This window comes from Vulpes lagopus, chromosome 20 (assembly GCF_018345385.1).
Source record: "Vulpes lagopus strain Blue_001 chromosome 20, ASM1834538v1, whole genome shotgun sequence".
NCBI classification, from domain to species: domain Eukaryota; kingdom Metazoa; phylum Chordata; class Mammalia; order Carnivora; family Canidae; genus Vulpes; species Vulpes lagopus.
Window position 1 is genome coordinate 7,949,467 of NC_054843.1, and position 576,716 is coordinate 8,526,182.

At 45.5% G+C, this 576,716-nt stretch overlaps 5 protein-coding genes and 1 long non-coding RNA gene across 18 annotated transcripts; 3 read left to right on the plus strand and 3 right to left on the minus strand.

Annotated features, from left to right (window-relative positions):
• Positions 1-22,698: 22,698 nt before the first annotated feature.
• RIPPLY3 (ripply transcriptional repressor 3) lies at positions 22,699-34,248 on the minus strand. 2 transcript variants are annotated; one of them, XM_041735096.1, is made up of 5 exons: positions 34,145-34,248; positions 32,437-32,601; positions 31,566-31,632; positions 25,856-25,923; positions 22,699-23,818 (listed from the first exon to the last, which is right to left on the minus strand). In XM_041735096.1, the coding sequence occupies exons 2-5, from the start codon at positions 32,520-32,522 to the stop codon at positions 23,512-23,514; spliced, it is 528 nt and encodes a 175-aa protein (XP_041591030.1). In that variant the 5' UTR covers positions 32,523-32,601; positions 34,145-34,248; the 3' UTR covers positions 22,699-23,511. The 2 variants fall into 2 exon arrangements, with proteins under 2 accessions (XP_041591030.1, XP_041591031.1); XM_041735097.1 differs by lacking the exon at positions 34,145-34,248 and having other exon boundaries at positions 32,437-32,625.
• Positions 34,249-61,597: 27,349 nt separating this feature from the next.
• Positions 61,598-283,492, plus strand: HLCS (holocarboxylase synthetase). 8 transcript variants are annotated; one of them, XM_041734796.1, is made up of 13 exons: positions 61,598-61,823; positions 62,418-62,577; positions 72,369-72,454; positions 80,554-80,691; positions 94,705-94,867; positions 96,716-97,656; positions 102,525-102,707; positions 133,674-133,945; positions 269,208-269,275; positions 271,218-271,378; positions 274,886-275,000; positions 277,648-277,861; positions 280,047-283,492. In XM_041734796.1, exons 5-13 carry the CDS (start codon positions 94,816-94,818, stop codon positions 280,216-280,218), a joined length of 2,178 nt encoding a protein of 725 aa, XP_041590730.1. In that variant the 5' UTR covers positions 61,598-61,823; positions 62,418-62,577; positions 72,369-72,454; positions 80,554-80,691; positions 94,705-94,815; the 3' UTR covers positions 280,219-283,492. The 8 variants fall into 8 exon arrangements, with proteins under 8 accessions (XP_041590730.1, XP_041590728.1, XP_041590729.1 ...); XM_041734794.1 differs by having other exon boundaries at positions 61,598-61,819; XM_041734795.1 differs by lacking the exon at positions 61,598-61,823 and adding an exon at positions 61,846-62,209.
• Positions 67,058-76,937, minus strand: LOC121479303. 2 transcript variants are annotated; one of them, XR_005984714.1, is made up of 3 exons: positions 76,802-76,937; positions 75,127-75,238; positions 67,058-67,902 (listed from the first exon to the last, which is right to left on the minus strand). It is a non-coding gene; the product is annotated as an uncharacterized LOC121479303 (long non-coding RNA). The 2 variants fall into 2 exon arrangements; XR_005984713.1 differs by lacking the exon at positions 76,802-76,937 and having other exon boundaries at positions 75,127-75,527.
• Positions 283,493-284,998: 1,506 nt separating the features above from the next.
• SIM2 (SIM bHLH transcription factor 2) lies at positions 284,999-339,509 on the minus strand. The gene is made up of 11 exons (XM_041734800.1): positions 338,919-339,509; positions 329,676-329,758; positions 326,478-326,567; positions 319,177-319,285; positions 315,344-315,429; positions 312,462-312,661; positions 308,006-308,112; positions 293,524-293,671; positions 291,932-292,100; positions 290,872-291,280; positions 284,999-287,073 (listed from the first exon to the last, which is right to left on the minus strand). The coding sequence occupies exons 1-11, from the start codon at positions 339,091-339,093 to the stop codon at positions 286,637-286,639; spliced, it is 2,013 nt and encodes a 670-aa protein (XP_041590734.1). The 5' UTR covers positions 339,094-339,509; the 3' UTR covers positions 284,999-286,636.
• Positions 339,168-362,453, plus strand: LOC121479302 (collagen alpha-1(I) chain-like). 3 transcript variants are annotated; one of them, XR_005984711.1, is made up of 4 exons: positions 339,697-339,945; positions 345,060-345,210; positions 352,994-353,180; positions 362,230-362,453. XR_005984711.1 is itself a non-coding variant. In XM_041734801.1 (3 exons), the coding sequence occupies exons 1-2, from the start codon at positions 339,168-339,170 to the stop codon at positions 345,083-345,085; spliced, it is 804 nt and encodes a 267-aa protein (XP_041590735.1). In that variant the 3' UTR covers positions 345,086-345,210; positions 362,230-362,453. The 3 variants fall into 3 exon arrangements, 1 of the variants encoding a protein (XP_041590735.1); XR_005984712.1 differs by lacking the exon at positions 339,697-339,945 and adding an exon at positions 340,061-340,534; XM_041734801.1 differs by lacking the exon at positions 352,994-353,180 and having other exon boundaries at positions 339,168-339,945.
• A 117,131-nt stretch (positions 362,454-479,584) lies between these two features.
• Positions 479,585-539,460, plus strand: CLDN14 (claudin 14). Of its 2 annotated transcripts, none has more exons than XR_005984703.1 (3): positions 479,585-479,777; positions 504,479-504,616; positions 506,268-507,116. XR_005984703.1 is itself a non-coding variant. In XM_041734729.1 (3 exons), exon 3 carries the CDS (start codon positions 538,431-538,433, stop codon positions 539,142-539,144), a length of 714 nt encoding a protein of 237 aa, XP_041590663.1. In that variant the 5' UTR covers positions 479,585-479,777; positions 504,479-504,616; positions 538,385-538,430; the 3' UTR covers positions 539,145-539,460. The 2 variants fall into 2 exon arrangements, 1 of the variants encoding a protein (XP_041590663.1); XM_041734729.1 differs by lacking the exon at positions 506,268-507,116 and adding an exon at positions 538,385-539,460.
• Positions 539,461-576,716: the final 37,256 nt, after the last annotated feature.

A 576,716-nucleotide genomic window follows, 5' to 3' on the forward strand; every position in this document is an offset into this window, starting at 1 on the left:
AGTTCAAAGAAATTTCAAGGCCATGATTTCTCAGGAATTTATTGAGACCCATTTAACTTGTGAGCCAGGACAAAAGAGCTTCCTCGCAGGTCTAAAATAAATTTTATTTATTTATATATATTTATAAATATATATAAATAAATAAAATTTAAACAATAAAAAAATAAACCCACCTAAATCATCCTTTTGCAAACGATTTGTGGTAACTTCCCGTCATATAGGAAGCCTTTCACTTACAGTGAAAAGAGCCCAGCAAACTCCTCTGTTGAAGTAGCAAAATGCAAAAAGAAGAAATACAGTGATCTGATTATAGATACAAGCAAGTCATTAAAGACTTATAGACCACCCTGTTAAACAGGTCCCAGAGCACATCATATTTTTTAAAATAAGAATACAGAAACCACAATTCTAAAATTATGCTTAAATTATATAAAATCCGGGATCCCTGGGTGGCGCAGCAGTTTAGCGCCTGCCTTTGGCCCAGGGCGCGATCCTGGAGACCCAGGATCGAATCCCACGTCGGGCTACCGGTGCATGGAGCCTGCTTCTCCCTCTGCCTATGTCTCTGCCTCTCTATCTCTCTCTCTATGACTATCATAAGTAAATAAATAAAAAAATTAAAAAAAATTATATAAAATCCCTTTTGGGGATGTACAAGATATTTGAGAAATTTTTAGAGCTTAGCATCCTTGTCAAGGGCATCTTAACAGTTGTTAAGCACACATATCAACTGATAGAAGGCTAGATCAACCAACTCTATTACCTACTGAGTCCCTACTCTTATTAGGAAAATTATGAATTTGGGGCACCTGGGTGGCTCAGTTGGCTAAGAGTCTGCCTTCAGCTCAGGTCACGATCCTGGGGTCCTGGGATTGAGCCCCATATCAGGCTCCCACTCAGCAGGGAGTCTACTTCTCTCTCTCCCTCTGACCCTTCCCCAACTCTTGCTCGCTCTCTCTCTCTCTCAAATGAATTTTTTTTATTTTTTTTAAGATTTTATTTATCATGAGAGATACAGAGAGAGAGAGAGAGAGAGGCAGAGACACAGGCAGAGGGAGAAGCAGGCTCCATGCAGGGAGCCCGACGTGGGACTCAATCCCGGGTCTCCAGAGTCACGCCCTGGGCTGAAGACAGTGCTAAACTGCTGAGCCACCTGGGCTTCCCTCAAATGAATTTTTAAAAAATCTTTTAAAAAAAGAAAAATTATGAATTTGAAATCTCTTTCCCATTCTTTAGCTTTTTTCCTAGTTGCAAAATAGTTCTTTGAGAAAATTGTTACTTAAAAAAAAAAAAAAAGATTTAGTTAGTTTAGTTAAAGTAAACTCTATGCCCAATGTGGAGCTGGAACTTACGACCCCAAGACCAAGAGTCAGATGCTCTACTGACTGAGCCAGCCAAGGGCCCCCAAAAAACTTCTTTAAATCAGATTCCTTAGACACCTGGGTGGCTCAGCGGTTGAGCGCCTGCCTTTGGCCCAGGGTGTGATCCTGGAGTCCTGGGATCGAGTCCCACATCAGGTTCCCTGCATGGAGCCTGCTTCTCCCTCTACCTGTGTCTCTGCCTTTTCTCTCTGTGTGTATGTTTCTCATAAATAAATAAATAAATAAATATCTTTAAAAATAAATGAATAGGGATCCCTGGGTGGCGCAGCGGTTTGGCGCCTGCCTTTGGCCCAGGGCGCGATCCTGGAGACCCGGGATCGAATCCCACATCAGGCTCCCGGGGCATGGAGCCTGCTTCTCCCTCCGCCTGTGTCTCTGCCTCTCTCTCTCTCTCTCTGTGACTATCATAAATAAAAAAAAAAAAAAAAAAAAAAAAAAAAAAAAATTAAAAAAAAATAAAATAAAAATAAAAATAAATGAATAAATAAATAAAAATCAGATTCCAACCCAGCAACATCTTGTCTCAATCAGTAAGTGCCTGAGGTACAAGTAGGTTTTTTTTGTTGTTGTTGTTTTTTACAAGTAGTTTCTTTAAAAAGGTTTGCAGACCTCTACAGGTAAGCTGTTCTGAAAACATCTGTCTCAGGATTAGACTGGATTGGTTAGAGATATGGCTATCACCATGTCCTTCTGGATCTGACACATAAGTGCTCCTGATGGAGTCACGGATGAAGCTGTCCCTTTTTTGCTTTGCATGTGTCACTGGAAAGGGGCCGGTAGGAAGTGCTGATGGCACATGTACCCACTTAAAGCTCTTCAGTAGCTTCTCCTTGTGATCAGGCCTCTGCCCTTCACCCACCCCCCTGCCCCACCACTCTCTCTCCCCTTGCTCCTCCTGCTTCCACCTCCGCTGGCTTCCTTTCTGTTTTAGCATTCAGGTTCTCACTCACCTCAGGGCCTTTGCATGGGCTGTTCCCTTGCTTGAAAAACTCCTTCCCCACTCTTTGCCTAGCTGGTTCCTCTCCATCCTTCAGGTCACATCAAATACCACCCTTCTTAGAACAAGTTTTTCCTGTTCTCCATCATGTTTTTTATGGTACGAATTGCAATGTGTAGTTTAGGGCAATGCTTCTCAAAATTTTTGGAGTGTAGGATGAATTTTGCTAAATTTCCGGACCATTGAAGATCTATATTTTTAGAAAATATAATAAAAAAATTTTTTTTACTAGACTCAACAAATTACTCTGTCAAATCGCTGTAGAAGCTTCTAAACACTTCTTCCAACTTCTGTGTTAACTCATCCCAACCTGGTAACACAGATCTGGGGCCCAGCTCTCATCCACAGACCCTACTGTGATGATCATTGGTTTGTCCCAGCTAGACTATGAGCTCCATGGGGGAAGGGACCTCATCTGTCTTATTCACCACATGTCCCTAAGGCCTAGAACAGTACCTGGCAGGTGGTAGGTTTTTAAGACATTTCTACTGAATGATGTGAGTGGTTGAACGAACAACCAGTCACTCTAAAAGAGGGTGTGTAGAGAAAAGGGCCCCACTGAGTGGTTTGGCTGGGTTGATCACTGTTGGTGAAGTGGCTGGGCACAGGTTCCAAAGTCTGCAAGCATCATGGGAATCCAGCAGGGGCCCAGGGGATGACTTGGTGGCAATCTCACTGTCCAGACCCATGGGAGGCCCTGGGCAGGGCCTTTTCCAATGCAACAGTCATGTTTTATCCAGAGCAGCTCAAGCTCAGCCTGTCCCCATGCTCTGACTGGCGACCCTCTCATCTCTGACCAGATTCCCTCTGAGGACCCTGAGTGGCAAGTCCATTCCAGGTGCATTGACATGAACTGGGTGGGGGCAACAACAAATGACCTGAGGGGAGATTTAGAGAGTCCAGGGAGTCAGGTGTAAGTGAAGTCAGCTGGCAGTCATTGTCCCTCTGCTAGGGAGTGGGTACCTTAGCACCATGCAGCCTCAATGCAGGATCCCAGAGGGAGACCAGCAGGGACTCAGGCCTGAAAAACAGAATCTGCAAGGGCTGGAGAGCAGGAGGGAGCCTGGAGACAGCTAGTGGGCTTCCAAAGGTTGGCCTCTGCTGTTTAGGAACACGTGACTTTAGGAGAGAGCTGGCTCACATAAAAACCCACAATTGGGGGATCCCTGGGTGGCTCAGTGGTTTAGTGCCGGCCTTTGGCCCAGAGCACGATCCTGGAGTCCTGGGATCGAGTCCTGCGTCAGGCTCCCGGCATGGAGCCTGCTTCTCCCTCCTCCTGGGTCTCTGCCTCTCTCTCTCTCTCTATGTCTATCATGAATAAATAAATAAGATCTTTAAAAACACACACATACACACACACACACACGCAATGGAGATAAGGAAGCTGCACTTTTTGGGACTTCACAGCCTGGCCAGGAGACATGTTGTGGGCAAAACACATAGTACAGAGAGAAACTGGCTCCGGATCCACAGCCTCGGGGATGGGAGCAGGAGCTCGAGACTGCGTCAGACAAGATGCCTGAGCCACCAGGACTCTTTCTCACGGGGGCTGGGGGCCAGGGCAGGACTGAGAGGTAGCTGCAGAATGAAAGGCAGCAGGAAGGAGAGGAGAGAGTGAGCAGAGATGTGAGGATGAGGATACAAAGGCACCACGGAATCTGTGAGGCTGGGTCTGGCCCCACCACCAACTGGCTGAAGCTGTCTGTCCGACCTTCAAATCAGGCCATGGGGTAACCTCAGGAGACATCCTCAAAGCTCAGTGTTAAGAAGGCCCCTGGGAGGGATGCCCGGGTGGCTCAATGGTTGAGCGTCTGCCTTTGGCTCAGGGCGTGATCCCAGGGTCCTGGGATCGAGTCCTGCATCGGGCTCCCCCCAGGGAGCCTGCTTCTCCCTCTGCCTACGTTTCTGCCTCTCTCTCTGTGCCTCTCATGAATACATAAATAAAATCTTAAAAAAAAAAAAAGAAAAGGGAAGAGGGAAAAGCAGACAGGCCAGGAAAATCTCTCCGTTGTCTGTGATGTGCCCAATATTTCCTACTTTGTTTCTTTGTTTATTTTCCTGCCACAACGAGCAGCAAGACGTTTCAAATCTCAAAGACCTACAGTCAGGTTGACCTATGAGAATGTAAAATTTCTGTAGGTTAAAGTGGTCAAAGCCACCTGCTTGACATAATTCCACCAAAGGTGTGTGAGTCCAGGACAGAAAGCAATGGGGAGCTAGGGAGACAACTGCGTCCTCACCGGTCTGCGTCCGGGTCCCGGGTGTGCGAGGAGCCTCACCCCAGGGCCATACAAGCAACGGAGCTAAGAAGAGGGGACGTGGCTGCTTTGCCCAGAGCAGAGGGAAGAGGGGACGGGCAAGGGGAGCAGACAGGGAGCAGCAACCAGGACAGGATCTTCTCTGGCAAGAGGAGGGGCTCCTGGGGGCCTGCACCCCAGGATCAGGTCCTTCTAGGCTAAGTGTCCGGGTGCTCCGGTGTCTCGCTGGCTCACGCACCTGGACTGTGAACACAGAGCTGTCACCTTAGCCACAGCGCTAGGACTGTCACGTCTGAAATGTAAGTCTGTATTGCTTTTTTTTTTTTTAAGATTTTATTTATTTATTCATGAGAGACACAGAGAGAGGCAGAGATACAGGCTCTGGGGGAGCGGGATGTGGGACTCGATCCCAGGACCCCGGGATCACAGCCTGAGCCCAAGGCAGAGATGCTCAACCGCTGAGCCCCCCAGGCCCCCCTGGATTGCTCTTAACTGTGTTGCTCTTAATGTCCCTGGGCAGCCCGATGCTACAAGTCCACCCCGGCGGGTTGAGGCTGCCCTGCTCCTGCCACTGTGCAAAGTAGAACCAACCACCAGAGGAAGGAATGCCCGGTGTCTCCACCCCAGAACCACCTGAGGCAACAGGACAGTCACCGGACCCTCAGCTGCTGCTTTGCCTGCTGCAATTTGCCACCAGAAGTGCCGGGTGAGAGGGGACCAGCTTTTCTAGGGACAGCACCCTCGGCCCCCACTCCTGTGCCAATAGCCCTCACCCTCGTCCCTGAGGTGGGAGAGGCTGTAACCTCATGTCCCTCACTAGCTCCAGATCTTCCCTTTCTTCCCCAGGGATGGCAGGATGGCAGGTGGCAGAGGTGGGTAACAGGGTTGCTAACTTCCTTGGAGAATTGCTCATTCACCTGGAGATGGAAGAACGCTCTCTTGTTCCACCCTTGGGGTCCTTCCCCAGGCCAATCGGAATGTGGGCTCCTCCTCCCTCAGCATCCTCTGGCAGGCCCCCCCACATGCCACCAGCAAAGCCCTAGGGACCTGGATCCTGCCCCCAAGTGTCCCCTATGAGGGTTGAACAGGCAATGACTCGCCTGCACTTCAGTTCCCTTAGCTGTCACGTGGGGTTAATAGTGGTCATGACATCATAAGGTCTCGTGAGGATATCGTGACAGAAGTACTTGGAGCAGCACCTGGCCCACAGCAAGGATTCTAGCAGTGTTACATGATCAGGTAAGTATTGCCTTTGTTGAGAAAGCATAAGAATTTTTCATGCAACTCAGGGCAGGAGGGCAGAACCGAGAACCACCTAACCGGTAGGCCCCGCAGCTGCTCACCTCTGCTCCTCCGAGCACACCTGTTCCACTTCTCATCTCTACAGACCAGCCTCGTCCACTCACCAGTCCGCAGGGCCAGACACGTCCACTCGCACCTCTGAAATGCTCATGGTACAGACTCAGCCTTGTTCCCAGACTGGCTTCGGAGTGGTCCCCAAAGAAGAGGGAAATGATGGAGAGCTGGACGTGTCCCCCAGAGGGTGTCTGCTAGAGGACAAACGAGAGCATTAATGGGGGTTCGTCACATGCTGACATCAAAATGACAGTTGAATTTCTGTCCTTTCTCAGAAGTTGAAAAAGAAAAAGTTTTTGTGACATTAGATGTCACTGTCAGGGGCACCCGGGTGGCTCAGTGGTTGAGCGTCTGCCTTCGGCTCAGGGTGTGATCCCGGGGTCCTGGGATCGAGTCCTGCATAGGGCTCCCTGCAGGGAGCCTGCTTCTCTCTCTGCCTCTCTGAGTGTGTGTGTGTGTGTGTCTCTCATGAATAAATAAATAAAATCTTTTTTTTTTTAATAAATAAAATCTTAAAAAAAAAAAAGATGTCACTATCAGCAGAATTAAATCAAGGTACCTCTTGGACTAATGCAAAACGTTGTTTGCTTTTGTTTGGACCTGAATTTTGAAGTCTTGGTGCTCTAAGTAACAACCTAGGCACATGTGAGAAAGAAAAGCTCTGATCCCTGGAGCCCAGATTATTTGGAAGATACTTTGAAATTTCTTATGTTATTTTTACTGCCTCTACTGTTATCTCCTTGTCACATTTTCAATATTTTGTTGAATGTAGGAGGCAAAGATAAAAAAGGCCATTGTGATTGCTTTTCCAACCTGACATGCTTGGAGACAGTCAAACCATATTGAAAATGTATTCCAAGTGATCAGAATAACTGGCCAATGAAATAGGTATTCAGGTGAGCTTGGAGGCTTCCCAAGTGCACAGAAGAATCATTGTGCTCATTTTCCTGGTTAACGGAGGAGATCCTCCATGCACCTCCTATTTTAGTTTGATTTGAAGGAGCAAGCAGGGAGCAAATGGAAGAGGGAGAAAGAGTAATGATTTGAGCAATTCATGTACATATGAGAGCGGGTGCCATTTGTTTCCATTTTAGGATTCGACAAGTTGCAGAGGAATACATGGAGCATCTCATGTTGTGCCAGAACACTGGTCTTTGGCGAACATCAGATAAGCACAGAATCATAGACCCTGTTCACAATGGTCCTGAATCTACGCCACTCTCAAGAGGGATAGCTCATGTTTGAAAATAACAGGATTACAAGGCCAGGATGAACTTGAAGAAGCTATCCAGAGGAACACCCCAAGTGGCCACAACAAACAAATGGATAAGCAAAACAGGATCCATCCAGAACGATGAAATCCTTTTCAGGCATAAAAATGAAGGAAGCACAGGCACCTGCTGCAACTTGGATGAGACCAAGACCACCCTAGAAGAACTGGTTGCAGACACAGCCCTTCCTGGGAGACAACCACAGAGCTCCAAACAGCACGAAGTGCTATCTAGGAACCGAGAGACTCAGCCTGGTATCCTGTGCTAATAACTACCTTGGACATTTTTTTAAACTAACCCCGAAATAAATTTATTTCCAGATTGTAGGGGGAAATTGAACACATTTATGATGCTTTTCTCTGGGATCAAAGCCAAGGCAGGGATACAACCCATGCTCATCCAGATTCCAGCCCGGGAGCAGGCAGGAATGCCAGAAAGCTAACACTGACCTCGTTTCCTGAGGGTCGAAACTCACAGAAGATGGTGTCTTCAGAAGTCATGTTTGTGAGGCATCACACTCCAGTAACTTCGTGACTGATATTCAATTGTCCTGCCTATGCCAGTGTTTGCTCAGGTCAACTCTGAAGAAGAATGAACGTGTGTTTATATTTAGAAAATTTCTGCATTTGGGTGTGTTTACTCTTAAATCACTTCAAGTGGCTTTCTGGATTTTAGCAAAATAAAATGATTTATACTACAGCTAACCATACACATACCCTGTGGCCCAGCAACCACTCCTAGATTCCTAGTCAATAGAAATGCACACATGTATGCACAAAAGGCATATTCAGAACAATTCTTGAGATGCCTGGGTGGCTCAGCGGTTGAGCATCTGCCTTTGGCTCAAGGTGTGATCAAGGGTCCCAGGATCAAGTCCCGCATCAGGCTCCCCGCAGGGAGCCTGCTTCTCCCTCTGCCTATGTCTCTACCTCTCTCTCTGTCTCTCATGAATAAATAAAATCTTCAACAACAAAAAAAATGTTCTTAGCAGAATTATTCATAATATCCAAAATCCTGGAAACAATCCAAATGTCCATTGGCAAGGGAATGGATAAACAGTGATATATTCCTACAATAGAATACCATAGAACAATGAGTGACCCTTATGTACACAATGTTGAGTAAAAGAAACCAGATACAAATAAACACATACTGTATGATTCCATTTGTATAAATCTCAAAATTGGGCAACAAAAATTAGTGGTATCAGAAGTCATGGAGAAAAAAAAAGAAGTCATGGGGCACCTGGGTGGCTCAGTCGGTTAAAAGTCCGACTCTTGATTTTGGCTCAGATCATGATCTCAGAGTCATGAGATCAAGCCCTGCATTGGGCTCTGTGCTAGGCATGGAGCCTGCTTAGGATTCTCTCTCTCCCTTAGACCCCACCCCCTGATTCTGCTCTCTCTCTTTCTCTTAAAAAAAAAAAAGTCAGAATAGTGGCTACCCTCGGGAAGAGAGTGTGTTAGCTGGGAGTGTGTATATAAGAGAAGCTTCTGGAGTGATGGTAATCTATTTCTTAATCTGGCTTGTATTTTAAAGGCTGTGTTCTATCAAGTACTGGGTGGCTGGGTGGCTTGGATGGTAGAGTGTGTGACTCTTGATCTAGGGGTTGTAAGTTGAGGCCCACATTGGGTGGAAAGATTACTTAAAAATAAAATCTTTAATAAAATTCATCAAGCACTTATAATTTGCTTACTTCTCTATTTATCTGTTGTACGTTTATAAGAAATGGGTTTGTTTTCTGTTGGTTTTTCTTTTTCTTAGTAGGTTCCATACCCAGCATGGAGCCCAATGTGGAGCTGGAACTCATGACCCTGAGATCAAGACCTGAGCTGAGATTAAGAGTAGGACACACAACTGACTGAGTCACCCAGGCACTACAAGAAATATATTTTTAAATAAATTTTCAAAAATATCTTTCAGGAATGCCTGGGTGGCTCAGTGGTTGAACGTCTGCCTTCAGCTCAGAGCATGATCCTGGGGTCCTGGGATCGAGTCCCACATCGGGCTCCCCACAGGGAGTCTGCTTCTCCTTCTGCCTATGTTTCTGCCTCTCCCTGTGTCTCAAAAACATAAATAAATAAACAAATAAATATTTTAAAAAATCTCTTAATGAGCCATATTGTAACCATAACTATTGCTAGGATCAGCATATCATAGAAAACCCTGTAAAACTTCTGCATTTGCAGGTGTAGTTGATGTACTTGGAGAGGCCCCAAATTATGACAGCTGGTGACCATTATTGTTTGATATTGTTGGTAATGAGTCCCAGGTCTTACACCTGACTTAAAATCTGGGTCATAGCCCTACCATATTGCTCAACAATGTAATCTTGGAGTTTAAAGTAATTTAAGATGCTCACAAAAAGATCTAGCTTAATGATGACCTGGGTCTCCGCAAACACTCTTCCCATCGTATCTTACTTTGGAACTGAACCCATCATCCCAAACATACACCTGAGACCTCTTCACCTTTTTGTGATGGATGGCTCAGAGGTCACTACAAGTGTGCAGAAGATAGGGCCTTGAGAAACCAGAGAGTCAAAAACTAAGATATCAAATGATTACTTTAGAGCTTTCCCTTTGGGTTACTTTTTAGAGTATAAATTTTTTTCATTCCAAAAAATTGCATTATTCATTATTGGGTCAGTGGCTAAGAAAAAGATACAAGTATTACCTTAGGAGAAGGGTCTAAACTTTTTTAACAGCCTTATTGGAAGTGTTGCTTATGTACTATGTTTACCCCATCGTAGCACCGCGCAATTCAGGAATTTTAGTAAATTTCTAGAATTGGGCAACAATCACCATAATCCAGTTTTAGAAGTTTCTGTCACCCCAAAAAATTTCTTTGCACCCATCGACAGTCAATCCCTATCATGGAAGGACGCCCAGTCTCAGCACAAAGCAACCATTATGCATATATATTATATATAATGCATTATATTGCAATACATATATATATTATAATTAGATATAACATATAACTATATATAATATATATGCAATGCATATAATGCATATATATTATATATAGTAATTTATTATATATAATAAATAATAGTTATATAATGCATTACATATTCATAATATAATCATATTATATATTATACATTATATAATTATAATATATTATAAATATGTATCATATATTATATAATCATATTATATATTATATATAATTATGATAATATATTATCAATATAATAATATAATTATACTATACTATATTATTATATAATTATAATATAATTATATTATATAATATATATTTTTATTGGAGTTCAATTTGCCAACATATAGCATAACACCCAGTGCTCATCCCATCAAGTGCCCCCTTCAGTGCCCGTTACCCAGTCACCCCCACCCCCCACCCACCTCCCTTTCTACCACCCCTTGTTTGTTTCCCAGAGTTAGGAGTCTCTCATGTTCTGTCTCCCTTTCAGATATTTCCCACTCATTTTTTCTCTTTTCCCCTTTATTCCCTTTCACTATTTTTTATATTCCCCAAATGAATGAGACCATATAATGTTTGTCCTTCTCCGATTGACTTACTTCACTCAGCATAATACCCTCCAGTTCCATCCACGTTGAAGCAAATGGTGGGTATTTGTCATTTCTAATGGCTGAGGAATATTCCATTGTGTACATAGACCACATCTTCTCTATCCAGTCATCTTTTGATGGACACCGAGGCTCCTTCCACAGTTTGGCTATTGTGGACATTGCTGCTAGAAACATCGGGGTGCATGTGTCCCAGCGTTTCACTGCATCTGTATCTTTGGGGTAAATCCCCAGCAGTGCAATTGCTGGGTCATAGGGCAGGTCTATTTTTAACTCTTTGAGGAACCTCCACACAGTTTTCCTGAGTGGCTGCACCAGTTCACATTCCCACCAACAGTGTAAGAGGGTTCCCCTTTCTCCACATCCTCTCCAACATTTGTGGTTTCCTGCCTTGTTAATTTTCCCCATTCTCACTGTGTGAGGTGGGATCTCATTGTGGTTTTGATTTGTATTTCCCTGATGGCAAATGATGAGGAGCATTTTCTCATGTGCGTGTTGGCCATGTCTATGTCTTCCTCTGTGAGATTTCTGTTCATGTCTTTTGCCCATTTCATGATTGGATTGTTTGTTTCTTTGGTGTTGAGTTTAAGAAGTTCTTTATAGATCTTGGAAACTAGCCCTTTATCTGATACGTCATTTGCAAATCTCTTCTCCCATTCTGTAGGTTGTCTTTTAGTTTTGTTGACTGTTTCTTTTGCTGTGCAGAAGCTTCTTATCTTGATGAAGTCCCAATAGTTCATTTTTGCTTTTGTTTCTCTTGCCTTCATGGATGTATCTTGCAAGAAGTTACTGTGGCCAAGTTCAAAAAGGGTGTTGCCTGTGTTCTCTAGAATTATAATATCTAATTATAATATATCATATATTATATATTATATCATAATATATTATATTATAATAATATAATAATATAATATATTAATTATCATAATAAATATATAATGCATTACATAATCATAATATAATTAGATATATTATAATTAGATATAATATATAACTATATATAATTATATATGCAATGCATTATGTAATGCATTATATATAATTATATATAATTATAATTATTTTATTATATATTATTATAGTATATTAAAATATTGTGATTATATAATCATTATGTATAATTATATAATGCATCATATATTATAATTAGATATATAATTATATGTAATGCATTTTTATATATAATGCATTATTGTTACAGACTTGCCTTTTCTTTTTTTCCTTTGTTTTTTTTCTTGCATACTTAGATTTATGGCCTAGGACTATTAGTGAGGAAGAAGCACACCTCTCAATCTGCTGAGGAGCGCGAGCATGATGGGAGAGAAGAAGGGAAATCACATGCTTAAAATGAAGCTTCTGACTTTATCCGCAACCAGAGACTATGATCCCCTTCATGAAGCTGAGGTTGATTCAGAATCGCACTACAGGAAAACAGCAACAGCGAGAGTGGCTAGCGAGTCCTAAAGAACGTCACCTGCGTACAGGGGCCCGCATGAAGCCGGAGAGCAGCGGGCAGCTGCTATCTAGTGAGCAGGTGCATCTTTTGCGATTCTGCAACCCCGACAAGTGCTCAGACACGTACACACAAAAATGTGCATCCTTAAGCGGGTGTCCTCCTCTCTCGCCTTCCTCCCGAGGTTCAAGCCCGCATCTCTCACCACTCTGAGAGCCTCTCCCCTGATTTTTCCTTACCCGCTCCTGCCTCTGTATGGAAAGACTGCTGGGAACAGAAATCTGGCACTTTCCTGTTCAAAACTCTGTCATTCTCTTCTCCACTGCCCTGTGTACACAGGAAGGTGCCACACAAGACCTCATGACCTGGTTCCTGGGCAATGACACTCTTTCCAAGCATGCTGCAAGCCTTTCCTTGACATTTCATATAACTGCATATTTCCATGCAGTGGGATCTGTGGCATCTGGATTCTTTCACTTAGCATCATGTTTTCACGGTCCATTCATGTTTTAGCATGCACTAATGTTACATTTCACCCCCTTTTATTACTGAATTATATCCCATCGCATGGATAGACCACATTTTACTTATCCATTTACCAGCTGATGTACATTTGGATTGTTTTCAGCTTGGGATTACTATGAACAAAGGTGCTATGAACATTGGAGTACACGTCCTTCTGTGAACAAATGGTTTCCTTTCTCCTGAGTAGACTCCTAGGAGTGGAGTTGCTGGCTTGTGTAGTAAGTTTGTGTTTGACTTTTTAATGAAATTGTCAAGCTGTTTTCCAAACTGTTAACCATTTTATATTCCCACTAGTGATGTATGAGGCTTCTAGTGATTCCACATCTCTGCCAATACTTGTGATTGTCTGGCTTTTAAAAATTGTAATCATTCTAGTAGGTGTGTAACAGTATCTGTGGGCTTAACTTTTCTTTTCTTTTTAATTTTTATTTATGATAGTCACAGAGAGAGAGAGAGAGAGAGGCAGAGACATAGGCAGAGGGAGAAGCAGGCTCCATGCACCGGAAGCCCGACGTGGGATTCGATCCCGGGTCTCCAGGATCATGCCCTGGGTCAAAGGCAGGCGCCAAACCGCTGCGCCACCCAGGGATCCCTCTTTTTTCTTTTTTAGAAAGATTTATTTATTTGAGGGAGGAGGAGGGGGGAGAGAGAAAGAGAGCAAGCACAAGTGAGGGATGGGGCAGAGGGAGATGCAGGGCTCTATCACGGGACCCTGAGATCATGACCTGAGCTGAAAGCAGATGTTTAACCACCTGAGCCACTCAGGTGCCCCTGGTTCTAATTTTTCATTTCTGTAATGGCTAATGATGCTGAGCATCTTTTGAAATATTTCAAACTATAAAAAGAAAATAAAATCTGGTTGTAAAGGTTACCATGTAATGATATAATGGAATATTACAGTAATATCGTATTCTAGATTTGCCCAGCAAACTCCAAGGGAGTTGGAGTTGTTTCTATAAATATCCATCATTTTCATAAGCGTCATAAAAAATTACCTACTTACGCATTGGCCTTTCACCAGCAATTCTACAAATATGACTCATGCAGATGCAGAAAAACAAGTGGTTTTTTATTTTAAATGAGCTATCACAGGAGAAAAAGGTGATTAAAAATAAGTTGCCCTGGGCTCCTGGGTGGCTCAGTTGGTTGAGAATCTGCCTTCGGCTCAGGTCATGGTGCCAGGGTCCTGGGATGGAGCCCCAGGTTGAGCTCCCTGCTCAGCAGAGAGTCTGCTTCTCCCTCCTTTTCCCCTTGCTCATGCTCTCTCTCTCTCACTCGCTCTCAAATAAATAAATAGGGACGCCTGGATGGCTTAGTGGCTGAGCGTCTTCCTTAGGTTCATGACATGACCCTGGGATCCTGGGATCCAATCCCAAATCAGGCTCCTTACAGGGACCCTGCTTCTCCCTCTGCCTATGTCTCTGCCCCCCTCTCTCTCTCTGTCTCTCATAAATAAAGTTTTAAACAAATAAATAAAATCTTTAAAAAAATAATTTGCCCAAACAAAATCCCTGATTTCAGTTGATTATGCAGGTCCAAAATAAAATAATGGAAAAATCTTAGTAGAGTCTATATAATTAGCATGGAAGGGCTGAGCTACAGAAACAGCTAAGAATTGTGTGTCATGTGGCCCATGGTCAGTGTACAAAAATCCCATTGAGGGAGGCTGCTCAATCACCAAGACAGGAGGTAGGGAAGAGGCCTGAGCTCATTGCTGAGAAGGGGACACTTTAAGGCTTGTGGATTCTGTTCTCAGATTTAACTCTTCCTGTAATTGGATTTTTTCCTGTATGTCAAAGCATCAGATGAGTTCAAGAGCTTGGTTGAAGCTTTACCAAGTTCCCAGAAACTTCTTGGAACCCACAGAGAAGAGTTCTCAGACTTTCTTCTCCAGGATCTTAAGAGATCAAATGTCCCAGGTCCCCTTCCACAACCTTAATGAAATAAGCTCCTACACCGTGTTACAAAATCCTAACTCAGGAAGAATGAAGAGCCTACTGCCCATGATCACTCACTGGGTAACATGGCACTTCTGAGCTTTAGCTCATTTATAAAGATCTCAGTGAGGGGGCACCTGGGTGGCTCAGTGGTTGAGCATCTGCCTTTGGCTCAGGTTGTGATCCCAAGGTCCTGGAATCAAGTCTCACATCAGGCTCCCCACAGGAAGCCTGATTCTCCTTCTGCCTGTGTCTCTGCTTTTCTCTCTCTCATGAATAAATAAATAAAATCTTAAAAAAAAAAAAAAAAAGATCTCAAAGAAAGAATGGCCTTGCTGGTAACCTCATTCTTTTCTTCCAGAACTTCCTGGCCCATAACCCCTCTCCCCATCCTTAGTTTCTGGCCGGAGGAGACCAGACAAACACAGGACAGGCTTATAAAAACTGTGTTCTTACTCCCACTCCTAGAAGTACATGCAGTGGAATTGGACCCCAAATCCACTGATAGACAAGTACAGGAAATAACACAAAACAGTGCTATTCCTCGTTGCCGCAAGCTGGAAACTAACCAAGTACTCACCAGGAGGAGAAGGGATGAATAAATGGTGGTATAGCCGCACAGTGAGGGTCAATTCAGCAGAGAATGAGCCACCTACAACTGTGCACACAATATGAAAGAATCTCACAAACGAATGTTAAGGAAAGAAGCCACACACGAGAGAGCATGTGTCCTGTGATCCTACTGACCACAACTTCAAAACTGGTCAAATGGAATCTATGGTGTAGGAAGGAGTAGTGACTGGAAGGGAGCACGTGGGGTTTTCCTAGGGGGCTAGTTGTGCTTTGTTTTTGATCCGGAGTGCTGTTGTGTGAGGCTATTAACCTTGCAAATATGTATCACACTTAGGCTATATGTTTTCATAGGTGTGTTATTCTTCAGTAAAAAGTTTACAATGAAAAATTAGCCTAGAAAGAAGAAAGGATGGTTTTATTTTCTTAATGTTAGTTTTTATACTAAAATTGCTATGAGACTGCCTCTAAAAATATGTTCTTTGATATATGATTCAAATAGACCTCTGGAATATAAAGAGAAATAATAATCCTTTATATAAATTTCAGAGAGCAGGTTGGTTGTTTTTTTTTTGTTTGCCTTACTTTATTTTTAAGATTTATTGAGCAGCCCAGGTGGCTCGGTGGTTTAGCACTGCCTTCTGCCTTGGGCCTGATCCTGGAAACCCAGGATCGAGTCCCACGTCAGACTCCCTGTGTGGATCCTGCTTCTCCCTTGCCTGTGTCTCTGCCTCTGTGTGTGTGTGTGTGTCTCATGAATTAAAAAAAAAAAAGTTTATTTATTTCTTTGAAAAAGAGAGCACATGAGCGAGCGGGGGTGGGTAGGGACAGAGAGAGAGAGAATCTCAAGGAGACTGGCTGAGTGTGGGCTCAGTCTCACAACCTTGAGACCATGACCTGGGCTGAAATTAAGAGTCAGATGCGGGATCCCTGGGTGGCGCAGCGGTTTGGCGCCTGCCTTTGGCCCAGGGCGCGATCCTGGAGACCCGGGATCGAATCCCACATCAGGCTCCCGGTGCATGGAGCCTGCTTCTCCCTCTGACTATGTCTCTGCCTCTCTCTCTCTCTCTCTCTCTGTGTGTGACTATCATAAATAAATAAAAATTTAAAAAAATTAAAAAAAAAAGAGTCAGATGCTTGGGACGCCTGGGGTGGCTCAGCGGTTGGGTGTCTGCCTCACGGCATGATCCTGGAGTCTCGGGATCGAGTCCCACATCGGGGTCCCTACAAGGAGCCCGCTTCTCCCTCTGCCTGTGTCTCTGCCTCTCTCTGTGTGTGTCTCTCATGAATAAATAAAATCTTAAAAAAAAAAAGAGTCAGATGCTTAACTGACTGAGCCACCCAGTGGCCCCTCCCTAAGCCTTACCTAAAATAAAGGTGACTATTGGTTTGGTGGTGGTACATATTTTACTTTTTTGCAGTCTTCTTTGACCACGAATGTTCTATTTCCTCTGAAGGAAGATAATGCTACTGAAAATGCACTGTCAACCATGCAGTGGAACATTCTACTGGGGAGCAATAGGCCAGGTGCTGCAAGGCCCAATAGACTTCTCTGTGGGGGCACTGTCTCTCTCCTGGCCAATAACAGGAATTTGCAAAACAAGGACTTGCTTAATTCCTTATTCAGACTGAAATTTTCTCTGAGCCAATATAACTGGATCATATAGAAATCAAGACTAAATTGGTGAAGGCATTAGCACTGTCTTAGCCCAGGCTGGAGTCTATACAGTGGATGCACACAGCCCAGGGGAGGGATCTGTAGGGAATATTGGGACTCCTGGAGTTTTTTTTAAGCCTAAGAATTTTAAAAGATAATTTAATTTAACCTCTATTAATTTAATGCACAGATTGAAACCAGTGCCTTTGTTTGGTACCTGGTCATGGATCATACAAGGTACACAAGGTCTCCTGGTGGAAGAGGAGGGTTCGTACGTATAACACTAGGGGATGGAGCCACCTGTACTCATTTGGCTTAGTATATCGCTGTGTATATGTGTGTGGTAAAGTGAATTTATGGGTTGTATTAACCAGTTGTAACTAAATTAACATTCAACAAAAAGATAAAGGGCTTAAAAAAAAAATTCCACCCAAGGTTCCTGGGTGGCTCAATGGGTAGAGCATCTGACTCTTGATTTTGGCTCAGGTCATGGCCTTGTGGTTGTGAGATACAGCCCCAAGTTGGGCTCTGCACTCACCACAGAGTCTGCTTGAGATTCTCTCTCCCTCTCCCTCAGCCCCTCTCCCCATCTCTCTCTGTCTCTCTTTATTATTTTTTCTTTTTTTTAAAGATTTTATTTATTTACTCATGAGAGACACAGAGAGAGAAAGAGGCTGAGGGAGAAGTAGGCAGGGAGCCTGACGTGGGACTCTATCCCGGGTCTCCAGGATCACGCCTTGGACTGAAGCCGGTGCTAAACCGCTGAGCCACCCAGGCTGCCCTCTGTCTCTCTTTAAAATAAATAAATAAATACTTTAGAAAAATTCTGCCCAACTATCACAATTCAACAAGAAAAAGACAACCCAGTTATAAAATGAACAAAGACTGGAATAGACATTTCACCAAAGTAGGTAAGCATATGAAAAATGCCCAACATCATTAGTCATTAGGGAAATGAAAATCAAAATCACAATGAGATACAACTTCAGGCCCACTAGGATGGCTGTAATCAGAAAAACAGATGGTAAGAAGCATGATCAAGGATGTAGACAAGTTGGAACCTTCATGTGCTGCGTTGGGAGGTGTAAAATGCTCTGGAAAACTCTGGCAGTCTCAGTTAAAAAAATAGTTATAATTTGATCCAGGGATTCCACTCCTAGGTCTATTTCAAAGAGAAATTAAAATATTATGTCCACACAGAAACTTATATTCAAATGTTCATAGGAATATTATTCATAACAGGGAAAAACGAAATGTTCATCCACTGATGAATGGATACATAAAATGTGGTGTATCCGTACAATAAAACATGGCCATAAAATGGAATGAAGCTCTGATATATCCTACACCATGGATGCACCTTGGAAACCATGCTGAGTGAAAGAAGACAGACACAAAAGGCCACATGTTGTATGATTCCATTTACATGAAATGTCCATGATAGAAAATCCAGATGGGCAGAAAGTAGATCAGTTGTTGACAGAGACTGGGGGAAGGGAGCCATGAGAGTGATCATTAGAGAATAATGGGTTTGGTGGGGTTTTGGAGTGATGAAAATATTCTGGGGGCACCTGGATGACTCAGTCAGTTGAGCATCTGACTCTTTTATTATTATTATTTATTTTTATTTTACTGGAGTTCAATTTGCCAACATATAGCATAACACCCAGCGCTCATCCCACCAAATGAGCATCTGACTCTTGATCTCGGCTCAGATCTTGATCTCAGGGTCATGAGCTCAAAACCCATGTTGGCCTCCACGCTGGGCTCTACACTGGGTGTGGAGCCTACATTAAAAAAACAAAAATCTGGAACTAGGTAGTGGGGATGGTTATGCAACTCCCATGAATATGCACAAAGAACTCCCGAATTGTACACTCTGGAAGTGTAAATTTTATAGTACATGAATTATAGCTTAAAAAAACAATTTCCGCCCAAGAAATTGGGTCAAAAATAATACAGGTAATCCAGGTACAAGCGAACCCCAAGAAAACGGCAAGGCTGAAACCTCTGCTTTTCCTACAAGCTCATCTTCTGCCACATGACAAGTAAAAAGATCTGATAGGAAGTGAGCAAAAAATAATTGAAATTCCCAAGAAAAGTAATTGAGTTATTAACACATTAGCATCGAACTTCAAGCAAAACATAGATGATACCTCAGATATTACTGATGTTTAAAATCATGTGACCCTCAACCTAGCACTCTACAAAATATCACCAAACTTAATGATAAATGTTCAGCAGACTAATTTGCAATTGCTTGTTTAATACAAAGTACACAAAGAAACAGCCCTGGAAAAACACTTTTTTTTTTCCTACCACAGTGAAAGTCCTTAAAATAACAAACAAGAAACAATTTGGTCAACACATTGAAATGAATTCTTTCCTTAGCAAATCAGAAGCCTAGAGATGAAAATGCTCTGGAGATAAGCAGAAACAAATATTGCAACAAATTACCCCATTTTGGGAGTTTTGCCATATAGCTGGGGGAAAGCACAAATGTTTCTAACATGCTTCAGCTTGTGGTATTTGCAAGATTCTGTTTGAATAATCACACTCATTAGGAGCTATTTTTTTTGTGAACCACTAAGAGATGCCTCACAGAAATCAGCCTGAATCACAGGTTACTTATTTGAAATAATATATTTAATGGAAATCTGGCTAATTGTATCCTTTGTGGGAGTGGCTGCTTTGATTCAAAATTTTAAAAGATTTCAGAGGAAAGGTAGCTAGATGGCACCACATGTGAAATCCACTTTCTGCATCACTATTTGAAAAGTTACTGCAGAAAAAGGAGAAATGCAGGTTTTAGAAAATACCATCAAGATGATTTTTTAAAATCTTTTTGTAAATGAATGGAAATGGAGGTCAAAACAGCCAAACATCAACAACTTCAAATGATTTCATATAATGTACAGTTTATAAATGAATATATGGTAGACTAAGTATGCTTTTTTTTTTTTTAAGACTTTATTTATTTATTCATGAGAGACACAGAGAGGCAGAGACACAGGAAGAGGGAGAAGCAGGCTCCCCATGGGGAACTCGATGCAGGACTCGATCCCAGGACCCCGGGATCACAACCTGAGCCAAAGGCAGATGCTCAACCACTGAGCCACCCAGGCGCCCCTAAGTTTGCTTTCTTGACAGAACTTGGGAGATTGGGTCAGACCCTTTTTTTTTTTTCTCAGTAAAAGTGATTTATCAAGAAAAACTAAAAGCCAAATGAGAAATAACTGAAGCTTCACCTCAAGCAACACAGTGAGGATAAGACTCTCTAATATTTTTCTGTTAAAACCCAGCAAAATAGGCCATCTTTAATCTTTTCTGAAATAAACCCAGGTAGAATTGTTTTAAAAATCTGAAAAAAAAAAAATCTGAAAAAACATGAACTCCAATTAAAAAAAAATTAAAGAAAAAGAAAAAAATCTGGAAAAATGTATTTTAAACAAGTAAAAGAAACAATGAAATTAACTGATAAAAAAATTTAAGAAAAAAATCAGAAAAGGGAAAAAAAAGACCAAGAAAAGAAAAAAAACAATCCGATTAAAAAAAGAGCAGAGGATCTGAATGGATGTTTTTCTAAGGAAGATAGACAGATGGTCAGCAGGCACATGGAAAGATGCTCAATATCAGTTATCATCAGGGAAATGCAAATCAAACCCCAATGAGCTATCGCCCCACACTTGTCAGAATGGCTGATATCAAGAAGACAAGAAAGAGGGGCACCTGGCTAGCTGAGACGGCAGAACATGACACTTGATCTCGAGGTTGTAAGTCTGAGCCCCAAGTTTGGAGTAGAGATTACTTTTAAAAAATCTTAAAATGGAGCACCTGGGTGGCTCAGTTGGTTAAGCGTCTGACTCTTGATTTAGGCTCAGGCTGTGATCTCAGGATTGTGAGATCAAACCTGGTGTTGGGCTCCACACAGGGAGTGGAGCCTGCCTAAGATTCTCTCTTCAGGGGCTCCTGGGTGGATCAGTTGGTTAAACGCCTGCCTTTGGCTCAGGTCATGATCCCCGGGTCCTGGGCTGGAGCCCTGTTGGGCTCCCTGCTCAGTGGGGAGTCTGCTTCTCCCCCTCCCTCTGTCCTTCCCCCTACCTTGTGCTCTCTTTTTCTCTCTCTCAACTAAATCTTAAAAAAAAAAAAAAACAATTAAGATTCTCTCTCCCTCACCCCTCCCGCTCCCCCACACTTTTTAGCTCTCTCAAAAATAAAATCTTTAAAAAAAAGACAAGAAATAACAAGTGTGTGCAGGGGGGCGTGGAGAAAAAGGAACCCTTGTGCACTGTTGGTGGGAATGTAAATTGGTGCAGCCACTGTGGAAAACAGTATGGAGGATCCTCCAAAAATTGCGAACAGAATTACCATATGATCCAGTAATTCCATAAGTTGGCATTTACCCAGAGAGAGTAAAACCACGAATTTGAAAAGATATATGCATCTCTATGTTTATTGTAGCATCATTTACAACAGTCAAGATAGGAAAGCAATACAAGTGTCCATGGATAGATAAATTAATAAAGACACACACAAAATATGAGATCTTGTCATTAACATAGATGGGCCTCGAGGGTATTATGTTAAGTGAAATAAGTCAGAGAAAGACAAATACCATATGATCTCACTCATATGTGGAATCTCAAAAATGAAACAAATGAACAAACCAAACAGGTTCTTAAATACAGAGAATAAATTGGTGGTTTCCAGATGGGGGATGGTGAGCTAGATGAAGGAGATTAAGAGGTACAGATTTCCAGTTATTAAAAAAAAAGAAAGAAAGAAAGAAAAAAGAAAAAACAAATAGTAATTTGAAAGGGGTAGAGCAATCTAAAACAATTGACATTAGGTACCTCTGCACAGAGAAAAGGGAAAACAGGAGAGGATGACTTTTACTTGGCAAATGTATACTTTTCTATATTGTTTGGATTCTTAATATATTTTCACATATTACTCCAATTTTTTAATATGAATGGACTCTTTGGACATCGAGATTATAATCCCTTTTGTTTTATACTTTTTTTATTCTTAAAAACAATTTATTTTGTTTATTTGTTTGAAAGAGTGAGCCATTGAGAAAGAGTGCAAGTGGGGACAAGAGCAGAAGGAGAAGCAGGCTCCCCACTGAGCAGGGAGCCTGATGCCAGGTTCGATCCCAGGACCCCCAAATCATGACCTCAGCCGAAGGCACTTAACCAACTGAGCCACTCAGGTTCCCCCTTAAAAACAATATCATTTGAAGAGCTACATATGAAAACATCCTGACAAACTTTTAAAAACCTTAAAACAGGCACTAAATAAATCTAAGCTTATCTTAAACATGGGATGCCTGGCTGGCTCATTCAGTAGAGCACATGTAACTCTTGATCTCAGGGTAGTGAGTTTGAGCCCCACATTGGGAATAGAGATTACTTTTTTAAAAAATTAAGATTTTATTTATTTGAAAAAAAAGATTTTATTTATTTGAGACAGAGAAAAAGAAAGCGTGAGAGAGCATGAGCAGTGGGGAGAGGCAGAGGGAGAGAAAGAAGCAGACTCTCCACTAAGCAAGGAGCCCAATGTTGGGGGCTCAATCCTAGGACCCCAAGACCATAACCCAAGCTGAAGGCAGATGCTTAACCAACTAAGCCACCCAGCCGCCCCCAAAAGTAAAATCAAATAAATAAATAAATAAATAAATTTTAAAAATTGTCTTAAAAAAGGTGATTATCAAACATTTTGTTTTTCAAAATATTTATTTCAAGTATAAACTTATATAATGTACTATAGAGAAGAAGACAATCACATGTAAGATAGTTAAGTAATAAACTTGTGGAACACAATCATTTGATCATCAAAATATAAAAAAAAAGTGAAAATAATTTTATATTAGATCATTTGATTAAAAACAGTGTTATTTTATTCAAGTAATAAGCCCAACCCAGTCCCCAACTAAGAGTTAAAGCTCTTTTCTATCTTCCTACATCCAGTCCTTAGACGAAAATCATAAACTTTTAACCAGAATTGTGCCCTAAAACTTCATTATTTAAAGTTTCTGTTACTCATGGGAATTATTGAATTCTGTTTATTCTTCATAAGTATTTTCAAAATGCCACTAAACAAACACATCATTTGTGTTGGTACAATGATGTAAAAAAAATGACGTTAATCATTTTTTACAAAAATAGAAATACCTAAATAATGAGTCTGAGGGTAAGTGAGAGGCAGGGGTGGGTTATTTAATTCACATTGGAATAATCTGTCATGTGATGGCAGAGCGACCATAGTGAACGTGCTCTGAAAGTTGGTCCCGTCGGATAACAACCCATGTCAACACAAACCTCCTGGTCCTAGAATCCCTCCTCGACCGTATGCATGAGCGCCCTGAAGAGAATCACCAGGAGAAGCAGGCTTAACAAGCTAAGTTCTTGCTGCGAGTGCAGTGCTGGCCAGAGACCCCTGTACAGGAGGGGAGTGCAAGGTGTCTTGGCTGAGCTGTCCCCAAGGGTGGATGTGAGCCAAGTCTGGTGTCGGAGAGACACCCCATTTATTTGGGCAAAGAATGCTCAGTGCCCCCCAAGAGAGTCACCATGAGGGAGTGGACCCTTACCATCGAGGCCACTGCATCCTTCAGATCTCCAGCCGGGGTTTGTCAGCTGGCCTCTGCCCTTCCCTCCTGAGCCATTCTCCACCCGACCTTCTGCCTCCTGGCACTGAAGTTTCAAAGACTGGGTCTCTTCCTCTTGTTCTTCGTCGTCTGGATCCGATTCATCGTTGTAGAAGTGAATTGTGGCTTGCACTGGGAAACTGGCCAGCACTTTTTCCCCAGAACTCTGCAGATATTCTTGGCGCTTTGAAATGGGTAAATAAAGTCTAATATTTAAGAAACAAATACACCATTAATCACCATGAAACGAGCTAAACTCCACCTAGCAGGTCCTTTTCCCCAGAAGCATCTAGCTCCCAATCTCCCTCCCCGATCTTGCCTTCGCGGCACACACTGTTTTCTAAATCATCAGAACCCAAAACCATGGGGAGGTGGAGAGACCTGGCAAGGAATCCTATACAGGTTCGGAAATGAGCTCTCATCTGAGTGAGCAAATCAATCCAGACCAACACGGGGAAAAGGGTGTGCTTTCAAGAAGGGAAAAGGAAATTGAAACAGTGAGTTTCAGGATGAAGAGTTTCATTTTGATTGAATGGAGAACTTGGCGTATCCTGGAGAATACAGGTCCTACGTAGGTTAGGCCCTCACTCCCTCCAACACCCCCAAGCATGAGGAATGTTGTGACACTTTGGGCTCAGGAAGAAATTTGACTCTGAAACCCCAGTCTAGAAAAGCAGCTAATTTTTCTGTACGTTGCTATGGAGAAGCTATATGGGTGGGTTCCTGGCTTTGCCAAAACAGCAAACAGTAACCCTATGTGTCTAAAGAAAAGGAAGGAAGGAAGGAAGGACCGGTGGGGAGGGAGGGAAAGAACATAAATATATAAATTTGGAACTCTAAAGATCTTATTTATTTGTTCATGACAGACACAGAAAGAGAGGCAGAGACACAGGCAGAGGGAGAAGCAGGCCCCATGCAGGGAGCCCGATGTGGGACTCAGTCCCAGGACCCTGGGATCATGACCTGAGCCACCCAGGCATCCCATAAATTTGGAACTCTAAATCCAGGTTTTGTAGAATTTAGGATTACAGTTATACATAGAAAGTACTTGAACTATCCCTCACTCTCTCCATAATTCCTTATTCTAGTACCTTTCACTCACTAATTTATTTGCATTTTCCCCCTGAGGTCTTCTGAGTAACTGAGAGGGATTACCATTTGATCACTATTTATTTGCAAAGCTGATTTCTTTTTCATTTTTTAATTTTTAAGTAATCTTGATGCCCAGTGTAGGGCTTGAAACTACAACCCCAAGATTAAGAGTCAGACACTTTATCAACTGAGCCAGCCATGTATCCTTAAAAAAAACGATTTTTTTTTTTTTTAAGATTTTATTTATTTGACAGAGAGAGAGCATAAGCAGGGGGAGTGGCAGGCAGAGGGAGAAGGAGAGGGAGAGGGAGAAGCAGGCACCCTGCAGAGCAAGGAGCTCAGTGTAGGACTGATCCCAGGACCCTAGGATCATGACCTGAGCCGAAGGCAGATGCCTAACCAACTGAGCCACCCAGGCGCCCTGCAAAGCTGATTCCAATTTTCCTCTTTTTGGATAGAGAAGCAAAGAAAGAGAGAAAATACCCTGCTATAAATAACACACAACAATTTTGAACTGCCAAAGATTTTTGAACCTCCAGGGCACATTTGGCAACATCTGGAGACATCTTTGGTTGCCACAACTGAGAAGCTACTAGCATGTAAAGGGCAGAGGCCAGAGATGCTGGCCTAAAATGGATGAAATGTGAGAGGGATACAGAGTAAGGCCCTGACCACCACCGAGACCACGGGAGAACCAACCACCCAATCCCTCATTCGATCACACATATATTTTGAAGGTTTACTTTGCTCTAGACAATATACTAACTGATATCCTGGGAGAGAAATGGAAATGTCCTTAAATATTTAAGAAGCAGATACGCATGTATAATTCATATTCAATTAAAATTAACACAAGACATAATATGTAATGAAAAGCGCAAACAGAAGACATCAAGGAAAGAGGTCAATCCAATTTGCAACTGGAATGCTGAATGGATGAATAAATGAATGAATGAATGAATGAATGAATGAATGGATTTCAGAAATCCAACAAAACAGCCTTGAAGTTCCTTGGGATAATAACTAAATATTAGAGAATATACTGAATTATTTCCCACTTTGTTGAGAATGTATACAGTTGAAGACACTCAAGTGTCCTTATGCTTCTATCAAAAGGAAATCACTGATTTCCTACTGGGAAGTCACATTACCTTACAGGATGCTGAAACCCAAAGGCCCCCTTCGATCCAGGACTTTCTCGGTCACCTCCAGGGTCGAGCTGTAAAGACAGACACATAGGAACACAGACATAGTCAAGCACCTCTGAGATAGCATACTGAAATTCTAAAAAATAAAATCTAAGTAGTCTGCACTTCTTAGTATCAATACCAGTTTTATTTTATTTTTTTAAATATTTAGTTATTTATTTATTCATGAGAGACACAGAGAGAGAGGCAGAGACACAGGCAGAGGGAGAAGCAGGCTCCATGTAGGGAGCCCGATGTGGGACTTGATCCCAGGACCCCGGGATCTCGCCCTGAGCCGAAGGCAGATGCTCGACCACTGAGTAACCCAGGTGTCCCTCAATACCAGTTTTAGAAACAGTTTAAACACCTTCACAGGAGTTGATAAGCCCCCTCCCTCTTCCTGTTGTCAGTGATGTCCTGGCCACTGGGATTCAAAGACAGAAAGATGAATCCTTCAGTTGAGGCTTTTAAAATCTAATGGGATGGGGCACCTGGGTGGCTCAGTTGCTGAAGCATCTGCCTTTGGCTCAGGTCACAATCCTGGGGTCCTGGAATCGAGTCTCCACTGGGCTCCTTACTCGGCAAAGAGCCTGCTTCTCCCTCTCCCTCTGCCTGCTGCTTCCCCACTTGTGCTCTCTCTCTGTCAAATGAATAAATAGGATCTTTTAAAAAAATACATCTAATAAGAAAAGACACACACGTAGACACATGACTACACGACAAAGCCTTGTAGGCAAATGACTACACTACAAAGCCTCGTATAGCAAGATGCCAAGAAAAGGTTCATGGAGAGGCCTGGCAGAGATGTCATCAGTATTTGGGTGTGCAAATCGGAGACCATTCCAGAGGGGAGCCTCAAATCCTGAGGGGCTAGACAACAGAGAGCAGAGGTAGGGACGGCTGAGGGGCCCAGCATGGCATGAACAAGAAGCTGTGTTATTTAATGGGCTCCAACAGGAAGCTGGCTCTTGATTACAGGATATTTTTTTTAAGATTTTATTTATTTATTCATGACAGACGAGAGAGAGAGAGAGAGAGAGAGGGAGAGAGGCAGAGACACAGGCAGAGGGGGAAGCAGGCTCCTTGCATGGATTGAGACGTGGGACTCATCCCAGGATCACACCCCAGGCCAAAGGTGGTGCCAAACCGCTGGGCCACCGGGGCTGCCCTGATTACAGGATATTTTGAACACCTACTTTGGAGTCTAGGTTTCACTCTGGAGACAGTACTAGAGACCGTTGCTGACTTTTTTAGGACTTTATTTAATTATTTATTTATGAGAGATACAGAGAGAGGCAGAGACATAGGCAGAGGGAGAAGCAGGCTCTCTGTGGGGAGCCTGATGCAGGACTCGATCCCAGGACCCCGGGATCATGACCTGAGCCAAAGGCAAGACGTTCAACCACTGAGCCACCCAGGGGCCCCCTTTGCTGCTCTTTGAGCCTGGAGTTCAACAATCAGATTTGTATTTTAAGGAGAATGGTGGCCTGTGGGAGCAGTGCACAGCCTAGATTGCAGAGATAAGGGCTCCGGGACACCCAGCAAGAAGGGACAGATATTTGACCAGTGGCAGGAAAGGAAAGGAAAGATGAGGGATCCCTGGGTGGCGCAGCGGTTTGGTGCCTGCCTTTGGCCCAGGGCGCGATCCTGGAGACCCGGGATCGAATCCCACGTCGGGCTCCCGGTGCATGGAGCCTGCTTCTCCCTCTGCCTGTGTCTCTGCCTCTCTCTCTCTCTCTCTCTGTGTGACTATCATAAATAAATAAGAATTAAAAAAAAAAAAAAAAAGGAAAGGAAAGATGAATGCCAAGGTCACTTCAGTAGTATTAAAAAAAACAAAACAAAACAAAACAAACACTTAGCCATTTTACATCAAGAGTGGAGGAAAGGGAAGCCAGTCTGAGCAACTAAGGGCAACACTGATGGAGAAAAGACACAAACAAGGGAGAGAGCGAGCCAGGTTGTACATGCTGTGACCAGCATAGGCCTCAGGGAGGTGAAGGGACAGTCACACTACCTGTCCCGGGCTGATCCCCCTTCTGCCCAAATTCGTGAGGCCCTGAATCTCAACAAACTTGGCCTGAACTGTAGCCAGAGTATCTGAGCAGCTGAGAAGCTGGAAATTGCCATTTGATCTCAGAGCTCTCTGAAAGTTTTAGTGACTATAGAAAGCGCCGAGTGGGGCATCTCGGGACAGTGCATCCGGGGACAGCTTGAAAATGAGCTGAAACGGGCTGGGGCAACGGATCAGAATCCCCAGCCCTTGGGTTGCATGGAGTTTAGCGTGAACCAGACAAGCAGTAAGACAAAAGCTGTAGAGCACGACAAGGAAGGACTGTGAGGCTTCTTTGTCACCAACGATCATCGCATCCATTCCATCTCGCAATGACAGGTGTGTGGCCTTTGTGAACAAATGTCATTATATTTTATCAACCATAGTTTTTACAATATGCTGTGGCAAGAGAAGTTAGGGAAAGAAAATGAGGTTCTTTGAATAGTATTGTCTCAAAAATGAAGTTCACTTTTTATTTTTTTATTTTTAAAAGATTTTATTTATTTATTCATGAGATATACAGAGAGACAGAGGCAGAGACACAGGCAGAGGGAGAAGCTGTATGGAGCCTGACATGGGACTCGATCCCGGGTCTCCAGAATCAGGCCCTAGGCTGAAGGCGGCGCTAAACCACTGAGCCACCTGGGCTGCCCTGAAGTTCACTTTTTAAAAAAATATTTACTCATTTATTTGAGAGAGAGAGAACAAACAGAGAGGAAGAGAGAGAGGGAGAAGCAGACTCCTGGTGGAGCAGGGAGCCCAATGGGTCCTCGATCCCAGGACTCTGGGACAACGACCTGAGCCAAAGGTAGATGCTCAACCACTGAACCACCCAGGTGCCCCGAAGTTCGCTTTTTGAGGACTCCAGAGAATCACGTTTGTGTTAGGCTCTGTAATTATAAAATACCTCTAAAGCTCATTACCACAGTAAGCAATCCTGGGCTGTCAGAGGCCACTTTACACCCTGTGATGGGAGAGCATCTAACGCAACGATGCAGTCTTTGGTGGAGGCCAAAAGGTAGTATTAGTAGAGAGAAACAGCTTCCTTTAAGTGAGTAATTCTGTGAAATACAACAGACCAGTAAAAACTGTAAAACTTGATTCCCCAACACACACAGCCTTAAAAACTTTATGCCACAAATATCTTCTAATTAAAGATCACTTTCTGATGACAGAAACGTCTAAACATTCACACTTCGATAATTCAAGGGGATCAGAAATGTATATAAGGAAAGGTGTGTGTGTGTGTGTGTGTGTGTGTGTCCTTAGGAGTTAAGAGAAGAGATACAAGGGCAACTCGGGTGGCTCAGTGGTTTGGCGCCGCCTGCGGCCCAGGGCATGGTCCTGGAGACCCAGGATCGAGTCCCTCATCGGGCTCCATGCATGGGGCCTGCTTTTCCCTCTGCCTGTGTCTCTGCCTCGCTCTCTCTCTCTCTCAAGAGTAAATAAATAAAATCTTAAAAAAAAGAGAGAGAGACAGAGGAGATAGAAGCCGACTTTCATTAGTCTCCGGTTCTCCTCCCCACGCAGCCTGACTCCCATACAGCGATGGCGGGGGAGGCCTGTACAATGGGAGGCTGAACCCATCAGAACAGTCCCTGACCTCTCCTTCCAGGAAATCACCTCCCTTGCAAGGTGGCCAAGTGGCCAGGGAGGAAATGTCACAGAGGTCACCGAAGTCTTAGGCTACCGCTCGTTTTCTCCAGGCAGGAGAGGGAGACTGCTCCCCAAGGGGGGGTAGGGGCTACCGAACGGGTGAGGGTGACTCCGGTGATCAGGGCACAGGGTCTTGAACCCCACACTCAAAATTTCTCAATTTCTCCAGAAATACACAAGAGGGCTCTGCAACCAAGGGCTTCTCCCGCGTTGTCGGGAGAGGGCGCTGTGGAGCAAGAAGCGCGCCCGTCGGTGCCAGGCTGCGCTCCCCGCGCCCGGGGTCGGGAACCGTGTGCGGGACGTGGAACCTGCGGCCGCCGCGGCTGTCCTCTCCGCCTGGCCGGGGGGCTCTGCAAACAGCTGGCCAGGCAAGCCCCCTCAGCGCACCCCCCCAATCCACGGACACAACTGCTTCATGCAGTGTGCCATACCCACCACCAACTAGCAACTTCCTACAGCTTGACACTTTTCTCCAAGTAATCATTTTTCTCACAAATAGCCTTTTTTTTTTTTTTTACAAATAGCCTTCTCATCATAATTGGAAAAAAAACCCCACCTGCATTACAGGCTCTACTATAGTATTTTTATTCTTGCAACAACTGATAGGCTCCATGTACATTTCACTTAACAAAAAATTGGATACTTGTAAACTTCTATAATTTCTCCCTCTCCCAAGAACCTTTTAAATCTTATGTTTAAAGGGGCGACCGGGTGGCTCCGTGGTTGAGGGTCTGCCTTGGGTTCAGGGCATGATCCCGGGGTCCTGGGATCGAGTCCTGCTTTGGGCTCCCCGCAGGAAGCCTGTTTCTCCCTCTGCCTATGTCTCTGCCTCTCTGTGTCTCTCATGAATAAATTTTTTAAATAAATCTTTTTTTAATAAATTTATTTTTTATTGGTGTTAATTTAAAAAATAAATCTTATGTTAAGAACTTAAGCTTGAATGCAAAAGATGTAGTAACTATTTCCCATTATTTAGATATTGTCTGTAGTTAATAATCTGGGCTACAGAATCATACCCCTCAATTTGATACAGATTGTATTTGTTTCATTTTTAAAAATCACAGTAACAGTTAAAATTTCCATTATCCAGGCTAATTGAACAAAGTATCAAAATATCAAAATACAGTCAAAGGTCAGCTTTCGTGCACCTGAGTTTCTTATCATATTACAAATAACTGCACACATAACACGTACCACATGTTAGGGAAACGAAACGCATGGTCCTTCCCAGCCTGATTAGCTCTTCGGCATTATGAAAGCCATCAACTTACATTTTAAGATTTTTTAAAAGGAAAGGTAAAGTCTCCGAAAGCAAGCCATTCCTTCAATAAGTATAAAGCAACTCAATTACCAATGGAGGAAACAAAAGAAGAGTGGTGGAGATTAGTCTTTAGGCACAAAGCCCTCAGCTGGAGTGTATTTGCTCAGACAACATGAATTACCCCAGGAGTGCTTGCAGACTGGGCAAAAGTACTTCACAAAGGGCCAGCTGGTGGGGGCATTTAACCGTACCTTCTGGGTACCCCACACTGGTCTCTGACCCTATTTGCATTGTGGTACCAGCCACCAGTAATGCCACGCTCAGAGAGGGGACCAGGGCCGCCTTCTCCCCTCCTCTCTCTACCTGCTGGTTTGCAGAAGGGCAAACTCAACATAAAAGAAATCTCTTAAAAAAAAAAAAAGAAAAGAAAAGAAATCTCTCTTACTCTTTTCTAGAACTCTCTTACAATGCCCTTGAAAGAGCTATGCCATAGTGGCTCTGCCTTTCAAGAAAGCAGCAAGCAGGAGCCCAGTCTATACATGTGACTCAGGTGGGGTCCACAGCCGGCTCACCCAGGCTCCCTCTCCCCTCTCCCCTGCAGTAGGGGACCAAGGGAGGCCCAGGGGACCCTCCATGGTCATTTTTGAGTTGTGCCACTTTCGGGCTGAATCGTTTGATAACGACAATGCCCACCTTTACCTTACCGGGCTTCCAGATCTGGTCAGCTCAGCTTCTTGGGGTGTCAGGATCCAAGGTCTCCACGGTGTGGGGCTGGAAAGGCAGGGACCAGAGGTGAACCCCAGCATTTTCTGGTGTCTTTCAGAATCATATCATGAGAGTTAATATTCTTATCAATTCCAATGTTTGCCTGAGAAAGGGTCACTGGAGACCTCAGGAAGTTCTATCTGTGGATAAGCTGGTGCCACTTGTGTTTTTTTTTTCCTCCTGCCACATTCTCAGTCTTCCGCCTTCCCTGGGCTTTGAGAAGTCCCAAATCTGATGCAATTATCAGGGGACGCAGGGGTTGAGGGATTTCCCTCCCAGCCTGCCTAGATTCTTCAATCTGCCTAGATTCTTCCCCGCTGCAGCTGCTACTTTGTTGCTCGTGAATTTCAACTGCAGCCCCTCTGGGGCTGAAGGACCCGGACCCTGCGGAGAGGACCCCACGGGGTTCTACGATGCAAAAGGCCGGGAATGGGTTTCTGCTCTCGGGCTGCCTACCCACCCGCCCCTTCCACGCTTGCCCCGGTGAATCTGATTTTAACTGCACCGTCTTGAAAGGCTGAGCCCCAAGCGCAGGACAAACAAAAACCGCGCTCAAGAGTGTGACAGTCAGCGCGAGGGGGTCCCCAGCACCGCCGGCTGGAGGCCCCGAGGCTCAGCGCTCCCAGCCCAGGGCGCTTCGGGGCTGTGAACCGGAGCGTGGGCCGGTTTGCTCGCGGGGCGCCTCCCGGGGCCACCGGACACCGGCAGGACCAGGGGGCTCCGGGCCCGCCCGGGTTCTGGGGGCTCAGGGCGCTGCAGCGTCCGCTCTGCGCCCCCCGGTGCGTCCCGGGGCCGCGGGGACACCCTCACCTCTCGGGGCTCCGGGGACCGTCCGCGGGGCAGTGACAGGCGCGCCCCCGCGCCTCCCGGGCTCCGGCCGCCGCCTCGGGTCTCATGGTGCCCGCGCAGCCCGCGCCTCTCCAGCGGCGCCGGGGCCACGGCCGCGCCTCCAACCGCTCGGGCGAGGGCGCTCACCTACCAGGGCGCGCGGCGCCAGGTTTAAACACGGGGGCGGGGCGGCAGGGGACGAGGGACGCCGGGGAGGGCGCAGGGGAGGCCCCGGGAGGGGACGGGGAAGCCGGAGAGGGGGCGGGAACCACACGGGCTCCCGACCGGGCGCCGGGCGGGGGGAGGGGTGGGGAAGGGAGGGCGGAGGGGGGGACTGGGGGGGAAGGGAGGGGGGTGGGGGGAAGGGACGTGGGAAGGGAGGGGGTGGGGGGAGAGGGGAGGTGGGAAGGGACGGGGTGGGGGGAAGGGAGGTGGGAAGGGACGGGGTGGGAGTAAGGGAGGTGGGAAGGGAGGGGGTGGGGGGGAAGGGAGGTGGGAAGGGAGGGGGTGGGGGGAAGGGAGGTGGGAAGGGAGGGGGTGGGGGGAAGGGAGGTGGGAAGGGACGGGGTGGGGGGAAGGGAGGTGGGAAGGGACGGGGTGGGGAGTAAGGGAGGTGGGAAGGGAGGGGGTGGGGGGGAAGGGAGGTGGGAAGGGAGGGGGTGGGGGGAAGGGAGGTGGGAAGGGAGGGGGTGGGGGGAAGGGAGGTGGGAAGGGAGGGGGGTGGGGGGAAGGGAGGTGGGAAGGGAGGGGGTGGGGGGAAGGGAGGTGGGAAGGGACGGGGTGGGGGGGAAGGGAGGTGGGAAGGGAGGGGGTGGGGGGAAGGGAGGTGGGAAGGGACGGGGAGGTGGGAAGGGTGGGGGATAAGGGAGGGGGAAGGGACAGGGTGGGAGGGGGAAGGGAGGGGGGAGAATGGCGGTGGGAGGGAGGGGGAGCCTGGGGGGAGGGAGGGGGGTAGGGGGGAAGGGAGGTGGGAAGGGACGAGGGTGGGGGGAGAAGGGAGGTTGGAAGGGTGGGGGAGAAGGGAGGGGGTAAGGGAGGGGGTGGACGGGGGGAAGGGAGGGGGAAAGGAGGGGGTGGGGGAGAAGGGAGGTGGGACGGGAGGGGGATGGGGGAGAATGGCGGTGGGAGGGAGGGGGACACTGGAGAGAAGGGAAGGGGGTGGGGGGAGAAGAGACGTGGGAGGGGGTGGGAGGGGGTGGGGAGAAGGGGGGTGGGGGAGAAGGGGGGTGGGAGGGAGGGGAAGGGAGAGGGTTAGGGGAGAAGAGAGGTGGGAAGGGACATGGGAAGGGAGGGGGATAGGGAAGGGGGAGAAGGGGAGGGTAGGGGGGAGGACGGGGTGGGAGGGGGGACATGGGAAGGGAGGTGTGGGGGAGAAGAGAGGTGGGGGGAGGGGGTGGGGGGGGGACGGGATCTCCGTGGAGAGGACTCAGGAAGCTCGGGGCGAGGGTGAGGAGGGACCAAGGAAACCGAGGGAGGGTCGCCAGGGGCGGCGGCAGAGGCTCGGATCGCGCGGGGAGGAACTTGCGGGGGGTGGCGTCTGTAGGGCCCTCCCCCCCGGGTCACCTCTGGGGTCGGGCTGGCGGGGCGCTCGCCCAGGGCCCCCCCCCCCGGCTGCGGCAGCGACGGGGTCCCCGGCTTCTCCCCGCCGGTCCGGGCTCCCCGTGGCCCCAGGGAGCGTCCAGGTGCCCACATTTCCGGAGGAGCTCACGTCCGCCCCTTTGCAGCGGCGCGATTTGGGGGCGCGGCCTCGACGCCCCGCGACCCTCGCGGAGCTGGAGCTGGAGCTGGAGGTCGGGCGCCCCGACGGCGCTGCGCGAACCGGGAGGGCGGGGCCGCGGCTGCGCTTCCAGGCGGTGGAAGGGCGCGGGGAGGGGAGCGAGCGCAGAGCGCAACTCCCAGGGCCGCGGTGTGCGGGAGAGCTCGGGGCTCCGCGGGGGGGGGGGGGGGGGCTTTCCCCCGGGAAAGCGCCTGGCTGAGCCTGCAGCCAAGGGTGCGGGGCCCTGAGCGCACTGCCCCAGGCCGCGGGGCTCATGGGGGGCCCCCCACCCCGGGCCCCCGCAGGGCCAGGTGGCAGGAATGCTGGTTTACCAGTTGCCCCGGCGACGTCCGGGGGGGGGGGGGGGGCTTGGTTAAACAGCATCTGCGTCCTCCGCGCCCCCCTGACCCTGGGTTTGAGAACTGGAGCTTGCTGTATGGGATTTAAATTAAAAGGAAGATAAAGGGATCCCTGGGTGGTGCAGCAGTTTGGCGCCTGCCTTTGGCCCGGGGCGCGATCCTGGAGACCCGGGATCGAATCCCACATCGGGCTCCCGGTGCATGGAGCCTGCTTCTCCCTCTGCCTGTGTCTCTGCCTCTCTCTCTCTCTCTCTCTCTCTCTCTGTGACTATCATAAATAATAAAAAATTAAAAATAAATAAATAAAAGGAAGATAAATCCATGAACTTCAGAAACAAAAATATCTCCCCGTGTTCTTTTCTTCAAAGCAACAGGTTTCTGACCATGATTAAACCTAATTAGAGGCAGAGAGGGAAAAGTAATAACCTTATTATATACAAGTTCATACACATGATGAAAGAAGACACTGATTGTAACAGCGGTAGGGAAAGCCACAGAGTAACATCAGTGGACGTTACACCCGTAAAATACTATATTGAACGTTGGCAGCCCTTGTGGGTGCCTTCAAATGAATGTCTTTCAGGGAACCTGTGGCAATATGGTCAGGTCACCTTTCTGAGGAAGTATGACAACATACATCACACGCCTTAAAAACGATCACCTAGGGACGCCTGGGTGATTCAGCAGTTGAGCATCTGCCTTCAGCTCAGGGCGTGACCCCGGGGTCCTGGGATCGAGTCCTGCACCGGGCTCCCTGCAGAAAGTCTGCTTCTCCCTCTGCCTGTGTCTCTCCCTCTGTGTGTGTGTGTGTCTCATGAATAAATAAATAAAAACTTAAAAAATTTATAAATCAATCAATCAATCGGTCACCTCTTGGAGCACCTGAGTGGTTCAGTTGGTTAAGTGGCTGACTTTGACCGAGGTCATGATCCCAGGGTCCTGGGATGTAGAATTGCATGGGGCTCCCTGCTCAAGGGGGAGTCTGTTTCTCCCTCCCCTCTACTCCTCCCCCCCACCATGCTGTGTCTCTCTCAAATAAATAAATAAATAAATTTTTTTTTTTTTTAAAAAGGTCACCTCTTGGCTCAGTGATTCTTCTTTAGGGTCTATATTAAAGATGTATTAATTTATAGGGGGATGTTCATCATAGTGCTATTTACAATGTTGAAAAATATGCCTAAACCTATGGCAATGACGAAGCAGTGATGAAATATCACGCAGCTTAATAAAAATGTTTATTGAGTTTTGAACAGCACGGTTATACATATAACGTCAAAAGAACAAAATTGGATGAGTGGGATCCAAACAACACAGAACCTATAAATGACAAAACAGAAGTGGCTACTGAGTACTGTGACAACTAAGGAATTTATTTATTTGTTTGTTTATTTATTTTACTGTTAACCCGAGGTCAAGAGTCCCACACTCTACTGACTGAGCCAGCGAGGCACCCCACTAAGGATTTTAAAACACTTTAAAAATATTTTCTAAATTTTCAACAATGAGCATATATTTTTGTGTGGTAAAATATACATGACAACATTTACCATTTTAACCATTTTCAAATACAACTCAGCAACATTAACTACATTCACATTGTTGTGCATGCATCCCCATTATCCATCCTCAGAATGTCTTCATCATCCCAAAGTGAAACTCTGTCCCATTAAACACACAGCCCCCCTTTCCCTCTCCTCCAGCTCCCAGTACCACCATTCTACTTTTTGGGCTGCGGCTCTGACTATTCCAGGCACCTCATATAATTGGAATCTTTTGCTCCTTTTTTGGAGTACATAATTAATTTTATAAACTATTGATTTAATCCTCATCCCAACTCCACAAATAGGCATTATCCTTTTCTTTTTCTTTTTTTATAAATTTTTAAATTTATTTATGATAGTCACAGAGAGAGAGAGAGAGAGGCAGAGACACAGGCAGAGGGAGAAGCAGGCTCCATGCACCAGGAGCCCGACGTGGGACTCGATCCCGGGTCTCCAGGATCGCGCCCTGCGCCAAAGGCAGGCGCTAAACCGCTGCACCACCCAGGGATCCCCGCATTATCCTTTTCTTACAGATTAAGAAACTGGGGTTCAGAGAGGCTAGGTAACTGGGGTAAAGTCACCATCTGGTTAGACTCACCTCTACGGGGCTTCGGGGACCGTCCGCGGGGCAGTGACAGGCGCGGCCCCCGCGCCTCCCGGCCCGGGCCGCCGCCTCGGGTCTCATGGTGCCCGCGCAGCCCGCGCCTCTCCAGCGGCGCCAGGGGGCCACGGCCGCGCCTCCAACCGCTCGGGCGAGGGCGCTCACCTACCAGGGCGCGCGGCGCCAGGTTTTAAAAACACGGGGGCGGGGCGGCAGGGGACGAGGGGACGCCGGGTGAGGCGCAGGGGAGGGGTGGGCCCCGGGTGGGGGACGGGGAAGCGGAGAGGGGGCGGGGACGACACGGGCTCCCGACCGGGCGCCGGCGGGGGGAGGGGGTGGGGGGGAAGGGAGGGGGTGGGGGGGGAAGGGAGGTGGGAAGGGAGGGGGTGGGGGGGAAGGGAGGTGGAAGGGAGGGGGTGGGGGGGGAAGGGAGGTGGGAAGGAGGGGGTGGGGGGAAGGGAGGTGGGAAGGGACGGGGTGGGGGGAAGGGAGGGGGAAGGGAGTGGGAAGGCAGGGGAGACGTAAGGGAGGTGGGAAGGACGGGGTGGGGGGGAAGGGAGGTGGGAAGGGACGGGGGGTGGGGAGTAAGGGAGGTGGGAAGGGAGGGGGTGGGGGGGGAGGAGGGTGGGAAGGGAGGGGGTGGGGGGAAGGAGAGGTGGGAAGGGAGGGGGTGGGGGGAAGGGAGGTGGGAAGGGACGGGGTGGGGGGGAAGGGAGGTGGGGAAGGGACGGGGGTGGGGCGAAAGGGCGTGGGACGGGAGGGGGTGGGGGGGAAGGGAGGTGGGAAGGGAGGGGGTGGGGGGAAGGGAGGTGGGAAGGGAGGGGGTGGGGGGAAGGGCGGGGGAAGGGAGGGGTGGGGGGAAGGGAGGTGGGAAGGAGGGGGTGGGGGGGGAAGGGAGGGGGTGGGGGGGGAAGGGAGGGGGTGGGGGGAAGGGAGGTGGGAAGGAGGGGGTGGGGGGGGAAGGGAGGTGGGAAGGGAGGGGGTGGGGAAGGGAGGTGGGAAGGAGGGGGTGGGGGGAAGGGAGGTGGGAAGGAGGGGGTGGGGGGGGAAGGGAGGTGGGAAGGGAGGGGGTGGGGGAGAAGGGAGGTGGGAAGGAGGGGGTGGGGGGAAGGGAGGTGGAAGGGACGGGGTGGGGGGGGAAGGGAGGTGGGAAGGAGGGGGTGGGGGGGGAAGGGAGGTGGGAAGGAGGGGGTGGGGGGGAAGGGAGGTGGGAAGGAGGGGGTGGGGGAGAAGGGAGGTGGGAAGGGACGGGGTGGGGGGGGAAGGGAGGGGGTGGGGGGAGAAGGGAGGTGGGAAGGGAGGGGGTGGGGGGAAGGGACGTGGGAAGGGAGGGGGTGGGGGGAAGGGAGGTGGGAAGGGAGGGGGTAGAGACTCAGAGCTCGGGGCGAGGGTGAGAGGGACCAAGGTAAACCGAGGGAGGAGTCGCCAGGGGCGCGGCCAGTCACGAGGCTCGGATCGCCGCGGGGAGGAACTTGCGGGGAGGTGGCGTCTGTAGGGCCCTCCCCCCGGGTCACCCTCTGGGGGTCGGGCTGGCCGGGGCGCCTCCGCCCAGGGCCCCCCCCCCCCCCCCCCGGCCTGCGGCCCAGCGACGGGGTCCCCCGGCTATTCTCCCCGCCGGTCCGGGCTCCCCGTGGCCCCAGGGAGCGTCCAGGTGCCCCCACATTTCCGGTGGAGCTCACGTCCGCCCCTTTGCAGCGGCGCGATTTGGGGCGCGGCCTCGACGCCCCGCGACCCTCGCGGAGCTGGAGCTGGAAGCTGGAGGTCGGGCGCCCCGACGGGCGCTGCGCGAACCGGGAGGGCGGGGCCGCGGCTGCGCTTCCCAGGCGGTGGAAGGGCGCGGGGGAGGGGAGCGAGCGCAGAGCGCAACTCCAGGGCCGCGGTGTGCGGAGAGATCGGGCGGGCTCCGCGAGGGGGGGGGGGGGGGCTTTCCCCCGGAAGCGCCTGGCTGAGCCTGCCAGCAAGGGTGCGGGCCCTGAGCGCACTGCCCCAGGCCGCGGGGCTCATGGGGGGCCCCCCACCCGGGCCCCCGCAGGGCCAGGTGGCAGGAATGCTGGTTTACCAGTTGCCCCGGCGACGTCCGGGGGGGGGGGGGGGCTTGGTTAAACAGCATCTGCGTCCGCCGCGCCCCCCTGACCCTGGGTTTGAGAACTGGAGCTCGCTGTATGGGATTTAATTAAAAGGAAGATAAAGGGATCCCTGGGTGGTGCAGCAGTTTGGCGCCTGCCTTTGGCCCGGGGCGCGATCCTGGAGGACCCGGGATCGAATCCCACATCGGGCTCCCGGTGCATGGAGCTGCTTCTCCTCTGCCTGTGTCTCTGCCTCTCTCTCTCTCTCTCTCTCTCTCTCTCTCTGTGACTATCATTAAATAATAAAAAAATTAAAAATAAATAAATAAATAAAAGGAAATAAATCCATGAACTTCAGAAACAAAAATATCTCCCAGTGTTCTTTTCTTCAAAGCAACAGGTTTTGACCATGATTAAACCTAATTAGAGGCAGAGAGGGAAAAGTAATAACCTTATTATATACAAGTTCATACACATGATGAAAGAAGACACTGATTGTAACTGCGGTAGGGAAAGCCACAGAGTAACATCAGTGGACGTTACAACCCGTAAAATACTATATTGAACGTTGGCAGCCCTTGTGGGTGCCTTCAGATGAATGTCTTTCAGGGAACCTGTGGCAATATGGTCAGGTCACCTTTCTGAGGAAGTAATGACAACATTACATCACACGCCTTAAAAACGATCACCTAGGGACGCCTGGGTGATTCAGCAGTTGAGCATCTGCCTTCAGCTCAGGGCGTGACCCCGGGGTCCTGGATCGAGTCCTGCACCGGGCTCCCTGCAGAAAGTCTGCTTCTCCCTCTGCCTGTGTCTCTGCCTCTCTCTCTGTGTCTCTGTCTCTCATAATAAATAAAAAAAAAAAAAAAAGATATATCCAAGTCCTAATCAGGAACCTATGAATGATCTTATTTAAACAAAAAATTTTTTTCAGATGTAATTGAGGGTCTCTAGAGGACAGGGACGCCTGGGTGATTCAGCAGTTGAGCATCTGCCTTCAGCTCAGGGCGTGACCCCGGGGTCCTGGATCGAGTCCCACGTCGGGTTCCCTGCATGGAGCCTCCTTCTCCCTCTGCCTGTGTCTCTGCCTCTCTCTCTGTGTCTCATGAATAAATAAATAAAAAAATTAAAAATAAATAAATAAAAAAATTAAAAATAAATAAATAAATAAATAAATAAAAAAAAAAAAAAGATATATCCAAGTCCTAATCAGGAACCTATGAATGATCTTATTTAAACAAAAAATTTTTTTCAGATGTAATTGAGGGTCTCTAGAGGACAGGGACGCCTGGGTGATTCAGCAGTTGAGCATCTGCCTTCACCTCAAGGAGGTGGAGTGTTATAACTCCACAAACTGTAATGAAACTTAATAGCTGTGCATGTTTTTGCTGAAAATGTATGTAATGAAAAATAAATTCATTGGTAATACAGAATAAAGATTGTTGGGTTTTTTTTTAAAGATTTATTTATTTATTTATGAGAGACCCAGAGAGAGAGAGAGGCAGAGACACAGGCAGAGGGAGAAGCAGGCTCCATGCGGGGAGCCTGATGTGGGCCTCGATACCAGGACTCCAGGATCACGCCCTGGGCCGAAGGCAGGCACTAAACCACTGAGCCACCCAAGGATCAACAGTTTTTTTTTTTTTTTTTTTAATTTAAGTTCTTTCTGCAGGTAGAAGAATAAAATACAGTTACAAAAATAAACTGCTGTTGAGGTAGTCAGGAATTCAAAAGATTTTTGTGTTATCAAGTATAATTATTTCTTAAACTATTTTGGGGGCGTCCGAGGAAGACATTTCTGATAGAGGAAATCATTTGCCAAAGGGTATAGAAGTCATTAAAAAAAAAACTTAATTAAGTCTTTGGCTTATAAACTGGGAAAAATTGCATAGCTTCAGGTGCATGGATTCCTGCCTGGGAGGTGATGCGGGAAACAGATAAAATTGAGATTCTATTTCTTGCTCTGTTCTCTTTAATTAAAAATTCTTTTTCCTATGCTGACTTCCAGGCGTTGCTTGGAAACAAAGAGTAAAGATGTCAACCCTCAGGGTTTCCGGCTGGCCTAGGAGGAGGATACCAAAAGTCAAAACATCTCTGAGGGCAGAATATTTTTACATAAACAGTGCTGAGGACAGGCAGGGAAATGTTTCCTCTCCTTGTGTTTGGACAGACCTTGTTTCCTGTTCTCTGCTCCACAAAGTGCTCCACGACTCCCAAAGCTGATTTAGAAGCTACGAGACGTTGTTATTGCTGTTGACATTATTTTCCAAGGGATTTTTTTGGGGAGACAACACAAAAAACATATTTTTCCATGGGAATTAAGGTGCGTTGGGATATTTTTGTTTTTAAAAATTAATTTTTATTTTAAAAAATCATGGTAAGATACAAATAACAAAATCTACCATTTGATTTTTTTAAGACTTTATTTATTTATTTATTTATTTATTTATTTATTTATTTATTTATTTATTTGACAGAGAGAGAGAGAGAGAGAGAGAGAGAGAGCACAAGCAGGAAGGGTGGGAGAGGGAGAAGCAGGCTTCCCGTTGAGCAGAGAGCCCAACATGGGGCTCGATCCCAGGACCCCCATCATGACCTGAGCCGAAGACAGATGCTCAACCGACTGAGCCACCCAGGAGCCCCCAAATCTCCCATTTTAAACACTTTAATTTTCATTGAAGTGTAGTTGATGCCATGTTACATTAGTTTCAGGGGTGCAACTCAGTGATTCAACAACTCTGTGAGTTATGCTGTGCTCAGCACAAGTGTAGCTGCCCTCTCTCCCCACCCATCACTTGTACAACACCATTGACTCTATTCCCTGTGCTGTGCCTTTTATTCCCATGACTTCTATATTCCATAATTGGATTTTTTTTTCAATTTTTAAAAAAGATTTTATTTATTTATTCATGACAGACACACAGAGAGAGAGGCAGAGACACAGGCAGAGGGAGAAGCGGGTTCCATGCAGGGAGCCCAATGTGGGACTCGATCCCAGGAGCCTGGGATCATGACCTGAGGTAAAGGCAAACACTTAACCACTGACCCACCCAGGTGCCCCTTAAAATATATTTGTTTCATATATTGTCCACCCCTCTCACTGGTTTGTCAGCTCCACAGGGATGAGGCTCTTGTCTTTTTTTGTTTACTACGGTATCCTGGTACCTAGAACTGCCTCTGACATAATAGATGCCCAGCATGTGTTCACAAGTGTGTAGCAGTGACTATGGTTCGCTTTGGACAAAAAGATAGAAATATTTTGGAGTTGTCTAATTATGTATTTTGACTTAGCACCACAAATGAGAGAATATGGAAAGCAGCCTGTTTCATTCACCTATGGCACATGATAAGCAGCAGGATCTCACTTCATACTGGGCCCAAAGTAAGTGGGATGGTATTCACCTACAGTAGGTTGATTAGTGTCCCCAAAAAAGATATATCCAAGTCATGGGCAGCCTGGGTGGCTCAGTGGTTCAGCGCTGCCTTCAGCCCAGGGTGTGATCCTGGAGTCCCTGGATCGAGTCCCACGTCGGGTTCCCTGCATGGAGCCTCCTTCTCCCTCTGCCTGTGTCTCTGCCTCTCTCTCTCTGTCTCTGTCTCTCATAATAAATAAATAAAAAAAAAAAAGATATATCCAAGTCCTAATCAGGAACCTATGAATGATCTTATTTAAACAAAAAATTTTTTTCAGATGTAATTGAGGGTCTCTAGAGGACAGGGACGCCTGGGTGGCTCAGTGGTTGAGCATCTGTCTTAAAATCAGGGTGTGATCCTGGGTCTGGGATCGAGTCCCCCATCGGGCCCCCCACAGGGAGCCTGCATCTCCCTCTTTTTGTGTCTCTGCCTCTCTCTCTGTGTCTCTCATGAATAAGTAAATAAAATCTCAAAAAAAATAAAAAATAAAAAAAGGATCTCTAGAGGACATCATTATGGATTTAGCCCTAAATCCAATGACAGGTATCTTTATTAGAGAAATCATGAGTGAAAGGCAAAGGAAGATTTGAAACACAGAGATGCATGGAGAAGAAGGAGGCATGAAGACAGACAAGAGATGCTAAGGATGGCTGGAAGCCTCCCGAAGCTAAGAGAGAGGAATGCAGTGGATTCTCCCAGAGAGACTCCAGGAAGAAGGCCCCTGCAGGCACCTTGATCTCAGACTTCTGATCTCTGGAACTGTGAGAGAATAACTTTCTGTTATTTTAAGCCACCCAGTTTGTGGTCATTTGTTACAGCAGGTCCAGGACATTAATATCTCCCCCATAGTCACCTCTACACTGGCTCCCAAGTTGATGACTGTAATGAGATTCACTCTTCCAGTTGTGTCTAGAGGCAAACAAAGAAACTTCTATTACTTACAGCTTGCCTGATCATTCAGAGTGGTGCCTGACCAAAGCCAAAACCAAAACCCAAAACCAAAACCAAACAATAACAACAACAAAACCCCAAAGGATCAAGATAGGAGAGCCAGAACTCAAGATGCCAGAGCAGGAAGGGAGGTGGGTGTCATTCCTGGCTCCTCTCCGTTTCACAGCCGAGGTAACAGAAGCTCAGGAAATGACTCACCTACCTCATTAATAATAATTAATGTAGTAACATTAACTCCGGCTAACATTAATTGAGCATCTATTATATGTTGGGCACTGTGGTTTATGGATATCAATTTATTCAGTACTCACCAACACGTAAGGGAAAGAGGGTTTTTTTTTTTTTTTAAGATTCTATTTTTAAGTAATCTCTACATCCAACATGGGGTTTCGAACTCACAACCCTGAGATCAAGAGTCACATGTTAAAACTGACGGAGCCAGCCAGGTGCCCCAGGGAGAGAGCATTATCTAAATTTTTCTGGTAAGGAAACAAGAGCATGGAGAAGTTAAATCATTACTTCAAGATCACCCAGAAAATTAGAGCTGGACATCAACCCAGGCAGACTCACTTGAGTCTAAGGCTTGACAAGCATGCTCTGGGGAAGACAGCACTTGCTCTGTCATTTGTCAGAATTGGTGTCACTCTGCAGCAACGCTGGCTTCCCAAGGGGCTATCGATATGACAGATAAATTGTGTTGGGGAGGTGAACGGATGATGACAGCCAGACCTATAGCTCATTCTTAAATGAAACTATTCAGGGTCACCCTGAAACTCTGTGACTGTTGTGAAAAGTTGAAATTCAGACCCTCCCTGTAAACTCCGCCTCTCTGGGTTTTCATGGTGTTGAAAATGAAGACACTTTTTCTGCGGATCCGTATTTTAACGGAGCTAGAAGAGGTATGGGAAACACAAGGAGGAAAAAGCAGGACAATCCTAGACATCTACGGCACCTGGAAATATACAGTAATTGTTTTCCTAACCTTTGAAAAAAGACAAGTAAACTTACTCAGCTCACTGCCCATTCCCTCTGATGAGGAGTGGGGGAGGCCTCCCAGAACGAGCTAACCTTTTGAACAAAGTGTTTGCCCCCTTCTGAGCAGTCTCCTTGGTCTGCTCGGTTAGGTGGCTTGGAGCTCACACTTAGACCAGCCGCCAGTCCATTATTTTCCCAAGCTGGCAAAAGCTCAAGCACAGAGTTAGGGAGATCATCTGAGGGACAAGTGTAGCATGTCTATAGGGACACGTGAAGACAGGGGCTCTGTCTTGCAGGACATGACCCTGAGACCATTGTACAACTCCATGAGATGAGCTGATTATGCCTGAAAGCTTATCTTTCTGTTGATGTGGATACAACCTGGATAAATAATCCCATTCCGGGCCCCAGTCCTTTCTGATGTCCCCATTGCCTGCTCTGCCTCTGTCCTTGCCCTAAACTTCAGCCCTGCCCCTCTCATCTGACTGACTTGGCACCTCCGCTTTGTTCTTTTGCTCTTTCCCATGGACACTGTCATACCTTCACCCCAGGGTTCAATCTCCATCCAGGGGCTCCAGGGACCTGCCCATCCACCTGTCTCCAGCCACTGGGATTCTGCATTGAAACCCACTGCGTGCAAGCTGGACCTGGCCTGGCTCTCCAGGAGTGAATATAATGCCTGAGAGCTTCACACTTTGATGGTCTCTTCTTGTCTTATCTGCATGGGGTGATAGGCATTGCTCTGTGCTTTGCAACCAGGACCCCATAAAAAGGAATCTGTTATGGGCTGAATCATGTCCCCTCCAAATTCGTATGTTGAAGTCCTAACCCCCCAGTACCTCAGACCATCACTGTATTTGGAGATAGGATTTTAATTTTTTTTTTAAGTTTTTACTTAAATTCTAGTTAGTGGGTGCTTGGGTGGCTCAGTCAGTTAAGCATGTGACTCTTGATTTCAGCTTGGGTCATGATCTTGTGGTCCTGGGATCAAGCCCCATGTTGGACTCTGTGCTCAGCAGGGAGTCTGCTTGGAGATTCTCTCTCTGTGTCTCTCTCTGCCCTTCCCCTAGTGTGCGTGTGTGCATTCTCTCTCTCTCTCAAATAAATAAATCTTAAACAAAATTCTAGTTAGTGAACATATAGTGTAATATTGGTTTCAGGAGTAGAATTTAGTGATTCATCACTTACATACAACACCCAGTGTTCATCACAAGTGCTCCTTAATCCCCATCCCCCATCTAGCCCATCCCCCACCCACCTCCCTCCTTCAACCCTCAGTTCGTTCTCTATAAGTAAGAGTCTCTTATGGTTTGCCTCTCTCTCTCTCTTTTTTTCTCCCTTCCTCAATGTTCATCTGTTTTGTTTCTTAAATTCCACATGTGAGTGAAATCATATGGTATTTAGCTTTCTTTGACTTATTTCACTTAGCATAATATACTCTAGCTCCACCCATGTCATTGGAAATGGCAAGATTTCAATCTTTTTGATGGTTGAGTAATACTCTATCATATATATATATGTATATACACACACACACACACACACTAAATTTTCTTCTTTTATTATTTGAAAGACAGAGAGCACAAGTGGAAGGAGAGGAAGGGAGAGAGAGAGAAAGAGAGAGAGAGAGACAAGCAGATTCCCTGATAAGTGCAGAACCTCATGTGGGACTCAATTCCAGGACCTCAAGATCATGACCTGAGCTGAAGTCAGATGCTTAACCGACTGAGCCACCCAGGCGCCCCATACCACATCTTCTTTATCCCTTCATCAGTCAATGGAAATTTGGGTTCTCTCCATCATTCGGCTATTGTTGATGCTGCTGCTATAAACATTGGGGTGCATGTGCCCCTTTGAATTGATATTTTTGTATCCTTTAGGTAAATACCTAGTAGAGCAATTGCTGAGTTGTACGGTAGTTCTATTTTTAACTTTTTGAGGAATCTCCATACTGTTTTCCAGAGTGGCTGCACCAGTTTGCATTTCTACCAACAATGTAAGCAGGTTCCCTTTTCTTGGAGATAGGGTTTTTAAAGAAGTAATTAAGGTCAAATGAGATCATATGGGTGGGCCCTACTCTAATATAACTGGTGTTCTCCTTTTTTTAAAAAAGATTTCATTTATTTAAGAGAGAGCACGAGTAGGGGGCAGGGGAGGGGCAGAAGGAGAGGGAGAACCAGACTCCCCACTGAGCAGGGAGCTCGACATGGGGCTCGATCCCTGGACCCCAAGATCATGACCTGAGCTGAGGGCAGATGCTTGACCAACTGAGCTACCCAGACCTCACTTCTTTAAAAAAAAAAAAAAAAAAAGTTTTTATTTTTTATTTCTCAAAGTAATCTCTACATCCAGTGTGGGGCTCAAAATCACAACCCCGAAGTCAAGAGTCACACACTCTTCCAACTGGTGCCAGCCAGGCACTATCACTAGTGTTCTTATAAGAAGAGGAGATAAGGGGGCACCTGGGTGGCTCAGTCGTTTAAGCAGTAGACTCCTGGATTTCGGCACTCTGTACAACTCTTAGAAAAAGGTGAGGGGGCACCTGGGTGGCTCAGTCGGTTAAGCGTCTGTCTTCAGCTCAGGTCATGATCTCAGGGTCCTAGAATCTAGCCCTGTATCGGGCTCCCTGCTCAATGGAGAGTCTGCTTCTCCTTCTCCCCTGGCACCTCTTCCTGCTCAATCTCCCTTTCTCAAATAAATAAACAAAATCTTAAAAAATAGTCATAAGAGAAAATACAGTTCAGCATTGTACTGTATTTATGGAGAAAAAATCCACAAGGATCTGTGTAAAAAATGGATCCCTATGCTTATGTTTATCAAAGATCAACTGTATATCCAATTAACTCCTCTAGAAAGCTCTAGAAAACCAGGTGTGTTGACGTTCTCCTTATTCATTTTTCATCTTATATCATTAGCAGATCTTGTGTTTAACTGGCTCAAAAGCAACCCATCATAAAAAGTGAAAGAGTAAGCAAGTCTCTTTCCCACCCCTGCACCTTTCTGCTCCATTCCTCCATCCCCTACTTTTATTTTTTTTTTTAAGATTTTATTTATTTATTCATGAGAGACACAGAGAGAGAGAGAAGCAGAGACACAGGCAGAGGGCGAAGCAGGCCCCATGCAAGGAGCCCTACGTGGGATGGAGTCCCAGGTCTCCAGGATCACGCCCTGGGCTGAAGGCAGCACTAAACTGCTGAGCCACCCGAGCTGCCTCATCCCCTACTTTTCAAAGCTTCTAGTGCAGGCTTGAGGGTTCCTTATGCAAATATAAGCAAATATTCTTATAGTTTATCATCAGCCCCTCTGCCTTTACACAGAAGGTAGATTACCATATTCCAGAATTTCTCTTTCCATATCAATGCACAGAGAGCTTCTTCATTTTTTTGTTTTTTAAGATTTTATTTGACAGAGAGAAAGGGGGGGGGGCAGGAGAGCGCAAGCAGGGGGAGAAGTAGGCAGAGGGAGAGGGAGAAGCAGACTCCCTACTGAGCTGGGAGCCTGATGCGGGGCTAGATCCTAGGACCCTGAGATCATGACCTGAGCTGAAGACAGACACTTAACCAACTGAGCCACCCAGGCACCTTCTCATCTTTTTTGAAGAGTTGTACAGTATGCCAGTGTGTGGAGCGCCAACATTTATTTAACTATCCCTACCTGATGGACATTTAGGTGGTTTCTAACCTTGTGTTACTACCAGCAATGCCTTGGCAACTAACCTTATACAGGTGTACACCATCATGCTCATCTGTGACTCTATCTCAGGCTAAGTTCTTGGAAGAGGGGCCAGAGTTCATCACCACTATACCAGGTCCTCTTTCCTTTGGAACCCCGGATGGGCCTAGGCTTCTATGCCAGGAGCCTGTCACACTCCTTCGGTGTCTGGGAGAGATTTATTCCACAGGATAGTTTGGAGGAACTGGCATATTGTATGCATGACTCATGGAACATGATGAACTCAACCTTACCTTTCACCATCTCTTTAAATGCATCCAGTGGAAATTATCTCGCCTGCCCCAGAAACAGAAGTTTCCTAGGCTTCTGTAACAAAGTACCATAAACTGGATGGCCTAAAACAACACATTTATTTATTTATTTATTTATCCTCACAGTTCTGGAGGTACAAGTCCAAAATGCTGGTCTTGGCAGGGCCATGCTCCCTGTGAAACCTGTAAGGGAGTCCTTTTTGCCACTGCCCTGCTTTGGTGGCTTGCTGCGTCCCTCCAGTCTCTACCTTGGTCATCATGCGCATCCTTCTGGTCAGTATGACCCTGTCCTCACTAATGACATCTGCAATGACTGCATTTTCAAATAAGGTCACATTCTAAGGTCCTGGAGGTCAGGACGTCAACATATCTTGTTTGGAGGGGGACATAATTCAGCCCCTAACGTAGGCCCAAAACTCTTTGGCTCATTTCAGGTAGGAGACAATGTTAGGGGTTCTTTTAAGTCACAATGTCATTCTAATTCAGAAACTAGTATTTCCAGTCCTAGCTACCCACCAGTCTTTCAAGCTCCATTCCAAGGCCAACTGTAGGTCAGGGGTTGGCAGCTGCCTGCCTGCAAAAGGGAGTGTGGCTGGGGGTTCCTGCTCTCTGCTGGCCTGGTGCCCTGCTCACTGGCTCCCCACCATCTATGGGCTTAATCTCCAGCCAGGGTGGGAGAAGTGGGAGGATGGGACAGGTCTGACCGGCTGGTGGTGGGGAGGGGGCTCCATGTTCTCAAGGGTCTATTATTCAGCTCCTTGTCCTCTCATGGGTATTTATGGAATTTCTTTTTTTTTTTTCTTTTTTTTATTTCTGGAATTTCTTTGGAGGTTTCCAACTTGGAGAATTCTTAAAAAAAAAAATTTTTTTTTAAAGATTTTATTTACTTATTCATGAGAGACACACACAGAGAGAAGCAGAGACATAAGCAGAGGGAGAAGCAAGCTCCATATAGGGAGACCTATGTGGGACTCATTCTGGGACTCCGGATCATGCCCTAAGCTGAAGGCAGACACTCAACCACTGAGCCACCCAGGCGTCCCCCCAACTTGGAGAATTCTTGATTGCAGATCTCCTGATTCTGGCAAATGCAACTTGATTTGGGGAATTAACTTGCAACTTCTTTTTCAGCCCTAGAAATCTAACATTCCTCCCTCTGTTCCTAGGCAGCCCTTTTGGGCAGGACCCTCAGTGAATCAATGGCAGCCCCCTATTCTCCCCCATGGCCCACATGGGATTCAGGGACCCCTATAAGAACTGCAGACAGCTGCATGCTCCTAGCCTTGCCACCAAAGCATTCAGTCAATCCATCTGGATTTCCCAGGGGATGTCAGAGGCATGTCCACAGGGTCCTCCAAATGCAGGGACACAGACTAACACGCTCTCTGGGCTACTCCTGGTAGAAGGAGGGGTTAGAAGACCCCTCACAGCAGGCCCAAGGGTCTCTCCAAATAAATATCACCCCATTCTTCTCCTCACTCTGACCCCTTGTATTTCCTTGTTTAGGTTGAGTTGCTGAGGGACCAGGTAAACATCACTTCTTTTGCAGCTCTGGCAAGTGGGGGGTCTTCCTCACTCTCCTTTTGTGTGGGATATATAGGCATCATGGCATCTCACAGAAGATTCCATTCTAGTATTCTCTTCCTACCTGCCAGCACACTGACCATAAATACAAGAAAGTGATTTACAAATTCTCACCTGGTCTTTTATTTTTATTTTTTTAATAGATGATTTTATTTATTTATTCATGAGAGACACACAGAGAGAGAGAGAGAGAGAGAGAGAGAGGCAGAGACACAGGCAGAGGGAGAAGCAGGCTCCACGCAGGGAGCCCGATGTGGGACTCGATCCTGGGATTCAGGGATCACGCCCTGGGCCGAAGGCAGACAGCCACTGAGCCACTGAGCCACTGGTGCCCTAATTAGTTTTATTTTTAGAATCATTTTAGATTTACAGAAAATTTGCAAGATAGTGGAGTTCCCATAAACCAGTTTTGTGTTGTTAATACATTACATTATCACAGTATATTTGTTACAGTTAATAAACCTATATAGGTATTATTATCTCTAGTCATACTTTATTCAGATTTTCTATTTTTCCCTAATGTTCCTTTTCTTTTCTTTAAAGATTTTATTTATTTATTCATGAGAGAGAGAGAGAGAGGCAGAGACACAGGCAGAGGGAGAAGCAGGCTCCATGCAGGGAGCCTGACTTGGGACTCGATCCTGGGTCTCCAGGATCACGCCCTGGGCTGAAGGCAGGCGCTAAACCGCTGAGCCACCGGGGCTGCCCCTAATGTTCCTTTTCTGTCCCAGGATCCCATCCAGATACCACATCGCATTCAACCCTCACTTTAGGTTCTTTTTGACTATGAAAACCTCTCAGATTGTCCTTGTCTTCGATGACTTAGACGGTTTTAAGGTCAGGTCAAGTATTTTTGTAGAATGATCCTGTGTTGGAATTTGCCTGATGTTTTTCTCATTACATCCAGTTATGGGGCTGGGGGAGCATGGTATAATAAAAAATATATCTGGTGTTTGTCCCCAGTTCCTGGCACACAGCTCCCAAACCCTTGGAAGTTCCTGGTAAGGGCAACCACAGTGGAGTTCATGGGAATGAGGTGATAACCCTGGGCTCCCAGTTGTCTCAGGACGGGGCCTGGGAGCTGGGGAAACCACCGAGTCATCAGAGGGTTCTAACTTTCACTGACCTCAGCCTCCACCTACCCAAGTGAAATGGTAAAAACCAACAAACAGAAAGGGTTCAGGGCTGGGTGCTGCCAGGGTGGGGCTGGGTGCAGAAAAGGTAGAGAAGCTCTGGGCCTCCCTTGGGAGCTCCTCTTCCATCCTGATGCTCCTCCTGAGCCTGGTACTCCTCCTTCACAGTATCTGGGGGGAACGGTGAGTAAAGTCCTTTCCAGGGTTCTGAGTGGTGGTCTAGGGAATTCTCAAACTGGAGGAGGTGAGGGTGGGAACCCACGACTTTGTTGCCCGCCTGGCAGAAATGTGGGTGGTTTGGGCATCCATTTGTGGCTGGTGTCTGAAGTGGGGGCAGAGCATCAGAGACCTCCCTGGCTGTTGGTCTTGGAAAAGAACCTGAGCCACCCAGGCGTCCCTCAAAAACGCTTTAAGCAGCAGCAAAGAAAGAAGCCATCAGGCACAAGAACTGGACTACGGTGTAAGAATCACTATGCAAGTTAGGATCTGGAGTGGAGAGAAATACTTCCCAGACAGAAGCAGGACGAGGCCGAGGCGGCCTCTCAAGTTGAGGTTGGAGATAGGGCAGGTTATTTGCTCACGCTTAGGGGGGGTTGTAGCTCTTTCTGGTTGTTCCTCTCGGGGACTCTTGCACGCTCAAATTGTAACAAGCAGTTAAATGTATGACATTCGCAAAGCTCTTAGGCCGGCCTCCCCCTTGCTGTAAGTACTGGATAATCACCATTTGTGAAATAAAGAACTATTGGGGGCGCCTGGGTGGCTCCATGGTGGAGCCTCTGCCTTGGTCTCAGGTCCTGATGCTGGGATCGTAAGATCGAGGCTTGCACTGGGCCCTGGGGGAGGGGGGGGGATGTGGAGGGTGGAGGGGTGGAGGGGTCTGCTTCTCCCTCTGCCTGCCTCTCCCTCTGTGTCTCTCATGAAGGGTGGAGGGGTGGAGGGGTGGTTTGTTGGAAGGGGTGGAGGGGTGGAGGGGTCTGCTTCTCCCTCTGCCTGCCTCTCCCTCTGTGTCTCTCATGAAGGGTGGAGGGGTGGAGGGGTGGTCTGCTGGAGAGGGTGGAGGGGTGGTTTGTTGGAAGGGGTGGAGGGTGGAGGGTGGAGGGGGTGGAGGGGTCTGCTTCTCCCCCTGCCTGCCTCTCTGCCTCTCCCTCTGTGTCTCTCATGAAGGGTGGAGGGGTGGAGGGGGTGGAGGGGTGGTTTGTTGGAAGGGGTGGAGGGTGGAGGGTGGAGGGGGTGGAGGGGTCTGCTTCTCCCCCTGCCTGCCTCTCTGCCTCTCCCTCTGTGTCTCTCATGAAGGGTGGAGGGGTGGAGGGGGTGGAGGGGGTGAAGGGGTGGTTTGTTGGAGGGGGTGGAGGGTGGAGGGGGTGGAGGGGTCTGCTTCTCCCTCTGCCTGCCTCTCTGCCTCTCCCTCTATGTCTCTCATGAATGAATAAATAAAATGTAAATAAATAAGCAAAAAGCCAAAACCAACTTGTTTTTGTGTTTGGGACTGGGCCGCCCTTGGGGAGGGCGCGGAGAGCCCCTATCTGTGCTGAACATCTAGAGATCGGGTTATAAGGAGGTGCCCGGCTGGAGGGCTGCAGGGCGGACCGGGGGGGCTCAGCGGCTTAGAGCCGCCTTGGGCCCAGGGCGTGACCCGGGGTCCCGGGATCGAGTCCCGCGTGGGGCTCCCTGCAAGGAGCCTGCTTCTCCCTCTGCCTGTGGCTCTGCCTCTCTCATGAATAAATAAATAAAATCTAAATAAAATAAAATAAAATAAAGTAAAAGGAGTCCGTAGAGGACCAGGCGGAGGAGAACAGGTCGGACGAACAGAAGCCGGACGGGGGACAAGCGCGGCTCGCACGCCCTCCCGCGGCCCCGAGCCGCGCGCCTGCGCACTCCACGCGGTGGGGGGGCCGCCGCGGGGCAGGGCGGGACGGCCGCAGGCCTCCGGGGGAGGGCGGGGCCGCGGGGGACGGCGGGAGACCCTCCCCGGCCCGCGAGACGCGGCGGCGCTTCCGGGGGGGGCGGGGGGGGGCGTGCGAGGAAACGTCGGGGACGCGGCAGCGCCGCCGCACTCGCGCTCCTCCCCGCGGGTCCCCCGCCCGCTCGGCCGGCCTGTCAGTGCGCACGCGCGGCCCCGCCCCCGCCGGGTGCCTCCCGGGCGCACGTGCGCGCCTGGTGCAAGAGAAGCTCGCGTGGGTCTTCTGCAGTGGGTGCCGCGGAGGCTTTGCGGTGACCCCAGTCCAGGTGCGAGGGGGAAGGGAAAAAAGTGGTACGTTTGCCCGCAGTGAAAACCAAACATCGGTTCAGAGGCAAACAGAAGCCTCCCAGAAAGAAAGTAAAAGATGGGGAGGGTAGGCTTGCAACGTCTTAATCACACGTACAAGGTTAGTATCCCACGTAAATAAGATCAAAGCTTCAGCTTTATTTTTTTTAGATTTTAAAAATATTTCATTTAAATTCAGTTTGCAAGCATATAGTATAATACCCAGTGCTCATCTCATCATTGTTGTTTTAAGATCCGTGGTTTTTTGTTTTTGTTTTTGTTTTTTGTTTTTTTTTAAGATCCTATTTACCTGGGCACTTGGGATGGCTCAGTGCTTGGCCGTCTGCTGCCTTTGGCTCAGGTCGTGATCCCAGGGATCCTGGGATCCGGCCTCGGGCTCCTGCACAGGAGCCTGCTTTTCCCTCTGCCTCTCTGTGTGTCTCTCATGAGTAAATAAATACAATCTTAAATTTACCCATTAGAAAGAGAACACAAGCAGGGGAAGAGGCAAAGGGACAGGGAGAAGCACATTGCCCCCTGAGCAGGGAGCCCTGCACAGACAGGCTGGATCCCAGGACCCAGGGTTCAGGACCCTAGCCAAAGGCAGCCTCTTAACCCACTGGGCCACCCAGGCTCTCCCAAAATTCCAATCTCAAAGAAGGCAAGAGACATGAATGGACAATCTGCAAAAAAAAATAGTGTAAAACTGGCCCTTAAATGAAAAGATGTTAGGTTCTCCTAATAAGAGAAATGCACGTTATTCTGAGATCTCATTTCTAAGCTAATCCAATTTGCAAAAGTCAAAAGCACGAGTACAGGCGGCTGTGGGGGCACAGGCGCTACTCATACATTGCTGGTGGAAATGCAAGATGGTACAACTCCTCTAGGGGAGAGTTTGGCAACATTTAACAAAACTTATTATTTACCTTTTGACCCAGCAGTTTCACATCTAGAAACTCACCCTGGAGAAACATCTACACCAACATCACCCACAGAAAGTACATATATATATGTACAAAGTTACCTATTGCAGCATTACTTGCAAAGACAACATTCTGGAGACAATTTTAGTGCCAATGCATAGACAAGGGCTTGAACAAACTGGCACATGCACACAATGAAGTACTATGCAGTTGTTAGAATGAGAAAGATCTCCATGAACTGATACGGAGTGATTTCTAGGATATACTGGTGAAAAAAGTCAAATACAAGAAAGTACATGTACTACTTTTTGTGTAAAATAAGGGGAAATAAAATATTCGTGTATCTGCTTATTTTTGCTAAAAAAGAACACTTATGAAGAATCAACCAGAAACTAATTAATTGGTTACTTACAATGGATGAGTGGGAATGGGGAGAAACTCTTAAGGAATGACATGTATCTAAGCTTTTTTTTTTTTTTTTGGTAGTTTTGACTTTTATTTATTTTTTTAAAAGATTTTATTTATTCACTAGGGAGAGAGCACAAGCAGGGTGAGCAGCAGAGGGAGAGGGAGAAGCAGATTCCCTGCTGAGCAGGGATCCCTGTGTGGAGCTGGATCCCAGGGCCCTGGGACTATGACCCGAGCCAAAGGCAGCTGCTCAACCAACTGAGCCACCCGGGTGCCCCCGCTTTGACTTCTAGAAATGTGAATGTTTTTAATATTCAAAAAGTAAAATGAACAAAGATGGGAGAAGAGAAAACTAAAATTGAACGCAAACAAGTGAACAAATGAACTAAGTGGGTTAGTAAATTAACTGCAGGAGAGGAAGTAAACCCGAATTGCTTTTGACCACAAATCTTTGTATACCTTCTGTGTGTAAACAAGCACACAAAACTACACAGGAATTTGAACTTCACTTAGTTGGCAGTGGTCTGGTGTAGCAATTATGAAAATATGTCCTGTGTATTGTAGGATTTGGTAGATCGATAAGTGTAATACTTTGGGGAGCCAGGATTCTCACTGGAAGTAGGGTGTCACGAACATGGAGGAAGGAATGGCAAGGAAGAGCTCTGTGGATTGGAATCTATTTCCTAGATCTCCCTGCTGAAAAAGCTGGGGGAACAGGGCCACTCCAAGAGCCATGAGCACTCCTTGCATCCCTATCTTGGTTTCTAAACACCATTGTCCACTAATCTTAGAGTAATGGCTCATTCTGGGAGGGGCAGGGAAAGATGCCACGGAGCCAGGATAGTCAGAGACAACAATACGAAGAAAGACTCAGAGTCTCACTGAATTTCAATCTGGAGGACGGGGGGACCAAGAACACTCGGATCCCAAGGCTTTGTCTCATCCAATTGTTACTTTATTTTATTTTAGATTTTATTTATTCATGAGAGACACACAGAGAGGCAGAGACATAGGCAGAGGGAGAAGCAGGCTTCCTCTGGGGAGCCCAGTGCGGGACTCGATCCCAGGACCCCAGGATCACGACCTGAGCCAAAGGCAATAGCTCAACCGCTGAGCCACCTGGGAGGCCTGCATCCAGCTTTTATGAAGAGAGCTAGCAGATAACAATCATGAATCTACTTTTTTAGCTATAGGAATGATAAACTTTGGGAAACAAAGCAAAACATGTTTTCTTCAAAGGGTAAAAGAATTGTCCTGCGGGATCCCTGGGTGGCGCAGCGGTTTGGCGCCTGCCTTTGGCCCAGGGCGCGATCCTGGAGCCCCGGGATCGAATCCCACATCGGGCTCCCGGTGCATGGAGCCTGCTTCTCCCTCTGCCTGTGTCTCTGCCTCTCTCTCTCTCTCACTGTGTGCCTATCATAAATAAATAAAAATTAAAAAAAATATATTAAAAAAAAAAAAAAGAATTGTCCTGCACAATACTTTGCAGTCGTGCCATATGACGTGCAAGGAGGTTATTAATTCAAGGAGGTGGAGCGGAAAAGCTCTATCTGGAGAACAAAGTGGTCAAGAGTCAGTGTACCAGCTCAGGACCTCATGTATCCCCAGTGTGCTGAGGACAACGAGATTCAGTTCTCAGATAAATTCCACAGCTGTTACCCACAGAAAGATCCACAGGAGCAGCTTGTGGTGCCAATTGAAAGCAAGGAGGTGCTCAAAGAATGATGGAGACAGGTCAGGGGCAGCCTGACAGGGCTTTCAATGGCCAATTTGTTTTTTTTTTTAATTTTTTTTTTTATTATTTATGTATTATAGTCACAGAGAGAGAGAGAGAGAGGCAGAGACACAGGCAGAGGGAGAAGCAGGCTCCATGCACCGGGAGCCCGATGTGGGATTCGATCCCGGGTCTCCAGGATCGCGCCCTGGGCCAAAGGCAGGCGCCAAACCGCTGCGCCACCCAGGGATCCCTCAATGGCCAATTTGGAACAATTTCTTAAAAAATATTTTATTTATGTATTCATGAGAGACACACAGAGAGAGACAGAGACATAGGCAGAGGGAGAAGCAGGCTCCATGCAAGGAGCCTGATGTGGGACTCGATTTCAGGACCCTGGGATCATGCCCTGAGCCAAAGCCAAGATGTTCAACCACTGAGCCACCCGGGCATCCCTAAATTTGAAGCACTTAGAAAACCGAATGAATAATGACAGCAGTGAATTACAACATTGGAACAAAAAAGGATCCATGAGTCCACAATGATATGAAAAAATAATCTTACAAACACATAAATAGAGGTAAAAGGAATAGCTCTTCTTTACAGTAGAGCACCAACTAATAAATGCTGAAGGAACAGCTGAGTTGGAAAAGTAACTGTATTGCAACTATTATAGCAATAAGTGACTCAAGCAGGAATCATTAATGGATGCTAACCCCTGGGTAAAAGCTAGTTGGGGAATATTACACAGTCCCACTCCACAGGAACCTTTATAGTGGAAAACTTGGGAGGCGGGTATCACCTTAACCATGATCAAAGTCAGTGTTATCAGTAAAGGTGACCTGACATCATGTGCCAAAAATGCATCACTTGATTGGGTCCTGAGGAAACGGATAAACTCAGATTGAAGGATAATAATACAGGCCTGACTCTCAATGTCAAAGCCACAAAAGACAAAAAGACTAAGGAACTGTCCAGATTAAAGGGGAATAAAGAGGCATGACAACTGCAGGAAATGTGTGACTTTGGAAAAGATGATATTGGGCAGCCCTGGTGGCACAGCGGTTTAGCGCCGCCTGCAGTCCAGGGCGTGATCCTGGAGACCCTGGATCGAGTCCCACGTCGGGCTCCCTGCATGGAGCCTGCTTCTCCCTCTGCCTGTGTCTCTGCCTCTCTCTCTCTGTGTCTCTATGAATAAATAAATAAAATCTTTAAAAAAAAAAAAGGAAAAGATGTTATTGCCGTAAAGGATGTTATGGGGACAACTGGCAAAGTGTGACCATGTACTGAACCTGAGTTATTGGCACATCGGATCAGTGTTAGAATTTCTGAATTTGAACATTGCAAGGTGGTTACATAAGAGGACCTTCTTGTTCTTAGAAAATTCACCCTGAAATAATTGAGGGTGAACAGTCATGATTTCTGCAACTTAATCTCCACAGTGGTTCAGGGAAGAAGAAAAGTCTGTGTGGCACCTTGTACCACTTAGTGGATACATCCCAGGGTGCATAATATGTTTCCTACTGTGGAAGGTTTACAGTTTTGCAATTAAGGGGCACCTGACTGGTGCAGTCGATAGAGCATCCCACTCTTGATCTGGGGTCGTGAGTTGAGCCCCATGTTGTGTGTAGGGATTGCTTTAAAGTAATCATTTTAAGGGACACCTGGGTGGTTGAGCATATACCTTCAGCTCAGATTGTGATTCTGGGGTCCTGGGATTGAGTCCCACATCAGGCTCTCCGTAGGGAGCCTGCTTCTTCCTCTGCCTGTGTCTCTGCCTCTCTCTCTGTGTCTCTCATGAAGAAATAAATAAAATCTTTTAAAAATTAATAATAATAATTTTTAAAAATAAAATTTTGCCAATTAAACACTCATAAGCAATGTTGCTAACGATATCTTTATGACTATAATTTCTTCTTTCATTACTGTTTTTAGAATAAATGCCCACACAACTGTGAATCCCAAATCAAAGAGTGTACATGTTTTTATGGCCTTGAAGAAGCATAGTAGTTCGAGATGCCAAGAGTGGCTGATTTAAATAGAAGGCTGTAGGTAACAGGGGAGGTGACGGCATAGAGCTACAAATAGCAGGAGATTCTTTCAGAAAGCAGCTGCTCGAGCTCTTGGGCACAGGACTCTTGTATCACTAGGAAAACCTCCCAGACCAAGCTCACAGCAGATTTTGTAGGCTAGTAACACCCCTGCTGTTGTCCCACATGCCATGCATCGACTCCAAGCCACCATGGCCTAAATTTAGATTTTGGGCAATAAGGGATTTGTGATTAGCCAGCTCGTAGCCTCTAGAGGATTCTCTGAAGAACCACAATGTGAAGTTTTGTGTTCAAGAACTTCACAAATGGGGGCATATGGGTGGCTCAGTGGTTGAGCGTCTGCCTTTGACTGAGGTGGTGATCCCAGGGTCTGGGATCGAGTCCCACATCAGGCTCTCTGCAGGAAGCCTGCTTCTCCCTCTGCCGATGTCTCTGCCTCTCTCTGTGTGTCTCTCATGAATAAATAAAATCTCAAACAAAACAAAACAAAACAAAAATCTCAAAACAAGACAAAACAAACCCAAACCCAAAAAACTCTGGTAATGGGAAGTACATTGGTCTAACTACTGGGGAGAACAGTTTGGCATTATCTTTGAGAACTGAATATTATTAGTTCAGCCCAGTAATCCCTCTGCTAGGTCCATACCTGGAGAAGTGTTTGCCCACGGGCTCCAGGAATAAGTAAGGGTGTGTGCAGAGTAGGGCTGCTGTTACAGCAAACAAACTGGAAATAACTCAGCGTCCATCAGCTGGACCAGGGCTAAACAAATGATGTTGTAGCCATGTGATGGAATATTATATAGCCATGAAAGTGCATATAAAGTGCAGCTCTGCAAAATTATATGTGTAAATCTTAGAAGCATTGCATGGAAAAGTGCAAGGCTCAGAAGTATGGTTATTTTTTTTTAAAGATTTTATTTATTTATTCATGAGAGGTACAGGGAGAGAGAGAGAGAGGCAGAGACATAGGCAGAGAGAGAAGCAGGCCCTATGCAGGGAGCCTGATGTGGGACTTGATCCTGGGACTCCAAGATCATGACCAGGGCCGAAGGCAGGCCCTAAACCGCTGAGCCACCCAGGGATCCCAGAAGTGTAGTTATTGAATAATATTTTTAAAAGCTAAAAGAAAACAATGTCCTGTGTAGGGATATATTCATTTTCATTCATGTATTTTTTAGGGGAACCTGAGTGGTTCATTTGGTTAAGCGTCTGCCTTAGGCTCAGGTCATGATTGCAGGGTCCTGGGATCGAGCCCCACACCCAGCTCTCTGCTTGGTGGGGAGCCTGCCTCTCCCTCTGCCTGCTGCTCTGCTTGTGCTCTCTCTCTCTCTGTCAAATAAATAAATAAAATCTTCGTTTTTTAAAGATTTTTTTTTAAGCAAGGGAGTGGTAAATGGAATATTGAGGATGAGAGTCATGAGTATGGGATGGGAAAGATAACAAGTATAGAGGTACTGGCAATAGTCTAGGGTTTTTTTTTGTGTGTGTGCATTGTAAATCTCCTTCCTAGGTGAATAAATGCAAATGGCCAGTTAAACATTGAAAGAAAAAATGTTTTTCCAGTATTTCAAAAGGAAAGAAAAACTACTCTTAATTAAAAAAAATTTTTTTTAGATTTTATTTATTTATTTGGGAGAGAGAATGAGCATAAGCAGGGGGAGAGGGAGAAGAAGGCTCCCCTCCAAGCAGGGAGCCAGATGTGGGGCTAGATCTCAGGACTCTGGGATCATGATCTGAGGCGAAGGCAGATGCTTAACCCATTGAGCCACCCAGGTGCCCCGAAAAACCAGTCTTTTAGAGAAAGATACCATTTTTCATCAATCAAAGTAGTAAAGAATTATTTTTTGAGAGGGGGAGGGGCAAAGGGAGAGGGGAAGAAAGAGAATCTTAAGCAGGCTCCCCGCCCAGCACGGAGCCAGACTCAGGGCTCAATCTCGCCCTGAGATCATGACCTGAGTCGAAATTAAGAGTGAGATGATTCATCTACTGAGCCACCCAGACACCCCTAAAAGTAGTAAAGATTTTTTTTTAAAGGCTATGTTAAAATAGCCCTTAGTCCTCTACTAGGAGATAAAATGAAGTTTGGCCTTAGGTTCCCATTGTCTTAGGCTTATATCCTTTGAACCCTGTAATTTCACTTAAAAGGACGCAGTAGGAATATATAAAGGACGCAGTAGGAATATATCCCCGAGAATTACCAAAAAGGTGGGAAAAAGTTTTGTATAGGACCATTTTCCTCAGCATTGTGTGAGCAGTCACTTGGGGGAGAAAATAATCCAACAATAGAAGAGTGGTTAACAGATCTCGGGAACACTCAAACATGGAATAGTTTGCAGCTGTCAGCAACTGTGTTCTTGAAGACAGAACCTGGTCACCTCTGAATTCTCCTGTTTTTACTAGAAACCTCAGCAGTGACGGGAATTCTCAACTTGAGGTTTTCTGTGACCTGGAGGCCATCCGTAGCCACTTAACTGGGAGTCAGACTCTATTTCTTTTCCCAGATGTTTAGTCTTTGCATTTATCTCATTTTGGTGGTGTTGGGGCGGGGGCGGGGGGGAGCAGTATTCCTAATAGTCACCATGGGTCATTCTAGGTCTTACCACAGAATAATGAATTTCCTATTCCCTAAAACACAGATGGGGATGGCTCAGGTTCTTGCTTGACACTGCTGTGCTGAGAGAGAGAAGGCTTCAGGGTTCAGATGGCAAAATTAGGACCACATATAATCAAGGTAGTAATGGAAATCTAGTAAGTGCCCCTAGTAAAGGAACAGTAAATCCAGATGTCAGATACTCTTGCGGTGAAAGAAGCAGTTGGCACCTAGCATTGGGACAAGAAATCCAGTGAATAAGCAATTTTTAAAAATTTACTTTTTAAAGTATTTATTTATTTAAAAAAGATTTTTATATACCTATTCATGAGAGATACAGAGAGAGAGGCAGAGACACAGGCAGAGGGAGGAGCAGGCTTCACGCAGGGAGCCCGATGTGGGACTCAATCCCGGGTCTCCAGGATTACACCCTGGGCTGAAGGCAGGTGGTAAACCTCTGAGCCACCCAGGGATCCCCTATTTATTTATTTTTAAAGGTTTTATTTATTTATTCATGAGAGACACAGAGAGAGAGAGAGAGAGGCAGAGACACAGGCAGAGGGAGAAGCAGCAGGCTCCATGCAGGGAGCCCCATGTGGGACCTGATGCCAGGTGTCCAGGAGCACACCCTGGGCCTAAGGCAGCGCTAAACAGCTGAGCCACCCGGGCAGCCCTATTTTTTATTTATTTAAGAGAGACAGAGAGAGAGACACACACACACACACACACACAGAGATAGCGAGAGAGTAGCCCCAAGGAGAGGGAGAAGCTGGCTCCCCGCTGGGCAGGGAGCCGAATGCAGGGGGATCCCAGGACCCTGAGCTCATGACCTGAGCCCAAGGCAGATGCCTAACTGACCCAGGCACCCAAGCGCCCCTGAATAAGCACCTCCTTCACCAAACACCCTATCAAGAGCGGTCCCCTGTGGCTACTCCTCATTTTGCAAAACCTTCAGCCACCTTCAGTTCACTAAGTGCCTGGAATAAAGGCAGAACCTGCCCTTGCCCCAGGCGAGTTCCCAGCCTCAGAGAGAAGGCAGGCAGGCAGGCACGGGGTTCAAGCAAGGACAAGGTGGGTGAGTGTTGTTGCTGGACGGGGCGGGGGTCCGGGATCCGGGGGCTCACCTGGCCTAGGGGTCCAGCGAGACCTCCCTGAAGAGGTGACATCTGGAGGTTTAAACCCAAGGGCAAAACCCAAGGGCAGGTAGGAGAGGCGGTGTTCTGGGCGCCGGGGAAGGGTGCTTGGCTCGAGCCAGGAACCCCGCCAGCGTGGCCGGAGTGGTCAGGACTGGGGTCGTGCTGCGGCCGTGGGTTCCCTACCTGGCCTTTGCCACAGTCTGTTTCCGATGCCCCCGCTGCCACCTGCCGTGTCCTTGGCTGGGACGCCCCTGCCGGGCGGCAGGTGCGGGCAGGTAGCGGGGCCCCGGGCTTGGGCGACAGGTGTGCGCGGCGCCCCGGCCAGGTAAGGCGCCCAGGTAAGGCGCCCAGGTAAGGCGCCCGGCAGCGGCGTCCACGTCCCCTGGGGTGGGGTGGGGGCTCCCCGAGTACCGACCGGTTCTTCCGCTTTAGATCGCGCTGTTATTCCCCTGGGGGGGGGGGGGCTATTTATAGAAAAGACTTGTTAGATCACCTCCTGCTCTTCTGCTTTTTTTTTTTTTTCCTTATTCAAGATGCCTGACTGGGGGCTGGAGGCGACCGTCCTTCCAGGGCTGAAGTCGTGTTGGAAGCGGGCTGCTTAGAGCAGTTCCAGTTCAGCTGCGTCATCCGCTCTTGGCTCCTCCTGGAAACGGCCCTTTCTCGACTTAGGATTCACCAGCATTTGTAAACAGGGTACGTGCTCGCCCCGTGGTCACCGAGTTGCTGCTTCCTTTTCCAAAGTCTGAGTTTCTCCTTTTATCCCACCAGGTTTACTGTTATTTTATTGTAAGCTGCATGCAGTGCTTTTGAGGTTAAGAAGTGGGGTTTGCATAAACTTTTTTTTTTAAGATTTTATTTATTCATGAGAGAGAGAAAGAGAGAGAGGCAGAGACAGAAGCAGAGGGAGAAGCAGGCTCCATGCAGGGAGCCCAATGTGGGACTGGATCCCGGGACTCCAGGATCATGCCCTGGGCCAAAGGCAGGCACTAAACCACTGAGCCACCCAGGGATCCCCATAAACTCATTTTTAAAAAGGATTTTTATTTATTCATGAGAGACACAGAGAGGCAGAGACAAAGGCAGAGGGAGAAGCTAGACCTCCTGCGGGGATTCCGTTGTGGGACTCGATCCCAGGACCCCAGATCACTACCTGATCCAGGGTGAAAGGCAGACACTCAACTGCTGAGCCACCCAGGCGTCCCTGCATAAACTGATTTATTTTTTTGTTTAGCTACATTATAGGGTTTATTTATTTATTTATTTATTTATTTATTTATTTATTTATTCAAGTAGGCTCATGCCCATCAAGGAACCCATCCATCAGAACCGGAGATCAAGACCCTGAGATCAATACCTGAACTGAGATCAAGTCACACGCTTTACCAGCTGAGCCACCCAGGCGCCCCTATACGATACTTTTTTAATTGAAGTGTAGTTGACGATGTTTTAGGTGTGACACCTAGTGATTCTACTACTGTATGCATTATGCTACGTTCTCCACAAGTATAGCGTTTAAAAAACATGTTTGCATTTGAAAAAAAAATCACAGGTTGACATGCAAAAAGTAAGGGACACTGACAAGGGGCATGGCAGCTTTTCTGGACCCCTTCCTGGCATCTTGATGCTGGTGCCTCTATAAAGACACTGGTTCAGGGTGTGCCTGGGGGGCTCAGTTGATGAAGCATCTGCCTTCCGTTCAGGTCATGATCCCAGGGTCCTCCGATAGAGCATTGCATCCGGCTCCCTGCTCAATGAGGAGTCTGCTTCACCCTCTACCTCTGCTGCTCCCCCTGCTTGTGCTCTCTCTCTCTCTTTCTCTGTCAAATAAATAAATTAATACATAATAACAATAATAATAATAATAATAATAAAACAAAACCCAGACAACACAAGTTCAGTGAAAACAAGAAACAAAGCCATGCTGGCTTGGGAATGTAAGGGCTGCATGTAATGCTCCCATTTCTCCCCGATTCTTTTCACCAAAGTTTGCTTGCCAGACCCATGAAGTTTCCAGAGCAAAAGATGCTTTATAAGATGCTTTTCCATGCCTGAGAAAGGCAACTTGATCTACTTGAAAGGAGCTCTGCTTTGGGTAGACTGCAGCCCAATTCCTGTGCTGTTAGAAGGAGGTAATCCTACTCACCCTTAAGAGTTAGGAGGATGAAATGAAAGCGTCTTGCCCTTCTAGTCCCTTCCTGTTGACTCGTCCAGGTGGGCTATTCCTGGATCGGATCATCGCTACTCGGCCCTGTGTGCCCACCTCATTCTTAATCCTCAGCCAGCATCATGAGGCCTCTGTTCTCCGGTAGAACCGTGGGACAAAGGCATCTGCCTACGGTCACATGGTCACTGTACCTGTCTGCATTTTTGCCCCTGGGGGGAGTCGGGGGTCTGGGGCAACATCTGAACCCAGAGAGCGGCCTCTGTTGCTTTGCCATGCAAACTGCAGCTCACAGGCTCAGCTCTGGGCTGCTAAGGGGATGCCCTGTGAATGCTGTCTTCATCTTGATTGTAGAAGTTTTAGTCAATTTCCACAGTCATTCATGTAACCTTTTTTTTTTTTTAAAAAAAAAGTTTATTTATTTATTTGTTTATTCATTCATTCATTCATTCATTCATTCATTCATTCATGAGAGACAGAGGGGCAGGACATAGGCAGAGGGAGAAGCAGGCCCTCTGTGGACTTAAGACTGGGTCCTGGGACTCTGGGATCATGTCCTGAGCCAAGGGCAGATGCTCAACCACTGAGCCACCCGGGTGCCCCATTCATTTAACCTTTTTAACCAGTCTTTTAAAAGGGAGACCCTTTTTGTTCAGGAAATAAGGAGAACAGGTACTGGAGATGAGTGGCACTCACCTGTTTGCAGTTCAGTATCTGATCTATTGTGGTGGCTTAGACTTTTGAGCCTGCTGAGTGGTGTGTGTTTGTTTAATCTTCTGGAAGCTTATGGTACTAATCGCCCCCAACTGGAGGTCCTGTTTGATGGGCAGGAAACTATTCACAGATGGTGACTCCCTTCCCCCAACCAGGAATGATTTTTATATGCCTGGGACGGAAAGGATCACTCCCCTCTGTCAGATGAAGATAAATTTGCTTTCAGTGGAGGAAATTTTGTGAGCACTTCGCTCTCTAGTGGTTGACTAGGCAAAAGATTTAATAGTTCTAACCTCATCTTGCAAATTGAGGTATGAGCCAGTTTGGTTTCAAAAACTTTTATCGAGCACCCACTACGTGCTGGCACAGTGCTAAATACCAGGGTTATGAAAGTGAGTAAGACATCACTGCAATCAAGTCCTTGTAAAGTGAATCATGTTGTAAATGTATTGGGATCCCAGAATTTTAGAGGTCGAAGATGATCTGGTTTGTGTCACTCCTTCTTTTTTAAACAGTTGAAAACTGGGACCCAGAGAGATGAAGACCATATGGCTACTTAGGGGACAGACAAAGAAATTCAGGAGAGGGTCATCCCCTAATTTTTATGACTTTTTATTTTGAAATAATTTTAGACTTTCAAGAGTTGCAAAAATAGTACAGAATTCTTTGCCCAGTTTTCTCCAGTGTTAACATTTTACACAACCATGGATTTGTCAAAACTAGTACATCAACTAAGCCTCAGACTTCAGATTTCACTAGTTTTTCCACCAGGTCCACTTAGTTTCAGGATCCAATCCAGGATACCACATAGCATTTATTATTATTATTTGAGTTATTTATTTATTTATTCATGAGAGACACAGAGAGACAGAGATATAGGCAGAGGGAGAAGCAGGCTCCCTGCAGAGAGCCTGATGTGGGACTTGATCCCCAGACCTGGGATCATGACCTGAGCCGAAGGCAGACACTCAACCACTGAGCCACCCAGGAGTCCCTAGCATTTATTATTATCATTATTATTACTTTTTATCATTATTACTTTTTAGATTTTTTAAAAATATAACACTTAGACTGTAGTTTTTAACTTTGGATTTTCCTATAGTTGAGGTTCTTTAAGATGTTATCGAGGGGCACCTGCTTCTCCCTCTGCCTGTCTCTGCCTCTCTCTCTATCATGAATAAATACATAAATAACATCTTTTTAAAAAAAAGATGTTATCAAATCAGTGACATTCAGCAGTTGTGTAGAAACCATATCCTAAGCCTTTTTCGGGTTTTGGAGTAGGCTGTTTCCAGGGCCAGCTGTTTGCTGGGAGGATCTTGATGAAATCTCACCTACAGCTTTTTGGATGTGTCCAAGGTCTGGACCATCCCAGCCTGTCTGATCTGGATACAAAAGGCTGCTCTCAGGGCTGGCGGTGCCACAGCCTAAACCTTCTGCCAATGTTTCCTCTTGGATCTAGAGACTCATTTCTATTTATTATTGTTGTGGATAGAACTTTCTCTGCTCTCAGGTGCCTGGTTCATATGGTGAAGGACTTTGGAGTCAGAAAGACAAATTTAGCCTCCAGTTTCCCCACCATTGTGATACCTGGGCAAGTCTCTCAGCTGTTCCTCTGCAAGATGGGGACCACAGCCACCCTGCAGAGTTGAGAGGTCTAAATATAAGAATATACATAGTGATCAGCATAGTGCATGGTGTGCTGATGTGCAATGAATAAAGAAGTGGATGGATGGCGGGGCACCTGGGTGGCTCAGCGGTTGAGCATCTGCTTTTGGCTCAAGGCTTGATTCTGGGGTCTTCTGCCTATGTCTCTGTGTCTCTCATGAATAAATAAATAAAATCTTAAAAAAAAAAAAGGATGGATGGCACTAGGGCAAGACTAGGCTGGCTGGGTACAATGGAAAGTCTTGAATGCCAGGTAAGACACTGAACTCACTGGAGGCAGGGGTGGACACTGAAGGGTTTGAGTAGGGGAGTGACGAGGTCAGAGTTGACTTTGGAAAGTTACAAGGTGGAGATGTACTGGGTTACAGAGCTGCGGGAAGCAGGAAGCACTCTGGGAATCATCAGGGGCTATCATGTTAGTGTCAGTGAGAGCAGAATGGGTATTTGGACTGGGCGAGGGGTGGGGTAGGAAGACGAACCTCTCAAGAGACAGTGTGGAGATGCCATTCACTGATATAGAGGCTGTGGGGTGAAGGTGGGACTCCAAGATGACTCCATTGTAGGTCCATACGAAAAGAAGGCTGAGGTCATTAACTGTAGCTAGAGAAATCAGGACAAAGAGGACATTTGTGGAGAAAAAAATACAGTGTGTTTTATTCGTGTTGCTCTTGAGACACCAACAGAATGTTCAAGTAGCTATGCAGAAGCAATGGCTGTGGTCCTGGCTAGTTACACATCATGCCCAAAGGGGTGGCCACTGAAACCCAGAGAGCAAACAGGACCACCCCAGAAGAAAATGTTCGTGAGGCCAGAAGCTGGGGGCAAAGTCTCCCTCTAGACCATTTTTTCCCAGAAATGGTCAGAGACAAGAGGAGGGCCTACTGAGAACTAGGATATATCAGTTTGTCCTTGCTGCCGTATCGCTTCTCGGCCTTTTGGCTAAGATCATGTGTCCTCGCTGCCGTAACATGGTACCACAGACTGGGCAGTTTGAACAGCCCAAATCTGTCCCCACAGTCTGGAGGCTAGAAGTCCCAGATCGGAGTACTGGCAAGTTGGTTTCTTCTGAAGATTTCCTCCTTTTGTCTTCACGTGGTCTTCCCTTTATGTGGATCTGTGTCCTGATCTCTTAGAAGGACACCAGTTCTCCTGGATCAGGGCCCACCCATAGGACTCATTTTTACCTTAATCACCATTTGAAAGGCTCATCTCCAAATACAATCATATTTTGTGGTACTGGGGATTAGAATTTCAACATTAGAATTTGGGTGGGGGGACACAGTTCAGCCTGTAACATAGAAACAGAAACGGCTAATGACCTTGTGGTCCTGAGGTTCAAGAGCCTACCTGAAAGGGGTCATCATGTCTGTCTGGAAAAACATTCAGGACCCATCATTTTGTGGAGCATTTTCCTTTCTCCAACTGCTGACATGTAGTTCTGGCTTATCGAGAGAAACGGATTTCTTCCTCCTGTTCTGCAGATGGGCCACACACACACAATTACATCTATTTATTTATAGATATGCTTCTGGAGAGAAGAGAGACAGACATGGAGAGAGGTGGGGAAGGGTCCTGCTGTGGGTATTCAGCATCCCCGTCCAGGCTACAAGGCCTCCCCCCGCCCCTTTTTTTAATATTTTATATGTTTATTCATGAGAGATCCAGAAGAGAGGGGCAGAGACACGGGCAGAGGGAGAAGCAGGCTCCCCAGGAGAGCCCGATGCGGGACTCGATCCCAGGACCCTGGGATCACTGCCTGAGCCGAAAGCAGACACTCCTCCACTGAGCCACCCAGGTGAGCCACCTGTAAGTCCTTCCTAAATTAAATTTCCTTTTTATGTACTTCAGTTGTCTAACAATTTGTATAAATCTAGCAAATTAATAAGCTTATCAGTATGCAAACCTGATGTCTTAGATGTTTCAATACTGTTTAAAAACTTAGTAAGATTACAAGGTAAGAGTAACCCATTTCAAATCAGATTTAGAAGGGTGTGCCTAAAATCGCCATATTCTTTAATACGTTTAAGGCATATCAATACCACATACACATGGATTCCTTATTAATCCAGAAATATTAATAATCTGTGGTTTTGTTTCTTCTAAGCCTGTCTATATTTGACTCAAAATTTTATTGGATTAGCAGATGGATATATTTTTAAGAAAACAGTTACTGTCCCAATTAATGGAGTCATTGATCATCAAAGAGTTTTGCTGGTTATTTCCGGAGTCTTTAGGAGACATCAAATCCTATCTGCTGTGGTCATACCAATGATTCTTTTTAATTTTTTAAAGATTTTTATTTATTCATGAGAGACACACAGGCAGAGAGACATAGACAGAGGGAGAAGTGGGTTCCCCACAGGGAGCCCAATGTGGGACTCATCCCCAGACCTGGGATCATGCCCTGAGCCCAAGGCAGCCGCTCAACCACCTAAAACATCTTGTACTGTTGTATTTTTAGGACTATCCCACTCTTCAGGAGTCTTAGAACGAGATGTGACTGAAATCTGGCTCTCTCTGCTTTGTCATCACAGCTTCCAGGGTCTTTGTATATGATTCTCACTTGGCTCAGAAATAACCTTCTAAGGGAAGAATTTATTTATTTTATTTATTAATGAGAGACACACAGAGAGGGGCAGAGACACAGGCAGAAGGAGAAGCAAGCCCCATACAGGGACCCCGGGATCATGCCCTGAGCCAAAGTCAGATGCTCAACTGCTGAGCCACCCAGGCGTTCCAGGACGAATTTACAATTTACTAATATTCATCAATAGGATAAATAAATCCTCTCTCTCTGTGTGTCTCTCATGAATAAATAAAATCTTAAAAAAAGTAGGATGAGTCCGTAATACAAACATAATCAAATAACAAGGCTCAATAGTGTGTTATAGTTGACATTCTTTTAGAATACTTAAACTTTTATTGTGGCTCATGATGAGCTCATGGCTCTTCATAAATTTAATGCATTTCAATTTGATACTCAAATTGCCCTAATTTGGCTAGCAGGGGGGCGGCCCTTTGGGTTAGCTCCTGTATCCTTCTGACACCACCCTGTTTTTCTTTGAAGCTTACCTTCTCTCTGGCATGAAGTGTCTTGGCCTATCAGGTATTCCCTAACACCTGCACCAGCCATTTCTCCAAGGATCTCTGTTTTTTTTTTTTTTTTTTTTAATGTCAAAAATAGCAGGCATACAGGATCTGAGCACTCCGGTGCCTTTAAGGGTAAAATTGCTCTGAGGCCATATTTGTGAACAAAACTGGAAGAGATTTCTTTTTCTCTTAAAGCCATGAGTTTGCTATTTTCAATAGTTTGAGGTGTTCTGACTTAAAGTTCTTTTGATCTTTTGATTTTATCTCCTTTTCTCTTTTATAAAGTTGCTTTTTGCTTCATTTAAGTCTGATTGCTCTAAGACAATGTATTAATACGAGTATTAAAGCTCATACTGAATCATATACTGAATAGATATCAAGACTTTCTGTACAGTTCCTTTGGTTCTTAGTATTCTAGGAAGGATGTTTAGTAATTCATAATCCCCCCCCCCACCTCTCTCTTTTAAGCTTTTAAGTAGGCTCTATGCCCAACATGGGGCTTGAACTCCTGGCCTGGAGATCAAGAGTCCCATGCTCCACCAACTGAGCCAGCCAGGTACCCCAGTAATTCATAATCTCTTGCTTAGTGTGGCTCTTTACATATTCATGTGATGGAGAGTTTTGTTCCACTGTTTTCATCCTGCTTTCAGCTGAAGGGTGCTGGTATTCTAATAGCTAACAGTTTCAAGAATTTAAGAATTTAGCAAGCGATCCCCAGCCCCTCCAGATAGTGAAGGAGTGGGGAGGACAGCCCATCTTGCCATTCTACTTTGAAATCAGCTCAATCTACAACATTCTTTTTAAGTTTCATTTCCTTATCACTGCATCCATGTACTGTCACTTAAAACATAGTTCTAAGATACATGTGTGTGTGTGATCTCCAGCAAATTAACTGGTTCAGCCTATTATTTAATTACAGATAATATTAGAATCAATACACTTTACACAGTTGGTAAATAAATCCAATCTTATAACTTAGATCTTCTTTTAAAATATATGTAGCATTCTTTTATCAACTTAGTATGTTACATATTGTTATATGAAGATTTATAATGAATAAATTCAAATGGTTTTCCCAGTTAGCATTATCTTGACCTACTTACTACCAGTCAATATGTTTGTTTTTACTGTAGGGAGACAGCTTTATTTTGGCATACCATGTAAGTAAGAAATAATGACACATTAAATATAGGCTCTTAAGGTTTTAGTATTTATTTTTAATTTTTTAAAAAGATTTTATTTTTATTTATTCATGAGAGATACAGAGAGAGAGGCAGAGACACAGGCAGAGGGAGAAGCAGGCTCTATGCAGGAAGCCCGATGTGGGACTCGATCCCAGGACTCCAGGATCACGACCTGAGCCCAAATCAGATGCTCAACCACTGAGCCTGCATTCTTTTAGAATACTTAAACTTTTATTGTGGCTCATGATGAGCTAGGTGTCCTAATATTTATTTGGACAGGTGTCCAGGTGTCCCTAATATTTATTTTTTAAAAAATATTTTATTTATTTTATCAAGTAGGGGGAGGGGCAGAGGGAGAGGAAGAAGCAGACTCCCTGTTGAGCAGGGAGCCAGATGCAAGACTCCATCCCCGAAGCCTCTCAGACACCCCTTAATTACAAACTGTGCAGAACTTAGAGTCCTTTTGATAAATGTAAAACTTCCAAAGGCAGTATTACTAGAAAACTAAAGTTTATATAAATAAGATGCAATTGAAATAATAAATTCTCAGCTTCCTTATATAATTAGTTATAAGGAATAATTTATGGAAATGCACAAGGCATTTAATACAAAATTTTCCTATTTGGAATGAATGTTCTTAAAAATTGGGATTCCAGGGTAGCTCGGGTGGCTCAGCTGTTTAGCACTGCCTTTGGCCCAGGATGTGATCCTGGGGACCTGGGATCAAGTCCCGAGTCGGGTTCCCTACAGGGAGTCCGCTTCTCCCTCTGCTTGTGTCTCTGCCTTTCTCTGTGGGTCTCTCATGAATAAATACAATCTTAAAAAAAAAATTGGGATTCCAGAATTGATTTTCGACCAAGGTGAGGTGGTGGTGGGTTTGATCCCTACCTTCATGGGGCCTGGCATTTGCTAATCAGTAAGATTTAAAATGACAACTTTTTTCACCCCCTCAGGCCCTGATCACAGCCCAAGCCTCAAATTTATTGTTTTGGTGGCAGCTTGTTTCTATCGGTCCACACTGAATATTTTTTGCATTTAAACCAATAATGAAAAGGATTAATGGCTTAAAAGTTTAATTTACTTAACGGTGAACTGCATATGGATAGTCTCCCTGAACTTTCTGGCTAATAAACACACATACTAATAAACACACACACACCATAGAGATTCAGACAAAGAAAAGCTCTTCATGCTACAGCCTTTATCAACAAAAACCTCATGATTTCAATTAAATTTGTATTTAAATCATTTTTATGGAGGATATTTTTTCAAACAGATGGTCATTTTTGAGACCCTGAGATCTCTCAATATCATTTGTTTTCAGCACTCCAACACTGATGTGGAGGGAATAAGTTCTTTTATATAAAGCAGAGACTATGTGATTCATTTGCTAGACGTGAACTGTTTACAGTTAGAGATTTTTAAAATTCAGCATCTACTAAATGCTTCCAACTAGCCTGGGATCGCTTCACAAACTGTCCTACTCAGCTCGGGCCATTTGACTGCATTCAGAATGCTTTCCAGATGCAGACAGAACTACTACTGTCAGCAGGATAGGCTTCCCCTGGGGAGGAAGTTATCTATTTAATTGGGGTGGGGGTGCAGGACAGCTCCTCTGGGTGATACTCTTGGTTAACACTGCCTTTTCCCCAAATTATCATTTCCAGGGTATTCTAGAGACTTTGAGTCAGCTTTTCTGGTAGAAAGGCAGGCATGGTGACGAGTTACTGAGTTGGTGTTCAGCCTCTGGCAGGTGAGTGCTACAATTCCTTTCTGTAGTGATATTCTTATAAACGACAGCCTTGCTTTTAAATTCCTAGTCTGTGGTCTATTCCTAGTCTGTTCTCCACAATAATTTGGAATAATCTGCTCAAGAGTCCAGAGCAATTCAAATCTAGGGAGTGACAGAGGTGGATTTCAATAGTGTTGCTCAAATTTTAATGTTTGTGGATCTTGTGGGGATTTTGTGAAAGCACAGATGGTGCTTCCATGGGTCTGGGGTGGAGTCTGGGGCTCTGCATTTCTAGTGAGCTCCCAGGTGATGCCAGTGCTGCTGGTCCAGGCACTACACTAGGTGTCAATCAGATATGCACACAGTGAGACCCCCTGATGTCTTATTTTTGCACCCTTCCCCTTTTCCTTTGCTGTCTGGGGATGATGAAGCCAAGCTCCAGCCTTGAGCTGTTATCCTTATTTTACGAGGGATCATAAACAGAGCCTGCCATTTGCCTGTTTAACTTCTCTGACTCCTCTGCCTTCCTTTGCTCCTTCCTGGGCCTGAATGGTAATGGTGCTCTTTGGTCTAAGGGCCAAGAAGGAACCTCACCGACTTCCCAGTTCACGTTTGCCCACTGTGGTCCCTATGCTTTATAATCCACAGCTGTACGTAGAATTGATCCTCACATTTCCCCATGATGTCTTCTGAGACCATGATGTCTTGAAGCATCTAAAGGCAAGCCTGGAAAGTTCTCTTCTGGCTTGTTGGACTTATGGTGTTTGGGAAGGTGGGGTTACAAAGCTCTTAAGGAACTTGGAAAATCGAGAGATGCTTGTGACCTTCAGGTGGAAGAGATGACCTCTTCATACCGAGCAGAGTGGAGAGGCTGTGTTCTTAGGGCCATAATTCAGCAAACTCCAAAAAGGCCATTTGAAGGGTTTGTCCAGTAACATATCAGGGTTTATCACTTTGCAAAGCCTTTTCACTTTCTCATTCCTAACTTGTAAGCCCTGTGTTATCCTGGAGGGGCTAAGGGCTCCCTCAGGGGGACTCATTCATATTTCTTCCTCCAGGGACACAATGACAAAACTTCAGGCCTTGTGACCATGCCAGAAACTTGCTTCCCAACTGTCACTGTCCTGCAGGGAAGGGGAAGATACAGCTTCAGCCTTGCTTATTGGTTACTGTCTTTCTTCTATTTCTGGTCCACTGTGATGCTTATCTTGTTTTTGAATCTGCTTCTTTCTTTTCAGAATTTCTCTCTCCCTCTTATTTATTTATTTTTAAAATTTTATTTATTTATTCATGAGAGACACAGAGAGAGAGGCAGAGATAGGCAGAGGTAGAAGCAGGCTCCCTACAGGAAGCCCGCTGTGGGACTTGATCCCGGAACTTGGGGGATCACGTCCTGAGCCGAAGGCAGATGCTCAACTGCTGAGCCACCCAGGCGTCCCTGGAATCTCTTTTTTAAAATCTGTTGTTGCTGTATGCACTGGGAAAAAGTTCCTATGCCTTCCAACCAAAAATCTGAAGTTGTGAAAGTGGGTTTTCTATATATATATATTTTTAAAGATTTTATTTATTTATTCATGAGCAACACAGAGAGAGAGAAAAAAAAGGGGGGGCGGGGAGAGAGAGGCAGAGACACAGGCAGGAGGAGAAGCAGGCTCCGTGCAGGAAGCCTGATATGGGATTTGATCCTGGGACTCTAGGATCACACCCTGAGCCAAAGGCAGATGCTCAATCACTGAGCCACCAAGGCATCCCCATACTGCTGTTTTAAAGCAGATGAATAGGGGCACCTGGGTGGCATAGTTGGTTAAGCGGCTGCCTTTGGCTCCGGTAGTGATCTCAAGATCTTGAGATCTTGGGATCCAGGGCCTCCTTAGGCTCCCTGCTCAGCAGGGAGTCTGCTTCTCTCTATGCCTCTGCCCCTCCCCCAGCTCATTCTTTCTCTCTCTCAAATAAATCCAATCTTAAAAAAAAAAAATAAAAGGCTGATGAATAAATGGTCAGGGCACTTTAAAAATCTACCCTTGGATTAAGTAAGATGTGGGAGTGGTGTACCGGATTGCTGCTGCAGTATTCATTCCACTTATAGCAAAGGCCAGAGTAGGAAGCAACACAGGGAAAATCTTTGCTATGTTTCAGAGTGGCTGGGGGCACTTTTTTTTTTTCCCAAACTGCCTTTTATTATTTTTTTAAAGATTTATTTTAGAGAGAGAGCATGTGTAATGAGCTTGTGGGAGATGGGCAGAGGTGGAGGGAGAGAAGAGAATCTCAAGCCGACTCCCTACTGAGTGCAGACCCAGACAGAGGGTTCAGTCCCAAGACCCTGAGATCATGACCTGAGCCAAAATCAGGAGTCGGACACTTAATTCACTGAGCTACCCAGGCACCCCGCAAAGTGGCTTTTTACATGACGTTCCATGGGAGAGATCTCTGTCACTCTCAGGAATAATTATGCTTCTCTTAGGGAGCAAGGACACTGACTCATAATTGTTAAGTTTCCCTTTTTCTTCTGGTCTTCGGATGCTCACAAATTGGTGACCCACATGTACAAGAACAGCAGGCAGCCTTTTTCGTGCGGGTCTGCCTTCAACTTTTCAGTCTTTATTTGGAGTCCAGATGTATATATAATCGTTTTTATGAATTAATGTAATCATTTTTGCAAGAAGGCCTAGAAAAATCTAATAAACCAGCCTCACCTTATTTTCCCAACTGGACTGGGTAGATGCTGTATGGTAGCTGAATCCCAGTATGGTACTGGTTAATGTACACATATCCACAGCCCCTACTTCAATCTGCCTCCCAGCTCTCCTGAGAAAGGGAGGCAAGATTTTGGCCAAATGGGCCTAACTCCATGGTCTCCAACCTATCAACCTCCTCTTTTTAATGTGTCCTTTCTCCCTTCATCATAACTCCTCCACCCCCAGTGTGGGGTTGGGGGGTAAGAGTGGACGCTAGCTCAGGACTCTCTCCTCACCCCCAACTCAGCCTCCCTCCACTATCACCCGGCCCCTCGGGGAGGCCTCTCTCCTCCCTCCATCCTCACCCCACAACCCCAAGCACAGCCTCCCTCCATCCTCAACCCCATTTTGAAAGGCCTCTCTTCTTCCTCCATCCTCACCCCCTCCAAGAGAGACATCCCTCCATCCTCACCCCCCCAGCTCAGCCTCCCTCCTCCTCCTCCCCCATCACCCCACCACGCCCCCCCCCCATCCTCCCCCCTCCCCCCCCTCCCAGCCTCTGCCAGTCGCTCCCTCCCCCATCCTCCCCCTCCCCCAGCTCACCTCCTCCCTCCCTCCTCCATCCTCCCCCTCCCCTCCCCAGCTCAGCCTCCCTCCTCCCTCCATCCTCCCCCCTCCGCCCAGCTCAGCCTCCCTCCTCCCTCCATCCTCCCCCCTCCCCCCAGCTCAGCCTCCTCCTCCCTCCCTCCCCTCCCCGCTCAGCCTCCCTCCCCCCCTCCTCCCTCCCCAGCTCAGCCTCCCTCCTCCCTCATCCTCCCCCCTCCCCAGCTCAGCCTCCCTCCCCCCCATCCTCCCCCCTCCCCCAGCTCAGCCTCCCTCCTCCCTCCATCCTCCCCCCTCCCCCAGCTCAGCCTCCCTCCTCCCTCCATCCTCCCCCCTCCCCCCAGCTCAGCCTCCCTCCTCCCTCCATCCTCCCCCCTCCGCCCAGCTCAGCTCCTCCTCCCTCTCCCCTCGCCACCACCTCCTCCCTCCACCTCCCCCTCCGCCCAGCTCAGCCTCCCTCCTCCCTCCATCCTCCCCCCTCCCCCCAGCTCAGCCTCCCTCCTCCCTCCATCCTCCCCCCTCCCCCCAGCTCAGCCTCCCTCCTCCCTCCATCCTCCCCCCTCCGCCCAGCTCAGCCTCCCTCCCTCCCTCCATCCTCCCCTCCGCCCAGCTCAGCCTCCCTCCTCCCTCCATCCTCACCCCTCCGCCCAGCTCAGCCTCCCTCCTCCCTCCATCCTCACCCCCTCCGCCCAGCTCAGCCTCCCTCCTCCCTCCATCCTCCCCCCTCCCCAGCTCAGCTCCCCTCCCTCATCCTCACCCCCCAGCTCAGCCTCCTCCTCCCCTCCCCCTCGCCAGCTCAGCCTCCCTCCTCCCTCCATCCTCACCCACAACTCCAAGCACGGCCTCCCTCCATCCTCCTCCCGCCCCCCCCCCCCCCGCGAGGCCTCCCCCTCCCTTCCTCCCTCCCCCCTCCCCTCCGCGGCCCGCGCGGCCTCACCCCTATGGCGCGGCCTCTTCCGGCCGGCGGGAGGGCGGGCGGCGCGGCGGGGCGGGGCGGGGCCGGGCGGGAGGGGCGAGCCGGTGGAGCGAGCGTCCCGGGCTGGCGCCCCGCCGCCGGCCGGCCATGCTCATCACGCTGTGCTACCTGTACCTGTGGGCGCGCTGGGGGCGCCGGCCGGCCGCGCTCGTGCGCGCCACGGTGCAGCGGCTGCGCGCCTCCCGCTGCTCCTTCACCTTCTGCGGCGCCGCGGCGCGGCCCCGGGACGCCCGCGTGTGTCTGAGCCGCGGCGGCCGCGTCTTCTGCGTCGGGGAGAGCCAGGTGGGCGGGCGCGGGGCCGGAGTGGGGGGCGGCGAGGGGGCGGGGCCTCGGCGCGCGGGGGCGGGGCCTCGGCGCGCGGGGGCGGGGCCTCGGCGGGCAGCGGCCCGGAAGCGGCCGCGGGCTCAGCGCTGCTCTCCGGGCGGTGCGGGCGGTGCGGGCTCGGGGGCCGCGGACTCGGTGTTCGGGGCTCCTCTGCGCGGACCTGCGGGGAGCAGGCGTGCGGGCGGAGCGCCCGGGGAGGCCCGCCTGGCCCCCGCCTTTCCAGGTCAGGCGGTCCGCGCTGCCCACCTGCAGCGTCCTGCGACCTCCTCTGCCCTGCGGGCTGCAGTTGGGCTGAACCTGCCTTCGCAGGAGGACGGCAGATGCTCAGCCGCTGTCGCTGATCTCCGAGGCCACAGAAACGGCCCGGTCGCTGGCGGGTTTTACTAACCAGCCCCACACATTGTCTTGGCACCTCTTTTATTTCGGTTTGCACGTAGGCTTTAATTGTTTTGACCCAATACTTGGCCGGATAGCTGCGCGCTGAGCAGGCTCTTCCCCCTGCCGGCCCTGGGGTCTGCGCAAATCCCCCTTCTGTAAAGGGGGCAACACTTCTGTGCGCTCAGCAGTTGGACGTGGACCTGACTTCAGTGCAGTTCTGCGCACATTTCCCATCACTAGCACTTCTCATTAATATTTAAGAGTGTTTGCTTTTTTAAAAAGATATTTTTTATTTATTCACGAGAGACAGAGACACAGGCAGAGGGAGAAGCAGGCTCCATGCAGGGAGCCCGACGTGGGACTCGACCCCGGGTCTCCAGGATCATGACCTGGGCCGAAGGCAGGGGCTAAACTGCTGAGCCACCCAGGGATCCCCCAAAAGTGTTTGCTTTTAATCGGTTTGTTTCCCTTTCCTCTTCCTTCTGAAAAGTTGGCTCACTTTCAGCATCGAAGTAAGATTTTCTTTGTGTGGGAAGCCGTAACACCCACGTGGGAATTAAAATCTTATCTTAGGTTTGAATACTTTGTTTATGCCTAAGTATGAAATTATACCCGGCTTCTAGCAAATCAAAAATACCCTTCCTTGTTAGTATACTATGGCACACAGAAAATGAGATGAGTAACTCTTCTAGTCCTGAGAGAGTGCTTAGTTAGTACCACCTAGATGCAGGATGGGGAGACATTCATTCCACCTGAGAGCCTAATTAATTAATTAGGGCTTAATTCTCTCAAGGAACCTGGATGGAAAGAACAAAATAAGGAAAAATTGAGAGGGTGCATTTTTCTATTGCAGTGGTTTCCAATCAGGATTCATTTACTTAAATAACCATTAAGATTTCAATTAGAGTAAACATTTTGGACATTCACCCTATGTCAGATGCTCAGATATCATCATCTCAAGGAGATGTTCCTCGTTCTTCAGACTAGAGGGGATGGAGCCGGTGCTGTGCCCACATAAACTTTATTTTTTTTTTCCACCTAAACTTTAAATCACCCTTCATATTTCCAGTTTTTATCTTTTTCTCCCTAGGAATTGGGTCTGTTTAGCTTAGCAGCTTGCCTTGGGAATAGTCACTTAGCATTTCAGTGAATGAAGGAGTGGTTAGTGGTTGTTGGGTTTTAGCGCCGATGTTTAAGGCCTGTAATTGGAAAACTTGACTTTTTGTGGTTAGCTACTGTTCATTTCAGTTGTAAAATATGGTAGGGCTACTGATTTGGTTAGCTAGGTACCTTGGCAGTCCACCTGGGCTGAAGTTAACTTTACAGAAATGAATCTTAGGTCTCCTGTTGTCTTCTTAACATCACATATTTAGACTTGGGTGCATAGAATTTGTATGTTTATATAATTGAAGCTCCCGCAGAAATTGATAACTAGAATCAAAGAGTTTATACAAACTGGAAATTTAAAGATGTTTTGTTTAATATACACACATTCCATGTTTGAGTAACGTGGACAGTCTGTTTTTTGTTAACTTAAAAAAATTTTCTTTTTAAGAATTTATTCATTTATTCATGAGAGACACACACACAGAGAGGCAGAGTCATAGGCAGAGGGAGAAGCAGGCTCCCTGCGAGGATCCTGATGTGGCACTTGATCTGGGACCCTGGGATCACGCCCTGAGCCAAAGGCAGAGGCTCAACCACTGAGCCACCCAGGCGCCCTTTGTTGTTAACTTCTGTATTGATAATTATGTTTACCCACAGAGTTTTTTCTCCCCCCATTGTTTTTTTTAAGATTTTATTTACTCCTTCATGAGAAACACAGGAGAGAGAGAGAGGCAGAGACACAGGCAGAAGGAGAAGCGACTCCACGCAGGGAGCCCCACGTGGGATTCGATCCTGGGTCTCCAGGATCACGCCCTGGACTGCAGGCGGCGCTAAACCGCTGAGCCACCTGGGCTGCCTCTCCCCCCAATTTTTATTCACTAATTTGTTCAGTAGATTTTTATCAATATTCTACTATGAGCCAGGTTACTAGGCCAGGTGGAAACGCTTTTTGATCCAGCAAGGGCAGATTTGAACTGGTAAGCAGTGGGTGGAGCCTGACCTTTTTTTTGGGGGGGGGGGGGTAGTGGTAGGGCTCATCCCTTGCAGCCTTAGATTTCAGCTTTTCTGCTCTTGATATCCCTTTATTAGTGGGTTAAAGCCTTTTCAAATTTATTTGCTACCTTTTTAGAGAGATTTCAGGAGGGAGAGCACAGATAAACGACATATCCAATCTGATAACCGATGTTGATGCTATCTATAATCCCTAGAGGAAATGGAAGACTTCTTCAGGCTCCTGTTAATAATGCACTTCTTTTACCAGCTTGCACTTCTGAGCCTCCACACCTTTAAATGTGCTTCGGAGTTGTGATTTGGAAAGCTCCTCATGCCTTAAGCAGTCAGGCATGGTGGGGGTGAGCCCAGCTTCACAATTAATGGTGGATCACAAATATCTATAGATGTTAAAGTCACAAGTCGTAGAAGGGATGCTGCAGGTGTTTAAATAGTCACAATTCGGGGATCCCTGGGTGGCTCAGTGGTTTAGCGCCTGCCTTTGGTCCAGGGCGTGATCCTGGAGTCCTGGGATCGAGTCCAGCATCGGGCTCCCTGCGTGGAGCCTGCTTCTCCCTCTGCCTGTGTCTCTGCCTCTCTTTCTCTGTGTCTCTCATGAATAAATAAATAAAATCTTAAAAAAATAAATAGTTACAATTCAGTAAGAGATGCAGGGTTAATGTGGTGTATAGGAGACCACCCGAGAACCTTATTTAGATCCCGTCTGGAATTACAGAGAGAAAGTCCTGGTTGTTGATATAAGTGGCAATTGTAGTTTGAAGTGATATTAAATAATCTTTTTTTTAAATAAAAATTTATAAAAAAAAAAAAAAGGGATCCCTGGGTGGCGCAGCGGTTTGGCGCCTGCCTTTGGCCCAGGGCGTGATCTTGGAGACCCAGGATCGAATCCCACGTCGGGCTCCCGGTGCATGGAGCCTGCTTCTCCCTCTGCCTATGTCTCTGCCTCTCTCTCTCTCTCTCTCCTCTGTGTGTGTGTGACTATCATAAATAAAAAAAAATTTATAAAAAAAAAATCTTTTTTTGTCTGTTTCTTTCCCTCTGTCCAGTCCATCGATGACTTGAACAAGTGGGCCCTATTTATTGTCTCTCCATTTATACTGGAAGCGGAACACATAGCATTTGTGACAGAGAGCATTTGGGTGCAAGGTGAGAGTTTACAGAGACCATCTTCCTCTTCAGAAACCGTGAGTAACATGTTTTTTGTTGTTTTTTTATCACATGTTTTTTTAATCAAAGAAACTCTTTTTATTTTAGATTTTATTTGTTTATTCATGAGAGACACAGTGAGAGAGAGAGAGAGAGGCAGAGACATTAGGCAGAGGGAGAAGCAGGTTTCCTGTGGGGAGCCTGATGTGGGACTTGATCCCAGGACCCCAGGATCACACCCTGAGCCCAAGGCAGACTCTCAACCACTGAGTGACCCTAGCAAACTATGTCTTAACCAAAAGTAAATTTGATTTCTCCCTTGTTCTTTCCTAGCCTTTGTGACTCCCTTTCTTTTATGGATGTTTTGGGTTAAAGAAAAACATATTACTAAAATTATTTTCATCTGTTTCTTTTTATTTTGTAGTGTGGCTGCTAGAAAAACTGCCTGGGTGGCTTATGTTACGTTTTCATCGGGCAGCGCTGCTTGCTGCTCAAGGGACATCCAATCCGTCCTCCACTTCCTTCAAATTGGCCAATGTGGTTAATTTATATCACCCTGTCCTTCCTAGATATCTCTCCTGGATATCCTCCTAGATATCCTCTCCTTTTTATCTCTAAAAACACCTCAAACCTGATAACCTGTCCCAAAGTAGTTGTTTCTATTTCTCTGTTGGAAAAAAAGGATAGTCTCAGAGGAACATCCCAACCTGTTCTTCCTCTCACCTCCTGCCTCCTTCCTGCGATGAAGGTCCAAATTCTACAGAGCCCCCCCTCCCCAGGTGTCTGAGCTTCATTTCCGTTCCTCATTTCGTGATCAGCTTTAGATCATGAAAGTGTCATCCTGTCTTGTGTCTGTGGGTTTTCCTCTTGATGGCCAGAGTTCTCTTTCTAGATACAAATCCAGGGAAGCAGGCTCTTGCTCAAGCTTCACTGGATGCTTTTCACCAGACACAGTCATGCCCTTAGGCTCATGGAAGTCTGGCCCTAAGCCACCGTTGTGGGTTTCTTACCCTTGGCTTCTGTGATGAGTCCTTGCCTTGCTGCCTTCGCTTGGCCACAGGGCCACCATGTGATTCCTCCTCCTGCTGCATAATCCAGTAGGGGTTTCACTGATGCTCACCACAGTCACTGGACTTGTATTTTACAAACACCATCTTTAAGACATTTTATTGGGATGAAAGAAGAGGAAGAGAGGAGGAAGACTAGAAGTAATGGACTAGAATTCAAAGTGGACTGAAATAAGGACCACAAGATAGGGGCCTAGGGTTTGGTGGGTGTCCTGAGAGCTCTCAGTGCACGGGGACACCCCATTTCCTCCTGCAGGCCCCTGATGTTTTATCCAGCTTTCTATAGACTTAGCATAATAATAATGCCATTTATCCAGCCCCTGCTAGGCATTTTACATACATTGCTCCAAAGCTTACAATTTTGTATGATATTATTCTTGTTATTTTAAAGAGAAGAAAACCGAAGCCCTAAGGTTAAAGGGCATTTCTAAAGCCACCAGCAGCCAAGTGACAGATAAAGCTTTAAGCAGTGTTTGTACTCTTTTTAGTAGCCAGAGGAATGGGTTAGTAGTTTTAAAGAGATCTAGATATTGCCGTTTCTTAGTTGTAATAGCAAAGCATATATTAACCTGAGGCCAATCCAGCAATGCTTCTAGCTCTTTCTCTGTTTGGTAGAAAGATGCTTACTGATGATATGAGGGTTTTTTTTTGGCGAACTCAAGTGTAATTTTTATATGCAGAAATGATTATTCAGGAACTTTCTTTTTGTTTAAAACAATGATTTTCTTTTTTTTTTTTTTAAAGATTTTATTTATTTATTTATTTATTTATTTATTTATTCATTCATTCATTCATGAGAGACACAGAGAGAGGCAGAGACACAGGCAGAGGGAGAAGCAGGCTCCACGCAGAGAGCCCAACATGGGACTCGATCCCTGGTCCCCAGGATCACACCCTGAGCTGAGGGCGGCGCTAAACCGCTGAGCCACCCAAGGTGCCCTAAAACGATGATTTTCAGTGTCTTAAAATTACAAATTAAATAGTCAATTAGGTTGAATCGTGAAATTGCCAACTCTTGGCTTTTAAAAATTTTAACCCATGAAGAGTCCGTTCATGGTAACCTAATTGTTCTAATTTGGGCTTTTAAGTCCTAATTTACCATTCTTAGAGCAAAAATTTGTGATCACTTCTAATGCAATTTCTGAATAATATTTATCTTGTTTACAAGCTCAAATATCTTAAAACATTGTGTTTTATTTTTGGACCCTAGCTGCACAGACTTGGATTAATCCTAATCCTTGAGCAAAATGTATTCTCATCATTGGCTCATGCATGGCCCTCGTTCACTGATGAATTTGAAATTATATAATAAATACCCACGAATTCACCACTGAGTATGGAAATGGAACATGTACCTATGTGATCCCCCAGAGTCTTTCCATTCATTCTGCCTCCCCTTCCTCCATTATCTCCCTCCCCAAACCAGTTTCTTTTTAGGTATGTAAGTCATCTGCGTGAGCAAATAAGCATCTTTCTGAACACTTACGTAATTCTTATAAATCACTGAACTTAGAGTAAGCTTGATGTTTTCTTATATATGCTAATATTGCATGTATATTTAATATGTTTCAACCTAAAATCAAGGCCAAAATTTCTAAAACATTGCCATTAACATAAAATATGCACAGATTCCTTTTTATTTTTTTATTTTTATTTTTTCAGATTCCTTTTTTAAAAATTTATTTATTTATTTATTCATGAGAGACACACAGAGAGGGAGAGAGGCAGAGACACGGGCAGAGGGAGAAGCAGGCTCCATGCAGGGAGCCCGATGTGGGACTTGATCCCAGGCCTCCAGGATCACACCCTGGGCTTAAGGCAGGCCCTCAAATACTGAGCCACCCAGGGATTCCCTGCACAGATTCCTTCTTAACCCAAATATATAACTGCTGTGCTCTTGATGTCCTAGATCACTGTTCCTTAATTGTATGTCTTTATGGGGCTAGAAGAGGTAGGGCATCTGAAGGAACATAGTTACTGTGTTATGCAGGCTACAGGCTAAGCTACTGTAACCGATCCAGCACTGCAGGACAGCAAACAAGCTAGAAGTTTCTGTGTCTCTCAGGAGGTGCTCTGTAAGGCCATCCAGGGACCCAGTTCCCTTCTATCATATTCCTCTGTCATCTCCCCTCTGCCAGCCTCCTTCACTAGCTTGGTAAAGGTTGAGTGGGACTACCCCCTGCCACTGTTGTCCATCTCATGCACATTCTAGCCCTCAGGCTGGGGGAAGGGAGAGAGTGGGGGCCAGCAAGCTTCCTCTTTAAAAACTCTGAGCCAGAAATTTCATGGGCCACTTCTGCTCCTGTCCTGTTTGCTACAGGGCAGGCTGAGAACCACAGACCTAACTAGACAGCCATGGGTTGAAGGGAAGAAAGAAAGACTAGATATTGGAAGATAATTAGCATTTCTCAGTTATTTCATTTAACATATGTCCTAGTGAAGGTTTCATTAAGATCTGGCATAGTAGCAACAACTTCTTTATTAATTTTCTGAGGTAGAAAGATGCTTACCTACTGAAGAAGACAGCTATTGTCCAGTTAATTTATTTTATTTATGATCAGAGGGTTTGGTAGGTCTTGGCAACCAGGAGCCAGGGACATCCAGAGCTATTTTTTTGACCACTCTGGGTATTACACCACACTCCACTTAAAAGTTGGGCCTTAAATCTTGAAAAGGAGTTGATCTTGGGCACCTGGCTGGCTTAGTTAGTAGAGTGTGCAAGTCTTGATCTCAGTGTTGTGAGTTCAAGCCCCGCGTTGGGCACAGAACCTACTTTAAAAAAAGGAATTGATCTCCTAGCCTGCTGTCTCCTCACAAACTCTGCAGTTCTCATTTGGGTTGATTGCTTAATGGAATTTTGCATATTGGAGGGCTTTTATGAATATGTATTTTGCAATTAATTCTAAAGTCATTGGAGTTTAACAGGACCCTAAGATATTAAATTGGAAATGCATATGTAAGAAAGATTTTTTTTTTAAGATTTTATTTATTAGAGAGAGCACAAGAAGATGCATGGGGGGTGGGGCAGAGGGAGAGGGAGAAGCAGACTCCCTGCTGAGCAGAGAGCCTGATGCAGGGCTCAGTCCTAGGACCCTGGCATCTTGACCTCATTCTACAGACCCCAACAACAAATAAATGAATCTTAATTCAGTTTTGTTTTATTTTATTCATTTATTTTTTAAAAGATTTTATTTATTTATTCTCACACAAAGAGGGAGAGAGAGGCAGAGACACAGGCAGAGGGAGAAGCAGGCTCCATGCAGGGAGCCCAACGTAGGACTCGATCCCAGGTCTCCAGGATCAGGCCCTGGGCTGAAGGCGGCGCTAAACCGCTGAGCCACCCGGGCTGCCCTTAATTCAGTTTTACACGAAAAATAGCATTTATACATTCATCTTTTCACTAATTCATTAACATATTAATTGAACATCTACTGTGTTCCAATTTATTTTGCCTGGTGCCATAACAAATACTGATGGAACATGGTCAGTTCAGCTTAATTTTCAGTATCTTCTGTAATGATATTATTAGTCCTGTTTAGTAAGAATTGAGGACCCAAAAGTCATACATAATTCTTTTGTTGCCACAAATTCACTTATGTTCCTTGTACTCAATATCAAGGCATTCATTTATTCATCCGGGGTTCATTAAGTGTCAGATTGTATGCCAGAGAGTTATGTGTCCTATGGAGATGAAAGATGTATTCAGAAATAACGGTCCTCATCAACTTAAGGAGCTCACAGTGTGGGAGGGAAAACTGCTAAGTATATGAACAATTGAAATTCACTGTGATTGGGGTGCCTGGGTGACTCAGTCGGTTAAGTGTCTGCCTTCAGCACAGGTCATGATCCTGGGGTCTTGGGATGGAGCCCCACATCAGGTTTCCTGCTCAGTGGGGAGTTTGGTTCTTCCTCTCCCTCTGCCCCTCCCCCCTGCTTATGCTTTCTCATTCTGTCAAAGAAATAAAATTGTTGGGATCCCTGGGTGGTGCAGCGGTTGGGCGCCTGCCTTTGGCCCAGGGCGCGATCCTGGAGACCCGGGATCGAGTCCCACGTCGGGCTCCCGGTGCATGGAGCCTGCTTCTCTTCCTCTGCCTGTGTCTCTGCCTCTCTCTCTCTCTGTGACTATCATAAATAAATAAAAATTAAAAAAAGAAATAAAATTGTTAAAAAAAATATATAGTTCACCATGATAAGTGCAATGGGAGGGCATGTGTTGGGGGGTGAGGGCAACCTATCTAATAGGTCAGGAAGGACTTTCCAGGGGAGATAATATCTGAGTTTTTATATATATATGTATGTGTATATATATATGTATGTATATATATATATGTGTATATATATATATTTTTTTTTTAAAGATTTTATTTGTTCATGAGAGACATAGAGAGAGAGAGGCAGAGACACAGGCAGAGGGAGAAGCAGGCTCCATGCAGGAAGCCCGACGTGGGACCCGATCCCGGGTCTCCAGTATCACGCCCTGGGCCGAAGGCAGGCACCAAACCTCTGAGCCACCCGGGGATCCCTGAGTTTTAATATTTTATTTCTTATTCACGAGAGACACAGAGAGGCAGAGACACAGGCAGAGGGAGAAGCAGGCTCCATGCAGAGAGCCTGATGTGGGACTTGATCCCAGGACCCCGGGATCATGCCCTGAGTCTAAAGCAGGTGCTCAACCACTGAGCCACCCAGATGCCCTAGCAGGCAGCTCTTTATGCTGGGGTTGTGAGTTTGAGCCCCACATTGGGTGTAGAGATTACTTAAAAATAAAATCTTAAAAAAAAAAAAATTACCAAGCAGGTTCTCTCATCAGTCATAGAGTAGAGAAGCTTGCAGACCAAGTTAGGATATATGAATCACACAGTTTATGAAATAATTTCAAAGCATGCAGCAAGAAAGATCTAGGGTTAGCTCACACTTAGAATTAGGTGCCTGCAGAGTGGAAGGACTACACACCTGAATCCTGGGCTCTGCAGTGTTTACACATCCTGCTTTCCTGCTTCCTCGCTGTATCAGCCTATCAGCCTTCCTTGCCAAGGGTGTGGTTACAAGGGCCATAGATGAGGTTAAGCGGTGGGGGGAGCGTGGGGGGGGGCGCTTCAGGAGTTGGAGGGTGCGACTAGCACACACTTGTTCTGTTGGGGAGACTGAGAACATGCAGCTGGAAGAGCTGTGTGCCAGCTGCACTTTTCATCAGTTTCCAGGCAGACCATTGTGGGGCCCTCATGAGTGGCTGATTTAGGGATGATAGAATTGTCAACCTGGAGGTGGCATGATTTGTGTCTTATTAATATTTAGAATTGGGACACCTGGGTGGCTCAGCGGTTTGGTGCCTACCTTTGGCCTGGGGCGTGGTCCTGGAGTCCCAGGATCAAGTCCCATGTCCAGCTCCCTGCATGGAGCCTGCTTCTCCCTCTGCCTGTGTCTCTGCCTCTCTCTCTCTCTCTCTCTCTCTCTCTGTGTCTCTCATGAATAAGTAAATAAAATCTTAAAAAAATAAAAAAAAAAAGGAAAGGACAAAAGAGATTATTATCCCTGGTCAGAAGGTCATGGACAGACCAAGTAAATCCTAAATGGTTTTTTAAAGGTTTTTTATTTATGTATTTATTCATGAGAGATACAGAGAAAGAGGCAGAGACACAGGCAGAGGGAGAAGCAGGCTCCATGCAGGGAGCTGGACATGGGACTCGATCCTGGGTCTTCAGGATCACGCCTTGGGCTGAAGGCAGGTGCTAAACCGCTGAACCACCCAGGGATCCTCTCCTTTCCTTTTTATCTGTGTTTATGACACATATGTTCCATTGATTTCATCTGCCTTTAGCATGTGTTATAAGTTACTGGCTTGGTGTGTGTTTCATTCATGCTGTGTGTTTTTCTTGTTCTCTATGTAGCAGAGCTGAACATTCATCAGGAGTGCAAATGCACGTAATACACAGATCACAAAAGGTTTATATGCACTCACTGGGCCCAGTTGAGGCACCGTAGCCTCACGGAACAGAATTGAACTGTCCATGCCAAGCCCTGCTCACACTGAGACTGAGCAAAATAAATGATTAGTGTATGTCACTAAATTTTGGGGTGGTTTGTGCAGTGGGTCACAAGAATACTTGGGATGTCTTTTATTTTTAATTAAAAAATTTTTTAAAAAAGATTTTATGTATTCATGAGAGACATAGAGATAGGCAGAGACATAGGAGGAGGGAGAAATAGGCTTCCTGTGGTGAACCTGATGTGAAACTCGATCCCAAGATTCTGGGATCAGGACCTGAGCCAAAGGCAGACTCAACCGCTAAGCCACCCAGGTGCCCCTTGGGAGGTGTTTTAGAATTTCTGCTCTTGGGGGATCCCTGGGTGGCTCAGGGGTTTGGCTCCTGCCTTCGGCCCAGGGCCTGATCCTGGAGTCCTGGGATCAAGTCCTGCATCGGGCTCCCTCCGTGGAGCCTGCTTCTGCCTGTGTCTCTGCCCCTCTCTCTCTGTGTCTCTCATGAATAAATAAAGCCTTTTTAAAAAATAAAATAAAATAAAATTTCTGCTCTTTGGGACGCCTGGGTGGCTCAGCGGTTGAGAGTCTGCCTTCGGCCCAGGACATGATCCTGGAGTCCCAGGATCGAGTCCTGCATCGGGCTCCCTGTGTGGAGCCTGCTTCTTCCTCTGCCTGTGTCTCTGCCCCTCTCTCTCTTTCTCTCTCTGTGTCTTTCATGAATAAATAAATAAAATCTTTAAACAACAACAACAACAACAACAACAACAAAAACTTCTGCTCTTTCTCAGCTTACCAGCATCAGTGGGATGGGCATGTGACGTGAGCAATAGTGGCTGCAATGCTAAGGCAGTATACCTTGGACAGGGTGGACACCTCCAGGACATAAGTAATATCAAAAGGGTGTGACAACAGGGTACTTCTATTATTTTCTGCCTGACTAACTCTCAGGTACTCAGAAAATTAAGGTCTCTAGACCCCCCATTTCCTTGAGTGTCTGGTCAGCCCTGTTTTTGCAGTACAACTTGGTTTCACCCGTCAGCTTATCATGTCCGCTCTTGCTTGCCATGCAGTTGTGACATCCTTTATGCTGTCCCTTGATTTTCCAACACCCTTCTCCTAACAGTACCATAGGGCATATTTCCAAGAAATAGAGCGCCAGAATGAAGTTTGTAGTCATCCTTTGTCCTTTGGGTTTCCAAACCTGAAGGCCACCAGGATAACCACACATCAGAAGCAACCTCCTACCTTTGTTCTCTGAGCTTCCCATCTTCCCATCTCTGCATGTCTCCTTCCTCTCAGTTTATTACTAGAAACTTTAAAACCTAACATGTAATTAAGTTGGTTTGGAAGAAAGGAACAAGAGCCAGATATGTTAGTGCCATCAGGTATCTGACTCTGCAGAACTGATGGTCTTCGTTTAGACCGAAGTTGTGTTATTCTGGGTTTTTGGTGGAGCCAGCCCAGCAGGGCATGGATGTGGGTGTGTGCACATACAGGTACCTGTGTACAGTTACATATATGCGTGAGGGAGCAGGGAGGGATGGTATGGGGGGCGAGAAAAATTTTTTTTAAGGAATTGACTCAGCTGATTGTGGAGTCTGCAAGTCCAGAATTTGCAGGCACACCGAGGGGTGGGGACACTCAGGGAAGAGTAAGTGTGGCTGCTTGTGGCAGGGGGTCATTGGGGGGCGGAGTTCCGTCTTTCTTGGGGAATGCTCTCTTGAGCATTCTGAGTCTTTTTCTCTGAAGGTCTTCAACTGATTGGATGAAGCCCACCCGCATTATGGAGGATAATCTGTTTTACTCAAAGTCCACTGATTTATTTATAAAATATTTATTTCTTTTAGAGAGAGAGAGAGAGAACATGCACGTGAGCAGGGTGAGGGGCAGAGGGAGAGGGAGAGAGTCCTCAAGCAGATTCCTGGCTGAGCACGGAGCCTGACACATGGGGCTCAATCCCAGGACCCCAAGGTCATGACCTGAGCCAAAATCAGGAGTTGGAAATTCAACCAACTGAGCCACCCAGGTGACACCAAAGTCCACGGATTTATTTATTTATTTATCTTTAGAGATTTTTATTTATTTATTCATGAGAGACACACAGAGAGAGGCAGAGACACAGGCAGAGGGAGAAGGAGGCTCCCTGTAGGGAGCCGGGTGCGGGACTCGATCCCTGATTTGTGGGCTGGGATCGTGCCCTGAGCCGAAAGCAGACGCTCAACTGCTGAGCCACCCAGGTAACACCAAAGTCCACTGATTTAAATGATAATCACATGACGGGGTACCGGGGTGGCTCATTTGTTTGCGTCTCCAGCTCTTGCTTTCGCTCCAGGTCATGATCTCAGGCTCTCTGAATGTGGAGCCTGCTTGAAATTCTCCCACTCTCCCTCTGCCCTTTGGCTCCCTCCGTCTCTTAAAAAAAGAAATGTTAATCACATCTAAAAAATACCTTTCCGGCCACATCTGGACTGAAATTTGGCCACACGCCTGGGTGCCATGGCCTAGCTGAGTTGACACATGAAATTAACCATCACCTGGTTGACGCTCAGCTGACTGTTGAGATCTCTGTTTCCGCATTTGCCGCAGGCCACCTTGGGAAGGAGAGTTTGTTGAAGAGCCACCCCCGAGAATTTAACGTGCCCCTTGGTCCTGGGCCTTCCTGTGGCCGCGTGTTGAGTTGAGCAGGTGCATCACTGCCTCCTGTCATTGACGAAACTACAAAGTCACGAGCTTTGGTTATGGAAGGGATTTCTGGCAGGAAATCCATTTGTGTTTAGGGCTGACCAGGGCTTCCTTCCCTTTGATCTTTGGGAGCAAGCCTTTGGTCTGACTTCCCCTTTCTTTCTCAATCCCTTTGTTCCCAACTCGAAGTGCAAACTGGAAGCGCCCTGTTTGCTTTTAGACAAACAGCCCTGGATGTGTCGGTGACAGTGTGGCTTTGCTTTGATGGAGCACACGGCACTGCTTGAGGAGTTTGCATGGTCTGTGGCTCGTGGACCATGTTTCTACAAAAAGGAAATGCACTTAGGTGAGGAAACAGCTGGCTGTGTTGAGAAACCTGATCAGAGGGATGTGTGTATTGTTCTCTGGCGGCTTCCTGTCCATCCCAGCGCTTGGCTTATCTCCCCCTTCTCTCCTCCTTCAAGGGTATCTGAGAATTTCATTATTGGCTCCTTTGACACTAAATGCTTACTGTGAGGCATAGCTCCACACCACTGGCTGTTCCAGCAGGGTGCTCAGTCAACTTTTGAGCAACTGGGCAGGGTTTCCACTGGCTGGTGATGCCTCCTCCTCCTCTGATTGCCTGCAATGTGCTGTTAGCTTCAGGCAGGAGGTTGGTTGTGCTGTTCCCTTTCTACATTTCCCATCCCCCCTTATCTGCACGGTCAAGCTCTTGCCCAGGCCATAGTTTATCTTCTCATCCTCCTGAGTGGACATCCTTCCTCCATTCTTGAAGCTGGAAATCAGCTACATATTTGTGTGAATTGTCAGCATCTGCTGTCCTCCCAGATCAGAGGTGTCGGATTTGAGATGCGGAGTCCCCCTGAAACGCTGGTCAGGTGAACCCTGACCCTGAACTCTGGCTGCATGTCTGGCGGGAGGTGGAGAAGTCGGTGATCAAATGGAGGGCAGGCCACATATAGAGCTAGAAGAAAATTCTGAGGCTTCTCTTTCTCCAGATATCCTAGACCTGTTAGTGGGTTTCAATCTTTAGACCATGAAGACTTGACTCGCATTTATTAAGTTCCCCCCCACAAAAAAGAAAGTTTTTCCCAGCTTTATTTCAGTGGCTTCTCAAATGAGGAACATTAGATTCAATTTGAATTCTAAGGAGAGACATGCAATAATAAGGAGTAAGATTTTGTGGGTTCGGGTTCACCTTTGGAGGGCCACAATCCTTTGTGCTATCTATAACTTTTTTCACCCTCCCTCACCCCCCTCCATCATCCTCAAACTAGTTTTTGCCCACTCAGGGGGGGTATGGTCCCTGCTGAGAATACCTGCTTTGAGGACTCCAGGTTTGTTTGTTTGTTTGTTTGTTTGTTTATTTAAAGATTCTTTTTATTTATTCATGAGAATCAGAGAGAGGCAGAGACATAGGCAGGGGGAGAAGCAGTCTCCCTGCAGGGAGCCTGATGTGGGACTCCATCCTGGGACTCTGGGATCGTGACCTAAGCCAAAGGCAGACGCTCAACCACTGAGTCGTTGAGCCGGCCACATGTCCCTTTGTTCATTTTTTAAAGATTTTGTTCTTTTGAAAGAGTGAGAGAGCGCCAGCAGGGGGGGAGGGGGGGGCAGAGGGAGAGGGAGAAGTAGGGAGCTAAGTAGGGAGCCCTATGCAGGATTCCATCTCAGGACCCTGGGGTCATGACCCAAGCCTAATGAAGGGCAGATGCTTAACCAACTGAGCCACCCAGGGACCCCCACTTTGTCTATTTTTAAATTGGGTATTTTGTCTTTATTGTAGGAGCTTTTTCTATATTTTTATACATTATGGATACAAGTCTTTTATCAGATAAGTGATTTGCAAATATTTTCTCCCATTTTGTGGATTGTCTTTCTTTCCACTGTCTCGCAGCTTTTCTTTGAAGCCCAAAGATTTTGATGAAGCCCAATTTATGTTTTTTCTTTTCTTGCATGTACTTTTGGTGTCCTGAGAAACCATTGCCTGATCTGAGGTCATGATGATGTAGGCCCTGTTTTCTTCTAAGAATTTTGTAGTTTTAGCTCTTATATTGAGGATCTGACCCAGTTTGAGTTGATTTTTGTACCTAGTAAATGGCATGAGGTAGGGGTCTATTTTTATTCTTTTGCACATAGTTACCTGGTTGTACCAGCACTGTCTGTTGAAAAGATTGTTCTTTCCCCATTGAATGGTCTTGGCAACCTTGTCCCAAATCAGTTGTCTGTAGGCGTATGTATTTATTTCTGTGCTCTCAGTCCCATTGCATTGATCTATATGTCTGTCCTTATGCCAGTTGGACCTTGACTTTTGAATGCCACGTCTCCTGAGTGAGCAAGTTCCCTAAAGGCAGAGGAGGCTGGGCTTGTGGGAACTCCCCTTACCGCTCTAAGGTTCAGAATTCATCCCAGCATCGGGCGGGGCAGTGCTTCATTATCTAGTTGTTTCTATAGCGCTTTCAAGATGTTTTATTGATGTTATCCAGCACTTTCTCATTGTTCTCAGTAAGCGTTAGTTCTAAAAACCTAGCCTATCAATTTAAAAAATGGAATTCAAAATTATTTATCTCAGATTATGAAATTTGGGGCAGTTTGTTATGGGAAACAGGGAAATCATTCTTGGCATCTTAAAAAAAAAGACCATTCTAGTCACTTGCTTTTATTTTTATTTTTTTGCTTTTATTTTTATGTTTTTGTTTTACTTTATAAAAGATTTTATTTATTCATGAGAGACATGGAGGCAGAGACACAGAGGGAGAAGCAGGCTCCCTATGGGTTACCCCATGCAGGACTCCATCCCAAGACCCTGGGATCATACCCTGAGCCAAAGGCAGATACTCAACCACTGGTGCCCTAGTCACTTGCTTTTAAAGCCAGATTCATAATAGCTAATAATCGTGGCTTTCATCACTTGGGCACTTTGCTGCCCCCAGGCCTTCCGCTGGGGACATTATATACTCTTGGATCTCATTAACATAACAAACCTATAAGATGACTGAGTATTAATATCACTATTCCTGTTTTATGAGTAAGGAAGCTGGGACTCCCGAGACTTGCCTGAAGACACACAGCAAAGATGAGCTGAGTTTGACCCAGACCCAGGTCCCTGACACCAGAGCCAGGCTCTTAACCCCCAGGGGCTCCAGTCCTTGTCCCAGGTCACCTTCTTCACTGACAAAAACTGGAACGCGTTCGGGACTGCATTTTTCCTGAGCTCCTTTTCCCTGTCTCCCTAGTGGTGGAAATGTGATCTGGGACATGCAGGAGCTCTCTAGAGGGTCCTGGACAGTGGTTTCCCAGTTTTAGGAAATCAAGGGGGAGCCCCGTGTAGAACCTCAGAGTTCTGGGCTGCGGTTGCAGAGAGAGCGCGGTGTCGGGATGGGCCGTGCTCCCATGCTCCTGGGGAGTTGGGGTGCAGTGGGCCTCCGACCACACTGGAGCCAAAGCTGGTCTTCAGATTATGTTATAAATCACTGCATGGGGTGCCTGGGGGGCTCAGTCGGCTAGGCAGGCTAGGCATTCTGCCTTCGGCACAAGTCTCCATCCCAGGGGTCCTGGGATCAAGCCCTCATTGGGCTCCCTGCTCAGTGGGGAGCCTGCTTGCTTTCCCTCTACCTCTGCCGCTCCCCTTGCTTGTGCTATCTCGGTCTCTGTCAAATAAATAAAATCTTTAAAAAAGAAATTACTGGATATTGCAGACCTGTTGCTTTCTCCTAATTCCTGTTACTAAAGGGCACATTGGTGTGTTTCCATGTCTGGCAAATGGCCCTTTCCCCTTTCAGCTCCTTGAAAAGCAGTTGAGACTTCAGTTGCTTTTATTATTTTATTTTATTTTATTTTATTTTATTTTATTTTATTTTATTTATTTTATTTTATTTTATTTTATTTTATTTATTTTATTATTTTGTAGATTTTATTTATTTATTCATGAGAGACACAGAGAGAGGCAGAGACATAGGCAGAGGAGAGGTAGGCTCCTTACAGGGGAGCTTGATGCGGGACTGGATCCCAGGACCTTGGGATCATGACCTGAGCTGAAGGTAGATGCTCAACCACTGAGCCTCCCAGGTGCCCTTAAGACTTCAATTGCTTTTAAAAGAGAGGGTTGTATTTAGTGCTTTGGAAGCCCTGTTGTCAGTTAGAAACAAGAATGTTCCAGCCGGAACAAATTGGATGTTAATAAAACACAAAATCCAGTAGCTCATTATGTTTAACTGTAATTTATCGGTGGGAGCTGAAGGGAAGAGTAAAGTATCTGCTTATTTCAGAGAAGAACAATCTCACTGTCCTTTTCTCTCTCCTCCCTCACCCCTGTTTCTCAGATTGTGAAGTGGTCCGACTGCTGTTTGCCATTAGCTTGCAGACCTGGGGATCCTTATCAATTAATCGCTGAAGCAAGCGTGGATGACTTCAGTAAGCTGGGGGTGGCATTCATGGAAGATAGACTCCAGATGGCTGATGGCCTGATACCTCAAAAGATTGTTTGTAAGTGACTTTAGAAGTGTTTCCATCAGGGATGCCTGGCTAGCTCAGTCACAAGAGTAGGCAACTCTTGAGCTCTGGGTTGTGAGTTTGAGGCTCATGCTGGGTGTGGAGATTACTTAAATAAATAGAAACATTTTTAAAATATATTTTTATCATACCAGGAGATCCATTGATTATTAGCTTAAGGACCGTTGAACCCTCTTGTTTGGTGTGGTTTAAGGCAAGTATGCATCTTCAGTTTAATGCACTCAACGGGTTGGATATATTTATAATACAAGATTCATACATGTGTTAGGGTTTTTTGAGATGCTTATCTCTAAGTATATCAATAGTGCTTTCTTAAAAAATTTAAAAAAAAATTTAAGATTTTGTTTTTTCACAAAAGAGACAGAGAGAAAGGCGGAGACATAGGCAGAGAAAATCAGGCTTCTTGCAGGGAGCCCGACGCAGGACTCCATCCCCAGACTGGGATCATGCCCTGAGCCGAAGGCAGAGGCTCAACCACTGAGCCACCTGGGCGTCCCTCAGTAGTGCTTTTAAAATTCTCTTTTTTATTTAAGTGGACTCCACGCTGGGCCCAACTTAGGGCTTGAACTCACAACCCAGAGACCTGGATCTGAGCTGAGATCAAGAATAGCACGCTTACTCGACTGAGGCACCCAGGTGCCCCAGTGATTTTTAAATTCTTAAACAAGGATTTCCCATGATTGCATCGTCCATGGGATGGCGTGCAAATGTAGAACCCATATAATGTTTGTTTCACACAATCTAAAAAGCATAACTAGTTCCTAGACTATAGTTCGACTGAATGTAAAGCGTAGCCAATGTTAGTACAAAGTTCTTAATCTAACAGTTTTTAACTTGAAAAATATGTATCACAATATTTTGAGATACATCTTTTTCTCAGGAAATGTGAAAAATGTCTTCATTCATTAGGTTTATTTTTAAATTTTTATTTTTTAAAAAAGATTTTATTTTTTGAGAGACAGAGAGAGAGTGAATGAGCGAGCAAGCATGAACAGGGGGAGGGCAGAGGGAGAAGCAGACTCCCTCCTGCTGAATGGGGAGCTCAACGTGGGACTGGATCCTGGGACTCAGGGATCATGATCTGAGCTGAAGAGAGATACTTAAGTGACCGAGCCACCCAAGCAACCCCCTTAATTAGGTTTAAAATTGAGTTTCTATGTCCATGAAAGTCTTCATTTGTATCTTGAGCAAATGAGTGTTACCAGCTCAGGAAATTCTTGTAAATCATTTAATTTCCCAATTTGGCACGTGCATGCGCCTGATACCGTGTCAGATTCGTAACAAGTGCTCAATAAATGTTTTGAATCAATGATTGGAAGGAAGCTTCTATTCCAGTCCTGAGATAAGATACTGGAAAGACCCTTTTCCCATAGTGATTCTACAAAGTGTCCTGAGAGCCCCTGCTGCCTGGAGGTATGCATGGATACACTAGATAGCTGCCTGTTTTTGTTTCTTGGTTTCATTATCTTATTAGGACACCCAAGAAATTGATTCCATAAGTAAGGCACACTTACCTCTCTGAAGCCCACCTTCTTAACCTGCCAACAAGGGGGTCTGGGGCTTCCCGGCTCACATGGGAAAGGTGTTGTGGACACCTGGATTTCACCGTTGGGATTGTCGGGTGCACCCTCCTAACATATGGGAACAATGCCATGGTGCCAGTGGATGCTGCAGACCTGCGGTGGGGGCGCAGGTGGTCTCCAGTGGGTGGGCTGCCCTGGAGCAGAAGTCATGGAGTGCAGAGAGCACTGGGAGGTTTTGAACTGAACCGTGTGACAAATCAGAACGGCTGACGGCTTGTCTCTTCTGTTTGTGTTTTAGCAGTGCATTTGCAGGACTGTACTCTGAAGGCGCTTGAGACCTCAAACAAGCAAGCCCATATCCCACAGCAGAATCCTGAACCTTCCACCGAGAGTAAGCCAGAGCCGGACATTATGGAGTACATCGGTAAAGATGACCCCAAGGTTCTTCGTGCCCATCCCACACAGGGGGAAGCTGGTACCTCTGGCAGTGAGCCAGCTGAGGAGGATGACAAAGGAGTAGGCTCCGCTGAGCACTGTCCCCTCCATCTGTCTAGTTGCCATGAGTGTTTGGAGCTTGAGAATAGCACCATTGAATCTGTCAAGTTTGCATCTGCAGAGAACATTCCAGATCTTCCCTACGATCACAGTGGTGGTTTGGAGGATGTTGCTGATGACAGCTGCCCGGAGAGAGAAGGGAGGAGAGTCAACATCACAGGAAAGGCACCCAACATCCTCTTCTACGTGGGCTCTACCCCCCAGGAATCCCTGGGCAGGTTCCAGGAGGTCCGGTCCGTTCTGGCTGACTGTGTGGACACCGACAGCTATACACTCTACCACCTGTCAAAGGAAAGTGCCCTCAGAGACCCGTGGTCAGACAACTGTCTGTTGTTGGTCATTGCTACCAGGGAGGCTATTCCTGCAGACCTCTCCCAGAAGTTCATGGCCTACCTTTCTGAAGGAGGGAAAGTGTTGGGCCTGTGTTCGTCCTTCACACTTGCTGGCTTCCAGGTGATGAGCAAGAGCACGCTCAAGGAAACAGTCCAGAACTTGGTTTTCTCCAAGGCTGACCAGACCCAGGTGAAGCTCAGCATCCTGAGCAGCGGCTTTGTTTATGAGGATTGCTCTGGAGGGCAGCTCAGCCCGGGCCAGCTCCAGGGTCACCTGGAGAATGAGGACAAAGACAGGCTGATAGTGCAAGTGCCTTTTGGGACACGTGGAGGAGAAGCCGTTCTTTGCCAGGTATGAAGGCTGGCATCCATGTAGTGATCTTTGGGGATCTCTGAGAGTATGCTCTTTAAGGCATAAAGACCCTTTAAGAAGGGTCAAAACAGTCTGTGCTTTGTCGGGTAGTTTTGATCCTTGGCTGGGAGTTTTTGCTGATGCTGAGTAGGTTTAGATGAGGGCTTTCCTGTCGGTAGAAATATCCCATTTCACCAAAATGCTTGGGATGGAGGAATGAAGCAGAGGCTGTCATGGCTAATTAAAGACTGCTAGTAAACCAAGAATCAGTCAGAAAATTCTTTCCTGTTTTGATCTATACTGGTAATAATCTTTACAAAATACATTAGTCTATTTGGTCTCAAAGCACACTGTGGTCAATATAATGGAACCTTTTAATTAATGTAGGGAGTTGAGCACCTCTGGCTGGTGATTTTCAGTGTCAATAACCATCACATTACAATGTTGTAGCTGATGTAGCGGAAATGCTCACCAACTGCCGGGGTGGTGAGTGTTGAAAACACTTCAAATCCTCGGTTCTTTTATGATTTTGTCACTCTTAAAGTCTAAATGCTGAGCAAAATTTCAGAGAGGAGAATATTGAAGCAGTTTAGATTTATGGCATATTAATACAACTGACCCCTGAATCACATGGCTTTGAACTGCATGGATCCTCTTGTGTGGAATTTTTTGGCTAAATACAGTTCAGTACTGTAAATGTATTCTCTGTTCCTTATGATTTTCTGTTTTTCTTCTTTTTTTCAAGCTGCTTTTTTTAAAAAAAAAATTTTATTTATTCATGAGAGACAGAGAGAGGCAGAGACACAGGCAGAGAGGGACAAGCAGGCTCCCTGCAAGGACCCTGATGCAGGACTCGATCCCAGGACCCTGGGGTCATGCCCTGAGCCAAATGCAGAGGCTCAATCACTGAGCCACCCAGGTGCTCCTGTTGTTGTTTATTTTCATTTCATATGCATCCTAGGAGCGAAATCTCTTGGGTTTTCTGACCAAACATTCTTCAGGGGGTTATAAATTTGTTTTCTTTACTATTCTAAAGCCCATTCATTTGTTCTTAAGATAATACTCAGGCAAAGATGCATATAATTAAGAAATCTGGACATCAGGATAGACAAATATGTACAAGCTAAGCAGGTTTCATATAGGCTGAAAAGCACATGAATTAGTTTGGAGGCCTAATAAATGTTCCTCTTATCTTTTTCTCTGCAAAGATGGTAACTATAGCAACTGTGCATTCCCAGAAAATCCACTTAAAAACCCGACTTCCTAGAGCTGTATTTCAGTTTTGAATAGTGACTTTTACCACCCCTGTGCACAGACTTGTACTAGAAAATTGATTCGGCACTGCTATGATCCATTTCTCTGCGTTACATGGCAGCTCTGCTTGCTGCACCATTTAAATTGACCCCGTTACTGTCATAAAATTTGATACTGCATGCATTGCTCTAGAAAAAAAGGCAATACGATGCAGCTTCAAAAATCAGATTCAGAGGATTAGAATGTCATTTTTGATTTTCAGTGACTTCCAGTCTCTGTGTGACAGGGTCACTGCTTTTTCCTCAGACCTGTGTCACTATAATACCTTGCCGCCGAGATCAGCCAATAAATGTGATCACGGGCTGGTTAGTTTCCTCTTTCCCTGGTCAGTTTCATCGTCTTTATCTCTAATAAATCGAGGAATGATGTAACCCAGTAAGAGGGGGCACAGCACTTCAAGGGCAAACCACAGCCGCACAGTGGGTGGTGGTCTCACGGCCAAGGAGCTGCATGTGGATGCCTTTACCATTCGTCATAAGGAAAAAGGAAATTTTCGGGTGCTTGCTGTAATAATTAGGTTTGCAGGTGAAATTTAAGGCTGCGGATTAATGCTGACATTTGGTTATCAAAGCGACCGAGACTTTGGCATGAAGTTGGCCAAATAGATTTAAAAATAATTTATTTCTGGGATGCCTGGGTGGCTCTGTGGTTGTGCATCTGCCTTTGGCTCAGGGCTTGATCCTGAGGTCCTGGGATCAAGTCCTGCATCTGGCTCCCTGCAGGGAGCCTGCTTCTCCCTCTGCCTGTGTCTCTGCCTCTCTCTCTGTGTCTTTCATGAATAAATATATAAAAATCTAAAAAAAAAAATTATTTCCTTATTTAGCTTTAGCACATGGCAGTAGCAATCTGACTTTTACAGCAGGGTTTCTCCACCACTGCACTGCTGACATTTTGGGCTGATCTCTTGTCACGAAGTCATCCTGTCCCATGCACTGTAGGGTGTCAGCAGAGCTACACATTACATGCCAGTAGCAACCCCCCTCCCCCCTAGCCAATTTGTGACTGGAGACGTTTTAGTTCTGGCTTTTGGTCTAGGCAAAAAGCCTTAATTTTAGAAGAAGCCAAGTTATGGGAATGGACCCATCAGTATGGTAATAGTATGACAGCTGGAGGATGAGACGTTTCTTGGGTACCACAGAGGACCAGGAGTGCAAATCCAGAAGCACACACTCTCCTGCCCTGTGAATTGAGGTAGAGAGCCAAAGGAGGTCTGTCTTTTCACTTCTGTTTTATTTATTTATTTTTAAAGTATTTATTCATGAGAGACACACAGAGACACAGAGGCAGAGACACAGGCAGAGGAAGAAGCAGGCTCCTGATGTGAGGCTTGATCCTGGATCTCAGGATCACGCCCTGGATCGAAGGCAGATGCTCAACCGCTGAGCCACCCAGGCGTCCCTCACTTCCATTTTAGAAGCACCTCCTCTTGAAGCCCACGATAGCACTCCTCACACAGTGTCAGTGGTTGTCCGTTGTCTTACCTCCTGCAGCTCTTGAGGCCTGCTCGTGGGATGAGTGTTCCTTTTCCTCCTTGGCATCTCTCATGCATGACTGTGAGTTCACACCTCACTGCATGTGCTTCTTGAATCTTCTGGGTATTGACTCAGCCTGGGCTGTGTGTGTGCCATTAATCACGCTCACCACCTCTGCTCTGGGCCCAGGTCCGGGGAGAACTTCGCTTATTTTATTTCTGCCACCTGTTAGGGGTCATCTCCAGGAGAGCCACTTGCTCACGTGCTTGCATTGAACACGACCCACTGCTGTGCTCATTGGAGCAGCACTGGCTTTGCCCACTGGAGAGGAGAGGCCACATTTAGGGAGAGAACGCAGGGAAGGAGACTTGGATTCCTTGAAGGATTTCAGTTCTCTGCCTCAGCCTCTCTCCAGGGCTGTTTGGAGGACAGACTTGGGGGACAGACTCACTCCTGCTCCTGGACGACAGGAGCAGCCGTCTGCTGGCCCGCTGTGGTGTGGGGCCATGCTGGACTTCTCTACAAACCTCAGACTGGCATCAATTTTGAATAGCTGGATCACTTTGGACAGTATATTTGGATGGTTAAATCTTGGGTGGGAATTGAGGGATATTACATTGCTCGAAGCCTGGCACCTTGCTTTTTATTTTATCATGCTCCTATGATATCAGGTCAGGAGCTCCACATACATCAGATATCTACAGCTGATCCTTGGCAAAGGTAAGATAAAATCAAGCAAACAGGCTTAGGTTGTTCAATATTCTGGGACCCTCCAGGGCTCTTTTTTTTTTTCTTTTAAGATTTTATTTATTTATTCATGAGAGACACACAGAGAGAAAGGCACAGATACAGACAGAGGGAGAAGCAGGCTCCATTCCATGCAGGGAGCCTGACGTGGGACTCAATCCCGGGTCTCCAGGACCACACCCTGGGCTGAAAGCAGTGCCAAACCTCTTAGCCACCCGGGCTGCCCCCACCCTCCAGGGCTCTAATCGGATCTTAAGAGGACCAGAGGTTCTTGTTCCTTCAGAACAAGATACAGAGGGGTCTGGTGGGGCTGTTTGATTGATTGAAAAAATATTTTTATTTATTTTTAAAAGATTTTATTTATTCATTCATGAGAGACGCATAGGCAGAGACACAGGCAGAGGGAGAAGCAGGCTCCATGCAGGGAGCCCGATGTGGAACTCTATCCCAGGACCCTGGGATCACGACCTGAGCTGAAGTCAGATGTTCAACCACTGAACCACTCAGGTGCCCCTAAAAAAGGTTTTATGTATTAGAGAGAGAGAGAGAAAGAGAAAGGAAACACAAGCTGGGAGGAGGGGCAGAGAGAGCAGCAGACTCCACTGAGCAGAGAGCTGGATGCGGGGCTCAATTCCAGGACCCTGAGGTGATGACCTGAGCCAAAGGCAGATGCTCAACCCACTGAGCCACCCAGGTGCCTCCCAGTGGGGCTAGTTTAATTTGAAGTGGACGGCAAAGCCTGAACTAAATAGATGAAGTCTTGAATCTTAAATTCAATCCAGGTGAAGGAGGATGGGGCGGGAGGGCCTTTCTGGGGTCCCCCAAACCCCGCTTCTTCTGTCTGAATGCATGCAAACACTCTTCCAGTGGTGAGCGAGGCTACTGTCCATCCTGGGGTTGATTCCTGGTGGTTATGACTCAGGTAGAGTGAGGGTTTCAACATGACCCCTGGCCTCCCGGAGGTCGGCAGCGACCTTAATTGGGTTCTCAGCACAATCATATTTCTCCATGTTTTGGTGGAATCATCAAGGTAAGCAACTTGCCCAAGGTCCCCCGACTGGTCAGTGATAAAAGTTGGGACCCAGATGGAATCCGATTACTATCCAGGCTCATTTCCAGCAACCGCCTTTCTGCCCGGCCGCTGTGATTTCAATCGGCTCCTTTGAGTCTCTTTAACTGCTGTTGTTACTCTCCAAATGTTCAAGTTCAGTGTTTCCATACTGTTGATAATTCGAAGGATTCCTGTTCAGGTTTTCAGAAAAGCCAGGGAAGCACCGTTTCCCGTAAGGTGGGTAAGTGCCCCCCGGTTTACCAGGTGGTGTCTTTTCTCCTCAGGCGCACCTAGAACTACCTCCCAGCTCTTCAGTGGTGCAAGGCCAGGAGGATTTTAATCTGCTCAAATCAAGCAATCTCAGAAGATATGAAGTCCTCAGGGAGATCCTGACCACGCTCGGCCTAAACTGTGACATGAAACAAATTCCTGCCTTGACGCCTCTTTACTTACTGCCTGTGGCAGAGGTGAGTGCGGAGCTCTGGTGGGACGGAGACCCTGCTCCTCTGTGGTTTCGATTGTGATTTCTGCTTTTATTATTTTTACCTTTAAAAAAATTTTAAAGGATTTTATTTATTTATTCATGAGAGACACCGAGAGAGAGAGAGGCAGAGACACAGGCAGAGGGAGAAGCAAGCTCCTTGTGGGAAGCCTGATGCGGGACTCGATCCCAGGACCCCCGGGATCAAGACCTGAGCCAAAGGCAGGTGCTCAACCACTGAGCCACCCATGCCCCTCTGCTTTTTTTTTTTTTTTCCTGCTTTTATTCTAACGTCAGGTTTGGGAGCCGTCGTAAAGCCAGCCAAGTATAACTGGTATTTTTGGTGTTTGTGTGTGAGGGAGGGAGAGAAGCGGTTCTGGCTTAAAGGTCGTGGCTCAGTCACTTTAGGGGGCACAGGGGACACTCTTTTATGTGTCAAGAGCATCTTTGGAAACCACAGTTTATTCATTTGGGATGAAAACCTTTGCTTTGATCCGGGCCTTTCTCAGTGAGTATTTGGATGGCCAAATCCCAAGTTTCGTTTCATTTACGCCGATGTCTGCCATCTTGTGGCAGAAGGGGCTCTGGGTTTCAGTTTCTGTCTCCTGGTTGTGTCTACAAGGAAAATGCAGGAATTGTCCCAGGCTTTTGTCTGCTTTTGATGAAGTCTGCGGTTGTTACCTGGTTTGCACAGGTCACCACATTCTCTGGGGGTGTCTCCTCCTGCTGACCCCTTTGCTTTGCCAGGCTGTCAGTTTCTTATTAATTGTGGCAAATTATTTTGTGGGTCTTTTCCTGGTCTCCGTTAAATAGGGAAATTTGAGTGTTTAATAGATATCACCATGCAGTTTCAGCAAATACCTGATAGTCCAGGTGACGCCAAACACCAAACTTACCTGCTTTCCCTTGAGAAGAACAAAGTATACTTCCTACCTCAACCTTTTAATTTTTTAAAGATTTTATTTATTTATTCATGACAGACAAGAGACACACACAGAGAGAGGCAGAGACACAGGCAGAGGGAGAAACAGGCTCCATGCAGGGAGCCCGATGCAGGACTCGATCCCTGGTCTCCAGGATCAGGCCCAGGGCTGAAGGTGGCGCTGGGCCACCGGGGCTCAACCTTTTTAAAAGGGAAGAAACTCCCTTTGGATTCTACTCTGCCCCTTGGCATACTTAGTTTTCGGAGGAAAGCAGAGCAGTGGGGTCTCTGGGTGGGATGTGCTCACTTGGAGAAGACAGGTGTAAACTCCAAGGCAGGTAGGATTAGGGTACCTTATACGATTGATTATGTGAAGTTTCCAAGAAATAATGTATGTTAAAGTTTTATGTGAATTGTATTATTTAAAAGACAGTCAAATTATTAATATTATTATAATTAGACTGTTTGGAGTTTTAATAAGTTGCATGTATATAATGTACTTAAAAGTGCCTGGTGTCTAGTTTTAAAAAGATTTTGGGTAATGTTTTAAATTTTAAAAGTGAATGATACTGCAATGGATGATTTTTTCCCATTTAAGAAACATTCTTTTTTCTTTTCTTTCTTTTTTTTCTTTTAAACAGTACTCAGCTTTTATTATTTTTTTCATTCTTTTTTTTTTTTTTAAGATTTTTATTTATTTGTTTGACAGAGAGAGTACACAAGGAGGGGGTCAGGCATAGGGAGAGGGAGAAGCAGGCTCCCCACTGAACAGGGAGCCTCCCAGGGGACACGGTTCCAGGACCCTGGGAGAGTTACTTGAGCAGAAGGCAGATGCTTAACCAATTGTGCCACCCAGGTACCCAAAGAAACATTCTTTTATAGCATTTTCATGATGGTGTTTAGCTAGTTTGTACTCTTTATTTTAATGTTTTATTAAAATTTTTTAAAGTTTATTTATTTTAGTAATCTCTACACCCGTCGTGGAGCTTGTATTCACCACCCCACCCCAAGGTCAAGAGTTACGATTGAGCCAGCCAGGTGCCCCCTACTCTTTTTTAATGGGTGCTCTTGGGAATCCATAGTATGACTTTGGTTTGTGGCTTGATCTCAGGAATTCAAAGCCCCACATCATTTGTCTCTGTTTTAAATGTTTAGTTAATAGAGGGAAAGCAGCGAATCCATCTTGTGACTTTTATCAAAATAAAGTGGGTCCCCAGAGCTTCACTTCCTATAGACGGCCCACTTATTGTCCTCCCACTTTGGAGAGATGGGACAGAGCCTGTGGTAAGGGTCACTGGTCCCAGGTGAGTTGTCCTGGGACTGTCACTGTCCTAAATCATCTCTCTCTGCCCTTTCCTGGTCGTGGAGGGCTGAGTCTGGAAATGTGAGGGAGTGCCTGCTTCTTCTGGGGTCATGGAGCAAGATAGACCAGGCTTGCCGTTGGCAGTACTCCTTGACCTTTCCTGGGAATTCCGACTGGGAATCCTGAGCACACTGGTCTTGGGACTTGCCCTTCTGGACTCTTGGATGTATCAATGAAGAGGAAATAGTGTTCTCAATGTTTGAACTCTAGGCATTTCTTGTGTTTCTTTAGGATGGGTATAACCTGAAAGGCCTGAGCAGGGGCTTTGTATTGCGTGTCTGCTTATATTAATGTACCCAGTAGATGCTTCATGGTTTTTTTCCATTGGGTTCTCTAAACTGCCTGTGGGTGGGTAGGTGGGGGGATACGTTTCCCTGACTGATGGTGACTCTCATTCACAGACCTTGGGGATGAAGTGCTTGAACACCATTAAAGCAAGTATTTGTTCTTTGTGTGGATACACAGACACCCCACATAGACTCCAGGACTACTAAGTTCCTCCTTACAGAATAACTTTGGGAGCAAACACTTTTCAGAAATGTTCTTTCCTCATTTCGGGCCTTCCAGTGGGTCTGGTTGCTCTTGGATCTCTATGCCGTGGATTACTTTTTCTCCCTACTGCTTTTCTCTGAATTCCTTTTTACTCTGGGAGCCCAAGGAACTGAGTGTGTGGGTATACGATTGTTGCGTGTACCCTCATTCCTTAGAGGATATACTCTATCCTCCTTCTAGAAGACTTTGAATCTACTGTCAAAGGAAATATAAGAATTCAGGGTGTGAGGGTCTGTTTTCCTGGAGTACATATTCCTTAAAGGATTATCAGGCAAATGAATGTGAAGGTAGACCAGGACAGACTTCGATGATCATTCTGGAGGCAGCCGCCGAATTCCTTGGGGTCTTCTCCAAATGCCGAGGTGACGACATCTAGGGATGTGGTCTAGTCATTGTGCCGATGGCTTAGCACTTAGAGATGGTTTGGGATGATAGTTTGGGAAGAGAGTTGGGTGGTACTTTGTATTTGGTTTTCTTTCCTGCAGCCTCCTTACAAGATCTCGTAGATCCCTGTGGAATTAAAGCATGTGGAGAGGCTGCTGGCATCCCAGCATCCGTACTACATGGCCCATCCTTGGCTCCATCACCTGCCCTGAGGATTCTGTGCCTGCGCTGGCTCCTGCTCCCTCGAAAGTACTCTGTGCTCTTGGGAATCGCCCACCTGTCACCGCACGGTGTCGCTGCTGAGCTAGGCTGCCTGGTGAACAGACTCCCTAGACTGGGAAGGAGTTCAGAGACTAAAAAAAGTCTCTGCACCAGCTGCACATACTTTAGTAGTTTCCCATTATATTGGTGGCACTTTCTTTTGGATCTGTAGGAATTATTTCAGTGTCGCAGTCCACATTCGTCTTTCATTAAGCATTTTGCTTTGTCCTACGTGCTATTATAGGATGGAATATGAAAGAACAAACATCCTAGTTATCTGGATAGTTTTACTGCATCCCAGCTGTGTTTGCATAGTTTGGTGCCTAGGCCCTTGCTCTTTTAGATGGTACGGAAGATTGATGAGGCACCTATGAGCTTCCACATTACTACGCTACAAATAGAAAAGAATAGCACGGAGATGGAAAAAAACACTCCCCTGAAGTACAGTCGACTCTTGGTGTTTGCTGGGGCTGTGTTCTGAGACCTTTACTGGCATCCACACACCCCAGCAACATGTGATTTCCCCTATAAAATCCAGTCATCTATGGCCTCATAAGCGTCACCATGCATGACACCTGAAGGAAGCAGGGCTCTGCGAGGTACAGCCCCTGGGTGACTGGGTACTTCCTGTTTAATTTTTTTTTTAAGATTAATTTATTTATTCATGAAAGACACAGGCTGAGAGAGAGAGAGGCAGAGACACAGGCAGAGGGAGAAGCAGGCTCCTTGCAGGGAGCCTGATGAGGGACTCGATCCCAGATCCTGGGATCACAACCTGAGCCGAAGGCAGGCGCCCAACTGCTGAGTCACCCAGGCATCCCGAGTTCCCGTTTAATTGAAACTCCCAGGGGCAGGATTGAAATTCAGGCCTCAGCAAAATGATTCTCTGTCAAAGCAAACAAAACACATGAGCACTGTACACCACAGACATGTCTACAGAAAGAAAGACTGGAAGGAAGTACAGAACACATAGGGTATATTTCCGGGTGGTGGGCTTCTGGGTGATTATACTAAACTTTTGTATTTCCTAAATTTTCTGTAAGGTACATGTATTATTTTTATAACAAGCAAAACCAGTTATTAAAAATACACACAAGTTACTGTTATTGGATTTTGAAGGCATCCCGTAAGTGATCACAGCTCGAGTGTTAAAAAGCAAGGACACTTGGATAGATATGGATAGTTTATTTAATATTCAACATCTATTTTAATTACTTTAAAAGCATTAACTTTGTGGTGCCTGCGTGGCTTAGTTGGTTAAGCATCTGTCTTCAGCTCAGGTCATGATCTCGGGGTCTTGGGATCGAGCCCCACGTTGGGGACTCAGCGGGAAGCCTGCTTCTCCCTCTCCCTCCACCTGCCACTCTCCCTGCTTGTGCTCTCAGTCTCTCTCTCTATCAAATAAATAAATAAAATCTTCAATAAAATAATAAAAGTGTTAGCTTTGTTAGTCGTGACTTGACTCTGGTGATTGGCTAGTTATGGCTACACTGCTAGGTTTAATTGTGGCTCTCACCTTCCTATGCGGGCACCTCTGGGCTTCAGCTATGCATTCACATCTGTGGGTGGAGGGGATTTCTGGTGGTCCCGGAGGTCCTGGTGGAAGTTCATAATTCGAATGTCCCCCACCCCTATTTGGATGTTTCTCGATGGAACCCCTCGAACTATTTCTCAAAGAAGACCCAGATGTGCTGATGCCTACACAGTGAGTCCTTTCAAACCATTAACTTCCTTCCTGGAGGTGTGAGTAGAGGGAGAGGCTCAGAGCATACGTGATTGACCCCAGATTACTGGGTGGCCACCACGCTGACCTCCTGCCATGGGTGCTGCTGCGGGTGCTGCCGGGAAGTTAGCAGGAATACACTTTCCCTGTGGGGGACTGCTGTGTGTTTGTGAGTGACCTGGATTTGATAGAAAAACATAGCTTGTTCCTTTGCAGAACAAAGTCCCATGGAAAAACTCGCCCTCTTGTTTCCAGGTTTCTGGGCTCTGTTTCATTTTTATCTCTGCCCGGGGAGGGTGTGCAGTGAGCCCGAGGGGTTTGTGCTTGGGGGTGTGGGCAGCTGGTTGATCAGGACAAGCCAGGATGGGATCTCAACTCAGTGCAGAGCCCACTGCCAGTGGGTCGCTTTCGATGCCCCAGGGGAAGGGGGAGAGGATGGGACTGCGCACAGCCGGCCTGGCATGCTCTCCTACCCTGGGACATCACCGCTCGGGGATCTGGAGCTTTCTGAAATTACAAAGCTGGCTTTCTTTTGGGTGTTCCTTGTGGCTGGTAGCTGATGGTATGGAGGCCTCCTAAGAGTGTTGGCAGGAGTCCTGCCAGAGAGAGGGCATGCGGTTCCTTCACCTTGGGGTGGTGACGTAAAACCGTAACAAGAAGTGACAATTGGGGTTGTTGTTAGAGCATCTGGGCAGACATTGTCATGTTGTGTGTACGTGTGTAATTTCGGTGTTGTGGATGGGTCCTGTAGGCTTTAAAACAAAAAGTAATATCACATTTCATTTTGATTCAACCCCAAATCATTTGCCGTGGAATACCTCCTCCCACACCCCAGACAAAGCAGGTAGGAGCAGTTTTGGTGTCTGCAAATGTATTAAAAATCTCCTAGTATAGTCCCTTCCAGCAGGGAGTTACTTTTCCGATGTTGATTGCTTTCAGAGGGAACAGACTGAATCGTACCCCATGGTTCTCATTCCTTCTCCTCTAACTGATCTCTTCATTGAGCAAACATCCGAGTGCCTACTACGTGTGAGACCTCCCTGTGGACGTTTCTGGAAGAGAGATACAGTCCCATCTCGATCTTGCATGCGGTGTAGGTAACCAGGTGCCTCCCCAGGTGGCCTCATCTGGATCTCACAATGGCCCTGACAGGTGGGAAGGCAGGGCAGGGGTCCTTACCCCTGGAAGAGCAGGTTGGCTTGTGGGGTAGCAAAGCATCTCACATATTTTTCTGAGTTAATCAGAATTCTCCAACGACAACAAAAAAAATCAAACACCCTTTGCTTTCGGTGTTTTCGGCATATTTGGCATGGCATCCTCCCTGCTTCCCCCTTTAAATCTTAGTTTTGAGTCTCAGATCAGTACGGCGAGATGGAAACTTCTAGTGCTACTTTAAATACAGCTTAGAAAATAATTTTTAGAGATCCAAATTAGAGAGAAACTCAGAATTCCAGGTGCGCCCTGAATAGCTTTTGACATGTGGCTGACGTGGTGGTGTGGCAGTGATTTTACAATACGGCACCAGCTAAAGAGCAGCTGGCAGATTAAAGCAAACATTTAAAAGCTTTTATAGCTATGAATGTTTAGGGGTCCTTCATAGACCTTTCTCTCCTTTCTTTCTTCCTTCACCTAAACTGGAAATTTTTTGTTCATTTTAACTGCCTTCCTGTTATCGAACATAATACCTGTGGCAAAGGCGTTATGATGGGATTTGATGCTGAAATGCAAAAGAGATAATACGGGGGGTGTTTCCCTTAGCTGCCTTTTATTTTAGTCTTTTTTTTGGAGGGTGGTGGTGGGGAGAGGCTTCTCAGCTACTGCGTAAACCCGATATTTTTTATTTGCATCAAATTGTTATTTGCATCTTATTTTCACAAGAATGTTTCCAAAGCAGACTCCTGCAGAGTAAATACTTCTGGGCCCCAGTCCAGGCGGGGACTGATAACGTGCTCGTGGGAGACCCAGGCAGACGCAGCTTTGGTGGTTTTGCACTTGGAATGGGCGCCCTTCTAGCTCGGATCTTGCCGCCTGGCCTGGGGAAGCGGGGTGGGCCAGAGGGAGCTTCTTTCTCTGCCCTTTCCTCCTGCGGGTAGCACCCTAGCTCGGAAGGGCGCTTTTATTTCCTCAAGACTATTTATATCCACCGCTTATGCAGTCACAGATCTGTGGATGGGAAACAGGCCCTTTTGGAATAAAAAGTCCTCCAAGACCAAATGGTTTCTGTCTCCTACACCAGCTCCCTAATAGCTGCCATGTGTGAGCGGGTCCGGATTATGGTGCTGCCTCCTGGGGAAGCCGATTGAAGCTGTCTCCAGAAGTCTTGCAACGTTCTTAGGAGCAGATTTTTGTCTCTGGGGCCTACAAAGTACGTCCCCGGGAATGAGCCCCACGGGCCCGGGGCTGGCGGGCCCGGCCCAAGGGGCCTCTTGAGCTCAGGTGCGGAGCCGCTGGGCCCGCCCCGCCCGGTGCCGAGCTGCCCGGGGCCCGCGGGGCTGGGCACCGAGACCCGAGCCCGGCCCCAAGCCGCCGGTCCCCGGGGGTGTCTGCTGCAGCCGCGGGGAGCACATTCTGCTTCTGTTCGTGTCGATAATTCGGGAATGTCTCTCCGGGAATGAAAAAAACGATCACGTTTCGGGGTCGCCAAGCTGTCGCGCAGTTGGTGGCCCCGTATGGCGTGTGATCCTGTTTCCCCTGCCCCGGGTGGGAGGGTAGAGGCCCCCTGGGTGCCAGGGCGGGGGTGCTCCTGGGTCGGACCCCCGCGGGGAGGCTGCCGGGGCAGGACGGGGCCGAAGATCTCTGTGGCTCCCTCGCCAGCGCGGGCCAGCTGGGCAGCAGGAAAACGCGGCTCAGGTTAGTCTGTCTGTCTGTCTGTCTGTCTGTCTCGGAGATCAGGGGAGGGTGTAACCGCTTTCTCAGTGTGTTCTTGTTCTGGCTCCTCGCAGCTGCCTGTGAGCCGGTGCGTCTTTCCAGATGCTGCTGTGCCACGTCTGGCCACACACAGCCTTCCAGATACTGGATGTTTCTAGAAAAGCTCTGTATTATCCTTCTGCTTGTCTTGTATTTTTCTTTCTTAAAACGTTTCCACGCATTGGTTTAATAATACAGTCAGCAGGAGAAATACTGGAGTATAGATTATAATTTTGGTTCCTTTTTTTTTTTTTAAGATTTTATTTATTTTTTCATGAGAGACACAGAGAGCGAGGCAGAGACACAGGCAGAGGGAGAAGCAGGCTCCACGCAGGGAGCCCGATGCAGGACTCGATCCCAGGACCCCAGGCTCACGACCCGAGCCACAGGCAGATGCTCAACCACTGAGCCATCCACGTGCCCCTGTAATTTTGGTTCTTATTGATTGTTGGAGATATTGCCCCACACAAAAAATTCTAGAGGTCAAACCCCACAGGGTGACCTGAGGAATGGAATGAATGAAACGTCTTTAGAATATTTGTTGTAATTGGTAATTTTTAGTGGTATTTGAGTCTTGACAATTTTAACATATGAATTAACAGATAAAAAAATGAATTGGTAAGTGGAATACATGCAACTATTCCTATGTTTGCTTTAAGAAAACTTCTAGAAAATACTATAAGATTGCTGAAATAGAACCTTTCTTTGTGCAGACGTCTTTTTCCCCTGAGGATGAGAAATTTAGATGAAAATATCTACAGAAGCACCTGGGTGGGTCAGTCAGTTAAGTATCGGCCCTGCGCTCAGGTCATGATCTCGGGGTCCTGGCATCGAGCCCCATATCGGGCTCCCTGCTTAGCGAGGAGTCTGCATTTCTTTTTCATTCTCCCTCTGTGCTCTCTCACTCTCTCTCATAAATAAAATCTTTAAAAAATAAATATGTTAAAAAATATCTACAGATTCCTGCTAAAAAGAAAAGCTATTTTCTCATTGGCATATGGAGATGTATAGCATGATCTTGTGTTATGTGTGTAAGTCCTCCGATGTGTCTCCTGTATATGTGTCTGGGTGTGGGGAAATAGGGCTCCTGGGTAAAGAGAATGATTGTGTTGGCACTTGGCTCTTGCACCTCCAAGGTTTAAATTCAGATTCTTTTTTTTTTTTTTTTTAAGATTTTATTTGTTCATGGGAGGCAGAGACAGAGGGAGAGGCAGGTTCCCCGTGGAGCAGGGAGTCTGATGTGGGACTGAATCCCAGGACCCCTGAGCCAAAGGTATACGCTCAACCAACTGAGCCACCCAGGCGCCCCATAAATTCAGAATGTCTTGCAAAAGCAGACTGGTACTGGCCGTCACAGGTCAGCAGGATCACCAGATTCTGGACTGGTGCCTTGCTGGGCTGTGTTTGTTGGTGTCAGACTCCACGGGTCTTTCTTTCCTGAGCCCTGAACTATGAAAGTGTGTAGTTTAAACCTACTTGCCTCCTGTAGGCAAAGTAAAATTTGAAAATTAACATTAAAATTGAAATTGAGTATTCTTTTAAGAAAACTTGTAAAGTTTTCCTTTTTTAACGCCATAGGAAAGTATTTGACAAGTTGTTTTCGTCTTTGAGCGCAAATGAATCCTCCACACGGCAGTTTATTAGTGAGTAATTGAATGGTGCCACTACTAATCCCCCTTCCTGTTTTTATTCTCAGTAAATAAGGAAACACAGCTTTTAAAAGAAAACACCAATTGTGGTTTCATAAATTAAAAAATGATGCTCTGGTGTTTTTTTTTTTTTTTTTTTTTTTTAGGGATGGGGGAATGCCCAGACTCTTTCTGCCTTAGAATTGTCTAGATTATTACTCGAGTTTATTGTTTTCCACAGCCAACCTTCTACGTGAAGATTGAAGTTTTTCCTCAGGCTTTTTTTAGTTCTGTAAAGTGCCTTAAAGGTCAAAGTGTGTAATTTTTAAAAAAGATTTATTCATGAGAGACACACACACAGGAGGGAGGCAGAGACACAGGCAGAGGGAGAAGTGGGCTCCATGCAGGGAGCCCGACACAGGACTCGATCCCGGGGTCTCCAGGATCACGCCCTGGGCCGAAGGCAGGTGCTAAACTGCTGAGTCACCCAGGGATCCCCAAAGTGTGTAATTTTGAAGATTCTCTTCTTCTGCATGTATTTTGTTTTGGTGATGTTGGGATTACATGTGATGTCTCAGTTTGGCCAAATGAGTGTGTCACAAAAGGTGGCTTGCTATTTATTTATTTATTTATTTATTTAATTTATTTTTTAAAAGGTGGCTTTTTAAAGGACTGTCCACTGTCACCAGCTTCTCATTACTTTAACAATCTCTGTTCTGTTGTGGGAGGGAGATGAGATGACCATTCATGTTCTTTCCAGGACTCCAGTTTTCACGCTAGTCCCAGCAAAGCAATCAGATCCATATATATATATATATATGTGTGTGTGTGTGTGTGTGTGTGTGTGTAGTTTTTTAACTTTTAGATCGTTCCTCTGGATGCATTTTTTGGGTAAGGATTCGTGGTTATTACCATTTTCATCTTTATACTAGAACAATTTGAAACCATCAGTAGGTGCCTTTGCACAGTTAATTGAAAGACAACAAAAGAATGTTCTGCTCTGCTCTCTGCTCTATTTTAATTCAGTTTTTTTCTCAGATTGATTCTCTTATTAAGAATTATCTGTGCCGTATATAGGAGCCTCAAATTTACAAGCAAGTTATGGTTTCAAAATCTGTGTGCTAAGTTGGCTGTTTTAAAACATGGTTATTTATGTTAGTTGGGTTTCCTTACCAGCTCCCATACGTTCTCACGTTCCATAAGACAATTAAATACCATCTTGCCGGGCTGCTTCTGTCAGACTCTGGCCTGGTGGATCTTGAATGCACTGGGGATGCAGAACACCTCTTTCTATCTCTCCGAGGTTTGACTTGGAATACAGTAGCTCTGACTCAGACGTTGCCCAAAACTGTCCTGTTGGACACCTACTAATATCGTGAAACCTATGGTACGTCTGTGTCCTTACAGGGAATCTGTGAATTTGTGTTGGTACGTTAATATTTTTCTCATATTTAAGAAACATTTTTTTTCTATTTTCGTAGTAACTGCTGTACTGTACCCACATGTAAAAGGAAACGCTTTGTAGACAATTTTAAATGTACAAAAGTTAACAGAAAATTTAATGAACTCATGAGCTCAATCCCTCTTCTTCACAGATTTCTATTTCTGGTCAATCTTATTTTGTTTTATCCTGCCTGTCCCTTCTCCGCATCATTTTGAAACAAATCCCAGCTATTGCTATTAGATCTTTCATCGGCAAATATTTCAGTCTGTGTTTCTGAAAGATAAGAGCTCTGTGTAAAATCATGACCAGAAGACCACGGACACACCTAAAATAAATCAGTTCCTTTGCATAATCTCATATCCAGTTGGTGTTCTGTTTTCCAACTGGACTTACGTAAGGATGGGCTGTATCATCCATGCATCGTGTGTAAGTGTGTCAGTTTCTCTATACAACAAATGCAAGAAGGAAGCAACTAGATAGAAGCCAGTGTAGCTTTTGAGGGGAAGTGATTTAGAAAGTAGATTTCCCGTGTCTCTTGAAATGCCATATTTTAGCCCTTGTTCTGGAAACAGCAGCAAATAATCATTTGCAATCGCATGCAAAACAACCGTGCACAGAAATACAGGAGTTTTGTCTGATGTGTGCTGGTGCAGAGCTAGGCATGAGTTTCCCTCCCTCTCTTTTCTGCACCAGAAGTCCTGGTTTCTTCAACGGGGACGGTATTGATTTCTGCTCTGTATGCTTTCGGTTCGGGTTGATATTTAGCCTTTGACCCAGCCACTTTCTTACAATAAACAGTTTGTTGATGAGAGCAGCTGCCCACCAGATTGTTTCCAGATTGTTCTCTCCTGGCTGTGGTGAGAGCACACCTTATGAAGACGTCGGCTCGAAGTTTAGGGCTTCCACTTCTTGTAGCCCTCCGCCTGTGAAGCCAACTGTCAGCCTCTCAGCATTCTTCTAGTCCTATCCAGTAAGATGGTGAATCCACCACCCTAGAAATCAGGCCTTGCTTACAAGCTTGACTACTTAAAACAACAAAAAGCCAAGCTTGACTACTTTATTTTATTCTCTGATGGAAGGATAGCATTTTTTTTCTAGAAGTTTCTGCCGTATGGAGCAATTCTTTTTATTCCAAGAAGAATTCCCAGTATTTGGTCTGTGGAAATTAGTGGTATCTGGTGATGCTGTGTAGGGAAGTTGACAGAGCATGCTTTATTTTGCATAGGAGGCTGTGCTCTTGAATATTTACGGGTTTTCTACACAATTAAGGCATGAGGTAACGTTCCAGCTAAGGTAAGTATTACCTGCCTGGTTTTATTATCTTGCCCTTTCGAAATGAATTCTCATTTTTTCTACTCTTGGAAGACAGTACTACTTTTTTTTTTTAAATGCAAGCGACAGGTAACCTAATGACTTGGCAATTTATGTGACCCAAAAGTGCACCTCAGTTTGAATTTTTGCTGCTTCCCTAATCGCCCCCCAGCTGTTACCTAGAAGTGGACTGTCTGCTTACAGCAACCTTCATTAAGGAAAGGTCGGAGCTTTCAAGCCTCAGAGCCAACACTTTTCACTAAACTGGCCACCAGGGGCTGCTGTCAGAATGGTGAGTCTGAGCTCACCTCCCTAGAGGCAAGTTTACTTTTTCTACAACCAGTAAATTTTGTTAAGCTACCAATCCTGGTTTCAAACCTCAGGTCTCACTACACAGCCTCCAGTCACCAAGCATGCTTACAGCTGTATCCCTTCCAGCCAGGTATTACGTAGGACCTGGACCCAATTCAAGACCTAAGATTAAGACTTGTGTGTTTTTCATTCAGTGCCAATAAGCTGTTATTAATACACCGATTCCACATATACTGAAAAGCTTCACGAACGTACTGGGGTTTTGTGTTCAGGGAGAGTAGGTCCTACGTTTGGATCATTCAAGAGCCAGGCCTCTGGAGGAATGGCCCATGACGATGGAAATCTGGATTTTCAGGGAAGTGTTTCTTTCTTACCCGGAGTGGCCTTAGCATCCCTGTCCCAATGCAGGGGTCATGCTGATTCAACTAAAATGTGAAACGCTAGAAGATGTTCTTGGTGGTGGTTTTGTTTTTTTGATTTTTTTTTTTAATTTTTAGTTTTTTGTTATAAGAGCCTTGGGAGCAAATCCCTTCTTTTGTCTTCAGCTTTTTATTTAGAGGAAAAGAAATTCTAAGAAAGGGTGAAAGAATAGTACATAAACCACATGTAGCTTTCACCTTGGTTTACCCTTGTTAACATTTTGCTACATTTTCTTGAGAAAGAAGGTTTTGTTTTGTTTTTTTGGAAGATACATACTTTACTGCACACAACTTGTAAGTTATTTATGAAAGCATGAGACTTTGACATTGTTGCTTCTAGGAGTTGGCAACGAGTGGTGCTAGTTTGCACTTGGCCCTGGGCTTGTTTTCTTTATTTGAAGTAAACCAGTACCCTACTGGTTTGTAGTGGTTCTGGATGGCTGGTCGTCGCCCTACTGGGCTGTGCTATGGGCACATCCCATCTTCACCTTGGCCAGCATGTACAGAATTCTTATGATATAATATATTTAAAAAATCCTGAATTACAGAACATGGAACATCTTGAAGCCACGTGTTGGGAGGACAACTAGTTGATCTTTTATGCCCAACAAAGGATTTCTACCCCCGATCTAAGAAAATTCCACTGATGACCACGTCATGAGTATAGGATTTACAGTTTTTCTTTCAACTTTCTAACCCAAGTATTGTGCCTTGGGAACCTTAGATCTGATTGCTTGCTTCCATAAGAACTTTTTTTTCCCCCTTTATTTGGGGTAAACCGTAAGTAGTGTACAAACGCTGTTGTATTATTTATGTGAATATCTGTCTGCCCCATTAAACTGTAATACAAGATCATTTGAAAGCAAGGACCATATGTTGTTAATCTCTATGCCCCTTCCCAGTATTTGGCCTATAGTAGGCATTTAGTAAGAGCGTTTTGTTTGAACACTTAAGCGCTTTGGCTTTTCCCACTAACGTATTGTGAAACGCTTCCCCTGCTCCTGAGTCTGGGACACCCCAGGGGCCTCAGGGGGACAGGCTAGCAGCAAACAGCCCACCCAGTGCAGACTGGCTGCCCGTCCCATCTAGTTCTGCCACCGTTTATCCAGGTATGATGGGAATTTCATAAACAACCCTGTTAAACAGATTCAGAGAATCCACTGTTGACTGAGCCTGAGGAACACTGACAAGGTGGAGTTTAGGAGAAGGACCAAAGAGTTTTATCTGTTATAAATGTGCTTTCCCATTTAGAAACTACTGGGTCCATGCTGGTTGGTCCACTAGCTGCCCCTTGCCATGAAGTAGGGAGTATGCTCTTGTGAATGCAGCGAGGACAATGTCCTGTGCCCCTCTTGGCCCCAGGGTGGATTCTCTGAGCTTTTTACAGGGTCCTGATGACAGTCAGTCAAACAGATGAACCTTTGCTAAAATGGGTGGTTGGTTGGCATAGGAGGCTCTTGGCCTTCTATGAGTGCACCTCCAGCCGGCTCCATCTCTTCTTTACAGGTAACATATTGTTATTGGAAAATAGTACTCAGTACTGTTATTAAGTATTTCTTAATATTGGAATCCTGGAGATGATGGTACAGTTTTTTTTTTTTAAGTCTTTTAATTTTTTAAAAGATTTTATTTGTCAGAGAGAGAGTGTATAAGCAGGGGGAGTGGGTGAGGGAGAAGAGCTTCCCTGCCAAGCAGGATGCCCAATGCAGGGTCTGATCCCAGGACCACCATCTGAGCCGAAGGCAGTTGCTTAACTGACTGAGCCCCCCAGGCGCCATGATGATGGTACAATTTTTTTTAAAGATTTTATTTATTTATTCATGAGAGACACACACACACACACACACACACACACACACACACACAGAGGCAGAGACACAGGCAGAGGGAGAAGCAGGCTCCATGCAGGAAGCCTGATGTGGGACTTGATCCCAGGTCTCCAGGATCATGCCCTGGCTGAAGGCAGCACTAAACCGGTGAGCCACCCGGACTGCCCCATGATGGTACAATTTTAACTGAGCATTAAACATTTGGGGCTAAACATAGAAGAGTTTTTTCATTTATTCATGAGAGACACAGGCAGAGACACAGGCAGAGGGAGAAGCAGGCTCCCTGGGGGGAGACCGATGTGGGACTCGATCCCAGGACGCCAGAATCACAACCTGAGCCCAAGGCAGATGCTCAAGCACTGAGCCACCCAGGCGCCCCCTTAAACATAGAATCGTGAAGCTGAGCCTTGGATGTTAAAACTGCAAGGGATGTTTGGAGTTTCTTGTTTTCCAAATGAAGAAACTGAGGCCCAGCATGGGCAGTGCCTGCCAGCTGGCCAGTAGTGGAGCTGCTGACCCGATGCTGTGCTGGGCTCCGCTGCTTCTATGCACAGCACGCTGGGCAGATGCTGGGTGGAATGTTCAAGACGGGCCCTCGACGCAGCCCTGCGCCTGGCATGGCATCATCCACATCTGGGTGCAGGTCAGCAGGCCACGCCGCCCGGGCCGTCCCCACTCGCGCGGGCCCCAGCTTCCCCGCCGCGGCCCTGCTCCGCCAGGAGCCTGTTTGTGTTGGACCGGGACAAAGGGCGGGCGTTTCACACAGGCAGGCTTAATGAAGGCTCTGGAGACTTCTGCGGATGTACAGCCCAAACCCACGAGCCCCGTCAGTGGAAGTTAGCGCCTCTCGTGTGGAAGCGGTGGGCGAGCCCCGACCCCAGAACGCCCCCCTTTCCTTTAGGGCCGCCCACGGCTTTCTCCTGCTCTGCGCCCTCGCAGAATAGATTGCACCTCTCAAACGAGCCCGTTTGGCCCAGCGGAGGTGTGATGCCTGTAAAAGCAGCCTTGTTAGAAATGCCTTATTCATTACCTCTGTTTTACTACTCCACCCGAGCCTTTTGTGGTCTTCACTAGTTGGCAGGTAACAAAAAATGCAGTAAATCCGTGGCCTTTCAGAGCCTGAGCGATACCTTTACGTAATAAAAGGAATACAGTTTAATAGACATTTATTGAGCGTCTACTGTGTCCCAGGCCTGGCAACCTAGAATGACTGCGACGTGGCCCGCTCATGAGGGACTCCTGTCCTTGGGATTTGGAGACCTAATGCCGTCTGTCCTGAGTCCTTTGCAGTTGCTGGGTTACTGTCCCCGGTGTGGTCTCGATGCTAACAAAGGGTCAGCTCGTGCAGAAATTCATCTTGCTGCCGGGTCCAGGTTGGGCCTCAGAGCCAGTTTTCAGAGAGCGCTCCCCCAGCCAGCTCCGAGCAGCTGTGGGTTCCCCCTTGGCGGATGTGTTGGCCACTGCCCAGTTTCCCCTGTCTCCTTGTTCTCTACCCCTTCCCGGTCTCTGGTTGCTCTCAGCTGCAAGGTTGCCCGGGCTGGAGGTGAGCGAAGTGGACACCTTTCCTCCGCCCTCCTGGCTTACGGCCCTTGTGGGCAGCTCTGTCCTCTTGATCCTTCAGGCCCATCCCTGGCCCAGGCGCTTCCCCATCCCTTAGCTCTTTGCTTCTCTTCCTTGCCCACAGTTCCGTAAGTGGCTTCTTAGTGGAACCCTTCTGGATGAACTATCTCTGTCCCTCGGAAACCAGAGTAGTGAGTGATAACTCATTTAAATGATAAAAACTTTCTTTGTGTAAATGTCCTAGTCTGGGCTTGCCTGAGTAGACAGAGTTGATTAATGGTAGGCCCAAGCTTCAAATTTAAGTCTCTATTGCCAAACATTTTACTCTCTCCCACGCACTCTGGCTCTAAGCCACATATATTTGTTTTATCACTATTTCATAGTTACATGTTATATCGAATTTGTATCTTTCTTTGTGAGGCCCTGAGCATTTGCTTGCAGTAAGTAGGCAGTTCCTATGTTGGGTTGGGTCCTCTTGCTGACCGTGAGATAGGAATTAGTGCAGGGATTTGGGAACCAGGCAGATTGAGCTTCTTGAGTTTGATTCCAACTCTGACTTACTGCCTGTGGGGCTTGGGCATCATTAATGTGGAGGACCTTGGATGGCACACCGGCTGTCCCTTCATGTCCTCTCTGTGTGCAGCGCAGATCGATGGGGGCAGAGCAAAGGATTGAGACCTTGGTCCCTCTTTTTCTTATTGAGCTAAAATAATTGAAACATCAAATATGCTATTAACCATTTTTAAGTGTAGAACTCAGTAGCATTAATTTCTTTCACAAGGTTGTGTAGACATTCCCACTGTCTATTTCCAGAAATCTGTCATCACAGAAACTCTGTACCAATTAATCAGTAACTCCCCATTCCTTTATTGCCTCAGCTCCTGGTAACCTCTCTATTCTACTTGTTGTTTCTGTGAATTTGCCTGTGCTAGATATTTCATATAATAGGAATCATGGTATTTGTCCTTTTGGATCTGGCTTGTTTCACTTAGCATAATATATTTTTTTAAAGATTTTATTTATTTATTCATGAGAGACACACACAGAGAGAGGCAGAAACATAGGCAGAGGGAGAAGCAGGTCCATGCAGGGAGCCCGATGTGGGACTGGATCCCAGGACTCCAGGATCATGCCCTGGGCTGAAGGGCAGGGCTCAACTGCTGAGCCACCCAGGGATTCCCACTTAGCATAATATTTTTAAGGTCCATTCATGACATGGCATCTATCAGAACTTATTCCTTGGTGTGGTTTAACGAATACTTCGTTGTATGTATCAACCACATTTCATTTGTCCGTTTGTCTGTTAATTCATCTGTCAACACTTAGCTTATTTTTACCTTTTGGCTATGATGGACGGTGTTGCTGTGAACATTGGTGTTCAGGTATCTGTTTGTGCTTTTACTTCTTTTGGGTATACCTCTGGGAATGGAATTGCTGGACCGTATGTTAATACTCCGTTTAACTTCTGAGGAACTGCCAAATTTGACCCCTTCTATCTTCAGAGTCAGTATCACTGGACTCACTCGGAGGAATTAAGATGGACTTAACGGGGAAGAAGCCTCATTGAGGGCCCCATGGGAGATCTTGCTCCGTTGATGCAACACTTGATATAGGACCAAGATGAGTGATCTCAAACTCAAATGCCTCTGGGGCAGAAGAGTGTGTGTCCCAAAGTCATAAGGGTGGTGCTGCTTGGTCCCAGCCAGTTACTGCCATGTGGGAAAGAGTTTCCATTTAATCCAAAGCAAGAGGATATTTGTTGTGAAATATCCTGATTTTTATGTGTTAGCAACCAGTTCAAAATTAGTGGGCCAAATAAAACACATCCCTTGTGGGATCATTTTGGCTTGTGGGTGTCTTTTGGCAGTGGGTGACCTGGATGTTTGTGGGGATAGGTTGGTTTCAACAGTGTGTCACTTAAGCTAGAAGCCCCTCCAGGTTCAGTCCATTCATTCTGGGGTAACCATGCTTGCTTGGGACTGATGGCTGAGCATATTTGGGGGAACAGGAAAGCAGGGGTCTTGGGAACCGAAACTGGGATGCATTCCTATCCAAAGAGGAATCTGGACAAGTTAGGTGGGGAATGATCAGACTGTGGGGTCAGTGGGGCTGGGACAGAAGTGTCTGCCTAGGGGACCAGTCAGGTAGGGAGGAGAACACTCATCTCAGACCCTGCTCTGCTTGGTACTGGTGCTCAGAATAAAAGTTGACCCAGAGGTTGCCAAATGAGCAGTTCCTGCCTTAAATGAGGTCGGGACCAAGAACCATCCTGCCCTTCCAGGAGTGACATCTTTTGATTATAAAGATCCACTACCTTGTGTGCCTTTAGACTTGCATGAAGACAGAGTCAATGTGAAATTTTGTGAATATTTTGTTTGGAAAATACTAAGACTTGAGTTGCTTCATATAAATTCCATGAGAATATCTGCTCCTTGATAGTATTTAACTGAAAATGAGACACCCGTGAAAAGAGCTTGTATTCCATGTCTTTGTGGATTCATTTCCTGATTTGCCCACTTCTGGTTGCCTAGCAGCTGACAGTGTTATGACTGAAGCACAACTAATTCGATTATTTACAATGAGGCAAATGTCCCTGAGATAGAAAACCTTTATCAGTTAAGATCAGTTATTTGGAGTTTCTTGGGAAGAGGAACACCTACACCCAGATGGCACAATAAATATTTTGAATCCATTGCTGAGTTAGAGGGGTGGCTGTATTTCACCCAGTGGATCTTGTTAGATGGGTGAATGTAGCAAATAGGATGAGAGATGGGGTGAAGTGCTCTAATGTGGTGTGACGCAGAATACTGTACATCTCTGATCTTAGTTGCACTTCCTGTAGCAGACTTACTAACTAACCTTAGTCACTCCTGTGTGTTTGCACTGAGTGTAAAAGTAATAAGCATTCATTTCTTCAGAAATTGGGATGCTGGTGTTTTTTGGACATGAGTTACTAAAGAGTTTTGTGGACCTCAGTTATCGTTTAGTGTTGCATGAACTTGTTATTTACATTTTTCAAAAAAATCAACTCTAAGTATGATTTATATTCAAGAAAGTGCACTCATTTCAGTGTAGGGTTTGATAATGTACATGCCTGTGTAACCACCATTACAATCAAGATATAGAACATTCCAGTGTCCTACAAGATTCACTCCTTCTTTTCCTCAGTCAGCCCTCCTCCACTCTGTATCCCCATGTGACCAGCTTCAGCAAGCTTGGATCTGCTTATCACTATATAGATTAGATTGGTCTTTTTTAAAGTTTCTGAATTAAATCATATGGTAGCTACTTTTCTGTGTCTTTTCTTTTTTCTTTTTTCTTTTTTTTGTCTTTTCTTTTTTAAAAACCAGCATATGTTTTTGAGATTCATCCGTGTTGTTGCATATGTGAGTAGTTCATTCCCTTTTATTGCCTAGTAGTATTGTATTGTATGAATAAGCCATTAACTTATCTACTCATTCACCTGTTTGTGGACATTGGGATTGTTTGTAAATTTTGGCTATTGTGACTAAAGTTGCTATGACCATTCATGTACAAGTCCTTTGTGTGGATGTGTTTTTATTTCTTTTGGGTAAATACTTAGGAATAGAATTTCTGGGCCATATGGTAAGTGTACGTTTAATTTGGTAAGAAACTGCCGAATTGTTTTCCAGAATTATTGTAACATTAAAAAAAAAGATTTATTTATTTATTTATTAGAGAAAGAGAGAGAGAAAACATGAGCAGGGGGAGGGGCAAAGAGAGAAAGAGAGAGAAGCAGACTCCCTGCTGAGTGCGGAGCCCAATACAGGACTCCATCTCTTGATCCTGAGATTGTGACCTAAGCCGAAATAAAGAGTTGGACTCCTTATCCAGGTGCAGGTGCCCCATGCAGGTGCCCTCACTGTACCATTTTATATTCACATCAGTAATCTCTATAAGTTCCAGTTATTTCATGTCTTTGCCAAAACTAGATATTATCAGAACTTAAAATTTTATCCATTCTAATGGATGTGTAGTGGTAGCATGTTATGGTTTTAATTTGCATTTCCTTGGTGACAAATGATGCTAAGCAAGTTTTCATGTGCTTATTGGCCAGCTGATGTTTTCTTTTGGGTAGTGTCTGCTCATGTCTTTTCATTGATGTTCTAAGTTGAAAATAAATTTTCTATAATTCTGTCAGCCTCTCTACATGGAGCCTGCTTCTTCCTCTACCTGTGTCTCTGCCTCTCTGTCTCTGTCTCTGTGTGTCTCTCATGAATAAATAAAATCTTAAAAAAAATTTCCTATAATTCTGATTTAAGGGTTCTTATCTTATGGATGCAAATCTTTTGTCAGATATATGTATTGAGAATAGTTTCTCTCAGTCTGTTGTTTGTCTTTTCATATTTCTTAATATTATCTCTTGAGCAGCAATTCTTAATTTTAATAAAATTTAATTTATTATCTTCTTTTATGGTTCATATTTTTTATTTATCTGAGAAGGGCTTTATCTGTCCCAAAGTCAGAAAGTTTCTCTCATTTATTTTATTTTGGAAGTATCATATTTGGGTCTGTAATTCGTTTCAAGTTTTGTATACCTGGAAGGTGTAAAGGCCAAGGCTTTGTTTTGTCTTGTTTTGTTTTTTTTTTTTGCATATGGATGTTCAATTGTTTCAGCACCATGTATTGAAAGATGATACTTTTTCAAGTGAATTACCTTGGCACTTTTATAAAAAATCAATTGCATATGTATGTGTGGCTCTATTTCTGTCCTCTGTTCTGTTTCAGTAATCTGTATCTGTATGCTAATATTATACAGTCTTGATTGCTGCAGTTTTAGAATAAATCTTGAAGTCAGATAATGTAAGACTTTCTTCCCAAAGTTGTTTGACCATTCTAGGTCTTTTCCCATTTCTGTGCAAGTTTTATTTTTTATTTATTTATTTTTTAAAGATTTTATTTATTTATTGATGAGAGACACAGAGAGAGAAAGAGAGAGAGAGAGAGAGGCAGAGACATAGGCAGAGGGAGAAGCAGGCTCCATGCAGGGAGCTGGACATGGGACTTGATCCTGGGTCTCCAGGATCACACCCTGGGCTGAAAGTGGCACTAAACTGCTGGGCCACCGAGGCTGCCCTTGTGCAAGTTTTAGAATCAACTTATCAACTTCTGCAAAAAAAGCCTGGGGTTTTGATTGAGATTGCATTGAATCCATAAATCAATTTGGAGAACAAATGACATCTTAATATTATTGTGTTTTTTGATTCATGAACATGGTATATCTCTTAATTATTCAGGGCTTTTAACATTTTTAATTCAGGACTGTTTTGTAGTTTTCAGTGTATAGGTCTGACACATTTTGTTTAATTTATCCCTAAATGTTTCAGATCTATTGACTCCATTTAAAATGGTGTGTAAAAAAAAATTTCAGACTTCAAGTACTCATTGTAAGTATATAGAAATATACCTAATTTTGTATATTGATCTTGTATTTTGCAACCTTGCTAAACTTGTTTGCTAGTCTAGTACTTTTTTTTAAAGATTTTTATTTATTTTTTTCATGAGAGACACATAGAGAGAGGCAGAGACAGGCAGAGGGAGAAGCAGGCTTCCTGCAGGGAGCCTGATGTGGGACTCGATCCCAGGACCCTGGGATCATGACCTGAGCCAAAGGCAGATGCTCACCCACTGAGCAACCCAGGTACCCTAGTCTAGTACTTTTTTTGTGTGGGTACCTGTCATCTTGTCCCACACATTTCTTATTGGGATGTGTTTTCATGCCATGTGCAACACGTCCCAATAAGAAATATAAAGCCATATTCACCTTTCTTGAGAATGGCTAATGTTTCCCTACTGCTGTGACTAATTCAAAGGGCTAGCATTTATGTGACTATAAAACATTCAGTTTTTGATTTTTTTTAAGACTTTATTTATTCATAGAGACACAGAGAGAGAGAGAGAGAGAGGGAGGCAGAGACACAAGCAGAGGGAGAAACAGGCACCATGCAGAGAGCCTGATATGGGACTCGATCCAGGGTCTCCAGGATCACACACTGGGCTGCAGGCGGCGCTAAACCACTGTGCCACTGGGGCTGCCCCAGTTTTTGGTTTCACCTGAATTGTATTCAATTAGCTTGAAATCTTAAGGAAAGGTAAATACTATATTGTTGTGCTTTAAATATTAACAAAATAACACTAATTGGAAGGCTTTTATGAATTTCATTGTGAAATTTGATAGCAGTTGTTTTGTTTTCAGTAGGACCAATGGGTCCAAAGATTTCAGATTTCTTTTTGAGGCTTATGTATCCATATCAAGACCTCTTATCAGTGCCTTTTTTGGATTTTTACCTCTTGGAATACATATCTATATCTGTACCTATATCTATATCTGTATCTATCTATAACTTGTGGAGTTTTTCTTTTTAAAGATTTTATTTCTCTATTCAGGACAGACACAGAAAGAGAGAGGTAGAGACCTAGGCAAAGGGAGAAGCAGGCTCCCTGTGGGGAGCCTGATGCAGGACTCCATCCCAGGACCCCGGGATCACAACTGGAGCCAAAGGCAGACACTCAACTACTGAGCCACCCAGGTGCCACTGGAATTTTTCTTTTTTCTTTTTTTAAGATTTTATTTATTTACTAATGAGAGACACACAGAGAGAGAGGCAGAGACACAAGCAGAGGGAGAAGCAGGCTTCATGTAGGAAGCCCGATGTGGGACTCAATTCTGGGACTCTGGGATCATGCCCTGAGCCAAAGGCAGACACTCAACCACTGAGCCACTCAGGTGTTTCACGAATTTTTCTTACTAAGGATTTTCATATGGATTTAAATAGTAGACGCTTATTAAGCATGGACTATTTGTTAGATCTGGGTGCCACGGATACAGTTGGGAGTAAGACAGAAATGTGTATATGTTGTCTTTATGGAGCTTACATTCTAGCAAGACAGTGGACATTGAATAAATGGTTCTATAAATTATAGAATTGTAATTTGATAAGTGCTATAAAGTCACTGTTTATGAATAAGAGTTCTAATCTAGATTGGGAGGGTCATGGGTCAGAGAAGTCTTCCCTAAAGAAGTGACATTTTTGCTACACTCTGGTGATTGAATTCAAAAAGTTAGGTAGATTTGGGGGTGGCATTTCCATACTGTCTTGGTGGTCATTAGTAGAGTTAAGCTAAGAATCATGAATTAATTCTTTTCTCCTATATATGTTAGCAACTACTTCTGCAGTAAGTCATTGTAACTTGAGTGCATCTGAGAGGATGTATCAGGCAGGTTGGCATCAAACAGGTAGTAATTTTGATAGGTCTTGCAACCAGAATTTTATTACCCTGTTCAGGGATGATGGAAGGAGGAGCCTAAGTGCTTTCTGTGTACTCAGTTTTATTTGATAACTTTAAGTTGTATTTCACTATAGTGAATATAAATATTTGGGAAATTTATAGGTGGTCTACAGTTATTTTTCTTAAGAGGTTCCAGATCTCTTTTTATATCTTTTAGATTATATTTGTTCTGAGTGATTTACTTGGCTGTGGGTAAGTCCTGAGAGATTATGTGAAAGAGGCAAAAGAACAAAAACCCATGTGCCTTGCTTTCATCGATTTTATTTTGCATGTTTGTGTATCTTTTAAGTATTGCTTTCAAAAACAAATAATTTCGGGCAGCCCGGGTGGCTCAGCAGTTTAGAGCCGGCCTTTGGCCCAGGGTGTGATCCTGGAGCCCTGGGATCGAGTCCCATGTCAGGCTCCCTGCATGGAGCCTGCTTCTCCCTCTGCCTGTGTCTCTGCCTCTCTCTCTCCCTGTGTCTCTCATGAATAAATAAATAAAATGTTTTTAAAAAAAACAAATAATTTGGAATATTACTTTGGTAATTAGTAGGCATAATAGTGATAATGCAATTCCTTGAGAATCTGGCTCCTAACTTGTATGCAAATAAGAATAAGTGGTTAAATTTGACAGGTCAGGTTGATCCACTTTGCCAAAAGGATGTGTATATTTGAATAGTTTGAATGAATTTTTTAGGCACTTGTCATACTAGGTTTTAGTTGTGTGTATACAGACCAGTCTTTCCTTCTCTCTTTATTCTGTGGTACTATTCTTGAGACCTAGTTGGCTGCTCCATATGTATTTCTTTGATGAACGAGTATAGGTGACCAGTAGGATAATTCCCTCCAGAGAAGATTGCCTGCGTTATTCCCTTTCTGAAAGTGCTACCCAGTTCTAGCTGTTTCTTTTTGGTTTCATTGACTTCGAATGGAGATTTACATTGCCTATAGCTGCTGAGAAACCATTTAACTCTTTGCTGGAGTTAATGAAACCTGCAGTTAGTTAAGAAGTACTTGTTATCCAGATTATTTCCCCTTTTTGTGATTTAACCTATTCACCCATAGGTGTCCGTAGCTTTTGTGCTGCTCTTGTGACCTCTGACTCTCCTGGGGAATGTGATGAAGGCATTTCAGAGCTGTTCACTTTATGTTTTAGGAGCATTAACCAAAGTTTAAGGCATTGGTTATAACTAACGGCCAGATTTGAGGTTTGGAGGCATCTTAGTTCAGGCTGCTGAAACAGAATAGCATAGACCAGATGGGGGCTTATAAACAACAGACATTTATTTCTCACTTCTGGAGTCTCCACATCTGAGATTAAGCTGGCCTGTTTGGTTCTGGGGAGAACACTCTATTGGGGTGCAGAGAGCTGTCTTTTTACTGTGTCCATGCTTGATGGAAAGGGCGAGGGGAGTTGCTTCTATAAGAGCCGTTGGGGATTTCAATTTCAATGTGAATTCTAGGGGGACACAGATGTTCAGTCCATAACAGAGGGTTCCTTTTGTATGTTTATTTATTCATTCTGTCTCTTCCTCCAATAGAATTTATATCAAAGAAATCATAGTGAAAAAAAAAAACAAATCATAGTGAACAGGGAATATTGTATTTAAAATTTATCCTGAGGGACACCTGAGTGGCTCATTTGGTTAAGGGTCTGCCTTCGGCTCAGGTCATGATCCTTGGGTCCTGGGATCGAGCCCTGCGTCGGGCTCCTTGCTCGCTGCAGAGATTGCTTGAGATTCTTACTCCTTCTCCCTCTGCTTATGCTCTGTTATTGGCGCTTACTCTCAAATTAATAAAATCTTAAAAAAAAAAAAACTTATCTTGGTTCTTCCTGCAAAGATGGAAAGTTAGTACTGTAGCTTCTGGTAGCTCACTTCAGCTTTTCGCCTTCTGACAGCTTTTCTGGTACTTGTTCAAACAGAATCATTTTGTATTTTGTGCTCCTCCTGGGCACTTTGCTTTTCCCTCTGGAACCATCCTCTCCGGTTTTGTTCTGGAGTGCTCCTCTAGCTGTCCTCCCCATTGGATTGTGACTTCCTAGGCCAGGATTATCCTGTTATTTATCTTCATATCTCCATCCCGGCCTCATTTACAGTAGGTCAGGTTACTTTGCTGCTTTATATACCCCCCTCAGCTTCCTCTGCATCTATTCTGTGAAGCTCTGTAGTGGAGTGTGGCTGGATAAAAGCAGAGAATTGTGCGCCCTGCTTACTCTGAAGTCAGAAACACTAACCTGGAGTGGACCCTGAATACTTCTACTTGTTCATTCAGTTTCCCCCACTTCCTTCCTTTTCTCACTCTGCCCTCTCAAACCTCTTTCTTTCTTTTCACTCTTAGCTGTTGATCTTGCGCTTTATTTACTGAGGAAAAACAGAAGGAATCTGAAGATGATGTCAACAGCCTTCGGCACGGGACTCCTCCCTCCCTCCTTGCGGCCTGAGAGCAGAGTAGTGGTAGATGAGTTCGCAGGGCTGTCCTGGATGGCTGTCCGGCCAGCCGGAGTGAGGGAGGGCTGCGAATCAGTGGGGAAACAGGCTGGCTGTCTCCAGTGGGGATGTGAACCCCGTCTGTCCAGTGGATGAAGGCTCTGCTCCTGAAGCTGACCTCTGTGCTTGAGCATTAGGATGCAGCCCTCACCTGTTCACCTGTTACGTTTCTGAATTGGACAGTTCACATCATCATTAAGACACATGCTGTTATTACTCTTATTTAACCAAACCATACCTGTTTGGACTCCCTTCCTCCTGTAGCCATTGCCCCAGTCTTTTTTTTTTCCCCTAGAGGAAATTCCTTCCCAAATTTTGTTCCTAGAGTCTGTGGTTTCTTTCCTTCCCCTGTTAATATCAGACTTGCCTGCACCAGATAGGCCCTGCCTTGCAGCCTGGTGGTTACTGCTCAGGCCTCTTCTTACTGCCCTACCATCATCTTCTTGTCTTGCTGCCTGTGAAACTGGGCCCAGAACTGCCAGGGCACTCCTGCACTCTACACATACACAGACACACACACACACACACACACACACACACACACACACACCTGATTTTCCTTTGCCTTCTCAGTGTCCTGTGCAGACTCCTCCTCATCTCTCTGACATCTAAGCATTGATACCCGGTGTGGGTTGAATTTTGTTCCCCTAAAAGGTACATTGAAGTCCTGATCTCCAGAACCTATGAATGTGACCTTATTTGGAAATAAGGTCTCTGCAGACCTAATCCAGTTAAGATGAGGTCACGAGGGCTGGCCCTAATCCAGTATGGCTAGTGTCCTTTTAAGAAGAGGACAAGAGACACAGACAGAGGGAAGGGAGCCGGGGATTTCCAGCAACACCAGAAGCTGGGAGAGAAGCCTAGAACAGATTTTCTCCTAGAGCTGTCAGAGGGAGTGTGGCCCCACCGACACCTTGATTTTGGATTTCCAGCCTCCAGAACTGTGAGAGAATGCATTTCTGCTATGCCCTCTAGTTTGTGGTGCTTTGTAATGGCAGCCCCAGGAAACCAGTGGAACCCCTCTTTTTATGGATACTCTCTCATTGCTCTCAGCCTGTCTCCTGGCTTCAAATTATCAGGTGTAGTCTGGAAATATCCCAAATTTATGTCCTTGGTGTGCACCTCTCCCCTAAGTCCCTGACTGACACGTCCTGCTTATTCTCTGCTTCCATGCATTTCTTTACTTCCTTTATTTTTAAATTTTATTTATTTATTTGATTTAAATTCATTTTGCCAACATATAGTATAACATCCAGTCCTCATCACATCAGGTGCCCTTCTTAGTGCTCATCACCCAGTTATGCCATCCCCCACCCATCTCCCCTCCAGCAACCCTCGATTAGTTTCCTAGAGTTAAGAGTCTCTCATGGCTTGTCTTCTCTGATTTTTTCCCCATTCAGTTCTCCTCCTTCCCATATGATCTTCTGCACTATTTTTTATATTTAGCATGTAAGTGAAACTGTATGATAATTGTCTTTCTTTGCATGACTTATTTCACTTAGCATTTCCCCCATGCATTTTTTAAAGATTTTATTTATTTATTCATTGAAAGACAGAGAGAGAGAGGCAGGAACACAGGCAGAGGGAGAAGCAGGCTCCTCACAGGGAGTCTGATGCGGGACTCAATCCCAGAACCTGGAACCCCGGGATCATGACCTGAACCAAAGATAGATGCTCAACTGCTGAGCCACCCAGGTGTCCCTTCCCCATGCGTTTCTAACCAATATTTCAAATGTGATGTGCCCAGAACTGACTCTTCCCATCCAAACCTGTTCCTTCCCTCAGTATTTCTGGTGGCAGTTCCATCCTTCTAGGTGCTTAGGCCAGAAATCTTGGGCTCTTTTTTTTTTTTTTTAAAGAGAACTGAGCTTTTATTTCCTTGTTTTACAAATAAAGTTGGCCGAATCAGTTGCGTGGACTCATTTTTGACTCCTCATTTCCTCTGACGTCCCAGATGTGATTTGTCAGCGAATCTTGCAGCCTCTACCGCAGACTCGTATGGCCACTGGTGCACCTGTGCGGGCATTATCATCTCCCTCCTGGGAACATCAGAGGGTTCCTGACTGGTGGTGTCTGTTCCCACTTGTTTGCTTCCCCCTTAATCTGTTCTTGGTACAGTTGGCTAAGTGAGTGATCCTGCTGTGACTGTGACCAGGAAGTCACCGCACACCCTTTCTGGAAGCCTCTAGGGCTCCTCATTGCCCCCAGAGTGAAAGCCCAAGTCCCCACGGTAGACCTGATGGCTCTGTCCAGTGTGGGTGCCTCTACCCCCAACTCCATCCACTGGACTCCTTGTCCTCCTGGCACTTCCCTGCCGCATCGTGCTCCCTTGGAGCCTCTGCTCTTCCTTGGAATTGTCTGTATAAATAAAGAAGAATGATGTGATTCCCATATGTTATGTGATCCTACCTTCTTTCTCTCCATCTCTACGTCCTGGGTTCGTCTGCACAATGGCTTACCTCCAACATTTTTTTTTAAATTTATTTATTCATGAGAGAGATAGAGAGAGAGAGAGGCAGAGACACAGGAGGAGGGAGAAGCAGGCTCCATGCCGGAGCCCGATGCGGGACTCGATCCCGGGACTCCAGGACCTGCACCTGGGCCAAAGGCAGGCGCCAAACCGCCGAGCCACCCAGGGATCCCCTTACCTCCAACATTTCTTATCTCTCCTCTCTGCTTATCATCTCTCCTTGGCACTTAGGACTTACTAACGTTTGATGTCTTGTGCTGCTGAATTTTTCAAAATTATCTGACTCCATGCTAGAGTGTAAGCCTTTTGAGGATGAGAACTTTGGCCCCTTTGTTCAATATTGACTCTCAGAACTAGGAATGTTTATCATATGGTAGGGACCCTATAATATCATAATGCTTGTTGAATGAATGCACAGAACATTTTACTTGAATCTGATGTTTTTTTATCATAGTTAATGTTTATTTTACCATTTTCTTGTGTGTGTTTTATTTTACCTTTTTAACACCTTTTTTTTAATTTTAAAAATATCTATTTAAAGAGAGAGAAACAGTGTGTGTGAGTGGGGGAGGGGCAAAGGGGGAAGGAGAGGGAGAAGCCTACTCCGTGCTGAGTGTGTAGAGCTTGACACAGGGCTCGATCTCATGACTCTGAGGTCATTACCTGAGCTGAAACCAAGAGTCGGTACCTTAACCAATTGAGCCTCCCAGGCATCCCAACTGTCTGATTTTAATACATTTGGTATTGGCCTCTCGGGGTAGTAACTCCTCTCTGATCCCATGTTTCCCTGGTGCCCCACCTTGTACCTCACCCTGAAGGGAAGTCCTCCAGGGCTGGAGAGGATGTTGCAGCCTTCCAGGAGCCTCCAAGACCCCTTCTTGTTTTAGGAATTAGAACTCTGTTCTGGGTTAGGCAAGGTTTCTGGAAGATTCTATCTCCCTCCCAACCCCCTCCCCCCCGGACCCATATTCAGACAAAGAGAAAGCAGCTGTTGGGTTCCCCATTATTTTCTGATGTAAAAGTCATGTCCCCCCGCCCCCCCACCACTACTGGTGACCTGTCAGTGGCTGGTGGTGGTCAGCTTGTCTAGGAGAACAGGGTGGAGGTCCTCCAGTGGTGGAGAGTGATAGCTATTGTCTTAGTACTTTGTCTTCCCTGGCTGGCTTTCTTTCTTAAAGATTTTGTTCATTTATTCATGAGAGACACACAGAGAGAGGCAGAGACACAGGCAGAGGGAGATGAAGGCTCCTCGCAGGGAGCCCGATGTGGGGCTTGACCCCAGGACCCTGGGATCACGCCCTGAGCTAAAGGCAGATGCTCAACCACTGACCCACCCAGACGGCCCTTCTGTGACTGCTTTCACTGGCATTTTACAGTATTTCCCCAGCCTAGGAGGAGGAATTTCCTTGAGAGGCGAAAGTATAAAGCTGTACATTTCCTGCAAAATGCACAGACTAGAGAATTACTAAGGAGCTCTAGAGCTGGAGAAGACTTTAAGGATATAGGACATAATGCTGGATAGAAAATTTAATAAGGAGCTATATTTTTTTCTTTGGATCCTGGCTTCTGAATGGTTTGTAGTTGACCCTTGAACAATGTGATGATTAGGAGAATCCCCCCCCCCATCCCTACCAGTGTAGGTTGAAAATCCACAGCATATAATTTTGCCTTTCCCAAAACCTAACTGGTAATAGCTTACTATTAACTGGAAACCTTACCAATGGCATAAACGGTCGATTAACCCATATTTTGCATGCTGTGTGTATTATATACAGTATCCTTACAATAAGGTAAGCTAGAGAAAAGAAAAAGTTATTGAGAAAAGCATGAGGAAGAGAACGTAATTTACAGCACTGAACAGTGTTTACCGAAAAAAGCCCATGTATAAGTGGACCTGCATAGTGTAGACATACTCCAAATACTTCCTGTCTATCGTATGATAGCGTAGATGTTTGGAATATGTTACTTAGCTCTCACTGGTCATGAATTAGGAAGTACTTACATTACCAAGTGGCATTTTAGGGAAAGGCTACCGTCACCTAATGTAATGCCAAATTATGACCTCTTCATTTCTTTATAATGCAGGAAATCTTGGACCCTCTTATGCAGTGGCTGGGGGAACATGTGGATCCTGAAGGAGTAATAAAATCCGGCAAGCTCTCCCTTAAGTTTCTTTCATCCTACACGTCTGAAATAGAAATCACCCCATCTGCTCTACCTGTGGTCACAGACGTGGGCGCCTTCTCTTCGGAAAATTTTAACCTAGAGATCTACCGACAAAATCTGCAGACAAAGCGACTTGGGAAAGTTATTCTGTTTGCCGAGGTGACGCCCACCACGATGAACCTTCTGGACGGGTAAGTTTTGTGGCCGGATATTGTGTACCTACTAAGAGGAGTCCAGTTATGTTGATTGTCCTGTCTGACTGGTGCTGGGGGAGAAGGGGTAGAGGGAACGAAGGATTACTCCCAATAATCCCATTAGCAAAAAGATGGGAGTTCCCTTATCCTGGAAGAGGTAAAATGTAGGAAGAAAAATTGAGAAATGTTTCTTGATCACAGGTTTGTACCTCAAAACAAGGGGATTTTGTGAATCATGACTCTCTTCCTTTGCTAGTGGGCTTTTCAGATGATCCTTGGAAAAAACTTCATGAAAAAATATCTTCAGCCAGTGGCGATATTACTCAGTTTATCCTTTTATTTGTGTGTGGTCATAGCCGGCGTCTAACACTTAGTCGGAGGTGTTTTGAGGGGGTTGGCACATTTGAACGACAGGTGAACTGTGTTAAATTGAAACAAATTGGAAATTTCGAAATTCGCAAACCCATTTTGATATGTTCCTACCCAATCCATTTTGTAAGTGCTCTGTAATCCCATTTACATGTTTGAGGGTTTTTTTTTTTTTTTAAAGATTTTATTTTATTTACTCATGAGAGATACAGAGCGAGCAAGAGAGAGGCAGAGGGAAGCAGGCTCCACGCAGGGAGCCCAACTCGGGACTCGATCCTGGGTCTCCAGGATCAGGCCCTGGGCTGCAGGCGGTGCTAAACCGCTGTGCCACAGGGGCTCCCTCCCCCCCCCCTTTTCCCCCCCCCCCTTTTTTAAAAAAAGATTTATTTATTTATTCATGAAAGACAGAAAGAGACAGTCAGAGACACCGGCAGAGGGAGAAGCAGACTCCCTGCAGGAAGCCCGATGTGGGACTCAGTCCCGGATCCCGGGATCATGCCCTGATCCGAAGGCAGATACCCAACTGCTGAGCCACCCGGGCGTCCCAAGATGTTCGAGATTTATTCTCACTGAGCTTTCCTTCTTATTTCTTATGTTTCTTGGACTTCAGTTAAGGTTAAAAAAAACATCAACCAGATGAAAGTACTTAAATTAATATTAATCAGTACTCTTATATTGAGATCATTTAAAAAGTAGGCTTATAGAGGGAGTGAGTAAGAAAGGCATCTTCCTTCAACATGGGTTTAAAGTTTCAGGAATGTAAGATTCCAAAATAAACCACAAAGCACTGGATTCCCAGTTTCTGGGCTTTTTCACTCATGGGACTACACAATTAGATGCATAATTCACAGTAGGGAAATATTTTGGTCTTTCTTATTATTTTCTGGAATTTGATAATATGTTCATATAAAATGATGAGATAACCTTAGCATTTTCTTGATGGTCATACTCAAAGTCGTGGAACTGGCAGTTTTGTGTGAAGAGTATATAGGGGAAGCTTTCGTGTCGTGGGATTGGTAGAGCCAGGCGGGTGTAATGGGAATGGGAATATGAGCCATGGTAATGAACAGTTCTTGTTTTGCCGGGTTATTGTGTGTTGTCATGGGTACTTTCTTTATTAGTGTTCCCAACCTCTTCTGCTTCCTGTACTACCTGGGCCCTTGCTCTTCGACGAGAAGGAAAAAGCCCGTGTTTGTATATGGAACAATCGTTACTTGCGCGTGTGAACTCTCTGGGAATCCTTTATTACTCAAGAGAACACTATGTTGAAAAGGTGACCTGTTATAATTATATTTTCCAAATAAAAGAATCAGACATGGTATTTGCTATAAGATTTGGGGAGATTAAGTTTATTATTATTTTTTTTAATTTATTTTTTTTAAGGATTTTATTTATTCATGAAAGACACAGAAGCAGAGACACAGGCAGAGGGAGAAGCGGGCTCCCTGTGAGGAGCCGGATGAGGGAGTCGATCTCAGGATTTCAGGATTATGCCCTGAGCCAAAGGCAGATGCTCAACTACTGAGCCACCCCAGTGCCCCGGGGGGTTAAATTTAGATTGGAAAACACTGGCACTTCTTGTCCATTTTTGTTGGGCAATAGTGAAGAATATTTTATGTTGGGACGATCTTGAGCCACTGGAATTATGGCCTCTGAGCTCCTGTAGTGGGCAGCGCATTACTGAGGGGACTGCAAGCCCTCTAGAGTGGATGGCAATCAGATGGTTGGGTTTTCTTACACCCTTGTGAACACATGTTTTAGAATGGAAAAAGAAATGCCAGGTAAATACTGCTTTAGTACCCTTGAATACTGGTAAGTTCCTTTTTGATAATGAACTCTTTTTTTCCCCTTAAATTCTGTGTTAAGCAGCATGAGTCTGTAAAAGCGTGTGGCTGAGCGTCACAACCGCGGAGTCGGAATCTTCTGTAGGATGAAGTTTTTATTTTTATAAAAGAGAAAAATATTTTGGCTTTTCCAAGGGCATTTAGGAAGCTTTTGTTTCTCTTCTTGCCTGGTCTCTGTAGAACACAGAGAATGAAATAGCTTTGATGATTAATGATTAATCCCTCTCCTTGGCACAGAGCAGATATTGCATAAATAAATAGTGGCCGCTCACCGTAACTTACAGATGTCCTCTCCCACTGCTCGCATGGCTTCCTTCCTAACACTAAGAGATAAAGTTACTCACTGCAGCCTCGTGAGTCAGCAGGCCTGGTGAGAAGTTCCTGGGGGTGGGGTGGGGTGGATGGGTTGTAGTCTTTTTTAGGAGAAGGAATTTGAAGAGGTCACCTTGATGCCAAAAACTCAGTTGTCCACCAAGGGACCATGAGATAGATAGATGAAACATATGGCTTATTACTTTTTAAGAGTAAGACTGAAACCATTTCTTTTCTTTCTTTCTTTCTTTCTTTTTTTTTTTAAAGATTTATTTATTTGTTTTTGAGAAGAGAGAACATGAGAGCAGGGGGAGGGGCAGAGGGTGAGAGAGAATCTCCAGCAGATTCTGCACCGAGTGGGGAGCCCGATGCGGGGCTTGATCCCTCGACCCTGAGATTGTGACCTGAGCTGAAGTCAAGAGTTACATGCTTAACTGATTAACCCACCCAGGTGCTCCAGGCCAAAACCATTTCTATAGCTAATATTATATTTGATCCCATATGAGCTATCCTCTTGGAAGTACAATCTATTGTGATTATAATAATACCAGCTAACATGTATTAAAACCTTTTATTTTCCAGACACTGCTTCAATGTACTTTATATGTATCAACCAATTTCATACATTATCTCTTAGTGCCTAGGGTCATCAGAGTCAAACTCTGGTTTCATGCCAGCACGTAGAAAGCTGCATATCAGAATTTACTGTATATGGAACTGTTCCTGTTGATTGACCACATCAATAGATCCATTATGCAGAACAAGGAGAATTTTCAAAAGAATGGCCTGGGTCTGAACTCCATGTGTGTTTCTTTCTTTATGTCTCTCACTTCTGTGGCTCTTTCCTAATGGTCTGGAATAGAGGTAAAATTTAAATTAGATAATAGACCTTTATTATAAGGTTTCTTTTTTTTTTATGTTTTATTTATTTATTCATGAAAGACACAGAGAGAGGCAGAGACACAGGCAGAGGGAGAAGCAGGCTCCCTGTAGGGAGCCCAACGCAGGACTTGATCCCCAGACCTGGGATCATGACCTGAGCCGAAGGCAAACGCTCAACTACCGAGCCACCCAGGCGTCCCTATTATGAGGTTTCTAAAATCTTTTTTCTCTGCCTCCAGCACCCCAATGCACTGTGCTGCTGTGAGTGAAATGGGGACCATGAGATACCCTGGGCAGGGAGTGGAAAGTCTCCCTGGGGTGGTGGTAGGTAAGTTCCTGGTCATGCTCTCTAGCCTGTTGTCCTTGGGTTGTGGCTTTGCCTTTTAAGAGGGTCCTGACTGTATCATATTTGAGATATACATCAGAGGGAATGGGCTTCTGACACCCACTCTCTGTGAGGGCTCAGGGTTGGTGTTCTTAGGGTGAAATCATGGCCTTCTAGGTCAGCCTTACAGTTTCCATAGAGATAGAAGTTTCTGAAGACTGTAATAGGCCTCTGATGGTTCTGTGTGAATAACCATCAAAGAAAAATCATGGGCGAAAATAATTATTTGAGTACTAACATTAATTCTGTGTCACTGCCTACTCAGTGCCATTAGAGGTATTTTTCTTACGTTACTAGTGCAAATTGAGGACGATTTGGAAATTTCTCTTCTGACAAATACTTCAGAGGGCATCCTACTTTCTCCTTTGGCTACAAACCCAGTTAACCTACCGTGGCCCTGAGACAGGCATTGAAAGCTTCCATTTGATCTCAAGGTATGAAAGCTGGCTGGTGTGAAAGCCATGCACCACCTTCACGCTGGCCCCTAAACTGTGAACTTTAAAGGTGTGTTAGTAATTCAGCAGAGGGGAAGGAGCTCTGGGGAAAGGGAGTAACTGGGGGGGCGAGGGGGGGGGATAAGGCAGCTGCTTGCTGGCAACTAAATCAAGGCAATTGAAGGGCCTTGTGGGCTCCCCTCTCCAAATATAAGAAGTGAAAGCCATGTCAGTGGGTAATGTTCCCCTAATAGTGACCGAGCTACCCACCAGTCTGATTAGGACAGATAATTTCACCCTGTACTTCCTGTTCTAGTCCTTTTCCCTGGCATGTGTTTCTGACCCTGAAATGGGTTCTCTACTCCATTGTCAGGGTAACCTTTTGGATGTAATGCTGGATTTGATTGCCTTTAGACACCTTTCTTTTTCTTTCTGCCCTATTTCCTGGTAGATTTTCCTGTGACCAGTTAGCTCAGCTGATTGGATAGGGCCCAAGGGCATGGGTTCAGTACTGTGTCTGGACCAGTGAACTTTACAATGTCCCACAGTCACGTCCTACAGCTGCGCACCCCGGAAGCCATTTATAAATGTGAGCTATTGGTGGTGGTGGGGTCTACACCACCCAGTGGTGGCAATAGATGGTGCTAATCCATCATCACTGCTGGGAGAAATAACTCCAAGTTGCGTGGTTGGGATACTACATTGTGTCTCATCTCATGATAAGTTTCAGCTGTGGAGAAGACATTAGGCTAGACCACAGAGCACAGAGCTTGGGAGTAACTGAGTTATGATATATATTTTTTAAAGATTTTACTTATTTATTCATGAGAGACACACACACAGAGGCAGAAACATAAGTAGAGCGAAAAGCAGGCTCCCACTGGGGAGCCCTGATGTGGGACTCGATCTCATGACCCTGGGGATCACGACCTGAGCCAAAGGCAGATGCTCAACCCCTGAGCCACCCAGGTGCCCCAAGTTATGATAATTTTGGAATTATCACTTATTAGATTTTGACTCATATCATCTTTTTCGATGACTTGTGCCAAGTCACTGTCAGATGTTGAAATAACTCCTGTGTGAAGCCACAGTTGATGGCGAGTCAGATGGACACAAACTTGTTGATACTGGTTTCCTTTGCATATACTGCTATATCCCCCAATAAACACACCCAGGGTGGCCACTTTTTTATTTGTAAAGAATAATACATATTTCCTTATTAAACAAGTTGTTTATTTTCTTACTATTGTTTAAGTCCCTGGGTTTTTCAGGCTGACGCTTGCCTTCCTCATTCATGGAATAAGCATTTACGATGTGCCTGCTATATGCCAGGAACTGTGTTAGGTGCATGAAGGAGAATGATGGAGAAGGTACTACCCCAGCCTTACAGTGCATTGGAAGACTCAAATTGCAGCGCACGTTCAGTCCATACACGTTGTGGGCACCCTTCTTGTTCTGAGCATGAGGGCTTCGGGTAGAGAGAAGCAGGCGTAGTAGGTAACGTGTTGGAGGGAAGGAAGTAGACTGGTCAGTGAATTTTTTTTTTGAGTAGTTACTATGTGTCAGGCATCATTCCTTTTTTTTTTTTTTTTTGCTTTTTTTTAAAATAATAAATTTATTTTTTATTGGTTTCAGTTTGCCAACATACAGAATAACACCCAGTGCTCATCCTGTCAAGTGCCCCCCTCAGTGCCCGCCACCCAGTCATCCCCACCCCCTGCCCTCCTCCCCTTCCACCACCCCTAGTTCGTTTCCCAGAGTTAGGAGTCTTCCATGTTCTATCTCTCTTTCTGGTATTTCCTACCCATTTCTTCTCCATAAATCTCCCGGTCTGGTGAGCAGAATGCTAGAACCGAATATTTTATCATGCCCTGGCTCTGTAACCGTGACAATATCCCTCCCCTGGGCCTTGCTCTCAGCTGTGAGATCTGGGGCACTGGACCCTCCCTCCATCGGGTGATCTTCCTGAGTCGGTCTCTTTCACCAGCCAGCACCTCTGGAAGGCTGAATTGGTTTTGTGAATTAGGCTCACTTTGCATGGGAGACAGTGGACTTCCTGCAGGCAAATGGAGTGAAATGGAAAAACAATCCCATAACACAGTTTTGGAAAACATTTTGGGGGAATCACTTCGGGGAGCACTGCCACCATCATTTCAGAAAGAGGATTTTTGTTTCAGCATTTAGGGCCCATCCTAGCTTCTCGCCACTCTGCATGTGTGTCCACTCAGTCCCAAATATCTCTTTTCCCTTTTCTGCTCTTCTGGTTCTGTTCCCCTAACTCGCTCTCCTGCACACCCTCCTCCCCTGAAGTCGAGGCCTGAGAGACAGAAATTGGGCTGGAACTAATTTAATGGCTGAGTGACCTCACAGTAGAGAAACAGCCGGATCCTAATAGGGGTCTTTGTCTACATTTCCACCCTGGCTGGTAGCATGCCAGTCAAGAGTCAAGCTAGAGACACAGGTGGAAGCGATTAGACCTGTCATAAGGTTTGAAAAATTGATTCTGGAGGCGAAGTGAATAGATTGAACTTGACAGTGTTGTCCTAAAGATTCTAAGGGAAAATTCTGTAGTTTAATTTGAAATCCCTTGATTATTCATTAGCTTTCCAGATGGCTTTTGTTGACGTTTTACATATTAATGCCTGTATTGTGTTATTGGTGTACTCTTAATGTGCACATAGGTAATGAGCAAAGAATAAATACATGGGTAAGTGTCCCAAATTAATGGGATGTTGGTATAATTGTGAAATAAAGGGTTTTTAAGAAGTTGATTGCTTTGGAATAATTAGTGTGAGCTTTTTTATGGGCCAATTTGGTACTTCTAAAGTGAAAATTATTGAAGTATTTTAAAGAAACCTTCATTTTAATGTTTACTTCTAAATTAAGGTTTAGAATATAACTCTAGCCTTTGACTCTAGAGGTCACGACTGAAGGGCTGGTGATTTTGGCAAGTTCTCCATCAAATGCTTCCCTCCCCCCCAAATTCAACACCTGAATAAGTTAACCTTTCACATGCCAAGCTCCTGGAAGTGAATTTTGAAGTGGCCCATTATTTTCCAGAGATGCCTCCACATTAATTTTTAGTGTTTTAGGATGTTTGCTTTCACATTCTGTAGCTGATTTTTTTTTTTAAAGCGGGGTAAACTCATTGTGAGGCTTGCCATTTTGTGATGGTTGCAACATGTGTTGTCTGGGTAGCATTTTCATTAGAATTGGACCTTATTTGTCTCTCTTATCATTAAACAACATTTAACTATTGGATAACCTGAAGCGTCCCAGGTTTTGCTGTACAGAAGAGTGAGGGTGAATATAACCATCCAGCGATGGCCATGTGAGCAGTGAACATCATTGGCTTCAGGGGCATGCAGGACCGGCTGCCCAGCCATGGCGGTGCTTCTTCTGGACCCCACCCACAATGGAAGCTCTTCCTCTGGAGCCTTCTTCCAAACACACTGCACAGTCTCATGTTCTCAGTGGTGGTGATTTTTAATCTTTTGAGGGTATGCCAGACTAAAAAACCAAAACCAAAATCAAACCAAACCATACCAAACACAAAACCCTAAAATACTATCGTGAGGTATCCACTGTGGGAAGTATTTGCAGAAACAACTAGTTCCCCATGGTTTACTCATTTTTAATTCCTGAGGATAGGCTTACTGGTTTGACCTAGGGGCTTAGATCAGAGGATGTACTAGGTTGGAATTCCAGTTTTGCCTTTTACTACATGAGTGATCTTGAGTAAATCAGAAACCATGCAGGCCACCATTTACTTATCCTTAATCTTCATCACATGCTCTTCAATGGCAGTGCTGTGAGTGTCTGTGAAACAGATCAGCATTGTCTTTGCCCCAGATTGTAATATGTGTTTTCTTGGGGTGGAGTTTTTGTTGAAGATTTTGGCAGTTTTTTCTCATCATGCATGAAGCATGATGGCTCATCACTAGTTACTATCTTGCCAAAAATGTGTTGTTTTAGTCCAGCTTTTCTTGAAAGATGAGAAAACATAGTCCATTGTCTGTGTTTGTATTACCCTTGAAATATGTGGAGGCAGTTTTCCCCCCTTCTTTTAATCACATTTGTTCTTTTTTTAAATCTTCACAATTTATTATTTTCATAGGTAACAACAGTCATTTGGAAAGAGCCAGAACATCAACTCTTTGAACATTTTCATCCATCTCACGATATGCCTTGTGTATCACCCATATCTTCCTTGAACCCCTAAATTTCTCGTGCTGCTCAGAAATACATGTGTTTGATGTCACACGATTGTTTTGAGTTAAACGTCTCAGATAAACTTAAAACTCTGTAGAATTGCTCAGCTGTATACTGCATTTGATACTCATTTTGTCAGATGCCTCTGTTATATTCAAACGAATAATAAAATGCCATAAAGGGTAATAAAGTGAGGTGTGGGGCTGGAAAAGGCTTTCAGTAAAGAAGGTGACAGCAAATTCCCTAAACATGTTTTTCCCTGGTTCAGATGCATCTTAGAAAGCCAAGTGTTAACTGCAATTTAGAAGCGAACCGAGTCCTCTGATGGCTGGGAATGTTTTCACTCTTAGTTATTGAGTGCAGAGGAGTGGTTTCTTAATGACAGGGAGGGCCCAGAGTGGACAGATAAGAAATCTGGGGTCAGGGTAGCACATGGTGCTGACAGCATCTCACGCCTCTGAGCATCGCTGGCAAATTCCATGACTTCTCATCTTGAAACGAGCAAACTGTAGTGATGCCCACTCATAGGAATGCCACTCATGTTGAGAGGGCCAAAGGGAGGGGTGAAATGAGGAGCCCTTTGCTCAGTGGTCGGTAAGTGCTGGTTGTATCTCCTCTTTGCCCACTGAGATGGGTACAGATGGAGACTGATGATAACCATCTACTCTAAAACACAAAAATGAAGATTGAGAATGTGTCCCAAGGTTCTACTGCAGTAAAAAAATGTATGACAAGAAAGCAGCATTTAAAAAACTTGGTTATGTGACAACATGGACAGGACGTCATGCTAAGTGAGAGAAGTTGGATGGAGAAGGAGAAGTACTGTGTGATGTCACTTGTATGTGGGATCTTGAAAAGCCAGGCTTGTAAGAACAGAGAGTAGAATGGTGGTTACCAGGGAATGGGGGTGGGGTGGGGTGGGGGGGGTGGGAGCTTGGAGCAGATGTTGTTTAAGAGCACAAACTTGTAATGAATGAGTTGTTCTTAAGTAAGTCCTCATGATCTAATGCACAGCACAGTGAATGTAAACAGGACCATATTATAATTGTCAAACATACTTTGAGACTAGAACATATTCCAACCACTAAAAAAAAAAAAAAAAAAAAAAAAAGAATAAGTAATGTGAGGGGCGTCTTGATGGCTCAGTCAGTGAAACATCTGACTCTTGATCTCAGGGTTGTGAGTTTGAGTTCTGTGTAGGGCATGGAGCCTACTTAAAACCAAAAAAACAGAGATGATAAGTAATAGAGGTGCCAATTATCGCTACAATAGCAATCACATTACAACAGATAAGTGTATCTAGTTAACATCTACATCATAAATGTACACAGTATTATATGTCAAATGTGCTTCATTTAAAAAAAGTAAAACTCAGGCAGCCCCGGTGGCTTAACGGTTTAGCGCCACCTTCAGCCCAGGGTGTGATCCTGGAGACCCGGGATCGAGTCCCGCGTTGGGCTCCCTGCATGGAGCCTGCTTCTCCCTCTGCCTGTGTCTCTGCCTCTCTCTTTCTCATTCGCTGTGTCTCTAATAAATAAATAAAATCTTTAAAAAAATAAATAAATAAAAATAAAAAAAGTAAAACTCAATGCAGGAAAAAAGTAAAACAGTTTATGAATTCACATTTTTTAAAAAGATTTTATTTATTTATTCATGAGAGACACAGAGAGAGGCAGAGACACAGGCAGAGGGAGAAGCAGGCTCCATGCAGGGAGCCCGATGCGGGACTCAATCCCTGGACCCCAGGATCATGCCCTGAGCCAAAGGCAGACTCTCAATCACTGAGCCATCCAGGTGCCCCTAGTTTCTAAGTGGAAAAATTTTAAATATTCTTAGATTTTGATATTCATGATCATTCAAGTATGGCCACTTACCTGTATACATGTGAGGAAGTAGAGGCTGAACTGTGGGTTGAAACATTTGTTTTCGTAAAAAATGTGTTAGGTGATCAAGCAGATCTTTTTCCCTTGGCCTCTTCTGCATACCTCTCCCCCGTTCCCTTTCCTCCCCCGACATGGCTTTGTGACTCAGAAAAATTTCTGTTTTTCTTTCACATAAAACACTTACCTGCTTTGGAGGTGAGGGTTGATTTGCTTTCATCTGCCCCTTTAAAATCTTTTACACACCTACCATTTGTCCACACACACTCGGAGCTCTGAAATGCCCTTGTTTCTGCTTTTTGTTTTGGAGAGAAGCATGTTCTGTTTCTGCATGAGGGGGATTCCATCACTCTGAGACCCAGACGCCACATTTTTTCTGCATTGCACAAGGGGTCATTCATCATTTTCATTTTTTGTTTGGCTCTCCCACAAGAGTATTCAAATTAGCGAGAAGGAAAATGATGAAGTCATTGCCTGGCAGAGAAGTGTTTTCTCGGGATGTGGGAAGGGTAGAGGAGACAAGAGAAGAGGAAGGGATTATGCTGAGGTCTGTCCCTACTTCTTTTTCTGGCCTTTGGCTCTAGAGGTCACCTGGATACTAATGTAGTTTTCCCAGCTTAAAATTGGGTAAAAGAGTGTGAACAGAATTTACCCCAAAATGAAACTACATGGTGGGATCGTGGTGTCAGTGACCTTGGAAACTTAGACCGTAATTTTATCTCTGTCATTCTCACACACCAGCTGTGTGATGTTGGGGGAACCACCCAAATTCTCTGGATCCGTTTCCTTATCTGTAAAATGAGAGGGTTGTACTGGATCTGTGGCTTGATTTTATATATATATTTTAAGCAGTAAAGCCCCTTTTTACATGAACTACCCCCCCCCCCGCCCCACCCCACCCCACCCCATCCCATGCCATACAAATGGGGCTGGAGAGCCTTCTAGAGCCTGGTTCCTCAGGTCATGGGTGTCAGTCGAGACCACTGGCCAACAAAGTGCCCAAGGTCTTGTCACCTGCACACTCAGGCCCAGCTGACAGGGACAATTAAATCGTAATGGCAGGCTGACATGGTTGACTGGACTGTTTTTCTTTCTTTTTGAAAACAATTTTTAATTAATTCATTTAAAAAGATTTTAATTATTTATTTAGAGTGTGAACTGGGGGAGAGGCAGATGGAGAGGGAGAGAGAGAATCTCAAGCAGAGTCTGTGCTACGGGTGGAGCCTGACACAAGGCCCAATCCCATGATCCTGAGATCATGACCTGAGCTGAAATCAAGAGTTGAATGCTTAGCTGACTGAGCCCCCCAGGAGCCCCTGGACTGTTTCTTTTTATACCCTGCCTTGTTCCAAGAAGATTTAAGGCAATGGGGATTGAAGTATATCTGTTATGAGATAAGCTCTTTCTCCTGTTGTAGGTGCAACTATACAACCCAAAGGGATTATACTGTGTTTCTTTTGTTGTTACTGTGAGTCATGTCAAAGTTATGCACGTATTAGTCATAAAACTCAGCGCCATTCAGTTTTCTGACCTTCCCCAGACTGAAAATGAGAACTGAATGACTGGGGTCCCCTCTGGAACCCAGGGAAGCCTGGCTAGATCCCCTGCCCCTGTTAAGCTAAGTAGCTGTTATCTTGGGGTGATTATCCAGTGATTAGTCAGATGTCTCCAGTTAACAGATGAGTAATGTCTGAGAGGAGAAGTCTCTGCTGGAGTAGCTTGGGTTTCAAACACCCAGACTCCAAGAGGGGAATCTCAGCTTTGGTGGAGAAACTTGCATATTGCCTGTTAGGATTATAAATCTCTGATGAGCACCTCCCCTTACAAAGTATTGTTTCTGTTTTTGTTTAGAAGCTCAGTTAAAAGGCTTCCTGTAGCTTTCTGTATAGATGTTGTTCCTTTCTTTCCCTTCCCTTCTTTTTGTTGCAATGTGTATGGTGCCTCCCAACTGTTGATGATCATCGGAGGCTGTCTTGGGGTTCTGCAGGCAGGTCAGTGGAGGTGGAACCCCCTGGTAAGATTGGAAGCACTTTTCCTGTTTTGCTGTGGCACCTGGAAACTGTCATGAAACAAATCAAATCTGTTCAGCACAACGTTGTCATAGCTGGCATCTCGTAAACCCGAAATCAGACCAACGATGAATACCAAAACTCTCATGGTCTCTTAGATCTGGGGGTGGCACCTGAAAGGCCAACTACCTGAATGCCCTCTGCACTGTTTCAGATGTTTCTGAATCCTTCATGGTGAGCAACTTTATGGCATTGTTCAATTTACAGATAATTTATTGAGCTGTTACACCTTCAGGCAGCTCATCCCAGCATCTTAGGACTAGTGCTGTCCTAAAGGGATGGGTCCTTTAAAACTCATCCCATTCCTTTTTTTTTTTTTTTAATTTTTATTTATTTATGATAGTCAGAGAGAGAGAGAGGCAGAGATACAGGCGGAGGGAGAAGCAGGCTCCATGCACCGGGAGCCTGATATGGGATTCGATCCCGGGTCTCCAGGATCGCGCCCTGGGCCAAAGGCAGGCGCCAAACTGCTGCGCCACCCAGGGATCCCACTTGTCCCATTCCAAAGAGGAAGTCTGGCCATGGATCTAAGTCAAGAAAATTTATTTAACTTTCTCCCAAATGATAGTTAAAAGATCTGTTAATTAGTTAAGATGGTTTAAGATATTTGAGGATCATTATTGACTGTTTTAATCCCCATATCACCTTTTCTCTCAGCATCTCCAGAAATGAACATTTAGTTATATCGCCATTTTGGGGATGAAAACTTTAGGTCTGAAGGACCAAAAGTCTTGACATAAAGCCAGCCAGTGTACATAAACTAATTATTTTTTCTGAAAGTATTTTTTTTTTTTAGTTATAAAAAGAATTCTTGACCATTATGGAAAACTAGACAATATAGTAATTTATACTAAGGAAATGAAATTCATCTGTTACCCCACCACCTACAAATGACCATATTAATCTTTTCGTATATTTTCTTCTAGTCTGTTTTCATCCTACACAATACATGTAAGACTGTGATTATGTTGTTTATGAAATAATCACTTCCCATGCAATCAGATAGTCTGCTAAAAACACGTCTTTTGTTCTGTGCATATAGTTTGGCCATGATTTATTTAAGCAATCTCCAGTGAATGCTCTCCTGTCATTTCCAGCATTTTTCTCTTCTAAATAATAAGCATATTTCTTTTTGAGGCAACGGTTCTGTATAATTCTTTAGTTGACCCCATTACAATATTTCTTTTCCAGAAGATAATTGGAAAATTATAAAACAAAAGCAGACATTGCTAGAAGTTGAATGGGATGAGGCTAATAATACTTGTTGTTTATAACATTTCATGTTATTTCATCACCATTATATAATTCACATTGTTTCATCTTTTGTCCACGGAGATGCCATGCCTTAATAATAGCTGAAATTAATCTGGCATGTACTGTGTGGTAGGTACTGTGCATTACGTGCATTTTCCCCATTCAGTCTTTACCAGAACCCTAGGAGATAGGTACCATTATGTGGTTCCCATTTTAAGAAATGAGAGAGCTATTGCTTGGAGGGTTGAAATGGCCAGAGCCACACGAAGAGTTAAGTGGTAGAACCAGCATTTAAAAGATTTGTGTGAGAGCTTTAATTCCTAGCCCCTAATACTATATTATTACAGGTGCTTTTTTGAAATCCTAATACACTATATCCCCCATCCTTCCAACGTCTGTGCATATTACTAATCTTGTTATAATAGAAAATCAGATTACCTTGCATATCTAATTCTTGGTGATTTTCTTAAGTTTGTTAGGAGATTTTTTGTGGAGGGGTATAATGGGAGTCATAGTTAAAGTCCCAGTTCTTGAGCTTACTGGTGAGACATCTTACTTAACTTGTTTGCTCTTCTGTACCATTATCTGTAAAACATGGACAGTAATACCTATATTCCTGGGTTAAATAGAAGGGTACATGTGAAAGTCTCAGTTCAGTTCCTGGTACTCATGTTGTACTAGGTACTACATAGAAGTAATTTCCTTATTTCCTTGAATTTCAACAGGGATAGGCCATCTCTAATTAGTAATTTCCTTTAAAAATTAGAATGGCATTTTTTTTCTTTTAGCTTGTCTAGTTCACAATAACCCTTCAAAGATCAACTGTATGGATATAATGATATTTTCCTCATGTTCTCAAGTTCTGTGAACTTGAAAATAGAATAATAATAATTATCCAATTTGAAGAAGAGAGAAAAAGACTAGGGAAAAAATCAAGGAACCTGTGGGATAATCTAAAAATATCCAATATATAGTAATTGGCATCCCACAAGAAGAGAGACAGATGAGGCAGAAAGAAATATTTGAGGAAACAATGGCCACGTGATCCCCCAAGTTGGTAAAAGACATGAATTGGCAAGTTCAATATGTTCAGCAAACCATGAACAGGATGAAGCTGATGAAAGTACACCAGAGCACATCATAGTTGAACTGCTGAAGACAAAGATAAAGGGAAAGTATTGAAAGCAGCCAGAGGAAAACATTGCTTTACATGCAGAGGAATGATGAGTTGAACATGCACAATTTATCATCAGAAATCATGGAAGCCCAAAAAGAATGGGACAGTATTTGTAAAGGGCTCCAAGAAAAAAAAACACAACCCTGTCAACCCAGAATTCTACACCCAGCAAAAATAGGCTTCAACAGTGAAGGCAAAATACACTCCCAGATAAAAGGACACTAAGATAAATTGTTATAGTGCAGATCCACTGGATAGAATGCCAATGGGAGTGCCAGGGAGTAGAGGGAACTACGCCAGAGGGGAACTTGGATTCTTCAAGAAGAAACGAAACAGCAAATATCTGAGTAAATTTACAGTACCTTTCCCTACTTAATTTCTTTTTTTTTTTTAAGACTTTATTTATTTATTCATGAGAGACACAGAGAGAGAAAGAAAGAGAAAGAGGGAGAGGCAGAAACACAGGCAGAGGAAGAAGCAGGCTCCATGCAGAGAGCCTGATGTGGGACTTGATCCCGGGACTCCAGGATTGCGCCCCAGACCAAAAGCAGGCACTAAACTGCTGAGCCACCCGGGGATCCCCCTTACTTAATTTCTTTAAAGCAGTATGACTTAAAAAAATTTTTTTTGTTTATTTATCTAAGAGCACAAAAGGGTTTGGGGAGGGGCACAGGAAGAGGGAGAAGCAGGCTCCATGCTGAGCAGGGAGCCCAATGTGGTGCTTGATCCCAAGACCCTGGAATTGTGACCTGAGCCGAAGGCTAATGCCTAACCAACTGAGCCTCCCAGGCGCCCCAGTATATGACTGTTTACAGCAAAAATTATAACATCTGGCATCACCTGTGTATGCTGGTGGTGTACATATAACAACTCTAGCATAAAGGAAAGTAGAAGAGGAGTAAATGGAACTATATGGTGGCAGTATTTCTACATCTGATGTGAAATGGTATAAACTTGATAGATGTGTCCATTAAGCATTTATATTGTAATCACTAGAAATGTAAGGCAAAGGGGTGTCTAGGTGGCTCAGTTAGTTAAGAGTCCGACTCTTGATTTAGGCTGAGGTCATAATCTTAACGTCAGGAGATCGAGCCCTGTATTGCATTCCATGCTTAGCGGGGAATCTACTTGAGATTCTTTCTCTCTCTCTCCCTCTGCCCCTCCCCTCACACAAAATCTCTCTTTATTTTATTTATTTATTTTTTAATTTTTATTTATTTATGATAGTCACACAGAGAGAGAGAGAGGCAGAGACATAGGCAGAGGGAGAAGCAGGCTCCATGCACCGGGAGCCCGACGTGGGATTCAATCCCGGGTCTCCAGGATTGCTCCCTGGGCCACAGGCAGGTGCCAAACCGCTGCGCCACCCAGGGATCCCCCAAAATCTCTCTTTAAATAAATTAATTAATTAAAAGAAATCTTTTTGCCTTATGAAACATAAGGCAAGGAAGTATAGCTAAAAAGCAAGTAGATAAACTAAAAATCCAAATAATTCAAAAGAAGGCAGGAAAAAAGGAATATTGGAATGAAAAATAGAAGGAAAAACAAAAATGAACAAAATGTCAGGCGTAATTCAGCTAAATGATAAGCGACTAAACACTGCAGTTAAAAGTCAGAGTGTCAGAATGGATACAAAAAAAAAAAGAAAAAAGCAAGACCTGAGTATATGTTCTCTTTAAGACTTAAGCATCCTTAATTATAAAGATGTAGATAGATTAAAAGCAGAGGGATGGAAAAAGATATTCCACGCAAACAGCAAGCTTCAGAAGGCGGATGTAACTTTATTAACATCCAATAAAACAGACTTTAGGACAAAGAATAAGGAGAGATAAGGAATAGTTCATCAGGATAAAAGGGTCATTTCACTGAGAAAACATAACAATCATAGTTGTGTATTTGCCTGATAACAGAGCTTCAAAAAAATGAGGAGAAAATTAATAGAATTAAGAGAAAAACAGATAAATCCACCATCACAGTTGGAGATTTGAATACCAGTTTCTTAACAGGTGCTAGAACAACTAACCAAAAATAAGTGAAAAACAAAAGATCTGAATAACATTATCAACTCCCATCACCTAATTGGCGTTTATAGAACACGACATCCAGCTGAATGCACACACTCTTCAAGTGCACCTGGTATATTCATTCGCCAAGGTAGATTATATGCTGGGCCGTAAAATATGTCTCCATAAAAATAAAGTGATTGAAATCACATAGAGCAAGTGATTGAAATCACATAGAGCAAGACACACCTTCTCTGTCCACAATGGAATCAACATAGAAGTCAGTAACAAAAATGTATCTAGGAAAAATCACAAACATTTTAAAATTAAACAACACAACATCTAAATAATCCATGGATCAAGGAAGAATCACGATAGAAATTAGAAACCTTTCTGCGTTTTTTTTTAATTTTTAATTTTTTAATTTTTAAAATTTAAAAAGATTTTAATTATTCACCAGAGACACACACAGAGAGGGGCAGAGACACAGGCAGAGGGAGAAGCAGGCTCTGTGCAGGGAGCTTGATGTGGGACTCGATCCTGAGACCTCGAGATCACGCCCTGAGCTGAAGGCAGTTGCTCAACCACTGAACCACCCAGGCGTCCTGAAACCTTTCAAAGTTAAGGAATATCTAAATAGAGATACTATGATTGTAGAAGAGAAGATTCAGTATTAAGATGCCAGTTTGCTTTAAATTGATTTATGAATTCAATACAAGTTTAATCAAAATTATAAGAGGAGTTTTAGTAGAAAGGTGGAAGCTGATTCTAAATTTTACATATAATTTACATAAAAGTGCAAGGACACTGCAATAGAGAGTAATTTTAAACAAGAACAAAGTTGGAGAAGTCATATTCTCTGGCTTTAAGAATAACTGTAAAATTGTAATTAATTAAGGCATGTCATATTGACATTAACAAGAGATAGATCAAGAGAACAGTATATTTCAGAAATAGACCATTTGATTGGTTTATAAAGGTTTTTTTTTTAATAGACCATTAATTGGCCATTTGATTTTTGTAATAGGTGTCAAAACAATCCAAAGGAGAAAGGAAGGTCTTTTCAAGAAATGGTGCTGGCATAACCTTATGCATAGTTCTCATAGGAAAGTAAGTGAATCTTAGCCCTTATATCACGTCATACACTGGGATTGATTTGATAGATCATAGACCTTAATCCAAGAGCTAAAATTAAAATGCTTCTAAAGGAAAATAAAGTATTTTCATGACTTTTAGTGGTATGCAGAGATTTTTTGAACTGGTTACCAAAAGCAGTAACCATTAAAAAAATTAACAAGTGAGACTTCATAAAAATGGAAACGGTATGCTCTTCAAAAAGATAGTGATAAAATGAATAGAGCGACATGCTGGCAGATAATATTTGCACAAACCTGTATTTGACAAAAACTGGTATCTGTGATACATAAAGAATATTTACAACTGAATAATCAAATGACAAACAGCTCAGTTATAACATGTGAATGATGCTTGACAAAATAGGAATGCCAGCAGCCACGTAAGCACATGAAAAGACCCTTAACATTTTCTGTCTTCAGGAAAATGCAAATTAAAACCAGAATGAGATCCCACTGCACACCCCCACATCCACCAGATTAGCTAAAAATAGAAGAGACTGATCGCATCAAATATTGGTGAGGATGTGGAACAACCACAATTCCTAAACATCTCATTGTTGGCAGGAATATAAAATGGTATAGCCACTTTGGAAAAGTGATGGGTTTTTTATAAAATTTTTTTTTTTTAAATTAAAGTAAACATGTACTTCCCTTCTGACCCAACAGTCCTCTGCCTTCCTGGTTATTCACCCAGGCTAAATGAAAATATGTGTGTACATGTGTTGTATGTCATTGTTCATAGCAGCTTAATTTTTAATAGCCAAAACCTGGGAACAGCCCCCACATCTGTCAAACATATAAATGGATACATTGCAGCATATTCATACACTTGAATATCACTCAGCAATAAGAAAGGTTGGACTGCTGATAGATCTATCAACTTGCAGGAATCTCAAAAACTATATGCACAGGGCGCCTGGGCGGCTGAGCAGCTGAGCTTCTGCCTTTGGCTCAGGTCATGATCCCGGTGATGATATCACTGCAGGTAAATTTTACATACAAACTAATATATTGAAATCTAGTGAAATGCAGGCTTAAGGGGCACCTGGGTGGCTCAATGGTTGAGCATCTGCCTTTGGCTCAGGGCATGATCCTGGGGTCCTGGGATTGAGTCCTGTGTCGGGCTCCCCACAGGGAGCCTGCTTCTCCCTCTGCCTATGTCTCTGCTTCTTTCTCTGTGTCTCTCTTGAATAAATAAATAAAATCTTTTTTAAAAATGCAGGCTTAAGGGATCCCTGGGTGGCGCAGCGGTTTGGCGCCTGCCTTTGGCCCAGGGCGCGATCCTGCAGACCCGGGATCGAATCCCACATCGGGCTCCCGGTGCATGGAGCCTGCTTCTCCCTCTGCCTGTGTCTCTGCCTCTCTCTCTCTCTGTGACTATCATAAATTAAAAAAAAAAAAATGCAGGCTTAAGTATTAAGAGGGGAAAATCTGAAATTTATGTTGAAATGCATGAAGCATAAGTGGATGCATAGACTGATTGATAGGTATGTACTAAGGCAAGTATAAGAGAGTATAAATGGTAGACTATTACTGGGCAGGGGATACATGAGCGGATGCTCCAAAATTCACCCTTGCTGTAATGTGTTCTTGTTTTTTGTAATAAGTGAATTACTGGGGAAGAGTTGTAAAAATAGTCATGATAGTATACTTAAAATAAATTTACAAACAAATAAATTAATAAATTCAAGAAAGTTGGAGTTCTGTAAACACTTGGCATCCCCAGTTACATAGGAGAGGCACATCATAAAAGGAAATGTGTGTTGTTTCCTACATTCACACAGTTTTCACCATTCTTTCTCTTGCTTCAATGTACACAATCCCCCCACCCGCCTCCCCGCCTTCCGGGAACAAAACAGCTTAAAGGATATGAAAAGTATGAAGTTAACACTGAAGTGTTCCTTTTGGTGACTTGCTGGATTATTTACTCCTTAGGTATTGGGTATTCTGAGTACTAAAATTTAAAACAAAAATCACAGTCTGTATTCTCGTTTTCTGAAATCCCAGGGGTCTAATTTCTCTTTATTTATGCCCCTAGTGAAAATATTTTAAAAATCTAAATTTGTCTGCACATAAAGTTTTCATTTCTCACACCTCATATGGTCCAGGCTGCTGTCATGGCCTTTACAAGTGTGTGCCGAATAGGAGGCTCCCTGCTGGGCACACGCGAGTCTCAGGGTTGTTGTAAAGTGTTCAACCCCGTGTTAAAAAGAAAAGATATAATTAGCAGCGTTCTCGTTATTTAAAATATTCTCATTAATGTGTATTCTGATGTAATTTTACTCCACAGTTGCTCAAAAGAGCCTCTCCAAGGCTCCAGCCGGAGGCGGGTGAGGGGGGTAGGTGCTTCTGCCCTCCAGTGTCCTTTCAGTCGTGGTAGACTGAGGAGCTGGCCTTCTTCTCTTAGTGCTTGGAATTTAGTCTTTTTTTTTTTTTTTTAAATCATACCAATTTTATTAGAATTCGTATGCTTTATTTTTTCTTTTTAAGATTTTATTTATTTATTCATGAGAGACACAGAGAGAGAGGTGAGACACAGGCAGAGGGAGAAGCAGGCTCCCTGTGGGGAGCCCGACACAGGACTGGATCCCAGGACTCCAGGATCACGATCTGAGCCAAAGGCAGGTGCTCAACCACTGAGTCACCCAGGCATCCTTGGATTTTAGTCTTTGAGATCTCTAGCTCATCACTTTATTGGGAATTCTTCTCATAAGTAGTCTTTAAGATATTTTTTGTAATGAGCTGCCTGGGAAGCTCAGTCAGTGAAGTGTCTGACTCTTGATTTTGGCTCAGGTCATGATCTCAGGGTCGTGGGATTGAGTCCTGCCCGTGTCAGGCTCCTCGCTCATGCCTGGAGCCTGCTGGAAGATTCTCTCTCCCTCTGTCCCTCCGCCTGCTTGTATGCACTCTCTCTCTCTCAAATAACTAAATCTTTTTTTTAAAGATATTTTTCCTAACGTGGTGTTTTGTCGTGAAGCAATTTCTACCCCTCCCCCCCCACCCCTTCCCTGTCCTTAAGACTTTGAGGGACCCTTTCCACTCTTCATTCCTTAGCAGTGATCTCTGGGAGGAGACTGAGATGAAAACCCATATTATCTCCAAATTGAGCCGATTTGCCAACAATTGATGGAATGATGGCACAGGTAGTAATGCATCTTCTTTCTCTTTCTTTTTATCCCCTTTTTTCTTTTCTTTTTTTTTTCTTAAGATCTTTATTTATTTATTCATGGGAGACACAGACAGAGAGGCAGAGACACAGGCAGAGGGAGAAGCAGGCTCCTTGTGGGGAGCCCGATGCAGGACTCAATCCCAGGACCCCGGGATCACACCCTGAGCCAAAGGCAGGCGCTCAACCACTGAGCCACCCAGGCGTCCCTTCTTTCTCTTCCTTGATAGTCTAGTTTTTGCATGAATTGTGACCTATATTCTGGGAAATGGGAAGGAGCAAGGTGCTCCTCTGGGTAGAAATCCTTGTGAGTAATAACTAATCAAGGTAATGAGCGAATGGCTAATAACCACGAGGGAGACTGTTGTTTCCTGAGGCTGTGTATAAGGCCCACTGGTTAGAACTTTCCAAAATTTCTCTTTTCCCCCTCCCCATGCATCTCCATGGTATTAAAAGGCCTGATGTGCGTCTGAGGAGACACAGTGGTCAGACTGGTGGTGGCCAGAGGCTGTGTTCCCGACAAAACGAAAGCAGCCAGATCTTGCCAAGGACCTTCGGTGTCAATTTCCCAAGTCCTGAAATGAGCAGCACGTGTGAGCTTTGGTGTGGAATTATTTTAAAACCACAGCAGGCAGCTTTTACTCTTTAGATCCTTTGCCGTTTGGGGTTGCCATAGATACTGGGGGTTCAGAGCTTTTGTTTTAAAGGGGGGAGGGTCTCTGCTGTTCCTACCTCTGTCCTAGTCCTCCAGAAATTAGGCTCCCTTATTGTTCATAAAATAATTCTAGGTGGGATGACCTCCATTTCCTTTTTTTTAGTTTTTTTTTTTTTGTTTTTTATTTTTAGAAATTAAGGGGATGGGATTTGATGTACTACCGTGAGGCAGTGCTATATTCTCAGAGCCTGTGGCTCAGCTCCACCGATATAAACACGAGATTAAGGATGTCAGCAAATTTTGAGTGAAGGATTAACAAAATAAGGCTATGGCATCAGAAAAAGACTTTCTTATGGGGTTGGATAATTTAATAGGGACAAAGTGAATCTGGTAAAGATGAGAAATTATTGGAGGTGATTTTTCTCTGAGTTCCATGGAACTTCTTAAGCATACCTTCTTTTTCTGTCAGTGTTTTGTTTTGATTTCTAAGGCAAAGGACATTTTGAAAACACGAAATGCAGTTTACTTGGGTAATCTCTAGAAAAGAAATGAGATTTGAAAATTGAAAGCTCTTTTCTGGCACATAGAAGATAGCTGGAAGATACTTGTCTAAAATTAAACCTCTTTCCCCTAAAAAATGGACTCAGATCATTAAAAAAAAAAAAAAAAAGTTGTGATTTTGCTTTTAAACATTCCAGCCGAGGTATGAATCCGAGGAATCAGAGCCCAGACACAGTCTCTCCAGTTTTCATGGGAAGAAAAGTGCAGCTTGTAGGGAGGAGGGGCTGCTGTTAACCCCCGAACCTCCGCCCCAGCTCCTGGCCAAGGCCAGTGCGCTCCTGGCCTGGGGAATGGGCTGCTCCCAGAGTCTGGAGACCCCCAGACGGGCAGGACCACACTCCATTGAGACAGTTCTCTGCTTATTCGGGGCAGTTGTCCGCCCCCTTTCCAGGGTGTGGGTGGCAGGCAAACAATATTTTCTTGATGCTTTTCTCCATTATGATTTTTATTTTGGTGATCATTTTTTTTCTTTTTTAAAGATTTTATTTATTTATTCATGAGAGAGAGAGAGAGAGAGAGAGAGAGAGAGAGGCAGAGACAGGCAGAAGGAGGAGCAGGCTCCATGCAGGGAGCCCGATGTGGGACTCGATCCCAGGACACCAGGATCACCCCCTGGGCTGAAGGCAGGCGCTCAACTGCTGAGCCACCTAGGGATTCCCCTGGTGGTCATTTTCTTTCTGCTCTGTGGAAGGATGTATTTGCTAGAGTTACATTGGGATCAAAATACAGGCTCAGTGGAGAATTGAGAGGCAAGATGTCATTGGTACTGAAAATCATCCAGTTGTATAGATTGTTTTCGTTTTTCAAATGATGGATGTAATACATGAATGTATTTTGCTTTCATAAAATTAAAAATTGCAACTAATGTTAAAATTCACCCTGGTCCTGTTTTCTTTACCCTGGCACATCCCATCCCCTATTTCCACCTCTGTGATCACTGTTGGGAGGTTGATCTGTCTTTTTCAAGGACTTTTCTATATAGTGTTATATAACAGGTGTCTGGCTATATGCTTCTATATTGAGATTAAAGACTAAGTTGCTATGTAGCAGGTGGCCTAGCAACAAGTTGGCTTTAAAAGAAAGGCATTGGGACACCTGGGTGGCTCAGCAGTTGAGCGTCTGCCTTCTCCAGGGTGTGATCCTGGGTCCCACATCGGGCTCCCTGCAGGGAGCCTGCTTCTCCCTCTGCCTATGTCTCTGCCTCTCTGTGTGTGTCTCCGATGAATAAATAAATAAAATCTTTTCTTTTTTAAAGATTTATTTATTTATTCATGAGACACCCCCCCACCACACACATACACACACACACAGAGGCAGAGACACAGGCAGAGGGAGAAGTAGGCTCCCTGCAGGGAGCCCGATGTGGGACTTGATCCCTGGACTCGAGGATCACGCCCTGAGCCGAAGGAGGACACTTAACCGACTGAGCCACCCAGATGTCCCTAAATAAATAAAATCTTAAAAAAAAAAAAAAGCATTCAGTTTGGCCTCATACAAGAGTCCAGGATAAGTAGACTAGGTCGTTGGGCTGCTGTGTTCCCTGCGGTCATTCAGGGCCCCAGGCTGACAGTGGCGCTGTGTCTTTAATGTGTGGCTTTCCAGGTCAGTCTGGTCATTGCTGTTCTATCTGGTGGGAATGGCAAAAGGGTGGAAATAGCGGGCCAGGGATGTTCTCTTATGGAGAGCTGGAGTGGCACACGCCGACTGTCCTTTGGCAAGAGCCTGGTCCCAGCCAGCCCGGCTGGAAGGAGATGTATGGGGCGCCAGGAAGAAGGGAGGATAGGTGCGGGGCACTGCTCTCTATCTTTGCTGCTGCAATATTGTGTCATTCACCAGGCGTCTTGGAGGCACCTGGTACAGTGTATCAATCCAGCCTGTTCCTTTTCACTGCCTGGTGATACTTCACTGCCGGGTGATACTCCACAGTAAGAACAGGCCACTCTTGTTTAATATTTCCTACTAATGCATAGTTAGCTGAGTATACCAGTTGCTCTTAGATTTGGTGTTGCAATGCCCTTACATCCCCCGGGTCGTTGTGGACACGTGTGATATTTCTCTCCTGTGGGAACTGGGTCATCGGGGGTGTGTCTTTAGTCTTGATAGCTTTTCTTAAACTGCCAACCAAACCGAGTGGATATGCCAGTTTACACTTTGGCCCCCGGAATTTGAGAGAACATGTTTCTGTACAGTGGCCTTGTCAGCTGATTCCTGCATTTCAATTCTGATGACTAGGGAGTTAATAGCACCCTCCCTAACCCACCCTCAAAAAAAAAAAAAAAAAAAAAAGAAAAAGAAAGAAAAACACTAGGCTGATAGTTCTTCGGAGAAATATTTATTACTGAGTAGATTCGTTAGGGCAGAACACCTTTTCTTTTTTTAAACTGCTCCACTTTTTGACTTTGTTTTATAGCTGGCATCTAATACTCATTTATTTCTACTTAGTTACCCAATTTAGAAATCTGCGGTTGAAGATGATAGTTAAAGATGAAACCAAATTATTTAAAGGAAATGAAAGTTACCTTTTGATTTAGAACCAGCTGCCTTGGGAGCAAGATTGCTTTTGAGGAATTTATGATCGAAGGAATGTGATCCCTGCGTTTCCGCTGTGGATTTGCTTAAATCATGAGAACAGTCCTCGAAATTCGAGGAACTGCGCCTTTCATGGGCCAGAGCGGGAGATGCAGTGCACGCGGAGCTGCTTGGGTCGGATCAGCTGCACGGCTGGGAGTTGGAGCTTTGCACAAATCTGTGCCCTTTTGGTAGAGACGCACTTATACACCACCCTCATGTACGGCGCCGTAACATAATCGAAACGGTGGTTGGATCAGAAGAGCGTGGTTACGGTCACCTGTGTGTGTGTCGAGGTCTTTATTTGCCAGCGTGTGAATTTCGTGAATTTCATGAATCTCATTTTAGAGGAAGATGAATTTCTTCCAAGCCTCAGGTGGACCCGTTTGATTTCATCTTCACCATTTTCTGCCTTTCCCTTCCCCCCTGCCGCTATCCAGAAACTTCAGTGCCTTATTACTCCGCTGCTACTAACCAAACTAATTTTGTCCAGATTGGAAGGTTATAAAATTTATACAATTCAGGCTCACAAAAGTAAGATAGCACATGTGAACCCAAGAAGCTGTTAGTTATGAAGCTCTTTTCCTTTCTGAAAGGAAAGTAGTTTTAAGCTTCGCTGAACGGATCTATGAAAAAGGTTGAGTATTATTTTACAATAATTTTGGACTTTCATGACTGGAAATTAAATACAGCAGTTTTAGAGGTATATTTTACTTGAACTTTTACAAGCTCAGGCCATGTTTTTATTAAAAAATCGGACTCAGCACCTTATATGGAGTACAATACCAGATGTGAGATATAAGGGAAGTTCCAGGGGCCATCTGCTTACTGTGTATTAAAAACTTGTGTGGTAGCTGATGTCATATGAAGTGCATATGATAAGGGAATAATTTTGAGTTACGAGACCGTATCAGAATAATGGTGATGGAATGGTCAGAATGTTCTATCACATCTACTGTTTGTTTGGAAGCCCTGGGGTTGAAATGGTGGCCTTTTGTTTTCAGAACAACAACACAACACTGTGCAAAGAGATTCTGCAGAGAGATTCTGGGGTGCATTGAGGGAGAAGCAGGGACTGGCAAGGGGACAGCCAAGGAAGGTGAATACTTTCGGTTCATGGACTTTTTTTTTTTTTTAAGATTTTATTATTTATTCATGAAAGACAGAGAGAGAGAGAGGCAGAGACACAGGCAGAAGGAGAAGCAGGCTCCCGGCGGGGAGCATGATGCAGGACTCGATCCTAGGACCCCAGGATCGCGCCCTGAGCCCAAGGCGGACGCTCAACCACTGAGCCACCCAGGTGCCCCGTTTCATGGGCTTTCAGGGGACAGGTGGCAGAGTTCTGATTTGTGGAGCTCAGCTCAGTGTTGTTTTTTTTTTTTTTAAGCCCTTCTTGATCTTTTCTATCTTTTTCACCCTTTTCTGGCCTTGCTGTATTCCTGCTTCCCTGTCCATTCTTGGTGTCAATAGGGGCAAAGCCTCCTTTATAGGTTTAACCTGAGTGGTAGACAGTGGTCTGCCCATGCGTGCCTTGGAGCAGTGGTCTTTCAGCAGTGCTTTCTGGGGTCTGCCAGTGGGGAGGGTTCAGATTCCAAACCCTGAGCCTCCGTGTGGACTCGTCCCTAAAATCCACACCTGCGGTGGGGCCTCAGGTGGGTTTTTAATCCACACTCACCCACGCACCCACCCACCCTTTTTGTTATGGATGGAGGCTTGCCTGAGCTGGAGCATAGCCTCTGGGGTGGCAAACAGAAGAGCAGTATGAAATATTGATGTCAGAAAGTGAATGCCACCAGGTGGCTGTTCCTTTCTGCCCCTTGGGTGATTTCCAGGTCTTTAGACAAAATTGAAGGAAGACCTACCGCATCTGTCAGCTGACAGGTCATTAAAAAAAGATTCTTCGATGATACATAAGGGTGTGATTTTTGGCAAATGTGTTGGAAGGAGTTTAAAGAGTTGAGTGACCTTGCTGTAATAAAACTCCTTCTATTTCCCCATACTTACGTATGTGAATAAGGTTTCTCAGTGTTTAATGTGTGAAAGTGGAAAGAAGGGATGGGCTTGCTGTTGTCTCCTCTCTCATAAGCAATAAGGAATATCCAGCCATGGATGCAGTAAAGAAGAAAGGGTCCATTCATTTCCTAACAGATGTATTTCCAGTGGATTCCAAGTTTTAAGGTGTATGATTTTTATCAAAATTTGAAATGTCAATATTTTGATCAGTTCTCTACTATTGATAATTATAAGTCAACTTGCAATAAAAAATTTTTTAGATTACTTATTTATTTATTCATGAGAAACACACAGAAAGAGGCAGAGACACAGGCAGAGGGAGAAGAAGGCTCCCTGTGAGGAGCCCGATGTGGGACTCGATCCCAGGACCCCGGGATCACGCCCTGAGCCGAAGGCAGACACTTCGACTGAGCCACCCAGGTGCCCCTGTTCATGTACTTTTTAAATAGATGATTGTGGGCAACACATTTTTGTGGCACTTTGATTCCTTTGAATACATTTAAGAGTGGTATACTAGTTTTATTTAAAATATCAATGTCTACCCTAAGCCAGAGATTCCAGCCTTTGAAGCTATCCAAGCTTATACTGAAAACCATTATATGTCAACTTAAAAATATGCAAGACATAGTTTTTTGTGAATTTTTAGGGTGATATGCAAGCTAGAGATCTGAAGACCACTGCTTTGGGGCACATAACTCAGCCATAGCAGAGTTCCCCAAGTCATAGTAGCATTTCTTCACTCCAGGGTAGGAGGTTGAAAGGCACTAGTTGGTCTTGGGCAGCACAACTTCTCAAAGAGGAAATAATATAAAGAGAATGTTAAACAAGTTTATGTGTTGTTTTATAGTAATTTTCAGTTTTCATAACTTTGCTGAAAAAAAAATCTATGTGCACGATGTTCAGGGATGCAGTCTCTCCAGTGATCTCTTGAAGTGCACATCTGATCACTTCCCTTCCTTTCTCAAAAACTCACAAGGTCTGCATTTCCTCCACAAAAGCCCAACCTGTAGCATGCCACTTGGCTCCAGCCTTTCTTTTCAGCCCTGGGTCTGCCTACGACCCTGCCTGTGACCTTGCTGCTACTTTCAGTTTCACGAAAACACCTGCTGTGTCCTGAAACTGGATCTTTGAATGTGCTAGTCCCACTGCCTAACTGCCTTCCCCACTGTTTCCTATCTGCTTCATGCTCACGGGGCAAGCTCGGTCAGCTATGTACTCTGGATGCCTCATCCTTGTCTCCAGGTAGAGTCAGGAGCTCTCTCCTTAGACCCTTATGCATCTTGACATCACACCCGTGCCCGTGTGCCATGTGTCCCCCCCGACTACACACACCCAGATGCAGGATTAGCGTTCTGTGTGTGCCACACCAGGCCTGGGAGAGTAACGAGCACTCGTATTATGGTTGCATGTACATTTTTGGCTTGTGGGATTTGGGGAATTTGTGGCAGCTAAGAAATGGCAAGTGTTGACTTAGGGGTGTGGCTTGGCTTGGTGGAAAGAATCGTCCAGAGACCTTGGGGCTTCACTTCATCCATCACTGAGTTGCTTTTGCTTTGCCAAGCCACCCGGCCCTGCCCCTGCCTGCTTCCTTCTCTTGTCTGTCAAACATATAAGTGCTTGATTAGAGGTTCTTTCATCCCCTTCCAGGTCTGAAAGCTGAGATTACAGGTTCTGTAGGGCTCACAGGCTGTGGCTGTGAGGTGGGAAAATGCAGAGAGCAGGAGGGTGAGAGACACGGATGCCGAGCATTTCTGAGCTTGTAGGGCAGAATGTGAGATTAAAGAATACAGAAAATCTTAGAAAATTTTGAGGGAAAACAGACCTGGTCATGAGCACATGAAAAGATGCTCAACATCATTAGCGGTCAAGAAAGTGCAAATCAAGACCATAAGGAGAGGCCACCTCTCCCCCACGAAGATGGCTATAATAAAAGAGACACACAGTAAGAAGTATGAGTGAGTATGTGGAGGAATTAGAACCCTCATACACTGCTGGTGCCAATGGAAAATGTTACAGTGACTTTGGAAGAAACAGTCTGGCAGTTCCTCCAAAGATGAAACATAGAGCTCCTGTGTGACCCAGCTGCTGGACTGATAGGTATCTACCCAAGAGAAATGAAACATGGGTGGGTCTGCATAAAATTTGTAGGTGGATATTTGTAGCAATATTATTCATGGTAGCCAATTGGTGGAATAACCCAATGCCCATCAGTAGATGAATGCAGTAATGAAACATGGTCCATCCACACAATGGAATATTATTCAGCCATAAAAAGAAATGAAGCACTCGTCCATACTGCACATGGATGGACTTGGAAACATTATGCTGAGTAAAGGAATGCCGGTCACAGAAGACTGCACGTTGTATGATCCTTCATATGAAATGTCCAGAATAGGGCGCCTGGGTGGCTCAGTGGTTGAGTGTCTGCCTTTGGCTCAGGTGATAGTCCCGGGGTCCTGGGATCGAGTCCCACATCGGGCTCCCCACAGGGAGCCTGCTTCTCTCTCTGCCTGTGTCTCTACTCCTCTCTCTGTGTCTCTCGTGAATAAATGAATAAAATATTTTTAAAAAGTGCAGAATAGGATAGGCTCATCCATAGAGACGCAAAGTAAGATTATTGTAGTTGCCAGGGGTTGGCAGATGCAGGGATTGAATGTTAATGCGTAGGGGGTTATTTTGGGGGGAGTTGATAAGAATATTCTGGAATTACATAGTGATGGTGGTTCTGTGACTTTGAGGATACACTAAAAGCCACTGAATAGTGTATACACCCCCCCCCCCCAACACTTAATGAAACTTACCAAAGTTATTTCCCAAATCCTTAACTGCATTGGTTGGTTTCAGTTTTCCTTTCCTGAAGCCTTCCTCTAGGGCTGCTGCACTGTTGCGATTTGGAGACATCCCCTCTGCTACCTCCCTGGGATGGTTATTTGTGTCTCTTCTATTGGGTCCCCTCTCTCATGGCCTCCTTGTTTTTTGCCTTTCCAGTTGTGCAGGAGTCAGCAAGAGGTCTTTATTGAGCACTTTGATGTACTAACGGGCTTTCCAGTGCCTTCCTCCCCTCCCTCTTATTGTGTAGGTGAAGGAGCCAAGGCCAGAGAAGGTCAGTAGATTCATCCCTCACAGGTAATCATGCCTCCCTCTGCCTCCCCTCCTGTCTGAGGGTGCAGAGTCCACTTGGTGATGCGATCTCAGTCTCCGGAGTCTCCGGAGGGGGCCCTCACTGCTGGTCCTGTGGAGCTCTGGCTGGGCCCCTCGCTCATCTTCTGCCGGGGTCCAGGCCTTCTCCCGGATGGCCACTGTGGCTTTTGGTAGCAGCTGCCTGTCTTCTAATCCCTTTTGTCTTTGACAGTTTTTTTTTAATGTTTTTATTTAGATTCCAGTTAGTTAACATACAATTGTATTTGATGTTTTTATTTTTTTTAATTTTTAATTTTTTTGGGATGCCTGAGTGGGTCAGTGGTTGGGGGTCTACCTTCGGCTCAGGGCATGATCCTGGAGTACCGGGATCAAGTTCCCGATGTGGGATTCAATCTTGGATCCTGGGATCACGCTCTGAGCCGAAGGCAGATGCTCAGCCACTGAGCCACCCAGGTGTCCCTAATTTATTATTTTTTAAGATTTTATTTATCTCTTCATGAGACACACATGGAAAAAGGCAGAGACATAGGCAGAGGGAGAAGCAGGATCCTTGCGGGGAGCCCGATGTGGGACTCGATCCCAGGACCCTGGGATCATGACCCGAGTCAAAGGCAGATGGCTCAACTACTGGGCCACCCAGAAATCACTATTTTTAATTTAATTTTAATTTTATTTTATTTATTTTTTTATTTTAATTTTAATTTTATTATTTTATTTTTATTTTATTCATCAAAAGATGAATGGATAAAGAAGATGTGGTTTATGTATACAATGGAATATTCCTCAGCCATTAGAAACGACAAATACCCACCATTTGCTTCAACGTGGATGGAACTGGAGGGTATTATGCTGAGTGAAGTAAGTCAATCGGAGAAGGACAAACATTATATGTTCTCATTCATTTGGGGAATATAAATAATAGTGAAAGGGAATATAAGGGAAGGGAGAAGAAATGTGTGGGAAATATCAGAAAGGGAGACAGAACATAGAGACTCCTAACTCTGGGAAACGAACTAGGGATGGTGGAAGGGGAGGAGGGCGGGGGTGGGGGTGAATGGGTGATGGGCACTAAGGGGGGCACTTGAGGGGATGAGCACTGGGTGTTATTCTGTATGTTGGCAAATTGAACACCAATAAAAAATAAATTTATTATAAAATTTTTTTTAAAAATTTAAATTCAATTAGCCAACATAGAGTACATCATTAGTTTTATTTATTTATTTATTTATTATTTATTTATTTATTATTTATTTATTTATTTATTTATTTATTTATTTTACATCATTAGTTTTAGATGGAGATTTGAAGAATTCATCAGTTGTGTATTCGACACTTTTAATTCTCCATTGTGTGGCTTCATGTTGAACCACTACTCCAGCCCTGTGTGGCCCAGATGCCCCGGCCCATTCCTTTGCGGGGCTTAGTGTGATTGCAAGGTCTGCTGGGATCCTTGAACACCTCATTGCTTCCCATGTCCATTTTTGCGATACTTCAAGCTTCCTATTTTAAAAGAAAGATAAGCATAAAGATTCACCAGTTGCTAACATTTTGCCACATTTGCTTTCTCTTTTTCAGTCAATGAATGAGTACACACGTGTTGTGAGTATGTGTGTATCCTGAGCCCTCATGCCCTCTTGACCCTACATGTTAAGAACAAGACTTTCTCTTGTGTAACTACAGCACGTCGTGTAACTCAGCACGTTTAATGTTGGTACAGTGTCATTTTCTTTCTCTTTTCTTTTCTTTTTTCTTTTTCCTTCCTTCCTTCCTGATTTTTTTATTTATTCATTTGAGAGAGAGAGGGAGAGAACAGGAGCAGGTGGTAGGATCAGAGACAGAGGGAGGAGTAGACTCCCTGCTGAGAAGCCTGATGCAGGGCTCCATCCCAGGACCCGGGATCACAACCTGAGCCGAAGGCAGAGGCTTAACTGACTGAGCCACCCAGGTGCCCCTCAAAGTCTTTTTCCAATAGTGTGTATCCACACATTGCCCGTTGTCCCAGCCACATCCCCTGTGGTCATCTAACCCCATTCCAGAATCGCTCATTGCATGTGTGGCTGCATCTCTGGAGTCTCATATAATCTGGAGCATTCCCCCAGCCTTCCTTTGTCATCCTGGTATTGACGTGGGGAAGAATATAGGATTTGATTCAAGCCTTTGGGGGCAGGAACACAACCCATGTGATGTCACGTCCTCAGGGCATCCCATTGGGAGGCTCAGGGCACCAGCTGTCCCGCATGAGGTTCACGTTCACCCACACATCATTACTTTCCTTTTGTAATAAATAGGTCATCTGTGAGGGAGACGCTTTGAGGCCAGTCCAGACTTTCACTCCACACATTTATTTATTTATTTATTTATTTATTTATTTATTTATTTATTTTTTCACTCCATACTTTTATTATGATTCTTGCAGAAATCAGGTGGCAAAATGACGAGATTCTCTTTTACTCTATTTGTTGACATTCTTTGGAAGAAATAGCTTTTCTTGGGGTACCTGGCTGGCTCCTTGGTGGAGCACAGTATTCTTTTTTTTTTTTTTTTTCCTTTTTTTTTTTTTATTAACTTTTATTGGTGTTCAATTTACCAACATCCAGAAAAACACCCAGTGCTCATCCCGTCAAGTGTCCACCTCAGTGCCCGTCACCCATTCCCCTCCAACACCCGCCCTCCTCCCCTTCCACCACCCCTAGTTCATTTCCCCGAGTTAGGAGTCTTTATGTTCTGTCTCCCTTCCTGATATTTCCCAGCATTTCTTTTCCCTTCCTTTATATTCCCTTTCACTATTATTCATATTCCCCAAATGAATGAGAACATACACTGTTTGTCCTTCTCCGATTGACTTATTTCACTCAGCATAATACCCTCCAGTTCCATCCACGTTGAAGCAAATGGTGGGTATTTGTCGTTTCTAATTGCTGAGTAATATTCCATTGTATACATAAACCACATCTTCTTTATCCATCATCTTTCGATGGACACCGAGGCTCCTTCCACAGTTTAGCTATTGTGGCCATTGCTGATAGAAACATTGTGGTGCAGGTGTCCCGACGTTTCATTGCATCTGAATCTTTGGGGTAAATCCCCAACAGTGCAATTGCTGGGTCGTAGGGCAGGTCTATTTTTAACTCTTTGAGGAACCTCCACACAGTTTTCCAGAGTGGCTGCACCAGTTCACATTCCCACCAACAGTGTAAGAGGGTTCCCTTTTCTCCGCATCCTCTCCAACATTTGTTGTTTCCTGCCTTGTTAATTTTCCCTATTCTCACTGGTGTGAGGTGGTATCTCATTGTGGTTTTGATTTGTATTTCCCTGATGGCAAGTGATGCAGAGCATTTTCTCATGGGAGCACAGTATTCTTGATCTCAGGGTTGTAAGTTTGAGCCCCATGTTGGGTGTAGAGATAACTTAAAAATAAAATCTTAAAAAAAATAGCTTTTCTTATTCTTTATTCATTCATTTGTTTATGTCAGTACAAATGTGTGGATTTTAATTTTGTCCAAGGGCTTATAATGCATTAGGTATTATTTTGGTGCACACAGTGTCCCAGATTGGCCCAAGAATAATTCCCCTTCAAGATAATTCCTGTGTCCTTTGATGGATCCACACCACCATGTCTTGAACCATTGCTTGTTTTCTGGCATAAGAATCCACTGTTTTTTTTTTCTTTGAGAGGAGAGAGAGAGGGAGAGGGAGTGTGAGAGGGGGAGAAGGAGAGGGAGAGAATCCCAAGTAGGTTCCATTCCCAGATGGACCCTGACTCAGGGCTCAATCCCACCACCCTGAGATCACGACCTGATCTGAAATCATGAGTCAGATGCTTAACTGACTATGCCATCCAGGTGCCCCCAGAATCAACTTTAAAAAAATGTTTTATATTGCTACCTATCCCAGTTTGCTGTAGCATCTTTATATGCTCTGCTGGTTTACATTTCATTTTTCCATCATTAATTTCAGACACAGTTTTTTGCTGGTAAAGGGGGCATCTTATTATCCATAGCTGCAGTGTATTGACTAAACCTGGTGAGACCCGTCAAGTCTGACTTCACTTTACTAAAACCTCCTTCCCTACAGCATCATTGTAGTATCACCCCAAACTATTTCTCCACAGCCTTCTGGGGAGACCAATTGGTGGATGTGAAATCTATTAGGAGAAGAGTCATTTTTAGCATTGACCTCTTCTTGGAAAGAGAGGATTCTTAGGAATTCTTATTTTGTTCTTTATGTTCTCCTTTATTTTCCAAATTTTGTACCACAGACATGAATTACTGGTAGAGTAAGAAAAAGTGTAATTAATTTTTTGAAGTAATTAATGGATTATGCAAAAACAATTTCTATAAAGCTTTCACCTTCCTGGCTTCCACTTATGTTAAGATCTGACAAAACCATAGCATGTGTATCAAAAAATCATAGCATGTGTACCAAAGACCTTCACTTTGGTACAGTTACTGTGGTGGGGGTTCGCAGGACCACCCCCACCGATTTTCTAGGAGAAGTCATAGGACATGCAGTGTTAACTCATGGCTATTGTTTATTACAGTGGGGGGAATACAAAGCAAAATCAGCAAAGGGGAAAGGTGTATGGGTGAGGCCTGGAGGAAACTGGGTGCAAGTTTCCCAGTCTCTTCTCCCATGGGTTCAATAGGACATATTTAATTTCCCCAGCAATGAGCAGTGGACAACAGACACAGAATACTAACTATCAGAGAAGCTCATTAGAGACAGTGCTCAGGGTTGTTACTGGGGCCGGGTCATGTAAGTACTCTCCGCCTGGTTCACATCAAAATTTTATACTCCCAGAAGGAAAGAGAATGTTCAGCATAAGCCATATTGTTTGAACAGACAGCACAGAGACAGTAAGCCACCCTGTAAGTTAGGAAATGGTGAGAAATCCAAGTTCCCAGAAGCCAATCAAGGACCACCTTGTAAGCTGGCCTTTCTAAGGGTAGCGTAAGGTCCTGTGTTAACTCCTTTCTGGACAGCTGTTAACCAATGTTGCAGAACTTACTGGTTTTCACTGGTCTTTCCACTGATACCTTTTTCCTGTTTCATCCAATCCAGGATGTCACCTTGCATGGTTCATCATGTCTCCTTGGTGTCTTCTAATTTGTGACTATTCCTCTGTGGTTCCTTGTCTTTCACGACCTTGACACTTTTGAGATAGAATGCCTCTCAGTTTGGGTCTGTCTCATGTCTTCTTAGGATTAGATTGAGTTTGTGCATTTGGGGATGAGTATCACAAGTGATAGACTTCTTGTTTCATCATCTTGGTGCATGATATCTGTGGCATGATGCCAACCTTGACCACCAGGCTAGGGTAGCATCTGCCAGGATTCTGTTTTTCCTTTTGTGATTAATAAATATTTCAAGGGAAATATTTTGACACCACAATTTACTATTTTAGTGTAGAAAATCTCCAATAAATACAGAAACAGAATATTCTAGTGAAACTCCTGTGTGTTATCACTTGCCATCAGCAGTTACCAACTTGTGTCTGATCTTATTTCATCTGTATTCTTACCTCCTTTCCATCTTCCATCCTATAATTTTGTGAAGCATTCCCTAGCAAGATGAGCTTTGTGGATGGCAAGAAAGGGTTGGAGAATTACCCCCCTCTATGCATCCTGCATTTTCACTCCCTCATGCCCGTTTCTGGCTCTTGAACGGCATGGTTGCATCTGCTCCTGGAAGTAGCAGTGAGTTAGTGGCTCATTCTTTCCTTGGGGCTGTGCAGTTGGGTTGCCCAAGATTGACAGCCAACTGTACTCCCTGGGTGACTGTGGCAGTGTGAACAGCTCCTCACTTCTCTATTTCATTTTCTGAATTGTAAATTAGAGAAAGAAAATCTAGCTTACTGTTGTCATCTGGGTTAAATGAACTATATGAAGCTCTAGAACAATGCCTGGCATGCTCTCCATGCTCAGCTTAAGTATTACAGAGAAGGCGTTCAAGAAGAAACTTAGTCTTCACCTCATAGAAAGATCCCATCCCATATTACAAATTACTTAAAATACCTAACTAAACACATGTACAACCCAGATCCTTATCAGTGGATGAATGAATGGGTAAACAAGATGTAGTCTGTCTATATAATGGAATATTATTCAGTCTTAACAAAGAATGAAGTTCTGATCCACATGCAACATGGATGAACCATGAAAATATTATGCTTAGTGAAAGAAGCTAGACACAAAAGACCACACTGTATATAATTTTATTTATATGAAATGTCTAGAACAGACGAATCCATAGAGATACAGAGTAAATGGGTGGTTGCCAGGAGATGGGGTGGGGGGATGGTGAGCAATTGCTAATGGGTAGGGATTTTCTTTTTGGGGTGATGAGAATGTTCTGGAATCAGATAGTGGTGGAGATTGCCCAATTCCGTGAATGCGTATTTATTTTTATTTTAGACAGGGAGTGCGCACACATATGAGCAGATTTAAGATTCTCTATGATCCATTTGTAACCTGTATCTTCCCTAAAAAGTGATATGTCCCATGATTCCTCAGCTTAATTGTTACCTACCACTGTGTAACAAACACGCATGGGGGAGGGACAGGGAGAGAGAAAGAATCTCAAGCAGACTCTACACTCAGCGTGGAGCCCATCCCAGGCTCTCACGATCCTGAGATCATGACCTGAGCTGAAATCAAGAGTCAGACGCTTAACCAGCTGAGCCACCCAGGTACCCAATTCTGTGAATATATTAAGACCACTGACTCTTACACTTGAAAAGGGTGAATTTATGGTATTTGAATTATATCTCAACGAAACTTATTTTTTTTTAAATAAGTGGTATATATAAATTTAGAAGTGTTCATCAGAAGTGATGTAACAGGTAAGTACTATTTAAAAAGAAAATCTAATAAACAACTCTTGGTGAAAAAGTACTTCCACATCTGGAAGCACTGTGAGCAGCGAGGCAATGCCCAGGGTAGCTAACCAACCACTCACTGGTAGATTATCTGGGCTGAGCCCAGAGGGTTTGGGGTTGTGCGGAGCTAGGGGGCGCCGTTGAAGCTATCTGGTCCAGAATTTCCTTGCATTTGCCTCCACTTGGGCTGTGGAGACACAGCCACGTTATAAGGTAGGTTATATGTGCTCCTTAACGACGGGGGCCTGCATTTCATTCCTCTTTGTCATATCCTGTCTCCGAGCCCTTAGCACACAACCTGGTCAGCATTCCATAAATGTCTGCCGAAATAAAATGAAGTAATTTTTCTGTCAACATATCCACCATTGGGAGAGGTGAAAAATTGAGAAAATGAATAGAATGTGTTTAACTTATTTTCACACTCATTTTATTGAAGCTCTCTGTAAAAATAAACCCATGTGGATGGTAATTGATTGAGTGATAATTTCTAAGTAGCAAAGTGTTAAAGTAGATAAGTGCCTCCTACTGTGGAGAAATTGCCTGGCCAAAATCTGAACCGCTGAGGTGTTTATTTTAACACTGGGAAACATTTATTACTCTAAACTTGTTTCCATTCATACACAGCATCTATCATACCAGATGTGCCATGTCTAAAGTAGACATGGTTTTAAAAATGCAGAAATCCCTCTATCAGGTGAATTTCTAAAAGTAATAAGTTTCCTTTTTATTTATTGCCTGTTTCTTCATCCACTTTTCCTTCTAAAGTAAAGCTAAAGTTCTAATTTGCCTTGTTTTTTTTTTTTTTGAACATACACAAAAATTAACAGCATTGTGGCATTTTTTTCTCAATTAAAAATAGCTTAAATTAAAATTTGAATGTTTCCAGAGAGAACTTGGGGTTGAGGTCTTATGAGGAATGAAGCATCAGTGGTTTTCCCCCGCACATTGGTCTGAGTTCACCATTTCATTAATTCAAACCTGGTCTTAGGTGGCCAGTTTGGGGGAAGGAGAGTGGCTTCCCAGAGGGGGTGTGGCTTCCCATGGGGGGCATGCATGGCCTTGGAGTCTGATGAACCGGGTTTGAGTCTGGTTCTATCACTTACTACCTGGGTGACGTTGGGGAAATTATATGACTTCTCTCTGTTTAGTTTTCTCATCTGAAAAATCAGAAATAATGATGCCTATTCAGACAGAATGAGATGAAATCAAACATTAAATCTGATGCCAGGGACAGAGCAGGTGCTCAATGAAAATCAGCCCTTCCCCCAACACGTACACATACAGCGTACATGTGTGCATGCATACAGGGATACCTGTGCATTCTTATTCTTGCCCTGTTAATTCTGACCTGAGTCCTGCCATATACTGGGCTCTGGATGAATATTGGTTCAATAAATAATGTGACCTGCAAGGAGCAATTCTAGGATGAGGTGTACAGGTCAGTGTCACCCTCCAGGCAGGCATTAGCCTCCATGGTGTGACTGAGGATTGCTAGACCACTTTTCCCATTTCCCTGTCACTGTGCTAGAACACCAGTAGTTAAGCGGTGTTGCTGCTGGACGTTTCCATGTGAACACAGTTGGGAAGCGTGGTTCATGAAGCCCAACTTTGACACTACTTACAATCCTTGTTCAACATCCTCACAGTTTCAGTTTAAACTACAGCCACAAGTTCAAGGGGTCATGTTGGGTTTGTGGTTGGATGCTCTTTAAACACAAGACAACCTGTATCAAAGGCAGTTCTGGAAATGCAAAGAGTATTAGGCTGTTACCCGGGGAGGGCGTTGCACTGCACAGTGATGCCCTGTCAGCTATAGTTTTGAGACAAACTTTTGAGATTAAAAGATTAAAAAAAATCCTCAGTCCTTCTGCTCCTGTGAAGAACCAGATGGCCACTGTCACCCTGGTTTCCTTCCTTCTGTGGAACACGTGCATGTCTGCAGGGCACATGGCAGTGGCGGGGAGTGGTGGGTGCAGGTCTGGACCCAGAGATGGTGAAAAGCCAGAGAGTGAGGTGGGCATTCTGCTGAGATGCTGGAAAACCAAGTCAGGTAAGGAAGGATGTGAAAGACAGTGAAGTTCAAGGAAGGGCTGAGTGAAGGGAAGTTCACAGACCTCGTGGGAAACGGGCCCCAGCAGATCAGAGCCTGCTGCCCCTGTCCTGAGCCCGGAGAGGGTGGGAGAGAAGAGTCAGTGAGCTGATTCACTTGGGAAGTGGGGGTTAGACTCCTGTGTGTGGTGCATATGCTGTCCTTCATGGGAAGGCTCTTGTCCACGCATGTGTGTGGTCTGCTGTCTCCCTGTGGATCTCGCTCCGATGTCCCCATGCCACCCTGATGACCGCAGGCACCGCCCTGCCCCAAGGACCCCTGTCCACGCTTCTCCCTGACCTCCTGCCCTTGTCTTGTTTATCCCCTCTCCCCCTCCCTCCAAAATTTAAAGCTGTCAAGGTCAGGGATTTGTGTGCTGCTATATCCCCTGAGCCTGGGTGAATTGGGCTCCGTGAATGTTTGTTGAATGAGCAGGTGCATTTAGAAAACACACTCAGGGCTGCCTGGATGGTTTCCCCTCAGTCCTGTTTTTTTTCTTTTTTCTTTTTTTTTAAAGAGATTGATCTTTCCAACTTCGATTTTACCAGCCGTGGCTCCTCTTACAAAAGAGGCTTGGTGGTTAGGGAGAGAGTCCCACTTTATATTCCAAGTAATGCTGAACCAGTAGCTACTCTTGGGATTTTCTGTGTTTTGGAGATATATCAAAAATAGGTTCCAGATGTGTTAAAGAATTGACGATAAAAACACGAGAAAGGAGAAGACAGTAAATGGGATACTTAGTCATGCTCATGACAAGATAAGGTTTCTTTTTTTTTTTTTTAATTTTTTTATTTTATTTATTTATAATAGGCACACAGTGAGAGAGAGAGGCAGAGACACAGGCAGAGGGAGAAGCAGGCTCCATGCACCGGGAGCCTGACGTGGGATTCGATCCCGGGTCTCCAGGATCGCGCCCTGGGCCAAAGGCAGGCGCCAAACCGCTGCGCCACCCAGGGATCCCAAGATAAGGTTTCTTAAGTGTGTGGACAACCAATGGGATTTTTCTAGAAATTAAAAAAAAATCAAAAAAATTTTTTTAAAGATTTTATTTATTTATTCATGAGAGACACACAGAGAGAGGCAGAGATACAGGCAAGCTGGAGGGAGAGGGAGAAGCAAGCTCCCTGTGAGGAGGGCCAGTGCAGGACTTGATCCCAGGACCCTTGGATCATGACCCTAGTCAAAGCAGACGCTCAACCACTGAGCCACCCAGGTGCCCCAAGAGCTAGGCTTTTGCAGAGAAAACAGGGCCACTATGTTTTGACAAGGGGAGCTTGTGCGAAGCGAGCAGAGCACAGGCCCCTGGGAATGCCAACATGGAGGGAGCAGTGAGCATCTGGGGAGCCTCTGGGAGGGCCCTGGAGGTTTGTGGTAGGCAAACGAAGCGGGGGGCCGATGCCAGGGCCTTGACACTACTGCTCACTGTTTTACCAAGGCCTCACTGCAACTGGCTGGTCTCAGAGCTGGGCCAGACTCCCTCACATATGCACAGACAAAACACCGACATGAATCCTTATGGGCCTCTTCAGAACAGGACTAGTGGTGAGAGAACACAGCCCAGGGGATGGAGGTTCTGTGTATTTCTCCTACCTGCCTTCTGCCTTCCCATCTCCTGCTTTGGGATAGGGTTGGACAGAAAGAAAGGAAAGGAGAAAGGATCTAAAGGTTTATTTATTTTCTTGTTGCTGAAGCAACTAACGTAGAACTGGCATACCTAGGGTGCCTGACCATAAATAAGAGATAAAATGTCCTGAGACAACTGTTTAAACGAACCTCCGTAGTAGTGAAGACTTAGAAACATCAGTTGACCTCTTTCAGTGCAAAGCATTCCTTACTTTGCATGGCCAAAGCTGTGTGTGTCAGAGCTGTGACCTTGCTCTTGCAGGGCATGTGAGGACAGAGTTTCCGTATGCACGAAGTCCAGCTAACATGCATCCCACAAAGGGAGAACTGCCTGTGTTAATAAATAAATACACTTAAGGCCATCAAAGTATGACCTCACCAGGGAAAAGTGTGGTGTGTGTGTGTGTCTTTGTGTGTGTGTGTGTGTCTGTGTGGTTTCACATGCTAGTAAATCTTAGCTCCTTTGAGCTAGTTTTCTGATTTCAAAATACATTAGCCATTTCATGCTCTGGCTCATACCCACCTCATAACTAGAGGTGAGGGAACATGATCCCTAGATGTGGTTTTCTCTTAACTAGGTGATTATTGGTGGTGGGTGCTATTTGGGCATTCATGTATTTTTTTTTCTCCTATTTTTCCTTTTGTTGCTGTGGGGCTGTATTACATCGCCTGATGATATACTTCCTACAACAGGTTATGTTTTAATGCTTTTTCAGAGTGTTAATTGGCTCCGGAGGGTTTCAAAGCACTATTGGTGCTTTGCTCTTGGTATGGTATGTGTTATTTATGTCTTTCTCAACCATAGAAGCCATGGTATTTACATCTAATCTGAGACAGATTCTATTTTAGAAAGTCTCACCTATGATTATTGCCATTTGTCTGTCCTTTAAAACTAAAGCCGTCCGCAGTCTAAATACCAGAAGTGCTCCATAACTTCAAGCACGGTTTTAACACGGCAGGAATCCCACCCCGGTGTTCTGGCCTGCCTTTTCCCCAGCAGCTCTTTACCATGTGAGTAACTCTACATAAAGTAGTGGTTTCCAACCAAATTAGACCCATACCAAAGTTTTCTTCACCAGCTTTTTTGAGATAATTGGATGTCAATTATACAATTCAGCCATTTAAAGCATACAGTTCAGTGGTTTTTAGTATATTCACACATGTGGAACCATCACCACAGTCAATTTTTGAACATTTTCATCAACCCAAAGAGAAACCCCGTCCCCATTAGCAATCCTCCTCCTGCCCCTTCCCAGCCCTAGGCAACCTCTATAGATTTGCCTGAATCTGGATGTTTCATATGAATGGAATTATGGCAACACTTGGCCCTGTGTGGCTTCTTTCACTTAGCCTAAGTGAAAGGGTCATCCTTGTGCATACCTCTTTTTATAATAAATATTTTGTGTTGCTATCATTTAACCTCTTAAAGTTGAATTCTTAGACTGTGTAACCGATCTACACACATAACTTAAAAATTTAGTATATCCTAGGAGCACCTGGCTGGCTCCATCAGTAGAGCACATGACTCTTGATCTCAGGATCATGAGGTCAAACCCCACCTTGGGTGTAGAGATTACTTAAAAAGAAAAAAAAAGAAAAAAAAAATTAGTATAATCTAAAAATAAAACAGGCAAAAAGTAAAGAAAAATAATGTGCATTTTAATACAGGCTCCTATGTACGAGTGTTTGAGAAGATACAGTGAGGTAGTTAGATGCACCTGGACCTAAAATCATGCATACAATGGCCTTGCAACAGATGGACTCATAAGGATGTGTTGCCTTTGGCCGTTCAGACACCACAAATGGTGTTGCCTTAGGTGATGTGATTTTACGTAATGGGAAACATCTCTGTACTTCGTTTGGACTTTACCTATCTCCCCTTGATTTTTGTGCATCCTTGGACAATTAAGGATATGATAAAGGGATCCCTGGGTGGCGCAGTGGTTTGGCGCTTGCCTTTGGCCCAGGGCGCGATCCTGGAGACCCGGGATCGAATCCCACATCAGGCTCCCGGTGCATGGAGCCTGCTTCTCCCTCTGCCTATGTCTCTGCCTCTCTCTCTCTCTCTCTCTGTGACTATCATAAAAAAAAAAAAAAGGATATGATAAAACTGTACAGAAAGTACTTTTTGTTCACAGGTAATGGTAAAATCAGACTCTCATGGTAGATTGTTATGAACAAGTTTCTCATCTATGTGAGTGACTAGCAGGACATTAAAATTTTGTTTCAGCAGGTGAGAGGGTCTTTGTGCGCTGCAGGGCAGTGGGAGTCCCTGAACACTAAATTCTGGTCACTGTTAACGACTCCAAAAAATGGCATTCTGAAATGTCCCCTAGGGGGCAATCCTGCACCCATAGAGGACCTTGCTCTGGGGGCTACTTTGTGACATGGGCTTCAGCAATGAATATCTCTCATTAAGCTTTTTCCTCCCTGAACTGGTCAAATTATTGGCCATCCTCTTATTAATGGGAGGAAAGCTGGTACCTTTTACAGGCAGGATGAAGAGGGAATACTCTGTCTGATTGTCTGTGTCCCCCACCACCCCAAGATCCTGCTAGATGTCCACATCTGTTCTGAAATGTTATGTTGTCAGAGGTCCTAGGAGCCACGCAGTCTGCATCTCCTTTTGATGCTTACTGCGACTGTTGCACGGTATAAATTATCTTCTGATGGGGACATCCTCCTAAGCATCCTTCGCTGTGCCCGGGTCGGGGGGGAGCCGGAGAGCATTTCTCTCTGCGGTGGAGGAATGGACGGGATGCTGTTATACTGTGGTTGTTAAACTTTCTCACTTGTGTCCCCCTAAAATAATTTTGGAAATCTCTAAATCCCCTTACATGTGGTTTACTTGACATCTAACAATTTCCATCTGAAATTTAAATAATTGTGAAGGATGTAATTTTCAATGTATGATGAATATTGATGTTCAAGAGCATAGTGTCTCTTTCGGAGATTTATCCATGACTCTAACTGCCATGCCTATTTTAGGCCATGAAAAGGTATATGAAGCTCTTCTTTATTAGCCAAAAGTTTATGGTTTTGTTTTATTTCCTCGAACTCATATTGCCTTTCCAGTTCCCCTATAGAATTTTATTTTATTTTTTATTTTATTTTTTTCCCCTATAGAATTTTATACTAATGTAACACACGTAGATGTTTGGAAGTCATTTTTATTGATCACTCTAATATATTACTCTCAACAACAATGTGCGATTTTCTGTGAACATAGGCTTTAAAGATAAAAATTTCTTCTGGATTGAGTTCTCCTTATAATGATTAGTGGTATATAATATATGAAAAACAAATACACTGTAAATTTTGACAAATGCTTATTCGACCTAACTAAATTTTTGCGGGAAATAGAGCTCTGAATGAAATGGATCGGGTCATTGGTTTCAGTTCAGTTTTCTGTGGATGGACATGACTTTTTCACAGAATGAGACTGTTCAGCATTAATTTTCTTCTTTTTTATATAAGTAATGAATGAGAAATTATGTTCACATTAAAAACATTGATGGGAATGGAAATATTTCTCCTTCATCGTCATTGTCTTCTATAGCATTGTAACTCAGGTTTTTGAAAGGTTTTCAAGTTATATGCTAAAAATGGCATTTTCTCTCTCTCAATAATTTTTACCCGTCTATCAGCTAATAACTCAGGTCTGCCATCAGTCTTCATTTTTGTTGAATACAAAAAGCTGGAAACGACCCGATTTATCAAAGATACCTGAGAGACTCTACTATTACTTACCAAATTGTCTTAATTATACTGATTATTGCTTCATTTAGAGACACCTTAGCTTAATCTACTTAACAGTAGTTGAGAAAGTTGAAGTAATTTTGACTCATCCTCGCCAACACAATAGGTATATTTTTAAACAAAATGCTTTTATTTTATCCCATGTTTTATATATACTTTCATAAACACCTTGGAGTTCTTCCAATTTTGGGAAACTACCTGCCATAGAACCTAATTGACGAAGCCAGTCCTCACTGACAAACCTCTTAGCCAAACAAGACTTGCTTTAGAAAGTCCACCTTCCTTTTTGAATTTAGGTAAACATGTTAGTATTTATGCCCCAGTGGCCACATCTCACTTCATTCCAATTTAAAGATGAAATGAGGCATGCAGTTTGCCCCCTGGATGACAGAAGGTGCCCTATCTTAAATAGTTCTCTTTGGTGTTTCTCTGGGAGTAAAGTATTCTTGAATAGCAACTAGGTCATGGAAGAGGCAAATTAAAGTGAAAGTTGTCCTCACTCCATCTACCTGACCCTAGAACAAACCTCAGTCCAGAATGCTGCAGCATGGATCAAAATACTTCATTTCTAAATGCCACCCTTTGCATTTTGGGTCTATGATGGGAAACGATCTCTGGTTTGTGGTGTTGGTTTAAAGGATCTTTGTATAGTCATCAATATTTTGCATTAGCCCTTTGTTACCCCTCTAGTTTTTTTTTTTAAGATTTTATTTATTTATTCATGAGAGACAGAAAGAGGCAGAGACACAGGCAGAGGGAGAAGCAGGCTCCCTGTAGGGAGCCCAATGTGGGACTCCATCCCAGGACCCCAGGATCATGACCTTAGCCAAAGGCAGATGCTCAACCACTGAGCCACCCAGGTACCCCTGGGAGGTTTTTATATCTCAGGCTGTGCCCCTCAGTTAGACCCAGGGAGGGTGAGAGGTATGCCTTTCCTTGTCATGTGGGAGGGAGGCAGTGGTTTAAGAGGAAGTTTAAAGGTAGAGCTTGTGTGTGTGCTTGGACTCCAATCCATTCTGAAATAGATTTGTGTTAGCAGAGAATGCTGATGGCATGTTGGGCCTCTGGGGGTATTTTCTCTTAAAGCTGATGAGCCTACATGTCCTCCTGGATAGATGTTTTGCCCCATTTGAAGATGGCTGTGTTTTAGGACATTCTCAGTCCTCTGTGATCTTGAGAATCTTGTAGCTGTGGTGTACACGGAGTCCTAGAAAGCCAAAGAATTGTAAAAAGTTGTTCTTGGCATTCGGGAGTTAGAGAACTCCTGTCTTTTCTCCCTCTCCCTCCCCTTCTTCTGCTCTACTCTTCCCTGAAAGTTATTTAAGGCAATTTATAAGGATGCCAAAATCTGTCAGATCCTGATTTAAAATTGGGTGGGGAGAAAGGAGAAGCAATGGTAGAGACATACAGTGGTTGGGGAAACACACCCACAGCAATGGTAGGAACGCATAACAATGATGCACAAAATAAAGACTAGCTATCTGCACCCAAGAGTTGTCAGGCAGATTGGCCCCTTTGCAGAAGATGCCCGGTGTGTACCAGGATGTGGATGGGGTCTCAAGGCCACGGGGTATGGCTTAAGAAACAGGTTGTAGAGGGAGACTCACCAGCTAAGGATCAGGTCCTGACCCCTCTGGTTCCCAGGGAAGAGGTGTACTGGCCCTGTGATGGGATGAAGTGGGTGTACATTCTAGAGAAGGACACTGTTCCCCTCTTGCTCTTGTTTTGTATGGGACTAGTAAGAGCCCCCTTGTCAGTCAGATAACGGGTGGTCTGGCACCAAGCAGCAGGACCCTAGGTGCCAGCTGTTTACAGGAATGGTTTGGGAAATCAGCTACCTTGCATGTGGCAACTTGGGAGCCCATAGGAAGCTGGGATGGCCTTTTCTGCCAGGAGAGGAGGCCTGCGGTCCCACACAAGAAGCTGACAGAAGGGATGAACCCCCCAGTCCCATATGGCTTGTCCAGGTAACCCAGAGGGAATTCATGGCTAAGTTTCCATGAATCTAGTTATTTGACCAGAGCGATCCATTTTTTTTCAGAGCCAGCTCCCTGGGACATCCCAGCAAGTCTAGGGAGGGACAGGAGCCCCAAGGTACAGGGTACAGAGTGTGGGCTTGCTCCCGCGTTTCCTTCAACTCCCCAGTCAGGGTGGAAGTCCTGTGGTCATTTATTTAAGTAATCTCTACTTTTTAAAGTAACTCTTTATTTAAGTAATCTCTACACCCAACGTGGAGCTCAAACCCACAACCCTGAGATCAAGAGTCACATGCTCCACTGACTGAGCCAGCCTGGTGCCCCCAAGCTAGCTTTTCAGTAGATTGTGAGTACTTTAGGGCTGAAGACATTTTGCATCAAAGTGAATTTTAATTTGTGGCAAAAACAACTTGAGAATTTGTACAAGTCAGGGTTGGTGATTGCGGATGACAGAAATTGACGTGTATCACTTGACCAGAAAGGGAATGGGTTGGAGCCTGGACCTTGGGTACGCTTACAAAAGCAAGGGGGAGTTTGGAGGAGGAGGCTGGTAGAGCCAGTTTGAAAGCAGAGGTGGGCAGAGCCACAATCCAGCAGCTCGAGCGGGGCCGGAGGAGGCTCAGTCCTGCCTGTGCCCCCCGCCCCTGGGGTTTAGGCTGTCTGGGCTCTCTAGCCAGAGAGACTCTGGGTCTGCAAGTCTCCAGCCTCTGTGGCCTCTTCCCTCCCAGACGCCCTCCCCCCCAAGGGGCTCCTCCACCCACAGAAAGGAGGTGCAGGGGTTTGGTTTGAAAGCTGCCAAAGTCATTCTTTTCTGTTAGACCCTAATGAGATTATGATTATGTTTAACAACTGGTTCAGATGGCGAAATTTCATAGATCTTTTACCTTTTGAAAGAAGTGAAATTTATATGTATATGCACATATATTTATGGAGCTCCTCTTTATAAACAATAACAAGTGAGCCTCTTGCCACACAATTATTGATTATCCGATTGCAGACAAAGAGGCCTTTTCCAGGTATGTTACTGAGAACCTGGGGTTCTCTAAGTGGGTTTTATCCTCCCCAAACTGGGCATGTAGCAAACTACTTTCGTTCAACATTTTCTGGGTCATTGTTAAAATAACATAGCTTAAATGGAATTTATTCACAGTGCTGTTATATCAATATATTCTTTATTATTTTAGGATTAGCTTTCCGTGTATAACAAGAATGTTGTTATTGTCTTCAGAGGGGATTTTATTATTTCCATTCTAGAATGGGCCTTTCATTCCTTCACCACCTCCGGTTTCTCCTTCATTAACTAAGAAGCAAATTAGACTTGCATTTAGTTGATGTCTGCCAAATGTTATTTTTAGAAGCCTTCTCACCTCTTTCTCGCTCCTCCGGGATTTCTTCTTTCTTTCCTTAACTCTGCTTTGCCCTCTCAATCATTGCAATCAAGATCAGTGCCCTCCTGATATTAGTTCAATATGTAAAACAGATTGTTTATTTGCTCTTGGGATAGGAAAGCTCTTTTGAAGCTTAAAAACCCAGGGAAAAAATGATAAAAGGAAAGGTTGGTAGGTTTCTCTATGGTAATAGATTTCTATATGTCAAATAACACTATGGAAATGGGTGACCGATGGAGAAAACATATTTGGAACACAAATAGTAATCAAAGGGTTAATGTTTTCAGTACACAGAAATGTTTCACAATTGAAAAATGGGTAAAGGAAGTAAGTAAGCAGTCCATTCCCAGTGGAATCAATCAGGTGACCAGTAAAAGTGTGGAAAAACATCTGAATATCATTATTAATAAAAATGGAAAAATACATAATTTTTGCACTCTAAACTGTGAAGATTGAGAAGTATTTGGGCAAAGGTGTGGCAAAACAGGCATTTCACACTGTTGGTGCAGAATTAATACAGCCTTTCTAGTGTGTCTTGTGTAACACACATCTTAAAATTTGCGTATATTTTGATCCAATGATGCAGTTTGTCGAATTATCCCAAGAAGATGAAGTAGGCCCAGAAATATATATGTGTGCACATTCATTGCTCTACTTTCTGTAAATAAACACAGAGATTGCCTCAGTGCCTAGGAATAGGAGGTTAGATTTTTTAATCTATGAAACTGTTATAATTGGTAAAAACCACGAAAAAAAAACAGATAAAAAACCAATACCCACAGTATGACCCAATTACTTAAAAAAAAAAAAAAAGGGTCTGTGTATGCATTGAGAGATGAGAAAAGTTAACTAGAGTATATTAAAGGCAGTTTTCTTTGGGTGATGGAATTATGGGAGACATCCCCAGCTTCTTTGTGATTTTTCTGAATTTTCTAAAATTTCTTCTGTGAGTATATATATTGCTGCTATAAACCAGGAAGAAAAAACAATAAATCCTGTTGAAGGAAAAAGAGAAGCCAGTGTTTTTGCAATGTAGAGTATTAGGAAGATGCTGGTCTTGTCTTTCTAGCTCAGTGATATCCAGGTCTTTGGAGGTTTTTTAATTTAATTTTTATTTTTTAAAAATATTTTATTTATTTATTCATGAGAGACAGAGAGAGAGGCAGAGGGAGAGGCAGGTCCCCCACAGGGAGCCTGATGTGGGACTCGATCCCGGGACCCTGGGGTCATGACCTGAGCTGAAGGTGGATGCTCAACCATTGAGCCATCCAGGCGTCCCTGGAGTTTTGACTCAAATCGTATTTTGGGTTTTGCAACCTACCATATGCAGTATTTTAAAGAAAAGTGATCTTTGAGAACTCATATTGAGGTACCTTGGTATCAGTTACTTAGCTTATTTGCAGGCCTATTATTTGGATAGTAAATAAGATGCTAATATTGCATATCTACTCATAACGCTGACTCTAACTTTCTGTGCTGATGCTGTTGGCACTATGAAATTCCCTTTTAAATGATTCACAGAGGTGGGTCCGTATTGGAACTCAGATGCTCGTGAATTTAGTGTGCTGCTGACTCCCAGCTCTTTCCTTTTTAAACCAGATCCTGTGCTGAACACTTGATTTTTTTCTTTTAACAGCAATTTTTATTTCGATGTTAAAAAGATTCCTAGCATCTGGTGACATTGAGATATTCTGAACCCCAGGTAGTAATGCCCACCCCGAAGGTTCCTGCCTGAAGCTTTTCGCTTACAAGACTGTGTTAATTTGTTGCAAAAGAGAAGAAAGTAGTCATTTTATATTGCGGTAACTCGCGCTGTTTTAAAAGGGGGGTTTTTTAAATTAGCTGAAGCTGGAGAGCCAAAACAGTGAGCCAAATGAATTAGATTTTTTGTGTTTTCGAAAAGGTTACAGAAGTCGCAAGAGCTGTTCTTGGAATGGCCTTGTGCAAATCCCCTGGCATGCCGGCCACAGGATGAGCGGACAGCTCTAAGTCTGGCATTGTTGGACCAATTGAGCAAAGACAGGGTTTATTGACAGGAATTTTGCTGAAGAAGCACATGGAGTTGAGCTGTTTGCTCTCAGGTTTAGCAGTTGTTTAGACAAGCAGGGCTCTTTATTCTTGCTCAGACCTGAGCCAGCCGAGCCTCAAGGTTGAGAAGTAAAAAGGGAATAGAAGAAGAGAAAGTTCTTTCTCAACTTCGATTTCTCGGTGTTATATTGACTTTCCTTCAACATTTGTTGTTGTTGTTGTTCTTAATGCCATTTCTTCTCATCCTGCTGCTTGGAGGACTCTTTTTTTTTTTTTTAGAACTTGCTTTAAGTTTTCATTATCCAGTTTTTTTGTTGTTGTTGTTGTTGTTGCATCAAAAACAAAGCACACAATAATGATAACATTGACAACAGAAAAAAAAAAAAAGGAATACATACTCCCTTTAGCCCCCAAACAAACAAATAGTAACTCAAGAGAACCATCCCCTTTGTCCCCACCCCAGTTGGGAACACATTCAGGACCCTTACCCACGTCTTGGTGGAGGTCCTGAAGGTCTTAGAAGGAGAGCAGAAGGGTACCTCGTGGCCCAGGGTTGAGCGGCTGCCTTCGGCTCAGGTCATGATCCTGGGGTCTTAGGATCGACTCCCACATTGGGCTCCCCACAGGGAGCCTGCATCTCCCTCTGCCTATGCCTCTGCCTCTCTCTCTGTCTCTCGTGAATAAATTAAAAAAATAAAATCTTTATTAAAAAAAAGGAGGGCAGAAACGCAACATTTATTGAATGCTCACTGTGTACGATCTGGGTAATGAACATTCATTGAGTACTTGCTCAATAAATCAACTTGTGTATCAACTTGTAATGCTCTGGAAAGTAGTGATACTCCTACTTTTTAGATGAAGAAGTAAACTTTGAGGTCACTCAGCTGGAATGTACAGAATTTGAATTCAGGTTTGTCTAACCTTGCTTCTCCCCCCTTTATAAAGAGAATAATTTTGTGGTCTGGGTCACCAAAAAAAAAAGGGGGGGGGGTGTGTGTGTGTGTCAAAATATGCCTGGTGGCCAAAACTCTTGAGCTCATGGGAAAGAAGGTGGGTCAAGATTATTTCTCATCCCTATCAAAGCAGGCGTTTTGGTGGCTGGGATACTTGGACTTTTATACCTACTTAGCGGTCTTAAAAATCCAGCCATTCAGCTTTCAGCTTCAGGGAAAGTTTACCTAATAGAGTTTGGGATGGACGCCCCTTGTCTTTGCTCTAACCTGTGTCTCCCTCTGAGTCTTGCTGTATTCCTGAGCCAAGCTGTTGAGTGGCACAGGAGTCTTGGGCTTCAGAGCACCGGCCTAGAATTTCCTAGAAGGCCTAAAATTTCCTAGAAGAGTGTTCCCAGTATCACCTGTGATGTGCATGAACTTTTCATACCCTAGGGCATTTTTGGTTTTTGCATACCCGGATCTGGGAGACTAAAGTTTACCACTGTTTGGTCGTAAACCTGATGGTTTCCCCACCAGGGCTGGTGAGGGTGCTTGTGGTAGAAATAGCCAGCGCTCCCTGTTGCAAAGTCTGCACAGCTGAGAGTGCTAAGTTGCATGTCACAGTGCTGACTTTTCTGGGAGTGACGCCTGCCCCCGTTCATTCTGCTTATTCATTCCTGCCCTGGGAGCTTGTAACAGCAGACCCCCTTGGCCAGTCTGGGAGCCGAACAGCAGCTGTGAAGGGTGGAAGGGGAAGAGAAAGAAAACAGAGTCATCCCGAAGAAAAAGGTGTGCAGCTCGTGCCTGCAACAGAGAATCTGTGCCTATTAAAAAAAAAAAATCACAATCAAAATGGACAAAAGTTATTCTTAAACCCATTTCCCGTGCTTTAAAGAAAAACACTGTGGTTGGAGAAAATAGAAGCATAAAAAACTCAAGTTCATGTAAGCTTGAAAAGAAACCTGCGGTGGTGGATTTGCACATCGGTCTTAATTGGCCCAATTGACCTTCCCTGCTGTATTTACAATTGCCTTAAAATTGTAAGCAGATGTTTGAAACCCCTTCTTTAATAGGTCTGCAACATCTGTTTCACCACCGCTGCTGCCCACCAAAGCAGTCATAATTAGGGAGCACCTAATGCATACATCTTTTCTTATGGACCCAATCGATCGGATTTCTCCCTGAGGTATTAAAGTCGACCCTTATTCTTGCTTTTATTTGAATACGTTTTGCATTATATTTTCTTACACAGAAGAACCGTATGCCAGCCCGGTACAAAAACCCCAAGATAGCCGGTCTCTCTAGTGAGTTTTTAAAATTGTGTTTGTACAGGCATCAACAGTGGCTGAAAGATGTTTGCAGGAGCAACTGGAAACCCTTGAAAATGTGTGAAAGCTTTTGTTCTTTCCTTTTGTGTTCTAAACTAGGCATTTCCTGAAAAACAGCAAGGTAAACGTGTGGAAATCTTAAAAGTTGGGAGGGAGCATTATTTATTTTATTTATTCATTTCTAATGAATAGATTTCATTGCTTAGAGCAGCTTTAGTATTTATAGAAACATTAAGCAGAAAATAGAGTTCCCATATATTCCCTTCCTTCTCTCTTCCTATTCCTGTTATTAACATCTTGAGTTAGTGTGGCTTGTTTGTTAGAATGGATGAACCTATATTGATACATCATTATTAGTTATAAGTACCATTTACATTACTGTTCCCCTTCATTGGTTTGTACGTTCTTTGGGTTTGGACAAAGTATGATGGGACCAGTCCACCATTACGGTATCACACCACCTGGTTCCATTGCCCTAAAGAATCCCCTTTGCTCCACTTGTGGGAGGGAGCATTATTGACTAAAGTATTCCTGAGGATGTGTTTACTTTAAAAGAAATTATTGGGTGCGCCTGGGTGGCTCAGTGGTTGAGCATCTGCCTTTGGCTCACAGTGTGATCCCAGGGTCCTGGGATTGAATTCCACTTCAGGTTCCCTGCATGGAGCCTGCTTCTCCCTCTATCTCTCTGCCTATCTCTCTCTGTGTTTCTCAGGAATAAATAAATAAAATCATAAAAAAAAAAGAAAGAAAAGAAATTATTGGGATGCCTGGGTGGCTCAGTCGGTTAAGTGTCTGCCTTTGGCTCAGGTCATGGTCGCAGGGTCCTAGGATCGAGTCCTGCATCAGGCTCCCTGCTCATCAGTCTGCTTCTCCCTCTCCCTTTTAGCCTCCCCCTGTTGTGCGCTCTTTCTCTCTCAAATAAATCTATAAAAAAATAAAAAAATTATTTCTCATACATAGCGACCTGAAGAAATGGTCATTTTGATCTTTTAGAACTGACTATATAAAACTTCAGAGAACTTTATTTTTTCCACATGCTTTCCAGTTTAAGAAAACTTTGCATGTATTTTTATAGATTTTACTATGGTATGATGTATCCTTAATAATTAGAACATTCTATAAATATCTAGCATTCATTTCAGTCGCTTACAAATAAATTAATCTTTGAAGGAGTCATTTATTTAAGATTGTATCTTTAATGTGAATACTTATTTTAAATGACTTGCCTGGGGTAAGGTGTGGTTAATGGAAAGGGTTCAGTGTCCATTGGTTCATTTTAGCTCTGGATCCTGAGGTGGGTTTTTTTTTTTTTTTTTTAACCTGAAGATTACATCCATACAGATGATAGCCAAAGTCTAGAAGTGAAGAAATAATGGCAGGGAAAAACACCCAGTTTCAAACATGTGAAAAGCATCAGAGAGATGCCAGGCCCAGAAATAAGTGAAGAAATCATGGATGGGGGCTATGTGTTGCATTTGGCACGTGTCCCTTTTCCACGTAGGCTGGTGGTATTCAGGGCCGGGACTAGAGTTTTATGTGCTGCTCTCGGTGCATGGCCTCGAGTGGGGTATGGACTTTTTGTTTTGATCAGTGATAGAGGTGGATTTTTTAAAAAATTATTTTTATGAAAGTATAATATGCCTATAGAAAGGTACACATATCCTAAGGGCGCAGCATCTGAATTTTTACATACTAAACTCATGCATGTAAGCAGATGAAGACATAGAAAGGTCTAGCATCCTAGAGGCCCCCGTCACGATCCCTTCTGGTCATGGTCTCCCTGAGAGGCACTACACTACCACTGAGTTTTGCCTGGTCTTGTTCTTGACAGGTGTAGAAACGTACAGCAGGGACTCTGTGTTCCTCCCTGTCCGTCCATGGGCTTGCTTTGTTGAGCAATCCTCATTGCTATTATGTACTCCACGGAGTGAACATTCCACAATTTGTTTATCCGTTCTACTACTGATGGGCTTTCAGGTCGTTTCTGGTTTGGGGCTTTTAGCAGTTGTGCAGTTGCAAACACTCTGGTTCTTCTGGTGAATGTATGCAACCATATGTTGAGTATATACCCAGGAGCAGAACGGCAGGGCTGTAAGGTGCGCACACGTCAGCCTCAGTGTTTGCTGCTCAGTCTGCTACACAGTTTTCCAGACAGCCGTGTGAGAGTTCTGGGTCAGTAGACTCTCAAGGTCACCCCTAGCATTCTTGTTTGATGACCCTGTGTTATGAACAGAAGGATTTCTAGGATGCCTGGCTTGACCTGTGGCCAGGGAGCAGAGCCAGGCCAACGTGGGACGCAACTACCACTCGTAATTGTCTGCTGTGAGCCAGGCATCGTGCCTAGTCCTTTGACATACATTCGTTCACAAGACTTGTAAATTGTATTAGGCCCATTTTACAGATCAGAAGACTTGCAACTAAGATGATCTGGTTTGTCCAGGGTCCCATGTGACTGAGGACAGACCCAAATCCCAGCCCAGAACCCAAATTGACTCCTGTGCTCTTAGCTACCATATTGGGCAGCCCTTTGCCGTGTTCAAGGGCTGACTAAATTCTTGCCTTCCAAGGAAAGTTCAATATGTGACTTCTCCATAACACGGGGAGGCTGTTATTGTTAGTCTTTGTTGGGGCCTCAAATGTACAAAGCATTTTACCGTTACTGTAGTAATAGTAAACTATGTGCTGATGGACCAGGACTATTTATTGCCAAATTTTGTGAACTCTCAGTCTTCACACACATTGTAAGTTGTTCCTAATATTCGGACAATGGTTTTTTTTGTGTGTTGTTTATTTTGTTTGTAGATAGGACAGTTACCTAAGTATAAGCCAACTGAGTTGAAATATTTTTGGCAAATTAAGAAACACCTTTAATTTATAGCAGTTAGATGGAAAATAAGTAAATATCCCCTGAGCATTCTGTGTGCGTGCGTTTGTGTGTCTTGGGCTTTCTCAATTTTAAATTGAGATATAACTTACATATTGTAAAATTCACCCTCCCCAGACAGTTTATCTTCATATCACTTCTCCATCCCTCTGAGAAAAATGAGAATCTTAATGGATTTCTTTTTAAAGACTACAAACTTAGCCTAAAAGCAGTATTATTATTTACAGTATGTATTTCCTTCTCATCCTTTTAGGAATATTATTTTATAATGTCCTTCTATCTTACCAGATGATGGCTTTAATTTCAAAATATGGGAGGAATGCCTGGGTGGCTCAGTTGGCTAAGTGTTTGCCTTCGGCTCAGGTCATGATCCCAAGATTCTGGGATTGAGTCTGTGTTGGGCTTCCTGCTCAGTGGGGAGTCTGCTTCTCCCTCTCTCTATGAGCCTCCCCAGTATTCATGCTTTCTCTCTTTCATTTAAATAAAATCTTTAAAAAGGAATATGGGAGAAATTTATCATTTTTGTATATCACAATCCCAGTGTAAGCATTTCAAAAGAAATCATTATTATCCATTTTAATCAATATATTAAGATTCAGAGGACACCTTTTTTTTTTTTTTGATATTTGAATATATTCCCATGGAGAGTGTTTTTTGAGTTCCCATCAATGGCTGTGGAAGCAAAGCTGCTTCAACAATAAAGGGAGATGGTATTAGAAAGGACTCCCTTTTTCCAGAGATAGGTGATTTTTATATTTGGGACTAGTTTTTTTTTTTTTTTTTGTCTTAAACCAAATTTAAGTGTTAGGCAATATGCCTGTCTCATTCTGTGATTATGTAAAAATGAGCAATGAAAGTCCTACCAGGATAAATAAATCTCTAACATGTTACACATTTCTTCAATCAAGCCACACATACTTTTTCTGTTTATGAGCTATTTAAGATCCATCTTTAACCTTTATTGTGAGTAATGGGGGTCTTACTAAATATTAGAGTTTGTTTATATTTTGAGGGTTTTTTTTCCCCTTACCTTGGAAAGCACTTGTGCTAGCAAATTACAAGGGGACCATTTATAAGCTAAATAACACTTTTGTTATTCACTAGCTTTGGCACCCAGTGAAATAAATGTTAGCTTTAGAATTTATCATCAAGGTAATAGGCAGTATTGTGCTATCTTGAGTTTTATGTGTGTTAATGCAATTGGGTTGGAAAAGACCCATATAACATCATTTCAGATCCACACTTGGATTTGAGGAGGCTTCCTGTATCTTCAAACACTGTGAAATTTTCAAAAGCATGCTCATAAGGTGTGAATCATGAGTTTGAACCATCTTCCTATGAACTTTTTGGCCATTTGGATTTCTTCTGTGATGTGCCTGTTAACTTTGTTTCCTTTCCTTCATATTTTGAGCGTTGGCTTTGAAGTTCTTATATCTCGTGTACATCTCCTCCTTTCCGTGTTCAGTAATCTCCTGCTATCATCTGTTCTCCCACTGTCCTTTCTTCCCTGGAGGGCTGCTACCTGTCTCTTCTACCTCCTTCCAAGAATTGCACTTCCTAATTGAGCTGACGTGTGCTTGTGTTTGTATATAAAGTGGAGTCCCTGCCCTTATCCACGGGAAGACCTCCATTGTGTGCCTGAGACTGCGGATAGTACCAGACCCTACACAGTTGACCCCTAAGCAATGTAGAGATTGGGGCACCAATCCCTGCATACCTTTTGACTCCTTGAAGACAGAACTACTAACAGCCTGATGTTGACTGACACCTTACCAATCACACAGGCAGTTAACACAGATTTTGCATGTTATAATTATAGACTGTATCCTCATCGTAAGGTAAACAAAAGAAAATGTTATTAAGAACATTATAAGAAAGAAAAATACATTTACAGTGCCTCACTATAAAAAATCCACATATAAGTGGACCTATGCAGTTCAAACCCATGTTGTTCAAGGGTCAGTTGTACCTGTGTTTTTTCGTAGACATACCTATGATAAATTTTATCTTATCAATTAGACAAAGAGACTGACAACAGTGATTAATCATAGAATAGTTATAACAATATACTGTAACGAAAGTTACACAACTGTGGTCTTTCAAAATAACTTACTCTAGTGCACTCACCCTTCTTCTTGTGATGATGGGAGATGATGAAATGCCTCTGTGATGAGATGAAGTGAGGTAAATGGTGTAGGCATGTGACCTAGTGTTAGGCTACTGTTGACCTTCTGATGGTAGATCATAAGGGGAATCATTTGCTTCTGGACTCTGGTTGATCGTGGGTCACTGAAACCGCAGAAAGCAAAACTGTGGATAAGGTGGGGAATGCTGTAGAAAGAAAAGCACATTCTCACAAAATAATGAGTCATTAAAAATGTGTTTGGAAGGATTTTAGTGTTGGGCACCTTTCCAGCCTACCTCCTTTTTTTTTTTTTTTTTTTAAGATTTTATTTATTTATTCATGAGAGACACAGAGAGAGAGCTAGAGACATAGTGGAGGGAGACTCAGGCTCCCTGAGGGAAGCCTGATGGAGGACTCAATCCCAGGACTCCAGGATCATGACCCGAGCCAAAGGCAGATGCTCAGCCACTGAGCCACCCAGGTGCCCCTCCAGCCTACCTCCTCACATGTGAACTTAAGAAGATGGTCAATAATTTCAGACTCATTTCTGAAAGCTAGCCATCCACGTGTGACTGAATGAGATTTTCTGCCTTTTAATCCAGGATTTACTGAAGCAGCGCTGAAGAATATGTCATTGTTTCATGAAGTGACATGCTAATGCTGTCCATTGACCTCCTGTGTCTTTTCAACCATGGGCATTTGCACAGTGGTTGACTCCATGAAGCCGTGTTCATTTCAATCCCATTTAATTTTAGAGACCAAATGCTTAGGTTGCCATAAAGATGAGAAGTTGATTCCTGTTACTGTTGAAGTGATGTTTCTTGGCTGCTCAGAAATGCGAATCGTTTATCTGTGTATCTGGAATGTATTAGTTTCTTGGGGCTGCTGAAACAAATTACCATAACTGGGTGGCTTAAAACAACAGAAAATTATTCTCTTACAGTTCTGGAGGGCAGAAGTCTGAAATCAAGATGTTGGCAGGGCCATGCTCCCTCTGAAGGCTCCCAGGGAGTATCTGTTATTTGCAACTTCTAGCTTCTTCTGGTATTTCTTGGAGTTCTATGGCTTGTGGATTCATCATTCTGTCTCTGCCTTGGTCTTCATGTGGGCTTCTCCGTGTGTTTTGTGTCTTTTCCTCTTCTGTCTCTTCTAAGGACATGTGTCATTGGATTTAGAGCCTACCTCGGGATTCAGGATGACCTCACCTCAAGATCTTTAATTACATCTGCAAATCCCTTCTTTCCAAATGAGGAAACGCTTCACAGAGTCTGGGTATTGGAACTTGAGCATATATTTGGGGAGACAGGAGGTGCCATGCTTCAGCCCACCACAGAAGGAAAGGAAACTTGAATTACTAAGAAGCTGATGGCAGGAAGGGCAATTAAATCTCACTGGCCAGTTTCCTGGGAGGGTGGAGGCTTGTGAGGAAAGGGTGCTGGGTGCAGGGAGAGCACAGGCGTGCCGTCCTTTGGTGGTTTGAAATCCAACTGCCACCTAGGTTACACTAGTCAACTAAAAGTAGGATGAAATGACCTAAAAATAGTTCCTAAGTATTCTCTGGCTTGAAAAATTGGCCCAGATTCCCATGTTACTTAAGAAGTGGGGAAAGAAAAACTTGGGAAACTATCAACTGCCTAAATGGTCATTACCTAAGGATTATTCAGATTTTGGCTTTGTTTCAGGAAACATATTCATTTTGTTTTCAACTTATATTTTGTTCCGTTCCCCACCCTCCCACCTCCAACCCCCAGTGTAAGAACTTGGTTATTAGCTCTATAGCATATCAGGGTTTCACCAGGGGCTGGGCTGTGCTGAGCCCACCAACACAAAAGTGGCTTTCATTATTGAGCTTGATACAAGGTTCATGATTGCAGCTGACTTGCACATTTCTCTAAAATTATACTTTTATGAAAAACCAACACTTCCAATGTGTAAAAATTACCACTCATTTCTTCATGTTTGACCACTGTGGATCTTACTAATGTTTGTTCTTCTATGGACTAACGTTACTGGGAGGAGAATTTTCTTTTTTTTTTTTTTTTAAATTATCATTCCGTTCCTGCTGATACTTTTGTGAGCTTGATATTAAGAAGTTGTGGTAATAGCACCCAGTAGATAAATTAAACATTAATTCCCTCTTGATTAATAAAATATTTTCTCTGGGATTCAGCCACTTTCATTCTGTTTGGACTTTTCCTTGGCACGGACATAGCCAAGATGTCTTTTGTGTTGTGTTTTTAAATATGTAAAACAGTGTGTATTTGGGGAAATTTTGAGTTGCCTATTAGTTGAGATTTCTATTTAAAAGGGTCTTCAGATTATAAAAACTCATCTAATATAGTGCATAGTTTTTGTCATGCTTTAGGTCTTCACAAAGCTTTTAATATGTATGCTGCCGAAATGAGCACTTCACAAAACCTTTCTAAATGCCTTTATTTAAAAAAGACTTTATTTATTCATGAGAGACACAGAGAGGCAGAGACCTAGGCAGAGGGAGAAGCAGGCTTCCTGCGGGGAGCCCGATGAGGGACTCAGTCCCAGGACCCTGGGATCACACCCTGAGCCAAAGGCAAATACTCAATCACTGAGCCACCCAGGTGTCCCTATAAATACTTTTCTAAACAATAAGGTCAGATCCCAGTTCTTGGTACTTGTGTATGTTGATCATTGGTCAGCGGACATCTTTGGTACAGTTCCTACATGAGAAACTTGGATCATTCCTTGACACTTACTGCCTTTAAAAAAAAAAAAAATCAAGGTTTTCACTATACTGGTAAGCAAAATAGTGGTCCTGTTCTAGCCTCAGAGTGAGCATGGTTCTTTTTCCTGTTTTACAGTAGAAAAACAGATTAACTCACTTGGATGGAAGGGCTGACCATAGAGTGCTGTCAGCCCTTCTGAGTATGGAGCTATATAAGCAGGGCTATGTTCCAGAACAGTCCTGTGATAGTGGCTGGGGATAGTGGTTGACTGCCTCAGGGGAAGTTTTTGGAGGCTATCTCACTAATCAAAGCAAACCATAATAAGGCTGAAATTCGACAGTGCATTGGGCATAGGAATTGGGAACAGGTCAGGGGCATATTTGCATGCGATTATTGAGAAGATGAGTTAGACATGGGGAGGGTTAGCTAGAGGATGAATATAAGCCAAGTGACTCCTGGTTGGACTAAAAAAATGGGAATCTGTTCTTTGCAACTGTAACTGAAGTACCAAGAGGCCCACAGAAAGAGGGCACCGCTCTGACATGCCTGAATGGATATTTTTGTGTCTAAAAATGTCCTGGTGCTCATGATTGCTGGCAAAACAGGACATCTTTATAGTGGCTAATTAGACTACTCAAGTAGCATGCCTGCCTGGGGACAGCTGATCCAGGGCGTGCGGGAGCCCTGTACTCCTGTGACACCTGATCTCGGCCCTGACTTGGGATGTCACGGACTTGGGAGACACACCCAGGTCCATAAACAAGGGGAGCAGGGAGCCCTGGCATGGCTTGCTGAGGGATTGAGGCCCCACAGAGAGAAGCGCCTTCCCTGGGTCTTGCACGGAGCAGCGATAGCGCCCTGCAGTCCAGAGGAACTTTCTGAACTATATTTGGGTTTACGGGCCAGGGAGGGGCAAAGTTATAAAATTACTGCTTCCAAGTGTAATCTAGAGAAATTGTGACTTCATATTACAGCTTTGACATATGCTCTGCATTTAATCTTACTGCTAATAAAATACACTTTAGCTGTCAGTTGGTTTTAATCAGAATTTTGACCCCAAAGGTGATAGCTTTTATGATTGCTGCTTTTTTGCCGCCTGATTTCTGTGGGATTCATGTGAGGAGTATTCAGTACTGGAAAGTTTCTTGGCTCCGTAAAACTCTTGACATAATGTGAAATTAAAGTCTTTGTCACAATATTTAGAAAAGACAAAACTGTAATTTTGCTTTACTGATAAATCTGAGTCAGGCGCCTTGGAATCCCTGGGTTTTCAATCTTGGAAGCAGTTGCCTGGTGTGCTGGAAAACAGCTTCTCCCCAGCGCTTGGGTTCCAAATGGGGTTCCATATGGTCAGGGCACTGGGAATGGGACACCAGGCTGAAGACCTTCATCAGGGCACCTAGGAGGACTGCCATCTCCTTGAGAAGTCTTCAGGCGGGCAAGGCAGCACTGCACCTGTTCCTGGTCCCATGCAACTCCCGATTGATAATTCCTCATTTCTTAAGAACTTGGCTCTTGTTTCTCAACCTTACAATTTATTTTTGTCTTTATTTTTAAAGGTTTTATGTGTTTATTCAAGAGAGACATAGAGAGAGGGGGAGAGACACAGGCAGAGGGAGAAGCAGGCTCCGTGCAGGGAGCCCGATGCAAGACTCCATCCTGGGACACCAGGATCACACCCTGAGCCAAAGGCAGATGCTCAACCGCTGAGCCACCCAGGTGCCCCTTACAATTTATTTTTGAACTCAGAATATGAAGCCTTAGAATATGTACTGGAAGAGTCTCCTTGTACAGCCTTAAGGTGTGGGGCCACCCAACAGCATGCAGACATGCTTGCAGAGTCCCGCTTCCCCCTGGTTCTGCTCATCGCAGCCTCGCCTAGGTCACTGACTCTCGGTCTTTCTCACGATAGGTCATGCTTGCACTTGCTTGGTCCTGTAGTCCGTTGCACCTGTTCCCTGTCTGTCTTGAATTGAGCAGTCTCTGGCTCTCGCCTGTCAGTCACCCTCAAACTTGGTCACGCCCATTCTGAGTTACTTTCTTCTTTTTCTCTTTTATACCTCTACTCACAACCAGGGAGGAAAATGCACTTTTGCTTTTGGAATGAAAGAACCTCAATGTGCAGGAACTAGGGGGCTCCTGGTATTTATTCATGGAGAGCCCCGGTGTGCCAGGTGATAAATACGGAGTCTAGCAAATCTCTTTAGTTGGGAAAAACATGTCAGGGAGGAGTTTCACTTCTCAAAACTTAAGACCATAGTTTCTGAGCTAATTTTGGTGGCTGGAAATACTTTCGAGCATGATGTGGGACTCAATCCCAGGACCCGGGGATCACGACCTGAGCCAAAGGCAGATGCTCAACCACTGAGCCACCCAGGTGTCCCTGGAAACACTTTCAAGGTAAAGTTATTTCAGTCATAATTCTGGTGTAGGAGATGTTAGATCCTCTACCTTTTTTTTCTTTTAAAGATTGATTTTATTTGAGGCAGAGGGAGAGGGAGAAGCCTGCTTCCCATTGAGCAGGGAGCCCCATGCGGGGCTCAATCCCAGGATGCTGGAACCACAATCCCAGCCAAAGGCAGATGCTCAAACAGCTGAGCCACTCAGGTGCCCCTCTTCTACCACTTTCTTACTTTGGAACTTTTTCCTTTTTTTAATCTGATTTATCCCTTTCTGGGTTGGCTGTGCTGTTCTCTTCTCCTCCTTCCTCTGCCTTCCCCCTCTTTTCTACCTGCATCTTCTCCTTTTCCTCTTCCCCTTCCTCTTCTTCCTTCCCCTCTCCTTACTATTTATAGCATATCACTATATTCATGAATATGAATATCATATTTCATACTATTGAGATCTCCATATAGAAGCAGGTCTGAATCAAATGTTTAGTTTCAAAAGGTTTGTTAAAAGCTTTCCTACTTTTTGGGGGTTCTATGCTATCTTTGTGTCTTATATTATCCTCTGAGGGGAGAAAGTTCACTTCTTTTGGCCTTTCCAGAAACTGGAAAATAAAGAGCAAACTCCTCTACTTCCCTTAGTCATCCAAACAGTGAAACCAAGAATCAAGTCTAGAGAAGGTGGCTGTGAATCTGGAACTTGTTCACAGTTTCTTTCGAGGTTCATGCTGCAGTGAGGCCTACTTTTTTGAAGGAACATGGTTTTGTTTTCCTATTTACCTTTGAGGATCCATTTTGCTGGCTCAAGTTGGCATAACAGTCATTTTTTAAATGAGAGAAAGAAACTTAAAGGTAATAACAAGCAAGGAGTTAGGGAATGACCATCAATATCAGGTCTGAGGATCTGCCACTTACTGGTTCTGCCACTTACTGACTTACTAGCTTACTAGTTAGGTTACTGAATCTCTCTGTGACTCATTTTCTTATCCATAAAGCAAGGATAGTGTGTTGAGTATTAAATGAGCAATGGCTGTTAAGTGCTCAGAACCATGCCTGGCATACAATAGTTTACCTGTGACCAAAGGAATCCTTGACTAGGCTGCAAGTGAAGTCGGGAGTCATAGTATCCACTAACTTTGTTTCATTTCTAACCGACTTTCTTCCTATATTAACTGAGTCAGATGTTAAGGAGAAAAGCTTTCCAATTGTGTGATCTACATTAGACCCTTCATCAAGATTTTCTGATACTCTGCTTGCTGGGGTTCCAAGTCAAGTAGACAGTAGGGTAAATCCTTGTGTTCTTTTCTTTCCATCTTTTCTTTCTCTTGAGGTATTTCTTGGACCTTTTCACCCTTTCATTAGGTTATAAGTCCGATCACATAAAAGGCAGAAGGCCACTCACCACGCAGTAGACAAGTGAGAGGTAGCAGTAACCTACCTGGCTGGGACTTTCTGGCTTGGCTTCAAAGGACCAGGCCTTCGGTATTGAACTGAGCCTGAATGTTGATTTATGTGCAAGAACACATCCCTTGGGGAATAGAAAGGAGTTTTTTTTCCTTCCACCATGGTAGTAGAAGGGTTGAAAATCTGAGCTATAGAGCTCAGCTGTGTTCTGTATCTGAGGCTGCTCTTTTTTTTTAAATTTTAATAAAGGTTTATTATGTCAGAGATAGAGCACACATGTGAGTAGGGCAGAGGCAGAGGGGGAAAGAAAGAATCCTTAAGTAGATTCCCTGCTGAGCACAGAGCACGATAAGGGGCTCCATCCCAGGACCCTGAGATCATGACCTGGAGATGAAATCAAGAGCCAACTACTTAACCAACTGAGCCACCAGGCTACTTACCTTATATTTACTCAATTATCCTGATGCTCATAGACTAAGGTAAGTCATTGTAGAACACTACTAATGAACTTCCTGAGAAGGGATGATTCAGAACCTATTTCTGGAACCAAGGATATGAAAAACTGTATTTTTTTTAACTTAAAATTATTTCCTTCTACCTATAAAGAACACCTAATTCCAAAAAACTCAATACCTAAATACTAACATAAAAATATATATACACACACACACATATATATGAAATAATTTTTAATGTCCAGACACAAAATAGCTCTTTTGATGGAAAGACTTTATTTCTGCATTCTGAAACTTTTAACTTCTTTCCTTCTGCTGGACTACCCTCAAAGATTTCGGTTTCTCCTATTTTTCTTAAAATTTTTCAATACCACTTGAAAAAATGGTTTTCTATAACATGTCATGTGGTCATTTAGCTACTTGAGAGTGTTAATTGTAGTTAAGATAACTGGGCCTACTATTTGATTTAATATCAGGAAACAATATTTAAGAAAAACTATTGGCACTTCTAGTTCAAGGTGGTAATCTGCACACATTTATTTTCTTCTTGCGCCCCCGTTAAAATGACTGTATGTGCATAAAATTTAAACATCTACAACATCAGAGAACATAAGAGGTGGTTATCATCAGATGAGATTTAAACCAATTTCTGGAAGATGGAAAGCAGATGGAAGTCTGGTGCTGATGAAGCCTAGGGGACACATGGAGACCTGTGACTGTGGAGGGGTTGGTCCCCCTGGTAGAGCTCTCGTGAGCTCTGGATTTGGAGGGCATCTACTACAGAGGGCTGAAAACAGGGCCTGGCTGTATGATGAGTTGTCAGTATCCTCTCTCCTCTGCCTCCATCACAGAATGGTAGTTAGTTTTACCCCAAGCAAAACATTCATCTGATTCTTATCTTTAAAGAAATGAAATGACCTTCTGATGATAACTAGGGCAGTTAGTATGACATAGGTATCACAGAGTAAAGCCCTTCTCATCCTGGAATTTAGAGATCCTCAGTGTATACTTGTGCTAAAGTGAAACTTGTCTGTTGACAAGCCCTGTATATCACACAGAGCTCTCTGCTGTTAAGCATGTGTGCATGCACGCACACGCACGCGCACACACACACACACAGAGGTATATGGATCTATTTTTGAAAAGGAACATGAGATTTCTGAATCACAGAGCAGACCTTGTGATACAGAGCTTCTCAGTGCTCCAGTCTCCATGGGATGACACAGTAAAAGGCTGATGTGTATTTTTTTTTCCAGGGCTCTTATAACAACCACAGACTAGGTGGCTTAATAATAGAAATTTATTTTCTGACAGTTCTAGGAGCTAGAAGTCTGAGAGCAAGATGTCAGTTGGATTGGTTCCTTCGGAAGGCTGTGAGGGAAGGCCTCTCTTCTTGGTTGGTGGATGGCCGTCTTCTCCCTGTGTCTTTGCATTGTTTTCCCTCTGTATATGTCTGTGTCCAAATTTCTTATTATGGGTCTGTGGTAGACACCAATCATATTTGATTTAGGCCCACCATAAGGGTCTCATTTTAAGTGAATCAACTGTAAAGACCCCATCTCCAAACAAAGCCACATTCTGAGATACTGGAGGTTAGGACTTCAACATATGAATGTTGGTGTGGTGGACAGTTCAGTCCATGGTACCCTGCATGTGCAGCTGGACTGTACCATAGGAAAGGAATCCCAGAATTATGAGACTTGGATCCTCTTTGGGGTGGCTAGCATATCCACCTCTCCTTCCCTATGGGGACAGAGAGACAGAAGGACAGAGACTGACTTTAGACTATAAGCAAGTCTTCTCTCAGAAGAGGAGAAGGTGGGGACAACATGGAAGGTCCCTAGGTTTTTACTACCCTGGAATGTAAACAAATGGCCCCAGGGAGATTTATCTAAATCTCTCTGGAACAATATACTCTCTATAGCTTCCAGGGGATGTTTTCTTCTATTCAATCATGTTGACGAGGACTCTTTTTTAAAAAAATTTATTTATTTACTCATGAGAGACACAGAGAGGGAGGCACAGGCAGAGAGAGAGAAGCAGGCTCCCTATAGGGAGCCCGATAAGGGATTCGATCCCAGGACCTGGGATCATTCCCTGAGCCACCCAGGTATCCCTGGCCAGGACTTTTTGGTGTGAATGCTTGCACTGTGCAGAAATGTGAAAATATCTTTGGAGAATTGTCTTCTAACATCAGTCTTTTTAATTTTTTTAAAATATTTTATTTATTTATTCATGAGACACACAGAGAGAGGCAGACATAGGCAGTGGGAGAAGCAGGCTCCCTGCGGAGAGTCTGATGAGGGACTTGGTCCCGGGATCCCAGGATCATGACCCAAGCCGAAGGGAGACACTCAACCACTGAGCCACCCAGGTGCCCCTATACATCAGTCTTTTTATTACTGCAGGTTTGAATATAAATGGAAAACCAAAGGTAACCAAATATGTTATTAAAGCTTACAATGAGGGGCATCTGGATGGCTGAGTCAGGTAAGCATCTGCCTTTGGCTCAGGTCATGATCTCAGGGTCCTGGGATCAAAGCCCCACATTGGGCTCCCTGCTTAGCAGTGAGCCTGCTTCTCCCTCTGCCTCCCTCTCCCTTTGTCTGCTGCTCCCCCTGCTTGTGTATGCTCTGTCTCTTTCTGTATAATAAATAAAAATTTACAATGAAAAAGACCAAGATAAACAAGAAAACTGACGACTGATGGAAAAAGAGCTAATTTAATGAATAGAATTTACAAACCTCTAATTAGGGTATAAATGTTTAGTCAAGAACATTTCATCCTTGAAACAAGAATAAAATTCTTTTTAATAAAATTTTTTTAAAATTTTTATTTATTTATGATAGTCACACACACACAGAGAGAGAGAGAGAGAGAGAGAGAGAGAGGCAGAGACATAGGCAGAAGGAGAAGCAGGCTCCACGCACCGGGAGCCCGACGCGGGATTCGATCCCGGGTCTCCAGGATCGTGCCCTGGGCCAAAGGCAGGCGCTAGACCGCTGCGCCACCCAAGGATCCCAAGAATAAAATTCTGTTAAAGAGTTATAATATTGAAAGTGTATGGCAATTCTCAGGCAGAGTAAGAATATAATCCAGAAAATGTTCTAGGTAAGGACTAAAACTAACTGCATGTGGCCATTTAAATTTAAATTAATAAATACTAAATTTAGAATTTAAGTCCTTAGTTCCTTAGCCTACTTTCAATTACTCAATAATCATATGTAGTGAGCAGCTTTATTATTGTACAGTGGAGACTTATAGAAAATTTCTATTGCAGAAAAAGGGAGATGAGAGAAAAAGGTGGGGTATACTTGTCAGATAGATAATACATGAAGACATGACTTCATGTTGAAAGGCCTTACATAAAACCAAGCAGAGTGGCTTTTTAAAAGACATACCTGGACATATCAGTGTGAAATTTCAGGGACCCAAGGATAAAGGGCATATGCTAAAAACTTCCAGAGGAGGATAGATACAAATATCTATGAAGGAAATAGAATTGGTAATGCTAAAATTCCAACATAAAATAATTTTGAGTCTGAAATTTTTAAAATTAATTTTTGGTGTGTACAACTTAGTGATTGGACAAATTTATACATTGTGCTACGTACACCACAAGTGCCCATACAGTGCTGTTATGGTATCACAGATTATATTCCTTATGCTGTGCCTTTTATTCCCATGACTAATTCATTCCATAACTGGAAGCCTATCTCCCCGACTCCCCTTCACCCATTTTACCCAACCCCGTCTCTCCTCCCCACTGGCAACCATCAGTTTATTCTCTGTATTTATTAGTCTCATTCTGTTTTTTGTTTGTTTACTCATTTGTTGTTGTTTTTTATTTTTGATTCCACATACGAATGAAATCATATGGTATTTGTCTTTCTCAGTCTGACTTATTTTACTTAACATGATACCCTCTAGGTCCTGAGTTTAGAGTTTTGTTTCAATTCAAACACTCAATTGAATTTGAACACAGATAAAAAGATTTGGGGACACTCAAAGACTTAGAAAGTTAGCTTAATATATACCTTTTCTTAGCCAGTTACTTGAGGTTATGCTGTGGCAAGCCAAAAATGAAACCAAGAAAGATGAAAGCATGAGGTCCAGAAAATAGTGAGTCCAAGGATCTAACCATGAAAGCATTGAAAGGCAGTCCTGGGAAGACAGTCATACAGAAGGCCTGTTCAGAATAGAACGGGACAGAGTACTTCAGGAGGAAAATGTCCAGAACAAAAAGGAAATTGATGCTGTGTGTAAGTACGTACTGTGATTGGGAGTTCAGGTATACTCGTCTCCTAGAGATGCTCTAATGAATTGCCACAAACTGGGCAGCTTAAAAAACAACAGAAATTTATTCTCTCACAGTTCTAGAGACCAGAGATATGAAATCAAGGTATTCTCAAGAGCTGTGTTCCTTATGGAGGCTCTATGGAGAGAATCCTGTCTTTACCTCTTTCAGCTTCTAGTGGTTGCTGGCTTCCTTGGCTTGTGGCCACATCACTCCAGTCTCTGCCTTCATCTTCCTCTGTCTGTGTCTTTCTGTCTTCTGTCTCTTATAATGACACTTGTCATTGGCTTTAGCGCCCACATGGGTAATCCAACATGATCTTATCGGCAAAGAAACTTTTTTAGGTTAAGATAACATTCAGAGATTCCAGATATTTGGACACGGACATATCTTTTGGGGGACTACCATTCCCAATCTACTACATAACAATATCTGTTAGAATACAAAAAAAGAGGGGTTTCTTTTTTATTTTGAAATGAAAAACATTCTCCATTAGATGGCACAGTGAGCCCATTGAGAAGGAAGTGTAATTCTAGCATACTATTTGGCTCTGTAACAAATAATATCTATGTAGTTAATAATGTAAAATATGTGTCATAACATAAAAAGTTGGTGTGTATCAACTTCTAGAATTAACCTATAGACAGATAACAAAAGATACAATGGTTGCTACTGAATGGAGATTATATGTCAGAAATTTGGTAATGTAATGGGTAGCAGAGTAGGAGGAGAAGTGCAGTGGGAAGTTGAGCACTGATGTACCTCTTTCACAAACTGAGCAGCAAGACACAGTGTCTGGAGGTAAAACAGTAAGTGTGGTTGGTATGTTATCTGAAATTTCACAGGAGTTTAGTCCAAGATCTGGCAACAGATGCATAACAGACAAGGGGAGACAAGATGGATGTCAGGTGAGTGAAGTCTTCATTGCATGAGGTGAAAGGACAACATGTAAATTTGCCAAATCATGAAAACCAGTAAGGATCTGTTAGAACCAGTTAAATAAAGCATGCTGCATTTTTTTAGAGTATTTATTATATTAGTTTAGGAATTCAGCTAGATCCCAAGGGAATTTTTAATCACACATTTTCCATGATTAGCAGTATGATCTGATAATCACACATTTGTCTTCCATGAGGGGTTCAAAATTTAAAAAGAAGTATTTTGTAATTTCTTGAAAACTCAGTTCTGCAGTAATATTTTCATTATACTTTCTTTTCCAGTAAGTGAGATCAAAGGAGTGATCCTGAAAATTATGCTTATGGTGGACTTAAGTAAAAAGGATTTATGCAATCAAATTTACAGATTGTTTTTTATTGATCACAACTTTTATGCTAGGGATCAATTGTAATCTACTTGGCATCTTTAATTGCTTATCCACTTAAAAAATTAACTCTGGTGGATGGAAGGACCCCTTCTAATGTGAATTGTTTTTGCTATTAGTGAAAATATGGTATTACGTTCTCTGTTATAGTCAGGGGGAAAAAAAGAAAGAATTGCTGAATAGGCCATTACCCCTTTGTATAAAAGGAATAATGAAGGAAAGAAAGGTCTCTCTTGAGCAGTTTCATTCAGCACATTCTTTAACATCTGCAGGGTATTGGTCCTGCCTGCTCTAACAAAGCATAACCACTCATTCATTCCACAAACTTCTGAGTACCATCAATGTACCAAGCATTGAACTCTTGGGAAATACAAGTATGAATATTCTTTTAAGAAATTTAGTCCTATTAGAAATACTTCACCCTATTGGTGATATGCTCTATCCTGGTATCTGGTTTTTATTCAGTTCCTTCTGAACTTCTGAATCAGACCTGAGCCTGCACATAGAGCAAAATGTAGTTTCCTTTCTTCAGTTCTTAGAACATGAGAAATCTATAGAAATAATGCTCATCAACTGAGTGTCTTTCTACTGAGGGAATTATTTGCTGATCTTTTCCAGGTTAGCAGTATTTTGCACTTCCCAGTTGAATATGCTCGCTGAAGAGCTCTTGTTGACCTTTAGTACTTTTCTTAACTTATTGCCCCTTGTCCTTTTTCACCTTCACAACAGAGTTTGGTGTAAGCTCCTCATGGATTTTACTAGGCACCTGCCACCAAACGTCTGCATCCTCCCATATCTCCTTGGTCCTCCTTAGTGCACTATCCCTTCTCAGTTACTAGATCTACCATCAACACTCTTTATCCACACCTTTGACTATCCTTTCTTTGCTCTTCTTTTTTCCTTTTGCCTACAAACATGCCTAGTTTGTGTTTATACTTATTTAGCCCTTAACGTTGGGCCCTTTATCACCCCCATATTTCCCTTTCTCTCATTTGAATATTTATTCTATATTCACCATATAAACTTTGACTGGGAGGCAGTATAACAGTATGAAATCCCAGTTCCTTGCTAACCCTGTAAACCTGGACAAGCTCCCTTGTTTGTGAAATGGTATTAATGATATTATGTATTTATTCAGGCTGTTGTGAAAAGGTTATTAACAGTACTTGACATGATGAAAAACTTGATGTAACCATTCTAGAAAATGTCATGTGATAGAACTTTACTCTTTATCCAGTTGGAGGTGAAGAAGGACACCAACTGGGTACATGGTAGTCATGGTAGTCAGGCTTGGTTCCAGGTCTCTTTAGTGGGAAGGGAATGGATGCAGGGATTGGGTACTTGGGATCAGTCAGAAGGCCTGAGATACTGACTCTGGGCCAGCTCCAACAGTGACCTAGAAACCAGCCCCTGAAGTGGTCTTCCCCGAGGAATGGGAGGGATCAGAGGAACCACCAGAACCGGTGACCTCAGGAGCATGACTGAGACCAGGGGGCAGGTCCCCACTGCCACTGCACCTGCTTGCAACACCCTTGTGGCCTTGGGACACTCGCTCTGCTGTTCCTACTGGGTTGGGGACTGGATGTGCACAATAGCCAAACTGACAGGAGGTGGGGGACGGGTGTCTCTGCCTCTCTTCCTCCTTCCAAATCTCGTGTGAGCACATCTAACTGGCAAATCTATGTCCATTGCCTCCAAAGCCTTACCTGTAGGGAGTCTGAGAATGCCATTTTTAATTTTTTCAGCCACTGCAGGACAGGAAGTCAATCTAGAGGGAACATGGAAGGATTTGGGGTATAAGGTCTCCTTATCTATCCCAGTGGTCAGCAAAGGCTTCTTAAAGAAGGAAGGCTTCGGCTTGGTCTTTAGGGATAAATGGGATTTGGATCAAAGACACATATTCTGGGTTGGCTCTACTTTGTCCATCTGTTTTCTTACCTATCATTGGGTAATCAGGTCCTTCTTCCTCTTTTAGCCTCTTTTCCTGGCCCCAAAGTTCATCTTCAGAAAAGGCTTCTCCCATTGGCCTCATTTCCATCCGCAACCCTTCTCCTGAGGTAGTTCCTCTGTAAAGTGCCGCAGAGAACTTCACCAAACTCTGGACCAAATCCAAGCTCTTCTTTGTGTTTAAAGACTCTTCACGGAGGCACCGGAGATCTATTGCTTCCTGTACTTCTTCCTTAGCACACTTAGCCTGGCTCTTCCTTTCATCTCAGGCCCAAGTGCCTGACGACTCTTTCATGTGCCTGCTTGCTGTTGCCTCTGTGTCCTCGTTGAAACAGCAGCATCACACGCCTGGGGTGCTCTTTCCTTGTCTGTTCCCCAAGCAGTTTTGCAGCTCCTGAGACCCCTCTCTTGGGGATGCCTTCCCACACGAGCCCTGGCATGCTTTTGTCTCACAGGAAGGGTTATGCTTGAGTATGTATATATTCTAAGTTACGTTTTATGAATATTTTCATGCTAAATTATAAACACACATGCATGGGATTGATTTGTCACTTAAAAACTTAAAATTGGTATTTGGCATATACCTTTCATGTATTTGGAAAAAAACAACTCAACAGCAACATAACAGAATGGAAATTAGGGGAATTGACAAAAACACCACCAAATCTTAAAGATCAAAAGGAAAGAAAACCCCAAAAAAAACCCCAAATCAAAAATCAAAACACTGTGTCATCATCAGAAAAGCTCTCCCGGTCAGGTGCCCTACCCTTCTTATGAGAAATCTCAATTTCTGGAACTCTAAGCACATGAGAAAAATAAAGAATGAGCTGAGAGAGAGGAGGAGAAAGATTAAAAGGTTCATTCACTGAAAAAAGTACTTAAATCAATAGTAGTAAAAGGTGGTTATGTATTTTAAATGTTGGCCTATGGCAGCTTGGGTGGCTCAGCGGTTTAGTGTCGCCTTCAGCCCAGGGCATGATCCTGGAGACCTGGGATCGAGTCCCACGTTGGGCTCCCTGCATGGAGCCTGCTTTGCTTCTCCCTCTGCCTATGTCTCTGCCTCTGTCTGTCTCTCTCTCATGAATAATAAATCAAATCTTTTTTTTTTTTTTTTTAATAAATCAAATCTTAAAAAAAAAATGTTGGCCTAAAAGAATTGACATTTACTGAAGCTTGTCAAGAATCATTTCACATGGTGTTCAGTGTAATGCAAAAACACGATTTTTGATAGATTTACCATCATTGTCACTTTCACATTAAAATCAGAGTGAACAGAGTGAAAATAGGATCCTCTCCATTTCATATATTTTTTTAATTTTTTAATTTTTATTTATTTATGATAGTCACAGAGAGAGAGAGAGAGAGGCAGAGTCACAGGCGGAGGGAGAAGCAGGCTCCATGCACCGGGAGCCCGATGTGGGATTCGATCCCGGGTCTCCAGGATCGCGCCCCAGGCCAAAGGCAGGCGCCAAACCGCTGCGCCATAAAAAATTTAGATTTAAGTCCTTAGTTCCTTAGCCCTACTTTCAATTACTCAATAATCATATGTAGTGAGCAGCTTTATTATTGTACAGTGGAGACTTATAGAAAATTTCTATTGCAGAAAAAGGGAGATGAGAGAAAAAGGTGGGGTATACTTGTCAGATAGATAATACTGAAGACATGACTTCATGTTGAAAGGCCTTACATAAAACCAAGCAGAGTGGCTTTTTAAAAGACATACCTGGACATATCAGTGTGAAATTTCAGGGACCCAAGGATAAAGGGCATATGCTAAAAACTTCCAGAGGAGGATAGATACAAATATCTATGAAGGAAATAGAATTGGTAATGCTAAAATTCCAACATAAAATAATTTTGAGTCTGAAATTTTTAAAATTAATTTTTGGTGTGTACAACTTAGTGATTGGACAATTTATACATTGTGCTACGTACACCACAAGTGCCCATACAGTGCTGTTATGGTATCACAGATTATATTCCTTATGCTGTGCCTTTTATTCCCATGACTAATTCATTCCATAACTGGAAGCCTATCTCCCCGACTCCCCTTCACCCATTTTACCCAACCCCGTCTCTCCTCCCCACTGGCAACCATCAGTTTATTCTCTGTATTTATTAGTCTCATTCTGTTTTTTGTTTGTTTACTCATTTGTTGTTGTTTTTTATTTTTGATTCCACATACGAATGAAATCATATGGTATTTGTCTTTCTCAGTCTGACTTATTTTACTTAACATGATACCCTCTAGGTCCTGAGTTTAGAGTTTTGTTTCAATTCAAACACTCAATTGAATTTGAACACAGATAAAAAGATTTGGGGACACTCAAAGACTTAGAAAGTTAGCTTAATATATACCTTTTCTTAGCCAGTTACTTGAGGTTATGCTGTGGCAAGCCAAAAATGAAACCAAGAAAGATGAAAGCATGAGGTCCAGAAAATAGTGAGTCCAAGGATCTAACCATGAAAGCATTGAAAGGCAGTCCTGGGAAGACAGTCATACAGAAGGCCTGTTCAGAATAGAACGGGACAGAGTACTTCAGGAGGAAAATGTCCAGAACAAAAAGGAAATTGATGCTGTGTGTAAGTACGTACTGTGATTGGGAGTTCAGGTATACTCGTCTCCTAGAGATGCTCTAAGGAATTGCCACAAACTGGGCAGCTTAAAAAACAACAGAAATTTATTCTCTCACAGTTCTAGAGACCAGAGATATGAAATCAAGGTATTCTCAAGAGCTGTGTTCCTTATGGAGGCTCTATGGAGAGAATCCTGTCTTTACCTCTTTCAGCTTCTAGTGGTTGCTGGCTTCCTTGGCTTGTGGCCACATCACTCCAGTCTCTGCCTTCATCTTCCTCTGTCTGTGTCTTTCTGTCTTCTGTCTCTTATAATGACACTTGTCATTGGCTTTAGCGCCCACATGGGTAATCCAACATGATCTTATCGGCAAAGAAACTTTTTTAGGTTAAGATAACATTCAGAGATTCCAGATATTTGGACACGGACATATCTTTTGGGGGACTACCATTCCCAATCTACTACATAACAATATCTGTTAGAATACAAAAAAAGAGGGGTTTCTTTTTTATTTTGAAATGAAAAACATTCTCCATTAGATGGCACAGTGAGCCCATTGAGAAGGAAGTGTAATTCTAGCATACTATTTGGCTCTGTAACAAATAATATCTATGTAGTTAATAATGTAAAATATGTGTCATAACATAAAAAGTTGGTGTGTATCAACTTCTAGAATTAACCTATAGACAGATAACAAAAGATACAATGGTTGCTACTGAATGGAGATTATATGTCAGAAATTTGGTAATGTAATGGGTAGCAGAGTAGGAGGAGAAGTGCAGTGGGAAGTTGAGCACTGATGTACCTCTTTCACAAACTGAGCAGCAAGACACAGTGTCTGGAGGTAAAACAGTAAGTGTGGTTGGTATGTTATCTGAAATTTCACAGGAGTTTAGTCCAAGATCTGGCAACAGATGCATAACAGACAAGGGGAGACAAGATGGATGTCAGGTGAGTGAAGTCTTCATTGCATGAGGTGAAAGGACAACATGTAAATTTGTCAAATCATGAAAACCAGTAAGGATCTGTTAGAACCAGTTAAATAAAGCATGCTGCATTTTTTTAGAGTATTTATTATATTAGTTTAGGAATTCAGCTAGATCCCAAGGGAATTTTTAATCACACATTTTCCATGATTAGCAGTATGATCTGATAATCACACATTTGTCTTCCATGAGGGGTTCAAAATTTAAAAAGAAGTATTTTGTAATTTCTTGAAAACTCAGTTCTGCAGTAATATTTTCATTATACTTTCTTTTCCAGTAAGTGAGATCAAAGGAGTGATCCTGAAAATTATGCTTATGGTGGACTTAAGTAAAAAGGATTTATGCAATCAAATTTACAGATTGTTTTTTATTGATCACAACTTTTATGCTAGGGATCAATTGTAATCTACTTGGCATCTTTAATTGCTTATCCACTTAAAAAATTAACTCTGGTGGATGGAAGGACCCCTTCTAATGTGAATTGTTTTTGCTATTAGTGAAAATATGGTATTACGTTCTCTGTTATAGTCAGGGGGAAAAAAAGAAAGAATTGCTGAATAGGCCATTACCCCTTTGTATAAAAGGAATAATGAAGGAAAGAAAGGTCTCTCTTGAGCAGTTTCATTCAGCACATTCTTTAACATCTGCAGGGTATTGGTCCTGCCTGCTCTAACAAAGCATAACCACTCATTCATTCCACAAACTTCTGAGTACCATCAATGTCCCAAGCATTGAACTCTTGGGAAATACAAGTATGAATATTCTTTTAAGAAATTTAGTCCTATTAGAAATACTTCACCCTATTGGTGATATGCTCTATCCTGGTATCTGGTTTTTATTCAGTTCCTTGTGAACTTCTGAATCAGACCTGAGCCTGCACATAGAGCAAAATGTAGTTTCCTTTCTTCAGTTCTTAGAACATGAGAAATCTATAGAAATAATGCTCATCAACTGAGTGTCTTTCTACTGAGGGAATTATTTGCTGATCTTTTCCAGGTTAGCAGTATTTTGCACTTCCCAGTTGAATATGCTCGCTGAAGAGCTCTTGTTGACCTTTAGTACTTTTCTTAACTTATTGCCCCTTGTCCTTTTTCACCTTCACAACAGAGTTTGGTGTAAGCTCCTCATGGATTTTACTAGGCACCTGCCACCAAACGTCTGCATCCTCCCATATCTCCTTGGTCCTCCTTAGTGCACTATCCCTTCTCAGTTACTAGATCTACCATCAACACTCTTTATCCACACCTTTGACTATCCTTTCTTTGCTCTTCTTTTTTCCTTTTGCCTACAAACATGCCTAGTTTGTGTTTATACTTATTTAGCCCTTAACGTTGGGCCCTTTATCACCCCCATATTTCCCTTTCTCTCATTTGAATATTTATTCTATATTCACCATATAAACTTTGACTGGGAGGCAGTATAACAGTATGAAATCCCAGTTCCTTGCTAACCCTGTAAACCTGGACAAGCTCCCTTGTTTGTGAAATGGTATTAATGATATTATGTATTTATTCAGGCTGTTGTGAAAAGGTTATTAACAGTACTTGACATGATGAAAAACTTGATGTAACCATTCTAGAAAATGTCATGTGATAGAACTTTACTCTTTATCCAGTTGGAGGTGAAGAAGGACACCAACTGGGTACATGGTAGTCATGGTAGTCAGGCTTGGTTCCAGGTCTCTTTAGTGGGAAGGGAATGGATGCAGGGATTGGGTACTTGGGATCAGTCAGAAGGCCTGAGATACTGACTCTGGGCCAGCTCCAACAGTGACCTAGAAACCAGCCCCTGAAGTGGTCTTCCCCGAGGAATGGGAGGGATCAGAGGAACCACCAGAACCGGTGACCTCAGGAGCATGACTGAGACCAGGGGGCAGGTCCCCACTGCCACTGCACCTGCTTGCAACACCCTTGTGGCCTTGGGACACTCGCTCTGCTGTTCCTACTGGGTTGGGGACTGGATGTGCACAATAGCCAAACTGACAGGAGGTGGGGGACGGGTGTCTCTGCCTCTCTTCCTCCTTCCAAATCTCGTGTGAGCACATCTAACTGGCAAATCTATGTCCATTGCCTCCAAAGCCTTACCTGTAGGGAGTCTGAGAATGCCATTTTTAATTTTTTCAGCCACTGCAGGACAGGAAGTCAATCTAGAGGGAAGATGGAAGGATTTGGGGTATAAGGTCTCCTTATCTATCCCAGTGGTCAGCAAAGGCTTCTTAAAGAAGGAAGGCTTCGGCTTGGTCTTTAGGGATAAATGGGATTTGGATCAAAGACACATATTCTGGGTTGGCTCTACTTTGTCCATCTGTTTTCTTACCTATCATTGGGTAATCAGGTCCTTCTTCCTCTTTTAGCCTCTTTTCCTGGCCCCAAAGTTCATCTTCAGAAAAGGCTTCTCCCATTGGCCTCATTTCCATCCGCAACCCTTCTCCTGAGGTAGTTCCTCTGTAAAGTGCCGCAGAGAACTTCACCAAACTCTGGACCAAATCCAAGCTCTTCTTTGTGTTTAAAGACTCTTCACGGAGGCACCAGAGATCTATTGCTTCCTGTACTTCTTCCTTAGCACACTTAGCCTGGCTCTTCCTTTCATCTCAGGCCCAAGTGCCTGACGACTCTTTCATGTGCCTGCTTGCTGTTGCCTCTGTGTCCTCGTTGAAACAGCAGCATCACACGCCTGGGGTGCTCTTTCCTTGTCTGTTCCCCAAGCAGTTTTGCAGCTCCTGAGACCCCTCTCTTGGGGATGCCTTCCCACACGAGCCCTGGCATGCTTTTGTCTCACAGGAAGGGTTATGCTTGAGTATGTATATATTCTAAGTTACGTTTTATGAATATTTTCATGCTAAATTATAAACACACATGCATGGGATTGATTTGTCACTTAAAAACTTAAAATTGGTATTTGGCATATACCTTTCATGTATTTGGAAAAAAACAACTCAACAGCAACATAACAGAATGGAAATTAGGGGAATTGACAAAAACAACACCAAATCTTAAAGATCAAAAAGAAAGAAAACCCCCAAAAAAACCCCAAATCAAAAATCAAAACACTGTGTCATCATCAGAAAAGCTCTCCCGGTCAGGTGCCCTACCCTTCTTATGAGAAATCTCAATTTCTGGAACTCTAAGCACATGAGAAAAATAAAGAATGAGCTGAGAGAGAGGAGGAGAAAGATTAAAAGGTTCATTCACTGAAAAAAGTACTTAAATCAATAGTAGTAAAAGGTGATTATGTATTTTAAATGTTGGCCTATGGCAGCTTGGGTGGCTCAGCGGTTTAGTGTCGCCTTCAGCCCAGGGCATGATCCTGGAGACCTGGGATCGAGTCCCACGTTGGGCTCCCTGCATGGAGCCTGCTTTGCTTCTCCCTCTGCCTATGTCTCTGCCTCTGTCTGTCTCTCTCTCATGAATAAATAAATCAAATCTTAAAAAAAATGTTGGCCTAAAAGAATTGAAATTTACTGAAGCTTGTCAAGAATCATTTCACATGGTGTTCAGTGTAATGCAAAAACACGATTTTTGATAGATTTACCATCATTGTCACTTTCACATTAAAATCAGAGTGAACAGAGTGAAAATAGGATCCTCTCCATTTCATATATTTTTTTAATTTTTTAATTTTTATTTATTTATGATAGTCACAGAGAGAGAGAGAGAGGCAGAGTCACAGGCGGAGGGAGAAGCAGGCTCCATGCACCGGGAGCCCGATGTGGGATTCGATCCCGGGTCTCCAGGATCGCGCCCCGGGCCAAAGGCAGGCGCCAAACCGCTGCGCCACCCAGGGATCCCTCCATTTCATATTTTTATATCACTTTTTATTCTAATCCCTTATAGTGGTTGAACAAACTCCTCTCTCCCATCCAGGTAATTCCAGTCCTCAGTTATGTGGAGAGGATGCCCCTCACTTTACCATCCCTCCTCCATGTTCCCTCTGCCCTCCGAGATATTGCTTGCCAGAATGCCAGATTTCAAGTTCCGTCCTCACTGTTTAGAGCTACATTTCATCAGCGGGCATCTCTCATCCTTGAAATAGTTCTCATTTCCAGCCTGCCACTTGTTGCATGGTGGCCAAATCCTTGTAGCCCCATAGCCTTTCTGCAGCATCACTGATATCATGATGCAGTCTGCGGATGATGGTCACAGTTATCCATCTTTGCTCCCAGTTATGCTCATTCTGCTGACAGAATAATGGAGTCCTGGGACTGGGAGAGACGTGGGGATCCACAAGATCCCAAGCAACACTGATAGGACCAAAATTACCTCCTGAATTTTAACTGAATCAAGAAGTCTAAGTGATTTGTAACACGACTGAAGCTCATCTTTTAAAAATCACAATATAAATGCCTATGTGTGCACACCCACGTCAGAACCAAACCAATCTCGAGAACAGGCTGTAATTATTTTTTTAATTAAAAAAATATTTAAATTTATTCATTCATGAGAAAGAGAGAGAGAGGCAGAGGGAGAATCAGGCTCCCTGTGGGGAGCCCGATGCGGGACTCGACTCCAGGACCCCGGGATCACGACCTGTGCCAAAGGCAGATCCTCAACCACTGAGCCATCCAGGTGCCCTGTAATTATTTTTTAATAGGAAACTAATTTGAAATATAGGCAGTATAATTTTCAGAGTTCCATAATGGCCAATCAGTTCTTTTTGTCTTAAAATGACAAATTTATTGTCTCATAGTTCTTGAGGTTAGAAATTTAAATGTCATTTCAGATTGCTCTACATATCACCATGGTATTTGCATCCTGTTTCGATAACCTCTGCTCTACCCAGGCCAGTCTGAGCTCAGTATTAACCATACAGCCCCCCTACCTGCACTATTGGTTATATAGTATAATGGTTAAGAGCTTTAACAAAGCCACATAACCAGCATTTAGATGGAAGCACCTCTATGTACCAGCTCTAAGTCACTGATTTAAATCTGGCCCCAGGAATAGGAGGAAAACGCTACCCTTTACTCTTGTAGCTTCTGTTGCTCTCCTGGTTAGGAGGAGTGCACATGTCTGTACTCTGCTGGGCTTCTGCCTCTCACCCGGATTCCGTCTTTGGTTCTGGTCCTTTGTTAAGTCTCTGAAGGAGAATGTCTCATATAGTATGTGCAAGAGAATACCTACAAGAAGCAAAAATTCTGCATGAGATAGCAGAGGTGGCTTCATATTTGGCCTTGACCATCCCGAATGGCATCCAGGAGAGTGGCAGGGAAACCAGGTGAGGAGGCAGGTAGTCCATGGGTTATTTGCTGAAATGCCTCTTTGATGGCTTGTTAATGGGCTTTCATCAATAGCTTATACTAAAAGATTTCTCTCTCCATCTGTGCTACCAGGGAGGCCACAAGTAGAGTGGCCTGTTAATGTGTTTCCGATATTCTGATTTTTCCTCCTGTTTTTTTTTTTTTTGTTGAGAAGTGACAATATCTCAGTACTAATTATAATTCTGTTCACCGTCCTCTATCCTCCTTATTGGTCTTCCAGCAAGCATGGCATTCACATTCTCTTTCATTTCTCTTGATGTCATGGTGTTAGGTACACAGAGAACCTCTGAGGGCAACAAATGGAGTTTTGTCCTCCGTGGATGGGAGGGGAAACCGCTAAATAGGCCTTGTCTACATAGTTCAAATGCAGAGAAAAAGATTTATGTAGATAATGCAAACACAAAAACCCAGTTGAGTTTAATTTATACAGGTGACTCTGACTCTGTGCATCTGATGATAAGAGGCCTGTGAAGTAGATTACATCACACGTGTCGTGCCCTGCAGCACATGGGTGCATACTTGGACACACACTGTCTCCTAGCTCCAAGACAAAATGCAAAAAGACAGGCAGAGGTAGAAGATGAGAGCACACATACATCCTGTATGCCTGAAGGTGGTAAATGGACTGTTTGTCTTTTCATAGACCACGTTCACACATACCTGTATTTACAGTCCAGGGTACATGAAAGGATTCAATAAGTCTTCTTGAATCCTTGACGAAGTTAAAAAATTAGTATTTGTAGTTTACATGGAAATTATCACATATGGTAAAGAGGTATCCATAATGATTGACATAATTCCTTATAATGAAACACATGCAAGAGGGTGTGTCACAGGCATAGGTAAGTTCAGAGGGGAGAGAAGATGGTGTGTCAGCAAAACGCAAGTAATTCTGTATGAACAGAGGAGTATTACCTCCCAGACCATCCATTGATTCAGTAAATATTTACCCAGTTTCCACTCTGCCTGGCATTGTGCATTATTATCCAAACAAATAAGAGATGTAGTTTTGGTTGGTTTGGGTTTAATACGATTACTGTTTCACCAGCTCTAAAAGATACATTTTTAACACTTCTGAAATTGAGATGTATGTTACAATCAGTGGGGACTTAGATACAAAAAAAAATAAAAATAAAAAGCTGTTAGTCACTATTATATTTGGCAGTGCTTTGAAAAGGAAGAAAGGGGGTGGGGAGAAGTCCAGGCTTACAGGTCAAGAAAACCTGAGCAGTTATGCACTTGCTTATAGAACAGGTAAATCCAGGAGTCATATACTAACTTTTATTTGGGTATTTTCATTTCTTTTAGCCTTACCATGAATTAAATGCTGTACTTATTGATAGTTTAAAAAAATACTTGCTTTTTAAATCATTATCCTGCTGTGACTAAACCTAAACGCTTAGATCTTGTCCTTTTCTTATTCTTCCATTTTCTGGGCATTTGCCAGGCACGGACAGTTAACCTCGATGACCATATTTTTAAAATACAATGAGTGGTAAAATTCATGGTAAGTATTACCTAGATACCACATCTGTATCTGCATCTCTGTATCCCCGTACAAGTTGTTGATTGATTTGGGCAAACGTGTACATGTGCTGGTTGCTGTCACACATGCTAAGCCCATCACAAAGAAAACCACTGGGGCACTTTGGTGGTTCAGTGGTTGAGTGTCTGTTTTTGGCTCAGGACATGATGCCGGGGTCCTGGGATTGAGCCCTGCATCAGGCTCAGCCTGCTTCTCCCTCTGCTTATATCTCTGCCTCTCTCTGTCTCTTATGAATAAATAAAAATCTTAAAAAATAAAAAAGAAAACCATTAAGTTGCCATATCATTAAAAACATGTAAATGTAAAATTATTCCAAAATAAAAAGTTTATTTAAAAAAAACACAAAAATATCAGAGGCACCTGACTGGCTCAGTTGGGAGAGCTTACAGTTCTTGATTTCAGGGGCATGAGTTTGAGCCCCGTGTTGGGTGTAGAGATTACTTAGATAAATAAAACTTATTTAAAAAGCCAGCATATCCAGGTCTGCTGGATATGCTTTGTTAAGTCTGCTTCGCCCATTAGATGAGGATTGACCCTTTATCACCACATAGTATGTATAAAACCGATCAACAGGACTGTAAATTACTTGTATATGGCGTGACAGTAGCTCATTGGTGGGCATGGGAAGATGAGGACAACTGGCTTTAGCTGTTCGCTCATCAGGGTGGCTGGCTGATGGTCCTGGTGCTTATGCCGGGGACCCAGCACCCATGTGTCCGTGTCTCCCCTTCCTCCCCATCCCTCTTCTCCCCATCCTCTTCCTCCCCGTGCCTTTCTTCATGTTGGTCATGATTCTCATTGTAGGGAATCAATGTTCATGCTTCTTGCATCTACTTCCTACAGCCCAGACTTTGTATCTTAAACCTTATGTCAGTTTTAGGATAATCACTGACTGCCTTTGTACTGAAGTCAGCACTAAGCCTCCAGTCTATTCAGAGTACATTCCTGAAGGGGTTTTTTTGTTTGTTTTAAACAAATGCTTAGATATCATATAAGCCATTCACAAGGTGTTCAGGAGGTGACAATGTGAGCATCCGGGTTAGAGGAGTACAGAAAACTTGCTTTCATAGCATCACATTGAGGTCATGCTAGAGCAAAACGTGAAACACGACATTGGGGAGGAAGGTTCTGCATAGTTGGCAGAGGCCCAATCTCCCAGTCCGTATTTTTTGGTGAATGTGATGGTGATCATTTTAGCCTGTTAACCGAGTGAATGAATGAATGAATGCACGCATGAGTGTCTAGAATTTGTCACCTCACTTTTTTTTTTACAAGTCTTCATGGCTGTGGTTCAACAAAACCAGTGAAATATGGACAGTTGTTTTCTCTTGTTATTTTTTTTTTAAGATTTTATTTATTCATGAGACACACACACACACACACACACACACACACACACACACACACACACACTGGGGGGAGGGCAGAGACACAGGCAGAGGGAGAAGCAGGCTCCCTAAAGGGAACCCGATGTGGGACTCCATCCCGGGACCCCAGGGTTTACGCCCTGAGCCAAAAGCAGATGCTCAACCACTGAGCCACCCAGGCTCCCCTCTCTTGTTCTTAGTCCGCATGCATTCTTACTGTGTGCAAAAGGCAGATGCAAAGGAAGGCAAATCTGTGGAAGGAAACGTGTGTCCAGCGCACCCCTCCCTATGCCCACGTTCCCCGGGGTGCTAGAAGAACGTGGTAAAATAAACCTGCCAACACCCAGGTGGCCTGTGTCCCAGTTCACAACCTTTCATGCTGTAAAGTGATATACTGTGTGGATTATTTCCCCCTTTCTCATGGTGGGGACCATGCCTTCCCAAGTGCTACTTGGTTTATCTTCTTACCCACTTGCCGGAGCACCCTCACGTCCCGGGCACCGGGGCTGGCCCCAGTCCAGGCCACCAGGTCACCTCCCAGCTGTGCACTCCTCATGCTAGGTTTTCTGGCGGAGGTTGCTCCTGCCCCCCTCCACTGGGCAGCCACCTGCAGACCTACTTCCAGTTCCTCGGGCTTTTGGACTGCCTCTCTCAGGGTAATCCAAAAGACAAAAGCTGCTCAGACCATGAAGTGGAAGACTGAGGGTAGCATCTAAGACCTGACGGGTAGCAGACATTTGGGGGGTAAGGGATTCAGTGTCGTTCCATCAAATCCTTCTGTTAGTCCATATTGTAATTTTCTACGATGCACAGGACTTTCCTTTATAGAGAAGTGGAAAGAGCTTGGATTCTATTTTATCTTTTTAAAGATTTTATTTATTTTTCATGAGAGACACAGACAGAGGGAGAAGCAGGCTCCTTGCATGGGGAGCCAGATGTGGGACTCGATCCCAGGATCCCAGGATCACGACCTGAGCTTGGATTTTAGAGTCTGACGGATCCCAGTTCAGTCCTTGTCAGGCACCCACAAGCTGTGTGACCTTTCACATCCGACTTGCCCTCTCTGGGCTCCAGGTGCTTCATCTGTAACACAGAGATGCCAGCGTCCTGATGTGGTGTGAGGATTAGACACAATCGTTGGGTGTATGAAGCACAGAAACACCGTGTACGCGGTCACACATCCATCTCTGTTGTTCCCCACTCTTTGCCCCTGCTCCCCTGTCCACGTCACCCCCTCGTGTGTTTCACATCAAGGATGAACTTTTGCAGAACCTGAGCCATTTGAGTAGCTGTGACTGTCCTGAGCCCAGCAGCCAAGTCCAACTCCATCATCCCTTCATTCATTCATTCATTCATTCACTCAACAAATACCCCCTCCCGCCTCGAGGCATGCCCCCCTCTTCTGCAGATTTGTCTCACAGAGCCTCCTCACCTGCTGCTCCCTGGCAGCTCCGTCGGGCCTCAAGTGTTGCGTTATTGGCATCTCTGATGTTAGAATCAGCACCGCGTGATAATTCATCGCCGCCTCATTCTTGAGGCTTGTCCAGCAGCCTTTCCCCACGCCTGTTGACAGGGACCAAGACCCAGCTCATCAAGATGTAATTTCCAGTCTCAGGCCCGCCACCGTCAGCTGTCTTCTAGAGGTAGTTACAGACTTCTGCCTGCAAGAAAAGCCGGATTCAATGCCTGTATAAATGCTCAGCCCCAACTCCGTCGTGATAAATGGCTAAATCATCTCTTAATTGAGTACAAGCAAAATACAATGGGAGAAAAAGAGACGTGTTCAAACACTGCAGTTTCTTCAAGGGAAATTGAATAAGTGCTCTTTCATGTCTGATTTTTAAAAAGTGGGTTTAATGACACTGTTGTGTGGCTAATGCTGTGGAAACACACAGCCTCCCCTGAGTGTAGGCGCATAATAACGGTATTTAAGCCAGCTCGCGGCGAAGGGCCTTCCCTTGCCGTTTTATGTTGCATTTCTCGTGTGATGACTTGGACAACCTAATGTAAAAATATTTTGGCTGCAGGTGTCACAAGTGACACATCGGATCCTCTCTCCTCACTTTGTAGGGACAAAAGCGGTTTCTTTAAGACCTGCACTTTTAATGAACCGTCTTATTGTAGACACTCAGAATCTAATAGTGTGCCTTTTGGTGAAGTTGTTGAGAATTTTAATGCATTTTAGTTCTCATTCATCACGGCCTATGTGCCCCTAGCGGGATGGTCTTTAGAAATAGGATTAACTTCTAGAGGAATGCATTAGCCATGCCACAGAAGTAGGCAATGCGCTAACTAGTCTGATAGATTGCTCCAACCTTCAAATCCTTCTGGCTGCCCCCCTCCCCGACTTTTTTCCCTTTATTGACAGCTTCTCATTGAATGGCTAGAAGCATTAGTGTGTTTAGGAGTTAGATGTTTTGTATGATCCTAGGCTGATCTCATATTCCCTTTCTGAAATTAATTCGACACTGCTTTACATGTTAATCCGCAAAGGATTGATTTGGAGAAGGTCAGAGCAGTGCAGCCTCAGAAAATGGAAGAAAAGCCCCACTTAGAACAGCTCATTTCAGTTCCCAGACCTAAGCCTAGCTGCCTTTTCATTGTGGCACTTAGACAGCTGTAGGCGGCTTGGACACCTCGCAGAATACATCAAACAGTGGGGTTTGATGTGGGCTGTAGGATCGTTGGACTAATTAAGTTTAGCTTGGTTAACCAATTGCAGTTTGCAAATTGAACAATTGCACTTTGAAAGCTTCTGACACAATAGAACACAGAATCTTCTTTTTAGGCATAAACATTCCCAATAATGGAGTAGTACTTTTTGAAAGAAGCTTATACCAAATCCACACATTTTGGACGTCTCTAATGTAAAGTTCGTTTCATTGGTAACAAGACTGCAGTCTCCTTTTATTCAGGGAGCTGCATGATGTCAAAGACAAGAAGCCCCAGTGCAGTGGGTGGGGAAGGCGGTGCAGGAGCGGGGTGAGCGGGGATACCCCATGGGTGCAGAATAGGTGAGTGTTTGAGAATTAAGAGATTTAAATTCTTCTCCTTTTAAAAAAAATTTAAATCTTGAGCCATAATCAAACAAATGTCGGAGAAGTGATCACAACTATGGCACAAGATAAGTAACGGTTCTTAGAAGATGAAAACGCAGTAAATCCAGAAAATCAAATTAAGGCGAATTCAGGGTCATTTGGTGAAAAGACTCAATTTTAGAGGGAAGGGTAGAGAAACCAATTAAGTCCAGACCGAACAAAGGCACAAATGGTAAGACCAGAGCAATTCCAAATGTGAGTAAAAGGGAAAGTAACAGTGTTTATAATCTACCTTTATATTGGAAGATTCCACATGAGTAGCTTTTTTTCTATTTTGAAAATAATATGGCACGTAACGCATCCTATTATCTAATGCTTAGTCATTCATTTTAATTTAATCTTAACCTTTATCAAATGCTTACGCTTTGCTCCGGAAAGTTCCTACAACAGCCATGGTGTATTACAGCCAAACAAGGTTGCTCTGAATGATTGCCAGGAAGGAGGAAAGCCAACTTTAATTTTTGCTAATGGAAGTCTTACTGGGATCTGAGCAGTGGCAACAGCTGACCGATCTGATCCGTTGCTTAAGTAATTAGTATCATTGTCAGGCTTTAAAAAAAGAAAAGGTTGCTAGTCACGAAAAAGGAAATATTACCACCTCGTTCTTTCATATCTGTGAGTATAAAGCAAAAAGCAGGGGCAGGGGTGCTTGGATTACTGGCAGCTGTGGCCTGCCCACCTCTGGCAACATCGTTGCCATTCACGAGAATGCAGTCATGTTCTGACCCTCATCTGAGGTCAGCTAAGGTCCTGGCCCCTCAAGCCAATGCTAGGCCATCCCTTACATCAGTATAGCTCTTCCTCAACTTAGGATGGCGTCCCATTCCAATAAACTCTGCCCTTCCTTGATTTACAATGGAGTTATGTTCCATTAAACCCATCGTAGGTTGGAAATATTGGTAAGCCCAAAATGCATTTAAGACAACTAACCTACTGAACGTGATAACTTAGCTTCACCTCCCTGATACGTTAGAACACTTACATTAGTCTCCAGTTGGGCAAAACCACCTAACACCAAGCCTGTTTTTTTTATGAAGGGTTGACTATCTCATGTAACTTAGTGAAAACTGCTGAGTGTGAAAAATAGAATGGTTGTATGGGTGCAGAATGGTTTTAAGTGTAGGGGTCATTTGCCCTCGTGACTTTGTGACGGGGAGCTGTGGGTCCCTGCCCCTGCCCACCATCCCAAGGGAGTATCTATCCTACCATATAGCACTAGCTCGGGATGAGATACACATTCAAAATCCGAAGTATGGTTCTTACTGAATGCACGTTGCTTTTGCACCATCATAAAGTGGAGCCATCACTAACACAGTCTTTAGAGCAAGGAGCTTTGGAAAATATTTCTTGGTGCCCTTAGTTGTGGGCATGGTAATGATAAGACAAGTTTGTGTCTCTCGCCTTCTTTTCATCTTGGGACATAATCTACATGCTAGTGAAAGAGCTCTCCATCATCCGGAAAAAAGTAATTTCTGTGTCTGAAATGTTAGGAGGGTCATCTATTGGTTCTGGAATAATGAATTCTAATGAGTGGAAAAATAGGATTTTATGATAAAATGAATGTATGTGCATGCAATTAGGATTTATTGGACCAGGAGTCTGTGGGCACCAACCAGAGCTGTGTATCTCTACTTCCCAAAATAAATATTTGTGATGGGTTAGTATCTCTAGCAACACCCTTCAGGGGCCGCATCGACTTACATATAAACTCTGTGTCCTTGGACCTAGCTAGAGACTTGGCTTTGGGACTAGAGAAGCTGAGTAAGAGAAGGGAATCTGAGGTGACTAGTCTATGGTTGGTTTACCCAAGTTCCCAGTGGCTTCTTAAATTTTGTCCTGCGCCAGAGACATCAAGGACACTGTAAGAATCTCATATGTCTATGTCCCTGGTTATAGATGTTCACCCCAGGCCCATATGATAAGCTGCCGAAAAATTGGAAAATTTTTCTCCAAATAACTTTTGGAAAGTGGCATGTACGCACATTTTGGTGTGTACATGCTCTTGCCTCCCTGCACGTTCTCACAGTCCTGGTGCACCTGATTTTCCATATTCTCCATTTATTGCCTCCAAACCAGCAGCAGCCCTGCTCCCTCGCCCCCAAGAAACCAAATAAATATAAACACTTTTGAACAGTGTCCAAATCTGCAAAAAGTGCTAGTGTGGAAAAAATGCTCACCTTTGCCTACTCACACTGTGAGAAATTTACACATTGGGGTGTTTTTCCTGGTTAAGACCTAAAGGGAATTTAGAGACTGTCTGCCTCTTTTCTGTCCACTGTCTGTGTGCACTGAGTCTGCATGTATATGTGGCCACAGCCCTGGGGAGCCAGAGCCTGGGGCCCTTCAGTCCTTGCCTCCTGAGAGCTCATGTGGGCACAGAATCATCCGGAATAGAGACCCAAGCCAGACTCATTGCCGCCAGTGACAAGATGGAACACCATGTTCCGTGGAGAGCTGGGCCTCTCCTGTCTTCCGGGAGGTGGAGGAGAAATAGGAGGTGGTAACTGCAGCAAGTATGTGCTGGACGAGACTTGGACAGCTTTCGTGACAGCTCTCAAAAGGCTGCCCTCAAGGGCCATGCTGTGGCCAAAGCCTGGGGTCTCAAGTTGGTTTTTAAGAGCACCAATTTGATGGATTCTGTACAACTTACACCCTGTGTTTACTGGGTTGTTAAACGTGACAAGGCTTTTGTGCTAGATTCTTAAATAATGCTGCTTTGTTTCTCAACAATAATACAAAAACCATGCATGTCTGAGATTCTTTGATGCTTGTGTTTTTCTTTCTCTCTCTCTCTCTCTCTTTTGGCTTAGAACCTGTTTCTTAGTATGTATGATGATAGTGATTATTTCTCACACTGAGGAATTAGAAGAAAACTCACAAGAGATCAGATCTTTGTATTTAACCTTAACTGCTTGAAAAACTTCTTGAATTGCTGCCCTCTTTCCCCCTCCTCACCAGCTGCTTACCCGCACCCTTTGGATATCCCCCATCTTGTCTAGCAGAGCTTCAGAGAGCTTTCCACCACGAGCATCAACCAGCATCACCTGAGAAAAGATGAAAACCGGGGATCCCTGGCCCTAGCAGGTCAGAGCCCACAGGTTAAATTCCTAAGATCCCTGGGTGATTGGTTCACATGTTAAAGTTTGAGAAGCACCATGTGGAAATTCTACTAAAGACTTTATTTTCTCTTTATGTGTCTTTTCCCTTTCCTCACCTCTAACTTCTTCTCACACCTCCTAGCTGCCTTTCTCTGCTTCCTGGGCTTTCAGGAAGAAGTAATGGTGTTCATTTCTCTTCCTTAGTATTATGAATGTTCTGCATAGGTTTGCCAGAGAAAATAGTCTTTTTTGACATACTTAAGCCACCACATTATCTGTCGTTTATCTAAAATTCACCTTTTAGTGCTCGCTTCGGCAGCACATATACTAAAATTCACCTTTTAGCTGGGCATTCTGTATTTTGATTTGCAAAACCTGGCAACCCTCAAGATCCAAGCTCTAGTCCACCTGGCTAGAAAACAAAATGATCTCCTCTTTGGGAAAAAGTGATGGTATGTAAGTCACGCACGCAGTTTCCAAGGGGAAAGCCTAGAGAGTCATCCGTTCACATCCTGCCTTTGGTCTGGCTCTTATTTTGAAAAGGATGGGATATGGGGTTTGGAACGAGATGTCAGTGGCTCGTTGCCTCTGACCGAGTTTATAGGTGTTTTGAGGGTGGGGTGGGGGTGAGGACAGAAGACATCACGGGAAAGCTATATCTATTCTTTCTGAGCCTTTAGAGACTCCAATAAATTAAGCCATACTCTGGAAAAACCGGTACTGATCTAGAATTGGGGGCACATTTTTCCACCAGGTGGCTTTAGGTAAGGGAACTGGTGGAGTTGAACCACAAAATTTGGAAGCAAAAATGCCCTCCATGTGAGTATTTTCATTTATAAAGGGTTCGAGTTTGGGCTTATTATATCAGATTTAACTATTAAGTTTTCTTGTTTGATGGGGAACCTGAAGCTCTCATTTATTCACCTCATTAGGTGTAAGTATTGCAGGTGTTTCTAAAACAGCTCGTGACCTAATATTTCTTATTGTTAGGTACTTCCAGATGATGGAGTTTGACTCAAATGCCCCAAAGCAATGAAACTCAGATTTAGGGTTTCAACATTTGCCATGACTCTTTGCTTTTTATGCCACTTAATAAGTTGTACATACATATTCTAAGGGAAATTATGACCTGCCTTATTCATTACACATTTTTCCAACTTGTAATTGTGTTGGCATCAAATGTTGGCAAGATTTGAAAGAAATTGACATATTACTTGATCATTGTAAATCTCCCAGTGCTTTTAACTGAAAATGGCATTAGAGCCGTTTTCTCAAAATTTTGCTTTTTTACATTATCCCTCTTCAGGAAATATGCAGTGTTAGTAGAATTCTTTCAGGACTCATTCGGAAAGCTCAATCTTTTGGAAAGCTCAGTCTTTCAAGAATGAGTCTTCTTGCTATTGGCATACTGACCTGAAAAGCACCAATAAGAATGCGTTTGGACCTCAGACATGAATGAGAGTATTACAGGAAATTATGTGGTGGAAGAAATGGGAGCTTGAATATTAAAACACTGGTTGTTTGGCAGTGTGTTTGCGTTGCTTAGTATCATGAAGTAGGTTGTATGGGGGAATGCTGACTAGATTTATAACCTGGTAAAGAGATATTCCTAGTTGCAGCAAAATTATCATGTTGTTTACATGTTTGCAAATACATGTGGCACAATACTGCCAGAAAACAGGAACTCAGGACTCCTTGTATATCTGATTTTTTTTTTTTTTTTGTATATGGTCTCTGGCTTACTCTTTTGTATATACTTTAAAAAAATTTTATTTATTTATTTATTCTTGCGAGACACACAGAGAGAGGCAGAGACATAGGCAGCAGGAGAAGCAGGGCTCCCTCTGGGGAGCCTGATACAGGACTCGATCCCAGGATCACAACCCAAACCAAAGGCAGATGCTCAACTGCTGAGCCACCTAGGTGCCCCTCATATATAATTTCTTCTTTTAAACTCACTAAATTTGGTGACTAGTATTTGTTTGTTGAGGAAATAATTTTCTTAGCCATTTAAACAAACAACTGAAGTCAAGATAACAAGATCTGCATTGGGGGGCCTATGAAGAAGCCTCACATAATAGTTCTTTTTAAACTTATTTCAAAAATTAAAATTCAAAGACATAATTTGGTAGATTTCAGTATTAGGCAGTCATATCCTTCAACTAACAGTTGTTCTGAGGTCAAAGGATAAACTAGAGCATAAGTGACGTAAAGGATATCTGGCACTTTAAGATGTTAATTAACATACTCTGTGTGTTATAAAAATTATAAATAATGTCATAGGAGGTTGATATTTTCCATTGGGAATCCATTATCTCCCAGTTTGATCAGACTCTAAGAAGGTCAGTGGGAGGAGACATTTACTAAAGTAGATTTTAGAGGCAGAGTCAATTCCATAAAGCCTCAGTAGTTTTCACGTTAGCCTGGCTTTATCCTTGTCCTTTGTAGGACCATCCCTTGTGTTCATGAGGCTAGAGTGTGTCCTACAATCTCCTACTGAAGCAGAGTGATCCTGGTAGGGTGCAAGGAGCAGTCCAGTGTTCTAGGTGCCGCAGCCATTCCTAGAACAATAAAGAATCACAGAATTTCAGATGTGGAAGGGACTTACGAGCTCTTCCCCATCCCTCTGGTGTTACATAGTAAGAAACTAAGACAGAGAGGGGTGCCTCGCTGGCTCAGTCAGTGGAGCATGTGACTCTTGATCTTGAGGTTGTGAGTTTGAGCCCCACATTGTGAAGAAATTACTTTTAAAAAAATCTTTAAAAAAAGAGAGAGAGGAGCTTGTTTGTGTCTCCATTTGTCAGGTCAACAGCCAGTCTGCACTAGATGCTATGGCTCTCAAGTCACATCCTGGGCCCTTTCTACTATCTCACACTGTCTGGTGCTGGTGACCTTTTTCAGAGGTCAGGTTCAGTAGCAGGTTCAAAAGCAGGGATTTTGTGAAAGTTTAGAGATTAGTTATGATCCACATATTTATATATTGGTGTCATAAGTGGGAAGAGATCTTTGTCAGTTATTTAATTTTTAAGCCACGTTTCTCTGAGGACCACTACTAGATGAATCTTATTTTCATACCTAGTTTCCTGAGGCAAACTATGTTGTCTCCCAATTTCTAGACTGTGAAGCTGAGATTCTAGTTCTTCTGCTACATTCACTATAGTGGCAGTGGGAAGGTTGTTCTGGCTTATTAACAATGTGGTGGTTGGGTCCTTCTTGAGACAGGGATCCAGCCTACTGAAGGCAGAGGTTTCTGTTTCTCTGGCTCAACTGTTCTGTACTGGGTTACAGATTTTGAAGATCGGTTTCTAAAAATGAAGAGATGCATACTGTGCATGGTCCTGAAAGATAAGCAGGTCACTACTAGCTTGAATTGTGATACACTAGAATAATAAAATGTCTAAGGGCCTGGCAGTTATATCATTAAAGAGATGAAAGTGTGCTCTCTCTGGGTAGAATCCAATAAATAAGTTGTGTAAGTGAATGAACATTGAGTTTAGTTAAGGAAACTTGGATCAGTTTTGTTCCTACACTGTAAGACAAATGTGTATTCTTTTCAAAGCCTTCTTTGACTTGGTAAGGGGAGCCGGTGATTTATTACCAAGCCCCAGGTAACAAATGCCATACTGAGTGGATACTGATGTGTGTGTGTATGTGTGTATATACTATGGTTTGAAGGAAATATACCTTTTTAGTTCTTAAATAGCCCATTTCAAAAGAAGAGGATGTGGCTAGGCTTGATCCTTCCATGAGTAGTTAGGGTCCATGTCCCCTCTCTTTGAATTTGGGTGGGCTCTGTGACTGCTTCAACCAATAGAATGGTAGAAGTGACAGTTCATTTCTGGGCCCAGGCCTTAAGAAATGGTGGCTTCCACCTTCTGTCTTTTGGGACACTTGCTCTTGAGTCCAATCATCATGCTGAGAGAAGCCTGTATGGGTCTGTGGAGAACTGAGCTCCTGGCCCAGCTTTAGCTGAACTCCAAGCTGGTGCCAACCTGTTAGCCATGTGCCTGTGCCATTTTGGAAATAGATCCTCTGCGTCCACTGGAGCTGTGCCAGCTGACACAACTGCTTACGTCTGCCCCAAATACAGATTTGTGAGTAAAATAAATGATGGAGTTACTGAAACTAGTAACATTTGAAGTGGTTTGTTAAGGAGCACTAGATTACTGGAACTAAAACCTATACGAGCATCACAGTTATCTGAAGTACTTGTGGGGACCAAGGAGGGCATGGGTGATCGAGATTCACTTACTTGTTTACTAAACAATGACTCTGCACCTAATATGTGGACCTGGAGCTGTACTGTATCCTGGCAGTGGCTAGAGGCTATCAGTCAACTATTTTCTCTTGAAGGAGATCTGCTGTCTTCTCCCCATGGCCTCCATAGTACTCCTTTTCTTCCCCTGTCCCTTAGATGTTTGCACTCTCGAACACTCTACTTGTCTGACTCATCATCCTGCTTATTCCATTGGTTTGTAACAGCCTATTTTCTCTCTCTGACTCAACTGTAGTTCCCCAAAGGCTGGGGTATACCCTCGGTTGCTTACCTCAGCATCTGGCGTATTGTAGATCAATACATGAATATTGTGAACATGTGAATTACTAGCACTGAAACTTCACTTTTGCCGGGTGATCCCAATCAACCTTATTCTCACAGGTGCTGTATTTTATTTTCCCAAAGTCATAGGTCAGCAAGTTATGGACACTGGAGGGACAGGTATTACGTACAAGCCATTCTTCTCCAAGTCACTTCTGGAGTCGAAAGAGGAAATGGTGGGCTTCTCACCATTCTTGATGCCATTTCAAGATTGACTCCAAAAATCACCTTAGTCTGGATTTTATTCCCGATGTAGAGTCAGAACCAGCCAAAAGAGTGGACTAGAATTGTGCATTGCACTTGTTTGACATATTTCTTTTATCTCTTTTTTTAAAAATGACATCAAGGTTTTGGAGAGACCAGAGCAGTTATCTTAACAAATACCCCACATTCTGGATTTGGCTGTGGCCTTGTAGTGACATTTGTTTTCCTCTAGCTCCTCAGTTTCTCGTAAACTAGAAGTTAGGTCTAAAAATTTGATTTGATTCAGGTTAAATATTTTGGGGAGGCAAGCTTTCTAGGTGATACTGTGTATTTCGTATTGTGTCACATATTGTACCTTTCTTACTGATTGGATCACTTGGTGAGAAGCTCTACTACCTGTTCTCTCTACAGTTATGGTCTCTTTTGGTGAGTAATCCATGGAGCGTCCCTTTGGCACACCAGGCAATATTCTGTTCACCTACAACCTTGGCGATCCTTTGCTTGAATCAGTTCTCTAAGGTTTGCAAAATGGGAATTTTTCTTGTCTTTTTTTCCTTCTTCATTTATTAACTGATATTATTTTGTAAGGAATCATTTTCAGAGTAGGAAGTTAGATGACGTACTAGTCACTCTAGGGGCAGCAAATGAAGGATGTACTTCTCTTTTGTTCTTTGTCTTGGCTGTCTCTTAGCTCGTGCTGGACTTGTGAATTATTTTATAATCCATCACACTCCTTACTCTCTACGGAGTTGGTTTGGATTTGGCCAATTTGGTTCTTGTTGGAGGCAAATGATACTTAGAAATGGAGATCTTTAACTTCTCTTTCTGAGAATGGTGGACCAAGAGCTAACTAGACTCCTCTCCCTCCTCCTGAAAATAATCCTGCAAACTGAGCATAACACACAAAAAAGTTACCCTAAGTCACTGAAGAATGAACAGAAGCAGGCAGGCTCTGGTGGGACTCTGTCCTTGTAAAGGGAAAAACTAGAGCCATCCAGAGTAACCTCAGGCCAAGTGCTAGCAGTGCAGTGAGGGAGAGCACCAGAAGGGAAGGGTTCAGAGAGGGCATCTCCGAATTCCGTCTATGCACATCTTTAGCTGTTGAACCATGCATGCGTGGACTAGACTAAAAGAACCTCAGGTAATGATAGAAGATTGGAACTAAGACTGAATTTGCTGCCCAGAGGAAGAGTTTGCATTCTGGTTCAGCCAGGGTAGTTGCCAACCAGAACAAAAGAAATAACATTCAGGGCACCTGGGTGGCTCAGTTGGTTAAGCGTTTGACTCTTGATCTCAGCTTAGGTCTGGATCTCAGGGTTGTCAGTTCAAGCCCCACACTGGGCTCCACACTGGGCTCCACACTGGGGATGGAAGCTGCTTAAAAAAAAAAAAAAAGTGAAGGGAAAATCAGGACATTTTTAGATAAAGAAAATGATAAGGATTCATCCCTAGCCAACCTGAATTTCAAGAAATGGTAGAGGAACTTCCTGAAGCTGGAGGGAAATGAAATGACATTAGATGGGAACTGGGACTCTTGAGGAAAAACGAAGAATACCAAAAATGGTCAATTTTGGGGTAAATACAAAATACCATTTTTTTCTTCGTGTTTTTTTCTCTCAATTTCTTTGTCAATCATGTAACTATTAAAAGCAAAAATTATAACTGTCTTGTGGGGCTTGTAACATTTGCAGATATGGTAGCTATAACAATCATAAGGGTAGGCAAGCACCTCTATTGTTGAGAGATTTCTGTATTTTACAGGAAGTGGTACAATATTGACTATAAGTGGGCTATGAAAAGTTACGATGTATATGGTAATCCCTGGTGCAGCCATTTAAAAATGCAAAGAAATATAGCTAAAAAGCCAATATGAGAATTGAAATGGATATTCAAATAATTTTTGCTAAAGGCAGGAAATGAGAAACAGGAACAAAGTTTTTATTTATTTTGTGACCCATTAAATAAGTAAAAGGAAATCGTTTTTAAAATTAGGTTATAAGAATATGATGGTAGCCATTTAAAATTGAATTTTTCAAGGTACACTTTTTAAAGACATTTATTTTGCCCTGGTTCTTTTCATTTCTTTTTCTTTTTTAAAAGTAGGCTCCATGCCCAATGCGGGGCTTGAGCTCACAACCCTGAGATCAAGACTCTCATGCTTTACTGACTGAGTCAGCCAGGCGCCCTGAAGAACATTTATTAATAAGAGTAAAATGCTCCTGATGTTGTGCAAAGTGAAAAAAGGATATTCAGCCTCTGTAGTATGACAATTTAAAAAAAAAATTTCACACACCCACAAAGTATAGAAGAAAAAGTTTAAGGAAATATACCAAAATGCTTTTTTTGGTAGTAGAATCCTAGGTGACTCCATGTCCCAGCCTTAGTTTGCTACATTCTTCTAAATTTTCTGTAATGAGCATAGATTATCACAAAGTTTTTTTTAGTTATTACTAGCACATAGTTATATATTAACACTTGGCTTTTATACATTCTCTATTATGATACTTTATTCTCTATTATGATACTTTACTAAATTAATTTTTATTCTAATAGCTTTACACTAATTCCTTTAGATTTTCTGAGCATATGGTTGTGTGATGGACATACAAACCATTCAGTCATGAGACCTCTTCGTGTCTGATGCTTATCTTAATGCAACAGAGAATCCCCAGGAGCTAATCAGCACCATTCATTCACACTAATTGGTGGATCCCAGGAGGTGGGGAATTACATGTCCTGGGTACATCCCTGCTTCCTCATCCGTGGAGTAGGCTCCTTGTAAGGATTAAATGTGATGATGGATGCAGAGTCCTGACTCAGTACGCAGCCATCATTTGCTCTTGACAAATGTTGGTGCTTATTACTGTGAGGCTGCATCTCTTGCATATACTTTCTGGAAGGGTGCAGAGCTGAGCTCTGGGAAGCAACTACACCATTCTGTGGGCAGGTCACATGACAGGAGGAGCCACGAACAGTCAGTCCTCGGGGGTGCCAGCTCTGGGCAGCCACACCTAAAAAATGATATCAGGCTGGCATATATGTTATGTTTCCTGATATTTAAAACTCCACTTCTTGGGTGAAGATGTTCTTGCTTATGTGAGAAAAGACGTTGAATGTGAAGATGATGATGGGTAGCCCACTTAGAGTCTGAGGAGGCACACTGCGGAAGAGTCCATCTCTAGATTTATTCAAGAAGGAAAGAATGAGGAATCTCTCTGGTAAGCCACCTTTGAGATGGACCCAGTGATGTCTGCCCTGGGGTATGCATGTTCCTCTGTAAGCCCCCCCCCCCACCCCTTGAGTGTGGGCTAGACCTAACGACTCACTTCTAACATAGAATATAGCAAAAGTAATGGGATGTCAGTTCTTTTTTTTTTTCTTAAGATTTTATTTATTCATTCATGAGGGATATAGAGATATATAGAGAAACACAGGCAGAGGGAGAAGCAGGCTTCCTATGGGGAGCCCGATGTGGAACTTAATGCAGGATCACGACGTGAACCAAAAGCAACCACTGAGATACCCGGATGCCCCAGGATGTCACTTCTGAGAGTAGGTTATGAAAAGGATTGTGACTTCTGTCTTGCTGGCCTTCTTTCACTCCCTCTTTTGGAGCCATTGCTCTGGGAGAAACAAGCTGATGTGCAGTGAGTCACCTTGTGATGAGGCCCACATGGCTGGAAACTGATGTGCATCCCATGAGAAGCTGAGGCCTGTATGTAACTAAACTCGAATGTGGACCCTATCCCGGTCAAGCCTTGAGGTGACCACAGCCCCAGCTGATACCTTCCTTACAACCTATGGGAGATACTGAACCAGAAGCACCCAGCTGAGCAACTCTCAGATTCCTGACCCTCTGAAAGTAGGGATAATAAATGTGTCTTAAGCTACTGGATTTGGGGTATATTTGTTACACAGCAGTCAGTAACTAATACACTCTCTAAAGCAAAGAGGTGTCTTCCTTGATTTCCTCCACCTCATTCCATCCCCTCTGCCTCGATCCCTGGGGGGAACTGTGGCAGTCTCTCTTTGGCATCCTTTTATTTTTTTAAATTTGACATCAAGGCATCAGATGCCTTTCCCGCCCATTCCTTCATCTTGTCATCCTGCTTCCTGCTTTTTTTGCTGTGTTAACAAAAACCCAAATTGACTAGCGTTGTCATGTCATCTGTTGCTTGGGTGATCTCCTCTGTTCCTTTAAAAAGTCACAGGAGGATGTAGCTTCAGTGCGATCTAGAGGCCAGGGCAGTGCTTCACAACCTGCTCTTGTCCTTTTGTCATATATTGAGGAGGATGTCACACACAGGACCACACTCCGAATTAGTCACCATGGGCCAGTGCATTGGGACTGTGGTGACCACGCATGGTCCCCAGTGCCCTGGCTCCAAGCTCTCCCCATCACCACCCATTGACTTACTGAGATAAAAGGGGGGAGAGTCCTCTGACCTATGGGGCACTAAATGGAGTGAGTGGCTGGACCTCTAGATTCTTGTCCCATCTCCCCTGCAGCTTGGCTGTGTGACCCAGAACGCATCTTTCCATCGAGTTTCTCAATCTGGAAGGCCTGGGCAATCATGGCCACCCTTCCCCTCTTCTGAAACAGAGCGTTAGGGAGAGATGTCCTCTATAAGTGATGGGAAATGAGGGCTTAATATTTTAAACCTGAGCGCAGTGGTTGTACAATTTGCAAACTGTAATAAAAGCCACCGTTGTCCCTAGACCCGTGAAGAGTGCTGGGGAAAAAATAGCACATCTCACCCAACAAAAATGCTTGCCAATTGAAAATTAGTTTCTCATACATTGCCTCTTTATTCTTTTTGCTCATACTTAATAAGAGGACATTTGGTGATGGACTTCTCAATGCTGTCCCTGTGGCCATCAGCCTGTTCACACCATCCCTGGCTGCATTAAGTATCCCCAGTGCACAGAATTAAGTCACTGTAAAAGTATACTCTGGATTTTACCGAGAGGTCACGGAGAGCCCTTCTTGCCATGGCAGTCAGCAGCATTCTTATTACACTTCATTTATCTATTTGGGAGGACTCAGGAGGACCAGCTGGGCCCCTGTCTGCACTCATCAGGAGTTAATTTCTGAGCGAGGTGCTGTGGTCATGAACAAGTGCAGAAGGTACCCCGGTGGTCCTGCCAGACGAGAGGGGCCCTTAATTAGCAGCAGTGTTCAATCAGGCTGCTTAACCCGCCACGGAGCTGAGGTGGTCATGTCCTCCCCGCCGCCCTCCCATAAACACGGAGCCACCGGCGGGCTCGGGTGGCCGTGTGGCCCAGGATGTGGAGGACGGTGCAGATCTGAGCCCGCCACACAGTCAGGTGCTACTGGAATCTTGCCTTTATTGTCGACAGAGGAGGGAGGGTTAACCATGAGGGTTTTTTTTTTTCCTCCTTTAAAATTTGGAAGCATCTTTTCATCTTCACCAGCTTCGTATTTCCTGAGCTGGACATCACACTCGCTTTGTTTCTTTGCTATTAAAAGTGATCTCGTGTCGTCCTGTTTCTGGCATGGCTTAGTGTGTATTGAGCCAGCTTGTTTGGGTGCAAAGTCAACACAACCCTCACCGGTTTTAAAACCCTGTTCCTGGGGGCACCTGGGTGGCTCAGCAGTTGAGCATCTGCCTTTGGCTCAGGTCGTGACCCTGGGGTCCTGAGATCGAGTCCCGCATTGGGCTCCCCATGCTTCTCCCTCTGCCTGTATCTCTGCCTCTCTCTCTCTGGGTCTCTCATGAATAAATAAATAAATAATTTAAAAAAAAATAAAACCCTGTTCCTGCACCATGGTGCGTTCCACCGCAAAATAGAGATGATGGTCCCTGCCCTGACTACCTGGAAGGAAACAGTATGTAAACTCCCAAATATCATATAACTCTGAGGTGAAATTATTGAATGCCGGGGTTGGGTTGCTTCTAGGTGACTCCTCAGTAGAGCTGAGGGAGGTGTTTATTTTAATGATCACCTGAAGAACATCAGAACCTGGGGTTCCTGCTAGGTGTCTGATATTTTATTAGAGATGCTATGCAATATTGCAACATTCAATAAATAAATAAATCCAAATGCTCCCTCTAATTCTGGCCAAGTGCCTCTAGGGCCTGTTGAGGACCACGGTGGACAGAGGGATCAGAGTGTAGGAAGAGGGTGGGTGAGAGTTTCTTAGCTCAGTGGGACATCTTGCTTCATCATGAGACCCACTTACCTGGGGAAGCTGAAGGTGGGCTGGGTCCTTTTGTCAGCTCCTGGCCCAGGGTAGGAGGTTTGGGGACCGTCCACTGTTGAGTCCCTGGGCAGGTTCCACTGGATACCTCTGATCAAGCACCCGGCATCTTCTCTGACCCGGTTGAATTACTGGATTTACTGACCACAGGTGGCTTGACGTTCTTTCTGGCGATGCCCACAGAACGAAAGTCAAGACCCACCCCACGCCCCTGACTCAGAGTGTGATGGGGGGTTTGATTGTGTGGCAGTCACGGCACCTGCGGGGAGCACTGAGCCAGTGGCCTCTTGAGAGGCCAGTTGCACCTCGGCCATGGGGAGAATCAAACACAGAACCGGAAAGGGTTGATAGAACACATTCATTTTAGGTATTTACACTTAGCATTTACGCTTAGCACGTTAAAGTTTACTGTGAATTTTAGGCTTCGTTCTTTTCTTCCCTGGCAGCTCGGAGAGTGCTGTGTCTTGGTGTAATGAAGCATTATGTTGGTATAGCAGAAAGGAAACTGCCCTCCTACAGGAATTCGGTCTCACTAGAAGCTTATGGTCTGGTGCGGGGCCCGCCTGGGAATGGATGTGTGTGTACATGTGCGCGCAGGCGTTTCTCCTGGTGGGGAAGTTGAGACCAAATTGCCCATTACATTGCCTGATTTTACCTGACAGTTTCCTGAAAGGGATGTCGGATAGCAAATCCATTCCTGTTCGCAGGCCTTTTTTTTTTTTTTTAAACTTACAGCTTTTGGTTTTTTTCTATTTTTGCCTTGGAAACATGGAAATGATTCGTGAATTATTTTGATGGAGGGGGGAAAAAGACTCGAAATCGAGGAGTAAATCAGTCACCGGGTAGTTCTTGCAGCCAAAACCATTCAGAGCCAAAAGCTGCCGCCACATCCGGAACCTTCTCTGGGCCTCGTGGGCATAAACTGGAACCTTGGCAAGAAAGTGTGGGACTCAGGGTCGTCCTGTGCCAGGGTTTCTGGAATCCAGATTTGATACTGCACATTCCTCCTTGTTTTGAAAGGAGAAATCATTCCTTTAAATGTTAGGTAACTCTGTTTCATCCCGAACATGGAAATATTGATGCTGGACAGAGAACATGCAGAGGAAGCCGTGGAAAGTACATCTGCCCTGTCCTGGCCAACGAGTGCAGACTCGTTCTCTAGGCCTGGGCTCCGAACCTCCTCCCATCAGGAAGGGGCATCTTGTTGATGGAGGAATAGCCACTCCTATGATCGGCTTGGATTGCCTCGGGCTTTGAGTCCCCAGCCGTGTGTTCTGTCCTGTGTCCAAGTACCAGTCATCTCCTTGTCACCATGACAATGATTGTGACGCCTGAGATTCCCTTTCAGTTAAAGGCGTAGGACTGGGAACTGGACTCCAATTGCACAGAGTTCTCTTTCACATCATTAATTTTCTTTTTTTTTTAAGACTTTACTTATTTATTAAAGAGAGACACAAATAGTGACAGATAGTGAGAGAACGCATAAACTGGGAGGAGAGGGAGAAGCAGACTCCCCACTGAGCAGGGAGCCCGATGTGGGGCTCGATCCCAAGACTCTGGGATCATGACCTGAGTCAAAGGCAGACGCTTAACCCACTGAGCCACCCAGGTACCCCTCACATCATTAATTTTTCAATTGAATCCTACTGTTCTACATTTGTGCCTATATCTCCGACTTCCAGAATAAGAATCAGGTCGCATTTTGGGATTGTTGCCATAATGATTCCTATTTTGTTTTTGAGACACTCCCCGAGATGGTTGATATACAACTCCTTACTGGCGAAAGGCAGCCTGAACTGTTCTGTTGACTTCACCCACGTGGATTGTTTTATGGGATTACACCGAGAGTGGAAAGACGGCTCTAGGTCTATGGTGTAAGTCTGTTCTATCACAGAAACTCCGTTAGTCCAGCATTCTTGACGTTCTGTATGCTGAGCACAGTGGCGAGGGCTTGAAATCTAGATCCGGGTGGTGGGGACATATGTCTTCACCACGTCACTCTCTGCTTGGATGCTAAATGACTTCTCCAAGCCTTAGAGTTTCTCCTGTAAAGTGGCAGCGATAGCAGCAGCTTTGCAGCTTTTTCTACTGATAAGTAAATAAGATGTAACTAGAAAGTGCCATGTAAACATTTGTAAACTACAAGGCAAATGTCTCTTGTATACGTAGAGAATGTTTGTGGCAGAGACACTATTACGTGATTCCCGACTCTGCTTCATGTTCCTTCCTCCTGGGCACGCAGCCACCCTCTCACCTGGGCTGGTCTTGCGTGGATGGCCAACAGGCCGGATGGTCACGAAGCATGCATCTTCCAGGCCTGGCCTGTTAGATGCTTCCCACCCCCTTCCTTCCCCTTCTATCGTGATTTTGGAGGTCATGCAGGAAAATGGCAGTGTTACAGGTTGGAAGAGGCCCGTCCCTGAGTCACCACTTGGAGGAGAGCTGTCTAACTAGCCTTGGACCTGGGCCATTGCCCTTAGGGCTGTTTTCACCCAGTGTTAGCCCTGAATAATCACAATTTTGGAAAAGAATATTATTTGTCCCTGTTGGCATATAAAATACTTTTTAAAAAATTATTTTTTTATTTTATTATTTTTTAAAGATTTTATTTATTTATTCATGACAGACACAGAGAGAGAAAGAGAGAGAGGCAGAGACACAGGCAGAGGGAGAAGCAGGCTCCATGCAGGGAGCCTGACGTGGGACTCGATCCCGGGTCTCCAGGATCATATTCTGGGCCGAAGGCAGTGCCAAACCGCTGGGCCACTGGGGCTGCCCTTTTACATTTTTTTTTTAGAGAGAGATAGAGAGCATGGGAGCAGGAGTGGGAGGGAAGGGCTGGGGGGGTGGAGAGAGAATCTGAAGCAGGCTCCACACTGGGTGTGGAGCTCGATGTGGGGCTCAGTGTCACGACCCTGAAATCATGACCTGAGCTGAAATCAAGAGTTAGGAGCTTAACCAGTTGAGTCACCCAGGTACCCCAAGTACTTGTATGTTTATATATACACCATAAATATAATGTACATTTAAGGGTATTTTTTTATCACATTATATATCATACTGTTGCTAAGAGTATGAATGAAAATCAGCCTATTTGCAGTTTTTATAAATCAAACTTAATTGTTCGCAACGAATGGGATCCATAATTTAAGATTCACTAAATTTTTGTACATATCTTGACCAAAAGAGAAGTTAATAAACTCACTGGGAGGTGAATTCCCTACTGGAAACATTCATAATCCTAAAGAAAGATAAATGGTCACTGATGAAGCACTTATATGCCAGACATACGGTGCTAAGGACTTACAGACACAGTAGGAATGTTCCTGAAACGAGACATTTGCTTTTTCTTTCAAAATTGCTTCATACTTGTTGACACTGGAGTATGAGACAAAAGCATATTTACTCCTCTTCTAGATTGTCATGTTCCCTGCCCCCTTGTTATAAATATGTGAGACCCATGAATTAAGCCAAGGAGCTAATTATATATGAGAACCTGATTTCTAAAATGTCATAGGACCAGCAACTACGAAAGTCCATTTCTGGTAGACCGTTGTAGGTTGAAAACTTAAATGTGTCTCTATTGTGTGTCTCTGGGTTTATTTTGGCTAGTGTTAGTAACAAGGATAATTATTCAGGGGGCACTTATGGCTTACCAGTGATTTCACCAGTCTGTTCTTTAATTTTCTATGTAACTATGTCCAACCAAATATGGTTTCCTGCATGTTCATCCATCTGCTGAAAGCCTCCAAGCACGATAGCCACAATAATTTCCGTGGAGGCACATGCTGCCATTGGTGATATGGCCCCAGCAGCCACAAATGCTTACTAATCAATTGACCTTAGGTTCGTAACATTACCTCTCTCCTTCAATACCACTCTCAACCCCCAAAACTAAGGGGACAGAATTCACACCCCAGGGTAAAGACTTGGAGCCAACTCTAAACTTACTAGCGGGTTCTGTAACAACTGGGCTCATGTTCGGAAGTTGTAGGAGGTTGTGTTAAGAAGACAAATGATGGAAATGGTCTTCTGCTTGAGGTGAAGGAAACACTGGGAGGACGAGCCTGGTTGACTGTCTTGATGAAGACCCAGTAGTCCGGGAAACCCCACAGCGGGATCACCCAGACCAGCGCTGGTCTGGTTTCCTTATCATTCAGGAATCCTACTACCTTCTGGCCTGTTTCCTCACCAGTAAAATGGAGTTAATGATAGTACTACCTGCTAAGATTTTTGAGTTGCGTGTGAAATGTTGAGAATGGGACCCACGGGGATGGAGGGCTTGGCTCCTCTTGTCATTGTCATTGCTCGACGTATCTGTTCACGTGTAATGTCCATGTTCATTTTATTTGGGAAGCCTGATTACAGATTCTCTGTGTTTCAGCTTGTTATACAAATTGTTTTTGCATGTGTCTCCTTGCTCACCGGGTATTTACGGAGTACCTGCTGTATGCTGAACAGTGTGGCAGCTGTATCCCAAGCATGTCCGCGTCTGTGTTATTATCTGTTTTCAGTAGAAAGTGCTCTGTGGCACTGACCTCTGCACATCAGCACGGAGTCTGGCTAGTACGTGGAGGCTCTTCCCATCATCCTCTGATGATGCAGTGATAGGATCAAGCTGGCCTCAAACCTTATGGGCTCTTTTAGGCTTGAGATGAACAGTGCAGAAACTGCATGCATGCTCTGCAGCTGATGGTAAGCACGGTTAATAAATGTGGAAACGAATTCTGTGACACTCAGACACCCTTCTGTAGAAAGAAAGATGGCTAGATTTTCCTCATGAGGCCGTGCCTAGATGTTTACATGTTGCTGTTATTAGTTGTTCACGCATAACCCTGTGGTTTGGGCTTGTTACTGAAATGCTATTTTTTCAAATTGGAGAAGCGAGGCTTTGAAGACTGAAGTGACTTCCTGAGCCTGCAGGCTGCATCTGGGACTCGATTTGTTGGGTCCAAGTTTTCTAATCCTTAGAAATCTAGTGGATCCAAATTATATAGAGCTACATTGGACCTTGCTGGCATTGCTAGGGAGTGGAGTCGCACTGCTTACAGATCAGAGAGGTTGTGTACTTTCTTAGCACGAGCAGCTCCAAGTGTGATAAAAGGGCACGTGTGTGGGCATCCTTGCTTTGGGGAATGTCCCCTGTTTTAATACCCTCTCTGAACAGATGGCTTCCAAATTTACATCTCTAGTCTCTCCCCGGGTCTTCAGATTGTCACGTTGACTCGCTGACTGGATAAACTATAATTACACGTACAGATCTAATTTTTACATATCCCAGAGACAGCTTAAAATTGACTTGCCCCAGTAATCAAGATAAATGCAGTGGCATAAGGGTTGAGGTGCAGATTAATAGAAGAGTAGAAGTCCCAGAAACAACACCTACGTGTACATGGCCAGTTGATTTTTGGTAAAGATGCCAAGGTCATTCAATGGGGGAAAAAGAAATGGGGTCATTTCGGTAATGGTGCTCAAACAATCGGGTGTCTGTGTGGAAAAAAGAAAATGAATCTCAGCCTTTACCTGGTACCATATGGAAAAATTAACTCAAAATGGATCATAGTCCTAAATATAAGAGCTAAACTGTTAAACTTATGGGAGAAAATGGTAGTAAAAAAGAAAAAATCTTTGTGACATTGGAGAGGGGAAAAATTTCTTAAACAAAACACAAAGCATGAATTGTAAAAGAAAAAAAAGATTTTTAACTTTAAAAAAAGTTTTTTAATTTAAATTCAATTTAGTTAACATATATTGTATTATTAGTTTCAGGGGCAGAATTTAGTGATTCATCAGTTGCATGTAAAACCCAGTGCTCATCACATCAGGTGCCCTCCTTCATGCCCGTCACTCAGTTACCCCATCCCCCCCACTCCTCTCCAGCAATCCTTAGTTCATTTCCTAGAAGCAAGTCTCTTATGGTTTGTTTCCCTCTGTTTCCATTTTATTTTTATTTTTTCTTCCCTTACTCCATGTTCATCTGCTTTGTTTCTTAAATTTCACATACAAGTGAAATCCTGTGGTGTTTCTCATTCTCTGACTGGCTTATTTTGCTTAGCATAATGCCCTCTAGTTCCATCCACGTCATTGCAAATGGCAAGATTTCATTCTTTTTGATGGCTGAGTAATATCCCATTGCATATATACTTTTAAAAGCTATTTTTAAAAGACCCATTTAAGAACACACAATGGCAAGCCACAGACTAGGAGAAAATATATGCAAAACATATACCTGGCAAAGAAATTGTAGCCAGAATACATAAAATGTCTTCCAACTGAGTATTAAGAAGACAACCCAGTGTGAAGGGGGAAAAAAAGGCAAAAGAATCAAACAGACACTTCAAATAAAACATGAATGCCAGAAAGTATGTGAGTAGCTACTCAATATCACTAATCCTCAGGGAGACACAAGATAATATATCATTATGCATCCATTTATAGGGCTAACTTAGCGGCTGATAATACCCTATCTTGACAAGGATGCAGAGAAGCCAGAAGTCTCGTATTGCTGGTGGGGATGCAAAATGATACAGCCACCTCTGAAAACATTCTGGTAATATCTTATGAAATTAAATAAACACTCACTATATGACCCTGCTAGCAGTGCTACTCCTAGGGATTGACCCAAGATAAATGAAAATGTGTGTCCACACCAAGACCCGTATGCAGTTGTTCATAGCACTTTTATTCATAATCTCCCCAAACTGGAAACAACCCCACTATTCAAACGTTGGTAAATGGGTAAACAAATTGCTGGAATACTACTCAACAATATAAAGGAGCAAAATACGAGCGCCTGCAGTGACATGGGTACATCTCAGAAATGTTACGCCACGTGAAAATCCCTGGTTCTTACCTGTCGGGAAGCCCTCCCTGACTGAGCCCCCCACATAGCCCCTGCCTAGCAGACCTAGATGCTCTTTCACATATGCACACGCACATGCGTGCTGGGCCCCAGACATGGCAAGCACCCACTCCCTGCCTCAGATCCTCCATGCGTGTTCTTCCCTTGCTTGGACTATTCCTCTCCCAGATGCTGTTCCTGCCCTCACCTCCTTCAGGACTCCACATGTCAGCTCCTGAGAGAGGCCTCCTTCACTGTCTTTACAAAATGTAGAAAACAGCCTCCACTACCTCTTCTGTCACCCCCTCACCTATTATGTGATGTATTTATTTACTTATTTGTTTAGTATTTGCCTCCTCCTGCCAGAATGCAGGCCTGCTTTGTCTACTGCTACATTTCCTGCTCTCTGGATACCGTTACGTAGTAAGTGCCCCAGAAATAGTGCAAATGCACAAAATTAGGAATGCAGGCAGCAGGATAGGATGAGACCTCAGGTATGCTGTGCCCGGTCAGGATATCTACTGTTGCCTTCTGTGTTCTCAGCTTTTCCTTAGCCTTCTCATCCACTCGTGTGCTGCACAGCCTCTGACTCTGTTGAGCTTTGAGAAACTGAACTGATGAAGTACACATCAGAAATGAGTGCCAGTGCGTTTACTCCCTCACTTAATATGTTCAAATGGGAAATTCTTGACATTTTTGCAAAGGTATGAAAAGAGAGCTTTTTATATAGGAAACTTCTCAAACGATATATACCAATTTGGATTATTAGTCTTCCTCCCTACACCTGTTCCCGTTTATAAAAACAAAAATATGAGGCAAACCTAGGGAAAAATAATTGTAATAATGTTTATGAAATGTTGGACTTACATGCTACTGAAAGTGTGGACATGGAACCAATACAGTTTTCTAACATCACTCTGTTCTGTTGCTAAAGATTTGTTTTAAAGCTGAATCGGAAGATTTTAGACATAGCACAGAATACTGTCTTTGGATGGCATTGCCGTGTAGGGACAGTGTTACAGGAGATTGTGATCAGAAGTCACTTTTACATAATGCATTTGCTGATTTAGGTACGATGATCTTTTCTGTAGATGCTTCATTACTTCCCCCCATTCTTGAATTCTTCCTTCTGGAGGTTACAGCTCATGAGCATGGATCCATGCTTGTCCTCCAGAAAAAGAGCCGAAGGGGATGATGACCTTAAAGTAGTTTTGCTTCCGTCCTTGTGAGTGGCCCCGGTCAGGCTGGTGGGTTCTGTGGGAAGCCTGAAGGGATGCAGTGGTGCTTGGGATTATTTGCCAGTTTTGGAGAGGGGCGGCCCTTTTGTTTTCTGGTATCCCAGATTATCTGAATCCTGGTCCCCTGCCATTCTCACAGGCCTGCTGATACGTATAATACAAATTGCTGTACTATTTTGAATAGTAACAGAAACATGCTTTTGGGAATCGGGAAATTTGGTAAATTTAGGAAGCCAGTCATCTGACTAAGGTCATTTGGAGAAATGCCCCAGGCCCACTGACATGTATCACTTACCTTCGCTGCATCTACTGAGACAATCAGGTGATTTTCTCATTCTGCCCTCGTGATGCGTTCCATCGATACGATGTTAAACCATCCTTGCATTTCTAGGATAAACACTTCTTGATTATAATGTATTCTACATAAGAGGTGTAAATGAATTCAGTTAGCTAGCATTTCATTTAAGGTTTTCACTTCCCTGTTTATAAGTGAAGAGGGCCTGTTACTTTGTTTTCTTACTTACCTAACTCAGAATTGAGATTAATTGTACTAGAACCATAAAATGGGTTAGGCAGTTTTTCCTCTTTTTTTTTTTCTTTCTAATTTGTGGAACATAATGGAATGTTTTCAAAGTTGCAAGTTGCAAATGTTTAGAACCCCACTTGTGTTTGGTTTACTTTAGCCACCAAAATATTTTTTTTAAACTTTATCCTTAATTAACCTTTTAAATTAAAAAGATACTTTTCTGGTTTCACTGTTTTCTTTTTTTCCAGTGAGTGACCTAAATTAACTGTCCAGTTAATTTTTAATGAATATTTATTCACTCATTCAATGGACATTCATTACGATTTACTGGGCATTTGCTCTGCACAGAGCACTGGGCTAGAAATCAATGGTGAGAGTCCTTCCCTTATTTTTTCTGCAAGGGAAGCAGAGCTCGTTCATCTAAGGCAGCATGTCTCATTCTATGAAAGGAGGGTGTTGGATCACCAGAGACCTTCAGATATTTGTCTCTCACAGAATAGTGATTTTGCATGTTTGTTGAGCTGCAAATGATTCATGGTCTCAGATTTTCTAGTTTCAGGTAGAAATGTGTGTAATTATCCAATCTTCAAATATTTATAGTCCCTACTCTATGCTAGGCAACGTGTATGACACGGAAACTCTGAAGTCATTTTCAGTAGTTTGTGTCAAGGGCCAGCATTATTTTGGAAGATGCATACTGTCATCATTTACTCCCTTTCTGAATATATTTAAAAAATGTTTGAAGGCAGAAGCATCTCAGGAGGGGATCCTCTGGGTCCCTCCTGCCCTGCTCTGCAGATGTGTATGGGGACACTTCCTGATGAGCACCATCCATGTCTCTTAGCAGAGGAGGAGCTGCCTTTCTGCCTTTTCTTGGGGTTGTCAGTTCAGGTGTGTTGACCTGGTATGGTCACCGGGTTTTGTGTATCTAAGAAATCAGAGCTGTGGGTTCTGAATTCTCAACCTGGAGCCTTTGCCAGAGAGCGAAGTCAGGGTGATCAGACGTCTTCCCTCTGTAGTTTGACTCATTCCCTACTCATTCTGTACTACATTTGTATGTTTTGGGTAAATACCTAGTAGTGCAATTGCTGGGCTGTAGAGTAGCTCTATTTTGAACTTTTTAAGCAACCTCCATGCCATTTTTCAGAGTGGCTATACCAGCTTGCATTCCTATCAACAGTGTAAGAGGGTCCCACTTTCTCCGCATCTTCACCAACACCGTTTGTTGAAGAGAGACTGTCTTTTTTCCATTGGATATTCTTTCCTGCTTTGTCAAAGATTAGTTGACCATAGAGTTGAGGGTCCATTTCTGGGAACCATTACAGAAATGGTTCCCAAATGAGTAGCCTTGTCCCAGATTTCACTGTTCAACTCCACACTGCCTTTTAGATCCCCTGGACCATCCAGTGAGCCTCTCATACTTGCTGCTTCCAAACCTAGTACTTGATCCACCCTCTAGCTGCTGCAGGCCAGAACTCTTAGACTCGTCCTTAACTCTCTCCTTCCTATCTTCCTTTCTTCCTTTCTCCCCCACCCCTCTTTCAGGAACTCAGACTATTATCAAATCCTATTGGCCCCACTTCTGAAATATCTAGAATGCCCCTGCCCCATTTCCACGCCAGCCCCCACAGCCTTGCCTCTTACCTGATCATGCTACAGCCCCCCAGTTGATCTTCCGTGACCCCTGACACCCCCCACACACATCCCTGCACGCCCCTGGCTCTTTTTCATACAGCAGCCAGGTGAATCTTTCCTAAAAAATCAGGTTATATCCACCCACTGTTTAGAATGGCTCAGCATTGCTTCTTCATTCAGTATAAAATCCAGAATCCAGACCTTCAAAGCCCTAAGGTTGCCCCCCACAGCCCACCTTCCTGGAGCCATCCCCACCCCCTATACACATTCACAATGTACTTGGCCACTGTGTTCTTCCCCGTATCTGCTGGGGGCCTTTGGCCTTGCTGTTTCCACTGCCTTGAACGTTCCTGTCTCAGATACCTTCATGGAACACTGTCTGGCTTCCTTGTGCTCTCTGAACAAATGTCTCCCCGAAGGGGGCCCTGCCTCACCATCCCACACACAGTGGGCACCCCACCCCTTGTCCCTCTCTGTCCCTTTACTCTGCTTTACTTTGCTCTCACCGTATTGCCACTTTGTGTATTTCCCTAGTCTATGTGTGTTTCTACTCCATAATTCTGGTGTGCATTTGTTTTAACATAAAAACAATATTTTAACCTATCAGCTTATTCAGCCTTTTTGCTTCACAAAGTAAAACTGATGCACAGGTTAGGATGTACTGTCACCCCTGGTGTCTTTGTGAGTCCTCCAGTGGACACGGGCCTCTGCGTGTCCTCCAAGCTCTTGGGAGAAGCAGGGGCCTGGAGCGAGGTGCTTGTTCCTAAGGAAACCTCCAGAAGTGAATGGAACATTAGAAAGGGTAATTAAGGATCTCAACAACCTTAACTTTTTGCTTGTCCCAGCAAAGTCAAGGTTTCTCCTCTTGGTACAAACCAGCTGAGCCCGTGAACAGGTCACTTATATTGAGATGAGAGCATGTTAGGGGCTCGTGTCCAGCTGTGAACATCTCTGCAGGATTGGGAAGCGAGGGCAAAGCTCAGGAACGAGGGAATGGAGAGGAATTGCCACACGTTCCCCTCCTGTCGGCTGTGGGGAAGCCGACCTGGGTTCTGGGTGTCCCACATGCGGCTCCCACCCAGGATGTTGTAGCAGATGCCTTCGCAGGGGGATAAAAGGAAAGCGAAAGCAAACCAGTAGGGTGACTGTCATAGCTACGGTGAGGCAGCCCGTTGGGTCTCAGTCACTCTGAAAGGGCCCAGGCCCAGCTTGACACAACCCTCCTTCCCCAGAGCCCCCCGCAGCTGCCTCTGGCTGCAGTTGCAAGGGCACCACGCATCTCCACAGCTCTGCGGTGCTGTGATGTGACAACTGGCTCTCAGTTTCCTTATTTGGGAATAGTTATTAGTCGTGGGCACAGGGCATGCCTCTGACCAGCTGGGGTCCTGGATCAATCACTTGAGTTGTCTCATCCGCAAATGGGGTCGTAAGGTCCCCACCTTGGAGCACTGTCCCCAGGGTTGCCCGGAATCACAAGCAGCAGTTCACTCAGGCGCTGACGTCAGAGAATCAGCGGAGGGTGACCCTCGTCCTCCTTAGTCTGGATCACGGCAAAGTGCTGTTTTTGCCGGTGGATCGTCAGCGATGCCTCGCAGGGCTCTGCGCAGTCCCCCTAACCCGTCTACGGTGGCTGGTGCGCAGGCGGCAGCAGCTGGCCCGGGCCCCCCCGATGCCAGAGTGAGCTGGCGCTGCCGTGCAAGTGAGGAAAAGGCTGCGTGTCCCGGGGGATTAGCTCTGGGAGCCTGTTGAGCGGCCGCCAGGTGATTTAACTGGGGTCCTTTTGTAGGTTTCACTATTGGCACCTGGTTAATGGGATGGGGATTTAGGGACGCAGTACTGACATCGCCTTTTCCGGTCCGGGCAGCGTGGCCCGAGTGCCTCGACGGCAGGCGGTGCTACCCGGCTGGTTGTGAGGCGTCCCCGCTGCTGCTGCTTGGCCCATGCCCTTCCAGAACACTGGTTTTATCTGCTGCCTTTCCTCTGCAGCGTGAAATGTACTCCCACCATCCCAGCCGGCCCTTAATTTTTAAGTGGTGGGAGGATGCCCCATTCTAACCCCATTGTTCTGCCCATTTTTTCTTTTCTTTTTCTCCTCTTGCCTTTCCCTTTGCAGAGTGTTTGGAGGTGGTGGTGGTGTACACATTTGTGAAGCCACAGAAACATGATCCTCGTGCCCTTGTGGGTCTGGCAGACAGGCACCTTTGAAACAGCCGCATCCACATGGCCCTGTGCACCCCCCCACGTATGTGGCCCCCTGCTTATGTGGGTCTGCCCCCCACCACCCCGGTTATGTGGCTCAAGGGCCCGACTTCCAGGGTGCTCAGCACTGGTGGCAACCCAGCCTGCCCTTGGGGACTGTCCCTATCACTCCCTATTTTTCCCATATGGTACAAACCCACCTAGAGTAGGTTACATTTAATGGGGTGAGAAAAACCCACACCGTCAGAGAAAAGTTGCAGGTGAGGTCAGGCTGCTTCCTCCCTGGAGGGAGAATGATTTTCTCTTCTCTGGCTCCCACACCAAAAATTCATACAAAAGAGCTCTTTTTATGTTTGATGTATTGCTTTTAAAAAACAAATCCTTCGTGTTTTTTCATTTTTGGTTCATACCTCTTGGCCGACCCAGCAGGAATTTGGCAGCTGGCGGTGCTGCTTCTCGCAAATGCTAAAAGCTGCCTCACTAGAGTCACTGGCTGCTGGGAAGGCTGGACCAGGGCAGCGACCCCGGGAGGGTGGGGCGCCTCCTTCCAGTCTGTGCGTGTTAAGGGGCTTACTGGTTGTCGACAGTGATCGCGCACGCGGGGGCTCCTTCCACCATTCTTTAGGCTTGCTGTGTGTTCGCAATTTTTTATGATCGAGAGTGTTTTTGAGGGTTACCCAGGGCCCAGCGAGGTGTGTGTAGATTTTGTTTTGGACACGTACCTTGCTATTGCCCACCCCCACCCCATGCGGAATCTTTTCTATTATGATTCATGTTCCAGAAGATCTTTGATAAGGCATATTTAATCCATTGTAAGCATAAGCAAGCTCAAACCTCAAAATTAAGCCACACCTTAGTTTATTGTTTCATTTTACTTTATTTTTTAAAAAATATTTATTTATTCATGAGAGCTGCAGAGAGAGAGGTAGAGACATGGGCAGAGGGAGCAGCAAGCTCCCCGCAGGGACCCCAATGCAAGACTCGATCCCAAATCCCAGGATCACACCCTGAGCCGACGGCAGACGCCCAGCCACTGAGCCACCCAGGTGTCCCTATTGTTTCATTTTATTCTGTGTACAAAGCGCTGGTCCAACACCCAAATTCTTTGCTTTAAAAAGAATCAGAAACCATATCAGCAGCTAATCAGCACAGATACGCAATGATGGTGAACAGACCCACGGAAGAAAATTCTGCCTACTTCATGGATTTTTCTAAATGGAGAGAACACCAAAATCCTGCCGTCTGCTTCCGGAAACTCAAGCGCTCTGCAGGCTGAGCAAAATGATGCCAGAACAGTAATACAGCGTAGCCCGGCCAGTGCAGACAGCCCCCACTCCTCCCCACCCCCCGCCCTTGCTGTCTGAGTCTTGACAGACCAGATTGGAGCATTCCTACTGCCTTCTGGATCTTTCTCTGCAGATGAGCAGAAACATAAGATGCTGAGAAAGGCTGCCAGATACAGAATATGTGTCTGTGACTATTTTTATGCCTTTACTCTGGGATATAGTAGCCAAGATAACAACACAGGACCCTACTTCACAGTCCTTCACAATTCACTGCACATGCTTGTCACCCACTAAATTAGCCAATAAAACAAACAAGAAACATGGATTGGGGTGTGTGTGTGTGTGTGTGTGAGATACTGTTCAAGAGAGGCAAGGATATAATGAAATAGGTACTCTGAAACCAAGTTTAAACCTCGACAGGAGGGCAGCCCTGGTGGCACAGTGGTTTGGCGCTGCCTGGAACCCAGGGTGTGATCCTGGAGACCCGGGATCGAGTCCCACGTTGGGCTCCCTGCATGGAGCCTGCTTCTCCCTCTGCCTGTGTTTCTGCCTCTCTCTCTGTGTCTCTCATGAATAAATAAATAAAATATTAAAAAAAAAACCTCGACAGGAATATAAGTTGGAACAACCTTTTGAAAAGCAACTTGGTAGTGAGCATTAGGGATAAGAAGTTCCTACCCTTTGACCCATTAACCCTACTTTGTAGTAATCTACACTCAACAAATAGATGGGAAAATATATAGGAATACGTATGGGGAAACCCATACATTAGGAAACGCATTGGGTATAGCCACTCAGTGGGGTATTATCCATCAACAGAAAGACTTAACAGTAGAGAGCAATGCTTATATCACTTAAAAACTAGGTTAAAATAAGTAGTGAATCAATTTGAAAATCTTAAAACATGCATCTGACAAGAGACTAGGAAATATGGAAAAGTGGTTATGTTCCATTAGGATGAATAATTGCATCTTTTATTTCTGTTTTCCAAACTATCATTAGCATGATTACATTTGTAAATTAAATATCTTACATCCTCCTGACCACAGTAGAGGAGAGTCCTATTTGTCCTCCACTAATTTAGGATTTATGATTGTCTGGTCAGAGATTAAATTGGAATTTCCTTTATGGGCACAAACAAAATTATAGGGAAAATATTTAAATAACTTGAGTTCAAGCCCAAAATCATACTTTAGCATATTTTTAATTGATTGAATGCGTTTGAAAGAAGTAGAACTGCATGAAAAACATTTTTTTTTTCCCCACCACATCATACCACAGTCATCTGACCCAATGATTTCATTCTCTCTGTAGCATTAAATGGATGAGGTGGTGTGTAGTGTTTAAGAAGTAAGAACAAATCGTGTCTAGTGGCTGGCGTGGCTGGAGGAGATGGGTCATTTTGTTGACTTTTCCTAATAAGATAATCAAGGTACTCATTTGCTAACTGGAGGGATTCTCTTGTACCAACTTCCTGAAAGATTGGGTTCCTGATCTTTCCAAAATGAAAATGCTGTATAAAAACAACATAATCCAATGACTGGCAGTGAAAGATCTCTGGCATGTGAATGCACCCAGCCTATAGGACATGGGGTGCCTGCCTGCTTTTGGGACTCCCCCATGCTCCAGAGCATTATAATACAAGTTATTCATTTTTACCAAAGAAGTTATTCATCCTCACTAAAAAGTCCCTTTGACTTTTTATGACTTCGGGATCCTTTTAATAACACACTCATTTTATATAATCATCTCTAACAGTAATGCAGTGCACACACCTCTCTCCCAGACCCCGCCCTTGAGGCCACTGCTCCCCCTCATTACAGACCCGGTCTGTAGCAGGAACTTCCATCTTCCTCTTTGCCTTTTAATGCTTATCGTAAAAAGCGTTATGAGAAGTTCCAGGCAGTTTCATTTTGTGAAAGCACACCCAGCAATCTCGATTTCATTAGAACATGAAGCTCCATTTACTGTTCGTGGCTTTATGAGGGTCATTCGCGGGGACCGCGCTTAGCAGTAGGTCTAGAGCCGTGTCCATCCCCACATCCTGCAGGAGGAGCCACTCGGGCCCCCGCTGTTGACACAGGGCGGCTGTGCCGTGTCGCCTTAGCCCCACGTGTGGCAGGTGGCCCAGCCCATCGTGAGCTCAGTGCGTGCCACTTGCGTGTGTTCCTCGGGGGCAAGGATGAAGCATTGAGCTCGGGTGCTCCAGGATGGAGCGAAGCGCATGGACGTGCACCTTACAGCATCAGGGAGACGAAGCAGTGTCTCTAGGAAATGCCAGGGTTTTGACTTTTCTGGACAGTGGTCACTGGACAGCTTACTAGTGGCGTGAGGGATGGAGTGAGTCTAGCAAGATGCCAACAGAATGTACCTGTGATCAGAACCGAGCCAGGCCGGGGGATGAGAGCAAAATAGGCAAAAGGCAGCAGTGTTTCCCCAGGGAGCCCTGACCTCCCCTCCAGGGATGGCCAAGGGCAGAGGCGGCGCAGGTGACAGCCTTTAGCAGCCGCAGACGGACCCAGGACCGCTGTGGTTAGCAGGCCTTGATTGCTCGATCAGGTGCTTTCACGGGGCTTTTCTTTGAAGGTTCCTTTCAGTTAGGTGGGGTGGGAAGGGAAGACAAGACGGTTCCGCTTTCTCCAGAACATTCTGAGCACCCCAGACAAGGGCAAAGTGCGCCCTAAGATGGCCCAATCCAGAAGGCAGGAGCCTCCTCCTCTGCTACAAGAGATCCAGCCAATTCCCTCCCTTCCACTCATGTCAGTTTGACAGCGGGAGGGAACCATCGGTACCTGAATGTCCACAGTGTGCTGGCTGCTCTGCTCGGGGTGCCTGGACAGTCGGACTCGTTCCTTCCTTGAGCAGCCTGGGAGGGGGGTCCAGGTTTATCTACCAGGAGACTGGGGCTCAGCTCAAGCAGGTGACTCCCCCTCCCCCCCGAATACCCCCAGCCAAGCACCTCCCCACTGGGTTTTCTGTGACCCTGGCTGGCGGCTGTGCTGGAATCAGAGTGGCCCAGGCCTCCCCCCAAAGCTGGGTGCTGAGTTGCCAGTTGCTGTGTAAGAGTCAAGTGGGGCTTCATCCCACTGTGGCCCAGGGGGTCGCTCTTGGAAGAGCATCCCAACTGAGTCCACACCAGGACCTGGAGTGGAGGTGACAAAGGCCAATGAGCGTGTGCATACACACCCACACGTGCACACCCACCCGCCCATGTGTCCGTGAACACACACACACACACACACACACACACACACACACACATGCTACAGGCTGAAAAACCTGAGAAGTCCATATTCTTGCAATTTGTTCAGTACTTCTTGACCTTGATAAGTTCCAGCTTTGGGACATGGCCGAAGGCAGTGCTGTATATAAATGAAATTATTAACTACAAAGGCAAGCTTATTTCCTACACGTGTTCACATCTTTAAATGCAGTGTGGGTTTGCTGTGCATTGACCTGCGCCCACCGTGAAGTGAGCCGTCTGCCCCTGACTCCGGCACCTCCTGTTGTCCTGACATCGTAGGTGGTCCACACGGCCTCGTATTGATGATGATCCTTCCCAGTGAGCTCTTTTCTCCCTGGTTCGATTATACATCCAGCGAGAAATGCGACTTCGCTTAAAATTCCTTTGCATTCCCCTCTCCATATAACATGGTACTTTAATTACTAGGAATCCGGTAAATAAATATTTGTTATTAAAAAACTCCATTCCGCTGACCTACCCTGTCCTGTCCTTCCTTGTAATGGTTCAGGATGCCTTTAAAAAAAGTTTTGTTTTTTTTTTTTAAGAAAAATGAAATAAAATGCATGAGAAAGATTTATGTATTTGGTTGGGGGAGGGGGAAATTCAACTTCTCATAATAGTTTTTAAATTAAATTTCATACTTATCCAAATCCTTTCCTTCTCCACCCCTTCCTCTGATATTCCCTCTCTCATTAAAGCATAGGATTTTGATGGTATTCACAGGGAAGCTGATTTACTGGAATAAAGAAGTTCTTTAAGTCTTAAATTTTGGAACCTTCCCAGTGTGTCTGAACCGGGTTTCAGATTTTACTGGCATTTTGTTGGCAGGGCGGTCTTTGGAGCCCGTCCTCATTTGAGCGCGTTTCCTGACACCTTTGGCGGTATGGTACTGTGTTTTTTAGATTTAAAAAAAAAAAAAAAAAGGTTTGAATAGAAAAGCGTATATAAACATATACAGAAGATTGATTATAAAATGTCAAGCAAAATAAAAGGGCAGTAAAAACTCACAAAAATTAACAAATGAGAAGGACTTTCTCTTTAAAGGGGCAGCCAAAGGCAGGATAAAGATAGTTATCAAGAGAGAGAATTTCCAGGAGACCCCAGGAAAAGCTGACTTTCCATCTGCTCAGCCTCCTCTCAATGCACAAATATCTTGTTGAAACAAGGCCAAGGATACCACCCATCCTATGATGCTGGGCACATGGTTGTTACCTGCAGTCATCAGGGAGACAGATTGTCCCACTGAAATGCAGGGAAAGCTTGCGGAGGTGAGGGCAGGGGGACAGGACCCTAAGGCCTGGGCTGAGGGCATTTCCAGAGACCAGCCACACAAGGGATCCTTTGCCACTCATGGGCCTGAACTAACATTTCCCAGAGCCCCTGGGGGGTGGGGATCAATGTTGGAGAGGCTGAGGCCTGGTATTGGGAGAAAGTAAGAGCCACTGAATCCTAAAGCTGGGGTCCCACTTCATGGGGACATCCTAAGAGTATTTCCACCAAGGTCAGGAAGCCCGCTAGCTCTGCTTCTACTTAACATCGTCCTAGGGATATTAGCCATGTTAGTCAGGCAAGAGGAGTCAAATCAAGGTGTACAAATTGAAAAAGAAGCGAAACTGTCCCTCTTTGCGATAGTAGAGCTGGGAAATCTTGGAGCATCAATGATAAAATGCGCTGGCACAATAAAAGAATTCAGCTGGGGAGCGGACTATGAAGCAGCCTGCCAGCACGGAGCCTTCTCTAGAAGCTGGCCTCTCATGGGGCCAGCGGAGTTGGGTAGAAAATGCAGTTGGGGAGTGGACGATGGAACATAACCATTTGAATGAAAATTTGTTACAGAATTGGATTCAGAACCAGGTTTAGTTCGTGGGGGCCGTAAGCCCAGCGTATCATGGAGCAAAGCTGTGCATTAAAGAAAGAGGCCCCTTGTCCCAGGGAATGAAGAGTTAAGCTGGTGCTAAGCTTCCTGGTGGAACAGAGCTCCAGCATGTTGCTTGATCTCTGGTGGGGTGGGGTGTAAGGAGGGCTCTGGAGAGAGGTCTGAGCCGCCAGAGGGAGAGAGGAAGGGTGATGTTCAGGGCAGCAAGGTGGTGAAAGAAGCAATGGCTTTTGAGGCCAGCTGGCAGGGGCAGGAAATTCTTGCTCATAATTATCCCCGAAGCAGCGATGGTTTGGGGGTGGAAGAAGGGGCCCACTGAGGGCCTAGGTGGCAGGGTGGAGCCTCCCTTTCTAGAGGAAGAAATTCATTACTTTCCTGTTGCTTTGTCTGCCCAGCTGTTTCAGCAGCCCCTTGGCTCTGTCAGAAAAGATTCGAATTTTTAATGTCAATTTGGTGAAGAAAGATTGGCAATTTTTTTTAACTTTGAGGTTTTTTAAAAAATTTATTTATTCATGAGAGAGGCAGAGACACAGGCAGAGGGAGAAGTAGGCTCCCTGTGGGGAGCCTGATATGGGACTCGATCCCAGGACCCCAAGATCATGACCTGAGCCAAAGGCAGACGCTCAACCACTGAGCCACCCAGGCGTCCCATGATTGGCATTTTTAAAAAATTTTTATTTATTTATGATAGAGAGAGAGAGAGAGAGAGAGAGAGGCAGAGACACAGGCAGAGGGAGAAGCAGGCTCCATGCACCAGGAGCCCGATGTGGGATTCGATCCCTGGTCTCCAGGATCGCGCCCTGGGCCAAAGGCAGGCGCCAAACCGCTGCGCCACCCAGGGATCCCCCTGATTGGCATTTTTGAAGTAAGAGTGCACACAAGGTAGAGAAAACATCTACTCAGACAGGCAAGGCTGAGCAAATGAACTTTGGCACAATCTGGTGGTGTTTCTTTTCTTCTTCTTTTAAAAAAAGAATAAGATGACTCTATTTCAGTTCTAAAAAATGCAAGAAGCCCATTCTGATTTTACGCTTTGGGTGTACACTTTCATAACTTTCCAGGAAAATGTATAACCTCCCCCTCTCCCCAGGACAGTCAAACTTAATACAACTAGAAAATGCATTTTAAGAGACTGGTGGCATTCCTACCTTCAAATTTTGTTTTGATAAAATATCAAGGTCCTCTGAGCCAGGCAAACTTGGTTAACTGTTCTGGGACCTCATCAGGTTGTTAATCTCTGCAGCCTCCACATCCTCATAAATAAAAAAGACCATGTGGCAATGCCTGTCACTAGAGCCACTGGGTTGTTCAAGGGAGAAAATCGCCCATTCTAAGGGCTCAAGCACATGGTTGGGTGCTCCGTGAATGGTATCCTTGGATTATGCAGTAACCTTGCTATACCTTCTGAGACCTAGAGATACCATTCTTTACCTGTAATCGAAGATACATGGCTCATTAATTAATTAGCTCACAATGTCCTGGAGACTTTTTTTTTTTTTAAGATTTATTTATTTCCTTGAGAGGGAGCATGTGAGCTTTGGGGGATGAGGGGAGAAACCGAGGGAGAGGGAGAGAGAGAGAATCACCAACAGACTCCCCACTGAGTGCAGAGCCTGATGTGGGGCTCAATCCTATGACCCTGAGATCATGACCTGAGCTGAAATCAAGAGTCAGACACTCAACCAACTGACCCACCCAGGTGCGCTGGCCTTGGAGAACTTTTTAAAGTGAGTGGGAAAATGGTGCTTTGTTGGCTGGTGTACTTAGTGTTGGAAGCCTGTCATAATGAGGTAGTGATCAGGAGTGCAGGTGTGTGTGTGTTTGTGTGTGTGTGTGTGTGTGTGTGTGTGTTTGTGTGTGTGTGTGAGAGAGAGAAAGATGGAAGGAAGGAAAAGAAAAAAGAAAAAAAGGAAAGAAGAGAAGAGAAGGAAAGAAAAAAAGAGGGGAGAGAGATTGAGGGCGGGAGGAGAGACTGAGACTGTCCTAGCTCTTAACATGCTTCATGGGGGTGGAAACTACGCAGGCCTGACATTTGGTGAACATGAATGAAGTCAATCTAGGGGAACAGGACACTAACAAGGAACTCGGACATTTCCAGGTCCCAGTCTAGTATACAGCAGTGCTCTCTGGTGTGCACTTCCTGTCTGGCTACCAATCCCTATGCCTTTCCCCCTTGCCACATGTCTTCAGCTACCAATCACCACCATAGCTCTAGAAAATAAAATCTTTTCATCTGCGGGAATGCCCCCATGTTATCTTAGAGGATATAAAAAGAACACAATACCTTATTTCAGTAGTTGTATGGCCGGAGGAGAGAGGGGACTCTTTCATGTTGTAGCTCTGGGGTTTTTCAAGAAATACAGTTATTTAAAAAAAATTCATTGGAAAATAGCTTTTGGTGCAATGGTTTCAGGACATCAGCCTTTGGACCAGCTTTATCCTACTTACCTCTGGCATACCCAGTCTCTGAAGACTGGGATTTGATGGGTCTAAGACAAGGCCTTAACCATCTGTGTGTTTTGGTTTTGTTTTGTTTTTTTAAACTGCACAGGTGATTGCACATCTCTGTCAGAGGACCTCGTCCTAGAGGCACCTTTGATTCTGTGACCTTGATTCTATGGTCAGGATCCCACATTTGTTGAGTGTGGTGGTTTCTAGCAAAGACTGAGTCATCTGTTAAAATTGAGTGAAAAGTGCAGCGTGTCCTCAAGTTCTTTCTGAAGTTTTAATGGAGATGATTAAGAATCTTAAAATGGTTTCCCTTGTGACCCCTGTCTTGGTAAATGTGAGGAATGCTCTGTAGAATGTCAGGAGACCTGGTAATTTTGGCTTATCTCTCAGACCTGGTGCATCCCTTCCTGAGACAGTCTAGTGTCTGTCTAGCCTGACTGTCCAGGGTGAAGTGGAAGCCTTAGTTCAGGTTCGTAAACATAAATTACTTAACTTAGTCCATGTTAATGGGACTCACTGGTTGATCCCTCCATGTTGCAAATGACACAGAATTACAGGTGCAAAGAGATTGGGTGCAGACCAGGAGTGCTGAAGCCATTTCAGGAAGAAATAGAAAAGGCTTCCCTTGGAATTGTCCTATAGGATCATTAGCCAGAACTTTTTAGTCTTGTTAATAGGCAGGACTATAGCAGAGAGAGCACTGCCACCAAGATGACAAAGAAAAAAAATTCAGATCCTCTTTAATGAAGTAAATAACATTGATGCTTAAACCTGTTAAAGACAACACAAAAAAATTACAGACCAGTATCACTTCTGAGCATTGATATAGAAATAATATGTATGAAGAAACAGAATCCAACACCACATTAAGAAAATAATACACCATGATCAATTTTTTTCCAGGAATGCAAGGTTGGTTCAATATTGGAAAAAAATAAATTAATATATTTATAGATATATTAGTTCATTAAAATGTTAGCAGAGTGAAAAGGAGGAAAAGCATATGGTTATCTCCACAGATGCCAAAAAAGCATTTCCTAAAATTCAACATCCTATCATCATAAATACATTCCCAAAATAAGAATTAATGGGTATTTTCTTAATATGATTGTATGTGTGTGTGAGGAATAAAGAGAGTGTCTTAGTGGGGGAACCCTATAAACTAAGGGTTCCACTAAGGACACAGATAAGGCAAGGATATTCACTATCTCTATTTCTATTTAACATTGTACTGAAGGTATTAGCCAATCAAAATAGACAACAGATGTTAATACCTAATGAATAACAACAAAAAATGTCTAAAATTTACATGAGGTAGTTCTGAAACATGTCTGAAATCCACAAAAGTAACCTGAAAAAAAATGTAAGGCGTGGCATGCTGGTAGATAGGACAGTTTGACATCACCAAAAATACCAGTTTTCTCCAAGTTAATTTATAAATTTAATGCATTTATACTAAAAATGTCATTTTTTAAAATTTTTATTTATTTATGATAGTCACAGAGAGAGAGAGAGGCAGAGACACAGGCAGAGGGAGAAGCAGGCTCCATGCACCGGGAGCCCGACGTGGGATTCGATCCCGGGTCTCCAGGATCGCGCCCTGGGCCAAAGGCAGGCGCCAAACCGCTGCGCCACCCAGGGATCCCTAAAAATGCCATTTTTTAACCATTAAGCTAGACAAGTAGATGCTAACATTCATTTAGAAAAGTAATTGTGCAATAATAGTTGGGAAAGCAATGAAAAAGAAAAGCCACAAGATGATACTAGTCTTGCTGGATTTTAAAACATGCTACAAAGCCTCTGTAATGAAAACAACATGATATATTGGCACGTGAATAAATGGAGCGACCAGCAGCATGAAATAGAAAGTCCAGAAATAGACCCAAATGCATAGAAGAATGTAGTAGATAATAAAGGTGGCATCTCAAATACCTAGACCAAAGATAGACTTTTAAACAAATGATCCAGGGACAATTTGATAGATATTTGGGGGGAATAAAGATAAAATCAGACCCATCCCTTTCACCATACATAAAAATAAACCCCAAATGGATCAGGGTTCTAAATTTAAAATGAAATCCTGAAAAAAAAAATAAAATAAAATAAAATGAAATCCTGTAAGTTTCAGAAACAAGTGGATGAACATAGGGAAAGGCTCTGAAGACACAAAAACAAGAGGCAGTAAAAGATTGATACAGTTGACTACATAAATATTAAAAAAAAACATTTTGCATGGTAAAAATCATCATAAACAAAATCAGAAGACAACAAACTGGGAGAATATATTAGCAAGATGCCACAGATAAAGCACTACTGTTCCCTGATCAATAACACACTCTTAAAAATAGGCGAAAGACATGAACAGGTAATTCACACATACTGTATACACAAACGGCCCTTAAACATATGAAAACCTCACAAATAAGAGAAATGCAAATTACAACTACACTGAAAGCCAGCTCACATGGCAAAAACAAAAATGTGATGTTATGCTGTATTGGTGAGGCAGTGGGGGAACAGATATGCCATCTGTGGCTGGTTCGTTAGTAATGCAGGGGACTCTGGCAGTGTCTAACAAAGCTACGTGTGCATTGTCCTTCTGACCTGGCATCCCACTCCTAGGAGTTCACTTGAAGGTCCACTTCAACAACACAAAAAAAGTGAGAACAACAGGAATTCATTATGCTGTCTTTTGGCAACAACCTAAATGCCTGTACATAAGACAGTAGTTGAATAAGCCGTGCTACATCCATACAGCGGGGTACTCCTCAGCTTTAGGAGAGAGGGAAGAAGAGCTCTAGGAACTTACAAGGAGTGTTTCCAGGTTATAGTAAGTGAAACAAACATACACACAAAAGGCAAAGGAGTATCTTTCTGTAAGGCAGAAAGGGAAATAAGAAAATATGCATATATTTGTTCACCTGTGTGGAGGGAACCAAGGGAAGAATAAACCAGAAACTATGACATTAGTTGAGTTGTTATTTACAGAAAAGAGTTGGAGGGAGAGATCCATCCAAGTAGAAGACGTGAGTTGGGGAGCGTGACACTTCTCAGTATGCTTTTCTGTATAGTTCTGATTCTTGGAACCAAGTTTAAAAAATAGGAAAGAGGGGTGCCTAGGTGGCTCCCTCCCAGTTGGTTAAGATCTGCCTTCCGCTCAGGTCATGATCCCAGGGTCCTGGGATAGAGCCCTCCATCAGCCTTCCTGCTCAGTAGGGAATCTGCTTCTCCCTCTGTTTCTCTCTCTGCCTCTCCCCATCAGCTTATACTCTCTCTTGCTCATTCTCTCTCGCTCTCTCTCTTTCTCTCTCTCAAATAAATAAATAGATAGATAGATAAATAAATAAATAAAGATTTTTAAAAAATCTTTAAAAAAATAGGAAAGAAACAGCGATGGAAGGAGGGACCCTGTAATGGGATACAGAAGTATAATTAAGCCCAACTTTCTTTTAGATAAATAACATAACCACACTAAAATGAAAGAAACAAAGAACAAGCCAAGGAACTTTTAAACATGTGCTATCTGACTGTTTATCTTCAGGCTAAAGACAAACAGGAACTGTAGATAAATAGTGAAGTCTAGTTAGTAAGTTTGTTTTTCACAGTAGCATGGGTCAGCAATTATGAAACCACTTTCTGTGTATGACAGTATTGAGCAGATAAGTAAATATATCTGACATAATGGGAGCCAGATTTCTCATTTTTGGAGGAGGAAGTTACAAATATAGAAAGGAGGAGAATAGAATGGACCTTGTGGTGTTGAATTGGAATTGGAGATTTCAGTGGACTTCAGTGGTTTTAAAGTAGATGGGTCGAGAAGGGGACACAGGGAGGAAGGGAAGAAAAAAGGAAGGAAGGAAACACCTGTTCTTGTCATTACCTAGTACCCAGATCTGTTTTATAAATGTCATTTTTTTTTTTTGTGAGGTATCTGGGTGGCTCAGTCAGTTAAGCATCTGATGCCTGATTTCAGCTCAGGTCATGATCTCAGGATTGTGGGATCGAGCCCTACTTGGGTTCTGTGCTCAGTGTAAAGTCTGCTTGAGACTCTCTCTCTCTCTCTTTCTCTCTCTGCACTTCCACCCTCCCAAAAATAAATAGGTAAGTAAGTAAGTTTATTTTTATTTATTTATTTATTTTTTAGTAAGTAAGTTTATTTTTGCTAAAAGGAGCCAGAGCTCTGTGAAGAAAAAAGACTGATTCTAGGGCTGGGACTAAGACATTTGAAAGTGAGTCTGGAACCTCTTCTTATGCCAGAAAGTAAGGAAATGCTGATCATGTCAGGGACATGTCAGTAGAACACAGTTAACCCAGCTGAAGGAGCTTTCAACTTGCCAAATCTGGGGCAATTTGATCATCAAACTAAATAATGATAGGAAAATATGTAGCCTGTTAAATGTGAATCTATAAATCCATTCTGATAAAAATAAATACATAGATATATAAGTAGATATATAAAAAAAACCCTCACTCTTCTTTATTGTAGCATCCCATCAAGTAAATATGGAAGAAATAATGAATCAAAATCATTATTTGGCAACCATCGAATTAATAATCTGTTCAAGCAGGATTCATCTGCAGATGCTGAAACTAGTTAAATTTTATGAGAAACATGGTGTTTATCTCTCCACAATTATTTGTTAATTACAGTGGAAAACCAGTGACTTTACAGTGGAAAATGTGGCACACACCATCTTAACCCAGTGGATCAGAGTTAATTCACCAACACCGGGACAAGGCAACTCTATGTACCTTCTAATGTGATGCACCAAGAAGGATATAGCCTCACTAAGAATTTTTTTTTAAGATTTTATTGATTTATTCATGAGAGACCTAGAGAGAGGCAGAGACATAGGCAGAGGGAGAAGCAGGCTCCCTGTGGGGAGCCCCATGTGGGATTCGATCCTGGGACTCCAGGATCACACCCTGAGCCCAAGTCAGTTGCTCAACCACTGAGCCACCCAGGCGTTGCCTCACTCAGAACTTTTTTGTTGCCCCAAATACTGGCCTGAGTCTCATCATGAGGAGATTTCAGCTCATCTAAATCAAGAGGCATTTTACAAAATAACCTTAATGTCTTACACTTTTCAGAAAATGTCTAGATCGCAAAAGACCATGACTAAAGAATTGAACCCAATTAAGGGAGATGACAACTAACTGTACTAAATGATCTGGATTCAATCCTAAACCAGAAAGAAGACTGTGTTTTACCATCAAGGGCATTGTCAGGGCAGTGGGAGAAATTTGAATAAATTCTGTAGATGAGATCAGGAATTGGCAAACTGTGATCCTCAGGCCAGATGTGGCCTGCTGCCAGTTTTTGTACCACTTAGGAGCTCAGGATGGTTTTTTACATTTTTTAATGATTGGGAACAAAATGAAAAGAGTAAGATCTCTATGGCATTCTGGAAAAGGCAAAATTGTAGAGACAATAAAAATTAAAACCATCAGGGGTTGGAAGGAGCAAAGAAGGGATGAATAGGTGGGGTGCAAGGGATTTTTAGGCAGTGAACTGTTCTACATGGCATTAGAGATTTGTCCAAACCTGTAAAGCTGTGCGGTACAAAGAGAGAACCCTAATATTAAACAATGACCTTTAGTTAATCATAACGTATTGGTTTGACAGTTAAACATACTATGCTAAGATGAGGTATTAGTAATAAGGAAGCAGGGGCAGGGGGGCTGTGGGGGGTGTCTCTGGGAACTCTACGTTCTGCTCAGTTTTCTATAAATCTACAGCTATTCAAAAAATAAAGGCTATTTACAGGTACCTGAGTGGCTCACTCAGTAAAGCCTCCGATTCTTGATCTCAGCCCAGGTCTTGATCTCAGGGTTGTGAGTTCAAGCCCCACTTTGGGCTCCACGCTGGGCATGAAGCCTACTTAAAAAAAAAAAAGCCTATTAAGTTTTTAAAAATACTATATTGTGACACCCGAACAGTATATGAAACTTAAATTTGTCTATAAAGTTTTGTTGAAACACAGCCACATTTTCTTATTTACATGTTGTCTGTGGCTGCTATTTGTGCCCAGATAGCAGGGTCAAACAGTTGCAACAGAAACCTAATGGCTCACAAAGATTAAAATATTTAAACTATCTGGCTTTTCACAGAAGAAGTTTGCTGACTCCCAGATGAGGTAACAGTGTTGTAACACAATAGTAGGTTCTCGATTGTTAATCAATTAATGTTAATTAATCGAGAATAGTAGGTTCTCGATTTTGATCATTGTGCTCTGATGACATAAAATAAACTCTTGATTTTTATACACGGACATACAGAAGGATAAAGAGGTGTTGATGGCTGCAACTCTCACATAATTCAGGGGGAAAAATTATGGACAGAGATATAACAATCTGTGTGGTAAGAAGTTAACATTTGGGAAATCTGTGTGCCGGGTAAAGGCCTGTAGGGATTCTTCATACTATCCTTGCAGCTTTTTTGTAAGTCTGTTATTATTTCAGAGAAAAAGGTTGAAAACAACAGCAAAATAGCATGGGCCATAGAACCAGCCAGAACTTGATCTGAGTTGCTGACTTGCTGGCTCTGCGGCCTTATAGAAATGGTTTCGCTTGTCCAAGACTGTGTCCTCATCTGATTTGGGAAGCTTAGATGAGATAATGCGTGTGAAGTGCCACTCATGCAAAAAATCGGCGTCAGTTCCGAATGCCCAAGTTAGAAGTGTACCCAGTGCCTGCAGGAAAAGCGTTCCCAGATGTCTGCTCACCATGTGGTCAAGATGCGTCAGCGTCCTGTCTTCTGTAATGGCAGCCGTGTCTCCCAGCAGAAGGCCCTCTGTTGGGTAGGTGGCTCATGGTAATGGCTGTGGACACACTCCATGGGGAGCCCCTCCACATCCAGATGCAGAGGATAGACTCTGATCGGCCTGAGCGGGGGTATGGAGGGGTGTGGGAGGGGGTTGAGAAGATCCTGTAATCTGGTGACTCTTAGCAGATGGCCTAGCCCATGGTCTGAGTTCCTGTGTGTGGGAGTACAGCAAAGGCTCCTGTCCAGAGGGTGAGGATCTAGGGTGAGGACCGCTGTTGGACATGGTCACAGACGTAGCTGTGGGTGCCACGATGGTCTCCATTTGCACAAGCCTTGTCCGTCTGCGAATTTTGTAACTGCACGTCTAAGGTAAAAGGAGATGATGCTCGGACGTCCATTATCTATGGTGCAGGGTCAGGGGTAAGAAATAGTGGCTTGTGTTAATCTTGATTGAATAATACAGACCAACATCAATAAATTCTGGGTCTGCTAGACAGGTGCCTCATTCTGAAAGCTGAATCCACAAGACTCCTTCCCTATGAGCAATGAAATGATTTAGCAGTAGTGAGGTGTGATCATGATGTTGGAGATGGGGAACAAGTAGCTGGAAACCTGGGAGTGGTTGGTATGCTAGGAGATATGGAAATGAAACAGCATCTCCAACAGAGGGTCTGACCCACCGGCATCCCTCAACAGACTACAGGTGGGCCCCCCAGTCCCAGGATGCACCCGCACGCCTTGCTGCCTATTAAGTCACCCCTGCATCCCCACGCATCACAGAGCCCTCTGTACGCCCTGTTGCATTTCACGTGTTGTTACAGAAACGGCTATGCATTTTTTTCCAAAAAACAGTGCTGTGCATCCTTACATCAAAGACAACTTTTTGTTTAAAAAAATTGATTGCATCGATAGAATCAGACTTTTTAAAACCTCACATATCTTGATATTTTAGCTTTTTCAAAAAATTATTTTAGCTTTTTAATTTAAAAAAAAGAAAGTGCTGCCTGAATATAATGGTTGGTGTTTGCAATGTAATATATTTTTTCAAAAGTTCCTGAAATGAAATTTAGCGCTGTTTCCTTTGAACTATGCAGATGTCAGTGGGGGTTATGCATAGTGGGAATTTATCTTCCAGTGAAGTTTTTAAAAATCAGAAATAGTGACTTATAAATGCCTGACTGCCTGGATCCTCCTCCTCCTGCCTCATTCCTACCCCCTTAATCGGGTTCTTTTTCACATATAGAGAGGAAGCATGGAGGGGGTGCAGAGAATGTATCTTTCTGAACGCTAAGAATAAAGGAGATGTCAGAACTGAAAATATCAGGGGAAGAAGACATCAATGAAAAGGCACAGCTTGTGCATCAAGAACATGAGTTGATGAAGCTCCCCCGCGCCCCAAGGATGCCAGCAGCCACATGCACACCGTCTCCCCAGCCCAGAGGGAGTCTGTGCAGGGACAGTAAGCAGACTCAGCCTGTCACCACTGCACAGGGCACGTGCTCCCCAGAGAAGGAGCGCAAGGGACAGGCACTCCATACGTGCATCGTGTGCATTATAGGCGGATCTGCACAGTGAGCCTGGTAAAAGCCCAGTCGGTCGGCTGCCCTTGTGTTGCAAAACTATCACCTCTCAAAAGGAAGAGCTTGTTCAGCCAGTGAGCTGGCGGTTGCATGCTTACCCTACTTAAAGCAGAGTCGAGTGTAAAGAAATATCTTTTTAAAAATATAGCATTTTTCCTGATTATAAAATGAATGCACTCCAAGTGTAGAAATACTGGAAAATTCAGGAAAGTGTAAGGGAGACAATAATAGCCGCTTGCAGTCTTACCTCCCAAAGACTAAATGGGACAGGTGTAAGGACCTCCAGCTTCTGGGGACAGCAACCACTGTGGATGTATGTCCTGTATTCTATAAATGCACATGAACAGCTTACATAAATGAGACCAGACATGCTGTTTTCAAATGTTTCAAGTTATCAGTGTAATAAGAATGTCCCCTAACTAAGGCTCCTAGGTGGCTCAGTCGGTTAAGCATCTGCCTTCGACTTGGGGCATGATCCCAGGGTCCTGGAATTGAGCCCATGGGGCTCTCTGCTCCACGGCAAGCCTGCTTCTCCATCTCTCCCTGCTTGTGCTTTCTCTTGCTCTCAAATAAATAAATAACATCTTTTTAAAAAAGTCCATAACTATGCATCTACAACATCATTTTAATAGCTCCACAGTAAAGAATTTCCCCAATCATCAGAAACCTATTTTGTAAAATATATCAGTGTATTTGTTTAAAAGGGGAAAAAGTCCAGAAGGATATACACTTTTAATGAAAAGAGGGACTTAGTTTCTGCTTTGTACTTTTCCGTAGTTTTTCAAATAATTACATTCCTCAAAATAACCAGAGCTGATATGGTGCTGTATTGCTTAACAGTTTTAAAAATCAGATTTTAAAACATCATTAGAATCATGCTGTGTGTAGGGATTTGGCTTGTGATTAAATCACCTACCTGATGGAGTCCAGTGGACGTTTGCCTGTACTACAGATGGCTACGTGGGAGTTGTTCATGCAGGGACGCTATGATTTTTTTGTATTGTTTCTGATTTTTCACATTATAAGGCTGTGATGAACCACTGTGCCCCTGAATTATTTCATTTCCCTGAATACTCCTTAGGATGCATTCCTTGAAGGATGGTCATAGGGTCAGAAGGTATAAAATTTTTAAGGCTCTGATTGCATATAAACAGACTAGTTTTAAGAATTTCTCTTTGTAAAAAAAAAAAAAAAAGAAAGAATTTCTCTTCATTAATACTATGAAACAAACTTTTGCTCCTAATATGATAGGTGCTGTAGGTAACACTTATTGTCTTATTTAATTTTAAAGCAGGTCTTTTCATTCTTTTCTTTGAAATATTTATGAAGAATTAATTACCAATATTATATCTAAACATAAAAACTATGCTTTTTTTTTTAACCAGAATTTTTCAGAATAATTTTTAAGGATAACCACTTAATCTTAAGGAAAAGTTTTAAAATAAAGAAAAAAAATCATCCTAATAAGACCTAATAAATAAAGCCTAAGTAAATTTCAATCCCTCCATTTTCTATGAATTTTTCGTAGGTGGAATAAACGTATATGTAGTTTTTATATATGGCTTTTTAAATTTAGTAGAGTGTCACAAGCATTGCTTCCCACACTCTTCATCACTCTTGTTTTTAATGACCGTGAATTATCCCTTTGGCTTCACATACCTCAATGTACTCCGCGTTCTCCTATCGAACACTGAATGTTACTCCCACATTTTAACTTTTATAGCACGGTGGTGAGTGTGGACTCTTGCTGTAGGTTTGAATCCCCCAAATGGATTGACTGGGTCTGAATTTAAGTTTCTGTTCATTCAGAATTTTCACACAGGGTCATACCGGCCTGGCTTCTAGCTTAGTCTTAATCCTGGAAGCTTTATTCCAACCACCTAGTGAAATCCAGGATGTTCCCACTGGCAGGGCTCCCCCTAGGTGCTGTGATGTCCACAGGAACCAAAGTGGTCACATTTGCAAAGCGACCCTTTGGGGTCTGGATGTTCCAGAGGAGCAGAGGAGAGTAGCAAACAGAGCACTTTTCCTGCATGCCCCGTCGGCAAACTCGAGGGCCTGCGCTGAGCTGCCATTCATAGAAACCTTTCATTCCACAGCCTTTGCAAACGAGGAAAGAAAATCTACAGCAGTAGGGACCTGATGATTAAGCCCCCCCCCCTTTTTTTAGATTTTTATTTATTCCTGAGAGACACAGAGAGGCAGAGACACAGGTAGAGGGAGAAACAGGCTCCCTGTGGGGAGCCCGATGCAGGACTCCATCCCAGGACCCCGGGATCACGCCCTGAGCCCAAGGCAGACGCTCAACCGCTGAACCACCCAGTGCTCCCCCAATTTTTTTTCTTTTTCTTTTTTCTGTTTCCTTTTGTGAGAACATCATCAGCTCAGGATGGAAAGGCATTTACGGTGTCTCCTTTCTGCTCGAGCAAACTCCGGCGACTTCATTTTCAGAAATGCGGAATTCGTGAAGTTCATAAATGATTCTTTGTTGACCATGAGCCATGTGGTTTGGTCCCCAGACTTATCTCAGATAGCACAAATAAATCTGGCGGCCCCTCGTTGTCTCAAAGTGAGCATTACCTCCCTCCCTCTCTGTCCCCTCCTTGCAGAAATTTCCTCTTGGCCTTCAGCTGCACAAACTCCCGTCTTCTCATCAATATGCCCTGTTAACTGCTGCCAAACCTCCAACAGTTGAGTGCATATGTTCCCTTAATCATTTCTCTTTGTTCTAGAAGTCTGTGTTTGGTTTCTCTACCTCCCCCACCCCCTCGCCCAATTCCACCATCACCCTCACTGGCTATAGACTCGACCGTCTACTGTCTACATGTTTATTTAAAGAACATCCTAGATCGCCTGCCGTTGAGAGGGCTTTTGCAAGCTGCTCACAAAAGGCCACATCATCCCCCTGCCCACTCCCTTGGAAAAGTTTGTTAGCTGCCACCGCAGCCCTAGGAGCCCAGGTAAGGGGTTGCTGGAACTTTCCAGAGAGCTCGAGGCTCCGAGAAGATAGTGTTCCCTCCCCGCGTGGACAAAGATTCCTTCTCTGTGTTCCTCTGGTCCAACCCAAGAAAAGGACGCTTTATTCTGGGAGCCCCACGGTGTATAGGAACAGTCGGTCTCAATGGGTTATTCATGGTGTCCAAGAGAAATACTTCTGGAACTGTGCTTCATGTAAGATGGAAGTGGGCTTGGCACACAGACGGCGGGGCGGCCTGCTTGCTGGGAATGCCCTGTGCCTGTCGGACCCACTGGCCCCTGCCTGATGTGGCCAGGCTCTTCTTAGCAAGTGAGGGGGGTCCTCTGGGCTCCTTGTCACCAGGGTCTGCATGCACCGGTGCCAAACTCTGCTGGCCAGCGATGTACAGGGAGACACTGTTGCTTCTCTCTGCTCTTAAGTGTGTTTCTTCTCTTACCATTTGTAGAACCCCCACCCCCTCCCCTAAGCCCCAAAAGCAGATAAAGAGCCCCCAGAACATGTGGTCTTGAGGGCCCTTTCTCCTTGACACAGGGGCTGCTGTGGGACCCTGGAAACTGTTACTGGAAGCACCATGCAAATAGCATCTCCAGCACCGGTCCCCCAGAAGCATTTCCAAGAGCACCAGCAGCTGCACCGACAGTGGGCAAACCTGATTTTTTTGGCTTTCTTTAATAAATCCTACCATGAACCATGCCCGCTCAGAACCTGGTCAGCAGCTTCTGGGAACGCAGTGGAAAGCCTTCCTAACACGGAGTTAAAAAATGTAGAAAGTAGCTGGGAGGAAATTCTCAGTGTGAGGGATTTTTTTTTTTTCCCTTTTCCTTTTCTGGAAAAAAAAAAAAAGGTTAATGTTGACTCATTTGGTGGAGATATAAGGCACTTTTCTACCTATCCCCAAAGGGAAGTTTGCGTTCTTTTAAATGAGAGCATTTTAAAAGCAGAACTCGAGTCTAAAATGATCCAAGGTTCTCCGGACTTCTCAGAAGGTGTAGATTTATTTACTATAGTTAAAACATAATTAGTTCTCAGGGGATGGTGTATCTTTTAAACGGCTTTACTGCCACCATATTGGCTTTCTGAATAATCAGAAACTTCTGTTATGATTATGTACCAGTGTTTGGACAGAAACGCACCGTAAGTAGAAACAAATGTCAGGAGCTGCCAGTTGTCACCCGGAGAAGGGACGCCACATCGGAAGGAAAGACGGGACTTCTTGATCGGATATTCCAAAGAAATGGAATCGAACAGCGTCTTTTTTTTTTTTTTAAGATTTTTTTTATTTATTAGAGACACACAGGAGAGAGAGAGAGAGACAGAGACCGAGACAGAGACACAGGCAGAGGGAGAAGCAGGCTCCATGCAGGGAGCCCGTTGTGGGATTCGATCCCAGGTCTCCCGGATCACGCCCTGGGCTGAAGACGGCGCTAAACTGCTAAGCCACTGGGGCTGCCCTTTTTTTTTTTTTTTTTAAGATTTTATTTATTTATTAGAGACACACAGAAAGAGAGAGAGAGAGAGAGAGAGGCAAAAACACAGGCAGAGGGAGGAGCAGGCTCCATGCAGGGAGCCCAACGTGGGACTCAATCCCAGGTCTCCAGGATCACACCCTGGGCTAAAGGCGGTGCTAAACCACTGAGCCACAAGGCTGCCCTTATTTTTTTTTTTTTTAAGATTTTATTTATTTATTCATGAGAGACAGAGAGCAGCAGAGACACAGGCAGAGGGAGAAACAGACTCCCTGTGGGGAGCCTGACGGGACTTGATCCTGGGTCTCCAGGATCACACTCCAGGCCGAAGGCAGGCGCTCAACCGCTGAGCCACCCAGGGATCCATCCCCTCTAACAGCATCTTAAATGAGCTAACAGCCCAGGCAGGGACCCCTGCTTCCCCCTACCCCGGTCTTTCTTGATTCAATGGTGTTTTCTCCTTTGTTATCACTCCAGAGGCTGGGAATGGGGTCAGTATCTGCCCCCACCCCTGGAGGATAGCCCTTTGTCACTCACGCACACCCGCAAGTGAGCACAAACAGGTCCTCCTTTCGTCTGGGCTGCAGGCTCTGCTGTCATGTCCCGGTTCTGGCTGACCAGTCTTTCCCACCATTTGCAGGTTGATGTTTGAGATCCCGCAGGAAATGGGGTTAATTGCCATCGCAGTCCGCCAAACCCAGGGCAAAGGTCAGTCATCTTTTGTTTTCGTTGCTGTTGTTGTGTTTTCTAGAATCTGTGACTCTTGTGGCCCGATTGGCCACTGATGGTGTGTACTGATCACGGAGAAGACTCGGGTTAGAAGCGCTTGCTTTCACACCCCCTAAAACGGAGGAAGAGGGAGGGAGATTGATCAGAAGGCGGAATCTTGGTAGGACTCAAATGGAGATGGTTATTAATCACTGGACATTCGCTGGGAATAGTTTTTTTTTTTTTTAACTTAAGATTTTATTTTATTTTTTAAATAATAAATTTATTTTTTATTGGTGTTCAATTTGCCAACATACAGAATAACACCCGGTGCTCATTCATGAGAGACACAGGCAGAGGGAGAACAGGCTCCCTGCGGAGAGCCCAATGTGGGGCTCGATCCCAGGACCCCAGGATCACACCCTGAGCTGAAGGCAGACGCTCAACCACTGAGCCACCGAGGTGCCCCCTCGCTGGGGATGGTGTTAACATTCTGTCACCTACATCTTGTAAATTCTTTCTGACACATTCTAAGCATTGCAGTGTGTGAATCATTACTGTGTTATAGAGACATTTATTTGCCCGAAGGTTCTTTGGGAGGTGCCCTCTGTGCCCCTGTTCAGTGCCACGTGGAGAGGCCTCTCATCTGCCAGCCCCCACCCCAGCTGCCCTGGAATTTCCAGGCAGCGGGCACTTGACCAGCGGTCAGTGTCCACTCATAAAGTGACCACCGAGAAGCCAGGGGCTGCTCAGAGCTTCCGCCACCTGCTGACCCTTGGAATCGAGAGCCTGCGTCCTCCCGGAATCCACCTGGGGTCCAAATGCAAGCAGACTCCATGCTCAGTGGTCCTGCAGGAGGCACTTGGCCCTCGCCCCCGCCAGTGCCAGGCCACCCCAAATATGCTTTTCACTCTCAGAGGTTCTACGCCTTGCTCAGAAGGAGCAATGAAATAAGAAATCCACTGTTTTCCACTTCTTCCCTTTGAACATGTCTTTTGAACCTAACTCAAAGAGAAAATTCGTTTTATCCAAAGCTGAAGGGCTCAATATGGTGGTTTAAAAAAAAAAAAAAAAAAAAGGGACTTAGAAGAACTTTGATTATATCTCTCATTTGGATCATTTTATTTTCCCAACTTCTGTTTTAGGAAAAGTAGCTCAGAGAGATAATATCAGGGATTACTTTTTAAAGTCAGCTTCCTTTTTTTTTTTTTCACCCCTTGTAACAGTGAGATATAATTCACATACTGGATGTCACATTTCCATATTTAAAGTGTACAATTCGGGATCCCTGGGTGGCGCAGCGGTTTGGCGCCTGCCTTTGGCCCAGGGCGTGATCCTGGAGACCTGGGATCGAGTCCCACATCGGACTCCCAGTGCATGGAGCCTGCTCCTCCCTCTGCCTGTGTCTCTGCCTCTCTCTCTCTCTCTGTATGACTATCATAAATAAATTTTAAAAAATTAAAAAAATTAAAAAAAAATAAAGTGTACAATTCTGGGGTTTTTAATATATTCACAGGGCTGTGGGACCATCACCCCAGTACAGGTCACTTCTAGAATGTGGCTTCCAGGACCTCTCCTGGACCAGGACAGACCCAGCCTGGTTTCCTCACTGTCTCCGTTTTTGCCTGTACTACCAGATGGTGACAATTAAGCTGACAGTCATGTTCAGACACGTTAGACTTTGAATCAGCAAAGCATAAATGATAGGCTCACTGAGGCAGGACAGTCCGCTACTTACCAGAAATTTGTTCAGCAACACAGCATCGGATTTTACAAAGCTTCTCTGTTCCTGAGTTAACCCCAGAATCTCCAAGCATCTTCAACAGTGTGGGTGGACTCCACGTGTGGCTCTGAGTCCTGGGCACATTCTCTGGCATCATGTGCGTCCGACTCTGGTCACGGGATGAGGTGGCCGCTTTCCTGATGGGGGCCTGTGTTCCAGGGCGGGGAGCGAATGCTTGGCTGAGCCCCATGGGATGTGCGCTGTCCACCCTGCTCATCTCCATCCCACTGAGATCCCAGCTGGGACAGAGGATCCCGTTCATCCAGCATCTGATGTCCCTGGCCGTCGTGGAGGCAGTAAGGTCGATTCCTGAGTATCAGGTATGTGCGGTTTCCTCATCTTACATCCCCACCCCTGCATGCACGTCTCAGATGGGGCTGGTGTGTGGCTCTGCCCGAATGACCGCTGCATGTAGAGTTGTCACCTGCCCTTTGCAAAGCTGGCACCTTCTGGACTTTTAAAAGCACTGTCAGCTTTTAGAGTGGCCTTGGGCTTGCCTGGGATGGGTTTATTTCCCAGAATTCCCTTTCTGTGCTGTTGTTAGATTGCTCAAGCATCTTAGAGCAAGCCTCTTTTTTTGTCTTCCTTGTTTTTCTCCCCCTCCCCTTTAATTGGAGCACATTGGGCTGGATAGGCCAGTTGGGGTTTCTGGTGAAAATGCTTGTTTTATGCCTAAACAACCTTCTCAGCTCTGTCTTCATTTAGCATGGTCAGTGCCCAGCAGGACCAGCCTCACCTGTGGCTGCCCGGGTGAAATGTACAGGTTCACGTGAGGTGTCTGCTTCCCGCTGTAGGGACACAGGTGCCTGCTTCGTCGTTACCATTGGAGGCTTCAGTGTCAGTTAGTAGTAAGAAGACAAAGGAAGAGGGCGATGGATGTAGTTTTCCTGGACGAATTTCTTTTTTTTTTTTTTTAAGATTTTATTTATTTATTCATGAGAGATCCAGAGAGAGAGGCAGAGACACAGGCAGAGGGAGAAGCAGGCAGGGAGCCCGATGCGGGACTCAATCTGGGGACCCCGGAATCACGCCCTGAACCGAAGCCAGATGCTCAACTGCTGAGCCACCCAGGCGTCCCTTCCTAGAAGAATTTCACGTGGATATAAAGAGGGGGTTCCTCCCCCAGCCTCCCTCCCACCTACAGTTCTTGGTCAAGCTGCACACAATTATTGTATTAATTCCTGAAGTAAGAGGCTAAGATCATGGCTTTCAAAGGGGCCTGCTTGGCATTTGACAGGGAAGCAGTCCTCCCCTCCCCTGTGGTCGTGTCCTCATGGTCACTGCACGTAGGACTGGGGGTATGTATTTCTCCAATCCCGTCAAGTCCCCAGCACACATGCTGAAATACTACTTTTATCACCAGGCTTTTCAGCATCCTTGCTCTCTGTGTCTGCAGGGCTGGGGCTCATCAGACTGTCACACACCTTCACAGGGCGGCCTGCAGCCCCTGAGCTAGGCACTTTGCCTCACAGAAGGCAGTTGAGAAAATAAACTTCTGTCGTTGGGGGAAATATTTTTAACCCTAGCAGCGGGTTCATTAGTCTTAGGAAAATAATTAAAAATTTACATCAAGTGCCCTCCTTAATGCCCATCACCCAGTTACCCCATCCTCCCACCCACCTCCCCTCCAGCAACCCTCAAGCGCTGGGTGTCGTATGCCACTGATGAATCACTAAATTCTGCTCCTGAAACTAATAATAGACCATATGTTAACTAAATTGAATTTAAATTAAAAAAATTTTTAAAAGAACAATGCTAAGAAAAACATGCAAAAAAATAATATTAATCATTTCGTGCAGAGTATTCTGAAGCATTATTATCTTCTTTAAAAAAATAAGGAAACAAACTGAGGGTTGCAGGAGGGAACGTGGGGTGGGGACATGCAGGAGGGAAGGTGGGGTGATGGGCACTAAGGAGGGGATGTGATGTGACTAGCACTGGGTGTTTATGAAACTGATAAATCACTAAATTCTACCTCTGAAACTAATACTACACTAAATGTTAATTAATTGAATTTAAATTTCAAAAAAATTTAAAAAATAGTAGGAAACAAGAAAAAATAAAATAATAAAATAAAATTTAAAATTTCAATTAGTTTAGCTTTTTCTTGGCTTTGATTTTGACCTTGTAGCCTCCTTGCTTGTTAAACTGAGAGAAAGCCCTGGGTTTGACTCCCAGCTCTGCTGCTTTCCAGTGTAACCTCAGGCAAGCCAAGCAGGCTCTCTCAGCTTCAGTTTCTTCCTCATTAAGCAGAGGTGAAGCGAGTGCCCCCCAGATGGGGGCTTGGTATGAGCAACAGACAGACTAGTGCCGAGATGGGCTCCGTGCCCGGCTGGTCCTCTGTGAAGGACAAGCCAGCCCTGGGGGACCGGAGGCCATTAGCTCCACAGCAACCTTTTGGTTTTATTTTGCCAAGTGTCTTTCTTTTCCAGCCCCATATATCCAGATTTTCATCCTCTACCCACCCATGGTACGGCCTGGCAGTCCTGGCACCCATTGGGTCTCACTCAGTCTCTGTGTCCTTGCTGGAGTCACAGCAGGAGGTGGGGGTCTGGGTGGGCCAGCTCGAGGCAGTGTCCACCCCGGACCATTCTACTGTGATGTGATGGGGGGAGGGCACAGGCAGGGTTGGTTGCCCAGGGTTGCTCCAGGATGGAGAGGCAGTGAGCCACAGAACAAATCTGTTTCTGTTGACTGTTGGCAGTTCTTTGGGGCCTTCAGATATAATTCAGCAGAACCATGTTCCTTCTCTGTATCTCTCTAGGATTCTACTTGAGACATTTCTTTTTTTAAAAAATAGAAAAGATTTTATTTATTTATTCATGAGAGACACAGAGAGAGAAGGAGAGACACAGGCAGAGGGAGAAGCAGGAAGGGAACCTGATGCAGGACTCGATCCCAGGACCTCAGGATCATGCCCTGAGCCGAAGGCAGATGCTCAACCACCGAGCCACCCAGGCGTCCCAACTTGAGACATTTCTACACACCTTTTGTGACATTGGTTAATTTAGGGCATCTTTCTCTCTCCAGCACAAGCTCCCTGAGGGTATACCTGTCCCCCTACCCCCGGCACCTAACACACGATAGGCACTCAGTGGTGGTGGCTGTTGATACAGGCACACCTTGGAGATGTTGCAGGTTTGGTTCTAAATCCCCACGAGAATGTGAGTCAGAGGAGTTTTTGGTTTCCTGGTACATGTAAAAGTTCACACTATGCTGTGGTACTATTAGGTGTGCAATGATTAAAATGGTGAATTAAAAAAGTACACACCTTAATTAAAAGCGCTGGGTGTTGTATGCCACTGATGAATCACTGGGTGATGCTAACCATCATCTGAGCTTTCAGCGAGTTCTAATCACTGGACACTGATCACCCTAACAAATACTGAAAAAGTTTGAAATGTAAGAATTGCTAAAATGTGACACAGAGGCATAAAGTGAGCAAATGTTCGTGGACAAATGGCCCCAGTAGACTTGCTCGACTCAGGGTGGCCACAAACCTTCAATTTTTAAGAAACACGGTGTCGGTGAAACACAGTAAAACGACCTATGCCTGTCATGGGATAATGAACAATGCAGGGATGTGGAGAGAGTGCTGGGATTTGCGCCAGATGTGTTCTGTAGGTCTCTCTCCTGGCCCCAGAGTGGTCCTTTACCACTGGATTGTCCCAAAGAAGTGATTAGCTGTCAGAGCAAGAAGAGAGGATGAGATCTCAACGTTCCGGTAGATCCGAGACTTTCCCGTTCATCTTCCTTGTAGCTGGATGAGCTCTCCTGGTCCCTCCGTGTCCTGTGATTGCTTGATTCATGTGCAGATTTTCCTTTAGGATATCAGCTTACGAGTGAAGTGGCCCAACGATATTTATTACAGTGACCTCATGAAGCTTGGTGGAGTTCTGGTTAACTCGACGCTTTTGGGAGAAACATTTTATATACTTATTGGTAAGTTTTTAAAGTTTCCACATTTTTTGATTCATAAAAGCAAAAATAAAGATGGTTTATACATGGCCACGTTGAGGAGAGTGGATTATCATATGGGATTACTTTTTCTTTGAGTCTTGGGTTGCAGAGCACAATATGTATGCAAAACAGGCCAGATTGGTTGAAAGCCCTTCCAGGGGTTTAGCGTTCCTGTCTATGGCCATGGAAACCACCAAATTGGTATCACATCAAACAGGTTTTTTTTTTTTTTTTATTACACCTCTCCACACGCCTGCTTCTTGTTGAATTAGAAATGGTGAAAATAAACATTTAATATGCCATTTTGTAAGAAGAAAAGAAAATGAATTGCAAGGATGGGTCTCCTGGTCTCCTGGGGGTCTTGCATTCTTAATTGGACTTTCCCAGACCATGAAAAAGTTGAATTCTTTTTGACCTGCAGAAGCAGCTCCAGGCTGGTCAAGGTGGGATATAGAATCCCATTTCCGCTCAGCACATCCACATCAGGCCAGGAGATGGATTCAGAATCGGTTTCAGAAGCTGTTAGGCTCCTGCTCATCCAAGCATCAGCTTCTCCCTAATGCCCAGGAGAACTTAATGTTCAGAAATTAATTAGTAATGGGCAGCAAACACATGATGGTGTGTTGGAAGCACCGGCCAAAAAAGTGCAAAGCTTATGTTTCCAAGCTCTGCTACCAACTGGGAATATTATTCTGAGCAAAGTGCTTCAGATCCTGCAAGCTTTGCATCCCGTGTTTAAATGTGTTCGTTCGGCTAGATTGCAGATATTCCAAAGTAGGGCCCAGAGAGATCAAGGAGGTCCAGGGACGGCTTCAGGGAACCAAGGAATTCATGGCTTTTATTAAATTCTTAAGGCCTTGGGAGATGATGAGGGGAGAAGAGGTGTCTTTGGGGAAAGATTTAGGATCCCCAACAGAGGTGCCCTCTGGTCCTGGGAAAGACATAGCCTTGGGGCACCTGGGTGGCTCAGTGGTTGAGCGTCTGTCTTTGGCTCAGGGCGTGATCCTGGAGTCCCAGGATCGAGTTCCGAATCAGGCTCCCTGCATGGAGCCTGCTTCTCCCTCTGCCTATGTCTCTGCCTCTCTCTCTCTCTCTCTGGGTCTCTCATGAATAAATAAATAAAATCTTTTAAAAAAAAATGTCTTTAACATAGCCTAAGTTGGCAGTACTCAGCGTTGCTGTTTTCCCCAGGACTTTGAATTTTCTGAGCATAAGGGAGATTTTTCAGCACTATATACACTTAATTTAATGCTTTACCTTCCATACTGTGGGTGCAGCTGAATGAATGAACAAGTGAACAACTGCTGATTCTTCCCTGTTACTATAGTTACTTGTTTTTTTTTTTCCAGGTGTAATTTAAATTGCTTTGTATTTTAATAGCCAGTATATTTGGGAAAAAAAAATCTGAGGCCATTCAATCCTTCCCTTCACACTGAAAATGGCTCAGAACATTTACCAAAGAATACTGTTATTATAAATATCATCATTCTCTCTGAGGCGAGTATTTGGGGATTTTTTTTCTCAGAGGCCCTGAAAACAAGTCTCACTGCTGGCAGTATTTCATTTCTCATGGAAGCCCTCTTTGAGGTTGATTCAGGGCCCTGTTGAAAACTGAGGTTTGGCTTCCTGAGACTCCGACTCTCCCGGAGAGGAGGCGGTATTAAGTAACAGCAGAGACCAGCCTGTTCAAACCCCTCTGCTGGTAACTCCCTCTCCTGAAGCCCCGGGTCGGGAGCCTGCAAGGGAGCCACGGAACACGGGTTGGCCCCTTGCCAGTGGCGTAACCGTAGCACCAGAGACTTCCAAGGATAAAGTATTAAAAGATGTGTCCGAGGGTTGTGCCATGACCAAGGTTTGAAATCCCTGAATCCAGAGTTTACTCCTTAAGACTTAAATAAAATTCTTTATTTTCAGGCATGTGTTTTGTTACTCAAGTCGGAAAAGGAACAAGAGATTTTACTTTCTATTGGGCTCAGTGCAGAGCTACAGTTCTTGGCTAGATCACATGAGGTATTGTTTCGGAGGTCACTCCAAGGAGCTTTGCCCCATTCATGGCTTCTGTTTAATTGAGTCGAATCTAGCTGGTTTATTTACCCAACCTATTGGCAGCAAGGTTGGGGGGTTCATAGCTTGAATGAGGATAATAAGGGAGTGATGAAAAGGAAGATGGCCCCAAACAGATAAGTCTTGTCTTGTCTTTTCTTTTCTTTTCTTTTTTTAATTTTCTTTTCTTTCTTTTCTTTCTTTTCTTTCTTTCTTTCTTTCTTTCTTTCTTTCTTTCTTTCTTTCTTTCTTTCTTTTTTTTTTAGATTTATTTATTTGAGATGGGCAGTGGCAGAGGGGGAGAGAGAGAATCTTAAGCAGACTCTGTGTGGACTGTGCAGCCCCACATAGGGCTTGATCTCACCATCTGAGCTGAAACCAAGAGACGGAAGCTAAACCCCCTGCACCACCCAGGTGCCCCGATAAGTCCTTTTCAAGTGGCCAGAGATGATAAACTTGCAATAGGAGAAAGGAAGCAGGCAATCGGTGAACAAGGCTGTGACCTCTTCCAGGGGGCTAGGAAGAATGTGTGATGTTCTCAAGAGGTTGAGATGCTCATGTTTTTCAACTGTTTGGTTTTGTGCAGGCTGCGGATTTAACGTGAGTAACAGTAACCCTACCATATGCATCAATGATCTCGTCACGGAATACAATAAGCAACACAAGGCAGAGCTGAAGCCCTTAAGAGCCGACGAGCTCATCGCCAGAACTGTGACTGTGCTGGAGAAGCTCATCGACACGTTTCAGGACAAAGGGCCCAATGGCGTTCTTCCCCTTTATTATAAGTATTGGGTACACAGGTCAGTGCTGATCCATCTTCATTCTTTTAAAATGTCTTTTAAAATGTTCAGTATCTTAAAATAGAGTAAGTACAAGTCTAGAAAAAAGTTTTTAGATTTATTTATTTTAGAGAGGGAATGTGTGTGTTTGTGGGCTGGGGGAAGCACAGAGGGAGAGGGAGACTCAAGCAGACTCCGGCAGAGCACAAAGCCCCATGCAGGGCCCCATCCAACACCCCTCAGATCACAATTGGAGCGGAAACCAAGAGTCAGATGCTCAACCCGACTGTGCACCCCTCAGGGGCCCCTAGATAATTACTTTTTACCTTTCTGATGGAGAAAACCGGTGTCCACCACGTTGAGCAAGTTACCATCAGCAATACCAGGACGAACGGGCATCCCGTGCCTGCTGGTGGGATGCCGAGGGAAGGACACAACATCACCTGAGAGCTTTCCAGCATGTTTAAGCTGAACCTAATGTGAGGAAACAAAATTTTAAGTTGGAGAACATTCTAGGTAACAACAGTTTTCCAAGTGAGATCTCCGGGAGCCAGTTGCACCCTCACCTGGGAACTGGTTAGAAATGCACATTCTCAGGTTCCACCCTGGGCCTCCTAAATCAGAAACTCTGAGGCTGGCTGAGCATTGTATTGTAACATGCTCTGGGGGGCATTCCCTCCACCCCCGGCCAGCCTGCCTGCCCACCACCACATGCACCCAAAGCTTGAGAAGCCCTGGTGTATCCCAGCAGGCCTCTACACTTCAGAAATGTTGAGGTCTTCAAACACACACACACACACACACACACACACACACAAAATAAAATAAAATAAAAAGAAGGTGGGAGATTTGTTTGAGATTAAAGAGGCATGACAAAAAAAAAAAAAAAAAAAAGAGGCATGACAACCAAATGCAAAATGTGATTCATAATTAGATCCTGGATGGGAGGAAAGAGCCACAAAAGATATTAATGGGACAATGGGGAAATTTAAACATGAACTATATACTAGATGTTATTATGTGGAGGTTAGATTTCTTGAGGGTGATAATGGTATTCTGGTTTTGTGGGAGATTGTTCTTAGGAGGTACATGCTGAAGTATTTAAGTATAAAGTGTCATGATGCCTGCAACTTATTTTTAAATGTCAGCAAAAAAGCATGTGTGTGTGTGCATGAAGAGAGAAAGCAAATATGGAAAATGTTATCAGTTGGTGTGAATATAAGTGAAGGGGGAATTCTGGGGATCGTTGGACTATTTTCTCGACTTTTCTGTAGGTTTAAAATTATTCCAAATAAAAATGAGTGGCATGGGGTGGGGTGGGGGGGTGGAACCTATATTTTAAAAACTACTTAGGGGGATCCCTGGGTGGCGCAGCGGTTTGGCGCCTGCCTTTAGCCCAGGGCGCGATCCTGGAGACCCGGGATCGAATCCCACGTCGGGCTCCCGGTGCATGGAGCCTGCTTCTCCCTCTGCCTGTGTCTCTGCCTCTCTTTCTCTCTGTGACTATCATAAATAAATAAAAAATTAAAAAAAAAAAATAAATAAAAACTACTTAGGGATGCCTGGGTGGCTCAGTGGTTGAGCATCTGCCTTCCACTCAGGAGGTGATCCCAGGGTCCTGGGATCGAGTTCCGCATCAGGCTTCCCACAGGGAGCCTGCTTCTCCCTCTGCCTATGTCTCTGCCCCTCTTTCTGTGTCTCTCATGAGTAAATAAATAAAATCTTTTAAAATAATATAATTATTATTATCATCTAACAAGGATGTAACCCAACAGGTACATTTGGAAAATATTAAAAGCAGCAGCATTAGAGTGAGTTTAACTTGAAGTTGATGGTACTCAGCTTCGTTCTAGAAAATCAACTTTTCAACCTAGCTGCTTCTTCCCCAGCCTCAGCCAAAAAAAAAAAAAAAATCGCACAGTGGTTCTTAAAAGTGCTGGAGGGTGAGGAAGTGGTGCAAATCATCATCCAGATGATCGGAGTTGGGAGAAAGTCCACACTCCCTCTTGGAATTTCCATCACCCTGATTATTCTAGTAGTTATCAAGACGGTTCTCGGAGGACCAGCGGAAGCCAGAGAATTTTATCTCGCCTACCCCATCCTGGGCCCCCTCCCCCAGTCCTTCTGCCAGATGGGTAAGGATTTAGCTACCTGTCTCTAGACACCGCATTACCTTTCTCACTGACCCTGCTGTTTTCATGTCCAGTGGCCAGCGGGTCCGCCTGGGAGGCGTCGAGGGGCCGGAAGTGTGGATAGTTGGCCTGGATGACTCTGGCTTCCTTCAAGTCCAGCAGGAGAATGGCGACGTGGTGACTGTGCATCCCGATGGCAACTCCTTCGACATGCTGAGAAACCTGATCATCCCCAAGCAGCAGTAGCAGGGCCTGAGGCCCACCTCCCTGGGGTCTACCTGCCTGGGGCCCACCTGCCTGGGGCCCACTCATCTGGGGCCTGCCTGCCTGGGAACCCACTTGCGTGGGGCCCATCTGCCTGCGGCCCACCCGCCTGGGACCCACCTGCCTGGGGCTCACTTGCCTGGGGCCCGCTGTCCTGGCCACGGGGCAGCAGGAAGGCGGGCAAGCCACCGCAGCAAGCATTCCAGTTCAATTCCTGCTGCTTTTTCCTAGCCTCAGGACCTGGAAAACTGATTTAGGGTTGTAGGCGAATGTTCCCTCCCTCCAATTAATCTGCTTAATTCCCTAATTTGGTTCTGTCTATTACCATTTTACTTGGTGTTTGCAGATGTCCCGGGGTGCAGGGATGACCAGCGGAAGACTTAGTTCAGGTGAAGCACGACCCCAGGTGTGAAATCCTTCTCCCTTCTTGGGCTCGGATGTGTGTTTATTGCCCCCCCTAGCCCCCCAAAGACAGTTTTTATTTGGAAAACAGCAAGGGTATGATTCAGATGTTTCCCCAGTAGCGGAGACCTTCACTCCCAGACTATTAAAAAACAAATCCAAAAAAGCTTCCAGGCCCAGGCCAGCGATGAAGTAGAGGTTTGGTAACACTGTTTATGAGCGTCCAGGGAGGCGTTTTCCGAGAGGAACATACGTTGGCACTTGGTCGTTGTTTTATTTTTTTTGTTAATGAGAAAAGGGATGGAAGATTTCTGAGCTTTACTCTGGGCCCGGTGGTTTGTGGTCCAATAACCGCGCCTCAGTGGCTGCAGAGACGGGTGTCACTGGTGTGGGTGCAGTGACCCTTGGAAAGGAAATCGGTTACTTACGTCGGCCGTAATTTACGAGCTCCCTTTCCGTAAGTTTGAATTTACTGCATGTTCTGAAGTGATGGGATCAAGTTCAGGATCCTTCACGTGTGGATTAGGCCTCGTGTGGGTGTGTGGGGTAGACGATCGGACCCTAACAGCCAGAGACGAAGACTCACTCATGCCCCACCCCAGGGAGGATTGGGAGCTCTTAAGCTAGTTGTAGGCTCACTTTGAAATCTGGAGCATTCCTGAAAGACCATGTGGCGCACAGAATGCAGAAATACATGGCATTTTGTTTGTAAGTCATAATTGTTGGCTCCGCTTTTCCTAAATTGCCAAGAAACAAAATGCAACCGATACTGAACACCGTCATTGAAGAGGGGGGATGTGTGTGTGTGTGTGTGTGTGTGTGTGTGCATGCGCGTGTGTGAGAAGCTTTAGAAGAAGATGTTCAAGATCTGATGCCCTAAAAGTCTCCACGGAAGAACAAAAGAAAGGAAACCTTTTGATATGCATTTGCGATTTCCAGATGTACCCCATGCTTTTTCCATGTCACTCGTATCTCTGTTGAACTTGTGAATCACACACATTACTTTTCAGTCCTTAAAAGGCCAATTTTTGTCCACTTTTCTCTCTTCCTGCCAGTCGCAACTGAAAGTAGTGGAAAGAAAACTTGATGGGGCTCTCAGCTTTGAACAGGATCCTCCTCCTTATACACTAGCACCATCTTTATCCAGCTTTACCCAGTCAGGCTCATTCCAGAAACTTGGGGCTTTCAGTGTAAAAATCTGCCTACCTTCAGCCAGGCACAAGCAGCACCATAGGAAGGGGGGAAAATAGCGTGTTTAGTTAAGTACACCAACCCAGTGTGTGCTTTTTGGAAATGTCACTTTAAAAGAACCGGAGAAGTAATTTTTGCAAATAAGGCTTCAATTAGAATGGTTTTTCTCAAAAAAAAAAAAAAAAAACAAAAAAAAACAAAACCCACCAAAACCAAACCAAAAACAAAACTTGTTCTCTCCTAAGTGTCCAAGTCGTCTTTTGGAATTAGTGACAAGTTTAAACAAAAGTCCAGGGCACCCCCAGAAATCACCAAATGGACTCACCCTTGAGAGGGCATCTGCAAAATATCATCAAGAGGAAAGATCTCTGGGCTAATGTTGCAAGTCTCATTTCTCAAACTTTGTAATATAAGGCAAGTCATCTCTCAGAGCTGCCATTGTTACTGTTTGAATTTCTTTGGGGGGTTCTTTAATGAAAAACATGCTATGTGTTGTTTTAAGCTGAAGTCCTATTCTAGACAGTTCTGCTTTGGGGGGAAAATGTTATCATTTAATTTCCTTTCTGTAAATTAAAACTAATGATGTGTGGCCACGTCAGCGCAGATGGAGATGTTCCGGGCGCACCGCTTTCCCTGTGCCTTCGAGACTTGTGCCGCCACCCGGTTGTCTTGAGGGAGACAAAAGAGACTTGAAGCAGATGCTACGTTTCCCGCAAACCTGATTGTTGCCTCATATGAACCAAAGACTTTTGAAATTCTGCTTCATAGAGACCCGCTGAATAAAAGCATCTCACCCAGAGCTATTAGCGTTAGGGAAATTATCTGCTTGCTACACTACACTCACGCATTGGGGGCGTTGGTGCACCTGGCAATCTCTGATCTCAAGGAGCTTTAAAGTCTTAACAGGGACTTTGCATTTCTTCCTAATCTTAAAAACGTGGCAACTGAGCTCAGGATTGGCATGCGCTTTCAGGGCATCTGGTTTGCCTGCGAGGTTAGAGGCTGTGCACCATCGAGCAGCTACCCGGGTATGTTAAAAGGCGAGACCTTGTCCCTTCCAGGCCGGCGGCCGATTTCAGGGGAAGCCGTGGGGAAGCAGCCCCTGAAAGGAAGTTTCAGGAAGGAAGTTTTCTCCAGTACGCATTTTATTTTCCAGAAGGCCTTCCCATGGCCCCTGCCGAAGCAGCACCTGGGGACACTGGGTGTCCAGCCCGGGTTCACGGGGTGCGGGCACAGTCGAAGGATTCGTGTCTGGGCCAAGGCAGTGGGTGGGGTTCGCTGCTGCAGACTTTGCCCTACGTGGGAACCAGTGGGTGCACAGGCCCAGGCGGGGAGAGCATGCAGCCTCCAGTCCCCGGGCCCCCTTCCACGTACAGCCCCGGGGGTGGCCTACACAGTTGCCCCGGCCCTGGAGCCTGGGAACCCGGAGAGAAGCCAGCCTCGTCCAGCAGTTTCAGGATTGCAGCGGGGAGACATTTTCCAGCTTGCTTTCTGGAAGATCTGTTCGCTCTTCACAGGCAGAACACCTGGGTTATTACTATGCACATCAGAAATTTGCAAAAAAGTGTGAACCTTCGCGTTTTTACCTTTTCCAAGAACCGTCTCAGAAAAGTCATTACTTTAAACCGATGCCTATAAAAAAGCAACTCTACCAAAATAAACTTTAAGGTTTTCTGTACCGTTTGGGCTCATTGTTATTTTTGCCACCAAGTTTCGTTTTTAAAAAGAGGCAACTACTCTTGGTTACAGTATTTTTATTCATAGTTAAACATTTTTACAAAATAAATAGTTTTACATAGTAAGGAAGGTGTATGTATTTCTAAGTATTGAGAATTCGGGGGGCTTTTGTTGTTTTTGATTTATTTTTGACAAATGGATTATGTGTCGTACAAAAGAGAAATCTTACTACTCCAAAGAAGGAAAGTGAGCAAAACCCAAGGTCAGAAAAACCCCTTTTAACTGAGGTGAGAAATAAATGTAATAAAACGGTTTGATACAAAGTTTTTCATTGAAAAATAAATTTCATGTAACAGCATATTTACTATAAGAACAGGCTTTGTTGTAGAATTGTTCTTATTCTTTTGTAAGAACTGCTTGATTTGTGTTTTGAGTTTTTTCCCCAAGATTTTAACCTTCTATATCTTACTTAAGTTTAGGAACAGCTTGAGTAATGCATCTTCGATAACACAAGGGCTACGATGCGCTAAGATTTTAAACTACTGTCATTTGCCGGCATTTATTTGAAATGTTCTTTTTTTTTTTTTTTTTTTTGTGAAATGTTCTTTTTATTCCATTTTATCTGTAGCAGCCCCCAGTCTACCCTGTCTTACAGTTGGAATAAATTACAACTTCGGGTAGACTTTGTACAGGATTCATTGACCGTATAAACCTCTCCCACCCTTAGGGCCCAAGGGGGAAGGCATGGCCATAGGACTTTAAAAGGGACAAAGGGGTGGGGGGCAAGGGGGTGCAAAATACTCGGCTCTTGCAGATTTCCTCAGCCTTCACACCCTGTTCCCTTCTCTACAAAGGTATGAATGGAATGGCTTTTCTAGAAAGGGCTTCCATGAACATAAAGGAATTCCTTTCCCTGGGAGGCCCCTTGGAGGGCCGAGCAAGTCTTGAACTGGGTTTATTTCTCAAATCCGTTTGATCTGGCATTTTTGTCAACGTGTTAGGACCCACTACGATTTTTTTCTTTTCTTTTTTCTTTTTTTTTTTTTTTTTTTTGTGAAAGAGAGTCATATTTATTAAAATGCTTCCTCTTCCCCTGCTGGAGCCTCACTGAAGTTGTCAAGAAATGATATCCCCAGCTTCAATGTGCAGACTCTTAAAGATGGAGGTAACAATATTAGGTTTCCATGGTAACTCCTGTTAACTCTGCACCGGGCTGCCCGCTGCCTGGAAGCTGGCTTGCGTAGGAATCTTCCTTCATGTTCTAGGCTCTGAAAACCCCGGTGTTTGTTTAGACAAAGTTTTCCCTCGCACACGTTTCATTTTTCAAGCACATGCACACTCCTTAAGACTGTTTACGTTATCATTTGTAAATCTATTAATGGCCTTATTTTTTCACAGTAACCCTCAGATCTTAAACTGCTCGAAAGCCTTCATGGTTTGTATTTACTCATGACCGCAGCCCCCCAGCGATTAATAACAAGGTAGACACAGCGCATTTTGTGGTAGTTTATTGAAAAATGTCAGGTGAGATCTGCTCATCAAACCTGCACCTTCCAGGAATCGTGGTTTAATGACGAGACTTGTGAGCATAAAAAAATAATACCCCGGGGCTTATTTTCTGTGTGCACAAAGTGCTGCTAATGAGGTATAGGTAAGTGCGGGATAGAGGTGTTGGCCTTTGATTCTTTTGACCCAGCCCTTTGCTGCCCCACAGATGTTCCTAAATTTGCAAATTTCACCCCCTACCATAAGGCTGCCGAGGCCCTGCTAAGAATGACGCAGACCCTCAGTGTGACACTAGGCTGGCAAGCCGTCATCTCACATGTTGTGAACAATTATGGATTGCACTTTGATTCTAGAACGCCGAATTAAAGACATTTGCAGAAACCCTTTCCACTGAGAAGGGCGCAGAGTTTCCTAAAAGAAAACCATTTCCAAAGCAGCGAAATGATGGAGGGTTTGTAGCGTGGAGCACATTGAAAGACCCGTGGCTCACTGCACCGATCCCCGGCAGAGCCACGGTCGGATTTTTAGATGGTGAAATCTTGAAGCAAAAATAGAAGAGTAAGACAAAAATGCATGGAAGTTTATTTTTTAAAACACTGCTGGTGCTTTATAAAAGGACTTGTGTTCACCTGTTACATACAGGGCATGTTCTTGCTATGCAGGAAATGCAGGAAATGCTGAAGAAAATGTATACACCATTGCTCTACCAGCCCTCTAGCGAGTTCTCTTCCACGAGGGCACAGTCCATTGACAATTCTCCATATTGCACATGCAATTTAACTAACTTTTATTAGCATTTCTAGTAGCAAACACGAGCCTAGGGAATTACAAGGTCTGTGTGGGCCAGAGGGATGTTGCCTCGTAATCAAACCTGACAGGGGGAGCCAGTCGCCTTGGGCACCTAATCATCCACATGTCATTCTCAGAAAAATATCTGGCTCTCTCTATTTCTGCATTTAATGCCTATTCGATATATCCTGAAGGTGCTATTCTTGGTGGTACCAGGAGTTCACGGGGGCGGGGGGGGGGGGAGGAAGTAAAAGCTCGTGAATGAACTTGCGAAGCACACCCGCGTGCATTCCCCCCCTTGGTCTCGGCTCGCTGATGGTGGAACGGAAAACAGGCTTAACGGTAAAAAAAAAAAAAAAAAAAAAAAAGACAACAGCTTTTCAGGAGACGCGTGCATGGCTTTTGCAGACGTCAGCCCCGTGTGCTGTCGGCTCGTGGGACTTCGATCGTCACACCCGGCCTTGGGACTCGGAGCGCCCTGAATCCGGGGGGGGGGGCCCTTCCTTCCAGGCCCCCCCCGTCTGGCTCTTAGCAGGGTGGGCTCTGCTCGCTGCAGCCGAGGCGCTCCGGGGAGGGGGGGGCACTGCAGCTTGAGGTCACGCGGGGGCCGCGGGGGGAGGGGCCGAGCTGAGCGCCCCCTCCCCCCCGCCCGCACCCGGGCCCTCCCACCCAGCCCCGGCGTTTGCGGGGCTCTGCGTAAAAATCTAGAAGTCGGCCGCCGAGTCCTATTAAAATAGTCGTCTCTGCATAAATTAATTTAAACCGTGCATCTCCAGCTCGGCTGCACGCGGCGGCCCGGCCTCTGGCTTCTCCCTGCGGGCAGCCCGGCGCGAGGTCACCTGCCGTTGGTGATGATGACCGAGGCGCCCAGGTAGTGCGGCAGCGGCGCCCCGGGCGGGGAGGCGGCGGCGGGGCCGGGGGGCCGGGGCCGCAGCGCGCCGGACGCCGCCTCGGGGGCGCCGGGGCCGCAGGCGAGGGCGGGCGCGCCGGGCGCAGCGCCCCCCAGCGGCCCGCGCCGGGCCAGCACGCGGTGGTAGTTGAGCAGCACGAAGGGCAGCTGCGCAGGCGCGCCCGGGGGCTCGGGGGCCGGCGGCGCGCAGCAGTCGGGAGCCGCGCGGGCCAGCGCCAGCCGCGCCCCATCGCGGGCGGCCGGGCGGGCGGCCTTGGCGGGGCCCAGCGCGGGCTCCTCGCGGTAGTGGCCGCAGCTCGGGAAGCTCGGCGGCGGCGGCGGCGGCGCGGTGTCCTCGCCGAACCTGCGCGCGGCGGCGGGCGCTGCGGGGACAGCGACACGTTAGGCGCCCGCGCGGGGAGGAAGGGGCCCGGCCCCCGGCAGCGCCCACCCGGCCCCCGGCAGCGCCCACCCGGTCCCCCGGCAGCGCCCACCTGGCCCCAAGCAGCGCCCACCCGGTCCCCCGGCAGCGCCCACCCGGCCCCCGGCAGCGCCCACCCGGCCCCCGGCAGCGCCCACCCGGCCCCGAGCAGCGCCCACCCGGCCCCCGGCAGCGCCCACCCGGCCCCCGGCAGCGCCCACCCGGCCCCCGGCAGCGCCCACCTGGCCCCAAGCAGCGCCCACCCGGTCCCCTGGCAGCGCCCACCCGGCCCCAAGCAGCGCCCACCCGGTCCCCTGGCAGCGCCCCCCAGCCCCCCCAGAGCGCCCACCCGGCCTCCGGCAGCGCCCACCTGGCCCCAAGCAGCGCCCCCCCGGCCCCCCCGGAGCGCCCCCCCGGCCCCCGGCAGCGCCCACCTGGCCCCAAGCAGCGCCCACCTGGCCCCAAGCAGCGCCCACCCGGCCCCCCCAGAGCGCCCACCCAGCCCCCGGCAGCGCCCCCCGGCCCCAAGCAGCGCCCACGCAGCCCCCAGAGCGCCCCACCTGGCCCCCCGGCAGCGCCCACCCGGCCCCCCCGGAGCGCCCACCCGGCCCCCGGCAGCGCCCCCCCCCGGCCCCTGGCAGCGTCCCCCCCCCCCGGCCCCTGGCAGCACCCACCCGGCCCCCGGCAGCACCCGTCCGGCCCCCGGAGCGCCCACCCGGCCCCCGGCAGCGCCCACCCTGCCCCCGGCAGCGCCCACCCGGCCCCCCCGGAGCATCCGTCCGGCCCCCGGCAGCGCCCCCCCCGGCCCTCCCGGAGCGCCCACCCGGCCCCGGCAGCGCCCACCCGGTCCCCCAGCAGCACCCACCCGGCCCCCCGCAGCACCCATCCGGCCCCCGGCAGCGCCCACCCGGTCCCCCAGCAGCACCCACCCGGCACCCGGCAGCGCCCACCCGGCCCCAGGCAGCGCCCACCCGGCCCCCGGCAGCGCCCACCCGGTCCCCCAGCAGCACCCACCCGGCCCCCCGCAGCACCCATCCGGCCCCCGGCAGCGCCCACCCGGTCCCCCAGCAGCACCCACCCGGCACCCGGCAGCGCCCACCCGGCCCCCCGCAGCACCCATCCGGCCCCCGGCAGCGCCCACCCGGTCCCCCAGCAGCACCCACCCGGCCCCCCGCAGCACCCATCCGGCCCCCGGCAGCGCCCACCCCGCGGCTGACCCCACGGTGCCCCCGAGGTCGCAGCGGAGCGCGAGCAGCAGGTGGAACCAGGGCGACGGCCGACTGCGGGGCGCATCGGGCTCCCCCTCCATCTGTGTCCCTGTCTTTCCCTCTGGGTCTCGCATGAACAAATAAAATCTTACCAGAAAAAAAAAAAGCACCTGGCTGCTGGCCATCACATTGGACAGCGCTGCTCTAGAAGCTTCCACTGCCTGAGGCATAGGTGGTCCTAGTCAACCAACCCTGGGTCTTTTGCATTTTTTTCCCCCATGGGGTGGTAATCACCCCTGCTCCTTTTAATGCCAAATTAACTAAAGTTAGAGCCACCCTAACTAATTAGATACCTGCAATCATTAGCTCCCTATCTTTTGTCTTTTGTTTGCCTTAACACAACCTTTGTCTTCCTTTAACATCACAAAAGACTAGGAAGTAGATCACAAATTGCCCCAAATTAGCACGTTTGGTCCTTTTTTTTTTTTTTTTTTTTTATCAAGTGTATGACAAATGAGGTGGTTATTAACCTCTTTCGCTTTCAACATGGTGGGGTTTTTTAAAGTTTTTTTTTAAGATTTTATTTATTCATGAGACACAGGGGGGCCGGGGGCAGAGACACAGGCAGAGGGAGAAGTAGGCTCCACGCAGGGAGCTGGACATGGGACTCGATCCCTGAAGGCGGCGCTAAACCGCTGAGCCACCCAGGCTGCCCAACATGGTGGCTTAAAAAAAATAGTATTATTTTATATATATTTATATATAAATATATAATATTTATAAATATATAAATATATAATATTAAAAAATAGTAATATTAGTAAAAATAGTATTATTTTATATATATTTATATATAAATATATATTTATAAATATATAAATATATAATATATATAAAATATATATATATATTTTATATATAATCCTGTGTGTTAGTTGTATCATTGACCAACTTCCACACACAAAGGAAGAGTTCTTTCAGGTCAATCTCAAGTGGGTAATCGGTTCAGCTGTGATCAGAATGCTGAGCTTTGTCTGTGTTGTGGTCCCGGGAAAATCCTTCCTTGGTTTTTTTGAGGGACCACAACCCGATCCACTGATGGCGCTCCCTCCAAGTCCGAGAAACTGCTGGCTCTGAAGACTGGCCCAGGCCAAAAGGCAGGGAGGGCTGCACTGCCCTCGTACTGGTGTGTTCTTTCCTAAGCTGGTTACTTTTCAAAACCCATGTCCTAGTAATCTCCAGGACAGTGAGCTTTCTCCCAGTCTATGTGTCTCAGGCTTGTAAGGACAGAGTCCAAGCGAGAGATTTCCCCAAGCAGCCCGAGGAGGAACAGAACCCGACCTGCCTCCAAAGAGAGAAAGTTAGGGATCTCCGGGAAGCTCAGCAGTTTAGCACCTGCCTTCGGCCCAGGGCCTGATCCTGGAGTCCTGGGATTGAGTCCCACATCGGGCTCCCTGCATGGAGCCTGCTTCTCCCTCTGCCTGTGTCCCTGCCTCTCTCTCTCCTCTCTCGCTCTCGCTCTCTCTCTCTCTCATGAATAAATAAAATCTTTGGAAAAAAAAAAAAAGAGGGAAAGTTAGAGTGGGCAAGGAGGGGAGCTCCAGAGAGCTCTCCTCTTTCAGCAGGTGGTTCTTTTCTGGGCATGTAACATTTCCCCCAAAATGCAGTGGCCACTGCAGGAAATTTGCACCCTCTTGATCTACGCTCTGAGCAGTGGTTAGATCTGCATGAAAAAGCAGTACACGTCTCCCGGCTAACCCTCAACCCCCACCTCCCCTCTGCCTGGGACTGGTCCAGCGAGCAGACAGGAGTCTGTCTGGGCCTGAGGGAGCTGGTGACACATCCACAGAGGACGTTTGCTTGTCTGCCATCAGCAAGAGCTGGTGGAGCGGCCATCCCTCCCTCCCTCTCTCTCTCTCTCTCTCTCTCTCTCTGTTGCTGAACCAACAGTGCTGGGCAGGCACCTACTGTGTGACAAGTGCTGGGTAGGCATAGCACATGGCTTGGGAGCCCATTTTAGAGACGAAGAAACTGAGTCCTAGAGTGTTCATGATCTTTGCCCTGGGTTGGCGAGTGGCATTTCTGTCTTTGAGCTCATGAATTTCCACCACTGTTTTCCACACTTTGAAAACTGGCATGGGAAGAAAACCAACGGCGTCCCATCGTCGTTTTCTGGGCGGAGTGGAAAGTAATCTTGTAAAGTAAATGCAGCTGGAGCATTCGCAGTGCATGGGAGCTGGTTTTGAAAATTTGTCTCCCTCTCAGGGAGCAAACAAGGCCAGGGTTTTTATGGAGTGTGGGGGGGGGCTGCACACCCGGTTTCCTCTGCCCTTTCCACTGTCACTAGTGCCACGAGAGGCACCCGGACGCGGTCACCCTGCTTTTCTCCCTCTCGTGAAGCTACTCCCATTGAGAGCAGGAAAGCACAGCAAGTCCTACTTATGAGCAGAAAAAGGAAAAGTCTGCCCCAAGTGTGAGGATCTTTTTTCCATCCGCCACCCACCGCCACTGTTCACGGTCCCGCCCTCTCCCCTCGTGCAAACATGACCTACCTTCGTAGTTTGGCACCAGGCCGTGCCGAGCACTGTTCACTGGCGGCTCAGAAAGGTTTTTAGCTGGAGACGGGCTGCTAGGCACTAGGGGGTTGGCATAATGCCACTGGCATTCACCACCGGCTGGCAGCGTGCTCAGGAAAAAGCGTGCCACCTCACACGGGGATCCTTGGGGCTGCCCGAATTTGGCCGGCAACATTGGCTTTTTGCTGCTGAAGACGTGAGAGTCCAGAGGGAAGTGTCCATAATGGTAGGAGAAGGGCAGGCTATAGGACGGGGCGTACAAAAGGTCGCTGCTTTCTGAATGGAGCTGCTGTTCTGGGGGTGCCGGGCCGGTCGCCGGGGGGCTGGCTCTCCAGTTTGCCAGCTGGCTGCATTCCAGTTTGTCCATTTGGAACGAGCTGTATTGCTGGATGGCAAAGAAGACGGATGAAGGGGCCAGTGAGGAACCGCCCTCGGGCCTCGCCAGACCCCACCCTGTAGGGCTCAACCGCATCCCTGGGCTGGACTGGCCCCGGCCCCCGAGGTGAGGTCCCGGCGGGGACAGGTGCAGAGCAAACGGTACCAGGGCGCCCCACCCGCTGGGTAGAACGAGATCTCCCCAGCCCACGCCGACAACATACCAGATGCACACTGGCACTTTCTATTTCTGAGAGGGTACAAACTATTTTAAAAAAAAAAAAAAAAGGAAGGTTTGCACTAAAAATATAAATGCTATGGAAGCACTGTGCTCTGGGCCACATTAACGTGGATTTGAGCAAGCCGATGGGCCTTCCCGATTTAGTCTTTTTAGTCTAGACCTGATGAGTCCTCCCAGATGTTAGCTTTATGGGCCTCCCGGCTGCGTCTCTGCTGCACGTGTGTGCATGCGTGCGCGTGTGCACACGTGGGCAGGACATCCCCCAAGGGACTTTGCTGCACGCCACAGTGAAGCTTCCAGACCGGGAGACCTGCTGTGCAATCGGAGGCTCAGGCACTCCTTAACAGGCCGGGTGTCCTGAGCCCCCACTCCCAGGCCAGATGTCAGCTGTGCCCTGCCCCAGCCCATCGGGTGTGTTACCTGTGGGGGGTAAGGGTTTGTTCTCAGCTTTGTCTTCATCTTTGTATTTTTGGGCTTCGCTAATTTCCTAGTTTCTTGTGAGGTAGACAAGGCAGTCCTCCAGGAGTCCTGGGACTTGGACGTCGATGCCTGGTCCAGGGACAACTGCAACTCCTTGTATTCAATATCCCTGAGATGCAAGAGCAGGACAGGTCACGTCCAGCGGGCTGCCAGGTGAGAGCAGTGTCCCTGGCACCACCCCCTGAGCGAGTTCATCCACAGAGCTCCAGCGCGTCGGTTCGCTGAGTTTGGATGGGACAGGACTTCAGGAAAGGGCAGCCCACCCTCATTATAACAGCCCCCTGCGGCCCCGGGCAATGCTGAGGCGGGTCCGTGTTATCCGGCAGGAATAGCGGGAGGGCACTGTAGCCCCTCCAATCCTGTAGGCCCCAAACAGGTCCCAGAGACATCATGGGCCACTAGGAAGTGTGTCCAGGCAAAAGGCAAGGGCAGAAGCACCACTTGTCAATCTGAGGGTTTGGGGCTCAGCTGCTTCTCTAGTTAGCACTTAGGGAGGCGTGGGTGGGGAACCCTCAAGGGTCCAGGAGCCTGGCTCCCAGCCTCGCCCATTTCCACAACAGGTGCCAGTTTCTGCCCGAAGAGCCAACTTGGCAGGGTCAGGTTCATTGTGGGGGGAATGGCCCAAAGTTCCAGCCCACACCTGTCTGAGGAAGCTGAGGAAGAATCATTCAGGGGCTAAAATTCTTCCTCTCTTACAGTTTTGCTAAGATCATACTCTACTTCTAAAAAACCAAAACCAAACCATGAAACCAGAGACCTGGCAATCATTCTATGAGAGAACCGAGCGCCTCAATCCTTACTGCATTAGAGCATCTGCAAGGACCTTGTCCGAGGTGGGGCTGGGAGCTGCAAGGGTATCAGGTTCAGGGCCAGAGCTGGGTGCAGGAGATTTAACATACAGCAGCCGTGGTGAGCCCACAGTAATATAGGGTCCCAGGGAGATGCGTGTCCTCTTGTGCCTAATGGTCTTAAAAGTATTCGCAACTGAACTTGACCTTCTGGGACCCTAAAGGGGCCAGACATTGATACCACTTGCAACAGGCTGTATGGAAAGACGGAGGGGGGTGGTGGGGAATGCAAAGGATCTCCTGTTCCAAATGGCAGGAGCATGCAAGATGACCCTGATGTTTGGGGGCGCCAAGAGCGTAGATTCATATTCCCGGTCTGGGAGGGACATCGCCTGCGCATCCTACGCAAGATGTGGGGTGGGGGGGTGAGCATCTTCCCACTGCCCCCTGCCCACCCACACCCCTCCGCTGGTCTCTGTGATCTGATCTTCAGCTGTGCCCGGGGCAGGGCTCCCTTTCTGGTGTTGCCACCACTGCCTGGCGCCTGGCTCTCAGTGCTGAGAACAGGAATAGTTTGGGCCTTCCCAAACGAACAGGTTGTTCGAATAAAAACAAAACAGGAGACAAATGAACAGTTTCAGAAAGAGAGAGAGAGAGAGAGAGAGAGAGATGGCGCTTGTGGGAATGGGTTGATGAGGGTCAGGGGAGGAGGGGAGAGCAAGGAAACAAATACGTCTGACTTACGTGAGGACATAATTGACACTCACGATGCAGTGCGGCCGGGACGAGCGGCTGTTGTGAACGATGGTGGCATAGCTCTGCACCCACACCCAGCCGCCCAGCTTGGACAGCAGCCGGTAGTACTTGGTGGTGACCTGGCCCTTCACCAGCACTGCAAACACAAGGCGACATGAATCCCGAGGGACAATTAGCAGGCCCTGCTTTGGGGACACTGCCTCCCCACTGATAACCTACAGCCCCCGGTTATGGACCGTTTTGGGGTCAAGGACCCTCTGAGAACATGACAAAGGGATGAGTTTTCTCCACTGGAAGGTGCATACTTGCACATGCACACACACACGCGCGCGCAAGATTTTTGCCTACAATCTCGAGGGGTCCGGGGAGCAATCTGTCCCCTCCCCTGTCAAATTTAATAGTCACTGATTTCATTGGGAGAAACAATTAGTCCCCATACGACATTTTGCACCTGGCAGAGTGATAAAATTGGTTCTGCTTTTCAGTTTCCAAAAATGCCACGATTATGTTATAATCCCCCCACACCCTTAATCCCCAGAACCCTTAATAGGCAGCAGGGGCAGGGGGTGATGTAGTTCTTTAAACAAAATAATAAGTACATTCAACCAAGTGTCAAATTATTGTTGATATTTGCTACTCTCCAGAACATGTGTGTATTCACAGTGAGACTGCTGTTCTGTGGCCTTTTATATTTTCTTCCCATTAGCCCCACTTTTCCTCGGGCCTGTTAACTTCCTACGTTGCATTGTAGGAACCACCTCTGCTTGGCTAGTTTCTGAACACCGGGCCTATGGGCCCATCTTCCATGCATGGCTGCATGCTCCAGACTGCTGAGCCACACTCACTCCCAAAGCCTCTGTACTGATTTCCCTCAGGGCCTGGAGGCCACAGACTGGAGGGGAAGGCCAGGGAAGGGGGAGGCCAGCACAAATCTAAAAGGCATCCCTTGATACCCAGGTCATTCCTGCTTCTCAAAGCAGGGCTGGCCCCAGGACCCTAACTAGCAGCCACCTGAACAGGGATTTGGGGAGGTGGCCAAATCTGTGCCTGAACTAGTTGGTGCTGAAGGAACTCCCTGGGGGCTGCTCACAGACAACCCCTTAGGGGGGATCACCAAGAAATTCAGCCCTCATCTTGTGCCATTAGGCAGAGCCCCCTCACCATCTGCCCACCCAAACCCTCCTGCGGCTCTCCAATGTCTTTTGTGACTTCTTTTCATATTAAGGGTGCCTCTTTATCATCCACTTTAATACCTGCGGTAAAATATTTTGGTGCAGAAGAATATTATTGCAAATGTGATAGCCAAAGAGTTATTAGCCTTAATATATAAAGAGTTCAAACAGATCAATAAAAACATTAAGGTCCTAAAAGTAATACGGCGAAAGAACTTGAACAAACAATTCACCAAAGAATAAATATATAAATGATAAACAAATGCTCAATGTATTTGCTTACCACAAAGCTAGATACCATCTGTTAAATCAGCAGACATTTAAAAAGAAACAAATATAGTATGGTTCTATTTATGTGAAATGTCCAGAATAGGCACATCTATAGAGAGACCAAAAGCAGCTTAGTGGTCGACAGGAGCTGGAGTGGCAACTGATGGGTACTAGGGTTCTTCTTGCGATGAAGAAAATGTTCTGGAATTCAGTAAAGGTGATAGTTGCATGACATTGTAAATATACCAAAAACCTCTGAAAATGGTTAAAGTGTTGAGTTTTATACTATGTCAAATGCATCCCAAAGAAAATAATGAAATGTCAACAGGCGATGTCAACTAATCTATGGTGGGGGGCATTGTCACGTGCTGATAGAAGCATGAATTAGTATGGTCCTTCTGGGAAGCAGTGTGACAGCTCATACCCACTGACACACTGACTTCACTTCCAACAACTGACCCTGTTATAAGCATTCTTCTGCTTATAATTCAGGGGGGGGAAAGGTCGGAGACACTTAGCTGTGCAAGAATTAGGGAAGACGGTACATAAATTTTGGTGTACTATGCAGCTATTGAAATAATGAATAATAAGAATTTGTAGTATTATGGGGAACGTGTATGATATAATGATAAGTGGAAAAAAGACACATTCAGGACCACAGAAATGCAGAGATCATATGAGATTACTATGAACAATTATATGCCAACAAATCAAACAACTTAGAGGAAACAGATAATTTGCTACAAACACACAACCTATGAAGACTGAATGATGAAGAAACAGAAAATATGAACAGGACTGATTACTAGTAAGGAGATTGAATCTGTGATCCAAAACCTCCCAACAAACAAAAGTCCAGGACCAGATGGCTTCACTGGTGAGTTCCACCAAATGTTTTTTTTTTAATTAATTTTTATTGGTGTTCAATTTACCAACATATAGAAAAACACCCAGTGCTCATCCCGTCAAGTGTCCGCCTCAGTGCCCGTCACCCATTCCCCTGAGGAATTAAAACCAATCCCTTTCAAACTCTTCGGAAAAGTCAGAGGAGGAGGGAACACTTCCAAACACATTTCTGAGGCCAGTGTGCCCTGATATCAAAACCAGACAAGGATACCACAAGAAAAGGGAAATTACAGGCCAATATCTCTGATGAACACAGATGCAAAAACTCTCAACAGAATATTAACCGAATTCAGCAGTACATTAAAAGGATCACACACCAAGATCAAATGGGATTTTTTTTCAGGATGCAAGGATTGTTCAACATTTGCAAATCGATAGGATATGCCACACGAAGAAGGTGAAGGATAAAAATAGATGCAGTAAAAGCATTTGACAAAATTCAACACTCATTTATGATAAAAGAAAAAAAAACACCTCTCAACAAAGTGGGGATATACATGCCCACTGTACATAATAAAGGCCATCTACGACAAGTTCGCAGCTAAAGCCACACTTAACAGGGCAAAGTGGAAAGCTTTTCCTCTCGGATCAGGAACAAGTCAGGGAAGCCCACTCTTGCCACTTTTATCCAATATGGAATCCTATATGCTCCCAGCCAGAGCACTTAGGCAAGAAAGAGAAATAAAAGGCAACCCACTTGTAACGGAAGAAGTAAAATTGCTCCTATTTGCCAATGACCCATTATATAGAGAGAACCCTAAAGACTCCATCAAAAAACTCTTAGAAATGGGATCCCTGGGTGGCGCAGTGGTTTGGCGCCTGCCTTTGGCCCAGGGCGCGATCCTGGAGACCCGGGATCGAATCCCACGTCGGGCTCCCGGTGCATGGAGCCTGCTTATCCCTCTGCCTGTGTCTCTGCCTCTCTTTCTCTCTGTGTGTGACTATCATAAATAAATAAAAAATTAAAAAAAATTCCAGTACCATCCTTCGAAAACAACAACAACAACAACAACAACAACAGAACAATCCTAAAATTTGTATGGAGCCCCCAAAGTTGCTTAAAAGATGAAAAGCAAAAATAACAAGTGATATTACATCACAATAAAAACCTTCTGCACAGCAAAGGAAGCCACCAACAACACGAAAAGACAACCTACTGCATAGAGGAAATATCTCCAAATCATTGATCTGCTCATGGGTCAATATCCAAAATATACAAAGGACTCTTCCAACTCAGTAGCGAAAAATAGATAAATAAGTAAAAGAGCCCAACTAAAAAATGGGCAGAGGGTCTGAATTGACATTTTCCCAAAGAAGACACACACAGATGGCCAACAGGTATACGATCCAGATCATAACATCACTAATCACCAGGGAAATGCAGATCAGAATCACATGAGGTATCACCTCACATCTGTTAGAATGACCGTTATAAGAAAAAAACAAAACAGGGACACCTGGGTGGCTCAGGGGTTGAGCCTCTGCCTTTGGCTCAGGGCGTGATCCTGGAATCCAGGATCAAGTCCCACATCGGGCTCCCTGCAGAGAGAGCCTGCTTCTGTCTCTGCCCATGTCTGTCTCTCTGTATCTCTCATGAATAAATAAATAAAATCTTTAAAAAAAGAAATAAAATCTTTAAAAAAAGCAACAAAAAACAAGGAATAATAAGTGTTGGCAAGGATGTAGGGAAAAAGGAACCCCTGTGCCCTATCAGTAGAAATGTAAACTGGTGCAGCCTTTATGGAAAAAAAACAGTAAGGAGATTCCTTTTTACTTTTTTTTTTTTTTAGGAGATCCAGAAATATCACTTTTGGGTAATTTCTCTGAAGGAAACAAAAACGCTAACCCAAAAAGATACCTGTGCCCACATGCTTACTGCAGCATTATTTACAAAAGCCAAGGAATGAAAGCATGGATGTCCTAAGTGTCTGTCCATGGATGAATGGATTAAGAAAATTGTGAGGAATATTGTTCAGCCATAAAACAGAAGGAAATCTTGCCATATGCTACAACATGGATGAACCCCGAGGGCATTATGCTAAGAGAAATAGGTCAAAGACAAATACCATGTCACCTCACACGTGCAATCTAGAAAAAAAGCTCACAGATACAGAGAACAGACTGGTGGTTGCGAAAGGTGAGGAGTGGCAGGCGGGTGAAATGGGTGAAAGGGGTCAAGAGGTACAAACTTCTAGTTCTAAAATAAACAAGTCCTGGAGGGGCACTTGGGTGGTTCCGTCAGTTAAACATCTGACTTTGGCTCAGGTCATGATCTCAGGATCCTGGGATCGAGCCCCGCGTCGGGCTGCATGCTCAGCGGGGAGTCTGCTTCTCCCTCTCCCTCTGCCCCTCCTCCCACTTATGTACACACATTCTCTCAAATGATTAAAATCTTAAAAATGAATAAATAAGTCCCGGGGATGTAATGTCCACCATGGGGACTTCAGTTAATGACACCGTATTGTATACTGAAAGTTGCTAAGGGAACAGACCTTAAAAACTCTTGAGACAATTTGAAAAGAAATTTATAACTATTTTACCATGAGGGATGTGAGCTAGACTTACTGTGGTGATCACGTAGCAACACACACAAATGTCAGATCATTATGTTGTACACCCAATACTAATATAATGTTATATGTCGAGTATGTCTCATTAAAAACAATAAAAAATTCCAAAATGCCTAGAGTACAGGTAGGAAAAAGTGCACACACATGCACATAAATATTTATACACCTCTGCTGCGTGATCTTGAACAAGTTACTAAGCCCCGTGCCTCAGTTTCCCCATTTAGAACAAGGGGCTAATAGTACTTTCTACCTCGCCCGGCTGCTGTGAGACTAGATAATCTGTGCAAAGTTTTAGAAGGGTGGTGCAGACACGCAGCAAGGACTCGATATATATTAACTCACATTATGAAACTGGTCAAATGACAGGTTTCATTTTCTTCTTCTCAGCTTTTCTTGGTTTTCTACATTTCCAAGGAAGGTATGCATTTCGTAATAAAAGTGAGCAATTATTTTTCTCATGGTAAGTAGGTAGTTTGTATGAGGGTCAGGAAGTGGAAATGCAACACGGATCAGGCCCCAGGCCCCTTACGTGGCCACACAACCGCCCTTGCACCCAGACGAGGGGCAGGGCTCTCGGGGACAGTGCAGACACAAACTCCCTTCTCCCCAGGCTTGGCGGGTGCACCTGCGTGGACCCCCTTGGCAGGGCGGAGATTCCATGGTGAGGAGGGCAGACAGGGGTATAGGAAAGAGCTGTCTTCACACCGTTGCTCCTCTTGGGGTTTATTTTTTTAACAGCAAAATCCACAATTTCGATTTCCAGCTCATGTTTGCATGCATTGCCTCATTTCACCCCCCACTACAACCATGGCGGGTAGGCATCACCCAGAAAATGGGACCAACAAATCCTGAGGGCACAGCTGAGGCCCCAGGCCGGGTGTTCTGACTCCCTTTTCTCAGAGTGACCCCTGGGGGAGGAGAGATAACAGCCTCCAGAAGGTTCTCTGTAGCTACATGTGGAAGGAAGGTTAGGGGAGACTCAGCCAATTTGCTTTTGGCCCCAAAAGAAAGGCAATAAGATCCAACGAGAGTCCCCTATGTGGATTTCCCAAGTGGCCACTACTTCTTCAACATAAGTGCTTATGAAGCTCCTTAATTTTGAAATCTGTCCCGAGTGGTACCCGTAGCACCCTGGCAATAAGACCCTGTCCTGGGGATCCCTGGGTGGCGCAGCGGTGTGGCGCCTGCCTTTGGCCCAGGGCGCGATCCTGGAGACCCGGGATCGAATCCCACGTCGGGCTCCCGGTGCATGGAGCCTGCTTCTCCCTCTGCCTGTGTCTCTGGCTCTGTCTCTCCTTCTATCTCTCAAGAATAAATAAATAAAATCTTAAAAAAAAAAAATAAGACCCTGTCCTTTCCCTTTACCCTATCTTGTAATTCATAGTTTCCTTCTTTCTTCTTTCTTCTTCTTCTTTCTTCTTTCTTCTTCTTCTTCTTTTTTTAAGACTTACTTATTTGAGAGAAAGAGCCAGAGTGCAGGTGCACGCATGCGGCGGGGATGGGACAGAGGGAGAGAGAATCTCAAGTAGACTCTGTGCTGAGCATGGAGCCCAACGCAGGGCTCGATCTCACTACCCTGAGGTCATGACCTGAACCGAAATCAAGAGTGGGATGTTTAACCCACTGAGCCACTCAGGCCCCCCCATACTTTCCTTATTTCTTCCCACATTTCTAAAATCTACCCATAATCATCTAAGCTGGATATAATAAAGCCAGCTGATCCCAAATATTTTATATTAGGATTCCAACGGCAGAAGTTGTGGAGATTTTTATCATTTCTGACCCTCCCCGACTCTGCTGTGATGGGGCTTAGATACGGAGACCAAACAAACACAGACACAGACTTTTTTTTTCTTCTCTGTGACCCATGGTGATTGTCCACATATCAATTCAAGTCAAAATCCTAGACGCTTAGTCATAACATTCCTTGGTTTGCTCTAGCTCCCCCTCCAGGCTGTCGTTCTTAATTAGCTGCCTGAAATGATCCCAGGGTGGGGGCTATAAGATAAGGCCCTGCTTGGTGGCGATGGACAGGGCAGGCTGGAGATAGACGGGGCAGGCTGGAGATGTCCCCAGCCATAAGCCCTGGGAGCAGAGGCCTTGGCCCTGGCACTTCCAGGCCACAGTGTCTCCAACATTGAGGTCTAAGATGTTTGTGAAATCAGGGTGGCCCATGCTGAGATGGGAGCCAGTGGTCACGGTTTTCCAAGGCCGTGGAAAACCGTGGCCACCTTGGGGTGGAAATTCTGGTTGCATGAATCTGCTATCCAGAAAAACAGGTGGCCTGCCTGGCTCCTCCAGAATTCCTCTTGAAGGCACAACCGCATCTATCAGCCTCTGACAGTACAGTAACCCTTGGCCCAGAAGACAACATGTATCTCAGTTTTGAGTTTTAAGAGCTGAAAAGGGGACACCTGGGTGGCTCAGCCATTGAGCATCTGCCTTTGGCTCAGGGAGTGATCCTGGAGTCTCGGGATCAAGTCCCACATCAGGCTCCCCACAGGAAGCCTGCTTCTCCCTCTGCCTATATCTCTGCCTCTGTGTGTGTGTGTGTGTCTCATGAATAAATAAATAAATAAAATCTTAAAAAAGAAAGAAAGAAAGAAAAAGAGCTGAAAAGGACACCAAAAACGCCTACCGTGATTGAATAGTGCCCCCTCCCCAAGTTCCATGTCCTGATCCCTGGAACCTATGAACGTGACCATATTTGGGAAAGGAGTCTCGGCAGGTGGAATTAAGTCAAGGACCTCAAGATGAGATCGTCCTGGAATAGGATGGGCCCTACCTTGAACAAACGTCCCCATACGAGATAGAAGAGGAGAAGACACACGGGGAGAGGCCGAGGCGGAGACTAGAGCGATGGGACCAGGCCAGCAGAGGCTGGAGGAGGCATGAAGGATCCTCCTCAGCGCCCCCAGAGAGAGCACTGCCCGGGCGACCCCTTCATTTTGGACTTCTGGTATTCAGAACAGTGAGAGCGCACATTTCCGTTGTTGTAAGCCACCTAGTTTGTAGGATTTTGTGAGGGTGGCCCCAGGAAAGAAAACCAGCCTCCACAGGAAAACTGGTGAGCGCGATCCCCATGCTCCTCCTCTAGGAGCTTGCACGTTGCCAGCACAGCGCCCTGCTCTACACCAAGGCACTTTGTTGGCTGGACCACATGGAAAGCACCAGGAAGAAAGCAGTAGCTTCAGGGAGAATGTCCCCAAGGGCCACACTGTGGCATGGGCCGAGCCTGACCCATCCAGCTCCCCTTTAGAAGATACAGTCTACGCATCTGTGTGCCCAGAACTGCTTCCAGGGATCAGGACACCGTGTCGATCACGCTGTGCTTTTTAGGATCATTTCCTGCTCCATCGCTTGTGGTTCTCCCTTAAGGCGAACACCTTCACTTGCAAGACAGACTCCTCTACCCCCACACTCTGCTTGGAGAACAGCGTCTACAAGGGATCTGAGTATCCATTAAACTTGGTCATCCGTTTCCAGTCCAGAGGCAAGCAAGTCCTGCAGCAGAGGGTCACCTGAAGTGTAATCCCCACAGTAGCCTGGAAACTCCTTTCAAGTCTATCTTGCATTTTAAGACCTTTGTCCCCTGTCCCACAGCCATGCTATGGAGCATTTGCACACTGGCAGCCCGTGTACCACATATGCTCACGGATGGGCTCTGTTGGTGGCAGCGTGCCTTCGGATGGTCACGTTAGCCACAGGCTCTCCCACCCGCTACTGCCCTACAGTTGCCCATCCATACATGTTACATGCCTGGCCCCATTTGGGTTTTGACTCTTTTTTTTTTTAAGATTTTATTTATTTATTCATGAGAGACACACAGAGAGAGGCAGAGACACAGGCAGAGGGAGAAGCAGGCTCCCTGCGGGGAGCCAGATGTGGGACTCGATCCCAGGACCCCGGGATCACGGGCTGGCCAAAGGCAGACGCTCAACCACTGAGCCACCCAGGTGTCCCTGGGTTTGTGACTTGTGCACCATTTAGGGTGTGGTCCCTATGGGTGTCTACCAGCTGTCCTATAATTCTGTTGCAACAGTTACTGCTTCAAATCTGCAGAGCACATATTCAGGCTTTGAAGCCTTTCTGTGATATTGAAATGTTTTGACAGTTGGGCTTGGCCTGTGTTCTCCGTGCTCTGGGCTGGGCCCACTCTGTGGAGAGGCCTAACTAGAGAGCGAGGTGAAATTCTCCGACCATCTTGGACCGAGAGCCTTGTGGACATCATGAGACTTCCAAACTCCTGTGTCCACAAGAGAAGTGCCCAGCATCCCTTAACAGAAAACATCAAGTTCACGGATATCAATCCCTTTCCAAGCTGTGTATCGCCCCCTGCCAGCCCCCACGATCTGTAGTTGAAGAGAAGACCTCTACTGGCTCCCCTACATGCAAGAGAGAGTCCCTCAGATGCTTGATAAAGAGGGGAGGGACACGGCAGATGCAGATCCCAGCTTGTGGTCCCCATTTCCCCGAGGCCATGTGACTGTCATGCCTGGGGGCCCACACTCAGCAGAGCTGCTGGGACCTTCCTTCGGCCACCACGAGACGGTGGGCGGGGAACAGGGTGGGAGGGTCGGACACATTCTCTAAAGGATCCCTGTTCATTTTCCTTACAGAAGCTTCTGGCGAAAGTCCTGGCACACTCTGACTTGCAGAACTCATCTGGGAAGGCCCAGGTCCACAGGGACACAGAGGCCGAGGTGCCAGGGCCATGCCAGCCCTGTCTCGCCGACCTCGGGAAACCCGTGCTCCCCCAAGACTGCACCGCCCAGCCCAGCTTCTCTTTATGAAGCTTTCTGGAAGGTGTTGAATTCTCTTTCTTTAGGGGCTGTGCTTTCTTTGGACCCTGTGGATCCCTGCTCTGGGTTAAGATAATATTTTGAACAATGTGTGAAAACCATTTGGCTGACTGTGGTCCTCCAGAGCCACCACTACCTTGTGTCCAACTCTGCTGCTGGCACAGCCCTTCGCCCCATCTCCAGGGATTCCTGGGTTTTGGACGCCAGCATGGAGAAAATTTGGCCTTGGAAAATCGGACAGTGACCTCCCTGGGTGTTGGCAGATGTTTTCTCTGCTCAGTGACCTCATCGACTGCGAAGACTGTTGATGTCTGTATGTCTCCTATAAGAGGAGGCCAGAACCCCCTCCATGGCCTTGGGGTCCTGAGGGTCACCACAGTCCTGGCCACCTCCAGCCACATTCGGTTGTGGGGGATGCGAGGAAAGTGGCAGAGGCTGCCCCACATGCTGCCCTCCTGGGACAACCATCAGGCCAGCTCCAGCTGTGATGGGATTGAAGGGTTGGGTCCCAGGTTGGCAGGGGCCACTGCGCGGATCTGGAACCTGGAGGAAGCCTCGAGGGCAGGAGGCCTGGGCCAGGCCCCTGAGCCCTGCCGTCAGCTGCTGAAGCACCACGTGATGTGACTGAAAAGTCACATTTCCAAATAACGCATCCTGCCTTCTCAGACTTCTCACCCGTCCTCCCCAAGCCGGCCTGTCCAGCTGGGCCTACTATTGGGTAAGGCCACAGAGCTCTGAAAGAAAGTCCCTGTCACAGGCTGAATGGCGTTCCACCCAAATTCCTATGTTGAAGTCCTGTCCCTCAGTACCTCAGAATGTCACTGTATTTGGAGATAGGATCTTTCAAGAAGTAATGAAAATAAAATTAAGGAATGGGGGAACCCTAATCCAATATGACTGGCATCCTTATAATAAAAGGAGATGAGGACAGAGGGACGGTCACATGAGAACCCAAGAGCAAGATGCTCATCCACAAGACAAGGACAGTGGCCTCAGGAGACAGCAGCCCTGCAGACACCTTCATCTCAGAGCGAAGGCTTCAGAACTATGAGAAAATGAATTTTTGTTGTTTGAACCCCTAAGCCTGTGGTATTTTGTTATGGCGGCCCAAGCAGACCAATAGGGTCCCCAAGAGGATCTGAAGAGCGTGAGGTGAAAACATTGCCCAGGAACCAGAACAGCAGATCGACAGCAGCTGACATCCTGCAGGAGTGAAAGAGTGGGTGACCTGGGTTCCCCCAGCCCCCACAGGGCAGGAGTGTGGGTATGGACAACACCCCAACTGACCAACAGGGCCCCTCAGACAGAGGCGACCAATGCCTGTGTGGTCAAGATGACCAACTGGGCTGGGAGGTGAGGAGCAGCTGGAGGAGGGAGGGCTGGATGAAGAACACCTTCACAACACCTGAAGACCAAGGAGAGGAGGCCAAGGAGACACAGGCCTTGGACCTTTGCTCTCATGGATGCCTCCTCACATCCCTCCCCTCACCACAGAGTGCACTCGGCAAGGGGCCCATCTCTCTCCTGAGGCCTTTCTCTGGCAGAGCCCATTCTGATGGAGATTAACACCCCTGAGAGCAGCCTTCAGCCAATGCCGGGCAGGAGCAGGAGTATAAATACCTCAGCTCACTCCCTGGGCGCCATGACTGAGTCCCAGTCACACAAGCCTCTCTTAAGGCTCCTTCCTCTCTATGGCTTAGTTCTCTCTCCCCTAACCCTGTTTCGGTTGCTGTCCTGATAAACCAGTGTACGTGAACCCCAGGTTCAGGGTCGGCTTCTGGAAATGCCCCCTCTGGCACCAGTTCTGTGGCTGCGAAAGAGAGTGGAGCCTCAGTGCCTCACGACACAGGGGTTTCAAAATTGCCCAAGCTCCACACCAATAAGGACCTGGCTTCCAAAAACCACGCTCCGCTTGTCGAATGTCTCCCCTTTCTTCATCATCTGAGAGTCCCAGCTTTGGAGGAGAAAATAATGGCTTCCCTGAGGGGGGGTGGCCAAAGATGGTTCCAATCCTGGAGCCAAGGTGTGAGCTCTGGAAGACTAATTCCTAACCCTATTTGTGGGTAAGAGCCTTGGCTGTTTCTCGCTGCCAACACTCCTCTGGTTTGTATCTGGAAAGGCTGGCAGAGAGGGGTCTGGGGCAGGCTCATGGGGGATCCAAGGCCATCCCCCCGCAGCCGGATGGGGATATGCCCTCTGCCTCCTGTCCCTGTGGTAGTTTCTCCACCGTCGTGAAGGCCACTGCACAGTAGCAATCAGTGTCATATTGCGTTTTTAAATTGTCTTTGATTTACCAATTCTAGCCCATTTGGATAAACAAAGCAAAACCATGCTCTCTCTCTGGTTTCTAAATGCTCTGTCTTTTTTGGGTGTCTCCTGGAAGCCCGTGTGTTCCTTCCCTTTCAGGGTTCCCTTGGGGAATCGAAAGGTCTAGAAATACCAAATTCCAAGGGAGGTAAGGTGGATTTATCATGCAAATGGCAGAAAATCTCTCAAATAAATCCCTTCAAAAGCCAGGCAAGCACCTGGGAGGCTCAGGGCTCAGGGCGTGATCCTGGAGTCCCGGGATGAGTCCCACCTCAGGCTCCCTGCATGGAGCCTGCTTCTCCCTCTGCCTCTGTCTCTGCCTCTCTCCCTGTGTCTCTCATGAATAAATAAATAAATAAAATCTGTTAAAAAAAAAAAAAAAAGCCAGGCGAGCTTGGGAAGATTGGAGCTCCTGATGGAGCAAAGACAGGCCACGTCTCCACGTCTAAGAGCCATCTTGTGGTAGAAACCGCTCAAGGCTTGGGAGCCAAACAGGCCTGGACTCATGTCCTGTCTACCTCGGCCCCTGCCCCCCTACAGGTCTCTGCTCCCTGCAGCTCAGCTGCTCATCTCGGATATGGGTAAAAGGCCAGCATGGATACCTGAAAAGCATCCGGTCTGTGTCGGAGACACAGGAGCCTCGCACTGGTCATCCCTGTGGCCTTCTTTACATTTCCAAAACACAAAGTGTATTTACTTCTCCTGGGAAAAAAAAAAACAAAAAACAAAAAAATCCCTGCTCCCCTCTGTCAGCCAGATAGTGCAGGAGATAAGAAATGGGATTTAAAACGAAGCCTTTTAATTCCTAAAGTTTTCATTTGCTTAGAGGCCTCATGTCCCCCAGTGAGGCCCCACTTGGAGGAGCAACTCAGGTAATTTGGGGGTTTGCTTTCAACTCCCTTGCTGGATATCAGGGCTCCTGATGGGCTCTGGCCTCCATGGAAGGGACTGGGGACCCGCAGGGCGGAGGCTTTCAGAGCAGCCACCTGCCTTCTCCACCGGCAGGGAATGTCTCTCCCAGGGCCCTCCCAGGGGTGTGGAGGTGTGGGCCCTCATGCCTGTCCTCCTTTCTGGATGGTTCTGTGGTGATGGTGCTGCTCCCCAGCCTCAGAGCAGACGCCTCTTCATCTCCCGACCACTCTCGTTACTCCAGAGCACACACTCCCCGCTTACCAGCTGCCCTGCAAGTCTCCCCAATAACTAATTCTGTAATCAACACTTCCTGCCCTGTTTTCCAGCTCCCGTATGAGCGAGGCCGACCTACAGATCCCATCCAAACAGTGGGCAGTTGCTTCCTGACCAAGCTGCTTTCAAGAACCACAGGGACGTTTGTATCGCAATTCAGTTATTTAAACACCAAAAATATAAAGGCTGCTCACAACTCCGAGTCTGTCCGTGCACAGCGCCCTATCCTCGCTGTTGTGAATCAAAAGGGAGCAGGAAAAAGCTGTCTGTCTGCCCAGTGACACCCTAGGGTCCCAGTCGACACTGACTGGCCAGGCCAACAAGGTGACCACAGAGTGAGCAGTCCTTGGACCCTGCTGCCCACCCTCAGCTCCAAACCAGCAACTTGTCTTCTAACGCCCCCCTTAGTCAACACAAAGCAAAGCAAGAATGGGGGACATGCAATCTGGGCTGCTCCACCAGCCATCTGCACCCCATTAATCAGCACCCCTGAGCCGGCCATTGGTATGGAGGGCTGGACCGTGAGAGGATGAGGTGCTCCCCTTCATGCCAATTATTTGCTGCCTCAAGTTGGATTCTAGAAGAAAAGTGTCACTTCTTCAAACATTTCAGTGGCTAGACCCAACCCCCAGCCCCAACCCCATCCAGATGGTCACCAAACTGTCTGCATTAGCAAATCGAATACTGATTATTCATCCTTTCCATGCTGACTTCTCCCATCCGGGGAACTGTGGTCTTCCCTGAGCTTGCCAACCAGGTGGTGGGCAGTGGTCAGAGGCCGGCTGCCACCGGGTTCAGCTCCAGGCTCTGCCAACTTCTCTGAACTGGCTTCACCTCTCTGAACCTCAGCTCCTCCTCCATGGTAAAAGGAGGATATGAACACGAGAACCTCCCTCACTGGGTTGGCAACGTATTTAATCACTTAAATCAGTGCCTGACAGTAGCAAGGGCTCTGTACCTGTTGCTTCTTTTGCTGATCGCCCTTACTTGCAACCGGCGTGCAGACGTCACAAAGAAGTTTAGGTTCTAAATCCACCACCTCGAATCCAGCAACTTGTGCACCATCCCACACCTGCCAGGGTTCCACTGGAAGGTGAGGTTGGATGTGTGCGAACTGACTGTGCTTTAGTCAGGGGTGGATGGAGTGTGCTTTAAAATTCGTGTGTGCACAATGGGCGACTATTGCACCAAGCAAGGCCGCTTTCCCGCTCCAGGCGTACCACAGCCCGGCGCAGGTGAGCAGGTGAGGGGTACTCACGGAGGTGGTGCGCGTAGCGGAGGTGGAACACATCGCAGCCGTGCACGTGATGGTAGAGGGTCTTCTCGATCAGGTCCTGCGGCTCATACCCGGTCAGCTCGGTCACCCTGGGGGCGGACAGTGGCTCGGTGTGTTACACTGCTCTGCAGATTGCCTTTCATTTAAACTAATATTGGTTTTGCCAACTAATCAAGTGCTAAAAGGCTCAGGGTGGGGGGTGATGTTGGTTTTGGAAAGGGAGAATGATCTTTTTTACAAGAAGAGAGTCTTTGAACTCTAGCCCAGTACAGGATGTAGCACTATTCATGAGCGGGAATGTTCTTCTGAAACGACTGGTGAGAAGAGCCTTTGGGATGGCTTAAAATGCTTTCCTTTTTCTGGGTGAAGCTTATGTGGGGGCGCTTACGAGTGCACTTTGATGCTGCTATTGGGAGAAAGAACCACTCTCCAGGGGGCTTTTGGGTGACAGTCCGGTGGGAACCTTTTTTTTTTATTATTGTGGTAAAATGTGCATAACAGAAACTTTTGCCATTTTAACCATTTTTAAGTCTACATTTAGTGGCAATGACTACATCCACAATGTTGTGTGACCAGCTCACTTCCATCTCCAGAGCTCCCCATGCCCCCCCCGCCCCCAGCTTCTATCTCTATGATCTCTTTATTCTAGATATCTCGTAGGAGTGAAATGATTTGGTCTATATCCTTTTGTGTCTGGCTTCTTTCACCTGGCATCATGTTTTCAAGATTGGCCCATGTTGTAGCGTGTGACAGGATGTCATTCATTTTTATGTCTGGGTAATAGTCTATTCTATGGAGATATCACTTTTTTTCTGGCCACCTGGGTGGTGTCCACATCCCAGCTACTGTGTGTGCGGGCCAGTACACCCCACACGGGACACGGCTGACTGGCACAGTGGTCTCAGGATGCTCTGGTTGGACGGTGGCATTCACAGACTAGCTGGAGACATGCAAGCCTCACATCAGCGGGGGACTCTTGTGCAGGCCCCAGAAGATAGTATATCAACACCCGAAAACAAGGTACATCTGCTGGCGAAAGGGCAGCATGTTCCCGGTGCTTTCCTGCCATTACCACCTCTCTGTTCTCATCGAGTCCCAGGAATGTTGAATTCCCACGTCAGCTCTTTGAAGAAAAGTGGCTCTCAAGGTCCAAGACCACATCATCACTGGCGTTTGGATCACTCCATCCAGAGTTGAAAATGGCATGTGGCAATGGTGTCATATCCCAAGGCCTTGGGCAACTGAGTGGGGAGCGGTGCCCTTGGAGGAGGTGGCCGAAACGTCTTGGTGACAGATATTCAAGAACAGTTGAGAGAGGACAAGAAGGTATTGCAAAGGAAGGGAGGCCCTGGTGAGAAGTCAGTCCTGGAGCGGGGAGCAGAGCTAGGGTCTGAGGACGGCCGGGACTGGGGGTCCTGTTGGCTTGATTTCGAAATGTTGGCTGTAAATTAAACGGGGAAACTTGACCTCATTTCATTCCGTAACCCGCTCCCCTTTCTGTTGAGTTCTGTGCCGGCTTCGGGTCATAAATCTCCGAGAGCTTCATATTTCCCTGGAATCGCTCACTATTTGGTGTACACATTTCCATGGTGTTCCTCCGGGGCGGGAAGGAGATGAGGCTGGAGGTAGGTGGAGAGGGAACTTGCCACAGCCTCTCAGGGCTCGGGGGACTTGTCTAAAGGCCACCTAGAACTTCAGACCCCATTAGAGTCTAACTGTGTGGCAGGAAAGCTGAGATCTGGCTTCTCCCCCCCAAAGAAAACCAGGCATCTCTACGGTGTGGGGATGAAAGAGGCTTCCCAGACCCTTTGGAAGTAGAGTTACAGAACAACGGCCCCGAACGTGTAAATGAATCAGAAACACATGTATTAAGTTTCTCATCAAAGTACACGCTGGTTTTAAAAATTAAAGGGAAAGAGAAGGGTCTGGCAGCAAGCCCTCCTGGTTTTTTCCAAACCTCCAGTGTCTGAAGACCTGTCAGAGGGATTTGCCAAACCCCAAACATGGCTGGGTTCACCCATCCTTAGCAAAAGCACCAGCTACAGTTTCAAAGTGAAATACCACAAAACCCCGATGAACCAAATTTCAGGTTATGCTGAGTTCAGTTGTGTCTGGGATTACACGGGGTGGGGGGCCAAGCGGCCACCCCCCCCAGGTCCACCCCCCAGGCCCCTGTGACTCTATGGCTGCTGGGCTTCAAGCCAACCCCTCACTGTGGCTTCTGGGGTTTGGATGTGGGAGCCGACATCTCCCACCCCGCCGGGCCATTCCGCCGACCTCTGGGTCCTGGGTCAGCCCCCTGTCCCCCAGCCCAGAGGCCTATCAAAGACGGAGCTGCAGCAGACTAGAGACCAGAGCGAGAGTGAAGAATTCTCCAGCTCATTCGAAGCATCTCCTAGATGACTGGAGTTCTGAAGCTTTGCTAGAAGCCTCTGGCACTTAGCTGATAGAACACAGGGGACTTCTGCAGAGCCCGGGCTCTTCTCAAGATCACTGTCTTTCTTTCCTACTCACCTCAGGGGTGCAGCCCTGGGTATGACCCTCACCCAGAAGTGGAGGAAAGCTGGTGTTCTCGAAAGCCCCTGCCTGGGGCTCCCTCCAGACACAGTCTGGCCTGTAAGCTAACCTCGGATGTCCTCTTCTGCAAAGCCCTTGGTTTGTCCTTCGCGTTTCAAAGCTGTGTGCATCGAGTGATGTGAGAAGACCTGAGATCTCTTCTCCGGGGACATCTCCCTCTTTCCTCTTCTAGAGAATTCACTGAGTCTCAGAGGCGAATTCTCCTTGAGTCGTCAAAAGAAAACTAGGAGACAGACATAACACGGGAGACCCCAGTCGTATCCTCCCAAGTGTCTAAAATAATGAATTTGCGCAGCTGGAATTCCTTTCAGTTCAGCTTTTAGAAGTGGCTCCTGAATCCAGAAAGAACGCCTTCCCACCGCCTGGCTGTCACTTCCGTCACCCCCAGGCGGCCCACCCAGCCGGGCCCCTCTCCTGGCAGGTGCCCGTCTCTGCTGCAGGCAAACAGCACTTGTCAGCGTCGGACCAGCCCAAAGGTCCTGGTCTCCTTGCCCCAAAGAGTTATGTGTACTCTTCGCTTGGAGTTCCTGGGCTACAACAGCAACCTCTGTCATTTCTCTGCCTTCGAGTGGTTCTGAGGCTCGGAGGTGTGCTAACGATGAACTAGGCTAATTCGTGTCTATGCCTCTTGCCCTTGACGAGATACGTTTTTTTTCCCCCCATAATGGGTTAAAATGACCAATTTTATGTCATGTGTATTTTACCACAATAAAAAATGTTGGGGAAAAATATAAATCTTAGCAAAATTATATATATTTATATTTACATATTTCTTTTTTATGTAAATATATATACACACACACATACCTATATATGTGTGTGTGTGTGTGTGTATATATATATATATAGAGAGAGAGAGAGAGAGAGAGAGAGAAAGAGAGAGAGAGAGAATGAGATCTCCTTTTTCCCAGAAAGCTCGGGGTCTCTGAACATTTATTCCTCCCATATAGCTGGGGACTCCAAGGGGCTAACAGGCAAGTGGCTCACCTTGGAGGTATATCAGGCTTTTTTACTTTTACAAATGCTTAATGTCTATTATCAAATTTCATCTTCCCTAACAGCCTGTGGGGAGCCGAGTGGGCAGGACGGGGTTCACTTTTTTTTTTTTTTTTAAACAGATGAGAGAATGGAAGCCCACAGAAGCCCCAGAAGCCCTGGGGAGGCCCGGCTGCTCCAGCACACACCGCCCCTGTGCGGCGGGCTTGGGCCTGCAACAGGCCTAGTGACACAACCAGTCAGTGCTGCTGCCTCATTCCCTCTGACTGGCAGGCATCCCCAAGTGTGAGGGGAAAGGACAGTTGAGAGAGACGGTTCAGGGGCCGCTGTGTCTTCGCCCTCCCTTCCAGCCAGGTCAGGGGGTGCCCTCCCAGCCCGGGCCCCGACGGGGCACCTTTCGAGCTCGTGGTCCCAGCTTTCCCCCGGGAAGGCCACCTGTCTGCTCGCAGCCTCAGCCCTGGTGGCTCCGATGGCCTCCCACCAGCCTGCGTCGACAGCCCCCCCCCAACCCACACTACTCCGATTTTAAAATTTTCATGGTCCCACCTACGTGACGGAGATACAAGACAGAGTCCCGACCTCGTGGGGCTTCAGAAAAGGCTAACTTGTGTCCACGACATGTATTACCGGCTCCCACTCCAGTGAGATGTTGGAGATAGAAGTAAATAATATAAAGCAAGTCCCTGGAGAAGCTGGTCACTCCCGAGTCCTAAAGCCGGTGACAATCCTTGCAATTCATGATCTGGTCCACTGAATCCCTTTCTAACTCGCATTCTGTGACTTATCCCTCGCCACATTTTGTCTCCACTGTGTAGCTTTCAGGCCCGTTGCCACCATCCGTAGGAGCAGCAGGTGCCCAACTCACCTGGAATCCAGGAATATCAGCTTCAGGTCGAGGCTGGCCCTGAACATGAACATGTTACTGTGCAGCTTGATTTCTGTGATGGCACTGGGCGGCAGCGACTGGCCCACAGCCACCAGCCCCACAATCTGGTAGCACGAGTCGTACAGGGACATGTCCAGCATATATTGCCTAATCTTCAGGTAGCCGCTGCAGTGGATGACCTGGGAGAGCAGAGGGGGGGTGAGCCGCCGGCAGCCCCAGGGCCACCGTGGCACCCACGACCCCTGGCTCTGGGCCTGCTGGCCTTCTCGAGCGGGCTGGACTATCCCCAGCCCGGCCTCCCCTGAGCTGCGGCCTGACCAGCTGACAGACGCCCGATTCACTGCTCGGAAGGAACGAGGCTTCTTTCTTAGGAAACAAGATCACGCTACAACGTAAGGGTTGCCTCACCCAGTTGGCTCTGCTCAAGTAACCCTACCGGTTAAGGCTCTAACACCTAATGGATTGATGTATAATTAGCTCATCACCAAGTCACTATTATTTTTTTTAATTTATTTATTCATGAGAGACACACAGAGAGAGGCAGAGACACAGGCAGAGGGAGAAGCAGGCTCCACGCAGGGAGCCTGATGCGGGACTCGATCCCAGGACCCCGGGGTCACGCCCTGAGCCAAAGGCAGACGCTCAACCACTGAGCCACCTGGGCGTCCCACCAAGTCACTATCAGATGGCACAAGCGAAGCACCACGGGAAAGTAACCATTGGTTCCATGATGCTCTTCGACTCCCAGCCCCCCAGGATTTGACGTCTGTTAATGTGAGGTTTATGTCACTTGACCAGCTATGCCATTCCGGGAAATTAAGAATTCCTCCAGGAGAATCAAAAGAGGCTGCCTTTTCATGTATTTTTATTTTGTTTTGTTGGCTCTATTTGTAACTCAAGATTTTATCCCCTTGTAATAAGCGAGAAGCCAGAGTGGCTATATAGAAACCCCTGAGACAGCCAAAACCCACGCAGGAGAGAACATATAGTGTCCCAAATGTCCCAGGATTGGCAGCATTTGTATAAGTTAGTGTCAATAAAATCTCCAAAGGGTCGCCATCATCACGTGACAGCAGCGATGCGCAGTCAAAATCCCCAGTTCTCTTTTCAAAAACCTTCCGGCACGACTCCTGAACACATTGTCTTTAGAGCTGCAACAGACCTGAAAATCCGCCGGGTCTATTGTCCCATCTTACTGATGAGAAAACTGAGGACAAGGTGGGTGATGTATTTGCTTATGATTAGACAGTTAATAAGTGGCAGAAATAACTCAAGACCCAAGTCTGTTGGGTACAAGGCAGTGCTGACGGTTCCTCACCCTTGGTCAAAACAGGCATAGAGTCTGGGTCAACAAATAAGAAACGTATCCCCAAACTATAAAACAGTGAGGTCAGGGCACCTGGGGTGGCTCGGTCAATTGAGGGACCTACTCTTGGTTTTGGCTCAGGTTGTGATCTCAGAGTTGTGGGATCCAGTCCTGTGTAGGGCTCCACACGCAGGGGGAGTCTGCTGGAGATTCCCTTTCTCCCCCTGCCCCTCTCCCCACCTCTCTAAACAAACAAATAAAATCTAAAAAACAAAAACAAAAACAAAAAACCAGATTGAGGTAAACTTAAAGGAAAGAGCTCAGCCTGGGGTTCAAAGGAGGAGGCTGAGGAGAGGCTGAAGGGGGGGCAGCCCCTGGGGTGGAGGAGTTAAGGAGGAGCATCCTAGAGAGGACAAAGGTACAGAGGCACAAAACTGTCCCCCTCTCTTGACCCCACCTTCCCTCCTTTCCTAACATGCAAATACTCCTGCACGAGGGCCCCATCCCCTCCAGCTCCAGAGTGATGGGCTCATGACCCCTCTCCTCTGAGGTGGGAGAAACGGTAACTTCAGATTCCAGAGAGGAAGCAGAAGCGGGGAAGGGGGGATGCTCAGCACAGATTCCCCCCACCTGCCCTTCCTTCTGGGAGTGGCTGACTCTGGCGCTGAGGCACCACGCTGCCCTGCTGTGGGCCCTTCTGGGGATCTGCTCCTGGACTCCGGAGCTAGCCAAGCAGGGGGCCACGTCCAGCAGAGAAATGCAGCCAGGAGGAGCTCTGCCCCTTAGCCTGTGGGTCTGCTGGTCATCTCCCTTCTCTGCTTGCGTCCCCAGTAATCATAAAATGGGGCAATAATACTCCCCTCAGAGGGCGGCTATGACAATTATTAACTAGATCGGGGACGCCTGGGTGGCTCACTGGTTGAGCATTTATTTGCCTTTGGCTCAGGTTGTGATCCTGAGGTCCTGGGATCGAGTCCTGCATCAGGTTCCCCGCAGGGAGCCTGCTTCTCCCTCTGCCTGTGTCCCTGTCTCTCTGTGTGTCTCTCATGAATAAGTAAATAAAATCTTTAAAAAATAACAAAATAAATTAACCAGATGAGATGCTGCTGCTGGAAGCTCTTTGCCTTCCGAATGGGTTCTATCATTAGTTGAGCACATTGTAGCCATCATCACTGGATTTGGCCAAACATTGGAGGGAAAAAGCGACATTTCTGTGCTCGCTGTGCTCCCTGCGAACCCCATGATGTGGATTCCCGGTAAACTCTCGGGGCAGGTACCAAAGGAAAATTCTACTCTTGGCCACATGTGTTCCTGATCTCGTCTGATGAAATCCAGTCTTCTTGCAATATCCTTGTAAGAGACCGGCTCTCATACCTGCTGCAGGAGCAGCTGTGAGCAGCCTCGCTAGAAAGTTCTACAGCAGACATTGTGAAACGTTTGGGTCCCTGTGCTTGGTGTCTGCAGATGCTCTTGGATAGGAAGCAAAATATAAAACAGTGAAGACCCACCGCTGCCTCCTTCCTCCCTCCCCCGCCCCCCACGAGGCTCCTCCTACCTTGTAGCCGCTGCACGTCAGGCCTGCATTTCTTTTTGCCAGGACGCACTTCATCCGCAGAAAGAACGACCTCTCGATCTCATACTCTGAAAGCAGGAGTGAGGTTAGATTGGCCAACTGTCCCATGATGCTTCCCCCGATCCTGACCCACAATATCAAGCAACCCCCAGGACCAGGTCAGTCAGCCAGAGGCCTCATCCCAGAATGCCCAGACCCTGACCCAGAGAGTTTCTGCCTGTGGCTGGGACCTAGGCCGGGTGGAAACACTGGCCCAGTCCTGGCGTGGCTTCCACATGCTCCAGAGGAAGGCAGCCGGGAACATGGCCATAGAGAGAACTCATGAGACACCAACCTGGAGCCAACATGAGGACTGTGAGTGCAGGGGCCCTGATCTCGCTCAACATGCCCGTGGTCCCCTCCGGGCAGGCACAGAGAGGCCTGACACCAGAAGAATTGCCTTGGCCAGCCCTGGGGTGGGTGTCTGAGTTGGCCAGGAAGGCCCAGAAGCATCTGACTTCCCTCAGGGTAGAGGATACTGAGTCAGGGTTCAAGGGTACAGCCCTTTCCCCAGCAGAGGGAGGCAGCCCCAGGGTACCTCCTGCCAGCTGTGCCTGTGGGCACTGATACTGCCTGAGACTACCATGGAATGGGGAAGAGAACCCAATAGACCCACTCACTTGGTCAGATCATAGCTTTGCCCTCATAGGTAGCCTCGCTCCAACCACCCCTCCTTTCTCGACTGCTCTGACCCTCCCCATTTAATATTTCCCAAAGGCCTTACCCACCAATCTCTGACCTCCCTATTGCAAATGCAAGCAAGTCCCCTAAGGAAACACCCTGTGCTTCAGTGAGCAGATGCCAGTTCTCTGGAATGATGTGCCCATGCCCCTGGGTAAGGGTGAGGGCGCTCCACTCCTAATAAACAGCTATTTGGTCGCAGTTAATAAATTAATTTTTAAAGAAAGGTTACCATTAGCAGTAACCCAGGGGGAGAAAAATTGCCTGTAAGGCTCCTCCCCCAGCCCACTCTTGGAGGGGCAGTCAGTCACATTTACCCAGAATTCCTCTGCAGCCACCCCAGAGTCTGTGAGGCATAAGCTTCCCGGCTGCCTGTCTGCATCATTTCCAGCCACACACTGAGGTGTGGACGCTCAGGTCTAAACAACTGCACCCGGTAGTTAACCATCCAGTTTTGGAGAAAACCAACAACACAAACACCATGAATGAAACAGCAGGACGAGTTCAGATGCGGAAAACCACCTCTGTGGATGAGAAGCTGAGGAGCAGTCCCAGGGCCCCGTGAACCTCAGACCTTACGCACCCAGGTGAAACGAATCCGTGGGTAACCCCCCTCTCCTGCTTCTCTTGTGTGGTTGCTACACCTCAGACATGAACCCTACGGGACCTGGGATTGGAAGGGTCTCATGATATTCCCAAGACTCATTTGCTGTGATTCTCTAAACACTTAATTTAAAGCTATGACATGGAAGGGTAACGTGAAACCAGAGCTCATGAGAGAAAGCCCATTTCTGTGTAACCAACACACTGTGGAACTTACTAGAACAATAACAACACAACGTTCTTAGGAGTTCTCTAAGACTCCTGCTGCCTTTTCCAGCTTTAAACAACCCCACAGTGAAAGAATGAGATTCAGGTGCACTATCCGCCCCCCTTCCCAGCCCTCATTTTGCTAGAAATTACTTCTTCAGAGCTTATCTGTGTGCATGGATGTGGCCAGACCGTTTACAAGGACTTAAGAGTTACAGACCATAGCAGGGCACCTGGGTGGCTCAGTCGGTTAAGCGTCTGCCTTGGGCTCAGGTCATGCATGCTCTCAGGGTCCTGGGAGCCTTGCATTGGGCTCCCTGCTCAGCGGGGAGTCTGCTTCTCCCTCTGCACCACCCTCTGCTCGTGCTCTCTCTCCCTCACACACACACACTCTCTCAAATAGGTAAATAAAATCTTTTTAAAAAATGAGTCAACAGACCATAGCTGCAAGGAAGCCTGCATCTCATCAGAAACTAGCTTAGCAGGTCTCTCTCGCTGGTAAGGAAGAGTGAGACTCATGGTGACTATGTCTGGGGCTAAGAAGGCCACCGAGCTGTTCCCGTGGGTGGTTTTAAAACAGTGTGCTCGGGGATCCCTGGGTGGCACAGCGGCTTAGCGCTGCCTTCAGCCCAGGGCATGATCCTGGAGACCCGGATCGAGTCCCACGTCGGGTTCCCTGCATGGAGCCTGCTTCTCCCTCTGCCTGTGTTTCTGCCTCCCTCTCTCTCTGTGTCTCTCATGAATAAATAAATAAAATCTTTAAAAATAAAAATAAAATAAAACAAAACAGTGTGCTCTTCTGCGGTCTCTCCTTCTAGCCTGAGAACGGCCCTTCTCAGGAGGAGGCAGTAAGAGTGGAACCCCAGTTTTTCTCCAGCGGGCTACCCCAGTCTACCATGTTTGGTGTCTCTTCCTTTGCATTTTGTTCTATGGGGAACTGGGGCCACGTTGGGATCCCAGAGTTCACAGCAGAGAAGAGACCCATTGATCAACATGCCAGTTGGTCTCTTTGATCTGTCAGAGGGAGTTATAGAGCCAGGGCCCCAGAACGAGTTCTTCTGTGTCTTCCTAGCATGCACTGCAAGTATAACTTAGGGAGTGACTCATCTGTGTAACGATGTGCTTCACATCCTCCACCGAATGTCACACCACATTATGGCCCTACACTTACGACAGGAAGACCCCAGTCCATGCATGTGTAGTAATGGTACTGTCAGATGGAAGATCGTGTCCCCCACATAGAGATAGGCCAGTGAGGTGGACCTGCCTCCGTCTAGACCAGGGCTTCTTAACTGATTCATGGTGCCATGGCACAAGCCCCACAGATTCCTACCCGGAAAAACGTATTTAAGTGCAGAAGATAAAATACATGAGATCACAAGTGGAACCAACTTGTAGTGAAAACAGTTACCCTAATAGGAAAACAAGTGGTGATGTGGTTATAAATGTGCTGCTTTATCCACGCATTAAAGAACACGATCCAGGGATCCCTGGGTGGCGCAGTGGTTTGGCGCCTGCCTTTGGCCCAGGGCGCGATCCTGGAGACCCGGGATCGAATCCCACATCGGGCTCCCGGTGCATGGAGCCTGCTTCTCCCTCTGCCTGTGTCTCTGCCTCTCTCTCTCTCTCTCTCTCTCTCTCTCTCTCTCTCTCTCTGTGACTATCATAAATAAATAAAAATTAAAAAAAATTAAAAATAAATAAATAAAAATAAAGAACACGATCCAGTAGCGGGCCTCATAACTCCAGAAATTTCGAGGCAGCAATGCGCATGAGGGCTAAGTTTAAATATCTGCGAGAACTGTAAAGTGAAATGAAAGTGGGTGGGATTCCCATTGTTGGCAAAGCCACGGGTGCCAGTGGGAGTGAGGAGCAATACTGTCCATAATCTAGAAGCAAAGGGAATGCCAACCTGGTAGATAAAGATGTAACTCTCCCCACGTAGTTTCACAGACCCCCTGAGTTCTCTGGGGGGCCCTCTGGTTAAGAAGCCCAGGTCTAGACCTGTGTCCCAAAGGTGCGTTAGGGTCGAACCCTTCGACCACTTCATTTTACCTCCTACCAGTGCCTGTCATGGTCTCTGGCACGAGAAATGGGATCAAGAGTGTCGCTTCAAAGGCCAGAGGCATCAAAGCAAATCCCCACGCCGTGTGTTTGCTGGAGAGGCCCAGCTGGGCAGCCCCAGTCACGCTTCCCCTTGGCAGCGTGGGAAGCGAGACCCTCAGGTCACCTCGAAGAGCTTCGTCTGGTTTTCATTCTGGTTTCTTTTCATCTGGAGGAAATACCTTGGAGCAGGTGATGGTGAAGAGGCTGGTGGGCCGCGAGGACCGCTGTCATCTCGTCGTGGTCGGAAGGATGGATGTACTCATAAATGCTGTTGCCCGTGAGCTCCACCTGCCGCAGAGGGAAGGGGAGGGTCAGAAGTCCTCTCGGGGTTGCCCGGGGAGGGGGGTCAAGGAGGGGCAGGTGTACAGGAGGTATGCACTGCCGGGGACAGGGCTTCGACCTCAGCTCGCACACACCTTCTCCACATGCAGAGACACGTGTCTTCTCTCAAGCAGCGCCCTGAACCGTCTCCCACGTGGGGACTGGGGCCCAAAGCCAAGAGAGGCCTAAGCAGGAGGAACTGGGCCGTGAAGGAGGAAAAGGTGGACCATGGAGGGGGGTGACCTGGTGGCCCTGGGCAGTAGCCTTTATACAGGAGGCAGCTCACAACAGACTGGAGCCAGGGCCTTGCCCTCCACCTCACTCCCATGCTGCCTGAGGAGACGGGCCAGGCCGGGACACCTGGCCAGACCACGGTCACTGCGAGAGCCACGTCCTCTCAGAGGCTGAGCAGGTGGGAGCCACGGGGGCTCCACTGCACCTGAGGAGGGCTCAGCGGCCGACAAAGGCCCTCTCTCCTTCAGTGCTGAGCTGCTGTGCCCCTCAGGCACCGCCAGGCCTCTCACACGTTGCCAGAAACGTGTCCCTAACCTTCTGAATCTGGGATGACTGGGTGACCCAGTGGCTCCGGCCCACGGGTGACCTGCAGGAAAGTCTGGGCCCACTCCAGATAGCCACATGACAGGGTGGTTATTTCTGGGGCTTGCTACCCCAGTGCCTGGACACCACCTACTTCCAGGCACACCCTGCAGAGGACGCGATGGCAGGCCTGGAGGTCACGTGCATGTTGGACAGGACCCTGCTTTGCAGGGACGGGAGTCTCTAGGAAAACTCCAGCTTTGGGACCTTTCCACCGAGGTCCCTGGTGATTTGATGCCTGAACTGGAGAACTCTTCTATTGTTCTCCCAAACATAAGTGCGGGGAGAGGGGAAGTTAGAGAGTCTCAAGACCTGGACACCCTTACCCATCCAAAGATGGGCAGTGCCACAGAATGTTCCAGAGACTATGACTGTCAGAAAGGGCCTTCTGAGTAGCAGTGAGTGGATCCTATTTTAGAGACCCAAGAGTGCGGATGAGAACAGTGAATCAGTGCACCCGGGATTGATCAGAAGCCCAGGGCAGTGAGGGCTCTTCCATCACAGCCAGGAGGAGCCCCGAAGCCCAGAGTGTGGAAGAAACAAAGCATGCGAGAGCAGCACAGAACCGTGGGCAGGCCTGACGAACTTGCTCTGCTCTGCCCCACGGCGGGAGGGCCAGCTAAAAGAGCAAAGGCAGGCTTGTGAGTGCCTTGTCCGTAACCACCCCCTCGTTATTTTTAAGTGTGTCATGCTACGTGTTTGTCACTGGTCTCAATCAGAGCAGAGATAACACGATCTTGTGCAAAGGGGCAGCGTGGACCGTGCCACCTCACGCAGCAGGGCAACCGCAGCCAGGCAATTTAATGGACAAGGTCTCCTGGGAGCCACCGGTCCAAATTAGCATCCAGGCCATCGGCTCTTTACTTGGGACCAAGTAATTTACCCCAGTCCTCTGGCCAGTTCTTCCAATTTGTTAAGACGTATGAGTTACCATTTTATTCAGAACCAACTATGTTTCTGGCCCACTAACTAATCTTGTCCCTAAAACGGCGTTCATAGTCCTGTTTTCTGCATGATTCATGGAATGTTTCTTTCCAATATTATGCCAACGGAGGAAGGGAGAGAATCCTGTTACAGAGAGCCTCCCCACCTCCCCACTGGACACTCACCTCCCAAACCTGGCACTTGCACTAATGGCCCTAAAGGGGATTTGCCTACAACCACAGTTATTATGAGAGTTGATTAAAAAACAATGAGGATTAAGAACTAAATGTTCTTCTTTCAAATCATTTCTATTTATCCTTAAAAAATTTCCCAAAAATCAGCAACCAATGGACTTAAACCAGTTAAGTCAGCCATTCAGGACAGGACCATCTCGCCTTCCCTGGGGACAATGATGGAGGTTCTTTGTGAACCTCCCTTGTGAAAGGGATTGGCTAATCAGTAACAGAGCTGGCTGGTTTTTGTTTTCAATCGATTCACAATTTCAATGGTTTATTTTTATTTTTTAAAGATATTTTATTTAGTTATTCCAAAAAGACACAGAGGGAGAGGCAGAGACACAGGCAGAGGGAGAAGCAAGCTCCCTGCAGGGAGCCCAATATGGGACTCGATCCCAGGACCCTGGGATGATGACCTGAGCCGAAGGCAGAGGCTCAACGACTGAGCAACCCAGGCGTCCCTCAATGATTTATTTTTATTTTTTTAATGATTTATTTTTAAAATGAAAAAGTCACAAGATTGAATTTTTTATGTGTTGGCCTATCATTTCTCCCTTACTCATGGTTTTAGGGGAAAAAACGAGCATTTAGGTTTGCTCTCAGTTCTTCATCAGAAAAAAGTGTCTTCTTCTTAGAGAAAGTATATTTATATACTTGCAAAACGACTCGCATCTGTCCTTACAGGGATCTGATTTGTGTTTTAATCCCAAAGTAGCTTCATCTGTCTTCAAAGACCCCATTCTTGCCACATGCGTTTGGAGTACGAGAAGAGAGAGGGTCCATGAATTAAGAGGCTTGATTTTCTGAATCCTTGATTCAATTATAAACTCCAAGGCTGTCCGGGAAGTAAAATGGTCTTCAAATAACGGAAATGTTTTTAAAGAACAAATTTTGGAATGATAAAACAGTGCTGACCTTGACTCAAAATTATGCTTGACATGGTGTTTCCTGTATTTACATATCTATTCGTGCTTTTGAGTGGCTGAAAGAAATGTGACTACCTCACAAAAAAAAAAAAAAAAAATTATGGTTGTCGCCATAAAACTTCCCAGGTCTCATACATCAACCTTATTAAAACAGACCCTCAATGTGATATTTTAGTATTTGTAAAACCCTGCTAACTACAAAATGAATTGCTTTCCTACTAAGAGCGTTTTTATGTTTTGCTGAATAGCTTTCCTTCCTGCCAAGAAAACTACGTATGATAAATACAGCACTAAATGGATATATTCTGGGTCAGAAGGGGAAAGTCACCCAGTACTCTGGAAACACACATTACTCTGCTTTGGGTGTTTTGCTGACTATGGTAAATTAAGCATTAAAAAAAAAAAGATTTGGGTTTCAGGGTTCAAGTTATGTCAACAAACATAAAACGCTGTCCTTTCTCTTTATTTCAAAAGTGAAAGGATTAGGTCTTATGGCCCCAAACAATGCCATGGCTATTTTTACGGTTGAGGTTCCGGCAGCAATCTCAAATATTACATTTTTCCTTTATATGTCTCACAAATGGCTATTTCACACACTATTTCTATAGTTATTTGCAAATTTATATTAGTTACTGAGATGCTACATAGCATATTCGACTTTAGTGAAGAAATGTAAACCACTGGGATACTTTAATAAAGAGTCAGAGGAAATACACAGCAGGTATACAGGGTTTTTTTCCTCCTTCCAATATAAATAAGTTAATTACATTAACCAAAAAACCACGGAACTGACCATCTAATAAACTTGTGTGGATAAAGAGTGCTTCCCCAACTCTACTTCTTCCAAATAGATATAAATTTGACTACCTGAATTATTATGTATCATTTGTGTGCGCACACACCAAGTAGAATTTTCAAGCCTGACGCCTGACTCTGTTTCCCAACACTCAGACCGTGGGCTGAGGAGGTAACTTGCATTTTGTGGTTGTCTCCATCACTCCTTGGTTCGGACCGTGTCAAGTCTGACATGTCGCAAGGATCACCATGTTTACTAATTTAAAAGCAAAAATAATAAACTCTGCCCGACTCCTTACTCCAATACTTGTTTTTAAAAAGTTCAATAAAAAGCTTTGAATTAGGATGGGCTTCTAACACATAAAGAATCATTTTTATACTCACAAGTAGATCATTCAGATACTTATTTAGATAGTGCAGGGGTTTTTTGTTGTTGTTGTTTTGGTTTTTTTTTTAGAAAAACACCACTTTGCTGTGAATTGTCACAAAGTTATGACAGCCTAAGAGCTTGGGTTCCCCAGGAGCTGCTACCATAGAGTTTAACCCTGAATTAATGTGAAAGATGTTGTTACTTAATGAGATAATGTCATTGAGAGTAATTGAAAGTTCTTGGAACACAGAAGGACGCTATGTAAATATAAGCTATTAGTACTCTCGTTATTCATCAGAAAATCTGTTTAAAGGGTTCCTCGGCCTACTGGACGGAATTTTCTTAACACTTTCATCTCTGAGGATTAAAAAAAGATCCTTAAGCCTGTTTTAATAAAGTTTTCATGTTTGACATACTTGCCTGACATACTTGCCTATCTTTTGGAATAATCCAAAAGATCCAAAAAAAATTTTTTTAAAGGAGAACGTGGGTATTTGACATCCTATTCAATACTTCATTTTACTATTTAAGTAGAGAAGACAGGAAAAAATACACACTGTGATTCTGCCTAGATTTCCTTCTACAGAGTTAATCGTGAGCAGGAGGCAGATTTGAGGGGAAGGTTTGTTGTTGCTTATTTAAACAGTTCAGCATGGAACACTCCCCAGACACTAACGAGGGCTCGTGTCTGCATTCGAGTGTTTTCGTAGCTGGTGACTGATGGTGAGACAGTCCCGCCAAGAGATCAGGAGGGGAAAAAATCAGTCGTTCAACACAGTTTGATTTATCTTTTTTAAAATGACACTTCTCACAGATAAAAGGCATCTCTACAACATTCTTGAAAAATGATGGTGTAGGGGCACCTGGGTGGCTCGTTGGTTGAGCATCTGCCTTTGGCTCGGAGTGATCCCAGGGTCCTGGGATCGAATCCCGCATCAGGCTCCCCGCATGAAGCCTGCTTCTCCCTCTGCCTATGTCTCTGCCTCTCTCTCTCTGTAGTTCTGATGAATAAATAAATTTCCTCTCCTTTCAAAATTGTGACACCAAGTTTGATTTCTGCATTAATGACCAAAAGGAAATATAATTTTCACTGGGGTTCTGCTTAGGTTTCCTTTTGTAGAGCTCATCATTGAACAGGAGGCAGATTTGTCACCTATACAATATTTTGTTCATTCTTGATTACTGTGCTCATATAAATCAATTTCACTTCCCACATAAAAAGAGAAAAATGATTGAGAGCGAGATGTAGGATGCTAGAAGCTTATGCCTGAGTGAACGGGGACGTCCCAGAATGTACACAGGGCCTTAGGATGTGCCAGGACTAAGCAACCCTATTATGTGCCCACCACAGGACACTCTTTGAAGCAACTGTGCTACTTGAAGTATAGGTCTAATGAAACTCTGGTGACACTTGGCTTTTGTGTAGCTCCTTATGATTTATAAATCACATAAAATGGGCACTTTGATAGATTTCTTATCACAATCCTGAAAGAGAGGTAAAGCAGGCAGTATTTTCTTATTTAAGTGGTGGCTCAGAGAGGTTAAGTGCCTGCCCTACCAGACAATGAAAACCATCGAACTGCATTTCCCTTTTTGCTTTGACTACTAGGGAGCTCAGATCCAAATTTAATATCTGAAAATAGTGACTTTATCTGTTTTATCATTGTTCAGTCATTTTTAAAGGATGTGAAATGTTTTATCTTGTTTGTGATGTTATTATAAGACTAAGCAAAGGCCTGATAAATTACAACTGAAAAATTAAGTAATCTGCTCAAAATCATTCGGCCACAGATTGAATTAGGGCTAGAAACCAGACTGGTTACAACGAAAGGGCCTTAGGTAGTTCTAAATAGGGCAAGGTGGAAATTCAGAGAATAACAACCTTGGAAAATATCTAAATACTACATTTCATGTTCCCACAGTATTTCCCATTCTACAAATATACTGATACCATTAGCCATAAAAGTGTAAGAGCCAAGCCTTAGCAAATTTTAACCCGGAGACCTGGTTTCATAAAGGAAGAGAAGAGTAAGAGAAAAGGAAACACTAAATAATCTTAATATGAATTTCTCTTTAAAGGATTTTACATAAGGATCCCGGGCACAGAAACCCCCTGGGCATGAATAAGGACATTCACACATTGGAAGAGAAGGTTGTAAACAAGTGGCAAGTTTAAAAAATGCATTGGCAGAAAAAGAAAAGGAATACACTAGATGCAGTTTTCCAAATTGGTAATTTTGTTTTTTAGTGAAAAGAAAAAAAAGAAAAAAAAAAACCACCCCAGTCTCGTTAATTGGCACGTTTTATTTTGGCTTAACTACAGAGGGGGCTGGTGCAATACGGATTATTCATCTGCCTCCTGGGAGCCCATTTCCTGTCTTTAATTAATTCTAGCGTGTCTTCAGTCATAGTGAAAAAAAAAAAAAGCACTCTGATAATTCACAATGCAAAGAAACATTTAGTCCCTATATGTATGAAAAAAAAATGTGACTTTTAGATCCACGCTCGTTAAACCAGAAACGTGAACAGCCAAAATCAGTTAGACTCCTCCCCTCCCCCATTCCGAGGAGCCCAGACTGCAGCCGAATTCTCCCCCAAACCCTGGGCACCACGGGAATAGATAAAAGCTGAGCGCACCTTTCTCCTTTACGGGATGAACCCCCTTTTAGAGGACAGTTCCAGAAAAATCGGTAATATTTAAATGTTCTAGAGAAAACAGGCCCTTGCTGTGCAAAACAGTAGTAAACTGGGTTTTATGAGTTTCTATCACAAGCATATAAAATGCTTTACTGAAACGACCACTGAACTGGAAAAACTCAGGAAAAATTACCCTGAATTCCATGTGAACACTCATAAATCTACCCCCCCCTTCTCTCTCCCCAAAGCACAGTCTGCATAAAATCCATGTTCAACATCAGTTTTCCTCTCGCTTTCATGGCAATTCACAATACCACGTGCAGCCCAGCAAGCGCAGACGGAAAAACCTCCCTTTGTGAAGCTCTTGTTAGTGGCCGAGTGTTACTGTAGAAGCAGAGTCCAGGCTATCAGATGGAATCTCAGAACAAAGCTGACTGTTGCAAAGATATACTGGTCATTAATCCCAAAGGGAAAAAAAGAAAGTAAAACCAGGAAATGTAACATGAAGAAAAGCTCTGCGGGATGGCCTAAGAAGATGATTTTGCCATTTTGGATTATTTCATCCACAAAGGCAGAAGCTTGAATAGAATCATTTATAAGCTGGGTAAGACTGTCAAGATCTGCCAACATTTAATGTTATATTTTGGTTGTAAATAAAGATAGGTAACACCTACCTGCGACAAGCCCAAATGTACAGAAGCTGTTTCCGATATATACATGATTTTGCCATCAGACGCTACCACGAAAACAAATCCATCCAAAGTCTGTAAAAGAGAGCGCCAGGGTAAGAGTGAAATCTGATAATTGTACTGTCACTGAAGTGGAGGAATGTATAAAATATTATCATCCGTCCGTATTTGTTAAATGCAAAACGGAGCCCAGGGCCATAAGAGTGATTCCAGGTTACAACACCGAAGCCTTAATTCCCGGGGCCAGGCTCTCAAACGCTTTTAAAGCACTTTAAAAACAATCTTACATCCACATCACAAAAATCATGCAAAACACTTGAGAACTCCTCACATGCTCAGTTTAAATGCAGTAGCTTTATTGTTTAGGGTTTATTTTAGCACTTAGCACAAATCCGGAGTTCTATGGTTCTTAGGGGGAAACCTACCACTATATAGACCATTTTATGTCATAATTGGCAGTCCTTTATACCGCTAGGACATATGCTTTATTTGCCACAATTTTCTAGTTACCCGTAAGTACCATTTGAATAATAAATTCCGAACACTACCACTCCCCTGAAAATAAAATACCCGGTTATTTTAACAGACTATGTCTACAGAATTAACTACTTAGAATTTGCAAGAGATCAAATAACCTTTGCAAAATTCAAGGAGAAAAAGGATCAATTTCTGAAAAATTAAAACTACCTAAATGATACTGCCTAAGCTGGCTAGCCTTCAAAAAAATAAAGTAAAAATTTAAGAGCTAATTAAGACAAATAAAAAGGTAATGATTGTATTTATATGTGGCAAGGATAAAAAGACTAAATTATTTTTAAAAAAGGAAACTGCATTTTTATTTACCCATTCATATTTTAGATCCAGAACCAAAGAAAAGCAATAAAGTTGGTGAAAGATCCATACAACCCACAATGCTGCCCCCATAAAAAATATTCCAAATTAATTTCTGGCCACAAATTCTATTTTTACAGCATGTAATTGAAACCAGATTACCTTCGGTTTTTCTAAATTTACCCCCCTTTGGAGGGGGGCCTAAAAAGAATGTGGTAGAAATGAAACTTGAAAGATATCCTTACATTCTGCTGTCTCAAATACAGTTTTACTGTAAAAATCCTTTGCCAACTAAACTATCATCACCCTAACCTATGCTGAGGTTGAAATCAACATCTTGATTATAAGCCTTCCTTTCTTGTTTCTAACTCAGCTACAAAATATTTTCCCAACTAAATTCCGTTTCCAAAATATAAGCTATACGGCAGTTTTTAAAATTATAAACGTTTCGGCACTTTTTGCTCTCTTGCTTAACTCCAAAATCATTAAAGGGATACATTTATTGAAACAGTGTCTGACGGTCAGCCATACGAGAAAAAAAGAAAAAATCATCATAACTAAATTCTGAAAGTTGCCAGCAGTAACTAAAAAAATAATATCCTTAATGGAAAATGTTGAGTATGCCTTCAGAGCTGCAAATGACCCAATTTGCTTGAATGTACATTAACTGTAAACACACCCAAGCACCCAGCATTCCTGAATTAAAGAAATGCACGGGGGAGGAACCTAGACGTGTTGACTGTGCCCGCCTGGTTTTGACTGAAGTTGTCACTGATGTTAGTGTCACTTATAATATGTCGGAGTATCAAACAAGCACAAGACCGCTGCGCCCGGAGCTGCAAGTGAGCAAAGGGGTGATCGCAGGGCACGGGAAGGACTCCAAGAGCGCCATTTCCCCGGCCTGGCTATGACATCGTTTGCTTTACGCTGTAAAAGCTTCAGGTTTTAAATATTCTCCGAGATCTTCTCTTCCCCAGAGCATGCATTTAAATAAATAAATAAATAAATAAATAAATAAATAAATAAATAAATAAATAAAAGTTAAAAAAAAATCATACTAGGGCATTCGGAGAAAGGGGTTTCGAAAAGATCCGCTTTTTTCGAAATGCGGAGCTCTTGGCTGACTCGCTGACCCAAGTCATTGCAAGCAGCCGCCAACTTTTTTTTTCTTTTAAAGAAAACACAAAATAGAAGGAGGAAATGCAAAACAGCTCTCGGTAAGCATTTTTCGATGGCAGAGACAAATGACGGGTGGGGGGAATGAATCGGATCCTTGATGAGGCTCTGTAAAGGGCGTTTGAAAGATTCTGAGACAAGAGGCGTTGAGGTCCCCACCTCGCGCCGGCCGCTGACTTGGAAGTGGCCGGTCGTGCGCACGCTTACCGGGCTAGAGTCGCAGACACTGCGGGCCAAATCCGCCAGGAGCGGTTTACCGGTTGGACTAAAGGACTCTGAGCTGAGGGCTCTAAGCGGCTGACCACAACCCAAGCAAGGGTTCCTTCCCTTCACGAGCCAGGTGACCCCGAGGCCCCACCAGGTCGTGATCTGGAGCACTCAAGACTTGAAGGACTGTGTTGAACCAGGCCCCAGCACTTGCTGTGTGACCTCAGGCATGTGCTTAACCTCTCTGTGCCTCAATTTCCTCCTTCGGAAAAATCGAAGTTCAAAACAGAACCTCCTCTGGGCGGGTGATGATGCAGGATGCTACAGTAGTAAACTCTCAATAAATGCTAACTGTTAATACTTTATTATAGATGCTGTCTTCCTTTCATTGCACCCCCCCCCCCAACATATAGGATTGTCAGGGGCTTTAGAACTACCACACTCCAGCTCAGAGCGCCCGATGGATCGATCGTTCCTTCTTTGGCTCAAGCGCCTGGCACAGCATCTGGCACAGAGCAAACGCTCCATAAAAGTTCCCTAAGGGAAGTTAGGTTGGAAGGAACCCCGTGCCCACCGGCGCCCCTAGGCCTAGATTTCACTGGTTAGCGAGTCCTGCGGCTAGTGAGTCTTGGGGCTGGGAATGATGAGATGCGATGCGGGGTCCAGGTGGGGCTGCCTGGAGGTTACTCTGGCTGAGCTGAGTCCACCCCCAGTCCCCGTCTTCAAGGAGGATGCACTGGACAAGGGGGCGGGTGGGGAGAAGGGGGAGTCAGTAGCCAACTGCCTCGAGGTCCAGGAGCTGTCTCTGGCCTTGGGACCTCTGCAGCCTGATGGTGGCCTTTGGATCCCCCCCCCCCCCGGGCTTCTTGGGTAGGGACACCTGGAGACTGGGGTGACGGGGCCAGAAGGGAGCCCAAACCGCGCGCAGGTCAGCGCTCCTTAGGCGGCTGGAGGCTAAGGAGGCTTTACCTGAAGCAAGTGCGATCCCAGCTCCTTGGCGACGCTGTCCAGGGGCCCGGCGCGGCACGGCTGTCCCCACGCGTCTCCTAAACCTGGACCGAGGAGTAAAGCAAATCAGTAAACGCCAGCGCGATTGGAGAGGCCCCCACACCCGGAGGGCGCGCAGCACCTCCCCACCGTGCGCCCCGGCTGGTCCCTCGGAATCCCCAGCGCCCCAACCCGCCACCTCCTGGGCTCCACAGCCACCGGCTGTGTCCTTGCCGTCGCCCCTTTGCCCGGGATTAAAGAGAAAAAAGGCCAGAGGAGATAGTCTCGCCAAGGCCTTGGGTCCAAGCGCCCCCAGCGCGCACGGAGCTCGTCGCCAGGCTCCCGTGGGTCGCCCATGTGCTCACGGCTCTGAAATTGCCGTTTCATTTGAAATGCCATAAAGTAATCTAATCTGCTTTGAAATCGGCCATCCTCGAAGCCAAACGGGGGTATTGATTTGACCTGTAAAAACTCCCCCATGGACCTTCCCTCACTGCCTCCCTTCGCTGTGTCGCCGGCGACCATGTGTTTCCCTAAAGATGGAGAGGCCCAGACGGAAAGCCTTAGTCTTAAACGTTTCAGAGGCAGCTTTTCCTGCCTTAAAAAAAAAAATTTTTTTTTTTTAATTTTAAACCACGTTTAATCCCTCAGACTCCCCAGTCCTCACAGGGGCCTCGGGAGCGCCTTCCCTCTTCTGATCCTAGTGCTCCAGCTTGGGAAGGCTTTACCTGGGGGCTTCCCCGGGGACAAGCTCCAAATGCTGCCCGAGGCGTGGTGGGGATGGGGAGAAGGCGGTGGGAGTCCCGTAGGTACTCCACGATAACTGGAAGAATTAGGGTTCCCCAGTTCTTAACTGCTCCCCCACCCGACTTCCTGCTTCTCCCCACCACCTCCCTGAAGGTCAGGAGTATTTCAGAAAGTGCACCTGGGGAAAGGTGGCCCTGCCCAGCGAAACCTCCTCTCCTGTGACCCCAGAAATCCCAGGCTTTCTTCTGCATATTCAGGAGAAAGTAGGAAACCCAGGTGAGGTCTTGGCACTAAGTGCCAGGTGGGAGAGCCCCCAGTGGTTACCTGGAGTCCTTCCCATAAGGACTGGCCAGCAATGGTCCAGTTAGCACCACTGCCCAGGAGCAAGGTGGAAAAGGCCAGGGGCTGCTGTCTCAGCCTGCACCCCATTGCCTCCAGCGGGAAGGTGGCTCTGGGCTCCAGGCCCACTTGTGCACCATCCACCCCTGGATAAGACCCCTAAGGGGTTAGCTGTGGGTCTCACCCCAGGTATGTCCTCTTCCCTTCCTCCTCCTTTCCTCCCAGTCGATCCCCACTGCAAGTTGGGAGAGCGGGTTGTGAAGCCAGAGCTGGATGCGGGGAGTGTGGAACCTCACCTAGACACAGCGAATTTGGGGACCATTCCCCTGCACTACAAAACTCCAAGCAGGTGGCCTAGAAAGTTACCACGTAGGATCTCCCCCGCTGTGCCCGAGGGGGTCAGACATCTCACCTTCTGGAGGCCTCCACCCAAGCATGAGGGAGCCACCCAGCCCCAGAGCCCCTCGGGAGCCCCAGGTCCTCCGCAGAGGCTTTGGGGATCCTCCCTGCAAACTCTGTTCAGTGACTAAAAAAGCGATGACCTTTTATTTCTCCTCCTGGGCTATAGGAATTAGGGGCTTATTCTGGTCCCCCCATAAGGAAGTGGCTAATTTCCACATATCCTGATCCCCCATACAGGATCACAGTCCCTCAGCCTTGACCATACGAACAGAGGTGTCTTCTTAACCCCAGAAAATCACTGTCTGCCCAATTTCACTCCCAAGGATGACCATAGTGACCATAGTAGGGCACCTCGGGCTCTCACTAGCAGGACTTTCCCATCCCCCACCACCTACACAGGATGGCTTGGTGGGGGTCAATGTTTACTCCATCAATGAGAAATGGAAAGAATTAATATTTAAAAGCCTTGGGACTTGAATGTTAAAAAAGAATTTAATAAAGACCCAAGAATCCTGATTTCTGAAAATGGACAAATGTTCCCTGGTAACTGTCCTTTACGCAGCTCCCTGGTCCTCTCCCAGGTTTGGACCACACTAGCCTTGCCTGGCTCAGTAGGAAACTGAACTCCCAGATTAGGCTTCTTGCAGTGTCCGCAGCCAGGTGACCTAGGGAACTCTGTACCTTAAACGTACAGACCCAAACCAGACTTGCCTGTCCAGCTCTCACAAAAGCCTTGTGGAAGGCTCTGGCCTTACATGCCAAAATGCATTGGGTACACAGAACAATTTTTCACATAATTCAAATACCCTGATACTTCAAAAAAGCCAGTTCTCTTAAATCATTACAATTTTCCCTAGAATTTCCTGACTCCTCTGCTTTGCTGGTAGGTATTTGGTCTGAATGCCCCCTCTAGACCTAGCCCAAGGTGGCAGGGGTGACAGGTTTCCCTGAAGTATCCTTGCCCCCATGCCATCTCAGCCCAGGCAATGGTCCTGCCAGCTCTTACATTAGAAACCTCTGTGGATGAGACCTTTCCAACTCCACCCATAGAAATCTACTTTAGGTTGAACGTGGAGACTAAATACGGTAAGGTTGGTAACAAGAAAAAAAAAGTAGTCTTGGTACTATAAAGCCATATGTACCCCGAAAAAGTGAGGTGCTGGGCATGTGGGCCTTATCTGGACTTCACAAAGGACTTTATTTCAGGAATGAAGGGAGACAGGTAAGACTTAGCTAAGTTCCTCCAAGATTATCAGTGGTTGGTGGTCCATCTCACCTGATCCTGGGAGCACCCACTGTTTACTGGCTGTGGGGGCAGCAGCAGGGTTGGGGGTCAGGAGGGGGGAATCCCAAGCCTGGCTTGTGGTTCCCCTGTCTGGGTTTGCTGTCCCAATTGCCCTATGTGTGTCACCAGGGAAGTCCACTGGAGACTCCCTGCTACTGAGAATTCAGAATCCAGATGGCCAGGCCATAGGAGAGGAGGTCAGCCACTGGCTCAGAGGGTCAGGGAGTCAGGAATCCCCTTTCCCCCTCAGCCTCTGATGGTTTGTGGGTACCTGTACCTTGTATCCACATTTGGCCATTTGGCTGACTGGCCATTTGGTTTACCAGGCTTAGGACACCTGGGTGGTTCAGTGGTTGAGCATCTCCCTTTGGCTCAGGTCATGATCCTGGGGTCCTGGTATCCAGTCCCACATCAGGCTCCCCGCAGGGAGCCTGTTTCTCCCTCTGCCTGTGTCTCTGCCTCTCTCTCTGTGCCTCTCATGAATGAATAAATAAATAAAATCTTCAAAAAATAAAATAAACCTTACCAGGCTGTCCTGCTACTGAAGCTATCTAAATATGGTCTCTCCTCTCTGGGTGCTCCATTAGTCACTCAACAAACAGCTGTTGAGCACCTGCTGTGCAACCCAGAGAAAGGGTCTGGAGTTTGGTAAGAACTCCTAGGATGACTTTCTGGAAGGCAGCCTTGGCTATCTGAAATGGTGACAAGAATACGCCTCACAGGAATCTTGCGAAAGCTAAATGAGGTTAAGAGGGGACCATCTGACCCTGTCACCACCCGTCTGTGGAAAACTGGATCTGGGATTGAGAAAAAAAAAACAGGACAGACCTTTCGGAAGCTCCCAGGAGACACAGAGGAGAATCTCACCTCCTGCTCCCACTCCCCGTTGAAGATGCCAGCTGGGCCAGTCTAGATGGTCTGATCTCCAGCAAGTGCCCTGACCCCTAACCTTTATTTCTCAACTCTAAAGTGAGGGGTTTTTGTGGGATTAAATGAGCTAAACCAGAGGGTGCTGAGCAAAGCTGCTGGGGCCCGGTGGGAGGCGGGGGCGCTCCCACTGTCGGGGTCCAGCCTTCTCTGGCCTTCCCACTGCTAGCCCGCCTCCTCCTTCCCTCCTCCAATTCCTAGCCCCTGGGCGGGGGAGAGGGGAGAGGGGAGGAGGCATGTTATTGGGGAGCATGGGCCATCTGAGGACACAAGGTCACAGTGACTGGCTGCAACTACTCCAAAATCAAGAAGGGTGCCCCCCCTCCCCCCCGCCTGGGGGTTGCTCCTCCACCTCAACCCCCCTACCCCAGGGTGGAACCCGCCCCACGGGTGTTTACAGCCCGGCTTGCCGGCTTGCCGAGCCTTACCAGCAAGGGGGCTGCAGGATGGGGCCGGGCCGGGGCTACCGCGCCGCCTGCTCCCCGTGGAGGTTGCACCCCAGGAGCCTGGGCTGCCTGGCCGCCCTAGGGGTGCCCCCCGCTGGCGCTCCTTCCTTGCTAACTGGTCTCGGTTCTGGGGTTCCTCCGAACACTTCAATCTCGGCCCTTGGAATGCTTCGTTCTCAGGGTCCCCGAGAAGCCCGGCTTTTGGGCTTCTTTTCCAGACCTAGGGTCGCACAGGGCACCAGGAGCAGGGTGGGAAGGGGGGTTGTGGGGGCCTGGCGGGGCCGGCCGGCGGCGGAGAGAGGGAGGGGGCTTCCAGCCTGGCCTCGCCTGGCCGCCGGCCAGAGGACGTGCTCAGACAACAGACAGGAGGCCTGGGGTCCCCCAATGCCCAACGGGGAGGCCCGGCCTGGCCGTGCAGGGAGGAGTGCGGGTGGCCCGGCGCCTGGGTTCTGGGCCCCAGGAGCCGACTCTGTGGCCCGAACCTCCAGGGCCCCCGCCCCGGAGTTCCCTCCACCGCTGCCCACAGCGGTCCGCTTGGAGACTGTGAGCTTCCCCTCCCAGAGCCCGAGGTGGAGAGGGTTGTAAAACTCCACATTATTCGAAAAGAAAAGAAAAGAAAAAAGAAAAGAAAAGAAAAGAAAGAAAAGAAAAAAAAGAAAAGGAAAGAAAAGAAAAGAAAGAAAGAAAGAAAGGGAAAGGAAAGGAAAGGAAAGGAAAGGAAAGGAAAGGAAAGGAAAGGAAAGGAAAGGAAAGGAAAGGAAAGGAAAGGAAAGGAAAGGAAAAAATATCTGTATTATTTCAGGTTTCAGTAGAGAAAAGGCTCGCTCCTATCTGTTTAAGTTTAGGGCGAATTTCTTGTCCCAAACCCTCTAAATCAAAGCGCTTCCATTCCCGACAACAATTTCTAGGCATCTGCCTGAATCTAAACCCAGACAAATTCCATCACTGGAATGATTCCGGCCTCAAACCCCCATTATTTTTGTGTGAGAATGACAGTGTGTACTCCCTTCCCCTGCTTTCCCCAGCACCTGTCCAGAGTCTTCAGGTCTGGGAAAGGAGGAGGAGGGGCTCTGTGCTCCTTGGCGTAGTTAGCCTCAGTTTCCAGCTCCATTCCTGAGCTGGGACCACAGGCCAGTCCCTCGTGTCAGCTGTCTGTGTGCAAGGGCCCAAAAGGGGCACCACCCCCTATCCCACTGCTGGGAGTCGAATCCTGGCTTCTAGGAAGGAGCCTAACCAACCCATCCGCCTTGGAGTTCCTGTGGCTCTGACTCAGGCTTCCTGAGGCCCAGTGCTCATCACCTGAGGGAGGAACTTGTCCTGAACCCTGCGTGGCATGGTCACCATGCAGCTCTGGTCCAGAGTTCTCCCACCGGGTGCCTCTCTGTTTCCAAAGCACCCCCTCTCCTGAAGAGAAGGCCACAGTGCAAAGAGGGCGGGGAAAATTGTGGGCCCCGCACTTCCCTGAGCCCTGCGTGTACCAGGCTTTCCCAGCCACCAGTGAGCAGACTAAGTTTTAAATTCTGAGTCCACTCCCAAAGCCAGCCTTGCTTTCCCTCCCTCTTCCCTGTCTACCTTCCATTTCTTAGCTATTAAGGGAGGGGTGTGTGTGCACGCGTGTGCAGAAAATAGCAGGTCTTGCAACTGCAGGCAGGGAATCCCAGAGGTCCACAGAGTGGGGGCACTCTGCCATCTAAGCTGTGTCTGGCTCAGGAAAAACTTTGAACTCCCAGGAAGAAGTGACTGGAGTGAAGTTAGATTTCCACCTGCAGTGCCTGGTTCCTCACACTCAATCCCAGGAAACTTGCACAGATGCGGAGTTCTTAATAGGCCCATTTTGCAGACAAGGAGAAGTAGGTCTAATGGGGCAGCTTAACAGAACAAAACTTTGAACGTCCCTAAACATTGCCAGCACCCCTAAGCGTGCAGTCTGACCTCCCTGGGGACTGTCCACCTTGGCTCCTATGCCTCCTTCTGCCCCTGTGTGGGAGGCTCCGAGCTCCTCCTCTATCTTCCCTCTGGCCCAGGTGGTTTCAGTGTGAAAGGAGCCATGGCCAGCGGCCTCCGGCGCAGCGAGAGAACAGCCGGTGGTGGCCGGTGGCTGGCGGCCACAGCAGCGACCGGCTGTTCTGGCTCGTGCTGTGGGACCCTGGGAAAGGCCCGTCCCTCTCTGGCCTCAATTTCTCAGGGACCAAGGGTTAGTGGGCGATGTCTGCCGTTCCTTTGGACTGCGCTATTCACTTTCTGACTCCCGAAGGCCTAACTTGGCGTCTAGATCCTTCCTCACCCAGGGATCCCTCCTGCTCCAGGACTATGGAACAAGCGGGTTCCACTCGCTGCATCATTCGGTCCGCAGCTGAGAGCCCGCGGAGCAGATCCCGGGGCTCCCGCCGCTGCGCAAACCTGCCTTGGCCCTAACCCTTCCTGATGCTGGCGCCCGGATCCCGCCCGATCCGCCAGGCCCTATTCCGTTCCCCGGCGCGGACCCAGGCTCCAGAACAGAAGCGAAATCAATTACAGCGTGGCTTCCGCAGGCCGCGCTTCCGAGCCCCCAGGAGGCGGGGTGGGGGGTGGTGGTGGTGGTGGTAGTGATTTTGCATAACTGAGGTCTGTCTAAACGCGGCTTTCTCTCCCCAGGCACCCAACTTTACAACTCCGCGCCCCAGACTTTCTTCAGGGGAGCAGTGCTACCGCCCAGAGCTGCAGGCCCCAGGCCTCTGGACCAAGCGAGGAGTCCCGGGCCTCCGAGTCCAGCCCTGCAGGCAAGCGCCCCGGTTCCCTGCTCAGGCCCCCGCGGGAGGCGCGGGTTGCAACCACTGCCTCTACCCCGGCCTTGATCAATCCAGACCCCAGAGGTTCAGGGCCATTTCCAAAAACTCTAGCACCAAACAACTATTTCCGGATCCCTCCCTGAGTTCCAACTGCCATAGGCACTCCCAGGAGGCACACAGGTCGCCCCTCAACCAGGCCACTATCCAACAAAGCACAGGGGCCTGGTGCTTGAGTCCTGGACCCCCAGCTAGCCCACCCCTGCAAAGGGCTCAGGGCCAAGAAATTCTGAGTCCCAGGGCCTTGGAGACTCACTTCCCAGAGTTAGAACACCCAGATCCAATTTTTAAAAATCTATAAGAAGCAGTACACCCACGACTTCCCAATTTTTAGCAGGCTTTCCTGGAAATTCTCCAAACAATAAATGGCTTACAATTAGCCCTCTTTCTGCAGAACTTTCTTTCTAATTTCTGGCTCACTTGAAATCATTGGTAACAAATCATTTAATATTCCAATCCTGGCTTCTAATGTGCTTATTTCCAGTGTGGAAGTGAGAAGCCAGGGTCCTGTCCTGGTTCCCCACCTGCTTGCAGCATGCAAAGTAAGAAATAGTTCAGTCAAAAAAAATTTTTTTTAAGGAAAGAGAGAAAAACAAAACCCGACTCACCACCACTCTGTCCCGGGTGGGAAGGAGAGTCAGCCCTCCTAAAACCCAACTTTCTTTTAATTTTAATATTCTGCTTCTCCGGTGGTGGGGGTGGGGATCACCCTTGGACAGAGTAATAGCGACCACCCGCTTGACAACTCCAGTAGGAGGGGCTGGAGTGGGGGCACCTCTTTATATTGGGGACAGAAAAGGAAAGAAGGTGTCTGGGGTTGAGGTGGAGGTACAGGTCACAGGCTCCTGCACGAGGGAGGAAGGCGCTGGAGGCTGCAGGGCCCAGCTGGGAGGCAAGGGCTAAGCCAGGCAACAGCTTCCGAGCCCCCTAGACTCCGCGGTCAGCTGTGCCGCAGGGCTGCAGGTCGCGCCGGGCGCCTGGCCCTCTGAGCTCCACCGGGGAGGCAGTGTGAAGTGCAGCTCCAGACCCAGAGCCAATTATTTCTAACCGGCTTGGGGGCAACCAACCCAAAGGTTAAGCTTACTGACTTCTGGTCGATTGCCTGGCCAGGCACTGCCTTAATGGAGGTACCCTGCACCAAGAGCGCAGCTGTCTCGGCAATGCAGCCACCGTCCGGTGTCCCGTGGCTAAAGTTGTCTCAGCTCCCCAACCAGCTTCTGGAGCTCCACTCCGCCCCAGAGGTCTTGGGAGTGCGCAACCGGCACCCGGTGCAGAGTGTCCCAGCCAGTGTCAGAATTTATCGCGCCAGGCTCCAGCAACCCTGGCTGGGGACAGAGACACTGAAAGGTGATCGGTTCAGAAACACCGGGACACCAAAAGGAACGCTGCGGTGCCCAGGCCTCCCTCCCTAGCCTTGCTGCTAAGAAGTGCCCAGCCTGGTAGCCATGGTCTCCCGTAGGCCATGTGCTAGCAGGGAATGCTGGCCAGCACGCCATTTCTTACCACCGGGAGTCTGCTTGGACCCGCGGGTCCTGGTGACCCTTGCCCACCAGGGCACCTGCCCCTCCCGGTTCATAGTTACAATCAGGAAAAGAAGATTGCTCTGGCCTGCCTGCCATTTTCCTACTAATGGCCTCTCTCCTGCAAAGTTTTAGTCTCTCCTACCCATGTCGGCCCTGTCCAGCCCCAAGGGAGGCAAGCAAAGAAGGAGCAGCCAGAGAGGCCCAAATCTGAGGCCCAGGCTCCAGATAAATGCCCCAATTACTGTTCGGGCCTTCAGGGCCTGGGCCTCCCGGTGCACTCCCCTCTCCCAGGTCAGGAGCAGCAGGCGTGCCTCACCTCTGGCTGGGGTGCACACACTTCCCCTCCACAGGAAAAGAGACAGGAATGAAAGAAGGGAAAAAAATAAAAGGGGGCAGTTAAAGAAATGAAAAAAGAAAAAGAAAAGGAAGGGAAAGGAAGAGAAAAGGAGAAACGAGGAAAGGAGAGAAGAGAGAAAGCAGACTGGACTTGTAGGATCGCAGAACAATTCCTGACTCTCCCGGGGGGCACTTGGGCCAGAAGGCGGTCTAGTCCCCGCGGCGCCCGCCGACACCCCGACTCCTCCCCGCGGCAGGAGCCCCAGCTCGCGGCGCGGCCTCCCCTGCACTCCCTGGCCCTGGCGCTCCAAGCCAGCTCCAGCTCCAGCTCCAGCTCCCGGCTCGGGCGAGGCTGCGGGCTCCCCAGCGCTCCCGGCGCCCACCTGCGGCCTCACCTTCGGGGAAGACGGCCCGCATCTTCAGGTAGCTGGTGGTGAGCCGGATGATGGACGCCTTGTCCAGCTGCGAGGTGATGGCCGACGGCAGCGGGAGCAGCTTGGCCAGCTCGTAGAACTCTCCATTTTCCTTCTCCCTCCTGGTCTTGGCCGCATTCTTGGACTTCTCCTTCATCGCGCCTCGGCTCCGGGCATATTAGACCCGGCCGCGCTCCAGGCCCTCGGAGCGCCCCCGCTCCGGCTGCAGGGATGGGGAAGGGCCGCGGGGGGCCAGGTGAGGCTGCGGCACCGCCCGGGGCAGGTGCGCCGGGCGGCCTGGGGCTCCGAGCAGCCTCTCCGCAGCCGCCGGGCCGGGAGCTCGGGCAACCCGGCGGCCCGCTCCGCGCTCTGCCCGCCGCCCCGGGCGCAGCCTCCTCCGGCGGTGCCGCCCGCGGTGCCCGGAGCCCGACTTCCCGCTCACTTCTGCGCGCTCCTCCTCTCTCCCTCCGGTCTCTGCGCCCGGCTCCCCGCGGGCGGTGGAGGGGGCAGCGGCGCGGCAGCGGGGCCGCTCAGTCCGTGACCGGGTGCTCGTCCCCGCGGCCGCGAGGCCCCTCCGGGCTGCAGGGCGGCAGGGGCGGCGGCGGCCGCGGAGCCATGGGGCGGGAGGGGAGCGCGCGCGGCTGGGGCGGAGGCGGCGGGGGCCGCGGGGGCCGCGGGGGCCGGGCGCGCCCTCCTGCCCTCCCCGGCGCTTCCCTTCGCCTGGAGACGCGGCGCCCGGAGCCCGCGGTCAGTCGCGAGCCGCAGCAGCTCCGCGGTCCACGTGCGACCGAGCCGCGTTTGTTTATGGCGGACCCGCCTTCGGGCGGAGCACTCGGCCTCCGCGGCCCGGGGGGGGGGGGGCGGGGGGAGGGACCGCGGGGGGCGGGGGCGGCGAACCTCGCCCCGCGACCCCGCCGCGGCCCGGGAGCCCCAGGCGCGCCTCCGCGTCGCGGCCTCCAGGGACCCTCCCAGGAGAGGCCCGCGCGCCCCCGGCCTCGAGGCAGTCCCGGTGAGTGCGCCCCGCGCGCCCCGGGGACCGGCTCCGGAGAGGGGCCGCGGCCCCGGGCGCTGGGATGGGCAGCGGGGAGGGGCGGAGGAGGGACGGACGGAGGGAGGGACGCGCAGGCCTCCCCCGTGGCTCCGGGACGGGTCCTGGGCGCGCGCGTCCGAGGGAGGCGGCTTGACCCGCCGGCCTGTGCGGTTCCGGGGAGGACCCAGCCCTCGGAGCCCCGCGCGGGCCCCGCGCCCTCGTTTCCCCACTTCGCGGGGCCGAGAGCCCAACGGGGGGGGGAGGCCTGACCGGGAGACCCCTCCCCCAGGATGGGGGGCGCCTCCACGGTGCCCCTTCTGCCCCTGCTCTCCGGGAAGCACTAGAGCGAAAGGGGATCGGCGCCTCCCGAGGAGGGGCTGCAGGCCTCGGGGACGCGCGGGCCAGACCAAAGGAGGCAACCGGCGAGCCGGGCCCAGCGGCCAGGCCTGGCCCAGGGCGGCGGCGGGAAGCATCCGACAGTCCCCGCTCCCGCGGCCCGGCTCAGCGCAGCGGGGATTTCGGGGAATCGCGGCCGGGGCTGTGCTTCAGGCGGGGGTCGCCGAGCTGAGTAAGTGGGGGCCAAGGTGGTGGGCCAGGAGGCGCGCTTGGAGACGCAGCCGTGGGGCGTCCTGGTGCCTTCCCTCGGGGCCACACTGGACCCCAAAGAGTCCTCTTACCCCACCCCCTGCCCCCCGCAGCTCTGCGCCTGCAGCCCCGGGCCGGCTCTCCTCCGATCCCCGACGGTCGCACCGACCCTCACCCTTCTAGCAGTTTGGATACCGCAGCCTCAGTGCGGAGGTGCGCGCTGGGGGGACGCCGGCTGCCCCCGCGCGGGGGGACAGAGGGCAGCTGCAGCGGACGCAGGGCACCGGGTCTGGCGGGTCCCTCGGCCGAGCGCCGCAGACTGTACGGCTGTGGGGCGCCTGGCTCCTGGCTTCGAGGTTGGCTCGGGGAGGAGAGACGCCGGGGCTCCGGGGTCCGCGCTGGGGTCTCCGCTTCCAGGGCCACCTCTCTCCCTCCCGGCCCGGAGGGAGCCTGCCGCTCCGCGCACCCCCGGAGAGGGGACCCGCCTCCCGCCCTCACGTCTGGAGAGCGGGCCGGTGGGCCACCAAGTCTGCCGCGGGCGCTCCGGACCTTTTCTAGGGCTCCCTATGAAGGGCAGAAGTTCCACCGCGTCGGAGGCGGGCGAGACCTTGTGTGCGGGCTCCGGCTTGGCCCCCACCTGCCCCGCGCCCCGCGGAACCCACTGCCACTGCGGTGGCCTCTGCTCCCGGGGCTGGCGCTCGGAATCCAAAAAGCAGCGCGAAGTTTCGGAGCTGGTGGCCTCCCTCAGCCAAAAGCGGAGCGCAGCACGGGTCCCTTGGGGCTTTGGATCTGGGAGCACTTTCCTGTTTCCAGCGGCGCGTGCAGAAGGGTCTGGACGGAGCGCGAGCGGCGAGGGTGCGCGGTACCCAAACGCAGGGCGCAGGGCGCAGGGCCCGCTTCCCTGCCCGGACTCCAGCGCCTGACCGCGCAGACACTTGTCGTCTCGAGGCTCCCCGGAGAAGGGGCTCCGGGAGGAAGGGACCGCCGCCTGGGCCTGTGCGTGCGCTCCGGCACCTCCCCGGCTTCGGGAGGATTTAACGCTTCCCTCACCCCCACGATTTCCGATCCTCAATTACGGACCCGAGAGAATTCCCCCCATCTTGAAAAGGATTACTCAGATCGCAGAAACATGGCTAAGTGGAAGTGGGACAGACCCAACGAGCAACGAGAACAGAAACTTAAACCAAATTTCCCGGATTTTCCCAGAAAAGCGTATTTGAGATCTGGTGATCTCATCCTCCCAGCCGCTGTTCTCACATCAGCAGGATCCGTCGGAATCGTGGGGTCTGAGAGGCGGCTTAACGGAGCCTTTGGAGACTCCTAGAATTGTGGGGGTGGGACATTTCCATCCCTAAGCCTGCCTCACCCCCCAACACATTCATTCAAGATACACACCCGCGCACACGCCCCCGCCCCACACACATCACGATGGGTCTGGGCTTCCTCCCTCGCCCCCATCACCAAAAGTACCCGAAGAACTTGGACGCAGACCTGTAGGTTTTCCCAGGTGGTAAGAATAGTGACGTCTATGTGGAACAGGGAAAGGATAACGCTCCCCTCCACCGTCCGCGCCTGGTTGGGTCTGTTCCAGAGCCCCTTCTACGGGAAGGAAAGCCTGGGACCCCTATTACACTTAGAAGGAACATCCACAGGCTCTGTGTAAAATAGGAAAAGCATTAAATCCGGGCTTATTAGAGTGATCAGGAGCGTCAGCGGTGGCCACTGACTGGGACACCTGCTGTGTGTCCGTTGCTCCAGGGCTCCCGGTGCAAGTAATAACCCCCTCTCCCCCCATGCTTTGGTGCTAACTCCAAGTACCTCGCTCAGAGCATAGAGCTACTTCTCCCCTGCAGGGAGCAGGGACCACAAAAGACCCTGACGTCTGGGCATCACCCAAAAACAGCAGTTCCCCTGCTGGCCTGGAAGGAGCCTGCAGACTCTAGAATGAAGGGAGGCTGGGGGCAGGAAGAAGGCTTGTGGGAAAGCCCCCCCCCCACACACACACAGTGAGGTCAGCAAGCTCTGGTAGTGCGGCCTGTTCGCCAGGTGCCCCCACCCCCAGTCCTGCTTCCTGCACTTCGGTGGACCCCAAGGTGCACCAGCACGCCTCTACATACCCCCCACCTCTTAGAAATTTTCCATTAGGAAACTGATCTGGAAGAAATTGAGGCCCCAAGAGGAAAGGGGCGGGCCCAGGCCGCCCCACATCTGCTTGGATTTTCCGCTTCAGATGCTCCGCAACTGTTTTTCCCCCGTCCCGGCCGCGCCCGGCGCCTACCTGAGGCCCATCCCCCGCGGAAACCGACTTTTCGAGTGAGATCAAGGGGGGAGACGCGCAGATGTTCTACCGGGGATGGGCTCCTGGAGAGGCTGCTACAGTGGCAGGCGGGAGAAGATCAGAGACTTTGTCACTAAGGAGGTGGGGGAGGGGAGAGAACGCCTCCCATCCCTGGCACTAGATGTGGGGGAGAAGGTGCCGAAGATGAGGTTTCTAAGCAGAACGAGGAGACAAAAACTCCAGGACTGGAGACATCTGGATCTATTCAATTAGTCTACACAATTAGCAAGATATGGTTACCCCAGAACATCCCGATCGCCTCTAGTATCACCTGTATGACTATCCTGGCTAGGAGGAGTTTTTTTGGTCCCAGATATCCGAAAGAAAACCCTGATTTTTCGCTCCTTTCCTTGGGCAAGCCCCATAGAATTTATCATCAACTTTTCCTGGAGTCATTGCTACTGCCAGAAAGATCAGACCACAAATACGGTATCACTGCTCATTGTTTAAAAGTAATTAGTAGTAGCCAGAGCACTTTCATAGTGACTCCATTCCCCCAGAGGTGTCGCAAAGCCAGTAAGTGGCTCTGCTCGCCTATTTCCAAGTAGAGGAAGAGGAGTTTATCTGTTTTGTTTTGTTTTGTTTTTAATAAGTTCTTTCACTGCGAGTTACTCCTTTGGAAAGAGTGTTTGCTTTCAACTTGGTGGGCAGTGTCTCTGGTGATCTGATTATACTGCAGTGACCGGGGCAGATCTCCCCCTGTGCAGGGGGTCCAGAGGGCTCGGGCCTCCACATGGTGCCTCAGGCATAGTTTGGGTGTGGGGAGGCAAGAAGCAGAGGCATTCCAGGGTGGGGCTGCAGGGGGTGGGGATCATTCTCACCTTCTGGGTTCCTACCTGGGCCTGCTCTAAGTTGACTCTGTTCTGGGGAGTCTGAAGAGAGCATGGTCTTTTTTTTTGGACTCGGGTGTTTAAGACGACTCTAGGTTCTGACATTGGGGTCTGGAGGCCAGGGCAGTGCCTCTTGACCTAGGAATGGAATAGCTGCTGCCCACTTCTCTCCCTCCCTCAGGGGAATGCATTTAGGGGAACAAAAACAGTGCCTCCAGTAATTAATTATAGCAATTAATCAAGTCCCTGAGCCTGTGCCACAGGGGACCATGGAAGCTGCCCCTTTGGGTAAAAGAGGGCCACTCATTTCTTCTACCTTTTTTTTCCCTGTAGGTAAGGGGGGGTAGCCTATCTTTTGCATTTTCCTTCCCTGTCCCCAAGCCCGGCCTCACTTTCTCTCCATTCTCTGAAAAGATGCCCGGGTGCTTTGGTGTGCCCCTCCCAATGCACTCAGACTTCCAGTGTTCTCCAGGGAGGGCAGTTTACCCCTGGAAGTCAAGCAGCACCCCAGACCAGCATCAGGGCTCAGCGATGGTTAAGGGGTCTTTGGCCGAGAGAGAAAGAGAGAGAGAGAGAGAGGGAGAGAGAGAAACGATCTGAGCCGACCTAACCCCACCCTTCCAGGACCCGGCTGCCTGAAGTCTCCCCAGTCCGCTCTCGGCCCGGCTTCACAGAACCGGTGCCTCAAAATCACAGTTCTGGGAGGAGGTTGCCCGTGGGCTCCAGGCGAAGCCCCGCTTTTCGCCTCCCGCCAGCTGGGGATTGTGCCTGGAAACCTTTGAGCTGGAGGAGTCTTAACAGTCAGGGGTGCGCTGAAATTCCGCAGTGGTTGTACCAATTACACACCACCTTGAAACCTGAAAACCAGTTAGTTCATTAAAAACTGTGCCAAAACCCACCTTTCACTTTTGAGATCAAACAAAAATTCCCTTTAGAATACAAAACATCCCCCAGAAATAAATATTTCTGCACATCAAAGAGCACAAACCTGATGGGCTTAATTTTTTTTTCTTCTAGCAGATCTTTAGTATAATAAAGCTGATTACAGAATAGGGCTATTTCAGAACTTTGAGGACACAAACTCGTTTCATTTAATTAATACAACAGGCTTATTAGCAAAGAAAACTGAATATTGGGGAACCTTCTCCCTAAACAAATCTGGAAAAAGAGGCATGCTTATTCATTCGTGGTTCCGTAGGGAGTTAGAGAAAGGCCAGCAGGGAGGGGGGCAGGATGGATTGGCCCCCTCCAGCCTGGCCTGGGACGCGAGGCCGCCCCAACCCGGGGCGTGGGCGTCTTACTGCTTCGCGAAGATTTTCATTTTTTATTTTCTTGCACAGGCCGGCGCGGTAGGCGGGTTTCCTGAGAGGTGTGTGTGCAGGAGCACACTCTTCCCTCCGGGGAGGAGGAGGAGGAGGAGGAGGAGGCGACTCCCGCGGCAGAGAAGAGTCCCGCGTCCTGGGTTCCGGGCACACCCAAACCGGACTTCAGGTCTGAGCGGCGGCGGGGCCACGGCGGCGCGGAGAGCGCACCCCATCCGGCCAGGCCGGGAGGCAGTGGGGGGACCCCTCCCCTCTCCAGGTCCTCCCCGGCTTTGGGAGCTGCAGGCCACCCTCGGGGACACGGACGGCGGAAGGGGGCAGAAGAGCCAAGGCTCCTCTGACGCTAGAGGTCTTCTTCATTCTGCAGAGGGGACTCGGGACTCCTGCCCCCGGCGCTGGGTGCGGGCTCAGAGGGCCGCCTGGTCCCGCCTCTTTCGCGCGCACGGTCCGCGTGGTTAGAAACGCGGCGCGCGCGGGTCGGCAGAAGGGGGCGCAGTGCGCACGGCCGCCTCAGGGACTCCGCGTGGAGGGTGGAAGGCTCCGGGAGCCCCGGCGCATCAGAGCGCAGCGGGCTGCGGGGTGGTGGCAGGACACGCGCGGGCTGGGGCGCACGGCGCGCATGGAGAGGGTGCGCACTGCGCAAGGAGTGGGCGGCGCAAGAGCACGCGCGAGCTCGGCGCCCACGGCGGGGGCGCAGCGGACCCGGAGGGGGGCCTCCGATCGCACCCGCGGGGAGCGGGGGTGCACGGCGCGTGCTCGCTGGGAGGTGCGTGCGAAGCCCCCCTGCACGCGTGAGGCGGTCAGGACGTCGTCCCCGTCGTGGCACGGGCACCCGGTGCCACTTCCATCCTTCCCACTCGGGTAGCTCGGCCTCCGCTCCCCTCTTCGCTCCCAGGTTCTCTCCACGCGGGAAGTGGAGACCCGAGGGAGACGGGATGCGCGCGGGGCGGGCGGGAGAGGAGGGAGGATGGGGACCCCGTGGGTGGGAGGACGTCTGGGAGACCCTGAAGGCGGCGCTTTCATCTGGGCCTCTCTAAAGCCCCGTGGGTCACTCCCCCTCTCGCGCGCATTTAGCCCGGGTTCCGGAGTCAAATTCTTGCAGGGAGCCTCCGCGTGGTCCCCAACTGGGCACCTCCACCGTCCTTTAACTGCCCCGAAGACAATTCATTTAAGGTGCCAGAGCAAATACCCCGGAGGAGAAGGCACGAGGACAAAACACGATTTCCGTATAAAACGAATGACTAAAAATTAGCAGTTCTTCTCAATCCAAGAATTTTTTTTTCCCCCTGGCAAAAGCATCGGTTAGCTGATAAACTACAAGGTGGAGTCAAATGGTGCAGCTTATGAATATTTGTAGCCCCAACTCCAGCACCGTCTTCGTTTTTTAGAGGAAACCAAATAATCCTGGTTGTTGCACTAACGCTGTTTTTGCCCTGCGGGTGTGGACAGAGACACTATTTAATCTTGCTATGGAGTACTCTGTGCTTCTCCGTCCGCGGCTTTTGAGCGGCACCTTCCTCGCTGGAGGCGCAGATTTGCGCATTGAGGAGACCCTTCCCCTTGCTTTCCCCGTTATGGGAGCGCTGGTCAGGGTGTGGCTCAGTGGAATTATGCAGGTGCTACCCCGCTCCCAAAGTCGAAACCAATTAAACCCTTTAATTCTGGTGCTTTGAGAAATCTAGTTTCAATCTTGCTTTTAATTTTATTTATTTTTAAATTTCTATTGTTTGTTTTTATGTTTTTTTTAAAAAAACATTTTATTTATTTATTCATGAAAGATAGAAAGAGAGGCAGAGACACAGGCAGAGGGAGAAGCAGGCTCCATGCAGGGAGCCCGGTGTAGGACTCGATCCTGTGACTCCAGGATCATGCCCTGGGCCAAAGGCAGATGCTCAACCGCTGAGCCACCCAGGCGTCCCCTATTTTTATGTTTAATGTAAGCTCTACGCCCACCCTTGGGTTTGAACTCAGAACTCCAAGATCCAGAGTCACATGCCTTATGGACTGAGGCAGTGGGGGGCTGGTGAAAGGGGGGGGGGCTCAATCTTGCTTTTCTTTTTTTTTTTTTTCAATCTTGCTTTTAATGTTGGAGAGATGCTACAGTCTCCAACCATTGCGCAGAGCTTGCAGGATGAGAGAGGTGGATACTTGGAAGAGTTTGGTGAGAAATCTAACTTTTGAATAAATGCAAGCCAGCGGCATTGGAAGATCGTGGCTCAGGAAGATCGGTTCAGTGACTGGGTAGATGCTGGCTGCACCTGGCAAGGCCACAGGTGCCTTTTTCCACTTGTTTGGGGACTGTCAGCATTGTCTGGGCGGAGCAACAGCCCCAGACACCCTTGAAGCACTTTAAAAAAAGGTAGTGAGCACTGAAAAGCTGCTATGTGAGTTGGCTTTACTTCCCTGGCGGTTGGATGCCTGGGAAGAACAAGATCAGTGCCATTATTACCCATGCGAAAATAGTCTCAGTGTTTATTGAAATCTACTTAAAATAATTGACCAGGAAACACCTTCCTGCTTAAGCAACATAAAGGGTGCTCCACTGAAATCCAATGGGCTTGTTTGTGTTTCTGTTTAGCCTCATGTCTACACTGCACTTTTGGAGAAGCTGTGGCCTCTGACAGACAAGCAAGTGGAAGCCAGGGGGTCTGCATCTGCTGGAACCCCAGGGCCAACCAACCCTGCCTGTCTGTTCTTTAAGGATACTTGGACTTTGCTTGCTTGAGATCAAGGAGTTGGATTTTTTGAAAATAAATCCCAGAAATGGAAATTCACACTCAGGATCTTGCACAAATATTTTAATTTCTGAGTGGCCTGGGGTGAGCCAAGAGGATAGGATCCTTTGTGCCATAGCCATGGCAGATCCTGAAAGAGCAGAAAACCTTCAGCTCAGGGTGGAAAGGCAATAATTTAGACAGAAAATTCCCAGCTAGAAGGGGGGGAAAAAAAAGACTCCATCTGTAGTCAGAAGATTTGTATGTGTACAAAAATCCTTTGAATATTATTTGACTGTAAATGTCTTTTTCTGGTTCTGTTTGTTCTTGAATTTCTCAGCAACCTTTTGCATGTGTGAATCTTGAACTTCGTTCCCAGCAAAGTTGACTAATGGATCTTTTAGGAATTCATGCTTTAAAGTTGACTTTCTGTGTTGGTCGTAGAAGCTACTTCACTTTAGATACTTTATGGGATGTCTGTCAAGGGAACTTGGGGTAAAATTTCTCAGGAGTGTCTCTAAAGACATTATTCATAATTAAAAAATGATTCAGAGAAATCACCAGAAAAATTATGGCAAGTTATGTTCAAACATGTTTTCAGGCCATGTGGAATAAATAAAATCATTAAGGTCTGGTTGGGTAATATTGCCTCCCAGCTTTACTCTGACTGTGCCAGGAGGACTTGATATAGTTTCTTAGATGTGATAGCAGCTCACGGGATAGGAGCCAAAGGACATCCATGCTTTCTCCAGGTATTTCTTTTTTTTTTTCTTTTTTAAAAAGATTTTTTCTTCCTGAGAGATAGAGAGAGAGCACAGGGATGGGGGGAAGGAGGCACAGAGGGAGAAGGAGAAGCAGGCTCCCCACTGAGTAGGGAGCCTGATGTGGGACTAGATCCCAGGACCCTGGGATCATGACCTGAGCCAAAGGCAGATGCTTAACTGACTGAGCCACCCAGGTGCCCCTCCAGGTATTTCTGTATTGATAATGAAGTTATAATTCCATCCCCTTCAAAGACCCCTGAATAGTATAGTCCAAGAAGTGGGCCAAGTAGCACTAAAAGGAATGTCTTTAATAATAGGATTTTTTTTAAAGGGGGGAAATAAAGACTAGAAAACTCATGTGACAGAGTCTGATACAATGAATCTATTGGAACATAAATGCGCCTGGTTGTAGGTAAGTTGAAGTTCAACAGGTTTCTTGGCTCCTCGATGAATTTCCCAAGACAAATTGCCTTGCATGAAGCTTTGCCCTGCAAAGAAAAGCAGTATATGGAGGTCCCGAGGGCTTAGCATTATGATAATGCTCTAAGCTGGTAGTTATGTGGGCGCAACCGCTTCCTGACAGCAGAGCAGGGCTTGTGAAGGCGGTCTAGTGGCCTGCTCTGGCTAATGCGACTTGGGAGGGTATCCCCTTTCCGGTCTTACTTTGGGTATTGGTGATGGACTGGGACAATGCATGTCAGTTGCTAATGTTCCTACAGTGAATCAGTGTTTAATAAGCCAGTTAACTTAGTCAATAATGCCAGCTAAAGAAGCAGCTGCACTTGCTAGAAAATGTTCCTGTTTATGTACCTAAAAGAATAGATGCACTTTCCAGCCCCATGCGTGGTCACTGCAGTGTGACTTACTGGATCATTTTGGACTCTTCACTGTCAGCTAAGTGATGGGCCTGTGCGTGACTCAGTGTGAGGGTGGCTGAAACAAACGGATCCAGGGCTGTGTGTTCCGGGCACTCATTAGTCTTTGTGGTCTAGAGCGGGGCTAAGTTAGAAGCTTCTAGCTGCTCGTACTTTATCCAAGGAAAGGAATACTGTTCTTTGACTTGAGGAGCCCTCACGCACTCCTGCTTGCACACAAGCTGTTACTCATTCAGAAGACTTCCATGGGGTGGCCACAGTGTGCCAGGCGCCCAGCCAGGCATTTGCATGATAAAAGTGAGTTCCTGCCAGAGAGGCCATTCCCAGTCCCCGAGAATGCTTTGGAGAATGCTTTGATTGAGAGTCTGACCTGCTAATGTGTGTCAAAGGCCTTAGAAATGTCCCCAGGTTTTGAACCACTAATTCTATTTCTGATTATTTGTGCTATGGAAAGCATTTCCAAAATGAAAATGGCCTTTTTGTTTTTTCAAGATTATTTGTGTAATGGGTAAGGGTTCAAGCTTTGGTGTCACATCTGGGTTTGACTTCTCTCCACCCCTCAGTTTGGCTGTCTGTACAATGGGGATAGGAACTATCTCATAAGGAGGTTATGAGTTTTGACTAAAAAAAGAGTGACATCTACAGTGAATGTGTAGGGCCTAGCACATTGCTTGGGTGAAGGAAGTATTCAGTAAACTGTATAATGCTGCTACTACTGGCATTATCATCCTGGCATTATTTTTATTATTAAACTTTGGAATATTAATACTGATAATATCAAACTCTGGAAATTCTATCCTAAATGGGTGGAGTCAATGAATTGTGTTGAGATTATATATAGAGCCAGTGAAAACTTATATAGCTATTAAAAATTATGTTTATAACAGCATGGCATGGCATGGTAAATACCTTCCTAGAGTATGAATCCTAGTGAGCAGTCGTGTTTCCCAGGCTGCCTAGCAGCTAGGGTTCCTGATGTGAATTAAGTGTGGTCATGAGATGCACGTATGTGAGAAGTAAAGTGCAAGTCATGCTTCTGTCTTTGTGGTTTCCGCTGGTAGGAACCATCAGTGAATATGGTTGTTTTGTTTTAAGATCTTATTTTTAGGGGCACCTGGGTGGCTCAGTCAGTTGAGCATCTGACTCTTGATTTTGGCTCAGGTTGTGATCTCATAGGTCATGAGATCGAGCCTCACATTGGGGTCCCGGGTCGGCAGGGACTCTACTTGAGATTCCTTCCCTCTGCCTTTCCCCCATCCTCTCTCTTTCTCTCAAATGAATAAATACATTTTTAAGATTTTTAATTTTTAAGTAATTCTACACCCAGCATGGGGCTTGAACTCATAACCTCGAGATCAAGAGTTTCACACTCCCCTGATTGAGCCAACAGGCACCCTAGTAAATACGTTTCTGATGTGTGTGTGTCAATGGTGACATGGAACTCAGACGCTGAAGCCCACAGTTCCGGTGGTGATTTTTTTCACCCTTGGCTGGAAGCTTATAAGGGCATTACTGGATTTAGCCAACCTTGCCTGCAGGGCTGTCCACGCCCCAGAGCCCGGAAGAGCCAGCGTCTCCTCCAGTACTTCCAATAGTTTTAGAAGCACCAAAGTTCTTCCATCAAATCTCTTGCTGCCTGAAAAAATAATTTCCGTTATTGTCAACTAAATCCTGACCAACGTATGCTGGAAAGTGTGCCAGTACCATGAAATGTTGTATGATCACCGACAAAACAATAGAACTATAGAGAGACAAGTACCAGAAAGATATCCTTAAAGCATTGATCCTGAGTATCATTGGGTAGTAAGACTATGAATAGTCTTTCAATTTACTTTCTATTGCCTTTTTTTTTTTTTTTTAAAGCAGCTTTATTGGGACGCCTGGGTGGTTCAGCGGTTGAGCGCCTGCCTTCGGCCCAGGGCATGCATGATCCTGGGGTCCTCGGATTGAGTCCCACATTGGGCTCCCGGCAGGGAGCCTGCTTCTCTCCCTCTGCCTGTGTCTCTGCCTCTTTCTCTGTGTCTCTCATGAATAAATAAATAAATAAAATCTTTAAAAAGATAAAAAAAGCAGCTTTATTGAGATACAGTCATGTACCATACAGTTCACCCACTTAAAACGTACAACTCTGTGGTTTCTGGTACATTCACAGATGTGTGTAGCCATCACCACAGTTTTAGAACATTTTTATTGACCCCTCCAAAAACAAACAAACAAACAAACCCCACCCCGTTAGCTATTAATTCCCTATCTTCCTGCCCTCACTATTACCCTAGGCTACCACTAACTTACTTTTGTTCTCTAGATTTCCCTACTCTGGACTTTCATATGAATAGAATCACACAGAAGGTGCTCTTATGTGTCTGGCTTATTTATGACTTTGCATAATGTTATTGATATTGTAGCATACACGTTGTAGTAACTATGAGTACTTCATTCCTTTTTACTGCTAAATAATCGTCTACTGTGTGGGTAGTCCACATCTGGTTTGTCCATGGGTCTGTTGATGGACATTTGAGTTGTCTTTATCTTTTGGCTGCTGTGAATAATGCTAGTATTTCCCTCCAACCTTTACTTTGACCATATAGCAATCTTATGATAAATATTTAGCAAATTTTATAACAACGAAAATCTGACCTGGGTAACTAGTACACGTGAGTTTTGTATTCAGAAGTGGGTAAGACTGTAGATTGCATCCTTGGATTGGCCAGCTAGCTTAGTACACATTAAAACTCTGTTCCAGGGATCCCTGGGTGGCGCAGGGGTTTAGTGCCTGCCTTTGGCCCAGGGCGCGATCCTGAAGACCCGGGATCGAATCCCACGTCGGTGCTTGGAGCCTGCTTCTCCCTCTGCTTATGTCTCTGCCTCTCTCTCTCTCTCTCTGTGTGACTATCATAAATAAATAATAAAATAAATAAATAAATAGATAAATAAATAAATAAATAAATAAATAAAAATTAAAACAACAACAACAACAAAAAAACAACTCTGTTCCAGGCAGCCCTGGTGGCTCAACGGTTTAGCGCCACCGTCAGTCCAGGGCTTGGTCCTGGAGACCTGGGATCAAGGCCTGCGTCGGGCTCACTGCATGGAGCCTGCTTCTCCCTCTGCCTGTGTCTCTGCCTCTCTCATTCTCTCTCAGGAATAAATAAATAAAATATTAAAAAAAAAAACTCTGTTCCAAGCCAGATTTACAACCTCTGTAAGCACCCCTGTCCAGCAACCAGTCTGTAATTGGCACTTTTGGTGAGCAGAAGTATGGGAAGAGAGACTACGAACTCATCTCCACTGTTCGGGAAAGGTCTCTGAAGCCGGAAGGATGGATGTGTGAGCCACACCCAAGTCCTGAGATTTGACTTTTGGTATTTTCACTTTAAAAGGTGTATCTACTGGGGTGCTGTAGATGTTCTATATCTTGATCTAGGTGGTGGTTACATGGGATTCGTGTGAAAAATGCACTGAGCTTTGTACCTCAGACTTGTCTGTGCTGTGATATTTAACTATGTGAAATTTACACCCTAATTAAAGAAAAAAAAAAGAAAATATAATGTGATTTCCCTCATATCTAGTCCCTCATATCTATTCCTCTCCCATTTCAGCTGCTGCTGTTTCCTTTCTGACCATTTCCAAGTGACTACAGGTTCTTGCCACACAGTTGGAAAGGGACAGAGCTGGGATTTAATCCAGCTCTTACTAACGTAGTGTGGAGTGCTGCTTTCACTAGGAACTCTTCCAATGCCTAGAATCGATATGATTTTTGAGAATTGGCTCCAAAGCCTATGGCCAGTAAGTACTGAGGCTGGTCTAGGGCCCAGGTCTCCCAGCCCTGGGGCACATGTACTATGTCTATACCATGTACCTCTTTACCCCCAGCACCCAGCATCGTACCAGGCACGTAGTGGATGGCCAGTAAATATTGGTTAAGTCAATGCGGCCCGAGAGGGGTTATCATCAAAGGCCAAGCAGGCTGTCCACGTGGCATTTGCTAGAAAAACCAAGGCAGGAAATTCAATTCTTAATTTTTTTTTTCCTTTGGCAACACCGATGGATGCTGGTCTGTCACAAGAGCATGGAAAGTTCCCACTGGAGATATCAGAACTCTCTGGCAAACCCTGCGAAGTGTTAATTTTAGCTTTCAGTGACTGATGCCCTTGTATAATTTAATGGGTCAGGAGGAGCATGAGCCAAGATTACTCACTCGGAGAGGTGTCCTTTCCTGTAGAGTCCTTGGCGAGTTAATTCAGTTTGTAGACACTGGCTACTTCCACATTTACTTGAAGAGAATTTCTGCTGTTTTGAGTCTAGTGTGAGCATTATGAGCTCTCCCTTAAAGAAATTAGTAATTTATCCTATCAATCAAATGTTCCCAGAGTTCATTCATTAAACATGAGGGCGACTCACAGTGTCAAATGCTAAAGGGCTATAGTAATGACCGTAAAATAAACAAAATACTTGCACGTCCCTGGATATTCTGAGTCGAAAGATACATAGGTTGAATATCAATTACTTGGATTAAGGAAGTGCATATCCACAGAGCTGTCCACGTCTACCCGGTTCTTCTCCTGGTATTCCTGGTGGAAAATGAGGAAGTTCCACCCTGAGGGGGAGATGCCTGTAGTTCAGGAGGAATAATATCCCAGCAGCTATTCACAGCTGCCTTGATGTCACTGGGGACCGGGCTGTCCAGCAGAGCACACATGCAAGATGCACAAGAGGATCATGAGCCTTCTCAGAAGATCTGTGCTATTTATATGACCAGATCACACATGCTTTTGACCCCGTGCACTTGACTTTGTTCAGAGTCTGCTCAAACACTGGATGTAACCCATCACACCTGGTCTCAGGTGCCTCAGCTGATGAAGGATAATTTTGAATTGCTGCCATGGCAGCTGCCACAGGCTGTGTTCTTGGCTTGTTCGGTGAGGTTTGCTTCATTCTTTGACTATTTTATTGCATCCTTCCCTAATTAAGAAAAGTTAGTGGAGGGGTGCCTGGCTGGCTCAGTCGGATGAGCTTGGGACTCTGGATCTTGGGGTTGTGAGTTTGAGCCACACATTGGGTGTAGAGGGTACTATAAAACAAACAACCTTTTAAAAAGACAAAAAAAAAAAAAAAGGAAAAGTTGGTGGGAAATGAAGACAAGAAACCATGGAACTCGTGAATGCAATTAGAAGAATCAGAAAAGAATCATGAGATGCTGTAGATAGTGTGGGTCTTTAGATTCAACTGAACACTCCAAGAAATTGAACTGCCCAACTCTGGATTCAGTTGTGAAGGAAAAGAACAATAGTAGAGAACATTTATGCTGGAAATACGTTAGAATTACATCTAAGGGTAGACAGATAGTTAATGAGGGAAATTTTATCTCCGTAGAAATATTCTAATATAGGAGAAGAGAGGATAGAATTAGAATACATCATTTAAAAAATATTTTATTGGGTGGGGGTGACTGGTGACGGGCACTGAGGGGGACACTTGATGGGATGAGCACTGAGTGTTATTCTATATGTTGGCAAATTGAACACCAATAAAAAATAAATTAAAAAATATTTTATTTCTTTGACACCAAGAGAGCACAGGCAGGGGGAGCAGCAGAAGGAGAGGGAGAAGCAGGCTCTCCACTGAGCAGGGAGCCCGACATGGGGCTTGATCTTAGGATCCTGGCATCATGACCCAAGCTGAAGGCAGACACCCAACTGACTGAGCCCCCCAGGTGCCCCTAGAATATACCATTTTGGAAACCTCTGATGAAGTTGTAGATTTCATCACCAATCACATGCCCATCAATGGCTGCTAACCATGGGGCAGGAGGGAGGCTGGGGAGGCAGAGACAGGAAGAAACAGACTGAGCTGAGGAAAATTCAGAGATCTTACCTGCCTCCTGATGGAGTATATATCCCTTACAAAATAGTCTTACCAAAATCATCAACTCTGAATCTGATTCAGTCCCTAACTAGACAATCTACCAGTTTCCAGGAAATACGGGACGGAGAAATATGTTAAAAGATATCAGGGAGGGCAGCCCGGGGGGGTCTCAATGGTTTAGCGCCTACCTTCAGCCCAGGGCCTGATCCTGGAGACCCGGGATCGCGTCCCACGTCAGGCTCCCTGCATGGAGCCCGCTTCTCCCTCTGCCTGTGTTTCTGCCTCTCTCTCTCTCTCTCTGTCTTTCATGAATAAATAAAATCTAAAAAAAAAAAAAAAAAGACATCAGGGAATGCTACCAGCAAATCTAGATTGTGGGAGACTATAGGAGAGATAATCCAGTTTCTCCAACAAATAAATGGCAAGGAAAAAAAGGTAATGGGGAGCAGGCAGGGAGGGAACCTGTGGGTGAAAGGAGTAAGAGACCAATGACCCACATGCAAACTGGGAACTTTGCATCTTAACTCATGCAAATCACCTGGTAAAAATATATAAGAAAACCAGGGAAATGTGAAAACAGACTGCGTATTTGATACTGTCAAAGTATCAGTGTCAATTTTGTAGGTATGCTAGTGGTACTGTACCTGTATGTTTTTGAAAGAGTTCTTATCTTTTAGAAATACATACCAAACTGGGGTGCCTGGGTGACTCAGTAGGTTGACCAGCTGACTCTTGATTTTTGCTTATGTCATGATCTCAGGGTTGTGGGATGGAGCCTTGTGTCTGGCTCTGCGTTCATTGAGGAGTCTGTTTATCCCTCTCCCTCTGCTCCACTCTCTCTCTGTTGTCTCTCTCTCTAAAATAATCAAAATCTTAAAAAAAAAAAAAAGAAATATGTACCAAGCTATTTGAGGATTTCAAGATGCATCTAAAAGAGAGCATGTAATGTTCACCCTGCTTATGTTTAGCCCCTGGGCCCTCTTGCAGGGGTACATTATAGACCAGCACTGGGGGCTGCAAAGTAGACTCGTGTAGCTCTGTTACTTTCTGACCTCCTCATGAGAACAGTCTTGGGACAGTGTGCATTCGCTTTTGCGTGGGCTCCCCTTCCTCCTCTGTTATCTCTGGGACTTCAGCTAGTCTGAGCTATGGCTTGAGGAGTAAAGGGAAGCAGGACCATCTACAAGATTTGCAGGGCCCAGTACAAAATAAAAATGTGAGGCCTCTTGTTCAAAAAGCAGGAAAACTTGGGAATCCCTGGGTGGCTCAGCGGTTTTGCACCTGCCTTCGGCCCAGGGCGTGATCCTGGAGACCTGGGATCAAGTCCCACATCAGGTACCCTGCATGGAGCCTGCTTTTCCCTCTGCCTGTGTCTCTGCCTCCCTCTCTCTCTGTGCCTGTCATGAATAAATAAATAAAATATTTTTTAAAAAGCAGGAAAATTTGACATTGAAGGTAGTAAACTATACATCGTTTTCCTTTTTCCTGTGGTCTTTCTCTCCATCTGTCACAATGTTTTTTTGTGTGTGTGTGTGTTTTTGTTTGCTGTTTAATGTCATTTCTCCCTTCAGGGATGAGCATGCTTTCAGGGTGAGTACAGACCCTCAGAGGTGCCCAAGGACTCTCCCACCATGTGACTCAGTGATATTGCATGTGGCTCACCAGCTGCCCAGTCCCCATGCTACCAGCCACCAGACCCATACATTCTGCTGACCCAAGGTGGCTAAATGGAGCCAGCTATCTCTCCTCCGAAGGGCCTGCCTCCTGAACCCACAGCCAAGGGACATCCCGCAAGGGCATGCCAGGACATACCTGCTACCTGTGCCAGGACATAACTCACTACCTGCAGCAGGAACTGGTGACAGGGCACTTCAGTCAGTTGCCCAAAGAGCGTGCCCTGTTGCCTGCAAATAGTTACATTTTTATTTCATGCTTTACAATCATTGTATCTTTTATTTTATTTATTTATTGCCTTATTGCTATGACTAACCCTCCAACACAATTTTGAAGAGGAGTGTCTAGAACAGACATCCTTTCCTTGTTCCTGATCTCCAGGGGAAGGCTTGCAATATTTCACCATTAAATATGATGTTTGCTGCAGGTTTTTTTGTAGATGCTGTTTTTTCCCCGATGTTAAATAGGTTTCTGTCTGTTTCTGTATCTTGGCTTCTGTTGTTGCTGTTGAAAATTCACTTGTCGACCTAATTGTTGCTCCTTTCAATGTAATGGTTTTATGCTCTAGCTTGCGGGTCTTTGGTTTTTATCAGTTTGACTGATTTGCCCACAAGTAATTTTCTTTGTGTTTTTCCTGCTTCCATATTTTGGGCCTGTCTGGGGGACTTCACAGCTAGTATTTCTTCCAATATTGCTTCTCCCCATCATGTCTTCCCTGCTCCGGTGAACCTACCTTAGATCTCTACAGTCTTCCTGGGGTCTCAGTTGAAAGTCTGGGTTACTTACCAGGGCTCCTCCTCTCTGGCAAGCCTGGGATTCTAATTTTTGCATCTCTAGCCCCGTGCAACTGGTCTCAGGTTCCTGGGGCTGCCATAATAAATCACCACACACTTGGTGGCTTAAGCAACAGAAATGTCTTCTCTCATAGTTCTGGAGGCCAGGAATCCAGGATCATTAGGACCATGCTCCCTCTGAAGGCTCTGGGGAAGATCCTTTCTTGCCCCTTCTAGCTTTGGGTGATCCCAGGCCTTCCTTGGTTTATGCTTGGGTCCCTCCGGTCTCTTTTTATGTGGCCACGCAGCCTTGCCCAGCGTGTGGCTGGGTCCTTGTCTCTTCTTCTAAGGACACCAGTCATTGGATTTAGAGCTTACTGTGAATCAGGATGCTTTCACCTCAAGATACTTAACTAATTACGTGTCCAAATACAGTCACTTGCTGAGGTTCTGGGAAGACATGATTTTGGGGGGTAAGGGTGTACTACTTAAACCACAAAACTACTGTAAGTTCTGCTTAGATTGTTAACCTCTTTGCAAGCCATCTTCTGATTTGTCAGCTCTGGGCACTACATGCATCAAGCAAAAACCATGTAGAATGTCAAGCTCATATCTCTGCTGTTCTTCTTCTTCTTTTTTACCTGGAATTTTTGCACCTCAAGTACTGACTATCTTGGCAGTCATAAACTCAATAATTTTTTTCCTCCCAGCTTAATGAGACCGAGGCAAACCTCCGGCAATGCTTTTCATTCATCATGTGTAGCCTGTGCTTCAACCTGGAAGAGGTTCCAAGGGAGAAAGCAGTGGCCAGTGGGGCTTCCATCTCAATGCATTTCTCTCTACTCTAGGATCTCTGCAGGATAAAGCCGGCCGGTGTCTCGATTATTCTCTGGCTCACTCAGACAGTTGCCTTTTGTCTCTTATCCAGCTTTTGTAGTTGTTCTTAGTACAAAGTTTGCTCTGATACTTCTTCATAAATAGAAATAGGAGTCAGATATGGCACTTCTTTTATTCTAGGCTTGTGTCTACAGCTTTGTGTCTGGCCAGGTGAATGTCTCAGGTGCATTGCTCTTGGAATCCCAGTGGCTGAGAGACAGGCCTCCCCTGCCTGCCCTCCCTGCGCCCTGCCACCCCCACCTGCTCCTTTGTACTGTGTTTAGAGAGAGACATGCAGATAAGCTTGCCTCTGTTCTCTGTTTATATGGCTGCTGCACACACTTCTGAAAGGTAAAGAAATAAATGGAGGAGAAGGATTTTGGAACTAGTGGGACATATCAGAGCTCCACAGGGCTCTGGTCACCTTGCTGTATAGGATTCTTAGTATCAGGCATATAAAAGGAACAACTGCATGAGTAATCCACAGAGTATCGCTTTGTGTGCTGAGGTCTGAGATGCCAGAGCAAGAGAGGAGTAATGTCTAGGAGGGTCTGTTTCTCAGAGTGAGCTTTCTCATAAGGTGGTATAGATGCTGCACATCTTACCTTACGTAATCCTCAAAATCTATCGTAGAAACTAATAGGTACTGTGATTAGTCCATTTTACAGATGGGAAAAGTGAAGCATGGGGAAGTTGATTCACCTGCAGCCTATATCTGGGTAGATATCCTTTAATCTCTCAGTTACTTTGTACTCTATTTATTTATTTATTTTTAATTAAGTTTTTATGTTTTAATTCCAGTAGGGTTAACACGTTTTATTTTACTTTTTTTTTTGATAGGTAACATATTGTAGTCTGTTTATTCCATTAGTAAAGCTACATTTTTAACCATTAAAATGCAAACTTTAATGGAGATGAATTCTGAATGAAATGAATGAGACCTTTTGTAACTTTTACTTTTTACAGAATTGCAAACTTACAGAAGCATTGCAAGAATCCTGTGAGAAGCCCTCATAGTCATTTTACCTAGATGCACCAATTGTTTACATCTCCATCTATTTGATTACTCACTTTCTCTCTCTCTCTCTTTCAATCATTTTAAAATAATAAATCGGAAACATTATGCCCCTTTACCTCCAAATATTTGTGTATTTTCTAAGAACAAGAATAGTCCCTTCTGTAACCTCAATACAATTATTAAAACTAGGAAATTTACTGTTGCAACACTGGTACTATTATTTAATCCAGAGTTTATATTCGTATTTCATCAATTTTCCCAATAATGTTCTTTAAACTACCCCCTCACCCCCTGATCCAGGATGCAGTGCAGGATCATGTATTGCATTTAGCTGTCATGTCTCATTAGTGTCCTTTAATCTGAAACAGCTCCTCGGCCTTTCTGTCTGTTGTTTTTTGTGATTAGATCCAGGCAGTCCATCTTCAGCACGAGTGCCGTGTGCTCATTGCATCCCACCAAGGGGTGCGTGACTTTCATTGCCTGCTGATTTTGAATTTGATCATTTGATTAAGGCGATATAATAATTTATTTATAGTGATTTGATTATAATTGTTTGATTAAGGCTTCTCTGCTGTAAAGGAATCCTATTCTTTGTAATTAATAAGTATTTGTGCAGGAGCTACTTTGAGGCTATGGAAAGCCTTGTTTCTCATCAAACCCTCTTGGGCTCTGACATTCTGTGTCTCCCATGTGTGACATTTCTCTCTCCCTCTGTCTTTGTCTCTCTTCCTCTCTCTCTCTCTCTCTCTCCCCTTGTCTCTTTTCCTCTCTCTCTTCCTCCTTCTCTCTCTCTCTCTCTCTCCCTCTCTCTCCCTGTCCTTCTGTCCTCTCTCCCTCTCCCCCCACCTCATCCATTGGCTTATTTGGCTTGTTTCTCATTTAGTGAAGCACACCTTTATTAGCTTCCTGAGAAAGGATGCATGGGAGGACCCAATTTTAAGATTTCACATATTTGTGTCTTCATTCCATCCTTTGTGTCTTCATTCTATCCTCCTATTTGAGTTGCTAGTTTGACTAGTTATAGAATTCCATATTGAAATTTTTTCTTCAGAATTGTGAGGCATTACTTTACTATCTTCCAACTTCTAATGTTGCTGTTGAGAAGTTGATGTCGTCTCATTCCTAAAAATTATACTATTTTTTCCCCTCTGAAAGTTAAAAAATTTTTTTAAATCTTTCTTGGAAGCACTCCCACACCCCCCGCCCCGGCTCCAACTCCCCTTCATGGTGCTGGATACTCTCTGGCTGTTCAGTCTGGAAAATCATGTTCTTTGGTGATGGCCGTTGTTGTGGGTGTTCTTTCTTTTCTTTAAAAGGTCTACAAACATATTTTTTAAAAAGATTTTATTTATATTTTATTTATTTTTAAAGATTTTTAAAGATTTTATTTACTTAGTCATGAGAGACACACACACACACACAGAGGCAGAGACACAGGCAGAGGGAGAAGCAGGCTCCATGCAGGGAGCCCCACGTGAGACTGGATCTCACCCTCCAGGATCACACCCTGGGCTGAAGGCGGCGCTAAACCACTGAGCCACCCAGGCTGCCCATAAATAAAATCTTAAAAAAAAAAAAAAAAGAATCAGACACATAACCCACAGAACCACCTGGCCATCCCATGGGTATTCTTTCTTTGATGATTTCTTCCTCTCTATATTATCTGTCCTCTATAGAACACTTATTGTTGGGTGTTGACTTCTGCATTGATTTTCTGGTTTTCTTTCATACTTTCTTCTTTTATTTGTCTCTTTGACATTTTATTCTACTTCCTAGGGTATTTTTTCAACTCCCTCATCCAACTATTGAATTTTTCATTTTAGTTAATATATCATTACTTTCTCAGACCTCATTCTTGTCCTCTGCATGTACTCTATTTTCTGTCACCCTATTCTTGTTTTATAGATGCATTGTATTCTTTTGGAGAATTTTGCTATATAAATTTTTGAAGTTTTCTTCTGCTCCCACATTTGTCTTCTTTTTTTTTTTCTGTTTGTTTTCTGCCACCTCATGTCAGAATTCTAGGAAAAAAGTCTCTAAGAGGATATTAGAGGATGGTGTCTTAAATGATAAAACAAAAACAGAACAGAGGAAAACATGGAAAACAAAAACAAAGGAAGAGATCCTGGTTTGTCTGCATGTCAGAGAAGGAGTCTGATTGGAAGCCTTATGGATTTAGGTGGGACATGTGGGTAGTGGGGCTTCATGATAGGGTGATTGAGAAGTTATCTGGTTTTCTCATTGGTTGCCCCACTTATTAATATCTGTGTCTTTTCACTGGACCTATTTAGTTTCTTTTTTTTTTTTAAAAGATTTTATTTATTTATTCATGATAGTCACTCAGAGAGAGAGAGAGAGAGAGGCAGAGACAGGCAGAGGGAGAAGCAGGCTCCATGCACCGGGAGCCCGATGTGGGATTCGATCCCGGGTCTCCAGGATCGCGCCCTGGGCCAAAGGCAGGCGCCAAACCGCTGCGCCACCCAGGGATCCCTATTTAGTTTCTTCAGGGACAAATCCTCTAATTTTTTTGCCTGGAGAAAAGAAACCTTATATCCAATGTTCTGGGAAGTGCGTAGGGGAACATGACTGTCCAGCATGTAGATGCTCACTACTTCTGTTTTCCTTTCAGGTCCTACTCCCGTTTTCCAGTCTACTTGTTCTCCCTGAGGTCAAGGTTTTTGTAAACAGAAGATTTTGAGACAGAAGCACTCAGAAATGAAGCTTACTTGAAAAAGATCTGCAAGACTGTCCAGGGCAGGGGTTATGACTAGATCATCATACAAAATACCACGGGAATTTATTATTATTATTATTATTATTTAAATTTATTTATTCATGAGAAACAGAGAGAGATAGAAAGAGAGAGGCAGAGACACAGGCAGAGAGAGAAGTAGGCTCCATGCAGGGTACCTGATGTGGGACTTGATCCCGTGTCTCCAGGATCACGCCCTGGGCCAAAGGCAGTGCTAAACCACTGAGCCACCCGGGCTGCCCGGAATTTATTATTTTAAAAGAAGATTTTACTTATTTATTCATGAGAGACACAGAGAGAGGCAGAGACATAGGCAGAGCGAAAAGCAGGTTCCCTGTGAGGAGAGCCTGGGACTCGATCCCAGGACCCTAGGATCACACCCAGGGCCAAAGGCAGATCTTCAATCACTCAGCCACCCAAGTGCCCTACAACTGGAGTTTAAAGGAAAAAAATTCCACATAACTACCAAGGCTACTGAGACTACAATTAGTCTGTGCACAGCAGGAAAAAAGCAAGTTTGCCACACAAGTGTCACATCCAAAAAGGTCCTGGGCAGCCCGGATGGCTCAGGGGTTTAGCGCTGCCTTCAGCCCAGGGTGTGATCGTGGAGACCCGGGATCGAGTCCCACATCGGGCTCCTGCTTGGAGCCTGCTCCTCCTTCTGCCTGTGTCTCTGCCTCTGTGTGTGTGTGCGTCTCATGAGTAAATTAATAAAATCTTAAAAAAAAAAAAAAAGGTCCTGACAAATTTGCAAATAGCAGCATCATAGAAGTGTGAGATCAAGTTGTTTTTACTTGGGAGTTAGTAACCTACAGGAGAGTCACCAGATTCCCTTGATTTAGCTGACCCTGTTTTAGTTTGTTTGTCTCAGATATGATATGCTTTTTTCTTTATGGCGTGAGATGTCCATGATTACCCATAAATGAGATGCCGTTTTGTTTCTACAGTTCCACCTAGTGGTCAAGTTTCTGGCCCTAAGGCACATAGTTAACCACATGGGTTTGTTTTGATGATTTTTTCATCTCCATATTCATTAACCTGATATTTTGTTTGATTTGATTAGTTGTTTTATTTACACAAGTGTAAAACAAGGTGAAGAAGAATAAAAAGAAGCAGCACTCCTTTTTTAAAAAAGATTTTTAAAAAAGATTATTTATTTATTTGAGAGAGAGAGAGAGAGAGAGACAGAGATAGAGGGAGACAGAGAGAATGAGTGGGGAGGAGAGGGAGAAGCAGACTCCCTGCTAAGCAGGAAGCCCCACATGGGACTCCATCCCATGACCCCAGAATCACGACCCAAGCAGAAGGCAGACGCTCAACCGACTAAGCCACCCAGGCACCCCTAAAAAAAGATTTTATTTATTTATTCATGAGAGACACAGAGAGAGGGGCAGAGACATAGGCAGAGGGAGAAGCAGGCTCCCTACGGGGAGCCTGATGCAAGACTCGATTCCAGGACCCCAAAACATGCCCTGAGCCGAAGGCAGATGCTCGATTGTTGAGCCACCCAGGCGTCCCCACTCTGCTGGCTTTTTTTTTAAAATAATTTTTTAAATAGGGATCCCTGGGTGGCGCAGCGGTTTAGCGCCTGCCTTTGGCCCAGGGCGCGATCCTGGAGACCCGGGATCAAATCCCACGTCGGGCTCCCGGTGCATGGAGCCTGCTTCTCCCTCTGCCTATGTCTCTGCCTCTCTCTCTCTCTCTCTGTGTGTGTGACTATCATAAATAAATAAAAATTTAAAAAAATAATTTTTAAAATATTTATTTATGATAGACACAGAGAGACAGAGATAGAGACAGAGAAACATAGAGACTCCTAACTCTGGGAAACGAACTAGGGGTGGTGGAAGGGGAGGAGGGCGGGGGGTGGGGGTGAATGGGTGACGGGCACTGAGGGGGACACTTGACGGGATGAGCACTGGGTGTTATTCTGTATGTTGGTAAATTGAACACCAATAAAAAATAAATTTATTATAAAAAAAAGAAGTTCTGTTTGTTCTCCCCCCAGCCCCTGCCCCCCCGATTCTACCAGTTCATGCCCAGTGGTCCTGTTGCTTATTCAACATTATCAGTGTTCCTTTCTTCTTTATTCTGCGTGCCATTGGCTGCCATAGAAGCACCTATAGTGGCTGGAATTCTAAAGTTGTTTCTTGTTTCTGTTAGCCGTCATTCACAGTGGCTTGCCTTCTCAAATATTTGTTGATTTTCGCTTCTGAGGTTGTGCTTCATTCTAATTTGTGGGATTCCTGCAAACTAACTTGGGAAGCTTTCCTCCAAAGAGAGTCTACATTTACTTTTGCCAAAAGATGGGGAAGCCCCCTTTCCGCCACCCCAGAGCAATTTGTAGTCCTTCAAAGATTTTTTTCCTACCATAAGAATCTCAGATTTCAGTCCCCCTATGGGACCCTACCTCAGACTCCCCGCAGCCTTAGGTTTAGGCCACTTCCTGTCACTCATGTTCCCAGTTACCCCAACCTCATCTCCCTGCCTTTTATCCAAACCCTGAGTATTCCTGCCCTAGTCCTTGGTGGCTCCTGCTCAGCTTCAGATCACAGAAACCTGGTGGCACTTATCTATCCTCCTACCACCCCCAATCTCCTTTTTCCCCCACCCCACCCACTGCCAGACTCAGCTTTCCCTGTCTGTCTGTATCTGTCTATTTTATCATATCCCTGCAGATCTCTTCCACCTCCAGAAGTACATCATGTATGAGATCTTGCTGGGGAGCAAGTCAGCCCCAAAGCACCTAGTGTTTCATGGTCTGGAGACAACACATTTGTGCAGCTCAACTTACATGGACACACACACTTCGGTAACTTGTTTCATGCCACTTTGGATGGTAACAAATAGGCTTACGTGCAGCCTCTAAGATCCCTCGCTGCTCCTAAATGGAGGGCCTTTGGTGCCGACCAGATGGTGATCTATGTGGAAGTACATATCCCTGGACACAGGGTAACATTTTAGTTCACCTTAAGTTGGAATCACAAGGGACCCTCACTAGGCATAGCCTGTAGCCCAGCCAAGTCCTTGATTACTCATTTCCAGCCTCAGTGTTATCTCCCTGTCCTGTCCAGTGGACTATCCTGGACGCCCACTGTAATACTTGCTCTGATAAAATGTTAGGGTAAATGTGTAAATAAAACCATGCTTTGGGCATCCCTGGGTGGCTCAGCGGTTTAGCACCCGCCTTCAGCTCAGGGCGTCATCCTGGAGTCCCGGGATTGAGTCCCACATCAGGCTCCCTGCATGGAGCCTGCTTCTCCCTCTGCCTGTGTCTCTGCCTCTCTCTCTCTGTATCTCTCATGAATAAATAAATAAAATCTTTTTAAAAAATTAGAAAAATAAAAAAAATAAAATAAATAAATAAAACCATGCTTAAAGTGTGGCCCTTGCCAGCAATATTAGTGTTTTGACCAGGGGCAAGTCCAAAGGAAGGAAGCTCTAATTGCAAAATTTAGGACATTGACCCTCATTGTTTTGGAGGGTCAGAGGGGAGGAGTATTGCAATTTTGAGCCCTTCTGGATCCCCGAAAATCACACTAAGTGTTCAGTGGCCACTTGCTTAATCTGACAACTGAGTGCTGCATTTGGAGAGATGGCCTATAATTTTTCCTGGCTTTAATAACACAAACAGCTGAAAGAATGTGGTGCAGAATCCTCTTGCATATGACCCCCTGCTGAAAAAACAAACAACCTACTACACACTCACATTTATTTAAAGCTCTGAACAGAGTTATAATGAGGAGTGAGTTTTCCAAGGGTGTGATTTATGAGCCTTTCACAAATGGGTTTTAAATGGGGGCACTGACAGTTCCACTCCAGCTATGGCTGGGGTGGGGGCCCTTTCGGCCCAAAGCAGTTGAAATGAGCCGGCGGGAGGCAGAGGAGAGGGGAGGCCAGGTGGGTGGATCGGGTCACCACGAGCCAGGGGCACCCAGCCAGCCCCAGCTCTTCCATCTGTGAGCTGCTTCACTCAGCAACACTGGATTATTCGTTTTTGTTTCTCTCAAGGAAGAAATAACACATGTTGACATGGAGATTGAAGGTGGGCTCTCTCCTGTGCCACAGACGGCACCAGCGATGGAAACATTAGCACTTTTTCCTGCCTGTGCTTCTCTTTCCGTAGAACTGTCTGGCGGTGAAGTTAGCATTCCATTCCGCATGATTTTTTCTTTTTCTCTCTCTGCTGTGCATTCCAGCCAGGAGAGTGAAGATGGCATGGTCGGTTGAGAAATGGTGCCCTAATAGTATGTCCACATCCTAATCCCTGGAACCTGTGTGACCATGACCTGGTTTGGAAAAAGGACTCTGCGGATGGGATTAAGTTAAAGATCTTGAGATAAGGAGATCATCCTGGGTTATCCAGGTGGGCCCTCGGTGCCTCAGTGCCACCACAGGAGTTCTTGGGGAGGCAAAGGGAGCCTCAGGGACACAGGGAGCAGTGGGGTGGACAGAGATGGGAGTGAGATGCAGCCACAAGCCAAGAAATGCCAATGATAGCCTGGGACCACAGGACACTAGCACAGCAAAGGAAGGATCCTCCCCAGGGTCTGCGAAGGGAACACAGCTGGGCGGACACCTTGACCTCACTCTTTTGGCCTCCAGAACTGTGACAAAATATGGGTTAGTTGCTTTAAGCCACTAAGTTTGTGGTCATTTCTTAGAGCTGCCCCAGGAAATGGGTACAGGTAACTCTGCCTCTAACACCCATTTGAGGAAATTGATGAGGTTATAGCTCATATTCTAGTAGATACGGCTCCTCACTGCTCTGCTGAGGGCACCTTTTTGCAGGGACCGGGCTCGTTGGGGTGCCCTAGTTGACAGGACATGCAGCAGAGCTGTGTGCTGATAGTGTTTTGGGGTGGTGGTGGTGGTGGTGCAAAGCTAGGGGACCCAGAGTGAGGGAGGAAGAGCAGCAAGGCAAAATGGGAGAAGGCCACAGCTGCTCAGGAGAGCAGGGCTGCGTGGCCACGGGAGGCCTCTCCAGGGAGGCCATTTAGAATCCCTGCTGCTTAGAACAGGCTGGGGAGGGGACAGGCCAAGGGGGGCAAGTAATGTATCTGCTGGTTCCTTCCTGTCTCTCCCAGTCCAAGATTACTTCCTCTGTCTAGACTGTAGTTCCCAGTAGTTGCTAGAACCTTCGTAGATTGGGTCAGACCTGACGCTGGGTGTCAGAGCTGCTCTAGCTCTGCCGTGGGGGGTGGGGGGGCACGGTGGAGGCTGTGCTCAGGCCTCACCCCTGGGGCCTGCGAGGTTTGTGAACATGACAGCATGAGTCCTCCCTGGGGCCACTCCAGCTGGCACTGGAGCCAGGAAGCTGGCAGGACTGGGCAGGCTGGGGCCTTGTAAACTGAGTCAGGCATCACCAAGGCTTTGGGTGGGTGGCCAGGGTCAACTTCCTCTTGCCTTATTGACTTCCACAAATGGGGGAGACCTGAAGGCTCATTGACCCAAGCACACACACCCTGCCTGGGTCCCCATTGTTACAACTTGGGCGTGTGATTCCACTGAGGTGTTTGTCACCAGTTTCCGGCTCGGCTCGTTTCATTCTCTCTTCAGCTCCCCTGCTCCTCATCCCAGCTGCTTGGCCTTTTCTGTTTCCTATTGTCCCTTTGCATATATATCCTCTTCCATCTTATTTAATTGCATATCCAACTTTGCTGTCCTTTGGGTTCAAGACTGCCCTCCTATTTCTGCATTTGGTTAGACACTCTAAGAGAAATTCCCTTTAGCATATGGGTAGGGAATTGGGAAGGAGAAAAACGTTCTTTAGCAGACAAAATAGGCATCAGGGACACTTTTTTCTCCACGTTTCAAGCAGAAGAAAAGAGTTTGAGGGAAGAGAACTTAAGTGGTTTTTAAATTGAGTTTTGTTGGATGAAGGAAGGATCCAGGTCATGCAGATGTAACCCATGTGTGTGTATAGTTGAACTGTGGGGCCCCAGCTGGGGTCTCATGTTTGATCCATAGATCCAGACATGAGGGAATGGCCTTTGTTGAGCTGAAGCCCTGAAGGCCCCAGGATGCAGGAGGAGGGCAAGAGGGAAGGTGGACTGTGCTCTCAGCTCTGAGTGGGAACCAAGATGTTTCCTCTCCAGCCGAGTGGGGTCTGGCTAAAAAGTGAGTATTTCTGGGTGCCTGGGAGGGAGGTTTTCATGATGCCAACCACCAGGTCTCTGAGATGAGGCGGTCCTATGGGCATGGACTGTGGGATGGATTGGAAGCCAGACCAGAACAAGGATGGGGTTGTTGGGGTGGGGTGGGGCATCACCAATGCCAAGAAAGGGGGTGACTAGAGTGGACCTACAGGAAGCAGAGGCTTCTGGAATTGCCTAAGGCTTAAGCCTGGGACTCACCTGAAAAGCCTAAATTATCTGAAGAGATACTGTAATGCAATGTGTTTTAAATGGCAAGGAGCTGGAATTTACCTTGACTTGTCAAGATCAATATGTCCTCCACCAACAGAAATAGAGGCTTGAGAGGTAATCAAAATTATAGAAAAACGATTATTTGCCATGCCCCTTGCAAATCCAGGTGTCAGCAGGGATCTTATACTCGCTGACCAGGCTTACTCCACAGCCTGTTGGTACCTGCCCCTGCCCCTGCTCTTGGGCAGGTTCACAGCTGGCTCTGAGGCCAGGAGAGGCCACAGGGAGTCCCGCTCACTGAAGACTCAGGTTTTCACAGTGCTTCAGAGATAGCACCTGGGAGCAGCAGTGGGCAAAAAGGATGGCCATGGCTTTGGCAGAGCTGGCTGTGTCAGGGCCAGTGGGCAGCAGTTTTGTGCCAGTAAGGGCAACAGTGAATATATAATGAGCACTTTTTTTTCCCCTCCTCAATCCAGCACTGATCACATTGAGTGCCCATTTAATTCAGACATTGATAATACCAAATGTGACTTCATCTTCAGGTGAAGAAGGTAGTTTTACAGAGCTATCAAACCATCAAAATGGGTCCTAAATCACAGGCCTAAGAGTTCTGGCTTGGGGGCAGCTGGCCTGTTCCACAACTGAAAGAGCACTAGTGGTTGACACACTGAATCCTGAATCCTGGGGTGTCACAGACCCTCCACAAGGTCCCTGGGGTCATTGCAAGGGCCCTGAGAATCTACATGACTGCTATTTCTCAGCAATATATCAATGCCTCAAGTTTTCAAATGGGTGCAGGTGGTGAGAATGGAATGAAACACACATTTATTTCAAGACCACTTGAGAACTCAAGAGTTAATTTTTTTTTTGTCATGGTAAATTCTCTAAACCAATGGGAGCTGTGACTGGGACATGTGTCACTTGAGTGTAAGACACTGTCAGTGTCTCACTTGTGTCCTTTTTGGGTTCTGTGGCTGACTTCCAGCTGCCTAAGGGCTCACTGGCCCCAGCAGCCTTTAGGCCATAAGAGCCATAGCATTTGCACCCCTTCTTGGCTGCCCTCCACTTCTGACTCTCCAGAGCAGGTATATAAGTACCCCAGGTCCCTTGCCCCTTGCATGGGATCATTCTGAAGTGCAAGTTCTCCAACCATGACCCAGCACACCTTTGATATTCCCCTTGTCACTGTTCCACTTCCTAACAGTCATGTGCGTTTCTTGTACCTCAGAATAAACCACGTGCCTCCAGCCCCAGTCTCACAATCTGCCTCCAGGGGAACCCAAGCCAGACAGGGGATGTCTGAGCAATTTATTTTTTCTCTCCCTCCCTTTTAATTGAGGTATAAAGTATGTACAATAAAGTACACAAATATTAAGCAAATAACTCAATATCTCTATTTGCATATCCCTCTGTAACCACCACTGTAACTACCACCCAGACCAAACTATAGAGCATTCCTAACATCCCTGCAAGCTCTCACACCCACCCATTATTTCAGCAATAATATCCTGAAAAATAACTACTATTCTCACTTCTATCCCCTCTAGATGAGTTTTACCTGTTTTTGGACTTTTTACAAACAAAATTATACAGTAAGTACTCTTTGGGGATATGGCTTCTTTTTTTAAATATTAAGCCTGTGAAATGTAGGCACCTGAGTGGCTCAGTTGGCTAAGCGTCTGCCTTTGGCTTAGGTCATGATCCTGGAGTCCTGAGATCGAGTCCCACATTGGGCTCTTTCCTTTGCGGGGAGCCTGCTTTTCCCTCTACCTCTGCTGGCCACTCCTCCTGCTTGTGCTCTCTCTTCACTTTTTGTCAAAGAAATAAATAAAATATTTTTTTAAAAAAGTCTGTGAAATGTTATTGCCTGCAGAAATTGATGGCTATTTTTTTTTTTTTGCTGCTGTTTGTTATAGCCCATTGTATGAATATCAGCCAATTTAAAAAAGTATTTCAACTGTTAATAGACATTTTGGTTGTTTCCTTCTTCAGGCTATTGCAAATAAAGCTTCTTGTACGTGTACTGTGGTGCACCCAAGCACTCATGTCCCATGGGTATATGTCCAAGAGCAGAATTGCAGGGTATAGACTATTAGATGTTTAGCTTGAGTAGATATCTGCCACATACTTTCCAACACATTTGTAACAATTTACATCTCTATTGGCAGTGTGAAAGTTCTAGTTGTTCCAATCTTTGGCAACTCTTGATATTGTCGTCCTTTAAATCTTAGCCATTCTGGTAGCTCATTGGGAAAAAAAATTGACCGTTCTTGGAAAGATGACACATCTATATGTGGAAATATGGCCGTCTATAATTTGCTCTGCAATCTTGGGGAAAAGGGATAATTCCCCTTAATTCTCTCTCTCCTTCAGGATATCAAGTAGATTCTACTTGGCACTTCTGTCTATCTTGAAGATGCCTGGAGTTGCTGGTTTAAGCCTGCTTAGCCTTCAAAGAAAGAATCCTTGGTGACCTTTTTGACCATTCTGGCATTCACAAACTGTTCCTTCTCCGGATGTGAATGTGGACTTAGCCCTTCTTTCCAGCTGAACTTTTTGGCAATCAGGACTGTAGTTTAAGTGTCTCGTATCTTGTACAACATCTGGTATAATCTGGGGCATACAATAATGCTCAGCAACTACTTGGACCAGTCCTCTGGCTCACAAGGTTTAGGACCAAAGACTCCCTAAACCTTGGGTGGTTATCTCAGATAGCCGTGACCCAGCCTCTACCCCCGGAAGCTAAAGGTGGACTTTGCATTCCTGTACCAGGTGGGGTTCGGTGATGGAAACAGGACAGGGAGGGTGGGTTATCAGAATAGAGACTTGCAGGAGGGACCCATGGATTAGGGGCTCAGAGCCCTGAGCAGAGGTCCTTGTCTGCCTGTGCTATCCTCTGGCTGGGTACAAAAGGCTGCTCCTGGGAACATGGAAGGGACAGAAACCAACTGCGGCCACCAGAGTGAGGGGTGTGTGCCCATGCAATGCTGCCAGGGACAGCAAACAGGAAGAGAATTCCAGTTCTTCCTAGAGCCTTGCAGTCTCCTATTGGCAGTGCCTGACAGCCATGTGGCAAAGAAGCAATGAAACTCAGAGCCCTGAGAGAGAAAAAGCTTAATAATTGGCACAATTAAAGACCCAGTTTTTACCAGGTCATTCATTGTTCCTACCTTCCTGCCCGGGACCTCCAGGCCTTGCAAATTCCTGGAATATGGCCAGGATTCCTCAAGGGAGATGCCCTAACTTATGTCCTCCCACTCTAGCCTCTTCGAGCCATCTGCAGCCCACAGTCCAAAAGAGGGAGGTGCTTATTCATGCTGCCAGCTGGTGAGCTCCGTGAAGGTGGCTGTGTCTGGGTCAAAGGTGCCTCTTCAGGGATAGTCCAGACCTTTGTCTCCGAGGCGCCAGGAGTGCTCATCCCATGCAGCAGACAGAATGCCCTTCCTGCCAATCCTGGCTGCAACTGTCACTGGGGAGGTAGCAGTCACCTTTTGCTGTGCAATGCTCGGGTAACAATTCCTAGAACTGTAGATGCTTACAACAATAAGGGCTTCCTTCCTGTGCACACAATGTTCACTCTGCCTCATGTTGTCCTTCTCCTGGGCCCCGTGCTGAAGGTCCAGGACCCTGCTTTCCTCCAGGACAGACGGGTTCTGTGGCAAAGAAGGAGTAAATGGCTTCATAAGCTTCAGTTCAGAGGCATCACACATCAGTTCCACTCATATTTCATTGGCCAAGCCCAATGTGGGGTGAGGAGATATAGTCCTCCCACAGCGAGGGCAGCAAATACTTGGAATAATCGTACGAGGAAGACTCGAAGGCACCCTGGCCATGCAGAGAATCTCAGTGTTGACATGCCCAGCCCCCCACCCCCGGGTTCAAACCATTCCAGAAAAGGCTCTTCTTCATGTTAGCACATGGAGATTGGCTATGTGAGAAGATTCTCATGTGAGAAGAGCAGCCAGGCCACCAGTGTTCAAGGGCCCAAACTATGAATTCCAAACTGCAAACTTAAGAACGCCTTTGCCTCCAAGACTGCACCATCCTTTGCAATGCCATCTGATGGAGTGAGCTTATCTCCCAGAGCATGATGCCACTTGTCCCGCCCTCAGCTGGGTCAAGTGCTCTGAGACTCTTTGGTTTGTCAGAGAAGATTTCCAGTATTCTAAAGAGTAGGCAGGGGGAGGCATTCAGGAAGAGGGGAGTGGCTCACCATCCAGGGTGCAGAACAACCAATGTGTGCTGGAAGAAGAGAGCTGAGGGTGCCGCGCTCCTGGACAATCTTTCAACCAGTCCTGTTTTTTCTTTTTTAATATTTTATGTATTTATTCATGAGGGACACACAGAGAGAGGCAGAGACATACGTAGAGGGAGAAGCAGGTTCTCTGCAGGAAGAGTGATGCGGGATTTGATGCCAGGACCCCAGGATCATGACCTGAGCCCAAGGCAGAAAACCACTGAGACACCCAGGTACCCCCAACCCGTCCTGTTTTCAGCATCACACTGTCCTCTTGACTTCAGACATACTTGTTGCTCTCAGGAACTGAGAGCTCTGTGGCAGGAATACTTCTTCCTCCCATCCACCTCTCTCCAGCAGGTGGGGTTCAACTTTCTTCTTCCTGCTAAGTCAGATACCATTTGTCCATTGTTTTCACCTTTCAAAATATTATTAATTCCTCCTATCTTCTGATACTCCTTCTCCTAACCTTTTGCTCTTGATTTTTCCGTCACTCTAGTGGGGTTTGAGGAGACCACAGACAAGAGCATGTGTATGTTGCAGCTGCTGGGCTTACCCAGAAGCCTGCCTACAATTTCTCCCTGTCTAGGATGCTCTAGATTGCTCCCCATGTGGAGGAGGCCTTCCTCCTCAGGGGCCATGAGGGCCAGGAGTGGGTCAAGGAGGGGGCCGTGGGGGTCCTATAGGGCTCTGTTCTCCCTGCAGACCAACCAAAATGCTAAAGCTCATACTTACCTAAGTCACAACCCCCTTGTTTTATAGGCGAGCCTGAAAGCGCGGAGAACCAAAGCAATCTCCTGCACCCCACAACCAGTCAGTGACATGGGGCAAAATGACTTGGTTAGATGTGATCAGGAAGAACAAGGTTCGGGCGTGGCTGGGTAGAACGAGGTCAAGGGTGTGGTCAGGAAAAAAAAAAACGAGGTGTGGGCGTGGCCAGACAGAATGAGGGCAGGGGTGGCCAGAAAGGAAAGAGGTCTGGGCAGGGTCAAGGAAGAAAGAGGTCTGGGCGGGGCCAGAGAGAAGGACTGGGCGTGGCCAGGGCCGAGGATGGGCGTGGCCAGAGGTCAGAGGAGGCCAGGGAGAAGGATTGGGCGTGGCCAGGGAAAGGTTGGGGCGTGGCCAGGGAGGAGGACGGGGCGTGGCCAGGGAGAACTGGGCGTGGCCAGGGAAAGGTTGGGGCGTGGCCAGGGAGGAGAGGCGTGGCCAGGGAGAACTGGGCGTGGCCAGGGAAAGGTTGGGGCGTGGCCAGGGAGGAGGATGAGGAGAGGCCAGGGAGAGGGAGGATTGGGCATGGCCAGGGAGGAGGACGGGGCATGGCCGGGAGAAGGAGGACGGGGCGTGGCCAGGGAAAGGTTGGGGCGTGGCCAGAGAGGAGGACGGGGCGTGGCCAGAGAGGAGAACGGGGCGTGGCCAGGGAAAGATTGGGGCGTGGCCAGGGAGGAGGATGGGGCGTGGCCATGGGAAGGTTGAGGCGTGGCCAGGGAGAACTGGGCGTGGCCAGGGAAAGGTTGGGGCGTGGCCAGGGAGGAGGATGAGGAGAGGCCAGGGAGAGGGAGGATTGGGCATGGCCAGGGAGGAGGACGGGGCGTGGCCGGGAGAAGGAGGACAGGGCGTGGTCAGGGAGAACAGGTCGTTTTGTGGAATAGGATCGCCTTTCAACTGTGACGTATTTCCATTCATTCAGACGTTCCTGCAAGGTTTTGTTAATTATTAAAATGGAATTCATCAACTACGAAATGCCGTGTAATTTTCTTTCTTTCCTCCAAGAGTATGCCCAACCCGTAGCCTAATCCTCTTTTGCATTCTAATATGCTCCCTTCTTTGTCATCCCCATCCCCCAAGGTCTCCGACTTGGTCTCTGACCTCTCTGCCTTCCCTCCTCCTCCTCCCTGGACCTGCCCTGCCGCTCCTGGAGCTTAGGAGCCGCTTGCTCTTGCTCGGGAGCCACCTGAGTCCGCAGACCCGGAGGTGGTCACTCCAGGGCTCCTCCGCCCGGACTGCCCCTCCTCTGCGAGCCCGCGCGGGTGGCACTAACTGGACCCAGTCACGTGGAGTCCTGAGCGCTGGGAAGGCAGGGACCAGTTTGCACCAACCCCTGCAGTGTCCCTGGGCCACACACACACACACACACACACAGGGAACGGCCCAAAAGATGAAAAGGTGGAATTCACATTAATTTTGCATTTCCTCAGCTTGAGTTCCATCTTTCAGATCATTCCATTTCTCATCTTTTATTATTATTATTATTATTATTAATTCTTAAATGCATGATCACAAAAAATGTACCTGGGCCAATCGTCATTTCCTCTCGGTGGACTATTTGGTATTTTAGCACGAAAATAACTCTATGAGAGATGAGCAAAGCCATTAGGTAAAATTAATTGGCATCATTAAAAGCAAATTGTTTTCCTGGAAAGCTCAGATTTTAAGAGCTGGTCCAGGGCAGCCCTGCTGGGGAGCAGCCGTTCCCGGGGTTGACTCTGCTCTGCTCTCTGCTTTGTTGCCCGGCTGCTGGTGGTTCTCACTGGTAGCCGTTATTAGTGGCGGTGACACATTAATTGAACCTCACTACTTCCAGGTGTGTGGCACACTCCGAGGTCACCGGTGCAGGGGGGGCTTCATGTGTGTTCAATTACCGCGGCGATATGAAGGAATGCAACATGTCATACGTTAAAGTGTCAATTACCACCCCTCGCGGGGCTGCCCGCAAACTAAACCAATCAGCCCCCTTCCCTGCGGAGCATGTTCTGTTTGGGCTGGAAACTCTGCAAACTGTGTGCGTGTCGGGGAGAAGTAGGGAGGAAACAGAACTGAGAGAGGAGAGCTAATGGGTTGGTAAATCCATCCCGAAAATTCAAGCAACGTGTTTGCATGTGTTTCAGGACCTCAGGGTGGAGTGTTGCAGGAGGTGGGGCTCCGTCCTGAAGCCATCGAGGACTGGAGGAATTGACTGAGGATACACCCCCCTGCTGGGGGCCCAGGGATGCCGGTAAAATATCCGTCCTTCTGTACATCAGGACAGCGCTAGCTTCTGGCACTTATGCTTCAAATGTTTACATTTAGCATTGGCATAAATAAGACAAAGATACCTATGCCTACCTATAAGTTTTGGCCCATGCATATTAATCTAGAACTGGGATCACTTGACAGTTGAAACATGGAATTAATTTATATAAGAAAAATGTTTAAAAATAAAGTTTTCATGGCTTTTCCCCTTTGGGTTCATTCAGGTGTGCATGAGGCCACGACACCCCATGAAGGCCCAGAATTCTTCCTTCTTTCCTTCCTTTTCTCTTTCTTTCTTTTTTTTAATCTTTTTTAAATTTTAACCTTTTTTCTTTTCTTTTTTTAAAAAAGATTTTTATTTATTTACTCATGAGAGACACACACACACACACAGAGAGAGAGAGAGAGAGAGAGAGGCAGAGACACAGGCAGAGGGAGGAGCAGGCTCCATGCAGGGAGCCCGACGTTGGACTCGATTCCAGGTCTCCAGGATCCTGCCCTAGGCTGAAGGTGACGCTAAACCGCTGAGCCACCGGGGCTGCCCCCTTTTTTCTTTTCTTAAAAGGCATTCTTCTTAGAAATCATTATAATCAGTTATTATAACTAGGATTTACTATACTGTCTTCCTTTTCCAAACATGCTGTGATCAATCATGTTTACCCTCCTTTAGAACTGCCCTGTATGGAATAAGTATTATCTTCCTTTCTCAGAGCAACAAAAAGAGGGTTAACAGTCTCATTCAAGGTCACCTGACAAATTATTCTGTATTAAAAACCATGGTTGCTTAAGCTCCACTCTTGCTTAGACAAACATGCCATGTTTTTACTCTTCATTAGTGTTTTTTCATTTCGGGGTGCTGGTCGCCTTCTTCCCTATGTTGACCTGGGAGTCCATTCATCAGTCAGCAGATACTTAAACGCCCACTTTAAAATGTGTTAATTGTAGGAAAAAGATTCTTTGGTTGGAAGAATACAGATCGGATTCCAAACCTCAAAACCACACTGAATTCCCGTTACTAGGAAAAGTGATCATTGTTGGTACAACTTAATTTAATGATTGTTTCTCATCCTTTCTCTTTCTGCATCTCCTCTTCTGACTCTTCCCTTCTCAAGGCCTCTTGCTTACTCATGTTGTGTTCTCCTCCAAATTTGGACATTGGCCACCAAATACATGGAACTGTGTGGAACTACTGATAGTCAACCAGCTTTGACTTACAACACTGGCAAGTTTCAGATGATTCAACCTGCTACAAAGCTACTACAGAGCTCAGGGGCTTTTGCAGTTATAATCAAACGGCATAATACCTGAAAAACAATTTTGAAAATAGCACAATACTACACATCTAAGGTGCGTGTTACTGTTTTTACAATCATAATAATGACCTATTTACTTCTGGAATTATTCAATAATTTCCTTATAAAAGCCCTCAGTTAGGATCCTTTTATTTTATTTTATTTTATTTTATTTTTTAAGGATCCTTTAAAAGTAACCACCTTTCCCTGTTGGTGAGTGGGGCCTGGTCCAGAAGGAGCACAGCTGGGCTTGTGCCCTCAGGAACTCTGCCATGGACAAAAATAAGACGAGATCCCTTTGTGGGTCAGCCTACCCCACAGAGAGAGCAAGTGAGAGCAGGTGTGCCCAGGGGGCGGTCCTTCCACCTGTCTAACTCACTCACCTAACGTTAGCCTGAACATATCTTCACATTACACGAGAGCAAAACTCTTTAGTAGATGACCACATCTGCATTTGTTATTTAAAAATAAAAAAAGGCAAAGAAGAGAAACTGTTCTGGTGTTCTGCCCTTGACTGAATTTGAGTCACTGAAGACTCAGCCCCAGCCCCAGATGGGCTGGGAGCAGGGCTTTCTGGACTTTCCTGCTGGGGCTGCCGCAGAGCCCAGTGGGGTAAGTTGGCCACAGCCTGGTGCCCCTGCTTTTCTGATGACTTGGGCTCCAAGGAGGGGCAGGGGCCAGCTGGCTTGATCATATGTCTTAGTCAGGTTAGGCTGTTGTCACAGAATATCACAGACTGGGGAGCTTGAACAATAGACATTTATTTCTCAGAGTTCTGGAGCTGGAAGCCAAAGCTCAAGGTGTTGGCCAGTTCGGTTCCTGGTGAGAGCCTGCTTATTGGTTTGCAGATGGCTGCCTTGTTGCTGTGTCTTCACATCCTGGAGAAAGAGGAGAGTAGGAAGAGGGAAGGAGGGAGGAAAATCTCTTTTGTGAGTCTTCTTATAAGGACATTAATCCTGTTCATGGGGGCTCCATCCTCATGACCTAATTACCTCCCAAAGACCCACCTCCAAATGCTATCACTTTGAGGATTAGAGCTTCAACATCTGAATTTGGGGAGGATGCAAGCATTTGGTCTGCTGTACCATGTTAACCAGGCAGTATAATGAAATCCACTGAGCGGACTTATTAACAATCTCAGCCTCTGTCTCTTCCATGTTGACTCAGAAGCCTTTTCCCTTTTTCTTCAACTTGTGCATCTTTTAAATACTCTGTCTTGGTTCTCTAGAAAACTGAGCTTGAGGCAAGGATTAGGTACTAATGCTTTATTTGGGAGATGCAATCTCAGGGCAGTGAGAGTGAGGGAAAGGGGAACTGAGAAAAAACAATGCAGAGAGCCATGGAGAAAGAACAGTTGCTTGGCAGATATACTCATCAGATCCACAGATGTTACTGTGTCTCAGAGTAGTCTATTGGAGGGAGAAAGGGAGAAGACATTTTTCTCCCTGGCTTCCTCCAGTCTTCTGCTTCCTTTGGTCTACATCTGCCCTTTGGGGAGTTAATTCCCTTATACAGTTAGTTGTCTCTTCCAGCTCCTTCCCAGCCAGGCAGAAGTCAGACTTTATGCCTTGTTGTGTAGATCTCATCCTACTTCAGTGAATACACAAGAGTCAGGAGGAGCCAGAGATGTTGGGCATGGAGCTACCTGGCCTCGGGCAGTAGAACCTCTTGGGCCCAATGGAATTGGTCTGCTTCTGAGGCCAAGCAAACAGTCAAGGGCCCAGAAGGAAGGTGAGGCTGAGAATCTGAGGGGCACATTAGGTGAGCCCATTCACGTGCTGATTAATAAGTAATCATTAATGCCTCCTTGGCTTAGGCCCCATTAGGACAAACCATGCTGCGGGCATTAATCACACATGTAATCAGGAGGATTCCAGCCTGGCATAAGTTACACACTCAATACCACGAATAAAATGCCATGGGATCCAGGTGAGGGGGAACATTTATTTAAAAGAAAAGATCAGCATTCACAAGTTTACAAATGCTTATTAACTTTATGAGTTTGAAGTTTTCACTATTAGAACTATCAAGGTGTTATTTTATCTGATTTTAAGTAACAGGAAAAAATCATCTCTAGTTTTTATTTCCTCAGTCACTGCTTCCACAGAGATTTGCTGAGAATTACTATGGCCACGCAGGGTGCTTTCTCAAGCGGTTTTATTCAGGACTCACCGTGACCCCATGGAGCATGTTTATGACCCCTGTTTTCTACAGGTTAGGTAACTTGCTCAAGATCATGCAGCTTTCACGCCAGGAGGGTTCTTTTCCAGGGTTCTGATTTCAAATTCATTGCTGTTTTGCTGGTTGTATGATCTGAGGAAGCAAACAAGAATGCAGTGAATGAAAAAAAAAATTAAAAAAAAAAAGAATGCAGTGAATGCCCATGTGACAATCACTTTTTGAGGGTGTATTGAGGAAGGGGTTCACGACTCAAGCATCTTTAGTAGTGAGCCGCAGGTGCTGATGAGCTCTGTGTGGCACATGGGTGATCCAAAGAATACGTGGTTTAAAAGCTAAACTGGCTCTGGCCCACATTTTACTTTTTTAAAAAAGTAGATCCACTTTCCCCTCATTTTGTTTGCATCAGTGTTAAATGGAACAGGCATGTGGGATTTGTTAGCCTAGTTTTGCTTCCTGGAGGTGACAAGAGGTGAAAGTGAGTGTGGGTTGGAGGGTGGTATGGGATGAGTACCTTGCTGGCCCCTCAGAGCTGGACAGGGACAGAGACAAGCCAGGAGGTGATGAGGCAGGATAAGCTTGGAGCAATTGCCTGTGAAGTCTGTTCTGTGACTTTGGGAGCCACCTGGGGATGGGGAGCAGGAGCTGGCTAACAGGATTCTTAAAACACCATGAGCCATTGCAAGGAGGAGAGAGGAGCCCACAACACTGAAGCAGCACCAAGTCCTAAATGAATTGAGTGGAGGTGAGTGGGTGTTCAGGGAATTTAGATATGCTTTGTTTACTTATTTATTTTTAAATATTTTATTTATTTATTCATGAGAGACACACACACAGAGACAGAGAGAGAGAGAGGCAGAGACATAGGCAGAGGGAGAAGTAGGCTCTCCATGGGGAGCTCGATGCAGGACTCAACCCCAGGACCCCAGGATCACGACCTGAGCCGAAGGCAGATGCTCAACCACTGAGCCACCCAGGGGTTCCTAGATATGGCTTAAAGTCCTGGCTCACATGCATCCTGGCTCCGAGAGTTAGAAGGCAAGTGTAAATATGGGTCAAAATGCACAAAGCAGGATACTTTTGCTGGGATAATCTGGAGAGACTAGGTTTGCAAAGGAGTCTTCAGTGCATTGTGGTTCATAAGACCAGCCCAATGCAAGAAGCCAAAAAGGGTTTGCTTTATGCCCTTCATCAATTTTTTAAAGGCCAGGTATTTCTGTTGGCCAATCCTTATCAGATCCAACACTCGTTTTGCCTTCGCCACCAGGGCAAGTGTTCTCATATCAACCACAGCGTGTGGGGCAAGGAGTGCATTTGGGATGCCATTTCTGAATCACTGGAGTCTCCTAGCAGCTCAGCAGGAGACAAGGGATGGAATCGGGTGAGATGCTGATTACATGACTTTATTCCCTACCCTGGAGGTAACCCGAGTCCAGAACCCTGGGTTTCGTTTGTGACTTGCTTCTTCTTTTTCTTGCTTCCTCAGAAGGTGCTGTGGGCACGTCTCCATCATCCCAGGCTGGCTTGAGATCAAGCCTGGAGTCAGGAAACCCCTCCTTTCTGAGTCACGGAGGCCTTTCCTTGGAGCCCCCTCCCCCTCAACAAATAAAACCAGGGCATGGAGATCATTATGCCGCACATTATTAGGCAAAATTGGATTAATTAACCTCGTCTGGCCTCTCAGCTTGGGAGACAGAAAAAAAACGAGGCCTAGTTCAAATGCAGCATTTTGAAAATGTCAGCCATGACTTGGTGATAAATATTTATAAATATATATGCTACATATCAACAGGGTGGCTAGTGTATTTTTACATGTAAGTACACAAAGGCACTCTGTTGTTAATACACATTCAAAGCAGCAGCCTTGAAAGGGCCATTATGGCTTGTACTATGAATGTTTATTAAGAATAATATGCAAAACGGGGCTTCATCTGAATGGGACCATTGACGGGGTATCAGAGCAACCAGGGCTGGTATGGCGGATCGTCAGGAATGATAATAATGTTCCTGACAGGACTCACCCTGGCCTGAGAGAGTGGTGTGATGTGTCACTGGCCCAGGCCACTTCTGGTTGTGGGTGTTTGTTCTGGAAACATTGACTTAGCGGTTGAGCTTGCCCTAGACTATAGTACTTAGGACCTGAGTCATGGAACCATATAAAGGGTTTTCCCCTCGAATTGAGCTCCAAGTAGTAATTGGAGTCTTACATGTACATCCCACCTAAATCCTTTCCTCTTCTCCACCCTCTGAGTAGGAAACATTTCCTGGGGATTTTCCTACATGTATCCCTTCCCAGCCTTTCCCTTGCTTTGCTTAGTAGAGACAGAGCCTCTGAGATTAATTTCTTCTGGGTATTCCAGGATTCCTTTCTTGTTTTAGAAGACTTTCATTCATTAATTTAACTAATATTTATTGGGTACCTACTGTGCCAGACATGGACCTGATGCTGGGGCCACACTGAATGGGTAAGATAGACATGGTTCCTCCTCACCTACCTGGGAAGAGGTATAAAAAACAAGTCAACAAAGAACAAGGATGACTTCAGAGGGACGTGTCACCAAAATTCAAGTGGGTTCCATTAGTGGGGGATTTGGTTGGGAGTGGAGGGGTGGTGTTTTAGGATGGTAAGTCCAGGAAGCATCTTCAGGAATGACAAGTGGGTTGAGAGGGACCTGTATGAAGGAGTCAGCCTTCCACAGCCATGTGAACATCTGAGGCTGGAAGGATCTTCTAAGCAAAAGGAACATCAAGGGCAGAAGGCCAATGAGGTATGAACGTGACATGTTCAAGGATCAGAGAGGTAGAAAGATTAGTATGCAGAAGCCAAAGGGCAAGGGGCAGGTGGCCAAAGCACCGGAGAATGTCCACCCTGGATGTTAGTCTTGGGAAACTGAAAATGGCTCCTGGAATGCCGGCTTCTCTCAGTCTGGAGTTAACCATGCTCAGAACATTCTGGGAAGCCAGGAGATATTTTTCAGGTTGTTGATTCAAAATCACTCCTGTTCATCATTTTACTTAGAAACATACTGGGAAGCAGCCATAGTCCAAGGATTTGAGGTATTTTTCCCTACTCTAGATTTGAGTTTAACTCTGTCTGCCATAACATTTTTCATCATAGAGCTTGATAGAACCTTCTTTTTTGATCCCAGTTTCCCTGGAAGCCTCCAAGGTGACTTAATTCCCTTCAGACATTCCTTGCCTCACTTATCACTCAGCATGGTTAAAAGATAAAATTTAAAGAATCAACTTTATTTATTGTTCCAAGAATAGTTGACATCACGATCAATATATCTGGACAGAAGCTATTAACATTTTAATGAGTTACTCAGTAATATTCCAAAGATGTGTCAGCGAGTCATGGCCCCTTTGATTAAAGATGTACTTCAGAAACTACTGTAAATATATATAAGAAAGGCTCAGAATGAGGAGCTGTCACCCATCAATCCTGGGAAGAAGAGTGAGGATTCATGAATAAAGAAGCTCACAAGGTGACTGTCCCTGGGCTGTACAGTTTACTCTAAGAGAAATAAGCTTTGAAAATGCCATTGGTCTCCCCTAAACGACAAACAAAGAGGCCTACCTTTGTCAGTTGTCAGGTGTGTGTGTTGGGGGGCTGGAGAGCAGTGCTGCTGTAGATAAGTTGGGAAAGAAGTGTCTGCCCATCTTTATTTTAGATTCAAATCTGGGACATGAATGAGAGGAGGCATAAAGCTTTGGAGGGGAAAACAAATCCAGAAAAAGGGGAAGTTATTGAAAAAGAGGACCAGGCAGTTCTGAGAATGAAGGGCGGCGATGACAGAGACCAACAGAAGGATGCGTACCCATGTTCTTCTAGTCCAGTGTGTTGAATGCTTTGGCATGAAGACCTTTTGGGTTGCCTCTCTCCTCTCCTTCATCCAGCTCCCTAAAATTTCCTGGACAGGTACTCCCGAGGTCTCCTTGGATCTCATTGGGATCTAGACTACTGTAATATAAAGCTCATCCCTTCCCCAGGGAAGGTGGCTCCTGGGATCCGATTCTGACATTGACATATTCCTGGCAGGGTGGTCTCTGGAAGGTACAGTTAATTATGTGTTTGTGCCAAGGGATGAGGCCATATCACAAGACCCAGATTACCTTCTAGTGCAGACACAGAAGTCATGGTTTGTCCTTTGCCTAGACTTGGGCTTGGGGGAAGGGAATAGAAAACTGAGAAGATGTAGGGCATTACTGATACTTATCACCTTGTGAAGTTCTAGTGATGAGCCATTGACTCATGAACCAGAGCACTGGAGATTGTGGGCTTCAGCAGCTTGAATCTATGGCAGGGAAAAGAAGTTGGTAAGAGGGGGTGAGGTAGTGTTGAGGGTGAGCCGAGGAAACCATCCAAAAATGTTAATGGAGTTCTGGGCTGGAAGGAGGATATGGGGTGGGATGGGGAACTGAAGTAAATTAACCAGCATGCTGTGTTAGCACAACATGGAGTCTGTGAATGCCAAGGGAAATTAAGTCAGAATAGATCCAGCATTTTCCATTCACTCTGCCATTTTGCTCTTATTTTTCCTTTACTGAAAACAGGGGGACTTTGAAGTCTGAATGACCTGAGTTCAATCCAGCACACCTATTTACTAGCTGTGAATTTACTTCTTTGGATCACACAGGTTCAGCATTTGTAAAGTGTGACCAATAATACCGTTGCTACCCTACAGAATTATAATGAAAATCAAACAAGATAATGTATATAAAGCACTTACTTCAGTCTGGTGCACAGTGAAAATGCTGTCTAGATGCCAATCTGTCTTGTTGCTAACAAGGGTGACATTAGGCTGTTTTTGTCTCTTAGCTGATGGGAAAGGAAAAGATGAGTAACACCTATAACACTCTCTATACTATCTTTCAAATAGAGAACAATAGGTCTGGCAGCTGACCTAACCATTGCTTTTATTTTCTCAGGGATGACAGGTCAATGGTGTATTTCTCCATTATTCTAAAAGTTGACAATATTTTACTGGCTGTCTACCATAGACTCCTGGTTTTGGCAACATAGTGGATGAAGCAGATATGGAATAGCTCTAGATGCAAATGCCCATAAAAATCCAGATAACTAAAGCAATTAAAAAGTCATAGCTGAAAAAAAAGGGGGAGGGGAATCCCAGTGCTAGAAACACAGAGGGAACTGGAAGCCAGAAGGAAAGGGAGCAATCTGTCACTAAAGCTCGAGCTACTGGGGTGGAGTCTCACCTGAATTAGGTCTTAGCCCTCAATTTTGGCACCCACTTAAGGACAGAAAACCTGGAACTCAGACTTTCTGCATAAAATCAAGACTCTCCAAGGGCAACACCCTCTGAATGGGGTACTCAGAGACCAAAAAATATTTTTTTTTCTATCCAAGGCTCTGAGTGGGGGGTGGGGGGAGCTATTTTATGAGAAATTAAAACTTAAAGCTCAAGCCAAATGCCATTTATAATATGAATTTACCTCATTTGTGTAGAAATTCCTAATCTGAGGCTTGACATAAAATCCTCAACAAAGAATCTCATTAGAAGAAGCAATCCCAGATGACGATAAGTTCATAACAACTCTAGGGCAGGACATCATGAGCATGGGTCGACAGCAGAGTCAGCAAGAAGGAGGACCCAATGTGCGTCAGCCATTGTACCAGGTGCTGGGGAGATTGCAAGCCATGTAGGGTAGCCCAGGAGGATGGGTCCAAAGGAATGGTCCACCACAGCCCACTCTCTAGCTATTTATGGGAGAGGTACAAAATACTAAAGTGTCCCTAAAAGGTTTATTAGTAGAAGGGTTACTTGTGGCTTTAGCCTGCCCAGTATTCTTTCCCCTGCCTCCGGGGAATAGCTGCTCCCTTGTTTTGGTTCTGGCAAGACTGCCAATCACATACCCCACTTCTACGCATAGTTACAGACACAGGAGCCTGTTTGGTCAATCCTAGTATCCCATACCCTGACTACAGTGAGTGACTCAGAACCCAGACATGGGCATGGGACCAAGGCCAGAGCCAGAGGGTCCATTCCTAAGGTTTTAGGTATAGATGCTGGAAGACTGAAGCTTTCTCTGTCCTTTTGGTTTGCTGAGATGGAATAGCATAGGGCTGGAGCTATCTGTGGCTATTCCTCACAGCTCTCCTACCCCTATCCACCCAAACCACATGCGAAGAGCCCATCTGCAGTAATGACAGTGAGAGCTGACATTTATGGAGCAGTCAGTAGGTGCCAGTCACTATTCTGAGAATACCAGAATAACGCAACTAATCCTCACATCACTCTTGTGAGATAGGTTATTATACTCATTTTGCAGATGGAGAAACTGAGGTACAGAGAGTAAGTAAATTGGCCCAAGGCCACACAGCTAAGGTTATGGAATCTGGACTTAAAGTCCAGTAGTTGGGCTTCAGAGCCTTGTGCCTTAACAATACAGAGAGAGGGGCAGGGATCTGAGAGAAATGGGTGGATGGATGGATGGATGGATGTGTAGTTAGCCAGATAGATAGGAGATTTGGTGATAACTACGTGGGTCCCTGGAATCTCTGAGGCTAGCTCTACTCTAGGAATTCCCAATTTCTTATGCAATTAAATTTCCTTTTTTTTTGGTATAACTTGGCTTGAGTTGGTATAGCTGGCTTTGCTTTATTTTGTGTACGTCCAACACACTTTTCCATTGTCTTTCTAGTAGTAGCACCAGCTTTGTCTTTGGGAACCATTCCCAGTTTCCAAAGTTTTCTGATAGAGCTTTCTCCAAGGCGCCTCACCCTCTGCCATCCACATGGATGGAGCACAAGACCCAGGCCTGGCCAACCAGAGTGTCCTGTCTCCTGGCCAGTGATTGGTTCAGGAATGGCCATGTGACTGAAGCTGGCTCCATCAACCTTCCTTGGGAATTTTATTCTGCGAAGGATGAGGGAAACAACCTCTTTCTTATGGATTTGCTGTGCCAGGAGGGTGAGCATGGGAGCTGCTGGAGGGTTCCTTGGGCTGTTCTATTCCCCACAGCTGACTTCTCCCCTGGGGTGTCCCACAGCTGCTTCTTGCTCAGCTTAATCCCGTCTCAGCTTAGCAGCTCCTCTCCAAACCTATCCTCCCTCACCATTTGGGAGTGAATTTTGGGCTTAAAACACAGAGAGATGAATCCATCCAATTTTAGGTACCATTGCTAGAACTTGGGGTCCCTTAACTCAAGATGGGGCTTAAGTAACTAAAGTTTCTCATGTATCATCCTTCCTGCCACTCCCCTCTCCCCACTGCCCGGCAAACATCGTGGGCCTGAAGTCTATGCCGGTCCACTGAGCCTTGTGATTCCAAGACCCCATGCTTGGTGTGAAGCTCTTCTATTACCTTCTTGAAATTCTGAATAATTTTTAAATAAAGGTCCCCACATTTTCATTTAGCATTGGGCCCTGCAAACTATATGGCCTCCTTTTCCCTTCAAATGTTCTGTTCGTAGAGAGGGCAATGCACCCAAATGGGTTTCAGTTGATTTTCCTTTCCTTTCTTTGACTTGTCTAAGCTCTTCAGCAGAGGAGCTATCAAGCCAAAGGAGAGTAAGAAGGAGAGGGAAAGGAAGCAAGAACCCTGAGTTAATCCCAAACTGGTAAGGCTGCTTTGGAATAGTCAAAGATGAACAGTGTGTGGTGGTCCCTCATCTGACACAGAGGTGTGAAAGACGAGCTTCTTTGGGGCGAGTTAGGGCAGGAGACTCTGGGGCAACAGTGGTGCAAAGTGGGGGGGTCCCTGAAGAACCTGTGATTTAGCTCCTCACCAAATGCCATCAGCTAAGCTGGACTGGGAAATCACGCCACCTCAGAGGATAAGACTCCATACTTGAGTCTCACCCTGGAAATGACAGAAACTAAAAACCTGACTGAGAAAAAGAACTCGCAGCCAATAGCTTGTTTCTACAAATTGCAATGAAGCAGCCACTGGCACTTCCAAATAAACACGGTACCAATTTCCATCTCTGTGCAGCTTTATTTAATGCCTTGTGACATCTGACATCCCACATCACTCCTCCGGCACTGAAACAAGAAACTGCATGTCATTCAACCCCTAACGCAGATGTGGAAGTTAGAGCGTAGCTTCCCAAGGAGGCTGTTGTTATTGTCACATTTTTCTCAGGGGACATCGGGGACACAGGCTGGGCAGGAACACGGAAGAATATACATTCTTCCCTAAACACCCCAATTCCAAGTTGTTGTTGTTTCTCTACGGAGGAGAGAAAATTCCTAAATGTCTGGAATTGTGCCCTTCCCCCCACCCTCTAAGCACATTATTCTTATCAAGACTTTTCAGTGAATGACTCCCCTGAAGATGAAGATTGAGCAGCTGGGCCCCTACTCCAGATGTTACCCTCCTTTAAAAATAATTATTATCAGAATCTAGGAATAAGGGACACCTAGATGTCTCAGTGGTTGAGCATCTGCCTTTGGCTCAGGGCATGAGCCCGGGGTCCTGGGATTGAGTCCCGCATTGGGCTCCCTGCAGGGACCCTGCTTCTCCCTCTGCCTCTGTCTCTGCCTCTCTCTCTGTGTCTCTCATGAATAAATAAATAAAATCTTTAAAAAAAACAACAACAAATCCAGGAATGTGTCTTCCTTTCATCGCCCCCAAAGGCAACCCATTAGGTGGTATGTCCTCAATCCTCCCCTCACCCCACAGCCCATGGCAAACACCAATCTCCTTTCTGTCCCTATGGATTTGCATATTTGGGACATTTCGTGCAGACACAATCACACGACGTGTAGTCTTGGGCTACTGGCTTCTTTCACTCAGCATGACATCTTCACAGTTCATCCACATACTTGCGTGTACCAGAATTTCATTCCTTTTCATGGCTGAGTAATACTCCAGTGTGTGTCCATAGCGTGCACAAGGTTGTTTTGGGTCTATTACCTTGATCTTCTGTGACCGGGAAGTCTTGTTGCCACTATGTCTTCTGCTTGGTTTTATGCACACAGAAGAAGGTGGCTCCCTGGTTGGGAAGTGATTTGGTGACACTGTAAAGCTCGCTCCCACCTCTACTGTGACCCACAGTGGGACAGGATGTGAGTGCCCAGAAGTATCGGTAGCAGCACACGAGGAGTGTTAGGAGCACAATGACATCGTGTTGTCAATGAGGCTTGCCACACAGATGTCTTGAACTTGTGGGTCATCGTTGTGAAGAATGGAGTTTGGACCCCACAGATTTAAGCAAACACTAAGTAGAGAAATAAATTTGGGGCTGGGGTTCTAGCCGGTCAGGGGAAAGGTAATTCAGTTAGTGTTCTTGGAGGCTGCTCCTAAAATAAACTATTTGGGGAACTCTCTAGCTGGTGTGGAATTATGTAAATAAACAGAGTCTCTCTTTGGGAAGGAGGGTCCCTCACCCCAGACTAGCTGTAAGGCTGTTATTATTTCATTTCATTTTGGCGATGAAGGACTTGACCCAACTTTTCAATGTCCTTCTCAAAATTTCCTGACGCCCCTTCTCCTCTCTGTGATGGTCACTCCCATTGTCCCCAGCTGACGGCGTTTCCTGTGTTCTGTGAACGCTATCAGATAACACCCAAGCATGGACCCGCTTTCCATTGATAAAGTCTGAAAGCCGAGCTCTCTCTATCCTCTCTGGTTGGATGAAATGGTCACTAAGCTCTGTTTAGTGTTTTTCTTTTTCTTTTTTTTTTTTTTTTTGACCAAGAGGCATAAATGTGCATTTGAGATGAAGACATACGGTTCTTGAGTGAAATGGGGTTTTATAAATGGGGGTGTTTGTTTATGGGTTTGAAACATTGAAAATCAATATTGTACCGACTCTCGGGAGGAAAACCAGTTGTGTTTTCTCCCTAATGAAGTGTTTGAGATGGTTGTTGCAGAAACTAATGATGGGGGTTTGTTTTTAATGGTTCCTACTGGGCATGTCAGGAGCTGACTCCCTCATGTGCTCTCCTGGTTTCTCTTGTTTTTTCTCTCTCTCTCTCTCTTACACACACACACACACACACACACACACACACACACTTTAAAATCTTTATTGAGGGGCGTCTGGGTGGCTCCTTTGGTTAAGTGTCTGCCTTCAGCTCAGGTCATGATCCCAGAGTCCTGGGATCCCCAGGACCTGTGTGGGGTTCCCTGCTCAGCAGGGAGTCTGCTTCTGCCTCTCTCTCTCTGCCACTCCCCCTGCTTGTGCTCTCTGGCTCTTTCTTTCTCTCTCCAATAAATAAATTCTTTTTTAGAAAATAAAATCTTTACTGAATCTTTGCTCTGTGACCAGGACTCTGAGACTATTAAAAATAAGTAGTATTTGTGCCTGCCTTCTGCCCAGAGGGCTGGCCCCGTGTTTGCTTGGCATCTAGCCCAGGTCCTGGCACATAGTAGGTGCTTCATAAATGCTGACAGATGAAATAAATGTACCTCCCACTTGACTGCCTCAGGATTTCCTGGTCCTGGCAGCTCTGGAAGCCTTTCACTTCTGCTGGCATGAGGGGATGGTGAGAAGTGGACATTCTCAACCTGGCCAGCAGCAGTGCCTGCCAGACAGGGGAGCAAAGCGACATGCTGATGCAATTCAGTCCTCCAGGTCTGGCAGTCCAGCTGGGGTGTAAGGAGCCCCATGTTTCCCCTGGAACCCCTCACAGGCCCTCCCCTGTAAGGACAACAGTGAGCAACGCCAGCGTGGCCCTGTAACAGGGCCCACTCTTGGCAACACCAAAACCAAAACGGGGAAAAGAAAATGCAGCTACTGCCAGGGTGACAAATGGTGTTCCTGATGGCAGCATCATGGATGACTTCGTAGGAGCTAGAAAAGGTGGGTTCTCCAATTCATGGGAAGAAGGAGCCCTCATCCACTCTTTTAACTGCTTTGCCCCGAGTCAGAGCCTAGCCCAGCTTCTGGAACGTTCTTTCTTTCTTTTTTTTTTTTTTTTTAAGTTTTTATTTATTTATTCACAAGAGACACACAGAGAGAGGCAGAGACATAGGCAGAGGGAGAAGCAGGCTCCACCACGCAGGGAGTCCAATGCAGGACTCCATCCCAGGACTCCAGGATCACTCCTGGGCCGAAGACAGGCACCAAACCACTGAGCCACTCAGGGATCCCCTGAAACTTTCTCAGCCTACCTATTAAAATGTTAATCTGCCCTGAGGCCTCAAGCCCTGAGCCTCAAGCCCTGAGGTCAGAGGCTGGATGGCCAGCTGTGAGCACACAGGGACAATTCTCTGCTTCTCGGGACTTGGCATCAAGGGGTGGGGATGCTCTTTCCTGAGCCAAGGTGTGTTTTCGGTGGGACAGAGATAACACACTGCTGTGGCATCACTGCCAAAGAGGAATTTTTCAAAGTGGATTGACTATATTTACTCAACTTTGGCTAACCTTTTAAAAGAGCATTTATTTGGAGGACACTCAGGTACACGTATGAGGTCATGCTGAATTAGACCGACCAATTGCAGTTGGATTCGATGTTACTTGTCCTAACCAAGGTAGAACTTGAGTGTGTCTGTGGAGTCCACCAGGCATCTGAGCCTGGATGGAAGTTTTAGGACCATTTCTGGTGTGCTGCTTAAGAGGAGAATAAGTTTTAGTTAATTGGTGGTCAACTCAGGATCATAAGAAGAAAATAGAGATAATTAACGATGATAATAATAATAATAGAGAGGATGAGAAAAGATTTATCATGTCAGTTATTTCTTTAATTTGGAGGAAACATTTGAAATAGAAATGACACTCATACTAGGGCTTTCCAGGGAAATAGAGCCAACAGGATATGTGTCTAGAGATACATATCCTCTTATTCATGAGAGAGTCAACCTCTCTCTAATGATTTGCATAGAACCGATAATATATGTTAATATATATACATACATATCATATATATATAGAGAGAGATTTAAGGAATCTGAAGCTGAGTTAAATGCCCCACAACAAAATAATGGTTTAGTGTCATTATTGTTAAATTTCTTGTTTATTAAAAAAGCATTCATTTATTTATAGTTTTGTGTTCAGCATTCGTATTTCTCAGCTGGAGAACCCCTAGGTCGGGGTGCTGGTCATGCAGCCACGGAACCACCTTCCTGTCCTTCCTTCCAGGTTTGTGGTAGTCCAGTGGTCCCTTGGGGACACAGCCCACAGCCACACAGCCCTGCCCACACAGGGCACAATGGGAAGAGGCTGCTAAGATCAATTCCTCAGGTCATCTGCAGAGTAGTGCCTGGCCCAGACCCAGGGAGCCTGTGCAGCAAAGAGCCCTATCAGAGGAGATGTTGTAGATGCTCTTCCGGGAGAAAGCAGGCAGGGAAAGAGCATTTGCTGCGCACCCACTGGTTGTCAGGCACTGTGTGCCTAGGATTTCATTTAATCTCCAGGGGCCCTTGAAGTAGGTGTTATTATGCCCACTTTGTAGATGAGTAAACTGAGACTCCCTGGCCCAAGGTCACCCTGTGTGTGATGGTTAGTTTATGTGTCACCTTGACTAGGCCACGGGGTACCCAGATTTTTGGTCAAACTTTGTTCTAGGTATTTCTGTCAGGATGTTTTTTAAATTTTTAATTTTTTAATATTTTTATTGGAGTTCGGTTTACCAACATATAGTATAACATCCAGTGCTCATCCCATCAAGTGCTCCTGTGAAGGTGTTTTAGAATGAGATTTTTATTTTATTTTATTTTTTTGAGAAAGAGTGTATGCACACACAAGCAGAAGAGGGGCACAGAGAGACGGAGAGAGGATCTTGAGTAGACTCTCCACTGAGTGTGGAGCCTGATGCAGGGCTCAATCCCATGAACCTGAGGTCGTGACATGAGTCAAAACTGAGTCAGATGCTTAACTGACTGAACCACCGAGGTGCTCCTGAGATTAACGTTTTAATAGGTAGGCTGAGTTAAGCAGATTGCCCTCCCTAGTGTGGGTGGGCCTTATCCAATCAGTTGAAAGCCTGAGTAGAACAAAAAGGTTGACTCTCTCATTAATAAGAGGAAACTCCTTCTGCATGACCACTTTGAACTAGGTCTTTCCTGCCTTTGGACTTGGACTAAAACACAAGTTCTTCTTGGGTTATGATTCTACCAACTTTTGGATTGGAACTATACCGTCAGCTCTCTTAGATCTTCAGTTTGCCAAATGTAGATCATGGAGCTTCTCAGCCTCCATAATTGCATGAACCAATTTCTTAAAATAACCCCCCTTTCTCTTTACACACACACACACACACACACACACACACACACACACACTGTTGCTTTTGTTTCTCTAGAGAACCCTGGCTAATACACACAGGTAGTTGGGAAGTGTAACTCTGTGGGCTTGAGTCCCATCTGGAAACCTTTTCCACTATACCACATGGCCTCAGCATGTGCCAGAAGATGAGATGGTTTTTCAGCTGGAATAATGCAGGCTTGCTCTGGGTTGTTGACGGACCCTCAGTGGTCCTCAGCCAAAGCTCTGTCACTGTCCACATCTTCTGGCAGGAGTGTCTTCTCCAGATGGCCTGGGGTGCTGAGGAAGGGAGACGTGTAGCTCCCAGGACAAGGACACAACTTGTCAGCCTTCTAGTGGACACTGCAGCCAATTTATAAGGCATGGAAAGGGCTTTGGTGATAGGAATCTGGATTATGCCCGGTTTTCAGATCTTTTCTTCTCCCAGCCACAGGACTGAAGGGTTCCAGCAAGGTACTGCACATCCTGGAAACAGTAGGAAAAATTAATATCTTGTGTTCTATGATGCCCTGCACTAGAGAAGCCTTCACTCCAGGAAGGTCCATTCACTCAACAAAGACACTGACTGCTTCCCATGGAGCAGGCATTAGATGTTCTGTGGGAATAAGGCAGTGATGGATCTCAGAGAGGCATCAGAGAACTTGGCCACAGATAGTGGGATTCTGTACTGGCTTAGTGAAGTAGTTGAGGAGACTGGGCCTCTGAGGGATACGTAGAGAACTCTTTTGTCCTTACGTACCATACTCACTAATCTGATGTTCGGCTATTTAGATATTAATTCCTTTGGACATGAAAGACTTTTAAGATGTTGAGACTTTCGGGAAAGTCCTAATGTCAGGGAAAGGTAACACCATGAGCCATTGCTACTTGAGAGTCAGGGTCAGTAGATGCCTGAACAAGAATATACAGGATGCACGCTAAAATGAAAGGACATCAGGAGGGGCCAGGGCCCAAGGAGGGATGGGTGTGCTCAGAACAAGGTTGTTGGTGGTGCGACCTGCACACACTGACCCTCCCTGGCCCTTCATTTCTGGAAGTAGCCCAACCTCACTTGGTGACCCCTCTCTTTTCCTCCTTGTTGCCACATCTGTGCTTTTGTTCCGGGTTCCATCTTTGGGGAGAGTATTCCATCTGCTGCTAAAGAGTAAACCTGATTGGCTTGTGCTAATTAAGGTCGGCTCTTGCAATGGATTGAGTTAAGGATGAGCTTGGGACTCAGGTCTGGCCAATGAGATACTGCAGGGTGAGTCCCAGGGACTCTGGGAAAGCTTCCTCACTTTTGAAGGGAAATGGGGTGAAGGCCACGTTTCCTCTCCCACTGGGCATTGATGTGGCTGGGTGAGAAGCCGAGCAGGAAAGAAAGACCCCAGAGTCTGTCACTGTGGCTCTGCTGAGTTAGAGAACCCTGGAGCCACCTCACCCAGCACCCTGGTTACGTGGAGAATGCATCTCGTCATTGTTTACATCATATAGAACTTGGTGAGTGTTCACTCATTTGTTGAACAATTGCTTTTTTGAGTACCTGCTCTGTGTCCAGAATTGGATATATTCTGGCAGTGGAAAAAAGAATATTAAACAATAAACATGATAAATAAGAAATGGGAATAGCAAGTGAGTATAAATAGGGTGGTCAGGGGACGCCTTATGGAGAAGGTGACATTCAAGACCAAAGTAGCATAATGAATTCCCTCCGTGAAGGCGAATGAAATAAGACTACACAAAATAAATTATTTGAGCTCTTTCTAGCAAAGGTTCCTTCTAAATAAGTGGTTCTCAGCTGTGGGTGTCAGCTCCCCCTCCCAGGGACATCTGGCAATGTCTGCAGACATTTGTAATCATCAGGACTGAAGGAGATCCAGCTGGCATCTAGAGGGTGGAGGTTAGGGACGCAGCTAACCATCCTACAAGGCACGGCACAAAATCATCAGCGCCCAAGTATGAATAGTGCCGAGGTCGGGAGCCCTGGTCTAGACAGGCAGACCGGCTCTTGCAGCAAACTCTGGGAAACCAAGGTGCATCCATCTGTCCCTCCCCTGGCAGCTTGGGCTGAAGGGTGGACCACACAGAGCTCAGGAGGAGCAGATGGCAACGCCTGGTGCACTCAGCTCCTGCAGCCGGGCACATTTTGCTGACATGGGGTAAGAAAGAGGAAGATGATGATTTGCACTAACTGGCGCAACCTACTGCCAAATCACAAGGGAAGGAGAGCGAAACACATCCCGAGAAACTGTTTATGGAGCAGGAAGGGTTTAGTGATTTTACTGCTCAGATTACCATTCGGATATCAGTTTCATCATCACCGACCTCCAATTTCCTGTTTTGCTTATCTTAGAATTACTTTTTTTATGTTTGCACAGCCCATATGGCTTTGGCTTCAAGTTGATTAGATATGGAGCTGGTTTATAATGGATTAGAATGCAGGATTTGTTTGCTTTGTAATATTTTAAGAAAGAAATGAAAGAAGCTGCAATGATGGAGAGAGATATTGTATATTTACAGTCTTATTCTTTTTTCATTACCGGAAAAGACAACTACTTAGGAATGTGGATTATGGCTCTTGGTCACTTTTTGATTTGTGTTTCACTTTAGGGTTTTCCTGAGTTACAAATCCCTACAGATTTGTGGGACTTAAGAGGTACACTTGCACATTTATTTTTTTCTTTTAGCCTTTTTCTTTTTTTTCCCCCTCCCCCGGAATTGGTTTTCTTTCCCCTTCATTTCTGTTTCCCTACAAGCCAATGTGTTTGTCTTTTTTCCTGTGTCGCCTGTACACTTGGAAACATTGTTAGAATTAGTCCTGTGAAACCAATGGCCTGTTGTCCCAGTTATTAAACACTGACCCACTGTCCATTGATACTTAGCGTCTGGACATCCTATTTCAGCTCATTTTTGGTAAATATATTTTTTCTTTATCATTTCAAAGTACCATACAAACCCAAATCCTGCTTTCTGTTAGATTCTTGGAAAAGCACCATATGCCATGTGTGGCTTTTCAGGTAAGCAGAGGAAGTCTGCGAGGGCTGGTCCTAACAAGGACACCATGAAGGCAGGTCTACACACACCTTAGTGGCTGAGAAGATGGCATGTTTTGGGGACCAGGAGGGGGAGCTTAGACTTCTGGGGCTTTCTGGGTCTCAAGGTTTCTAATTCTTGGTTGGCATATTTCAACATTAGCATATTTCAACATAATTAACTTTAGGAATCCCTTGTCATTGCTAGAAACAGTGTATGTAGCCATGGGCTGAGAACTTGGGATCCGGGATTTTTTTATCTGATCACCCTGGGTCTCTACTTCCAGCAACATAACCACACCAATGTTTAGGGGACTTGGTAGGCAGTTGTTGTGGGTTGTGCTCCCAGAAAAGCTATGTTCAAGTCCTAACCCCGGTATCTGTGAATATGACTTTATTTGGAAATAGGTTTTTTTCAGATGTAATTAGGATTAAGCTACAAGAAGAGGAGACTGGACACAGCGACCCCCATGGGAGGCATAGACACACAAAGGAAGATGGATGATCATGTCATAACAAAGGTAGACTGGAGCTACCCAGCTGCAAGCCAAGGAACTCTGACGGTTGCCAGCACCCACTAGAAATTAGGAGAGAGACATGGAGCAGACTCTGAGTCTCCAAGGAGTCAATCCCACCAATACCTTGATTTTGGACCTCTGGCCTCCAGAACTGTGAAAGAATACACTGTTGTATTAAGCAGCCTAGTTTGTGGCACTTTGGTATGGCAGTTCTAGGAAACTGAGATAGGAGCTCATTATGAGCAACAAAAGGATTCTTCAGCCTCCAATTTCTAGGAGAAACTGAGACCCAAATGTACTTACCCCAGAATAATGAAATTGAACCTATCTTAAAAACTGTGGGAAAACATACCAGTACCGGCCAAATGGATCCCATGAATTAGTCAATAATAACAGTGGGGGTAGAATACAGGTATTTTGTAGTTTTAATCAAAACTAAGAACTCAGGAAGGCACAGATACAGCTTCTACTCTCAACTGGATGCCTGGTGTTTACTAGGTTTAGCTGGAGAACTGGTCAACCTGGATGGGGTGTGCAGACCAACTTTGAATTCTTGTTTTACCCCTGCCATTGAAACCAATTGGCTTTTTACTCTTTCATTGGAATATCCCTCGTGGGCAGTACCCTTTCTCTTGCTCCTCACAGTTCAGCTTTCATGCAGAAGCTGAGAGTAAATTAGTTGATAGTAAATATCCTGTACTCGGTCCCCAGTGCAGCCCCCTCGAAGTGGAGAATGTATCCAACTATATTTTGTGTTAATCACAGGAATATGCTGGCTGCTGGACATGGCTATTCCTAGAAATAGTTCTATCTTGAGCCTTCAGTTTGTTGAGGGCTTATATATAAGGCAGAAAGAAACAAAAACAACATTTCTGCCTCAGGCATGAGTCTAGGACTGTGGAACATTGTTAAATTCCATGCCAGTGCCTCAAATATACATGGGGGTCCACTTTGATGGTGATGGGTGGCCCTATAGCAATCTGACAGCACCATAGTGGTTTTCTAGGAGCCACTTTATCAGTGAACTCCTTAGCCTGGTCAGTTGTAGCACATCTGGATAGATGATATATGTGGACACTAGCAAACTCTATGGGCTACTTTGAGCTTCTTGGGTGCATTAATTTTAGGGCTTCTAACACCCTGTCAACAAAATACTGGTACACTTTGGACAGATGACAAATGTCTCCTAGGCACCTGAGAAATGTACTAACCCTGGTATCAAGGGGGCATCCTTAGGGATTTGCTCCAGTGCAATGAAAGCTCTTACAGAGGTACTTTAGGTGGGCTCACACCATAGGTATGTGTTTCCTGGAGTTGGATGGGAAATAATCCATTGAGGGGAAGAATGAGTAGTCTACATTTGGGGGGGCAGAGGAGAGGGAGAGGTGATAGATGTGATATGATAAAGAAAAAATGCTTCATAATCCCAGTTAACTCATTCAAGCAGCTGGTCAGACCTACATGATAACAGAGAACAGAGTTACCTGTACTAATTGATCCTGTGGTTTGGCAAATAAATATGAATGCCAACCAAGAAGTACCACATATTAAAAGGAAAAATGGCCCCAAATGGGAAGACTAATATGGTTAACAGAATAATTAAAGCCAAAGAAAGCACATACTAGGCACCAGATAAGAGCCCAAAACAGAATTCTTACCCAAAAATTTAATAAGAAACTTGGAAAAATTTTAGAAGATATTATATCTATAAAATGAGAATGGTTGCACTGAAAAAGGAGCAGCTAAAAGATGTGGAAGAGTTTTTTAATATTAAAAATATTACTACTGAAATGAAACCTCTAATAAAAGACTTGGAAAAATATAGTAAAGGCAATCTTCCAGAATTAAAAAAAATGGAAAATCAGGAAGAAAATGTAAGTTACAGGGAGACCAACTCAGTCCAGTATTTCATCAGATGGCAATTCCAAAAACACAGAAAAAGGGATCCCTGGGTGGCGCAGCGGTTTGATGCCTGCCTTTGGCCCAGGGCACGATCCTGGAGACCTGGGATCGAATCCCACGTCGGGCTCCCAGTGCATGGAGCCTGCTTCTCCCTCTGCCTGTGTCTCTGCCTCTCTCTCTATCTCTGTGTGACTATCATGGATAAATAAAAATTAAAAACAAAACAAAACAAAACAAAAACACAGAAAAAGGAGTTAAAGGAGGAAATATTAATAAGAAAATAATAGAATGAAATTGCCAGAGCCTAAAAAAGAATCTACCAGAGCTGAAGAGAAACAAATGCTCAGCTAGAAAGTGCTCAAATGTTGGGCACGTTGAAAGAGTCAAGTCTCACACCTAGACATATCCTTGTGAAATTTCGTAAAGAGAAAGCCCTAAAAACTCACAAAGAGCAGCTATGTACAAATAGAATAGAATCAGATTTGCATTGGATTTCTCATCAGCAACACCAGGTGTTAGAAAACAGTGGCGTAATGCCTTCACAGTTCTGAAGGAAAGTGATTTCAAACATAGAATTGTAACCTGTCAATCAAAGAAGAAGGCAAAATAAAGGCATTTCATACATGAAAAGACTCAGAAAGTTTTACCTTCCGTATAATCTGTCTGGAAAAATTACTTAAGGATACGCTCCAGTAAAATAATGACAGTAATCACTGGTGCTTATTGAGGGCTTACTAAATGCCAGGCACTGTTTTAAACACTTTACATGCATAATTTCACTCTTACAACTGCTGAGTTCAGTTACCATATTTATCATCCTAATCCCTATTCTATATACAAAGAAACAGGCACTGAGAGATTTGGTAACTTGTCCAGGGTCATGCAGCTTCTATGTGGAGGCCCTGGAAGTTAAACTGGGAGTTGGCTCCAGCCTGGCACTTACCCACCATGATGCACTGACCCTAAGAGCTAGGAAGAATCCAAGGAAAGGAAGGCAAGTCTGCAGACTCAAGTGACCCTAACCCAGGAGGAAATCGAAAAGACATGTCAGGGTGAGAGTCACTCAGTGGATCTGGGAAGCAAACATTCCAACCTAGAACAAGAAGAACAGACTGTGGAAGTATGACTTTACAGTGAAACTAGATTCTCTTAACAAGTATGTGATTGAGCTGGAGATCTTATGAGGCAGTGAAGGAACATGCTTCTTTTATGAACAAATATTTATTTATTTATTTAATGAACAAATATTTAAAAAGACAGTTAAAAGCCCATCGAAACCAAGGACTGTATACAAGGATGTCCTAGTTTGTTTCATGGGATCCCTGGGTGGCTCAGCGGTTTAGCACCTCCCTTTGGCCCAGGGCACAATCCTGGAGACTCCAGATCAACTCCCGCATCGGGCTCCCGGCATGCAGCCTGCTTCTCCCTCTGCCTGTGTCTCTGCCTCTCTCTCTCTCTCTCTCTATGTCTATGATGAATAAATAAAATCTTAAAAAAAAAAAAAGGATGTCATAGTTCAAATGTGGAGCATGATTGGAAGAGTTGATGAGGGCTAAGAAGAGAGAATCCAGTTGACCCTGATGCCTGACTCAGTCTCCCTGGAGGGGCTCAGGTGGGTGGCATTTCCTTCTCCATGTTTGAGTCACATCACATCGTTCAAAGATCAATATTTGCATAATCATGGAATTGTGAACAGTCTATACTGGGTTTGGGATTTGAGAACCAATTTTTAGATTGAACTCTCAGTTATGGATCTAAATAGAATGCCGATGATCAAAGTTTGACTTGGCTGAAAGAGAGGAAAAGGTGGAATGAAGTAGAGAGACTACATTTCTTCATCACAATGATGCAAAGTCCAATATTGTCTAAATTGATGGATCAAGAGATTTTAATATATTGTTGAAAGCAGAGTTTTCTCAACCTTGACACTGTTATGATTTGGCTGGATAATTCTCTGTTGTGGGGGCTATCTCATGCACCATGGGATGTTTGGCAGCGTTGCTAGTCTCTACTCACTAGACGTCAATAACACTTCTAAGTTGTAACAGCCAAAAATGTCTCCAAGCATTGCCAAATGCCTCCTCCAAGACACCTGGGGAGATTGCCCCTGTTTGAGAACTGCTGGTTTAGAATTACAAATAATATAATCAGTAGAAGAACTAAAAATGAGATAAAGTTAACAAAAATTGGGAGAGGGTAGACGTGTTGTGGGTTATAGATAAGCTAAATCATTCATCTTTAATAGCTCTAAGTTATAAGATTCTGGTCTAAAATTTATAAATCAAGAAAAGGCACTATAATTTTCATGTGACATTTTGAAAATTATGTGTGATAAAGTAAAAAAAGAGCCTCCTGGTAGTTAGGCTGTGTGAGGAGACAATGGAAACAGGAGCCCCCAACTTGTAAAACCATGCTATGCAGTCTATGTCCCTTATAAGACCATGGATGTGCTCCTCTGCCAAGTTGCCTGGTTGACAAATTGACTGACTCTCCCAAAACTCATCCCATGATGGGCCTATGGATGGGTCCGTGCTAGTTCCTACAATTTTACTCCTCCTGACAAGCACCCCCCCTCCAACCTGAGGGGTTGTATATAGTTTCCCTATGTGTTTTCTACTCCAGGCTAACATATCTCATTATGTTTGCCCACAAGTATGTTCCTGGTGGTCTTGGGCTGGCAAGCTTTAACATACAACACTTAATTTAAAATGTCAAGGCTGGGCGGGGAGATGGGGTGGCTGGGTGATGGGCACTGAGGGGGGCACTTGATGGGATGAGCACTGGGTGTTATACTATATGTTGGCAAATCGAACTTCAATAAAAAATATATATAGAAAAATAATAATAAAATGTCAAAGCTTGCCCTGTTGGCTACTTTTGCTCTGGCCTTCCCAAAATATCTACCTGCCAGTAGGGATATTGGATTTGATTCAGAAGCCGTGCAAAGGTAAGGTAAAGTTTGGCTTGTAAGGATGTTCCTAATTCCTTTATCACTGCCTTCTTCTTCACATTCTGAGGGCAAACCTGGAGGGCCCAGCTTTAAGAAGCAGTGAAGACAGGACCCCTCTGCCTTTGGAGAGGGGAGCCTTCTGTTCATATCCTGCTCTGGGAAAGACTCTTATATGCTTGGTGCATTTGGTTTTTACAAGAACAAATATGGCTCTGGTGTTTCTCATTGTACCAGAGGAGAAGGTGAAGCAGAGAGAGAATCAGTGACTTACTTGCCTCAGGCCTCAGGCCCAGGAAGTAGCCAGTGGGTCTTTATATGTCCAACATGGGTTCCTCTGTTCTCCCCAGGCCAGCCTGGGCCAGGGAGGGCAGGGTAGGGGTGAGTTGAGATCCATCCTGTGTAGGCCTGAGGAGATCTTGGGTGGGAGTGAATGTGCCAAGGGCCAGTGGGGAGCACATTCTCAGGGTAGGATATTGTACCTGGCCCTGCACCCCTGTCGCTCAGGACCTCATGGTTACCATCTTCATACCTCCTGGTAGCCATGCTGCTAAGTTGTCACCTGGAAGGAAATGCTTCACCATCCTTCCTTCTTACACTCACTTCCCCTCAGGCTCTTGTTTCCACAAGTGCCTTTTCTACATGGCCGAGCTCACACAGCACTCATGGCCACCCGGGCACACATGCTGAGACCTGCGGCCACTCGTGCCCTGCAGCCTGCTCTGCTCTTACGAGTTACCCACTATGGTTTGGGGCCCAGGAAATGAGTCAGGAAGTCAGCCCTCCCCTGGCACCTCTGAAACAAAAACTTATTTCTACAACCCCATGAATCTGCGTTGGGCTGTATTCCCACCGAGACGCCTACAGGGCAGGGGGTAGGGAGCCTACCATCCGCAGGGAGCACTCCGGGGAAGGAGAGCAATGGAGGCCTGTGTTACTGATCCTGGGGGCAGGGAGGAAGGCTGGCGAGGTGCAGGCTTCCGAGCAGAGCGGGTTGGGAAGGAAGGCGTGTTCTTACCTTTCCAGAACATTTGTCTACACAGGCCGTGGTTTGAGGGCCCTTGTGAACAGCCTGAGATAATGATGCAGTTCTTCAGAGGCTGATGTCTTCTGGGACCAAGATGTCAGGTCCCTGGATCTTCTTCCCTGCACCTAGTTTCTGCCCTTCTTGGGGAAGAAAAAATTAAAACAACCCAGAGGCCCAATGCAGTTATTATTTCAGATAATTCCCACCAGAACAGTCATCTTACCTTTCTTTGTCTCTGCCTCCAGCAGCATTTGGCCTGCATTCAGGGTGGCTAAAGGGAACCCAGCTCCCTTGAGGGATCCGATGGGGGAGGGGAGCATCCAGGTGTCTGGGATCCCCTGCGTGTTTGTCATCATGGAGGCCAGCCTTGTGTCCCAGGGAAGGCATGGCAGGGACTGCTGTCATGATCAGGGACTGCTTGATGCCTTCAACCATCAGTTCCAGAAGCAGAAGAGCCCATTCTTAGAAGTTTCTGGTGTCCAGACTTCATAAGAACCGGTCACTCATCTACTTGCATATATGAGCGCTGTCTGCAGAGGCCACAGGGCTATGAGTACATGGAATTTGTCATGCCATGTCACCCCTGCCAGCATGTCTCCATGATGGCGCAGCGGGCAGAGAGTTGGTGGAGGGGATGGGGACACATTGCAAAAGCACAGACAATTCCTGCCACTCCCTTCTTCCCTTCCATGGTGGGACCAGCTTGGCTTTTGTTGTTTGAGAATTCCAGGGAAAGATGAGCTATTCACAGGTGGGTCAGCCTCACGAAAGGATACGACCCCAAATTTGTCTAAGGATGGAGACAAAGGAGCTGTTTTCACTCCAGGTCAGGAAATGGTAAAAGCTATGACTTTCCTGAGTTCCCCGCTCTTATCAATGGCAGCAGAAAGCTAAACATTAGCCTTCTGGTTAATGGCTTTTTGCAACTCAAACAGCAACGCAGGTCAGCTGCTCCACCACCTCTGCTTTCCATCTTTCCCAAGAACCGCGATGGAGGCCAGATAAGCCTTCTCCTTCGTCAGCTGGGCCTCTTGCCCCTCGGCACAGGCTGCCCTGTCTCAACTGTGGCCTCACTGCCCCCCACCCCCTGCAGCCTGAGAGCTGATGGCAGTAAGAGTGTGTTTTCAAAACCTCAGGGCTCTCAGAGGACTGCTGTTTGGTGGAAAAGACCCGTCTGAGTGTCGGGGTTAAGACACGGAGATGTCTGGGGCATTTCAATAGCTTTGGGGGACAGTTTGAAAACCCACTGGACCGTCTGGATCCCAAGAGCATGGCTCTGGGACTGGGCCTGCTCAGGCCTCCCCCAGCCCTCCATCCTCTGCAGCTTGCTCTACCTGCTGCATCTCCCACCTTCCCCTTCGCTCTCCATCCCTCCAGGTTGGGTCCTGACCTCAGGCGGCAGGCTTGCCCTACATCCAGGAACCGGCCTTCTCGCTCCTTCTGCCAATCCACTTCTGAAAACTTGGGCTTTCCCTCGCTCTCTCTTTTTTTTTCTCCAGACACATTGTTTTCTACTACCACCCAGGCCAGGATGCTAGATTGAGGTCTAGCCCCCCGGGGCGGCTGCTCCTCATACTGGCGAGCTTCTAAACTATCCTCAGGAGAGAGACTTGGCCTTGCCCAGCATCACCTCCCCTTTCTAGGTCTGACTCTTTCTTCTGGAACTGTGGCCTGTTGCCTGCAGCCTCCTATGGCCTTCTCTCAGCCCAGCTGCCATCTCCCTGGGACCTGAGCTCTCTTCTCCTCCCAGGTCCCATGCCAGGACTCCCCGGCACTGCACAGTGATGGGCTGGGCCTCTGGCCGCTGGCCTGGACTTTTGTCCCTCTCTGGCTCTGTGCATAATGAGCTCTGCTTCCGGGCTAGCCTTCTCCCCAGCCCTGGAGCTGTCTGCCCCTCATCACCTTCCTCGCCTGGGACAGAGGGCTCAGCCCCTTGGCCTGCCCTGCCCCAGCCGCACGTCCTGTCTGTCTCAAGAGCCACAGCTAGAGCTGCCGATGGCTGCAGTGGCCCCCATGTGCTCCCAGGAAGAGCTGCCAGCCCACTCTGTGGGGGAAATGATGCAGGGTCCTTGCCTTGGCAGATCGGAATCTCCCAAGAGGAGGGGGTCTCCTGTTCATCTTTGAAGAACACCATAAAATTAGAATATTTGTATAGAATGCTGCACACTGAAGATGATCTGTGTTCCCAAAAGCAACTGCTACTCCAGGGTTGACTGTAGGGTCCAGAGGGTGCTCCCTCACTGACCAGCCAGACATATGGACGTCGTGCTGAGGTGCAGAAGGCACATTGATGTCCTTTCCAGGTCAGGGGGATGGGCCAGCTGCCAGCGCCGTGTCTGCATCCATCAGGCCCTCCCTAAGCATTGGTTGAATGGAGAATGCCCAAAGGATCAAAGAAGAAAAGGAAGGAGAGAAGGAGAAGGGGATAGGGCTTCCCAAAACCCGCCTCTCCAAACTCCCATGAAAAGTGGAGTAATTAGCCGCCAATAGAGCTGAGTAATATCCTATAGGAGGTAAGCATGTCTTTAGCTGAGGGTATTGGGGCAAATGTGGTCCTTCAGGGCAGGGGATGGGAGATTTCTGAGGGCCTTGGTAAGTGTTCCCCTATACCTCTTTTCCAGCTTGACCTCGCACCTCTCTCCCAGGCCCTCCTCTGACTCCCAGGAGCAGGGCCTGGTGGAGGGGGTCTCCCCTAATGTATCAGTTTTCTGAGGCTCCCATAACACAGTGCATGAATAGGGAGGCTTCAACAACAGAAATGTAATGTCTTGCAGTCCTGGAGGTTGGAAGTCTGCAGTCAAGGAGGCACCTGGGTGGCTCAGTGTTTGAGCATCTGCCTTCAGGTCAGGTGGTGATCCTGCAGTCCCAGGATGGAGTCCCACTGTTCTCCCTCTGCCTATGTCTCTGCTCCTCTCTTCGTGTCTCTTATGAGTAAATAAATAAAATCTAAAAAAAAAAAAAAAAGGTGTCAGCAGGGTTGGTTTCTTCCAAGACCTCTGTCCTTAGCTTGCAGATGCCATCTTCTGTGTCCTCCCACGGTCGTCCCTCTATGCATGTTTATGTCCAAGTTTCTCCTTTTTATAAGACCAATCAGTTTGTGCGGGGGGCACTCCATACTCCAGTATGACTTCATCAGAACTAATTTAGTCTTTGATGACTCTATTCCCAAATAAGGTCACATTCCGAGGTCTTGTGGTTCAGGACTTCAACATATGGACTTGGGGGAGGGACACACTTCAATAGCAGGGCACCTTGGTGATCTTTGACAGCAGAAGTCACGAGGGGAGGAAGGTGCATGTTCAGGGGACAGCTTCTCATCATCACCCTGAGCTTGTCATCTTATTTCCATCTATTTCTTAAAGATTCATGTATAACTTGAAGGAGGATAAAATCAGCCCCAAGAGCTGAAATCTCCTACCTGGATTCCAGACTTTCCGTCTAACTCTGGCCCAACTTGAGGCTGCTCGTTGGGTCCATTCCTATAATGGTGGTTGGGAAGGGGTATGAGATGGTCCTGCCATGGTGCCTCAGGGTGGCTCCCACAATGTTCAGGTTCCAGGAACAGAAGGCAGGACCTGCTATACAGGTGACAGGTAAAAGCCTGCTTCAGAAGCCCATAAGCACTCGGGAGGAGGCAAGAACATGTTCCCCAGGGAGGCAAGATTGACTCTGGTCCAATGGCTGGAAGGGTTGGATTAGGGAAGTTGGAGGACATTAGGAAGGGAGGCAGTGAGGAGGATGGGGCTGGGGCATGTTTAAGGATGGTGAGTGGCCCAGGTTGGCAGGAGTAGGGGATACCTGTAGGGACACGTGGCATTGGGCTCCCCATAAGGAGTGCTATGGCGCCCTGCTAGGAAGCTGGACTTATTCTGGAGTCGGTCCAGTGCCATCAGGAGTTTTCGATATGAGGTGTGTGCACATGAAAGTGAGGTTTTCAGATGACTAATCCCCATCAGAGTAGCACAGACAGATCTGAATGATGTAAGACAGGCTGGGGGCAGCCAGGAACCCGCAGGGTCCAGGGGCAAAGCCAGGAGGGGAGGAGGCTGGGCCTGGGCCTGGCCAACTCGGAGGGAGCAATCAAGGTGACCGTGTGTAGGGCTCTCCACTGGGAGAACAGCCCTTGTACTGATGGGGACAGGGATGCTGGGAGGGAGGAAGGCATTGGTGACAACAGGAGGCCCCAGGAGGGATCAGAGAGCAGCAACTGAAGGCAGGTCTGGAAGCTTGGAGACCTAGGTATAGGGAAGGTTCTAGATTTGGGGGTTGTTCCTATAACAGAAGTTTCAAAGGTCAAGGGGGCAGAAGGGGGCAGCGGCAGAATCTGGGAGACCCCATATTTAGTTGGTAAGAAGAGGAAGGAAGGAGGAGAGACAGATTAGAAGATCATAAGCTCCCTGGGGCAGGGACCATTCTTGTCATGGCAGCCACAGCCTTGGGCCTGGCACATAGTAGGTGCTTTGTAAATATTTCAATATTTCAGTTCAGTGAAGGAAGGGAAACTGGGGCAAAGCTTCAGCAGCCAAGTTTGGAGACTATTTTAGAAGAGGATGATCATCCTTAGACCAGAACATGCAGATCATTGTACTGGTTTCCCTCGGTGCTGCACAAATTGCTGCAAACTAGGCGGCTTAAAACCATAGAAATTGATGCTCTCACAGTCCTAGAGGCCAGAAGTCCAAGGCCAAGGTGTTAGCACCTGAAACCTGCAGGGGAGAAAGCTTCCTTCTTCTTTTGGCTTCTGGTGTTGCTGGCACTGCCCAGCATTCCTTGGCTTGTAGAGCATCACCCCAATCTCCGCCTGTCATCACATGGCCTTCTCTCTGTGTCTCTATGCCCTAATCCCCTCTTCTTTTTTTTTTTTTTTTTTTTTATTTTAAATTTTTTTTTTTTTTAATTTTTTTTTTATTTATTTATGATAGTCACAGAGAGAGAGAGAGAGGCAGAGACACAGGCAGAGGGAGAAGCAGGCTCCATGCACCGGGAGCCCGATGTGGGATTCGATCCCAGGTCTCCAGGATCGCGCCCTGGGCCAAAGGCAGGCGCCAAACCGCTGTGCCACCCAGGGATCCCCCTAATCCCCTCTTCTAATAAAGACACTAGTCATAGTGGATTAAGGGCCCACCCCAATGACCTCATCTTAACCAATTGCATCTGCAACAACCCTGTTTCCAAATAAGGTCACATTTCAACTTCTCTTGTCGTGTTGAATGTTGCTCTTCTCTTCTCTTCTCTTCTCTTCTCTTCTCTTCTCTTCTCTTCTCTTCTCTTCTCTTCTCTTGGGACAGAGCTTGGGAGGTTCTTCAAAAACCTTAGACATGGCACCCCAAGGAATTGAAGAAGCCTCAGTGGAGGCACAGAACAATCTGGTGCCTGGATGTAATTACATCCAGGGAATTCCCATTGGTGTGAGACTGTAGCCACAAATGGCAATGGTGGAAATAGCGTATTTCAACCATAGTTGACCAAAGCTTCCACGAGAGGAGATGCATTCAGAACATCTTGGGAGAATAACACCAGAACACTCTCCACCTTCCTGCCTTCGGGGACCCTCCCTGAAATCCCTGTAAATCACAGTGGTCATGCTGTCCACTAGCCCTGTTCTCATTGTCTAGGGATTGGGGGCAAGAGATAGGGACAGGTTGTTTTGTTTTGTTTTGTTTTCAGTTTCAACCAGTTCTCAGTTTTTCAGCTACTGCTGGAGTCATAAATGAAGATGTTTCCCACATAGACATCTGGCCCCAAACTACAAATGCTAGAAATTTCAGGAATAGAGTTGACCAGCTGCTCAGACGTGGGGATAAATTGCAAAACAAGCTGTTAGAAGAGATGGTGTGATTCTAGCCTCACCTCAAGGAATACCTAACCTTCTTAGGTGTCTGGAATCCATCCAGGACTGGATGGGAAAACTAGGGTCACCCTACCTGCCCACAGGGGGTCCTGACCCCAGGCCAGTGTTTGCAGTGAATCAGGTGCCCCCTAGTGGACATTTTTAACACTCCCCTTAGGAAGATGTGTGCTGGCAATTCTAGGAAGGATTGGTTCCTCCTGGATGCAATAGTCTCAGAATAAAAGGAGACATTAAGATCGTCTAAAACATGTCCCTAATTTCAAAGATAAGAAAATGGAGGCTGCCGGGGGGGGGGGGGAAATGACATTTCCTTGATCACAGAACTACTGAGGAAGAAGCTGGATTAGAATCCTTGGCTAACAGACATCAAGCATAATTTATCATATGGAACTTGGGTCCTCCTGCCTCTTTATATATTTAACTGGAGAAAACTGCAGTTGGGGTGGAATACTTTTAAGCTCCTCTGCAGCTCCTGTGTGTAGTTGATAGGTTAGTTATTATGTGGGGTCATGGAAAAATAGAGGAAACTGTACTATTTTAATCACCTTTTTGAGAGGCTTCTGCGTTAGGATGCTACTTTTCTCCTAGAAATGGTCTTTCTTTTTAATCGGTGACAATGTAGAGTTTCTAAGTAGGACATTTAAAAAAATGAAATATTCTAGGGAGGGGTGGGCTCAGGGTGCGCTTTTACAGAAAATACTTCTCATAGAAAGTACTGCGTCTGTCCCATCATTTCTCAGGGTTGGGCAGAAAAATTGCTATTCTCAAAAGCGCTTATTGGTGTTTACCCTCCAGTCATGAAATCAGATCTAATAGGGATGTCTATTCTCTGTATTTATAGGATTTGCAATTTTTTTTAAGGAGGCTCCACACTCAACAAGGAACCCAATGTGGAACCCAATGTTGGGCTTGAAATCACGACCCTGAGGTCAAGAACTGAGCTGAAATTAAGAGTTGGACACTCAATTGAATGGGACCACCAAGGTACCCCAATTTTCAAAAATTTTAAAGACTTCGATTAGTGGGCACCACTCTTTGGTGCTATGAGGGTGTCTCCAGTCCTGAAGATCCAAGTGACTCATGCAGACATACAGAACAAAGCTTGTTTATGGAGCCAACAAACTGGACAACCTAAAAGAAATGGATACATTTCTAGAAACATACAATCTTCTAAAACTAAATCAAGAAGAAATAGAAAATCTGAACAGACTGATTACTAGTAACAAAATGAATCAGTAATTTAAAAACCCTCAACAAATAAAAGTCCAGGCAGGACCAGATGGATTCACAGGTGAATTCTACCAAACATTTAAAGAAGAGTTAATACAAAGTCTCTTCAAACTATTCCAAAAAATAGAAGAGGAAGGAAAGCTTCCAAATTCATTCTATAAGGCCAGCATTACCCTGATACCAAAACCAGATAAAGATACTACAAAACAAATAGTGAAAGGGATTAAAGGGGAAAGGAGAAAAAATGAGTGGGAAATATCAGTGAGGGAGACAGAACATGAGAGACTCCTAACTCTAGGAAATGAACAAGGGGTAGTGGAAGGGCAGGTGGGCGGGGTGATGGGGTGACGGGCACTGAGGGGGCACTTGACGGAATGAGCACTGGGTGTTATACTATATTTTGGCAAATCGAACTCCAATAAAAAAATTGAAAACAAAACCAAACCCCAAAACAAAACAAAACAAAAAACCCCAACCAACCAGACAAAAAAAAACTCCTAAAGCCAATATCCCTGATAAATATAGGGCAAAACTCTCCAACAAAATAATAACAAACCACATTCCACAATACATTTAATACATTAAAAAGATTATTCACCATAATCAAGTGGGATTTATTCTGGAGATGCAGTATAGTTCAACATCTGTGGGATGCCTGGGTGGTTCAGTGGTTGAGCATCTGCCTTTAGCTCAGGGTGTGATCCTGGTCCAGGGATCGAATCCCGTATCGGGCTCCCTGCTTCTCCCTCTCCTATGTCTCTGCTCTCTGTGTGTCTCATGAATAAATAAATAAAATCTTTTTTAAAAACCCTGCAAATCAACCAACATGATACATGACATTAACAAAACAAAGGATAAAAACCATATGATCATCTCAGTAGGTGCAGAAAAAGCATTTGACAAAATTAAACAATCATTCGTGATAAAAACTCTCAACAAGACGGGTTTAGGAGGAACATACCTCAGTATATGACAAACCTACAGTTAACATCATACTCAATGGGAAAAAGCTGACTCTGAGATCAGGAATAAGACAAAGATGTCCATTCTCACCATTTTTATTCAACATGGTATTGGAAGTCCCAGCCATAGCCATCAGATAAGAAAAAGAAATAAAAGGCATTTAAATTGATACAGAAGAAGTAAAACTGTCACTATCTGCAGACATTTTGATACTATATACAAAAAAAAAAAAAACCCCAAAGACTTCATCAAAAAACAAGTGGAAATAATAAGAGAATTCAGTAAAGGTACAGGATACAACATTAATATACAGAAATCTGTTGCGTTTATATACACTAATTACAAAGTAGCAGAAAGAGAAATTAAGAAAACAATCTTATTTATAATTGCACCAAAAGGGATAGAATACTTAGGAACAAATTTAACCAAGAAGGTGAAAGATCTGTACTCCAAAAACTATAAAACAGTAGTGAAAGCAATTAAAGATGACACAAACAAATGGAAAGATTTACTGTGTTTATGGATGGGAAGAATTTATATTGTTGAAATGTCCATACTCTCTGAAGCAATCTACAGATTCAATGCAATCTCTATCAAAATACCAATAGTGGTTTTCATTGAACTAGAACAAACAATTCTAAAGTTCATATGGAACCACAAAAGATCTCAAATAGCTAAAGCAATTTTGAGAAAAAAGAACAAAATTGGAAGTATCACAATCCCAGATTTTAGGCTATAATACAAAATTATAGTAATCAAAAGAGTATGGTATTGACACAAAAATAGGTCTCTAGATCTGTTGAACAGAACAGATAGCCCAGAGATAAGCCCACTTATACGGTCAATTAATCTATGACAAAGGAAGCAAGAATATACAATGGAGGGAAGGTCTCTTCAATAAATGATGCTGGAAAAACTGGACAGCTACATGCAAAAGAATAAAACTGGACCACTTTTTTACGTCATACACAAAAATAAACTCACGGTGGATTAAAGACCTAAATGTGAGACCTGAAACCATAAAACTCCTTGAAGAAAACAGGCAGTAATCTCTTGGACATTGGCCTTAGCAACATTTTTCCAGATATGTCTCTTCAGGCAAGGGAAACAAAAGCGAAAATAAGCTATTAGGATTATATCAAACTAAAAAGCTTTTGCATAGCGAAGGAAAACATCAACAAAACAAAAAGACAACCTACTGAATGGGAGAAGATTATCTGCAAATGGTATGTCCAATAATGGGTTAATATCCAAACTATATAAAAAAGTGTGCAACCCAACATCAATAAAACAAGTAATTTGATTTAAAAATGGGCAAAGGAACTGAACAGACACTTTTCCAAGGGAGAGAAATACTGATGGCCAACTGACACATGAAAAGATGCTCAACATCACTAACCATCAGGGAAATGCAAATCAAAATCACAATGAAATGTCACCGTACACCTATCAGAATAGCTAATATCTAAACGATAAGAAATAACAGGTGTTGGCGAGAAGACCCTCATACACTGTTCATGTGAATGTAAATTGGTGCAGCCACTGTGGAAAACAGTATGGAGATTCCTGAAAAAGTTAAAAACAACAACTGTACCACACAATCCAGTAATTCTACTACTGGATATTTATTTAACAAAGAAGACAAAAACATTCAAAAAGATATATGCCCGTTTGTGTTTGTTGCAGCATTATTTACAATAGCCAAGATGCAGAAGCAACCTAAGTGTCCATAAATAGGTAAGTGGATAAAGAAGATGTGGTAATATCCATCATGAAATATTAAGTAGAGTATTAGTCGCAAAAAAGAATGCGATCTTGCCATTTGTGACAACAGGGATGGAACTAGAGGGTATTACACCAAGTAAAGTAAGTCAGACAAAGACACATACCATATGATTTCACTTATATTAATCTAAACACTCAAACAAATGAGCAAACAAAAACAGTAAGAGCATCATAAATGTGAAGAACAAACTGGTGGTTGCCAGAAGGGAAGGGTTGGAGGGGATGGGTATAATAGGTGAAGGGGATTAAAAGGTATAACTTTCAGTTATAAAAAAAGAAAAGAATCCCATAAGTCACAGGGATGAAAAGTACAGCATGGGGAATGAGTCAACAATATTGTAATAACTCCCGTACGGTGACAGATGGTAAAAACACCCATTCTGGTGAGCATAGTTGAGTGTATAGAATTGTCAAATCATGATGTTGTACACCTGAAGCTAAGATAACATTATAGGTCAACTATACTGCAATAAAGAGTGAAAGCAAAGAAATTACTTCTATGCCGTGCAAAGGAGTTCAATAAAGAAAAATATCGGCATATTTTAAAGTTGCCAGAACTCAAAGCAAGAAAACAGTGTGGGCACTGCAAAGAGATATTAATAAAGAGTCATGCTCCAAAAACCCCTTATATATAGAGGAGGCAATATCTAGCAGTAGTTATATTCCATCTCTTTCCCGAAAGGCTTGGAAGCTGCTACAAGCACACCATACACCTGGCAAATTTCTTTTAATGCAACAGAAAAACCAAGACTGTGCAAAGGAAGAGGAAGCAGATATAATAAGCGGAGCCCAAGTCATTATTGTGACTTGTCCTTGAATTTGGCTCTGAACTTCCTAGCAGCCACTGGGTTGCATAGTGTTCATGACTAGGAAGAGGGGAGCCAGTGATCGTTAAGGGGCTTCCTTAACCTGCTGCCACACATGGCATTATAGTCTTATTTATTTTAGAGAGAGAGAGAGTGTGTGTGTGTGCAGGGGTGGGGAAGGGACAGAGGGAGATAGAGAGGGAGAGAATCTCAAGAGGACTCCCCACTGAGTACAAAGCCCCGAGCAGGGCTCCTGCTCATGACCCTGAGATGATGACCTGAGCCAAAATCAAGAGTCAGACACAACCGGCTGAGCCTCTCAGGTGCCCTGGCATTATATCTAAAAAAGAAAAATCTTTCTCCGCATATGGCATTATATATATTTTTTTAAGATTTTATTTATTTATTCATGAGAGACACAGAGAGAGGCAGAGACATAGGCAGAGGGAGAAGCAGGCTCCATGCAGGTAACCCTATGTGAGGCTTGATCCCAGAACTCCGGGATCATGCCCTGAGCCGGAAACAGACGCTCAACCACTGAGCCACCCGGGCGTCCCCATGGCACTATATATTCTTAGAAACAACAAAAAAGACCCCAAATAAACCATTCTTGGGTCTTCCCCTGGGCTCGCTGGCACTTGGTGACAAAATGAACCCTGCCCTTGACAATAATTTCCGCCCAAATGCAGAAATCATCTTCACCCAGCTGCTTCTTGTAATGACCTCAATTAAACCGAAGGGCATAACCATAAACACGAACACATTGAAGCAACTTTTCCAGGGCCAAACTAATGGGGTCCAGATAGGCACTTTCTTCATATGTGAGCGACAGGGAGGGATGGGACATAAACCCCTTCGGGACTGGAGACCTCGGCCAGGCATGGCCTGGGAGACGGTGGGGGAGTCCGGACACTGCACAAAACAGTCCTCAGGCCTGGAGCTTCAGAACCTCCCCACACACGTGTGCAGATGCCTCAACATCATCATCACAGGCTGGTCCAAGTGGATGCTGGCAGGGCTATTGTCTTTTGGGGCAACCCTCATTTGGGGATGTAGGAACACCGCAATTAGCCTGTTCTTACGCACTTGAGATGCTTGCGTCTTTATTGCCTATAAGCACTAGTGAAAGCTGTAGTTTTTATTAAACTCACCCTCTCGCAGACGCCTGTTTAGTGTGTGTTAGAAAGCCAGGCTCAACTCTGAGGATAATGCAACCCACATGTGAAACTGCTTGCTTCACTGACTCACAGAAATAGCTCAGGTAGCAAGTTTTTCCTTACTGCCCTGTTAGAAAAATACAGGCCGAGCACACACTGTTTGCTTTACGCACCTTTTGCTATTACCCCAACAGAATGGATGTGCCGGGTGGGAAGAGTGTTCATAGCACCCTGGGCATCACTTTGGGGAGTTCAGGGTTCTCTTGGCAAAGTGGATGCTGCACCCATGATGATAATACAACATTTCAGCATTTGTGACTCCAGCAAGTGGCTGATTGACGGTGGCTGCTTCCCCTCTGACAGTGAGAAAGAGCCAGTGGCTTATGCTTGTTGCCTTCAATGCACCCTGCAGTCCTGTCCTGTGGAGCCTGAGGGCAGGATGATGGTGCACCAGGGACCTGCGGGCCATGCCTGCAGTGGTGGGGGAGCAGGGCAGGGGCAGGGGGTGTGTGCTGTGGCTTGAGGTGTGTGTGAGCTCCATGGAGTTCCCCGCATTTCACTCTCTGGTGTGTGTCCTCAAGAATGAAACCGTGGGCACAGGAGGCTGAGGGTGCGTGCACACTCATTAAAACTCTATTTTCTCCTTCACAAATACAATGGCTCACTGTTTCCCAGCGAGGCCAGGAGGTGGATGGACCCCAGTGGTTAGCGGAGGTCACTCAGGTGTGGATGTGGGAATGGCAGGCCGCTGGGGTCACAGAACAAAAACCCACCAGGTTCCCCCAGCAGGCACAGGCCCAGCGAGGCAGGACCAACCAACTCTCTTCTCCAGCCTCTTTTTATTCTTTCTCTCAACCTGTCACAGAAGCAGCATTGGATGGGACGTGAAGGGCACCGTGGGATAAAGGACGCCCCTGTACTATCTGCAGGAGTCTGTGATCTGGTAAGAGAGGAATCTGACTAAGCTTTTCTCTTGACATCGTATCTGTAAGATTTATTTTATTTTATGTATATTTTCAATGCTATCTGGAAAACAACCCAAAATCTTGGACTTTGCGTAGATCACTAATAAAGATGACAAACCACTTCATCCTGGAATGGTATTAGGAGGTGTTTTTTTGTTTTGTTTTTTGAGAGAGAGAGAGAAAGTGGGTGAGCGGGAAGAGGGACAGAGAAAGAATCTCAAGCAGGCTCCATGCTCAGTGTGGAGCCTGACATGGGGCTTGATCCCACAACCCTGAGATCATAACCTGAGCCAAAATCAATGGTCAGAGTCTCTACTGACTGAACCACCCAGGCATATTATGCAAATCTATGAATGTGACTTAAATGACATGTGTATAACATATAATATATAATATAACAAATAATATATGATTACACACACATTAGTGATCTATTAATCAGGATAACTGCAGGAAAAACTGGCCCAAATTCTCAGTGTGTGGCCTTGGGCAGAAGGGCCATATCATGGCAATGTGGGGACACAGTCATGGTGACAGTGCAATGAAGGAGACAAGTCCCCCTGCCCCCAGTCACATAGGCTCTGATGCCACCTGTCCTCTACTTGTCCCCACCTCTCGCACTGTGGCTGCCCGAGGGCATGTCTACCCAGTCTTGGGATCCTAGATGCATGGGGCTCCCTTAGGCCCATATCTGTCTCCAGCGTCTGAGAGGCCTCAGAAAGTGGGTGAGCGGAAGAGTCGCATTCATACCAGGAGCAGCCCAGGAAGGGCAAGTGTTTGAGAGGAAGATTGGGAGGAAGGTGACAGTCTTGAAATGTTTGTAGGGCTGGTCATAGAACTGAGGAATCGGACTCATTTTGTCCTTCCCCAAGAGATGGGAATTGTAGGGAAGTGTGTTCGGGTTGCACATAAAAGAGAGTTTTGTACCACCTGATTTAACTCAAGGAAAGAGTTTGTCCCCAGGGTCCGTGTGGTTGACCTGGAGGGACACATCCGAGGGGACTCAAGCTCTAGGTGAACCATTCCAACCCAGGAACTTGTGGTCTGTGGGGCTGCCTGCCTGAGAGGCTGGGGAAAGGCGCCGGCCCTCCTAGCCTGTGTATGATCTATCCCAGCGTGTCAGAAAATTCCTTTAAAGGGTGACTGGAATATATTCCACAGTTTTATTTTTGAGCCATTTGAATAGGATTTTACTTTTTGAAGGGTTTGGGGAAATCCAACACTGTATAAAGTTTATTTTAATTTCACACATGTTACAGATCAAAAGAATCATCGTGGAAAAAAAAATCCCTAATGATCTGAGATGATCTAATCTTTCTAGCCTTTTCTCAATAGTTCCATGGCCCCAAGCCGAGGCCATGTATGACCCTTCGAGATGTCTTGAGAATGACATGATGTGTCACCATGATCACACCAAAGCACAGGTTTTTGTTGTGCTAAAACATATTTTTATGGTTGAGAAATGATATGTAACATTTGTTGTCTTTATCAAAGAAAAAAGAAGAAAGGCTTGAAGCAGAGAGGCAAGCACGCTTTCCAGATACCCATGATTCATCCACCCAGGACTTTATGAATATCTGTTTCATTACATTTATTGCATTTTCGGCTGCAACTGAAAAAGAAATGAAAGTGGAAAAAATAATCAAAATTAATGATGGCCTCACAAAGTAATGCATGCTTTCTAAAAATGAAAGCTGTGTCTACTTCTAAGCTGTGAAGAATTTATATGAAGGTTATGTTATTTTAAAGCATTCCTTATAGCAATAAAAAACTTCAAGATTCATGTTCCCGATGGTGAATTAGAGTCAGTGTGGTTAGCTGGTGTGGTGCCCCTGCGTTTCCCAAAGTATGTTCCCAGGAGGGTCAATGCCACAGGCTGCTCCTCAGCTGGCTCTGTGGGTTTTGTGGTCAAAAAGTTGGGAATGGCTGGAGGCCACTTCCCTGACTTGCACAGCCATAAATCTCAAATGGCATTATCAGAGGCTCTGAGGTGTCTTATGACACAGAGCCTCAGTTATACCTCTTGCAACACATTTTGGGAAGCTCTGGGGGTAGAATGAAGAGCACTGGGTTGGTTGCCAGGAGATCTGGTGCTTGTTCTGGTTCTGGTTTGCAGACTTTGGTCGGGCTCCTTTCCCTCAGGGTGTCTGTTTTTCCAGGTGTATCACAGAGTTAGGGATGTACCGTGTGTGGTAGTTAGAGTTGGTATTCGGGATTATTCTCTCTCTCCTCCCCTGTGAAAGTATTATACACCCCTGCCATATTCCTTTGGGTTATCCATGGGGTATACTTTGGCCAATGGAACATAAGTGCATAGACTTAAGCCATGTGTGAGGAAAAGCTCTGTCTAGGAAGCGCTGTGGGAGCTTCCACCTAGCTCTCTTGCTCTTGTCCCCTACCTTGAGAACCAGGATGGGGCTGCTTCTTGAGCCAGTATCCTGGAGTGAGAAGATGGGTGGAGTAAGGCGGCTGCAGCATAGGGGACTCCATAACATAGTGAGAGAGATGTCTATGCAGTCCCTGAGAATTCAGGGTTCTACAGTCCCTGAGAATTCAGGGTTGTTTGTTACTGTAGCCACATTGACTAATATGCTTACTCCAGCCCCTTCCAGCTCTGATACTCCAACATTCTTTTTTTTTTTTACTCCAACATTCTTAAATGCATGTGAACCCCTGAATTGTCCCCTCCAGTCTCCCCAACATCATCAGTCTCCTTCAATTGGAGATGCCCATGACAGCCCTCCCCAAAAATTTCCAAGTGGTCCTGTCACCCCTCTAGAGACTGAGGGTTAACAGCCTAGGGTGGAGACACAGCAAAAATCTAAGCCCACTCACTTCAGAGTTTTAATAGGTTTAGGCATTTCCAAAGCCTCTGTATCTGAGCCAGGAATCTAGGGGTCTGGAGGCCTGAGAAGCCCCCTACAAAAGAACCCATCCAAAGATAAGGGCCAGCAAATCTTCCAGTCCAGCCTATAATAATAATAGTCTCCTGAAGTGAAGGTTCTGGATTCTTCTAGGCCTGTTATGCTCTGGTATAGGGGTAAGGACAGAAGGAGCCAGGACAGTGCTGAGCTTGGACAGTGTGTGACAGATCTGAGAAATGACTTTGTCATTCCTCCATCAGCTTACAGGCTTGTAGTACCAGAGATGGGAGCTGGCTCCTCAGCACGGAGAACTGGGCTGTTGACATCTCATAAGATGGGCACAGAGAAGGTAAGAAGAAAGCGGAAGAAGCTGCAGGGTGGTCTGAAGGCCTATGTCATGCTCCTCAAGTGTATAGTTCAGGGGGGTGCTTCAATGAGGCCTGGGGTTCCCCCAGTGGTGGGCACAGAAAAGCCAAGAATGTAGCTTGTATCATTACTGTGATGTGGATTTTTTTTTTTACCCTCAGTGGATGTGACCCAGCATAACATGCATGGTGGCATCAGCACTGTAAAACCTGCCATGTCAATTTGTCCTGGTGAAATGCTTGGAGACACATGAAGATGCTTGAATGTCTGGGAAATGCTCATTGCATCATGACACTGGACACAATCTGCATGCCCATCAAAGGGAAGTTGTTAAATTGGGGTCCATTCATTGATGGAACACTCTACAACCCTACAGAAGAATAAGTCACAAGGGAAGGGTGTTGTCATGGAAACAGAGAGATCTGAGAGGTGGCGCACAGTGCAAAAGGCAGGTATACAATGGTATACATCACATGGATTCTTTTTATTCTAATTATGCACCAACATCTACAGTGATTCTTACAGAGTGGGGAGAGGAATTACAGAGGCTCTTCTTTTTATGTTTTTGGACATTTTATAATGAATATGTACTTCCTTAAAACAAAACAATATAGATATTTCCATTCTGGAAAAAAAACAAGTGCCTCTTATCCAAAGAGGCCTATGGTTGCCTATGAGTGATGCCTTGGCTTCCTGGCCTCTTGTTATGATGAGGAGGTCATCCTGACTAATTTTTCCAGTTGATACTGGGGTGAAGACCACGAAGAACAAGTTACATTTGGATTCATAAATCTTTCCAGCAGAAAATTTTCCACCTTGGTCCAAACATAATTGATGTCTGTGGCATATGACTGGAACTTTAGGGGCAGCACAGCAGTCTCACAAAAGTGGGCTTGAATCCTATAATCATGAGTTCCTAGCTATGAGCTGTACCTGGGCCATGCATCTCGGTTTCCTCAGATGACAGAGAGGGAGAACTCCATGGGGTGATGTGTCTTAAGAGCTAAGCACTGTGCCTACACAGCAGACAAATGCAAGAAATGCTTGCAAATTTCTTTCCTTTTCTCTGCTTCTCCTGCCTGCTCTTTGTTTCTCTTTTATATATTTTGCTCTTCTGTCTCATTTCTGTCCCAATGCTCCTATCAGCCCACTGTCTTCCAAAAATTCTTTATGTCCAGGTGGATGACAATCCTTTTCTTTCCCAGTCACGGAAACCGAAAGAACAAATGACCTGGGTTTTACTGATCTATGTCTGTGCTGTTCAGGATATTAGGCATTAGCCACCTGAAATATGAAATCCAAGCACTTAAAATGTGGCTAGTGCAAATTGAGATATGCCTTAAGTATAAAATACACACCGATTTCAAGGACTTAGTGAGGAAAGGTAATGTAAAATGTCTCATAAATAATTTTTATAATGATTGCATGTTGAAATGATAACATTTTGGATAAGTGGGGTTATAGAAAATCGGTTACTAAAATTAATTTCACCTGTTGCTTTTTATCTTTTTAATGTGGCTTTTGGAAAATGGAAAATGACATCTGTGGTGTGCATTAGGTTTCTACTGGGCTGGGCTGATCTAGATCTACCACATTCATCTCTCTCTCTCTCTCTCTCTCTTTTGTATATATTTTTTTATCAGAGTTGATTTGCCAACATATAGTGTAACACCCAGGGCTCATCCCCTCAGGTGCCCCCCTCATTGCCTGTCATCCAGTTACCCCAACACCCCGCCCACCTCCCCTTCCAGTACCCCGTGTTCGTTTCCCAGAGTTAGGAGTCTCTCATGTTCTGTCTCCCTCTCTGATATTTCCCACTCATTTTCTCTCCTTTTCCCTTTAATCCCTTTCACTATTTTTTATATTCCCTGAATGAATGAGACCATATAATGTTTGTCCTTCTCCGATTGACTTACTTCACTCAGCATAATACCCTCCAGGTCCATCCATGTTGAAGCAAATGGTGGGTATTTGTCATTTCTAATGGCTGAGTAATATTCCATTGTATATATAGACCACGTCTTTATCCATTCATCTTTCGATGGACATCGTTTGTTTCTCTCAATATACCTCTCACCTGCTTCTTGCTTGCTGCACATACCTCCATGCATCCAGTGTTGGTCAGGAGGATGATGGGTCTCCACACGGATGATGGCACAGACTGGTTCTCCCTGGCTCTTGGGACCTTGAGCTCTGACAGCTTCGGCAATCTCACAGATGTGCACACAAATTTCGCCTAAATAGATGTGCTCTTAGGACACTTGATTGTCCCCAGTCCAAAGATGCAAGGTGGCTCTGAGGAAGGAAAGCTGGAGAAGTGAATTCTTAGTTGATAGAAAAGGTGAATCATGCAGCCCCTGTGGAAACCAGTATGTAGATTTCTCAAAAAAAAAAAAATAGAACTACCATATGATCCAGCAATTCAACTTCTAGGTATTCATCCAAAGAAAATGATAAACTCAAAACCATATGGCACCCCCATGTTTGCAGCCTTATTTACAACAGCCAAGATATGGAAGCAACCTAAATGTCCACTGATGGATGAATGGATATATATATCTTCTTTACATATATATATATGTAAATATATATATATATATATATATATATATATCTGTGTGTGTTTATATATAAAAATTTTCCATAAGAAAGGAAGGAAATCTTGCCATTTGTGACAACATGGATGGAACTTGAGGGCATTGTGCTAAGTGAAATAAGTCAGACAGAGAAAGACAAATACCTTAAGGTCTTACTTATATATGGAATCTAAAAAAAAAAACAGAACAAAACAAAACAAAACAAAAAGCCCTACCAAGCTCATAGATACAGAGAACAGACTGGTGGTTGCCAGAGATGGAGGGTAGTGGGTGGGTAAAATGGGTAAAGGGGCTCAAAAGATACAGGCTTCCAGTTATAAAATAAACATGTCATAGGATATAATGTACACCATAGTGATTATAGCTAATGATACTGTATTGCATGTTTGAAAGTTGCTAAGAGAGTAAATCCTAAAAGTTCTCATCACAAGAAAAAGAAGTGTTGTTATCACGTATGGTGATGGACAGATGTCGGCTGGGCTTGCAATGATCATTTAGCATTATATACAAATATTGAAAATCATCATGTTGGACATCTAAAGCTAATACTATGTTGTATGTAAATTATACCTCAATAAAATTTTTTTGAAAAAATGCATCATAAGCTTCCTTGAAAACGTAAATGTCCCTGAGGCATGGATAATACCATTCCACCAAGCTTTGGTAACTTCCAAGGGAGGGCTATCCTGACCTTGTGTGTGAGCCCTCTGTTCTTTTACTAACATAGATCAGCTCCCAAGAGTAGGATATGCACCTGAATCAGCTCCTGTGCTCCCGTTAGCTAGCTGTGGGTAGTGGGGGAAAGAAACATTTCACTGGGTTGAGTCCTACGAAGGACTGGGGCCAGGCAGTCTGGTCTGAACCCTGGCTCTGCCCCTTACTACCTGCACATACCTGAGCCACATCCTGTGCAGCCGCTATGTTTTCTTATTGCCTATTTTCTTGATGCTCTCATTTGAGGTCTTGAACCTAGAGAGACTGCCCTTTCCAGGAGAGGCCAATTCCTAGAGACAGCAAACAACTGCCCTACAAGCATGCCTTTGATCAGAAATGAACCAATCATATCCTATGTTTGACTCTCAGATGCCACGCCAATCCTGCCCCTGCCCTAGGTCACCCCAGGACCAGGTGCCAGACACCTAAGGACAGGTGTAGCCTAGAGACTGTCAGGGTTATTCAAACTAGCTAACCCTAAAGGGTTCACTCTGCCATTCCCTTTCCCACAAAACCCCAGTAAAGGGCTGTGGGCCATGCTTTCCCCCTTGCCCTCTGCCTCCTGACTGACCCCGGTGCTTTCCCTATGTGTTCCTGCATGGTGTTCTATGACTCTTGTTTCTAGGGAGCTGTGAGGATAAACTCCTCGTGACAGCTACTTCCGTGTTTGCATGTCTTTACCATACCTGATTAAAGCAAATCCCAGGCACATCCTTAGAACATCCTGTCTCCTCTGAGTCTTGGCTTCTTCATCTGTTAAATGGGGTCACGTGATGGTGTCCCTTCCATAGGGAGATTCTGTGTGTGAAGGTTACTTAGCACAGTGTCCTGCCTCAAAAAGCTCAAAACATGGGGAGTGACTTTTTAAAAGAAGGTACCCTCTATGATTTTACTCTCTCCACTTGGTTGCATAATTTACTGTTACATCTTTTTTCAAAACAAAAAGAAATAGAAATAAAAGAAAAAGTCCCTAACCTTAGATTTCATACACATACACAGTGAGCAGTATATACTCTCCAACATGTGACAGTTAAATGGGAATGTGTAATCCAAATGACTTTGGTGGACTCCCCACCTCTACCTGCATGCAAAGAAAAAGATGGAAGCGAGTGGCTACATAGGAGTCTCCATGCAGATGGAAGCATTTCCCTCCTTCATCCTCCAGAATCTGCCTGCCCATCGATGAGGGCTGCTTGGGAGGGCTCATGGAAAGGGACATGTCAGGCACTTCAGGAAATAGCAATGACCAGCCAATCACCAAGAGGAATGACCACATGGCCACCAACTGCCACTGAATCCCACCAAAGCCTGACCTGGCCAGAGAATATGAAAATTTAGTTCTGCTTTATAGAGATTTCGCCAAAAGTTTGCTTATAAACTTGAAACAAAAGAGAGAGGTTTGAATATTTTAATAAATCACAGAAATGTGGGATTTCAAGGGGCCAATGGAAGGAAAAAATGAGAAAGTGATGTGTCTCGATGATGGAGGAAATAAAATAACAAATAAATAAAATAACAAAATAAAATAAAATAAAATAATCCTGGGATGGATCAGAGCAGAGGACCCTCCATGTCATGAGCAAGGGCGTCCTGTCAAAGTTGTCCACATCTTGTGACTGTCCAGCTTTGCCCATACCAGACATTTCTCCCGTATAATTTATATGATGACATCAAATTTCCTGGTTAGGAAGGAATGAAAACACTATATATTAGCTGTAAGTTACAAGGTCAAAGGAAATTTTTGGACAGATACTTAACTATATTCACTTACGAGAAACGTCTGTTTGTTGTAAAATAAGGTAATCACCTTATAATGAAAAGGAGGATTTCAAAACACTTTTCCCCCCGATTTACAGCAGAATGTCTTCAACCAAGTAAGTTCAATCAGATTTTCCTGATTATATATTTCAGTCAGCTGCCTTAAGCCCTTTCTGGATCAAGGCAGGCTACAATAAATAATATACATTTTAAAGTTAAATCTGGAAAATATCACAGTAAGCCTGCTAGTTAGAGCCTGGACCACATAGGTGTTCCAGAGAACCTAGCAATGGTTGTGTCTGTGCAGCACCCAAAGAGTGGTTGGCAAGTTGTTTTTTTTTTTTTAAGATTATATTTATTTGTTTATTCATGAGACACACACACACACACACACACACACACAGAGAGAGAGAGAGAGAGAGAGAGAGAGAGAGGCAGAGACACAGGCAGAGGGAGAAGCAGGCTCCATGCAGGGAGCCCAATGTGGGACTCAATCCAGGGACTCCAGGATTGCGCCCTGGGCCAAAGGCAGGCACTAAACTGCTGAGCCACCCAGGGATCCCCAGCAAGTTTTTTTTTAAAAAGGAAAAAGGGTAAGACCTCCGCCAATCCATTCCAGAGCTCAGTTTCTACCTCTGGCTTCCACTGAACCAGGCGGACCCCAAGGGAGTCCTGATAGACTGCTGCAGGTGAGCAGCCACCAGGGCTGCTGAGGCCAGATTGGTCAAGCCCATTCTTCTGCAAACGAAGCATCCTCCTCTCCTAGGACCAGTCTGTGGCCCTCTGTGCAATGTGCTCCCAGGCAGGTAAGGAAAATCTCGGACCTGGCCAGCTTTAGGGGTAAAATTCTGTTGGGAAGTCATGAAACTACCAAACTGATTCCGTGTCACTCCAACGACCAGGTTAGAGTATGCCTGGGAGGGCCATCCGTAGATGGAAGAGCCAGGGGACTGGGTGAGACCCAGGGCATCATGCAGAAGGAAATAATCTGTGTGTTTTCAGCCATGGCCTACAGCTGGAAGACTAGTCCATTGATAAAGGATTACAAACCATGATCAATGGTGCAAAGGAGGCTGTTTCATCCTGATAAAACTATGGCACTCGTAAGGAAACAATAGAAGTCAAGCATGGAATTTTGCAGATAGTCCCATGAATTTTCATCTACTTAACCCATGCTTTCCTGCCAAAGTGCTATACCCTATGCCGATCCAACAAAAACACATTTGAGAACACACCCGGTACCTCTTAAACCGATGAAGGAGACAAGAAAGTTGGAACCTTAAGGCTTAAAATAAATGTTGGTCTGTGGAGCCATTAATAAAAAATGGACTGCATTTGGCATGGATTTGTCCCACTGTCTTATTCTGAGTTGAAAACACTAATAAAAAAAAATAATGTATCCCTGAATGTAAAAACCATATTACCCCGGTCCTAAAGATTTCTCCTGTCAGGCAACCCCAGGGAGTTGTCAAAAATAAATAAAATCTAAGCTAAAGAGAAAGTTATTGAGAAGGTGGGATATGGTAAGAGCTTTATATGTGGCACTCAGGAATGCTGGGTTGACAGATGTAGCTAATTCTGCAAAAATAACTTCCTATTTGAATAACAAGTAAAAGGTGTTTAAAGAGAGAAAGGTTATATTTTACTTCAGCAAGCACAGCTTTTGGTGAGTGTTACATAAATATTGATTAAAAGCACTGTGTTTGTTTCCTTCACTCTGACAGAAAGAATAGGTCATCGGAGTCTTTCTTCCTTGGCTGGTGTATTAGAGAGATCAGGTTTGCCAAGGCTTCTCTGCTATATTCAGGGGAAACCAGGAGTTTAGATTTTATGTTATTTTAATTCAAAAAGTGTGTGTGTTGCGGGGGGGTTGTTGTTAGTGTAGCATCTGGTTTGGTTTTCGTTTTGCAGTGTTTTTAATGAGGACTATCAGCATAGTGATGTTTAGTATATGCAGAGCTCGATGTGTTTCTTTGGGGCCAGATCATATAAGATGAGTCATCTTCCCGGAGGTTGAGTCCCAAGGAAACAGTTGACAGGAGTGTTCTTGCAGCTTCCCAAAGGGCAGTTCACCAGCCAGAAATGGTTCGTGCGAGACCCAGCAGAGAGGTCATGCTGGACAGTCAGAAGGATGCCCAACCCAGAAAGCCAGTTATGCTCATGGCTCCCCTGCACAAACCCTTTAGTTGTCCTCTTAGTTACTGCCTCTAGTGCCTAGTGCCTGCCTGTCAGTCTTTTAATACTGATACTGATAATAGTAGTAATAATAATACTAATGAAAATAATCATACTAGTGGTGTAGCAGCTATCCATTGCTGTATAACAAAGCACCTCAACTCTATGCAGCCTAAAGCAATCAACATTTTACTATACCACCCAATTTCAGGAGTCATAAATTCAGACAGGGCTTGGCTGGGTGACTCTTCAGTTGCAGGTGGTATTATGGAGGTCCTTGGTCCTTGGTGGCACTCACCTAGTGGGTGGGTGCTAATCTGGAGGGGGTATGACATCTGGCACCGGGTACGCTGGCAGGGATCGTGGAGGGCTGGACTCAGCTGGACTAGAGACCAGAGCGCCCGCGCACAGCCTGTCTCAGGGTAGCCAGTCTTACAGATAGCTCAGGGCTACAAGTGCAAATGTCCCCTTGAATGAGGAAGAAGGGCACAAAATGGTCTGAAGGCTTTATTCGTAGTTCTCACCACAATTGTAGGTATTATCATCGTCTCTACTTGCACAGAGAAAGTAGAGAAAACTGAAGAATAGAGAGGTTTACTAATGTACCAAAGTCACACATCTCGGAAGCAATAGTGCAGGAATTTGTATCTTATAAGGTTGAAGTTCAAATAAGAATGTGAAAGCCCTTTTTAAACTGGGTATTATATAAGACCAATGAATTACTGACCTCTACTTCTGAAACAATAATACATAATATGTTAATTAATTGAATTTAAATTTTAAAATTTTTTAAAGAATTTTTAAAATTTTAAAAGGATAAAAGAAAAAAGGAAAATAATTTTAAAGAATTAGAAAGGTAATTTCCTTAGCCTTGTTCTGTAAAGAATTTAAGGTGTTTTGTCATGACAAGACATATGTGACTCCCACGCACCCCTGCTCAACACCCAGTGCACTTCCCATTGCTTTAACCATAAAGCCCATAGCACTTTGCAAGAAAACGGAGGCAACTGTCTTCTTCAGGGTTCCAGGGAAATGTTGCACAGCTGACCCACCTGTGGGGCCATTTCTCAGGGACAGGTAGATGGCCCAGCTGTACCACTATGGGGACTAGACCTGGCAGGGAGAGTCATGGAGGCTTCACGGGCCCATGGAGGGTGTGCTGTGACACCTGAGACAAGTCCTCCCTGCTTCTGCACAGTTTTGCAGTAAGGTCTACCTTGTTTGCTGAGCCTTCCCTGGCTGCCCTACATATAATTTCAACTTCTCATCCTTATATTTTTTCCCTCAGCAATTATCATTCTTTCTCTGTACGGAGTGTCCCTTCAGCAGAATGTCAGCTCCATGGGAGCAGGTATTCTTTGTCTTTTCCACTTTCCCAGAAGAACACCCAGAACGTAGAAAGGATTCACTAATTAGATGGACTTTCTCATTGTTCACTGAATTGCTCATAGCCACAGCGGCCCCGTGCAGGTGGCCCATAGTTCCAACCATTCAATGGTCATAGGAAGGACTCATTAGTTCAGTGAAGGAGCGTATTAATATACGATGATTTCTTAGGGTGGTTGGGGTTCAAGGAGAGTCTCCTCCTAAATTTTAAAGCACTTGAGGACACAGGAAGTAGGAGAGGAGAGGTAGGAGGCAGTGGTGTTGGAAATGGTGGTTATGGTCAGGGTTGGGCAGGATGTGAGCAGCACTGAGCTTCCAGATTCTTGCCATCAAAGTGCAGCTTCTAGATCCGTAGCATCAGTATCTCCGGGAGCTAGTGAGTTGTGCCCAAGCCCCAGGGGATTTAGCTGCATTTAAAGTCTGAGAAGAGGGGTGCCTGGGTGACTCAGTGGTTGAGCGTTTGCCTTCAGCTCAGGGAGTGATCCCATGGTCCTGGGATCGAGTCCTGCATCGGGCTCCCCATGGGGAGCCTGCTTCTCCTTCTGCCTATGTCTCTGCCTCTCTCTTTGTGTCTCTCAGGAATAAATAAATTAAATATCTTTAAAAATAAAAAAAGTCTAAGAAACACTGGGTGAAGGTGTCCTCCAGAGGAAGAGTGGGAGGGAGCCATCTGCTCTGGGATCTTTCTTCTCTGAAGTGGGGAGTGCAGGCAGGGCAAGAGCTCAGCCCCTTGGGAAGCCCCGTGGAGAGGGAAGACCTGCTCTGCTCCAGGCTGTGAAGCTGCAGAGCGTAAAGGAAGCAATGAATCCCTTCAGGTTGGGGGGTGGAGGAGACCATGCCAGGGCCCTAGGATGTGGGTACCTAACCTGGCCCCTCACTAGCGTCCTTCATGCCTCCCTCCAGTGCTGCTGAGGCATCTTATGACCATGAGGTGATGAGTTTAAGGAAGAAAATCTAACTTGCTCGAGATACCTCAGCAGAAAAAGAGTCCTCCATGGCCTCACTGAGCCCCACGGGAACAACCCTAGAATTTTCAACTTCCCCTTTCTTGTTATGTGCTGTGATTGACCGCTTGGTTTTGTAAGCCTGTCTTTGATGGGTTTGCCATTACTTGCAGCAGCAAGCAATCCTAACTCATACAATCAATAAACAGTAGGGGGAAATGCTGGCAAAAATGAGACCAGTCGAATATAAGTAATACAGAAGGCAAGGCCTTCGGGTGCTCCAAGTTCTACAGACACGTCGGCCAACAGTGAGAGACATTTGGATCTGGGTCTCAGGCTGGAAACGGCTCAGGCATCTTGCCTGCCACACACCCCATCTGTTCAAATATTGTCAAACAGAGAAATCCTGTGTTGAAAAACTCTAGCACAATGAAACTGCACGTTTTACCTGCTGCAACAGGCAGAGCCATTATTGGAGAATTTCCACTAAGCAAATAAGCCTTCGCATTGCATTTAGTAAGCCATGTGTGCAGTGCACATGAAAAGCTGAGTCACGTGCGTGATTTTGTCTTGTTGATGCGCACATTTTTCAGGGCCCGACAGAGGTGTGTGTGGTTTGGCTCTGTTGAAAAATCCTCTGCCCTTCCCTGTAAGTTTAGAAACAAAAGTGCTCTCTTTCCGTGTCTCTCATCACCCTTCCCTCTGGAGCCTTCCTGTGAGCTGCTTGATTGAGAGCTCTGAATTTCAGAGGGGGGCTCACAGAAACGCGGGGACTGCTGGCACTTCCCTTCCCGTCCATCTACCGTGGGTGTGGGGCACCCTTCGCCCCAGCTCTAGCTTAGAAGCCTCCTCCAGTCCTTCGTTCGTCATTCCTCGTTCCCTTAGGAAGGCGCTGGTGGCTTCCCTGGGCAAGGACAAGCAGCAAATGTCAACTTGCAGTTGAAATAAAAAAGGTGGATCAATCCAGAAGATGCTCTCTGTTCCTAAATGTAGCATAGAGCCCTAGCCGGGTGGGCAACTCTCAGCACTATTGACATTTGGGCTGGATCATTCTCTGTCATGGGGAGGCACCTTTATCAGCACCCCGGGCTTCCATCCACTAAGTGCCACTAACACTCCTCTCCCCAGTTGTGACAATCAAGTGTTTCCAGATTGCTAAATGTCTCCCCGCATGAAGGCAGGGGGTTGCTGAGTCACCCCTGGTTGAGAACCACAGATTTAGGAGAACAGAAAAGTTATAACACAGAAGTTACGAGGTTCATTGAAGCTCACCAACTCATACCAGGGGTGGGGATGTGCATTGGGGAGACGTCTTGACATTAGTGACAGTCATGGCCAGGATGTCCAATCAGCTCAGTTTGTAGTGACTGTGGGGGGAAAGTGGAGAAAAGGAGAGGTCAGTCTGCAAGTCCTTTGTGTTTGATGAGAAGGTCCCTGTAAGTCCCCGCCCAGTTAGTGTACACCTGATTTTCGATTACTGTCGGTGTGATTGTTGGCATAGGGGAACCAGGTGCTGGTGGAGGAGAGGCTCCCGTTCACTGAAACCTCTCCTTAGTCTCAGTGATCTGGGAGGCACGTGGGTCCCTGCAGCTTAGGGAGGAAGGCCTGGGAGGGGGAATACAGAATACAACAGGCCTGGCCCTGCTCTTTAAAGGGAGCAGATTCCAGTGAGGTCAACACCATTGGAATGCATCTGTTGCCCCATTATTTTATTAACCAACAGGTGTGTGTGCTGAGCTCTGTGTGAGACTGATGTCACTCTAGTGCGGGGACCTAGGCCAAACTGGGGATTCCCGGGAATTCACAGGCCAGCTGGGGAGCCAGGATACAGAACAGAGGGGAACGCCCTCTGACCTACAGCCCTATGAGGGGCTTGGAGGGCTGGTGCTGGGAGTTTGCAGGGGAGACTTCCTCAAAGCTGGAGGAGGCTGAGCAAAGATCCCCAGAGGAGGTGTGAGCTGAAGTGAACCCCAAAAGCTGCACGGAGCTGGAGAAAGCATGAGTAGACTGGGGATGGGGCAGGGGGGACCCAGGGTGGGTGGGACACACAGGCCAACGTGGTAATTAATGGTGTCCTTTTCGGATGCAGTGACTCAGCTTGGATGGAGCAGGCTGTCAATAGGGGCGACTGGTGGGAGATGAAGTGGAGGGCGAGGGCAGGGGCGGTGCGGGGAAGCCTTGAGTGCCAGGCCAAGGAGACCGAGGTCCTGATGGGTACTCAAGGGAGGGAATCATGACAGGGGATCTGCACAGGATCAGGGTTTGCAAACACTGAGTGAGTGACCGAGAGAGCGGGTCTGGGCCAGATGGTGGGGGTCCCACTGGGGCGAGGCCCAAGATCAGCTTACACCAGCCCACTCTCTCCCTGAGGAGCCAGCCCCCTGCCCCTCCATGGCCCCCACACACTCCCTGGTTGTGTTCCTTTCATTTTAATGGCAGTAAACAAAACACCCCTCCACAAAGGCCCAGTGTGTGGAAAGCAAGGGGCTGCACGTTTCTCAGCGTCACACCCCATTTATCCCACGCGAGAACTGCACCCCCATCTGGAAGTGGGGAGCTGGGCAATTATCAAGAGAATGTGATCGATGGAGACAACCAATTGGGAATAATTAGGTCAAAAGCCCCTCTGTTTCCTAAGCACCACTTGGCTGTGGTTGAGTTTCTGCCGGAATCATCTGGAGATCGGCCTGGGCTCTGCAGGCCCCTGGGCATGGAGGTGTGGGCAGGCCTGGGAGCCCACACAGACCTGGGGCCCCTCCTGGCTCTGGGGAGGCAAGGGTGGGGCCTCTGAAGTCTGGGACGCAGCCAAGAAGCCAACTCCCGCATCAGGAGTCAAGTCCTAGGGATACTTTTAGAAGCTGCCTCCTCTGGGTCCCTGGGCTCTTCAAGCTGCTATGCTAGTGGGAACCAGGCTGGGTTGCTTCTCTGGCCCTTGGTGCTACCCAGGAGCTTTTGGGTTTTCTTATAGCCCCTCCTGTAGGATGCCATGTGAGGGATGGGCTGGAAGCATGTCTATAGGACAGACACCCAGGATTGTGGCTTCCTTAATCATCCGCTCTGTGTTCAGGAGCTTACCCGCAGGAGATGCTTCATTCCAGGGAGGATGTTGGCTCCCCAGCACTCACCCCATCCGCTCTCCAGATGCAGTCTGAGCAGGGTGGGCTCCAGCTGGAATCACTAACCTTGCACAGCTGTCTTTGTCACAACCACACAGAGAAGATTTCCTGCCTGGGAAGGGATTGGCTAGGTAATGCCCTCCTGTGAGCACATGGGCCACCTCACTCAAAACAGTTTTGTTTATAGTCCATAGGCCAAGGTCCTAGAGGCTGGGGTATGAACATAATTGGAACAGAGTCCCAGCCCTTCCAGAGTGTGGAATGATGTTGGGGACAGATGTGCACGCTAAGAAAAAAGCAATGCAAGTTGGCAAGTGTTTCACGGTGGCCCATCTGGGGAGTCAGAATTGGCACCCCAAGAAGGATGCCTGAGGACAGGGGACAGGAGCCTTCCTCACAAAGAAGGAGGCATTCTTGAAGGAAAGGCCTAGAACTGCATCCAGGTGGGGAAAGGATTCATGAGTGCCTGGAACATAGAGGTGCTGGTAGAAGGTGAGCAGTAAGGGTGAGGGGATCATTTTCCATCCAACGTGCAGATTTTCAGGAGAGGCTGTGGGTGGGAGGGACCAGCTCTGACCCACCCTGTGTCCAGCTCCTGGTCCAGGAGGGCACTCTGAGCTGCATCCAAGCTTGCACGTGTAGGCAAGGGTGGTTCCCCAGGAGAAACAATCCAAGATGGTCCTGGGATCTGGAGGTGGGGTTCTGGTCATGGAGGGATCAGAGGGAGGAGGAGATTTACCCTCCAGGCGGTGATGGCCTCCCCATCAGCAAGAGTTTAGATCAAGCAAGAAGAGGTAAGAGAGTGGGCAGCTCGTGGGCTACGAAACAGGAAAGCCCAGGGACTCAGGAGTCAAGAGACATTGATGGGTGACAATGGCCTGCCTCTTCCCTGGGGGTCTTCCCTCCCAGGATGGCTGTTGGTGTTGGCTATCTTTCACTGAGCAAGAGTCGCTTTACTAAGGACCTAAGTTGCTTTACTAAGTCACTTTACATTAAGAGGATTCACAACCCCATAAGGCAGGTGATCTTTCCTCATTTTCCAGATGAGGAAACCAAGGCCCGGACACTCCAAGCTTCTCTCAGAAAGGCTGCATGGCTCTAAGGTCCCCTTGATGCACACATGTCCCTGCTGGAACTACTGGCTGCTCCTCTGGATATGCTATCGAACTCATTAAAAAAATAATAAAATCAGTAAACTCAGTTTCTTGAAAATGTCATGTTACCCTTTCCAGGAACTGTGACGAATCCAGGTAGGGCCTTAAAACCAGGCTAGGACCCACCTCAACTGCCAGGCGATGCTGCCCTCCACCCTGACCCCCAGCGACACTTGTGGGTATTAACATGACTTAGTCTCCCCTTGGCCAGGGCAGAGGAGGAAAATCAAGTTTGCAGCCAAATAACCAGCTGGGTTGGAGATGCAATAAAGAGTATCGTACTTATTTTGTTTTAAAATTATTTCCGGGACACTTGGGTGGCTCAGTGGTTGAGCATCTGCCTTTGGCTCAGGGCATGATCCCGGGGTCCTGGGATGGAGTCCAGCATTGGGTTCCCCCACAGGGGAGCCTGCTTCTCCCTCTGCCTGTGTCTCTGCCTCTCTCTCTGTGTCTCTCATGAATAAATAAATAAAATCTTTAAAAAATAATAAAATTATTTCTTAGTCTTGATACTACATTCATATACATCAGTAATCAAAAGGACATAGGAAAGTATGGAGTGAACGCTCTTGCCTTCTCCTGCTCCCTCCCTACTCCTTCTCTTCTCATGTGTCTTTCCAGAGTTTCTTCAGAAAGCATCATTTACTGACTTTCCATACTCACTATCAAGGTGGTCTATCACCTACTCAAGAAACCCAATGTGTTTAGTGAACGTTGAATATACTCTTTAACTCAAAAAATTCTCTCTCAGTGGACCAGGACATGGGCTTGGCACTGGCCGCCAGGCCCAGGCTCTGGCCCACGGACAAAAAAAAAAAAAAAAAAAAAATTCTCTCAGCCACCCAAAGGAGTTTTAAAATCTTTTCCAAAGAATCTTTGCTCTGAGGGAAGAACATTAACTTCATACCTTCGTTCATCACACACACTGAAGGGAGATCTAAACTCTTGTTCTTAGAAATGTAATCTATCATCTAGGAAGAGACTGTTTCTTTGGCTTCGAAACACTGCTGTTTTGTCTAACAGCCAGAAAATCCATTAATAAAGCCCAAGGGCTCCCTTGCATTTGGAACTGCCCTTGTCGTAACAAGATCCCCAAATGCCCAGTTTTCTTCCCCAAGATAGACTCTCCTGTCACTGGGGTAGTAGTTGGGACTGGTCCTATTTGAGCCACTGAAGAGTCACCAGAATAGAGGGGGGCACAAGGGCTCAGGAGTCGAGAAATTGGAGATTGCTCTTTCCTATAAAGTGAAATGAGCAGAATCTCTCCTCTCTTCATCTTTACAGGCTTGGCACTCTCTCAGCAAGAGGTAGTAATAAAACATTCTCAAAACAGGACCAGTTCCTGAGAGTTTATAAACGACACATCAGAGAAGAGCGCATTCCTTCGGGAGGTTCTGGGTTTTTAATGAGTAGCAGGGTGCTCTAAGGAACTTGTAGGGAGTGAGGAACCGCCAATCCTGCCAGCAGCCAAGACTTGGAGGCAGTGGTGACCGGCGGAGCAGATGAAGCACCATCTGCCTCCCTTGGGGAGTAGAAGTTAGGAGGAGCCCAGGAGACCCCGCTGGAAAAGTGGAAAGGGAGTCCACCTTGCTTTGTTCAGGGACTCCAATAGGAAAGCTTCTGGCCTTTTAGATTCCTTAACCTCGTAGGCCAGGGGCTGGCAAACTCTGACTTCTGGGCCAATCTGGCCTGCTGCATGTTTTTATCAATAAAGTTTTATTGGAACAGAGCCATATCCATTCACTTATGTATGAAGTAGCTGCAGCAGAGACCCCCGGATGGCCTGCAAAGCCCCAAATATTTGCCTTCTGACTCTTTACAGAAAAAGTTTGCTGACCCCTGTTGTAGGCGATAAAAAGGGGCATCGCCTGTAAAGGCAAGATAATGAGGCATTTTCCTGGGCTGTGTGATTACCTGAGGAGCACTGAGAACAGGGGATATGGAGGTGATTTCCCTTCTGCAGACTCTCCAGCTGGACTGTCTGGAGACATCTCCAGCCCTGGCTTGTGGCTGTGAACTTTACCTGGATGGGGCAGGAGATGGGCATTACGGGGATGGAGGTGGGAGTTAGAAGAGGGGCACCGGGGCTGCCTCAAGGACACCTGGTTTCAAGGTTTTGGTGTAAGTAGGTCCTGTGCAATATTTTTATTTGCTAAGTCTGTCAACCCTCATTTAATGAGAGTACATGTTTTGTGGATTTGACACCAAACTTGATTCATTTGTGCTCCCATTTGTGCTCAGACCTGTTTTGTCTTCAGCAGAAATGCAACAGATAGGGCACCTGGGTGGCTCAGTGGTTGAGCGTCTGCTTTCGGCTCAGGTCATAATCCCCGGGTCCTGGGATTGGGATCCCTGCAGGGAGCCTGCTTCTCCCTCTGCCTGTGTCTCTCCTGTGTCTCTGCCTCTCTCTGTGTCTCTCATGAATGAATGAATGAATGAATGAATAAATAAATAAATTCTAAGAAAGAAAGAAAAAGAAGAGAAAGAAAGAAAGAAAGAAAGAAAAAGAAAGAAAGGAAAGAAAGAAAGAAAGAAAGAGAAAGAAAGAAAGAAAGAAAGAAAGAAAGAAAGAAAGAAAGAAAGAAAGAAAGAAAGGAGATGATTACTAGTGTGTGGCTTTTAACCCCGGCTACCTAGGGGTTCTCAGAAGATGGGGCTCTTAATGCCAAAGCCTCAGGCCAGGCCAGCCATGGACCATCCCCAAACAGCTCCTCCTCATCCAGCCAGTAACCTCAGTGTCACTCTGAGGGGACAGGTCCTGTCCATAGCCACCTGGGGTGCAGTGGGAGCCTCGAAGGGTCTTTACCCCCTGCCTGGCTCAGGAGGAGGCAGCTTCTTCAGCAAAGAGGGTTGCTGTGCTAGCCCAGCTCTGCTCCAGGAGGGAATTAAGCTGGTGGACCGCCGATGGTGGGTCCCCCCACCGTGAAGAGCATCCTGTGCTGGTGCCACACCCCAGTCTGATGATACAATACTACATGAGTCCTCCTAACCATCAGGGTGCACATACGGGTTTCTGCTAGAGGTGGAGAAGAGAGGAATAGAGCGAGATGGGATGGGAAATGGGAGGAGGAAGGGGAGAAGCAAAGAGCCTTGAAGCGTGGGGGGTGGGGTGGGTAGAAAGTATGTCCTTGCACCAAGGGCAGCCTTGAGAACCCGTCTGAGCTGCGATGCTCTCAAAACACCGATGCGGTGATGTATGATCCAGTGAAGATCTCTTGGTTATGAACAAAGCAAAAATGGAGTCTTTCCTTGATTTATCCAGTGGTTGCATTCCTGGAAAATACGGTGCAAAATTCACCTTACACTCACATGGAGTTAGTTTCTAGGCTCGGATATGCAGGAATAGGTTTTCATGTACCTGAAGAGTGCGCGGGACAAAAGACAATTTTCTGTTGAGAGCCACTGTTCTGTGCCTGCCAGGTCCCTGCCTGCTGTAGCCTCGAGGCCAGGAGTCCCCTCTTCCCTCCACCCTAGGGTGCCAATCGAAAACACCTTCTCCAATCTCCAAAGCAGCCCCTAGGGGGCAGTACCGCCCCTGCTGAGAACCAAGATCTACTGGCTCCTAATTCTGGTGCCAGGCCCCCGGCCAGGCTGGGAGCACAAATGAATCAGGTTTGGTGCCCAATCCACGAAACATGTACTCTCATTAAATGAGGGTTGACAGACTTAGCAAATAAAAATATTGCATGGGACATACACCAAAAATTATTGGTTGTCTATTTGAAATTCAAATTCAACTAGATGCCCAGTATTTCATCTGGCAACCATCCTGATGATACAGAGATCATGGGGACATGACGACAGTGCTAGCATAGGGACCAAGGGGACTCAGAGGAGAGAACAGAGGCTGGAGGAACGGAGGCTTGGTGACCTTTTCTGGCACCAAAGAGGCCTGGGCCTTTTGCTGAGGCCTACCTAAGCCAAGGGTGCACATTGCTATCCCCGGCTGGCCACTGAGGCCACTGAGATACTTAGAGGTCATGTGACTCCTCCAAACACACATTCAGTAAGGGCAGGGGAGCGGATGCAGACATAGTTCTCCCCATGACCAGCTGTGGGAGCCCCTACACCCTGGGTTGGACGAGGCTGGTGGGGAAAGGCAGGTGTGGAAAGAGTCATGGTGGGAAAACCTACCACTGGACGTGGCCTCCTCACAGGAGAACTGAGTGTCAGTAGCCTGGTTTAGGATTGGGATTTAGGGAGAATGGGCTTAGAAATGGCTGCAGAAGCTACCTGGAGTGTGAGAAGAAAACTGCTTTCAAGTGTCCTTGCACCGAGGAGTACAGATCCTTGGAGGAGAAAAGGATCCAAGGTGTGTACTTGGTCTGAGAGGAGGGGTGCAGGCCTCCCCTTGGGAAGTGCCTCCAGCCCAGCCCTGCACGTTCAGCTTCCCGGCCCTATCACCACCTCCTTACCAACCCCTTCCTCTGCAGGGACGAGGCCAGGACATGCTCTGGAGATGCTGTGGAATGAGCGTGAGCGTGAGCACTGTTTTCAGGAAGCCATGCCCCGGGGTAAAGTTTATCCCCTTCAGGACTTGGGGCTCCTGGGTTTACAGCTGGCTCCTCTCAGATGGGGTGGTCTCCTATCCGTGGGGTTCACGATGGCAGTCAGTGGGGTCCCCAGTGGCCTGTCTTCAAGACGGGGAGGAGAAGCCCCTGCTAATGCCTGGTCACACAGGCAGAGAGGACAGGGAAGTTGTTGGAATCAGCAGGCCTCATTCTTAGCTTAGGCGTGTTCTTATTTGTACTCGGCTTAACTGCATCGGCCTTCAGTGAAACTCGGATGTCATGTATTTGGGGGATGAGTTCACATTTAGTTCTGGAATGTTCTCTCAAATAACAGGAGCAGAGAACGTGTTTGGGGGACCTGCTGCGTGCTAACTGCTTCCTCACGTGAGGGCTGGCAGCTGAGATCGCTGCTGTGAGCAATTGAGTGGGACACTCAGGAGACTGCGTCCTGTCCCTGCGAGAACCCCGCAGCCTCAGAGTGGGACAAGGAACTCAGAGGACATTACCCCCAATGCCCAGGGGGAAGAGTAAGGGTAAAAAATCCAAAAAGGAAAGCTTAAGGGAGCTGGAGCTGCAGCAAAAGCCTCTCTTGGTCTCTTTAGAATGTTCAGGGGAGAAGCCAGCTGGGTTTGCCAAAAGCCTGGGTGTAGACATACAATAGATTTTTAACAAAATAATGCCAACCTTTCCCCAACTATAAAAATATTTTTAAAGTATATACTAGGGGCACCTGAATGGCTCAGTTGGTTAAGCAACCAACTCTTGGTTTCAGCTCAGGTCATGATCTCAGGGTCGTGAGATGGAGTCTTGCATGAGACTCCGTGCTCAGCGCCGAGTCTGCTTGAGATCCTTTCTCCTTCCCTCTGCTCCTCCCCTTAATCACATGCTCTCTCTCAAATAAATAAATAAATAAATAAATAAATAAATAAATAAATAAAATATTTAAAGTATATGCCAACTTTACAACATTGTGGTTACTGAAGACAATTTAGAAAAAAATATAGGAGTAAATCACAGTGATTGAAAATCATGCATTGTCTTGCTACCCAAACTTTTTTTTTAAGTAAAAGGAATAACTTAAACCATTTAATAATCGAAACTTCTAAAGATTGGCAGTTCAGTCAGCCCTCTGTTTATGAGGAGAAGAGTCATTTGTCATTAATATATAGGTGACTGGAATAAACAGAGATATAAAGCTGGTTTTAAAAGATTCTTGAGAGCACAGAGGCCTCCTCTTAATCTTACTTACCTCTGAATTTCCTCGTTAGGCCCTGTTTTTCATAGACGGCCTAAAGGTAACCTTACTTCAGTTTTTGTTAAAATAACTAAAAAGGGGATCCCTGGGTGGCGCAGCGGTTTGGCGCCTGCCTTTGGCCCAGGGCGCGATCCTGGAGACCCCGGATCGAATCCCATGTCGGGCTCCCGGTGCATGGAGCCTGCTTTTCCCTCTGCCTCTCTGTGTGTGTGTGTGTGTGTGACTATCATAAATAAATAAAAATTAAAAAAAAAAAAAACTAAAAAGGAATGAGGTTGGAGTGCCTGGGTGGCTCAGTTAAGTCTCTGCCTTCGGCTCAGATCATGGTCTTGGGGTCTTGGGTTTGAGCCCCACATCTAGCTCTCTGCTCAGCAAGGAGCCTGCTTCTTCAACCCTCACTTGTGCTTTTGCTCTCTCAAATAAATAAAAACTTAAAAAAAAAAAAGAATAAGGTCTTGCTATATGGATCCTAATACAAGTCTTGATATTTCGAAAATAGACCTGAAGTTGCCTATAACCAGAGTGGAAAGAGTAGGGGAAGAAACAGAAGCTGTCATATCCCAGCTTGGCCAAATTATAACCAATGGGCAGGACACTTAAACATCTGATCCTCAGTTTCCCTTTCTGTAAAATGGAAGGTGAGCTGCATCAGTGTCTCACCTGAGGATATCCATTAGAACCACCCTACTGAGCTTCTTAAGATACACATGTGCCGTCCTCACCCTGGGGGCCTCTGGCAACTGTGGGATTTGGGGAGACAGATGAATCTTTGGTATTTTTAAAAAGCCTCCCAGGCAGTGATGTGCTGGAATGGCTTATTTATCTTATATTTCTTCCTTCCTTCCTTCCTTCCTTCCTTCCTTCCTTCCTTCCTTCCTTCCTTCCTTTTTTCTTTTCTTTCTTTCTTTCTTTCTTTCTTTCTTTCTTTCTTTCTTTCTTTTTCTTCCTTTCTTCCTTTCTTCTTTCTTTTATTCATGAGAGACACAGACAGAGAGAGGCAGAGACATAGGCAGAGGGAGAAGCAGCCTCCTCACAGGGAGCCTGATGTGGGATTCGATCCTGGATCCCAGGATCACGACCTGAGCCAAAGGCAGGCACCCAACAGCTCAGCCACCCAGGCATCCCTGGAGTGGCTTATTTCTAACTCGAACCAGTCTTTAAACTTTTGGAAATTTTGTGAGCTTCACTGTTGCACAGTCACTATTAAAAATCAAAATATATCAACTTACAATTAAATAAATTATATTTAAAACAAACGTAATAAATCTTCAAACCCATCACTTCCTCATTGTTTCAGGACATTCTACAGCTGGCCCGTGAACAACATGGGTTTGAACTGTGTGGGTCTACTTATACACGTTTTTTTTTTCAATAAATATATTGGAAACTTTTTTGGAGATTTGTGACAATTTAAAAAAAAAAGTTGCAGACAAACCACATGGCCTAGAAATACCAAAAAAGAAAAAAAAAAGGCAAGAAAAAGTTAAGTGTTATTGTAAGAATACAGTATATAATACAGGTAACACAAAATATGGGTTAGTTGACTGTTGATGTCATCAGTGAGGCTTCGGTCAACAGTAGGCTTTCCATAGTTAGGTTTTTAGGAGTCAAAAATTATACTCGGCTTTTCTACTGCACAGGGAGGGGTGCCCCTGACCTACCCCATTACCTATGCTCAGTGGTAGTTGAGTGGAGACAATATAAACCAGCAGCAAGCAACTTTACATCTTCCCATAAACCAGCAGCAAGCAACTTTACATCTTCCCAGCTCCCCTTTCGTGAGTCACACTGTAGCTTGACATCAACTCCTGTGGGAATATTTACACGGCAGAGATGGGCAGACACTACAAATCAGGGTTATTTCCCCCCTGGAGATCCAGTTGTTCTACACTTCCCAGCCTACCACCGTCCCCAGCCTGACATAGGGTAATTCTGAACCACCACTGACAACAGTGATCCTAGGTTCATTTTTGAAGACTTTGATCTGAAGGTTGATCTGGGTTTTTTTTTTTTAATTTTTATTTATTTATGATAGAGAGAGAGAGAGAGAGGCAGAGACACAGGCAGAGGGAGAAGCAGGCTCCATGCACCGGGAGCCTGACGTGGGATTCGATCCCGGGTCTCCAGGATCGCGCCCTGGGCCAAAGGCAGGTGCCAAACCGCTGCGCCACCCAGGGATCCCCTTGATCTGGGTTTAAAGCTTCCCTGGCCTGATATGCTAGCGCCTCCTGGGGGCACTGGCTTTGTGGCTCCCCTGTCTCTCTCTCTGCACGTTTCTTTTAAAAGAGACATGTTTGCTTTGTTCTCTCCAGTGCTGAAGAAGCAGGTGTGTTTGTGCAGGTCTTTTAGGTAGCTTTAAAGTAAATAGGCTTGATAAAATCTTTCCTTTTCTCTTTTCTCCATTCTTCTGTACTTGTATCGATTCAGGTCTTTCCACAGGCACAGAGTATGCTGGCTGTGTTTGTACATTTCTGCAAATAGATAATCCTGGAAGCCTGTTCTATAGAAACAGGCTCTATGAACTGGGGCCGAGGGGGTGGCCAGCTACTTCCTCTCCTTTGAGATTCTTGGTATTTGGAAGATTTTCACTTAAATTCGCTTCCACAACTTGGCCTGGCTCCTTTGTGGCCTTATTTGGAATGCATACCAGCTATTGTAGGGGAAACAATACCGGAGAGAAATCAATTCACTCTTTGGCCTTTTATGGAAAGTTCAAACTTGCCTTGGGTTGGGCACTCTCCTTTTCAGCCTCAGATATATATTTTTTGGCACATAGGGAATGAGGCTGAAGTGAATGGATGGTGTGTCACGTGCTGAGAACCTAATGGGTGCGAAGGGTGGGCCCTGCAGGGCTCTGTCTGGGGCGCCCGATACATGGCACCCTCTTCCCTCCCCTCCCCGAATCAATTCAGAACTGAAATGAGGGAGGGAGGCGTCCCTCATCAAGGGCCTCCTTTATAACTGATATAAAGATCACCTTTATAACTGATAAAGTCTATGTTGGGAGATGTGGCTTATATCTGTAGGCAAATAAACTTCCTAATTCTGAAGATTAAATTTAGGCGAGTGTATGTGGTGGATGTGGGCATGCCTCCCCACCTCCCCAGAGAGCCCTCCTGGAGGTACAGCTCACTCCTAATAGTAAACCAAGAAGCTGGGGCCTCTCACTGCTCATGTCTGGCTTCTTCTTTCCAATGTACCAATCAAGAAGGAAGAAGTGATGGACAGAGGGAGCCAGTGTTGTGTTAATGCTCCCCTCTCCGGGAGCCAGGATTTGTGTTAATGCGCTCCCTCATCCTGAGGGGCCTGGCCTGGCCAACAGATACTGCTAGCACATGCCCTTGCCCGTAGTGGCTCTGGAAAATTCCTTTATTTGAAAGCTGAGCCCTGCTTGTATTAGGCCAGATTTATAGAATGGAAAAAGGAGACCCATGGTCATTTCAGAGTGCTGTGGGGAGGAAAAGGGGATACAGTAAAGTTGGCTATATCTACAAAGTCAAAAATTCTTTATCCAAAAGTTATTGTACAGAGTTGAGTAATATCTCTGCAAAATTCATGACTACCTGTAACCTTGGAATGTGGCCTGATTTAGAAATAGGGTCCTTGTACATGTGATCAAGTTAAGAGAAGATCATCCTTGGGGCTCCTGGCTGGCTCAGTCGGTTGACCATCTGATTTTTTTATCTCAGCTCAGGTCTTGATCTCAGTGTCATAAGTTCAAGCCCCATGTTGGAGTCTACTTAAAATAGAAAAAAAAATAATATCAACCTGGATTAGGGTGGGTCTTAAATCCAATATGACAGGTGTACTATGAGAGAAGGAACACAGGGACACACAGACACAGACACAGACACAGACACAGACACAGGGAGAATGCCATGTGAGTATGAAGGCAGAGACCGGAGCGCTGTCATCAATGCCAAGCAATGCCAAGGATTGCTGGCAAACAGCAGGAACCAGAAGAGGCAAGTAAGGATTCTCAGCTTGAGCCTTCTGAGAGGCAAGGTCCAGCATGTGGCCACCTAGTTGGCCCCTCCAGGCAAGGGATGGTACAGTCTCTGTGGTGGCATGAAGATGAAGGAACGGTAAAACCCAGGGGTGTTGTTGGATACAGAGTGGTGGCATGGGGTGGGTTGTCCTATGGCTTAATGTCTAGTGAAGCTTGCAGCCTTTCCAGTCTGTCAACCACAATTTGTCGGCAGAAACAGCTACATTGCACCTGGGTTGCTGTGACGAGTCCCCAGGCATGCCTCACAGGTTATTCAGGACCTTTGGGGTGGCTTTCCCTGAGTTCCACGTGTGATCAGAAGGGCTCTCCCCTCCCTCCAGCCCAGCATCTCCCACTCTCCTCCCAGGCTTTGCAGGAGGGAAACCTTGCTGAGATTCCATTAGCTCCTCCACAGCACAGGAGGGCTGGGAAGGGGCTGTGGGGGGTGGTCCCATGTGGACCGAGCAGGTTTGGAGATTACTGGACAGTTGTCACAGGATGCCCTTGTATCCTTCCAGATGCTGCTGGGTATCTGACTGTTCATTCAAGGCCTTGGCCAGGTGCTCTGCTGTCATCCTTGACATTAAGGATTGCTGGGGGCAGGAGACCTGAGCTGCAGGTCTTGCTATGTCATTAGCAAGTTTAATTTTCCAGGTGATGGAATGTTCTGGAAAGAGAAGCTTCCATTCCTAGAGATTTAAGACCCTTTCCCTGCAACTGGTTTGTTGTAGGTAGAAGCTGTGTCGAGTTCCTGGTCTGAGACAAAGCAGTGTCTATTGGGTCAACAGTGGGACACGCTGGTGGGCTGATGAGTTGCTTCACGGAAGCCAGACCTCGTGTGGACACAAGGCAGAGATTAGCCGACTGAATCTGACCTTGGACATTTGCCTTCTCAGCCCTCAGTGCTGGCCTGACTCTCAGCTCAGCTCTCTCCTTTCTTCTCTGGGGAGTCAGTGCCTACCCTTGGCATCTGTTTTCCCTCCTACCTCCTGACCACTGAGATAGAAGCCATTTATCAATTCCCCTCCACAGAGTGTCCGATTCTATTGCTAAAATATTACCATTCTCAGCTGAATAGATTTCCTTGGCAGGTTCTGGCCTCTTTTGGTTAAAGGGGGGAAGTCGCATTTTTCTACCTAATCCTGTTGTGAAATGTTCCCCTTCGTTCGACATGTTCATTCAGATAACACCTCTCGGCCTTCCCATTTCTCACTCCTAATCTTTTATTTCTCTTTTCCAAGATTTATAACTTACATATGCATCTGTCTCTCTCTTTAAATTTATTGCAGTGCCTCCTTCTCTTTCCTATCACACCTTTGCATCTGCCCCACCTGCCTGTCATGAGTCCTTGGTGGAGCTCAAAGGCACTGGTGCGTGCTCTGCTATACCCTCCTCTCCTTGGCCCTGTACAATCCATCATTCGATCAAAATGCACCACCTTCTAAAATGTCTTCAATCTGGGACGCCTGGGTGGCTCAGTGGTTTAGCACCTGCCTTTGGCCTGGGCTGTGATCCTGGAGTCCCAGGATCGAGTCTCATATCGGGCTCCCTGCATGGACCCTGCTTCTCCCTCAGCCTGTGTCTCTCCCTCTCTCTCTGTGTCTCTCATGAATAAATAAATAAAATCTTTAAAAAAAATAAAATGTCTTCAATCTGCTCAAAGACGATGTGCATTTTCATTTTCACAACTTCTGGAACGGATTGAAAACAAAGCAGATTCAAACCTTCGTGAAAGAAAAACCACTTGCTTTTCCTGCATCTCTAATCAAGGGCATTAATTTAAAACAACAAATATATGACGTAGGAATGATGTTGGTATAGTGTCCTTTTTGAGGACTTTTTCATTAGACTGATCCCAGTGGCCTCACCATCAGTGGGGAAGGTTGGCACAGCAGGTGGACAGGATACGTAAACATGGCATAGCTCAGGATTCAGGTGTGTGGTTCTTCTACTCCATAGGCACCTATCCTAAATGAGTCAGCCAAACCCAGATCTCTCCCCTTGTTTCTGGCTGTGTGTTTTGAGTTGATTTAATAAATCATGTGATTCGAGCATCTTGACTTGGTCTGCGGGTCTTTCTGCTCCATGACAGCCTGCCTGGTGGGGCACTTGGAGACGAGCACTGCATCAAATACAGGATCATCCAAAGGGGTGAGACTGCAGACATTGCACTGATGTTTCCGTTATGCTCTGTGGATTCTGGTAAGGAGTCCTCCAGAGAAACAGAACCAACAGGACGTGTATTTATATATTGTGATGGTTAATTTTATGTGTCAACTTGACTGGGCTAAGGGATGCTCAGTAAAGCATTGAGCTGGTAAAACATTATTCTAGGGGTTTCTGTGAAGAGATTAAAATTTGAATTGGTAGACAGAGTAAAGACTGAGTAAAGATCACTCTCATCAGTGCAGGGGGGCACCACCGAATCTGTTGAGTGCCCAAATGGAACAGAAAAAGCAGAGGAAGGGCAAAATTTGCTTTCTGTTAGAGCTGGGCTGCCCATCTTCTTCTGCCCTTGGACAGTGGCACTCCTGGTTCTCAGGTCTTTGGAGACATAATCATACTTACACCATCAGTTCCTCTGCTTCTCAGATTTTCCAGCTTAGGCTGGAATCACACCACTGGCTTTCCTGGATCTCCAGCTTATAGATGACAGATTTTAGGATTTCTCAGTTTCCATAATCTCATGAGTCAATTCCTATAATAAATCTTCTTCTATATATTCTTCTATATCCTATTGGTTCTATTTCTCTGGAGAATCTTGACTAGTGCATAGATAGATGATAAATAGATAGATAGATAGAAAGATAGATAGATAGATAGATAATCTAAGGAATTGGCTTACATGATTATGGAGTCTGGTAAGTCTAAAATCTGCAGTGTGGACCAGCAGCCGGGAGGCTTAGGGACTGCTGATGTTGCACATGAAGTCTGAAGGCCATCTTGCTTGGGAGAGGTTGGTGTTTTTGTTCTATCCAGGCCTTCAACTGGGTGAGGCCCACCCACGTTATGGAGGGTAACCTGCTTTACTTTCAAAGCCTAACAATTTAAATGTAAATCTAACCTAAAACTATTCTCACAGAAGTATCCAGGATACATTTGACCAAATATCTGGGCACTGTGGCCCAGCCAAATTGACACATAAAATTAACCATCATAGGAGGAGCATTTGCAAATGTGCTAGCACCCAATAAAAATGCTCTGTGTCGAAATGGGTTTAGGAAAGGCTGGGTTAAGCAGGATTATGCAGGACCTGTTTTACTGAAGGACTTCTCAGAATATTTAATGGGCAGGATAGAGTACACGATGTTTCATAAACTCTGCCCCCATGGGATCCCTTTTTGCAGGGCATTCTTTGGGATGGATGTACCTGTGAACACACTGTGGAAATGTAGGTTTAGGCCACTCATAGGGAACCAGGCAAGAAAGTCAGGAGGGCATAGAGGGAACCAACCTTGGGGACACTTTGATCTTGAAATGTTTGGTCTTCAGAACCGTAAGAACATAAATTTCCATTGTTTATACCACCCAGTCTGTGGTACTTTGTTATAAAACTCTAGTGGACTGATATACCTACCTACAACCACCGTATTGATATTTATGTTTGTGTTTGTTTTTTGTCTTATGCTTGTATGTCTCCCATACTTGCACTTTCTTCTTTTACACCTAGTTTTTTAACTTATGCAGCTTGATTGTGTTTTAGTTTCCTTTGAAGCTTTCTGAATTCAGGCACAAGAAAAATAAATTTAAAAAATTTTTTACAATGATACCTACTAGGTTTCTCTGGTGTTGAAGACTCTGTCCTGGGCATCAGGGAGATCCAGCACGATGGGCAGGGATATGCCCAGCAGAGTACCTGGTGTAACTAAATGCTAAATAAATGTTGGTTATTATTACCAGGTATAAGTTGCTATACCAGTTAGCTTTTGCTATGTAACAAACTACACCCAAAGTTTACTGACTTAAAATAAATATTTATTATGCATGATTCTGTGGGTTGGGCAAGCAGTTCTTTTCATCTGAGCATGCTCAGTTGAGGCTTAGTTCAGGATGGCATCTCTCCTGCATTTGGGACCTCAGGTGGAAGGCTGGGATGGCTGGGGCTTCTCTCCACATGGTCTCTCATCCCCCTCATGCCCAGGCTGCACTTGTTTTAGATTTTCAGCAGCAGTACAAGGAAAGTCCCAGAACACCCACCCTTATGATCCCTGCTGTCTGGTACATTTTCTAATGTCTCCTTGGCCAAAGCAAGTCACATGGCCAAGGCCAGCTAAAAAGCTGGAGAAATAAATTCTACCTCTGATGGGAAAAATCTGCCATGTCACATTGCAAGGGAGCTGTTGGTATATATAATAAGAGATATGTTTGGTTTTTGTTTCCAGTTCCTGGCACAGAGCTCCCCAAACCCTTGAAATTTCCTGAGTGGTATAAGTGCCTTTTGTTATTCATTAGGAGCCCTTTGGAGTTTATGCTAAGGAGGTGACTTAGGGCAAAGCTCCTAGATAGCCCCAGGATGGGGCTGGTCACCAGAAAGACTGTGTAATTACAGAGTGGAACCTTCAGCTCTACCGACAGTAAAGGTAGATACTTCCTCTAGGAAGGAGAAGAGGTTGGGTGCAGATTGAGCCCCATAAAAACTCTTGAATGGTTTGGATTTGCTTCCAGGCTGGTGAACACATCCACATGCTATGTGGTGCTTCTGTGGAGACAGAAGCTCCTGCTCTCAGGACCCTTTCAGACCTCTCCCTATGTATCTTTTCATCTGACTCTTCATCTGAATCCTTTCTATCTTCATAATAAACTAATAAACATAAGCAAATGTTTCCCTGCCTTTGGTAAGCTGCTCTAGTAAAGTAATCAAACCCAAGGAAGAAGTTGTAGGAACCTTTGATAGGCAATCAGTCAGAACACAGGTAATAATGTGGACTTGAGATTGGTATCTGAGGGGGGTGGGGATAGTCCTATGGGACTGAGCCCTTAACCTTTGGGATTTGATGTTATTCCACTTAGTGTCAGAATTTAGTTAAATTCTAGGACACCAGTCAGTGTCCATTGAGAATCAGAGAATTGCTTAGTCGTATTGGAAGCCACATATCAGAGGCATAGATGCAGGAAGTGGGGAGAATTTGGCACCATTTATAATTGGAGTGAAGGCACTGTGCTAGTCACTTTACACTCATTCTTTTACTTAATCCTGCAAGTATTTCCAACTTCATTTTAAAGATCAAAACAGAAACTCAGCGGCGGTAGGGCATCATGCAAGGGCATACAGTTAATGAGTAGCAGACCTGGAACTCAAACCCAAGCCTGCTTACTTCCCAAATGGCTTCTGGGTCCACCATGCTGACTCATCCTTCTGCCCAAAACAAGTCTTTCACACTAGATTAAATCAGTATGCATTAAATTGTTGATTGGACTTGAATTGGGGGACACACTCTCCAAGATAGGAATGAACAATGAACAAGGATGAGCACATCGAGTTTTAGGTCAAGCTCTAGAACAACATGGGGACTCCAAATGGGCAAATACTTAACCATTCTTAACCCCGGACTTGAGCTGAATAGCCAGGACCATAATGCCTGCCTAGTTTTGGTCATTAGGATGAGGCTTATGTGGGAAAATGTGCTTGGGAAAGTTTCCTGGGCACAAAACACCTCCACCTTTCCCAGACAACAATACAGTTTTAATCCTACTCTTAAATTTTTCTTTCTTTTTTTTTTTTTTTTTTAATATTCTTGTCTTTCCTCAGACTTCACCTTTCCTTAAGAAGCCACTTCCTGCATGTATTTCTCCTTGCTACATGGGTGGATTTCACCCACTGGCCACCTCTTCCCTGTTTTCTTCCCTCTTCTAAGGCCTCACTGCCAGCCTTTTTCCTTTAAATGTCTTCCTGTTTCCTAATGCCACTCAATCTGTGCTTTCTTCTGAACTTGAACACCAAGAGGCATCAGCAGTGACCAGCAACAATGACGCCTAAGAGAACAGGTTATTTGAGCTGGGAGAGACGTCAGTGAAACCATCTTAGTATTTGATTGGCCTTTTGTTAAGAGAATAGTGACTCTTTAAGCAGGGCCTGAGAGAGACACTGGCCCCTTTTTAGAGTGGACAGAGTTAGGATGGCAGGTCTTGAAAGGGCAGGGTTGGTAGCTGAAACTAGGTGTGCCACACACCTGGACTGTCAGGGGGTCTGAGAGACATCTCCTGTAGGAGTGGGTGAGGTATCAGCTGAGAGTCCAGCGGCACGGGAAGGGTGAGCAAGGTCCAACCGGAGGCTGAGAGGACCTGATTGGTGGTGAGGTAAAGCTGGGGGTAGCTACGGAGAGAGCACACAGGACCTGGCAGGCAAAAGTCAGGAGCCAGGGGGCACCTGAGCAAGAAGCTGAGAAAGATGTTCAGGAGGAGTCTGGAAGAGCGTTCAGATACAGAGCCAAACAAGGTGGGAGACACACCAGCACGGTGAGTTGCACTTATGGTCTGTAAATTATATCTCTGCTCGATTCTATCTTGAAGTTTGAGTCTGCTGATAACCGTGGAAGGTTAAAATAATTAGAGCAGACAGGTTTGTTGGGAGTAGGATGAGCAAGGAGGTAAACAAAGGAAAGAAAGATGGAAGGAAGGAAAGGATGAGAAACTTTTATACTTCTTAATGAGTAGATTGGGTGGTCAATGATTAATTCATCAGCTTTTTAATTAAGTGACTCAGATTGGCTGGAATCTAGATGGATCTATTTATGTAGACTCTAGAGCATGTCAGCAAAACATACTCCTATTCTTACCTCACTTTGGTGAGAGGAGATCATTTGATTACTTTTCCATCATTGAGTATGTGGAAATGCGATAATGATTTTGGGATACACAGACTTTGGCTTCATGTAGATTAATAGAAAGATTAGTTTCCAAAGGAAAGATAAATTGCACTGCATTTCTGGACTGTGCGGGGTTCTCCAAGAGAGCCACCGCACAAACGTCACTTCATCCTCCATTAAGGAATTCCAGAGAGGCTTATTCTCTGGGTCGATGAGCTCATCTCACCAGAAAGGCAAGGTGATGTTTTATATGTTCCAAAAGCAAGATGGTTCCTTCATCTCAGGAGTACACGAACCAAGTATAAATCATGAGGAACTTTGTTAACAGCTGCGATGTGAGATGTGAGACTCAAGGACCATAAACACCTATGAAATTGTGTTTGGGAGTGTCTATGCTGATAAACACAGTCTGTGCCTCCTGTGGACAAGGTACTCACTCCCAAGACTGTCTCTATTATCAAACACCACACAAGGCAGCATCACCTGCTTATGGTTTTATTTATGTCCTTTGCTAAAGCATTAGTGACTTGCAAGAGATGGTGGCCAAAAACATGAACTCTGGGGACAGACCACCTGGCTTCAGATCCCAGCTAAGCCACTTACTAGATGGGAATTATGTAATATGAGCCTAAGTTTCCTCATCTCTAAAATGGGGATAATGAGAGTCCTACTTCCATACTTGTGGAGATAAATATTAAGTACCTGGCATATAGCATGGGCTCCATTCATGTGATCAGTTATTCTTGGCTGATTATCACTGTTTGACCTCACTATGCATCAGGATCAATTTGAGTTGGATAAATCCAAGGGGAAGCCAACAGTGGGCCAGGGGACCCCTGCACATTGCCTGAGGACAAATGAGACAACAAACAGCGTGAGCAAAGCTGGTAACCTGAATTCATTTGCAAAAGTAGAAACTTCAATACTATAAAAAAGAATATGGTATAGATAATTCTATATGAAGATAATATGGTGACATGCTCTAATATTTTCATTCTTAGGGAGGGACAGGGATGTCTGTTTTTCTGTTCGACATTTCCTGCTAAATATGATTTTATTTCTCAAAATGATCTCTACCAGTAACTAAAGATGTGGGAGACGGGGCAAAGGGGAAGGAAAGATAGCATCGGGAACTGGGTCAGTGGCTTTAAAGAGTTTCATTCCCGAGTCCCCTAGAAATTTAGCAGGTTGGTAAAATAATCCAATCAAAGCCTTGTCACTTAGGTTAAGTGAAAAGATAGTTTCTTTATGTTAGAAACTACTTCACTACAAGCAGTATATATTCTACTGTGTTTTCATTACTCAAAATACTTTTACAGGAAAAGAATTCTAAAAATTTCAAAATAAGGCTACGATTTAAGGAGTCTTGAAGTATGATCAATACCATCACAATACATATATTCTTTACAAAAGCATGTAGGGAAATATAGAATAGCCGTAATATGGGAGCAGTTCACTAATTAAACGTTTCATCTTCTAATAATTTTTCATTTATTTTTCTAAAGATGTGACTTAAGCATAACTAACATAAATGAAATGTACAAATATTAGGTGTTTGGTTCAACAAGCTTTGACAATTGTGTATTGGTAGTTGCCACTCAAAACAAGATACAGAACATTTTTTTTTATCATACCAGAAATTCCCCTGAAGCTCTTTCCAGTCTATCTCCTTTCCCCCTATCGCTTTTTTTAATTTTTAAAAAAGATTTTATTTATTTATTCATGAGAGACATAGAGAGAGAGGCGGAGACACAGGCAGAGGGAGAAACAGGCTCCATGCAGGGAGCCTGACGTGGGACTTGATCCCGGGTCTCCAGGATCAGGCCCTGGGCTGAAGGTGGCGCTAAACTGCTGAGCCACCCGGGCTGCCCTCCCCCTATCACTTTTTGACTTATTTATAGGTTGGTATATATTAAAATTTGTTTATTTTTTATTTAAATTCAATTAATTAACATATATTATTAGTTTCAGAGATAGAGGTCAGTGATTCATCAGTCTTGTATAATACCCAGTGTTCATGAACATCATGTGTCCTCCTTAACGCCTATCACCCGTTACCCCATCCCCCAACCACTTCCTCTCCAGCAACCAGTTTGTGTCCTATGATTAAGAGTTAGAGATTAGTTTTGTCATTATTTGAACTTCCTATGAATGGAATCAGACTGTATGTGCTTTTTTGAGTTTGGCTTCTTTTGCTTGGACATATTTGAAAATCATCCATGTTGTTGGGTATGTCAATAATTTATTCTATTTCTTAGTGGTGAATAGTATTCCATTGTATAAATGTGGCATATCCAGTTCTGGCAATATTTATTACAAAGATTTCTTTCTCGATGACTTTAGCATCTTTGTGGAAAATCAGTTGGCCATCTGTGTGTTGGTCCATTGATTGCCTATTTTATTCAATTGATTTATATGCATAACTTTATGCCAACATCCTGCTGTCTTCACTATTATTGCTTTATAATATACCTCAAAATCACATAGTATAAGTCTTCCAAATTGGTGTTTGTTTTTCAAAATCACCTTGGGCATTCTAGATCCTTTTTGGAATCATCTCATTTGTTTCTTCAAAAAAAGCGTGATGGGATTTTTATACAGATTGTGTTGAACCAATACCCAAGTTAAGGGAAAAGGGACATTTTCACAATTTTGAGTTTTCCGATCAATAAGCATGGTATATCCAGTTATTTAGTCCTCTTCCATATTTCTCGGAAATGTTTTGTAATCTTTATGTAAAATGTTTTGTAATCTTTCAGTAGATTTACTCCTATGTAATTGAAGTTTTGGATGCCATTGTACTGATTTTTAAAATGTCATTTTCAAGCATATGTTACAGGTATATAGTAATAAAACTTTTTATTATATTAACTTTATATGTTAACAACCTTGCTAAATTCATGTAATTCCAGTGATTTATTTATCCGTAGTATTTTCTTGATATGTAATAATTAATAACTAACTAGATAGTCAATAAATTAAGAAACTTAGGTGTTATAGTTTTAATTATCTGTTACTACATCTTTGCTTCTAAGGGTTTTATTGCTGTGGTGGTGGTGATGATAGTTTTGATGGGGATGATTTGCACAGAGAAAAGTTCATAAAACAAATCCTTCATATCAATTGCAAGATTTCGAAACCGTGTGGTTAAGCTCCTAAGTAACCCCTAGATTACTAGACGCCTGGGTGGCTCAGCGGTTGAGCCTCTGCCTTTGGCTCAAGGCATGATCCCGGGGTCCAGGATCCAGTCCCACATCGGGCTTCCCGCATGGAGCCTGCTTCTCCCTCTGCTTATGTCTCTGCCTCTCTCTCCGTCTCTCATGAATAAATAAATAAAATCTTTAAAAATAAATAAATGAATGAGTCCCACAACTTTGTAACTATTTATAATTTACACCTTTGTCTAGAGAATTTTAAAATTGTAGTAATTAGTGTTAATATCTAGTACTATAACTTTTCTCCAGTTCTTACAGCATGTATTTCCTGCATATGCATGGCAGATACTGTTTTGAAATACCCTCCAACTATCATTTGGTAAATCCCTTACTCAGTTTGGCATCCACGCCATGTGGGAGGAACAAGATCGGACATTACAATAGCTATCACTTAAGGGCACATAGATTGTATACCAGGAACTGAGCTAAGCGACTTATGTGCATTTATTCTTCCCAAAGACCATATGAAGTTAGAATCATCATTAGACCTATTTTACAGACCAGAAGACCAAGGCTTATATTCAGTTGTTTGCCAGGTTACACAGTTAATGAGTAGCAGAATCGAGATCTGAATCAAAGTTCCTGACTTTGGAGCCCTCGCTGTCCACCAAAACAAACGTCATTCCTATAGAGAAAAGAATTTAGCCAGGCTTAAAAATTCTTAGGCTGATAAGGAATCATACCAGCTTCCATTTGTTGCTATGTAATGGTTGAGGTGTAGTAATAAATTTCTTGTATCAGCTGATTAAGGGATCTACTAGGAAGTCCAAGATCTCTTCTGCAATCCCTGGTTATCATGGGGACCTGTGTGAGGGTTAGAGAGCTCCTTAGCTGGAGAAACAACATCAAGGCCAACCTCTGCAGAGGGCAGGTCACCCACGGCGCCATATACAATGGGGCACATCAAGTGAATTAGAATGCTGTGTGGTGCTTCCTGCCATTGGAGGAGCACATCCAGTTCACATGGACACAACCCACGCAAGCCCCCTACACAGATGCAGATGACGCCAGGGCTGGAATTACAGAGCGACCCCGGCCCCCAAACAAAACAAAAAAAAACCAACCAAGGGCAGTAAAAGCCTGGAATAACAAGCCCAGAAAGCATCAGCACCAGAACTGCAAAAGGTTGCCCTGTATGCTGCAGATTACAGAATCATAAAGAGACGCTTGTAAAACAAAGCCTGTTGTGCTTCACCGCAGGCTGCACTTGGCAATCCCATTGCTGTATCTGGTTTCATTGAGGGAGGAGGGAGTCCTTAAGAAATGGGCTTGAGACGATTCAGCCAAGAAGACTCCATTTTTCGCCGATTCTATCCAATGAACTCCATAGCGATGTTTTCATGATAATGTAAATTTTTCTTTGTGTTGACCTTTACCCTTCATACCTTAGACACGTAGGGGTGGGGAGAGTACTTTATAACTCCTGGTGACGTTCCAAGAAAATGTCACTCACTGGTACCAGCACTATCCTGGAATTTCCAGTCTGGAGAATGGAATTTGGCAGGGTCCTTCTACATCAATCAGGGTACCTGCAGGTAACAGTGTGCTCCCCAGCTCCAAAAGGCATTCCATTCCAAGAATCTCCATCTCTTCATTTGGAGGTTGGGTTGGAAGTTCACTCCTTTGCAGGCATCTCCTTTTTCAACCCCTGGAAACCCCTCAAGCCTGAGGCGTGTCCTGAACCTTGGATCTACAACTATAGCTGTGGAGTAAGAGTGGATACTGCTTGCTTCTAAACATTGAAGGACACATTCTCTTGGGATGCTTTATGCCACTTGACATCATTGACCATGTCGTGAACAAAGAACACAGAAATAACAGTTGGCAAACCACATGACTCTGAATATGCTCTGTGTCACAAGGCATATAAGAGGAGGTTTAAAAGTACATTAATGGTACTCCCTGAAACAATTTAACCACACCTGAGAATTGCTTTTATTAATATACTTCAGTAAGGGTGTTATAGGGAACATGCTGTGCATTGCTGTTTTCTGAATGGCATACTTCTCCAACTTGAATTGTTTTGAAACTGGGCCAATAGTCTTGTTTTCACAAAACCCCTGAGAATATGTGGCTTTCTACACGGTGTCATTAAAATCCTTGGTAACAAGTAGATATACTCTCTAGAAGCTTTTGTTTAAAATGTTTTGTCTTTCAATATCTCCCGCTTTTACTTTATATTGTGAACATTTTCAAGGACACAGAGAAGGAGAAAAAATAGTATAATGAACACCTATATACCCACCCTCCACATTTAACAATTATTAGTATTTTGTCATATTTGCATCAACCTGGATTTTTCTTGTAATATAAAGTAAATTACAGGCATTACTACAGGAACCTAAGTGTCTCTAAAAAATATGAATATATTCCCACATAGCCAGCACTGCCTCCATTGCCTTCACTGGCAATGTGCTATCCTGCTACTTCCTTCTCACTGGCAGTTAGGGAATTTTAAGCAGACTCCCCAGACCAAGACCCAAACCAAAATCAAGAGCTGGATGCCTAACTAACTGAACCACCCAGGCATTCCCAAAGTGGTGGTTTTCTAATTTGATCATTTACTTGATATTTCTTAGCATTCTTTCATAATGGAGAGTTTTGTCTCAAAACCAGGGCTATTTGATAACCCTGATGTATAGCCTAATATTTTCCCTATAGTTACCAATTTTTAGAGTACATTGGCTTATTGTTCTGGAACCTTTGAAAGAAAATAATTCACTGTCCTTATATTGTAAACGCCATATTATTTGTAGTTTACTGGTGTAAATGGCTTTAGCGTAACAGTACAACTCCAGGTATATAGGACACCGAGGCATCAGTAAATTTAGTACAATCACTTAATTCAGCAATAAAAGAAAAAGTCAAATTGGTTAATTAAGTTGATTGGTTATTGGACTCAAATGACAGTCAATTCCATAAAATGGCTTGTCTGGTAGCCTCACAGTTGACCCTGCCCCAGTCTCAGTTTTTCAAGGAATAACAGGGAGGGTGAGTTTGTAAGAAGAGGGAGGGGATGTAGAAAGAGGGATTTCCCTCATTGTTTCCTGTACCAGGATTTTAAGTTTTGCATTGTCATGAGTCAAAAGCATCTGAGTGGCCACTACATTCAAATTGCTCCCCTCATTTGGACAAGGGAGCTAAGGGAGCCCAGAGGGGAGCTCCAGAGCACGGACTACTGTTAGAGAAGCCCATGTCACGTGGCAATGCCTGGGACCTGTTCCTCCTTGTTCAGCCATTGGCTAGGACAACACAAGGACAGTGTGACCTTGGCTCAAAAGCTGAGACAGGCTTGATGTGACACAGCAGGCCCTTTCCCTTTTTTACTTTTGAATTTAAGTATAATTGACATATAAGATCTTATTAGTTTCAGGTGTACATCATAGTGATCTGATATTTTTATACATTATGCAATGATCTCCACAGTAAGGGTCGTCACCACCTGTCACCTGTAATAAAGTTATTATAGTATTAGTGTTTACTTTACCTCTGCTGCCCATGACATCTCCATGACTTACTTATTTTATAACTACAAGTTTTTACCTCTCAACCCCCTTCATCTATTTCACCCATCTCTCCAAACCCTCCCCCATCTGGCAGCTAAGTTTGTTCTCTATGAGTCTACTTCCATTTTGTTTTTTTCTTTTTGTTGTTGCTGTTCTTTAGATTCCAAATATTAGTGAAATCATACAGTATGTCTTTCTCCGTCTGACTTATCTCACTTAGCATAATACTTTCAAGTTCTATCCATGTTATTGTAAATGGAAGGATTTCATTCTTTTTTGTGGCTGAATAATACTCCATTGTATGTGTATACCACATTTTCTTTATCCATTCATCCATCGATGGATGCTTAGGTTGTTTCCTTTTTTTAAAAAATATTGTATTTATTTATTGATGAGAGACACAGAGGGAGAAGCAGAGACATAGGTGGAGGGAGAAGCAGGCTCCCTGTGGGGAGCCCAATATGGGACTTAATCCCAGGACCCTGGGATCATGACCTGAGTCAAAGGCAGACACTCAACCACTGAGCCACCCAGGCACCCCTGCTTAGGTTGCTTCCATATCTTGGGTGTTATAAACAATGCTGCAATGAATGTGGGGGTGCAAATATCTCTCTGAATTGGTGTTTTCATTTTCTTCAGAGAAATACCCAGAAGTGGAATTGCTAGATCATACAGTCTATCTATTTTTAATTTTGAAGGAAAATCCATACTGTTTTTCACAGTGGCTCTACCACAGTGAGGCCTTTTTTGAAGGGGGTCAGAGCAGCTCACCCCATGCTGCACCAATGGCATGTAGGACCCTCCGTCTGACTCCCCAGCCACACTCCTACCACCTGTGCTCCACCCCGCCTGGGCTTCTTGCGGTTATTTCTTGGGAAACTGAGTCCCCTCACATATCTAGCCTGCTCAGCTTTCCACTTGCTCTGCACTTGGCTTTTGGTGTCCAGCTCCAGGTTCTATGATCCTAGAAATGTTTCCTTTCTGAGCATCTCTCACTCTATTATAATTACTGATTTTCTCATCTGTCTTCCTTGGACTGTGAGCTCATGTGAAAGGGAGACAATATTATTTCTTTCTGAATCTCTCTTGCCAGCATCGAGCTGCCCCGTAGTAGGTGCAAAGAAAATGTCCTCTGAGTGAAACAAATGAATGAAAACAACAACAACAACAACAACAACCACCACCACCACCACCCAACAACATATGACTTTGACTCATCCTAGGGAATGCATTGACTTCCCTCCTTCTCCCTTCCGTAAGGCAAATGGCTGAGCTGACTTTGTTCAAACTGCTCTGGGTAAAATGCACCTGGGACTGCAGTATACAGACCCTGGACAATTTCAGGCTCTAAGGGAACAAATGGTTTGCATATTAAGAATAGCCAAGGAGGATCTATAGAGGACCAGGGATGGAGAGTCAGAGGGGGTTGGGTGGAAACTGGTCTCAGTTTACAAAAATGCATTGTAGTCAAGAGCTTATTAAAGCTGAATTGAGTAAACAGACCCCTCCCCCCACACTCCTAAATGAAAGCGGTCATGTAATCGTGCTATGATTAAGGAATGCCATGAGTAAAATGCTCCAGAATATGTGAATAGACATAAATCAGCAATTCCAGTCTTCGAATGCAACATTCTTTAACATCCATTAATCTGCGGTTGGCTCCTCTTGAGGCTCTGGGGCCCCTCTGGGCTCCTCTATCTCTTAATTGAAGCGGTGTGCCTTGGAGAATTATTGCTTTCCTCCATCAACTCTCCCTTCCAAGGGTGGATTGCAAAACAAACACAGGAAAAAGAAACTGGATTCAATTTCTAGGCAAGAGGTTTTTCTGAGTGAGTCTATGTGATGTGCATGCCCCCAAACCTGAGGCGAGCAGGCCTCCTGGACCAGGCTCCTAATTGCTGGTGAGTGAGTACTCCTAGTTGGGCCGTCTTCCCCAGTGACTCTGGGGTATGATGTAGTTGATGAAATGCAGGGCTACAGATCAATTCACAATGGGATGAAGAAGTTCTCTGGAAAATGTAGCTGCAGCATCTTTAATATATTCCGTCTCCTTTTATCCCAACCTTCTCACTCCCGGAAGCTTAAGAATTTGCTGTCAGCGTCCACGCAGTAGCTACAAGCACCTCCCTCTTCCCGCTGGCAGACAGATGTCTTCCAGCCTCCCTGCCCATCACTGTGAGGCCCCTGACTTATAATCCTGAACCCAAGAAGCAGGGCTTGCTGAGGCCAGACCATCACTTGGGCTTTGGAATTAATTTAAAGGGGACCAAGATGCCCAGAGTAGGTGGGCCACTTCATTTAGGTTCATATTATGTCATTGTGTGAACAAGAAAACACTTTTGCACATGGCAGCCTGCCAGTGCCACATTTGGAAGGGATGGAGCCTGGGCCATCCAAATCATGCAGAGAAAGAGAATCTCCACGAAGCATCTTATAAACTGTAATAGGGAGAGCTTATATGGGCAGGCTATGGTGACGGTGCAGCCCCACCTTGGAGGGCAGGGTGACTGCAAGCATCCTATTTCACTGGAAAGAGAGAAAGAGAAAGAAAGAAAGAAAGAAAGAAAGAAAGAAAGAAAGAAAGAAAGAAAGAAAGAAAGAAAGAAAGAAGGAAAGAAAGAAAGAAAGAAAAGAAAATAGAAAAGAAAGAAAAAGGAAAAAAGTTTTGATGAAAAACACAGAGGAGATTATTTGGTTATGCCATGATTATCTTTATAGGGTTGGGTGATATTTGCTGAGTCTCCTAAGTCACAGACTTCTTAAGTTCTCAATTTAAAAAAATAATATGTATTTGTTTAGAGTTGCTTAGCACACTTCTAAAAAACCTACTGTGATAAAATCTTTTAAAAACATACTGTGGGCCTATGTGCTTTACAAATATTAACTTACTTCCTCTTTCTAGCAAGACTATGAAGTATCTTTCTCATATGTTAATTGCAATTCAATGGTCATATTATTAAATACACAGGATATCTCTTATATGTGTGTGTTAAACTTCCTCCAATAAACTGGTTTAAGCATTTCATACCAATTTACTAATAGGTCCTAGTATAATTAATGATGGAAATAGGACTCACTAGTTCACTTAGGTATAATGGATATAAAATGAGACCTGTTAATATGATCAAAGACCTCTTAATAATTTTCTGACTACTGATGACTTTAGCTTTGATGGTTTTCAAGTAACCTTATGAAATCAAACTAAACTGGAAAATAACTTAAAAAGGAAAAAATAGAAAGTACATTCTGGAGTTAAAACTGGCCTTAACCATTGGTGACTAGTGTCTTTAATCAACTCATGGCTGTTTATGACTCTACTTTCTGGCTCTTCAGGTTTCCATTGGTTCTGAGCAACTGCAGGAGGGGGAATTAGGGAATTTAGTTACAGAACAATCTGTAAAACAAAACAAAATTCCTTTGAAAGACTTCACAGCACTGTTTATGGTAAAGGCCAAACTCCTGCAAATGTGCCATGCTTTCTGAAAGCCGTGGGCTCTACGCTTCCCCCTTGAAGGGCGGAGGGTTTTTGACATGCTTCAAGGTGTGCTTGAGCCTGGCCAATCCAGACTGTGAACACCTTTTCCTACCGCTGCATTCAGTGACATTGATAGTTTGATGTCAGCCATAGTAGGAGCATTTACACCACAGACATTGGCAGACGCTAGGGGCACCTGGATGTCTCAGTCGGTTAAGCATCTGACTCTTGATTTTGGCTCAGGTTGTGATTTCAGGGTCATATGATCAAGCCCCACATTGGGCTCCTCGCTGGGCATGCAGCCTGCTTAAGATTCTCTCTCTCCCTCTGCTCCTCCCGTTCCTCTCGAAAGAAAGAAAGATGAAGGAAGGAAGGAAGGAAGGAAGGAAGGAAGGAAGGAAGGAAGGAAGGAAGGAAGAAGAAAGAAAGAAAGAAAGAAAGAAAGAAAGAAAGAAAGAAAGAAAGAAAGAAAAAGAAAAAGACAGAAGAAATTGGTAGATGTTATAGTTATAGCAGGGCTACTTGCCACCCCTAGAACCAGGTGACCAGTATACCACCAAGAAAGGAAATCTGAGACTTTATGGATTTTTTCCAACAAGGCAGGGTTACATATAAAAGGAGGAGGGGAGGTGGGGAAGAAAGGGAAATGGGGGGAAATGGAAACCACAGGACTCTAAGAATATTGTGGGGTTGGTTCTAAAGAACCAGTGGCTCTGGTGTTCAAGATGACCATCTTTCAGAAGAACCAGGGAGAGAGCATGGTGACCTCATGGCTATCCTCACAAGCTCCAGGAAGAGGCAGGCAGAGAGACAAAGCCACTTTCCCATCTATTACCTCAAATCCATCATGTGCCTGTTTTTACACACATGCTGGGCATAGCCAGCCTCTGCTCTAAACTTTGTTTCCCCTTGACTCCCCGTGATTCTGGGAGAACAGCAAAATTAGCTCTTTTGTAACTTGTATCAATCAGCAGAAAACATCAAGGCAACTGTGTTAGTTTCCTATTGCTGCTATAACAAATTACCACAAACCAAGTGGCTTAATACAAATGTACTCTCTTACAGTTTTGGAGGTCAGAAATCAGTCTTATTGGGCTAAAGTCCAGGAGTTGTTAGGGCTGTATTTCCTTCTGGAGGCTTCAGGAGAGAACCCATTTTCTTCCTTTTCCAGCTTCTAGTGGCCACTTGCTTGCTTGGTTCATCATCCATCCTTCTGTGATCAAAGTCAACCGTGGTGGTCCAGGCTTTCTCACATTGTACCCCTATGACACCGACACTGCCTCTGTCTTCTACGTCTAAGGGCCCTTGTAATGACATTGGGTCCACCCTGATAACCCATGATGATCTTCTTATTATGAGGTCATCTGGTCAGCAGTCTAAATTCCATCTACAACCTCAGCTGGCCCTTGCCATGGACGATAACATATTCACAGATTCTGGGGATCACGACATGGACACCTCTGGTAAGAAATGATTTTGCCTATTACAGCAACACATGTCACCTAAGGTCTTCAGTGAAACGCGTGGAAGTAACTTTACAGCTACATCTATCTTTTTTTCTGGAGGGACCTAACCAAAGTAACTAAACCAACCCCAGCCTCTTTCCTTAGTGACAGCCAAGGACATGTAGGGGTAAAACCACAACTGTTCTAGATACTGAGAGTGGGTTTATCTGGTACTCCTGTAGTCTTAAGGACTCAAATCAGAGGTGCTAAGGTTTTCCTCCCCTAAATGGTTATTCTATCCAAACTTCTTAAAATTATGTCCCTAGTTTCTATGGCTTAGATATAACTGGAAGTTCTCTGGTTCCTGCCACTCTTGCACATATACTAAAGCTGAGCATACAGCAAGTACACCTACTTAGAGAACCAGACATCCTTCTTGACACATAACATGGATGCGTAATGGAAGACTTATGGACTCAAAAGAAGGTTAATTGTGCTGACCTCAGGGGACCAAAACATGGCCCTGGCCTCCCCCTTTGGTGTCATTTCCCAACCTTTGTTGTCTCCAGAATTTTCAAGGACTCCACAGATAGGGTGAAGCTGACTGGGGAGCTGGGGGAAGGGGGCCAGACTTAAGAAACATGACTCTGAGGGTCATCAAACGTACTTTCCCACCAAGGGAGGAGTACCTTTCCTTAGAGTTTGGGGGACTGACCAGAATTAAACCAACATCTCTCTCCTGATAACGTAATTCAAATACAGTGTAATAGTGTCTGGAGGAGTGGATTTGAGGATTATTAGTTTCACTGCTTGGGAATGGGTCCCAGAGGAGACCATGCACCCAGCCCAACAAATCGTTGAACCTCTGGGTTTGCAGAGCCCTGTCAAAGGACCCTCTGTGTCACCCATTACTCTACCATCCCCAACAAAAGGCCTCCTCTCCAAACCTCTAAGCCACCAAGTCAGCCAACATTTTCTAATAATCATTTCCTACATAAAATCAACAAGGGGAAAAATTCCTCTTCAAGCACATGTCTAGATGATTACATTTCTCTTTGACAGAGAATTATCAGTGACGGCCCCATGGCTCATAAGACTGTAGAGATTGCAAACCTCTGATTAATGGGGTAAGACAGATTGTTGATATTCATGGAATTCAATATTCCAACCTCAGACCCATGTTTACAGCACATTGACTTGCAACTCTGAAAAGGGCCCTGCTTTTTTATGTTGGGTTATTAGGAGAGTGCTCTAGAGTGAGGAGCCAGGCCAACATGTCTAGTTGGGTAGCCTAAATCAAACCATGCATTTTAGGTAGTGATTTAGGATTTAAAACCCAAATAATGCATGGCGATACTCTGGCCACAATATTTTTCCTATTGTATTTGCACCCAGGCATAGATTAAACCCTTCAAAGTCCTGGTCTGGTGTGATCAACTTTTCAAAACAGTGTGGCACTTTTCTTGTTCAAACAAGTAGCAGAGAAGGTACCCCATGTGTCCTAGGCAGCAATCTTCTTTGTTTCTTCACTTCTTTTATTTAAAAAAATGAGTGAGTAAAAACATGGAGCTCGTCATGAAATATGACTCCCCTAAAGAATGATAACATTTCATTCTGCATTTGTGTGGCACCCAAGCTCATGGTTAGATGAAGGTGACCGCTTTCATTCCCATCATCTTGTTATGGCTTCAAAATCACGCTGTGTTATTATTTGCCCCATTTTGCAGAGGAGCTAAATGAGGAACAGAATGAATAACTTACCCCAAATTACCCATGAAGTCAGGGTTATTAGAATTCCCAGGCCAGTGGGCTCACCACAAAACTGCACTGCTTGACAAATAGACAGTGTGCCAAGCACAAGCCAGCTCTCTCCATCCCTCATAATCACTGTCTATTTCCCAGGTGGGAAAGAGGCCAGATGTAATTTGCTCATGCAAAAAAAGAGCAAAGAATGGGTAGGGGGTCGTTTGAATATTTTAAAGATAAGAGAGAAAGTATTTCTTTAGAGGTTACCGAAAATTATTTTTTAAAGCAAAGCTGATGAGTAAATCATAAATACAAGATGACACATGGGTTGGAAGCTATCCATTATGGAGGATTGGTGGAGCTTTACATTAAATGGCTCCTTTTCCTCAGGAATACTCCAGAAGAGATATTGTTATGTTTTTAGAGCCAGAATGTGTGTGTGTGGGGGGGAAGTTTAGTATTTAGCTGAAGAATGACTAGAGTTATGAAGGGGATAAAGGTTATCCCTGTTCTTTTCCTATTCTCTCGGGTCCCACCTCTGCTATGGTCTACTTCCTGTCCTTGGGTTGTCCTGGTGATTCATGTCCATTAAGAAGGCCTCACAAAGAGGAAAATGGAAAATGGAAAGCTCCGTTGTCCCAGATTTCCCATCCCCATCAAACATTACCCATCCTAGCCCTATTTCCTCAGAATATCAGTTTCCTATATGAAAATGTGGGTGGATTAATCAGAGAAATTACCCTGTGGAATACATTAGCTAGCTGGTAAGTCACCTGGTGCAGATGATAATAATAATGACATTCTTCACTTCATTTTCATGCATGGAGAGATTTAAGAATATATCATGGAAGGAATACAAAGAAAATGAAAAGAAATGATACTGAGCTTTTGCCATTTAAAATAAGATTTTGTGAGGTGCCTGGGTGGCTCAGTGGTTGAGCATCTGCCTTTGGCTCAGGTCATGATCCCCGGGTCCTAGGATTGGGTTAGGATTGGGTCCCACATCCGACTCCCTGTGGGGAGCCTGCCACTCCCTCTGCCTATGTCTCTGCCTCTCTCTGTGTGTCTCTCATGAATTAAAAAAACATAAGATTTTGCAGCAAAATAATAAACTTGAAAGTCAGATGTCTTTGAGAGAAAGGATTTCCACCATTCTTTTCTATCCCATTGGCATACCAAGAGTCAGGCATGGAAGACGAAACCATAGAGTTTTATATTCAGAGGGAAGGAGGGAGTCATGCCAGCGACTTCCAGCCCTGGAGGATTTGGGGACACAGGCAGTGGGCAGGAGGAGTTAGTAGTGAGATGTGTGGGTCCCAACTCATCTCTTCTGGCAGAGATCCAGAGAGAGGGAAGTGCTTTCACTAAGTTGAGAAAATGTAAAAGATAGAGGGGTTGGTATGCTCTCTGTTTGGGGGACATCACTCTGTTGGGTAATTCCTCACCAACATAGAATGCCCCAGAGAAACCAAGAAGATGGAGGAGCATTCACTGGCAGAGAGGGTCTAGTGGCACTAAGTGGTGATTAAGCCAAGAAGGGGAGGGTCTGCCAAGTGGCTCCATATGGTGGGTGCCATGTGGCCTGCATTAGAGGATGTCTAGAGGTAGATGGGCTCCATGGTTAGAATCCCAATTGGTCAAGGTTTCATGATCCATGGACATCAGCTGGCCAACTCTACGTCAGGGAGAAACATCTAGACCCTCCCATAGACCTGGATTAGTACCAATGCCTCCAGGGCACATAAGCCCTCCTCTCCCTTCCATATGCCCAGATATCACCTCAGAAGGGGCAACAGAGTGAGGATGGAATCAGACAGATGAAGTTAAACCTTTGGAGACTGTCTAAATCAGTTACACTCTAGTGGGTTTGAGCACTGGGGCAGCTCCTCAAACTGCTGTCATCAGAGTATGACATAGATGTAAAAACTGAGGATAAAGAGGATGTGGTATATATAGAGAGGATATATATATTCATACATACTCAGCCATCTTGCCATTTAAAACAATGTGGATGGAGCTAGAGAATAGAATGCTAAATGAAGTCAGTCAGTCAGAGAAAGATAAATACTATTTGATTTCACTCATATGTGAAATAAAAAAATAAGACAGATGAACATAGGGGAAGGGGGAAAAAAGACAGGACAGAGAGGGAGGCAAACCAGAAGAGACTCTTTACTACAGAGAACAAACTAGGGGTTGATGGTGTGGTGAGTAGAGGGTGGAGGGCGGATGGGCTAGATGGGTGATGGGCATTAAGGAGGGCACTTGTTAGGATGAGCACTAGGTGTTATAGGTAAGTGATGAATCACTGAATCTACTCCTGAAATCAATTTGTTAACTAACTAGAATTTAAATTAAAAACAAAATAAAATAATAAGATCATTAAAACTGAAAAAGTAAAAAAAAGTGAAAATCTTGAGGGTGGACATTCAGAAGTTCTTGTAGAAATTTGACAGAATAATTTTATGTTTATTGAAATAATCATAAAAAATGGCTTGTACTTTGTGTGTCTTATTAAATTTTACTTTTGGTAATTCATTTCTATTGGATTTTATGAAAGTATCTGTAACCAGTTGGAAATTAAAAACAGCAGCAAAAGTGGTCCCTCACCACAAGTAGCTTGAGAAGCACTGGGGTTATGGATGGAACTAGGTTTTAAACCAGGCTCAATACATTCTTTTCCCTTCAAACCAGTGAATAGGGACTTGTAAAGAAAGATCAGATTAGTTTTGGAAAAAAAAATAAAGAAGCAACATTGCAATGTTTCCTGCGTGCCTGAACTATAATAAGAACACATATTTTCCCATTTTTGCCCTCACTACATCTCCCGGGGCTTTCCTTCGGCCCCAGGACATCTGGTCTGTGGAGAACACATCTGCAGTGAGGCTCAGGGGAGGGTCCTGGCTCTCATCATCCTAGATAGCACCCCTCCGCAGGTCCTGTCAGCCCTCGGGACATGTCCTAAGGAGTAACCATGTGGGGCTTTAACACAGCAGGCTGCCAGATTTTACTCGAAGCTGGCACAGCTCAGGAGAGAGGAATTAGGAGAATGTATGAGCCTGGTGTCCCAGCAAAGTGGGACTTCACAAAACCGAGAGACCGAGTTCTGAATTCAGGAAACTTCCATTCCAGGGCATCATGATCATGGTCTTGGCCTTGTCGATGACAATCATCTCAAAGACAAATATCTGTTCTCAGATCCCAGATAGAAACATCCACAGTCACCAGACTAGTTGCTACAGAGGACTATTCTTGAATTTTGAGAATGTCTCACTTTCAGATAGATCTACCCACCCCCGATTCCCTTAAATAGCGTCCTCACCAAACACATGCGAGTGATGTGTTCGGGATATTTAACTTCATTTCTCCAGGAGTGAGGGGAAACCTCACACGTACAAATACAGTAGGAGACTCTTCAATGAAACTCCATCAGAACAAGGGAGATATTTGGCCAAAATCAGTGGAAGCCAATGGGGAAGGCAGCCCCATTCACTGACACTTTTTTTTCAGGAGGACCACTGTGGGCAGAGAGAGATCATAATAACTGGCATGTCTTGCTGTTGTGTTTTGCTGTGGGTCATCCCACTTAATGCTAACAGCCACCCACAGAGCCAACAGCATTCTCTCATGGGGGGTGAGACGACACATTGTGGCTAGGGAATCTGCCAAAGCCACACTCCTGGAAGGTCAGAGCTCACTCCTGGAAGGTCACAGCTGGACTTTCAAACCACATCTGCTGGCCCGCCAAACTGCAGTCTTCCTACCACATCTGTAGCCTGTTGATCATGAGACCCCAAGCAAAGGGACATGATTGAATGGCCTGCAGGGTCTGTGGCTTGCTTCTGTCAATGTGTAGACTCCTGGCCTTGGTCACCTCCAATACAAACGGGATATCTTCCTACCTGTCATGGAGGCCAGTCTACCAAGAAAATACTGGAGGACACACTTGATCAATTGAGGACTCCAGAGAAGCAAACGACAAGTCCTGTCCGTGGCGGGGAGAGGTTGACTGACCACGAAGGAAGGAAGTGTCCCTGGAGGGTGCGCTGTAGCTGCCAGCCCACAAACAAGGTGGCCACACTCAGTGTCAGGAAGTAAGGTAATGAAAGTACACACACCGGACAGCTGGGACCCCTGCAAAGTGTCCTTGTTGGAAGGAACATTGAGGGTTTGGGGGCTGATGTTTTCTGGGATAAGACTGGAGATGCAGACGGGAAATGCTTGAAGCAAAACTTCTTAAAATTTCTAATCCTGGGGAAGATCAGCCCAACCCAGACTGACTGTGCAGAGTGACCTGGAGATGTGTGCTTCTATGCACACACCACCCTACAGAAAAGCAGAAGAAAACTGCTTGTCTGTTCACACGAGCAGTCTTGGGAGCTTCCATTAAAGTAAAAAATATGAGATGGGATCTGCAAGTCTTTGGAGATTGTCACACACACACACACACACACACACACACACACACACCACTGACCAGCCTTCACTTAGGAAAGAGAAACTGCCTGTAGCCGGTGGAGTTGTAATGAGCTGGCTTTTAAGACAGCCTGGAAACGTTCTTTGCAAACTCACATATATCCATCACCCTAGCAAGCCCCAGTGGGCTCCGGCACTCCTTTGGTTTTATAAACCATTGCAAACGTTTGAACGTTTGAGAAAACTTATGACCTTGGAACACGTTGCCTGTTTTCTTACAACTTAATGAGACTAAATCGTTGATAAGTTCTGTTTTGAAGCCTAATCGTTCACCCCCGGGCGGGGTGCAGGGAGCCAAATCCTACTTTCCATGGGACGGATTCCTACATGGAGGGCTCGCGAGGGTCATCGGCCCGCAGCCCCCTCCTCTGGTTTGTATTTTCCAGCGATTTCTGGCAAAGCCGAGGCGGTTTTAGCTTGATGTATCTTGGCAATTTGTTTGAAACCCCTCCTAATACATTCCAAATACTGGAAAAGCAACATTCTATAGTCAGACGGCATTCTTACGGGTATTCTAGAAAGCAGCACGGTTAGGGCCCTCAGAGTTAGGCAGAGCTGGACGTATTCATTCGTTTTCCTTCATTCATTTGACAAATATCCACCAGTGGCTCACAGCCTGCCAGGCCTCTGGATGCCCTGGGCAGATGAGGGGGGCCCTCGAGATGTCCGAGAGGCTGACCCTCACTCTCAGGGAGCCCAGAGTATGCTGGGATGGCCAGCAAATGAGGAAACAATTCTATAAACATCGAGGAGTTTGGTGAAAGGCATTTGTGGCTGTTTGGGGGAGGCTTCAGAACAGGAGGGGGTCATGGGAAGACATGTCTGATTCTGCAGATCCTTCCCCGTCGGCCTCAGGCCCCTCGATGCAGCAGCGGCAGGGACAGAACATAATCAGTGTTTATTAAGTGCCTCCTCGGTGATAACACATCCTGTGGGGGGATAATATATGCACCCCCTGCCCTCAAGGAACTAGCTGGAATTAGCATTTGGAGAGGTTGGACATTCGCAGGCCTGGCCTGCTAGAAACACTGGTGCAGTGGTTAAAACCCCAGAATACCGGTTCTCCACCTCAGATCTCAGGTTCACCATCTCAGCTGCGTGACTCTAGGCAAGTTTCTCAACCTCTCTGTGCCTCACTTCCTCCATTTGTGAAAGGACAAGCATAATAGTACCTATCTTCTATGAACGTTGTGAGGAACAGGTAAGAGAAACACTCAGAACGAGGCAGGCCTGAGTACGCATTCTTGTGGCCATTTGTGCTACTACCCTGGTGCTTAGGTCCACCTTTGGGGTCCATCCTGGTGCTTAGGTCCATCTTTGGGGGTGGAGGCTGTGTTGCTGGGGTGCTGGGACCGGGCTGCACCAGGAGGCAGTCAATGTCCTTATAGGAAGGAGTGAGCAGGAGCAGAGCAGCCCTGGAATTATTGCAGGAGGCACAGAGGGAGGCGGTGAGAGCTTCTGGAACAGGAGGGCTTTACGTGGAAGGCGTGGTCTGGCCACGGCCCCCGACGCCTCTCAGGCACAGTGGCTTTCGCTGCAGCAGAGGTGAGACTATCTTCCTCTACCAGCTTGTGTCGACTGCATCCGAGTCCTGCTGGTGGCAGATCGGTGAGCCCAGCGTCCTGTCCATGGTGGGAGGGGTTAACTGACCACGAAGGAAGGAGTGTCCCACTCCACAGTCTCCCCTGGGTCAGCACTGCAAGCATGGCCCTCCTCTGGGAGTCACCAGGGCAGGCCAATTGTGGGCTCAGGGCTCCAGGAAACCGCGAGAAAAGGCACTAGGACGTTGGCTTGGCTGACAGGGCTTCCCAAGCATTGTCTTCCAGGAGGGGACAACAAGCAGAGGAGCACTGGCAGGTGCATCCTGGGGAAGCCCAGGAGCAGTGGCTGGGCCTGAGACCCCCCTAGGGAGGGGACCCTGCTTCCTTAGAGCTGCCCGGCCTCTACTGTGTTGAAAGGCATCTCCTTCCCACTTCACCTTCCTCTTGCCTCTGAGCCCCTTATTTCAGGAAACCAGGAGTCCAGTGAAGGAAGAAGTAACACCATCGCAGGCACTGCCAGTTAGTTGCTGGGTCAGCTCGAATGGAGGTCTTCCAAAGCATGGGGTCCTCTGAGGCCACAGCAGCCTCTGTCACCTCTAGAAAGAAGCCTCTGGAAGAGTCACTGCACAGCCAGCTGATGCTAAATAGCTCCCATTTGCTGAGCACTGTCTTATAGCCCAGTGCCCAGGGCCCGGCGCGACTCGCCTCAGTTGCCTCTGGGCGGCAGGACAGCTGAGTTATCCTGTGCAGAGACCAGGGCGAGGAGGAGCTGCAGCACCCCAAAGCCCAGGCAGGTAACATGCCCAGGAAGCCGCCGGCGAGTGCCAGAATCAGGCAGAAGCCCCAAAGCCCAGAGCGGGAAAGGGGCATGAGCAAGGCTTCCTTCCAGGGGAGAAATCAGGTTCTCAGAGCAGAGACTGCGCTGTTCCAAGCCTGGCAGGCGGCCTGACACATCCATTCCAGCAAATGCAGGCGCCCTTTCCAGTTCAGGAGGGGCTTTTGTGTCTTGCGGTGTGATAGAGACGCAAACTTAGTGTACTCCGTTAAGTCAGTACAAATTAGTGAGGCCAGGTGCAGGGCTATTTTCTTCGCTCAGGTGAGTCTTGGTTTAATTCAACCATGGACATCTCTAGAAGGCCGAGGCGAGAGTTTTCTGGATAATAATTTCCAGTGAATGTCAATAGTGACCCTTTTAGGGTAATGAGTCCTGCAGTAGCAGGTCAAGTCAGCTTGGCTTGGCGGTGCCTACAGGTTTGGCCATTTAAGACAACCATCAGCTCCCTCTTCCACGCAGGGCATCTTTTAAGGAGGACAGGGGTTCAGAAAGCCGACTCGTCTACTAACGGGGGGCAGGAAAAGCACATGCTTCACTGCGGTTCCTAGAACCATTCTTACTTGACTGTTTTTTAAAGAGCAACGATGGCTGCTCTGCTGCTGAGAAAAGCAACTACCGGTCTCCATATCTTTTTTATGACCTGGGAGAATTTTTCTTCTGAACGCGATTCAGAAGTACCTTCTAGTTTGCCTGTGTTTGGCTCCTGCCAGCAAGCTGCTTACAAGAAGACCCCGTGACTCGGTGCCAGCTCTGAAGAACATAATCAGTTGCAAATGTTTGGGAGTGGATGACTGATGAATGGAGTAACTTTATCACTTTGCTCATTTTTTACTGTTAGCAAACTGTAGAAATCTCGCATGAGACAAGCTCCTTCCCTCCTTCCTCCCCACCCCGCCCCCTGCCCCAGCAGTCCTTTTAAAATGATGAGAACAGCAGCCAAGGGGGCTGGCTCATCTGTGGCTGGGGCAGGCTCTCAGGTGACTGGGGGCATCATGCTCAACACTCATCTCATCTCGGCCCAAGGACAGGGCTGGTTGAGCCGGTTGGCTGTCTGTTCCAGTGATCGTGACAGTGTGACAACGAGTGAGAATTTCACTCGACATCCTTCTTCCTTTCTTGTGAAGTTTGTCCCCTGCTGGGCGGAGACAAGGCGCAGCAGATGGTCCAGGGTGCCACAGGAGGGGTGGTTATGATGCAGCTGGTTCAGGACCCTCACCCCAAGGCTGTATCTGACCCAGATCAGACGAGCAACCTCCCTGACTGCTGTGATGCATCCGCTCTCCAAATACTGTGCTGCCTACGATCCAACAGTTTGTGATGCCTCCACCCCCAGCCAGGGACCCTGCTCGAAAGTGCAACACAATGATGATGGAGCCTCATAGAGCAAGTTTGCAGGGTGAAGAGGGCAGTCAGGCGAGGCAACTGCGAAGCTAGGAAGTATCGCTAAGTGTGGCTGGGCCAGCTGCGAGAGGATCAGTTCAAGGGACAAAGCCTGTCTGAGGACGGCCACGTGTCTGCCTGGACATCTCTGTAGGGGCCGCTTCTTCCTCCCAGTGGAAAGGCCCAGGGCAGGCCTGCCACGTGCCAGGCCATCGTGTCTCTGTGTTAGTTTCCTGGGGCCACCGAACAAAGTGCCATGGATCTGCAGGCGTAAACACCAGATAGTTATTTTTTCCTAATTCTGGAGCCTGGAGGTCTGAAATCATGGTGTTGGCAGGGCGGGTTTTTTCTGGAGGCTCTCAGGAAGAGTCCATGCTGTGCCTCTTGTGTAGCGTCTGTGGTTGCCAGCAGCCCCTGGCTTTGCTCGTGGATGCATCACTTCAATTCACAGGGCCTTCTCCCTCGGTCTCTGTGTGTCCCAGTGTCTCTAAATAGCCTCCCTCCAAGGACATTGGTCATATTAGGTTCAGGCTCCACCCTGCTCCAGTATGACCTCGTCTTAACTGATTATACCTATTTCTAAAGAAGGTCACGTTCTGTGGTTCTGGAGGACATGAGTTTAGGTGTGTTTGGAAGATGGAGCTGGTGAATTAAGAATGTGCAGGTTATAACCCAGGGTCAGCAGAAAGCTCCCTCAGCATCTGAGCTCCCACTTTGGGAAAGTGAAAACCGTGGGGTCCTTTGGACTGAAGGTGCGATGTCAGTACACCCACATGAAGGAAGTAAAGTCACGAGTTTATTACTTATACATCCTAGAAATGGGGGTGGGGTGCAGAGGGAGGTGGTTTGCAATGAGCCATTGGGAAGGGTTCTCCTCTGTCCCAGGTCCCAAGTGGGGCAGATACAGACAGTAGGGTAGCAAACACCTATTACTTCTAAGGTGATTGGGGCTGAAGTTACTAACTTTTCATGGGGGCAACTCTAAGTGGTTTATTTTTTAAAGATTATTTATTTAAGAAACAGAGAGAAAGCAGGGGTAGGTGCAAGGGGCAAAGGGAGAGGAAGAGAGAGAATCTCAAGCAGACTCCCCACTAAGCGTGGAGCCAGATACAGGGCTTGATCCTATGACCGAAGGATCATGATCCAAGCCGAAATCAAGAGTCAGCCGCCTTACCAACTGAGCCACTCAGGCATCCCTAAGTGGTTATTTTAAAAGATGCTCCTGGAAAAGCAAAATGGAAACATGAGGCAGGAATCCTAAGCCCAGATCCCTACCTACACATCTAGGTGTGAACAGGGCTGTCCTGTTGTAAAATGTCAGGGCAGCAACTCCAAACAGCTGTTTTCTCATCACAGGCAACATTTCTCAGCCCACCATAGTCTCTGTAGGAACCGTGGCTGGCGGAAAGTGCATCTCCCACCTGGCATGGTGGCTGGTGAGAGAGTGGGGTGGGGACCTCTGAACAGGTCACCAAAAACTGGAGAAGACCAGGATAAGGACCAAGTCCTACAGAAGGGAAGTGGGAAAAATCAGGTGGGAGCAGATGGTCCAGGGCCCATGCTGGAGATGAGATTTGAAGTGGGGACAGCTGTGTATAAAGGGGCAGCAATGGGACAACCACTGGGTACCCGGTGCCATGGACACAACTTTACAGAGACCACCTGAGAAGCCCCAGCAAAGGGGAGGTTAGGCCACCCCTTCCTTGGTCTCTCTTGACAGGATGACACTCAGCAAACCACTTACCCCTAGGGCCAAACAACCTCTCCCTCAACTTATAATTATTAAAACTCTGCCTTGAGGTGCAAAACAAAGTGTATAGACATCTATCTACTCTCTATGCCAATAAGGAGAGTTCATTCTACCTGCCGGGTTCCGGTAAGAAGTGCTAAGCTGGTGTCATTGCCATGAGAATGGTCAAGCCTCCCAATGCAAAGACAACATGTCTCTCCTATCTCAAGGACACTTGTAAAATACTGAATATATTTTCAAAAGAAAATTACTTTTAATTCACTGAAATTTACACATAGGTTGGGATCACCTCGTACTTGGGGGAATTTAGTAAGACAGTATCTTTAAATGATCAGAATGCATGGTTGTCACCATTCCATGCATTCCAGCCTTCCGCGATGAAGATCATTCTTTCTTTCAGCCACTCACCATCATCATGCCAGGTGGGGGTCTGGATGCTGGGGACAGAGCAGGGGAGGCTCTTATTGCAGCTTACGGTCCTGGAGAGAGAGGAATGTTAGAGAATGAGCAACATGCATGGCCTTCAGAGAAGAGAGCCAGGGAAGGGTTGTAGGTGGAAAACTGATTGGGGAGGACTACCCAAGGTGACACTTGAGTGAAGACCCAAAAGGGGAGAGGAGGTTCGTTTAGTGGAGTCCAACCTTGGCTTCAGCATGCTTACCTGGGGCAGGTGACTTTCTCTAGCTATGGCTAGAGCCTAGAACCCCACCTGCTGTGCATTTACAGCTGTTGTGTGGTTGACTGGAGTCTCTGAGAGCAGCCTCCAGAGACTCTGCTCAGCCTTGTGCTCGTACAACCACCAGAAGCAATTCCCACACCACCTGCCCTTCCCCTGGGAAACATTCTGGAGGACATTTGTTCTCTGTAGAAGGAGAATGAAGGAAAAATGTCCTCCAGGGTCTCTGTGGGGGTCTCCTGGGGAGGTCCGCACACCTGACAGTTGTTCTTTGGCTCTGGCTGAGCCCTGCATCTCGAGAGCGGCTCGTCTTACCCAGGAGCCCACACATTACTTCTACTCATCAATTCACTTTTCAACACCAAATATATCTTTCTCATTTTACAGCATTTTCTTACACTTCTACCACTTTTGGCTTCAACAAGAATTCTCGGTAGCTGAGAGATGTGTGTGTGTGTGTGTGTGTGTGTGTGTGTGTGTATTTAATGAACACCTGAAGGAATGAATACATAAGTCCAGCTTGAAGCAAACACCCTTTCTTTTGGTGACCATTTCTGTTCCTGCTGACAGAAATTGTGGCAAGATAGACAAGTTAAAGAAAATTCCAAAAATTAATCATCACATGGTGACATATGATCAAGTGGGGATCCCATTCCTTAGACATTATCGAGCACCTTGATAATTGAGGCATTGTGCATGGTGTAGGGATTAAAAGGAAGAAAAAACTTCATGGTCTTGCTCTTGGGGGCTCACAGCCCAGTTCAGTACCAGACATTTAAGAAGGTCACTATTGGTGTTGCTTAGCAACTAGAATATACTCAGGGTATTATGGGAGCTTGAGAAGGGGGCATCCAATGCAGTCTAAGGTCATTGCAGTCAGGGAGGACTTTACCTCTGTAGAGAGAAGAACCCCTCACCCCTCTCATGTGTCAAGTTGGAAGGAGGTTTTTTTGTTTGCCCCTATTATCCTGAAGAATTTCCTAGCTCCCCCACTCCTGGGCTCCCACATTAGCTGACCAACCTCAGGGGGTAATTAATTCATCACTTGAGCACCAGTGAGGTCTGGCTTGCTCATCAGGACGAGGTAGGAGAGGGGAGAAATGGGAAAAGCTCATTTCCACACAAAGGTGTGGTCAAGGTACTTACACAGACATGCCCTCTGGCAGAGACCAGACCTGGCCACACCGAGGTCCCCACCCATGGCAAAGTCACAGAAGATTCCAGGCTGCCCAGGCCCACTTTTTCTTCCACATCTCGGGGGGCCCCTCCACTTTTCCCACCTCATCTGCTCTTTTAGGACGGCCTTTACAAATTCCTAGTGGTACACACTTCTAGGGCAGTTGCTCATTTGGTCACTTGGTCTTTGACTTCCAGGTATGTGTCAGATGCTGCTCCAGAATCAGGCAAACAAACTAGACTTAGCCTCTGCTCCCACAGAGCTTATAGACCAGCAGAGAGACAGACATTTATCATATAATTGCATACACAATATGAACATGCGTCTTTCCAAGGGCTGGGGAGAAAGGTCCTGGGACCTGAGAGCTTAATAGCAGAGTCACTGAGTGCTCTCTGGAGAAGAGCAGACATTAACTAGAAGTGAAAGGAAGGAAACATGTGCTTGGTAGAAGCAACAGCATATTCCAAAGGCCCTGTGGTGGAGGACAGCCTGGCAAATACGAGGGACTAACAGAAGGCTCTACAAGCTAGAGTGGAGAGGGCAGGGGGAGCACGAAGGATGAGGAGAACACAGAGGTGGGAGGGCCTTCAAGTCCCCCCCCCCCCCCCCCCGCAGCAGCCTCTTTGCAGGGCCTGTTGGAGAACTGGTAAGACACCAGAGCCCCATTTGGTGTCTGACAGGCTCACAGTGCTCTGGAAAGAAGCAAGGGGCCCACCTCCTTCTATTGCGATTTAGAGCTGATCTTTTGGAAGATCAGGCAAAGGGCAAGTGACTTCCCTGGGGTTCGTGGCTACTCGCAGTTAGGGCAAGGACTTGGTGTCAGGGCAGGGGGCTGGTCCCCGCCTACACTAGGGCTGGCAACGCTGCTTGTCACCCCCACGCCTCCCTGCCTGGCCCTGGGAGACCTGCTCCCTGCGTTGAGGGCTCATTAGTGTCAGAGGCTTGGCATGGGGACCATCTCATTTAACTTCACTCTCCCACAATTGATCCATCATGCCGGGACTAGACGGCCGCCCCTCCACGTGTTTCTGATTCCCTTAATGGCCCCTGCACTCTTTGAGCCCCACTCGGTGTCTGACAGGCTCACAGCACCCTGGGAAGCCCTTTCAGAAAGTTCTTTCTGGTCCCCTTACACGACCATTTTAAAAGCTTTTCTTTTTTAGTAGGAATTTTGTGTTTTCTGATCCTTTGGAAACAGTCACGTATTCCATGTTATTCAAATGTAGGTAAGACATGCACACAGAAGTTATAAAATAAAATATAAAAGACACAGAAATATGGTAAAAAGGAAATAATCCACCCCAGCCCCAGCCCCCCAGCGCCCCTCCCCAGACTCAACCACTTTTGCCCAGTTCCTTCCTGGTGTTCTATCACATGTACCATGAAGGTACCCTAAACCACCAAACCTATGGTATTCAGGACACTTTTCAACTTGAAAATGCAAGTTTTGGCTTTGTTCAAACTCAACATCCTAGCAAGTTTCTAGCTTAGAAAACATTCCTTTTCATTTACTGTGAAATTTCTCCACCTCAGTACTAGTGTCCTTTGGGAGCCATCACTCTTTGTTATAGGGGCTGCCCTGTGTGTCAAAGGGCAGCATCCCTGCTTCTACACCCTAGATGTCAATGCAACATAGCCCTCCACCTAGTTAGGACAACCAAAAATGTCCCCAGATATTGCCAAACGTCCTCAGGCGGGAACGGGCAAAAATCACCTCCAGATGAGAACTACTGACGTATTGTGGTTATTAAGAATGTACCCTCTCCATCTCTTAAGAAAAAGGGTCTGGGGTACTTGCAAAGACTGAAAACTCCAATAAGAGTAAATATAAATGTTAAAGATCAACTCTCAGTTGAAAATTACTGACAGTTATAGATACATGAGGGTGCATTACAGCACACTCGCTATTTTGTGTGTGTTTGACATTTTTTTTCTAATAGAAGGGATAAATGTTTATATTATATTTTCAATATTTCATAATAAAAATGATTAATGAGCAAGTTGAATGAAGAAAGTGTGACAGAGGAGAAGGAAAGCAGAGGTGGTAATTAGAAGATGAACATAAAGTACGTGTGCCTAAGATCTTGTCCTGAGATTCCTACGGCCAACCTGCAGATAGAGCATGCTCAGTGAGAAGCACCAGTGCTAGCCATAAAAAATAAGCCAGTTGCTCAGAACAGACACAGCTCTTGCTAGTAATGAAAGAGAGAGTATGCGGCAGTTGCCCAGACACAGAATCGGCAGAGATACATGTTCCTCGAGCTCCTCTGGAAATGCTGAATCAGACTCTAGCATGGGCCTGAGAATGTCTTCTTTTAACGAATATTCTTTAGAAGTGGGTCAGTAAGACAAGATTAATGTGCAACTTAGTAAAAGTAATTCTGCAAGGAATGAAAACAGTGCACTCGCATACACGCAGGTCTCTGAACATCTGGATTAATCCAGAGTAGCCACAGGCTGGACAGCCTCAGAAATATTATTTCTCTCCAAACTTTCAGAAAGTCCAGGGTTATAACCTCTGCTTCCTGGAAGGCAGCTGTTCTTGGGGAGCCCATTTAGGCTGGCCACGCCGGCTCTTGCAGCTGAAGGGAGGGCTTAAGGCTTCGTGGAAAAACTGACCATCCTCAGAAGAGTTTGAGGTACCCTCTCCCACCCCTCCCTCCACTCAGGCTCCCAGCAGAGCTGGCCAGACCTCTCCTGAGGATGTTCCGGCAGAAACAAACCTGGTCTTTAAAATTTCAAAATTTCAGGCCATGGTCATTCTAACTACAAAAGAAAGAGTTAAACTGCTCATTGAAATGACAAGAACATCACAATAAAGTTCAAACTGAACCCTCAATTTTTGAAATATACCTTGCCATAGATATACAAACACAGTAGAAGCAGATACAAACATATTTAAAAACAAAAACAAAAACAAAAAACTTTGGCCTATTTTTTCTGAATATTTAGGAGAGGAAAAAAAATGAGGATTAAGCGATCCAAATCCTTGAAGACTCTGGCACCTTTAAGATAAATGTGGACACAAAGATCCCATCTCTAATTGCAGTCCCGTGCATACCTATGAGCTGTTGAAAGTGGCACCTTTGATGGTTGTCTTTGATTTTCTGGGGGGATAAGGATTCTTCTAGGATCCAAACGTACTGCATTTATACCTGATATGAGGGCACAATATCTAATTTCTGATGAAGAATCATCTGTAACAAGCATCCCCAAAGACCTGGGGACCTAAAGACTGAAATCTCTTTCCCCAACCTAAAAATGGCTCCCTGCATCTACTTACTACCTCGTTTCTACCCATGCAGTCTTAAAACTCCAACCCTCAGTCAAAATACTGCATTAGAATCTCTACCTGTTAAAAATCAATTCTTAAGCCTCTGAAATCTGAGTAACTCCCATTGCTCTAGTTTAAATGGACAAAGTGCAGAAGGTGATGGAGAGCAAGAGAGACATAGCCTGAGAGACAGGCCCTGCCTCCTTCCCCTCCCTCCAAGGCTTATGAAATGCCTCAAACCCCAGGGCTCCTTGAATTGGTTTGAGGCTACAGAGTCATTTACTTTTCAACTACCAAAAGTCATGCAAGCTTTTTTGCTTGATTTCCACAAACACAACAGCCCTGGCCCCATATTCACAATGCCTCGAGCAAGCAATATGGCACCCTCTGCAGTAGCTGGGATTAATAGCAGAGAGCATTGTGGTTTTGCTATTAAGTTACTTTCAGCAATTAGTAAATTTATTGTCCTAATTGTTTTCACATGGCTGCTCTATGCACATGTCTTACCTCGAGGATGTCCTTACAGTCTTGCCCCTGTCATCATATTTCAGTGTGATCACTGCCCATCTCTCCAAACTGTCCAACCCCATCAAAAGCTGATTTGCAGTCAGGTCAGCAGGAAGGAGGAGTAAGAGTTCATTCTAAAGTCCATGGCATGTTTGGATAAAACACAGAGAAATTTCGTTTTGGCTCATTGGGGGTCTGAGAGTATACTCGGGGGGAAGGGAATAGCTGCCTGTGGTTAATGCACGGGAAAGTCCAAATTCTCTCCAGCCTCAAAGTTGCTGCCCTTCCAAATCCCAACTCCAACCCCACTTAATCCGCCTATGCAAACAGTCTGGTGGTGGGGGCAGGGATGACTTTCTGGGGCCTGGGAGAACTTTGTTCTAGGCTCTGTGGCTGAGCCAGATTTTGAGGGTGCACAGAATCCAGCCAGACCTCCCTGTAATGGGTAGGGGTGCCTGGGAGTCTTGGCTCACCCGGGGTTCAGGGCCTTGATTCCCTGGCACCCTCTGTCATGGAAAGGTCATTACCCTTAGCACTGCCTTCCTCCAAAAGTGAGGTGGATGGCAGCAGAGTGAGGCTTAGGGTGGGGACCTGACCGGCACATGATGTGTGTAACACTGGTTCCTGGAGCGTACCGACCACCCTCCTGGCTGGTAGGAAGCACCCTTGTAATGGAGACCTGGTTGGCGGGAGCTAGGAGCTGGTGTGACTCCTGTCTTCTCGAGTGTCACCCACTGGGTCCCCAAACTGAAACCCAGATACTAGAATCGTGGCCAGAGCAGCTGCAGCTCAGCATAACAGGTGGAATCAGTGACACAGGGCCCCAGCTTCACGTAGCTTGAGGATACTTGTGTGACTCACCAAGTAAATGGTTCCTATAATCATGCATTCTCATGTTGCTTTAGGAATCAGCTAGAAATCTAGGCAAGAAAGAAGATGGAATGGGGTGGCCCTTTACTTTTCAAAGAGCTTTTATGCATATTAGGGTTATTTTGGTCGCACCACACATTAGGAAAGGAGGGGAAAACTAACCATATATATTATTATATATACATATATAATTTATAAAATATATATATAACCATATGTATGTATAAATCCTAGCTTACCAATTCTGAATAGGGTCCTGGAGCCAGCTTCTTGGGGTTCAAGTCCCATCTTGACCATTCGCTACCTAAGTGGCCTTGGTACCCACTGCCTCAACTTCCTTTTCTTTTTTTTTTTAATAAATTTATTTTTTATTGGTGTTCAATTTGTCAACATACAGAATAACACCCAGCGCTCATCCCGTCAAGTGCCCATCAACTTCTTCTAAAAAATGGCCACAGATCCATGTCATGAGGCCATTGCCACAGTTGCATGCAAATATCCTCACGCACTTATTCTAGTGCCTCGCACATGCCACATGCTCATTAAGTGCTATCATCAAATAATGACATTTACTAAATTACTGCAGAAATCTAAGAATTGCTAGGCAGAGCGGCATCTCTGAGCATCTTGACTAACTCCTCCAACATTCTTTCATGGGTACTTGTTCTTATCATTCCCACCCACTATGTCATTTCTCTACTGTCTGCCCCCCACTCCCCAAACACACACTCAAAGGGAGGCCCCGTGAAAGCAGGGACTGTTTCCTTCACTGTGGCATCCTCTCCCTTCCCTCTTTCCCCAGAGCTGGCACATCGCAAATGCTCAATGAATGTCTGTTGGAGGAAACGGAATGGCAAAGCGCAGAGAATGGAGGAGCAGCTGGTTGCTCTCTTGGCGCTTTCATGGAAATTGGTGTTCCTTCCACCCCAGACGCAGCCCCAGCCCCAGCCCCAGCGCCCGGGTCCCTCGGTGCGCCCGCCCTTGGCGCACGGGGTGGGTGGGTGTTGCAGCCTGCTGGGGTTCTCGCACTCCCCCCGCCAGGCTGGGGCGGGGCAGGGGGGGGACCTCTCCAGGTCGTGCTAATTAATGCGCTGTTTTATGCGCACACATTTGAACCTGAAACGGAGAATGTAAATGAGTTCCCAGCCAGAAGGCAATGCACTTTGCGCGCGCGCTGGCACCGCGGGTTCTGCAGGGGGCAGGACTCCCCGGGCAGCGGGGGTGGGGTGGGTGGGGTGGGGGTGGGGGTGCAGCCTCAGCCCCGCCCGGGCCTGCGGGCTGCGGGAGGCGCGGGCACCCGCAGCCGTAATTCCACTCCGCGCGTCAATTATTCATCCCACGCGGCGCGGCGCTCCCGGGGCCACCTGCGGGCCGCTCGGGGCCCAGCTCCGCGGGCCGCTCGGGCTCACCCCCAGGACGGCGAGGGGCGCCGCGGTGGGTGCTCCAGCTCCCGGCCCCTGCGCGGTCATGAGCCGGTGTGAAGCCTCCCAGCACCGGTGAGTTTGGGGTTGCCCTGGGGCGCCCCCAGCTCAGGCACCTCCTGGAGGCCCCCAACTCAGCGCGGGGCTTCCTTTTAACTCAGGGACATTAAGAAGGGCATCTAGTTCAGGCCAGCTCTGCAGGCTCACAGCACCCGGGGTCCCCCCAAAGTAGGCTGTGATGTCAGAGGGGGCGCCCTGGTAGCCTGTCACAGGAGGGTCAGCTGATCAGAGGACAGACACAAAGGAGTTCAGGAGGCTTTATTTTCATGGTGACATGAAAGAGGTCTGGAAACTCTGTTGTGTGAGGTTTGTTTTCCCAAGGAGAGTGAAGTCAGAATTTTCCAAGCAGAGGGAGGGAGCGTGGGAGTGTGTGAGGTTTGTTAGATGTCTTAGAATGTCTGCAGCTAACTCTCATATGGTGTGCGTATGCCCGCACACACACACACAGAAAGAGAGAATCACAAAAGAGATGTTCATCATCAGACAAAAAATATAATGCAGCCAGCGGATACCAAGATAACCATCACGATGATACTATTAGAAAGAAACCCAAAAAGGGAATAAAGGGGAAAGGACAAAAAATGAGTGGGAAATATCAGAAAGGGAGACAGAACATGGAAGACTCCTAACTCTGGGAAACGAACTAGCGGTGGTGGAAGGGGAGGTGGGCGGGGGGTGGCGGTGACTGGGTGACGGGCACTGAGGGGGGCACTTGACGGGCCGAGCACTGGGTGTTATTCTGTATGTTGGCAAATTGAACACCAGTAAAAAATAAATTTATTATTAAAAAAAAGAAAGAAAGAAACCCAAAGAAAGAGACCTGTGCCCTTGACCAATGCCCCTGATGGATCATTCTCCTGGGCATTTGGGCTGTCTTTTTTCAGATTTTATATAGAAGGTCTTTGCATTTCGTGTTAAATTCTCATTGACGAAACCTTTTGCCACATTGATCACCGGCCCTTCGAGAAGCTGTATAGTGATAAAAATGCTTTCAAAGGAGAGATTAAGGGCACTTCTATTTCTCCACATAAGCCAGCATGCTTCCTGTTCTGAGATAAAGACTCTAGAAAACTCACCCTCCCCTTTTTGCTTTGGCTGCTGGGAAGCTCAGAGCCAAGTTTTTTGCCTGCAACCATAGTAACTTCTTTCAGAATTAGGACTAGGATTAGATTATTTCCTTTTGTTACTTGGCTCTTGTGTTTTCACACACACACACACACACACACACACACACACAAAGCCTTTTCAGTTTTCTTGTACCTGTGATTTTTTTTTTTTTTTGCAAGACCTTTCAAATCATCTTTGAAAAAAATATGGTCAAGGTAAATGTGCAGAGTTTGATACATGGTGAACCTTCAACAAGTCAGAGAGGTGATATTCTTCAGAAGATGGAAAGCTCTGTCTATTGACTTCAGTGTTTTCAGCACCTGCCTGTTCACTTCAGGTTGGCCCTCTCTCCCTAACTGGCACCACCATTTGCTTAAACCAGAAATTTCTTCCTTTCTCAACCCTACCATCCAACCCATTAGCAAAACCTGCCAATTCCATCCACTTCTCTCCTACCCCATGGTCACTGTCCTAGTTAAGGAACATATGACTCAAACTACAGCAATAGCTTCCACTCCTGCTCACGTGCAATCGCTTGCTGCAGGGTGGTGTTTTAAAACCTAAGTTGCATCATGTCCTTAAAATTGTTCAGTGGCTTCCTATCCATTTAGAGTAATGCAGAGCTGCTTATCGCCACTCTGACAAGGTGTGGTCCAATGTCACCTGAGGCACGTCTTCAGTCATTCCCCTCCCACGCACCCTGGCCCACTTTGTGTGGTTTCTGAACTTGGTGTTCTCTTCCCCACCTGTCGCCACACTGACTCTCTTCTCTCCTCTAGCCCTTGATCCCTAGTGCTTCCCCAGAGGCTCTCTTTAATCCCTGCCCCACACCTGTTCATGGCACAAAACGGATAGGATTTCAGAGGGTGATGCTGCCCAGGGTCTACCACCAGTCAACAGTACTCTGTTTATTTTCTTTCAAGAACAAACCAATTTGTATTTAGGTATATTTATATGTATGTGTATAAACACACAGATACTTGTCTGCTAGTTTAATTATTTGTGTCTCCCAGCAAGACCCTTGTCTGATTTATTCACAGACATAAGTTCTCGTCTAGCACAGCGCCTGGAACATAGTAGGTGCTCATTAACTGTCCTTAAAGATTGAATAAATGAATTGAAGCTCATTCTCAGCATCCCTTAAATTGACATCAGTGGCAACAGAGACTCTCTAGCCAACAGTTTGGAGTGAGTCAGAATAAGATGGGTGGCCCCGAATCCACAGTTAGAAGCTTGGGTCATAGCTTCACTGGTCAGGCACAATTAAGAAGCATGTTCTGTTTGGTGGGTGGAACTGGTAGGGATGAGACTGGAATATTCTCAACCTTCAGAGTGGTGCTGGTGATCAGGTGACAGGGCTTCCTGCTGCTTTTATTTCTACGTTTGGGTGTGGGCATCTCCACGGTTATAGGAGGTGGTCCTATAATGTCTTGGTATTGGCTAGGTGACATATGGATAATGAACCTGTCCATGAAGACTGTGGAAATAAATAGGTTTTTAATAGAGGTGGCTTCATTTGGAACCACAGCCTCCTAGTTCTGATGCATGTCTTGTTGGACCGCTGAGAGGCAGCCAAATCTAGCGGCCCAAGTGAGTTGGTGCACAGAGCATGGAGGGAATGTGGCAGTCTCTTTTCTACCTGTAACAACCATCGGGCACCACCACCCTCCAAAATCCTGTCCCTTCCTGCCATGCTGCTTCATGACTCATCCTTCAAGATGTGACAGTGGTAAAACAGTAGCAGTGGTTGCTTTCTTTCTTGCTAAGTTTTTATGACTGCTCCTTGAACCCCATTAACATTTGCCCCAACCATTTAAGCTTGGGGTACAGCTGGGATTCCAGAAAATGATTTGCCATCAGGTTTAATATATCTTTGGATCTATAGTCTAAGTGTTTGATTTTTGTATAACTCTGCCCAACCTACTGTGAAAATTTTCAAACACACAGCAAAAATCAAAGAATACCATGATAAACAACTGGAGACTGTCCCCTTGATCTAGCAATCATTTACATTTTGCCCTATTTGCTTTCTCTTTGCATGAATATAATATATATGTGTATATACACACATCTGTGCTTTGTTTTGCTTATCTATTTAATAGTAAACAATCATGAAACTTCACAATAAATATTTAATTCTTCCAAGGACATTCTCCTGTATATCCACAGTATCGTTGGTAGACCTATTAAAATTAACTTTAATATCATCTATCATCCAGTCGATGTTCAAAATTTTCCTAATGCATCAAAAATTTCTTTTATAGAGAGTTTTGTTTTTATTTCTCTTTTTTTTTTAATTTTTATTTATTTATGATAGTCACAGAGAGAGAGAGAGAGGCAGAGACACAGGCAGAGGGAGAAGCAGGCTCCATGCACCGGGAGCCCGATGTGGGATTCGATCCCGGGTCTCCAGGATCGCGCCCTGGGCCAAAGGCAGGCGCCAAACCGCTGCGCCACCCAGGGATCCCTGTTTTTATTTCTCTTGAACCAAAATCCAGTTAAAGGTCAACATGTTGGTCGTTGTGTCATTTTATCTCTTTTAATCCAGAACAATCTCTCAGCCTTTTTGTTACGGTTTTGACTTTTGAATTGTCCAATCCAGTTGTCTGATATAAAGTCCTGTGTTTCAGATTTGTCCTGGCTCTGGATTTGCTTTGGTTAAGTAGTGTTAATAGCCTTGCTTCAGTATATGAAACTGTGCCTCTGCCAACGATCAATTTCCTCAAGATACGGTACTGTGTGGGTTTATTTATAAACTGTCTACACCTAAAAAGAATTTAAGGCAGTTTACAATAGAATAGGAAACCTGTCGAATAAAAGAAAAATTTTTTACCATGTAGGAGGATGGCAGATGGGATACAGTGGGCAAATATACCATAAACACATATTAATGTGGTTACTATAACTTAACATGAGATTTGAAGGTGAGTTTTCTGGCTGCCAAAGCAAAAAAGAAAAAAAAACCCTAAAAATCATCTTCAGGAAATATGAGCTTTACCCACACTAGATTGCAAAAATAATTTGTCCTATGGAGCATTAGACAAATGACATCAAACAAAATAACGAGTAGCATCTTTAACAGCTTCATCAGTGATTCGGGAACATTCTTCATTGAGCTGTTTCTGTATATACAAGGTCAATGCCAAGGATGCAACATTAAAATGTAATCTGGTGAGGTTGTTTTTTGTTTGTTTGTTTGTTTGTTTGTTTGAATGAGTCCAGTCTAGGTCAGTTGATTTTCTGATGCAAGCAGAGAAGTGGCACACTCTGAGGGTGAATAGACAATAGACCACCTGGCCTTGAGTCTTGTCCTCCTCCTGCTGTTGATGCTGGCCTCACCTGGCCAGGTCCTCAGTAGGAGGCAAGTCCCCACTAGACCTGGGAGGTAGACATAGAGCTAGTGCAAAGCTGGCCCCAGACATGAAGCTGAGAGAACCTGAGGCATGGGCTCCTGAGACTGACAGTCCAGTCCCTCTCTACCCCCATTCCTGTCCCACCACCTCTGTACAAAGGTGACCACAGCTGAAAACTTGCAAGCTATACCAAGATTTCATTTTTTTATTTTTATTTTTTTAAGATTTTATTTATTAATTCATGAGAGACACACAGAGAGAGAGAGAGAGAGGCAGAGGGAGAAGCACATCGCAGGGAGCCCGATGTGGAACTCGATCCTGGGTCTCCAGGACCACGTCCTGGGCCGAAGGCAGGCGCTAAACCGCTGAGCCACCCAGGGATCCCTAGTTTCCTTTTTTTAAAAAAAATATTTATTTTATTCATGAGAGACACATAGAGAGAGGCAGAGACACAGGCAGAGGGAGAAGCAGGCTCCCTGAAAGAAGCCTGATGCAGCACTTGACACCAGGACCCTGGGATCATGACCTGAGCTGAAGGCAAATGCTCAACCACTGAGCCACCCAGGCGTCCCTCTACAATTTTTCTTTCTGCATAAGTGTAGAACCCAAGCTCAGAATGGCACAGCCATGCTGCTTTCCCCCCTCCCCTGGAAAACCCTTAGAGAAGATATAAGAATGAGCATGGATATCCATTCTCTATGAGGAGGACTTGTTTGGTACCACTGTGTCTTGCCTCCACCTCCAGCCACGCCACCAGGGTGGGTTAGCAGCAAAGCATACCCCTTGCAGCCACCCGTTTAGTATGAGCATTTAAACTTTGGAAAGTGTCTGCCAGAAAACCAAAATACAAGTTTTAATTGCATATTATGTAAGACGTCACAGAAATTAAGGGCAATAGAGAAAAGAATCCCCCATGATCTCACCACTCCTGAAAATAAACTAAGCCACTTGCTCATATAGATTTTCCATGAGCCCTCATTCTCTGTCACTGGACCTACTTATTCCCTTCTGCAATAAAACTTGTCATTATCTGTGTATTTATATTTAGACATATACTATATGCACCTATCTATATTCATATTCCTTTCCAGTCTTTAAAATATTTTTCATATTTATAAGCATAATTTGTATGCACTCTTGCACAGTACCTTTTCTCACTTAATTGTGTATCATGTGCTTTTTTCCATTACTGCATGGCCTTTACAAAATCGTTTTTTAAAAGAAATGATTTTTCCATCGGATGGACGTACTGCAGTTTAAAAAAACCACTGTTCTGTTTTTGGACAAAATCTATTGTTTTACGACTCCTTTTCATCCTACATAAATCACACTCCTGTGGCTGTAATTATACAATAAGATCAGGGCTTGCTGCTCCTCTTCCTGGCTTGCGAGGGTTCGGTTTTGCCATTGCTGGAGGGGAAGGCGATGATATTTCCTCTGGTTGTGGCTGGGAAAGACGCAGCCAGCTCATCTAAAGTTGTGTCATGTTATTAAAATGCAAGTGTTGGGGGAGGTGGGAGGACATGGGCTGTAGCATGAGTGAGAACCCAGAGCTGGGTGGCATTGTGAAAATGGAGCACAAGGTGGTGGTGGTAGGCACACTGGAGGCTGCTTGCTCCTGGCGTGGGGTGGCGGGCAGATGTGCCTGCGAAGGAGTCTGTGTACCGACAAGGTGGGATAGTGCTCTGGTGACTCAGCCACCCCGGCCTCTCTCCAGTGCATTTGCACCCAAGGCACACTGGGTACTCATGTGAAAGAGTGACTTGCAGGACCTCTGGGTATCAGCCCCATTGGAAGATGTGGTACTGCAAGCTGTCCGGAAGCCATATGTTTTTATCATCCTGTACTTGTCAAAGAGCTTTGAAATTCGTGATCTTGTTCCGGCTCCCATGGGACTTGTCCTGTGCTTCTCTCATAACTCTTCAGGGTTGACCTTGTGTTTTTTCATATGGAGCCCCCACATCTCCCCCCCCCCAGGACTCTAGGATTCCTAAAAAGCAGGGATTATGTCTTTAAAAGGATTAATTTCCATTAGTGTAACTTCCATTAATGTAATTAAAAAATTTTCATTTCCATTAATAGACTTTTTTTTCTTTAAAAGAATCACTGTACCCCAGTAAACTGAACTCTTGCTCTTTTTCTGTGTTCAGCTCTAGCCCTGGGCTGCAGATGAATGTCAGGTCTCGTCAATTTATTACCGTAGCATTGTTGCTGCCCAAGGTTTGTCTTTGTCTCTGGTTTAGGCTGACCATCGGTATTTTCCCACGTTGGTACAACATACAAATAACCATCATTTTTAAAGGCTCTGTGGGGTGCCTGGATGGCTCAGTTGGTTAAGTGTCTGACTTCTGCTCAGGTCGTGATCTCAGGGTCCTGGGATCGAGCCCCAGTTCAAGCTCCCGGATCAGCAGGGAGCCTGCTTGTCCCTCTGCCCTTCTCCCTACTTGTGCTTTATCTCTCAAATAAATAAAATCTTAAAAACAAAAACAAAAACAAAAAAAAAAAGTCTGCAATAGCCCAGAGACAGCTTTTGCTTAACTCCTTCCCATGCTGAATACAAAGCTGAACCCACAGTTACAAACTATGAGCATCTCAAAACAAGCCGCAGTGCAGGAGGGTCAAGTGGGTAGTGTCCCGTCTCAACGATCTGGTACTAAGAGATGAACTGCACTGGCAGGAGGACAGACCCTTCCCCAGGCTGACTAGCCCCATCCCTCTCTGTCCAGCTGGACTCTGGCGCCCCCAGTTCTTCCTTCCCACACTTGCTGAGGGAAGGTGCAGCCAGATGTGCCGTCCCGCCTGAGCTAAGCCCTGCTCGATTTCCGACCAGCCCCCTGAATGTATTTTCTGTACAGTTGGTTGCTATGCTCTGGAATTTCAGACCACGCTGAATTTCCTTGTTTTATGGCTTGGAATTTCAGGAGCAGCACCACAGATGTTAAATGTGTGAGTCTCTTGGTGCTAGTAAAATAAACCTTAATCAAACAGGGGTGTCGTGACTCGCAGGGTTAGATAGCCCTTAATACATTATGTCAATCACCAATACAGATGTTGCAAGTTGAGTCATTTGGTAGCATAGTAACTTTATACGGTCAGAGAGCCAGCTGTGAATATTTAAGGGGGGAAAAGTCCTTTTCTTATTTCTCTGCAAATATATTTCCGATCAGAACTTAAATATTTTCTTTAGTCAAAAATACTGATTTCTCTCTCTCTCTCACCATATTCTCCAGAGACGCCCATACTATCCTTCTGTTTCACAACTCCCGCAAACAAGCCTTTGTATCAGAGCTCTTGTGAGACTAGGTTAGAGCCTTGCTCTAGGAATAAATTCGGAGCACATTTTTTAAGGCTAGCATTCTATCCTCCCAGGTGTAAGTCCTCCCCCTCCCTTTGTGTGAAGTAATAGTATTTCCTGAGGGCTCAGAAAATCCCCAGTACTAGGATGGGGACACTGAGGTTGGCTTATGTCAAGATCACGTGGTGGCTCCTGGGCAGAACTTGACTCCTAACCCAACTGCTAGTGTGTTACGCTCAAGTGACGTACCAGAGCATCCTCTTTGCAGAGAAAATGGCTTTTGCGGTTGGGCATATGATTTTTTTTTATAAAAAGCATTTTAATGTAGTTTTCATAGCTGCCAGGAAAACCCAAAGGCAACAATGACTTCTCCATGAATTATTTTACGTACTTCTTCCTGTACCTATAAACAAAAAGACCACGAGAAACCCACATTTCCTCATTTGTAAAATAAGGGAATTGGACCTGGTGAACTTTAGGTTTTATGGATCAGGAATTCTGTTTCTCCAGCATCCATTTGACTTTGAAATCCCAAACCTAGATGTAGTCAGACATATTGCAATATTCTTAAGTGCCATGGGTTATAATGAAAAGTAAATAGATTATTAGTTACATTTAATATATATATATATTCTATTACATTTGTAATACAGAATATATTTTCCTTAATTAAAGAAAAAGTCCACATTACAGGAAAAAAAAACACTGAAGGCCACCCTGTCCCTCACCCCCAATTAACACCCTCCTGCCCCTCCTAAAGACTATAGTTGGTTTGGGAAATATATATAATACAGACCTTTAAAAATGCATTTATCAGTACCCATTCCTATATATATATATATTTAAATAAAATATATGTAGATAATAATAATATATTGTTTTTAGTGGTTTTTAAAAAATGTTACTTTTTCATATCTTGTTTTCTTGGTCAACAGTCTGTCTTGGAGATCTTTCTGTTCACTTATAGGGATGTACCCCTTATTTCTGTACTGGGTTATTGGAAGATTTGTTTCTGGCCTCCCTCCTCTGGGCTTCTTTGCCTCCACCAGGTACATCTAAAGCATAACCTCCTCCACTACTCCCTCTGTTTGAAATATCGCCTCCTTTCTAGCTGTTTATTCTGCAGACCCCTATCAGCTATCCTCCATGCCCGGAGTGGGGTGGGGGGCAGTGAGAGCAGGGGGAGGAGTAGAGGGGAAGAGAGAGGGAAAGATTCTCAAGCAGACTCTGCACTGAGCATGGGGGCCCACAAGCTCATCCACAACTCTGAGATCACCACCTAAGCCAAAACCAAGAGTCAGATGAGCCTCCCAGGCACCCCTCATTTACATCTTTTTGATCATATGGCCTTCCCTTAATTATAAATATAATTAACCTAACCCTAACCTAGTATTTTTTCTACAGTTATCTCTTCTACCAGACTATCTCTGTGAAGATGGGGACTATGTCTATGTTTATTGATCTACTCCACACCCATGCTCAATGTCTGGCACATCATAGGTGCTCAGTAAAGCGTGGCTGGCCTGCTTGAGATGGGGCAAAGGAGCTTGTCAGAAGAAATTACTGTACAAAAATGAAGGCAGACATAAGGCAGCTTTGCTGTAGAGCAGCATGTAGCTGGGACCCCCGTGTCGGGGGTGATTGCCCCAGAGCTTCCCTCAGGACACTTTTTCATTAGGAAGACTCAAGGCTGCTTTTTTGTTTGCAGAGCACAGTCTGTGAATGAAAAGGAATCTGCAAACCAGCTTCCCACAGTGCTTCTGTTCCTGTTAAAAATAAACCTAACTCTATCTATGAGGGTTTGTGTTTTTTTTTAAATAAAGAAAATACTCCACATCCCTTCCAAACCTGCCTTTGAGCAATAGTCTATGATGCAGAGACTTAATCTTTAACTGAGATGGAGGGTGAAGCATAAACCAATCATGGAAATGCCAACCTTTTTAATAGTCCTATTAAAATCCACCTCTCTGCGAGTTGGCCACTCAGGTATCTATTTTGCGGGATCATTGGGAGAGGGACAGATTTAGTAGGCACGCAAACTTGACCTTAACATAATGTACTAACTGTATGTTAGGACTTTGCTCTGTATAAACCATTTCCTTGATACATTTATTTGTTGGGTAATGCTAATTTTTTAGACTAACAAATACAAATAAAAGATGAAAACATAGAAAAGTTTCCATAGCGGTTCATTCCTCTGAACCTCACACAGGTTTCCAAGGCAGACTGTGATTAGAAGGGCACATAAATGGGATAAGAATTGGATTTCTCACCTGCAGGGGAGGTGGGGATTACATTAAGAAATAAAGCAAGCTGTGCGTTCTCTCCGTGTTAGAAATTGCTGGTAAATATAAGTACAGTTCAAGGGAAGTTTTGTTTTGTTCTGTTTGGATTTTTTTTTTGATTGAAGCAAACCCTTTGTATAAAAAGATACATCCTTTCAAACATGATTAATATGTCTTGCTTGTAGCTTTCTGCTCAAATTATTTGTAATTCTAGTGAGGAGGAAGCATTTCTTTCTAGCCAAAACAGCTGTCTGGATGAATACAAATGAGTTTATAAAAGGCTTGAGTTACTAACGGGGTAAACTCACAGGCAGGTGACCTTCTTTGTTTAAGTTCTATGGCTGAACACTGTCGGGTGCAGCCTGGCTTGCATTCTTCTTGGGCTCGGTGGATGGAGGGCCACGGCAAGGTTGCAGCTCACTCTGTAACAGATTCTGTCTGTGGTATAGAGGAGGGAGAGGAGGAAGGAAGCAATTTCAGACCCTTCTGCAGCTTCCAGAACCTTCTGCTGCCTCCAACATGCAAATTATTTCATTGAGCAAAACTGATTTGCCAGTAGCCAGCCTGGAGCCCAGCAAATCACCCATCTTTAGGACAAGAACAGATGCCCCTATATGGATGGGACAGCTCAATGGACCCACACTCTTTGGGATTGATTCATGGGGAAAGGACCTCAGCCCAGCTCCATAGTGCTGCCCTCCTGTGAGAATCAGACAGGAAGAGACTTACAGCTCAGCAAGGAGAGCAGAAACTGGGAAGTAGCTGAGTTACCTTCTTTCAAAGACAAGAGACATTGGAATGTTCCAGCAACTCTTTTCTGTTCCAGAAAGAAGAGTTGCCTAGCACTTTGGCTTCCCCAGTGCAGAGAGGTTAGAAGCTTGAAATCAGATATGTGGGTTCAAATCCCACCTAGACTGTGGGACCTGGGAAAGCTATTACACCTCCCCAGTCTCACCTGTCCTCCCTGGAAATGGATGATGATAACAGTACCTGTCCCAAAGGACACCCAGCTCAAAGAAGTGATTTAAGTAGGGCATACTCTTACCACACTGCCTGGCACATGGTAAGAGTTGAAGAAACATTAGCTTTAATTGAACATACTTTATTGATAATGTTATAATTATTACTTACTCATCTTTGACAATAATTAAAAGGAGTGTTAGTTTAAAAAATTAACTTCAAGGGTGAGATCAAACAGAAAAGCTAAAAATCAAGGATGACAACATTGTGTCAAACATTGGGGAGTGATAACTAATATTTTAAAAATAAAAATTCTAAAGCAAGGTTGAACAAGGATTCAGTGTGTTTGAGTCAGTCCGGATGATCCAATTGGACTCTTTTCCATTAATTTTCATCACCCCAGCTCTGCATCATACTGGTGTTTGGAAAAAGGACATCCTAAGTCATGGACTGAAACCGGGTGTCTAAAGTCCCCTACTCAAACCTGAGCTTAAATATCTGAAGCAGAAAAAACAAGCTTTTCTTTCCCTCTAAGTAACAGAAAATAAACAACAAGAAATAAAAATTAGGCAATTATATTTAGTTGTCCTGTGAATGCCTTAACATTGATGGTTCCTTTTCCTGCCAAACTCGGTGAACTGTTGTTTTTCCTATTTTCTCCCTAGAGAGTTAAGAAATTATTGCATGATAAGTCATTTATCTTTAGTGCAGGTACAACAAGGCTATAACCACATATTACCCAAAATGGGGAATTCACATCACATTATTTTCCATTGGTGAGTAATGGACGGGAAATGGGAAATGTCACTACAAGGCTGGCTGGCCATCTGGCCAAAGCCGCTCTATGAATACAGCAGCTGATCTACGTGGAAATATTAAAGCAACAAAGTCTGAATCTGTTTTGCTTCTCCAGGGAACCTCAGTTCATGCATGGAAGGAAGGCAATAAAGTCCAATTATTCTAGACGGGGCTACACAAGGCATATGAAAATTATCTCATGTAGGGTAACTCTAAAGCTAAGTATTTTTTAAAATAGCCATCAGTCACTCCGGGTAACAAAATCAAACAAACTGATCAATCTCTGAGGAACTACCCATTAATCAAAAGATGGTGGTGAGATGTTGGCAATTTTTCATTATTCCACGTGTAATATTTTAAATCTGACATGCTGACAAGGTGGTCCAAAAATATGAAATTATCACGTCCAAAAGGAAGGACAGTTAATGGTGTTGGTCCATTTGTGCCATGGATCCCCACTTTTCCCCCTTTAAAGTGTTGCTTTCTTCTTATTTGGAGTGCACAGTTCTTATTGTTGACAGTGACAATAGCAGGAGGCTCTTATTGGGTGCATGACCAAAACTCTGGGGAAACCAGCGCTTCTCCAGTGGTCCTCAGAGCTGAGGTTTCACCCATTAAAATCCCATCTCAGGAGTAGGCATATTGGCCCCACCATACAGAGAAGGGGCCTGTCTCTGCTGAGATTCTCACACACAACAGATGGCAGACCTTAGTAGAAAGATGGATGGTGCCACTCAGCAGGTGATGGAAGGTTAGTTATCATTAAACTGGAGGGAAATTTGTCTCAGGTATTATTGCCCGAGCCAACCTCATGAGTGTGAAGAGCTGGTAGTTGCCTGGCAGGATGTTAGTTTATTTGAATGAATACGTTTAAAAAAAAAAAAAGTCCATCTGTTTTTTATTTTCTCTACCTCAGCGAAAACACAAATATCCCAACAGGTCCTACTGGACTGACTCTCAGTTCTCTGAGTCTTTGGTTGAGTCAGTTCATTCCTCTGGGTTCAGCTTTACCATCTGTAAAATGAAAATGCCAAACACTAGGTCAGGGATTGACAAACCATGATCTGTGGGCCAGACCTGGCCCTCTGCCTGTTTTTATAAATAAAGCTTTATTGGGACTCAACCATGCCGTTCACTTCCTCTTTGTCATGGCTACTTTCACACTATAACAGCAGAGTTGAACAGTTGTGACAGAGACTAGATGGCCAGCAAAACCTAAAATATTTACTGTCTGGCCCATTACAGTAAATGTTTACCGACTCATGGACTAGGTGATCCTTCTGTAAGTTCCTTCCAACTCTGAAATCTATGATTCTGGGAAGAAGGAAAGAATATAAGGCTTTTGGGTGCCTGAGGAGAAGGACGGCACTGATGGAGAAAAGGTCAGAAGGGAGAGGCTGAATTGGCCAAAATAGAGGTAACTTTTCCCCTCGTGATATGCTTCCCTCTGGCCCAGAGGCCATGCTTTGGGAGCCCACAGTGGAAGTGTAGTGTGCCAGGCGAGGGGCTCCAGCTCATGTTTTAAAGATGCAATAACCCTTTAGCAGCAGACAATCCTCCATAAGGCAAGTGATGGTACCTATGGCTCCTCAGCACCATTTTGAAAGTCTGACCTTCCACATGCAGGACAGCGGTGTAGCTGGTGGGTCAGATCTTCTCCACAGGGCTTCACCAGGCAGCACCCGATGCTGCCCAGAGGGCATCTTGCTCCGAACATCTCACGTGTGGCCGTCCTTCATTCCCCTGGTCAGAAAGTCACCATGTGAAGCCTCTGCCCAGTTTCCAAAGCTCCCCTTAGCCAGGCCCCTGATCCCTCCAGCCCCATGCAGTTTCCTCTGTGGTCACCGGCATTCCCTATCTTGGCCTGCGGGCTTCTCACCATCCTCTTACTCCCTCCCTAATCACCATGCTGCTCCCCAGCACCAGAACCTTCTCGTTCTCCCTGCTGTTAGCCTCAAAGACTTCATCTCTCAAGACACAGCACACGGTTCACCTCCTTCCACACATTCCAGCAGACTGACATCTTCTCATTCTGTGCTCTTCAGTTCTGGCTCCATGCATGACTACACTTTCTTGACCATAGGGTCTCTGTCTTATATTTCTCTTGAGGTCACAGGATTGGGCCTTGACTAGGAAGTCAATGTGTAATTGATTGTTGAGTGGTCTGGCCAACCCTGCCTTTATTCTCCACGGGACGTAATTGGCTGGCATATTTCACAGAGCATCTGCGTGCAGGTGGAGGGTCTGCTCAGCTGTGTAAAGGTCCACAGAGCAGCTTCCATGGGCATCAGGAGAAGAAAGGCTCCCAGAGAGCCCAGAATTCCGAAGGTGAGAGTCACGGTGGCCCAGCAGTGGAAGGAGGGCCACGCAGAAAGCACTTTGCATCTGTGCATTGCATCCCAGCCTGCACCCAGAATGACCTGAGAGAAGATGTGCATCTCTGGACCCTCACTCACCCTGGTCTCAGTGCCAGTACCACTGTATACCATGGCCTGGTGCTGAGGGCATAGGGCAGGATATATCTACATGGGCCCTGTTTCTCCTAACAAGTGCCTGCTGGTCCTACTGGAAAGTGGCTGTGTCTGAATGTAACATTTGAACACCAAATGGCTGCATTTGCCTTAGTGGGCCCACATCCAACTGTGTCCAGATATATAATCCTGGCTATCGCATGGCACCCATACTGACCATTCTCCTGGGTCATGAGAAGGTCCACCAGGGTCATGTGAAGCCTCGTCTGCAGGGAGGGGAGCCTAATTTTTCAGTGTAACTGACTCCCTGTTTCCCTCATGCAGGTTAAAATTCAGGACAGATGAACGTGGCCAGCCACCCACCCTGCTGCAGGAGATGAATCTACAAGACAGTTTCTTGTGCTTGTAGAGGGCAGTCAGGCCTGGCACTGAGGTCACATGTCTCCTCATTCTGTAACGTTACTGCTCCATTGTCAGTCATATAGGATGGGGCCTAATCCACTTTCCACCTAAGTGGGAAAATTCCCAAATCCAGAGTTTAAGGCCTGAGTGCAATTCCTTGTTTGCAAAAGTTTAGGTGAATACAGATCATCTCAACAATTTAGCCTGTCCCATTTGTCACACGCACACCCCATTTATTTGTATCCAAATGAAATTTCAAGAGAAGGATCAGTGTTTTCTGGAACCTGGGACAGCCATGACATGATGGGCAGGAAACCAACCCCTTTGAAGCGGTCTGTTTGTTCTGTACAATTAGAGAGACAAATAACACACAAAAGGTGACAGAGCCTGTAGCCCTCTGTCTCTGGGACTTCTGGGTATACTCAGGCTCATTCCCTGCTCCCTGTAGCCAGGAGGGTAGAAGCATGGGCTAAGGACAGTGTCCATTCAGGACAGTGAGTGTTTCTGGACAGAATGGGAATGGTCCAGCTGAATGCCCTGGCTGGTCGCAGGCTATGTATCTGTGATGATATGGATGTCCGCCTCCCTCTGTGCCAACCATCTCAACCTCTCCCCTTCCCTTACCAAATTCCTTCTGCTCCCAGAAAACACCATGCATCAACACTAGGTTTCCATGGCTGGTCTATGGCCATGCTACCCTGAACGCGCCCGATCTAGTCTAATCTCAGAGGCTAAGCGGGGTTGGGCCTGGTTAGTACTTGGATGGGAGGTTTCTGTGGCTGGCCAGTGTCAGGGCAGTGGAGGCACAGTGCATGACCTTGTCACTAAGACAGACACACTGCTTGTGGAGGACCCAGCAGATGATTGACACAGGATGGGAAGAAGTTGTCTCTGGTAAAAGCTTCACTCCTCTTGAACTTACCTTGAGCACAAAGGCCAAAGTTTGGGAAAGAGAGAAATGTCAATACTTCCCTTCCAATTTGAAATTGTGGTTTGTAATTTATGTGTTGAACTCTGGGGACAGAAGCATCTTCTTGCACTGTTCTCGGGTTACCCTCCCCCGCGCATCTGCATCCTGTTCTCTGAAAAGACGCCATATATCACATTGTCCTCCAGATGCTGTTGCATGGAGTTTGTGAGAATGGAGGCAGCCGGAATGGGCAGGGCTGTCCTCCTGTCTCCAGAGGGGCTAGGGTAGGAGCCAGGAGAGCTCTGGGCTCTGGTCGTCAGGCCTTTGCAGGGCTTGGGGCAGGAATGTTTGCAAAACCCTCGCCCATCCTGGGGAGCTCTCAGTGCCTCCCCAAATTAACAAGTGAAGACAAGGAAAGATATGTGTGCCAAGTCAGGATGCACAATTTGGGTTTGAGTCTCTCCCCTGTGGTTCTGATGTTTTATTTAAAGACAGGCTCCAAGCCCACCAGGGTGATTATATATATTCTCACATAAAGTGGGGTCTGGAATTGGGGAAAGAAAGGCCAGATTGGCTGAGTGTGGGGTGTGGCTGCCTTGATTATATTGGACATGAAAAGAAGATGGATTATATAATAAGCATAGGTGCCAGTGAGCCTGCCACTTTCTCAGTTTGGGCATCAGTTTAATCCATAATGAGGGGTGCAAAGATTCTGCTGGGAGGACCAGGTCTTTATTTTTAAAGTTATGACATGAATAAATTTCCTATAATGATTTGATATACGAGTTTTTTTTATTTTTTTAAATTTTTTTTAATTTTTATTTATGATAGTCACACAGAGCACAGAGAGAGAGAGAGAGTCAGAGACACAGGCAGAGGGAGAAGCAGGCTCCATGCACCGGGAGCCCGACATGGGACACGATCCTGGGTCTCCAGGATCGTGCCCTGGGCCAAAGGCAGGCGCCAAACCGCTGCGCCACCCAGGGTTCCCCCGAGTTTTTTTTAGATGAGATTTTGCTGTTGATATAAAATTCCAATGCCTACAGGCATAATACTGGCCACTGGCCTTCATGCATAAGACACTAAATATTCTCCATGATTTTTAGTTGGGAAATCATGACAATGCTGCCATTTCCATTGAGAAGCAAGGAGTGGGGATGGGGAAGAGAAATACATTCCTGAATCCTTACCCTGTTGCTCCCCATCTCTGGCATTGCCCAGCCCAGCAGTATCTCTGCAGCAGAGGCATTTTGCTCTCCTGCCTGCATTCCAACCCCCACCCCCAGCAGTGACCACCAGCTTTGGGGCTCTCTCCATTGGTTGCAAGACATCTGCCCACACAGATGCACCTCTGATGCGTGGAATATTATTTCCCTGGCCAAAAAAATTCCAAGCCATCTACAGGACTCAATTTCAGGATTTTCTTGGAATGTTGTGAAAATCTGTGTCTTTGCCATGGGAACATTCAGAAGTAGAGGTTTGTGTGGCTCTAGTTACAAGATGGTATGTCTGAGGCTGTTTTTCCGTATTAGATATTCGGCAGGTCCCTAAACTCTCCTTCTGCCGAGCATCAGGAAGCCCCGGGAGAGGACGAAACCACCTTTAGAAATGTTTCCATCCACTCCCTACCTTTTTTCTCCTTCCTCCCCTCTGTGCCCCTGCTCTGGAACCAGCAAGGGCCATGTGATTCCAGGCTTCTCCCAAGCAAGCCAATGGTAGCTCAGCTGCTGCCAACAGCCTGTTGGAATGCCTGCTGGTTTAAGAAGAGACTTATCTTTACAGACCAGCTCTACTTCAGACATTTCGTGGTCATAGCCAAGTTTTTAAATCTTTGACTTTCAGCGATTAAAAAAAAAAAAAAAAAAAAAAAGGATTTTTTTTCCCTCCCTTTCTGAAATGACAGCTTTTCGAGCAAGTCTGGCCATCCCCCAAGCCACGGTCACTCCGGGCTGCCTGCTCTGTGTGGCTCAGGAATTGAAGTGTGCAGCTGCCCAGGCTGCAGTGCCCAGCCTTCCATCGTGGCCCATGAGAGCCACTCTGCAGAACAGCGAGGCTGCTCCACGGGGAGAGGTAAAAGGAGGGCACGCTAGCTACTAGCTCCCTCCTGCCAGGCGTCTAATGAAAGTGGATGACTTCTTTTCTATTCTCATGCACAAATTGCTGGAGGGTGGGGTTTCACAGGCCTCAGAAAGAGATGTTCTATGTAGGGTCTTTGTGGCTTCTGGTAGATTGATAGAAGTATGGAGTCTGCATCTGTGGTGGGTGGAATTGTGCCCCCCCCCAAGGATGCTCAAATCTTAATCACTGATAGCTGTGAATGTGGCTTTGTTTGGAAGTAGGGTTTTTTTTTGCAGATGTAATGGAGTTGAGATGAGGTAATAACTGAGTATTAGGATTAGGATTAGAGTGGGCCCTAATCCATTGACTGGCATCCTTATAAGGAGAGGGAAATTTGCACACACAGACACACAGAGGGAAGATGGCCATATAAAGACGGACTCGGAATGGAGTGTTGTGTCACAAGCCAAGGAGTGCCAGGGATTACAGATGAGCATGACAAGCCCCAGAAGAGGCAAGAATGGGCCCTCTCTGAGAGGCTTTAGAAGGAGTATGGCCCTACCAACACCTTGATTTCAGACCAGCAGCCTCCAGCACTGTGAGAGTACACTTCCATTGTTTAAGCCACTTAGTTTGTGGTGATTGTTACAGCAGCTCCAGGATTCTGAAACATTATCTCTGATGGCTGTGGCTCTTGCGTTGAATCACATGTCCTCCTGTTGACTCTGTCCTCCGTGAATTCTCTCTTGGGAAAGCTCCGAACTGAGTGGTAGGAAGCAATGGAGAAGCCACTCTGGCCAATGGCATCAACATCAGCCGGTTTCCTTCCCTGGGAGCAGGAAAGGCTGTCTGGATAAAAGGTTTCTGTTGTAGTAAAGGAGGAGATGAGGAGATGAGAACAGATGTAACAGATTTCCACATTTTACTTTCTGAAGAGTTGCACAGTTTGAATCCAGTGCCCATCTGCAAGTAAAATTCCTTCTTGTTCAGGGAGGTCAGATTTTATTCTATTAAAGCCTTCAAGTAATTGGATGAGGCCCATCCATATTATGTAGCATAAATCTGCTTTACTCAAAGTTCAAAGACTAACGTTTGATCAAATATCCAGTCACTGTGGCCAATCATGTCAACACGTAAGATTATCCATCACAGTGACTATCTGGTTTACCAATGCATATGCCATAGATGTTTAGGGGCAGAACAATTCTATGCAGGTGTTTAAAATCCGGAGTCTCTACCCACATTACACCCATGGTATCACCATTATTATAATAACAAAAGTTGTGTCCACATGCTTCTGGATATCTCATTGGGGGGGTCTGGTTCTACCCAAGCTCGAGAACCACTGATCCAGATTTACTGCCTCTGCAGTAAAGTTCCCCCATGCTAGCAACATCAAGATTATTGGTGGGCTTCTCAGGTCCTCATATTCAAACTTTACTTGATATAGTCATTGTCTAATCCCGGAGTTGGCAAACTTGTTCTGTAAAGGACCAGATAGTAAATATTTTAGGCTTTGGGATGACATGGTCTCTGTCACACCTACTCAACTCTGCAGTGGCAGGACAAAACCAGCAAGGACAATACAAAAATGAATGAATGTGACTGTGTCCCAATAAAACTTTATTTGTGGACACTAAAATTTGAATTCCATATATTTCTTCATGTGTCATGAAATATTATTCTATTGATGCTTTCCAACCATTTAAAATATATAAACCATTTCTATATTGTAGGCATTTCGAATTGAACTCTCTTACTTTTCATCCCCCACAAGTTTATTATGTGCTCAGCTAATAATTGAACAAAGGCTTCCATGAATGTTTATCAAATTGAACCAAGTGAGATTTAAGCAAATACAGTGCTTTTCAAACTTCTCTCAGCAGAAACTCTTTGGAATTCAAATCTTATAGAAATCCTGTTCGAAAGAAACATAGTATTTTATTAGTAAAATTTTATTTTATGAGTTCAAATGGGTAGATAACATTTGTAGGGTTTGATGAATATGATACTCAAGGGAAAGTTCCATATGGCTGTTAAGATGCTCTTTGATTAAACTGCCCAATGCTTGGAAGAAGAGAGAGAGGAGTTTCTGTTCCAAAGCAGAACACTAACAATACCTAATAGTAGTTGATATTCTTATTTATAAATATAAGAGCTACATATGATGCATCAGAAACTTAAATATGTGACAGATATAATATTGTGATTGGCATATCACAGGTGTTTTTATACAACTGGCTCTGCTGCTGTGACTAGAGCAGGTCACAGCTATGCTCCCACAATTTTATCTGAGTGGAGAAGAGTTAAGTCTGCATTTCTAAAAGATTAGTGCAGGAGATACAAACTTCCTAACCACTGGCATATTTGTAATAAAAGCGAACTCCCTCAGAGAAATGCCGGGAGAAGCCTGATTCCAGAGGGCACAAAGAGAAGGCAAGAAGGAAGCCCAATTTAACACACAGATGGTCCCCAACGTATAAACAGTATATTTTCAAGTATCTGAATGCTGCTGCTGTTTTTATTCAATTATTAGAATTCTTTTAATTTTTAAAATTGCAGTAAAATATATGTAACATAAAATTTACCATGTTAACCATTTTTTTAAGTGCAGAATTCAGTGACACTGAGTACATTCATACTGTTGTGCAACCATCACCACCATCTATATCAGGACTCTTTCACTGTACCAAACAGAAACCCTTTCCCCATTAAACACTAACTCCCTACTCCTCCCTCTCCAGCTCCTGGCAGTCACTATTTCATGTTCTATCTCTATTAATTTGACCCCTCTGAATGCCTCATATATGTGGAATCATGCAGTTTGTCCTCTTGAGGCCCAGTTCTTGTAATATTTCGAGGTTTTCCCATGTATCAGAACTTTATTCCTTTTAAGACTCAATAGTGTTTTATTGTATGTGTTTATACAGATTTTGTTTATCCGTTCATCCATCCTTGGATATCTGAGTTGTTCCTACCTTTTGGCTATTATGGATAACGCTACTGTGAACATGGGAATACGAATGTCTGTCTGAATACCTGCTTTCAATTTGGGGGGTATACATTTAGGAGTGGAATTGTTGGGTCACATGATAGTAATTCTATGTTTAATTTTTTGAGGAATCTCCATGGCATTTCCCAAAGAGGCTGCACCACTTTGCATTCCCTCCCAGTAATGCCCAAGGGTTCCACTTTCTCTACATCCTCAGCAACAGTTATTGGGTTTTTTTCTTTTAGATATATTATATATATAATTATATACATGATAGCTATCCTACTAGGAGGGGAGTGGGAAAATGTTTTAATGAGATTGGCATTGAGCTTTTGGGGCTGCCGGGGCACAGTCACGTCATTTTAGAGTTCCACAGAGCAGTGTGAAAGCAGGGGGCTGGGTTTTTTACCATCCCCCCTCAGAGTTTGTGATTTAACAGTAAGCCTTCCTTGACTTCACTCCAAGAAGTGAGCAGGGTGATTGATTTCAAGCTGGAGGTGAGACTGGGAAAAGAAACAGATACCTCCAGGTCTGGTGTTCAGAGCCCAAGTCGAAACTAGCCACCCCCCCGGGTGGGTGTTTAGGACTAGAAATCATCCTTCTCTTTCTCTCTTTGTCTCTGTCTCTCAAGCAACCACAATAAGTAAGACTTCATTTCCCTGCCCTCCCTTCAGGGGCCCAGCCTCAATACACTGCAAGGAATTATCCTAGTTTAAAACATTTTAAGTCAATAGCAGTTTGGGCGCTGGATTTTAATGCAGGTAGACCCCTCTACAAACCAGTCAAGACCATCATCACTTCCAGGGATTCTGGGAACACCTGCAGTTGGCCAACTCCCACCCTTTCCTGCCTCTTCCCCAGTGTCCACTGATGTGAGCCCTGCCCAGCCTGCTTGACCCCACTGCTGCCTGGCCTAGGCTCTGCAAAGCTGCAGTCCTGTGCAGGGCAGCCACTGTCCCAACCCCACACTCACTCCCACCCTTTGGTGAGATGGCTCTTTTTGGCCTCCCAAGTGCCACTCCTGCCTCTGTTAGGAACTTGTATCAAACACCCCAGGGGCAGACCGTGGAGCTACTTGTCTGGTATCCTCCCAACTCACACTTGTAGCTCACACACTGACAAGCCAGGGGAATGTGTCTCTCTGTCTCCTCCCAAAGGGTTCATGACCCCTTCTCCATTCTGGAGTATGTTCTAGTGCCCAGGAGCCATGGTGCTGAGGACCCAAAGGTCCCCTCAGATGTGCCCAAGGGGCTTGAGGTTTCAGACAGGACTCCTGCTGACTAATATGTCCATCAGGCTGCACTGGGCTGTAAGTAACTGATAATCCCACCTCAACAACAAGAAAAACGTGTTCTCTCACTGGAGCAGAAGTCCTGAGGCAGAGCAGCTCTGGGTCAGCTGATTCAGTGGCTCAATAATGTTTCCAAGGACTCAGGTTTCTCCATCTTTCTACCAGCATTTTCAGTGTCTGGCTCGGTCCCTGGGGTAGCTCCCTAGGGCACAAGGTGGCTGCCACCTGCCAATATTCACATCACCTCCCTGCAGAGGAATGGAACCTCCATTATTTTGTCTTTTTCAGGTATCTCTGGAGACATGCACCCATTCCTGAGCAAAGCATGACTCTGAAGACAAGGAGAAGGGGTGGGGGGCAGGTGCAGAGTTTACAAGACCACCACATTAACCTTTGGGGTCACCCCTTGGTGTTTATCATGTACTTGCTGTTATACTTTCACTCTTTTCCTTCTTTACATGAGAAGTATATATTTTTTGTTCTAAATAATTTACTCAATTCAGAAGTATGTGGAGGAGAAATAAGAAAATTGTCTTTCACTGCCTTCCCCCAATCCCGTTTCCCTCCCCAGAAGGAACTTCTGTCTATTTTGGTGTGTCCTCTTCCTAACTCCTTTATGCATTTGCATATAAACATATGTTCATACACACATAGGTGCTTTCCTTTCATTTTTAAAATAGATGGTATCTTGTTCTGCTACTGGCCTTTCCCCACTTAGCCCTCAGTACTTCTAGATGCATTTCATTAATTGTAATGACTGAATTATTATCCCAAAGGGTAGGTATTCCATTGCCTTGTATTTTAAGTAGCTTTTCAATCTTGTGCTTTATCTCCCTAGCTGGAGCATGAACATCCTGAGGGCATATTTTTCTTTCTACGTCCAAGCACTTACTATAATATTTTCTACAAAGTGAAAGTCAATTAACAGCTATTGATGGAATAATTCTCTCTCTCTTGCCACATGAGTTGTCTTAGCACTTCTGATGGTCCGACAAGGAGCCCTTCTCTGAACCAGTAAAGGTACAAGCATCATAGTTTGTCAGTTTGTCATTCTTTTGTCTACCAACAAGAGTGACAAATCAATCTACTACCAAGGGAGAGTTGATAATTGTCCACTGTTCCTTTGGCAGCACTTTCTGGGGGTATAAGATGGCACAACATCTCAGTCTCCCTGAACAGGTCGTCAATTCAGAGCAATTGGGCTACTTGCAAAGTCATACATTATCTCATTGTTCAGCTCACATTGGAGCATCAGGGCAGAGTTATTAACAGCCCACACTTCCTGGAGAACCATTTCAAGGGCTACTAATGGTGTTCACAGACTGTTGAGCTGGAAAAGTTATCCATTTGCCTAGATACACACTCTTAATAACCTTTTCCAGGTTTCTTAAGACAGTCACAACTACATAAAATAGATTACAACTGAACCTGTCCTAGACCCTTTGGTGGGGAAAAATTACTTCAATATGAGGTTATCACCTGCAAACAGACCAATCAAATGAACCTCTCAGGGCAGTCATTCTTTAAGCAGATGTTGGCATTCAGACCTGCTGATAGCATCAATGGATATCATCTTAGGACTTGGTGGGGCTCCTTGTACTTCTGAATCCACGAGCTTCCTGTAGTAGCCGAAAAAATTACCATTGTGAAAAAGTAAAGAGTGAAACACATGCCTCCCAGATGTGCTCTTTGCATTGGGAAGACTCTCAAAGTTTGGGCCTTAACAGGAAACTTGGAACGATGAAAGGAAATCAAGCAATAGGAATGAAACTGAAATTAGTTTATGTCCCTCAGCTGATAATACACTAGGGGAAACTTTTTGATCAGTCATTTTAATTAATATTGATTACGAAAACCCTGGTCCCTACTACTCAAAAGCCTATAAGTGGTTGGGGGAAATCGGGCATTTCATATATGAAACACTGGACGACACCACCACCAGATAATATGGGATCAAGACTAAGTAAAGGCCTATTATGCGTTCAGAGGGAGAATCTATTGAGATGGCAAGGCTATGCTTCCACACAGGGCTGGTAATCGGCCTTGTTACACTCTGAAAGGATTGTACTTGACCCTCCTGCTCACTTATAAAAAACACAAGCAGTTCTCTGTCTCTGGGAACCCAGCCTACATTTCTTTGCTGACTTGCATGCCTCTGTGTGTGTCTTCATCTGTCGGGGTTGGAGAATCCCCAACCTGCCTCCCTGTGTTTCTACCACCTCCCTGACCTTGAAACAGTCATGATCATTGAAGACCTTTGTGGCCCTTCACCCCTCACCTACACCCACCATCTCACCTAAATTTGTCGAGAAAACTATTGCTGGCAGATAGAGAAGGTACAATCAGGAGACGCTCTAGATACCACTTGTTACAAAGGGTGAAGAGGGTTTACAATAAGTAGGTCAGGGCCTGATTTGAGGGGATCTGGCTGGGGGCTACCGTATGGGCTCCACCTCAGTGCCCTGGCGCTGGTCTTCCCAACACCTCGCACGGGTGTTTCTGCAGACAAATATTTTTTTCAGGCCAACATCGGATTATGTGGCTGCGGACCCTGGAATTCAAAAGGGAAAGATGAAACCTTCACAGCAACGTAAGGGTTTTCTCTACAGAATGTTTTTGTTTTAACTGGTAATTAAAGATGGGCAAAACACTCCTGAAGAAACGCGCTGTCCTCCTCTCCACGCCTGTCTTTCCAAGAGAAACAGGCACAGGCAGGGGCCCTAACGAGAGCCAATCGCTCCTGGTAGTTTATGGTCTGGTCCACCTCAATTCCTCAATGTGTTGCCCTTCCTAGGGGCTGCGAGGCCCAGCAGCCTGGACACGGGCCAAGAAGTCAAGAACTGTTGACACCCACGTCTCCACTCTCCTACTGACACCAGCGACCACCCAGCCCAGCGCAGCCATATGGCCTCTTGTTTTCCTGATGTATGAGGTGGGTAGAATGCTTTCGCCCCAGAAGAGGACTCCAAGGGATCAATTAGTTAAAACCTGTAAACATGTATCATTGTAATTATTATTCCAGTTTCTAGTTAAAACTGAACTGGCCCAAAGGAAAGAAAATAGCCACGGCTGCCTCTGAGGGCAGCTCCCTTTGCTTTTCCGGTTTTTCCAGTCTGGCCGGTGTGGGGCGGGAAGAGTGTCCGGGACAAAATCGGTGCTCGGTGGTGGTGCTCGGTGCTCAGGGACCCGAGCGGGAGCTGTGCCCACCGCATCTGAGGAGCACGACCGAGCCCTGGCTTTACCTGGGTTCGGGGTGTTCACGTCATCGTCGCGGCTCCGCCGAGCCCCCAGGGAGGAGGCACGTCGCATGCACGCAGGGCCCTGAATCTCTCTCCCTCCGGCAGCGGGAGCAGGAGGCTGGTGAACACACTTCCTCAGGTGTCACCCCACAGCCAAGGCCTCTACGGGGGCGCCTACCGCTTCCCTCGAGAGAACCACCTCCGGGCTCCGCGGTTGTGAGAGAACGCGTCAGCGTCGTCACTGAGGCAGCGCTGCCTCTGCCTCTCCGCATATTTCCCGCCTTCCCGGGAGACCCTCAGACCACACCACAGCGCCCCTTCTCTGGGCCTAAAAACCTCCCTCTCATCCCGGCTCCTACCTCACGAGGCACAACTCCCCACCCAGCCATCCGCCCTTCTCCTAGCTCACGCCAAAGTCACGCTGGGCACGTGACTTCCGGTCTGAGCGCCGCTTCCGGTTCCTTCGGCGCACGAGCACCGCCGGCAAGATGGCGGCGCCGGAAGTGCCCGCCTCGCCATGCGTCCGCGCGGCCATCCCCACCCGCAGGCCCGGGAGCGCTGCGGTCAGCGCGGGTGGAGACAGGCTCATAATTCCACACTGTTTAAACGGTGGTTTTAAAAAATATTTGTTCAGTATTTACTCAACGGAAAGGCTGAGTGCTCTGAATAAATAAAGGAAGGGCCCAGCAGGAAGAAGGGCCCTTGTGGGGGGCAGCTTCAGCCTCTCCATTCTGCTCGCTCGCTCGCTCGGAGACTTCATTTCTGGCCTCCGATCTGCAGCCCCCTCTGAGCAAAACAAAAGCCCCTGCAATTGAGGGCACCCGTGGGGGCCCCTCCCTGCGGTCCCTATCCAAGTATCCCTCCCCACCCCCAGCACAGCTGCTTCCCCCGAGGGCCGTTCTGCAAAAGACTATTGTCTCTGCTCCTGCTGATGTTTTCGGGGCCGGTGCAGATGTGCAGCTGGTCCACCCTGGCTAACGGGACTTGTGGGCTCCTTCCAGATGCAGGGGGAGGCCTGAGCGCCCAGGTGTTGCTGGGGGGTGGGCATGGGGAGGGGTGGCCGCGTGCCCGCCTGCCCCTGCCCACCTGCGTCTGCCCCGCCAGCCCCCCCGCCCTCCATCATAGCATCAGATGGGCCATGACACAGCAGGTGGGTAGAAGCTGGGGAGACTTGCTCCTCAGAGCATCATGAGCTTGATTCCGGCTTCTGCCTTGACATCCCCTCTCTGGCCCGCGGGCCTTGTCTCCCGGGGGTGCAGCGCTGCTTATGATGCTCCTTGCAATTGCAAAGCACTTTAATCCATCCTGTCCCTGTGTCTCTCTCTCTCTCATCTTCACCCCCAGCGTCCTGTTCACCATTTCCACGAAGGCAACCCTCGCTGCCTGGAAACTGGCGTTTTGACACCCAGCATCATATTCTTCCTTGGTCTCTTTGAGGCACCTCCTGAATGCTCACTTCAACACACTTGACCTGCAACAAGGCGTCAACTCTGCTCCCTAGAATATGAGATAAGTGGCCTAGAGAAAATCCAAAGCAGAGTAAGCAGCGTGTGTTGCGGAAGGCACTCAGCGAGCGTCACATAGCACTGAAAAGGCTCTTTAGCCACGAGGGTTTGCAGTGCAGTGTGTTGTGCTGAAGGTCCCAGGTGGACAGGGAGCCTCCCTCCGCAACTCTCCTTGGTTGAGACTATATACCTATATACATAGAGTAATCACATACACCTTTTAAGAAAGTTATTTCTGAGACCGGTGGTATCACGGTGAATTGGCACTGTGCAGGATAGAATTAAACAGGAAATGTGTATGCCTCATTTGTGGAAGTTAACAGCACTTCGGGTAGCCAAGATACTCCCTCTGTTTGTGAAGCAGGACCAGGCAACCCTGTTTTATTTAACTACCTAACCCCAATCTCCTTTCCTCCCATTCTGTGTCCACTGCGTAATTAAATACTGAGGCTGTTGTCTCTTGACTCTTTTACCTCGTGATGACCATGATCCCTGGAAGCCTCAGATCCCCTGCCACATGTTCCACTGGGTTTTATAGGGTCTCCTGCAGCTGATAATTGCCTGTTACTAAAAATATTCCCCAGCCATGGGTGACAGCGATCTAGGAGTTGTGTTTTCCCCTTGGTCGATGTCTCTTGACCTTTGCAGCATGATTGACTTTTTGTGCAACTTCTTGTTTCATGTTATATCTTTGGCTGATATTTGCTGCCTTTTCTTATAGCTCTCGATTCTCTGCAATAGGCACCTTGTTCTACGTTACATTAATACTTTTCTTTACTTAAAAAAGAAAACAGTAGTGTGTGATGTCAGATACAAAAGTCCTTCTCTTTCGTCTTGACCCTTAGCTTCACTTCCCAGAGGTAACCACTGTGAACAGATTCTTATACAGCTTCCAGAAGGGCTCTCTGCATGATCAAAACGCATATGCTTCTTGTTTTACACAAATATGATCACACTGTACCCATTGTACTCAACTGGCTTCTTTACTTTAAATTGGGTCTTGGAACTCTTTCCACATGACTACCTAGAGGAGCACTGAACCTTTTAATGGTGCATTCTCTTCTACTGTGTGGGGTGCCATCGACTAACTACTCTCATTGAAGGCCATTTTGGTTTCATCTAGTTTTATTCCTCACACAAAGAACCAATGAGTGTTAGATATTGTATTATGTGTGCCTTTCCTTGCTGTAAGGGGATACCTGTAGGATGAATTTCTAACAGGCAAACTGCTCTGGGTTAAACACTATTCACAATTCATATTTTGATAGTTATTCCAATTTGCTTTCTAAAAAAAGACACCAACGGTATGATAATGCAACAGGGCATTTTTTTTAGAGAAGCAAAATTGCCAACCCAGTTACCCATACATGGAAAACCATCCATACATGGAAAAGCTGCTTTAAGCCTCATTTCCATCAAAGCCAGCTGATTAAGGCTGGGTCAAGCCAGGAAGAAGTCTATGCATTTCTCTCTGCATTTCTCTTGTGAACCTGAATATATAAGATTTGAGCAATTCTGAGTGGTTCTGTATTTTCCTTTCACTGTGGCCACCCGAGTTCCTCTCATCCCAAGGTTGATTTGTTGTGTGTGTGCATTGGGCAAGGGGAGGAGCAGCTTAGGGGTGATGGTGAGGGGTCTCTGAGCCTTGCAGAGCTGGTGAGGTTTTGGGGTGAGCTGCCAGCTGTGCGCTCAGAGGCTGGGGGTCCCTGTGGTATGCTGTTGTTAGGATTTTCTTTTACCTTTCCAGTCATCCTATGCTTCAGAATCAAGGTGCACCTGTTCTTCAGCCCTTTTTGACCTATGTTGTCCACTAGGAAATTATTAAGGTATTTAATAGGGTCATCATCCTGGGGTTCCCTCCTCTGCAGCTCAAGGTGGGCTTTCTGCAGTACTTCCCAAGCTATTTGGGGTGAAAGACTACTTTTTAAAAATTTCCCATTTGTTGTGAACCAGTACTTTTGTAAAATACTAGAAGTACTGAATTACTAGAAAAATGAAATAAAAAATACACACAAAATTCAAGTTCAATTTCTTATTATATTTCACAGACATAGACTGACTTTTTATGTTGCTATAAAAGTATTTTTAAATACTTAATTTCCATTCTCATCTCATTGGAGATCTGGAACAGTTTGAGTAGCACTGCTCTATGCACTTCTCTAGAAGCTTCTGTGAGCTTCCTTTTGTCCCAAAGCCACTATTAATTTTACTGGGAGGGTGATTCTCACCCCAGAGGGGAAGTCATCCAGGTTTTCAGCCACAGAAGCCTTGAGTCAATTGCCAGGATTGACACTGAGCATAAGTGTACACGCAGGGCCCAGTCCCATTGATCCTGGTTTCCCCTGTTCACCCAGCCATTCTTGTCACGGCAAGCAGTAACTTGTGTGTGCAAGGGGCTATCATCTGCTGCCTTCAAACTAGAAGACATGGTTTTCTTTCCTTCGGATTTTACGTTTTACTTGATTTAAGTCAAACATAAGCCCTGTTATGACTGTCTTTTCTCTGTAACTCACTAAAAACAAGAGAAATATGAAATCTAGGGCTGTGGATGAAAGGGAAGCAATCGCACCTCTTCTATCAAGCCATTCAAACTTTTCAATTCACATTTTAAATAATTTTACACAGTGTGAGGTACTTCGGGTAGGTCTTAATATAAACAAATCCTCAAAATATGAGAATTCTAAGTCTTTTGTCTTTAAAAGAGGTGGACGATTACAATTTTAAATACTTGGAGAAAATTGGTTTTGAGATTGCCTTTGAAACCTGAAGCAGCAGATTACAGCGACATCTAGTGGACATTAGTAATATGTACTTCAATTATAAAACCGATTTCTCCTTGTTTTGAACATTTTTGAAATTGGAGTGTAGCTCATAATACATGGCCTATCATAGTTTAATTAAAAGTTTTTCTTTCTCACTGGTACTTCTTACAATTATCTTAGTTTCTCCAAGATACGATTTTCCATACGAAACTTTGTAGGATGTTCATTCATTCTTTCAGTAATATTTATTGAATTGTATCTGTGACTTATTGACTCATTGAATGTATTATATTCATGGGATATATTTTAATCGCATTATATTCAAAACTCCTTATTGTGAGGTATGATGTAGGTCTTTCTCCTTTATGATACATTAATGCATTGATATTAATCCAGATCTAACTCCCTAAATTGAAAAATCCATTATTGTTTAGACCCAATAGTTCCCAACACTGGCTACATCTTAGAATCACCTGCAGAATTTTCTAAATTTTAACTAACCAGATCACACTTCTCAGAGATATAACCTAATTGGCCTAGGGGTGGAGCCCACACATGAAGAATTTTTGACAGCTTCCGAACTTTTAAGTTCTAATGTGTTGACTGAGAACTTTTTCCTTCATTCAAGTCAGATGTGTTCAAAATTATATATTTTTTTTAATAGTTGGGAAATATTCAGTGTTTTGTGTTATAAACAAAGAGTAAACAACTCTTGTTTCTTGTAACAATTATAATTATGAATGCAAAGAAACTCCTTATAAGAGGAATCATGGAGAACTTTAAAACCCTGGTATTTGAGGAAAAAATCCATTCCTAAAGACATCATCATTTAGTGTATCATCAAAAAATCTACAACTTGCTTATGATTCTTACACATTTGTCCACACAATATTATTTGAAGTGAATACCACAATGAGATCAAGAATGCCAGTGAAGTGTAAGACAGTGGCTATAAAATTTACAAGATGTCACAGTAATATATCTTTAACATACCATAACCCTCCCAAGTAATGTCTATCCACCAAGGAGGAAAAAATCTAAGATATCATTTCCTTGGAATATTCTTTTCTTGGCTGAGGGTGAACCCTGCTAATTCTGGGACTGACCCCTCAGCATACTACCAGGATGGCATAATTGCTCTTGACCTGGCTAGTGCAGTAGTAGAATGTGATACCACATCAGATCACAGCGGGGAGAAGAATAGTATTTCATGGGAGACAGTGTGGAGAAGAAAGGACCCCATTCATTTCTGGGTCCTACCACTTGCTAACTTTGTAATCTTGTGCAAGTTACTGAACTCGTCAAATCTGTTGTTTCCCCACTCTGCAAAATTAGGATAATAGCACCAACTTCAGCTTTTGTGGCTACTGGAATTCACATCTGCAAACATGGAACACATAATGCGGCTGCTGATAGGGTAGTAAGTACTTACTGTTACCCATGGTGGTTTATTTTTACTGCTTTTAGCTCATTACAAAAAAAAAAAAAATCAAAAGATGGTGTTTCCTGGCACAGACACAGCAGAATAGGACCATTAACCCCTTCTAGCCTACCCAGTCCAGGGTCTATAAACTGTTGTGTACAAGGTCCAGACATGGGATTCACATTTAAACAATAGCTTAGCCCCTTTTGGGGTCCTTGGATTTCATTAATTACTAGGCTTTTTAAATTTATAGAACTCCTTCTTTATCTAGTGTCTTTTCACAGCTGAGTAATAAAGTCCTAAACTATTCTCATTTCAGTATTCCTCATTCTATGAAGATCAACCCTTATCCAGGACCGAGAGCTGGCTGGAAGCCTGCTGTGTGTCCCTTGAAGTAGAGAGAAACATGGGTCTTCTAATTCAGGCCCAGGCTGCTGGGAAGAGAGGTTAATAGAGCCAGCAGTCACCATGGCTCTCAAAGGCTACACTTGGATATGGAGCAGGAGAGCAGAGCCCATGCCAACACTGCGGGAAATATGGAAGGGAAAGAGTATGAAGGAGATGGTCAAGTGGGAGATGTGGAGTACTTGGGCCATTACCTAAAATCCATAGGTTGCAGTTCAGTTTGCTAGTCTCAGCCTCAAGTGTACCAGATTCCACCCAACACCTACATCTTTGAGTACTGTCTTCCCTGGATCAGATGACAGTGGCCATATTCCAAAGGTCCTGATTATGCTCTGATTGGGTCTTGAACTGTGTCTGTCACTCACACTAGTGAATCCTAATCAGGCCTTTCAGGTTTACGAAAAGAATTATATGGACAGAATTACAAAAAGAATCAGTGTAGACCGGTAAATTTCCTCACTTTTCATTTTGCTGATATAAACTGGGTACATAAATGCAAATAGGGGCTAGCCTTAGGTGAAATCTTTCAGCCCTCAGCCAAACTTGCTTTCTCCTTGTTCAAAGCAAAGAAACAAGATTCAGGCCGGGGTAGGTCATCACCAGGCAGAGAGCGCTCCCATCACTGAGAAAACATGGCACTGAGTTCCAAGCCCTGGTCTCCATTTAGGAGCTGGGTCACCTTGGGCCACTCACTTAACTTCTCTGAATTTGTTTTCTCATTATTAAATGGGATCTAATAATACCCATCACATAGAGTTTTGTGTGAGTTAAATGAAACAATGTAGCACAGTGCTGGCCTTTAGCTTTTTATTAAAATGTGATATGGCATCTATTTGAAACTCGAAAGTGAATATCAAGAGGATAAGCAATTTACTATGGAAAGGTAGCTGACTTTTTTAAAATAAAAAGAAAAGAAAATATATATGCAAAATGAGAGCTAAAAAGAATGGAATATATCTCCTTGGAAAATAATGCTTTGGACCCTGTTGCAGGCCAGACAGTGGCTGGAAGTGTCGCTCCACCTCAAGGCATCACTGGGCTACAGTAAAAGGTCAGACCTCAGCTTAGCTCTAAGCTGGGAAGATAGATATAGGGACACACGATTCAGCCCTCCCACCATTTCCTTTCATTTGCTTGCCCTCGACTTGTGTCAGACCTGGCATTGGACTCCTGGATATGGGGCCGTGTGCTAACTTGCAATAAATAGACTAAAAAGGGGGAACTTTGCAACCAAGCCAAGTCAAACACCACTGTGAAAACCTATCCTGAGTTGCCCTGAGGTGTTTCCAAAAGCAAAGCAAACATTATAAATGAACAGCGTGCTCTAATTCTCCGCCTCGGGGGAAACCAGCATAGGAAGACAGGTAGACTCTGTTTGCAGCTGGGGCAGGCTTCGGGCTCAGCGCCGCCCATGGGGTCACTCCACAGACACCCCCCACCACCACCACCAGATTTTCTCCACTGGTCACCTGATTTTGTGAGACTGTTGCTCTGCACCAGGAGACTATGGCAGCCCTTGCAGTGACTGGTCACCTAAGACGCAATAAATAATTTTTGGCTTTGCCCTAGCTGGCTCCGTGAGCTCTAATAAGTCACTAGTTTGTCCTTGACTCTGCTAATGTATCTAAAATCAATATTTGTTGTCTGCGTGTCTAGACCCGTAATTCTCAACTTTACCATGCATAAGAATCACCTGGATTGGTCTGGGGCTGACATAAAAACACCAGTTCCCAGACCCAGCTCCTGAAATTCTGATTCAGTAGATCTAGGTCTGGAACCTACCTTTTAACAAGCAACCCTGCAGATGCTAACTCAGGCAGACCTCAGGTCCACCTTTAGAAACTCAAAACACGTATAAAACAGCTTGATTTTTATCCCCAATTGTGTTGTGTTAACATCCTAAACTGACTCAATCCCTAATGAGTAATTCTTTCTAGGAACCCAGGCCCATAAAGCAAAATGGCTGCATTCATACATGCTTGAAGGGAAAAACTGATTGAGTGTTCTCAGTCCCTGGATTGTGCTGTGAGGGCAGAAACAGATATATCACGGTCTCGGCCTTCAGAAAGCCTGAAATCTTGCTGGGGCGATGACTTTTGAGTGGAACACCAGCGAACTGGAGAGTCAGTGAGTGATTCAGGGATGGAGGGACCTGGTCCACCTTGTTCCTGGGTCCTGGAAACAGAGGCTATATCAGCGCATGTGCTTGAGAGAGATGTCGGGGGATCCAGCTCAAAGAACCAAGCCTGAAAAGAGAGATCTACCGTGTGCTGTTGCAGTGATACAGCAGACAGGAGCTCGCGGTGAGAGTTGGGAGGGCCGGCTGGGAGGAGGGAGGAGAAGAGCCATCAGACCACGGTGTGGTAGCCAGAGGGCAGAGGAGGGCATGGAGGAGGAGATGTGATGAGTGAGAACCCAGAGACAGTACTCAGTGGTGCACCTGATGGAGCGGGGAAGGATGTTGAAAATACTGGTAGAGGAGTTTGGTTCTAATGACAGGGGTAGGGGGGGAATGGATTTCTTAGTTGGGGTGTAATGTTCAGAGAACAGTGTCTTCTGGAACAGGCACAGTCGAAGATGAGCTACAAGGTTGGGAGCTTCCATGGATGAATTCCCCGGGATTCCATGAACTGAGTTCCATGGACTTCAGTGTCTGGAGAATGAGGGTGCACTGGGTTGAACAGTGTCCCCCTCTCCAAATTCATGTCCATCCTAGGTCCTCAGAATGTGGCCTTATTTGGACATAGGGTCACTGCAGATGTAACTAGTAGAGTTAAGATGACATCATACCCAAGGAAGGTGGCCTCTTAACCCAATATGACTGGAGTCCTTCTAAGAAGAGGAGAAAAGACAGACACACAGAAATGATGACAGAAGCAGAGATTGGGGTGATGCGTCTGCAACCCAAGGATGGCCAGTGTTTGCAGGCAACCACCAGAATCTAGGAGAGGTGCCTGGACGGACTCTCCCTCCGAGCCCCCATGAAGAATCAACCTACTGACACCTTGATTTTGGACTTGTAACCTCCTGATATGTGAGAGAATAGGTTTCTGTTGTTTGAAGCCTCACAGATTGTGGCTTTTTGTCCTGGCAGCCCCAGGAAGCTGATGTGGGGGTGGAGGGTGCTGAGGAAGAAAAGAAGGTGAGGACACATCCGTCAGGAGTGAAGGATGGCCAAGCAGTGGCAGGGTCTGCTGAGATGGAGCTGCCACCCCAGGGAACCCGGCAGGCACCCATGTCTCCCTCCAGCGGGGTCCACAGAAGACAGGGGGCAAGGCGCCTCCGAGGAGGCCTGCACACAGGGCGGCTCCCCCTCTGCACCCCTGCACATCTTCCTATTTCCGCTTCCACGTATTTCCTAAACAGATACCACAGTAGCCACATGCTTCGTAAAGATTTCTGAGCCTCCTCCGGAAATTAAAGGATTTTTCTGGTTATTAAATGTGTACCAAATGATTGTTAAGAGCAGGTCTTGTTTTTCCATTTAAGTATTGGGTCGTTTCAAAGAGAAAACACAATGCCCTCATTTTCCTCACTAAATTATAGCCCTGGACTTCCCCTATAAATTCAAAATTGGAGAAGGCTGAGGGCAGAATGGCCCCATTCACACACACACACACACACAAACTCGAAAGGCTAGTTTCCCGTGAGTCTCAGGCTCTGGTGGCTTTCCCCCAACCCGTGTGTTAAGTCGCTTACGGCTTGCCATCATCATTGATATCATCTCTCTCTCTGTTCCCTTCCCTCCGTGCCATTTCCTAAAAGCAACCACACAAAGGTTGCTCTCCTGTCATATTAGGGCGGCTTGTGTGCGCTGAGGCTACAAATTGGTAAAAATTAAAAAATTAAAAAAAAAAACAAAGCTGTCTCATCCAGACAGCTGGATTGCAGAAGGATGCCCCTGTCTGGGTGGCTGACTTACAAAAAAGTGCCAAGTGAGCCTCTTTGGGAGGAAAGGACATGACCCCCGGGCAGGGAACGAGGCTTGGCCAGTGGAGCCTGGTTGGGTTTTAGCTGCCAGGAGGCCCCTGTTTGCACAGAGCCAGTGCCCCACGGGCAGACCCAGCAAGCTCGGCCCCACTCCAGAACCAAGGAGGGTTTGGTCATCTCTTCCTTGGAGTTCAAGGACTCTGCTAAGGGTGCTCCCAGCTCGCTGTGGGCCGCCCTGTGTGCACGTCTTGCCCTGCTACTTACAGTCCTCACCTTTCCCAGTCACAGCGAACCCTCATAACACAGTTTTTGAACTTAAATGCACGTATCTCATCTGAGACTGGAAATCTTATTTTACTCTACCAACCTGCCGCCATACGAGCAGCTTCTCCCATCTGTGGTCCCACGGGTCTTTCCTAACTCAATCCAGACAAGAGATGTCAGGCAAAACTCTGCGTAGCAGGAAAAGCCAACTTTTAATCCTCCAGGACCAGAGAAAAAGGCACTATTAGTATCCTGTCCCTGTTGCTCTTCTCGCTTCTCTCATACTTGTCCCAGCGCACAAAGGTATCCCCTTCTTGTCAACAGTGTCACCGTCAGTGGTGGGGACAGAAGATTGACCACCGTGGAGGGCCATCATTTCCATCCGTTTCCTTCCATGCTACCTAGCAAGCAGCAAAGGAAATTAAACCACAACCCTCTCGAGGCCGCCCCCGGCGATCGTGCTCCTGGAATAACATGGAAGTCTCTGGCAGCAGGTCTGGGGCGCGGCTCATAACTCAGCCCTTGCGGGGTGGCTGATGCAGGTGTCTGGAGGTGGTTGAGACCCTGGTGGCAGCAGTTAAGGTGACACATGTGACCTGCACGGGGGAACAAAGTCTCAGTTAGGCGGTGATGAAATAAGGAGTGATTTCTAGGCCTCGTTCCGGCTTCCCTGGGCTTAGGGCAGGCCTTTAAGGTGATTTATGTGAAGGCTTTGAAGTTAGGTACTTTCACAGCTCTTGCCCGGCCTGCTTGAGTTTGCTGAAAGATAGGAGTTATTGGAAATATGAAAGATCAATCTGACGGAAGAGAAAAGAAAACAGACTCGGAGCTGCTTCCTTTTGGGAACCAGAGAAAGCCTGTGCGCCCTGCCATCTCTTTTCCTTCCTCCGCCAGGCTGGCTTCTCCCGTGGTGGGAGGGAGCCCCGTGGGAGTGATGAGCATTTGCTCTGGGGACCCAGCCAGGTGACCCACACCAGGACAGGGAGCTGCCCTGCTGCCTCCTGAGCCCCAAACTCCCTGCCTGGTTCTGAATCTGGAGGAATCTGCCCCCAGGAGAAAGGCTTGTTTATATTTAAATTCAATTTGCCAACCTGTAGTATAGCATCCAGGGCTCATCTCATCATGTGCTCTCCTTAATGCCGTCACTCAGTCACCCCATCCCCCAACCCTCCTCCCCTTCTGCAACCCTTTGTTTCCCAGAGTTAGGAGTCTCTCATGGTTTGTCCTCCTCTCTAATTTTTCCCCACTCAGTTTCCCCTCCTTCCCACATGGTCTCTTTCACAATTTCTTATATTCCACATGTGAGCGAAACCATAATTGTCTTTCTCCGATTGACTTATTTCATTCAGTAGAACATCCTCCAGTTCCATCCATGTCAATGCAAGTGGTAGATATTCATCCTTTCTGGTGGCTGAGTAATATTCCACTGTATATTACATCTTCTTTATCCATTCATCTGTTGGAGGACATCTCGGCTCCTTCCACAGTTTGGCTATTGTGGACATTGCTGCTATGAACTTTGGAGCGCAGGTGTCCCGTCGTTTCAGATACATCTGTATCTTTGAGGTAAATATCCAGTAGTGCAATTACTGGGTCATAGGGTAGCTCTATTTTTAGCTTCTTGAGGAATCTCCATTCTGTCTCCCAGCGTGGCTGCACCAGCTTGCATTCCCACCAATAGTACAAGAGGGTTCCCCTTTCTCCACATCCTAGCCAAAATTTGTTGTTTCCTGTCTTAATTAATTTTAGCCATTCTCACTGGTGTGAGGTGGTATCTCATTGTGGCTTTGATTTGTATTTCCCTGATGGCAAGTGATGCACAGCATTTTCTCATGTGCTTGTTGGCCATGTGTAGGCCTTCTTTGGAGAAATGTCTGCTCATGTCTTTTGCCCATTTCATGACTGGATTGGTTGTTTTTGGGGTGTTAGGTTTGATAAATTCTTTATAGATCTTGGATACTAGCCTAAAAGAAAGGCTTTTAAATTCACTTAGATTGAGCACAGTCCTTCAGAAACCTCAATTTTGATGACATTAGTTTTTTTGTTTTTGTTTTTGTTTTTGTTTTGTTTTTTTGTTTTTGTTTTTAGCTTCCTAGGACTGCTGGAACAAAGTGCCACAGATTGGGTAATTTAAAACAGCTGAAATTTATTCTCTCACGGTTCTGGAAGCTAAAAGTCCAAAATTAAGTTGTCGGCAGGGCTGTGTTCTCTGAAGGTGCTACGGGAGGATCCTTCCCTGCCTCTTCCAGCTCTTGGCCGTTGCAGCAATCCTGGGCATCCCTTGGTATGTGGCTACATCATTCCAGTCTCTGCCTCTGGCTTCGCATGATCCTCTGTCCAAGTTTCCTCTCCTTTTTGGGTGAGGACACTAGTCAGATTGGATTAGAGCCCATCCATATGACTTCATTTTGCCTTATTTACCTCTTTAAAGGCTCTGTCTCTAAATATAGTCATATTCTGAGGTCCTGGGGGTTAGGACTTCAACATGGGAACTTGGGGAGCAACACGGTTCAGCACATGCCTTTCCATGCCAAGGTGGTGAGGGTTCAGAGTCACATCATCATTCAGTTGTATGGGGGTGGGGCATGAAGCTTCTTTAATTCTCTTCATCCTGAGTCCTTGTCCTATGGTTGCAGAAGAGATTTTAATATTTGACCAGTATTAATATTACCTTCATCCTTTCTGGTTGAAATGATCATCTTTGAGGGAAGCAGGCTTCAAGAGGGAAATGTTTACTGGTAGGGTTCATCTCTCATGAGTGCTGGTTCTCTCCTCCCTGCACTCATACTGAGTTGGCAGCCAGTGCACAAGACAGCTCACAGTCCCCATGGGGACATGACTGATCTCCCATCCAGTCCTGCCCTGGCCTCTTCTACCAGGAAGCTATGCTTATCCTGGTGATTGTGCTGATAGATACCTACTCAGGGAAGCATGGGTTGGGTCTGCCTTCTGGACGTCCAGCTGATGTCCTGACTGAAGACAAGGGACTGAGGGACTAGGCTTAGGGACTCTCACATGGGACCAAGACACTTGGGAGATCCCTCAACATCTGATGGGATGCCCACTCCATCCCTGGCCAAGGTGGACTCCTTGCAGCCATTGGCTCCCAGCCAGACTTTTAGCTACATGCTGTACTTCCTTTGGGGACATGTGAGGATCCCTGGGTCACTTCCAGGCCTCAGAGGAGATGAAGGAAGCCAGGAATCCCAACTCAGGCTCACTCATCCCACCTTCCCATGACTACATTATGCTCCCCAACACCCAAGCATCCCCATGTTGGGATGGGGTTATCTCCTCCAAGGATTCAAACAGGAAGCAGAAGAAAGGCCCATTTTCTTTGGGCTCCCCCAGAATATTCAATTTGGGGGAGATTGAGGCAAGTGTATGTGACTACCAGCTTCTCCTTCCTTGGTCTCCCTTCTCCTCCTTGTCCACCAGAGCTGGAAAGAACTGAGCTTCTTCTGTTCCTTGGGGCAAGAATTTGAATGCAATGTCCTGAGTTTTCTAGATTATAAGAATTTCAGAGATCAAATCTCTATGCTTTGTTTTTTATATGGTGATAGGAGCTAAAGGAATTTTAAAAATTATTTCTTGCCAATCAATGCCTGATTCTCAAGAACAGTCTTGCTGAGAATATAAAAACCTATATTGAATATCAGAAGCAAAGAACCTCGTCTTTCTTGCTAGTTCTTCTCCATGCCCTGCCTCCCAGGGCAGCCAGAAGAGCAGCCCTCTCTACCCACAGATCCTCCAACCCAGTTGGGACTCCTAGGATATCCCACCTCTCTGTGGAGCCAACCCTGAGACCAGCAGAACAGGACAGAGCCTCTTACCACCTGCTTGCTCTAGGGCTGCCTTCTTTCCTCCTTGGACCCAGGAGTATCTAGTGGTCATCCAGGGATTTCCTCTCAGGTAACAAGAAAACAAATGAACTAGTGGAAAAAAACTGGCTTGACATGTATTCTTTCAAGATCAGGTCTTCCTACTCCTGGACCTCAGTTCTTAAGATGAGGGCCGAGAATCTGACCAAGTCCTTCTTGGTTCTAATATGCCCATCTCTCCCAGCCTAAACAGCTCCCAGCAGAAATGGGGGGTGTATGCATTTTCTGTAACTGCCATAGTAAATCACCACAAACCAGGGGCCCCCAAACAACAGAACTTGATTCTCTCACAGTTCCGGAGGCCAGAGAATGAAATCAAGGTGTCATCAAGGCCATGTTCCCTGAAGGCTTCAAGGGCTGTAAGGAAGGATCCTTTCCTAGCTCTTCCACCCTCTAGGGGATCTTGGCACTCCTTGGTTTGCAGCTGAATCACCTCAATCTCTACCTCATCTTCATATGGCCTTTCTCTCTCCTGTGTTTCTTTTCTTCTCTTATAGTGACACCAGCCATTAGATTTAGGGCCCACCCTAATGTAGTATGACCTCATCTTAATTACATCTACAAAAACCTTACTTCCAAATAAGGTCACAAATAAGTTTCCAGGTGGACATGAGTTTTGGGATGGAGCGACACTATTCAACTCACTACAGGTTCTCAGGGGTCAATGCTTCCTAATATTGCTCACTCTGGTGGTGAAACTCCAAGTACAGAATGAGTGTTCAGGAAGAGAAAGGTGCCTGTTCATACTCACCCATTCCCCATTCAAATATTTATTTGAAAGCAGTATGGGTTTTCATAATTGCCTCACACATGCCTTCCAAAGGTGGCAGCTCCCGCAAATATTGGCCTACAGCGTTCGCTCGGGGCTCACCCACACTCCCCCTTTCTGAAACAGCCCTCCCCTTCCCCTGGTCATTTATACCCATTTGCCTATTTGTTTATACCTTCTCTTGTTCCAAAAAGGATTTCAGGCAGATGGTTTTTATTACCGGGCTAAATGAACACAGCAAGATCCTGTAGCAAATACAGTGTTCTCTGCAAACATAAATTTCCATGAAACCAACATGAAAAAACCCAAAAGCACTTGGAAATTAAAATGATGGTGTTAAGTTTGACATTGGGCTCCTTTCTTATTTTCGTTGACTCTCTTAAACATATTACATTCCTCGCTGCTCTGCCTTTGCGAGCTTTGTGTGTTTCTTCTTGTTTTCTGATTAACCTCTTTATGGAAGAGGCTTCTGATGGAGAAGGGAGATTTGGGATTATTAAGAGCTGGAAGGTACAGATTCAAGTGCCTTGTCTTAGGACCAAACTTCAGAAAGGAGGTTGTGAGTGATGTCCATCAGGGCACAAACAAATATCATTCTATGCTTATCAGACTGAATATTGAGAATATTCTTCTTCCTTTGAAAAAGGGCCTCTTGGTGTCTGCGTGTCTCGAGAGCCTGACTTTCTCATCCACAAACTGCCTGATCCATGGCAACTGAGATGTTTTAAAACTGTCTGAAGCCAGGACCCAGCAAAGCCATGTTGCCTGCTCAGCTGCAATGAACATAAGCCAGGATTGGAACAGAGAGCAAGGCCTTTCTGAAAATCATGCTTAAGACCTGCTCTTGTTCACTCAACAAATCTTGATGGAGTGTTCAGTGCCCCCCTGCAGAGCTCCACCGTGACCCCACTTGCTCATCACGACTGCCTTTTCGATGGCTTGAGGTAGGGCTGGCGACTCTGGGCTGGCAGCTTATGGAGGAAGGAACTTAAGCTTGGGTCAGAGGCCCAGATTCTTCTATGAGCAGCTGTGAGGACTGCACAAGATGCCTACACTTGATAACAGATGCCTCACAGAGTAGTCTGTAGGATTAGATAATAAATAGTCTTCGTGTAAGCACTCAGCAAATTAGAAGGCATAGGAAACCCAGACGTGCGGCACCAGCATCAGTAGACTGTGCGTGGAGTGGGTAGCAATTAGAAGGAGTCCAGGGCGGGTGAGGCCTTTGTTCAGCATGGCAGGTGGCTGACCCGGCAGTCTTCTCTGGTCCCACCTGGAGCTAGGCTGCCTGCCTGCCAGCTCCTGCAATGTGCTGCATGGCCGCCTCTTCCCTTGGTAGCCGCGGGCTACCAAGGCTGCACCAGGCTGAGTGGGCCTTCCCACAGCGACTCCCTGAGGAAAGAAGGGCTCACTGCAGGAAGACCACTGCTTCCTGGCCTTAAATCCTGATAGTCCTCTGTCCTCCCAGGTGAGCCAGGGTCTGGATTTGGCATTTGGCTCTCAGAATTATCATCTAGAATAGAGATAAGAGAACAGTGTTGTCTTGGTTAATATCTGAGAACATTTATTCCAATGAAACTCCTTTTTTTAAAAAATATTTATTTATTTATTTATTTATGAGAGACAGAGAGAGAGAGAGAGAGAGAAGCAGGCTCCATGCCGGGAGCCTCATACGGGACTCGATCCCAGGACTCCAGGATTACACCCTGAGCTGAAAGCAGACGCTCAACCACTGAGCCACCCAGGCATCCCCTTGCGGTAATGAACTACCGCAAGACCACACTGGATGGGGTGGCCCCACTCAGAATGGCTAATATAAGACACACATCTTATGTGTATGTGTGTGCATGTCTTTTATTGTGGTAAAATACACATAACATAAAACTTACCATTTTAATCATTTTTAAGTGTACAGTTCAGTGGCGTTAGGTACATTCACATTGTGGTACAAACATCACCACCATCCATCTCCACAATGTGTTCGGCATGCGAAACAGAAACTCTGTACCCGTTAAACACTAACTCCCCAGCCCCCAGTAACCACCATTCCACTTTCTGTCTTTATGAATCAGAGTCCTCTAGGGACTTTATATAAGTAGAGTCATGCAATATTTGACTCTTATGACTGACTTATTTCACTGAGCATAATGTCTTCAGGGTTCACCCATGTTGTGGCAGGTGTCATAATTTTATTCCTTTCTATGCCTAAATAATACTGCATTGTATGGATAGACTTCATTTGCTTATCCATTCATCCATCAGTGGATATTTGGGCTGCTCCCACCTTTTGGCTACTGTGAATAATGCTGCTATGAACATGGGCACACACATGCTTGTTTGAGTTTCCAATTTCAATTCTTGTGGCCTCTTAATATTTAATACATAATTCTTTGGTGGTCACTATTTATCAGATGATCTCCAAGCACTTTGGCTGTGAAGTTACTGGTATCTATCTCATCCAACAGGTTAAATCTTCCTGTGTCCAGAGTACAAAAGAACAATCAGCAAAAACAGGATCATGTTGAAATGTGTGTTGGTGAGGTTGCTGTCAGCTTCATCATGGGCACCAGATAAATATAAGTGAGGTCATGTGTCACAGATGTGTTGTTTAAGTTTCAGAAACATCCCATTTCATACCAAGTGACCAGCATTAGTCAACATATTTATGTTCAGACAGCCCTGCTTGAACTAAAATCTACATAGTCTTCCAGGATAAAAGCATAAACAGGAACCTATTTAATTTATTTCCCCGTGGTCTCCCCTATTAAATACATTTGCCATCAGTTCACTTGTGTATTGGAAATGTCCCCAGTAAGCAAAATTCTTTCTGATACTCTTTCCAGGTAGAACAAAGCACTATTAACCCTAGCTATTTCTGAAGGATTTTTTTTAAAGATTTTATTTATTTATTCATGAGAGATGCAGAGAGAGAGGCAGAGACAGAGGCAGAAGGAGAAGCAGGGTCCCCGCAGGGAGCCCGATGTGGAACTCGATCCCAGGACCCTGGGATCATGACCTGAGCCAACAAAGGCAGAGCCTCAACTACTGAACCACCTAGGCACCTCTTTCTGAAGGATTCTTTCAAGAAATAGGCAAAGGTTATAATTAATAGTTGATGGAAAATGAGGGTTCTCCCCTACTAGCTGCGTGGCTTCCAGACCGTTACTTGGTTTGTCTTCATTTTCACTTTGTTGTCATTTAACTCGGGATGAGAATGTGTCCTGAGGCAGCCAAGGAAGAAGCTTCAGGAAACAAAACAAAGCATAAGATTAGGAGGGCATCTTGCTTGTGCTCTGTATTTGGAAATGAACTTGACTGATACAGCGTCTTCTGCTCTATCAGTTTAACTTGCATTCAAGTATCAGTGCTGCCCGCTGAGATTCCCTGGTCCTAATGAAAATCACGGTCTCAAAAAAAAAAAAAAAAAAAAAAAAAGAAAATCACGGTCTCATTCCATGTAGTAAGGAACTAGTGAGCCACAGATATCACCAGCTGTTATGGGTTGAAGGTATGTTCAAAAGGTATGTTCCTAATTCTGGTACCTGTGAAAATGACTTTATTTGGAAATAGAGTCTTTGCAGATACAATCAAGTTATGATGAGCTCATTAGAGTGGGCTTTAATTCAGTATGTCTGGCGTCCTTATAAAAGGGAGATGCTGGGGGTGCCTGGGTTGCTCAGTCGGTTGGGCATCCCCAACTCTTGATTTCAGCTCTGGTCATTATCTCAGGGTCCTGGGATCAAGACTTCCATTGGACTCCACACTCAGGGAGGAGTCTTTTTGAGATTCTCTCTCTCCCTCTCTCTCTGCCCCTCTCCTTTCTCTCTCTCTCTAAAATAAATCTTAAAAAGGGGGTGGGGAAGCCATGTGACGAAAGAGACACAAAGGAAAGAAGCCATGTAAAGACAGAAGCAGAGATTGGAGTAATACAAACTGCAGGCAGAGGAGGGCTGAGGATTGACAGCCAAAAAGCATTAATCTTGGGACCTTTATTGTCTGACTCTAAAAGAAATCTGGAGGCAAGCAGTTCCCAGAATGATCCTCAAACCTTTACCAAAAGAGTTCTATCCCAGTAATAAAAGGTACTTAAAACATCATACAAATCCTTCTGCAACCCCCCAAATGAAAATTTCTTGTTGGCCTCCTTCCTTGTACTCCCTCCACACCTTGTGCCCCTGGCATCCAGTATCCAAACTATTGATCAGCTTCTTTCCTCCAAGACTATCCTCATATCTCATTATTTTTCTCTTCTGGGGAATCCCCTCAACTTAGCCCTTTAGTTCTCTGTGCTAGTTTGCTAGGACTGTGTCTTAGCTCAGGCTGCCATAACACAATACCACAGACTGGGTGGCTTAGATGACATGAAAAAAAAAAAAAAAAAGCTGGAAGAGGCAAGGAAGCTGGAAGAGGCAAGGAGGGATCCTACCTAGACCTAGAAGGGGGCGAGGCCCTGCTGCTACCTTGATTTTGGACTTCTCCAGAACTGAGAGAATACATTTTTATTGTCTTAAGCCACCCAACTTGTGGTACATTGTTACAGCAGCCCCAGGAAACAAATACACTGGACAGCTTTGAAGGCTACTCGCTTGGTGAAAAAGTAATAATCCCCTAGTCTGACTTTGCAATTCATTCTCTATGTCAGAAAAGCACCGCTTAAACCCAAAAATATGGGATTTTCTTCTTTTTTTAAAGACTTATTTTTTAATAAGTCTTTTTTTTCAAATTTTATTTATTTATGATAGTCATCACAGAGACAGAGAGAGAGAGAGAGGCAGAGGGAGAAGCAGGATCCATGCAGGGAGCCCGACGTGGGATTCGATCCCAGGTCTCCAGGATCGCGCCCTGGGCCAAAGGCCCAGGGATCCCAAAATATGGGATTTTCAAATCCAGACTTAACAGACATTCACACATAAATGATCATATTCTCGCCCTTCTCTGTCTCACTTGTCTCAGGGCAGTTCTAGGGTATTTCCCTAAAGAAAGTATCTTTTCTTCCAAGTGGCCCCAGGGCTCCCAATTCTAAATGCAGACTGTGGCTGAGCATGGATGGCCTGGCATGCCCCATACCCCTCCCGGTGAAAGGCCAGCAAGCCCCCAGTCATCCTCAGTAAAGAGGCCAGACTTCCTGTTTCTGTGATGGATACACAGATGCACACCTGTCCCTGCCCCCTCAGCCCTGTTGCAGGGTGGAATGGCTGTGAGGCTGGTTGTTTCTTTGTTGCAGTTGGGCTTCTCTTCCTGGCTGAGTCAATAGCTGACAGAGAAGGAGCCTTCCCCTCCAAGCTGGTCCCTCCACAGATAACACTATTGTCAATGCCAGGACGCCAAAAGGACCCCGAGCCAGCACCTTAGCAACCTGGTGCCTGTAAGAGCCCTCCTTCTGAAGAAGCAGCAAAAACTCTCCTTCAGTGACAGGAGCCTGGCAGCTACCAACTGATTTTGGGGATCTGGTTTATATAGTGATATGAGCCCAGATGCTGAGGCCAATCTGCCTGGATTCAAGTCTGCCACTTAGAGCTGGATGACCTTGGGCAGGTCATTTATCCTCTTGGAACCTCCATTTCCTCATCCATAAAATGGTGTTAATGGTAGTGCCTAGAGTAACGGGCTATTTTATGGGTTCATTTAGTAAATATATGTAATGTGCTTAAAACCACAGCGAGCACACAATTAGTGCTATGTTAGTATTGAGGATCATTTTATTATTGTTACTACTAATACGAGGCATCCACCACAGTTGGACCTGTGCCAACTTAACATGTAATCTGGAACAAGAATTTCCATGGGAGTCTAGTGGCTTCCATGGGATATGCTGTCGATAAATTGAGCAAGGTCAAGTTCTGTAATGGCCTTTACCCCAAGAGAGCTAAGAGTCTGCTAACTGCAGACTCAAGTTGCCTGCTTGTGTGTTACTCAAATCAAAAGGAGCCCAAAACAGTAACCCAAACCACAGGTTTATTGCATATATATAACCTCCCTTTCATTAATTTGTTCATTCAACAAACTTTTTACCCACTCCCTAATGTGTGTCAGACCCTAGCTCAGCAATATGAGAAATCAAAAAATAAATCAGACTTCAAACACCAGTTGAGAGCAGAATAAAGGTGATCTATTCATCTATCCATCTTCTGTCCATCTGTCTATCCAACCATCCATCCATCCATCCATCCATCCATCCATCCATCCATTAATTTATCTGCCCATGCATCTAATCTGAAGCATCTACTGGCTTCTATCATATCCACAAAGACAGAAGTCACCCTAGCTCAGTAGAATGATTTTAGGGGTAGACCTTCTTCTTCCCAATGCTCCTATGTCCCCTGATCGGTGTTTGAGATTTCACTATTAAATCTTTATCCCATAGACTTAAAAATACCTCCTGGGTGGGGTAAAATGTTAAGCTGTTATGAGTCATTTGCACCTGAGAGTTTAAAAAAGTATCCAAGGGTGGACTTTGATGGCTGGTAGGAGAAACAAGGATGAGGGTCCCGGGTGGGAAAGGAGGGCTGGAGCCCCCAAGGTGGCCTCCCTGCCTGCCTGTTGTCCCTAGTACAGCTGGCTCTGTGTGCCTGAGACCCCACACTCTGAGGGGGCAGGAGCAGTATCCGTCTTGCTCACCAAGCACCTGTTGCTCACATATGCTGAAGTTCAATCAATCAATCAATTAATCAATAATTGATAAACCTGTGTCTTTGCCCTCTGTCCCAGGAAAGGCTCATTTGTTCATCAGGAGCCACTCACCAGGGCCATGGGCCTGGGAGCTGTCACACTTCAGCCCAGAACAGGAATGAATTGTTCCAGAGAAAAATCAAGATTAATAAAGGTCTAACAAAAGTTCTACAAAACATAATATTATGTCTACTTTGCTCACAGTTAAATATAGCATTTATTTAAAAAATCATAATCTTTTTAAACAATTTGGAGTTCTCATTTTGTCTGTCTCTGCAGGATTTCCCAAAAATACACAGTCAGTGCCAAGAAATCAAAAGCAGTTGTAAACTAAGTGTATTACTTGCAGCCAAATCACCCCCCAAAACAAAAGTATTACAGATCATCCCCCAACATTTCCAGCTTAAAACTACAGATCGTGCAGGTGCATTTTACTATAGATGATAGTTACTGAAGAGAAGAGGCTCTGGACCTGTGATGGCTCTGAACCAAAGAGGATTTTGTTTATAACGGTTACTTCTGACGAAGAGATTTAAAAAAAAAAGAAAAAGCTACGTGGATTTAGTTTGCAGGTCAATCCTCCATCAGTAATATCTAACAGACACTTCTGAACTACTCCAACCTCGAAGCGGTTCCACAAGACACCCCATCTGTCATCACGCTCCCATTGCCAGGGACACAGGAGCCAGGTTCTGGTCCATGCTCAGGGCCATTTGCCCACTGTTGAGTTCCTTCACTGTCTTTAAGTATCAACCAAAGCCGTGCAGATGGAGGACTGCTGTGAAGAGAACACAGAAGCCCAAGTCCCCACCCTTGGAGTGTAGCAATGGAATCAATGAGAAAGGGTTAGGCATGTGGGTCAAGTTAAACCACAGTTCTCAACAATTCTGTATCCCAGAATGGCTGGCTGTGCACCTGGATGGGCTGGGGGCGTCCCCAGCACAGCCCTGTTCCCTCCGCCACCCTCAGGAGCTATCCTACCTTCAGAACTATGTCCGGTCTTACTTCCCAAACTTCTTGTACATCCCAAGAAAGCCAGCTTCTTCTTTCGGCACTGGCTTCACATTTCACCTTGTCCGTTATCTCCAACTCGTACCAAACCAGCCCTCCTTCCACGCAGTGCTCCAAGACCCACCCCGTTCCATACTCTACCAACATATACCGCCTAACTGCCCAAGTCTGCGATTGTAGCCGACAAAATAAAACGCAGTTGCATGTTGGTTCAAAATTCAATGGCTTGTGTCCAGAGCACACCAGCCTGCAAGTTGAGAAACTCTTGAGTTGCTCAATATGATAAAAGTCCCACGCAGTATGGGGACAACTGCCAGGTGACCAGCCCAGGGGAGGATGGGTGGTCAGGGCCAAAGGAGGGGATCCTTGGCAGGAATCAGGCCATTCATTGGGAAGCCATGAGTAAGGACACAGAGGAGTGCACAGCCAATGGGCCTGGTGCAGGGAGTGTGGGCGAGTGGGCTGGGCTGACAGGGGATGGTGCTGGGCTGGGCAGTCAAGGCTTTATCCTGTCAGCCCTGGAGAGTCACCAGAGGGTGTTTTAGGGACGAGATGACTATGTTCAGATGTATTGGGCATTTTTCCAAAGTGCGGAAAGGACATTTCTGGTTGGTCCTGAAAGTCTGCCTTGGCCCAGCTGCCTCATATCACACACAGGGCAGTTAACCATTCAACCGATGACACATGTGCCCACGCGGGCCCTTCTCAAAGAGCAAGGTAACACTTTTCTCTCAAAAGTGTTTGAGAGAATCTGGCTTTGAAGCTTCCGGTTGGTGCAAGAGGGAAGACAGGACGGCGGCATCCCTAAGGAATCCTTGTTTCACACAGGCTGGCCCCCAGCCAGAGTCCGGAGCAGCCCCACTGATGAGTGACCTGATGAAGCAGATGGGACTCAGGGCCCCTGCATGTGAGTCTGGGGTGAGGCTATGGGAGGGTTTAGGATTGACAGTCATTTGTCTTGGGGCCATGAGGCACCACTGACCAGAGGCATGGGCAGGCAAGGGTTCTCCAGGTGACACAGTCCATATCCCTCTGCAGAAAGGCAGCTGACGCAGGGTTGGAGGTCCCTGGGGGACCCCAGCAGGCAAGGGTGAGGACAGCTGGGTTCCTAATGAGCCAGGAAGGACAAGACACCATTCCTGAGTGTTTGGGCAGAACTCTTTCATCACTGGCTGGCCCCGGTCCGGGAGCAAGGGCTAAATCTGTTGAGTGTTTCAACGTGGCATCAGCTTGAGCTCACTGTCACTAACCCTTTGCATTGTGACTGGCTTATTTCTCCTGCAAAGAGGGCCAAATGGAGCATCCAGAGTTTCCAGGCATGGGAGCTTTTTCCTCCCCACAACCTGTACCCCTCTCCACCAACACACACACACACACACACACACACACACACACACACACACACACAAAGGCATGGGAGAAGGGGCAGGAGAGTTATAGATCTCTCCTAATAAGGGTAAAACGGGGGAATTTCCATGCAATCTGATCCGTGAGTTAATCCTTCAACTACCTTGAACCCCACATCCCCAACAGCTGCCATGGTCTTCCCAAGATGGGCGGTCCTCTTGAGGCCTGCTGGGAGGGCCACAGGCAGAGTAGAAAGGGATCGGGATTAGCGCCCTGAGAGGGTCCCCAGACCGTGGAGTCACTCAGGACACTGGCTTTTGGCTGCACATTCCCACCAAGAGATTTAATTCCTGCAGTTTTCAAGGTCAAAAATCTCTTAATCACTCAGGTTTAGTTTTGAAGTCTTGGGAAACCAGAGAAGAGCCCCCATTGCTGTGTTCTCCAGCAATAGCGCCAGGTCTCGGCTGGCTTCGATGGAGTCAGGAATGGATTTATCTGTAATGATGATAAATCTTCAGCAGCACAGATTTTGCATTTGTTGGGTGTCCTTACAGCGCTTATAGGTTTTTACATATATATTATCTCAGCATCTTCTAGACAGTTCTGGGAAGCAGCTGTTATGATGTAGATAGTCAGGTGAGTCATTTAAGGCTGAGCTGTTAGCTCAAATTAGTGAGACTTAAAGTCGGCCTCCATTCTTATCTGGCACCATCTCCTTGGCAAAAATTTCTTATGGTTACTGTGTTTTACTTACCCACATCTATAATGGGACCAATGCTTTTTAAGCATCTACAGAGAAATCTGTTTAAAAAAGGAAGAAACACAGATTCTTTCTTTCGTACCATGAAAATGTTACTATAAGTATTTGTTTTCCAGTTTTTTTAAAGTAAAAATCAATACAATTGAACGTCAGTTTTTGTTCTTAAAAAGTTATTCTCCACTTATATCAGAGAGTATCTTCCATTACACAGAACAAGAAGTCCAAAAGGCTGTTTTCAATGCTTCTTCCGATGTCTTTTTTTAAAATGCAGACAGTCAATCTTGCCAGTTCAGGAGTGATTCTTGGCATTTTTAAACTCAAACATTCCTCCCTGCAGCTGATCTTCATATTCCTCGCACTGTTTGCGGGACCAGTGGCCGCCAGGGCCACAGGCTTTTCCCTGGGCTGCCAATAGCAATAACGCACCGGGGATTTTCCACTGGGGGCCGTGTGCTGGAGGGTGCCCAGGGCTTGCTCTCAGAGGGCCTCCCATGTGGGGGATTCTGGAAGGGACAAGGAGTATCTGGGACTCAGAAACCTCACCACTTCTTGCTAGGGGCTGGGGACCCTACCAGAGGGTAGGGGCTTGGAGCAGAGCCTCCCAGAAGCAGCAAACCACCCAGAGGCAGCTGTTCCCTAGACTTGGATGTGCACACCCAATGCCGTGCACACCTACAGCCTCCCTGGAACAAGAGGAAAGTGAAAACAGATTTAGTACGACAGGTCTGTTTCCATTGGAGGCCGTTCTTGGGCATAGGAGACCAGCAATAGCTTTGTTTTTGAAAGGCTCCTCCTTGGCAGATATTTACAGAGGCATCTGGGCTGCACTTAAATGAGGAAAAAATAAACATAAGAAACCATATTTTTTATCCTGCAGAACACTGCAAAAGTGTCTCCTGTTCCTTTCAACATCTCAACAAGGTGTACTCATGGGTTTAAGGGAGAAAAAAATCCCAACGTCCAGTTCCTCACTCCATCCAGAACCAGCAGGGCAGGCTTCAACCTGCCAGGTCCCATAGGACCCCACCCTCAGGAGAGCCCCATGCTTGTTTAATGTACTGTACTAGCTTATATTTCATTCATCTTCAAATTCTTAGTGATTTTTGAACAAGGGGCCCCCATTTTCATTTTACACTGGCTTCTTCTGCAGAAGTCCTGAGGATGGGCAAAAGTAACCAATGGTGGCCTGTACTCTTCAGAGAAAAATGCACAACATGGCCCTTTGTCTATGTTTGAAGACTAAGCTAGAAATGCCATGCGCTATTTCATCAGTGAGGCTTTTGCCTTATGAGGACTTCTGCAATCTGAAATTTCATGCCTGACCCCACGAATTCTAAACTTCTTAAATGTTTTAAAAGCACATACCTGAAAGTATCACTGGTCTCCCTCCGAGGGCTGAGCCAGTCATATCCTTACCAATGTGAATGTTATTCTTTGGGACCAAGGACAGAAGGAGATTTGTTTCCAGGGGCCATCCAGGAAAATGTAAATGCCTCCTGGGGTAACTTCTTGGCCAAGATCAATACATGAGGTGGGCTGAGTGCCCAGGACAGGCTGGGGTCCCCGAAAGAGGACTGGAGTGGTAAGAACAAAACTCTGGGGGGCACTGGGAGGGCACTTGATTGTCCAAGTCCTTGAAAGGATGTTCTAGGCTCATGTATCCCATCCTGATTCTCTCTTGAACCCATAAAATCACTCCACTGACACCGTGCTTACCAGGGTCTGCAGTTTCCTTCACGTTGCTAAATCTAACAGTCATTTCTGAGTACTCAGATTACTTCATTTGTCTGATGACCTGGTATAATGGATTACTCTCTCCAATGTGGATCTCTTTTCGCACTCACCACTCTGGGTTGCCTCCTCGTGGCCACTCCTGTGTCCCGTGCTGCTACCTTGTCCTCATCACCCAATCTCTGACGTTGGAGGGCTCCTGGAGTCATTGGGAAGGCGAAGGTCTAGGCTTTCATCCAATCTCACGGCTCTTAATCCTAGATCTATGATGTTGTGTCCCAAATCTAACCACGGATGTCCCTACCTGGGCAGTCATAGGCATCTCAAATTCAACATATTCAAGACAAAACTCCTCTTTTCTGCCCTTTGCTCTCCAAAACTGCCCACCTCCTACTGTCTTCATCTTCTCAATAAATGGGGCTGCATTTGACATCTAGCTCTCACACCCCATGGGTCGTCTGCAACAACCTTATTTCCAAATAAAGTCACATTCTGAGGCATTAGGTATTAGGATTTCAACATTATCTTCTTGGATGGACATAATTCAATCCATAACACCCCTTACATAAAGCTTTCCCTTGGAACATTTTAACTATGAATAATTTAATTTAACAGTTTAGACAATACCCATGTCTTTTTACTCTTTTTAAAAAAGATTTATTTATTTATTTATTTATTTATTTATTTATTTATTTGAGGGAGAGAGAGAGCATATGTGTGTGCACTAGTTGAGGGAGGGGAGGAGGGAGAGAATCTCAAACAGACTCCCTGCTGAGCACAGAGCCCAACTTGGGCTCAATCCCATGACCCATGAGATCATGACCTGAGCTTAAACCAAGAATCAGACACTTAACCAACTGAGCCACCCAGGCGCCTCATTTTTTTTTTAAATATTTTTCTTGTGCAACAGATTTTTATTCTTCTATACCTTGAAAAATGAAAAACAGCAACATAAGAAATCTATACAACTATCTTGTCAGGAAAAACAGCTATGCAAAGGCACCAGTATGTTTTAGTACATGAAATTCAATAGTTTCATTTATAAATATTTATCTGCTGTATTTTTAATGGATTCTAAATGAAATTTGGTGAGCTGAAATTAGAGAGATAATGCCTTCTGAAAAATGGTTTAGAATTTTTACGGCTGTGGTTATTTAAACCTGCATTTTTCACTAAATCAATAGATTGCTCAATCTCGCTGAGTTGAAAATGGTCTCTACAAGCATCCAACCACATAGCCATGGTTTTCATTTGTATTAACACAGGCTTTTCCCCAAACCAGTCCTTATTATGAAAAATAGATTTTTCTTTGGTCATCCAAAAGACAGGGGAAAAATTTAATCTATAAATTGTCATGTCTATATGATGCGGGCAAGATATTTCACATGAATATCCCTAAATAACACGAGCAAGTCCTAACCACCATGGTAGTAATAACTTAGTCATACAATTATTCCGTCTCTGGCTGTCACAGAAAGACTGCAGTTCTTCTGCAACATGTGTAGATGGCAGAGAAGTCCTCATAAATTTAAAATACAGATGCCTGCCAGTCTGAAAAATAACCCAAGGAAAGTTACAGAAAGTTTGGAATGGTAATTAAGGAAACTTCATTTTTAGAGCCAAAAAACCCACAGTATGGGCCCATCCTGAATGAATATAAAATGGTTTTTCCAAGATATTACTCTATCACTTTCTCATAATCCTTATATATTTGTGTAAGAAGATGCACTCTAATCGCACCTCCAGAGGATACCTAAGCTGCTAGCAAAAAAATCCATTTTGCTTTGTACGTTAACAAGAAATACAGTATCCAACATGTACTTAGGAAATACTGGTTGGAGTTATTTCTTTTGGATATACCATAAAAGTCATTTATTTTCTCATGTTAGTTTTGCTAATTAATCTCATTAAGGTGAATCCAAATCTCCCTTGAGTTTATTCTTAGTTTCCAAGTTGCAGCATTTGTGAAATATCTCTAGCAGCAATGAAGAGCCAGTCTGGTTGGAGTGACAAGAAGGACAGACAGCTTTTTTGAACTAGACGTTTTCTAAAATTGCTGAACACCAAAGTCGAGACAACTCTGCATTCTTTCAAAGTCCAAGGACCATCTTCTTTTAAAAGGCAGCTCTTCCTTTTCCTTGATAAGCTCTAGGAAACCAGGTTTTTTTGCTGTCTCCGCTATGGATCCACCACCACATCAAGAGCTGTTGAGGCAGACATGTGTGAGATGGTCCATTCCCAAATGGCTTTAAATCTAAAATCTGCTCCTGCTGCAGGGCAGTTCAAGGCTGGAGAGAGGCTGAGTGGCTAAACCTTCCTACTTTTCACCCAGACAGGAGCATCCAGGGGATTCGAGGTAAAAAAAGAAAAAATCCCCACACATCTGGCTCCTGCCCTCCTTCCTCATAAATGACCTGCACCACTCCCATGCCAGGTCCCACATGCCCTTTAGCAATGCAGGTGGGGAAGAGTCAGAAAGCCATGTGTTCCCATAGGTGAGCTACTCATAATGGGATTGAGTGTTCGAGGAGTGAGGTGAGGGACAGCTACAGGTAGCCAAAGGAGAGACTTCTGAGGGATGGGAACATCATGTGACTCAAATGTCCTACTGGCCTCACACCTGCAGCCCTCCAGGAAGTCTGGATGGCCAGAGAGACCTGAGCTCACACTCCATCAAGCAGGAGAAAGGTCTTAAGAAGACTGGACAAAATGAAGAATGAACTAGATGTCTCAGGGATCCTGGACAGTAAAAAAGCAGGAAGAGGGGCTGGGCGAACAATGCCTCTGTCCCTTGTCCCTGCCAGGTTGTCCCCACTGGCCATTGCTGTTGAAATGACATCTAACTGGGAGACAAAACTCCGAAGTGGACACAGCTGGAGTCCAGGCAGGCTGGGAGGCCGAACACAATGGAGAGACTCTACCATATGCTGAGAGTTCCTGCTTTTTTTTTTTTTTTAATCCTTTCTTTCATAAAAGAAAAAAATCTTTCTTTCATAAATTATATATATATATATATATGTATGTATATATCTCACAGACAACAGAGGAAGGAACAACATAAAAGTTTATATGGAAAAAAGCCCCTCACCTCTCAGATCTGGTGCTCATAAAACCAGATCCTCTTGGAAGGGCTGACAAGTGCCCTGGCATTTTTCACAGCTGCCCTTATGGATTTTCATGCTGTTACAGCCCTGGGGCTTTCTGAGACTCTGCTGGGGGCAAACCCTACATCCTGCTGGCCTTCCAATCTGTGCTCACTCAGCCTCCCCAAAATCAGATTGTTTTGTTGTTTTGCTTTGTTTGGTTTAGCAACTCTAACTCACCGTTGCCCCATTAAACTTTCAAGGGACTTATATCCTCTCAGTCTGCTTGCCAAGTGATCTGACTTCAAGTCGTTCCCTGGAAAAGTCAAGAGAGGATGTCTCTAGTCAAGGAAGTTTAGGAAATGCTACCCAGACTTTTCTGGGAGGTTCGCAATGCATACCCGCCTGTTATGAGCGGTGAGAGGGCCTACAGTCTCGATGCCTCCCAAACCCACCTGACAGTTATGTCCTCACGCAAGACCTCCTGCAAACACAGCGTGGCAGAAACATCGGATGGGAAATGCCACCCTAAATCCTGCTCACTCACACACTAGGTTGCATATTGCCCACCTCGGAGTGGGCTTTGGAGACTTTGTGAACCCAAATGCAAGACCCAACCTTTATTCCTGGAATGCGTTATCTTGTTACGCTCAGCCCCACCCACCCAGCCTGTCAAGGTCTTTTTGGAACTTGATTCTTAGGACCATATTTGTCTTGGACTCGCGTCTCACTAGCAAATGTTTCCACAGGCACACACACGTCTGCAGGAAAAGAGTAGCCCATAGGTGAAGCCACTTGCAGCTCTTCAACACAGCTGGCTCATTGAGTCCTGCATGCGCAGCCCCTCTTGGGAGGCATGCTTGGGCAAGATCCTTCCGGAGTATCAGGGATGAGTTTTATGTGGTTTCCAAGGAGATGCATTCATTTGAAGTTGTTTTTCCATCGAATGGCCCCAAAGTGAAAAGTGGTTGCAGGGAAGCTGAATTATGACTTAATGCCAGTAGCAGCTGCTGGTAACTACAGGGAAGGGGTGGGGAGCTGGTGGCTGGGACTTGGGGGTTCATTAACACTCACTTCTTAAATTAGCAAGTCCTCCTGGTACAAGTTTAAAAATAGAAACCTAATGGTTTCTAAAATTAGCAGTCATGGCTTTCCATAAATATTTAGACCTCTAATAAACTTCAGGTCCACTTCCCTAGACTAATGGGGTCAAGCAGGCTTAGCTTTTATGCCACATTCTTGAGGATCAGTGTACTTAAAATGATTGACCTTGACAAGCAAGAGCTTTGAGAAGCCGTGGACCTGGGACAGCCTGCATGGACATCAGCCTGGGGACGCCACCCGGGCAGGCCTAGAAGGATTGTAAAGGCCATTTGGAAAAGTTCGCAGCCTCTGGGCTACCTGGAGGAACCAACTGTCCAGGTTTGCCTGGTACTGTCCTGATTTCAGGCTGAAAGTCCCCTGCCCTGGGCACCTCTCAGTCTTCAGCAAACCGGCTCAGTTGGTCACTCTGGTTGCCTGAACCACTGCAAAAGGATTGAGACCAATGTTTTGGGACGTCTTTGGGGAGAAGAGTCAACTCTCCAGAAGGGCCTTGATGATACCACCTCTCGCTCTTTACACCAGTGTTGCTCCTATTTATTTGAAGAAGCTAGTGTTTGTAAGAGGAATTAACCACAGAAAGGACCAGCCAGGCTAGGCATAGAACTTCATCCCCCACACAGAGTTCCCTGTGTGAAAACAGGATGAACAGCTGCTGCATGGGGAACACACTGGGCAACATTAAGTCAAGGCACACGCAGCACCCTGCATCGCTTACACCCAGAAATTGGAGCTTTGGTGTCAGCTCTGCTAGGGTGCTCAGCGCATCAGGTGGGGGTTGCTGAAGCTGCCCCGGCCCACACATCAGAGCAACCCCTGTGTGGGCCCCCTCTCCTCCCTGGCAGTGACTGCAGGGCAGCCGAGGCTGCTCTGGGCAACAGGCACTGTCAGGGTCCCCCCACCCCGACCCAGCACTTGCACAAAGTGAGCACTTGCTGAGTGGAAGGAAAAGCCTTCCTGCAGAGCCTCAAGGGGACCAGCATCCTGATGAGGTGCAGGGGGCCGGTCAGCGTCAAGTGTGGGTGAAAAACACTATGTCCTGAACAAATGATCCTTTAAAAGGCCCAAGAAAACCCACTGCCAGGGGACTGCATGTCCTGTTTGGCACCACACCGTTATGCTGTCACCGAGCTTTGCTTGTTTGTTAACCAGCATAGAACTAAGAATCTCCTGCTACGACGCTCAGACATCTAAGCCCCATATACATCCATATAAATCCAGCAAGATGATGGTAATTGAGTAGGGGATTTCTCCCCAAGGGACCCGGGGTTAAAGATGGTCATAGTGAGCGTCAGCAGGGCCGGGGAGGTGCCCTGCCAGCCCACCGTTCTCTCCTGGCAGCCTCCCACACTTCACTGAGATGAAGGAAGAAATGGGTTTTGCCTACTGAGGTCTTCCTTGGTTTGGAATGTTGAAGTGACTTGTTATCAGAGAAGCGTCCCTTTTCTCCCTTCAGGACCAGGAGACACTTTGGGGCTCTGGGGTCTAGTTCCCTCATGTTAGAGAAAGAAGCTGAGCCCAGAGAGACCCCCCGAGTCACCCAGCAGGTAGGGGTGGCAAGACGGCTTGGAACCCTGCCCCAGGCAAGAGAGAGGAGCCGGTGGTGGCCACTGGGGTATTTCTGCTGGCCCTCCCGCCTTCCTTCCTCCCTTCCTCTCCTCCCTGCATCCTTTACCCTGCTTCTCTCCATCCTTCCTTCTAATATTTCCCGAGTGTCCCCTATTTGTCTGGCACTAAACAGGTGCTGGGTCCCTGCCCCCAAGAAGTGTTCTGAATTTTGCCATGGTTAGAATTTTTTAAACCTCTGAAATGGCTCCGCATTCTTGTCTCTCAGAAAGGCAGGTGGCCGTGCTTGGTTTGCAACAAGCCCGCCGCCCTGCAGAGAGGTGAGAGGGGAGGCGGCCTGCCTGGAGGGGGTGGTGGGTGATTCGTGGTGCTGGGCTGAGCACCTAAGGAGCTGGTTGGTGACCTTGGTCATCCCTGGCCCCTGGCATCAGTGGGCAATCTCTAAATTCACATCCAGCTCAGGATTCTGGAAGAAAGCATCAGCCCCCCCTACGGGTGCTAAACCTCTCCCACCCGGAGAGCACAGGGAAGTCACCACCCTGACGGGCCACCACAGGCTGATTTCTAAGTCGTAGGTAACACACCACTTGACTCTTGTCAGTCCGTTGGCCGGTTTATTTTTTTTAATAATAAATTTATTTTTTATTGGTGTTCAATTTGCCAACATACAGAATAACACCCAGTGCTCATCCCGTCAAGTGTCCCCCTCAGTGCCCGTCACCCATTCCCCCCCACCCCCCGCCCACCTCCCCTTCCACCACCCCTAGTTCGTTTCCCAGAGTTAGGAGTCTTCATGTTCTGTCTCCCTTTCTGATATTTCCCACACATTTCTTCTCCCTTCCCCTCTATTCCCTTTCACTATTATTTATATTCCCCAAATGAATGAGACCATATGTTTGTGGCCGGTTTAACAACTGAAGTGATTACTGGCCAAGTAATTTCAGGGTAGACATAAGGTAGAACTTGCCACATGCACTTGCTAAAGGCTGACAGATGGCAAGTGGGGGGTGTGGACTGCCCTTCGCTGGGGTCCCCGCCGGGGTTCCTGCCCCCGTCCCTTCCCCTTCTGGCCTTCCAGGGAAAATGTCGTAGCCCGGCCGCTCATTCCTTCACCCAGTGAAGTCTCAGCAACTGTTTTTGAAAAATATGTTAATTGTCATACCAACTGCCTATGGAAAACTCAGTTTCGGTGGCAGAAATAAATGCAGCGAGATAATCTTTAACTCCTTTCCTTCCTCCCCCCGGCTTCATTAGGACTCTGGCGGGCGCCTGAGCGAGCCGGGCAGCGGGCACCCGGACCATGGCCAGCACGGCCGTGCAGCTGCTGGGCTTCCTGCTCAGCTTCCTGGGCCTGGTGGGCACGCTGATCACCACCATCCTGCCGCACTGGCGCCGCACGGCGCACGTGGGCACCAACATCCTGACGGCCGTGTCCTACCTGAAGGGGCTGTGGATGGAGTGCGTGTGGCACAGCACGGGCATCTACCAGTGCCAGATCTACCGCTCGCTGCTGGCGCTGCCCCGGGACCTGCAGGCGGCCCGCGCGCTCATGGTCATCTCGTGCCTGCTGTCGGCCGCCGCCTGCGCCTGTGCCGTCGTGGGCATGAAGTGCACGCGCTGCGCCAAGGGCACCCCGGCCAAGACCGTGTGCGCCGTGCTGGGCGGCGTGCTCTTCCTCCTGGCCGGCCTGCTGTGCATGGTGGCCGTCTCCTGGACCACCAACGACGTGGTGCAGAACTTCTACAACCCGCTGCTGCCCAGCGGCATGAAGTTCGAGCTCGGGCAGGCCCTCTACCTCGGCTTCATCTCCTCGTCCCTGTCGCTCATCGGTGGCACGCTGCTTTGCCTGTCCTGCCTGGACGAGGTGCCCTCCGGGCCCCACCAGGTGCCGCCCAGGGCCACCACGGCCACCACCGCGCCAGCCTACCGGCCCCCCGCCGCCTTCAAGGACAACCGGGCCCCCTCAGCCACCTCGGCCTCGCTCAGCGGGTACAGACTGAACGACTATGTGTGAGTGCCCAGGGCCTGCCCCTCCCTGAGCCCACGGACCCCAGGGTGGCACCCATGCATGGTCCCGGCCCAGGGTCGGCTTCTGGGCCACTCTCGTGTCCAGAGGAATAATATGATCGTGAGGGGAGTGGGCTTAAAACACAGGGAAGGAGGGGGGAATGGGAGGAGAGGAGCTCTATATACCAAAGACTTACAACAATCCTTTCTGTTTTTTTTATTTATTATATGTATTTATGTGGGTGATTTAATAACAGCTGAATGCAAAGCAACTCGGGAGTTTGGTCTGTGGGGTTTGTCTGCGGTATAGGAATAAACCTTTTGGATGTGGTCGTGCACGAAATAGACAGTATCCGTTTCTGTTTCCGATCTGTCCTGTCTGCTAAGATCTTGTAACCACCGCACACCGTCACAGCTTCACGCGGCAAAGCGATGGGGACACTCGGCGAGGAGCCCCGACCCACACATGATGGGAAAATCAGAGGAGGGCTGGGCTGATACTCATCGAAAAGCTGCTTGAGCAACACCCACCAAAAACTGTCAACTCCAGCTTAAGTGCAGAGGCAGGGCAGGAAGCACAGGGCTTTGGGGGGAAAAGACGGGGGACGTAAATCACACAGTAAAGGTAATGTGTTCTAGTGGTAGCCCCCCCACTAGTAAGGAAGCAAAAGTCAGCATTAAAAAGACAAAGCGGGGTGGGAGAGGGGGGGATCTCTCTATCTCCTGGATCTGAATGCCTGTTTCCCTTCCCAAGTTAGGGAAGTTCTCAACTATCCCAATATTTATAGCAGCAATGTCCACAATAGCCACACTGTGGAAGGAGACTCGGGGTCCATCTTTCGATGTGGTCTATGTATACAATGGAATATTCCTCAGCCATTAGAAAAGACAAATACCCACCATTTGCTTCGACGTGGAGGGACCTGGAGGGTATTATGCTGAGTGCAGTAAGTCAGTCGGAGAAGGACAAACATTATATGGTCTCATTCATTTGGGGAATATAAAAAATAGTGAAAGGGAATAAAGGGAAAGGAGAGAAAATGAGTGAAAATATCAGTGAGGGAGACAAAACATGAGAGACACCTAACTCTGGGAAACGAACAAGGGGTGGTGGAAAGGGAGGTGGGTGCGGGGTGGGGGTGACTGAGTGATGGGCACTGAGGGGGGCACTTGGCGGGATGAGCACTGAGTGTTATGCTATATGTTGGCAAATTGAACTCTAATAATAAATAAATAAATAAATAAATAAATAAATAAATAAATAAATAAAAAGACAAAGCAGGGATGCCTGAGTGGCCCAGCAGTTGCCCTGCCTTCGGCTCAGGGCATGATCCCGGGGTCCTGGGATCGAGTCCTGCATCAGGCTCCCTGCAGGGAGCCTCCTTCTCCCTCTGCTTGTGTCTCTGCCTCTTTGTGTCTCTCATGAATAAATAAATAAAATCATTTAAAAAAAGACAAATCAGGGGTGGCTGCTTACTTAGCTATCTAGGCATTGGCAAGAAGCCCAGTTAGGAGCACTGCTCATGCCCAAGGGCCCTGCAGGACACCACCAGCTCCTTTTCTGGGGACAGAAGCAGGATGGCAGGGCACCTGGATGGCTCAGTGGTTGAGCATCTGCTTTTAGCTCGGGGCGTGATCCTGGTGACTTGGGATCGAGTCCCACGTCGGGCTCCCTGCATGGAGCCTGCTTCTCCCTCTGCCTGTGTCTCTCATGAATAAATAAATAAAATCTTTAAAAAAAAAAAAAAAGAAGAAGCAGGATGGCAGCTGCCATCAGAACAGGTACAAGAGTGTGTTTACTTCTCTTTTAGCTCCAAAGCACTGCTGAGAGGACCAGATGAGCTCGGACTTCTTTAAGAACATCGATGATGCTTTCTGGTTGTGATCTAAATCACATGGTCAGAGAGCTGTACAGGGTCACACACACACACACACACACACACACACACACACAGCTCTCCCGTTAGCCTGGGGACCTTAGTCCTGTTCTATATCCATCCATTTCACAGCCTTCCCATGATTCCCCCTGGTGGTGCCCGGCTCATGCCTTTGTCCCAAACTTCAAGTTCTGAACATGTCAAGAGAATACCCTGTTCTGCAGAAGGGCTGTGCCTGAGAGCTGTGCCTCCATGCTCAAGGGGTCTTGGAGAAGGGTGGCCAGGGTTCCAGCAGTCACTGCCTGCAGAGGAGAGAGCCACAGCATGTCAGCACAGACATGGAGCCAGCTGGCCAAGCTCGCTGCTGCAGTGGCCAGGATCAGAGGGGTGGAAGAGAAGGCTCCTGGACCATGGTCAAAGGGCCAGGCAGGCTGTAGCATGGTGCCCCTGGATCCAACAAGGCCAGAGATGGGTTCATCCTCCGCTGACCTCATGCTTCCATCTGACAGGGTCCTCCAGGCCCTCCGATCAGGCCACTGAGATGGTGACAAGAACCTCAGCCACCATGTGCTTCACGTGCAGGCAGAGGCTCTCAGCAGGGATGTGTGTACACTGAGAGACCCTCTGGTTCCTTTTGGCCTTACCAGTTACAGCTACTGAACTACACTGTTGCTGAGGTCTGGCAGGAGGAAAACCTTCCCGACATGGAGAAGTGGGAGTTAAAGGAGAAGCTCTGTACTACTTTTTGTTGACCTTACAACCCAGGCAACAGGTACCACCTGGGTTTGGAAGGAGGGGTGCAGTAAATTTTAGTCTTTATCTGAGCACAGAGAAGCTAGGAGGGCTGGGATCTGCCATCCCAACAAGGCCAGGGAATTAGACCAGAAAGGTCATCATTCATGTAGGATGAAACAAATAATCTTAACCTACTCTTTAAACTATAAAAAATAAATCAATCTGAACCAATAAAGAAGGGAAATAGAATCTTCTAAAACCAGAATGATATTCTGTTAGCCCTCCCTTGATGGTCGTGGTCTACAAGGTGTCTGGTGAAGTTACTCTAGGTAATAGACCTATTATAAATTAAAGAAAAAATAGCATTTTTTCTAATTCTTCCTTGAATTATTTCATTACTAAAATAAAACATGTCCCTATCTCCTACTCAGGTGAGAGGTCAATAGTAATAGTGATTACAGTTTACTGGGCACTTACTATGTGCCAAGCATACTTTTTGTTGACTAATTTGGTCCAATGAGACCCATAAGAACCCAATGAGATAAACACAAGTCTTAACCCCATTTTACAAAGGAGAAAATTAAAGCATTTCGAAGAGATTAGCTACTTGCCGAGGGTCACAGAGCCAATGAGTAAAAGACCCAGGATTCAAAGCCAGACAGGTAAACAGGTGACAGATATGTTCACTCAAGTAGCAGCATGACCCATAGTCTAATTGCTTTTGTGTCTAGACTATTTCCAAATAATTAAGAGATTATTTCATGACCATATATGGTTCTTGCCACAATCTTCACTCCCTAGAGCTTCTGTTGCCTGGGCTCTGGCTGTATTGATGGAATGTGATGCCAGACCCAAAGGTCCAAACTTGAATCCCCATAGAAAGCAGGAAGCAACATATAAGAAGTGACACATGGATGACTCCGTCCTATAGCTGGCCAGTCCAAACAGGAAGTAGATGTGAATAAGACCTTGATTCTCTCCTTCAAGTAACAGTGTATAAGAATGCAGTTCCCTATTTCCTCCGTCACTCCCAGGGCAAGTATCTCAGGCCACGCAAGCCCCTCTCTTGCCATGTTACTACCAGGGCCTTCAAGTAGGTGCCTGTTCCTGGTTTTGCCCAAACCTTTGGAACTGGCCGGTCTTAAGCAAGGCTGCTTTAACAACAGTATGGTCTTCTTTTGGAGGTCCAACACACAGTCCCAAGTTTCAGAATAAAAAGGAAATGTGAGTCAGACCGTTGTCATGGATATAAATTACAACATGACCCTCACGGGATAAGAAATGCTACAATTCCTTGCTTCTCTAAATCAAATCAAGTTTGGCTCTGATCCATGTTTTCTGGTTCTCTCCCCTGCATTTAGGATGTCTCAGGGCCACAGAGCTAAGGGAGGCCCTGGATTTGTAGGAGTGAAGGCCAGTCTTGAGTCCTTGGGGATGCCTTGTTGTTACCCATTGACTGTTGGCATTGGTGCTTTCACAGCCCACAGCCTCCTGATGCTCCTCCCAGGCCACAAACCATCCATCACCGCAGTCATTCATGTCATGTCCCAAGCCCTCACCAGCCCTGTGTGAGCAGACACTGGAAACTTCCACTCATGAACCCTTTGTCCTTGGCTGAGTCTCTGGGAAGCCACTTTCTGAGATGGAGACATGCCCCTCTCCTACCCAAAGCACCTGAATGTCGCCTCTTGAATAGCACACTCTGATTGCTCTCATAGGTTTAGCCTCTAGGCATCAAAGGCCTCTGAAATCTCCCAGACAACTCTACTTTTGTGTCAGCCACTCTCAGCCCTACGTGGAAACAATTTGAGAATGATCGCTCACTCACAATCTGTATAGCAACCATCTATTACATTGTGGTGATAAACTGAAGACAGGGCCAGGATTTCCACCCTCAGTGCCTGGCTCCAACGTCCCGTGCTTGACCACAACGCCACTGTACTTCTCCCTGCCTTGGTCCCTCCTTGCTTTTTCCCTGCCAGGCAGAGGGAATGGCATGGATGATGAGAATCTTGGCAGGAGATGTGGCTGTGAATCAGGTGGCAGGATGGAAGGGGAAGAAGAGATTGGCTTGCAGACAGAGCCAATAGGATTTCCTGGGGGCTTGATTCTGGGCGTGAAAATAAAAGTCTTAAAAAAAAAAAAAGAAAGAAGTCTTAAAGGATGATGCCAGGATTTGGGACTGTATCAACTGGAAGCATGGGGTTTCTACTTTCTGAAATGAAGAAGATTCTAGAAAGAAAAGGTTCCAATCTACTAAGGTAGATTAAATCAATTTTCCAGGTGTTTGGTCTGAGCTGCCTCCAGGGGAGATGTGGGGTGGGTTCTTGGATATACAAAGCTGGAGCTCAGAGAGAGGTCACTTTGGGAGCCATCAGCCCAGGTATATCACTTAAGCTGGCAGCTAGAAAGGATCACGTTGGAAGTGAACCAGATGAGGAATCAGAGGCCAAAGAGGTTCATGTTTGGAAGGTGGGAGGATGAGGTGGATTGATCTAGCCAGCAGCCGGAGGGGGAATGCCCAGTGAGCAAGGAGAACTAAGGAGAGGATGTTCTTGAAGGGAGTGATCAGCAGCGTTACATTAACTCCTTGATCTTCATGGTCATGTGGGATGGAGGTGCTGTGGTTGGCTTCATTTGCAGGGCAAGCACTGGGCTTAGAAAAGCAAAAGGGAAGCTGAGGGCGGCCAGGTGGAAGCAACAAGCTGCCTGCATGGAGAGCGGACGCACTAAGGTTAGAACACTCTTGTATCTAAGCCCTAAGGTTGCAAGAGCCCTCAAGGAAAAATACGCAGCTCGAAGCTCCCTCATAAGCTTTAAGGCAGACCTACTAGGATTCTTCCCGAGATAACACATTAGGAGTCTTCTCTCCAGGTTCTGTCCTAGGTTCCCGTGGACTCCACACCACATTAATACTTTTGAATAGAAAGACAAAAGAGAACTATGTAAGATTCCAAAAAGAAACCAATGAAATTGAAAGGGGTTGTCAAAATATTTACAAAGTGTGACATCACTGGTAATATTCAGGAATGCGCTAAATGACAATACCCTGCAATAAATACTGCAAGGCCAAAAGCAATAATGAGCGTAAATAGTATTTTCAGAAATTTGCAACAATTTGATATGAAAATATTTGCTATTTCCAGTAGTGATAAAGTCTCAAGGGCTACAATTCAAAAAAGAAAGAAAGAAGGAAGGAAGGAAGGAAGGAAGGAAGGAAGGAAGGAAGGAAGGAAGGAAGAAAGAGAAAGAAAGAAAGAAAGAAAGAAAGAAAGAAAGAAAGAAAGAAAGAAAGAAAGAAAGGAAGAAAGAAAGAAAGAAAGAAAGAAAGAAAGAAAGAAAGAAAGAAAGAAAGAAAGAAAGAAAATTCCTCAGATGACTTAAAGATACTCTTAAAGCCCCTTTGCGTGAAGAGTTCTGCAGCCTGAAATTCAAACTTCCTACTGCACATAAGTAATAGTCTACTAGGTGCTGGTGGCTGGATCAGAAAAGAATGCGACTCTTGATCTCTAGATTGTGAGTTCAAGCCCCATGTTGGGAGTAGAGATGACTAAAAATAATAATAAGTTTAGGAACAAATTTTTAAAAGATTTTATTTATTCATGAGAGAGAGAAGCAGAGACATAGGCAGAGGGAGAAGAAGCAGGCTACCCATGAGGAGCCTGATGCAGGACTCGATCCCAGGACTCCAGGATCACGACCTGAGCTGAAGGCAGACGCTCAACCACTGAGCCACCCAGGGGCCCAAAGAAAAAAAAATGTTTTAATTAAAATAAAATAAACCTTAAGAGCCCCCTGGGAACCCCAGAGGTCTTATGCATGTGTCTGGGGGGCTAGGGGACACCAGAACAGCAGCCTAGACCTGCCTCCGCCGTTCCTGAAGACAGTGGAAATCTGGCTCCACTTTTTTTATATATATATTTTTTTTCTTCTAGTCCTTTATTTTACATCTAATTTAATTTATAATTTGTAACAAAACTTCTACTTTACAAAGTTTTGTAGGCTATTCTTTTCACATAGCATTATATATGGACATTTTTTTTAATATTTCAAGTACATATTTATTTATTTGTTTGTTTGTTTATTTTAACTGCTCAGTAAGAGCCATCTCAATGCCCCAAAGTAAATCACAATGACCCCAGGCAGTATTCCCATCTGTTACAGACAGAGCAGGAGCTCCTCACGGTGGCCAGAGAAGCACCAGGCATAGGTACCCAGTCATGGGGTTTCTTGGTACCACTGGCTGCCATTTGCAAGGTCCACAGATGAGAGAGAGAGAGAGAGAGAGAGAGAGAAGAGCCCCTGGGAACAGCCTTGCTAAACCAAGTGAGGCCAAAAAAATAAAAAATAAAATAAACCAAGTCAGGCCAAGAGCAAAGGCAAATCCAGTGCACATTTCTTCTGCCAGAAAAGTCGGTTTTAGACAAATGATATTAGAATTAACCATACTCAGTAGCTTAACAGTCACCAAGCTCCAGAGAGGGAGGAGGAAGCAGAAGACACGCCCCAGGGGAACAACAGGTGAGCAAACCAGGTTTAACTACAACTTGAGTAGTAGAGCCTCCACACATCTCCTATAGTATCCTCACACCTTTCTCAACCAGGAAGAGACACAGGGGTGTGGTGTGTGTGTGTGAGAGAGAAAGAGAGAGACAGAGAGACAGAGACAAAAGGAGAGATTGAAATCTGAGGTCCTGGATATTTGAAGCTATTTCTTGAATCAAAAAGCACAAAGCCAATTACTGGGCAACTATCCAAATGAAAACACAGAAATTTCATTCTAGTAAATTATTTTAAAATACTACCAACTGGCTTTTGCAGGTGTGTGTGGCAGGGGAAAGGCATGAGCCAATAGCCCATTTCCTGCCTGGGAAAGGCCAGCGGAGGTCGACCCCATAAATCTCGGAGGTCCCCAGGCCCTGGGGGTGATTCACCTGCATCCTCCTCACACCTCCTGCTCTAGAGCTTCACCTCCGAAAAGCTCAGCATGGTGCACAGTATATACTGCAATTCCTTTCTCCTATGGGGCTCTCTATTTAAAAGCTCGCCACCCTGCCATCCCTGCTGGGTAAATGATTGACTGGCCCAAGCTTTCCATCCCACCAGGGCAGCCTACCAGCTCCTGCTGGGAGCATCAGCTGCCTAGAGCTCTGGGGAGGTCTGGGATTTTTTTCAGTTATCCCAGGCATTTTTCCAAAATAAAGCATTTGCATAGATTTCCCATCCAGCATAATAAATAGCAAGAAGGCAGGATTTAACAGTCAGAAAAACATAGGAGAGTTTTGGTCTAGTGGCTTCAACAGGTGTCTGCGGAAGCTGGTGCCTGCCTTGAGTAGGAGCTCACGATGACTTTGCTCAACACGAGTTGGAGGCAATGGGAGTCCAGGACAGTGAAGCTCTTGTGTGAATAAGGAGACCCAGTGCTACACTCAGGAGTCCCTGAGCCTAGACAGAACCTGATCCCCAGCCTCTCCCCAGACAACCGTCTCAGCTGGGGAGGTAGCCTGTTTTTCCATTCACAGCTCTATAAATATTTCTGTTATGAAATTTACCACCCCTCTTCGTAATGACTATGAATTGCTCTGTGATACCCAGACATCGGACCATCACATGACTTTGTTTTTCCAAAATAAAATCTAGTTCTGATTAAAACCACAATAAGATAAGTACCACTACATGCACACTAGGCTGGCTAAATTGTAAAGGATTGACAATATCCTAGGAGATGAAGCATTTATTGACTAGGAGATGAAGCAACGGCAACTTCTGTTTCCAGGAGGGAAGGGGCACATCTGTACCATTACAGCTGGTTATGGGCAGGGGGTAGTCGGGAGGCTTCTGGGTGCTGGTAATGTTCCCTCTCTAGATCTGGGTGGTAGTTATACAGCTATATTCATCCTATGGTCATTTATCTAGGTAGACACTCATAACTGGGATATGTTTATTTTATTTTGTTTTCTTTACAACTCACCCTGTGTTTGCCTCCTTCTCCCATGAGATTCTGAGCCTTCCTGATCTAGGAAGTTATGTTCCCATGGCCTTGTACATGGTAGCTCTTCAACAAGTGACTTGCTGTTGAATACATGGCTTTGTACTTCACAAAAAGCTATCGAATCCCTTTAAATATGCAACTTTTCTACATATTTTACATATGATTCAGTTTATTTTAGAAATTTCTTTGCACAAAACGTCTCAGGACTGCACTGTGTGGAAAACAAGGCCTTGGGATCCCTGGGTGGCGCAGCGGTTTGGCGCCTGCCTTTGGCCCAGGGCGCGATCCTGAAGACCCGGGATCGAATCCCACATCAGGCTCCCGGTGCATGGAGCCTGCTTCTCCCTCTGCCTGTGTCTCTGCCTCTCTCTCTTTCTCTCTGTATGACTATCATAAATAAAATAAAATAAAATAAAAAAAAGAAAACAAGGCCTTCCTCACATCATGGGCCACTCCACTCTTAGAAACTCCACTTGACCAAAGCTGAAAAGGAGGATAAAAACATAGGGATGCATTTTGTACAGAGCTCCTGAACCCAGGCCTTTTTCTAAGTGGAGGTTGAACTTTGTTTCACCAGGAGAGTCAACAACACATGGCATAGAGAGAGGCAATCCCCTACTCGGCCCAAATGTGGTCAAGGCCATGGTTAAATCAGGGTCTTTGGGGGGAGAAGCTCTGAAGTGCCAGTCTGGTGCTCAAAAACATCTGCACATCTTGTCTTCTGTGAATGGAATTCTTTTAATCAAACCAAAGTCTTTCCATTAATATTTAAATAAAAGGCTTTAAGTTTCCCCCATCTTATATACAATTCATCCAACTTACTTGTCGGTCCTGTTCTGTTTGCTCTCTGCCCTCCTTCCTCTCAAGAGCCTTCTTCACACAAATTGGGGTCGCAGGCCCTCTAGACTGTTTCCTTGACTATTTCTCTCTGTTCTGTTTGTCTAATTCTTTGACATCTTTCCTGATTTTTCCACTTGTCTACCAATTGTTGAGAGAAGAGTGTTGCAATCTCTGATTATACATTGGGGGGCTGCCTATTTCTCCTTGCAGTTCTATAAGTTTTTATTTCATGTACTTTGAAGCTTCATTATTAGGTGCATAAATTAGAATTACGTCCTTTTGACGTAAACCTAACTATATCAAGAGTCACATGAAATGTACATGAACTAACTGCCTCAATTTTAAAAATAGAGATTGTCAAACTGGATAAAAAAGTAAGACCCAGGGATCCCTGGGTGGCGCAGCGGTTTGGCGCCTGCCTTTGGCCCGGGGCGCGATCCTGGAGACCCGGGATCGAATCCCACGTCGGGCTCCCGGTGCATGGAGCCTGCTTCTCCCTCTGCCTATGTCTCTGCTTCTCTCTTTCTCACTGTGTGCCTATCATAAATAAATAAAATTAAAAAAAAAAAAGTAAGACCCAACTCTCTGATGCCTGCATAGAAATGCCCTTTAAAAATAAGGACAAAATAAGTTAAAAGTATGGAAAAATATACAATGTGAATACTAATTTAAAGAAAAAAGATGGAGTGGCTGTAATATTACCAGACAAAGAAGATTCCAGAGCAAAGAATACTAAGAGGGTTATAGAAGTTCATTGTGTAACGATGAAGAGGTCACAACAATTCTGGACAGTTCTGGAATCCTATTCATGCATATCCTTCCTTTTCATAAAGTGACAGACAGCCAAAGCCATCCTTTTAAATTGGGAACTTCCAATTCAAGACAGTAGACTAAGTTTATGTTTAAATGCCTATCCCTTCTTTGGATCCCATCAAAATAATACAAAATAATAGTAAATAATAAAAGAATGAAATGCACAACAAAGAGAACGGAAAAAAGGACTGTTAGGGTTTGGGGTTTGGGTTTTTTTTTTTAATCCTTGGAAACAAAAAGCTGATGTGAAAATATAATTTTCAAATCAGAGTGGTGGGAGGCACAACAAGGAGGGCAAGTGGAGCTGAGTGAAGGGAAACCCTGGAGGAGTCCAACAAGAAAGCTGACTCAGAGCTGAGAGGGAAAGGATGGAAAATGCAAATGGCAGAGTTACTCCATTTACTGCTTCTCCCCATCCCCACAGGCACACACAGAGGATCTAGGATAACCGTTCTAGGTTCTAGGGAGTTATGGGGCAAGTAGCACAGGTGTCTGCACGTTACTGTGAACCCCTCTACTTCTGGCATTTCAGAAGTCCTCGAGGAGTCCAGCTTCCTGCTCCCTCTGGCCCAAGGGAAGCCTTCCTTTTGACAAGTCTTTCTTGCATAAATCACATTCTCGGGCAGCTTCTGCATTGCCTCCTGCTTCCAAGAAGTAAGACACTTGAGGAAAGCCTGCAGCATGAAAGAGAGAGAGAGAGAAAGAGAGAGAGAGACTGACACCAGAGTAGTTCAGGGAAGAGAAGAGAATGTTTTGAAATCTCTATTCTGTACTCTTACAGAAATTCAAGGTCTTATTTCTTCCATAAGAAGAGAATGCTATGAAAAAATCAGAAAATGGAAAAGGTTTTTAAGTTAAAATTTTTAATAGAATATTTAAAAGTTTAATATAAAATAAATAAATACATTTAAAAAATTAAATACGTAAGTTGAAACATAAAGTAGAAAAAATATTCCAAAGCATAACAAAGATTAAAATACAAATAATAAGGGCACATGGCTGGCTCAGTTGGTGGAGCATGTGACTCTTGATCTTGAGGCTGTGGGTTTGAGCCTCACATTGGGTATAGAGATTACTTAAAAAAAAAAGAAAACATACAAATAATAGGGAACCACAGACCAGAAGATGAAAGACATAGAGTATCCCTGCAGGAGGTCAAACATCTGACAAATAGGAGTTCCTAAATAATAATAATAATAATAATAATAATAATAATAATAATATAGACAAGTAGAAATTATGTTTAAAAATGAGAAAAAAATCCCAGACCTGAAGGAAGACATGAATTTCCAAATTTAAGGGACTTAAAAAATATTAAATGGAATGACTAGAGATTCAAATAAATAAGATACAGCCGGGATCCTTGGGTGGCGCAGCGGTTTGGCGCCTGCCTTTGGCCCAGGGCGCGATCCTGGAGACCCGGGATCGAATCCCACGTCAGGCTCCCGGTGCATGGAGCCTGCTTCTCCCTCTGCCTGTGTCTCTGCCTCTCTCTCTCTGTGACTATCATAAATAAATAAAAATTTAAAAAAAAAAAAAAAAATAAATAAATAAATAAATAAATAAATAAGATACAGCCTCATGAAATTTCAGAACATCCAAAAAAAAAAAAAAAAAAAGATGTTTAAAAAACTTCCAGAGAGCAAAAAAAATCCCAGATCATATAGAAAGAATAGCTGGTTCCTTCTCATCCACAGCAGCTCCCACATCCTTGTTAGACCCTATCTCCGCACACTGTCCACTCCTTCCAACCCTTCTCAGAATGAGTGATTATCGTGTGGTACCTATATTTCTTTTCTGACTCCTCCATTAGACTCCAGGTCCTTCAGTGCAGAGATTTTGTCCATATCATTCACTGTCATATGTGAAAGGCCTGGCATAGCCCTGGGTTAAAAATATGTATGTGATTTAATTGGAGTTCCCTTTGAAGCAGGGAAGGCAAGAAGCGCGAGTTCCTCCTTGGAATGCTAGCAAAGCAGCTTTGATTCACACAACAGTGTGACGGACACCTCAGCAAGTCCAAGTGCCCAAGGATGGAGGGGAAAATACACAAAAAAAGGAAGACCCGGAGCACCAAGATTGACTTGGGTCCCATGCCACCTGGCAGCCTACACTACTACAGAACATTCTTTGGAGAAGCGTCAACTCAGAAGCTGTCTTTGCAGTTTGGGTTAAATTCACTTCATAGTTAGCCTGGTTTGCTGGAGCATAGAGTCTGGAGTAGGGGAGGCTGGACCCCAGAGGTGAGGGCGGCAACATGAGGAGGAAACTCTGGGAGCCCTGAGAGCAGCAGCTGTGTCCTATCCTGTCCTGTGCATCTAGACTTCATCCTGCTGCTCAGGCAGGGAGACCCTCTGTGAGGAGTGGACATGCTGGGGAGACCCCTCTGCTTGAGCTCCGGGGCCAGAGGTGTTACTACTGATCCTCCCCCTTCCTCATGGTGCTGTTCTGGGTCACTGATCTCCTGGAAGTAACTCACTCTGTGGCAGCTGAGACTCCAGGGGAAGACACAAAGCGATAGAAAAATATATACAGCTTCCTTCGGTTGCTCTTGCCCTTCCACGTTGGCCAGGCCACGCTGGCAGAGCAACCCTCCTCGTTTATGCACGTATTCCATCTCAGCACCTCCTCTTTCCACTCCTGAAATACCAAACTACAAATCGAGAGCTGTGTGTGAGGACCCCAGTCTTACAGAATTAAGAAACCCTAATAACACGTACCTCAGAATCCATGACTAGTTCTGTGGGAGCATTTCCAATAGGTGAGGTTGAAGAATTGAGAGAGTGTGAAAGGATAGATGGGGGCCCTAGAGAAAGTCCCAGGAAATGACTTCACCAGCACATCTTGAAGAGTAGAGAATCCCAGTTAAAATGTGGTGGTGGCCCAGGAACTCTGCTTCTAAGTACATATCCAAAGTGATTGAAAACAGATATGTAGATGAATGCTTGTACATGAATGTTTATAGCAGCATAATTCACAATAGTCAAAAGGTGGAAACAGTCCAAAAGTCCATCAACAGATGAATGGATAAATCAAATGTGGTCTATCCATACAATGGACTATCACTCAGCCATGAAGAGGAATAAGGTACTGAATACATTAAAAAAAAAAAGGTACTGTATACATGCTTTAACATGAATGAACATCAAAGAAAGCATGCTAAGTGAAGAAAACAGACGCAAAAGATCACATATTGTAGGACTGCATTTAAATAAAATTATATAACATCTTCAGGATCTATCCTTGTTGTGGCATGTGCAGAACTTCATTCCTCTGTGGCTGAATTGTATTCCCTTGTATGGATAGACAGCAAGTGCTGTGTGTGTTCCCTGCTGGACCAGCTCAGTCAGATTGATGGTTCCCAGGGACTAGAGTGAGAGAGAAGAGCAGGGAGTGATTGCTTATTGGGTATGAGATTTTCTTTGGGGGTGATTAAAATGTTTTGGGATGACATAGATGCAGTAGTTGCACAGCACTGTGAATGTATTAAATGACGGTGAATTATATATTTTAAAATGGTTAATTTGGGGACACCTGGGTGACTCAGTGGTTGAGCACCTGCCTTCAGCTTAGAGTATGATCCTGAACCCTGGGATTGAGTTACGCATTAGGCTTCCCATGGGGAGCCTGCTTCTCCCCCTGCCTATGTCTCTGTCTCTCTCTGTGTGTCTTTCATGAATAAATAAATAAAATATTTTTAAATGGTTAATTTTATTTTACTGTGATTTTTTATTTTATTTATTTTTAAAGATTTTATTTATTTATTCATGAGAGAGGCAGAGAGAGAGAGAGAGAGAGAGAGAGAGAGAGAGAGAGAGGCAGAGACACAGGCAGAGAGAGAAGCAGGCTCCATGCAGGGAGCCCTACGTGGGATATCCCGGGATGCCAGGATCATGCCCTGGGCCGAAAGCAGGCGCCAAACTGCTGAGCCACCCAGGGATCCCCTACTGTGATTTTTTTAAATGGCTAACTTTATGTTATGTAAATTTCACCTCAATTGTTACAAAAATGTTATAGTACATGGTTCCCCATGGCTGTTACCAGGAAGGAAAGGGGGATCTCACGGCCTGAGGCTGCAGCCCAGTAAGGTGGAAGGGACAGCCACAGCCCTGCTGCTCTACTCTGACCACCCACAGATACAAACCTCCACATGTTGGCACTCACTCAAGAGAGACCTAAAGAACAAAACATCTAACAATGATTTCTCAGTGTTTGCAATGAAATACAAGATATAACTCCCTCCCCTGTCTCCCCTAGTAAGCCGTCAGTAAAATCTGCAAAATCATGAATGCTTTTGGGCAACTGGGAATATTTGGAGGGAAATTGAAGAAATTTTTTGCCTTGGCTGGTACAGCAGGGAACACACATGATACATGTGGATTCAGGAGTAAAAGAACACAGGACCATTGATCTCTGGGCTCCATGAGAAAGAAAACTCCATTTAGGCTGAAATTATGAAGGACCCCAACCACTTCTCATCATCAAAGACCATTGGCCAGATGTGTATGAGAAACGACATACCAGAGGATACATAGGAACAAAGAATACCCAGCTTACGAGCACAGTGAGTGCTTTCAGAGGAAATGAAGGCATTTCTGAAAGAATCTCCCCCTCCGCAAAACATCCCAATTCACATTTTAGCATGAAAGAGCTAAAAGCATGCGTGGACTAGTGAAGGAAAGAGAAAAACCCTCCATTGGAACAGCTCCCGCTGGAGATCAGCAGGCACGTAAAACTTAACAAAAAGGCTCTCAACTAAGGAGCATCATGTGTTCTCCAGTTCTGAGCTTCATGTACTGTTCCTTTTTCCTAGAATGCCCACTTCCTAAATCTTCAAATGGCTTATTTCTCCCTTTAATTCTGCTTCCTTTCAAATGTCAGCTCCTCAGAGAGGTCTTCCTTTCCTAATGGGAAGATCTAGAAACTGCAGACAAGTGGCAACTGTTGGATAAAAATAAGTGCTACTACATAAAGCACACAAGCCAGGCTGCAAGGAGGCATCACTCCTACTCAACTTCTCACACCAGTGCAGAGGAACAAACTGAAATCCAAGGGCAATCCCACATGCACAGAACAAGGTAAAACATCAACCCAGTTTCCCATGGATTCAACAAATTCAGGGCAAGAGCTTCCAGAATGCATCTGCTCACAACCTTGGTCCTCCTCCCAAACTCTCAAGCAAGTGAAGATCTAAACAGAGAACATAAATTATTAACCTCCCACCTTTCAGAATGAATGCTAAGGGAAGGATTGAAATAGTGCTAAGAAACATAGGAAAGGAAAATCGTACCCATATTGTTTTTGAGCAATCAAGACAACAAGCATTTCCATCATCTCCAAAAGTTTAGCCATGCCCTTAGCATCCCCATACCCAGGTAACTACTATGTGGTTCCATTTATATAAAATTCTTAAAAATGCAAACAGGGATAATTACACTGTGTCATGTCTTATATTCATGCCTTTTATTCATTTATCTTGCCTTATTGCAATGTCTGTAACCTTCAAAACGATATTGAATAGAAGTGTTCAAAATGCAAATCCTTTCCTCATTCCCAGTCTTGGGGGAAACAACCCAGTCTTTCACCATTTGGTCTGATGTTAGTTTAGCCAAGTGTATTTTAGAGAAGTCCATGAAAATGATATATTTCCTATAATCCTGACCATTTGATAACATCTTTTGGTTGCTTTGTCAGACAAATGATAACTTGGCTGGGTATGGAAAATTGGGTCAAACAATTTCTCAAATAAAACCTTCAATGGACATTGTTCTATTTTATCCTTTCATTTCAAACTACTGAGGAGAAATTTGAAGTTAGACTAATTTTTCTTTAGTAAACAACTTTATTTTTGTCACAATCACTTCAACCTTATATTTCAATAATTTTATTCAGAGTTTATAGTTCTTTATTATTTTTGTCCCAAAAAATAAAGGACTCTTGATGTACAAATTTATTTCTTTCTTCATTTTAGAAAATTCTGGTTTTTACACCGGGACACCTACACCCTGATGTTTCTAGCAGCAATGTCCACAATAGCCAAACTGTGGAAGGAGCCTCGGTGTCCATCAAAAGATGAATGGATAAAGAAGATGTGGTTTATGTATACAATGGAATATTACTCAGCCATTAGAAACGACAAGTACCCACCATTTGCTTCAACGTGAATGGAACTGGAGGGTATTATGCTGAGCGAAGTAAGTCAATCGGAGAAGGACAAACAGTGTATGTTCTCATTCATTTGGGGAATATAAATAATAGTGAAAGGGAATATAAGGGAAGGGAGAAGAAGTGTGTGGGAAATATCAGAAAGGGAGACAGAACATAAAGACTCTTAACTCTGGGAAATGAACTAGGGGTGGTGGAAGGGGAGGAGGGCGGGAGGTGGGGGTGAATGGGTGATGGGCACTGAGGGGGACACTTGACGGGATGAGCACTGGGTGTTATTCTGTATGTTGGTAAATTGAACATCAATAAAAAATTAATTTATAAAAAAAGAAAATTCTGGTTTTTATTATATCTTCTAATTGTTTTTCTGTTCAATTAGTTCTATTTTTTAGGTCTACAAAATTAACTATATATTGGATATTGGGTTGTCTGTCCTCCACATTGGCATTGCTTTTCCTCAAATAGAAATATGTGTTATCTTCTTTTCCATATGTGGTTTGTTTTTTTTTTTACAAATGTTTGTTATTTTGGTTGCAGTGATGGTTTCACAGATATGTGTGTGCATAAACTGATAAAATTTTATACTTTATATTTGTCAATTTAGTGTCCTCCAATAATATCTCAGCAAAATTTTAAAAATACTTAAAGATATAATCTATTTTAGAAAGAAAAATAAATAACTCAGAAGTAGGGAAGTCATAGGATAAAAAAAGCATTAATCATTGAATCTAATAAGTATAAAGTATATCCAAATGATGCAAAAAATTCTAATAACAAGAATATAATTGTTATAATTCCTGGAAATGCAGAGACTAATTATTTTTAATTGATAATGATATAAAGTACAAAAATTCCAAAACAAGCAAATAAAATTGGGTGAGAGAATCCAAGAATACAGTAGGTCCCCTTTATCTAGGATTTCACTCCCCCTGATTTCAGTTACCTGCAGTCAGCCAGGGTCTAGAAGCAGATGATCCTCCTTCTGACATATCATCAGATTAACAGGCTAGGTCACATGCCTATGTCACTCATTTCATTTTGTCTCAACAAGGAGGCATTTTATCATCTTGTATCATCAGATGAGGAAGGGTGAGTACACAGCAATCACACTACTAGGATAAAAAGATAGTGATTTGAAGGAGCACATGCACCCCAGTATTTATAGCAGCAATGTCCACAATGGCCAAAATATGGAAAGAGCACAGATGTCCATCAACAGATGAATGGATAAAGAAGGTGTGGGGGATCTATATGTATGTGTACATATATATGTGTGTATACATAAATATTCCATTATATATGTATGTATATATATATTAATATCAGAGAAATTTGAATTCAAGGAAAACTGCTTAAGTAATCCATAAAGGTCACTTCATCATGATGAATTTTATAATCCACAATGAAAAGATATTGCTCATGAAGTGGGGGAAAAATGGCAGAAATACATGAGTAGCAAGATATTTTAATTCACTTCCTTCAGTCCCTATCAAGTAAAACAAACAAACAGATATAGATTTCCTGAATAATAGGATGAACAAGGTTGATCTTATCCATACATACCTACTTCTTTGTCCTGAAAAAAAAAAAAAAAACGAAAATACAAAGCAGTCTTTAAAAACAAAAAACAACAAAACAAAAAACAGAAGACAGGGGCGGCTCAGTTGGTTGAGTGCCTGATTCTTCATTTTGGCTCAGGTCATGATCTCAGGGTCATGAGATCAAGTCCTGGGTCAGACAGACTACTCACTGAGTATGGAATATGCTTGTCCCTCTCCCTCCTCCCACTTGCACACACACACTCTCTCTCTCTCAAATAAATAAAATCTTTAACAAAAAAACAAGAGACTTACACAATTGTACAATATATTAAATTACAAAGAAACCTCAACAAATTCCAAGAAGTGAAACGGAAACCACATTCTCAAGCCAATAAAGCTAAAAATAATAACGTTGAATAAAAAAATATTAATATCCAGCCTATCAGAAATGGTTTTTTTAAGTCTGTTTTTCCTTGTTTCAAAGAGGAAATCAAACTAGAACTGCAGCATATCTAGGAAATTACAATAATGAGGATATTATGTATCAAACCCCAAAGGAAAAGGTCAAAGCTGAAGGCAAAGTAATAATCATATCCTTAAACACATCACACGAAAATTAATCAAGCATTCTGGGAGAAAAAAAAAAACTAGAAAAGTTAATACAAAATTTAAAGAAAACATAAGGGGGGAAAAGCCAAAAGAATTGATCATGAATTAAAGATTTAGGGGCTTTTTTGAAAAAAAAAAATATCACAAAGTAGTTTGATTACTTAAAAAAAAAAAGACAGGGATGGGAGAGCAGACGTACATAAAATCAAAATTAAATAGGGAAATAATTACAAACAATATGTTAGCTAACTCTATGCCAGTTGTCTTCTGGGGAAATATATCTCAATAATACTGAACTGAGGAAAAGGTGGAAAAGTTAACTCAGCAATTCGGGTAAAAATTATAAAAAATTGTCAGTGAATTATTCCCCCACAAAGGACTCATACTCAGATGATTTGATGGCAATTTTTTTCAAACTTTGAAAGCATATATGCTTCCAAGGCTATTTAAACTATTCAAGGGCATGGAGAAGGAAGGAAAGCCTCCTGATTCGTTCAGGTGCCTATTATTTACCTACAGTCTTTCTGGTCTAAACTACCCTTCTGGGGTCCTCTGGGTACCAGGACTAGGACCTGTTGGCCATTTAGATTCCAACCAGAGGTGCTGAGACAGATGAGTCTCAGTAGCTGTAGCTGGTTCTGACATCCGGGTTCTCTTGGTACACCCTGTGGTAGCCTCACTGCACCTGTTCAGCAGGGTTGGTGGCAACCAAGTCGTGCCCTGCACTAAATCCCTCCAAAACACACAGCATGGCTTCTGTTTTGCTGGCTGGACCTGACTAATACAAACCCTGGTAACAAAGCCATTTAAAAATATCACACACACACATACCAAACAGTAGACCTATCTCAGTATCTGTTATAAATATTGATATAAATGAATAATAAAATACTAGCAAATAGATCACATTAATATCCATTATGAATGACATGAGTTCATTCAGAATAGATCAGAGAAGAAAAAAATACATTAGAGTTCATTCAAAATAGATCTCAGAGGTCTCAGTATGTCAAGAAAGAAAATATGACCATCACAAAAAGAGCCCTTAACATTTGATAAGCTTCTACTGTCTTTTCTAATTGGAAGCAGAAGGAAACAAAGTCAGAAAAAAAGTTCTTTTGTTTATATTTGCGTGAAATATCTCTGGAAAGACACTCAAGGAATTGAGAACTTTAACTGCTTCTGTGGAAGGAGACAAGGGTGGGAAGATGACTTATTATACCTTCTTACTATAGCCTTTTGTGCCCTTTGAATTTTGAACAGTGGAAATGTATTAAATATTTCAAAGTGTAATATATTCGTTAAAAAAACAAGTATTTTAAAAATTTGAATAATAGTACTTTTTGTTTTAAAAATCTGAAAAATAGTATATTAAATGTTTTTTAAATGTTTTAAATTTTTGAAAAATAGCATTAAAAACTTTTTAAATATTTTTTATTGCTGCTGCACGGCATAGGGAAGGTGGTCAATGGTATTATAATAGTGTATGGGAACAGATGGTGGATACACTTGCGAGCACAGCATGGTCAGGTGTTGAATCCCCATAGTGTACATACACCTGAAGCTAAGCTAACATTGTGAGTCAACTGTCCTTCAATTTAAAAAAAAAAAAAAATGGCTGGGGTCCCCGGGTGGCTCAGTGAGTTAAGCATCTACCTTCAGCTCAGGTCATGATCTCAGGGTCCTGGGATTGAGCCCTGTGTTGGGCTCCCTGTTGAGCAGGGAGTCTGCTTCTCCCTCTCTCTCAAATAAATAAAATCTTTTTTAAAAAGATGACAATTTAAAGATTAGGTAAGTAATAGATACCTAGGTAGGTAGAGAGGTAGATGATAAACGGATGGATCGATAAAAAGCTTTCATGCAACAAGTAATAACCATTAAGTATTAAGATCAGTCAGGATCCAGTTAGCAACACAGAAACTACACCATTATTATAGGAGAGAGTGTTAATATAAGGGGCTAAACGGACATTGGACAACAGGACACTAGAAAAGCGGATGGTGGTAGGTAAAGGAAAGCGCCCATAATTACCCAGAACTTGTACACACATCGGGGTCCCTGGCATGGGGGAATGGAGGTTGCGGATGGATTTAGGATCCAGGGGACCATAAGATAGGGAGAGGATCTTGGAGTACCCAGGTGGGCTCAATGTAATCACAAGCGTCTTTATAAGTGGAGGAGGAGGCAGGAGGGGAGAACCAGAGAACAGCTTGAGAGGGGCTTGGCTCGGTGTTGCTGCTGCTTTGAAGAGGAGCAAGGGGCCATGAGCTGAGGAATGCAGGTGGTCCCTTGAAGCTGGAACGGGTAAGAACATGGATTCTCCCCCAGAGCCTCCAGAAGGAACCCACTCTACCAACACCTTAATTTTAGCCCAGGGAAACCGGTATTGAACTTCTAGCCTCCAGAACTGTAAGATAACATCCTTGTGTTGTTTTAAGCCACTATGTTTGTGATAATTTGTTACAGCAGCCACAGGAAGTTGATACAGGGACACTAGGTTAACGGGGAGAAAGTAATTGCATGAAACCGCTGTTCCCTGTTAGGTCTGGAAGCTTAGAGAACAGATCTGCCGAGCTGGGCTGAGACCTCTGCGGTGGGAGCCAGTACTCTAGCACCTCCAGGAGCCTGCGGGGGCTGGCTCAGGCAATGCAGCCTGCAAGGGTGAGGGCCTGTAGGCCAATGCCACCAGGAGAGCAAGCCAAGGAAGGTACAAGTCTGCCCTCTTTCAGGCTCACAGTCTTCCTCTGTGCCACTGCTAGCAGAAACTAAGTTTTCAAAGCATTAATGTAATAGTGAGCATCCTTGTCTTCTGATCTTGGGGAAAAGCTTTCCACCTTTTTCCATTGAATATATTAATTGTGGGTTTGTCATATACAGTCTTTATGATGTTAAGTTATGCTCCTTTTAGCCAATCTACTGAGGGTTTTTATCATGAAATGTTGTATTTTGTCAAATGCTTTTCCTGCATCTATTCAGATGATCATGTGATTTTTATCTTGCATTTTATTAATGTGATGTGTTACATTTATTGATTTCCATTTGTTGAACCATCCTTATGGCCTAGAGATGAATCCTATTTGGTCAATGTGTATAATCCTTCTTCTGTGTTCTTGAATTCAGTTTTCTAGTGTTTTGTTGAGCATTTTTACACCTGTATTCATTAGGAATATTGGTCTAGAGTTTTCTTATCTGGCTTTGATAATGCTAGCTTCATAGAATGAGTTTGGAAATATTTCTTCTTTAATTTTTTTGGAGGAGTTTGAGAAGGATTGGCCTTAATTCTTCTTTGAATGTTTGGTAAAATTTGCCAGTGAAGCCACTGAGTCCTGGGGTTCCTGGAGTTTTCTGCGTTGAGAGAGTTTTGGTTACTGATTTGGTCTCTTACCACTGCTATTCAATACAGCACTAGAAGTCCTAACTAGAATGATTTGGTAAGGCAAAGAAATAAAAGGCATCCACATTGAGAAGGAAAGACTAAAACTCACTATATTTGCAGATTATATGATTCTGTATATAGAAAATCTCAAAGACTCAACCAAAAAATTGTTGGAACTGATCGGTGATTTCAGTAAATTTGCAGGATACAAAATGAACATACAGAAATCAATTACATTTCTATACACTTAGGGTGAATAGCCTAAAAAAATAAAAACTATCCAAATCACAATAGCATCAAAAACAAAATAATAAATTTAAACAAGAAGTGAAAAATCCATACAACAAAAACTACAGGACTTTGCCAAAAGAAATAAACACAAGCAAATGGAAGGACCTCTCCTCACAGATCTTAAGAATTCATATTGTTAAAATGTTTATATTACCCATAGCCCTGTATAGATTCAATAGAATTCCCATCAAAATACCAAAATACTGATACTTCACAAATAGGAAAAACAATCCTAAAATTTGTATGGAATCACAAAATGCTCTGAATGGCCAAAGCCATCTTCAGGAAAAACAACGAAGCCAGAGGTTTCCTACTTTCTGATTTCAAACTATACTACAAAGCTACAGTAAAGAAGTTGTGGTGCTGGCACAAAAATAGACACATAAATCAATAGAACAGAATAGACTCCAGAAATCCCATTAAACCCCTACTTATACAGCCAATTAATATTTGACAAAGAAGCCAAGAGCACCCAGTGGTGAGAGGATAGTCTCTTCAACAACTGGTGTTGGGAAAAGTGGATGAACACACACAGAGTGATAAAATTGAACCTATTATCTTGCACCACTCACAAAAATTAACTTGAAGTGCATCAAAGACTTAAACATAGGCCTTGGTACTATAAAACTCCTAAAAGAAAATGGAGGGGAGGGGCTCCTTGGCATTGGTCTTGGCAATAATTTTTTTTGCCAGATATTTAGCATAAAGAAAAGCAAAAATCAACAAACGGGACACATCAAACTTAAACACTTCTGCACAGCAGAAGAAACAACAAAATGAAAAGGCAACCTACAGAATGGGGAGAATTTTTACAAACCATAGATTTGGTTGATATCCAAAATCTAGGAAGAACGCATACAACTCAATAACAATCCACTTTAAAAGTGGGCAAAGGAAGCTCCAGTGGTTTGGCGCCGCCTTTGACCTGGGGTATGATCCTGGAAACCCGGGATCGAGTCCCACATCAGGCTCCCTGCATGGAGCCTGCTTCTCCCTCTGCCTGTGTCTCTGCCCCCACCGCTCTCTCTCTGTTTGTCATTAATAAATAAATAAATCTTTTAAAAAAAAGTAGGCAAAAGAATTAAATAGCCATTTTCTTTCCAAAAAGACACCCAAATAGGCAACAGGTACATGAGAAGATGCTCTGCATCCTTAATTATGGAAACACAAATCAAAACCACCGTGAGATATTACCTCCCATCAAAAAGACAAGAAATAGCAAGTGCAAGTAAGGATGTAAAGAAAAGAGAACACTTGTGCTCTATTGCTAGAAATGTAAATTAGTGCAACCACTGTGGAAAACAATATGGAAAGTCCTCAAAAAATTAAACATAGAGCTATAACATGATCCAGTAGTTCTACTTCTGGGTGTTCAAAGAAAATGAACCTATGCACCAGCATGTTCATTGCAGCATCATTTACAAGAGCCAAGATATGGAAACGATCTACGTGATTATCAATGGACAAATGGGTTTTTTAAATGTGGTACATGTACACAATGGAATATTATTCAACCATGAGAGGACATCCTAACATTTGCAACGACATGGATGGACCTTGAACACATTATGCGAAGTGAACTAAAGCAGACATAAAAAGATAAATACTGTGTGATATCACTTATATGTGGAATTTCTAAAAACCACACTTATAAAAACAGGATAGAATGGTGGTTACCAGTGGTGGACGTAGGGAGGGACGGGACCGATATCATTTAAAGGTACAACGTTACAAGTAGTAAATAAGCCCTAGAGATATAACGCACAGTACAGTGAATATAGACAACAGTATTGTAGTGCAATCATCCAAGTTCCTAAGGGACTAGAATGTAATTACTCTATTAACTAAAAAGAAACAATATTTATGTAATGTGATAGAGGTGCTAATTATCACCCCAATGGCAACCATAATATATAAACATATCCAAAACATGTTTCCAGAATCCCAGCCCCATCATCACAAAGCTCTAGATGCAACTTTTGGAGCAAAGAGACAACGCTGAGTAACTGGCACAGAAACTTAGAAGTGATTACTGAAAATTTACACTTCTGAAACCATCGTAAAAATACATTTTTTTAAAATCCCAAGGAATGGATAAACTGTGGTACATGCATACAATGGGATATTATTCAATCATGAAAAGAAATGAGCTACCAAGCCATAAAAAGACATGGAGAAATCTTAAATGCATACCGCTAAGTCAAAGAAGCCAGTCTGAAAAGTCTACATACTGTATGATTCCTAGTATATGGCATTCTGGAAAAGGCAAAACCATAGAAACTGGAAAGCCATCAGTGGTTGCCAGGGACTGGTGTGGAGGGGAGGAGGGATGAATTGATGGAGCACAGGGGACTTTTAAGAGCAGTGACACCACTCTGTAGTGGTGGATACAGAGGATGTACCACACAGAGTGAATCCTAATGTAAACTATAGACTTTAGTTAATGATGTATCAATATTGTTCATCAGTTGTAACAAATGGGGCTCACAAGGGAAGATGTTAATAGGAGGGGAATCTAGACAGAGGGCAGAGGGGAGCGGGGGGCTGAGGGTGGTATACCAGAACTCTCTGTATTTTCTGTACAATTTTTCTGCTAACCTAAAATTGTTGGGGACAAAATAAAAATTATTTAAAAAAAAACACACAAAATCTCAGGGAGTAAACTTGAGAAATCTACAGAATCCATACGAAAAAAATTTTTAACTCTCCTGAGAAAAGTAAATAGAGAATTACCTCATGTTTTGGGGTGGAAAGACTCAATATGGTAAGGATGTCTTTTTTCCTGAGATCATCTATAAATTTAATTCAATCTAATAAAAGCTTTATATTTTTTTAGAACTTGAAAAAACATGTTTTTAAATTCACCTGTGAGAATTAATACATGAGAACAGCCACGGAATTTCTGAAGAGAAACAAGGAAGTTCATGATGTACAAGGAATGAAAAGTATCTTAACCTATAGGAGACATCTCTTGTTCTTGCCACCCAGCATCCACTCACTTTTATCCTTCTCTTCTGGTGACACTGACCACTTTATTTTTATGCAACCAGGTTCCCTTATCTCAGCCCAAGTCTTTTGAGTGAAGTTGATTCCACCCTTGCATGGACTCATACTTTCTCAGGGATAGGCACATGGCCCAATCAATGCCAACAGGAGGCAAGGGGGCTTATGCTGCAGCCAGAGAGGGGTGTGGTGAACTTGGACGTGAGAAGACATGAGCCTGGTGTGACTGGCCAAACTGAGAACAAAGTCCACTGATGAGGGGAAAAAAAGCATCTTGGAGACTGTTAGCACTCCTTTGTCTCTTTCAGTTCCTTGAATCGACATATTTCCCAGTCATGCAAACCAGTTTAAGATGGATTTTTCCATCACTGGCCACAGAAACACATCCTAATGTAGAACGCCATAGCAATTAAAACAGTATGGTACTGGCCCAGCAGTAGACAAATTCACAGATGGTTCATGGAACAAGAGAGAATATAGAAAAAGAACAATATATGGAAATGTGTTAATACAACTGGTTTCACATTAATTGGGAAAAGATAAATTACTTAAGCAATGATACTAAAGCAGCTGGGCAACCATTTGGAAAATAAGCTTAGCTTTCGCCCTCACTTCTGATTACCAAAATAAGTCTTAGATGAAAGATTCCCTCCTTAAAAAAAAAAAAAAAAGGGGGGGGGCAACTATAAAACCTAGAGGGAAAGGACTAAGTCTTTTTATAATCTTGAGGCAACCAAGGCCTTTCTAAGCAGAAAGGCAAAAAATGTAGTCAACTTTGAATCCTACATTTATTAGATAAGGAAAAAAAAACACTTCAAAAATCAAGGAAAACCATAAACTGGGAAAAAATTACATATGTAAAGGAGCTCTGATAAGCCAACAAGAACAAAGAGGTGAAAAGAAAAATGAGAGGGAAGATAAGAATACACATGATCAATAAAAGAAGTAATCAATGAAATTCAAATGAAAGCAAGGTATTTTTCATCAGCTTACCAAAGATTTACCTTTGTGTTAAACTGGCACATACATGGTTGGCAGGAGTTTGACTCAGGAGGACCATTTAGCAGACCTTTAACACTATAATTTAACACATGCGTGCCTTTTGGCTCCATAATTTCTAGGCCTTATCCAAAAAAAAAAAAAAAATACTATCACATGTGAGCAGAACATAGCACAAGATGCTCATTGTAGCATTGTTGTCATCAGCAAAACAGAAAAAGGAAGAAAAAGGATGACCCAAGCATACGTGGTTAGGGGAATGGGTAAGTAAAGCACGCTAAATCCACCAGGCAGCCACTAAAAGTTTTTCTCAGGGTCCCACACGGCTTCCACTTTGCCAAAACCATTGGTCAGTTTTCTGTCTTCCTCTTACTGTCCCAGCAGTCGTGTCCCATGGTGGATCACTCCCTCCCAGAGCCCTCTTCCCCAGGCCTGCAGACACCAGGTCACCTTGTCCCTCCCCACGCGCGGCTTGCCCTAGTGCAGCCTCCTTGCTCTTCTTCCCTCCCAGACCCAAATCTTTCCTTGACTTTCTTCTCTTCCTTGCCAGGTGATTTCATCCAGTCCATGATTTCAAAATTTCGTTCATATGCCGCCCTCTCTCAAATCTCAATCTCCCTGGAGTTCCAGGTATGCACAATCCACTGCCTCCTCAATTTCTCTATGCAGAAGTCTCCTAGGTGTCTCAAACAACATGGTAGAAAGAGAAGGGATTTACCCCCCAGAAGTGCTGGGGTGGGGGGAATGATGTCTTTATCCTCTTAGTCTCTCAGTCCTAGAACTTACATGTCATTCCTGTTTCTATCTTCTTAAACAATTAGTAAGACACTGGGAAGATGCTACTAGTTGTGGACCTGTTATCCTTTCTACCATTTGTTCTTACTAACAGAGAACTCCAGTTTTGTTTGGGAGTAGTACTCAGATAAAGACATTTCTATTTCCTAGCATCCCTCACACCTAGACTTGGACCAATCAAATATAAGCAGCAGTTTCAAAGGCTTCTAAGAAGTCATTTTAGCAGTTTTTTTATCAGTGCCTGAAATACAGATGTGATGCTGAAGGTGTGCAGCCACCTTGTCACCATGAGGCAGCATATACAACGTAGCTGATTTTTATTGTTTCAATCTTCCAACTGTCTGCTACTCACTTTGTTATATATAGTGGGGTGTCTTTTTTAAACCCACACTTTGAAGTTCACTTGAGCAATTATCGTTTGTCCAAAAGACTGATATTAGCTGTCATCATATTACTGCATTCCAAGTCTGGCTTCTGGCTCCTCCCAAGTTGGAAATTAGCTGCAAACAGACTTATCGATGTCCCCAAAGCTCCGCAAACCATGGGATCCTCTCCTGTTTCCTTCACCTTCCTGAATGCTGGTCTGCTGCAGTGATTTTTTTTTTAAGGAAAAAAGAAAATTCATAAATCTAAGAGCTGTCCCGACTGTCCAACAGTTGGCACCACCTCTGATCCCCAAGCTGGAAAATGGGGAGGCAATAACAGACACATGCGGGAGAAACCTGGTTCTGGAGCTCATAAATATGCACGTCCAGGTAACAGTGAAATTAGCTGCAGGGTTTCATGTTTCAGAATGTCATTACAAATGGAGCCCACTTGTAAAAACACTCTTTCCACTGAGTATTAACACTGCCGTGGGAGGTGGGGGTCTCAGTTAATCCCTTGGACTTGTTACAAGTGAGTATGAAAAAGAACCTTTCAAATGGCATTTTATTGACTTTTAACATGCCGGTCACCGCCTTTTGGTTTTTTGCATTTCCATGGTCATTTCCTCTCTTTAACCTACTTTTTATCTCCAAGGTACATTTTTTTTCTAAATAGACTAAAAAAGTCTGCAAAAGGCTAAATCCATAGCAGGATATAAGGGACATGTTGGCGGCAGAGCGGGAAATGTACTTGCCAGGGAATTGATAAAGCAATCTCTTCTGAGGTGTGATTTTGAGTTTGGAAAACAGCTCAAGTTTGTCTGGCAAGAGGAATAACATTGTGCAGGATGCTTTGATGCAGACACAGTCTCAGCAGGACAGCCTAGAAGGTGTTAGTGATACGCTGAGAGCTGCAGGCGGGGAGAGCCCACGGTTATATTTCACTCTCTCTTACTGGGACTTGTCAGGCCCTTAAACCACCTGGCTAATTCTTAGAAATCTCTCTCCCCTGAACCAGGGCTTTGGTTTCCACTTGATGTGGACGCTTCCAAAAGGGGCTACCCATGGATAGCATAAGCCAGTGCAAGTTAAAACCGTAGATGGCATTGGTGTGATTTGTTCAACAGATGTCTCCGTCCTTGTTTAAGACACAAAGACAATAGCCCTGTTTGCTCCCAACTGCAGGGCATGGATGCATGGTACTCTCTCTAGTTTGAGTGTGGTGGAAGGGAAGCGGAAAGCCCACAGGCAGCAGAGTCATGTCCTGTCTGCCTGGCACGGTTCCGAGTCTCAGGCTGGACTCTGGGAACAGTAGCCCCTGGATCAGATGAACATTAAGATGCTAGGGCTTCAGTTTCCTCCTCCATAAATGAGAGTCCGACGACAACAGCTCTGAAGTCCCAGCCAGGTCTCAACCTTCCATCCCGGTGCAAGGGGTGGGGGCCAGGGGGGCTGCAAGGAGAAAAAAAGCAGAAGGGGATGTGGTGCAGGAAGCAGCTCCAGGGGCCCTTTAAGATACCCTGCATCTCTCTCCATGGATGAAAGATTTTCAAGCACAGAATCACTGGATCCAGACAGAGCCTCAGGCTGATCTTTGGAATAACCAAATCTGCACCAGGACCTGGGCCTTCCAGCATCCCCGAATCAGTGAGATCTGGAAGGAAGCCTCAGAAACCTGTTTGAGATACACATAATCTTCACCTTAGAATTCTTCAAGTGGAAAAAAAAAAAAAAGAATTCTTCAAATGGGAACCACACTAAGCAAACTGCACGGGTGATAGTGGGAACCAGTAGGGGTCCATAAGACCATGCCCAAGCACCAGGGATAGGTGTGTAAGGGGGATGGAGGGGTGCATGGTGGCTGAAGGGTGGGCAGATGGGTTAGTGGTGAGTGGAAGAGGAGAGGTAGATGAATAGGTGAATGCACGGTGGTTATAGGGCAGGTAGATGATGCACAGATGGATGGATGTGGGATGGGATGTGGGTAGGTTGATGGTGGCGGGTGGATGAGTGAGAAGCTACTATAAAGAAGCCATTTTCAACAATTGCTTTTAGAGAGAAATGACCAGTGTTTAACAATGATTTACAATGATTCCAACAAACTCTCTGGCTCTAAAATAGAGTGAGAGGCAAGTGCTCCTTGTGGGTTTGATGTTTTCCAGCTTGCAGAGCTCACTCTTCACAGAATGTGGATCTTCAGCCAAGTTTTACCCTTTCCCGGCTGCCATTTGTACAGTCACACAACAGCGCCTGTCTTACCTTAATGGATAATTCACTCATTCAACAGTTGCGTGGTTGGTATCTAGCTTTTGCCAGGCATCGTGCAAACATGTTGGTCCTTTTTTCTTCTTCCTCCAAATAAAAGGGAAATGCTTACAGTCTAGGGAAAGCAGACAAAAGCATACAAATGAATTTATAATCATAAACTGATCAATGCTATGAAGAAAATAAACATGGAGTAGTGAGGGAGAGGTTGGCAGAGACCACCTGAGGTTGGTGGAGACCACCTGAGGAGGAAAGACTGCTGCCTTCAGGCTGTGGCTTCAGAGAGCCAGTCAGAGGATTTAAAAATGCAAGATATACAGATGGCCCAGAAGTGCATGAAAAGATGCTCAGCACCATTAATCATTGGGAAATGCAAAACAAGATCACAGTGAGATAACACCCCACACCTAGTGGGATGGCTAAAATATATTTATTTATTTATGTATTTATTTTTATTTATTTATGATAGTCACACAGAGAGAGAGAGAGAGAGGCAGAGACACAGGCAGAGGGAGAAGCAGGCTCCATGCACCGGGAGCCCGACGTGGGATTCGATCCCGGGTCTCCAGGATCGCGCCCTGGGCCAAAGGCAGGCGCCAAACCGCTGGGCCACCCAGGGATCCCGCTAAAATATATTTAAAAAAGGAAACGAGTGTTGGTAAAGACATGGTGAAATTGGAACCCCCCACATGTAGTGGGTAAGAAGGTAAGATAGTACAGGCTCTGAAGAAAAAGAGCTTGGTAAGCTTCTCAAAAGCTAAGCACAGAATCACTATCTGTATTCATTTCTTAGGTCTGCCATACAAAGTACCACAGAATGGTGGGGCTTAGACAACAAATACTTATTGTCTCTTGGTTCTAGAGGCTGAAAGTCCAAGATCAAGGTGTCGGCAGGGTTGGTTTTCCTGAGAGCTGTGGGGAAGAATCTGTTCCGTGCCTTCTGGCTTCTGGAGACCTCCGGCATTCCTTGGCTTATGGATGGCATTGTCCTTGCCATATCTTCTTTCTGTGCATGACCAAATTACCCTGTTTTAATTTTTTTTAATAAGGACATAGTCATGTTAGATTAGGACCCATCCTAATGATCTCATTTAAACTTATTTCTGTAAAAAACCCTATTTTCAAGTAAGATTCCATTTTGAGATACCAGGGGTTAAGTCTTGAACATTGTCTTTTCCAGGGGACACAATTCAACCCATTTTACCACAAGACCCAGCAATTGCACTTCCAGGGATCTATCCTCAAAGAATTGAAAACAAGGACTCAAAGAGATGCTGTACACCAACATTCATAGTAGCATTAATCACAAAATACAAAAAGTGGAAGTAACCCTAATGTTATCAATAAATGAATAGATACTTTTGGAATGAGGCTAGAGAGATCATGGATTCTCTTCTGGATCTTACAGCAATAGGACCAAACATAAATGATCATCTCTACAAATTAAAGAAATAAAAATAAATAAATGAATAGACAAATGTGTTGAAGAAACCCCCCCTGTAAGTAGGATCAGCCCTAATCCAGAGGCAGCCCATCCAGGTGCCTTCCTGAAGTTTTAGCAACAAAAAGCATTCTGTTTGTGATAAGAAAACCATTTCCCCCCACTCCCTGATTGGAATGTCCCTGAATAGGTTCATGTTGACCTTCTGAGAAATCAACCTGGGTGCTATGCGACTCCCGCGGTTCTTTTGTCTTTAAGCGGGTTTTTTTTTCTTTTCTTTTACCTTTAAAAGATACCTGTAATTGCTAATCGGGGCTCTCTTCCTCCTCGGAGGCGGAGAGCCCGTTTGCGCAAACGTTCAATAAACCCTCTTGCTAATTGCATCTGCCTGTCTGGGGTCTGAGTCTCTGGGGCGTCCACCGGGACACGTTGGCACCCGTGAGCCAGGGTCCAACAGTGTTATATCCAGACATGGGTCATTATTAGAATGGAGCAATAATCCACTCCAATGTGGAAAAACTTCAAAACCATTGTGGTCAGTGAAATAAGCCAGCCACAAAAAGATAGTTATTGTAGGGTTCCAGTTATATGAAATACCCAGAATAGGCAAATTTAGAGCAACAGAGAATAGAAGCCACCAGGAACAGAGAGAAGAGAAATAAGAAGTTAAATCTTAGTGGGTACAGCATTTCTGTTTGGAGTGATAGAAATCTGGAGATAGGTGGTGGCAATGATTGTACAATACAACAAATATAACTAATGCCACTGAATTACACAATTAGAAATGGTTACGATGGTAAACCACAATTTAAAAAAAAGGGCGGGGGGGAGAGAATCCAGTCCTTGCTGTCCATGGACTCAGACTGGTGGTAGTGGTTGGGGGTGATGGACAAAAGGAGCTTGGTGGAAATGCCCCTTGGTAGTGAGCCTGGTGGCAGCCTCCACCCCAGAAGAGGGATGGAAGAGGCAGGCTCCCAGTTAAGCCTGGAGACTGCTGGTGGTGATGGGTGGGAGTCCCAGGCCTGGCAGGGGGGAAAGACCCAGCTCTAAGAGAAAGCAAGATGATTCTTTTTTTTCTTTAATCAAAGTATAGTTGACGTATAATATTATACTAGTTTCAGGTGTATAACCTAGTGACTTGGTTTGGGATGGAGTGTTCTATGATTATCTGTTAAGTCATTCTGGTCTGATGTTTCATTCAAGGACACTACTTGTTTATCCGAAGAAGATGATCTGCCTATCGGTGTAAGTGGGGTGTTAAAGTCCCCTACTATTAATGTATCACCGTCAATTTCTCCTTCTATATCTGTTGATGTTTGCTTTATGTATTTAGGTGCTCCAGTATTGGGTGCATAGATATTTACAATTGATGTATCCTCTTGTTGGATTAATTCCTTTATCATTACATAATGCTCTTCTTTGTCTCTTATTACAATTTTTGCTTTATACTCTAACTTGTCTAATATAAATATTGCTACCCCAGGTGTTTTTTTTCCACTTCCACTTGCACGCAATGTCTTTTTCTATCCATTCACTTTCAGTCTGTATGTGTCTGTAGATCCTAAGGGCATCTTGTAGGCAACATATAGAAAGTTTGTTTTTTTAAAAACCAATTTTTCCAATCTATATATATTTTTGGAGCATTTAGACCAGTTACATATAATTATTGATATTTATGTACTTATTGCCATTTTGTTCATTTTTGTCTGGTGGTTTTGTAGTTCTTCTTGTTCCTTTCTTCTCTTGTTCTCTTTTCTTGTGATTGAAGACTTTCTATAGTGTTATGCTTGGCTTTCTTCTCTTTGTTATCTGCTATAGGTTTTGGTTTCTGGTGACCATGAGGTGCATAGGTAACATCCTTATTACATAGCAGGTTACATTAAGTTGACAGTCACTTAAGTTCAAACATATTCTAAAACAATTTTTTTACTCCCCCTTTCATATATATGTATGTATGCTGTCATATTTTATATATTTTATCCATAATTTTCTTCTAATTATGGCCCTTTTTACCATTTAAGGAAGTAAGTCCCTTTAACATTTCTTGTAATGCTGGTTTAGTGGTGATCAACTTTTTAAATTTTTGTTTGGGAAGTTGTTTTTGTTTTAGATGATTCTCTTGGGTAGTTCTTTAAGGGTCATTAAGGTTGCTGAACCTCGGGGATCCCTGGGTGGCTCAGTAGTTTGGCGCCTGCCTTCGGCCCAGAGCGATTCTAGAGACCCTGGGATCGAGTCCCACATCAGGCTGGAAGCCTGCTTCTCCCTCTGCCTGTGTCTATGCCTCTCTCTCTCTCTGTGACTATCATAAATAAAATAATAATAATAATAATAATAATAATAATAATAATAATAATAAACATAGGAGTGCATATATCCATTTAAATTAGTGTTTTTATATCTGGCAGGGGGATCCCCCAGTTTTGCAATTACTGGATCATATGGTAGATCTATTTTTAATTTTTTGAGGAATCTCCATACTGTCTTCCACAGGGGCTGTACCAGTTTGCATTCCCACCAACAGTACATTGAGGGTTCCTTTTTCTCCACATCCTCACCAACAATTGTTGTTTATTAAAATACCTATACTACTATACTAAATACTATACTATATACTATATTAAAATTTTTATTTTAGCCATTCTTATGTGAGGTAATCTCATTGTGGTTTTGATTTGCATTTCCCTGATGATGAATGGTGCTGAGCATCTTTTCATGTGTCTGTTGATCATGAATGTCTTCTCTGGAGAAAAATATCTGTTCGTGTCTTCTGCCTATTTTTTAATTGATTATTTGTTGTTTGGGTGTTGAGTTGTATAAGTTCTTTATATACTTTTGATACTAACCCTTTTTTGCGTATGTCATTTGCAAACATCTTCTCCCATTCAGTAGGCTGTCTTTTAGTTTGGTTGTTTCCTTTGCTGTGCAGAAGCTTTTTATTCTGATGTAGTCTCAACAGTTTATTTTTGCCTTTGTTTCCCTTGCCTTAGGAGACATATCTAGAAAGATGTTGTTATGGCTAATGTCAGGGAAACTACCTGTTTCTTTCTTCAAGGATTTTTATGGTTTCACATCTCACATTTAGGTCTTTAATCCATTCTGAGTTTTTGTATAGAAGTGGTGCAATTTCATTCTTTTACTTGTAATTGTCCAGTTTCCCCAGAACCATTTATTGAAGAGATTGTCTCTCCCCATTGAATATTCATGTCTCCTTTGTTATAGATTAATTGATTATATAGGTGTGGGTTTATTTCTTGGCTCTCCATTCTGTTTTATTGATCTCTATTCTTGTGCCAGTACCATACTGTTTTGATTACTACAGCTTTGTAGTGAAATCTGAGATTATGACATCTTAGGTTTGTTCTTTCTCAGGATCACTTTGGCTGATCAGGGTCTTCTGTGGTTCCATACAAATTTAAGTACTATTTGTTCTAATTTTGTGAAAAATGCTATTGGTATTTGATAGGGATTACATTAAATTTGTAGATTGCTTAGGGTAGTATAGATATTTTAACAATATTTGTTCTGCTAACCTATAAGCATGGACTATCTTTCCATTTCTTCAAGTTACCTCGAATTTCTTTCATCAGCGTCTTATAGTTTTCGGAGTAAAGGTCTTTCACTTCTTTGGTTAAGTTTATTTCTAGATATGCTATTGTTTTAGTGCAATTGTAAATGGGATTTTTTCTTCATTTCACTTTCTGCTGGGATGCCTGGGTGGCTCAGTGGTTGAGTGTCTACCTTTAGCTCAGGTTGTGATCCTGGGGTCCTGGGATCGAGTCCTACATTGGGCTCCCTACAGGAAGCCTGCTTCTCCTTCTGCCTGTGTCTCTGCCTCTCTCTGTGTGTCTCTCATGATTAAATAAAATCTTTAAAATATAAAAAAATTCACTTTCTGCTGCTTCATTATTAGTGTATAGGAATGCAAGATTTCTGTACATTGATTTTGTACCAAGCAACCTTACTGAGTTCATTTATCAGTTCTAGTAGTTTTTTGGTAGAGTCTTTGGGTTTTCTATATATAGTATGTCATCCACAAATAGTGAGAATTTTTCTTCTTCCTTTCCAATATGGATGCCTTTAATTTCTTTTTGTTGTCTAATTGCTATGGCTAGAGCATCCAGTATCATGTGGAATAACAGCGGTGAAAGTGAACATCTCTCTGTTTCAGGCCTTAGGGGAAAAGCTCTCAATTTTTCACCATGGAGTATGATGTTGCCTGTGGGTTTTTCACATAAGGCCTTTATCATGTTGAGGTATGTTCCCTCTAAACCTACTTTGTAGAGGGTTTTATCATGAATGGATGTTGTATTTTGTCAAATGCTTTTCCTGCACCTTTTGAAATGATCATACAGATTTTATCCTTTCTCTTATTGATGTGGCATATCATGTTGATTGTTTTGTGAATATTGAACCATGCTTACATCCTGGGAAAAAATCCCACTTTTTTATGGTGCATGATTTTTTAAATGTATCATTGGATTTGGTTTGCTAATGTTTTGCTGAGGATTTTGCATCTATGTTCATCAGGGATATTGGCCTGTAGTTCTCTCTCTCTCTCTCTCTCTCTCTCTCTCTCTTTGTGGTGACTTAGTTTTTGGTATCAGGATGATACTGGCCTCATAGAATGAATTTGGAAAATTTCCTTCCTCCTCCATTTTTTGGAATAGTTCAAGAACAGTGAGTATTAACTCTTCTTTAAATGTTTGGTAGACATCCCCTGAGAAGCTATCTGCTCCTGAACTTTTGTTTGTTGGGAGTTTTTTTTTTTTAAGCAGTCTCTACACCCAATGTGGGGCTCAAACTCATGGCCCTGAGATCAAGGGTTGCATGCTCTACCAACTGAGCCAGGCAGGTGCCCCTGTTTGTTGGTAATTTTTTTATGACTGACTCAATTTTATTGCTAGTAATTGGTCTATTCAAATTTTCCATTTCCTCCTCTTTTCATTTCTTCTAAATTGTTGAATTTATTGGCATGTAGGTTTTCATAATATTCTTTTACAATTGTTTGTATTTCTATGGTGTTGGTGGTTATTTCTCCTCTTTCATTAGTGATTTTATTTGGATCTTCTTCCTTCTTCTCTTCCTCCTCTTCCTCCTCCTCCTCTCCTCCCCTTCCCTTCCCCCTCCTTTGATGAGTCTGGCTCAATATTGTTAATCTTTTCAAAGAACTATCTCCTGGTTTCATTAATCGGTTCTATTGTGTTTCTGTTTCTGTATCATTTATTTGTGCTCTAATCTTTATTATATCCTTCCTTTTGTGAAGTTTGGGTTTTGTTTGTTCTTTTTCTACCTCCTTTAGGTGTAAGGTTAGGTGGTTTGAGATTTTTTTCTTGCTTTTTGAGGTAGGCCTGTGTTGCTATAAACTTCTCTCTTAGAACCACTTTTGCTGCACTTTTGCTCCAAAGATTTTGGACCGTGTGTTTTCATTTTTTTCATGTACCTTTTCATTTCTTTGGTTTCTTGGCTGATTGAGAAATCTTATCTCTCCTCTAATCCTGAATTGTAACCTTGCTAAGTAGTGTATTCTTAGCTGTTGGGTTTTTTGCCTTTTAGTACTTTCAGGCCAGAAGGAAGTGCAACGATCTAGCCAAAGTTTCTGCTGAAAAATCAGTTGATAGCCTTCTAGGTTTTCCCTTATACATAACTCTTTGCTTCTCTCTTGCTGCTTTTAAAATTCTCTATCTTTAAACTTTGTTACACATTGTGACATTTTAATTACTATGCTCAATTTTTAATATGGTTTTATTTTTTCTGTTCAGCTTGGGTGATTTCTTCCAGATGTTGATTCATTCTTCCATATCCCCTAATTTACTGTTAATATGCTACAAGGAATTTTTTGTTTTAATTATATTCTTCAACTCTGATGGTTATTTTTCATATTTATTATCTCTTTGTTGAAATTCTGAGTTCTTCCACTCTTCTCTCCAGTCTTTGTATTATTATCATTGGTGAGCATCTTTATTATCATTACTTTGAACTTGGTATCAAGAATATTGTTTTTCTCCATTTAATTCAGTTCTTTTTTTTTTTTTTTTGAAGTTTTGGTCTTGTTCTTTTATTTTTAGCATATTCCTCTCATTTTGTTTGACTGTGTTCATGCCTGTGAATTGGGTAGAACAGCCACTTTTCCTAACCTTAAAGAATGGTCTTCTGTGTGGTCCTTCCCTGTGTAGACTACATGTGCCTGGTGACTTTGGCTGCCTGGTTAGAGCTGTGGCTTATATGGGCTGGGGCCTGGGGCATTCCATGCTGGGGGTTCCCTGGTGGGATGGCCCAGATGAAGTGGGCTTGGGCCACGGTGGCCCTGGGGTTCTCTGTGCAGAGAGCACCCTGGCAGAGCAGCTAAAGTACAAGCCAAGGGGTTGCAGCGCTCTCTTCATAGAAGGTGCACTGGTGCGGTAGCCAAAACTATGATGGGGCACAGGTCAGTGGGTCCCAGGACTCTCAATGCAGGGCACATCCTGCTGTGGTG

What these genes read in the sequence shown, in the direction of transcription:
- HLCS (XM_041734792.1), top strand. Translation starts at nt 76,775, where the DNA reads ATGCTCATCACGCTGTGCTACCTGTACCTGTGGGCGCGCTGGGGGCGC. An exon ending in CATCTTCCTCTTCAGAAACC is followed by an intron (nt 80,692 to 94,704) that starts GTGAGTAACATG and finishes CCTGTTTCTCAG; the next exon opens with ATTGTGAAGTGGTCCGACTG. An exon ending in CCGCCAAACCCAGGGCAAAG is followed by an intron (nt 269,276 to 271,217) that starts GTCAGTCATCTT and finishes CCTGTGTTCCAG; the next exon opens with GGCGGGGAGCGAATGCTTGG.
- RIPPLY3 (XM_041735096.1), bottom strand. Translation starts at nt 32,522, where the DNA reads ATGAGACCCGAGGCGGCGGCCGGAGCCCGGGAGGCGCGGGGGCGCGCC. An exon ending in GGTCCCCGGAGCCCCGAGAG is followed by an intron (nt 31,633 to 32,436) that starts GTGAGGGTGTCC and finishes CTGCCTTTCCAG; the next exon opens with CCCCACACCGTGGAGACCTT. An exon ending in TGACCAGATCTGGAAGCCCG is followed by an intron (nt 25,924 to 31,565) that starts GTAAGGTAAAGG and finishes CTGTCTTTACAG; the next exon opens with CTCGACCCTGGAGGTGACCG.
- CLDN14 (XM_041734729.1), top strand. Translation starts at nt 538,431, where the DNA reads ATGGCCAGCACGGCCGTGCAGCTGCTGGGCTTCCTGCTCAGCTTCCTG.
- LOC121479302 (XM_041734801.1), top strand. Translation starts at nt 339,168, where the DNA reads ATGGGGAAGGGCCGCGGGGGGCCAGGTGAGGCTGCGGCACCGCCCGGG. An exon ending in CCGGCCTCGAGGCAGTCCCG is followed by an intron (nt 339,946 to 345,059) that starts GTGAGTGCGCCC and finishes TTTCTTGCACAG; the next exon opens with GCCGGCGCGGTAGGCGGGTT.
- SIM2 (XM_041734800.1), bottom strand. Translation starts at nt 339,093, where the DNA reads ATGAAGGAGAAGTCCAAGAATGCGGCCAAGACCAGGAGGGAGAAGGAA. An exon ending in TGGGATCGCACTTGCTTCAG is followed by an intron (nt 326,568 to 329,675) that starts GTAAAGCCTCCT and finishes TCTCTTTTACAG; the next exon opens with ACTTTGGATGGATTTGTTTT. An exon ending in TACATTTGGGCTTGTCGCAG is followed by an intron (nt 319,286 to 326,477) that starts GTAGGTGTTACC and finishes CCTCTGCGGCAG; the next exon opens with GTGGAGCTCACGGGCAACAG.